Consider the following 472,469-nt stretch of genomic DNA (forward strand, 5'->3'; position numbering starts at 1 on the left):
GAGCCATACCAGGGCAAAGATATCTTCTTCTATTTGTCCCCGTGTCAGTTTCAGTTTATTGGTTAATTTCTCTAGTATTATTTTTTTTAAGATTTTCTTGTTTTACAGAAATATGTGTAATGTCTCTCGTATTTTTTCCATGTAACATTTTTACAAATCAGTTTCATTTGTTGAGACATTAGTGGGGGGGAGATGGGGGGGTGGGGTTGGGTGATGATGTTTCTATTTTGCTTAATGTATGTAGGGCTTGGTGTCAGTGTTGCTTGTGCAGGTTCTCTGCTGTTCATTTGTGTTTCTTTGGTGGCGAGAGAGGTTGGGGTTGACCTATGGTGTGGTTGTGTGCTTGTGATTGGCTGTGGTGATCTTTGTTTTTGTGTGTGAGTGGGGTGGGTGGGTGTTTTGGGTCAGGTTAGCCATATTGATTTGTATGCTGTTGGTGGATTCTTGTCATTGTCTTGTTGTGCTGTGTATGTGATAAAGGGGAGCCATACCGGGGTGAAGGCGTCTTCTTCTCTTTGTCCCTGTGTCAGGTTCAGTTTATTGGTTAATTTTTCTAGTAAGGCTGTTTTCCATACTATTTGGTACCATTGGTCCATGCTTAATCCTGACAGGTCTCTCCAGTGTCTGGCTATGGTGTTTCTGGCTGCTGAAAGTAGGTGGGTTATGAGTTATTTATGGTGTAAATGGGCATTGTTGTCTTGGAAGATGTTTAGGGCCAATTCTGGGGTGGTGGCTAATACTTGCTTAGTTATTTTACATATTTCTCGTATGGCTGTTGTCCTGAATAGTTGGATTTTGGGGCACTCCCGCCACATGTGGAGGTATGTGCCTGTGGAGGTGGCACCCTCTCCAGCATTTTGGTGAGGTTCCTGGGTGTATTAGCGCTAGTTTTCTTGGTGTTAGGTACCACTTGTAGGTGTTTCAGAGTGAGTTCTTTTCTTTTCGTTGATATGGATTTAAAGGGGGGTTTAGACCACATTCTGGTCCATTGAGTGGGGTTAATCTCATAGCCTATGTCATTCTCCCATTGTTTTTTGATTGCGTCTAAGGGGTTTGTGGGATTTTGGAGTAGTATTTTGTATATTGCAGATACCATCCCTTTACCGTTTCCCTTTGTTGTTAGGAGGAGGTTTTCGAAGATTGTCAGGGGCCTAGTTGCTGCTGATTTTACTGTTGGGTTGTTTAAGAGGACATGTAGTTGGTGTTGTGTTAACCAGGGCATTTGGGTGTCTTCTAGTTTGTCTTGTATTTCTTGTGTTGACAAAGGTTTGTTATTTTTATATAAGTCTATTAGGTGATATAAGCCTTTGGTTTGCCAGGTTTTTATCTGGAGGTTTTGTGCTGCATGGTGGAATAATGGGTGGTGCGCCAGGGGGATTAGTGGGGATGGGGTTGGGGATAGTTTGCCTATTTGTGTTTTCCATGCTTTGAGCATGGTCTGTGTGTATCTGTTAAGTGTTGTGGGAATTTTCTTTAGTTTGTTTGGGAGGAGTGGGTATGCTGTGGTGCAGGTATTTTTAATTGTTTCCCTCTCTAGGTGTACCCATTGTTTTGTCTCATCTTCGAGTATATATGGGATTATATGGCATATTTGGTTGTCAATGTAATATGCTTCTATGTTGGGGATTCCCCATCCTGAGGTGGGGAAGTGCAGGTATTTGGGGTTTATCCTTGGTTTTTTGTGTGAGAAGATAAAAGAGTGTAGTTTTCTCTGCCAACTGTGGAGTTGGGTTGGGGGGAATCCAGATTGGGAGGGTTTGGAATAGGTAGGTTAGTTTGGGGAGGGTGATCATTTTGATCATGGCTATTTTGTCTGAGAGAGTGAAATTCATGTTGTTCCATCTCTTTTTTTTTTTAAATAATATTTTATTGAGTTTTACAACAGAAACTTGAAACAACATTAAACAAACAACCTCAGAAAAACAACATAAAGAAAAAGAAAAGGAAAAAACAGAAAAGATAAGTATTACAACACACAAACACAAAACAGCAAAATACAACATAGAAAATAAAACATATTAAAAACAATTTTTGTCTCCTTGTATTCTTTACATTAACTTATTTCTCCGACTTCCCCAGGCCTTCCTTCTCTGTATTCCAAATCATATATTCTGTCTGCAAATTCTTGTCCTCTATCGTACTTTGATTTTCTAATACTCTTAAAGACTAATAGATAATTGCATTTCCTTAGTCTGACAAAATATTAAATCTTTCTCTGATCACTTTTTCCCAAATACCCATTCATCCTCAATCCGATGTCATCAAATGTTCGTTATCTTATAATGTTTCTGTAAATAATCCTTGAATTTCTTCCAATCTTCCTTCACCGTCTCTTCTCCCTGGTCTCTGATTCTGCCGGTCATTTCTGCCAATTCCATATAGTCAATAACTTTCATCTGCCATTCTTCCAGTGTGGGTAGCTGTTGAGTCTTCCAATACTGTGCGATGAGTATCCTTGCTGCTGCTGTAGCATACATGAAAAATGTCCTATCCTTCTTATGCACCTGTTGGCTAACCATACCCAGGAGAAAGGCCTCTGGTTTCTTCAAGAATGTGTATTTAAAAACTTTTTTCAACTCGTTATAAATCATCTCCCAGAATGCCTTTATCCTTGGGCATGTCCACCAAAGGTGAAAGAATGTACCTTCAACCTCTTGACATTTCCAACACTTATTGTCAGGTAAGTGGTAGATTTTTGCAAGCTTGACTGGTGTCATGTACCACCTGTATATCATTTTCATAATATTCTCTCTTAAGGCATTAGATGCTGTAAATTTCATACCAGTGGTCCATAACTTTTCCCAGTCAGCAAACATTATGTTATGACCCAAATCTTGGGCCCACTTAACCATCACTGATTTCACTTCCTCATCTTGTGTATTCCATTTCAACAGCAAGTTATACATTCTTGACAGAATCTTAGTTTTGGGTTCTAACAATTCTGTTTCCAATTTTGATTTTTCCACCTGGAAACCAATTTTTCTATCCATTTTGAAAGCCTCCATTATTTGGTGATAATGAAGCCAATCTCGAACTTTACTTTTTAATTTATCGTAACTCTGTAATTTCACTCGATCACCATCTTGCTCTAAAATCTCCCAATATTTTGGCCAATTGGCCTCCATATTGAGTTTTTTTAGTGCTTTTGCTTCCATTGGGGACAACCACCTTGGAGTCTTATTTTCAAGCAAGTCTTTATACCTCATCCAAACTTTAAACAATGCATTTCTGACAATGTGAATTTTAAACATTTTATGCACTTTAACCTTGTCATACCATAAGTATGCATGCCAACCAAAAGCATTATTAAATCCTTCTAAGTCCAACATGTCAGTGTTTTCAAGAAGTAGCCATTCTTTTAGCCAGCAAAAAGCTGCTGCTTCATAATAAAGTTTCAAATCTGGCAGGGCAAAGCCCCCTCTTTCCTTAACATCAGTTAATATTTTAAATTTTATCCTTGGCTTTTTGCCCTGCCAGACAAATCTAGATATATCCTTTTGCCACTTCCTGAAACAGTCAGTTTTGTCTATAATTTGCAACGTCTGGAATAGAAACAACATTCTTGGCAGTACATTCATCTTTATCGCGGCAATACGACCCATTAACGAGAGTTTCAAATTAGACCATATTTCTAGATCTTTCTTTATCTCCGACCAACATTTATCATAGTTATCTTTATATAAGTTCCCATTTTTAGCAGACATGATAATTCCCAAATATTTCACTTTTTTCACTACTGTCAATCCTGTCTCATTCTGAAACCTTTCTTTCTCAATTTCTGTTAAGTTCTTTGTCAAAACCTTGGTTTTAACTTTGTTTAATTTAAACCCTGCCAATCGACCAAACTCTTGAATCGATTCTAAGACTCTTTTTACACTGGATTCTGGCTCCTGCAGTGTCAAAACTAAATCGTCTGCAAATGCTCTTAATTTATATTGTTTAGATCCGACCTGTATCCCTCTGATCAGTTGGTCCTTTCTAATCATATTCAGCAGCACCTCCAGGACTGATATAAAAAGTAAAGGGGAAATTGGGCACCCTTGTCTTGTACCTTTCTCTATTCTGAACTCCTCAGTTATTACATTATTTACAATTAATTTAGCTTTTTGTTCAGAATAGATTGCACTTATACCATTCTCAAATTCTTGGCCTACTCCCATACCTTGGAGATTCTTCTTCAAAAAGCTCCAAGAAATATTGTCGAAGGCCTTCTCCGCATCCACAAATATCAAAACTGCTTTTGTATTTATTTTTTCCTCCAAAAATTCCAATATATCAATTATATTCCTCACATTGTCAGATAGATGTCTTCCTGGGAGAAAACCTGCTTGATCTTTATGAATCTCCTTTATTAATACTTTCTTAAATCTTCTAGCCAAAATGTCTGCAAAGATTTTGTAATCCACATTCAATAGCGATATTGGGCGGTAGTTTTTAAGTTGATGTTTTTCAGTCTCTATCTTCGGTATAAGCGTGACAAAAGCTTCCTTCCACGTTTCTGGTGCTTTTTTCCCCTGAAGTATTTCATTACAGACATCTTTCAACGGCTGAATTAACCAGTCCTTCAATACTTTGTAGTATTTAGCAGTCAGTCCGTCCGGTCCTGGGGACTTGCCTAGTTGCATATTCTGAATGGCACTCTGAATTTCTTGATCTGTTATCCTATCACTCAGATTCAATCTGCTTTCTTGAGATATTTTCGATAGCCCATTCTCTTTCAAAAATTCCTCTATATCTGCTTCATTCTGGGGTTGCTGAAAGTAAAGCTGTTTGAAGTATTTTTGAAAGGCAGTCCTTATTTCCACTGGGTTCTGTATATTTCTTCCTTCCACTTCCAAATTTGTTATCGTGTTCTGTTTTTGTCTCTTCTTTATTTGCCATGCCAATAACTTTCCACATTTGTTTGCTGACTCAAATGTCCGTTGTCTCATTTGCCTTATTTTCCATTCAATTTCTTGATTAATCATTTGCATATATTCAACTTGATATAACTTAATTTCTCTTAAAATTTCCTGTGATTTTGGTTTTACTCTTAGTCTCTTTTCTCCCTCATTGATTTTCTCAAGGATCTTTTCTCTTTTTTCCTTTTGTAGTCTCTTCTTGACCGTGTTCTGTTGAATCAGAAACCCCCTCATAACAGCTTTACTTGCGTCCCATACCGTTCTTTTCTCCACCGTAGTGTTTAAATTTATCTCAAAATAGTCCTTCAGGGTTTTCTGGGCCTTCTTAGTTATTTCCTCGTCTCTAAACAGAGCGTCATTCATCCTCCATCTAAAGGAACCAGTTGGTATTAAGTTCATTACCATCTTAACAGCATTATGGTCGGAACAAGTCTTTGGGCAGATTACCGCTTTTTTTGTCTTCGGTGCCAGTCCTCTCGTGATCCATATCTGGTCGATTCTTGTCCAGGTCATTTTGGCTTCAGAGAAGAAAGTACCCTCTTTTCCTAGAGGGTTTTTAGTTCTCCAAATGTCCACCAAATCCAGGTTATCAGTCAATTCAAAAAAGGTTTTTGGTAGTCTCCCATCTTTGGTGACTACCTGTCGTTGTGCCTTGTCCATATTTGTCGAAACTACTCCATTCATGTCACCCATCAACATCACATTGTATTCCAAATAATCCATCAATGTCTCATGCAACTTCTTGAAAAACTCGGATTTTCCATCATTAGGTGCGTACACACCTACTATCAGATATTTTTGTCCATGGTATTGGATTTCAATTGCCAAATATCTCCCTTGTTCATCTTTGAACATAAACTTTGGTGAGAGGCTCTCTTTAGCATATATTACAACCCCTCTTTTTTTTACTTTATCAGATGAGATAAATTCTTGGCCCAATCTTTTATTAATTAAAATTTTCCTATGGAGCCTTGTCACATGTGTTTCTTGTAAGCAAATTAAGTCCAATTGTTCCTTTTTTAAAATATGAAAGATCGATTTCCTCCGTCGAATCGAGTTAAGACCATTGCAGTTCCAACTTAAAATTTGCAGAGACATGGTGAATTTATTCTATTATGTTCCTCCAGTTGCTCCCAATGTCTTATCCTTATCTGTCGAATCCGGTGGTGTCTTTTTCTTCCGAGTCCTCTTTGGTTTTGCTCCTGTCACGCCTTCACTCCCTTCCTCTGATGATTCCGATGGGTCTGTTACTTTTAAAGTTCCCTTCTGTAGGTCCTCCTCGTAGGTTTCTAGGAATATATTCTTATCCTCCACTGATTTTATCTTTATCTTTCTTCCCTTGATACTGAAAGAAATTCCTTCCGGGAATTCCCACCTGAAGATGATGTTGTTTTTTCTTAGTTGGGTAACCAGATCCTTGTAGTTTGACCTCAGGTCCAAAAGAAATTTTGGAATATCTTTAAAGATCTCAGCTTTAGATTGATTAATTACCAAGGGTTTTTGAAAATGTAGTCCAAGAACCTTGTCTCTTTCTTCTTTGGTTCGAAACGTAATCAAACAGTCTCTAATTTTGATCCTTTTGCTTGTTCTTCCCAATCGAAAGGCACTCAAGATCTTGAATTCCTCTTTCTCGGATTCCAAGTTCCAAAATTTCTCAAATTCTTGTGTAAGAAGGTCCCGCAGGCTTCCTTCCTCAATTTCTGGTATATTTCTAATTCTCAAATTCGTTTGTCTCTCTTTCAGGTCCAGCATAGAAAATTTTGCTCTATATTCCTCTAGTTGTCTGTTCATCGGTGGTAATTTCTCCTCAGTGGCAACTGCAACTTCCTTTGCCTCCTCAGCAATTTTTCTTGTCTCGGCCGATACTTCCAGTAATTCCTTAATTGAAGCTGTATTTTGCTTTATATTTGCAGAATTTTGTTCTATTTTTTGGAAGGCCTCTGTTACTCCTTTATTTGTTTCAGTAACCTGGCTTTTTAATTCCGTAACTTGTCTTTTAGTGTCTGCCAGTTCTTCTGTCAGTTTGTCTAAGGATCCCTGTATCCTTGCAAATCCTGCCGTAATAAGGTCTTCTGCTCCCGACATTACTTTAACTTTAGGTGTAACAGAGGCACTTCCTGTAGGTTCTGGGAAGGATCCCCTCCTTCCCGTGTGAAAAGATTTGCCAGATCTTGTTGTTTTGTCTTGGAATTGCTGTACTTTCCCTCTTTCCTCTGCCATAAGCCGACTGTTTCAAGGTTATTCTGCAGCTGAAACTTGTTATCTACTCCAAAATAAACAGTGGAAGTTTTTCTCAGTTATTTTGTAGCTCTGTAACAATTCCAGTAACCACCAGGGGGACCTAGCAGATGTTGCAGCTGAAGGGATAATATGTCTCCCACTCTCCTTTCACAGCAAACTTGTATCAGTAATGTTCCCTCTCAATATCCACAACTCACAACTCCATATCCATTACTCCAGTCCTTATAAAAAGTCCTTTTGAGCACTTCCACAGTCCATATGGCTTAACTTTCAAATTTGACAGATCAGGACCAGGAGTCCAGGCAGTGAGCTTTATAGTAAACTTCTTTCAATGCAGGCAATGAAAAAAAAGTTTTTTAAACTCCCCCCCTCTTTCCCTGCTTCCCGAGGGGGGGGGATTTCTCTCCAAAGACTTCAGATTTCAACCCTTTCGAACTTTATTTTATAGGGTTTTTAGTCCTCACGTCTTTGCTTTCCAATGTTTACAGGCGGAAGGCTGGCTCCCTGTTTAAACCTTTCCGCTTCGGTGTCATATTACGTTGTTAATTTAAGTCCGATTTAAGTCCAATTACTTCTCAATTCTTGCTTAATTTCATCAGATCCTTTAAAGTATTTGTATTTTTCCTACTCACGGATCCTTCTTTTTAGTCCCGATTGCACAGGGAAAAGTTGAGCGCTGCTCCGATCACAGCTGCGCGACGTCACTCCGAAAAAGAAGCGATTGACTCTCAGCACCGCTTCAACCCCCGCCACGCTCCGGAGCTCTTACTGAGCCCCGGAGACGTTTTGGGAGAGCGCTGTTGGTGCCCGCCGAGTCCCACGGACGTAGACCTCCTCCGTCCACGTTTCCAAGGGTCCCCCGCGTCGCCGTAGCGGTAGAACCCTGTTTTTTTCGGAGCTTCCCCCTCCGGTGCTCAGCAGGGGGCCGCCATGATCGATGGCGCTCAACCAGGAAGTCCATGTTGTTCCATCTCTTTAGGTCTTTGTTAATTTGTCGCCACAGGGGCTTGTAGTTGTGGAGGTACAATTTATCGAGGTTTCTGGTTATTTGTACCCCTAGGTATCTGAACTTGGTGTGGCAAAGTTTTATTTTGGTGACCTTCGTGAGTTCTTTTTGGGTGTGAGGAGGGGTGTTGAAGCACATAGCTTCTGACTTTGTAAAATTTACCTGTAGACTCGAGACCATTGCAAATGTGTTGAGTTCTCTGATTAGGGAGGTTACTGTGCTTATGGGGTCTGGTGTTGTGACCATTAGGCCATCTGCAAAGAGCCCTAATTTATATGTTCTGCCTTCTATTTCCACTCCCTTGATGTCTGTGGCTGCTCGGATTCGGATTGCTAAGGGTTCCAGAGCCAGGATAAATAAGAAGGGAGACAGTGGGCATCCTTGTTTCGTGCCTCTTTGGATAGCTATAGTATTAGAATCCATATTGTTAGTTCTGCATTTTGCTGAGGCTTGGGAGTATATTTGTTTGAGGATTTGTAGGAAGTTGGTGTCAAATTTCATGTTAGTTAGTACTGCTAATATGTATTTCCACTCTAAGCAATCAAAGGCTTTGAGGATGTCTAGGGACATAATTGTCAATGGGAGTTTGGTTGCCTTGCTGTGTTCGATCAGGTTCAGTAGTTTCCTGATGGGGTCTGTTATATTGCGGCCAGGGACAAAGCCCGTCTGGTCTGGGGCTATTAACTTGTGTAGGAAGATTTTTAGGCGGTTGGCCAAGATTGATGTGAATATCTTGTAGTCTTGATTTATTAATGAGATTGGGTTGTATGATTCTACTTTGAGGTCTTTTAGTGGTTTTGGGATGGAGACTATTTTGGAGTGGGTCCAGGTTTTGGGGATGGGGCCCCCTTTTATGATGTCATTGAATAGGCGGGTCATGTAGGGCATCAGGGGTTCTTTGAATTTCCTATAGAATTCTGCTGTAAAACCATCTGGGCCTGGGGCTTTGTGTGGCTTCAGGTTTTTGAGAACCATATCTATTTCCTCTGGGGTGATAGGACTGTCCATGAATTCCTGTTCCTCATTGGTTAAGGTAGGCATGGTCAGTCCTGCTAGGAATTTTTTGATTTCCTCCTCAGGTGGGTTAGGAGAGGTGTATAGGTTGGAGTATAGGGACCGCTTACCAGCGGGAAGGTAAACGGCGTTCCGTGTGCTGCGCTGGCTCGCCAGATGAAAAATAAAAAATAAAATAAAATGGAGAGTAGAGAGTAAACAAAATAAGGAAATAAAAAGTGCGAAAAGCAGGAAGGCAGTGTGGCCCCTGCTGATTTGGGGCTCCTGCGTGCAGCTACTTTAATTTTTAAGTGAAGAATATTAATAAAATAAATAAATTAAATATGGAGGGGAAATGTGTTTTTAAGATACAGATAGATAGGTAGATAGATATATGGGAAGGGAATTAAGATTTAAAAAGTAAAAATATGAGTAAAAGATGGCTGTAGTGGCAGTGCCTTGCTTAAAAAAGAAAATATTTAAAAAATAAAAAATGGGGGGGGAGTGTTTTTCAGATTTTTTTAAGGGGGGGATTAAGATTTTAAAAGTAAAAATATGAGTAAAAGGTGGCTGTAGCGGCAGTGCCCCCCTTAAAAAAAGAAAATATTTTAAAAAGAAAAATGGGGGGGGAGGAAGAAATGTGTTTTGTTTTTGTTTTTTAAATTGGAAAAAATAAAAAATCTTGGGAATAAAAAATAAAAAGAGGGTTTTTTTGGATAGTATTAAAAAATATTTTCCCCAGCAAAGGGGGGGGGGCGCTGCTTTCTCTTCTCTTGCAGGGATTCCTCCGTCACGCTGCTTCCTTCTGCTCACGCAGGCTTCCGACCTGCTCTAGGCACGCTAGCCGCCAGGGAGGTGGGCTTGGGTCAGGCCTGGGCTTGGCCGCATGGTTCTCTGCGGCTTCCCTGGCCCTCCCGGTGCTCTCCTGCCTCTCTTCTCCTTTTGCAACGACGGTAAGCTGGGGAAGTCGGGGCTCCTTTTTCTTTCCTTTTTTTCTTTCTTCTTCATTTCCTGCTGGCTCCCCAGGACTCCAGGCCCCGGATCTCCGCAGGGCCATTGGCCGGGTGTTTTCGGCTCCGGCTCAGTGAGGATCGCTGGGGGGGGGGTTGGCGGCTCCCCTGGTTGACCCGCTGGGTGCCCCCAGTTTGACTCTGATAATGGCATTAGTGGCGGCAATCCTGGTGGCCCTGGAGCCTGCCAAGCAGTGCAGTTAAAGCTGGCTGCCTTCAGGAGCACTGCGGCGCCGTGGCGCGCGCCATATTGTCCCGCCGGAAGTCAAGATTTTCAGGAATGGAGCTGATTGTGACAAGCCCAGGATGGGAGCTGCTGCCTCCTTATGTCCTGAATGGTCCTGCTTGGCTTGAGAACCTCCAATGACATTGGGCAAGTTGCTGCGGGAAGCACAATGTCCAGCTAGAATGACCCTGTTCAAGGCAACTTTCATACCTTCGTGTTGTAGAAGGCCTTGGCAACTTGCTAACGTGAAGGAGTATTTGGGAGTTAACTGTGGAGGTGCAGATCAATGTGAAGAGCTTAGAAGAAGAGGTAGGCAGTAACCAATTTGGAAGAGGGCATTTCTACCCTAGTGGTGCAGCAATACAATGGCTAGCATATTTGCAAAGCCTAAGCAGGCTCTGGTATGGTTTCAAATGGGATGGATGACTGCGTGTTGAAATTCCTGCATTTCAAAAGGTTGGACTAGGTGGCCCTTGGGGTCCCTTCCAACTCTACAATTCCATGATTCTATGGTTCTATGCCTACTCATGCATGGACACCCTCCACTCCACCCATCTCATCTGCATCATTCTTCTGCTCCTGGGTCTCGACTGAGGTTTCCCTGGGTTTGTACCATCTGCTCCTACTTTGTTTCCAAACCTGAGCCAAGTTGGCACTAGCATCATCTGCTTTCTTGATATTTAAAAGAAAGCATTTCTCTTAACTCTGTTCTGCTGTGGTTGCATGTTCTGTATTAATGACCATAATCAAACAAAAGGCTGATGGCAGGGGGAGAAAAAGAATAAAGGAAAGGGACCATCTACATACAATCTATGGCAAGAAGCTGTGGGAAGAAATGATATATTTTCTGGAGAAGATTGATGAGATTCAGTCTGATATGTTGTAAAACGATTTCTTTTATAGATGAAGCCAACTATCAAGCCACTTGACACCTGACTGTCGTGGTTTGAACAGTCCACTCAGCAGGTAAGTGCCTGGAAGACAACATGCAGAAGGTTCACAGATCTGGTTTTCCCCTGAAGCAAAAGGCACAGCAGTAATGGACCGTGACCAAAGTGGATTAGCCTCAAGAGCAGACGGGGCATCATTGAGATGGGATCTGGGAATGAGGGGGCAAAACCTAGAGGTGGTAGATGGCCTCCAGCAACATGTGTGGAATCACATGTTTAAAAATGTTATCTTACATAATATAACAACTTTAAAAGGAGCTAGCTAAAACCATTCCTGTTCACCCAGACATTTGATGGCAGAAAGAAACTGTTTAAATTATTAGCTGTGAGGGTGTATGATTGTTTTCAAAATTGTTAAATGTTTGAATGCTTTTAATTTTTTAATGTTTTAATTTTTTTTTATTCTATTGTTTTACTGCTTGCTTGATTGGAGGAAGAGTAGAACTAAAGAAAAGGAAAAGATCAGAGATCCAAAGCAATTATTAACATTAAAAGTTTATTTAAAAATACCCCAAATGTACTGAAATATTCTCCAACTCTCTTTTTCCCCTCTGATACTTTCTTCTGGCATTTTTAGTAGGCCAACTGGATCCTGCAATTGATCCTACAGTTTGATCCTAATAAGATGGTCTTAATTTTGCAGATTTCATGATGGCAAAAGCCCTGAATACTATGAATCAAATACCCTCCATATCATTTTAAAGCAAAGACATCACTTTGTGCTTTTTTATGCTGTTAGGATACTTATGAGCATGGATTTAGTTGGTGTTAAAGAGTGACTTTTTAATTGGTGGTGTTAGCAACTTGGAACATTGTTTAAATTTAATTGCTTGCTCCACTACTCAGGGGTCGCTTAGTTCAGGCAGTTATGATGAAATGCAAGATAAGACAGTAATTTGATTTGGTCTCCTTTACATTGGACGTGGCACCACAAGTCTTGCCAGCTTTGATTAAGTTAGCACCAAAACCTAAACATTGAAACTGAAAACTAAAATTGCATATGTAAAGACTAAAGGGAACAGTGTGCTGCCTGTGTTTATGCATGCCAGTCCTAGTCTAAACCCATTTTCATCCAGGGTGCTCTGCTTATGAAGGCCATCGGGGGACTGGCTGGCTGGTAGTTTATTTTAGACTTTTACTCAGATTCCTTAAACAAGAATTGAGGAACTACTTTTCTCCCGAGGGCCAGATCTGAATATGGTCAACATTTGGGGGGCTCTATTCCAATGACCGGTAGAGCCAGAAGCAGAAATGGGAGGGGCAAATGGGGCCTGCATAAAATTGCTGTGCTATTATGGGTACAAAACAGCAGTGGCATGGGAATTAATAGTAATTCTCTCTCTCTCTCTCTCTCTCTCTCTCACACACACACACACACACACACACACATCCAAGCCACATTCCCCCCTTCACAGTGCAGGTTGTCTGATCCACAACCAGTCACACACTTGCACAGGGCCCTTTTCACACTGTGCAGCTGATCCTCAAAACAGTCACAGCCCACATCACCTCCATCCTGGACATGACTGAGTGGACATGCAAAGTCACAGCTTTGTTCTTGGATTCCAGAAGGAGCTGGGAGCATAGCTGAACTCCTGCTACTGCTTGTTTAAATTAATTAATTAATTAATTACATATCTACCACCTGCATCTCACAAGCATCCAGTTGGCCACCCTAAGAACAGGTTGCTAGACTAGATGAAGCATTGGCGTGATCCAGCCAGGCTGTGTGTGTGTGTGATCAAAGGAAATCTGTGACAGTGGGCATGCACATCATTTGTTTAAGATGTAGAAGTTAATGATTTGCCACTTTAAAATATTCATAATATCAATGTTAAAAACAATGCACAAGCAGCTCTTTTAATTTACAGGCCAAAAGGGAATCGAGCAGAAACAAAACACATACACAGAACCAGTGAGCAAGAACATAGGCATATTCTTCTAATATGCTCTAAGTTGCTAATGAGAGGAGCGGGGGAGTCACAAGCTTATTCTGAAAGCATAGATCATTTCTCACAAATCGCCCTTCGCCATCCAAGGGATCAGTCTTCATGCTTGAAGTCTAACAATCCCATCAGGCGTGTTTTCCTTGAAACACGCCGCTATCTTAGTAATCACGTCAGTAAGTAAATGTGTTCCAGCCTTCCCCTCTGATGATATTTTCCCCTGATCTCTAAGAATGCATATTTATTTGCAGCCAGCCTAGAGGGGCATGGCCCCCTTTCCTCAATCAGCCTCCATCATATGCAATGCTGAATTATTTGTTTGAAGGCTGCCCAAGTTTAATGGGCCAATTGAAAACTTATAAGAAGAGGCGCTAATTGGCTTAGCGGAAAGCAAAAACCCAGGCAGGGTTTTCGGTGCTGGGCCCCATCATTCTTATCAATTTGCTGGAGCTGACAGCAAAGGATGATTTGAGGCACGGATGGCTATTAATCATAGCGCTTGCTGAATTCACAAATGCCAGGAAGGGCCCATCAGAAGGATCTGCAGGAAAGCGAGAAACGTTATGACTTATTTCTCTGTCGGTGAAGGTGGCATCTATCCTCACCTGCGGAAGTGCAGGGAGGGGCCAGGGGCTGGAGTCCTTTTTTTCCTGGCACATGAATGTTCTCGGTTCATCTGCGGCTGATACTGCTCTGTTGACAGAAACATGGGAGAAAGGAGCAGGAGTCAAATAGGTCCTCCTAGGGAACGGACCATTTAGACATTCTCATCAGGGTGGGAATTTACAGCAGGAGTCCAGGGCTTCACGTAGCAGAATAAGCAGGTGTGGCCCCCAAGCATAGCAGGGCTAGCTTTAGTTGAATTTATGGGAGGGGACACATAGCTCAGTGGCAGAGCATCTCCTGGTAGGGCTGGGAGAGTCCCCCTGTCTAAAATCCTGGAGAACCACTGCCACTCAAGGTAGACAATGCTGAGCTAGATAGTGTCAAGGAGCTGTCAGGGAGCCAGGTCGGCTACAGAGCGGGCACACACACACAGAAGGCATGGGATGCAATTCACTCTTTATTAGGGGGGGGGGGACAACACAGTAAGTTACCCAGTGAGATTGCTGGCCAAGTGGGGACTTGAGCCCTGGTCTCTGATGTCCTAGTCCAACACTCTAACTACTACACCACACTGGTGAATGACTTACAAATTACTATCTAAAGTAAGTTACATCATATACATGACTTTACCATATATGGTGGGTGCCCATTAAGTCCAGAGTGGAATATTATCCAACCTGCACCACTGGGCATCCTTCACTAGAAATCAGGGCTGCATAGTATCCTTTTAGCTCACCTTCCTACAACAACACCCTAGTGGTCCCAGGCCCTAAGGAAGTTAGATTGGCTTCAACCAGAGCCAGGGCCTTTTCAACGCTGGCTCCGGCCTGGTGGAACGCTCTGCCTCATGAGACCAGGGCCCTGCAGGATCTGATTTCTTTCCGCAGGGCCTGTGTTAGGATAATTAGTGAGTCCGGTGCTGCCCATAAATCTTCCCAGACAGATTTATGGCCCCTCAGTCCGGCACGCTCCGCTGCATGAAACTCTGCGTCACTCCTACAGCAGTAAAACACCTTAGCAGAATAAGCGCAACTGCATGTGGAAAAAGCTTGATCAAACGAAGGCAGATTCTTTCCTTAAAGTCTTTTATTGTTCCGATAACATTGGCAAAAATCCATCAGAGCTCAACTGCATCTCTCCCAGCTCCTCTCACCGAGCTGGCTGCTTACACACTGACACTTTCGCTTTCACAGAACACAAAGAACATTCCAGTCTGCTCACGTCATTTCCTGGCTGACGTCCCAGGAAATCCCTCCCCTTTTGAGCCGAGGCACAGCAGTCTAACTCATTACTGCTCTCAACACCCCCTCTTGCCTCGGATCGGAGGGTAGAATCGACCCTTGGTCGTCCCAAACCTAAACCTACGCAAAACTCTCCATGTCTCTGGAAGGAGAGTGGCTTCGTCAAGCCATCAGCTAGGTTCTTTGCAGAGGGACAATACTTCAGTGCTACTAATCCCTCTTGAACGCTTTGACACACATTCCGAACTCTCAGTGCTTCACAAGCTACAAGCGTTCTCTGAGCCTCTGCTCTACACTGCGGTTGCCCAGTCTCTGTGGGTTTCAAAAGGTAAACCCACCTGCAACCTACTGCCTGTTTGCCTGGTGGCAATTCAGTGAGTGAAAACACACCTAGATCTTTCATGGACTTCATCTCTTTGTCCATTGCCTTGTGCCACTCAGCTGCTTCTTCCCCAGGTAAACTCTGAATATCCTCAAAGGACTCAGGTTCACATCTAGCTGAACCTACCCAGACACCTGAAGCTTCATACCGATCAGGAGGTCTCCTTGTCCTTGCTGATCTCCTCAGTGTGACCCTTGGTGACACTGCTTCTTCTTCCTCAACCTCAGCATCTTCCCCCTCTGACCTGCTGCGCCTCTTGGGCTTCACAGCTGGCTCAACGGGTGAAGAAGGCTCACTCTTTGGTTCAAGCTTGACACTTGTCTGAGGAGGTGTTCTAGGTTCCCCCCTCTGAGGGATCCTAAGCTGTCCCTGTCTTGGACTTTGTTGCTCTGGACCTTGGTCCCTTGCAACCACTTCATCATCCTCCTCTTCAGCGTCTGAGTCATAGGACTGTTGCATAACCACCTCTGGGTTTGCGTGCAGACGCTCCCAGCCTGCTTGCTCACAAAACTCTGCACTATTACTCACAACCAGTCTTGACTGATCACCACTGGGGTACGCAAACCTCCAGGCCTTTGAGCCAGGCTCATACCCTACAAAGATCATTTTCTTTGCCCTTGGCTCGCCTTTTCTGCGTAGAGCCTTTGGAATAAGCACCCAGGCTTCACAACCAAACACACGGAAGTAATTAACCTTGGGCTTTTTTCCATGCAGTAAGAAATACGGTGTATTTCCCACACTAGAGTTGTACACTCTGTTCTGTGTATGTACCACATACTTCCAAGCTTCAGACCAGAACTTTTGGGGTAGCCCTGCATCCCACAGGATTGCAGATACTGCCTCTTGCACTGTCCTGTTTTTCCTCTCTGCCACACCATTCTGTTGTGGAGAGTAAGGAGCAGTGAGTCTGTGGCTAATCCCCTTCTCCTTAAAAAAATCTTGCAAAGCGGATCCAGTGAATTCCGAACCTCGATCACTCTGAAAGGTCTTAACTTTGGCGGAATATGTCACTTCTACAGCTGTGATCCAATCCCTGATCACTTTAGCTGCCTCTGCTTTCGATTTCAAAGCAAATGTCCAGGCGGATCTCGAAAAATCATCAAGCAAAAGCAAAGAGAACCTTGACTTTCCCAAAGATTCCACTGCCATTGGACCACACAAATCTGCATGAATCAATTCAAAAGGTTGTGTGGTGCGTCTCTCTGATTTCGGATATGAGCAAGTTACAATCTTAGATTGCTTACGTGCATTGCAATCTAAAAACTTGTCACAACTCTTAAATTCACACCCTTCAGTTAAACTTGGGGCTTTTCTAAGAAAAGACCAACCCAAATGAGCAAAGCGACGATGCCAAACATGAGCACAACCATTGTGGGGCGCCACATTCACACATTGCCCCTTGGCGTCCTCTGCGTCTTCTTCTCCTGTGGACAAAGACAGGTTAACAGTAAACAAATTGTCTTTGGCATGCACTGTATAGACATGTTTGCCATCCTTGTAGAATTCGCACTTGTCACCTGCAAAAGAAATTTTAAAGCCCTCTGTAAGCAAATCATGTACACTTAACAGACAATTGGTCAAACCAGGCACTGCAAAAGCCTCAACTTCATGCTTAAGGACAGTAAAACAATCCTGTCTCAGTCAGTCGCTTTCTGCTTCCATCCGCAAAAGTCACATATTTTTCAGCTTCTACTCTTCTGCAATCTCTCAGCAGACAGCTAGATGTCACTAGCGAGTTTGAAGCTCCACTGTCAATCACAACAGTCAAAGAGTTGTGTTGTTGACATTCCTGGGTCGCCATAGCAACAACCCCCCTCTCACTGCCCCCTCGGCTGGGGCCTGTGTTGACTTTCTTCACTGTAGCCTTTGTTGCAACTCTCTCAGTTGCCATGGAGACTGGACTTCTCTCACGCAAGTCCACCGCTCTTATCTGTCCTTTGTTTTCACCACGACCGATGCCTTTGGAAGATTTCCCACGCCTCTGCTGCTGTGAAGCGGAGCTTATCTGCCCTCCTGGCAGCTGCTGCATTCCTTTCTCACGGGAAGATTTCTCAGCTCCTTCACGTAAACAGCCTTTGGAGAAAGAGGCTTCTCTGCGCTGTTGCTTTCCTCTGCCCCCCCACTCTCAGCACTCCTGGGGCTCCCAGGTCGATAACCTGCACCCCCTCTGGTGGGTCTGGGGTCCTCTCCTGGCCCCTCTCCAGGCTTCTCAGACAGACTCATCTCAGCATCCAAGCAGCTCTCTGCAGCAGCCACAGCAGCTCTACTGCCCCCCTCTCTTGGGAGCTTCTCCCAGCTTCTCTCAGCTGGACTCTCAGCGCCATCTTGGCTATTTGCCCCTTCTGGTGCCGCAGCAGCCACGTCTTGGCCCAGGCCTCCCACTCCAGCTTCACAAGCCTCTTGGAGTGCTCGCCACGCTGCGTCAGGCCTTCCAGCCTCCAGAACCAGGGGTAACAGGTGTACGTCCACGTTTTCTGCTAGAAACGCTAGCACACGCTGCTCTGCTTCTTTCTGCACCTCTGTGCTCTCTGCTGCCTTCAGGGGTGTCTGCACAGCACCCCACAAACCTGCCCCCACTAGGGAAAGCTCCACATGAAAGCTCCACGCCAGCCACGTGCTGGGGGTAAGCTTCTCACATGCTAAATGCTCACAGCTAAAACTGTGTTTCAGAGCCATCTTCCACCCTTCTCAGCCCCTTTCTACTCACTCATTCCCATTGAGTCTCTCAAAGGGGATATTAAAGTTTTCTGAAGCTCCCTGAGCCATGGCCCTTCCCTTCTGTCGGCTTATACTCACTCAGCCAAACCGGGAGTCTGTGGCTGTTGGCTCCTTGCGTCTGAGTCTCTCCGCTGTGCCTTTGAAGATCTGACACGCGATCTCAGCCCTCCGCAGCTTCAAAGCCTTTTTCCACACGTGCTGATGTTCATAACCTTTTTAGGATAATTAGTGAGTCCGGTGCTGCCCATAAATCTTCCAAGACAGATTTATGGCCCCTCAGTCCGGCACGCTCCGCTGCGTGAAACTCTGCGTCACTCCTACAGCAGTAAAACACCTTAGCAGAATAAGCGCAACTGCATGTGGAAAAAGCTTGATCAAACGAAGGCAGATTCTTTCCTTAAAGTCTTTTATTGTTCCGATAACATTGGCAAAAATCCATCAGAGCTCAACTGCATCTCTCCCAGCTCCTCTCACCGAGCTGGCTGCTTACACACTGACACTTTCGCTTTCACAGAACACAAAGAACATTCCAGTCTGCTCACGTCATTTCCTGGCTGACGTCCCAGGAAATCCCTCCCCTTTTGAGCCGAGGCACAGCAGTCTAACTCATTACTGCTCTCAACAGCCTGTAATACAGAGTTGTTCCGCCTGGCCGTTGGCTTGGAGCCAATTTGATTCCCTCCCTCCCTCTCTTTCTTTTTTCTTTTCCTTCTCCTCCTGTGATGAGGCTACATTTTAATATTTTAATCTTCCATTATTTTAATGTTGTATTTTACTTTTGTTTTTAAGTTGTAATCATTCATCTTGTTTTTATTATTGCTTGTAAGCCGCTCTGAGCCCGGCCTTGGCTGGGGAGGGCGGGGTATAAATAAATTATTATTATTATTATTATTATTATTCCTGGACTATTATTTTGGCTCAGATACAGTCCCTGTATCTCAGGCTCCCTTAACCCTCTTCTTACAATATCAAGAGCAACATGCATTCCATTGGTTGTTACATTAATACTTTGCCAGCTCACGTGAAGGCACATAGCATTTCTTTCCAGAGATGAATCAGGGTCAGCAAAAGAAAGGAAAACGTCAGAGAAGTTGTCAAGAGAGGCATAGAGGAACCTCAAACAGTTCTGAAATGGAAATGCTGTTCACGCTCCAGCGGGGGGGGGGGGGGAGGACACACAAGTGTGGAAATCGACACTTCCTGATCAAAAATCTAATTATCAGACATGACAGCTTAGCATTCTACCAGGCAAGGCACCAAATCAATTGTGGGAAGGGTTGTTTTGCTGTGGAGATCTTGCAACTGCAAGGGAGAGAAAAGCTGCTCCTAAAAGCTGCCTAAGATCTGCTTAGGCAAAGACCCAAGCCTAATCTGGAAGTATTTACTGCATGTGGGTGCAGGAATTTAGCAATGAGACACAGGTTCTTCTTGGGTTAAGTTAGGGTCAGAATTAAATTAACTATCAGGGACTCCTTATTCTAAATTGTTTAGGTATCTCCCTTCCCCAGTTTGGGGAGGTGTGATGATGGCTCAGAGCTTGGGCATAGGCAGCCCCCAAAGGGGAACCAGAAGCCAAGGGGTCAGAGCTCAGAGGTCAAGGAAGAAGTCAAAGCTGAAATGCCTTGGGTAGGTGAGCTGGGCAGGGCTAGGGGACTTCATCCTAGAGTAGAATTTCATGCTGAACTGTGGTGAATGTACCAGCAGCACAAGCATTGCTGCTTGCCAGACAAAGCAACCCCCCTGCGTGCTGTTCTGGGGGTGGTTGAAAGAACCGTCAGAACAAATTGGGGGGGGGGGCACAGACAGAGGAGAAGAAAGCCCTGTTGTCAGTGGCGTAGCATGGTTTGCAAGTACCTGGGCTATGCTGGGGTTGCCCTGTGCCCACCTGCTCTCTGTCTGGGAAGCATTGGCCGGGCAGCCATTCAGTGCGGGGACATGGCAGTCCAGGGCCCAGAGACCTGCAGCAGCAGACAGGGAAGGACAGGGAGCCAGGGTGGGGCCCGCCAGGACACGCCCGGACGGGACGGGGATCCACGTGGAAGCCAGCGCCTGTGGAGGGCACCTGGTTCACCTGGTGCCAGGGCCCCCTAGCACCCCCCATGCTATGCCCCTGCCTGTTGCAGAAGGCCACATATAGGGCTTGCCCTGGTGTTAGGTGAATCTTGCCCCCCATTCCCTCAAGGCAAATAAGTAGACCCTGAGACCCCATTCTTGGGAAGATCTCTTCCCCCTCGCCGTGGTGCTTTGGGGTGCTCACCAGTCTACCTTAATGGATCACAAGCTTTGTCCTAGAGAGAGGGCATTTCAAATGGGTTAACAGGGGGCTTGTGAAGAAGGCGCAGCAGAGACTGTATTTTTTGAGAATACTAAGGAAAAACCATCTTCCACAGAAACTGCTGCTTGCCTTCTATCACTGTGCCATTGAGAGCGTGCTTACTTATGGCTTATGCGTGTGGTACGGAAGCTGTACTACCCAGGACAGGTTGGGGTTGCACAGGGTTGTGAAGGCAGCAGAGAGCATTGTTGGCTGCCCACTCTCCACCTTAGAGCGGATTTACGCCACAAGGTGCCATAGGAAGGCACTGGACATAGTAAAAGATCCATCGCATCCTGGTCACTGTCTCTTCGAGCTCTTGCCGTCGGGACGGAGATACAGGACGATGAAGACAAGAACAAGCCGTCTTAAGAACAGCTTCTTCTCCAGAGCGATCTCGGCCCTGAATGGGAAGCCCGGACTTTGAAAGTCATCAAATCTCCTTTGCTGTATTTTACTATATCTTTTTAATTGGTGTTTTATGTATTTTACTATATTTTTTTAATTAGTGTTTTTATGGAGCAGCCAAGTAATTTCGTTGTCCCCGAAGGGGGCAATGACAATAAAGATATTATTATTATTATTATTATTAACAGGCAACCAAATCCAAAGCACAAAGCCCCTCCCCAAGAGTGCAATGCAGAGTGGGCATGAAAATGCTTGCTGTTACGCGGGGGGGGGGGGGGCTGGCTAATCTCACAGTGCAATAACTGGGGAGTGGGGGTGAGGGTTGCTAAGAGAGGTAGGTAAGTCTTCCAGCCTTCAATGCCCACCTTCCATTGACTGGCTGCATGACAACATGATGAAGTACCTCCTTGCTTTCTCATCTCTTTCAGCCCTAGCAGCCAAGCAGAATGAGCTGTCCCCATTATCCACCAGCTCAGGGAGGATAAATGAGCTCTCTGTGAGAAGGTCCTGCAATTCTCTTGCCTTACCCAGAGGAATCCAGCTCTGGAGGAGAAGCCATAGAGCAGTGGTAGGGCATCTGCAGAAGGTCCAAGTTTCAACCCCTAGAGTCTCTAGGAGAGGCTCCCTCTCTGAAATCCTTGACAGCTGCTGCCAGTCAGTGTAGACAAGGCTGAGCTAGATGGACAACATGGTCTGACTCAGTCTAAGGCCTGTGGTCGACTTCAGCTCTGAGAGGGAGATGTGGAGATCTTTGCAGTTACGAAGCAGCTGGAAGAGAAGGTTTGTGGATGTATGATGACCTGTGGCTGCTAAGCAACCACTGTGGACTCCTCTTTCTTCCAGGGCCAAAGACAATTTGCTGTCTGAGCTAAAGGTTAAGATGATTCAACAGTCGGTCTGTGAGCACTTAGAAAAGAATACTGTGATTACTAAGACCCAGCATGGGTTTCTCAAAAGTCATACCAGACCAATCTGATTTCTTTTTTTGATGGAATTACAAACTTGGTGGATCAGGGAAATGCTGTGCATATAGCGTATCTTGACTTCAATCAGGCTTTTGATAAATTCCCCCATTATATTCTTGTGAGGAAGCTGGTAAAATGTGGGTTGAACAAGGTAACTGTTAGGTGGATTTGTAGCTGCTTGCCTGACCAAACCCTAAGAGGACTCATGAATGGTTCTTTGTCATCCTAGAAAAAAGTGACAAGTGGGGTGCCACAGGGTTCTGTCCTGGGCCCGTTGTTGTTCATCTTTATAAGTGACTTGGGTGAAGTAATTGAGGGGATGCTCGTCAAATTTGCAGATGACACCAGGATCGGTGGCTAATGCTGCAGAAGACAGAATCAGAATTCAAAATGACCTAAACAGACTGGAGAACTGGGCACAAGCTAACAAAATGCATTTTAATAGGGACAAATGCAAGGTTCTGTACTTAGGCAAGAAGAACGAGATGCACAAAAATAAGATGGGGGACACCTGACTTGCTAGCAGTCCATGTGAAAAGGATCTAGGGGTCTTGGTGGACTACAAGCTTAACATGAGTCAACAGTTCGATGCAGCAGCAAAAAAAAAAAGCTAATGCTATTCTTGGCTGCATCAACAGAAGTCTAGTGTCCAGATCAAGGGAAGTCATAGTCCCACTCTCTTCTGCCATAGTCAGACCACACCTGGAATACTGTGTCCAATTCTGGGCACCACAATTTAAGATGGATGTTGACAAGCTGAAATGTGTGCAGAGGAGGGCAACCAAGATGATCAAGGGTCTGGAAACCAAGCCTTATGAGTAGCCCTTGAAGGAGTTGGATTTGTTTAGCCTGGAAAAGAAGGGACTGAGAGGAGATATCTTAAGAGCTGGGAGCATGCTTGTTTTCTCCTGCTCTGGAAGGTAGGACTCAAACCAATGGCTTCAAGTTGCAATAAAGGAGATTCCAACTAAATATTCGGAAAAACTTTCTGACAGTAAGAGCTGTTCAGCAGTGGAACAGACTCCCATGAGAGGTGGTGGACTCTCCTTCCTTGGAGGTTTTTAAACAGACTGAGGAGTGCAACTCTCATGAGGAATGGTGGGAGCCTACCCCTCCCCCTGCTCATGGCCAGGATCCTGAAACTCCACAGGAGCAGTGGAGTAGTGTTGATTTGGAACAATGGTTTGCTGAGGGTCACAGTTTGGAAGATAATAGTTGGGCAGAACTGGGAGGTGAACAGCAAGAAGAAGAAAGGGAAGAGAGTAAGCTGGCCAACTCTCTCTCACTGGAAGATGTGCAGCCTCTCAGTCCCAAGGCCAGTGGTGGAGAAACCCTCTCCGGCACCCGGGGCAGGACGCCAAGGGGTGGGGCAAACCGCCTGGTGGCGCATGCGCAACATCCTTACGGACTGTGCACGTAAAAGGCTCTGTGGTTGAGAGATCAGGTGGCTAGGAGACAAGAGGACAGAAGTGACTGGAGGGAAGCGGGAGAAACCTTAACTGGGAGCACCTGCACTCCAAGAATGCTCACTTGTTCTTTTGCTGCGTTCATTAAACATTTTTGTTACTGGTAAGAGACTGCTTTCTCTTTGTGCTCCTTATGGTGGGGGGGAAGAAGCCAAGCCCCCAAATCCTGACATCTGAAGCCCAAACGGTGTTTCTAAAGCTTTTATTTTGAAGAAAAAGCAGCTGTGGTGTCCAAACCACAGGAGGAGAGGGGGCTCTAGTGCTTGTGGATTTCCCACCGGTATCTGTCTGGCTGCTGAAAGAACAGGATGCTGGATTGGATGTGCCCCTGGTTTGATCCAGCAGGCTCCTCTTGTGTCCTGGGTTCAAATTCTAGACTAGCCTTGCCCAGGAGGATATGGGGTCTACACTAAGGTTACCAGACCTCCCCGTTTCCCAGGGACAGTCCCCTGATTTACAAATCAGTCCCCTGACAAAATCCATCTATTTAATAGGAAGTTGGAAAGTGTCCCCGGATTCATTGAAAAAAATCTGGTAACCTTAGTCTATACCTTGATCACGGCTAGAGCATATGCTTTGAATGCAGAAAGTTCCACAGCCTGCTGCACAGGCTCTCCAATTAAAAGGATTCCAGATTGCCGGACTGAAAAAGATTGTTTGCCTTAGACCCTGAAGAGCCATTGCCTGTCAGGATAAATAGTTCAGTGGTCTTGCACAGCATGAGGCAACTTTATATGCATGCAACAGGTACCACCTGATCTGTATATTCACAGCGCGAACATCTATCTCAACAAAGACAAATTGTCAAGTGTGTGGAAAACCTCTTGAATGCATCCTTTTCAAAGCTGCTGCCTGTTTATTGTCTCAAGACCCTGTGACTGGCGACCCCTTCCCCTTCCCTTGGCCCTGCATCTAAAGGAGTGACAGGAAAATGACTGATAGCTATGGAGAGAGACAGCCCCCCACCCCATGGCTGACACTGCTTTTCTCCATAATGGTTCCAGCTCTCCATTATATTCTAGGTTTCCCTCCTGGCTTTCAGACATCTCTCCAAAATTTAATCCAAATGCATTTTTAGGAGACATCATTATTTCATTACACACACACACCACCTTTCCTCCAAGCATCTCAAGACAGTGATCTATTTCTCCCTCCCCATCATTTCATCTCCACAACAACCTTGTTTGGACTGAGAAACAGTGACTGGACTCAAAGACACCCTCTGTTTATGGTGCCAATACGAAGGGTGCAGGGTGCTCACCAATTTTACTTTTTGAAATATGGCAACCTTATGCTGGTCCCACAATGGCAGTCTTGGTGGCACAAACTCTCTCATTGAGGAGCTGGGCTTTGCAGGTGCTGTGCAGCCCATATAGACCTCTCCTGCTCACTGATGAGGGTGGGCGGGAATGTCACCTCGATATTCTTCTGACACTTCCAAACTCAGACTTGATTCTCCTGACATTTAAAAGATGGAGCTCAGCATCAGTTCAGCAGTGCGGCTGTCACTGAGTCTGTCTCACGTGAGGCATGAACCACAGCCGTTTGGATTCTGCTGTCACCTACCTGCCACCTTTTCAAGCAGACATGGGAGATGATGATTCTCCTTCTTAGGCTGAGTCTGGAGAATTTAGAAAGCAACCTCCTCCGTGGAAGGGGGATGCTGAGCTCTCTTCCGAGCGTGGCTTCACATTCCAAGAGAAGGAAACTCCAGGCACCCACTCTGGCACATGCATTGGGTGAGGCCAGGGGAGAGGGGAGAGGGCTTCCAAATCCACCACCCACCCTGTAGTCCTCTTCTCATGGTCTCCCATCCTCTGATGGAGGAAAAATGCAGATTTACCTTAGTGAATTTCAAACTTGGTCTAATGCCAAGGACACCGCTGCTCTTCCCTTAGTCATAAGTTCACAAGAAGAGCTCTTCTGGATCAGGCCAAAGGCTCATCTAGTGAAGCCTCTTGTTCTCACAGTGGCCAACCAGGTGGTGGGAGGAAGCCCACAAGCAGGGCATCATCAGTGGTCACTCACTACAACAGCTAGGCTCTACCTCCACTGACAGAGGCCATGTGCTTTGGAATCAGGCGACAGGAAGAGCTCTTACACTCAGGTTCTGCTTGTGGGATTCCCATTGGCATCTGGCTGGCCACTGTAAGAGCTTACTGGCCGGGGCTAATGGAGGCTGGAGTCCAACAACATCTGGAAGGCACCAAGTAGGGGAAAGGCTGGTATAGGCACTTCTGAGCTTTAAAAGGCCCATGACCAGACTCGGCCTGTTATGTACTGATCTGAATACTAGAACAATGGGATCCAGAATGCAGGAGTCTGATTGGTCCGCAGGAGCCACCCAATCCAGCTCCAGGTGGAAGTGAATCAGCAACCTGATTGGCCTGCAACCGAAGCTGCCGAGAGGTCAGTGCAACAGGCACGGCCGAGCCTGCCATCCCAACCGAGGGTCCACCACAAAGATCTCACAGACAACTCAGAATCTGACAGGGAGGAGGTGCACCAAGTGCAGTGGCACACTCAAGCAGCACACACATCACATCTGCCTCGGCCAGAAGGAGGGAACTGTGCAAGCTGCGGGGAGAGCCACAAGAGGAGGACCTGCCGTTTCTGCAATGCAGAGTGCAGGCAGTGCAGAAAATCGGGACACATCGCCTGGGTGTGTCGGGCTCAGCCTGCCTTACGCCAGGCATCGATGACCGACCCAAGAGCCCCAAGAGCACAGACTACGGATGTACCATAAACAAGGCCCTCATGGCCCACGCATATGCAGTGCCAGTGGTCAGCCATGTCCTCACCACCCTGGCTGGGTCAATTCTTTTTGGCAAGCTGGACTTGGCCCAAGCCTATCAGCAGTTGCCGGTGGATAAGGCCACAGCAGACGCACAGACAATTGTGATGCACAATTGGGTAAAGCGGCTGCAATTCGGCGTCAGCGTAGCGCCAGGACTATTCCAGAATCTCTCTCCTTAAAGGGATTCCTGGCATCACTCCCTTCTTTGATGATGTGTTGATCGCCGGGCCCACGGCAGAGGAGTTCGTGGACTACTTCCTCACCATCCTGCACCGTTTCCAGATGGCGGGCCAAGTATATTTCACAGCCCAAAGTAGGTTCCTATCTCCATATGTCCCCAAGCCTCGGGGGGGGGGGAGGTTCTTGGAGGCATGCTTGTGCAAAACATGTGAGAAATGTGGCAGGGGGAGGAAACTTCAATGTCCTCTCTAGGTTGTTGTACCTTACAAAGCAAACATTGCCCCCCGAGAGTCATGTTTGAGGCCTGTTCCGGTGGGGTAGGGTGCGGTGGCCACAGATGCTGCTGAACCTGGTAGAAAAGGAAAAGATAAGTAGACTTCCTGTTTCCGGTGGTGGAAAATGGCTGATCCCACACAACCGTTCCAATAATTCAGGGCTGATATGGGGGTAATTAGCCCTGGCAGCCTCCCCAGGGCAGGGGAGGACTGTCTCAACGACCCGCGGTCTGTCCCAGATTGCCGATGAGGCAGACGGCAGGGGCACTGGGTCACGGAGCTAGGGACGGCTGACACTCCTGCGACGCCACCCCATAGCCAGACGCATCTGTTTGGGAAAATATAAAGATTTGGAAAACAAACAGACACACTCTGAATTGAAGAAGCTGGGAAAAACATGCAGTATGTACAGTCTCTGGTGCAAAAGATCGAACTTCAAAGAGATCCTCATCATGACATTTGGAATGTGGAGGGGCTTGGTATGTAAAAAACATTCCTTTATCCTTAACATCAACAATCCGTAATGCATGCCAAGCCTCATTAAGAACTTAAATTGCTCTTCAGAAAGTGAGTTCACATGGACTTTCATATATAATTGGGATCTACTCGCAGCCGCTTCTTTTCTAAGACCGGAAATGTCTGTTAAAGACGAAAACAAAGACAAAATGGCTTCTACCCACTACATCGTTATTGAATATCTGAAATACTTCCCTGATTAAGAGAAACAGGAGCTAACGGATGGTTGGTTATAAAGACTGGAAACAATATTACATTACATATTACATATACAACTGTTTGCAAAAAGATGTTTTTTTGATTACGAGCGAGAGAGACGGCTAAATGGATGTCTGCCAGCCCCCCTCTAGAGCCCGGAGTGGAGACTAGGAGGATTCCAAAGGCCAATTGCTAACTGTCTGATATATGGCTACATTGCAAACAGTCTGTTTAAGATAAATCAACAAGGAGGTTACAGAAGGAAATTTCTCTCTGTTTCTTTGATAACACCTGGACGGGAAAGATTAACGATCTGGGAGCTGCCAAAATAACAACTCTCAAAGAACTGGACAGAACTTTGAAATTGGATGCAATTAAATGAAGCGGTGCGATGAAAAAACAGCTGAAGGAGTACAATATACGGACAAATCTGCACTCCATAGGGGAAAAAAAGTATCTGTTTTCTGACATGAATGAGCATCGTAGAACCAGAGTCAAAATGTGGAGGGGGGAAATCGGACATGGAATTATGAATAACATTGAGGATGATCAGAGGCAGGACTATGATATTGAATGCGCTTCAAAATTCAGACTGTGGGAAGTCAAAACAAAATTATTACAATTTGGAAGACAATTGGACCTTTTTTTATTTTAGTTTTTTATTTTTATTGGATTTGATTTGATATGTTAATTGGATGTTTTTATTGGAAAATTAATAAACGCTTAAAAAAAAGAAAAGGAAAGGAAAAGATAAGTATATAAATAAAAGGATCTGCCTGCCCCTCCTGAGCATGAAAGACAATATGATCCCACGGACAAACCGTGCTGGCAGTCTGCCTCTTCCTGCTGCTGATGTGGCCTCTGCCATGATCAATGGAGCCACGCAGGTCCATGGAGACTGAGCAGCAGCATATTCAAGCCAGGCACAGCCAGGGATCCTTGGGAGGAGAGGAGAGAAGCTGGAGATGAGAAGGCGACCTTGAGTTGTGTCCCAGAGCCACAGTGGGCTCAGGGCCTAATCCATGGGTTACTGAGCAGAACATCCTGGGGTGTTTAACACTCTCCTCCTCCTCAGTACTCAAGGCATTACTTCATTCAGGCAAATTCTTCATTACCATACAGATCAGAGATTTCTGGCCCCACCTCCTGCGCCTGTTTACTCAGGAGGTACCACATCTCTCCGGGTAAATATGCTTAGGATTGCAGACTTAATTGTGGCTCTTCTCTCTCAGCCATTCCCCAACTGTGCATTGGGTGACAAGACTGCACCACCAGGGTGCTACTTGTGGGGTGCCACAAATACATTGATTAAATAATTAAAGGCTTCTGTGACATACCCTTCCAAGTGTCCCTATTTTCCAGGGACAGTCCCAGAATTACAGAAGCTGTCCTAGTTTCTGATTTGTTCCAGAATGTCCCAGTTTTGCTTTTCTCCCCATTTCACGTCTTGGAGAACAATTAAAAGTGCTATGCAAAACCAGAGTCCTCTTTATACTGAAAATGAAATTCCAGCACCAAATGAAGAAAATGGTGAGGCTGGCCTACAAAGCCCTTCCTAGAATTTAGAAGGTAAATGTCACCAATCCACTTTAAATCCTTTAATTGCAATGCTTCAGTAGCCAGCCAGCCATTTTTTAGGAAACGTGTGTAGTGTTTATCGTAAATGGTGCCTTACACTGCCCGCTGAGAAGTATGTCCCACTGTGCTCAATGGAGCTTAGTCCCAGGTAACTGGGTAAAGATTGGGCAGCCTTACACTGCATTTCTAAGCATTTTTACTCAGAAGTAAGTCCCACCGAGTTCAATAGGATTTTCTTCCTCGCATGTTCCTGATTATTCTTACAGTTTCTGTTACTGTTGTTCTTTGAGACCACCTTTTTCCTTCATGGGGACTCAAGGCAGCTGACAGCAAAATTTTATTTCATTCCATTTATCTATTGAAGGTGTTGTACATGATTCCTTCCCTCACACATTTTCCGTTACAACAACCCTGTGAGGTAGGCTCAGTGGAGAGGTTGCAATTAGGTTGCAATCTAAAAGCAGCTACTTTTAGAATATTGAAAAAGTAGGAAGGGCCCTCAGCTGGAGGCAGTCAGCCCACTTTGGCCCTGCACGAGGCATCCTCCTGAGCCTGCATCTTGGCTGGGAGAAAGGAAGCCACCTTATAGCGTGTCAGACCCATCAGACTCCATACTGTCTGCATGCAGTGGCAGCAGCTCTCTGGGGTTTCAGGCAGGGCTCTCACCAAATCCTCCCTGAGGACGGCAGGGGTTGAATCTGAGACCTTGTGCGTGAGAAGAAGATGCTCTGCCACCGAGCTCTGGCCTCCTTCCCCTCCTGGCTGGAAGGAGACCAGCCCAGAGCAAAGATGCAGCAGCAGCCAGCCTTTTGGGAGGATGGGGGGTTCTGCTGCTTTCTGGTTTTGCTGCTTTTTTGCTCTTCTGGGTCCCTTGCCTTCACTCCTGTCCAGTACCCTCCATGCTCCTCTGTTGAAATAGTGAAGACCACCACAACTCCCAGTTAGGAAGATTTACAAAGGCTGAGTTGGCGTGAGGAAAGCAGGGAAGTCGATACAAAATAATTAGCATCCAAGTTCATTACAGATGAGCCTGGTGCTCTGCAGTCCAGCTGGCTGATCTAGGCTCCATCCTTAATGAACCACACAGGGAGAAGCCAGCTTGGTAAATTAGACCTGGCTGATGATCCAATTATATCTGCACTTGCAGAGGCACTGGAACCCACCAATGGCATTGAGAACGGCAGCCTCCATGCTACAAAACCCCTCTTATAGATGGCAAGAGAACAAGACACTCTTTCACCTCCAGTTTCTGCTGAGGCTGTGTGTGCATGCAGTATGCACCTCCCAAAGGTAAAATGTGCTCCCATCCATCTTGTGAGATTTGCACTCTGCTTAAGACTGAGCACACTCCATACATTTAAAGAGCATTTCCTGTCCCCTGATAATCCTGGGAACTGAAGTTTGTTAAGAGGGCTGTGAACTGGAGCTCAGAGGCAGGGGGAATGGGCTTTAGCTATAGGATGTGTAGATTCCCACACATACACACTCCTCCACGATGAAACCAGAGTGGGGTGAATAGTGTCAATGGCATTTGTTCCTCAGAGACAAATCAGGAATAGGAAGCCTTGTTACCAGTTGCTGGAAACCACAGGACAGGCCAGGGCTCTTGTGCTCGAATCTGCTTGTGGAACAGGATGCTAGACTAAATGGGCTATTGGCCAGATCCAGCAGGCTCTTTTTATATTCTTATGTCTGTGGTTTGTCTAGAGCAAGACAAATTGCAAGCCCTGCTCTGGACGTGATGCTCAGCCAAATAATGGCTTAAGCCATCTTAGTCATCAGCATAAGGAGAAGTGCACAGGGGGTGACCTTTGCTCCAGGAACCCACATGCACTCTGAGCCGTGCTTTGGCTTAGATTTGTGTTGTGGTTGTTTTTTTGAAAAATCCTTTGCCGAGGTCCCAGGGCACAAGGGCCTTTGACCACCCTGCTTGCAAGTACAGAATTTTGGCTGAATGGAGCTCATGGAAGGTTGAATAGGCATCATGCATGCCTTTCGCTGATCTTCAAGGCAGCATGTCCCTGTTGCTACTCAGAGAAAGAAGTTTCATCCCAGAGCAAAGCAAACTCTTTTAATTGCCTGTCACAGCAGTTTGGCTGCAGTGTCACCTGCAGAAGGATCAGATACTTTGAAAGACTGTGAGAAAATATCTGCAGCAATAAGGCTATGATTTCAGATACACACACACTCCACCCTTCTCTTCCCTGTTTGAAATCTCCAAAAGCTCCCTGGAAACTTGGAGAAATGATGAGCAGGAAGGAGAGAGGGAGGGAGGGAGGGAGGGAGGGAGGGAGGGAGGGAGAGAGAGAGAGAGAGAGAGAGAGAGAGAGAGAGAGAGACATCCTGCGAGACATAGAAAACTGTTTGCATGGATGGCGTAGAGGTGACTTAGCCTGGTGTTTATACCCTCGGGAGTCCCATTTGCTTGCAATAGCAACACTCCACCTGCCGCGATGACTTAAGCCCTGAGCCCTCCCTGCTGTGTTTACTATGCAGGCTTCCCCCCCTGGTAGGAAGCAGCAGGGCTGAAAGAGACTTTCTTTTCATTATAAGTCTGCAATTACCTTCCCCAAACCACAGCATGACTGTGTTCCCTGCCTGTGCAAATCCAGCCCCCCTCTAGAAAACACAGCTTAGAGCCGAGGAGGCAAGCAGCGAGTGCCCACCTAATGAAGGAAGAGCCAAGGAGAGGGCGGGCCATTGCTGGGCGCTCACCCTCTCTGGCTGACCCATCTGTTCCCCTGCCTGAGGGGGCCAAGCCCTTCCCCACCCTGGCCCAAGGCAAGGTTTCATTCAAGAGCAGGCATGGCTAAGCTACACAACCACCCAGACATGCAGGAACAGCTCCCAGAATTTCACAGATGGGAAAAGGCGCACTTGACCTCTGTGGATGTTGTACCCTGAGCTTCACCCCCCCAGGATCGCTGCCAGCTCCACCACTACATATTGCCAGAGGTGCTTCACCAGCTGCTGTACAAAATTCACATAGGAATTTAGCATGTCCTGACTATCTTCTGAAGCTGGTGTGATGGGAAACTGGCTTTTCACACCCAGCCTGCTTGTTTACTTCTTTGCTGTTAGACTGAATAGCCCAGCTCTTTCGACCTCTTTAGCAGGAATGGGCAGCCCGGGGGCCACAGAGGGACCTCGGCATCACCTCCTATGGATGCAAGGAATCCATTCAGATGCGGGCAAGAGGAATCCAAGCCACACTGAGCAGCCTGCTGGGAGCAGAGGAAGAGGGAAGTAGAGGAGGAGGAAAGAAAGGGGTGCCAGAAAGGGACAGAGGGAGAAGGAGAACGGGGGGCTTTGGTCCTCCCCCCCCCCCCCGCCGCAGTGGCTTCTCCCCACCCACTGCCAGCAATGTCCCTGACAGATTATTCCAAAGAGAATTGAGCCCTCAGCTGAATCGTAATGGCTTGGGTCTCTCCCACACACGCGAGACGACTCCGGCAGTTAATTATTCCAGATTTCTTAGTCAAATCAAAAGGTCCCATTCGGAGCTCCGCTAATCTCCGTCTTCCTCAGAAAGCACAGTTGCCCCCTCTTCCCCCGACAGGGAAACCCCCACCTTCTCTCCCTTTCCTGTTTGCGCTTCTGGGGCACTCTCGTGAGTCTACGAGATTTTGGAGAGGGCGCTCCCTGCCCCCCTGTGCCTGTGTCCCTGTCTGAGCTGACAAGCTGCCCTCTCCATCTCCCTGCGTCCAGAGATCAAGTCCCGGCTGCTCCCTGCCGCTTCCCTCTGCATCCCACTCTTGCCTGTTCTCTCTCTCGGCCTGCCTTCTCATTCCCTGTCAGGGAAGGAACGGAGCTGACAAGAATTTACAAGTTATTTAATGATTATTTAGTTAAATTTGTTAAGTTAAATTAATTGGAAACAGCTTGCAGGTATTAGATTGGCTTAGAATTTTATATAAGTTAAGTGTTGAATTAATATGTTTAATTTCAAAATGAAAAGATATAAGGATGTTAAACGATTAAGTTAAGTTTATAAGAACTCTGATTTGGAAAACCTTTAAAAGGATATACATTGAAATTCAACCAAGGGGAAGCGAGGAAGTCACTTAACAATGTTAATAAATATGTTATTAAGGTTATGATTTTTGTTTGTTTGTTTGTTTGTTTGTTTATAATTTTGTGGAAATCAATAAAAACATTTGAAGGAAAAAAAGAATTTACAAGCTTAGAAACATTTTGTTTTTAAAAAAAAAATGTGGGAAGGCGTGAGGTGTTTTGGGCTTTTATCACAATGAAGTGGTATATAAATGTTGTGAAATAAAGAAATTAAAAATGAACCCTCTAGAATGCAAGCAGGACCTGTAGCAAGAGGTGGTTGTGTGGAATCCTCTTGTTTGGAGTCCTGGCCAGCCATGTCTCCTGCCAGGAGCCTCCGTCCTCTTTCTCCAGCATTCCGTTTCACAGGCATCATCCTCACGCATTGGGCTCTTTGGGGCTGTTTTCCTCCCCCAAGATATCCCCAGCCTGCTGATACCTGCCTTATGCATGCAGATGGTGGAGTTTTGAGCGCATAAGGTTCCACACTCAGAGAATGAGCTCTTTATCTCACAATTTGATCTCACAATGGATCTTTTGGTGGTTGTCATAGGAGGGTGCCTAGTACCATTGTTGAGATCCACCCTCAGGGCTGGCACTAGATCAAATGGCGCTCCAGGCAAAGAGAGTCTTGAGTAGCAGAAACCCCACCTACCAATCCCCTTCATTTATTCAACTTTTAAAAAATAATTTTATTTATGATTTTCATTTATATACATTTCAATTGTAGTTTAACAGTAAAGCAAACATTTCAAAACTTGGCTCTCTTCCTCCTTTTTCTGTGGTTCATTAATTTTTTTATCATCATTCCCTGCATATATTAAATTATATTAAATCATTCTTTTATCTATTTTCATATATCTATATTTTGAAAACTGCAGGTTATTACAATAGCCCTGCCAATGTTTTTATTCGTTTGCAATTTGTTTATAAATATTCAATATTCCATTTCTATTCCTTTATAAAAAGTTTGTTATCCTGAATTCTTATTCTTCCAGTAAGTTTCACCATTTCTGCATAGTCCATAAGTTTTTGTATCCATTCTTCTTTCATCAGGATTCCTTCAGCTTTCCAATTTGGGGCAAATAACATTCTCGCAACTGTGGTTGCACATAAATTCATTTATTCAATTTTTGAATCCTGTATTTTGATGTTAAGAAAGTCAGGTTACACATATCTGTTTCCTACCCACTGGCAGCTCTTTCCTCCTTGCTCTGCACTTCTTCAAAAAGAGAGGCGTTTTTACAAATGTGCTTGTTTCCTTTTCCTTTTATACCAGTCTAATAAATTCTGTTCTATACTCAGCCTCAGTTTTGATTGCTCCTGTCTCCGAATCTGAACTCAAAGGGGATTAATTGGATGTCATAAATCCCCTCCACTGGTGATGGCTCTGCTGACCGACAGTTAAAGAAATAATAACCCCTAAGTACATCTTAATGTTGTTCATTTAAGCTCCCAAGATGGCTCCATTAACTAACAACACATTTGGAGGGAGGTTACTGTGTGGTTGTGCTGACAGGGCCAGTGAGCTGAGAACAGTTTCCAAAGGTTTGCAAACGCCTGTGAATTGGGTTAAATGGCAGCATCACAACAGCTGCTGCAGTGCAAAGCAGAAAGAAGAGGAGCAAAAATAAACTCCCTCTGCCGCCGCCCCAACCCCAACCTCAGTAAACTGAAGAAAGGCTTTCATTTTGTGGGGCGGCTATTGAGCAGAAGTCTATGACAGCAGGAAAGAATGTTACGCCTCCGATGCAACCGTCCCCATCTCTGACAGGGAGGGGGGAGGATTCAATTCAAGGCACATGTAAAGGAAGCACAATGTGACGCACACCTTTCAAAAGAATACGGAGATCAAAAAGCAGCCAGCCTTCAGAATTCACACTTCTCTGAATTTTGCAATGCAGTTCTCCAGCCGAGTTATGTGTACAGACAATGCATATACTGGGCTAATGTAGGCATATAAATGAATATAATAGTGAAAATAGCATACCAAAATGTGCATGAGGTTAGGGGATGTTGCTTTGCAAAAAATGTATAGATTAGGAGCACTTCACAGCAAAATTTTCATCAGGAGTTTGTTTTTAATTGCAAACTGACATGGAAATGTGGAGAACTGAATTTAAGTGTGTCTTTCTGTCTCTCTCTGTGTGTGTGTGTGTGTGTGTGTGAGAGAGAGAGAGAGAGAGAGAGAGAGAGAGAGAGAGAGAAATGAACAGACTTGCTCATTCCTCCTCTCTAGTTCTGTTTTGCTTTAAAGTGTCAGGTAGCAGGATGATACCATGATTAATGGTATCAAAAGCCACTGAGTAGCAGAGTCTCATTCACCTTTAAATAAGGGGAGAACAAAGCTGATTCAGTTTAATAGGCAGGACTGAATCTGGACTGAAATGGGTCAAAATAATTGGTTCCATCCAAGAGTGCTTGCAACTGTCCCACCATGACCCTCTCAAGAACCTTCCGTTTGTGTAGTTGTCACAAACCGGTGGGTCCAGGGCGACCTTTGTCTGGAGTGGTCAAATCCCCACCTCTTTCAAGATGGCCAGAACCACTCCCTCCCTCAAGGATGCATTGACCACACCTTGGATTCACCTGGTCCTACCCACTCAGCATGCATTCATGAGCCAAGAGGGCCAGGGAGCTAGAGAACATGTGCTTCGGAGCAGGGCCTTTTTCCAGCCAGAAGTCAGTGGCACTCCGTTCCGGCCCCTCTCAGGTGGGTGGCATTACCCTATAAGAGAACAAGGGAGGCGTTCATGCTGAGTTCTGTCACCTCTTTTTCTAGAAGAATAGCATGGTTGGGAGCATCACTGAAAGCATATTGTCCACATCACCTTCTTGCATCAAGTGAAACTGACGTCACAGCGGACATTTCACTGGGCACTTCATTGGAAACTGCAGTAAATGCCCTGTCAAAATAGCGACATTCCCCTCACAGTGGGCTTCCAAAGGGTCCCAAACTCCACTCCCTGAAGTACAAAGACAGATAGTCTGACCTGGCAAAAGGCAGGATTCCAGGTGTCATTCAAAGAAGAAAATGTTCCCTTATCAGGGACCCAGATGGTATATATATTCGAGAGCCAGAATATTCTCATTCACAAATTATTCCCAGTTGCATCTACCCGTGTGAGTTCCAGCCCAGTCATGCAGACATTGTGGAATCTATCAAATTTCTATGACACAATGTGACATGATGATGTGGAGGAAGAAGAGACATCAGGATGCCATGTCCCATTGCAACTGATGGCCCCATAGACTTCACTCTTAGCTGCCTTTCCTTCAACTCCAAGCACTTGGATGAGACTGGAGACTAACATGAGAACAATATTCAGTAATATTTTTTTCCTCCAAGAATTAGAAACATAAGAAGAGCTCTGCTGGATCAGGACAATGGCCCTGCTCTCACAGTGGCCATCCAGATGTCTCTGGTGATCCTGCAAGGAGGACCTGAGAGCAACTGGGGATTCTCAGCAACTGGGATTCAGAGGAAGCCATCAGGGATCGTAGCCATTGCCAGAGGGAACAATGCTCCCTCTCCTCCCACTCCACAATGCTCTGGGGATTCTCTTGACCCGTTCCCAAAGCCAGTTTCAGAGGGTGTGTGGAGAAGAGATGAGGGAAGCCCCATTGTGCAGGACTGCTTAAGGGAATTGCATCCATAACTGATAAATTCTTGGCTCCACAGGATTAGGGATGGCTCGATGCATTCTGCAAAGGACAAGCTGGCATCTCCCTCATTCCTGGTACAGATTCTGGTTGAACTGGCTGCTGAGTCTCCTTTCCACTCCGGCAATGGAACAGCATCCTCTGCTGCTCTAGAGAGCAGACGACTAGCTTAGGGGGTACAGGAGGGGGTTGTGTGTGGCACACAGAGCTCTCTCCTCCACCACCTTGCTCCAATTCCCCTCCCAGCTGCATTTCCCACTTCAGATGGCCGCCCCACTTGATGTAATGATAGGGCCGGCCCAACACATGGTACGGAAAACAGTTCATCAGTGTGGAATTTCTATTAATTATGTCTAAGGTTTTTGCAGGCCAAGTTCATTTTTAAACAAAGGAGTCAGGTATGTCTGGGTTGGACAACCACCACCACCACTTTCGTGGGACCTAAAGTCAAGTGAGCAGAGGTTCTTATCTTGTGTGTGTGTTTGGTAGTGGGATTGCGCACAAAAAAATAAACTTTGTCATGCTTTTGCCTTTTGGAATGATTCTTCTAGTTCTGGGTTAGTCTTCATGGGTTGCAGAATCGCCCCTCAGTGTAATGAAGGTGTCAGGTGAGCCTCCCTGGGGAAAGCTTTTCACAAGCAGGGAGCCACTACAGAAAAGGCCTGTTCTCGTGTTGCCACCCTCTGGACATGGGAAGAAGGGCCTCAAGATCTTGACTTCAGGCTCTTTGATCTTAAAATAATCCTACATCACAGAAGGGCCTTTACAGCTCCTAGGCTTCAAACTCTTTTGTGGGACAATATAATAGCAGTACCTATGAGAAACGCATGTGTGCAGGTGGGCAGGGGTCCCCAGCTGATGTCTGTCAGCTTCAACTCTACTGCCCGCACTCCCCTATGAGAGCTCCAGAGAAGTATTTTTTCTGGTTTCTCCAGGATAAGAACCCAAGTCACCCTGTTGAGCAGATTGATATTAACAGTTGGGAAATAAGGCTATTACTGGTGATGGCTGCTAATTTTTATTGTAAAGAAAATTAGGGAGGCTTTATGCCGGGAAGGGGCATTTTAGGGTAAGGTGGGTTGCCAAAATTATTTTAATTGGTGTTTGTTTTATCAAATTCCTCGTTAGTTTCTCCTCGACTTGTGTAACATGTATATTCTTCTGTAGCCCAGATGGACTCATCTTCTAAGAAATAAATTGAAATGGAAAATTTAAATTTACTTTGGGGGCTCTCCTGTGCTCTGGGAATCAAAACAAAACCCACCAGTTCCAAGTTTCTGCAGCAACTTCTGTTTGGGGTAATGGAGAGTCACGCTCACTCTGATTAAAATTTGTACCCAGAACAAGCAGCAAAACAAAAACAAATTGGGGTTCCTTGCACAAGCCTGCCCACTCCTCCCTTTCCGGCATGCTGGATCGATATGACATCACTTCCTCTCAGCTGTTTTCTGGCCTTCTTCCCAGGGCCGCAGTCCAGCTTCGCTGAGCTGTGGACTCTGCAGTGCAGAGATCACAGAAAGCCCTTGAAAGTTGTTTGGTTGACAGCCACCATAACACTTTCTGACCACATCAGATCTGCAGCCTTCACTTCCCTGGAAAGATCATTTACAGAATTTCTTCTGGTTTTCATCCAAGCCCCCACCCCCCAAGGAACAGACTGTCACATCCAGAGAGATCAATCACTGGACTGTGGCTGGTCACAAGCCATTAGGAAAGAAAACTCTCAGTTGGTGAAGAGCAAGACCTTGGCTTGCACACATTTGTGAAAAGGTGGGCATACATCCCAGAAATGTGGACATCTGCATTAATTGAATGCCATCCAATATAACTATTGTTTAACATTAATTCCAGAGCTGCGGGTGGTGGTTCCAGAAATGTGTACGGTCGTGACTATGCCACGCAGCACAGGACACATCCAGAGCTCCACAGGGGCGCCAACTAGGGGCACCAACTCTATAGGACGAGGTGTCTTTGGGGCCCCCAATATCTGTTGGGGAAGGGGTGGAGGAGGCTGAGCATGAAGCAGAGCGTTGCTTCAATGGCTGGCTCCTCCTGAGTTTAAGAGAGGAGCCGCCGGCCACTGAAGTTGTGTTGCACCGGGCTCCACGATCTGCCTCCTCTCAACAAGTCTCCAATGAAGCACCAGAGCTATCTTTAAATTTGAGCTAATAAAGGGTGAACTGAGAAAGACACTCCATTTCACACACATACAACCCCCCCCCCAAAGAAGCAGCCCTGCACTGAGCTGGAAGGTGTCCAGCATCCATCCCTCGCCAGGGTCCTCAAACTTTTTCAGCAGGGGACCGGTCCACTGTTCCTCAGACCTTGGGGGGGCACGAAAGGGCTCCGGAGAGGGGCTGGCACCAACAAAGCCCAGCCCCCTTCTTCCTCTAGGCAGGGCGAGGAGAAGCCAGGAGGAGGGAGGAAGGAGGCACCACCGCTGTCGCCCTGTGAGGGAGAGGGAGGGAGAGGGAAAGAACATGCGTGTGCTGATCCACACGCTGGCAATCCACACGGCAATTCCCAAACCGTCCGCGGGGTGGATTTAGAAGGCAATTGGGCCTGATCCAGCCCACGGGCCTTAGTATTCCAACCCATGCCTCAGTGAGTTTCATAACAAAGATTATTGAAACCTCAAAGAAGCAAAAGCTGTTTCTCAAGAATGGATGTGACCGTACAAACAAAATAATTTTCTTTTCAGATGTATGAGGTTTTAAAGAGTATTGGGGTGGGGGAATGTCATATCCTTAGTGTTGCCAAGACAGACTGAATATCAATAGTCAAATGGTGTAGAATGAAATGAAGGATAACTACAGTAAAATTTAAATGAGGTAAATCAGGAAAGGAATTTTCAATATGCCACAGAATGCAGCCAAGATCTTGGATGCACCTAAAGTGGCTGTTTGGATCCTTCTTGTTGTGTTAGTCTAAAAACTTATTTTACATCTCATTATATAGGAAAGATCCTATAATAAGAAACTCAAGAACACCAGGCAGCATTTACTTTAGAGTTTTGAAGGTGATTTGCTTACATTACGTTGCCACTAAGGATGGGGAATAAATTCAATTCAGCTTGCATTTAAAGGTGAATCTATTAAATTCAAGTTTTCTGAATCAATATGCAAACTGAATCATTTGAATTTCGCACATCCAATTTGTGTGATGCAGTTCTCCAATGTTTACAAAAAGTGGGCATAAAAATGAAGATATATGATCCTAAGATGAAGGGCAGTATAGAAATTTAATAAATAATAATATAATGGTGAAAATAACTTACAAGAATGCATTGTATATTAGGAGAAATTGCTCACAAAATGTGCACATTAGTCAAAACTGCACATAAACATCTATTTATCAGGAGAAACTTACTAAAATGCTGGTACAGTGGTACCTTGGTTTAAGAACAGCCCTGTTTACAAACTATTTGGTTTACGAACTCCACAAAACCGGAAGTAGTGTCCTGGTTTGCAAACTTTACCTCGGACTAATCCGAGGTAAACAGAATCTGAACGGTGGAAGGGCACCGGCTGCAGGAGGCCTCATTAGGGAAAGCATGCCTTGGTTTAAGAATGGTTTCGGTTTAAGAACGGACTTCCAGAACAGCTTAAGTTCATAAACCGAGGTACCACTGTACATTTTCATGAACTTTTTAAAAAGTGAATTGCTGCAGAAATATGAACTGTATTTAAAACTGGCAAAAATGAGATACTGAGGGAACTGAAATTGACACAGCCGTCCATCCCCAGTTGTCAGAGCTCTCTGAGGTAGGCGAGCATTACTGTCTCTCTATTGCATATTTAAGAATGGGTTTTGTGGCTGAGAAATCATCCAGGAAGTTCATGGCAGAGATTTGAACCCAAGTGCCCTTCACGGGGAACAAATGGACTGTTTTCCTGAGAGCAGAAGGCCTGTGGCTGTGATAGCAACACACTGATGCCGTTCCTGCTGTACTTATGAGCCATGAATCCAGCACAAGGTGGCGGTGAGCCAGAAGGCAGTGAATCAAGCACAGCCTCCGTTATTCAAGTTCTAACTTTTACTTTATTTTCTGTTCTTCAGATTCTAGCTGGTTGTTGTGTTTTGCCTAAATACAGCTTTAAAAATGCAGATGACATTTCGCCTTTGGGTAAATGTTAACCTTTGGGGTTATGATTATCCTATTATGATTGATATCAATGCCTATGACCTAAAACAGACTAAAAGCCAGAATATAAAAAAATTAAAAAATTGTCCAGTAGCACCTTAGAGACCAACTAAGTTTGTTCTGGGTATAAGCTTTCGTGTGCATGCACACTTTTTCAGACACCAAAAGTCAGAAGTTACTGGGTTTTGTGGAACAGTTTTCAAGAAATTTGAAGTTTTTTTTCAAGAAAACAAGGTTCTAATATCTTGCCTAACCAAAAGTAACTTGAGATGGGGACACAATTTGCCAAAGGGAGCTTATCCCAGCTGCTCTTGAAAAAGCTACTGTTGTGAAAAAATCCAAAATGTTTCCTTGGGGTGGTGACTTCTGATACCTGGAGCACTTTTTTCTTTTATTAAAATTGTTTGGGGGGACATTCATTTCTTACACTCCCCAAAGGACTGCTCTTTTAGGCTGTGCCAACACTGATGGATGAGCTAGATTTGCCCAGAGCGACGGGGTCACCCCCACCCACCCCACCCCCACACTTTAACCACCTGGAAGCAGACCAGGTGGGGAACTTCCTTGGGGAACTGCTCGCCCTGCTGCTTTTCTCCACTTCAGGAGTCGCTGAGGTGATGGGCGCCCAATGCGGAGCCACAGCACAGTTGCCTTCTCCCAGCTAAGACACCAACTGGTAGGAATCTGAGCAGGAGCAGCCCATTACCTGGAGCCACAAATGGCTGCCTTCTCTGTGAGGGGAGACTTTGGGCTCACAGGAGACATGGATTATTTTAAAATGCACTAAAAGTCTGCTCGGGAGAAAAGCGTTTGGGAATTTCTGCCTTAGGCCAGCCACCAACCTATTTGCCACAAAACCGTGTGAAATCATATTGCTCTTCTAAAGCAGCTCTTTCCATTCTTTAAAGACTGTTTTCTGGGAGTTAGCTTGAGCAAGGAGAGTATTTTTCATTTGTGTTTAATTACTGTTCTCCCAGAAAGCTACTGTTCAATTTGTCTATCGTAGCCTAGCAGAAACACAGATTGTATATATAGCCTTTTAACGTATAACCTAAACATTGGCTTGTCTTTAAGTCTTTAAGAGTCTTTAAGAGTCTCTGCCTTCTCTCTCAGGCAGACTCCTTTAAAATTAAAGCTCACCATCTTAATCTTCCTCCCACTTGGAAGCCCTGCTGCTGAGCTTACCAACCTTGTCACCAGTAACTGCCCTCAAGAGGCATTGATAGCAGCAGGATGTGCTGATATTAGCAGGATGGCACATAGCTCATTTCCATGCTCTGAATAGCCTCACCTGTATATTTCTGCAGGTCAAGAGGTTGCTAGAGGCTTAAAAGCAGGCCAGTTTTCCCCCAATCAGTTGGCAACTCTACTTTGCATGTTGCACGCAGACAAGTGCAGGGGAAATCCGTGAAGGCTGTGAAGTCAAGCAGCCAGAAAACACTGGATTAGAAGAAACCAAGCAAACAATTGTAAAGACTGAGAGTGGTGCTTGCAACACAGTCACGTATCAGGGAACATACGAAGGAGCTGCCTTATTTCAGGTCAGACTATTTATCCATCTAGCACAGGTATTGGGAACCTGTGGCCCTCCAGATATGGCTGAACTCCAGCAAGGCCAATGGCCAGAGATGATGGGCTCTGTAGGTCCCCCACCCCTCCTCTAGGGACTAGATTCTGGCCCAGGTATGGGGAACCTTTGGCCCATCAGATGTTGTTGAATGACAATTCCCATCATCCCTGGTCATTGACCATGATGGCTGGACGGATGGGAGTTGTAGTTCAACAGTTCTCTACACCTGATCCAACCCACTTTCACATTATTTGCTCTTCGGTCCATAAAAAAATAAAAATTCAGAGGTATCACAGATAAAATCTGTGATGTATATGGAAAACATGTGTTCTGCTACCACCCCTTCTCCTTTGACCTAACACCTATCATTTACTGCTGTTACATCTCCCAGCCTAAATCTACATGAACTAAGAAAGCCCCAGTACTTTAGTATAACTAAAACGAAATCCAGAGTTCCAGGATGAATCTTACACTCAGAGTTTGCCATTTTCTCAAAGCACAGCCCTTTTATACATCATCATAAGGAAAATGAAAGCACAAATGATGTTTCACCTTAATCCTGTGGACAGAGGTCACAATCCTGTAAGAACTCCCAGGTGGTGGTTCTATATCTTCTAGCCTTTTTCAGTGTGGATTCGGAGAACCCTTTGGATCAGGGGTCCTCAAACTTTTTCAGCAGGGGGCTGGTCCACTGTCCCTCAGACCTTGTGGGGGGCCAGACTATATTGGGGGGGGGGTGAACGAGGGACGATGAGCAGCACACGAAAGGGCTCCGGAGAGGGGCTGCTTTAAATGGCCACTCGAGAGGGCGCTCAGTCAACCACCGCTCCTGTGTCTTGCAAGCGGCAGAGGCTGGCAGCAGCGGGATGAGCGGTGCGTGAAAGGGCTCCGGAAAGGGGCTGCTTTAGATGGTGGTTGCTCAAGAGGGGCGCTCAGCGAACTGCGGCTCCTCTGTCTTGCGAGCGGCAGGGGTTGCTGGAGGTGGCGGAGGGACGATGAGCGGCGTGTGAAAGGGCTCTAGAGAGGGGCTGGCACCAACAAAGCCCAGCCCCCTTCCTCCTCTAGGCAGGCGGGGAGAAGCCAGGAGGAGAGAGGAGGAGCCACCGCCACCGTGTGAGGGAGAGAGAGGGAGAAAGAACGCACACACGGGCAATCCGCAAGCTGGCGATCCATGCAGCGATTCCCGGACCGCCCGCAGGCCGGATTTAGAAGGCAATTGGGCCTGATCCGGCCCACGGGCCTTAGTATGCCGACCCATGCTTTGGATGGAAGTGACCCAGAAAATAGTTGTGCAGGAAACTGTACTATTCCCCTTGAGGCATCTGATCAAGGCCTGTATTTTAAAATGAGCTTAAAGATATATTTGCAAATGTTTGTATGTTTCATGCCAGGCAGAAACCAGCTGGCTAAGTACTTTGGCAGTTGTTTATCTTCCTGCTCTCCTGAACAAGGGCCCCCCTGATATATAGCAATAGCAGGAGACAAGTTTCTCAAAGTTGTAAAAGGGAATTACAGACTGGGAGCAAAGGTGATACTGACCCTACATATTACAGAATAAAATCAAGCTGCAAAAACACTAATTGGTAAATAGTAAGATTTATTGTTTAACAGAAAATAATACCATGTGCCTCCCATCAGACTCCAGCCATATTTTCCTAAGGTTTAAGGTATACTGAGCGAGTTAAAGGGCAATAAATTTTGGGAAGAGCTAATGGGAAAAGAAGCTGGCTGGGAAAGGGGGGTGTAAACTGAAGAGGCTTCTTTTGAAGCTGTTTTTACTGAGTTCCTTTTTTACTTTGCAAAGGCCTTTTCTTCTAAAAAGCTATCTATGTTATGTATGAGATTTATTGGCTTAATGTAATTATGCAAAGGATTTAGAAAGTAAGAAATGTTAGATTCTTATGTTAGATTCTTATTTCATTGATGGTGTGTGAGAATGAGAACCCAAGCTCTCTGTTTAGATAGAATTTAATACCATGAGCCATTTGTTTTAGCCATTTGTTTTGGAATGCAGGGGCAACAGGGGCAAAAGGTGATCTGGTAATTAAGCTGCCTTGTCAAGGCAAATGTAAGATATATGGCTACTTGTCTGCCATTTATGGATAGAAGGAAATATAGCTCTTTGTCTCCCATAAAAGGTAATAGGAAATGGGTGTTATCTTTTATGATTGGTTCTAGCAAACAGCCAATAGGAATTTCAAACAGGCTGATTGGACAGAGGCAGCCAAAGGAGGAGCAAGGGGGCTGGGCTGAGGAAATAGAAGTGCTGGCCATCAGGGCTGGAGGGGGCAGAGCTTAGGTAACCATATACCACTGTGCCTATCATTTATTTGTCTGACAAATAAATTATTATTTTAATTTCTCTATTGCTGCGTTGAATATTTCATTCCAGCTAAGCGTTAACCACAAGCAGGGTGCTACACCCTAATTGCAATTCTGCTTGAAACACAGAAATAATCCTGCCACTGGTCAAGGCCTCTTGACGGGTATTGGAAGACAGTGACTATAAAGAAATAGAGTATTCCTCTGCTGATTTCCAGATGACCTTCCTACAGTCTTGATGCAGGAACAGGAACTCCCCAACAATAAATTATGAACAGTTGCCAGAAAGCTGCCCAACAGCTCTTCTGACTTCGGAAGAGTCAGAAACATTATTGGACGAAACAGACAGCAAATGCTTTCATCCTGTCCTGCAGTTAAAATTAGGCCTAGTTCCCACTTTACAGGCAAGAGAAACTAGACACCTGCTGGAGGCAAAAGCATTGGGGGCCAAATGTTTTCACTCACAAGCCAGATATAAAATTTGCACAGAGCTCCCTAAAACACTCAGTTCCAAATTTTTACCTAGGCTCAAGCCGAATAGAGCAGGGATAAGCTCATTCACTGATGGCACCTTTTAAATTCTGAACATGTGTCAGAATTCTCATCTTTAGAAAGCTCTTCAATACTTAAAAGACAGAAGGGCCCAGAGAACAGTGAACAGAGTAGGATGCTTATTATTATTATTTTACATAGGACATAAGCTGATCTAGCCCCAATATTGTGTGCTCTGACTGCAGCAGTTTCCTATAAAGACTTCCATAGTATTTGGCCCTGCTAGATGATGCAAATCTGACTGAAGCTCAGCAAGTCTAGGCCTGTCTGCTGCCCAGATGAGACACTGCTAACATACCAGACCAGATCACAAGGAAAGCTAAGCCAAACCTCCTAGAGAGGTTGCCACTACTTTGATGCTCCTCCTTCTCCAGCTGTTCCATGCCAAGCAATGGTTGGGCTTAGCGTGCTGTACAAACCCAGGCTCATGGTTTCGCTTGCGAATTGCTACCACAATTTGTTGTATGGTTCACAGTTTGTGGCTTGTTTGGACACACTAAATTACAAGCCTGGGCTATGATGCCACACTAAGCCAAAACACAGCTTAACTCAGGGCAGGGCAGAAGCAAAAGCACCGGGAAGGAGCCGAGTTTACTCTAAGCCATTATTTGGTTTAGCAATGTGGACACTGCAGGCACTGTAGGCAATACTTTGGAGATGTTTTGTTCCTGTTTGAGAGACAATAGCGGCCATCTAGGATGCAAACCAGAGGGGATCTTCTACTACCCAGCCTACATGGAAATCAATGAGCTATGCAAAAATCACAGCTCTCCCTCTATTTCAGTGGGGATTGTGCTCCCTATTTGAGACTGAGAAAGGCTTAAACAGCTATCTTTGACTGAAGAAAGGTTAATCCTGATTAGTCAGCCCACAGGGTAGAATTAGTTGAAGACTGCACTGTGTTGCAGAAAGGAAGGTCATGCTCAAACTCTGCTTCAGGAGTTAGCCATTTGCCAATATTTAATCCTGGCCATTTTACCAACTTTTTATCAATGATGCTACCCACATTTCCCTTTCTCCTCCTTTCATCCTGGCTCATCATGGTCATTTGGGGTAAATTTGCTTCCACTCCTCTAATTTCACCTGCCTGTCACTCTGCAACTGGGAGATTTATACAGAAAAATAAAGAAATCAATGAGTTGCCATGGATACAAACTTCCATCCAATGCTCCAATATCCTCGTACCAAGAAATTTAGATGGTGAGGGAAATTGCGGTGGTGATATTGGGCAAGGTACATCTCCCCTTGTAAAAAACCTGTAAAAAACTCAGTGGGCCCTTTGGCAAGACACACATAGGCTCAGTTGCTCCTGTAAAACAAGAACAGCTACTCTCTATTTACTAGCAGGAAGCACCCGTTGTTCAGAAATTCTGAGAGATTTAAGATTTAAAAGGCGATTAAGGTCATTTGTTAGCTGTGCACATCAACCCCGCACATCAGGCCAACCCAAGGAACACCTGACCTGGATCTGGCCCCGAATCAATTGGGCTAGTTTTAAAATTTATAGTCTGGTGGGAGCAGGGAAAGGAGATGCTATCTCGTCCCCACCAACCACACTGCAGAGAGGAGTCTCCAACCATTCCCGAGAATGCCATAGGAAAGAGGTAAGTTTTCAGGAAGACTTGATTTAAGACCCCCCCAATGCAGGCAGCCAAGTGAATGCTAGGGATCATGCAATAATGATCTCACTGAGTGCCCATGGGGTGGAATGGTTTGGGCAACTTCCTCCCCACAACTTTCCCCAACCTGCTGCCCTCCAGATGCTGTTGACCTCTCATCAGCCCCAGCCAGAATGACCAATGGGAGGGAAGATGGGAGGTGAAAGCCCAAACTTCTGGAGGGCACCAGGATGGGGAAGGTTGCTACACAGCAAGCCCCTGCCTGGCAACTGGCCTGCATCTGGTCCACCAGATCCCCGCTGACACTCCCTTGCAAACATAAATTCCATTATAGCGCACGACTTCAGCCAACTGGCACAAGTGAGCAACTGAGTACGATTTCAGGAGACTTATTTCCATGAGTTTCAGTTCTGCAGAAGCTTCTTAAACTGAAGACAAGGGCCCGGTGAATGTTTCTATTTAATCCTATCATTGGATTACTGGTAAATACCAGGCTGCTTCAGAACCAGGGTTCACAGAAATCACAGTGCACACAAAAATTGTCTTTCTTCACTTGAATTGAAATAGAAAGGTGTACAACTTTAAAATGGTCAATTGCCCAAAATTCAATTTCTTCTTGTTGTTGTTTGGTTAACAGCCAGTGTCAAATCTTGGGTGCTGCTGACACTGGTGTAATGGGTCTATGTTAGGGCTGTACCCTGTTCCCCCAATCCAATTTGAGGCCTGATCCAGTGCTTCAGAGCAGCCCTGCTCCAACCCAGGCCCTGATCTGATCTGGAGGCCTTGCAATGTTTAATTACAGTTTTAAAATCAAATTAAACATGTGGCCCTGGGGGTGGGGGAAGATTACACAGGCTTGCTGCACATTTCCTGTCACCCTTTCAAGCCACCACACCACCCCTCCCCCTTTTGACAACCCCTGTTTGATCTGGGTGGCTCAACCATCCCCAGGTGACCCAGGGCTGCCTCAACCAAGAGACACACCCCAGGTCAACCCTAATCTAACCAGTTTGGTTTGGGACCCAGCCAGATCCAATGCACTGCTTGTGCTCTCTGTTTATAGCATCCCACTGCCTAAATTGTGTGGGTTTTTCTGTGGCATTGGGGGTAATATATTCTGTATGGAGCACATAACTGTCCTATTTGATTATTCCTAATTTATGCAAGATCAAAAAGACCAAGTTTTGTTTCAAAAATTGGCGCTCTCAGTTAAATGTACACCCAACCTCCAATATGGAACATTTAGAAGGTGTCAAAGCAAGATTAAAACTTAGATCCCAACTTGCCAAATTGGAATTGGTATGTATCTCTCTCACACACAAACCAAATTAGTCACGCAGCTGAAGGCAGGGCCTCCTGTTTAAAATGGACTTGGAGAAAAATCCCACTAAATATGAACAAGTCCAAGAGATTTTTGTTCTGTGAACCGCCCTGAGGCCTCCAGGGATAGGGCGGTATATAAATTCAAATAATGATAATAATAATAATAGTCCAAGGCATTTGGCCACCTCGGAAAACAGGAGCTTTCCCTTGCCACTCACCCGGTCTCCCGCTCAGCAGCCCTCTCCAGCTCTACCAACATGCAGCCTTGGGTGAACTGGCTCCTTGACACCTGGAACAAACACCTGATCTTTTCCACGGACTCTTCCAACTCAGAAAGGTTTTGTTCCAATAAACACTTCAAATCAGGTTTTTAGTGCAAGCCTGCCCATCCAGCGTGTGACCAAACCAAACACCACACAGCAGATACATGCAGTTGCCCACCAGCCTTCTCCACCCCCAGGTTGCTCAGCACTGCAAATCCAACATACACCATGCACACAAGATTGGCAAGTAATAAAGGAGTCGCCATGAATGACTAGGCAAACGGCATTTGGGATTGGTGGTTCACAAGCTGCAGGGGCCTGCACTAAAAACTTTATTTACCGGTATTTATAGCTGAAGAATTCCAGCTCATGATCAAACCTTGCAAGAGAAACAACAAAATGAGATACATACAAGGAGATGTCAAGAAAGAAAGGGACAAGGTAAAACCTATGATGTTTAACAGGTGAGGGGCTTTTTTTATTCTTCTTGCATAAGAGAACTCGAACACACTCTCTCTATACAGCTATATACACACACAAAGCTTGCTTGCATCAGACCCAAAGCGAGGAAATTGGTAGGAATCTTATTGATCTTAGTAAACAGAAAGCAACGTAGCATAACTGAAAGGGTGACTTTACAGTATTCTTAAACCACAAATGAATCATGACCTGCCTCTTTGAAAAAAAGGAAAAGGGGGGGGGGGAACCTGGAAGTCTATGTCTAATGGTCTTCCTTTGGGATGGCATTTCAACAGCAAGAACTGCACACAGGAATGGTTAACATACAATTAATTGTAATATCATTTTACACAGGTATAAATTTGGGGAGGGGGAAGAGCTGAATGGGAAGGGCATCAATGGCTAAAGTCTTTGCTTGTCCTTAAAAGGCATCTTCAAGTTTTAAGCCAGCATGACAGGTTCAAAGCTGGGCCTCCGGATCCAGAGCCCTGGGCATGCTCAGACACCCGCTCCGAATCCCCCCCCCCCCCAGCAGTTCTCTTCCATGCACTTCCATGAAGGGGGCAATGCCACCTGCACATCCCTTTGCACACATGGAAAATTCCCCCTCTATGGAAGTAAATGGAGAAGCCCGGTGGGCTCCATGCATGGATTATCATAGCTCAGTTAGGGCACTGTATATATTATTTGAATTCACAATTCAAAGGGAATCTGCCAGGCCATACTGCAGAATAATGGCTTTCATTACGGATCCAAGAGCAATTTAGCAATGATTGGTCAACTGGAAAACCCAGTGCCCTGAATTCCAAGCGAGAGAAGAGGATAGGGGTGGGGTGGGGGAGGAGGCATTACATTTTAACCTAAACAAGGGCAGACACTAGTGGAGTATATTTTCTTTCTATCTAAAACACCAAGAGCTAAGTTTTGCCACCATCAGTGGAGCCCTGTAATAAATAACTCTATTACAAGTTGGATGTGGAGAGAAAGCGTTGAAGGATGACCCTGCAGCACAGGCGCGTCTCCTGAACTGGAGAAATCGTCAATATCAGACTCAAGTGGCTGTGGGTTTATTTATTTATTTCCTTTAAAACATCCTCCTCACTGTGCCTATGAAAGATGCTGCTGTCTCTTAGTTTCAAATGCATTTTCTGCCTCGGCTAACCATGCATCTCTACAGGTGGGGAAAGACATTGCATTGAGGTGCCAAAGGAGGCACTGAGATATGAAAACAAGGGGTGTGTTTTTCCATATATAAAATAAAAAAAAAAATGAAAAGCTAGATATGGAGTTTGTTCGGGGATAGAGAGCGCACAGAGGGGTTGGAATAAAGGTTCTCTTGTTCCTTTTCCCCGCCACCCTTTCCTTTCCAAGTGTGTCGCGCCAAGGCACTTTCACTCTGTACGCAGGATGATATGGATCCCTGAATCTGTGAATACTGGTCCGCTCATCTCGCCAGGCCTCAGTGCAAACGAGGCATCTTCAAAGGGTTTCTGCATTTGACCTGTCAGATGGAAAAGAGATTTCAATTAAACACTGGAAGAGGACAAAAGGCATCAGATCAAGTGTTACCTTGAAACAAGACGCAAGAACACATATAAGGGATACCAAATTTTGTCATTGCTGGCTCCTCAAGAGACCAGAAGAAGGTAAGAAAATAAAGCAGACAAGCAATTACATGAGCTCAAGTATTTGGGTGGCCAGTGTGTGCCAGTGACCACAGGTCCCTAGTCTAGGATTTGGATGTGACCTTTGCTCTGATCTTATGAACGAGCCTGAAAGTTTGGGGACAATCTAAAAGATCTTCATCAGGGCTAATATAAAATAATTAATTCTTCATTATTGGATACATATGCATGTTCTCTCTCTTGGCAAGTCTCCAGCTTGCCATGTCTCTGATACTAGGCACACAAACATACACTCCACTCTGCAAAAACGGTCCAACGTTTGAGTTGTACCAAATTGACATGGTGGGTGATCCATAAATGCACACACACTGAACAGGCCAGCCTTAAATGAGCTCACCGGCAAAAGGGGGGGGGGGAGTATAGTGCTATGTGCATCCTCAGCCAAGACTCAAATATCTGAGAGATATGAGCAAACACCTTCTAAATCAAGCACTCCAAGTCATTTAAAACCAGTCCCGAGTTGCTCCTGTCCTCCTTTATTTGCACCTCCTTTGCTACCCAATCTCTCCTTGTTACTCACAGTCAGGACGGTCCACAAAGAGAGCTAATGAGTCAGGATGGAGTGCACCAAATGGGATGGCAGGTGAGCGATTCTATGTTTGAATGCTCTCTCTTCATAAAAACTTGCCAATGAACAAGGCTTCCTACAAGTAGAAAACTAGTACATCAGGTAAGACGCTTCTAATCTCATCTTCTTCCTGTTGTGCCAATTAGCTGCAGAGGTGTGTTTTTTTGTTTTTGTTTTAATAGGAGAGGATCTTAAAAATTGATTTACCCCCTCCCCTTCCACAGTTTATCCTACCACCTCATTCAGCAACTTTTATATATAAAAATCAACCATTTGATTTATTACCAGCCCTTCACCATAACGTCCCAGGAGGGTCGCAACCATATAAAACATTACTAACAGTTGGAAACAAACTGCAATCACAAGAACAGGGTGGGTCTCAAAAATACTTCTCTCAAGCATCGAAGGAAAGGGTAAAAAAAGAGTCGTCAACATATGACAAAACCTGGACAATTAAGGTGCCAGATGTACCTCTTGTAGGCCATGCCTCCCCCCCCCCCTCACACACCCCTGCGTTGTGCAACAAGCCCTCTAGACAAAGGACTCTTAACCCTGTACAGCTCCTTGCACAGGGTTGACTCAAACTGCTAGGTTGCAACAGCAGCCTGGAAGAGGGTGCCCCTCTGCTGTACAGATGGAGCATTTGAGTCAGAATGCTGCTCTGCTCAAGTGCCCTTGGAAACTGGATGCCCTGGACGTAGCCATGACAGCTGTTCAATGGATTCCAGGGAGAAATGATCTTACTTGAGATTCTTCTGCTTGCCCAGACCCCCATTGGTCCCCATTTGACAGCAGAAGAAAGGAAGGAGGGCCAAGACTGGTCCCAGGATAGTTGCAGGACTAACCATTCCCTCAAATGGATCTTGCTCTGTGCTTCCACCTTCCTTGACAACTGCTCCTCCCTGTCCAATTTCTTTTGTAGGCCTCTCTGTGAACAGCCCCAGATCAGGCACCAGGCCTGCTTTTTGGACCCAACTTCTGCAAATGCTGCCCTGTAACAACCCAGATGCCACGGGATTCATTTTACAGCAACAGCTCAGGAAATGCTTGGGTAAGAAAGCCAGCTCCCAAGCTGATGCAGCAGACCAGAAGAGCAAGCGTCTTCTGCATCCAATTTAAGGCGGTCCAGAAGTCTGCGGCTCCCAGCTCAAAACAATGAGGCTTTTAACTACAGAAAAGGGCACCGCTCACAGCAGACTTGCATGCCCAGAGTCAAGAAGAAGGAGAGGGCAGGGAGGAGGATGTTCTGTTGCCTGATCTCAGCACCAACAGCCTTCATGAACACTTGCTGTTTTGAGATGCCCATCGTGACAGGGATCAGGTCAGAAAAGGCCAAGTAAATCTCATGTAAGTTTATGACCCTTGTAAGTCCACTGCAGAAGGAATGAGATGGCCACAGAAAGCTTAATGACCATCCGACAGATGAATCTTTGAAGGGCTTTTTTCTTGTTTGTCCTTTTTTTTTTTTTTTTTGAGATGGAAGACATTTGGGTGATATACTAATGTCTTTGCAGGCTCTGCACAGGGCCATGCATTGTGGACGCATCACGCCTCTGAGGTGGCTGGGTGCAATTTATATATTTTACTTTAGGCTTTAAATCCACAGCCTTTTCTTCCAGCTGCAGCTCCGAACTTCCTCTTCCAGGATTAGTCATTACAACTTCGGCCCATTGTCTTCCACAAGTGTCATTCATGAGAGGGCTGGGGTGGTGTGGGGAGAGAGAGACAGCAATCTATGCAAGACTCTAAAAATCAGAGGTACATAGTTGCATGGGTATTTAAAAATGGGTACACAGGATGGGCCACCTCCAAAAAGGTGATCCCACCCCCGAAACAGTGGGATAGAGCAGGTGGGCAGAAGAAAGATAGGGATTATTTATTGCACTTTTCTTCCAAGGAACTCAAGGTTCATGGTTCTCCCCCTCCTCATTTAATACCCACAACAGCCCTGTGAGGTGGGTTAGGCTGAGAGCCAGTGACTGGCCCAAGGCTACCAGGTGAGCGGAGATTTGAACCCTGGTCTCCAAGATCACAGCCCAACACTGTAAGCAGTAACCACACCCAGGAAGCCCTCAACAACACAACAGAAAGAGGACCCACAGAGCTAAGATGAAATTTCACACAATAAAAATCCAACATTTGCAGGGGTGGGTTGGGGATAGATGGGGCCTAGGATATCACAAGAGTTGGGTTAATGCAGTTAGAAGATGTTTTACCAGCAAAAGGCTTATGGGAAAGCTATGGTGCCAGGCTGGGCTCTCAGACTGCTGGTGGCACCGAGAAATGAAGTAGCATAGCCAGAGGATGCAACAGAATTGTCAGGAAGAAGCGGTGCTCCTCTAACAGGTGGGGAGGGTGGAGCCCAAGTGCAAGACATGGGGGATCATGGTTGGCTGGCAAGGAGGTGATCCTTAGAATGCTTCCAGGGTGCTGCATACCCATGGACAAAGAAGTCTGGTGTGTGGGAGAGAGAGAGAGAGAGATTCCTTTTGCCTCTAAGAATGCACATTCCTCCATTCCAACCCTTCCCCAAGTTGATCTTTTTAAAAGCCAATTTCACTCTCAAGCCAAGAAATCTTCATTTCAGAATGAGGAAAAACAGGTTTAGCCTCCCAGCCTGGGCTTCAATAAAGCCAAAAGAGGAAACGTCAATTACCTGGAATATTTTTTGAAGAAGATAAATTGGAATGCTTGAGCCGTTCCATCTCTAAACGTAACCAGAATTCATAGCTCTCATAAATTATGGTTTGCAGCCCCCCAAAATGAATAAGGAGAAGGAGACTGGCAGTGTTGCCTGGGAAGAGCAGACCAGCTGCTTGTGCCATTAGTGCCACCCAGTGGCCAAAAGGGACTCCAGCAGCTTTGCTGCATATCTAAAAGCATCTCCCTCTGTAAGTCACCCAGGGTTATGCCTGAGCTGACAGTTCCTAAATGAGACCAAACAACCCGTCACCAGCAGCCCAAGATTAATGGCTGTTTCATTACTTCCCAATCCATAATGTGCCAATATTAGTAGCCATCCTTTTTTCTTTTTCTTTTTTAAAAAACAGGAAATATTTGACTGAGGAAGAAATTCTTGCCATTTGTCGTCAAAACAGCGCCCTGCATGGAAATGAAGATGAAGAGCACATAAAGCAGTGTCTCCATGCAAATCAAGACTTCGGATTCCTGACAATAAGTTTTGGCTAGATAAAGTTAGCAGTGCCTTGGCTAGCAGCTAAACAAACACAAGGCAAGGTCGAAAAGAAGTTGTTGAGCTTTTTAGACAAAAATCACAAAAAATGTTGTTTTTTAGCAATGTGGGCTGCCATACATCCAGATTTCCCAAGGCATTTTTCAACCCTATTAGGGATTATGGCATTGGGAGATGCCCACAAGAGCTTTGGATATATAAATGTATCCTGGGTGAAGCCAGGGGCTCCCCCCACCCCACCCCTATTCAAAGATGGACTCCTTTCCATGGCCACCAAAGTCTTGGAGCTGGGCATTTTTCTTTCAACTTTGTCAAAAGCCAGAGAACGCTTCCCCCACTTCATCAAAGTTACAGTTCCCAAAATGGGGCTGAGAGAGTCTGAAACAGCCTCTTGGCCTTGAAGTGCTTCCACAAATGACACTGGCAACACACAGGGCCAGAGGGACCTCATAACTTGCCACCCGCCTCCCATCAGGCTCCCGACAGAAACCCACCCTCCCGCTCTGAGGTCACTTGGTCACTTGCTGTGGAGACGCTTTTACACCCTGCTGTGCTCCTGAAAAGCTATCACTGGGAGAATGCCAAGGTCTACTGACTCACTGTTCTGAAATCAGTGGGGGTCCTGGACCCCTTGGAGAATCTGCTGAAATCTGGGGACTCACTCCCCAGAATAATGCACAGACACACAAAACAAATTTCATACAATTTATTTTATTGTGTTGGTGGTTCAGTTGCCCCTTGAGGACAACCCTGAGACTCTCAGAGCCTTATCTTTCAAGTTTAAAAAGTAGCAGGACAGTTTCAAGATACGAACTCAAAAGCACCATAGATAGATAGATGAGGTTCACTGTCTACATCACTTTCAATAGTCCCCGGTGTTGCTCTTTAATCCTAAATCCCTCTCACTTGTCCAGTGTAATCCAATGTCATTCCCCACCCAATATCCAGAAACTGTGCCAATGCAAGAACAGAAAATGGCACCAGTCACAACACCCATTCTTTAAAGCCAATTTCAGGCCTTTAAGCCTGCAAGCATGACTGCAGAAGCTCAGGCTGCAACAGAACTGGCAAACTGGAGGGCTCCGGCACTCAGGATTGGTCTCTCCTCTTCCCCATCAAGAGCAGAAGCAGAACGTACCATTTACAAGAAGCAAACGTCTATGCACCCGCTTCCCTTGCTCCTGGCGCATACATGAAGATGCAGGTGCTGAAGGGGCAACTCTTGGTCTACCTGGCCCTGTACGTCCCATTGCCTGCTCCCTGTGGTCCTTTCTCATGGAAGATGCTGCAGGTTGCGGGGGTGGGGGAGGGACGTCCCCAAAGAAACAACGTACCCTCTTCCTGAGCTACAGCCCCTTTTAGTGTGAAGCCTAAGGGGAGCTGCATTTGCGGACTGGAGGCACATTGATGGTTAAGAGACCTGTGGGGCTCTTTGGAGGGCTCCAGGGGGTGGGGGTGGGGTCAGGGGAATTAAAAAAACAGCCAGTCTTCCTGCTCCAGTGAATTAAAGTGCCTTTTGTCAGCACCACGGGATACAATCCATGGCATACTCAGGTCTGAAAATAAGTAATATTAAACGTGAAAGACAGGAGAGCTGTGCAAGGCATTGAAGATCTACCTCTGAGCAACAGAAGCTGCCCAGTCACCTCTGAGCACTACTTCGTTTCCCCCAAGCTTCTTTTGGCAAACTTGAAGAATTTGGGGAAGTAGCAGAAGCAGCCCACCGAGGATATCTCATTTCTTCAGTTTCAGGATGAAACCGCAGAAATGCAGGACCCAGCAGCCTTAGGCCACATGCCTAGGGGCAAAGTTAGATAGCCCATAGTATCCCTTCCAGCTCTATGATGCTGGGCCAAAGGCAGATGATCAATGAAATGTATAACACAGCAGGGGGGTGCGATACAGAGGAGGAACAACCTCCACGTGGCAAAATCGTTAAAGAGCAGGTATCCTTTAATACAAAACACACAGCGGAAGCCTGCTGAAGGAAAGAAGCCATGCCTCAGCTGGTGTGATGCTGTAGACAGAAAGCTTAATCATATGGAAGAAAGTAGAGAAAGGCCTTAAGTTGTAACAGATGGGAAAGACCAGTCAATTCCCTGTGATCCTTTGGGGAGCAAGAGGGCAGACGATGCAGTGCTCAGCCTACAATGCCCTGGAACACCACAATAATAGCAAAAGAACTTCTGTGAGCGGCTTGTTTGAGGCCAGAGACCCCAGTTCACTTAACCAAGATCCTTCTCTTCTGAAAGTGCTCCAAATTCCTTTCAAGAGCACAGCAACGCAGCATGACCACAACACAGTCCAGATAGGAGACTTGGAGCAGCATGCGCACACGGCACCACCGTGCCCTCTCTGCACATTTCTCTTTGTTATAGTCACAGCAAGGCAAGCACAGGCAAGAGGAGGATGTAAACAGCCTCACCGTGTCCAAGGTTGGCCTCCAGCAGGCAGGCAGAGCTAACTACTCTGAGGACACTCAAGCCAAAGAGAGTGGCAGCATTTCCCCCAAGGTAAGGGAGAACCCTTAGTAAGTCAGACTGGAGAGCCTAAGAAGGCAAGGCCAGCCATGGCGCAGGGCAACCACAGCAATGGAAAAACAGACAGGGAGTGGGAAGCTATGGGTCAAGGTGTGGCTTTTAAAATGTGCCCCCAGCATTACAACTTCAGAACAATTGGAAGGGGCAGTATATCATTGTCCCCCAGTAATTTTAAGAACAACTTGAGAGACTTCTGCCATGTGCTTTTGTGTGGGGGCAGCACACGAGGGTTGGAATTACTCTCACTTAGGAATTACTTTCGCTTGTATTCCATGGCAATGGATGTATTCGTCTGTTGTAGGAAAAATATAAAATCCCCCTGTATGCTTGTTTGAAAGTAGTCCCATCAAACCCAAGTAGGCCAGCATAGGATTGGGAATTCTAATCTAAGTTGACAGTTGAAAGAGGGCAATCTTTATTCCAGATGAGTTAATCCAGAACACTTTTGTCTCTGCTCATCATCAGCTCTGCACAACACCTGTATGCAGTCCCTGCCATGGGCATGTGGCCCTCAACAACAGCAGCCCTGAAGGATATAAAAGAGTTGCGGCTGGTGCTGAGGAAAGGCCCTCCCTGTCAGCGTGCCAGGACTCTCAGGACACCCAGGACTGAGGCTGCCTCCTCCACGGGGGCTGAGGACAAGAGAATGGAGAGGGGCCCTCACATTTCATACAGGGGGGGAAAGCAGGCCTTTCTCTCTACAGTGCTATTATCAAGGCCACATCAATTGTGCTGGGGAACCTGCTTCCTAATGCACCATCTGTCCAGCAAGGTCTGCACCGTTATTAGCCAAGGCGGCTGAGGCTCAGCACAGAGCTATTTTCAATCAGTGTGTGCCTCTTCAAACCGGAAAGCCAATAACCCAGTGCTTGCGTACAATATGAGCGATTTGAAGCACCATCACTGACTTCATGATTCACTGTATTCCAAGGCATCCGGCTCCATTTCTTGTAAGGTGTGTGCAGAAAGAAGCCTCTCATCAGAGAGGGGCAGGCTTGCAGTCCTCCTTTTAACACCTCCCTCTGCTTGGGGAGTGGTATTTATCATTTGTTGACTGATTAAGTTTTATAGTAGTATCTCAGGGCAGTTCACACAATGCACCATGTGAAACCCTTGCTCTACTCACCCCTTCCAAAAGCACCCAGGTCTCCTCCTGCCTTGGCGGAGCTGCAGTCACTGAATTGTGATGCTAAGGATTCAAAGTCTTCCCCAGATTTAATCTTCTGGATGTAGCCTGTGGACAAGAGAGCAATTTGAGACTAAGGCAAGGCAACAGAGAGTCATGAAAGCTCCCACCTGCTGTCCAAAAGGGGTAAAGCCCAGAGAAGTGGTTTACCATCTCAGTGTGTATTACAACAGTGTTAGTGTACAAGGTTCCTGTGTCCAGTTAATAACGGCACAATTTAACTATATCATCATCATCATTTAATGTATATCCAAAAGGACCCCAGGGCAGCAACTGATCAAGTTCTGCCAAAGTTGCTGAGTTCTGACAATTTGTTGTGTTTTTAAAGTTTGCACATAGTTTACACGTAAGCACAAATCGTCTTGTCCTGATGACATCCCTAGTTTGTGTTGATTTGCTTTTGTCTTTCCACCCAATGGTGTTCAACCTTTGTTAGCAGATATGACGAAGATACAAAAGCGAGACTGAAAGAGCTACTTCAGGCATGCCCAAAGGCTTCATTCCACCCTTGGAGATGCTCCCTCCTTTTGAACAGCAGAGACACATACCTGTTTCACTGCATGTTTCAGAAGCAATCCACTGTGCAAATGGCAAAACTTCTCAAGAAACTCTACTTTTCTTGGGAGCACAAAAGCAATGGTGCAGGGGGGTTTGAATACTGGCTTCTGCATTTTTCTAAGTATACCTTGATGATGATGATGATGATGATGATATTTATACCCCACCCATCTGGCTGGGCTTCCTCAGCCACTCTGGGCTGCTTACAGCACATAAAAAATTGTAAAACATTAGACCATAAATCAGTTTTTTTAACCACATTAAAATTACTACACTGTCACTGTGTTAGCTGTAGAAACCTGGTTCACATTTGTATCCTTCTGCTCCTTCAAGGAGCTCAGGACAGTGCACAAGGTTATTCTCACAGCAAGCCTGTGGAGTTGGATTATAGCCTGATAGAGGGTAACTGGCCAAAGAGTAGGGATTTGAAGGGCTTTTGTAGGGATTTTGAGGCAGACCCCAAAATGGTGCCAGGGAAGAAGGGATGAGGGAAGATCTACATCAGGAACCGGGGGGAAGGAAGAACAACATTCAGATCTGCTGCCCTGGTGGATCCTGCTGCCTGAGGCAGTAGCCTCACCTTGCCTCATGGGTGGCCCAGCCCTGGGGATTTGAACACAGATTTCCCAGGTTCAAGCCCAACACTCCAACCAGTGCACTACACTGCCTCTACATAGACTTAGGACCAGCCTTCTTCGACCTGGTTGGTGTTCTGGACTTCTGCTCCTAACTTCACCCACCAGAGCAGCTGTACTCCAACATCTGGAGGGCACCACACTGATTGGCAGTTGCTCTCCAAAGGTTGAATCTGGGACCTCTGCCATGCACAGGATGTGCTCTGCCACTGCACATCTATGCAATGTGTGGCTAAGAGGAGCCATGAGCAGAACACAGGAAACAGATTCCGCAGGGGCTCTGTGCCTGGATAGAACCACCCAGCTGCGGGACTGAGAGGAACAGATCCAAGCCACCTCCACATGAGGAGCTCCTGGGGTGAGGGTAGCGCTCACTGGGGCTGAAGAAACTTCTAGTGCAGGACACTCGGTTGGCAAAGTCTGCTATACAGTTAGCTGGCAGGAAGCCCCACTGAACTTAAGGGGACTGCCTTTCGTGTAGAGATGCCCAGGATTGTGCTGTAGAAGATTCCTTTCAGAAAAAGGGAAATCACTACAGCAAAACAGCTGTAGCCCTGCTCACTCTTGCCAGCCTTTTATAAATCACAGACAGGGCTAGCTACAAAAGTGGACAGAACTGTGTTTTAACATCTGCCCAACATTGTATGCAATCCTCAAAAGGGGAATCACAGCACAGGAGGATCAGAACACCACGGGGCCTCCAATTTCTCCTCCCGGGCCATCTAAAAATTTCACCCTGCTGCTTGCGACCGGCAAGGGAGTTGAGATGATGTTACTAGAGCATAAGCTGTAGAAGTGGAATAATATGCAGAAGACTGAAAATACAAAACATGCTACTGTCCCAAAAGATGAACGGAGGTTTCTGAGTTGGATTTTACAACCATCTATTCTAGAAGTGGAGTCTGGAATCACTCCCTGTTTGCTTTCCTAGAGTGAAAACTGTTTATGCAGATCAGCAGCACCTGCATAGAAGCCAAATGCCTCTGTGATATTTTGGGTTGACTAAAAACAGTTATTTTGAAGGCGGGAGAGGGGAGACACTTAGTAGCTATATGCCAATTCAGGCAGCTCACGTGAGCAAGGACTGAGGAGCCACCTGCTTCTTCACTGCAGCAAATTTGAATTACATGTTGGATAGATTTTTCACACAAGAGAAGCTTAAGAGAGAACCAGATTAACCCAGCCAGGGCAGAGCCAGGTCCCTGGGTTTGATTCCCGTTTGCACCAAGCTGCAGAGGGCCTGGGGCTGGCAGGCTACTCTGGTGCAGCCTGCCATGGGTTGCAGAAATTATGAGTGTTTCACCCAGAGCCATCCATGCCCCAAGCTCGCCTGAGATGACCTTCAGTTCTAACTTGTGACCTGTCCTCAGTACCTGCATTGAAGGGGGGTGGACTAGACGACTCTCGGGGTCCCATCTCTACTGTTCTACAATTCTAGGATTCTGGACATCCTCAGCTCCAGCGCTGGCCTTGCCCACAGCTGCCTTAAAGCAGAAGGCAGAATGGGAAGGGAAGGGCAGAAGAAGCAAGAGTCCCTGGGGAATGATCAGAGGTGTGTCTTCCTCCCTTGCCTCCCTGTTCTCCCATTAGCCTTTACCCAGCGTCAGCCCAAGACATTTGGACACCTGAGTTGAACCACCAAATGGCACCTTCTTCCTGCCAGGGAAAAAGGGGTGAATGAAGATCTTATCAGAAACAAGCAAGGAAGAAGATCTACATCGGAAATGGGGGAGCAGGGGTGTCAAATCAACATTACCCATTGGTCAACGTAGAAATCAAAGGCAGCCATGGGGAGAAAAGAGGCCCACTGAGAATCATGCCAGGCAACTGGAGCCCTGGAGACCTCCCAGGGCAGCCCTGGCCATTTCCTCCCTAGGGGTGGAAGGAGACCAGAGCCTCTTACTCAGTTAGACAGCTGTGGAGAAGACATTGCACAGCAGCCTCTGGGCAAATCGGACACACTGCTGGTCTCCACCCACCCCCAGGGCTGGGGGGGGGGGGGCTGCCAAGGAGGCAGCAGACCAAGCCTCCAAGGATGTGCCACAGCCATGGCTGCCACCTCAGAGACAGTAGCAGCAGTGGGCAGTGTATTCATTGGAGGCCGAATCTGCTGCCCCTGTGGATCCTGCCACCTGAGGCAGTTGCCTCACCCTGCCTCACCTAACCCTGCCTTGACCAAGATACTGGATGAATTCTCTTCCCCTGCTCCCTGTCCCATTCAGTAACGGGAAGTCAGAAGGCTCCTTTGCTCATGCTCCCTCTTGCCGGTTTTCACTTGTTCCATTATACAGTTCCAGCAGGGCCACCTCCCACCATGGTTTGGGGAAGGCCGGGCCCAGCACTAAGATGTCAGCTGCAACAACCTAGATGCCAAGCACTTTGCTTCACAGGCAATCTGCCCTGTTGCCTTCCAGCCCGGTGACTTCATGGGCCTGGACACAGGATGCTGATTTTATGTAGCACAGCAAATGAGGAACGCAGGGTTGCGGCCTCTCAGAAGCATCACCCCTCTATACTTGGGCAGGGAAGAAGGCAGAAGAGATAATGTTGAGTCCCTAGTTCACAGCTGAGCCATGTGGCTTGATTTGCCTTCCACTTAACATAGCAGGAGAGTCAGAGGAGAGGAGGAAACACTTGCAAGAGCAAGCAATGCAGCAAACTCAGGAAAAGGGCAGCTGTTACCGGGGCTAAAGACTTCTTGGTTTGTCTCGAGGCAGCCAAGCTGGTTGCCGTGCAGCCCCGTTCAGCAGGAACCACTCTAGAACCCTGCTGCCATCTGTCATCTTTGAGAAAGGAGTCGTGTTTGCCAACCCTGCTATCTAAGGAGGAGGAGTTCAACTCTCACCTGACTGCCTTCCTGTGGACAATTCTGGTTTTTCTGGCACACAGAATTCCCACCCAATGGGATGTTTGGGCCAAAGCAAACACTGCTAACAGTCCAAAATATCCCTTCTGAAACATGAGCAGAAGAGGAAGCTACTACCAAGCCAGGGTGTTTGTAGATCTAGCGCAGCTATCAGCAACTCTTCAATATCTCTGAGGCATTTTTTCTAATTGTGCATCCAATACTATGCATCCAATAGATGCTACATTATTTCAGTGTGTTATCTAGTATTCTCTCATTATTTGCTTAATTCTATATACTAAAACAAAACCAAACAAAACCACCCACAGAAGTCCTTCTATGAGATGCCGCCTATAAACAGAGGTGCTGAAGACCTCATTCTTCTGTTGAGGTCCAACTTCCCTCGGCATCAGTGGTTGAAGTCTGCATGCTGGTGGTGAGAAGGACCCAGGCTTTCTTCCCCATCGCTCTCTCCCTACCCCCTGCCCCAGCTGCTAAGGCAGAACAGGTCACTCTTGCTGGAGTTCTGAAGGAGTATGCAGGAAAGCAGTCAAATTTTTTCAACAGGACCCCCAGGGAACAACACATTAAGACTAATCTGCCCAGTGATACAGTTTTGGAAAGAAGTCCACCAAAGAAAAATCAGTAGCCCACAAACATTTTCTACACCAGCCTCCTGCTCACATATATGGGGGGTGGACACACCTGTGTGTGGTCACCTCCACCAGATTCTTACTCGCCGTAGGAGATCAGGTAAGAGACTATTTACAAGCCCAGATTTAAACACAACAAAAATCTAACACACACTCACAAGCCCTTTGACAACTCTCAACCTCCACAGTGTTTAAGAAAAACATGGCAATATCAGAGTTAAAATTCTCTAAACAATAACATCAAAGGCGACGATGATATGCCTGTCAAACTGATGCTTCCCAGGGGATCTATTTTAACAATTCTAGGCTATAATTATGTTCATCAGGTATGGTAAGCTTGTTCAGAGAAATTCAATGAGGCTCAGCTGTTTGATTGCGGCTAAGGTGGGCATTCATGCAATAAATTCTTTAGTGAGATATTTGTTGTTGTTCATAATTTCACCTGCTCATTTTTAGGAAGATAATAACAGACTGCTCTTGCCAAGTCAACAGTATCAATCTCCCTTTATACCGTTATCAAGCCAAAATGCACACCGCCATTTTTAAACAATTATATGCAAGCGCCTATGACCTTTACCACAAATGGTGTTTATCAAGGACAGATGCAGCTGTTGACAGAAAATAGATTCTCCCCATGCCCAGCTCTCCTCATCATGGCATTTCATATAAAAAAAGAAACAATGATAATAAAAGAGACAAATGAATGAATTCCTAATGGGTTTTATCAACCTCATAGCAGGAGAGCTAGATGAAATAAGTTTTAATCACGCCTTTCCCTCTGTCCTTAAGGTGACACAGAAGATTGCTCTAACACAAAAATTATCTGATAGCAAAAGGACTCCCGTCTCTGGGGCTATCAAACCGGTAGTTTAATACATTTTAAACATCACTTGAATATAAGAATTACATCAGAATCCCATACAAAACAAGATTAAAATGTCTCTCTCCATAATGTTATCAGATGATGGAAGCCTTCTGCTGCTGCACCCAGCAACAAATTTTCATTGGCTTAGCCTTCTATCCAAGAAAGATAACATGCACAGAAAAAGCTGGTTATCGGAACTTCTAATGAAAGATGTGGTTCTGGGACAGCGCTTGGCCGATAAGCCTCTCATGGTCTGCATCCAAACGGAACTTCTCAACAATCCCAAGATGCCACAGTTTGCTCAAGGTAAAGGAAACAATGGCAATGTGTTCCTCCTCTACAACAGCATACTATCTTGTATGCTCTAGGAGTTCAAGAAAAGCCAAGCTGAGTAGCAGCCCGACTAGAAGGAAGGTTGCCCCAGCTTTTGGGAGCTGTGGTGAATCTTCACACACACCGGGTTGCATTTCACACAATTGCTCTGCTTGCACAACAGGAGGGCTCTTGTGCTCCCTCTCCTTGCGCACACCCCAGGCTCCCCCACAAATCTGCTCCAGACTGTTGGAGAGGCGGGGAAAGTTGTGGGAAGTCCTTGCACCAACAGAACAACTTTGTTGGATACAATCTGTTGGGCATGGTTGCTTGGTGTAACTTTAAAAGTTCAGTTTCCTTTCCTTTGTTTAAGAGCGGATGGGGAGAGAATTACAACTCTCACTTGGAAAGCAAAACAGATTTCTGCCTTAACCATCCTGGTTACATCAAACAGCCAACTGCTAACACTTACCCTTAAGAACCATTTTAAGGGCTGTTTGGATCATCAGGATAGTGAATCATTAGCGTGGAAGAATTCATCCTAAAACTCGCTTTCCAAACAGGCTTTTCATGAGCTCTGCTTCTTGCAGTTAATATGACTTATAAGGCATTCTTTGGCCCCATGCCATAAAGGGTGGGTGGCAGTCTTTTTCTCAACCTACTGAGGTATGGAAGATTTTTTAAGTGAGAATAAGATTCCAGTTTTCCTGTTTCACATGCTTCTCTGATGGTGATGTTCATGGGGACAATGAAGACAGTCATCTCCTTGGACCCAAATTTGGAAATAAATCTGGTCTCTTCAGAAACACATAATGGAAGTATGGCTTGTATACAGGGCATAAAAAAAACATTGAGAAATAATTTCTTGGTTTTATTTTCTAATGAAATGGCCCAATTCCTATTAAATGTTGATTTTGCTCACATGCTATCAATTGGCAATATTTTGTTTCACAGAAGGCTAATGAGTTTCCTAGAAGCAATTAAGGTGAGTTATTATCACCTAGAACAGGGAGCAGAGGGAATGTTGCATATTAAAGCGATGGAGGGTTCTAGAATGGGAAATATTATTTACTTAAATAATTTTTAATTGTACCTGGGAAGGCATGTCTAGGGGCACAAGGACGTCTGGAATAGCTCAGTTGATAGAACATGAGACCCTTGATCTCAGGGTCATGGGTTACAGTCTCAAGTTGGGGGAAAGCACTGCAGGAGGTTGGCCTAGATGACCCTCAGGGTCTCTTCCAACTCTGCAATTCTAGTACTTCACCTAGAACCAACTTAACAGGCCAGCATTTACGTGACCAATGAGGAAGAGAAGGGAATAAGACAAACAATCTGAAATATTTTTCCCTGGAGGGGTGGGCGTAGAAAGAGGTATCAAACCAGAGCTCACCTTTGCCACCCATGCTGTGTGCTGAACACAAACCTTGAAGAGGGTTAAAAGCACCATCCCGGCTGCGGCACTGGCCCCAGCAATCAGATTAGTGTGCCATCAACCAACCATCCCAGCCCAGAAAGTCCTAACCCTGGGATCTGCTCACTTGTCAGAGAAAGCTCACCCGAGAAGACTTTGCCTGGCTAAGATCCAACTCCTTTTCCAGAACCTGATCCCTTGCCTCTGCCTCTCGGGTTCATAGAATCATAGATTCTTCAGACAGCTCTTAGAATAGAATCATAGAATCATAGAGTTGGAAGAGACCACAAGGGCCATCGAGTCCAACCCCCTGCCAAGCAGGAAACACCATCAGAGCACTCCTGACATATGGTTGTCAAGCCTCTGCTTAAAGACCTCCAAAGAAGGAGACTCCACCACACTCCTTGGCAGCAAATTCCACTGTCAAACAGCTCTTACTGTCAGGAAGTTCTTCCTAATGTTTAGATGGAATCTTCTTTCTTGTAGTTTGGATCCATTGCTCCGTATGCGCTTCTCTGGAGCAGCAGAAAACAACCTTTCTCCCTCCTCTATGTGACATCCTTTTATATATTTGAACATGGCTATCATATCCCCCCTTAACCTCCTCTTCTCCAGGCTAAACATGCCCAGCTCCCTTAGCCGTTCCTCATAAGGCATCGTTTCCAGGCCTTTGACCATTTTGGTTGCCCTCCTCTGGACACGTTCCAGTTTGTCAGTGTCCTCCTTGAACTGTGGTGCCCAGAACTGGACACAGTACTCCAGGTGAGGTCTGACTAGAGCAGAATACAATGGCACTATTACTTCCCTTGATCTAGATGCTATACTCCTATTGATGCAGCCCAGAATTGCATTGGCTTTTTTAGCTGCCGCGTCACACTGTTGGCTCATGTCAAGTTTGTGGCCAACCAAGACTCCTAGATCCTTTTCACATGTACTGCTCTCAAGCCAGGTGTCACCCATCTTGTATTTGTGCCTCTCATTTTTTTTGCCCAAGTGCAATACTTTACATTTCTCCCTGTTAAAATTCATCTTGTTTGTTTTGGCCCAGTTCTCTAATCTGTCAAGGTCGTTTTGAAGTGTGATCCTGTTCTCTGGGGTGTTAGCCACCCCTCCTAGTTTGGTGTCATCTGCAAATTTGATCAGGATGCCCTTGAGTCCATCATCCAAGTCGTTGATAAAGATGTTGAATAAGACCGGGCCGAAGACAGAACCCTGTTGCACCCCACTAGTCACTCTTCTCCAGGATGAAGAGGAACCATTGATGAGCACCCTTTGGGTCCGGTCAGTCAGCCAGTTACAAATCCACTGAGTGGTAGCATATGCTACCTACCTCTTGGCTTTTGCTGCTGCCTGTGGGACTGTCTTCATTGCCTGTCCTAGACTACATTAGTTGCCAGAAAATGCTCTGAACATTAGCTGCTGCTTCTGGAATTTAGACCCAAAGCTGTCCTCAACCACACTACGTTGGTAACTCGGGATAAGAACTTAATTCGTTCCGGAGGTCCGTTCTTAACCTGAAACTGTTCTTAACCTGAAGCAACACTCAAGCTAATTGGGCCTCCCACTGCCGCTGCACAATCTGTTCTCATCCTGAAGCATAGTTCTTAACCTGAGGTTCTATTTCTGGGTTTGCGGGGTCTGTAACCTGAAGCGTCTGTAACCTGAGGTACCACTGTATTTGCCTCCGATTCTCTTGGACTGAGAACTTGTAGATCCCAAAACCTGGGGGCCTGACTCCACTGCATGCTGTGAACCTTAAATAAAGAACAGTCCTGATTTTTGTACCCATGGAGGGTGTTATTTGAAGATAGAAGTGGGAATCTTAGAAGGATGTATCAGTGGGAGGTATTTTGTCGTATATTTACAAAACAATACCTTCACAATACCAATTTCTATCTACTCCATGTATGCTACTACAACAAATTTAGAAGGCCTAAGAATTACAAAGTTATCCAGGTGGGTTCAGTAGATGAACCTGGGATGGATGACATCTCATGGATTCTAACCCCCTCAAAGCCTGTAACATCTGATCTACAATGCTAACCTCAAAAGAAAATTTCCTCACCCCTATTTCTTCAGTGCTGCATTTTATAGGCAAATGGATTCAACTAGAGATGTACTTTTAATACATTTGCATTAAAATCAGATTTTAAGCACTTTATGATTAACATACATGCTCCCAGTTTTTTTTTAATATCTAGGTTCAATTTATTTATTTTTAAGCTATATTTTGTCATCAATTTTTCTACTCCCCTTATTAGCAGCTTTGCCACCTGACGGAACATGTCTTGTAAAATTTTGGTAACATCCTCAGTTAATTACAGGTATGATGTTCTCCCTTTTAACAATTGTAAGACTGCTCCAAATATGCAGCGAGGACACCAAGTCAAACTGCAGGAGGGGCAATTGCATGTAGAATGGCTGTCCCCAAACCACACACAGAAAGCACCGGGCAGGTGTCAAGTCTGCCTTTCTCCTTAACATGCAGACTTTTGACATGCAAGTATATCTAACCCACAGAGCACCATCCCACAAGATGAAGTGAAAAACTGCTCAGCTGAAACTGTGTCTGTGTGTCTGTGTCTGTGTGCAGTCAATGCCAAAAACAAAAAGCCATTTTTTTAGAAGTTAATTTCTTTTCCCACTCTCATAACTACACACTTGAAGGGTTTTCCCTTCCAATCTAAGAATAGCAATGCACAATGCATCCAGCTGAGGAGAGCCATGTTCTGCACTTATTAAAAGAGTGCAAATGGCTTTGACTAAATACAGGCTCACTGCAGTTTTTCAACCCATCTTATATTTCTGATTCAGTCCTAAGGATGGAAAGTCATACAGTCCAATAAATATTCCCTCCAATTATCTGGGCAATTCCAAACCAAGTGATTTATTTATTTGGTCACATAACAGCTGAAATAAGTCTAGTGCCTTTTCTACCACAGGCTCTACAAATACTGACTGGTATTGGAAGAACGGATAGGATCTCATTTTGGGCATCATGTTGGATTTCTGAAGTCCAGCACAGAATCAAGAACAAGATATGTTTGCTGGACAAAAATATATGGCTCCCTCCAGTGATCTGGCACATACATTTTGTGGACCCCTGGCTAGACATATGAATTCTTTTAAGTGGCAAGAAATATGCATCCTTCTTTTCTTTTCTTTTCTTTTCTTATTTTTATTTTAAGGTTATGTTTTCTAGGATGGGAAAGTGTTTAAAAAAAGATTTTACTCAGAACAAGAAGTGTATACAGTGCATTGCTTTAATCCCAGATTGAATGAATTCAAGGTCTCATAAGAGAACCTGTCCTTAAAAGCAAGGGAGGAGAGGAATAAAGGTACGATCTACCTGAAGTTTGTGTCTTGATTTCAATGGGGGAATTAAGCATCCATTTAAACTTTCCCCAACTGCGGTCAGATTTTCTTCTGCTGGGTTATGTCCAAATCCCACCTGACACTTGTGGGCTAGTGTGGGGAGGGCGACTCAACTGCTGTTAGCATAGAAACTACACCGGTTGTACCACCTATGTTGCTAATCCACAGTTCCAGCATCAAGTTCCTCTTGCGCTTCTCTAACAACCTGAAACCTGGAGGGAAATTCTGCTAGAAATACCAGAGGCCATGGCTGCCAATACTGCATAGCCTCATTCCTTGACTGAACCAGAAGCTACAATTCCAAAAAGAGAGAACTCCCCAAAGGCACTAAAAAAGATGAGATCCCTCTTCTAAACCCAGGCAGGCCAGTTCTCCTGCTGCACAATTTGGGTAGGAAAGCATGTGGAAGGGTTCATTTCCTAGCAACGTGCATGCAAACCACAGAATGGGTCTCCAGATCACAAATACAAAATGCTGCTGCACGAGGAGGCCATGCCTGGAAACAAATAACTCAAACCCTCGCAGAGAAAGGTTCTGTTGTTGTCACCCCTGCGGCTCAAAAAGAGAGGAGCCACGGAGCAATCGAAGGAACCCACTCTTCACGCTCTACTCATTGCTTACAATAGCAAACACTGAAGAATGTCTAAGTAGGAATCACTGTTCTGTGCCTGCCACAACAGATGGCTTCATGGATGCCAGAAACATGGAGCTCAGATGCCAAAGGATTCCTAGACCCTAACATTTTTCTTTCTAGTTACAGGTAGGTAGCCGTGTTGGTCTGCCGTAGTCGAAACAAAATAAAAAATTCCTCCCAGTAGCACCTTATAGACCAACAAAGTTTGTTATTTGTATGAGCTTTCATGTGCATGCACACTTCTTCAGATACCAATAACAAATTAGTTGGTCTCTAAGGAGCTACTGGAAGGATTTATTTTTTATTTTTTATTTCTACTTACCCATACTGGCACCTAAAGTTCTTCCCACCCTGCTAGGAGCTGAACTTTTATTACTGTCAAGGACAAAAAAAATCAGGAGTTCGGTGTTTCCAGAAGAACATGTTAGTATTTTTAAATTAGCTTAATCCAATTCAGCTGAAGCCAAGGGTGGCCAACAAACAAGCCCTGCACCAGATTTCATGTGGAAGATATGCAGGTGGTATCTTATTCTCCCACCCACAGTTATGTTGCCCTCTTGCCTCCCTCCCACCAGTGAAATAAACATTCAACATACATGAAAATGTGTTAAAGAACATTGGTTTTGGCTTAAAATACAAATTTTATTTTCAATATAAAAATACACATTTTTACAAAGAAAATACAAGCAAACCTCTCAGGTGGCTTTACAAAAGAAAGTGCTAAATGGGAAAATAGATAAGGAACAAGCTCAAAATTGTGGCAACTGGTATTTGAGGCACCAAATCATACAAGAGCGATTTTAGACCTTTCCCCCAAGTGTCTGTGCTACATGAGAAATGCATTTGAAACCCTCAGCTCCAAAATGATTCAAAATACTAGCAAGTCAGGGTTGCCCCGGTTCTGGTTTGATGAACTGAGCTAAAAAGAAGTCTGGCAACTTTGACAATGCTTGTCCTTTCCTGGAGCTCTACAGACTCTAGAACAAGGACAAACGATGCAAACTGGCAGACATTCTTCCTTCTCCTACCAAGAATCTTACCTTGTCCAGAGGTTTGCCAAAGTTTGATACAGCTCCACCTATTTTCTGCTCATTCCACCCACAATGCATTACTATGACCACAATCTGGCACTGTGTTCTCAGAACAGGGTGCGCTGGGCAGCACCTCCAACTCTATTTTGCCCTTTGGGGCATATATCGCACATACACCAGATGAGATGGTCACGGGTTTGTAGACAGTAGAATTTCAGACTGCAGACTGGGAAGGGGAATGTTGACAGGACTGAACACTCCTCCATATACCTTGTTGCACATTTTAAAAAGAGCTTGTCACCAAGGCTTTACACACATTTGTACATGCAAAGATTATATAGATATATATACACACACACACACACACTTGGTGAATCAGGGGAATGCTGTGGACATAGTGTATCTTGATTTCAGAAAGGCTTTTGATGAAGTCCTCCATGATACTCACGAGGAAACTGGTAAAATGTGGGCTGAACAAAGTAACTGCTAAGTGGATTTGCAGCTGGTTGACTGACCAAACCCAAATGGTTCCTTGTCATCCTGGGGAGAAATGACAAGTTGGGTGCCACAGGGTTCTGTCCTGGGCCCACTGTTGTTCAATGTCTTTATAAACGATTTGGATGAAGGAACTGAGGGGATGCAAATTTGCAGACGACACCAAACTGGGAGAGGTAGCTAATGTCACAGAAGACAGAAACAGAGTTTAAAATTACCATAACAGATTGGAGAACTGGACCTAAGCTAACAAAATGCATTTCAGTCGGGACAAATGTAAGGTTCTGAACTTAGGCAAAAAGATCCAGATGCACAAATATAGGATGGTGGACACCTGACTTGCTAGCAGTACATTTGAAAGGGATCTAGGGGACTTGGTGGACCACAAGCTTAGCATGAGTCAACAGTGTGAAGCAGAAGCAAAAAAAAGCCAATGAAGTTCTAGGCTGCATCAACAGACATCTAGTGTCCAGATCAAGGGAAGTCATAGTCCCACTCTCTTCTGCCATGGTCAGACCACACCTGGAATACTGTGTCCAATTCTGGGCACCACAATTTAAGAGGGATGTTGACAAGCTGGAAGGTGTGCAGAATAGGGTGACCAAGATGATCAAGAGTCTGGAAACTAAGCCTTATGAGGAGCGTTTGAAAGAGCTGGGTATGTTTAGCCTAGAAAAGAGGAGACAGAGGAGATATGATAGCCATCTTAAGGGCTGTCACATGATGGATGGAGCAAGCTTGTTTGCTCATTCTCTGCGGGGCGGGGGGGGGCATGTTACAAGAAAGGAGATTCCGATTAAACTTCATGAAGAACTTTCTGACAGTAGGGGCTGCTAGACAGTGGAAGGGACTCCCTTGGGAGGTGGTAGACTCTCCTTCCTTGGAAGTTTTTAAGCAGAAGTTGGATAGCCATCTGTCAGGGATGATTTAGCTAAGATTCCTGAATAGCAGGAGGTTGGACTAGATGACCCTTGGGGTCCCTTCGAATTCTAAGATTATATTGCAGCCCTGCAAAACTCTATTCCACATGCAGAAGAAAACAGGAGTGGCTGAGTCAAATTTGAGTCTTGGCAGTGATTTCAGCCCTGGCAAGTAGTAGATACATTTCATTAATAATGATAGAAGGTCCAACACTACAATTCTATGATTCTATATATTTTGACAGACATAGATATATATACTCACATATTACAGGACAGAATAAAACTATTATAAACTTCTCCATCGCAGGATGAAAGTCCAGGAGAAATTTTGTCACCTCATCAGCTGTTTGTATGAAATAGGTCCTAAGGCTCTAGATATAAAGCCCAACTGAACCCTCTTCTGATTATGCTGTTCATGCATCAGACAAAAAGCTATCTACACCGCATGCCACCAACCCCACCTTATGCAAATTAATTTTGCATTATCGCACTCCGTCCGCCTACTTTATACTGAACATGATAACTGAGGAATGTTTTGCAGCACTGGAAATTCTTGGCAAGGTGGGATGGATGAGGCAGCCAGCTTCTATGGACTAGGCTGCTACAGATGGCAATGAAGGAAGGACACTTAGCCATGCAGGGTTTGAAAAGGGCAGCCTTTCAGAGGCAGTTCCCACTTCCATATGTTTCTCCACAATCTTAAGAGCTGGAGACTTTATATGTGAACCATATGAACTGACCCAGACTATGCAATCATCATCTAAGGCTCTTCTTTGTGTGCCTCATTTGCACATGACAGAGGGCCTTTTTTGTGGCGGCCCTGCGCTTGTGCAATCTTCTCTCCAAGGAAGCTCACCTGGCACCTTCATTACATATCTTTAGGCGCCAGGTAAAAACTTTGCTCTTCTACCTAGACCTTTGGCTACTGAAGCAATCTCTGGCCTTTTAAACTGGGAGAGCGGGGAGTATTGTTTTTGTTTGTTACTATGTTACGTACTTTTGTGTTTTTATACTGTAAACTGCCCTGTGATACACAGATGAAGAGAGGCATATAAATTTAATTTATATGGTGCACAGACAATTTGTAGAAAAAATGGCCCTAACAGGCAACTGAAATGCCCCAATCAAGAGGAGTGAAATGAGTCAACAGGTTCCTTTTGTCCAGAGGCTGCTGGCTTCATCACAATTTTGAAAGGAAAGCACTGCATTGGGGGCTGGACTGTCTGGTGTGGAAAGCAGGGCTTCAGTACATTGAGCTCTCACTTTCCTTTGCTTTTACTTGCCATTAATTAGCTCCAGGGCCTCCTCCTTGCTCCGGGTGATCTTATCCTCCCTCCATGATGAAGGTCTCCTAGACTGGTTATGTTTCACCAAGAGATGTGAGCATCGCACTTTAGTCGGCTCTCCCTGTCCATTCTTGCTGTTTCCAGTGGGGCGTTCCCATTGGCTGGCATTTGTAATATGGTTGAAATAATACACACGCCCTGTGAGATAAAACAGGAGAAAAAGACTTTAGTTGTAGGGCACAACATATCAGCTTCTTTCTAAGAAGCATTCTCTTATGACCCATCCCACCCAATTATTTTACAGCCTACCTACCTGAAATTCAGCCCATTCCCTCTCACTTACCTCCTTCAAAATTACCAGTTTGTAGTGTTTCTGCTCAATCCCCAACTGCTGCAACCAAGCTAAGGGCAAGTACCTCCCAGGACTATGTGATACCAACTCAGGCAAAGCACTATTATAGCTCCTTTGTGATGTCAGTAACATGCACAAGATGAAAATGACTATGAAAGAACAATATAGATCTGATGGCAAACCTTCCGGTGTACATTTCACTGCAGGGTCGCAGCGACAGGAACTCCAAGCAAGAATCAGAAGAGCCCTGCCAAATTGATACCAGTTTCTCGGGGGAAAGCCCAACTGCATGGTCACTCTTTAGAAAGAGCCAAAACACACGTGATATGAAACACTACACGGGTAAAAAAGCTCAGAGTATTTTTTGGCTTTGGTAAGCTCAGCCATGATTATAAGCAATGCTAAATGTAATCTCTGGCAGCTTTAGAGTGACTGCCAGTAAATCAGGAAGATTCAGCCTCTGTCCCCCCCCCCACCACCTTAACACACTTAAAAATACACCCCAACAACAATATAAACCATCAGGGTGCATAAAAGTCCATTTTAAAAAAGATAATTGCTTTGATTTTCTCCCTTACCTTTGAATTACTATAATCAAATAGGCATTACACACAGAGACACAGACATTAAACCAACTTTTAATTTAACATGACTGTTTAAAAAAAGCCTGGTTTAAAAAGAAAATGTGAAACCTATTAAGCTTACATTTGCAATCTCCTAAAAGTAAGCTCATCTTTGTAAGGCACAGTTAAAAGCCTAATTTTCATATGCAAAAGAGCCACCAAAGGATAAAACTGATTGTGACGAAGCATAGATATAACCCAAATTGCAACTGCTAAGCATACTTTCCCAGGACTTAAGCCCAACTGAACTTCAAAGTAAACACATTTAGGACTGGGCAAGGGTTTTTATTTTCTGTTTCAAATGCAAATGTATCACCTGCTTTTCAATTGCTACAGCTCTTCAAGCATCAGGTAGCAACACAATTCATAAAAATACCAGTACATGGTGTCCAAGATGAGATCCTATCCATTCTCTGCAATTTGAACGTCCAGTACCAATCAGTCAACTTTGTAGAGGCTGTGGTGGGAAAGGCACTAAACTTATTTCAACTGTTGTCATGGCCAAATAAATAAATCACTTGATTTGAAATTTCTCAAATAATTGGTGTGGAAAACTGGTGTGGCGTGTGACCTTCCACTGCATCAGAAATATAAAAATACAGAAATTTTTAAATTCACCAGATAAAAACGGGGAGAGAGAACACAACACTAAAACAAGAAATCCAATTTTATTCTCTCAAAATACCTACAAGGAGATCTCATCACTAGTCCTCCATGTATGGAGGTATGTAAAGGAGAAAGTGTTCCCTCAAATTCCCTCAACACCTTGCATTTATCCTAGTAACCAACAAAGTTCTTGCAGTATTAGGTGATATGCTCTGCACAGCTAGCACTGCTGCCATATTCTGGAACGACTGATGTTTCGAAATTGTATTTAAAGCAACCCCACATGACAGTAATTTATCACTTTCTCTTAACTGCCCAAGCTGTGCAGCATGTTCCATTCTCAAATATTCAGGACTCTGCCAAGCTGCAAACGTATGTTTAATGGTTGCATCAGCTTATATTTCCTGCACAAAGATGCATACATGAGTCAAAGGGTGGCCACCAGGTTTGCACTCATCTCAGGAGGTATTTTGTCCCACTCCTCTTTGCAGATCCTCTCCAAGTCAGTAAGATTTCAAGGCTGATGTGTAGCTACTTGAACCTTTAGCTCCCTCCAGATTTTCGATGGGATTAAGATCTGGAGACTGGCTAGGCCACTCCAGGACCTTAATGTGCTTCTTTTTGAGCCATTCCTTTGTTGCCTTGGCCATGTGTTTTGGGTCACTGTCATGCTGGAATACCCATCCTCGACCCATTTTCAATGCCCTGGCTGAGGGAAAGAGGTGCTCACCCAAGATTTGACGATACATGGTCCCGTCCATCATCCCTTCGATGCAGTGAAGGTGTCCTGTCCCCTTAGCAGAAAAACACCCCCAAAGCATAATATGTCTCCCTCCATGTTTGATGGTGGGGATGGCGTTCTTGGGGTCGTAGGCAGCATTCCTCCTCCTCCAAACACGGCGAGTTGAGTTGATGCCAAAAAGCTTGATTTTGGTCTCATCTGACCACAACACTTTCACCCACTTCTCCTCTGGTCATTCAGATGTGCATTGGCAAACTGCAGACGGGCCTGTACATGTGCTGTCTTGAGCAGGGAGACCTTGCAGACTCTGCAAGATCTCAGTCCTTCACTGCGTAGTGTGTTCCCAACTATTTTCATGGTGACTATGGTCCCAGCTGCCCTGAGATCATTGACAAGTTCCCCTCATGTAGTTCTAGGCTGCTTCATCACAGTTCTCCTGATCACTGCAACGCCATGAGATGAGATCTTGCAATGGAGCCCCAGACTGAGGGAGGTTGAGAGTTATTTTGTGTTTCTTCCATTTGCAAATTACTGCACCAACTGTTGTCACCTTCTCACCAAGCTGCTTGGCAATAGTCTTGTAGCCCAGTCCAGCCTCGTGCAGGTCTACAATCTTGTCCCTGACATCCTTGGACAGCTCTTTGGTCTTGGTCATGGTGGCTACTTTGGAATCTGCTGGATTGATTGCTTCTGTCGACAGTGTCTTTTGTACAGGTACTGTAACGAGCTGGGATTACAGGCAAGACCTCTCTCTTACAGCAGGTGCTTCTAATCTCAGCTCATTACACACAGTGAAGATACCAGGTAGCCTTACATCTGGCTGATTGATAGGGGATCAAATACTTATTTCACTCATTATAATGCACATCAATCTCTGACTTTTGTCCTCTGGGTTTCTGGGGATTTTCCTGTTGTTATTCTGTCTCTCACAGCTACAATAAAACTACTATTAAAATTATGGACTGGTCATTTCTTCGTGAGAGGGCAAACGGGCAAATTTAGCAGGGGATCAAATACTTTTTTCCCTCACTGTACAAGAAAATACACATGTGTGTGTACTCAGGATACTTCACCCCTCTGCCCAGGCACAACTACTACTTGCTCCAAAACAAAGCCTAAAATCCACTAATTTAGCCCCAAGTACCAATTGCTGGTCAGCTGCTACAAAATTAACACACATATATCAGCTTCATGCAAAGCATGAGCTACTCAAACCTGGTTGTTAGAAGAAACCATAAAGTTGTCCTGTAGCAGGTATGCTGTACTTGAAGGTCCTAATGAATTATTAGAAGAGATGGCTGGAAAAAGCAGCCTTTAGCTCCACTTTAGCTTCTGAATTCAACAGCCCTGTCCCTACTCGACCAGCGAGAAAAAACAAGAGTGTGTGCATTTTTTCAGAAAAGACTGTTTTAGGCCTATACTGAAAATGATGCTGGGTCTTCTTGGCACAGAGCTGTGGGAGATTACATTTCCCTTTGCCCAAAGAAATCAGTCACAAAGAAATCCATATGAAGGGAGGATGGAAAGCCTGGATATTGCAGGGTCTGGTGCTGCTGTTTTAAATGCATTGCAGTCATCAGCAAATCTTAAAAGAAATAGACTGGGTTGCCTGATAGAAGCTAGGGAAGTCCTAAGTATCTGGCCCCATAGCCTTTAAAGCCCATTCGTGAGGAATTTGAAGTAATTTTCCACTAGTAGCAGAAGATTTCCTGCTGAAATCTGATTTAAGTGCATTATTAAAATCACACAGACACACAGTGCAGTCCCCCACTTGCACTCTCTTCTGTCTAAGCTTGTAAAGCTCCAAGATGGGTTCCTTCCCCTTATATTTACAGCTGCCCTCTGTCAACACCCCCAGTGAAAAGGCTGCTTAGTCACTTACACTTCATTCCTAGTCCAGAACCCACAGAACAACTTGCTTGCTCTGTACTTGCAATTGTTTACCAAGTCTGTAGCAGCCATCCTATAGTATCTCTTTCCTACAGCACTTCCTGTTCCTGAAGCAGGAGAAAAATGCTGTTTTGAACACTTTGCTGCCTCATAGAATCATAGAGTTGGAAGAGACCACAAGGGCCATCGAGTCAGAGCACTCCTGACATATGGTTGTCAAGCCTCTGCTTAAAGACCTCCAAAGAAGGTTCTTGCCTCAAGTGCAAGAACCCCACACACCTGCTTAGACTAAGCCGGACAGATATTAAACTGGGCTTGTAAAACAGTAACTTGCCTGGCTGCTTGTGACCTGTAGAAATTGTCCTCAGGCAAGGAAGGATTTGTAAACCGGAGTCTGAAGTGTTTGCTCGTTCATTTCCTTAATGGGATGTCAGTGTACAGTGGTGCCTCGAGTTAAGTACTTAATTCGTTCCAGAGGTCCATTCTTAACCTGAAACTGTTCATAACCTGAAGCACCACTTTAGCTAATGGGGCCTCCTGATGTTGCCGCACCACCAGAGCCCGATTTCTGTTCTCATCCTGAGGCAAAGTTATTAACCCGAGGTACTATTCCTGGGTTAGCGAAGTCTGTAACCTGAAGCGTATGTAACCCGAGGTACCACTGTACTATAAATGACTGTTTGGGGGCAGATGGCTATTAATAATTTGTGAGCGAGTAACTTTTGTGAAATTCATAGGGCTTTTGTTGGGGAAAAATAAGTTTCAACCGAATCAGAAGATCTCAAAATACTAGTTTCCTCTTAAATGCAAAGCTACTTCCTCTGGTAGGGTAGTCATGTAATCTGCAACTGACAACTGGAGAGAAGACCAACTACAGAATGGCAACCTGACACACTTTCTCTCCTCTCATTTAGGGATAGTCACCAGCGTTTGGAGCCCAGATACATAAACTAGTCACCAAATGGCACCTTAAACCTAGGTTGCAGTTGCCACAACAGAATGTCTAGGAGCCATTTTTTCCCCCGTTTTTGCAATGGAATTTGTTATTATTATTCATTTCATTTCATTTCAATACCACTTTAATTGGACCTGTGCCAGAGCATTTTGTGACTGGCACAGATCCAGTTACAACCCTGTGGAAATCTCTGGGCACCAGGTTGGTGACGGACATCTCCATCCGGGTGGTCTCTCCAGCTTTCTTAAGCAGGTCAGCAGAAGAGCTTACTTATTGCCTTTATCTCCCATCTTTTTCTCTAAGGAGTACATTATTCACCTCCCTCCCCTCAGTTAATCCCCACAACGACCCTGTGAGGTAGCTGAAGAGCCCGTGGCTGGCCCAAGGTCACCAGGTGAGCTTCATGGCGGAGTGGGGATTTGAACCCTGATCTCCCAGGCCCTAGTCCAATAATGTCACCACTATACCATCCTGGCTTCCTAGAGCACTTCTGTTATGGGGCAGCTCTATAAATTAAGTAGGGGGAAAATGGGGAAAGCCAAATGTTTTTCTTGAAGCTTGAATTTATTTGATGGTTGTAAACCAATTTGAGATTTTTTTTCTTTAAAATATAAAGTGCTATAGAAATGAAATGAAAAAAACAATAAAGCACATTTGGGGGGAAATGGCACCTAGCCATTCCACTGTGGCGACTGTAACCTAGGTTTAAGATGCTATTTGGCAATTAGCTTATATATCTGAGTTTCTAACACTGCTCAAGACTGTGACCTGACCATGCCTTCCCCAGCTGGAGCCTTTCAACCTTTTTAGTGATGCAGTGGCCATGAGCCACCTGAAGGAGAAAAGGTGCCAGAAGCCTGGAGTATCTGAACTAGGTTTGATTGCTAAGTAGAGTGGAAGTAAGGGACACGGGTGGCGCTGTGGGTTAAAGCCTCAGTGCCTAGGGCTTGCCGATCGAAAGGTCGGCGGTTCAAATCCCCGCGGCGGGGTGCGCTCCCGCTGTTCGGTCCCAGCGCCTGCCAACCTAGCAGTTCGAAAGCACCCCCGGGTGCAAGTAGATAAATAGGGACCGCTTACTAGCGGGAAGGTAAACGGCGTTTCCGTGTGCGGCTCTGGCTCGCCAGAGCAGCGATGTCACGCTGGCCACATGACCCGGAAGTGTCTTCGGACAGCACTGGCCCTTGGCCTCTTTGAGTGAGATGGGCGCACAACCCTAGAGTCTGTCAAGACTGGCCTGTACGGGCAGGGGTACCTTTACCTTTAGAGTGGAAGTGTCACAACCAGGTATCCACTGTTAACAATAACATGCAAGACCCACAGATCTTCCCAGTGACCTCTCTTGATGGCGTCACATTTCTCATCAACCAGACAGACACCTCTTTTTGCAGAAAGTAAAATTTGAGCATGGCAAGAAGAATAGGGGAGAATTATAGCGAAGGCCACACAATTCCTGCCTTCTCTAACATGGTGCCCTCCAGATGTTTTGCCCATAACGGCCACCACCCCGTGACCTTTGGCCAAGCTGGTGGGGGCTGATGGGAGCTTTAGCCCAACAACATCTGGAGTACATTTGGCTAGGGAAAGCTTATAAACCATGAGAACCACACTGTGACTTAATTGCATCCTGTAATGTTGGGATGAAATCAAAAGCCAGTCAGTCATACTGTGACACAGCCCGCAAACGTAAGGCAGAAAAGCATGTACTCTTTGCTTGATTTAATGATGGTATTATAATGACTTTTATTATCAGCCACTGTCTTATTCCACTTGCTAGGAAATGGAGACATAGCCTTTGTTTTCCTGTGTTTGAGTCCTGCAATACCAACCACTAACATTTAATTGCATGCTCCATTCATACCAAGAAGCAAATAAACAAGAAGCAAAAGACCACCCTGAATGTATGCAGTCCTCAAACAACCTACACACATGCAACAACTTCATAGGAAGTCACTTCAGAACTGCAGACAAAGCAAACTACTCTAGCTGCCACCTGCAGCAACTGGAAAAATGAATCCAAATGTTGAAGGCAGTTAATTCTATTTTAAAATTTTGAGTACAGGGTTCCTTGTGTTCACTGGGTCATTAGGTTACTTTCCACAAAGTCCCTCCACAAATGTAAAAGAGAAGATAAGGGGATAGGAAAAGTGGTGCTCAAACTGAAACACTTGCTATACGGAGTGTATAGACAACAGATCCATACTACCTCACCCATTCCTACACCAACGTATTTAAGATAACCACCACCCAAAAAACACACCAAACAAACAAACAGGAAAAGTTTATTTATTTAGGGAAGTCTGAGGACACCCAGCTCTGCAAGTGCAAAAAAGCTATCAAGAATAAGGTGAGAGTGAACAATGAAATAAAGGCCAAGAAAAGGCCTCACACCTGACCCACAAACCTCATAGCACAATACTTTGCTTATCCGCCTGCTCACAGAAGCTATGAGTGCATGCTCCATGCAGCAAGTTTGGGGCTCTTTATAAATCTATTCCCTTGAGGTAAAAGTGAAAGATCTGGAGAAGTTGTTAGGCACACAGGCAACAGCACCAACATTAAAAAATAGTTATGAGGTAGGTTGTTGTGTAGGAAGCTTAAGTCAAGCACTCTGAGGGGGCAATTTCAAAAATGATATTGTTTCACATAGAGCTAGCTAGGCAGGAAGGATTGCAGGGTCTCAATGTGTGGATGAGGTCCCCAGAATCACAGAGTGCGGAAATATCAGGTTCATGTTCCCTGTACTGTAACTGTCCACAACCCAAACTGATGAAACTCAAAGCTGGCAAAAACTCAGGAAGGCAGGCCAAATGAGAAAGTGCTGGGTGGCTTCAATTAACCTCCCATTATCTGGGCACATATACATTCAGATTACAGCAAAGAGATGATATTTCTAGCTATGTTAGGGGAACTGTGCCTTAGACCAGTAAAGGACACAATGGAAGCTGCTGACGTTTAACTCAGTTATTAGCTGCACTCCTAGAATCGCGGTTGCAGAATACAAAGGTTGCCACTATAAAATGCTCCATGTTGGTGTTTTCTGATCTGCTGGAATCCCCTTCTTGGGATCCCCGCAAGCATTACTCATTGGGGAGTGATGCGGGGAAGGGCCTTCCTGATCATGGCAGGTTGTTTGTGGAATTCCTTCTCCCCAGAAATGCAGTTGTTCCACCCCATCTACTGAGTTTTAAAGGCAAGGTTTGAAGAAACACCTGTTTTAATCAGGACCTTTGGATTAAACAAACTGTTTCTGTTTAACATAATTATGTTCTCAACTGTTGTCACTTGTGTTGTTGCATTTATCAATTTGGGGTTAATAATTTTAACTGTGAGCTTTGTGTTTAGTGAGTTTTCCTGCTGAAAACTCTGTCTCTCTCATTTTAATTATATATATGTAACTTGGTTGTCGAATGTGATCTGTTCTGGAAGAACGTTAGACTTCCTCAATGTTCAACAACCAAGGCACAAAGGGTAGATGGCAAAGTCAATGAAGAAAAAAGAAAAAAATGCAGCAGAAGCTGTGCCACTTCCAAGACGTGTTTCAAAACAGAAACAATTACTTCCGGGTTTTTGGCGTTCAGGTTCTGAAACATTCAGCTTCCAAGACGCTAGAAAACAGAGGTACCACTGTATTTGTTAACTGTCCTGGGCTCTCATGTGATGGCAGGACAGATAGATAGATAGATAGATAGATAGATAGATAGATAGATAGATAGAAGTTGCTCTGAAAATGCAACATGGTCACTTACTAAATACAGTATCAGATAAAATATACGCAGATTACGAAAGGGACAAACAAGTTCAAGAGGATGTCTGTGGTTGACAAGCAGTCGCAGAAGCAAATGCAAGGTTTCCTTTAAAAAGTGGAAGTCTAACCCGAATTAGGAGAACAAAAAGAAGCATAAACCCTAACAAAATAAATATGAACAGACAATAAGAAAAATGATGAAGAATTTAGAGCACAAGTCAGACCTGAAACAAAATGTTTATCTGTAAAACATAGCCAGCTCCTTGCAAACTCACCCAGTGCTCCTCCAGGACACTACTTTCCCAACTCACCCCAAAGTTTTCTGTTTATCTTTTCCAATTGACATTTTGAGCATGCCAAGTCTTCACGTGGCTTTTTCTCTGGGGTGCCACCTTTTAAATTTCTCTCTTAAGATATTGTGCAGCCTACAACCCCCTCACTTCATCCATGGTTTCCATTCATCATTCCCTCTCCACCATCTGGGTGGTGGGTTTTTTTTGGGGGGGGGGGTAGCTTTCTCCCTCCATCTTCCATCTCCTACCTTTTCCTTCCTCCTCTGCCATCAGCCAACACAATCAACGTCCCTGTACAGTTTGAATCCGGCTTGTAAGTGTGGCTTAGTAGTGTCACACTTCTGGACCCAAGCTCTGCTTTTTCTTCCCTCTCCTTTCCTCAATGTGACTACATGCATGCGCAGTCTTGTCTTTTTTTTCTTCTTCTTCTTTTTTTTTTTGCTTCAGGTTTTCTTTTGTATCATTTCCCGGAGGGTTTTTTCTTCTATTTCTGCAAACCTTGGGGATCTCTCAAACATACTAATACTTCCCTCTTCTTCTTGGCTGGTTCACTTTGACTAAAAAATCCATGGCATGCACCCTCAACTATGGAATGAAATTGGTAAAAATATAGTCAACAATGTTAGTAATACTCAACGCAGACCCACTGGGTGGAATTTACCCTTGCACAATGAAACATTCTTCCCTTACATGCCCCTAAATCTGCTCTGGGGGTCTCATAGGGCCATGCATAGGGCCAGAAGGGAGAAGTCCCGTTGCACAAGCAGAAAATATTCCACTTCCACAATAATACCATCCATTGAAATTAGCAAACATGACTAACTTAGGCATATTAATTTCAATGGACCTACTGTAAAAAGGTCCTGTAAATATAGTGCTGATGATGCCAAGGTTGCAGGTTCAATCCCCATATGGAACAGCTGCATATTCCTGCATTGCAGGGGGTTGGACTAGATTATGCTTAGGGGCCCTTCCAACTCTACAATTCTATTATTCTATGACCTATAACAATCCAATATCATTTATCAGAAGCAGAAAAGACAAGCTGCGAGATGGCTGAACAGCTAGACAACAGAAGAGTAAAAGGATTCCTAAAGGAGGAGGAGAGAAGCTGAATGTATTATTTGTATTCGTTCTCACTGTGGACCCTGCTGCAGATAACTGTGCCTTCACCACTTTTTCCCTGAGTAGGCACCCGAAGAACTAAGTCAAATAGAAGTGGCAGGAGATGATGTTCTAGATCTGACAAATTAAGATGTTACCTGGTCAGTTAACACACACTCACTAATAGGAAACTTGTCACAACCATCAGCACACCTTTCTGAGGTAGCCAATACAACATCCATTTTTAGGATCCACCCTATTCTTCTGGTGCAAATTGCTTAATTGCTTTTAATACCTGCCTGAGATCTTATGGTGAAGTTCATGTAAGAAAATAAATAAATAAAGGGAGAAAGGAGAAGCAGAGGGGAGTCCATAACTAACAACCCTATTGGCCTAGCTTCTGTCCTATATAAACTGGTAGAAAACACAATTCAAAGTACAATTTAACATAGAACAAGCATCACTAAGAAGAATCAGCATGGCTTCTGCAGTGCAGTCCTGCCTCAACAACCTTTTAGAATTCTCTGAGTGTTGGTAATCATGTGCAGCCAGGGATAATCATACCTAGAGTTCCAAAATGCTTTTCAAGAAGTCTCTTAACAAAAACACCAGTGAAGAAACCCTTAGTAGTCACTGAGTAAAAGGGTAAGTGCCCTTACAGAACAAAAACTGGTAAAACAATGGGAAACAGAGGACAGGAACACGCCAATATTCACTATGGAAGGAAATAAGCAGTGAGGATCTGTATTGGAACAGATGCTCCTTGGAGGTTCTGCATGACACACAAACAGAGGTGAGCAAACTTTGCCAAATTTGCAGACAGACTATTTAGGATGGCAAAGGCTTGAGCGAAATAGAGTGATCCTTTTGGAAGTCTTTACAAATGGGTGAATGGCAAGAAAACGGCAAATGAGGTTTAATGTCATTTTAAAATGAAACAAACTGGAGCAATAGTAACAACAAAGCTATTTTCATACATACAGCAATGTGACTATCTAGGAAAGATGTCGTTGCATCATGGTACATGGTTTAAAAAAGAATGAACTCTATGTGCAGCAGCAGTGGGAAAAGGGTGGCTTTCATGTTGGGATTAGGAAAGGAAGTGAACATAGAAAGCTGGCATCAAACCCTTAGAATTCATAGAAGGAATACTATCAGTGGCTACTATCCATGATAGCTATGTTTTACCTCCATTTTCAGAGGCAGTGTACCTCAGAATACCAGTTGTGGGAAATCACAAGTGAGGAGAGGGGCCACTGCCTTCAGGCTCTACTTGCAGGCTTCTCATATGCATCTAGTTGGCCACTGAACGAGTAAGATGTTGGACTAGGTGGGCCTTTGGACTTGTCTAACGGGGGCTCTTCTTATGTCCCTTCATATACCCCAATACTGAGGACATGTGCAATTTGGTATACCACATTTCCACAAACCTGGTGCCCTCCAAATACTTTGGACTTCAACTCAAATCAGCCCCAGCCAGCACATGTCCTCACTATTGGCTGAAGCTTATAAAATTCGTCGCTCAGCACATCTGTAGGGCATCAGATTGGGAGAATGCTGCTATATATTCACCTAATGAAGTTCTAATCCCCCACATCTCAAAAAATATATTGTAGAGTTGGAAAAGGTGTAGGAAAGACATTGAAGTGATTGGACTACTTTCTCTATATGTAAAGGCTACACCTGAGTGTTTAATTTTGTTTTTAATGTACTTTATTTATTTGGTGTTAGCCACCCTGAGCCCGGTCTCAGTTGGAGAGGGTGGGGTATAAATAAAAATTATTATTACAGTATTATTATTATTTTACTTTTAAAAACAAATTACTGGAGTCATAACAGGGCTAATATTAAGAAAACTGAAAAAGATGTTGTGTTTCTCATAAGAATAGAATGTACAGTGACCCAGTTATACTGACTAGCTGGAAATTCAAGACAACAGAAAGAAGTATTTTGCACAATGCTTCACTTATGGGATGTTGATGGTCCCTGACTCAGAATGGCTTTCCAAAGGCATTGGATAAACTCATGAAAGATAGCTGCTGATAAAACCAATGCTTAAATACAACCCAGATGCCCATACCCACGGGGGCGGGGGGGGGGGAGAGAGGTGATGGTTAGGCAGCATTCTTGGATGACATAATTATTCAGATCCATTCCAATCTGGGATCAGGCCTGGCCTGAGAACTGAGTCAGCCTTGGTCCCCCTGATAGTCACCTTTGCAGAGAGCGGTAGAGGGGGAGTGTGATCTTGCTCCTGATTCTTGATCTCTCACTGGCATTTGATACCATTGACCATGGTACTCTCCTGGACTGGCTCCAGGGAACAGGAACTGGGGGCACTGTATTACAGTCCTTGGCCTTCAGGGTATGGTTTTTTTGTGGGGTGGGGAAAGAGAAGAAAAATACTTGGGGAGGGGGATGTGGGAGTAGGGAGGAAGAAACCACCATACTTTTCCATGGGGCTGTGTTATTTATTATTATTATCAGAACAGTGTAAGTGGTCCTGAGCCCTCAGGACATTTTTTTGGTGGATGGAAATGGGGCAGGGGGAGAAATAAATGGGGGGAGGGAATAGCAGTAGGAAGGAAGAAGCCATGTTCCAATATCTGAAGGGCTGCCATGTGGAACATGGAGCAAGCTTGTTTTCTCTGGAGGGTAAGACTTGAAACCATGGCTTCAAGTTATAAGAAAGGAGATTCCAACAAAACATCAGAAAAAAGTTTCTGACGACAAGAGCTGTTTTACTTCAGGATGGAGGGTAGTGGACTCTCCTTCCTTGGAGGTTTTAAATCCGAGGTTGGCTGGCCATCTGTCATGGATGCTTCGGATGAGATTCCTGCATTGCGGGGGGGGGGGGCGGTGGACTAGATGATCGTGGGATCCTTTCCAACTCTACGATTCTATGAAAAGCAGTGAGAAACCACGATTGTTCTCTATGAGCCAGCTCAGTCAGCAGAGCACGAGACCTTTAATGCCGGGGTCATGGGTTCAAGCCCCACGTTGGGGAAGGTTCTTGCACTGCAGGGGGCTGGACTAGATGACCCTGGGGGTCACTTCCACCGCTATACTTCTATGGTTCTACGACTGCGTCGCTGTTGCTATTCTTATTCTTGTGTCCCACAAGCTCCCCCCCCCCGCAATCCCCAGCGGCCCCGTTATCCCCGCCACCGCCCCCTGAAAGAGACACCTCCCCGCAGCCCCTCTCCCGCCTCCCCTCCGGGGCGCGAAAGGGCCTCCGAGGCGACCGGCCCCGACCGCGAAGGGCGCCTCTCCGCCCTCCTTCTCCCCCGAGGCCCATCCACCCTCCTGCCGGGCCCTCGCCCTCCGCCCGCCCGCCGCCCCTTTCCCTCTTCCGCGGCGGTACCGGAGCTGCGGCTCATGCGCTTCTCCCAGCCCGCGGGGAGCTTCTCCTCCTCCGCCATCTTGCCTCGCCTCACAGAGTACAAGCGCAGAGCCGGCCACGCCCACCTTCGCCTAGCAACGGCGGCGGCGCACGCGCCGAACGCGCACGCGCGCTCGCCCTCTAGGCCACAGAGCTCCGCGCCCGCTATTGGTCGCAGTGAGTTGGGAGGGAGGAGAGAAAGCCCCGCCCACCAGAGAAAGGGGCGCCCAATCCGCCCGCGGCCAGTCGGAATGGTGGCCTAGAGGCTTGCTCAACCTCGGCCCGCCACATGGTTTAAGACTACAATTCCCAGCATCCCCGACCGCTGGGTCTGCTAGCTAGGGATCATGGGAGGTGTAGGCCAAAAGCATCTGGAGGGCTGAGGTTGAGGAGGTTGAGGCCTAGAGACATAGCTGTCAACTTTTACCTTTTCTTGCGAGGAATCCTATTCGGAATAAGGGAATTTCCCTTAAAAAAGGGGAAACGTTGGCAGCTATGCCTAGAGAATATTTGGTTCCTTTTGCAAGGCGCCCGCTGCCTGCACACCCATCTTCCACTATCCCGGGTTAATTTCTGAATAACTCATGAGAGTATGGATAGTCCAGACTCTTCAACTCAGGGTCGCAGGTTCGAACCCCACATTGGACAAAAAGATTCCTGCACTGCAGGGGTGGACTAGATGGCCCTATGGGACCCTTCCAACTCTCTCTCCACTCAGGCCTGCCCACCCATGTACGATGTATTATAGATATCGTTTTCACATATACGGCACTTAAGGTTTCTGTGTTTTAAAGATACACGACACACAGAGTCAGGTCACACATATTGGGTCACGTTTATTATAAAGAATTTTTAAAAACAAAAACAAGAAAAGACAGTCTGAATAGTCTGGTATTCATTCCTGGTATATTGTGCTCAGGGATAAAATACTCTTAACTAAACCTCATGCAGCCAAATAATCAAGAGTTTGTCAAATGAGAAACGAAGAATGAAAAAAAAACAGGCAATAGAAAAGGCAGCATCTGCCACAACGAAACTACTGATAATATAGTTCTAGGTTCATGCCATCGTGAATTTCATCTGGAAGTGAGGAGTTAAGGTAAAATTCCACTGAAAAATATTTCTGTATTTTTATAAATTGAGCTTGATGTATATGATGGGAAAAATCTACCACAATGCCAGAATAATGGTATTTTGAAATTTATCATAGGTGCTGAAATTCATACTTGATTTATGAATTATCCAAGCACATATACATCCCAACAGACTCACTCTAAATGCTGCCCAACTGCACAGAGTAGTCATATCATTTTAAAACTTATGGTACTGTTTTTAATTGTTTTATCGTTGTCTTTACTGTGAATTCACTTCAATATTTTATGGAAAGCGTTCTTAAGTAGAAACCAATCTACACATCTTTAAAAGTTTCTGTCTATGTGCATGATAGGAAAGTGATTATTTTTTTATAGATGTAAAGTAGTAGAGCAATAGTTTACATAAATTTATTTATGTAAATTATTTATTATTGTTATTATTTATACCCCACCCAACTGGAGTAAAAAAGAAATAAATTAACCATGATCGAAATCTGCTCAGTTCAAGCTGAAGAGTATTACCCCCTTCTTTCATTTCCCTTCCCCCACCCCCTCTGGACCCACCTGGCCAGCCTATTAATTTACCGCAAATCACCAAGATTTTTTAAGGATACAGTCTGCCAATGAAACATGGTCCTTGAAAATTGTATACCTAAAACATTAACAAGAAAGGCTGTTAGTCAACCGTAATTTGTTACACAGCTCAATTAAATACGACAACTAACATGATGGATACACACACACACACACACACACACACACACCAAACAACAGAGCCAATAGGCTTTTCTATGGAGCTGTCCTTAAAGTTGGCATAGAAACTTCAACTGGTACAGATATAGCTACCCATTTGCAACAAGAGTAAGATTCTGCAATCAGGTTATGCCCATTTTAAGAGATCTGTTTCTTACTGCAACTCAGATTGAAGGATTTGGCCTTGAAAGTCCTAAATGGAATGGGTCCTTAACAACAACAATTTTATTATGTATACCCTGCCCATTTGGCTAGGTTTCCCCAGCCTCTTTCTATATGAGGCACACCCACCCTAGACATTAAAAACTATCCATTAGGCCCACTCCACATTGCAACTATGGAGTTTAGCCTATCATCAATGAAGAGTAAGGCCTTTTCAGCGGCCTGCCCCTAAGCTATGAGATTCTCTTTTCCTCCGAGTATGGTTGGCACATTCTTTCTATTCCTCTCAGAGGGCAAGACTTATTTATTTTGTCATGGCTCTTCTGTTTGATTTTTACCTGGCAATTTTGGAACTTTGTGCCACTATCATATTTTCCTTGTTTTGGTATGGCTCATTATAGTTTAAAATTAATTGCTTTTAATTGATATTATCAATTGCTGTTTTTGATGATGATAATTGCTTTGAAGAACCACTATGGTTGAAAGGAACTATACAAATACTGTAAGTGGCTTACGAAGATCAATACTAAGCAGTACAACATGCACGCACGTCTGTAATCATGTGTGGAAACCTGGAGATCTGGGCTTCTTGTACTGAAAGCATGAACTGTGCTATTGCATTGTTAGTGCTAAGAACAAGCTGAGGGAACTGCCTGAGGGGCTCATACTTTGCTCATTTCTACTCACCATTTCTTCAACACAATCTTGTCCCACCGCGTGCCAGTCTGCGCAGCAATGAGCTTTTTCAAGTCCCTAATGGTGTCGTCAGAGCTGAGTGGTGGTACGAGTTAAGGAAAGGATGTCTTAAATCAAAAGCAGTAAGCAGACTATGTGTTCATTGTGCACCATCTACCAGTCCCAAGCAATTTAGTACCTGGATGCCCAACACAATTGGGGCTGTGCACACATGTATATCACACAGTGGCCTCGAGTTATGCTTGCCAATACATGGGAGAAGAAACATATTTGGATGTTACAAGCTCAGGGTGGATACCACTTAAACAAAGGGTGACTAACCTCTGACCCTTCAAATGTTTTTGGACTCCAGCTCCCATCAGCCCCAGGCAAAATTGCCAATACATAGAGAGGAGGAAGATTTCAGTCCAGCACCGCCTGGAGGGCCACAGCTTTCCCACTCTTGAGTTAGACATGTACGATCCAAAGATACGCATATGCACAATCCATACACTTATGATAGAACCCTTTCCTCATCTCCAACCATAAAATGTGTGTCACAATTTACGAAAAGGCATGATTGTGCTGCTTCAGTCACCCAAAGGTTTCCTGCACCCTTAAACGACCCATTCCCTTAGAACAGGCACCCCCAAACTTGGCCCTCGAGATGCGTTGGGACTACAACTTCCATCATCCTTAGCTTACAGGACCAGTGGTCAGGGATGATGGGAACTGTAGTCCCAAAACGTCTGGAGGGCCATGTTTGGAGATGCCTGCCTTAGACCTGAAATCTTCTTCCTAAACAGTGCCAGTTCTCCCTTTCTCTTTACTCCCCAGCTCTTCTGTGAGATCTTAAATACTCAATCCCAACTGAGCTGAAGCCTGAGTACTTATAGCTGCACTTTTTCACCTTCATTTTCACATACCCATTGCCTCTCCTGTTGGCTACCCTAACCTGGTTTCCCCAGCCAGTCTAAGCTGTTTCCTGGGTTGTGGCTGATTCCACCTGCTGACAGCTTCTAGGAGCCACAGGCGAGAGCTGAGTGCAGTGTGGGGACCAAAGGTGAATAAACTACCCCAGAAGGAGCACAACGTGTTCCCCAACCAAAGGTACTGCCCCTCCCTGCACTCACAGTAAGAGATATCTTATTATATCTTCTTGCTACCCACACAATTCTGCAGCCAAAGATGGAGAAGCTCTATACAGCCAGCAATAACAAGACCTGCAGCTGACTGTGACTATAGCAGGGGAGAGAAGGCAAGAAAAATGTGAGGGAGATAGTGAAAGATACAGGAAATTGAATGCAGATTTCCAAAAAATAGCAAGGAGAGACAAGAGGGCCTTCTTAAACGAGCAATGCAAAGAAATAGAGGAAAACAATAGAATGGGAAAAACCAGAGATCTGTTCAAGAATATTGGAGACATGAAAGGAACATTTCATGCAAAAATTACCATAATAAAGGATAAAAGTGGTAAGGACCTAACAGAAGCAGAAGACATCAAGAAGAGGTGACAAGAATACACAGAGGAATTATATCAGAAAGATATGGATGTCTCGTATACCCCAGGCAGTGTGGTTGCTGACCTTGAGCCTAAAACATCCTGGACAGTGAAGTCAAATGGGCCTTAGAAAGCACTGCTACTAACAAGGCCAGTGGAAGTGATGATATTTCAGCTGAACTATTTAAAATTTTAAATCACTGCTGATGGTGACAGCAGTCACAAATTAAAAGACTCCTGCTTCTTGGGAGAAAAGCAATGACAAGCCTAGATAGCATCTTAAAAAGCAGAGACATCACCTTGCCAACAAAGGTCTGTATAGTTAAAGCCATGGTTTTCCCAGTAGTGATGTATGGATGTGAGAGCTGGACCATAAAGAAGGCTGATTGCCGAAGAATTGATACTTTTGAATTATGGTGCTGGAGAAGACTCTTGAGAGTCCCATGGACTGCAAGAAGATCAAACCTATGCATTCTGAAGGAAATCAGCCCTGAATGCTCACTGGAAGGACTGATCCTGAAGCTGAGGCTCCAATACTTTGGCCACTTCATGAGAAGAGAAGACTCTCTGGAAAAGACCCTGATGTTGGGAAAGGAGAAGGGGACGACAGAGGACAAGATGGTTGGACAGTGCTCTCTAAGCTACCAGCATGAGTTTGACCAAACTGCAGGAGGCAGTGGAAGACAGGAGTGCCTGGCGTGCTCTGGTCCATGGGGTCACAAAGAGTCGGACATGACTAAACAACTAAACAACAGCTACACAATTAAAAAATGGAACCTCCATTCAAACCATGTTCACGTCCCAAGTGATCACTACCTTGCCTCCTCTTCATACACCAGAGCCTCAAATAAAACACAATTGCTGCATATAGGGCAGGAAGATGCCATTCGAGCCTCCTGCAGAAGCTACTGCTTTTGAGGTTTGGATACTTGCACTTCACTCTCACTTTCTTGCCCAGCCGATCGTTGCAAACCACTTCAATCATCCCGATCTGGTACCAGAACAACCCCAAGAAACTGCTGAGCAAGGAGACCTTTGGCCTCCTGCCTTCTGAGGCTCTGTTGGGAAGAAAAGACAGGATGATTCATTTGTTTAAAAGTGTATGTCTTATGCCACTTAGTCCTAAAACAGGTGGGGTATACAGTTTTTAAAAGCAGAATCGAAAGAAAATGGGGGGATGCTTTCTCAACTGACAGGGAATACTGATGATTAAAGAAAATTAAGATAGAGAAGTGTTACCAGTACAACTTCTCCCGCCAGAACATTAACATCATGGGAAATGTTGTCTTTATTCACAGCTCTCAAAGGCACATAACTAGGATAAAACACAGGAATCCACTTCTAGTTGTCCCCCAGTATTTTACAGTTACACAATAACCACTCTTTCAACAATCCAACTGCAAAGGGATGGATTCACATTCTGTACATTTATCCTCAGATGGATTCCAAACAATTATTATTATTACTATTATTTATTAAATTTGCATACCGCCCTTCATCTGAAGATCTCAGGGTGGTTCACAGCAAAAAAATGCAGAATAAAACCACAGAGAACATAATAAAAACAAGCACACTAACAGGGCCTGTAAGACAGAGTTGTTCCGCCTGGCCTTTGGCTTGGAGCCAATTTGATTCCCTCCCTCCCTCTCTTTTTTCTTTTCCTTCTCCTCCTGCGATGAGGCTACATTTTAATATTTTAATGTTCCATTATTTTAATGTTGTGTTTTATTTTTGGTTTTAAGTTGTAATCATTCATCTTGTTTTTATTATTGCTTGTAAGCCGCTCTGAGCCCGGCCTTGGCTGGGGAGGGCGGGGTATAAATAAATTATTATTATTATTATTAACGAAACGAACCAATAACCCCACCAGGCACGAGCACATTTAAAGCCACATAGCAAAGAGCTCGAAATGAACCGCACCGGAAGCATACAAAATAAAGGCTCGTTTTTCAGGACATTGGCATTTGCACGCATGTCCACCGGAGAAAGGAGGCCTCTGCCCCTCGACGCAGAGCAACTCAGCGCAGCGCCTGGGCGGCCCCAGCCAGCAGGGCCAGAGGCCTGGGGCGAGGGCGACGGGAGGCCCGCCCCGTCTCCGGCCTCGGAGGATCCCCGCTTGCCGCCCCGGACCTACCTGAATTCAGCGGACTCTTGACAGCTGGAGACCAGGCGGAAACGGAAGTGACGCCTCGGAAGAGGAATCACGAGAGCTACTTCCGGGGGAGACTCCCAGAGGAAGCGGAAGCGAGGCCGGAGCAGCCCGCGGAAGGAACCAACGGCGGCGGAATGGAGCGGTCAGGCCTCTGCGCCCTCCCGGACTCGCTCCTGCTCCGGATTCTGGAGTGCCTGCCGCCGCGCGACCGGCTGAGCGGGGCCCGGTGGGTGTTTCCTTCCCTTCTCCCGGCCTCATGGGTTCCTCCCCCCCCCCACTTCCACAGAGTGGTTCGGTCCATCCTGCGGCTGCCGCTCTCCCTCCCTCCTCTCGAGCCGCTTCCTGGCCAGGGCGGGGCTGCAATGCCCAGGCTCGCCTGCGGGGGCGTTGTGGTTGGAACGCTGGAACTAGGAAGGGGCGGGGCCGCGAGGGCCATCTAGTCCAACGCCCTGCAAGGCAGGAATCGAACCCACGACCCGCAGATTAAATCTCGTGCTCTGCCCAGTGAGCTGTTCACATTATGCCATCACTATCGAATGTGAAATTATCGGAGGCGGTTATTCATGTGTTTATCCCCCCCCCATTCCCATTTTACTTTAAAAGTTTATATACTTCATATTTTGCAAAAGAAACTCAAAATGGCTAACGGTTCCAACAAACACACAACGTTAAGATCAATCCCATTTCTAGCCCCAGCCATACCCAAAATATCAGTGCAAAAAATCTCTATAAACTAAATTACTCTATTAACTTCAGTTTAATACACACTTTTTACCTTCTGCCTGCTCAGCTCCAAGGCTCCTCAACCTGCTTCAGCCTTTCTCCCTTATCACACAGCTGTTCTCCTCTCAAGGCCACATCAGAGCAAAGAGGAGTCCAAGCAGCAGTCATCTGCTGTACAGATTCCAGGGAAGTTAATTCCAGGCAATGTACTGGTAATTATTCAAGCAGTATGGTTGCCCTCCTGCTTGGTTCTGTGCCGGTTGGCTAGGCTTGCCATATGTCCGGAATTTCCTGGATATAGCTGGCAATCAGAAACAGCTGGAAACAGCATCCAGGTGGAAATCGTTGAAACATCTGGGACAATGTGTGTGTATGGCAACCCATGTCAGCAGTGTTGTTTTTGATGATTTCCCTTAAAATTAGTTCAAAAACTTACAGTTTGTTCAATTGTTTGAGATTTGGGCAAAACCTAAAAAGCCCAACAACTTTTCTGTCCCAATTTTCACTTTTTGAAATATGGCAACCCTAGGTATGGCAGGATGCCAGCTGATCAAACTGGCTGTTTCATCTCAGGCCCATGACAATGACTCAGCTATTCTCGTCTTTCTGCAGAGTCTGCAGACGATGGCGTCGCTTGGTGCGGGACAAATTGCTGTGGAGATACTTGGACCTAACTCCTTACAAGGTAAAAATGCCTGCCCTCCGTCTTAAACTAGTTGCTGGGTAGTTGTGGCAACAGGCCTGGGTAGGTAGGCGCCTAGGGAGCTGCCCTACACCAAGTCAGAGAAGAGGCCCACCTAGCCAAGTACTATGTACAGTCATACCTCGTGTTATCTCCGCTTCATGTTATGTTCTTTCTGGATAAGTCCCACGGCGACCCAGAAGTACCGGAAAGGGTTACTTCCGGGTTTCACCACTCGCGCATGCACAGACGAGCAAAATGATGTCACGTGCATGCGCAGAAGCGGTGAATCTCAACCCACGCGGTTGCGTTCTTTTTTCATGTTGCAAACGGGCAGGTTGTGTTCTTTTCATGTTGCAAACGGGCGTCCAGAACGGATCCTGTTCGCAACCAGAGGTACCACTGTAGAATGATTGGCTGCAGCTTTCCAGGGTTTCCACCTGGAGATGCCAGGAATGGAAACTGGGACCTTCTGCAGGCAAAGCAAGTGTTCTGCCACTGACCTCTGGCCCTTCCCCCATGTGAGGAGCAGGCTATGCCAGATCAGAGTCAGTGCGAAAACGCTAGAGGATGACTTTAGCCAGATATCCAGTATCCTGGAGCAAAATGATCCAGCGGACAGCAGGCATGAGACTTTCTGGCAACCTGTATAAATTATGCAAATTAAAGTAATGTACTTAATGTACAAAATTCTGTAAATTTAATGCACTATTTTGTACAATTTATTTTAGGTTTATTAGTCAGGGGGAGGATGAGGGCAGGCTCTGTCCTTAGTCACTGGAATCTTAGGCTATAATCCTAAAATTTCTAAGAAGTCAGCCTCATTGAGCACAGTGAGATTTCCTTCTGAGGTCCCACCCCCTTCTCCCTGCATGCATCTAAATTAAAATGAAACATTTCCATCCCTTTCCTGAGTTCCGAAACAGCAAATGAAACAACATTTTGGAAACTTCAACATTTTGCCAGTACATTTGACATCCACACTATAAAGCAAATGGCTTCCTCCTAAAGAACCATGGAAACTGTAGTTTACCCTTCACAGAACCATAATTCCAAACACCGTTAACAAACTCTAGTATTTGGGATTTCGGAGGTAGGGGAAACTTTAAATATGCAGTGTGGATGTGACATTAGGAAATTGGCTGCAAACTGTGCATGTTCCGCCATCTGTTGCCCTTTATGTTCCCCCAAGGTGCAAGTCCCACAGAGTTGCATGGGCCTGTCTCCAGCCTTGCAGCCTTGCGTTAGTTGGTCTGGCAGTGATTTGGCAGTTGTAGTGCTCTCTTCCTCGTGTGCCCATGTGGCTTTTGATATGCATGCAAACTTCACTTCCCTGTACTTAGATGTCCTCCAAGGCCCTATGGCACTTGCTGCGGAACCATCTTCGAGGCAGCCTGCAGACGCTGAAGGCACGGGGATCCCTCCACTCCATTCGCAAGCAAGAAGCTTTTACCCCAGCACTAATGCAGGCCTTGGGCAGGCAATGCCCCAATCTCCACCGCCTGTGCCTGACAGAGACAGACCTTCGCTCACTCTCCTATGATTGCATCCCTTCCTCTGTCACGACCCTGGAACTGAGCTCCTGTGAGATCCCTTCTCTGTGGTTCAAAGTGTCTGAAGCCTCGAAGACCTGCCCTGCCTTTCCACAGATTCAGCACCTTGTAATCCAGAATGTCCCTGCCTTCTCCAGCCAGCACCTGCTGAACATCTCCATCCAGGGCAATCTCAAGACTCTGGTCCTGTCCGATGCATACCGGATAACTGTTGAAGGTTTCCAGGCAGCAGCACCACACCTGGGAGGCCTAGAGCACCTCACCCTGCGCCGCTGTAGCATTGGCAATTTACTCACACATGTCATTGCGTTCCACATGAGGCACCTGCAAAGTTTGGACCTCGGGGACAATCCTTCTCTGGAAAACAGAGCTCTTCCTTGTTTAAGCAGCTTGCTAGACTTGGAGGACCTCTGCCTGGAGTCCTGCTGCAAGCTTTCCTCAGAAGCCATTGTGGCCCTTTGCCAGAAATTGCCCCGGCTCAGACATCTTGATATAAGGGGGTTAGAGTTCCAAGACCAGGTCATCCACAAAATCCAGGCGGATTTGCCAGGCTGTGTTGTAACAAGTGCTGTCTCCCTTGGAGATTCCAGTGTGGTGTCTACACTGTGGTCTTGTGCACATTGTGGAGAAGCTCTGGGGAGCAAGAGGCAATGAAACCATCACATGCATAGTCTTGATCTTATTTAAGTTGATGGCAACCCAGAGAGAAATGGCAAGGAGCTGCACACACATTGACAACATGACTTTCAAAGTGTGGCTGCATGTGCTCTGGAACATCGTCACAGCACAAAAGCTGAGGGTTGTATCCAGTGCTAATTCTACTCAGAGTAGATCCAACTGGCAAGATGATTGCACCTCTGAAAGGAAACATGCCTAAACTTCAAGAGTGTTATCATATCAGTTTATTTACCTAAAAAATTAAACATCCGTTGCACAGCATACTGAACTGAAGTCCATTGGCTTTACAGTTGATCATCCTTTTCAATGTAAGTCCCACTCAGAGCAAAGCGTAGCAGACTTGAGTCCATTCATTGCAGTGGGCCTGCTTTTAGTAAAATGTAGTCTAACTTGCTATCTGCAAGTATAATTGCTATCTGCTATTATACATCAAGAAAGTTCACAAGAAAGATCTCATGTTGTTTTAAGGAAAAGCCAGTGGTAATCCACTCAGAAGATGTCCTCACTTCCTGGTTAGGCCAGGAATCTGATATTCATCAACTGGAAGGCATAATAGACATCATGATAAATGGTGGTTTGCCGTTATGGGAATAAGCCTCTCATGGATTCCTCTCCTATGGTGTGAATGAGGTGACTGAAAGCATTTGCTTCCATTTTTTATTAACTGCAGTTTAGGGTTACATCCGCACCTCTGGTTAATCTTAACTATGCTTTGTTGAAACAAGCCAGCTTCACAACACAACAAGCTGTGTTTTATGAAAGATGGTAACAGAAGCTTCTAAATGTCTGGATGGAATAGATAGAGGAAGCATTCAAGCCTGAAAGAGGTTCTTTAAAAAAGCACATTTTTATGCACAAGAAGAAAAATTAGGGAAATTAGCAGAGGAGCAAGGAAGTGCTGTATCCAAGCACCCCCCTATTAGCTCAACTTTGAATAATTCCTCCAGACTATGCTCTTGTGTAACATGCATTTTAACCTAAATTCCATGCCATAGGTAAGATTCTACACTTCTGAAAATCCTGTGTGCACACATACTGTATCATCCAGGAAACAGCTTCCTTAACTGTTCCCTGGGTTAGAAAGCAGCATAATATTGGCAAGTAGCCTAAACCAACAGTAGCTATTGATTTAGACTGCTGTTGCTGTCTGCTAACTGCTGGAATGCCAAAAGAGAGATTTAGGGTCCTCCTTATTACTCATGTACAAAATAAAGGAAATAAAGGCAAGAAAAGCATCTTCTCCCCCAAGCTATTGAACACCAACCTCAGTTTGTTGGGAGAGGTGCAGGTGGTTCCCCCACAAAGAGCCTCAAGCTGAGGGGGTGCAAAATAATAATAATAATACCTACTGAGAAGATCCATAAAAAATAAGAAATATTTAGGGGGTGCCAAATTTTGTCCTCAGGGTGCCACATTACGCAGTTTGTGTTTACTTTTGAGGCACAGTGGAGACTGTGTTGTACAGTGGTACCTCGGATTACAGATGCTTCAGGTTATAGACTCCGCTAACCCAGAAATAGTACCTCGGGTCAAGAACTTTGCTTCAGGATGAGAACAAAACTCGTGCTGCGGCGGGAGGCCCCATTAGCTAAAGTGGTACCTCAGGTTAAGAACAGTTTCAGGTTAAGAATGGACCTCCAGAACGAATTAAGTTCTTAACCAGAGGTACCACTGTATTTATGATATATGGTTTATTTACACATATATACAACCTGAGCCTATGCTGGAGGGGTTCACAGCACCCCAAAAGTGCCTTGCTTCCCCCACAGCCAAGGCTTAGATTCAGACAGAAATCACTCATTGCTTTCTGCATTGCTCTGATTCCAGCTCACTGCTTTGCTTCTAGGTCACATCACTGCTCCAAACTCTGACTTTATCTGTTGAGAGGGGGCCCCGCCCATTTGCTATCTTGCCCATTTGCCCCTGAATCCCCCTTAATGGCTCATCACCCAGGCTGTCAACTCCCCAGAAAACTAGCCTGGCTGTTCCAAGAATGGAAGCCTTGATTAAATTCTAGCACTTGCCAGATCCAGGGATTGGCATTCAGGTCTGGCATCCTCCTGAACACCCCAAAATCATTAGAGTATCTTTTCATGACTACGCCAGTTATAGTTTTATTCCCAGACACAGTTCAAAGTACTGCTTTTAACATTCAAGTCTTCACAGCTTGAGCCCAGGAAAATGATAGGATTGTGTTCTCCCATATCAACCCGTGCAGCTAGTAAAATCACCTTCAGACATGCGCCTTAGGGTGATCCCATTTCCCGAAATTACATAGCTGAAAACAGGGAACAATGACCCAGCTTCTGCTAATCTGGTACAATTGCAAAATTCTGCTACGGATTCATCAAAAGACGAGTTGCCCATGAACCTTGCTGGATTTGTGTGCAATGGGCATGCTTTCAAGCGGGAGGTATGTTCTGGAAAGAGGTAGTCTGAGGATAGGAGAACAGGGGCTTCTCCTAAATTAATCATTAACCATCGATGCAGAGCAACCCCAGTAAAATGACAAAAGTCCCTATTTTCAAAAGTGTTTCAAAACAACACCAAAGGCAAACAACACCTTTCCCTCACACAGCTTTTTGAGATGGATGAAGAAAAGTATGCAGATAATTTTCGAACTTCTAAAGGTAAAGATGATCTCCCTGTTCCCCTTGTTTGGCATTTGCCAAAGGTTTTGTAGCTTTTTCCTGAAGGATCGGCCAATCAGTGAGATCCATCAGCTCTTGGGAAGGATCCTCTCCAGGTGACTAAATCCGCTTGAAGTGCTGCAAGTCTAGGGATGGTGGTGGAGCCCACGATCTCTGGAACATTCTCCCAAGTTATGCTTGTTTGGAGCTTTGTTCAGCCCCAAGCAAAGATCTTTGAATTTAACCTGTTTTTAAAGTCACTTTTAACTTGGAATGCTGCTGAGTTTGCTGCTTTTTTCGGGTGCTTTTAATGTTTCTTGGATTTTGTATTTTGAACTGAATACTACTATATTGATTTGCTATTTCTTTTTTCATTTGAAGTGTGGGTGGCAGTCAGTTGCCTTAAAACACTTAAGTGGACCCTTGCAGTTAGGCTTGCTAATTATTCCTTGCCCTAAAGAATACATTCATTTTGGCAGCCCCAGTGAGTGAGTGTGAAAATCCTCACCCCAGCCTGAAGAGCCAAGGAGCAGACGCTGAAACCACATCTGGGTGAAGTGGTCGTCTTAGGCCCGCTGCTTTGGCAGGCAGCCTCAATGAGCACAAAAGAACTTCATTCCATCCCCACTCACTGAGCTGCGACTTCTGTGCCACACGCAGAACATATTTGCTTGCTACATTTTTTGCCCATCAAAATTAGTGACTAATCATTTGTGGTTAATGAAGCAAATCTTTTTGATGGCCTAAAAAGGTTGAATGCTACATTTCTAAATCATTAACCACAAATGGTTAGTCTCTATTTACCCTCTCAATAAAATAAATTAGAAGAGCCGACCTCGGTCCAAATGAGGCAGGGGGAGCATATCTCCAGATGCACAAAGCGAGGGGTGGATTAGTCTACTTCCAGGCTCTGTCAGTTCTGCATTCATAAGTCCCTTCTATCCAGCTTCCACTTTCATCTTTTTTTTTTAATCCATACAAAAAATTGGATGGGTGATAAACCTGCCTCGCAGGGTTGTGGCGATGGAATAAGGAGGAGGGGAACCATGTATGTCACCTTAAGCTGTTTGGAAGAAAAAGATGGGGTATAAATACAATGTGTGCATCAATCAAAGAAGAATTGTATTTAGATACTTACTTTATCACAGGATAGTATTTAAATACACATATCTCAATGTACACATTTCTAAACATATAAAGGTAAAGGGACCCCTGACCATTAGGTCCAGTCATGGCCGACTGGGGTTGTGGTGCTCATCTCGCTTTATTGGCCGAGGGAGCCGGTGTACAGCTTCCGGGTCATGTGGCCAGCATGACAAAGTCGCTTTGGGAAACCAGAGCAGCGCACGGAAACACCGTTTACCTTCCCGCCGGAGCGGTACCTATTTATATACTTGCACTTTGACGTGCTTTCGAACTGCTAGGTTGGCAGGAGCAGGGACAGAGCAACGGGAGCTCACCCCGTCGGGATTCGAACCGCCGACCTTCCAATCGGCAAGTCCTAGGCTCTGTGGTTTAACCCACGGCACCTCCCTTTTGCGCATATACTGTCAAGTACTGTTATCACAAAATTCAGTGTAGGGCAGAATTATGTTCTGATTAGGAATGGTGGAGAAATTATGTTCAGTTCACAAAAATTTTTGTGAGGACTTTTTAAAAAATTGCACGCTGATGCTGCAGTGTGAAATGTGGAAAATTGAATTTAAGAATGGAAAAATGAGAAACCAAGACATAGGTGCAGATTAGGTTGGTTAGCTTTAACATGCAGACCTAACAAAATTCTCCTCCATCTCTGTATGCATGCAAAAGTGATTAGAAGCTCCTATGAAGGGAAAATGCACCAGCCATAATCCTTTCTTGAAGGCCAATACTTTTTACCTTACTTTTTACCAAAGAGAAGTCTGCATAGGGTCAAATTCCCATCATCTCATTTTCCTCTTGTGAAGGGAGAAATCTTATTCAGAGGCCATTTTTCCTGATCTATGCACTGTTGGGTGTCTCCTACCTGCTGATTGTCATTGGCTTTGTGGTGGCCCTCTCCAAAGGTACGTTTTCTCCTTTACTGCCTACATCATGTCATCTGTAAATCAGAGAACTGTTTTGGGTGGAGTTTATGGGCTCAGGTAGCAGCAGAGCCTGTAGCAAACACTCTTGTCATGGACTGGTTGGACATAGGCCATGTGATCCAGAGGACAGGATCACACTTCAAAACGACCTTGACAGATTAGAGAACTGGGCCAAAACAAACAAGATGAATTTTAACAGGGAGAAATGTAAAGTATTGCACTTGGGCAAAAAAAAAGAGAGGCACAAATACAAGATGGGTGACACCTGGCTTGAGAGCAGTACATGTGAAAAGGATCTAGGAGTCTTGGTTGACCACAAACTTGACATGAGCCAACAGTGTAACGCGGCAGCTAAAAAAGCCAATGCAATTCTGGGCTGCATCAATAGGAGTATAGCATCTAGATCAAGGGAAGTTATAGTGCCACTGTATTCTGCTCTGGTCAGACCTCACCTGGAGTACTGTGTCCAGTTCTGGGCACCACAGTTCAAGAAGGACACTGACAAACTGGAACGTGTCCAGAGGAGGGCAACCAAAATGGTCAAAGGCCTGGAAACGATGCCTTATGAGGAACAGCTAAGGGAGCTTGGCATGTTTAGCCTGGAGAAGAGGAGGTTAAGGGGGGATATGATAGCCATGTTCAAATATATAAAAGGATGTCACATAGAGGAGGGAGAAAGGTTGTTTTCTGCTGCTCCAGAGAAGCGGACACGGAGCAATGGATCCAAACTACAAGAAAGAAGATTCCACCTAAACATTAGGAAGAACTTCCTGACAGTAAGAGCTGTTCGACAGTGGAATTTGCTGCCAAGGAGTGTGGTGGAGTCTCCTTCTTTGGAGGTCTTTAAGCAGAGGCTTGACAACCATATGTCAGGAGTGCTCTGATGGTGTTTCCTGCTTGGCAGGGGGTTGGACTCGATGGCCCTTGTGGTCTCTTCCAACTCCATGATTCTATGATTCTATAGAGGAACGGTGGGAAGAACCAGCTGGGAAGCCACCATAGAAAGAAGGCTCAGAGCCCAGGAAGTGGCAGTGGGACAATGTGTGGTTGCAGGGAGAAGATGGGGAAGACTGGGTAGAGGAGGTGTCAGGAACCGAAGGGGCTATAGGGCTTAGTGAACTGGAGAGCCTGTGGCAGAGAGAAGATCAGAAGCTGAAGCAGGTGAGTGAGAGGAGAGAAGTCAAAAGGTAGAGATAAGTCCAGCTGGGGAAGAGTCACAGGTATCTCCCCCTCCTGTTGTGACAAGCTCCCCTCCCTCCTGTCTCCCAGAAGCAAGAAACGCATGAAAAGGGCAGATGAGGGGTTGGCTGCATGTGGGTGCAGTCTCTGACTGCTTGGGAAAAGCCCTAGAGAGGAGGGAATTTTAGACGGCTGTGAGGGGGTAGGGTCTCAGCAACTGGTTTTCATGGAGTAAGACCACCAGGAATGAGCTCCTGTGCTCGTTGTTGTTGTTGTTGTTTAGTTGTGTCTGACTCTTTGTGACCCCATGGACCAGAGCACGCCAGGCCCTCCTGTCTTCCACTGCCTTCTGCAGTTTGGTCAAACTCATGCTGGTAGCTTCAAGAACAGTGTCCAACCATTTCGTCCTCTGTTGTTCCCTTCTCCCAACATCAGGGTCTTTTCCAGAGAGTCTGCTCTTCTCATGAGGTGGCCAAAGTATTGGAGCCTCAGCTTCAGGATCTGCCCTTCCAGTGAGCACTCAGGGCTGATTTCCTTCAGAATGGACAGGTTTGATCTTCTTGCAGTCCATGGGACTCTCCAGCACCATAATTCAAAAGCATCAATTATTCGGCGATCAGCCTTTTTTATGGTCCAGCTCTCAATTCCATACATCACTACTGGGAAAACCATGGCTTTAACTATACGGACCTTTGTTGGCAAGGTGATGTCTCTGCTTTTTAAGATGCTGTCTAGGTTTGTCATCGCTTTTCTCCCAACAAGCAGGAGTCTTTTAATTTGTGACTGCTGTCACCATCTGCAGTGATAATGGAGCCCAAGAAAATAAAATCTCTCACTGCCTCCATTTCTCCCCCTTCTAGTTGCCTGGAGGTGATGGGCCCAGTGGCCACGATCTTCGTTTTTTTGATGTTGAGCTTCAGACCATATTTTGCGCTCTCCTCTTTCACCCTCATTAAAAGGTTCTTTAATTCCTCCTCACTTTCTGCCATCAAGGTTGTGTCATCTGCATATCTGAGGCTGTTGATATTTCTTCCAGCAATCTTAATTCTGGCTTGGGATTCATCCAGCCCAGCCTTTCGCATGATAAATTCTGCATATAAGTTAAATAAGCAGGGAGACAATATACAGCCTTGTCGTACTCCTTTCCCAATTTTGAACCAATCAGTTGTTCCATATCCAGTTCTAACTGTAGCTTCTTGTCCGACATAGAGATTTCTCAGGGGACAGATGAGGTGATCAGGCACTCCCATTTCTTTAAGAACTTGCCATAGTTTGCTGTGGTCGACACAGTCAAAGGCTTTTGTGTAGTCAATGAAGGAGAAGTAGATGTTTTTCTGGAACTCTCTAGCTTTCTCCATAATCCAGCGCACGTTTGCAATTTGTTCTCTGGTTCCTCTGCCCCTTCGAAATCCAGCTTGTACTTCTGGGAGTTCTCAGTCCCCATACTGCTTAAGCCCGTCTTGTAGAATATTAAGCATAACCTTGCTAGTGTGTGAAATGAGTGCAATTGTGCAGTAGTTGGAGCATTCTTTAGCACTGCCCTTCTTTGGGATTGGGATGTACACTGATCTTCTCCAATCCTCTGGCCACTGCTGAGTTTTCCAAATTTGCTGGCATATTGAGCGTAGCACCTTAACAGCATCATCTTTTAAAATTTTAAATAGTTCAGCTGAAATATAATCACTTCCACTGGCCTTGTTAGTAGCAGTGCTATTAGCAGTGGTTTCTAAGGCCTATTTGACTTCACTCTCCAGGATGTTTGGCTCAAGGTCAGCAACCACACTGCCTGGGGTATATGAGACATCCATATCATTCTGGTATAATTCCTCTGTGTATTCTTGCCACCTCTTCTTGATGTCTTCTGCTTCTGTTAGGTCCTTACCACTTTTTTCCTTTATTTATTTTTTAAATAATATTTATTAGAAGTTTAAAAGTTACACAAAAACAAAAAACAAAGAGAAAAGAGAAGAGAAAAAAAGAATAAAAAGTTGCAAAGAAAAAAAGCAAAAAAAACCCAATACATCAAAACACAAGGGGAAAAAACAATACAGCAAAAAAACCACAATACATCAAAATCCTTATCTTTCATTAACTTATTTCCTCGACCTCCTCACACCTCCCATTTTTGTGTTCCAGTTGTTAATTATATCAGCAAATCCTTTCCGTCTTTCACTGCTTTCTATCTTTTAGCTGTCTTAATTTATTTTTACCTTATCTTATCATCAAAACCTTAAAAATTATTTATACTTACCTCCTTATAATATTTCTACTAAAGTCATGTAATTTCATTCCAACATTTCCTAACATTCATTAATTTTACAATATTTCTCTAAATAGATTTTTAATTTTTTTTCCAAACTTCTTCCACCGTCTCTTCTCCCTGGTCTCGGATTCTGTCAGTCCTTTCTATCAGTTCTACATAGCCCATCAGCCTGGTGATCTTCTATCCGAGGCTCTTAACTCTTCTCCATGTCCCATCTGCAGGTCTTCTTCAAATTTATGCTTACACTTTACTTCCATCTTGACAGTTCCTTTATTCCTTGTCGGCAAGTCAGCCCATACTCCATAGTCAAAACTAAAGTCCAAAAGATGTTTCAGGGCATGCTCCAAAGTCCCTTCGAGGCTAAAGGCCTCCACAACTCCAATCTCCCCCTGGCCCAGATCCGAATCACAAAGTCCAGAGCATCCCTTCATAAGGGAGTCTGTCCAACTTTCCTTCTCCGATCCAAGCAGGGCATCGTCTCTCCAGATCTGACTTTCAAAGTCAATCACACATGACATCAGTTTATATCCATCAAATTGTCTCTGTGAAGACGAGACCTCTTGTATTACTTGAGATTCAGAAGCAGTTTTTTCCATCGTCTTCTCCACAGCTTGCCATTTCGAAATGGGTTCCTGAGTCAATACCCGAATATTTTCTGTATAAATGTTCACTTTTTGTCCAAAATCAGTTGTTTTTTGTCCCAAATTGTCAATTTTATTAGCCGTCACATCAGTCTTCTCATAAAGTTGTTCCAGTAGGGCGCTTATCTTGCAAAATGCATTCACTAGGGCTTCTTGTTTTGACATTCTTGACCAAGGTCACTTTTATTTCTCACAGTCCTTGATTCTATGAAAAATTCCTTCACTCCTGCAACAGTTTCAAAGGCTCCCTCTAGAGGAAACAATTTCTATTTGTATCCTTTTAGACCCAAATCCAATAACAAAGTTAATTCTCAATTTTCAGTTACTTTTTTTCTCCTTTTTAAATGCAGAGGAAAGCAGTGGAAACAATGTATATCTCTTATTTAGCTATCTATCAGCATATGTTCTATTCGCAGTCAATGAGTTTTCCCAGACTTACTGACAGTTTTCCCTACCCTCCTTTGGCTGGCAGAGGCTGTGCTTTGGTTCTGAGGCAGGGAAGAGCTGTACAGAATCTGGGGCATAAAAGCTGACCCAGCCAAACTGCTACAGTGAGGATGCCTTGGGAAAGCTCTGCAGCTCAATGTCAGAGCATCTCCTTGGTGTCCAGAAAGTCCCAGGTTCAGTCCCCAGCACCTCCAGATATGGCTGAGAATGTCCGTGGTCAGAAACCTTGGAGAGCTGCTGCAAGCCAGTGCAGCCCACACTAAGCAAGATGGTCCATTATAAGGCAGATTCTTATGTTCCCAACCCTGAGAGTGCAGGAGAAGATGCAGCGATCAAGGAAACATACAGCACAGCCTTGCGTGTTGGTAAAAAAGGTAAAAAAGAGGTAGAGGTAAAAAAGATGGCACTTGAGTATGTGTGGGCTACAGGTTCAAACATACACACTCACTGAAAATGATACTGATGATTTTAACTTTTTAAATATATCAGTACATCCCCAAATTCTGACAGCCAGTCCAGCATTTTGGGTGGACTCCAATTGGTCCCCTTGCACTTCCCAAAGGCGCTTTTTTCCAGCACAGCCTTCATCAGCCTGGTGCCCTCCAGACAGCACTGGCCCACCCATGAGGCAGGGTGAAAGAGCCACCTCAGGCGGCAGAAGCCAAACAAGCAGCATCCCCATGGACACCTCAGCCTGCCATCTCAGCCAGCAGAGCAGTCTTGCAAGATCTCTCTGGCGCTTCTGCCGGTGCCTCTGCTCTGCTGGGGTGGGTGGGCAGCGCACCCGTGGGGAGACCACCTCTCTGGCTTCCCAGGTGAGGGTGGAGGAGTGGCACAGGGTGGGGTGGCAGGGATGTGCTGCCCCTGCCTGCAGGATTTCCTGTAGGGCACAACCAGCATGGTCGGAGATGGCAGGAGGTGACTTATCCATACCATAAATTTAAAGCACATTTCTTTCCCCCAAAGAATCCTGGGAACTGTTGTTTGTTAATGGTGCTGGGAATTGTAGCTCTGTGAGAGGTGAGCTGCAGTTTCCAGGATTCTCTGCAGGAAGCCGCATGATTTGATTTCACATTCTGTGGATGCCTCTCCACTCATGCCAGAAGAGGAGAAATGGTGTCCCTGGAGCCCCACTCTGCCCTACAATGCCTTCCTCGCAATGGGCTCCAGATTTGGGGCCCCTTTAGAATTAGGAGGCAGGTGTGTGATGGGTGAGGGGGAAAGTCCTCTTCCCTCCTCTTCGGCCACCAGAGGTGGACCCAAAGCCATTCTGTGAGCACAAGGTTGATTCTGCCCTTTGCCTGTTATACAAAAAAAGCTGCCAAAAGGTTCAAAGGTTAAAAAAAACACCCGTAACAAGGATGACCTTTTCATGGTGGCTTGGCATTCCTACTCTTATGTAATTGGAAATGGGTAGCAGGATGAAGGAAGATTCTGACATATATTTTTCTCCCCCTCTTTATCACGCCAGTTGCATTTGCATCCTCAGAAATCAGCAAGCTCCGCACAGCCCTTGCGAAGGATCCCTACGGACATGATTTTCACTGTAAGTTTCTGTTGCTACAAAGACCTCAGTCTCCAAGGGTTGAGAGACTTCAGGGGTGTCGGCGTTCACCTCAGGTTCAGTTTCCCTGAAATGAAGGTCACAGGAGAGACTGGTGTGTTTTTGATATAGGGTTCTATTTACACATATATACATCCCGAGCAGAAGAAGAAGAAGAGGAGGAGTTTGGATTTGATATCCCGCCTTTCACTCCCTAGTCTCAAAGCGGCTAACATTCTCCTTTCCCTTCCTCCCCCACAACAAACACTCTGTGAGGTGAGTGGGGCTGAGAGACTTCAGAGAAGTGTGACTGGCCCAAGGTCACCCAGCAGCTGCATGTGGAGGAGCGGAGACGCGAACCTGGTTCCCCAGATTACGAGACTACCACTCTTAACCACTACACCACACTGGAAAGACTCACAGCATTAACAGATTTGCTCCCCCATTAAGCTTCCAGACCTTCCCCCACCTCTGGGTCAAGGGAGCTGACCAAGAGAACAGCTCCATCACAGATCAGAGGACAACAGGGAAACGCCTGTCTCTCTATTAAAGCTCTTCCCTTCCTCTGAGGTGTGCCCAGTTGTCCACCACCAGGATCTAGGATCCAAATCCTCTTCTGGGATTTCCGGGGGAGATCTTGGTCAGGTGATTCCACCGCTCCTCCTCATCCAGCCAGTCCCTGACATCTCGCCACACACAAAGCAATAGCTTTGGTTCAGCACAGAGAGCAAGATGAGACCAGCCTCTGGCCAATTGTTCTCCTACCCCCTAGGGATGACGTGGCTCCAGCCGGGTAAGGGAGGAAGGCCTGTCTTTGGTTAGCTAGTGTTCTTGACCCTTAACAAGCTTGGCCATTAACAAAGAAAATGGTTCCTTCTGCTACAGAATCTCATCTTACAGATGGAAAACCACAGGCTTGGAGGGGACCCCAAAACACCATCCAAACCAACCCCAAGCTTATAACAGTATATTCCCCTTTGCAGGGAGGGTCTGCCTTCCCAGCCTCCACCCAAATTCTGCTCCAAGTCCTTTTAGGTGATCCCACAAGAAGCTCAAAGTAAGAGAGTTGTTTCTAAAAACTACCCGTTTCTGCTTTTTATAAATGAACTGATTTCAGCCTCTCCTGATCATAATCAGCAAGACATCCTGTAACTTATTTACTTAATGACTTAAAATTAAAAAGTTTTCTTTTTTGAGATTAGTGTTACGTGTCCGTACCTGGAGTCACATTAGTCATGTAAATACATTGCAGAATAAACTGTGCAAATTAAAATTTATGGATGGGAAGCCATGTGGAGAGGTGTCTGCAGTGTTGGACTTGAACCTGAGAAACCAGGCACAAAGCACTGAGCCCTGCAATGCCTCTCAGCCCAACCTACCTCACAGGACTGTTGTGAGGATAAAACAGGGGAGCGGGGAACCACCTATGCTACCTTGAGATCCTTGGAAGAAAGGTGGAATAAAAATGTAATAATAAATAAGTCAGTTTAAAAAGGATAAATGTATTTCATTTAGGCTGCCTATGCACCACCATCAATCTAGAGCACATTGAACACAGCACATTCAAAGTACATGGCTTGCCCCCTCCCCAAGAATTACGGTTACAGTTCAACACTACATCTGCAGCATTGAACACACAACGCTGGGTCACTAGAACAACCCAGCCGTTGTTCTCTGGTACTTTTTAGACCCTGCTAAATTGACAAGCTAGGCTAATGCCAAGTTCTCTCTCTCTCTCTCTCTCTCTCTCTCTCTCTCTCTCTCTCTCGTCTTTTTCCTTTGCTCAGTGTTTCCGTGTGGTGCCGACACCAGACAATGGGAATATTTCAGTGGGAAATGCTACTACTTCTCCCTGAAGGCCGTGTCCTGGCACATGGCCAAAGCGCAGTGTGAACAGCAGCACTCTCAGCTGGTCATCATTAACAATTTGGCCAAACAGGTAACAAGATGTGAAACATATTTTCCTTGATCACTCACTCCCTTGCCTAAGACAGGCAAAGTGCTCTTGCCCATTGACCAGCGAGCAACTCTTCTCTGCACAGTAGGCAGCCCAGAATCTTCATCTTCACAGAAGCAATGGTTGTAAGAGGAGAACTGGCCCCATCGACGCAGGCACTTCCGCCTACACAATGGAATTCCTGTCCCTGTGCCCCCCCCCCCCCCAAGTCTGCTCTGGACGTTGGAGAACCCCAGGGAAAAAATGGGAGGGAGGGTGAGGAAAAGGAGAGGAAGATGGAAGTCCTTGCACTAAAGGGATGCCTTTGTTTGACACAGCCCCATATTTCTGTATTTTGGATTTGCCTCTTGCAGAATTTCATACAGACACGGACCAGGAATGAGCGCTATTGGATTGGACTCCATGACCAACACACAGAGGGCGAGTGGAAATGGCTGGACGGCAGCAATTACAGAACAGGCTTCAAGTAAGCACTGGGCAACTCCTCTGGGGTCATTGTGGGACTAGGCCAAAGGCACTCCCCACTCCCGAGGCCACGGCCCCCTCACGGCTGTTTCTCAGTGACTGGAGGTCACAAGGGGTGACAGTGCCACTGCCAGTTTTTCGTATGGGAAGCAACTTGGTCACACCGGTCCTGTGTTTGGAAGGCTGCAACACTATGGAACAATAATATAATAACCCTATAATAATATTATTAAAAAATAATAATATATTATAGGCTGCAATCCTATGCCCACTTGACCTATGAATAAGCCGCAACAGACACAGTGTGAGTAGACGTGTACAGGGAATAAATATTTTTAGTTGTAAAAGTAAATAGGCTTTCAATTTTAATTTAGGGAGGAAAATATTAATCTGTTAGAGGTTTGGGAAACAGTGGCCTAGAATTCCTAGTGGGTGAACATAAATAGGTTTAGTGAATTTTTGGTGGTGATGATTATGCTGATGATGCTCAGAGAGAGACAGAGACATCTTGCTTCCATCACAGGAACTGGAAGCAAGGAGAACCCAACAGTTATCGAAACCAGGATGAGGACTGTGGCCAACTTTGGATCAACGGGGAATGGAATGACTACACCTGCAGTTCTGAATCCTTCTATGTCTGTGAGAAAGCCTTACCAGTGAAGCCGACATCTGCATCCAAGAGGACCTGAGCACCTGCCTTGATCTTCATGACTAATATGAGCCACTTCAAACCCTAACCTGGTGACAGCTCAAAAAAAAAGCAATGTCAGGAAAACATTATTATCATTATTATTTCTAAAATATCAAACAAACTTTCAAGATTTCATTTTAAAACCCAATTATTTGAGGAAAATGGCAGATTTACTGCTGACATAGAAATTCTTAAGCAATTGCAATTCTGTCCTTCCTTACAGGGTTCCTGAGATGGTGTAAGAAAAGCACTTTCAACGCTATAAAGTATTATATAAACGCAGCTGCTACATGTGTTGTTTTGTTATTTTAGTGACTGACCCTTTTGAAAACACCCACATGAAATTTCACATAAAAGATACCCCCCAATATTGATACGTATTTGCACAGCAGGTATGTGTTGTGAGCCTAGTGAAATCAGAGACACAGAGAGCTTCTTTCAGTTCTTTTATTTAACTCAACAGAAATACACAGAGAGGCCATGAATTATGCTCCCCCAATCTTGAGACTTTGCTCAGAATGCCTGCTCCACCCCCCTTGCGGTACTTCATAGCTTCCCAACCCCTCCTGCTGCCTACGGTGCCCAGCAAAGGAATCTCTCTTTGACTTTCCGCTCTAAGATACGCAGGGAGCGCCTGGTTCAAGGAGGAGGAGGAGGGTCTACCAGGCTTTCAAGTGACATTGTGTCCACTGCCTGCTGTGCTGTTTCTCCCACTTCGGACTCCTGTCTCTGTGTAGGACTGGAGCATCTGCTAGCTTGCTCCTGTCCCTCCATTATTTCCCAGCGTGCCACCACCACGCATCTGGGTCCATGCTAATTGCACCTGCCTCCTGCCCAGAAGCCTCCTGGGGTGGTGGTTGGTCTCCACCCCTCCTCCTCATCTGACCAGTCCCTGACCATATGGTACCAACCTTTAGGGTAGGATAGAAGTGTTGTCTTGATGCTTCTCCCTTAACCACTAGGATTTAGCTCAGCCTGTCTCTGGACTCTGGAACTTCATTAGATGCTGCCCATTAGTGCTTGGCCTTCTCACACCTAAGCCTTTAAAAAAAACACAACTAACAGTCTTGAACTCTGTATATGGCTTAGCCCTAGCCTTGAGCTCTAGGCCTGCTGTACCACCAGCTGGGCAACTGGTCTTCCATGTTCCTGACACTAAGCCTTGGGGTTAGTGGCCGGGAACCTGCAGAACCTGAGGCTGATGGTCAGGAGCTCTCTGAGCCTGAGGCAGGACTTTCAAAGGATGCCTGGCCCTTGAGCTGATAGGTAGGAATACATATCATCCAGGAAACTATGTCTCCCAACAGAGGAGACATATGCTCATAGGACACTGGTTGGAAGGGAGAAATGCCACTGCTCTGCTGGCATAAGGCCAGAGGTCAGCAGTGGGAAATCTGTGGCCCTGCAGATCTTCTGGACTCCAACTGCCCTCTGCCCCATCAGCATGAGCAGAGAATCAAGGGGTGCAAATGCTCTGGAAGGCCTGTGGATGCCATCTTGCTAGTCAAGTTAACTCGGGATGTGACGTCTGGTGCCTCGCGAAGCACCTGAAGTCACGTGGAGGTGCTGTCCAAGGCCTCACAGGGCCTTGGATGTGACTTCCAGGGTCCCCAGGCACTGCTGCGGCGCATGGTGTAACAATCTGGGGTCCAAGTTGGCGCCCCTGCCCGGGGCACATAGCTAGTTGGGAAAAGGGAGTCTTTTCACGCTGACTGCCTGTCAGATGCTTCCTTATCTGAGAGATGGATGAGAGTTGGGAAAGGGCCTCTAAGTTAGGGGTGAGTTAACTGGGCTGTGGACGCCAGTTTATGTCGCTTGCTTTGTGCATAAGTAATGTTTATCATATGAGCACCTAACAGACAAGTCATGACGACTGCTTGCTGCTTCGGCACCCGTTCCAAAACTATAGAGGCAGCAGGGCTATAGAGCAAGGCAGACCTGCTCACAACTCGTGTGCCTTGCAAGATCCCTGAGCATGAGTTGGGGAGGATGCAACTGTTCCCCCCAGTGGGAGTGCCATCGGGTGCTGGGTGACCAGGCTGTGCCCTCCCCTTCTGACTATCCCCATCCCCAAGGAGGAAAGAAGAGAGATGGGCATCCTGCTTCCCCAGCCTGGGGCATCCTGGGAAGGGAAAGTGCCATTGTTAAGTTGTGGGCGAACATATCAGACGACAGCGATTCTTCCAAAGCAGCTCTTTATTTGTAAGCTGGAGCAGAACTGGCTGAGGAGCTCAGTCAGCCTGCTTATATAGAGCTCCAGAACAATGTACCGGTAACTGTTGCCATTTTCTAAAACTATCCAATCACTGAACGTCACTTTCGATCCTTCATTTGCATACAAACTATCCAATCACTGAACGTCACTTTCGATCCTTCATTTGCATAACTATCTACAGTATCCCCCTGCTGGCCCAGGGTGAGAACTTCAGTACATAACAGCCTTCTCCTCCAGTCTCTGGTCTCCAGTCTCAGCCTCCCCCCACCCCCTTATGTCATCCAGCTGCCATGCCACTCCTGAGCTTGGTGATGCCTCAAGACTCATAACGTGGAGAGCACAAGAGTCAGAGGTGACTCATTTTGTCAAGTCACCAAAGAATAGAGCCAGGGCAAAAATAAGCCTGCAGAGCGTCCCCCTCCCTGCAATTGGGCCAGAGAGGCTTGCCCTGCTGGGTAGATCCCAGAAGGAGCCATTGGCCGTCATCTGTCCTCTCCCTCCTTGACTTCCACCTGCAACTGACTGCCTCACACACCGGTGCAGTCTGGGGGTGATCCTCCCCCGTCTCACTGGGCTTTTTCTGGCAATCCTTGTCACTCTGCTGCTGCGTATCCTGAGTTCCTCTGGCATACCAGGGCTTCGCAAGTATAGGATTGCACCTTTCATTTATTACGTGATTATGTTCAGGATTTATTACACCACCCCTTTCTACGAACTTTTCAGAGTGGACTTACTGACCCAAAAATGCAGTCAGTAGAAAGCTAAAGATCTCTCTCTCTCTCTCTCTCTCACACACACACACCCCTTGGCTTAAGAACAGTCCTGTTTAAGAACGATTTGGTTTATGAACTGCACAAAACCGGAAGTAGTGTCCTGGTTTTTGAACTTTACCTCGGTCTAAGAACGGAATCTGAACGGTGAAAGGGCACCAGCAGTGGGAGGCCTCATTAGGGAAACCGCGCCTCGGTTTAAAAAGTTTCAGTTTAGGAATGGACTTCCAGAAGGGATTAAGTTCATAAACTGAGGTACCTGTGTGCGTGCGTGTGTGTGTGTCTGTGTAACAGTGATCTGTTCTCTGATTAGAAAGTGTAATAATATTTACACTTATTGCAGCCTAAACTAACAAGGACTATTGATTTCAAGTGTGTTTGCCTCCTAACCTTGATTTCTGCCAATGGCCAGAAATCAGAGAGAGAGAGAGAGAGAGAGAGAGAGAGAGAGAGAGGAGCAGGAGAGGAGGACCAGTGTTGAAGCACCTACACTTTGGACATCCTGGCCTGTTGAGATCAGGTGCCTTCACTATACTATTTTCCTGTTTAGACAAGCCTAGCCAGATGCTTAGAAAGTTGATTAATCTATTTTAGTATTTAAACTTTCAAATGTTTCAAATTTGTGATTTCTTTTCTTTGTAAAGTGGTATATACATTTTATGAAATCAATCAATCAATCCAACCTGTAGAGAGCCACGGTTTCCTCCTCCAGTTTCCTTGTTTTTGCTCAGATATGGAGAACTTTTGTCCTTCTAGTTGCTGCTGAACTACAACTCCCATCACCCAGCAAACATTGGGGGGCCATCAGATTTCTAGCTCTGGTTTTTAACCCCTGGGCCCTGCCTCTTTACTCCCAGGCCCAACATGAGTCAACAGTGTGATGCAACAGCAAAAAACACTATTCTAGGCTGCATCAATGGATGTCGAGTGTCCAGGTCAAAGGAAGAAGTGGCGCCACACCCTTCTGCCTTGGTGAGACCTCACCTGGAATACTGTGTCCAGTTCTGGGCACCACAATTTAAGAAGGATACAGGCAGCAACCATTTTGCACAGGGGTTCTGTTCCTGACCCCTGCATGCATCAGCAGAGCATGATAAGACCACCCCGTCCCATTCCGCCCCCAGCTCCATTTGGGGGCCACTTCAGGGTCGCCAGAAGCAAGCATGTAAGCGAAGTGCATCAAGTGGACACGTGTAAAATGGTCGCTTCCTGCCTTGACCAGCTGAAAGGTGTGCAGAGGAGGGCGACCAAGATGATCAAGGATCTGGAAACCAGCCTTATGAGGAACAATTGAGGGAGTTGGGGATGTTTAGCCTGGAAAAGAGGAGACTGAGAGGACATATGAGAGCCATCTTCAAGTATCTCAAGGGCTGTGACATGGAAGATGGATCATACTGGTTTTCTCCTGCTCTGGAGGGTAGGACTCGAACCCATGGCTTCAAGTGACAAGAAAGGAGATTCCAACTAAACATCAGGAAGAACTTTCTGACAAAGCTGGAACAGTCCCCCACAGAGGGTGGTGGACTCTCCTTCCTTGGAGGTTTTTAATCAGAGCTTGGATGGCCATCTGCCATGGATGCTTGAGTTGAGTTTCCTGCATTGCAGGGGGTTGGACTAGATGACCCTTGGGATCCTTTCCAACTCTTTATTTATTTATTTATTTATTTATACATACTGTACATACATACATACATACATACATACACACACTGCCCATTTCGGATGAAGGCTGATACTTCATGGAAGGAGACTATAGCACTGATTTCCACGCACAAAGATTTTGAACAGGCACTAAATTCATTACCATGTTGTCTAAGAACTCTCTGGACCACAGTTCAATGAAGGATGTTTCAGCTGCCATTGCATTTTAAAAACTGGCAGGCAGGCTGAGGGCAGAGGGGCAGAGGTGTGGTCTCTGCCATCCCTGCAAGTTACAGATTAACTCTTCTTGTGGAATAGCCAAGGTAAACTGTAAAGTCCTCATTTTGGAAAGTCAAGATCTGGAGTGGGGAAAGGACCTCTGCAAGATGGAGGAAGAAAAAATGCAAGATGACTTCCGGACATATAAAGGTAAATATTTTCTCCTCCTCTTTCTCCTCCTCCTTGGCACTGTTAACAGCAGCGCAACCTTAATTCTGTCGCAGTTAAGAAAGTTGACTGTGGCAAGGACGTCTCTGGCTCAGATCTCTATTTGACACTATTGTGCCTTGTCCAATAGTTCATTTATGTGTTTGTTTGTTTGTTTGTTCTGTCTTGTGTGTCCCCCCCCCCCCCCCCCCGTTTTCTGTGCTGCAATATATGTGCTTGTCTAATGCCACAAGGCAGATTTATTTTTCAGCCAACAGGCTTTCAAAGATGCTTATTAAGTCTATGTTGAAAAGGGTGGGAGATGGGGTGTTAGACAAGATGGAGTTAATGGGCCAAGAAATAATTGCTTTCACTATTGTACTTTAGGGAGCTGAGCACTTCCTGGTTCCACATATATTACTGGAAATTGAGGTTTCCACAAATAATGTGAATTAAAGCACTCTAGTCAACTTACTGCAACAAATTCCCTTTTTTTAAAAAAAGCTTTTTTTACGGTTAGGATAGTGACAGGTGGAAATGCACTGAAAAATGTGCCGTGAGCAAATGGCTAATGGGAAGACCTGCAAGCAAATCCTTTGTCCCTCTTTTGTCACTGAACCTCCCTGCAAACAAAGGATGCCTGCTAAATAAAGACCTGTAAGCTTTGTAATAGCAAATCCGAATGAATGCTTAAGAAAAAGACCATCCAGAGGTTCTTTTAATGTTCAGGCCAGGTTGCCGGGCACAGAAGCAGCTAAGGAAATCAGAGGTGGAGGGGCGAAAGTGACTCCAGGGGCCCTTCCAAGACTGCTGCTTTATTGTGGGCATGTTTGTTTCTTAACCCCACGATAAAAGGTAAAGGTACCCCTGCCCGTACGGGCCAGTCTTGACAGACTCTAGGGTTGTGCGCCCATCTCACTCAAGAGGCCGGGGGCCAGCGCTGTCCGGAGACACTTCCGGGTCACGTGGCCAGCGTGACATCGCTGCTCTGGCGAGCCAGAGCCGCACAGGGAAACGCCGTTTACCTTCCCGCTAGTAAGCGGTCCCTATTTATCTACTTGCACCCGGGAGTGCTTTCGAACTGCTAGGTTGGCAGGCGCTGGGACCGAACAACGGGAGCGCACCCCGCCGCGGGGATTCGAACCGCCGACCTTTTGATCGGCAAGCCCTAGGCACTGAGGCTTTTACCCACAGCACCACCCGCGTCCCCACGATAGTGCAAGATTTATTCTGCTTTATTAGTTCATCATAATAACCCCTCCCCCCACAAAACAACACAAGGCTGCAGCTGCACAGCAAGCAGCACAGCTGATACTTCAAGAAAGTTCCAAGACATCATGCAAGCACAGTAAGATAGCAAGAAAGTCTGCACCAAGGCAAGTGTGATACCGTTGCACACCACCCCAGTCTCCAAGGGGTGCAAGATTCCAGGGATCCCAGGCACTTACCAGGGGCTTGTGTTTCCTTTTGGAAATGAGGCGCAGCGGAGACTCTGGTGTCTTTATGATATATGGTTTATTTACTCATATATACAACCTGAGCCTACATTGGAGGAGTTCACAGCAAGGGTCTTGTTTCTCCGGTAGCCACAACCTTGGATTCCAACAGAAATCAATCATACCTCTGTCTCTCTCGCTCCCCATTTGCTGTTTTGCTTCTAGCTCACATCAGAGCAACTCTCAACTCTCAGTTCGGGCTTTGTCCTTCCAACTATCTCTGAGCTGAGTGAGGGGCCCCACCCATTTGCCATCTAGCACAGATTAGATTTAACACTGGCACCATCCAGGGGGCCTGGCACACTCATCACAATGCGCTCGCAATGGGTGCATATCCTCAACTCAAAGCACTTGCTGGAAACTCTGTTGCAATAAAGGTTCTTGCATGATTCCAGCAGTCATGGAACAATGGCTATATCTTTTTCTTCTTTTTCTTTTCTTTATTTAAAGAAAGAAGTTACCTTAATTTCACCCGGAGACCGGTCTTCCACATCTGCATCCTGCTGATGGTCTCTATCCTGGGAGCTGCTGTTTTCTGCATCGTGGCTCTTTCCAAAGGTACTTTAACCATTTTCCTCTTTATCGTTCAAAACATTTCATCTATAAAGGACATTGTTTCTTGGCTTTGTCTCCATCAGAAACAAAGGGAGGTGTATGTGTTGGTTTATTATTCTTTAATAACTATGAATGAATTTATATATTTATTTTAAAGATTTCTATGCTGCCCCTCAATATAAATATTTCTAGCACAACTGGCACAACAATAATCAGCCCTGCTCATAATGGCATAGGGTGTGAATCAAGCTGACTTAACTAGATAGAAAAATAACTATCAATACCCGCCTAAACAAAAATGAGCAAAATCACTAAATGAAGTGAAGTGAAAGCTGATTTGTGTACAGTTGTAGTGCTGCCAACTTTTGGAAATCTGACCAAGAGTCCTTCCCTCAGGGTCTCCAGGGAAGGGTAAATGAAGTCTAAGGTAAAGGTTAGGTAAAGGTACCCCTTGCCCGTACGGGCCAGTCGTGTCCGCCTCTAGGGTTGTGTGCCCATCTCACTTAAGAGGCCGGGGGCCAGCGCTGTCCGGAGACACTTCCGGGTCACGTGGCCAGTGTGACGAAGCCGCTCTGGCAAGCCAGCACTAGTGCAGCACACAGAAACACCGTTTACCTTCCCGCTATAAAGCGGCACCTATTTATCTACTTGCACTTAAGGGTGCTTTCGAACTGCTAGGTGGGCAGGAGCTGGGACCGAAAGATGGGAGCTCACCCCGCCGCGGGGATTCGAACCACCGACCATGCGATCGGCAAGCCCTAGGCACTGAGGTTTTACCCACAGCGCCACCCGCGTCCCTGAAGTCTAGCAGGAGGCAAAAATCCACTGCCAACATTTACCACTCCATTCACAGGTGATGATTTGATGGGGTCCTGTTTTGGCAATTGGGGGATTTTTAAGGGTTCATGGAGACAGACTTGCCACTCGTGGGGGTGAGGAAGCAGCAGTCTGCCATCATCTGTCACTTTTCTCCCCAAAATGTCCCAGTACAACATCCTTATGAAGTGGGTAGCGTGTTGGCTGGTCCCCATCCACTAACTCAGGGTTCTTCAAACTATGGTCCCCATAAGTTTCTGGACTACATTTCCCATTACCCTAGTGGTGGTCTGAGGGCCTCTGGTTGAAGTTAGATTCTCCTGGTGAGAGAGCTGAATCCCACAGGCAGCTTCTTTCCTGCTTTCCCTGAGGGCTTTTACCACCTGATGTAAGAGAGGCAGAGGTAGGGATGGAAAGCCAGCGAAGTTGCCCAGACCGAAAAAGGGGGCATATTGCATGCAGATGGCACATTTTTGAAGTTCTCTTACCTCCTCACTTCCCAGGCCAGGAGGAGCAAGATGGGTTTTCGTGCATGTCTCCTGGTTAGACTGGTCAGTGAGGAAGGCCACACACTCTCTTCTCTGAAGCATCCACCCCATCTCACCAAGTTGCTAAGCAACGGCCTGGGAAAGTAACTGTCCATGTTCTGCTAGGCTGGAAAGGGATGGCGAGAACAAAGATGCTGTGGGGTGAACTTCTAGCTTGCGGTGCCAGAAATGGGGCAGAAGGGGAGAAATATCCGGGATCCTCAAGTGAAACTTTGTTGGATGACCAGGGACTGGATCCCTAAGGCCTGGCTGAAGCTGAGAGCAGTGTAAGAGGAACCCAGACAACTCTTGCGTGAGGGAACCTTGGCTGGAAGAGTGGAGAGGCCCCAAAGGACAGAGCTGGGAGAGTCCAGGACCCACAGAGCAGAAGCAGACATCTGGGAAGGAAAGGTGCCTCATCCCATGGTAGATCCTGGCGGTGAAGCGGCCGGAGCACAACCGGCAAGGGTTCTGGTCTGTGCAGAGGCCCATAAAAGGTCTAATATAATGTTCCCATTGTTACTCGTGTTACTGGTCTCCATCGCCCATCAACCCAAGCAAACATGGTCGATAGATCACTGCACATGCGCCACTCAACCACATTGATTGACAGAACTGGCCCTACAACAGGCGTCACATAATGCCCGTTCCACATTTATAAGAACTGGGTCTTCACCTCCACTTTGGAACTCCCTGCCTATTGAGGTCAAGCAGGGGCCTTCACTGGGCTCTTTTTGGCACCTGCTAAAAGATTCTTGTTTAGATAAGTCTACTCAATTATTTTAAACTAGGGTTGTGACTTTTTTCTTAATTTTATTGTTTTATCTTTTTGTAAAGCACTTTGAGGTTTACAATCAAGTGGTTTTATGAAATAAAATACCGTACTTTTCCGTGTATAAGACTAGGTTTTCCCCTGAAAATAATGTCCAAAATAGTGGAAATCTTATACATGGGGGCGTCTATAACAGGAGTTGCAGTCCACATCTGCAGGGCCACAGGTTTCCCACCCTTATATTGGGAGATAATTTGTTATACAATTAGCATAATGCCAACTTCAAACCACTTTGTGATGTTTGGAGGGGTGTGGGAAAGGGAGGCATTGTTTCAAAGTTAATTGATTAATTAGCACAACACTGACATTCAAAGTTATTACTAAGCATTTCATCGCTAAACCTCTCCTGATTTGCTGTCTCTCAAGAATAATAAACCATATCACACCTCCGTGCATCATAACGTCTGCCATTTAATATGTTTCATTTCAGCTCTAAATTCTTAACATTTCCCCCTTTTCTTCTTTTAAAATTTTAAGCAACAACACTTTCATCAGAACTGAGTGAATTGATTGATGAGAGTCCAAAGCCGCGAACGGGACATGATTATGAATGTAAGTCTTGTAACATATTGTTGCCTGCCGCTCCACTCCCTGCATGGTGTGAGATCCAAGGTCTTCCAGATTCTCACCCAGGGTTCATGTTTCCTTTGGGAATGAGGCTTAGCGGAGACTGTGGTGTCTCTATGATTTATTTAGAAATACATGTGCAACCCGATCCTACAATGGAGGGGATCACAGCATTAAAAACCCAAGAGGGTCTGGTTTCTCGCATATCCACAGCCTTGGATTCCAAACAGAAATAATCAAACAGTGTTCTCAATTGTTGCTCTGACTCTCTCTCCAGCTTGCTCCTTTTCCCTCTGGCTCACTCGCTGAACTCTCAGCTCTTGCCTTTGTCTTTTTCCTAAATACCCTCTCACAGATCCACTTCGTTTTCCTTAATGGCCCATCACCTGGACTATCACCTCAACACTGGAAACTAGCCGGACTTATATTTTAACACTTGCTGGATCCAGGGGTTAGAAAGGTCTCTGCTTACAGCCTACTTCCCCCACCCCAAACATATATTCTTCTCTAGGGTGATCAGTTATCCTGAATCTCAGACCCTAAACATCAGGGAGCAGAGCTTGAAAGCTAGGGAGTGGTGCCTCACATAGCAGTGGTGGCCCTCAGTGATTTTCTCTTATGAGCTTTCAATTGATCTCCTAATTGATCTCAAGTATAAAAGGAATATCAGAAGCACCTTGCTGAACCTGTCCAAAGACCCTTTGAGTCCAGAACAGCACTCTCCACTTGCAATTCATGTTATATTTGAGCTTTCACGTGATCTAAAAGCCACTTCCAGAGTTATAGTGGAATATGGTGCAAGTTTAGCATTTGTTTCCATATTTTTTGCAAACAGATTTTTTTCTGGAAGCAAATAAGACAGAAATGGGCAGTAAACTTGCACTATACTCCTCTACAGTTCCAGAAGTGGCTTTTGTGAAAGCTCACATATAATACAGAACTTTACAGTTAGGGAACAGCATAACCCTCAACCGTCCCAGGAAATGAGAAATCCTGTTTTTTCTCGTGAGCATGGCAAACATTTTGGGCACTGCAATATTGCTTGATTTCGCACTGCAATTTTCCCCTAAGAAAAGTTTTTATTTGGGGGGGAGGCAATCTCTTTGGGGCACTGTGCCCTAATAAAGTGTTTTTTCAGGACTGCAATCTTGCACAGGTCGTGTAACTTGTGCAGAAGTGCAGCCCTGGAAGATGGTGTCCCAGTTTTTTGTCATGACATGTTGGAGGGTATGGAACAGCTGTTAAAACGGAATTAACTGCCATGTGAAAGCAGGCTGACTGCCATCAGTCCCAGCCAGAATGTTCATTTTTGGAGGCAGCCAACTTCTGAACTTCCATTTTCTGGGAAATCACAAGAGCAGAGAGGACTGTTTGTGGGCTTCCCATCGGCATCTGCTGACCACTGTGAGTCCAGGATGCTGAACTAGTTGGGCCTTTGGCCTGATCCAACAGAGCTCTTCTTATGAACGTAGGAGCTGCATTCAAACATCACCTGGAGGGCACCACTTTGCCAGCTCCTCCTCCTTTAAATAGATGGACGACTGCATAGCTAGATACATGCCTACTGCACTTTCTGTGCTCTCAGACATCTCTAAGCTTTACTTTACTTTTCAAGCCATTGGCTAATGTTGTCTCTCTTTCCTTTGCTCAGTGTTCCCATGCAATCCTGACACTAGAGAGTGGGAATACCACAATGGAAAATGCTACTACTTCTCCCTGCAGAAAACTAACTGGATGCAGGCCAGGGATGATTGCGCTGTCAGAAATTCAAAGCTGGTTGTCATTGATAGTATGCCTGAACAGGTAAAAAGAAAGGAAACGGCCAGGGCTGGTGTGCTGGAGTTGGAGGAATCAGGGAAAGTTGGGGGAAACCATTGCACCCAGAGAGACTGGGGGGCTTAGTTGCCTCAGTCCAACTTACTTGGCATGCATCTCCCGATCACAGCCAGGCTACAGTTTCCAAACTGGGCTCCAGAGAACCTGGGGTTTTCCTGAATGCTTATCAGGGGTTCCTCAAAAAGAAAATTGTGGACAAACGTCTCTGAAAAGTCAGTTTGACCGCCACTACGGATGTTCCCCTGTATCAACATACTGTCCATGGTTGGCCCAGTGGATGTGTTTCTGTACACCTGTACCTGGCTCTGAATGCCTTCAAGATTTTCCAGTGAATTCAACTTGGGAGGATTTGCCTCTTCCTTGATAAACCCATCTAATGGCTACTCGTGCCCCATGCTGTACCGTGCTTTTCAACATAGAAACCTAGGAAGCAGCCTTAGATCACGTCAGACCAATAATCCATCTAGTTCAGGATTGTCTACATTGACTCTCAGCGGCTCTCCATGATTTCAGGCAGGAGTCTTTCTCCAGCTCGACCTGAAGCTGCCGGGTGATGGATCCCAGGACCTTCAGGAAGCAATGCAGATGCTCTGCCACTGAGCTGCAACTCTTCCCGCCAGGTTCTGTGCTGGAGTGGCCTTGAGCGGCCAGCCATGCTCACCACAAAATGTTGCCACATGGCGTGCTTTCAGAGGGCCAGCCAGCCAGGAAGCTGCACCCTCTGCCAGGAGCCTCCAGTCCAATACTCCCTGACACCCAGCTTTCGTTTCCTGCACACAAACAGCCAGGCAATGTTTCACTGAGCATTCTTAGATCTCATTGAGCTGTTTTGGTTTTCTCCCCCGCCCCCCGACAAAATGTACTTCTGCTAACCTTAGGGACCACCACCAGTCTGTTGATGCACATGGGTCATACTACTTTGGCTGCATAAAGCTCTACGCTGATGCAGCACCCGTGGCAGAACTGAACCCTGTGGAACCTAACACAGCAATGGCCGAGAAACTGATTCTGGATCCTCCTAAACGTCATCTTCCAGCAGAAAGTCCATGTACTCTCATGTACTCTCATTTATCTGATTTTTCTTTCTCATGCAGAATTTCCTTATGACCCGGACCAGGAATGACCGTTATTGGATGGGCCTCACGGACACAGATACTGAAGGACTGTGGAGATGGATTGATGGCAGCAGTTACTACTCGGGCTTCACGTAAGCACTGAGCAGTTGTCATCCCTTTTGTTATGCAGCTGGCATCAAGTGCGGTCAAAACAAATTTGGAAATGGCATTCTCTTCTCAAATTCTGCCAGCGGGAATTCTCACATGACTGATGTTCTTTCAAGCATAACCTCACCAAAAGCTTTCTTCTACAGTGACTGTTCCCAGCCTTGGGACCCCAAATGTTGGACTACTGTCCCCATCATCCCCAGCCAGCATAGACAATGGTCCAGGCTGATGGGATTTGTAGTCCAACAACATATAGAGACTCAAGGTTGGGAAATGCTTTTCTAAAGGGTCAAACTCTGCATCCCCTTAAGTATGTCCTTGGATCCTTTTTTTTTCATTTTTGAACTGAAATCCACCATAGACGCTCTGAAAAATAGTCCTCATGGACTGCCTGCAGCAGTGGAGATGGTTTCAGTGAGAAAATGGCATAAGGGGGAAGAGTGGAGCACTGCAATCCTGTTCAAACACAGGGGCACAATGCAAGAACACCACCACCCCAATATATTTGTGACTAATAGCCAGAGGACTTGGATCAGTTCTGTTGCATGATTAGACCTCTCAGGCACTATGACCCCAGTCCAAATCTCTCTTCCTGCACCCCACCCAAACTGCTTTTTGGCCATGAAAAAGACATCAAGAGGGAAGTCTATCAAATTCTGTATATCTTGGATTTTCGATATTTTTCAAAGTATTTAACATTCAATGCAGGTACTGGAAGCCAGGGGAACCGAATAACAGTGGGAACGAAGACTGTGCGCATCTCTGGGGTTCTGGGGAATGGAACGACGTCTACTGCAGCTACCTGTGCTACTACATCTGTGAGAAGCCTGTGCCGAGCGAGAAGCAGGGCAGGGGGACCTAAGCACTTTGGCGGAACCTCGCCCAGGCAGGCATCCGAGGCTCAATGGCCAGGCGCTGTGGGATTTCCCCACACAGAAATGTCACTTCCCTAACGTAATCAAAGAGGTGCTCTAAAGATAACTTGAGTTTAAAAACCATTTGACTACTTTTTGGTTAACTCCTGGCTGACGCTGAAGATCCCTGCTGACTACTGTATTCAAGATTTCTGCTCATTAATTATTTTGGCACCTCAGCAGCAGCTATGCCAAATGGATTTGATAGGCTTTCAGTCTGTATACCTTGAAGCTTGGCTTGACGCTGAAATAAAACCCCAAGTGGGTGATGCTTGGTGAGATACTTTCACACCACGGGATGTTGGTCCCTCACTCTGCCTGAGTTCTGGAACACTGAGGTCCACTGTGGGCATGTGGGAAGTTATTTGTTTAGCAGCCTTTAAATGTGTATGTTCACCAGTAGACCAGTCCAGTGGGTAAGAAACAACAGTAGCAGCCCAAAGCACCACCATGTGTGTCACACAGGGCCCTGTCAGCAGTGTGTGGTGACAGATGGCACCCAGCAAAACATCACTACACATCTTTTTTTCTTTTTCCTTTTTTAAAAAAGATCCACAGTTAACTAATATTTTATTTTATATGGGATTTTCTTACCCTACTGCATTATCCACTGATCAAAAACTTGAATTAAATATGGGAGGGGAGAATGCAGGCTGCCACTTGGATGAGTATAACATTGTGTGGGCAATGTGAAAAACAAGTATACCTGGAATATATCAGATCCACTTTAAACTGTCTGTGTACACAATCCTGGCAACACTGGATCCTTTGCTTGAGACTCTGCACAGATTTTCCTTTATGAGAAGACACTGAGAGGGCTGATTTAGATCAAGATCTCAGTGGGGGGAGGGAGAGGCTCCCTCTCACACAAACACCCCCATCCTGTCCTTCAGTGGTGTCTTTGGGAGGGTTTTAGGCAGGGGACATTCACCGCACTACCTGAAGATGCCGGGGATTGAACAGGTAATTTTCTGCATACAAAGCAAATCCCCTCTCACTGGACAACAGCCCATCATCCCATTAGAGCAGTTTTAAGAAGGACAATCCTGATTGCCCCACCACTTTCAAGAACAACAGGAGTTGAATCTCCTGTTCCTTCCCATTATGCCAAGGCAGTGTGTGATGAGAACAGGACTCCAGAGGAGTCCATTGTGTGTCCTGGAACTTGCTCTCTCTGTTCCAAAGCTCCACATGGTAACCCATGAAGGTGATGTCTCTTCCTCATTTCAAATGCCACAGACACAGTTTCTGGAGCCAAGCCATTCAAGTACCAAGGTACCACTGTTCTAGACTTAGAAAGTCATGATCAGTGCTTTTTTATTCTTTAAAAAAATGTTTAGGGGTACTCTCATTTTCCTACTCATATTGAAATACTGCCCCTCAATGAGGCCAAACTTAGATTCACAAAATGTTTAGGGGTATGCGTAACCTTGCATCCCCCCGGGGGGGAAAAACCACTGGTCATGACAATATTTTTGGTTGGCACGCATATTTATGGTATGAAAAGGTGAAAGTTCATAAAGGATTTACAAATCATATAATTAGGAAAAAATTCTATAGAGTATGGGATAAAAACAAGAATTTATTAGAGGTAAAAACACCACTTTGGCTGTCACCATTGGAAGCTATAGCAGTAAAGAAATAGAACATGATAGAAGGGTGGACAACTTATAGAAATTTATTAAAATGAGGGAGGAGAGTAGAAATTTAAATAATTTAAGGAATTATCAGGGAAATTAACAACATGGATACAATATCATTTGAATGAAGTATTTAAGAAAGATAGGATATGAGGACTTGGGGAATAAATATCACAACTGGAGAGAGACCTGTTGGAATGGAATGTAAAAGTGCTGTCTAAAAGGTATAACATATTATTGGAATGGGAGACAAAGGATGAGCAGGTAAAATCCTAATGATACATTGAGTGGTCTTTCTTTTAAAGCAGGATTTTTATCCAAAGATTCAAAGGTCCTGATCTGAGACTAGCTGACTGCCGTGAGATTTAACTTGCTACCCAGAGAATAAATCCCCAAACCTCAGTACTAGAGCCAATTCCTGAGCCCTAACAATCCTAAAGAGGCAACAGACATCTCTGCACATCCAGTCAGTGGCATTGCGTGGGTTGTCAGCACCCGGGGCAAGTAAAGTAATTTGCGCCCCCCGCTGCACTGTCCCTCCCCTCCCCCAGATAGTGGCTCGGATCGGATTTGCACAGCCAGCACTGCAGTGAGAGAGAGTGAGTGAGCCAGGTAGGGGCAGAGAGCTGCGAGTGCGAACGCGCCCCCCCCCCCGATGTTGCGCCCGGTGCGGCCGGGCCCCCCTGCACCCCCCACGCTACGCCACTGCATCCAGTGGGGGAATGAGGGTCATTTCACCCCCTGGCTCTGTGCCCACTTCATTCCACCTGAGTCACTGTGCTTTCTGAAAGAGCAATACACAAAATGGAGGCACCTCAAGTCATTCAAACTCCCATCATTAGCAGGCAGGCAATACAGTTCTTTGTGGGGTCAGGGATTTATAGTGGTTTCAATGTTCAGTTAATCAAAGCTTTGTAATTTTGATAAACTGGGGCAGGGCCTTAAAAGACAAAGAGAACAAGCCATTTTATAAGGAAAGGATGAGTAAGATGTTCTTGGGTGTTTGCACTTTTGGAGTCAGCACTTTCCAAATAAATTTTCATGCTGTAGTTATGGGGAAGTGAACATGTGATTCCAATGCAGGCATCGTAAGGGAAGAGTGGAGAAGATGCATAGTTGGGGGTACAGGTTGAAACTTTGGGGAGGGGGCTGCAGGGCTCAACACCCCCTCCCCTGCCCAAGCAGCAGCCATTGTTACAACAGCAGCTGTAGCACACAAGTGCCCCATCTCTTTGAGATACTCGCACGTGCAGGCACACACACATGTGTCTAAGTCACCATAGAAAACATTAACAAAGTGTGGGGCTTAAACAAATATTTTATTTATGGCTACAGCTCTTGGTGGGATGATGATGATGAGTGAGTGGTCAGAGGGAGAAGAGGGAGCAGACTGGGGGGAGGAGGGGTCAGAAACTGATGTTCCTTCTTAAGGAAATTTATTCCCTGAAACGAGGGGACTGCACGTGTCTGAATTTCCCCTGATCTTCCTAAGAAATAGGGGGAGGAGAGGGAAGGAAATAGATCTTTATATTTCCTGATAAAGTTCCTCAATTCGCCGCTCATATTATAACCCAGCAAGAGGAGAAATTTGAAAACAAGAGCAAGATGGTTCTACTTGGTGTTTATGAGCAAGAGGAAGATGGAGACCGTGTATACCTGGCAGAGACGGAAGAAGCCAAGGCACCCAGAACAGCAGGTAAATATTTGGGGTGTGCGCTGGCCTCAAGATTTAGATCCAGATTTGGCAATTCAGGAGCACTCTCTCTCATCTGGAAGCACTTTGTGGTAACAGAGTCCAGATCTGAATTCACTATTGGATCTAAGTGGTCCACTTGGCAGGGGGTTGGACTCGATGGCCCTTGTGGTCTCTTCCAACTCTATGATTCTATGATTCTGTGACTTGCTTTGGATAGAAGCTTACCAAACTGGCAGGCCTAGTCCCCCTGCTAAAGTACAGGCATATATATCCAGGGACTCAGAAATGTGCATAACTTAAATTTATGGGCAGAAGTTGATAAAATTTGCAGACATTGTCCTCCTTTCCAAGGGAGAGATGCCTGCCAAATAGCTGCAGTGGTTCTCCCGTAAGGGAAGACTGTATCATTATGGGGGGGGGTCACTTTATCCCATAGTGTTTTATGGGCAAATGGTTAGAAAATAAATGATATTACTGAGCAAATGGTTGGAAAATAGTAGATATCACAGAGGAATCAAAATTCCTCAGGGTGAAAAACCTGCCAAATTTCAGATAAATATGTCCATTGGCTTTTATGACGGGAGTCTACAGCTGATTTGGGAAAGGGGAAAAGTAAAGGGGTTTTCTTTCCTTCCAGTGGCTTTAGAGTGGGCACCACTTCAATAAGCAGCCACGGTGAAACTGCACACTGAGCAGCAAAGTGTTCACCTGGCTTCAGGTACCTGGTACAGCTAGTGCCAGGTAGAGGAGATGCTAGGGCAGGAGACTGGCAGTGGCAGGTATTTTAAGATACAGCTGGAAGGAAGATTTACATGCTCATGACTTTTGTCAAACTTTCTTTGACCAACCCGGTCTCTAACAGCAGTTTACTACTTTGCACTTCACTTGACCTGGAGATAGGAGGTCTAATTCATTTATATTCTCACTTTCCTGGGAGTAAGCTCTATTGAATGCAATGGGACTTAAACCAAGAAAACATACGGTGGATTGCACTGCTATGTTCTGGGACCTGTACCAGCAGACCCAGCTCCTGGGTCCCTGCTGCTCTGTTTAGTCAGGTTTAGTCACAGGTAGGGATGAGGAACTCAATTTTGTTCATGTTTAAAGGCAAATTTGCCTAATTCATTTCCACCTCATTCAGATTATCACATTTAAGTACTGCTTGAAAACTGTTTAAAATAACCAACTTGGATTTGTAGAATAGCCTCCAACTGACTTGGTCAGGAACCAAGGCGGCTAGAAAAGCCAGCTGGGACTGGAGACAACATATATGAGAATCAAAGCACAGCCATCCTACAAAATTTAAACATCCCTGAATTTTGTGGTGCAGTTCTCCAACCAGTATTTACAAAAATGCATCTATTTGAGGAGAGGGTGCATAAAAATGAACATATTAGTGAAAACAACATACAAGATGCATTATTGAGGGAAATTGTTGTAAAATACATACATTAGTGACAACTGCATTTAAAAATATATTTAATAGGATAAATTCACAATATTATGCTCATGGATCTTCATGAGGGGTTTTTACATATAAATGTGAAATGCTGCAGAAATGTGGAGGTGTGAGTTTAAGATTGGAACGAGAAAGTGGGAGACTGAAATTGAGCTGTTCTTCCATTGCTGGTAGGGATGTCAATGCACCCAAAGCAACACTGCTGCTTCCCAGGTGTCAAAGCTGTTGTTTCCACACTCTGTTTCATAATTTCCTTTAGAAATGTCTGATTCATTTACATTTTTTAAATGATAGCTAAGAGTCTGGGGCCCTTGCTGGCTGGGGGCCTGGAACACATGTACCTCCCTCCTGCCAACAGTTCTCAAACACATCAGTCCAGAACTGCTCTGCTTAATTCACCGTCCACCGTAAACTGGGGGGGGGGGGGGAGAACCAACCTTTAAAGCAACAAAAACCAACATCCCTTACATTTCTCGTAATTTTAGACACCCAGAGTGACCCCACTGGATGTTACTTGGTAGCCAACTTCATACAATTTTGCTTGAAATTTGTTGCTATCTTTCTTCTTGAAGACAGATTCTTCCTCCGGTGCAAATGGAGCTCCTCTTTCCTGGTTTATGGGCTCCTGGCGCTCGCTTACCTGCTGACCATCATCTTCCTGGGGCTTCTGCTCTCCAATGGTAATTGAGGGCTCCAAAGTCCGAAACGCTTCAGTAGCATTATGACAAAATGTGGGAGGGATCCCCCCCCCCAATTCAGACTCTCACATTTAAGCCCAGTTTGAAAACAGTTTAAAATAGCCAGATTGGCCTTGTAGCCACCGACTGACTACTGAGTCAGGGCCCAAGGCTGCCAGAACGGGCAGCTAGTCTGTGGACAACCTGTTCATTTCTCCCTTACCTTGATTCAGACTGTTGGGCCACCCGCCCAGCCCTGTTTCCTTCAGGGTCTCCCTTCTTGCTTTTGGCCTTCTTGGAGCGGTGCTGTGGGGAGGCCTGCTGGAGGGATGAGGACTTTATTGAGGCGGCAACGCCATAACTAGCCACAGATGTGGTTGAAGGCCCCTCTTGCTGCCTAGAAGCAATGCCTCTGATGGCAGACAAGGATGCAGAATTCAACTGAAGAAGAAACGTGCATCTGCAGATGCAGATGTGCTTTGTGAAGGGCAGCCTTTGAAGGGCCACACGTTCTGTATCCCTGATCAAGAATCTAAATAAGTACTGGAAATCCCACTGAGAATATTTTAAGTGCTGCATGATGTTCATGTCCTTATATATGGACAGTTCTGGGGACTAGCAGGAAGTCTCTTGGTGACATCATGGGCTGGGAAGCCTTTCAGTACGGCGTACAGCTGCAAAGTTGCAGAACTATATTTCACAGTATAGTCGGGCAAAGGAGAGTTAGGTTTTCACTTGATGAAGTGACTGCACTGTTATATCAGGCCCACCACTGTTTTTTTAAAAAGGTTTTGCTCAAAATGGCTCTTCTAGTTGATCATACATGATGACTCTCGTATTTTTCCTGATGACCTAGGAAAAGGAGGGAATGAAAGGTAAACTTGAAACATGGAAAGTGGCCACTGTGTCTAAGTCTAAGCATGTACAGAGTGTTTTCCCCTCAAATTACTTTGTCATTTGAGTTCCCAGTGGGATTCTCAGCAGGGTTTATGTTCTAACAAATGTGGCTTCCAGGCTGCCAGAGTCTGGCTTATTCTGGGTTAGTTCAAATGGAATGAGAGAAGAGGTCTCTCCACCATATCTCTTTTTGCCTCATATGGGTAACATTGTATGTGTTTGTATCTCTTCTTACAATTTCAGAATCAAAGTTTTCCTCAGAAGCGAAAAAGTTACATAAACAGCTTGAAATGAGCAAGGAGCGTAAGTGTCTTGCCAAAACCACCTGGGGCTTGCGGCTGCAATAGCCTGGGGGAGGGGGCTCTCGCCTGGCATTACGCCAGAGAGCCTGTTTCCACTGCAGGAGGGGCATAATTTATCACCCACAATCATTCCTCCAATGCCTGGCTTTAGAAGGCAGGTCTTCCCGATCAACATGGCATCTTCCAGGGAAGCCAGAGCACCTCATGGGCCAGGAACTCCGTGAGTCCCTTGAGCTGGAGGAGCTTAGAAACAGGTGTAACTCATGAGCTTGTGCCATTGATATGCTGCAAACCCTCACAACCCCAGCACCCCCAGGATTACAGGGATGAAATGGGCTTGGCTGCTGCTGCTGCTGCCTCGATGAGCATCGCTGCCCCCTAGAGGAGCAAATTCCACCTAAACTATCTACTCTGTGGAGAAGTATTTTCTTTTGTCTCTCCTGAATGTTCCAGCCTTCAGTTTCCCGGGATGCCCCCATCCAGTGCTATGCTGAGAGAGGGAGAAAAGGCTTTCTCTATCCCCTAAAAAGCCCCACATTGTAACTGTTCTTCACAATTTAGAAAGCATGCCTATATTAAAACAGAAAGATGGCACGTCTCTCCTCCTGGTGGGGAAGGATGGCCGGAGCGTGCCCGCTCCACCTGCAGTCCATTGGGTGAAGCCACGGTCAGGCTTTCATTCTGTGCCTTTTCTCTTTTGCCAGTGTTCCCATGTGGTTCCAGAAGCAGGGAATGGGAATACTTTGACGGTCGGTGTTATTACTTCTCTGTACAGAAATTTACTTGGCACACGGCTGAATCTCAATGTGCTCAACGTAATTCAAGTCTGGTGGTTATTCATGATGAGGCCAAGCAGGTAAAGGTGCTGGAATATTGGTCCTTGTATGTGTGTGGATATATTGCCTCTCAAATGAGTTCTTACTGACACCTCAAACTACATTTCCCAGAGTCATTTAATGTAGTAGAAATAAGACGCAAACGTGAAATTGAAACAAGGCCCCAACCGCTCTGAGATGACAATGGTGAGGGATGCTGGGAAGCCTCTTACAATGACTTCGGGGCTCAGCTTCCCTTGTGGGCAGCTAGCGATGGGCAAACATGTCCATTTTGGTTTCTCTCAGTTCTTCATTATTGCCAGTCTTAAGTTCACTTCTCCACATTTCCATATCAGGTTTTAGAGATTTTTTAAAAAGACGTTCTCTTCCAGTGCAAATTCCCCCTCACATGCACATCTTTGGACTGCAATCTCCTCTAACATAACACATCTTTTATGTTATCTTCACTAATATGCATTTATATGCAAAGTCACCCTAGTGACACACATTACTCGGCTGGAAGTCTGCATTGCAAAAGTCAGAGAAATTCAAATCTTGAAGGATGGGGTGGATATGCTATAAATAAGTCTGAGGATACAGAGTATAGCTGAGTATATTGTTTTGGAAGGTGCAAATTAGGTAAGATCACCTTTAAATGCAAGCTGAGCAGGCAAGGAGAAAAGCACAAAATACATCCTGCATGTGATGTTTCAGCTGCTGGTGATTGTCACAAATTTCAGTTTTACCCAGAGAGAAAGCCCAGTCAGACATTGAGGACATTACAAAAATGAAATGTAGCACCAAAAAAGAGATGGTGTAAAATTTGAATATGCTCATTTATGTGTGTGTGTGTGTAGACTTCAACAAGCCAGCTCTTAAAATAGAGAACTCTTTCAAACAGAGGACTGTTATCTGTAAAGTAGAAGATGTGGACACTGTGTAGATATTTAGTGGCAAGTGTGGCTCTGGAAATCCAGGTTTGCTGATCAAGATGCTTCCTGACTAGAGAAAGGCAAGACTTGGGGAGGGACTCATGCAGAGACACAGGGAACATCTTCCGCGCTGGCTTGCCCCATGACTGAGGGAGCCAGGGCTGCGCAATGTGCACACATCCCACAATGTGCTGACGTGTTGTGTCATTACGTGTTGCGAGGGACATGAGCATGTGAGTGAAATGAGCACATGGCGCAGTGTGCACACATAACAGCCACAGAATTTTGAGGGGACCTTCAGCCACCCACCCAACCCCTCAACCCTCCAGTCGCACCCCTGCAGGCAATGCTGCTTGGATAACGCCACTTCTATGAGTTGTGTGTGTTTGTATCCTTAAACAAAACGTCAGTGCCTGCCCTATCCTGTGGGGGGTTTCCTTGCAGAATTTCCTCGTCTCAAACCAGGAATGAACGCTATTGGATTGGACTCAATGACATCGATGAAGAAGGGGAATGGAGGTGGATTGATGGCACCAATTACTTAAGCAGCTACAAGTAAGACACAGGACTATGAATGCCGCAACCTCCCCCAGCAAGCCAAACTTGGCAAGGCTCCTGCTTTGGCCATCCTGGGAAGGCAACAGAGACGGAAGCTTTGCTGAGCCCTGGTCTACAATGTTTTCTTTATTCCAGGAGTAGCTGACCAGGTCTTGGCCTGGTGAGCCCCCTTGCCCCCTTCTTCTGCCCCACTGTCTCTCACATACCCCCTCAGATGCTGCTGCCCCCCAAAGGAAGTGCTTCTCCCAGTGATTTCAATAGAAACTGCTTTCTCTGCAGAGGCGGCAATGCCCCAAAGAGTGGAGCATTTCCCCCTTCAAAGGGGCTCCTTCTAACCAACCACCAGCTAATTTTTAGTTAAAGGGAGCCTCCCTGGCACAGGGAGTACATATTCACAGGAGGTTGCGCTACACCAACCTTCTGTGAACTTTGATGGGTGTCAATAACCTGCTACCATTTTGGCATAGGTCCCACCCACCTGTCAAAGTTGGCCTGCCGTGGACCAGTGAGAAAAAGATCTGGCCTACTGGGCTAAAATGTTCCCCAGCTTATGCTAACATGTGATATGAAGTCATACAGTGCAATTGGTTTGCTGAAAGTAAGCAGATCTAGGTCTTGTTACAGACCTTCCTTGGGTGGGATCTGCCTTGAGCTCCCTGGAAGAAAGCTGGGTAGACAGGCCTACCCAGATAGCTAAAATGTTGATGTGCATTTTAATCTGTTTTGACTTTATTGCTGCTTTTATTTCTTTTTTTGAATGTTGCAAAAAAGTTGTTTTTAACTATTTTCACCAATACCTTTATTGTTTTATTCTCTTAGTAATCTGTTTTGAGGTTATTTACAATCCAACAGTGTGTAAATTTTACAAAACAAATTAGCCAGTCACTGTGTCCCAGGGGTGCAGCTAGCCGCTCCAGCACCGGAGCAGTGGGGGCGGGCAATCCGCGCACAGGGGCGCAGCGTCACTCCCAGGAGAGGCAGGTGGCTTGGGCAGGCTGCAGGCCAGGCCAGGCCAGGTGGACCGCACCGCCTTCCTATGCCACCAAAGTGCAGAATGGAAAATCTAGAGAGAATGGCTTGGATATACTTGGATTTGGGGAGCGAGTCGAGGATGGTGTGGCTGGAGAAGAACCATTTCCGCATTTTTCAATGTATCTTAAATCCCTTCCTCATTCAGGAATTGGAGACAGGGTCAGCCCAGTGACTATCTGAACAAGGAAGACTGTGCAGAGATCCATTTTTCTGGGGAATGGAATGATGGGAGCTGTTCCACTGCAAACTTCTACATAAGTGAGAAACCTTTGCCTTCCTGAAGAACCATCATGAGAAAACACACCAAGTAGCAAGAACGGGATTGCAAAGGCCTCTTCTTTCTGCAGAGACTGCCTAATTCAAACCACTCGCTTTAGAGTGACAAGCACTGGCTCTACACTGACCAGTTTAATATTATTAGAACATTATTAGATATCTTGTTCTAAAACATCACAGGGCATACTTGCTAATTAAAGCATTTTTACCCTGGTCCCTCCCTCCTTCCCCTCCCCCCCCACGTGAAAACGCTGCCTTCCTGTTGCTGGTTGCTCTGCAGTGCCCTCTGGTGTCCCATTTTAATAACGCATTATGGAATTTAAAAGTAGGACGTCATGTGTCCAAATACGTTATCAAAACCCTTCTCTAACATTAAAAACCATGTGTGTAGATCTGCCTCGGGACTCTGCACAACGGGAATGAAGCTAAGTTTAATTTTTTTTAAAGGTTTGCAATCAAAATTGTAAGGCTGAAGTCAATGTAAATTCCTATTTTCAGGGTTTCTCTATATGTCACAGGACCTGTCTTTTGTAAAACTTCCCACCAGGGGAGGGAATGAAAGAAAAAGGAAGGAAAGAAAAATAAGGGGAGAGGAAGTTTACATGACCATACATTTAAAGTAAGCCCCCCCAAAAAAAACGTAATTCTGGGGGGTTGGTGTTTGTGTAGGGTGCTGGGAATTGCAGTTCCCATGATTTCTTTGGCAGGGGAGAACTTAGAATGTATAGTGAGTATGCAGCCTGCATATGACCAAGGTGGGAGGCTGGGGATGGGTGAGTGTGAAGGTGTGAAGTGTCGATTGGGGGCAGGGTATATGGACGTGTGTGAACAGGATGTCCATGGGGCATTGTTGTGTGCAGATGGGGTGTGAGGGTGTGGATGACATCTGACCCCCTGGAAGGGAGTGAGTTGGACAAGCAGTAGCTCGGTGCAATTTTTAATCTATTCCTATTCAATGATATTGAGTCTTGATTGGGGCAAAGAGAGATCTGAAATACTCTTGAGAATATTTCCGTGCCTGCCCAGATTTTCTGACTCACCATGAGTTGGTTCGGCTAAAAGCTTTCAGTGCAGTGTGAGTGACAGTCTAGACCAGTCTAGACCTTTTCAGCCGTGGGCCGGTCCATCGTCCCTCAGACCATGTGGTGGGCCGGACTATATTTTGGGGGGGAAATGAATGAATTCCTATGCCCCACAAATAATCCAGAGATGCATTTTAAATAAAAGGACACATTCTACTCATGTAAAAACACCAGGCAGGCCCCACAAATAACCCAGAGGTGCATTTTAAATAAAAGGACACATTCTACTCATGTCAAAACACGCTGATTCCCAGACCATCCGTGCGCTGGTTTGAGAAGGCGATTGGGCTGCATCCGGCCCCCGGGATTTAGGTTGCCTACCCCGGTCTAGACCCATAACCCTGCAGCAAAAAGATTAAGTCACTACATGCAAATCTCAGCTTCAAATCAGCCTCAAACCTTTAAAAGTGTTGTGCAAATTAGCACCAAACTAATTGCAGCTGGTTCACATGGCCATTGCAGATAGGGGTACAGCTGAAACAATTTGTGCGGAGAGCATTCTCAGGCAAATTCCTGCATATATACATAAACTGGAGTTGCAACCTGGATATGTGCTCTGCAATGGGCTACTCACATGCAGAATACACACAGTAATGCTAGAAGCCTCTGAGCCATTATGAGCAAGTCTGGGAGCCGGCAGCAGATTCAAGGTGGACCCTCTGGGTGATATGGAGCGATCAGGTTGAAACTGCACATAGTTGCAGATCCCTCCAGAACAGCACATACATGGTGGGGAGGAGAAATTGTTCCATCTGGTAAGCAGAAATTCTTCTGCTGATGGAAAGATCAACTTAGCAAAACATTGAATTCTACTCGCTTTCTTGAGACTCGCATTGGATGTAAACCCATGGTGTTACCATCAGCCAATTTTTTCTCTTGCATCCCCTTGCTTGGTTTACTAACTAGCTGGATGAAGAGTTCTGGAGAACTAAAGAAAACCATGTGCTGTTTTATACTGCTGAACTATAGTCTGAGTAGGTATACGAAGGGTGCAAGGAAGCAGCAATTTCTGTCCTATCCTGGGTTTGTGGCAATCATCACTGTTTCCATTCAGCTACAGTTTGGCTTCTACCAAAACCTATGCTATCCATCTTGCTATCTGCTATGGCTGAAACTTACATTGGTACATTATGTAATTTATTTCAGTGCAAGAGAATTGTCTAAAAGTTCTTTTTAAAAGGAATGTCACCTCTGAAGTCAGTGGTAGAAAAACGACTAGATTTCTCCTAGCTTTTCTAGAAAACAACCACAGCAAGAGACTAGAGATTTATTGCACATTTCATCTCCTGATAAAGTTTTCAATTTTCTGGGCATATTACAAGCCCATGCTATTTTCCCTAATATAATGTGTTTTTATATGCTTCTTTAAGTTCTTTTCATGAGTGTCTTCATTTTTATGCACACTTACACATTTGTAAACATAGTTTGGAGAACTGAATCACAAAATCCAGATAAATGCAAATTTTGAAAGATAGCAGTGTTTGGGTTCGCATATTACTTTGGAAAGTGTGGATTTGATAGATTTATCTTGAAATGCCTGCCAAGTCACATTTCTCCTCCATCTCCTCCACATGACACACCACTGTGGAGAGGGAACTCTGCATCTTTGGGTATGCCAATATTTCATGTATGTTACACAAAGAATGACTGTTGTTCCAATTTTAGTATATGTGCTGCCGAAGCGAGCACCAAAGAATGACTGTTGTTAGGCAGCTGCCAAATACAGTAAATAAATGAGTCCTGGAGGGTAATGGGCACTGCCAAGGCATGACTCCACTGAGCTTCATACAAACTTGCAACATGGACTCCTCTTTCCCTCTGTATTCTTCTCCTTTTCCTCTTTTGAAAGATAGATTCCATTGCCCCCAGTGGAAATGGAGATCTGCTTTCCTGGGTATTCATGCTCTGAATGATCATTTAAACACTTGAATGCAGGGAAGCTATCCATCCTCGACAGAACGTTTTGCTCCACTAGGGGACAGCAGAAGCACAGCCAATGGCCAGAGACTGGTTCTAACCGAACTAGCCTCACGAGACAATGAGGTGCATCAAACCCAGGAATGCACTTATAGGGCTGCCACATTTCAAAAAGTTTTAAGGGAAACCCGGAAGTTGTTGAGCCAAAAATGCCCCCCAAAATGTGATTTTTCAATTGACTTGCCTAAGATCCAGGACAAAGCGTGCCACCTTTCGGAAATTCCCCCCAGGACGTCAATTCCTCTGAAATCTCGTTAATGTGCGGGAAGATCTGGACGTACGGCAGCCCTAACTTCACATATCTGGTTTGGTTATCTGAATAGGTCTTTAAGCAGAGGCTTGACAACCATATGTCAGGAGTGCTCTGATGGTGTTTCCTGCTTGGCAGGGGGTTGGACTCGATGGCCCTTGTGGTCTCTTCCAACTCTATGATGCTATGGTTCTATGATTCTATGAATAGCAACTGCAGAGGGGGCTGCTTTGGATTGGGACCATGACACAGGGGGAGGGAGGTGAATCCTTTCCCTTTGTACCTTGGCTCTGACATAGATCACCCCACTGCAAAGGAGGGGGGCATTCTTGAACATCTCTGTGGCCCTCTTGTCCCTTCTGAACCAGCAACACTGCACATTTCTCCATTACCACATTGGTATTGAAAGAAGACTCACAACTGAGCAAGTTGCAAGATGAGCTACACCTCAGTTGCCTTCCTGCTGCCACCTTGGTGCAGTACTATGTTGAGGCCTGCAGGGGGCAGAGGAACTTCGAGGCAGCACCATAACTGGCAGCAGATGCCTCTCAAACAGCAATGCCTCTCAAACTGGACAAAGCAGACAGGAGATTGTCAGGCTTTATTCCCACAATAAGCCAGATTTAAAGAGGTGCAGGCGGTTTCCCTGCACAGAGTGTCGCATGGAGAAGATCCATAACTGAGAAGATCCACTTGGGGGGCACCAAATTTTGGGCTCACACAGGGCACCATATTACAAAAAATTACCAACGTCTACCCCTGATGAAAGGGACGTGGGTGGCGCTGTGGGTTAAACCACACAGCCTAGGACTTGCCGATCAGAAGGTCGGCGGTTCAAATCCCTGTGATGGGGTGAGCTCCCGTTGCTCGGTCCCTGCTCATGCCAACCTAGCAGTTCGAAAGCAAGTCAAAGTCCAAGTAGATAAATAGGTACCACTCCAGCGGGAAGGTAAACGGCGTTTCTGTGTGCTGCTCTGGTTCGCCAGAAGCGGCTTAGTCCTGCTGGCCACATGACCCGGAAGCTGTACGCCGGCTCCCTCGCCCAATAAAGCGAGATGAGCGCCACAACCCCATAGTCGGTCACGACTGGACCTAATGGTCAGGGGTCCCTTTACCTTTACCCCTGATGAGCCAGATCTATATTGGGTAAGAAATGTGCAAAACAAAAAGTAGACTCACTACTGGTGTTTAACCCAACAGAACCAGAGTAATCTATGAGAAGGTGAGCATGAAATAGTGGCATGATGCAAGCAAAAGCCCGTTGGCTGCAGATCAGAGTGGTGCTCTGTTCATTTAGATGAGGGACTGGGAATGTGTGGCTATCCAGTTGTTAGACTCCAACTCCCATCAGCCTGAGGAAGCAAAACCAACAGTCAAGGATGATGGGAGTTCAACAACATCTGGAGAGCCATAGGTCTTCATCCCTAATCAAAAATCTGAAAGGTAACTTAAAAAAAAAAGAACACCTTTATTTAAGTACTGCTTGAATGTACTCCAGACATTGGAGGGAGGTTTCTTGGTGCGAGGACTGAAAGTGTGCATAGAATTGTGCATTGCTGCCTAATTCTAAGATATAAGTTATAACCATCTTTTGTTGAGTAAAACTTCTGCATGCTAGGATTGTGCCCCAATAGGAAATGTGCCATTTTGCCACAAATTACCCTTTTAATATTAATTTTATAATAACACATAATACCAGGTGCTTGTTTATATCTCTTCTTACAATTTTAGGGTTGAAGCTTTCTTTGGAAGTGAGCAAGTTGCAGAAACAGCTTAAAATGAGCAAGGAAAGTAAATGTCTCTCCAAGATCCACTGGGAGCTTTTGGATCTAATTGTCTGGGGGACAGGAACAGAACTAAATTGGGGAGATCTCTTGAGTTTCCACTGCCAGAGGAGGGTGAGGAAAAGACTTAGCTCAGGGGCAGAATGCAGGCATACTTTTAAAAAAATATTTTTTATTACATCTCCAAAAATATTCCAAAACATTTATCATCATATACAAAAAAAAAAAAAATCCCCAACAAAAATTTCTTCCCACCCCTCCTTTCCTGATATTTGTTTTTTTAACTTCTTTTTATTAGCTGTTTTACAATATATATGATTTTATTATCTAAACTTCACTACCATTAAATCTTTCAATAATCCACTGCTTATATTTCAAAGTAGTTAGTGTACGCTTGTGGACCCAATGTCCGAAGAAGTATCTGGCACGTTTTAAAAATAATTACGTCGATACTTGAGAGAATGCCTTCTTTTGAAAGGCAAAAGCTCCTCAATGAGGAAATCAAGGTCAACCTTCCTGGTGATTCTGTCTTATCTGCCAATTCATAGTATTTGGGCTTGTGCTGCACAAATCAAATTCCTTTGAGAAGATTTCAGGGAGGATGTTTTTCTCTAAACAGATATTTGAATTTGCCTATGGAATGGTGAAAATCCAGAGGCTCTCCACCTCTGTGATTCCCAAACATCTTCCCCCACAGACCCCTTGAAAATTGCTGTGGGTCTTGGTGGATCACTTAAGGGGTTTTTTCTGCCTATCGTGGCAACTGTAAAGCACTCTGCTAGAAGCTATATGATTTTACTTGCATATTTATTGCTCCTTTAATTTCTTATACTGTACTTAATTGTTTTACAATTTGAATAGAATTTGGGTTGTGTTTTTTGCTGGCCTGCCATGGGTCATCTATATGAAGCTCAGACCAGCGTTCGGGAACCCCTGGAAGAGACGGCCAACGGCTCGCTGCTGATGCCAACAACATCCAGCTGTTTCACTTACATTCAGGGAGGTGGAGACTATTTCACAGTAGGCATGTGGTCCATGAGCAAATATTTTGCACAAAGATTGTGCCATATACAATCTCATTCCCCCCACCCTGCCCACTTTACAACATTTTCTTGATTAATTAACCAGCCGCTCACCCTGGTATCTTTTGTGTCTCAGGCAGAAGACTTAAAGGTAGCCATACATTACCTGCAGGTTTTGTCCACTAGTGCAAAAAGCACCTTTTGGGGGGAGCACCTATGGGAATGGCTTAAAGTTCCATCCCCAAGTGGTTTCCATCTGAATCAGCTCCCCCCTCACACACACACACCCAGGCAACTGAAAGAAACAGAGCCACAATCTTCTGTGCATTCAGAAGCCACTAGCAAGCTTGTGCAGGCAACATTTTAATTTGATCAATGGAGTGGCATTACCAATAGCGCAGGGCTGAAGATTTGTTATTGCTTTTTATCATTCTCCATAAACTGGGAAAAGAAATGGCAACAGAAAATTATCATAGGGGAGAGAAGATTTCAGTGAAATTTTCTAACGGTTGAGCACATGGTATTTGTTGCGTTTATCTTATTTATTTATAATATTTATATATTTGTTGTTTAGTCGTTTACTCGTGTCCGACTCTTCGTGACCCCATGGACCAGAGCACGCCAGGCCCACCTGTCTTCCACTGCCTCCCGCAGTTTGGTCAAACTCATGCTGGTAGCTTCGAGAACACTGTCCAACCATCCTCTGTCGTCCCCTTCTTCTTGTGCCCTCCATCTTTCCCAACATCAGGGTCTTTTCCAGGGAGTCTTCTCTTCTCATGAGGTGGCCAAAGTCTTGGAGCCTCAACTTCAGGATCCGTCCTTCCAGTGAGCACTCAGGGCTGATTTCCTTAAGAATGGAGAGGTTGGATCTTCTTGCAATCCATGGGACTCTCCAGCACCATAATTCAAAAGCATCAAATCTTTGGCGATCAATATATATATATATATACTGCTGTTCATTAAAAAAAACCAGAGTGGTTTTACAACTATTATACATAAAACCATATAAAAAGTTAAATTCAGAAATTAGCTACTTATGGAAAGAGGTATACCGGACTTGGTCTCCTAGGGTGTTGTTGTTTAGTTGTTTAGTCGTGTCCGACTCTTCGTGACCCCATGGACCAGAGCACGCCAGGCACTCCTGTCTTCCACTGCCACCCGCAGTTTGGTCAGGTTCATGTTTGTAGCTTCGAGAACACTGTCTAACCATCTGGTCCTCTGTCGTGTCTCCTAGGGTAAACTAGCACTAAACTTTGGCATCAGTTTATGTGATGGGGGATCCAGAATTCCAGAGACACACATGAAGGAAGCTGTCAACCCATTCCCCTCTCTTGCAAATCACCTCTAATGCCACTTTGCAGCTGTTCAGCCCAGAGGGAGGATCCAGGAGTCTGTGCATGCCACCCACCACTTGGGTCTGGCCTCTGCTACAAGAACATTCAATATATTTGATATGCATCTGTCATGGAAGCTTGCAGGGGGTTGGGCTAGTGGCCCTCAAGGTCCCTTCCAACGCTCCAGTTCGCTAGTTCTGTGAATAGATGGACACAGTCTTCTTCTGGTTTGGGAGCCAGCTTTGCCTCAGTCTTGTGAGAAGAGGCCACATCTGAATCTATAATCTCCTATTGCCCATTTTAGGCAGTTTCCTACACCTTTGTGCTTTGTGTAGCTGAAAACATACTACTTTAAACTTCATGAAATATTAGCACATATACATAGTACAGCAATAAAGCAGCAGCAGCAGCATGTTCTTTATAGGGTTGTAAAACTCCTCATTGTATGTTACTGGTATTTTCAGTAGCATAAAAAGTGGTTTTTTGACATTACAGATGGAAATGCAAACCTTTGCCTTGACCTTGCCTTGTTCAAGGCTGGGGCCTCTCTCCCTCTCTCACACATAACTGGTCTCAGGTGCCCTGAGTAGTGAAGCATTGTGATGTCACCCTGTTTGCTATGTGGTGACCCATTATCTGAGACCATCCATGTGTCATGCTTCACTCCTGGTCATGCTAGAGTGGCCCTGTGTGTCCCACTTCACAGAGGACAGCCCTCTACCTTGAAAGGCTGTCAGACAACTGTCGAAAAGAGCTGTCTGCTCAAAGTCAGCTGGAAGGGAAAATAATCCTAGGAAGGGAGAGCAAGAATTTGCCCACCAAAGTTAGCAGCAACTGGACTGTAGACGGAACAGACCCACTAATCACCGGGTGGTGAGATACTTTGTATTTATATTTAAACGACAGTATTTATTTTAAAAATTGCATTCCCTTTTACACCTGCTTACATTGAATGGCAGCTCTTTGAAATCCTGTTTTTGGTTTTCAACTACCTTGAACTACAGTGGTACCTCGGGTTAAGTACTTAATTCATTCCGGAGGTCCGTTCTTAACCTGAAACTGTTCTTAACCTGAAGCATCACTTTAGCTAATGGGGCCTCCCGCTGCCGCGATTTCTGTTCTCATCCTGAAGCAAAGATCTTAACCCGAGGTACTATTTCCGGGTTAGCGGAGTCTGTAACCTGAAGAAGTATGTAACCAGAGGTACCACTGTATTTGGGATCATCAGCAAACTTGGCTCCTTCATTGCTCACCCTTAACTCCAGGGGTTATGTCAGATCAATTGTGAGCTCGGGGGTATGCAAAGAGGCAGGCTGTGTGCACACTATACTTTTAAAGCACATTTGAAGCACATTCTTTTACTCATATGGGCACTCTTAGTTTACCCCTCACAGAGTTACAGTTCCCATCAAGGGTTAACAAACTACAGTTCCCAGAATTCTTTAAGGGAAAGAATGTGCTTCAAATGCGCTTTACAATTATGGTGTGAAACATGCTTAACCCAATGTCATGTAGGAATAAATGTTTGGGGTTTTTAAAGTCTTATTTATTATTTAAAAAACCAGTCTTCATCATAGCTATCTCCTTCTAGTCTAGAAAACTGCTGTTTTTCAGCTTGTGTTATTACTCCTGAATAAAATATTTTTCTCTGGTTATCTGCTGGCATCCTTTCAAGCAAGCACAGAGTTCCAGGTTCATTTCTCTCTTTTTCTCCACCAACGTTCTCTCAAAGTAGCCCTGCCATTCATTCTACCCCGTCAATCAAGCACACACGTCAAATGCAGCCCTTTACAAAGGGGCTAATTGAACAGCTTCTATGTTTTTAGTTTTGTATTATGCATGTAATTACTATATTGGTATCAGGCTGCCTGATAATGTTCTCTGAGTGAGACACAAACAGTAAATAGTAAAATTCAACTTCATAAAATAACTTTTAACCTAAACTTTTCCAGCAGAGAGAATAAAACCAGGTGACTTTTTAAAAGGACACAGCACATAAACAGGAAAACTATCATATCGGATTGTCTTACATTAATTGCATTATTTTACAAAAACACAAATACGGGTTTTATTATACAGACCCAGTATCTTAGCTCTTGTAGTTTCATATACAAGTTAGGCTTCAACCCTGGGCACACTTGCCGCAGAGGAAGCGCCAAAAAGCACCGTGGAGCTTGCTTCTCTTTGGGAGGCATATATAAGATTGCCACCCCCCCACCCCCCGCTTTCTAATGTACTCCCTTCTCTTAATGCCCTCCCAAAGTCAGTAATTACGTAGCTAATGATTTCTAAAAGCAGGGCTTTTTTTCAGCTGGAGCTCACCAGAGCTCAGCTCCGGCACCTCTCAGGTGGGGGCCATTGCCATTCTAACAGAACAAGGGAGAAGTTCGTGGTGAGCTCCAGTACTTCTTTTTCTAGAAAAATAGCACTGGTTACAAGTATAAGAGTCTCCCAAATACTACTTTATAGAGTCCTCAGTTTCATTCAAAACTGATGCAATGGACATGTCTATTTCTAAGCTAAAGACAAAAAATATGTATAATTTCTTTGTTTACACCTTCTGGATACCATGCAGAAAGGCCTAACGGCCTGCTAGGCTCATCTCCCGAGTAGCAATGGCCCACTCTCATTATTTAGCTTTTCTAATACGCAAATAGTAAAGTCACAACGTGTGCATGTCTGCTGAGATGTTAGTCCCACCGAGATTGGACTAAACTCCCAGACAAGCGTGTGCCAGATTGCAACTTCAGTACCTTGTGGTGGTATTCCTCCCCAAAACTGCTTTTCTGATGTCTGGAGCTCCTGTCCTTGTTTTTAAATCTTACTCTTATGTTCCCCATTATTGCTTCGAGAGGTCTCCTTATTTCCCCTACATAGCAGGGGTCACATGAAATAAACACCACATGCTGAGTGGCAGGTGGAAAATGCCAGGCAGTGGAGGCCTAGGCAGGTTCACGTAGAACTAAGCTCTTGTATACTAAATGGAGCTTACTCACTTGCAGAAGTGTTTCGGATTGCAGCCTCAATTTTTATCCTGTGCTGGCTACAAGATTAGTAAATATGTCGCTTTACAAGTTAATTGACAGTAGTACACACAATTCCAACATGAGAATTCGCCCTGGGGAGGAATTACTCCAGTCAATACTTCCACTTGCTTTTATTTTCTCTGAAAGAAGGAGCATAATGGCCTAATGCAAACCCTTCAGGTTCTGAGTTTTCTTTTCTTTTTTTAATTTTTAAATTAAATTTTATTTAACATAATTATTACAAAATACAAGCAAAATACATACAAATACATACATACACATTTTTTCAGATAAGCAGGTTTCTGATAGGCTGCCATGGATGTCTAATCAGAGGGCGAATGCTTACAAAATATGTCATTTTCACAGCACTGTTAACATTATCAAAAGGACAGCTATGTGTTGATCTCCTGAGAACTTTTTATCTGGTCTCTCAGTGCCAATAGATCCTTCTTCCTCTGATCGTCCTTTGCACGGCCCTCACTATAGTTCTTAGGTAGCCACTGAAAGTAAAGTTAACTTTGTCTCAGAATTAAAATCTGAGACGGTGGTACTATCACTATCCCACCCATGGGCTTAGCCAGGGGGCAGGGGGGCCGCTGCCCCCCGTCAATAAAAATCAATAAAATACATAGCAAACTGAGGTTCTTCCCCCGCTCCAACAGAAATCCTGGCTACACCCACGATCCCATCCTAATATGTATCAACTGCCCATATGGTGAATTGTCTATAATCTTATCAGTGGCTTTTCTTTAAGCAGATGTTGTAAATCTCTCGTCTGCACTTTCATGTATTATATTTAAACAAGTATTCCTGGGGATGAATGGGATGCGCAAGCACATAGGTAGACGTTTGAATAATTTTATAGCACTGCAGTTTGACTGATCAATCAGAAATCTTTTGAACAATTAGAAAGATGCCTCTAAACAGGCAGCAGCATTTTATGGTTATTTGTTTGTAAAGGAAGTACATAAAAAGAAGAGAATCTGAATGAACAACTTGGGGGGGGAGGACAGAACACTTTGCCATTTGATTCTAAGTTAAGACCTGAGAAAATGCTTTAAAAGTAGCACACCACTGGTATTATTTGCCCAGTCAGTTTAAACAAAAGTATTTATAATACTTCAATAATTTGTTGGTAGGAGTGTAATTTACCCGGGTCCATACTGCACATGTGGTGGCATGGCCCATATATTCTCTTTGGGGAATTTCCCCCCAAACTATCAAATCCTGATCCAAAATTGATCTCTTAGTTGTCTCCTGGGGGGGGTAGAGTAGAGTTAGTCAGGTGTGGAGGAAGGGTGCTTTGCAAAGGGGCTGGCAGGTAGGCAAAGCTGGTGAGCAGAGTGGACCAAAGCTGCAGCCCCTAGTATAAATAAATAAGTAATATTCCCAACTTTGACCTGGGGCAGCTTATAATATATTATACAGTCGTGAAAACCAAACAGTTGCAATTCCAAAAAGTGCAAAACCTTCCAACTGGAACAGAACAGAATTGATTCAGTAGAAAGGTGTCTTCCACAAAACAAACACCTTAACTGTCAAGGGTAAAGAGGTGCATCTTGAGCATATATGAAAAAAGATACAATAAATATGTTGGACGCCCCTCTAGGGGGAGGGAGTTCCTTCCTGCCACAGCCTAGAAGTTCCACAATTTTAAGCAGGAGGGAGAGCTATTGTGGTTGCTGTGCACATTGCAGGATAGTTGTGCATGCATGTGGCTTCTTTCCCTACACAGAGATTGTTTTAGGAGCAACACATTGTATCAGGAAGCATCGTCTGCCAAAGTAATGAGTATCTATCTATTTACTACATTCATGCGCCACCTTTCCTCCAAGGCACTCAGTGTACATGAATCTCTTCCTCCTCATTTTTATCCTCAGAACAACTTTGTGAGGTAGGTGAGGCTGAGAGGCAGCGACTAGTCCAAGGTCACCCAGCAAGTTCCATAGATGAACGCTGGCCTTCCAAGTGCTAGTCCAGTGTTTTCACCACTGCACCACGAAGGAAAGGAAATAACTCTGTGTGCGATCAGGAGGCACAGCTCCAGGTACCAGATTTTTCCACCGTATTGTTTTCCTCCTAGTCATAAAAACAATACCCCCATCTGTCAGAATATCAAAGCGAGAACAATGCTAAACTAATGGGCATGAGCCTTGTAGGGGGCAACCACCCCCACTCAGCCAGGGGGCTCCCAGAGTGACCTTGGGCCAGGCACTGCATCTCAGCCTAACCTACTTTGCAGGGTTGTTGTGGGGGTTAAAGGAGGAGGCAGAGAACCACGTGTGCCACCTGGAGCTCCTTGGAGAAAAGGCTGGGATACAAATGCAATTAATACAATAAAATAATAGAACAGTCTTTACTTGTTTGAAACGGTCCCCGCTGAGGAGGGTGGAAGTCCTGAAACTGTGCCTGCTGATTCCAAACACACCGGGCAGCCGTAAAGGGAATATTTATCCCTGCTCTCCAAGGGACTTACTCCTAAGTAAGCGTCCACCGCTCTTCAGCCTGAAGCAGCAAGGGGCGGCTTTGAAGGACTGCCCTCCCTTCCTGATTCCTAGGAATGACAAGTAGCGCGGGGGGGGGGGGCAGGTTCAAGTGGGTGGAGGTCGCCCGTACATCCCTCCTGGCGCGCCCCTGGATGTGTCTGGAGTATTCACTTTCATTTCCACCCCCCTTGCAAGCTTTAGACAATAGGGGGGACCCCCACCCCATCATCTTCCCCCTCCCCCTCCTCCCCCTCCTCCCTCTCCTCTTCTCCTTCGCAGCCGAAGGCAGAGCGGACGAGCAGAGAGGGAAACCAGCGCCGGAACCGGGTAGGTCGCGCGTTTGGCCGAGATCGAGGGCTTCGCGTCCGGGTGGGGGCTCCGAAATACGGAAAGCCGGGGGGGGGCAGAAAGAGAGAGGGTCTCCCGCGGTTTCGCCTCCAGGCTGTTCTTCGCTTCCCTCCCCCCCCCCCCCCCCCGCCACTGGAGCGGTTCCTTACGAGGGAGCCCTGGAAATCCCTCCCTAAAAGAACGGGGCGAGGGTTCGAGTCGCGTCGCCGGCCTGCTCATTTAGAAGAGCGGTGGGGGGGATTGCTCTGGCTTCCACCCCTAAACTAAGTCCTCACCCACCCCAGAGTGTGCACAGGCTCTGGGTCTCTCCCCGCCACCTCCCAGGGGGGGCCCCTTCAATGATCGACGGGAAGATTTCTTAAGGCTGGGCAGGGAGCCCTTTAGATTGCTCCTTTCGTTGAAAGGGGATCCCGCTGAACCGTGCGCGCCTCCTCTCCTAGCGCAGGATCTCGGGGTGATCCAAAGCGGCTGACTGGCAAGAGGCTCCAGGCAGAGGAGCGCGCGCCGGCAGAATTCGCTGTGGGACTCACCGCCACAGGGTCCGGGGACAGCCACGCACAAGCTCGGGTGGCTCTTAGAGGACTGATTCGTGGAGTATGAGGCGTCTCGTCGGCTGCTATTCAGCATGGCTTCTAGGCTGTCGCCAGGGTCAGAGGCCGCGCTCACTGAGTCGCAGGCGGGGCAGGGGGGGGCAGCAGCAGGAAGGGGCTTTTGCGCTGGGCTCTTGCCCGCGATGAGCTGCCCAGAGGCGCCTGGTTGGGCTCTGCGACGCTGCGCTAGACGGACCTTTGGGCCTCTTCTTCTGTGCGGCGGTTATGGAGTTTGGGGCGTCCTATTTGGCAGGGTGGGCGCGAGGAGGCAGGGGAGAGTTGCAGCACAACCCTAAGCACGCTTCCTCGGAAGGAAACCCTGCACTTTTCAGTGGGACTTTTTCTCGAGGAAGCGCGCCAAGGAACGCAGCCTTCCCGACCTGTCCATTTAGCGAATTAGGCTCGCTTAGGCTTGGTTGGGATTTCACATTAAGTTTGCCTTCCATCCACGTGAGCATCAACTTCCAAGCAAGGGGCACCATCTACCCCATAGCTTGACGCGTCCCAAGTCCCGTCGGTTTCAAGGGGTCGGGGAGGCGAGCGCTTCAGCCTCTCGTCTGGCAAAGCACGAGGACGTGGGAAATGGCTTCCGTTCGGGTGGATCGTGCCCCTGGTTTGGGACGGAAAGGGGTCGGCTGGAGTGGACTCAGCCTGCTGAGCGTCTGCTAAGCGTCGAGGGTGATTTGTGTGAGAAGCTGCGGGGAAGGAGGACTGAGTACCATCCGCATGAGGTCGAGACTACTTGGGGAATGAAATCGAGAGGGAGAGAGAGAGAGAGAAAGAAAGATGGGACTTGCTTTTCACTGCTTAAAGAGTCCTAGCGAAGGGCACTCCTCCTCCTCCTCCTCACTTCCCAGACGCTTCTTGCCAGAGCAAAAACCGCGCTGTCTTGGGGTGGGGGGTCTATATACATACGATATATCATATATGTGACAAAGATCGGTATGTGACCGTCAGAGGAGCAACTGTGCATTGGCAGAAGTCTCTTTCAGTGAGTTTCTGTTTGCAACCGGGACAAATATTATTCCAGGGGCACGAATCGCAGACTTATATTTATATCGCTGGATGCATTGATTTGTCCTAAGTCATTCTCGCAAATAACGCAAGCATTTCGATATATAGTATACCGTTTGTGTGTGTGTGTGTGTGTGTGTGTGTGTGTGTGTGTTGTTGCGTGACTTGCTTGCGTGTCGCTACTGTTCTGACGGACCGGCTACTAAGCTGCCCGTGTCTTTAGGTAAGGAAGGTGAGACTTGGCGCTCCGACCCTTCAGTCATCATCCAAAGAGTTCTGCTGGCGCAAGGGTGTGAGAGAGAAATCGGATATATTATAAACGATGAAAAATACCGTATAGCAGCGCGCGCGCACGTGTGTTTGCATACCTGTGCCCTATTTTCTATGGCAGGGCGCTTCTCCACGTTCCTTCGCTTCCTGGGTTGGTCGGTCCCTGGATGCGCATCGGGACAAACAGGGAAGTTGCAGCGCGCCAGGCTCCTTGTCGGACGGGCTCCTGCGATGTCGGTTATAGTTCTTTTAACTTAGATTTGAGGCGCATGTTGAGGACCAGTTGCGCATCCTCGTGTACTTAGTTCAGTTTATATCGCGCAGACAAACCCTGAACTCCTCGAGGTTGAGGACGCTGCGTGCGCTTCGACTTACGACTTCCTCGCTGCGTCGCCAAATAGGACCCTAGTAAAGTTATGTACCATGCAAAATACATACTGCTATGCCTTTATGACGCACCTTCTAGAGTGCTGGTAAAAACAAAATCAGGGCACGATCCAGCCAAATTTATGCCTGCTCCTAAGCATACTTGCCTCGGAGTAAGTCCCAGAGAACTCGGCGGTGCTTTTTTTCGGCTTATGCACAGCCAGCTGCACGACTCGGAGGCATTTTAAAAACCTAAAAAATCTCCTTGAAATAACTGAGAATGGCCTGGCTATTATGATTTCATATTTGAAGAAGCATAGGCGGGTTCACATATATCACCTATTGTTCACACAGCGTCCGCGTCAACGGGCTTTCATAGCGTCCCAACATGCAAAAAGAAGGGTTCTCCTGCAGCGAGAAGCCTACGCTCGGCACGCGTAAAAATTGGGTGGCTTCAATATGTGGATAAAAGTTTGCCACGATTTCCTAGTATTCTGTAGGGAATGTTATGTCTCAAGCCCCATCGATATTGTCTCTGGAAGATACAGTGATCGAAAAGGAATTTATTTTCAAGAGACATCTCAATTCTAAACACATTGTTTTACTTGTAAGTAAACTCTAGTCAAGTGTGATTTTTTTAAAAGCCACCCACTCTTTCCGGCCTCCACCCCTCCCTTGATAAACTTGTAGGCAGATTCCAGAACAATACATTGTGCGAGTCTGCTCTGGGGAGAACAATTCTGAAGACCTGCGCTGCGATCTGATACGTACTTACCTGCGAGTAAACCCCGAACCCAATGGGATTTACATCTGGTAAAACATTCAAATGCTTATCCTGTTAACCCTTTTGTTGTGTGATCTGAGTTCTGGAAGTCTTAAAGTCATCAGGCGGCTATTGAGATAAATGGAATTTACTTGCAACTAAATGTAAATGATCGGCTCGTTAGACTTATTAAAACTTAATAACCTCGGTGTTAGACGCAATTGAAATCCATCAGCCTTGTGCGAAATATATTTAGCATCCGGATGTGTAGCAGCTTAAAGCAGTGCCGCCATTGATGCACAGCTGTCAACTTTTCCCTTTTTTTAAAGGGAAATTCCCTTATTCCGAATAGGACTCCTCGCAAAAAGAAAGGGAAAAGTTGACAGCTATGCATTGATGCCTTTTGACTCCGCTGGGTTTAAAAATATGCAATGGTTTTAGAGTGCATTGGTCAATTAATTTTGGCAAGCCGCTAGGAAAGTCCACAGGTCAAGGTTTTGAATGTGATCTTTGAATGAAAAGCAGTATATAAATTTAATAAACTGTTATTATTGTTTTTCTTATTATTAATTTATTTGCTTGTTCTTGTATTTTGCATGAAGTTTTAATTTATTGTAATTATCTTTTGCTTGCTGTTGTGTTCTATATAAATGTTTGTAAAGTGAAATTTAGTTATTTGTATCTTACAAGAAACTCAAGGTTCTCCTCCTCCATTTTATCCTCACGCGATCACATCAATCCTGTGAGATAGTTTAGGCGGAGAGATTGAGACTGTCCCAAAGTCACCCGGTGAGCTCCATGGCCCAATGGAGATTTGAACCCAGATCACCCCCCCCCGCACCCGCTTCAATGCACCACGCTAACCACTGCACTAAGCTATTTTATTTTTGCTTCCTCCACCTCTAGAGCCTTTGCTGAAAGGCGATTTTATAAATGTGAAAAATATGTATATATACAAAGGGGGGGGGGATCAGTATTTTCCTTTAGGTTCATTGTGGGCACGGACAGTTTGAAAACAACAACGTGCTTTATGTAGCGTAGACAGACCCACAAATGTATTAGTCTTTTAAGGTGCCACTTTAAGCATTATATTTTTCACAGCATGTCTTAAGTTAAGGTTGTCGAATCCGAACTGTTACTTTAAAAAAATAAACGAGAACCGTCAGCCCTTTCGAGGAAATACATAAAAATGTTGAAATGCCGCATCTCAAAATAATAACCTACAAAGTGTAACCCGCGTCGAAGCACAGAAGTAACTTTTAAAACCCAAAACAAACATCGGATTCAAAAAGTTGCTGCTTAACACAGCGTATAAAGCGGGCTGGATAACTAATACAAAATGAAAAGGAACCTAGCGGCAATTTCCCCCTATTCATGACAGAAAATGCCCATCTAATTGAAATGTACGACGCAACCTGTCTAGTGTCAACGTCTACTCAGAAGTAAGACCCACTGAGTTCAGGAGAAGTTACTTTTAAAGTAAGCGTGTATATATATAAATATGACCTCAGCCTCAGAAAAACTGGAGAGGAGACGAGAGAGGAAACAGAGGAAAGCTTCTCGTTTTCCTAAAGACTCACAAACGCAACAATTAATGTTCAAGATCTCGCATCGCTTCCCTTTGGCCGAAGCGCCTGTTAGCGCAAAAGCCTTGGAACAGAATCCATTCTCTTCTCCAGCCGTCCTTTTGGGGGGCGAATAGAGCACGGAGTTGTTGGTTGGGTTTGCTGGGGAGGGTGGAATTTCCCAAGCCCCTTTCCAAATAATATACACTTTAAAAACAGACGAACCAAAGAGAGAGGGGGAGATTAAATTGCGCCCCAAAGTCGAGCATTGATGAGACCCGGGTAGCAGCGCCTCGGCCGCCGACAGTCTCGGAATTCGACTCCTCGCCGCCTCGGAGGAGAGACGCTCGTGGAAACGCGAGCGAGACATCTCTTCTGCTTGGTCCGGGCAGGCGCCGGGCCATCGCGGCGAGTCGGCGGAATGCAAGAGCCTTCCTTGGCCGTCCCACTCCTCCCCCCCCCCCCTTCTAGCTTCCTCCCTCTCGAAATGAAAAAAAGGAGTCAGGATCCGGACAGGTGGGCGGGGGCAGGCGGGGGTCCCACAGGTCGAAGCGGCAGGCGAGCGGCCCTAGATCACAGTTTCTTTCATCACGACCAAGGTCGGACACCCGCCCCCACCCGCGGGAAGTGATTTCTAGGGACTAGGCAGCGAGCAGGAATGCCAGTGGCAAAATCTGGAGCCCCCCACCCTGCCATGTTTCCCATGCCCTGCTCTTAGTCTTAGAGCAGGAATTTGCAGCCTGAGTGCTGGGATTAACTACTCCTGAGAGTAATGAGAATTAAGAACATCAGTGAGGAATAAGCTAATCAAATTAGGAGAAACTCCTGTAAGCAGCTCCACTCACAGAGAAGGCCGCCCCACGGTATCTCTGTGTGATTTGCTGTTCAGGCCAGTCTCCTTCCAGTTAGGTTCTGTGGTCCTTTCCCTGCATCAGGTGTCACACAGGAACTTCCAATCATTCCCAGCACAGAGACCCAGGGGGGGTGTCCCTCATTTCTCAGAAGCTAGAGAACCTGATCTAGGGAAAGGAACCCCCCCCCCCCCTTGGAAGGTTTGCCCTATGACCAGATCAGATGGCGGTGCTCTTATTTCCCCAGTCATCCATCCACATAGTCACAGCCTGGCACTCACAACATAGTGCATCTCCTGCTTCTAATGGAGACACCAGCAATCCTCACCTACAACTCCAGCCTGACTGGGCAACTTCTCCTATAGCCTGATGGCTCACCTTGGCTTACTTTCATTTGTCATAGACGGAAGCAGTTTTGTCTTAGAGGCTTTGGTGTGGCCATGGGTGTCCAGACCTTAACCCTTGGATAGAATCCACTTTGAATGCCTTAAAACACTGGGCATGTGCAGAGTGTCACCTTCCCCTTACTGCTGATGGCTGACTAAATTCAGCTCCTTCACACGTGGGGTTAGGGGACTGATTTTCAGGCAGGCTGAAATCCCAGCAGCATTCCACTTTTAGAATAGCTTCACATTGTTATGTGCCACCCCAATTAGCATTTATTAATTTCTAGGGTTTAGCACGCCCCCCCCCACACACACACCTATAACAATATTTTCATTTTGGCAGCCCTTATTCCTGTGCCATTCGCTGTGGCTGACATTTTGAAGAGGCTGTAATGTTAGGAAGGGAAGAACCAGAGCATGGATAAAGAAGATATTGTGTAACGCTAAATTCATTTGTTAGGTCTGTTTTACTTCCTTGGTTTTACCTCAGAAAGCCTGATTTATGCCCTTATCTCTTACCTACCAGATTGTCATTTGCTTTTGCATCCCACTCTCAGTAATTCCCAAGGCTGTAAAGTAGGCCATTATAATAATTAGGGTACCCAACTTTTCAACTAGCTCCTGTAGCTATGTTTTTAATAGCAGCTCAGTCTGTGGAAATGAGCAGGTAATATGTTTCTCTTTGCTCTGAAAATCATCTCCAGCTAGTTCCTACTGATCAAGCTGCTGTTGGCACACCTAAAAAGCAACCTGAAAAGTTGACAAATAATCTAATTATAACCTCATATTACCATTTATTGCACCACACACACACCTTAGGCTAGGAGAAAGTAGCTTGCTTGGTAAAGGTAAAGGTACTATTAGGTCCAGTCATGGCCAACTCTGGGGTTGCAGCGCTCATCTCGCTTTATTGGCCGAGGGAGCCGGCGTACAGCTTATGGATCATGTGGCCAGCATGACTCAGCCGCTTCTGGCGAACCAGAGCAGCACACGGAAATGCCGTTTACCTTCCTAACGGAGGGGTACCTATTTATCTACTTGCACTTTGACATGCTTTTGAACTGCTAGGTTGGCAGGAGCGCGGACTGAGCAATGGGAGCTCACCCCATCTCGGGGATTCGAACCGCCGACCTTCTGATCGGCAAGTCCTAGGCTCTGTGGTTTAACCCACAGCGCCACCCGTGTCCCTAGCTTGCTTAAGGCCATCTATTAAAGAAGGAAATGCCTCTGAGTTTGTGCAGAATGCCTTTCTCTCCCTAATGAAGAATCACAGTTAGCATTCACACATCTGGCATGAGCAGGAACCATTTCTAGGTATGAACCCACAACACGTATCTGTTTTAAGAAGCTAAAGACAGATCTCAGGTCCCAGAAGTCATGTAACTAGTCTTTCTGGCAAATGTTTGTGGAGATGCAGTGGGTAACTTCACGTGCTGAAGAACTAGAACAGCCTGGCAAGTGCATTGCTCAAATCTCCCCTTGGCCATAAACTCACAAACTTACATATTTATGTGCAAAGCTACTCAGAGGTAAGGCCCACTTTATTCTGTGGGACTTCCTCCCAAGTGGGTGGGTATACTCAATCTCCTTGAGTGGCCATTCACTATCTCTCAGCCACAATCAAAAATATGGGGGTAAGAATTCACAGGAAAGTTACAAGGACTATTGACGTATTTTTATTTGTTTGTATATTTCTGACCTTTCTATATTCCCCATCAACTAAGTCCTCTGGGTGGTTTACAAAATATTAAAAATAAGTTTTAAAAATACAGACTAAAAATAAAAAATAAACCAATATCTCTATATTGCCAGCATAAAACTAACACAAGCAGAATATTAACCAATACAGTGGTACCTCGGGTTACATACGCTTCAGGTTACAGACTCCACTAACCCAGAAATAGTACCTGAACTTTGCTTCAGGATGAGAACAGAAATCGTGCAGCAGCGGCAGCAGGAGGCCCCATTAGCTAAAGTGGTGCTTCAGGTTAAGAACAGTTTCAGTTTAGAACGGACCTCCAGAACGAATTAAGTTCTTAACCTGAGGTACCACTGTATAAAACTAGTCTAAAAACCAGCAAGGGAAAAATACTAACTGGCATATTAAAAGGCACGAGTGGGGGGCGGGGGAGGACCATAACGGAGGCACCAGGTGAGCCTTTCTGGGGAAGGCATTCTATAACTGGGGCACTGCTATGCAGTGGTACATCTGGAGCTGGACCTCTGGGCTGAAATCCAGAGCGCACAGTCCAGAGGGTGGCAAATGGCAGGGGGAGCGGCAGCAAACGGGCACGAAACCAGGATCCAAGCTGTCATGAGCATACCATGGCCCAGTGAGGCTGATTTTGGGGGCCATAGCTTCTTTTTTTTTCTTTTCTTTTTTGTAAGCCAGAGATTGGGGGGGGGGCTGGCCAGGTATGTACATGGTTACATATATTTTTTAGTTTCCCCCCATTAAGGATATCATTTTCTATAATAAAATGATGTATAAAGGTAAAGGTAAAGGTACCCCTGACCATTAGGTTCAGTTGCAGACGACTCTGGGGTTGCTGCGCTCATCTCGCTTTGCTGGCTGAGGGAGCCGACATACAGCTTCTGGGTCATGTGGCTAGCATGACTAAGCCGCTTCTGGCGAACCAGAGCAGCACACAGAAACGCCATTTACCTTCCCGCTGGAGCGGTACCTATTTATCTACTTGCACTTGACGTGCTTTGAAACTCCTAGGTGGGCAAGAGCTGGGACCAAACAACAGGAGCTCACCCAGTTGTGGGGATTTGAACCGCCGACCTTCTGATCAGCAAGCCCTAGGCTCTGTGGTTTAGACCACAGCGCCACCCGTGTCCCTAAAATGATGTATATTCCCAAGTAAATATGCACAACTCTAATTTATTCCTTTAGTCTAAAAGATGGTGCTGTTAAGTGAGTTTAAAATGGGAAACTGCATAAGCTCAGAGAGAATTCATTTTTCATCAGGGTTGGCAAACCATTGGGGGGGGGGTGTCTAATCATACCAGGAATATAGGAGCAGTTACAAAGCATGGGGTAACTGGGGTAAGGGAAAAAAATAAATGTTAATTATGTACTGAAATAATAGAAAGGAGGACCCCAGAAGTCCACCAAGCCTAGCATCTAAAACCATCAATTTGTGCATCAGTGCCACCACCCCAAAGGCCCTGTCCCCATGCCCACACACCACCAGGCAGGGGAACCTCAAGGAGGGCCTCTGGTGAAAGTCTTGAGTATGTATATGCAAGAGATAATCCTTCAGGTAACTTGCTTAGGGCTTTGTTTAAACATTGGAGGGCTCAGAAAAGAACTGGAAGACAATGTAGATGAAGAAGCCCGGGTGTGATCATATCTACCAACAGATGGAGTCAGGGGGGGCATAGCTGGTCTGCTCTTGTGCTTTTAAGGTGCAGAAGTCAGCAGGTGATGCTTTTCAGAGCACAGTGATTAATACTACCTACGGTTAATATTGATGGCTGATAGCACAGAAGCAGCAGCCGCTGAAACAGTTGGCAACCCTATAGTGAGATGGCATACATGGGGAGCTGTAAACACTCTTGTGTGCCATCAGAGGCACAGACGCCCCACTGCCAGAAAAAAATAAAAATAGCAGCCCCACTCCCAAAGCCAGAACAGTATCCAAGAAAATACACTGAGAGTACCTAGCCCTTTTGGAGTTACTTTGTTGGCAAGCACTTGAGAAGGCAGAAGTTGGATCTATGCAGAGCAAGAATTCCCAGTTCTCCTTCATCCTGCTTGAGTCCAGCTGCTGCCTGCCAGCCTCCCTTGCCCTTCTCTCTCTCTTTTTTTTATGACTAACTAAGTCTCTCCTCCTCCATGGCAGGTCCATCCTATGCTTGCCAGACCTGGAGGATGAAGACGGAAGAGGCTCCATCTTGTCTCCAGCAGGCCACGCCCGTCCTGGGCTATGGTGAGTTTCTGATCTAGGGAAGCGTGTGTGCAGCTGCACAGGTGGGGGGCAAATGCCCCACAATCCAGTGGTCTTGGCTGAATGTCTGCAGTGATACTCAGGCTCCAAATAAGTGCTAGACGGGCCCTAGTATAGCATCAGCTTCAGAAAATCTTTCTTGGTTCTCTAGACTCTGGTTAAGGGAACAACAACAACCCAGACTAGGATGCCCTTTGCTAATCTAGAAGCAAACCTGCTACTTAATGTGAATTAAAGCTCACTGATGCAAAATGCAGAAAGGTTATTTTGAAAAGCAACGTCAGGACAGTGAACTTGAGTATATGTAGCATTCTCCTTAGATGTACAGTATTATGCGGACTGTTTTTTGCAAAAAAAAACACACACACATTGTTTTATCGCACTTTTGAATTGTTTTCATGAAATTATTTTTCATTGCCTTGAGGAATATAGCACCTTATATATATAGAATCTTCTATTATAATTAATACTCAGCAAACACATGACCACAGTAGAAATACAATGCCTATAACAAATTCAAAAAAAGGAATGTCAAGAAATGAAATGTGTAACCTTAATGACGCTTTTAGACCCATAAGGACAATAAAATACCAGTGGTGAATGTAATTATGTTTATAATGGATAACAACACAGGCTGTTTATCACTGACATCCTGATATAACCTGCTCATTAATGTCTAAGTTTACATAAGCCAGGATTTTTTAAAGGCAATAGATGGGTTTTCTTATTTCAAATGGCGTAGTCCTACACAGTTTCCTAAGTTCCTGCTGGCACAACCAACACGTTTCAATGTTTTTCTCAATAATCATGATGGCTAAAAGTATTCTGAGGATGGGGAAACATCAGCATTCTGAAAACCATAGCTTGACTTTTGGAGCACTTCTAATTCCTTTCGAAAACAAAAGTGGTGCATTTACATTGATTTGTTGTTGTTTAGTTGTTTAGTCGTGTCCGACTCTTCGTGACCCCATGGACCAGAGCACGCCAGGCACTCCTGTCTTCCACTGCCTCCCGCAGTTTGGTCAAACTCATGCTGGTAGCTTTGAGAACACTGTCCAACCATCTCGTCCTCTGTCGTCCCCTTCTCCTTGTGCCCTCCATCTTTCCCAGCATCAGGGTCTTTTCCAGGGAGTCTTCTGTTCTCATGAGGTGGCCAAAGTATTGGAGCCTCAGCTTCAAGATCTGTCCTTCCAGTGAGCACTCAGGGCTGATTTCCTTCAGAATGGATACGTTTGATCTTCTTGCAGTCCATGGGACTCTCAAGAGTCTCTTCCAGCGCCAGAATTCAAAAGCATCAATTATTCGGCGATCAGCCTTCTTTATGGTCCAGCTCTCACTTCCATACATCACTAATGGGAAAACCATAGCTTTAACTATAACGACCTTTGTTGGCAAGGTGATGTCTCTGCTTTTTAAGATGCTGTCTAGGTTTGTCATTTCTTTTCTCCCAAGGAGCAGGCTATGGCCATCTGCAGTGATCATGGAACCCAAAAAAGTAAAATATCTCACTGCCTCCATTTCTTCCCCTTCTATTTGCCAGGAGGTGATGGGACCAGTGGCCATGATCTTAGTTTTTTTTTGTTGAGCTGCACAGCATATTTTGCGCTCTCCTCTTTCACCCTCATTAAGAGGTTCTTTCATTCCTCCTCATTTTCTGCCATCAAGGTTGTGTCATCTGCATATCTGAGGTTGTTGATATTTCTTCCGGCAATCTTAATGATGAATTCTGCATAAAAGTTGCCTAATAAGCAGGGAGACAATATACAGCCTTGTCGTACTGCTTCCCCAATTTACATTGATATCAATTTAGACTGGTATCTTGTGCTAAATAAGAAGGATCTCCTAGCACTTCTCCTGCCAGATACTGCTTCTGTTCTATATTGGATAACAAGGTCTTTTATAATGTTGAGGAGTTGTGGGGAAAATGCAATTCATGCATCCTTTATTATCCCCCATTCTTAACAGTACAGGAACGCTGACCTTTCTACTCTCATGTGCAAAATATACAGCAGAGGGCAACTATCCCCATGCAGCCTATGCATCTTTACTCTGAAGTGGGGCTTACTCCTGAGTAAGTGTGCACAGGACTCCAGCTCATATTGCAAGCTTGCCTTGCCTATGCAAGCACTGATGAAGTCTGGGGGAAAATATATCCCTCTCAGTAACTTTCATACAAACAAACTGAAGCAAATAATGCACGGAAGGGAGTACAGAGACCTTTGAAATGGCATCTCTGGGACAATTATGCTAGAGAGTTTCCACTAAAGCAGCAAACTTCGGCATTTTGCCGTTAAATAAACTGGAATAATGCTGCATAAGAGAGGGTTGTTTTCTTGAGCTCAAACCAGCTCCATTTCTTTATGACTTTTAATTTCAGTATGACTATAGGCATGTGCAGGCGGAAGATGTGGGTGTAAAGGCAATGAGAAGAATGAGAACAAAAGTCCTTGCTCCCAGATATTACATTGGCCCCCTACCTGCCCTGATTGCGTGTGTGTGTTCAGCATCCCAATCCAAGGAAGAGAGATCTGCTGCAAGTGCTGCCCAAGGGAGCCTGCAGGGAATTGTAAAGGCCCTTTTAGTATAACTGGTGGTGATACTTGGGTTGTGCTGGAATCCCAAGCTCTTGATTCACTGCAACTTGAATTGTTTTATGAAATTGATGTGTGTGGAGAAATCAGAAGTCTAGAAATGGAGACAGGGACTGATATAACGCAAAGGAAAACAGTGCCCCCCACACTTTTAAGAGTTGCATGGAAGAGGGAATTTTGAAAGGTCCTCCCACTCGCCGCAATAAGATTATCAAGAGACTGCAATCAAACCAGAAAAAAATTAAGCTGAACATTGCGATTCAGGACTTTGTCCTTTTGCTCCAAAAATTCATGGGATTATAACAGTCACCAATCTTTGGATAAATCTATCATGTTCAGAGCAACTTATTTGTCATATTTTATGTATTCTGGTGCTATGTTAACCCTTAAACATCTTTCAAAATTTCAGCAAATCACACTATGCTGAGTATGCCCTTCTTAGAAAACATGCATGTCTCAGTGTTTAAGCAGACCAAAACTGCAATCCTACAATCACTTACCTGAGAGTAAGCCCCATTCAGCTCAATGGAGCTAAAGTCTGAGTAGACATGTGTAGAATTACATTGTTAAGTTTGCTTTTCTAGATAAAATAACCATGAAGTTTTCATCTGAATTTGAAATCCCCTCTTTTTAACCTGGTAAGGGTTTTTTCAAGGCTTAATTTTTATTTTTTTAAAAAGATACATTTAAATTATAGCCTGGCAAAGAGGAGACTGAGAGTAGATGTGATAGCCATCTTCAAATATCTTAAGGGGTGTGACATGGGAGACAGAATATGCTTGTTTTCTCCTGCTCTGGAGGGTAGGACTTGAACTAATGGCTTCAAGCTACAAGAAAGGAGATTAAACATTTGGAAAAAACTCCTGGCAGAAGGAGCTGTTTGACCGAGGAATGGTCTCCCTTGGGAGGTTGTGGTCTCTCCTTCCTTGGAGGTTTTTAAGCACAGGTTGGATGGCTACCTGCCATGAATGCTTTGAGATTCCTGCATTGCAGGGGGTTGGACCAGATGACCCCCAGGGTCCCTTCCAACTCTGCAATTCTATGATTCTATGAAGGGAGGGAGCAGATCCTATGCTGTTGGTGTGTTCTGGTCCCTCCTCACTTCCTCCATAAACTACATCTTATCTCCACCCTAATAACCATCCAGCTAGATTATTGCAACCCTCGGTCCCTTGAAGACAGTCAGGATGCTGCAGCTAGTATCAAACGTGGCTCTGTGGGCCATGTGACACCAACCCTTAGGGAGTTGCCCTGGCTGCTATGGTTTTGATTTTGGTCTACAAAGCCTTATACAGCACAGGACCCAAACACTTGAAAGAGCATCTTTCCCAGTACATCCCGCCTTGGGCCTTGAAAATGAGCCGGGGAGGCTCTGCTAGTAGCGCGGGCAGCAGCATTGCCCAGCTGCTGATGACAAGGGACACAGACCTTCCCCACTGTGGTATCCAATTGTGGAACAAGAGACTAGGAATGTAAGGAGGCAGCCATTTCCATCCCGTCCTATGTTCACCACAATCAGCACTGCTTCTGTTCCACTGCAGTTCAGATTCCACTGAAATCTGTTATATGTCTTGCTATCCACTATGGCCAAAACTATCATAATTAATTACTCAATCAGTTTCAATACATTTCAGTGGAAAGGAAACATCAAAGACATCAACATCTTGGAGGCTGTTTTCCACTGTCAGTTTATTTTATTTTAATGTTATTTTTTTGTAACGCTTTAAAGGTTTTTTTGTAATTTTACTGTATCATTTTATATTATGTCATATACTGTGGTCTTCAGATGAACTGCAATTTAGAAGGGAATTAATGATAACAGGAACAACAGCAACTGCAGGTTAGGCAGAGTCTCTCTGGGGTTCCAGGCAGGCTTCTCTCCCAGCCCTCCTCCCAGCAGGTGCCACCTGTGTGCAAAGCCTTACTACAGAGCCATGGCTCCCCTCCAGCACCGAGATGGCAGCACACGGCATCAAACGAGTGCGAACACATGCACTCACACATACAAGCAGGGAAGCCCAAAAGGAAAGGAAGTGCGCCACCAAGACCCAGCAACCTCCGCACTGAAGATGATGACATGCACTTGGCAGCAGCTTAGACTCCCTCGCTGCCTCAGCCCCAAGCCACCTCCAACACGCTGGAGAGGGTGTTTATGACCCACCTGCACTTACTTCCTTATCTGTTGCAGTCCATGCTAGGAAGTCTTTGAACGGCTGCCGTAGACTGATGCACAGATAATCCTGATCAACTCAAGCAAGACATTTAAAAAGTTATCTCCTATTTGAAGTGAGGTATGTCCTGCTTAAGCCAAAGCATCCGGGGTGGTAGAGAGGGAAATTGACTGAATGGATGAAGCAGGGTCAAAGATGCGCAGTAGTGACTCTTACACAAGCAAGAGCATTGTAAAGAATGGAGTGTGGGGAATCTGCAAGGAAATTCTCTGAGCTTCAAGAAGCAGAAGGACATTTTTATTTATATTCTTGGGATTGGTTTTTAAAAAGGTTTTCTAAACTATGAAGGGATGTATGTTTTCAGGATAAGGGGAAACTTCTTAAAAATGATATTTGGGATTCAAAAAAAATAATCAGATTGATTACTAATATAAGTAAAATTTTATAAATAGTGGAATGAGCTATGAGGGCAATTGGTATTATACCCATTTTACAGAAAGAAGAACTGTAGATGAAAAACTTTCTTCATGTAGGACTATGGAATATTTCCCATTGTAGTGACAGCAGTATAAAACACATATTACACATAATATGTGTAATATGTGTAAAACACATAAACACATAAAATATTTTAAATGCTCTGTTACCTGTTGAGTGCTTTTGGGATGAGGCAGGTTAAAAAAATTAATCATTAACATTCAAATATTGTTTGTTTGCTAAATTTATATTCCTTGCTTCCTCCCAAAGGTGGCAAATATGTAAATAACAGAATACAGTACAATTAAAATGTCTAAAAACAGTTTTAAACAATATTCTAAAAACAGATTAAACCTTTTAAAACAACACTTAAAAACTAAACAAAAACTAGGGTTTTTTGTTTTTTAAAACCACCTACTCTCACAGCTAATAATTTAAGAGTTGCCAGGAACAGATCTTTCAGCCTCCAATTGCCTGGGTAAAAATTAATATTTCTAGATTTTTCCTACGTTAATGATGAGGGAGTTGGACCACTGTCCCTGTGAAGGTCACTCAACAGTTGGGTTACCACTATTGAGAAGTATTGAATGTTCGAAACAATGGAATGACTTCAAAGTCATGGAATCCAAGTATGAACCAAACTGCAACATATAAGCTCCAACTATAGTGGGCGGGGGGGGGGAGTACGATTATACAGGTTGCACCATTTGCATGCAGATTGTGGGTTCTTTTCAGCAATGAGTTCCTGGGACATGAACCACCCGAGTGTTCTGTTGCAAAAGCATCCCCAGGCAGGGTATCCCAGCAGGTCACGCCACAGACCCGCAACACACCAGGCCTCCCTGTTTCTTTGTAAACTGTTCTCATTGATGAGGAGGACCTTTGAGTTTTGCAATTCATTGTTGTTGTTGTTCCCTGCCATCAAGGCTCAGAGTCCAAAATGCGGGAGGTTTGTGCTGGCTGCAACACCCCGATCTCCGACCGCTTCCTCCTGAGGGTGAATGAGCGTTCGTGGCACGAAGGCTGCTTGAAGTGCGCCGCTTGCCTGCAGGCTCTCTCCGGCACTTGCTACTGTCGCAACCGGCAGCTGTATTGCAAGCATGACTATGAAAAGTAAGTGCCTGGCACCTTTTGATTTCTACCCCTGTGGCTTGGCAGAGCAGGCTGAGGTGGGGAATGGTCAAGGGAAAGATGGGCCCAAATAACTTTGTTACCTGGGCGGTCATTTCTGTAGTCACTAGTTAGTTAAATATCCACTGTCATAGTGGAACTGGGCAGGCATTGTCGTCCTATTGGCTGCCATGAACATTGCTGTGATGTCACAGAAGGTCAGAATAGCCCAGAGCTGGGCATCTAAGGGGGACGTGAAAGACCTCAGCGCTGGAATTCTAGAGCCAAGTAATATGTTTCATTGAATTGTTGGTGCAAATCAGTTTATTTATTGTGGAGAGCTTTTGTCAGCTATTTTATGGTGTGGTTAAAGTTTGTATCACATGTAGGCTCAGAGACGTAATCTTTTCTTATCCAGTGGCGTGATCTTATTGCCATGTGATACGTGAATTGACTGTGAACAGGTTGCTAAAATCCATTATGAGATCAGGATTAAAGAACAACTGTGTATTCAGCCGCAAAATAAATCTAAATTCTGCAAACAGAAAATAAGTCATGCATGTTGAATATAATTGCTTTTTAAAAAACCTTATTTTTGGATAATTTATTCTGCTGCCTTGAACATGGTTTTTAAGGAACAGTTTGGCACACTGGGGAATAATGTGCATGTGGATGGCAGGAGGGCAAGGAGACACCCCCAGGCTTCACTGCCTGCCCAGGAGAGCCAGAAACACCCCCTTTCATTAACAAAAATGAAAAGGATAAAGTAGCATGATTCCATGTCAGACACACAGAGTCTGTGTTTGCACAGCAAACACCTGGATTCATTAAATATATACAGGGTTGATTATAGCTAGCTAAGCGGTAGCACTGCATAGGTAGGGTGAATTATTATTGCCAGGACACAATGCTGGAACACGAGTCAGCACCAGAGTGATGCTGCTGCAACTCAGAGAAAGGCAGCAGCTGCGGTGCAACAGCTTAAGGTGCCCAGACTCCGGGTGGAGCAATCAGCAATATTCATAGCAGGAATCCTGGGGTTGTTTGTTTTTCCTTTATGGGAGGGAAGGAAGTCTATTATTATTATTATTATTATTATTATTATAAAAAGCTTTGTATATCGACTCTTCCCCTATATATATATATTTCTCTCTCTGTGTGTGTTTTCTTTTTGTAAATCTACCAAAGAATAAAATAAAATATAATCAGGATTAAGGGGTTGTCTCAGGACAGTGGAGGGTTATTGTATTTTTTATATTCTGTTGGGAGCCACCCAGAATGACTGGGGAAACCCAGCCAGATGGGTGGGGTATAAATAATAAATTATTATCATATGATGCTGCTGATGATGCTGTGTGTGCTGTGTGCTGCTGGTGCCGCGGTGGTGGCCCTTGCCCTTCTTCTGATAGGAAACGCTCTGCAGGAGAAGACCCAAAAAGGGTGGGTGGGTACAGAAGGGCCAGTTGGCGGGGAGTGAGCAATGCCCCTATTTTCATCCGAGGAATGTTGGAGGCTGTACACCTTGTACATTTGAAAAAGGGTGTGAATCTGAGAACAAGCAATACCTGTGCTTCCCTATACAGCCATACCTCAGGTTGAAGTTGCTTCAGGTTGAGCGCTTTCGGGTAGTGCTCCGTGGAACGTGTTACTTCTGGGTTTCGTCGCTCGCACATGCACAGACAGTCGAAAAGACATCACGCGCATGTGCAGAAGTGGCAAATTGCGACCCGCGCACGCGCAGACACGGGTTGCGTTCGCTTCAGGATGCGAATGGGGCTCCAGAACGGATCCCATTTGTATCCAGAGGTACCACTGTATGACATTTCCTCTCAAGAATTACCAGGCCCATAATTCCTTGTGCACAGGCAGCAGGGCAGGAGCAACAAAACACTGTAATAAACAGGACCATTGATCTCAGGTACAGAGGAAGCTAGTGCTACTGGGGGGATGTCCAGGCCCAACGTATATATGACTGAAACCCACCTCAAGGGGTCGTTGTGGGGACTGAATGAGGGAGGGGAGGACCCTTTGCCTTCCCTTCCTTTTTACATTGGCCTTCCCTTCTTCTCCCTTTTCTGGCCCCATTCTCACTATACATTTAACGCATATTCAATGCACATTTAAAGTACTTATTCCCCCCCCAAAAAAGCATTGTAGGAATTGTAGTCCCCCCCCCCAGGGCTATTGCACCCTTAACAAACTACAGTTCCCAGGACTCCTTGGGAGAAGCCGTGTAGTTTAAATATGCATTGAATGTATGGTGTGGACATGATCTCTTCTCCCACCCTGAGTTTAGATTGAGTGCTGTTTGGGGAAAGGACCTCTCGTTTTCTTCCCCCTTCACATTATCTGTAAAGTGCAATGAGCATTTACAATCATTAAAGATTATTGATATTTCTTTCCCCTATTCCCTGCAGGAAGACCTTTGCCAACCAGTTAATAAAAGCAACCCGTTTTGCAAACGGCCTTGCAAAAACTCTGTTTTTATGGATTCCTAATGGAGGACTTTTAGATAGCAACTTCAAAAACTAACAGGAAGCAGGGAGCTCCCCCGGCCCGTTGCTTTTCCTTCAACACTTTAGCAATAGCGATAAGCTGGGGGAAGCCTGTGCTGATTGCTCACGCTTAGCATGTTTTGGAATGATTAACCAGCCCTCCAGACCCATTACCTTCTGCTGCTGGGCCAAGTGTCAGGCCTGAGCATACAAGGCTGGAGGATTAGAGGGGGAGGATTAGATCTCCCAACAACACCGAGCTTTGATCGCAGCTGCAGAAATCAGAAAGCAACCAAACCAAACAAAGCCTCTTGGTCCACCGAGCTCCACACTCCTGTCCGTTACAGAGGAGTATCTCAGAGAGGGTACATACTTTGGGCTTTCTGCTTCAAGAGCTTCTCCAAAGCTTGCTCAGCAAGACCTGCCATGAACTCTCCCACCAAAACCAGAATTTTAGAACACAGGAGGTTGCCTTATACCGAGTCAGACCATCGTTCCATCTCCCTAGTTTACTGGTAACAAATCTCCAGCTCCAGCCGGAAATGTCTAGGGTTGAATCTGGGATGTTTTGTGCACAACCCCTGGTCTCTGCCAATGAGCTTAGGCCCTTCCCTTATTCAGTTACGTTGCTCTGCAGCTGCATCCATGAGAACTGAATGGAACAGGAAAGTAATATTAAGCGTCAGTGAGCTGAAATCACTTATAGACAGCTGCCCATCCAAGGATCCTAAACTCCCGTAGAAAATAAAGTTCCAACACTAAAGTGTTAAAAACAGACCAAATCAAGCAAATAGATACATAAAATCTAAATAAAATCAACAACAAACAATGATATTATCAGGGATGATAATAATAAATAAGGATACCACTAAGAGAAAGAATTCTCCAGACATCTTCTGCAGACTGTGGTGGGGGAAGAGAAAGCTGGACCTTAAGGCAGGAGTGGGGGATTGGATCTGGCCAGAGGGGCAGATTCAGAAGAAGGCAACTTTGGCAAGGGGGCAGAACATTCCACCTGACAGTCACATGACATCCTGCAATGTCAGGTGACTGAAATGTCAAAAGAAGAATTGGGAGTGCACTTAGCTCCTGAGTTGCCCCTTGCAGTCCTAGCTTGAATTGAAGCCAGGGCCACAAAGCAGCTAGTCAGGAAGAATTGCAAGATTGTCTTCCTGAGTCCTCCTTTTCAGTGTCTTTCACTGAGACACAGCTTTCAGAAGTGGTCCAGTGCACTTGGGAGAGGTGGGAGCTGCCGGGTGTGAGCAGCCGTTGCCAAAAGCAGCACAACAGCAAAAGGCACCAAATGAAAACACTGCTTCACTCCAGCCAAAGTGTCAGTGCCTGTCCGTCAATGGAATGAATAAATGGATTTTCCAATCATAGCCGTCGGAGCCGGATATGCTAGTTAGGTTTAGGGGTGCCAGACTCATATGGGTTGAAAGGAACATAGTAAATAAAAGCAATGCATCCCAATGGCCTTTCTCTGCCATTTATTTTAATACATCCCTGGGCTGGAGAACCAAACTCCTTACCCAGCCAATACTTGTTCCTTTCTTCTTCATAGTAAAAGGCCTCTCAGTTGACAGATCTCTCATGCCCGTCCCTGCCATACCCAACACATGATGGAGGGGGAGGGTGCACAGCCTGCGCACACAGCAACAGATCATTCCATCTTCAGCACAAACAAATCGCATGGAGAGTTTCTTGATTAACTGCACATTTACAGGCCATAGTGGGAGAGGAGGCTCATGCGGATAGAGATGCAAGCAGCCATTGGAGAGAGCTGACCTCTTTACCTCTCTATTAAGCACATTGGAAGAATGTTAAGTAGTAGCTTGCATCAAGTGTGACAGGGATGCCGTGAAATGCGCCGAGGACCCCTAGAAGGCCTGATAAACACTCACACATTGCTGTGCACCCCCTTTATGTTTGTTAGCTTTGTTTGAGGGTCTTTCCAGACTATTATTTTCATTATTTAACAGGAATATTTAACATTATTTAACAGGAAATTGGCAGCCCATCTTTGTCATTTCCCAGATGCAACCACGACCAGGGAGGGAGGGGGGAAACAATGGAGTATCATTGAAACAAATCTGGGAATCCAGTTCTGCCGGGGGTTGGCAGCCACAGCTTCTCCTGCTGATTTATGCCATCCACACTTCTGTCGACAGCTCCTTTGGCTGCTGTGAGAAGGATGACTTCAGGGAAGCCTCACAATCAGGAGGCAGGGGAGACAGACTAAAAGGAGATGGGGGCAAGACTAATCCAGAGAAGCTGTGGCAGTTTGGTTTCTCTCTTCAATCCACTGATTATGTACAAACTAAAGAGCAAATATTCGAGCTCCAGCAGGTCAACCCTCATGAATCCTCTGCTCAAGGCTGGATGCCTCCTAGGTCTCCTTCCCCTCTCTCTGCTATCATCCTATAAGGACTGGCTGGAGTATTCTGCAAACTACATGGTGTGGTTGGTATGTTGCTTATTGGGTCTGACAAGACCTCTTGAGCTGACAGGCAAAGTCTCTGGATTTCCATCTGGCAGCCCCAAACAGATAACTATCAGTCATAGAGAAAGGGCTACTCACCTGCTTCCGAGGAATGCCTCTTCCATCTTCTCCTGGTGTCCCAGGAACTCATCCAAAGCACAGCAAGTGTGGGAAATTCATCTCCTTTACAGCATAGAGCAGGGGTGAGGAACCTCTGGCCCGTAAGCCAATGGAAGGCAGTTTCTAAGCCTAGTCACCCTCTCGGGGGGATGTTTTGGAGGGGTGGGCAGTTGTAGAAGGTGCACACTCTAGCTGAGTGCTATATGCAGGCTACCCAGGCAGATTGCCACCAGTAGACCTGAGAATGTCTCTGACTCTTTCAGCCGTGTTATGATGATGTCAGCACCTGTCCCCATGCCTACTGGTGATGCCACAAATGCGGCGTGGCCACATGGGCCCACAATTCAAGTACAGTGGTACCTTGGGTTACATACGCTTCAGGTTACAGACTCCGCTAACCCAGAAATAGTGCTTCAGTTTAAGAACTTTGCTTCAGGAAGAGAACAGAAATCGTGCTCTGGCAGCGCAGCGGCAACAGGAGGCCCCATTAGCTAAAGTGGTGCTTCAGGTTAAGAACAGTTTCAGGTTAAGAACGGACCTCTGGAATGAATTAAGTACTTAACCCGAGGTACCACTGTATTTATTTAAGCCAGCCGTCCAACATTCCTTAGATGAAAATAGAGACATTTCTCCCCCCCCCCAACTGACCCTCCTTGACCTCCCATTTTTTGTCAGTCCCCACCCCCACCCGCAAGCATTTTCACCACCACTTCACCAACAGGACACAGGCGACCTAAAAACCTCTTAATCCCAATTTTATTGGGATTGGACTCCAGCGCTCACCTCCTCAGCCAGCCTGGCCAATGGTCAGGGATGTGGGAGTTGGAGTCCAACATGCCCATCCTGGGAAAAAGAGACGAGCGGGGTGCCACAGGGTTCTGTCCTGGGCCTGTTGTTGTTCAACATGTTTAAAAATGGCTTGGATGAAGGAATTGAGGGGGTCCTCATTGCATTTGCAGATGACACCAAACTGGGAGGGGTAGCTATTGATTGATTGATTGATTGATTGATTGATTGATTTAACGTGCCCTTCATCCAAGGATCATAGGGCAGTTTACAATATAAAAACACAAAAATACATAACATAGTTACAAAGAAAGACCCTCACTCCCCCGCCCCCAGTTTAAAAGGCCACGATTGTTTTATTAGCCAAAGGCCTGAGAGAAGAGGAACGTCTTTGCCTGGCATCTAAAGATGTGTAGCAAAGGAGCCATTCCACAAGTGGGGAGCCACAGCACTAAGACCTGCTCTCATCTTGCTGCCTTCTGGACCTCTCACGGAAGAGGCATACAAAGAACAGTCTCATATGGTCAGTTCATATGGGGAGATTCAGTCCTTGAGGTACTGTGGTCCTGACCTGTTTAAGGCTGAAGAAACCAGGGGGGTGTCCCCCTCCTGCTGTAACCAGCTCCCCCCCCCCAATCTCCCAGAACATGAAGAGGATGGAGCAAAGAGAGACAAGACAAAGGACCTGGGGGTGGGAGAGTTAGGGAACTGTGGGAAGGAGGAGACCTTCAGTCCTCACAATTGCATCATTGGGGCAAGACCTATTGTGGAGAGTTACTGGGCTCAATGGGCCTGAGCTGTTTTGTTTCTTTGAATAAGGAGTTAACTTCGCTGGCACCTTGTGAGTCATTACTTACCTGGCCCTGGCACCTGCCTCTGACAGAACCTCTCTATTCTGCCTTCGTCAGACCACACCTGGAATATTGAGAAGCTGGAATGTGTGCAGAGGATCGAGGTCTGGAAACCAAGCCTTACGAAGAATGGTTGAGGGCGCTGAGTATGTTTAGCCTGGATAAGAGGAGACAGAGAGGAGATATGAGAGCCATCTTCCAATATCTAAAGGGCTGTCATGTGGAAGATGGAGCAAGCTTGTTTTCTGTTGCTTCAGAGGGTATAACCCAACCCAATGGATTCAAGCTACAAGAAAGGAGATTCCAACTAAACATCAGGAATAATTTTCTGATCATAAGAGTGGTTCAACAGTGGAATGGATTCCCTTGGGATGTGGTGGACTCTCCTTCATTGGAGGTGTTTAAGCAGCAGTTGGATGGTCATCTGTCATGGATACTTTAGTTGAGGTTCCTGCATTGCAGGGGGTTAGACTAGATGACCCTTGGGGTACCTTCCAACTCCACAATATTATGAACTTCTGGAAGGCCACAGGCTCCCTACCCCCTGCTCCACAGCCTGTGTTTTGTGCAGTAATGACCTTGGAGTGCCATGAATGGCCGTGGTTTCACATATGAACACTCCATTGCAGGGAAGTTCCAACAAGACCACGGATTCAACCCATAGCATGTGCTCACTGAAGCTGAAAAGTGCAGAAGAGCCTTCTGAAGGGGGCAATAACAGTTGTTTTGAAAGGGGAAGAGCTGAGGTCCTCCTTTGGCAGCAGGCCCTGCTGGGAATGGAAATGTAGACATAGTACACACGAGACTTTGGGGAAGTTTTTGGGAAGACATCATGTAACATTATTCAGGAGAGCTTTCCAAGTCTTGGCAGTCTCCTTGAAAAGTTCCCCCTTAACGGTCCAAATCTTATCTCTTTCTTCTGAAGAGAGAGAAAGAGAGAACAACCTCCTCCCCAGCCCCTGACGCAAAGCTATGTCAGCAGAGCTGGACGGGAGTAATAAAAATACCAGCATTTGCCCATTTCCTAGTGATGCATTGCCAGAGGGGGAGAGAGAGAGAGAGAGAGAGAGAGAGAGAGAGAGAGAGAGACCTATAAGCAAGCAATGAACAGGGCTTGGGCTGCCTCCCTGTTTAAAGTAGCCTTTGCAGGAAAGGAGTTGGGAGTTGTAATGGGTCATAAATCGAACACAAGTCTGTGATGTTGATGAAAGAAAATGCAGGGGATGTTCTGGGGGTGTTTCATTCAAGCTCCAGACTGACTAGTGTCTTGGGCTGCACACTTTAAGAAAGATGTAGACAGATTGGGTGCGGAAGCAACAAAGGCGATAACAAGGTTTAGGCTGCTAAAGAGAGACTTTTGAAGGAACCTGGACCCGGATTTGCACATTAACTTTGTCTAGTATGGAATTGCCATTGCTGATCCCCCTAGGATTCATAGGTACCAGTAGTCTTTCCCAAGCTAATACGTGATTCTCTTGTCCGCTCCACTGATTCATACAACAACCTTAAAGAAATGTACTGCATTAAATTGAAGTTGGGTTTCTAGGAACGTTCAGATTATTGAACTGATATTTCTCGGTGGTACGGCAAGTGTCTGTAATGTGGCTCATTGCATTCTTAACAAAAATTGTTAGGGAAAATGTCCAGTGAGGACATGGTTAAGGAAGCAAAGGCAGTGCTGTTTTCTGGGGGGGACTCAAGGGTATGCTGTACCAGCACCTCCCCCCCCCAAAAAATATTACAAATGTGGCACTTACAGTAACAACTTCATGGTGAGTACTGGCACCTTTTTCCCCTCCAAGAAAAGCACTGGGCATAAGTTATGTTACCATATTCAACCAAGCAAATTTGATGTGCCAAAATCTACAGCAAAAGCCAATTTGCCTTGAGCCTCCTATGTTAGAAGGAGTTGTGTGAACTGGCCCTCAAACTGTGAGTTGTATCCTATACTTGTGCAACAGACTTCTGCTTGTGCAACAGAATTTTCCCTTCTTCTCCTCCACCTATGAATGCTGCTCTTTGTTCGTATTAAAGGTTGTGTTCTCTTTAGTGCATTTTGCTGTTAAAAGTAAAGGTAAAGGTACTCCTGACCGTTAGGTCCAGTCGCGAACGACTCTGGGGTTGCGGTGTTTATCTCACTTTACTGACTGAGGGAGCCAGTGTTTGTCCACAGAGAGTTTTTCCGGGTCATGTCGCCAGCATGACTAAGCCGCTTCTGGCGAACCAGAGCATTGCACAGAAATGCCGTTTACCTTCCCACAAGAATGGTTCCTATTTATTTATACTTGCACTTTGGTGTGCTTTCAAACTGCTAGGCTGGCAGTAATTTTGCTGTTAGGTCACCACATTTGGCTCACTTGTAGGTTTGGTTTTTGAAGACTTCCTCAGTTTCCCAGTGCAAATGTATTAGCGTGTGCCTGCAACAGTGTTTGGGGCAGTTTAAATGCTATAGCCCTTGCTCTTAAAGGTAGGTGGAGATATGGGATTGCAGCCTAAAGGTACAATTACTTGCATTGCAAACATTCTACAATAATAGCATTCATTCACAGAAAACAGAAAGTGCTGCTGGGGCTTCAAAGGATTCTGACCGTGGCTGGTGAAGAGGGTCTCTGCCACTCTCACTTTGAGGAAATTGTTGGAATGAAAATTATGAGTGGCTGCTGGGGATGGGGAAGAAATTATATTCAGATCATGTTTAAAGGTGAACCTCCCTAATTCACACTTTCTGAAACAAGACAAGAACCACAACGCACCAGTCCTTAGAAATTCTCACTTCTCTGAATATTGCAATGCAGTTCTCAAGCAAAGTAATGGGAACAAAAATCCATATGCTGAGGGAACGTGTGCATAGAAATGCAGAAATGCAATAATAATATGCAGAAAGGCATTATGGGGGGAATTGCTTTGCAAAAATGTGCATTTTAGACAAAATTGCATAAAATTTGTTTATGAGGAGAAAGTTTTACAACTAGCAAAAATAAGAGACCAAAATATGAAATGTTTGTGGAAAAGTGGGGACCTATTTCATAGCCAAATGAAATCGCTCCATGCTTCCCAGCCATCTGTGCTTTGCCTTGCCACTGCCACCTTTCTGGTGTTGCCTGGGGACCCTTCGGGCTGCAGGGAACTGGGTGCCACCTTCATCGTCCAAGTCTTGCGCAAGCAGATTCCTCTGGGGAGCCCACAACAGGACAGGAGGGCAACAGCCCTCTTTCCAGAGGGCTCCAATCCTGGCGGGTGTGTGGCGTATCAGCACCATGACTAATAGCCCTCTCTCCTCAGTGAATTTGTCAAATTACCTTTGACAGCATCTCTACCTAAACTGGTGGCTGTCACCCAGTAGCAGCCAGTGAGGAGGCACTGGTGTGGTTCTGTTGCTGTCCCAGCTTCCCAATTTACCAAGAGGGAGGTTGGAGGTGCTTAGTGTGGTGGCAGAGGCCCTCCAGCTACTACTGCTGTCATCATCACATCTTGAGGCAGTGCGTTCCATGGTTTAAATATGTCCCCTGTAAAGAAGTGTTTCCCTTTGTCTATCCTGGGTTTTCTGCCAACCAGCTGCATTGTATGGCTGGTGTTATGAGGGGGAAGAAGTTGCTGTCTGCTTTCCCTACGCCATGCATAATTGTGCAGACCTCCGTCACGTCCTCCCATGACTTGCCATTTTCCTCAACTTATCATGCTGATCATCTGCTTGGGGGGGAACAAGAGGGATTTGGTGCACCTGCTCCCTCCTTCTGCCCCTGGAAGAGATTCCTAGTGCTCATGCCAATGACCAGAGCTGAGTATGCTATGGGACAAGGCATGTGCAGGATCAGGTACTGGGGCTCCAGTGTCTGCTTCCAGGAGAAAGCTTTTGTGTGCTATGCACTGCTAGATATGTCTCTCATAAAAACTTATTCTAGATATCATACCAATTGGGTGACGCCTATAGATTATTGGGGGGGGTGGCCTTATGTTGCTTTTCTTGTGGATTGACTTGAATTTGGATACAAATTGTGAAGTGAAGAATATGTTGTGTGCGGTGCTGCTTTACTCCATGGGGGGAAACAATGATTCCATCATGTGGAAAACCCAGTCATTCTATAACTACTTTCTCCCTCTTGCTTGGTAAGTGGAATTGCAGAACTGTGTATGCTTGGATTTGCAAGCTGCTCTCTGGACTTTCAGGCCTAGAGATGTCTTTTTCCTCCATCTGCTCACTGGTCTTTCTAACTAGAGATATGCCTGGGCTCTTCTGCACTCAAAGCATGTGCTCTACCTCTGAGCTATTATAGTATCTCACAGCTCTTGGCTTGGATACCGTTTTTGGTGTGTGGGGGGGTGCGCGCACACACAAATATATTCATCCACAAGATGTTTCCCTGCGCTGCTCATGCGCTAGCCAGGATGAACCAGGTTCGAGCCAAGTTCACCCTGGATGAGCAAATCATCTCCACATGGGACAGGCGGGAAGGGAGGAGGCTCCTTGGCAGCAGAGGCCGCCATTCAGGTCCTTCCTGACAGCTCCTCAGCTTCCCCCGCCTCTGCCTGCCATGCCATGAAAACAGACTTCAAAGCCAGGCAAGGGCGTCCAGGATGGAGGAGCTGCAATCACTTTATCATGGGGCCAGGCAAGCACATTTCCTCCCCTTCTGAATCAGGATTTACGGGGCAGGTGCCCAGAGGCAGTGGCCAGGATTGTTGTGAGCAGAGCAGGGAGGCCGGGTGGACTTGAAGGCGGGGGGCAGGGCAGGGGGGGAGTCAGAGGCACCCAAAGCTTTGGAAGTGCAGGACCGGAGAACAACATCCATCTTCTTCCTTAACATTTCATCTCTGCAGCAACAGGCTTCTCCTTCCCCCGCAACCAGCTGCAGCTGTCAGCTTATCTCTCCCCCTAAAACATTTCCCTCGCCTTCCAAAGAAAGCCTTTTAAAAACAAATGGTTTGTGGAGCTGCACTCCTTTCATGAAGAGAGGCTGGTTAGGGAAGAGCTGTGGATCCATGACAGAGCACAGGCTTTTCACAGAGGAAGTCCCCAGTTCAGTCCCCAGGTAGGGGGGCAAAGACACCTCTCCAAAACCCTGGGGAGCTCTTCCCCACAGAGATCCAGCGCAAGGAACCTTTGGCCCTGCAGATGTTGCTGAACTACGGCTGCCGTCAGACCCAGCAAGCAGGCCAGTGGCCAGGGATGGTGAGATATGTGGTCCAGCAGCATCTGAGAGGCCCAAGGCTCCCCACACCTGATCTAAATGGTCTGACTCAGCACCAGGCAGCTTCCTGTGTCCTTAACCAGGATAATGATAGGCAGAGGAGGACGGGGCCCTTGTCTTGGTTTTCTCATATGGGTGGGAAATACATCAAATTCCGTTTTCAGAAACATTATTACTCTAGCACAATAAGCTACATTGCACACAACTTTCTACTACATCTGAAGAATATTGTGGCACCTTTAAGATTGGTGCATTTATTGTGGCAACTTTCTCCAGCAGTGAAAGGGAGACTCCAGAGTGAAACAGCTAAACAGATAACACAGTTTGATGATGTTAGTTTTGAGCTTGTATAGGGAGCATGGTCTAGATTCAGCTTTGTGGTTCTATTAGTGGAAGCCAGCACAAGGACTCCTGCAAAGGCAGTGGCTCTTCCTCCGCCCACCTCCTGGTGTGTGCTTGCCTACATTGGGAGAGATCTAGCACAAGAGACTTCAAATCTACCTAACCATGCCAAGTGAGGATAGGACCATCTCCCTAGGCTTTTGTTCTACCTGAAGAGCTGAAGATGCTTGTTTACTAAGCATTGACTCGCACCTGACATTGCTGGAGCCTCGGAACCCCATGGAAGGGGCCGCTGTCATGGCTGCAGGTGCAGGTGTGTGGGTCCACCTGAACAGGTATGTGCATTCCCAGCGGGGGGGGGGGGGGAGAGAGGCAGTTTGAATTCAACCAGAGAAAGAAAAGAATTCTGGATGTTTTGAGCTGCCTGCCAAGCAGCAGCCTTGGAGAGGTTGGGGAAACTGCTGCTGGAGAGGGCAAATCTGTCCACATTGGTTTCTCTCAGTGTCTTATTTTTTCCGGCCATCAGTTCATTTCTCTTCATTTACATATCAGTAATCAAATTTTCTTTTTTAAAAATTCCTTGTAAAAAATCATCAGTACTTTAGAGTAAATTTATCCTAAAGCACACATTTCTGTATGTAATTTTGCCTAATTTAGACATTTTTGCAATGCAATATTATGCATTTTTGTAAATTATTTTCACCAGTGTATGCATTCTTATGTATGCTTTACCCCAGTATATGCATTTTGTACACATGGCCCAGCTGGAAAACCACTGCAAAATTTAGAGAAGTGCAGATTTCCAAAGCCAGCTGTATTTCAGTTCACTTACTGCTTCAGAAATTGTGAATTAAGCAGGTTCACCTTTGGAGGTTAACTGAATTCTCCCCCATCCCTACCTGCTGCCACGTTTGGGGACTATTTGAAGACTGTTCCTCCCTCTCTGGAGGAGCTTCGCTGCCTGCTCAACCTGCAAATAGCGCGCCTGCTCAACTCCCCCCTCCCCTCGCCCTTCCTTCTTTCCTCAAAGGAAGGGAAGGCGCTACACGTTGTTCTCCTTCCTATTTCATCCTCACAACAATCCTGCGAGGTAGGTTAGGCTGCAATTCTGGCCCAAGATCACCCAGCAAGCTTCATGGCTGAGTGGGGATTTGAACCCTGGTCTCCCAAGTCCGAGTCCTACTCTCTCACCACTGCACCACACTGCCTCTCAGGCATTAGGAACCTTCCGTGACCACAATCCAATTCAGAAAGTTAAGCCCACTTAAGCCCACTGAACTATTGGCGTCAATTGCCCTTAACTGCGCTGCATTGGGACCATACAACTCCTGTACTCACAAAAAGCTGACCACAAAAAGCTGACCACAGATTTTCCTAATGCTTGGCGGGGAATGGAGAAGCATGAAGCGATACACTTTGTTAGCAAACACAAGGCACTGTTTGCCTCTTGGCTCAGTCAAAATGGGAGCAGAGGGGCATTTCGTGGCAACAGCATTCTTTTTAATTGTACTCTGGGCCCATCTGAATATTCTGTTTATTTTCTTTTATTTTTTGCCATGATTATGAAGTTTGTGTTTTAATGTTCTGGGCTGTGTCAGTTTGGGGAATGGTGTGAACAAAGAGAGGGATAAAGCTTGCCTAATTAACATCATTAATCATAAGCTGGGTGGAGGGGTGGGGGAGATGTATTTTCCCCCTCTTGTGTCAATGTGAAAGGAAGACAGTCTGAGACATGAGAAGATCTGGATTATTACTATCTGGTAAAGGGAGTTGGCAATAGGAGCAAATTCACTGGCTCAATGGGTCCCTTGTTAAAGTTAAAAGCAGCAGCAGCCACAACCAAGGAGTCCCCCACCCTGTGAAGCCACTGGTGCCTTGTTGTCAGAGCATCATAACACTTTCCCACTGCTGTCCAGAGCATAGCAAGTTAGTCCCGGCTCAAATCAGCTGTGCATGCATGAGTGGCCATAAGTTCCATGTTTCATGTCAGCTAATAATTGCACATTATAATGCAGCAAAGCAGCAAATGTCTCAAGTTCTCCGGAATCTGTATGGGGCTAAACAGAAGTCACTCAAAGCCTCAGAAGTCATCACCAAAAGGCAGCCCAGCCCAGCCTCTGTCCCCAAAGGTGCTAATTCCATGCATACAGCACTGCGCACATGCACTTGCACAAATCAAGATGTACAACTCGATCCCAGATCTGCACAGTGCAGCATGTCACAATGAGTGGCTCCACTGGTGCCATCATTTCACAGCTGACAATAGGGACACATTTATGTGCTGGTGTAGCACTGCATTTTGGTGAAAGGAGAGTCAGGGAGTTACTGAGAAACATATTGTTGTGTAGCAAATGTATTCATGGAAAGGCATTGGCCAAGAAGGGAGGAAAAAACCCCTTTGCTGAGGGGCTGGATTCAGAAGGCTTGGCACACCTTGCTTATGTGTAAAATCAATGCAGTAACATGTGTGCATCAGAGAAGGCAGAATCCTATTCAGGTATTTACAGAAAAACTGGTGGCTGTTTATTCATTACTGGGGCAGAAAATGTACACCTTTTAGGGGGTGGGCCAGGTTCAAATCCTTGCTCATCTGAAAAGTTAACAGGCTGGTCTTGGTTCATGTATTCTCTATTAGCCTAACCTACTATAGCACAAGGATGTTGTGAGGAAACAGGAGAAGACCGTATGTCCCACATTGAACTGTTGGGAGAAAGGGTGAGATTAAAAACACACACCATTGTTTTATTACAGTGGTACCTCGGGTTACATATGCTTCAGGTTACAGACTCCGCTAACCCAGAAATAGTACCTCGGGTTAAGAACTTTGCTTCAGGATGAGAACAGAAATCGTGTTCCGGCGGCGCGGCAGCAGCAGGGGGCCCCATTAGCTAAAGTGGTGCTTCAGGTTAAGAACAGCTTCAGTTAAGAACGGACCTCCGGAACGAATTAAGTACTTAACCCTAGGTACCACTGTAATTCACAACATTGCCTAGAGACAACCAGATCAGACCTGCTATGAAGCTGAGGTTCATTTTGCACATGCCCCATGGAGATTTAGAGAATTCAAATAATCTAGGAACTGTGAGACATTTGCAGATCAGACTTTGGGTGGATTGTCCCTACTTGTAGCCATGTCTGGAGCCCAGGAGGGCATCTGGGCCAAAACCTGGGTAGAGAAAACCTCTGGCTGTATCCCACAACTGAGGGCTCCTCCAGATGACTTGTTTATTGGGCATTCATCCTGCTTTGCTTTTACAAAGGTTTAATCATGTCCAGTCTTTATTGAATGTTTCTTCTGATTTGTTTGTGGGGCACTTGCACGACAATCCTGATCTGCTTGCAAGATGTTTACAAGTCTTCCAGGTGGCCTTTCCTTCATCCCACACTTTCCCAGGCATCGCCCATCACTTTCCAAACCATAAAAAGTCCAATTCTTTTTCAGAGCTGATTTGTTGCACTGGGGCAACAGAGCCCTATTCTTCTCCTTCTTCTTCTCCTTCTTCTTCTTCTTCTTCTTCTTCTTCTTACCTCACCCATCTGGCTGGGTTTCCCCAGCCACTCTGGGCGGCTCCCAACAGAATATTAAAAACACAATAAAACATCAAACATTAAAAGCTTCCCTAAACAGGGCTGCCTTCAGAGGTCTTCTAAACATCAGATACAGTATTTGCTTATTTCCTTGACATCTGATGGGAGGGCATTCCATAGGGTGGACGCCACTACCGAGAAGACCCTCTGCCTGGTTCCCTTTAAAATTTCACTTTAAAATACACAAACCTAATGTTCTGGTAAGTAGATGAATCCCTCCCACAAAATGATGGCAGTCTGGAGACGCCCTGAGACACTGAGAATGCAATCCTATATCCATCGACTCGTAATTCAGACTTGTTGAGTTCAGTGGGTCTTCCTTCCAGGTACTGATTTCAAGGCTGGGATATACAATCTCTTAACTTCCCAGGTTCAGAAATTCAACTCTGTATAGGATTGCACCTTAAAGTGAGAAGTCACCAGGCAACCCCGTAAATATAACCAGCACTGTTGAACCCAGTTTGCTCCCCAAACTGATGCTTGTCAAAGGTGGGACCCGGGTTGTGCTCAGACCCAAGGGTTTTCCATCAGATGCAAGGTTTCTTCTTCTCTCCTGTCTGCTGCAATGCTGATTGTACTGTTCTGCTTTGGGCAAGGTGGAAGGCACCCCCTATCCATCACTGCCTTGTTGAAGCTGCTCTTTATCTCATTTGTTTGTTTTGCTCTGTGCAGTCACCTTTCATCAGTGTTTTCCCTAGACTGGAGTGGAGGACTTCCAATCTGCAGATCAGGAACTAAAAACTTAACTTTTGCACAATAATGGTAATAATAATCAGGTATTAGGGTGTTAGGGAGGTGGAGTTTCAGACTGGATTTTTCATACTCTGTCCCTAAAATAAATCAAAAAGATATGCCAAGAGCATTTGCTTATGTATTTATTGTTTTAAAATATTCTACCCTATCTTTCTATTAAAATGCTCATGGCAGCTTACAAAACAAGTATGAAAATGCAAGGAGATAGAATCAGTAGCTGGACTTCCGGGTTGGCACTTCTGGATAATGGCGGATTTCCTCCGTCTTGGAGGAATCCGCTCTCTGGAAACAAGGGTCTGACCGCCACGGCGAGGCGGAGACCCGCAAAAAAACCACGGTCTGAGGAAGACCGTGGGCTTGGGATTTGGCACGTACCTTTTGCGCCTCCCCTACTCGCGGGGAGACCCGGTTTCGGGGCTCCAGAGCGACGTGGGGTGAGTGGCGCGGTACATCGAATCGACCGCTACTTTTAGGGAGTGAAGCTGCACAGCTGTTACCAGAAAGCGCCGACTTTTCCTGTGGACATTTGGACTTTAAAATTTCATAAGTAAACTGAATTGGATTACCAAATACTTGGATTTGGCACTTGAACGTGAAGGTTTAAACAGGAAGTCCACCTTCCGTTTTGTAAAAAGATCAAAGCAAAGCCGCTGTAAGCTGAAGCTTATGAAAAGTACTCTGTAAAGTACTAATTTTCACCATTTAAGATATTAAACACCGCCCTTGGAAGCAGGGGAAGAGGGGGGAATTCTTTTGTGGACAATTGAAACCTGCAGGACAGTAAAAAGAGGACCTAATTCACCACCGTCTCAAGCCTGGGATCGGGCTGTCAAAAGGCTTTATAACTTTAAAAATAACAATAACGGGGAATGGAGCACATCTTGATGGACGGTTGAACAGAGATACATACTTTCAGGTATTGATTTCGTGGTATTTGGAAGGAAGAGGAGCTGATTTGTAATCTTGTAACTGAACTCTGAACTGAAAATAACAAAACAAAAAAAGAAACAGTTGCTGATAGAGGGAGCTTCAGAAATTGCGACTGTTACATATTTGAGGTGGAAAATTCCATGGTGGGTGTGAAACAAGCGGCCTTGAAGAAGTGTAGATAACATTGGAAAAACAAGAAGCTCCTGGGAATATGGCTGATAGAATAACAGCTCTGTTGGAACAAGTCACAAAGACAGTGGGTACTCTTGAACAGGGTATCTCTGGTTTGAAACAAAATGTATCTGTTTTGGTACAGAAAGTGAGTAATTCAACAAGTGGTACAGAAAGTGAGTAATTCAACAAGTGCAGTTCGGGATGTGGAACCAACTTCGCAAGGGCAAGTATTGGAGAAGAGGATGGGACAATCAAAACCTGTTCTGTCTTTGCAAGACAAATTCCACGTGGAAAACTTAGCACCAGGGTTTCAAATTGATGAACATAAATTGAAATTTGAGGTTATGGGTGTTGAAGGACTGATCTGAAGAGGCAGTGCCCCACTTGGACTGAGTAAGGCAAGATGGATGGTTTATATGCTGGAGGGTGGCACTGCGGGAAAGTTTGGAAAAGTGGATTTCCGTAATCTCAAAGAGACTGTGGAGTATGTCTTGGAATATCTTTTGGACTATAAATTTAAACATGGAGCTTGGGCAAGCGTGCTGAAATGGAGCAAAGGAGCCGTTGAGAAAAAAGTCCTTTGGGACTTAATTTTAGGTTTGGAAAGAAACTTGCAGGCAGACCAGGGAGAAGAGCTAAGAGCCGTGGACATAAGAGCACCGGGTTGACGGAATTAATGGAACTGACAGAAAAGACTGATAAAATCAGCAGAAAAGACTGATAGAATCCGAAACCAGGGAGAAGAGATGGTGGGGAAAAATTCGGAATTTTCAAAAACAGCACTTATTGTATGACTAAGGATTGTTGGGAGATGGTGGAATAAATTTATTTGACTTTAGTGGAAATATGATAAGGATTTGAGATAGTAGGATTTAAGGGTATAAGATTTAAGGTTTTTCTCTTTTCTCTGTTTATTAGATTGGAGTTTGGAAAATTTTCTAGATCTTGATGGGAGAATAAGGCTTAAATGGATTAAGATAAATAAGTGAGTAAGAAGTGAAAGATGGAAAGAATTTGCTGACTTAATTAATAATTGGAATACAAAAAGGGAGGTGGGAGGAGGTCAAGGAAATAAGTTATTGAAAGATAGAACTCTGAAAACTGAAAGTGTTTTTCCTTTTTTAAAATGTTTTTGTTTTTTGTTTTCTTTTTTGTTGGTGGGGTGGAGGGGTGGTGTTTTTATGTACTTTAAAAAAATTATTTTTGTTTTTGTTTTTCTTACTCTACTTTATTTTGTCTTTTTCAACTTTTTTCTGTATTTGTGAAAACTGGAATAAATATCATTTTATAAAAAAGAGAGAGAGAGAGATAATCAGTAGCTGGTGAAATACTTTAACATGCCAGGGAGATCAGAAATATATGTTCCAATACTGTGCTCAGAATAAAGCCCAACCATAAAGACTGTACAGTGGAACCTCGGGTTAAGTACTTAATTCATTCCTCAGGTCCGTTCTTAACCTGAAACTGAAGACCACTTTAGCTAATGGGGCCTCCTGCTGCCACTGCGCCACCGCTGCACAATTTCTGTTCTCATCCTGAAGCAAAGATCTTAACCTGAGGTACTATTTCTGGGTTAGTGGAGTCTGTAACCTGAAGCGTATGTAACCCGAGGTACCACTGTATGTGTATATTATGTAGTTTATTTTTGCATGAAGTTGAATAACAGGCCTCTAATTAAGGACTTACATTCAAGGTCCCCATGGGCAGTAGATTCACATGGCTGAGGGCCCTGTTAACTGAGGGTTAAACTTTGTACGCTTAAGTTTGCAAATGGGGAGGGGGGAGTATGCAAAATCTGTGGCCCATGTATATCTCAGAAACAAACAAGTGTCTTGTGGCATTTTAAAGACTAACATGTTTATTTATTGTGGTCCTAAGCTTTCATGGAATCAAGCCCACTATGTCAATTGTATGAAAAGAAAACTTACCGGTAGTTTGCAGGCATCAAAAGGAGAAAGGTGTCAGGTGGGAGTTGAAAGGCAACAGAATGCAAAAATTACAGTCAACAATTGTAGAACTTAAATATGTGTTAAATAGGCACACCTTTTACAGTAGCAGATTGGTGATAATTTACTCAGCATTGCTGGGCTAATAGTATTAACACCTGTAGAGAACCATTAACAAGAAACAATTATGCATGGCATAGATATTTGGCATCAGAAATGGCAAAAGCCATAAAACATTGGGAGAACATTTCAGCCATTCGCAACACATTCCTATTCATTCAGGCATTTCACTCTTAATTGATGTTCATTTTTAAGTTGGGTGGGGCAGGATGCATCCTCCTTATGTTATAACAGCATGGGCACTTTTAGTTAAAAGGGTTTTTTATATATATAAAAAATCTGATGAGCTGTACTGTGGATGTCCTTAGACGCCTTGCCATGGTGACTCCAAGGCAAAGCTCTCCCTGCCCACTTGTGGGTCAGTAATAGTCTGCTTCAAGGAGCTTACATTCCCCAGATCCGCCCATTGCCCCACTCTAAGGGGATGCAATTCTGAAGGAGAAGACTTGAAACTGACCTTGGACCTTGAAGTCAGAATCTCATACTACTCATGTGAGGAATTTGAATCTGCTGCTCTGACATGTTGTTCACAACCCAAGGCTTCTTACTCCCACATCAGCTCCTGGGTGAGATGATATGCCAGAAGACTCCCTGGCAATGCCACCTTTCCATGGTGGGTGATGACTCAAGACTTCACAGGTCATCAGGGGAGAATCACTGCAAAAGACAGGGTTGGGTAACCTGTGACCTTCCAGTTGTTGCATCAGGCCAAGCCAACATGGCCTAAAGTTCAGAAAAGATGGGAGCTGGAGCCCAATAACTTCTGGGGGGCAACAGGTTCCCCAACTTTGTCTTAAGAGTCCAGTTGGGCTCTGATGATTGTTGAAACAATATCTACTTTCCCTGGGAGCCTGCCCCTGTCCTGCTATCTAGAACTCACTGCCACTCAAGCTCTGTTCCCTTCCAAGCCTTGTTGAGTACTATCTCATGTGTGCAGAGCTCCCTGCAAGGTACTTGGGATGAGGGCTCTGGTCTCCTCTTGACACCAAAGCAAGTCTAGCTTTGCTGCAGCTGAAATTTATGCATACAAATTTGTGCTGTACCAATGGCTGCACTCCTTTATCTCAGGTCAGGGACAGAGGGTGACGCTAAGGAAGGAGTTGTTGTTGCAGCACTCCTTGGTGTGTGGAGTTCTGCAGGGTGCAATCCTTTCCCCAATCCTTTTCAATCTCTTTATGTACCCCCTTGCCCAGATTGTCTGGAGTTTTGGGCTGGGTTGTCATCGATATGCTGATGACACCCAGCTTTTTCTGTTGATGGATGGTCATCCTGACTTGGCCCCGAACACACTGACCAGATGCTTGGAAGCTGTGACTGGATGGCTGTGTGGGAGCCGGTTGAAGTTAAATCATTCAAAGACAGAGGTCGTCTGGCTGGGTCAGGATGACATGGGATGGGGGGGCAACTCCCATCTCTTGCGGGGGTGTAATTAGTGCCAGCACCGTCCGTTAAGAGTTTGGGTGTAATCTTTGACATCTCCCTTTCCATGGAGGCGCAGGTTGCAGCCACAGCAAAGGTGGCATTTTTCAATCTCTGCTGTATTAAGCAGTTGGTCCCTTACCTTTCTCGCCCTGATCTGGCCACTGTGATCCATGCGAAGGTCACCTCCAGGCTTGATTATTGTAACTTGCTCTACGCGGGGCTGCCCTTGAAGCTGACCCAGAAACTCCAGTGGGTGCAAAATGCCATGGCAAGGCTCCTTACGAGGTCCTTGCTGCGGGATCACATTCATCCAGTGCTTTACCAGCTGCACTGGCTCCCAGTGGAGTACAGGGTCAGGTTTAAGGTGCTGGGTTTGACCTTTAAAGCCCTATGCGGCCTAGGACCCTCGTACCTACGGGACCGCCTCTCCTGGTATGCCCCACATAGGACCTTATGGTCCACAAATAACAACACTTTGGAGGTCCCAAGCCTCAAGGAGGTTAGATTGGTTTCAACTAGGGCCAGGGCCTTTTCAGCACTGGCCCCAACATGGTGGAACGCTCTGTCACAAGAGACCAGGGCCCTGCGGGAGTTGACATCTTTCCACAGGGCCTGCAAGATGGAGCTGTTCTGCCTTGCCTCTGGCTTAGACTCACTCTGACCCCTTATATGGGATTTGGCATATCAATTTTCCCTTGGCTTTTTTGCTGGTCCATGTAGGACCAGCATGGATAGCTGGCTCTGCTGAATATCTGATGTTTCCTCCCTTTATGGTCTTGATCTATGGGCTACTACTAAAATGAGGCTGCATTTTAAGCTGTATTTTAATGAATTGTTTGTTGTTGTTGATGTTGTTTTCTATTATGTTTTATTGTAATTCATATTTGGTGTTAGCCGCCCTGAGCCTGGCCCTGGCCGGGGAGGGCGGGATATAAATAATAAAAAATTTATTATGGCTGAATATGAATTTTAAGCCATCATTGTTTCTAGAGCATCATTATTATTTCTACTACTAAGTATGCAAATTTCTTTGGAGAGTTTGCTTGTTTGTTTGTATGCTTGCTTGCTTCTCTTGGTCCTCTAAAGATCAAGGGGGAACTGGAAGCTGAATTTGCCTTAGGCTACCATCAGCCCCATGAGAAATAAGGATTTGAACCCAGAACACCCAATTCCACATTCAACTTTGTATCCAAAGTGGTGACTCTCGGGGGGGGGGGGGGACTAGCAGTTTTTCATCATTCAGAAGTCTCTTGGGAAATTTAAGAGCATTGATCAGTTTTACTTAGTGCTTTTCCAGAAGTACAGACTATGGACACTTCCATGCGCCTTTCCCCAAAGTAGTATATCAAAACTTGTAAATGTTGGGTGATACTGAAAGAAGAGAAAAGGCAGATCCCAATAAGATGCACATGTGGTCTGTGCTCCCAGATGTTCCCCCACCAAATGAAGAAGTCAATGAGGTTAACCTCCAATTTCTGAGAGCTGTGTAAACAAGCACACAACTCCTGTAACATTTGAAATGTCAGGATTAACACACAGCCTGCCATAGATGCTCCTGTAAGGAAAATAAATATGAATGACCTGAGGAGCCATCAGAGATGTATGAATGGGCTATGCCTTTCCAGTCAAGAGAATCTAGCAGGAGTCATTTGCATTCTCTGGAGACCATGTAACTTGCAGAAATTTGTTAATGCCCCAAATACACACACACATATCATAACTTTGAACAAGTACACAAATGCAAATGCTAGCTCTCTTAACCCTTCAGATTTTCAACTCTTGGATTAAGGTTACCAAATATCCCTTATTCTTAGCGGGGAGATGCTCATCTTAAATCAGCCCCAGGCCCTCCCAGGACGTGGTGCAAACTAAGGATTGCCTGTGTCCGGCATTGTTCCAGGTGTATCCCTGCCCTCTTCATGAGAAGACATGCTCAGTGCGACTGCTGTGCAAAATATTGTTGTGGACAAACAATCCAGTAAATAGAAGAAAGGATTAAGAAAGGAATTATTGATAAGGCTACCACACTGCACCCCAGGAAGACTCATCCTCCCTCTTCTGCAGCCATGAGAGATAAGCTCTACAGCTTCTTCAGTTCCATTGCCCACCCTCCTCTTCTGCCTGCTGGGACAGCCCCCATTTGGTGATGGGCAGATAGAAGCCATGGCTGCACCCTTCTTTATTCTGACCCAGTTCATGTCACAACAAGCAGCAGCAGCCAGTGCCCATTGGGACTGGGAGGGTAGAAGGCAGGGAAGCCAGAACCAATGACAGCCTGAACAGACTAATTCTGGTTTTGCCCCCATCCTCCTTCCTGCTGAGTTTGACCAGAACAAAACTGAGATTGAGGAGGAGGGAGCTGGCAGCCAGGACCATCTTATGGGCTGGTTGTAAGGAAGGAGCCTGGGGAGCCGGTGGGTGCAGCTGTGCCCCATTTGCCCTGCATCCAGCTAGCCCAGCGATGGTATTCACTTCCCTGTTTGAAAGCAGGTGCCTCCCCACCTGCAGATGTTTTGGGGTTCCAGTTCCCATCATGGCTGGTCACTGGCCGTGCTGGCCAATGGGAGTTGGACTCCAGCCACATCTGGGGATCCACAGGTTTGCCACATCTCTAGTTTTAAAGGATTATATTTTATATTTGAAGATTTATAAACATTCTGTATTTGTAATTAATCTGAGATTGTTCTAGGGAATTCAAAGTATAATAATTCTAAAAGAAAAGCAAAAGCAAAATAGATAATTTGGTTAAAATAATAACAAAAATAAAAACCAAACAAAATACTGGAAGGCTAACAAAACAAAAAGAAAATTAACCAACAGGCTGCTGAAAAATAAAAGTTTGGCAGCCTTTTCTGAATCCTAACATAAACATAGGTTTTGCTTAAGAAGGAAGACCCAAGGTTTGGGGGATATTGCCAGAAAAGGCCTTGCTCTGCTCCTATACGACATGCAATTTTAAAGCATGCAATTCTATATTTATTAGAAATATAGAGAATTCCAGAAGTGCATCATGGAGAAAAAAAATGAGTACTGATTATTATACATGTATTTTTGGGATGTTGAAAACTAAGAACTTGGCAGAGGCACTCAGTGTCCTGGCAGTGCAATTCTGTACATGTCTATCAGAAGTGAGCCCTCTTGAGTCCAGTAGGACTTGCTGCTTGGTAAGAGGGTATAAGATTGCAGCCTAAGTTTCTTAAAAATTCTAGCCCTGCCCTGAGTCTGCCTTTGGGACCACCATTAATTATCTCCCCTTTGGGTGTTGTTGGACTGCAACTCCCATCGTTCCTGACCACAGCCATGCTATCTTGGGCTGATGGGAGCTGGAGTCCTGCAGGGCAGCATGTTCCCTGTGTGTAGAGACACTGCAAATGAGGCTTCCGTGCAGTGCGCGCTCCTCCAAAGCAAAGAGAAGCAAAGCGAGGACCTTTCCCATAGGAGCTCTGGGGCTCTGACGCTCCTTCTGCTTCCTTGTTTGCAGGCTGAACATCCCCGGTTCCCTCAGCCTTTCTGCCAGTCCAGATTCACCAGCAAAGGAGGACCTGCACAGGCTCCTTGGCAAGCTGTGCTCTCCCTAGTTACCTTCTGACACTTTTGCAGCATTTAAAAAAAAGGGGGGGGGTAACACTGTCAAAAAGAGAAGATGAAAAAGAGCATAGAGTTTAAATTAAACCCCTTTTCTCCCACTTGTTCTTTTCTCAATCAATATTGCTTTTTTTTTTTTTTGCATCATATCTAATCTCTCTCTATTTTCCCCCCTTCTTCTCCCCTTCCAAAGCAAAATTTAATTAAATAATTCTAATGAATGTTTAATGATGTTCTTTTGTCATTATTAAATCTGTAATATAAAAAAGGAGAAGAAGCCGGAGTCTTGCCACCCCTTTCTTTGTATAATCTCCCCCTCTCACGCTGTCCTCTCTCTGACAACGGCTGGCATTCAGGCCCGCAAACAGGAAATGAGAAAAAGAGAAACAGGATATTGAGTTTGAATACTATCTGGATCAGTAATATCACCCCTAGCTACTAGGGGGAAGGAGGCTTTTCCCCATGCCGAGAATATTAATATAGCCCACCGCGGCTTGGCACAAAGCAGCAGAGAAATCAATAGGAATTGATTAGCTGAAACAGAAATTCTCATACCTTGGAGGACAATCCTAGGCTGGCTCTGACGACCCCATAGCCAAGAACTGGCAATTCATACATTTGGGTTGGGGGTTGGGGAGAAAATCAGCCTTGGAGGTTTCACTCAGTGAGATCAATTCTTTTCCCTCCCCCCTGTTGACTGGAGAGGGAAGTCTGATGGACAGCATTGCCTGAGAAGGAACAGATCTTTAAAACCATCATGGTTTGCAAGGAAGGTTATTTGTTACACCCTCAGCGTGGGAGCCAGTATGCTGGAAATCACAAGTGAGGAGAGTGCCGTTGCCTCTTGCAGGCACCCCCCCCCCCCCGCCAGGTATCTGTTGGCGAGAATAGGATGCTGGACTAGATGGGCCCCCTTTGGCCTGACCCAGCTGCAGGGCTTTCCTTATGTCCTCATATTGCAAACTGGTTTCTCTTTCGATGCACAGCAAGGAAGGAAGGAAGTTGCTTTGTAGTTGGAAAATAATAGACATGTCTCCCTAAGCTCCAGGTACAATTATTATTATTAATTAGATCTCTAGTTTGGTCTAAGCTCCAGACAAGCGTGTTGATGTTCTTGACCTGGGTTCAAGACCTACCGCAAGGCCTGCTCACACATTATGCTTTTAGATGCACCTCTAACAACGTTGTAAAGAGTAAATGTGACACCAGCAAAACACGTTTGTAAATGCATGTGTCACAGAGGTGCACTGCTCAGCAGCCAGGATTGGCTGAGATGATGGCAGAACACCATGGACTGGCTTCTCTCTCTAATCCATGTCTGTAAAATGGGAACAGTAGCAATCTTCCTCACAAAGTGGGAGGGGGGCAAGAAGATGAAGGCAGCAGAGCACTTTGCAGCTTAATATTATGTTGAAAAATTCCCAGGCTCAACAGTGATGCTGCCCTTATCCAAGCATCTGACCCCAAAACACTTGCACACAAATACTCCCCCCCCCCCGCTTCTTCCAGACACCTTTTCCCTAGAGTCACTGCCATTTAACAAAACAACAACAGAATCAAGACCCCCCTGAATCCCCTGCAGAATATTCTGACAACCATTCTGAAATTTGCCTTCAAGGTTTACAGACCACACAAATAGTGGTTCTGCATTCTTCTAGCTGAACCATAGTTCAGCCTTTCCACACCACCTGCACTCTCCTACTTGGCACTAGGGCTCAAAAGGTCAGGCATGGGGGGTGATGCCAAGCCAAGTCCCAGACCAATGACCTCTAATCCATCCTCCCTGCTGCTCCCCCTTGACACTCAGGGGACCAGCAGGGAGGAAGAGTAGGAGCTCTTTCACTGGATTAGCGGGCAGCCTGCCTGGAGGAAGAGTTGCTTTCAAGCCAATGGCATCCTCTCCCAGAAAGTTCACTGGCCTCTGGGTGAGTGTGGTCTTTCTCTTACTGCTGAACAGTTAGGAAGGTTGGCGGCAATGCCAGTGTGTCTTGCTGTTAAAGTGAGGGGAACCACTGCTGTCTTGAATGCCCCCAACTGGAGCCCTCTCACCCTGTACATTCTCTCTTTTAATCATTTTGCACCAAACTGTTGACATTCTGAAGGTGCAAAGGGGACCTGAAACAAAATATTACAGCGGAGGTGCTCCTGTTCATAATTCCAGCTAACCAGCCATGTTTTTTCACAGGATGCCCCATTCCCCACCCTACCCCTCAACCTCCAAATGTTCTGCATTCTAAGGCTGATGCATATGCTCAGTCATCCTTGGGCTATTTGTAGGTGGGGGGTCTCTCTTAAATATTTTGCTTCTGCTTCTGCAAACCTTGGAGTCCCGTCCCCCGTCCCCCACATTCCCAGCCTGCTGATGCCACCCTCCTGCTTCTCCATAGTCCCATTGGGGCAGCTTAGCCATCATGACTTAGCACCTGAGTTCATTATTGTGATACAGGATTTTAACACTTTCCTGCTTACCACCTTTAATCACACAAAGACAGGGTGAGGGGTATGATATGTTAATTGCAAAGTTTAAAGGATGTAAATATTAAAAACATAATGTTAAAGAAGGGACGCGGGTGGCGCTGTGGGTAAAACCTCAGCGCCTAGGACTTGCTGATCGCATGGTCGGCGGTTCGAATCCCCGCGGCGGGGTGAGCCCCCGTTGTTCGGTCCCAGTGCCTGCCAACCTAGCAGTTTGAAAGCACCTCCGGGTGCAAGTAGATAAATAGGGACCGCTTACCAGCAGGAAGGTAAACGGTGTTCCGTGTCACGCTTGTCACGCTGGCCAGGTGACCCAGAAGTGTCTGCGGACAGCGCTGGCTCCTGGCCTATAGAGTGAGATGAGCGCACAACCCTAGAGTCTGGCAAGCCTGGCCCGTACGGGCAGGGGTACCTTTACCTTTTACCTTAATGTTAAAGAGGGAATTTCAGCATGTGCAGTCAGGCCCTGGGGTTGCACAGCACAACGAAAAAGCACCTGCTGAAACTCCCTCTTCTACACAATGGTTACAAAGTGGTGTGTGTGTTTTAATGGTTCCCCTGAACCCTTAATCCCAAGAGTTCTTCTGGATCAGACCAAAGACTCATCTAGTCCAAAACACCTGGCAAACAGCAGGGCCCTATCCAGACTGGTGGTTTTCCTCAGGTGTATTCTGCTTTCTTCTCTGTAGCCAAGTAAGATTGTCTTCCATGAAAACTGCCTTAACAGTGAGTCTGTAAGTGACTGTGGAGGCCAGTTCTGGATCCACATGTCCTTCCACAGTGGGGACATAGGTTTCTAGGTAGGAGTCAATCAAGGTGAGGGTTTGCCAAACGTGCTTTCCTTTTAGCTCATTTCTCCCTTTTGCCCTGAATTCATGCTTCTTCAAAGCCCATGAAGTAAAGGCTCACAGGCCAGCATTTCCCAGTTATCAGTGTTTATGTTACATTCTTTTAGATTTGCCTTGAGAGCATCTTTAAACCTCTTTTGTTGTCCACTGGTATTTTACTTTCCATTCTTGAGTTGGGAATAGAGTAGTTGCTTTGGAAGACGATAATGAGGCATCCAGACAACATGACCAGTTCAGCGAAATTGATGTTGAAGAATCATTGCTTTGAGACTGGTGATCTTTGCTTCTTCCAGTACACTGGCATTTGTTTGCCTGACTTCCCAAGTGATGTGTAACATTTTTCGGATACACCATTAAAGGAATCTTTTGAGGAGTTGGAGATGGCAATTATAAGTGGTCTATGTTTCACAAGAATACAGTAAAGTTGATAGTACAATAGCTTTGTAAACAAGCATTTTGGTTTCCCTGTGAATGTCCCAGTCCTCAAACACTCTGCACTTCAGTTGGGAGAAAGCTGCATTTGCAGAGCTCAGGCAGTGGTGGATTTTGGCAGCTATGTCAGCCCTTGTGGAAAGATAACTGCCCAGGTAGGGAAAGTGATTGACCCTTTACAACATTACACCATTAAGTTGGATTTGTGGTGCTGCAAAGGGGATGTTTTGTGATTGTTGGTGCAGCACCTTGGTTTTTTGGATGTTGAGCAAAGTTTTCCATAAGCTTCCGCAAAGATATTTAGGATGGTTTGGAAGTCATCCTCTGAGTGTGCACACACTACATTGTCATCAGCATACTGAAGCTCTATGAAGGAAGTTACAGTGACCTTACTCTTTGCTTTCAGCCTACTCAGATTAAAGGGCTTTCCGTCTGTTCAATAAATGATTTCTACCCCAGTTGGGAGTTTCCCTTCAATGATGTGTGGGATCATGGCAATGAAGATAATAAATAGAGTTGGGCGATAACACATCCCTGTTTAAAATGCCCAATTCTACTGTGAATGGTTCACTTTGAGAGCAATTGTTATCCGCGATTGTTGCCATAATGTTATCATGGAGGAGCCAAAGAATATTCACAAATATATCTGGGCAGCCGATTTTCAGAAGGACAGTCGACAGGGTATTACTATTTACAGTGTTGAAGGCCTTAGTCAGGTCAATAAATGCCATATACAGGGGGTGGTTTTGCTCTCAGCATTTTTCTGGAAGCTGTCAAGCAGTGAAAATCATATCCACTGTCTCCTAAAAGGTCAAATACTATTTTGGGATTTGGGAAGGGTATCCTCAGATATAGTTAGGAGACGGTTTGCTAAGATCCTTACAATAATTTTGCCGGCCGCAGCTAAAATTTCCCCCAGGTTTATTCTGCAACATGCCATTGAAGCAGTGCGTGGTGGATTTATACTGGACCATCCATGCATCGTTCCACTTCATCAGTTCTTCTGCAGTGCTTTCCCAGAGTTTCCCCATGGCTGATCTCTAGAGGGGCCCCTTGTCCTGCGACACAACAGAAGGAGGACAAAAAAAAAAACCACCCCAGAATATTTGTGGTGTAAAAAGGTTAGAGAATTTCAGCAGAAAGTTACAGAACATGCACAGATTAGAACTGCCCCCCTAAAAACATCATACATACATCACAGAAGGGGGGTGGTCTACAGCAGAAATACATCACAGGAGGCAGTCTACAGCAGAAATCAGATATCTGTTAATGGTCACTGATTGCTTTACCTGAGCAGCCTGACCATTCTTTTATGATGGTAAATACTTTAATTCCCAAATCCAGGTCACAGGCTCACCCTATTCATATACAAATGCACCCTTAAGACAGGTAAGCAAAAGACAATGGAGAGGCTTTCCCATTTCCTTCTTCCTTGCAGAGAAATATTTGAGGTCAATTTGGGAGAGTCAAAATGGCTTCAGGATTGCTCTCCTGTACTATTTCAGACACGTGGTTTATACACTTATGTATGTGTTTGCCTTGTACGTTTATGAACATTTATTTTATATTTGGGACCTTAGAATTCTTATAACACATAAATGATACTTTGCACTCATGGGGGTATCAGAGTTGTTGTTGTTTAGTCATTTAGTCGTGTCCGCCTCTTCGTGACCCCATGGACCAGAGCACGCCAGGCACTCCTGTCTTCCACTGCCTCCCGCAGTTTGGTCAAACTCATGCTGGTAGCTTTGAGAACACTGTCCAACCATCTTGTCCTCTGTCGTCCCCTTCTCCTTGTGCCCTCCATCTTTCCCCGCATCAGGGTCTTTTCCAGGGAGTCTTCTGTTCTCATGAGGTGGCCAAAGTATTGGAGCCTCAGCTTCAGGATCTGTCCTTCCAGTGAGCACTCAGGGCTGATTTCCTTCGGAATGGATAGGTTTGATCTTCTTGCAGTCCATGGGATTCTCAAGAGTCTCTTCCAGCGGCAGAATTCAAAAGCATCAATTATTCGGCAATCAGCCTTCTTTATGGTCCAGCTCTCACTTCCATACATCACTAATGGGAAAACCATAGCTTTAACCATAACGACCTTTGTCGACAAGGTGATGTTTCTGCTTTTTAAGATGCTGTCTAGGTTTGTCACCGCTTTTCTCCCAAGAAGCAGGCAGGTATCAGGGTAGTTAGACGCAATCTTGCTTCAGTGCTGTCTGCAGCTGCAGAGGTTCTGGGCCAGACATGCCACTTCATTTCCTGGCTATCTGTTGAACTCCAGTCATTTTTCCTACCATAAATGTACCAGAGGGCAGGGGATGTTTGTGCTGTCCTCTTTTTGTTATACCAAAGTACTCGAGTATCCCTCCCAACGTGTAGAAATATTTGGGAAGCCTTGCAGAACAACTAATAAAGTGGAATGATGTTTGGATGGCCCAGTATAAATCCACCACTAATGCAGTACTGTTGTGTCAGGATGCACCCGCCAAAAAAATCCCCAGCCTGTAGGAGTCCTTCCTAGGAAGCAACAGGGAGCAGATCTGTGGGCTGTGTCAACACTATGCCTTTAAAGCACATTCAAAGCACATTCTTCCCCTCAAAGAATTCTGGACACTGCCCTTTTGGACATGCACATAAGGTGTGAAAACATCCAACTCTAGCATAATTCTCCACAGTTTGTCACTAGTGGCATGTGGGCCAGAATATTCTGAGCAGCCATTTTTCAGAATGCAGAGCAGATGGGGATGGAGGAGAAAGTTCTTAAGAGGCTCATCAAAACTTCTGCTTGTCCTGCCACTTTCCCTGGGAAAGGCCACTCTTTGTTGCTGAACTGGAGCAAATGTCAATCAGATTTTCCATGGACTGACGTCTTCTCCAGTTCAGCTGTAAAGAGCGAGTTTTCCTGGGGAAAGCCATGGGGCAAACAGGCAACCACTCAGAGCTGTGTTCTCTGGGCCTGAGACAAGCAGATGTGTGGACAAGTCCTAGGTGTGTGACAATTGTGCCTACTCCTGAAATCCCCTCACAGCCGGAGCGGCCGCCTCGGGCTCCGTGCTCCTTCCTCCTCACGAAGCAGGAGCCGGACCCCTCTGGGCCGGGACAATGGCGGGACCCCTGCTTCCCCCCCCTCACCGGCAGCTCCGGCCGCCCCTCACGGTCGCGCCTTCCCCTCACGCGTCGGGGGCCACGGCGACGCCCCACTCCTCGCCACCGACCTCTCCGGCGACCCCCCTGGACTACAGCTCAAATTCCCAGGCCAAAAACATTCTAATCCAGCCCCTCTGCCTTCTTGCAGCCTGGGCAACCTTTCCTGACATGGATCACGTCTCTTGCAAGACCCAGAAAGAGAGGGAGGAAATGCACACCCACTTTCTCCCACCCCTGCTTTCTGTGTTTGATATGACAGGAACCCTATGCATTCTGGGAGATTTTAATAAAGAAGACAGGCCTGTGAAATTTAATAAAAGAGTTCATCAGATTATACTGCGATGGCTCCGTGCCACCGCACCGGCAATAATATCCACGCAGCAGGGGGGCTTTAACCCCTTGAGGGGCGGCATGGCGGCGCTGTATTAAATCTTTCGCCAGCGTTCAGCTCACGGTGCTTTAATATTTATGAATCTCATCAGCTTTGGGAACACAAGACCAGCAGTTTGTTTGTGTGCACGAGGGAAGGGTTCTTCTTGTTTTTCTTCTTCATCTTCTTCTTCCTCTTCACAAGTGTCAATTTTATCTCTGAGATGATGGGAAGACTCAGACCCCAGACACTCACTGGTGGTGTTTGCAAGAACTTGTCTCCTTTTTTGGCAGGGCTTCAGAAGTACTGTGTCTAAACTTTGCCTGAAGCAAGACATAGTCTTGGAGGCCTTGACCCTTTCCCCACCCTAAATCTCAGATCCCTGGTTCCCGTCTGTGGTGAGCCAAAGGCAGTTTGTTGACTCCTGGTCTTCCAGGTCCTAGTCAGCCGCCATAAAAACCACCACATCACCTTGGCTTCCAGTTCCAATCCTGGTTCTATAGCCTGAGATCAGGTAGACAGGGTGAACTGGGGACCCCCTATTTCATAGGCATGAACTGTCAAAAGTCATGAGGGTGGTTAGGTGACGTAAGCAAAACTACGAGTGGGACAATGTCCAGAAAGGGAGTGTAAGTCATTCACATCACTTAGGAATATCTTCATAAGGTTAGTACCTTTTTTTTTTTTTTTTTACAGTACTAACTCCAGCAAAGGATAACACAGAAGTCAACCACTGTTTGGGACAGGACAAGAGCTTTATGTGCAAATGCAGACTATGCAAGCTACTAGTAGTATTTCCTGGGAAAGTTTGGGTAAAAATTTTGTTGCTGCAAAAATCATACAACTGGCCAGTCAGAAATCATTACTCTAAATTTGCTTCCTCCTCTCTGCCTCTTGCCCTACACATCCAACCTCCTCAGGCTTCATCACACTCTTCCAGTATTGCCTCCTGCTGTATCCCTTGGTCTTAGTGCTATGGGGTAAGGCAAAGCTGACCAATGTGGTGCCCTCCCAGCACCCTCAGACATTGGCCATGCTGGCTGGGGCTGATGGGAGTTGTTGTTCAACAACCTCTGGAGGGCATCACCTTGGAAGCCATTGCAGATGGTCAGACATGTCACATGACCTGGTCTTTTGCTCTTTTCTCAGTTGTGTTGCAGGCTGGTTTTCTGCTGGACATCTCTGGGGTCTTAGGTCGATGACTTGCTCAGGCTTCCCCTCCTAACCATGCTGAAAGAGAGTTTCACCTTACCAAGACTGAGCACTCTTAGAAAGGAGAGGTCATTGTCCTACTCCATAGTTCAAATTTCACCCAATCATAACTGGGGGGAACTCCTGGTGTTGGACCACGTTAGGTGGTCTTGCAGCAAAAGCCTTTTTCAGCATTGGTGCATTGGATTTACTTCAGCTGGATGCTTTCATCTGAACTACAGAATTGGCCCCATGGTCCAGATCCAGAATGATGGGTGGGTTTTTCCCTTCAGCAAGGTCTGAGGGGGTTGGCTGCTCACTGCTAGAAGTGGAGTCTATTACAAAGTCCAGTTTGGAAATCAGGCAAATCTTGTGGATCACAGGGACAGTGGTTGAGGTGAAAGTCTGAAAAAGCCGTTTGCCAAGGGCCAGGGCATTACCTGGATGGGATGTTAACCCTATAAATGCTACTTAGAAGATCATTGGCAGAGCAGCAGGATAATAATAATAATTATTATGATGGTGATAATAGCAGCAGTAGTAAGACAAGGTCAAGGGGTGATCTGATGGAAACCCCTCTGAATTTCTGCCCAGGAAGAGCATGTGAAATGTGAGAACATGTAACTAAATCTAGAAATGGGAACTGGTTGCTCACACGTAACCCTCAACTGAATTGCCTCACCTACCTACAATTCCATTTTGTTTGCTCTTCCATAAACCTCTGATGGAATAAGGCAGAGTGGACAGTCTGAAGCCCCAACATTACAGGGCACAACTCCTTGAAATGTCACTTCGAAGTTGGAACTCAGTCCTTGGCAGCGGAGTTTGATGAAATTTTTCATAGGGGAACAGTTACGGCCAAAGGCGCCCGCTTACGAGGACAACGGGGGAACGGGGATGTTGTGCATGTGATGTTGCAACGTCCTGACGTCACATGTGTGAGCATTGTGCTTCCCTCCCTAAGCCAGGCAGAAGCTTCCCAGGCTTTGGGAAGGACGCACCAGGCTTTAATACTTGTAATACTCTCATTTACAGGGAACATTTAGGAGGCTAGCCTAATCCCCCTCGCCCACTGACCGCACGTCACTGGGTCTTTGGTTAGGCTGAGGGTTCATTCACACTTCCGATTGTCCAATGCCTAGAAAGCATGGGCCCAAGCGGTTTTCCACTTGACCCACACTTTCCAAATGGTTTTTGCCTTGTTCCACTCTTTTCCCAGGGAAAACCTGCTTTTTAGTGCTAAATCGGAGCAAACGTCAATCCAGAGAAACCCCAAATTGCTATTCCCTCCTGCTGAGTGCTCAATAGAGGTTTCCCCCCATGGGAAAGCAGTGGAACAAGAGGAAGTGTGGATGAGCCCTGAGGTGGGCTTTAGATGTCATTGTAACAACGCCTGCTCTCCTCAGGAGCTCTCCCAGGTCCTGTAGTTTCTGTTTTTTGTTTTTTTAAAAATAATATTTATTAAAAGTTTAAAGATTACAGAAAAAAATGAGGGGGGGAAATAAACAATACAAATCAATACATTATAATACATAAAAAACCAGACACAATACATCAAAACACAAACAAAAACAATTAAAAACACATCCAATATTTATCATTATCTTTCGTTAACTTGTTTCCTCAACCTCCTCCCACCTGCCTTTTTTGTATTCTAGTTATTAATTATTTCAGCAAATCCTTTGCATCTTTCACTGCTTTCTGTCATTTAATTATCTTAATTTATTTTAACCTTATCTTACCATCAAAACCCTAAAGCTTATTTATACTTAACTCCTTATAATGTTTCTATTAAAGCCATGTGGTTTCATTCCAACATTTTCCTAACATTCATTAATTTTACAATATTTCTCTAAATAAATTTTTTTAAAAAATTCCAATCTTCTTCCACCGTCTCTTCTCCCTGGTCTCGGATTCTGTCAGCCCTTTCTATCATTTCCATATAGTCCATCAACCTGGTGATCTTCTGTCCGAGGCTCTTAGCTCTTTTCCATGTCCCTTCTGCAGATCTTCTTCATATTTATGCATACACTTTACTTTATCTTCTGCTGGACTTGTTCTTAATTTCCTTCCTTTGGCACTGAGGAGTAGATCTTGGGGAAACTCCAACTTAACAATACCTTTATTCCTTCTCAACCGGTCAACCCATTCTCCATAGTCAAAACTAAAGTCCAAAAGATATTTCAGGGCATGTTTCTAAGTCCCTTCGAGGCTAAAGGCCTCCACAGCTCCAATCTCCCCCTGACCCAAATCCAAATCCCAAAGGCTAGAACATCCCTGCATCTATCCAACTTTCCTTCTCCATTCCAAGCGGGACTCCATCCCTCCAAATCTGACTTTCAAATTCAATCATAAAAGGCATCAGCTTATATTCATCAAATTGCCTCTGTGAAGACGAGGCTCTCTCCACTTGTATTACTTGAGGTTCAACAACAACTTTTTCCTTCGTCTTCTCCGCAACTTGCCATGTCAAAATGGATTCCTGAGTCAATGCCTGAATAGTTTCTGTATAAATATTCACTTTTTGTCCCAAATCAGTTGTTTTTTGTCCCAAATTATCAATTTTGGTAATCATCACATCCGTCTTCTCATGAAGCTGTTCCAATAAAGCACTTATCTTGCAAAATGCAATCACTAAGACTTCTTCTGTTGACATTCTTGTACAAGGTCAATCTCTACTTCTCACGGTCTTTAATCTCTACAGCTGGGAAATTCCCTAGCTCCACTCCTGCAACAGTTTCAAAAGCTCCCTCTAGAGGAAACAATTTCTATTTGTATCCGTCCTTTTAAACGCAGATCCAGCAACAAAGTTAATTTTCAATTTTCAGCTACTTTTGCTCCTTTTTAATTGCAGAGGAAAACAATGGAAACAATGTATTTCTCTTATTTAACTATCTGTCAACATACGTTTTATTCACAGTCAATGAACTTTCCCAAAACGTCAATCTTACTGGCAGCCCGGTCCCAGGTTCAAAACGGTGGTAGTTTATCTCTCTTCACTCTCTCTCCTGCAGGCTTAAATGATCCAAAATTTCCCCCCTCTTCTCCTGCTTCCAAGGGGGGTTTAGTATTTTTAAATGATGAAAATTTAATCCTTTACAAAAGGCTTTTCCCAGACTTTACTTTGCAGCGTCTTTGCTTTGATATATTTACAAAGAGGAAGGCGGACTTCCTGTTTAGAACCTTCCCGTGCCAAATTAAGATGTTTAAAGATCCAATTTTCCGTTCTACTCACGAGTAGTTGTTTAAAGTCCAATTGTCCACAGGAAAAAGTCAGCGCTCTCCGGCAACAGCAATGCAGCTTCACTCCGTGAAAGAAGCAGTCAATTCAAAGCACCGCGCCGCTCACCCCATGTCGCTCCGGATCCCGAAACCGGGTTTCCCCGCGAGTAGGGGAGGCGCAAAAGGTGCCGGCCGAATCCCACGTCCACAGGCTTCTCCCGCCTGTGGTTTTTAATGGGTCTTCGCCTTCGCCGTGGCAACCAGACTCTGATTTCCACGGAGCGGATTCCTCTAGATTAGAGGAAATCCGCCATTGCCGGAGGCGCTAACCCAGAAGTCCCCTAGTTTCTGAATGTAACCAGTTTTCTGTCACCATTTGAGACCAGCCCCTTGCTTCCCTAGCCTGATGGTTGATGAGGGTCAACTGGTGAAGGACTTCCTTGACTCCAGTGCTAATGGGTGACAGATTAAGCTCTACTGGGTGCCAGTACCTGACCTCCAAAAGGATCAATTTACAACAGTAAAAGACAAAAGGTAGAAAAGGCTCTACTAGTAGATTTCTGGAGGATTTCTGACTCCAATTGTTTAAACAATAGCAACTCCCCCCCCCCCCCCGGTTTGGCCTCTCCACTGTAACTGTGAACTCAAGTTCTGGTACTGAAAACAAATTGCTGGGCTGGAATGCTATTTTTCTTAATTCTGTATGCACTCCTCTTTCTAAAGTTGCTATTTTGCACTTAGCTCCCACTGAGGACAGGGCATCATAATAATATAGTATAATAACTTATCTATGAGATATGGCATCAAATATTTCTTTATTTCATTTTCTTTTACAGAAGTAGATATAACAATTAAAACTCCAAGAAGAAAAACAAATAAGAATAGCCAGGAACAATACAGTAAAAGAAAGAACACAGTAGTATAATTACTCAGTATTGTGTATATCTTTGTCCATGGAGTTTTCTTGGCAGGGATACTGGAGTGGCTTGCCGGTTCCTGCTCCAGGTGGATCACATTTAGTCAAAACTCTCCACTATGACCTGCCTGTCTTGGGTGGCCCTGCACGGCATAGCTCATAGCTTCTCTGAGTTATTAAAGCCCCTTCGCCATGACAAGGCAGTGATCCATGGACATCCCCAGATGGGCAGCATCGAAATCAGATTGATTATATTCTCTGCAGCCAAAGTTGGAGAAGATCTATAGAGTCAGCAAAAATAAGACCTGTAGCTGACTGTGGCTCAGATCATCAGCTTCTGAATACACTATGGAAGTGAGGAACAGATTTAAAGATTTAGATTTGGTGGACAGAGTGCCTGAAGAACTATGGATGGAGGCTCATAATACAGGAGGCAGCAACAAAAACCATCCCAATGAAAAGGAAATGCAAGAAAGCAAAGTAGCTGTCCGATGAGGCCTTACAAATAGTGGGGGAGAGAAGGCAAGCAAAATGCGAGGGAGACAGTGAAAGATACAGGAAATTGAATGCAGATTTCAAAAAAATAGCTAGGAGAGACAAGAGGGCCTTCTTAAACGAGCAATGCAAAGAAATAGAGAAAAACAACAGAATGGGAAAAATCAGAGATCTGTTCAAGAAAATTGGAGATATGAAAGGAACATTTCGTTCAAAGATTACCATAATGCAGACTGGAGGAGGGCAAATGTTGTCCCTATTTTCAGAAAGGGGAAAAGAGAGGACCCAAATAATTACCGCCCAGTCAGTCTGACATCAATACCAGGGAAGATTCTGGAGCAGATCATTAAGCGAACAGTCTGTGAGCACCTAGAAAGGAATGCTGTGATCACCAATAGTCAGCATGGATTTCTGAAAAATAAGTCATGTCAGACTAACCTAATCTCGTTTTTTGACAGAATTACAACCCTGGTAGATGAAGGGAACGCAGTGGATGTAGCCTACCTTGATTTCAGCAAGGCATTTGACAAGGTGCCCCATGATATTCTTGTAAAGAAGCTGGTAAAATGCGGTCTTGACTATGCTACCACTCAGTGGATTTGTAACTGGCTGACTGACCGGACCCAAAGGGTGCTCATCAATGGTTCCTCTTCATCCTGGAGAAGAGTGACTAGTGGGGTGCCACAGGGTCCTGTCTTGGGCCCGGTCTTATTCAACAGCTTTATCAACAACTTGGATGATGGACTCAAGGGCATCCTGATCAAATTTGCAGATGACACCAAACTGGGAGGGGTGGCTAACACCCCAGAGGACAGGATCACACTTCAAAACGACCTTGACAGATTAGAGAACTGGGCCAAAGCAAACAAGATGAATTTTAACAGGGAGAAATGTAAAGTATTGCACTTGGGCAAAAAAAATGAGAGGCACAAATACAAGATGGGTGACACCTGGCTTGAGAGCAGTACATGTGAAAAGGATCTAGGAGTCTTGGTTGACCACAAACTTGACATGAGCCAACAGTGTGACGCGGCAGCTAAAAAAGCCAATGCAATTCAGGGCTGCATCAATAGGAGTATAGCATCTAGATCAAGGGAAGTAATAGTGCCACTGTATTCTGCTCTGGTCAGACCTCACCTGGAGTACTGAGTCCAGTTCTGGGCACCACAGTTCAAGAAGGACACTGACAAACTGGAACGTGTCCAGAGGAGGGCAACCAAAATGGTCAAAGGCCTGGAAACGATGCCTTATGAGGAACGGCTAAGGGAGCTGGGCATGTTTAGCCTGGAGAAGAGGAGGTTAAGGGGGGATATGATAGCCATGTTCAAATATATAAAAGGATGTCACATAGAGGAGGGAGAAAGGTTGTTTTCTGCTGCTCCAGAGAAGCGGACACGGAACAATGGATCCAAACTACAAGAAAGAAGATTCCACCTAAACATTAGGAAGAACTTCCTGACAGTAAGAGCTGTTCGACAGTGGAATTTGCTTCCAAGGAGTGTGGTGGAGTCTCCTTCTTTGGAGGTCTTTAAGCAGAGGCTTGACAACCATATGTCAGGAGTGGTCTGATGGTGTTTCCTGCTTGGCAGGGGGTTGGACTCGATGGCCCTTGTGGTCTCTTCCAACTCTATGATTCTATGATTCTATAATAAAGGACAAAAGTGGTAAGGACCTAACAGAAGCAGAAGACATCAAGAAGAGGTGGCAAGAATACACAGAGGAATTATACCAGAAATATATGGATGTTTCGTATACCCCAGATTGTGTGGTTGCTGACCTTGAGCCAGACATCCTGAAGTCAAATAGGCCTTAGAAAGCACTGCTAATAACAAGGCCAGTGGAAGTGATGATATTCCAGCTGAACTATTAAAATTTTTAAAAGATGATGCTGTTAGGGTGCTACACTCAATATGCCAGCAAGTTTGGAAAACTGAGCAGTGCCTGGCATGCTCTGGTCCATGGGGTCACAAAGAGTCGGACACGACTAAACGACTAAACAACAGTTGTGTATGTATACATTATGTATCATGTACACTTGGCATCCTAGTGGTCATGGTCCCAAACAAAGGGCTCATCCGCACTTACCTTTTGCCTCGCACTTTCTAGGCATAGGTTCAAGCAGGTTTTGTTGGCCCACCACTTTCCCCAGCAGAATCTGAACAAAAGGCAGTTTAGGTTACCATGGATTGCCATTTGCTCCAATTCAGCAGTAAAGAATGAGTTTTTGCCGGGAAAATGCCAGGGCAAACAGAAACGTGTCAGAAGAAGAAGAAGAAGAAGAAGAAGAAGAAGAAGAAGAGGAGGAGGAGGAGGAGGAGGAGGAGGAGGAGGAGTTTGGATTTGATATCCTGCTTTATCACTACCCGAAGGAGTCTCAAAGTGGTTAACAATCTCCTTTCCCTTCCTCCCCCACAACAAACACTCTGTGAGGCGAGTGGGACTGAGAGACTGAGAAGTGTCACTAGCCCAAGGTCACCCAGCAGCTGCATGTGCAGGAGCGGGAAATCGAACCCGGTTCACCAGATTACGAGTCCACTGCTCTTAACCACTACACCACACTGGCTCCGGACATGGAACTTTAAAGCATAAATCTGTGCCTAGAAATGCAGCACAAAAGGAGGTCTAGATGATCTCTGAATGCCTCCAAGAGTTGATTTGTGAGACAAGAGGTCAACGTTTCTTGTCCATCCAACCAATACACACCAGATGAAGCCACCTGGTAACTTCCAATTGATTGATCAGTCAGCCTTCGTAAGACCCTTCCACCGGCAAAGTTGATGTGTTGGGCATCCCGTTCAGATGCCCATCTGTTCTGAGAGGCCCAAAGACACCTTGGAGCCCTGCCTTTCACCTCCTGCTGAATCAGACCTGGAGCCACGGACGATTCAGACACAGCTTTTTAATCTCTGCTTCTCTGTGGCATTAAGGAAACAAGGCCAAGTTGGAGGAGGGAGGAAAGGCAGAGAGAAGGAGAGATTTCCCTCTTCAAACTTTGCTCATCACACTGCCATTGTTAGTAGGACTCAAAACTCCTAGTAATGAAAGGGGAGCATTGTTGTATTTCCAGGGTTCCTTCATCCCTTGCTCCTGGCTCTGGCCTGGCAATCTGGAAAGCAGCTTTAAACCTTCCACTTCAATATTTCAGGCAGCTAAGGATGGATTTTGGAGCTCAGCGCTGAGTAAACAGACCCGCTCTTAAGCCAGGGACCGCTTCATTTTGACTAAACCCTAACTAAACACAGCGGCTTCATGAAGCAGGGGACCCAGTCGCCTTTGAGGTGGCCTCAAGGCCTGCTTCATTAACACCTTTTAATCCCACTGGTACAGTTTTATATTCTCCAAATTAGCCTTCCCAGGCTCAGGTCAGGGCTCTCCATGCTGTTACCACAGGACTTCACAAGGCCTCTCACAGGCACTTGAGGAGAGTTTTCTCGTTTAGGCTCCTTGGATCCAGTTTTGATTCAAAATGCAGGGAATGCGGCTCAGCTCTCCCGATTAGATCATATCTGGGTACAGGAACACCCAGAAGTTAGTGGATGGGGGGGGGGTGAGAGAATTCAATAGGAAAGGGAGGGTGTTGGTTGTCACTATGCATACATTTATTTTATTTTTTATTTATTACATTTGTATACTGCCCCTCACCCAAAGATCACAGGGTGGTTCACAACATACATGAAGGGGGTTCAGTAATTGGCCTGTGTGCCACAAACTCGTTTTCTGGCACAAAACATTGTATCATTAAAAAAAAATTAAAGGCAACCTTTTGCAAAATTAGTCTGGATCAAGTTTCATGTAGTGATTGACAGAGGCGGAGTCAGGGGGTGGGTGGGGAGGAATGAAGGCAACAAGCACCCGCATCTCAGAAAGGGGGCTGCCCCTCAACTCCCATATTTCTTGATCCTTGTGGTTTCTTAAAGGAAAGGCCCTTTTATACTGGGCATTAAAATACGGTGCAATGTTAAGGATGTTCACTTGAACATTATCAAAAAAAGGTTGTCCTTATTTCAGAGGAAGGGTTTTGAGAACAACAGTGTTAATGTGAAATGTACTGTTATTTCTCATTCAGAAATCTAACCTGTGGGAAAAAGCTCTTCTGTGTCCCCAAATGCAGACTGCCCCTTCTGTGCCTTTCCCCCACAGAATTCACCCCACCCAGAGCTCACGATGGACCACTGGCTTGCCTCTTTGCTTTCATTATCAAGGGAAATTGCATCATTGCACCCTTGGACTCTGGCCACCAACACAGCTGGGCTCATCAGCACGGGGCGCAAACGGTTCACAGAGCCTGTGCACAGTTCAGCCGTGGCCACCAGAGCCAAGCGGGGCTGCGTTGTGCCCCCGCCTGCCCATGCAGGGAGGAGCCTGGCCAGTAGAGCCAGTAGACACGGCCGTTGGCAGGTAACTCCACCCCCACCCAAACACTGGCCAGGCAGCCATTCAGTGAGGGGGCCAGGAATGCAGCAGCAAGGCCAGGCTCAGGGACCCAGAGACCCCTGGTAGCAGGCAGGGTGGGATCCCCTGTGTGGGAATGCCTTGCTTGTGCCCCCTAAAAATGGTGCACCCGGGGCTGCCACCCCTCTGCCCCCGCCACGCTATGCCCCTGCACCTTGCTGAGTTTTGCTTGCTAAGCAAAGCTAAAAAGTTGCTACTTCATGATCCCACCCAAGCTTCCCATTCATCAGCACGCCCTAAGTCTTTGATGGGAGCGGGCTTGGGTGTACTGGTGCACTGCAGCTGAGTGCTTAGAAGTGGAGCAAGCATTTGTTTCTTGCCCAGAGGAGTGAACAGACTAGCTATTGGCAGGGGCAAGACAGCAGAGTGAGGAAGGGCAGATCACAAGGGAAGAATAGTTGCAAATGCCTTTACTTTCACATAGGCCTAGTTTCTGTAGGGCTCAGGACAAAGGGGTTGAGGCATGAGGGTGGCTTGAGACCTTTTGCTGTCTGAAATGAAAGACAAGGTGCTCCTCTCCCCTCCCCATTCAATGCAGAAAAGCTCACTGAACCGGGAGTCAAATCTCTCTTGAAAAACACTGGGGTGTGGCAGCACCTCCCCCCCCCCAACTGAGGGCAGCTGGCTCCCTGAGAGGGTGGCAATCTAGTCTTTGGCCCTGTGGAATCTGCCTGTTGGAACACTGGCCTTTTTAAAATTCTGCTCTGGACTTACTGTCCTTTGCTCACTTCCTTCTTAGAGAGCGTTCCAATGACAATGGCATTAGCCCTTTCCATTTCAATGTTTTTGGTGGTGTGCCCTCCCTTTCTTTTCTGACGTGATTTGTTGCAGTATTTATTTATTTTTGTAATAGAACATAGTTGCAGCCTTTGAGGCACCTCATGGCTCTTGTGCCTTTAATTAGACATTTCCTGTTTGCAGGTTTGTTTCAGCCTGATGAGTGATGGAGTGTCCCTTGAAAAGTCCTTGTTTTGTTCCAGTATCAATTTCTGTTTCTATGGGGAAAGAAAAATACAATTGTTGTCTTTAATTACTTTCTTCTATCCTCCCCCCCCCCCACAATTTTATAGAGAAATAGCATTATTTCACTATTACAAATGGAAAGGAGAAAATGATCTGAAATCAGTAGTTAAATCCTCCCCCACCCCCTTGTGGGAACCAAAACCAATATTGGGGGTAATCAGAGTGGCTATTCAAAGGACAAATGATAGGCTATTTATATTTAATGCCCCCACCAATGCTCATCAAGAATCAAAAAAGCAAACTTGAACCCACAAGGAAGAAGCGTTTGAGTAACATTGCTGGAAACCTTTGCTGAGCAGGACTTACTTGTGAGTAAACATTATAAGACCGTGGGGAAGGGGGCTGCTGGATAATATGGCGCTCCATTAAGTGCTTGTGTGGAATCTCTGTTTTAATCCTGCTGCCAGCTAATTGCAGGGAAATAATATCTGAGCTGCGCTGAAGTGCCCCAGTGTGAAAGCAACCCCTTTGTGCTGCCCCAAATGGCAGCTGTCCCATCTTACAGGTATCGCACAGACTCCCCCAGTTACCGTGTCTGTCAATCCGGCACCAATAATAAACTAGTTTTCAATTCACCAGTGGCTAACAGAGCTGCCTTCTGTTCCCATGGCAACCTAAACAATATTACCCAGGCTTAAACGGATTCGGACGATATTAAAAAAGCAGCCTCTTTAGGAATTCCTAGTGCTGAGAATTTTAATTTTGCGTAATGCGAGCTGACACCGTGTTTATGAGGCCTCGCTGCCTGTTTTCTTCAATTAGTGCAGAGAGGCGTGGATTTGTTTTCGGGGCTTAAGGGGGAGGCATTATTGAGTTATGGAGTGAGGAGGGGAGCCGATGAAGGCAGGTCACCCTGGCGTAGCCATCAATCCCCTAAGATGTAAATTCAGGGGGGATTTCTGGTAAATGCTGTGATTTTTAGACCTTGGAAGATAACAGCCTCCTCCTAAGAAGTGAGGACTAGCAATAGGCTGGTCTGTGTCTGTGTGAGCTGCCACAGTGAGCTGAAGGAACGCTTCACAGCAGAGAAGGCAGCTCTGCACATGAGGAGAAGACACAGATTGGTGGCAAAACACAACTTGCTTCTCCTGTGTACCTCCCACCATGTCCTGGCCGCTTCTAGCCGTCCGTGAGACCCCTAGGCATTATAAAAATTAAAATGGCAACACCTGCAAAACAAACTACGGCACAAAAATTAGAATTTGAATATCCGTGTGCGTGTTTAACAAATGCTTTTCTAGATGAGAGAATGTGTAACTTTTGCTCCACTCTGCATAAAAACAAGTTGTGAAACTGATCAAATGCCAAAAACTAAACTAGTGTCTAAACTTGAGGCCCCCTTTAATCTTGAGTCCCTGGGCCAAATGGCGTTTCTGACACCACCACCACCCTGATCAGCCCAGCCTTCCACAGCCTCTCCCTTTGTACTTCCAGACTGTCCCTAGCAGGTGGTGGGTGGCGTATTCAGCCACATACTGGCAAATCCATGCTGTGTAATTAGAGTTGGCTGGGAGATGACTTCCACAACAAACCCACTTCCACTAAAGAGGAGACTTTTTGCATGAGCACCCCTGCGCCACTTTGTGAGGCTGCCCCTGATTTCAAGCAGGGGCAAGGGCTGGGCTGGTGCGACTGCAGCGGTGGCCTCCCTGCCTCTGGTAGAAAAGGGCCAGTGGCATCCCTGGCCTTGTGAAGTTTTCCTCCCAGCAGCTGGGCTTGGATACGGGAATCAAGCCCGGCTGGAGGAGAAAGCATCTGGGCAAAGAGGCTACAGGCAGAGGTGGACTTTCTTCTCTCAAATTTCAGTGGTGTCCTGTAGGATGCTAAAATTCAGTGCCCCCCCCCACCTCTCTTGCTCCGTTCTACGCCCATGTTGTGCTGCTCCCCTGTAGTGTGGCACTCAGTGTGGCCAAACCAGTTGCACCACCCTGACACCGCCTCTGCCACAGGAAGGTGAGCCTGGGAGGGGATTCTCACCTGAGCATCCAGTTTGCTCTTCATCTTAAACCCTCTGCTTTCTCTGTGACTATGGCACATCCATGTTTAAACATGCAGATATTGTCAAATTTTAGGCCTGAGATGGAAAAGTCATACTCTCCAAGTTCCCTAATTTTGCCAGGACAGTCGTGAAATTCCTGAAGCTGTCACGGCTTCTGACTTAATCATGGGACGTTCCAATTCCCCCATGGAAGCAGCTCCTGGGGTGGCAGCAGCAGCAGCAGCCTTGGAAAGGTGGCATGAGGGCTCCTTCGCAAAGCGCAGTTTGCCCTGTCAGAGCCCTCTCACCTCCTGCCCAAAGCTGTTATTCTTAGGGTGGCCATATTTCAAAAAGTAAAATTCCTGACACCTGCAAAGTTGTTGAGCTTTCCTCCCCATGTGTGTGTGTATCTTCTCTGGAGAGAAGAGGCAGAGTGGAAATGCTGGAACTCTTCACATGTTGGCTTGGTGTTTCTGGGTGGGGGACCCACATGGGCGGTGCACTCTGCTTAGGTGGAAGGAGCTTCTCTCTGTGTGTCTGGGGGGGGGGGGTGGCTGTGTGGCCAGCTGGGCATTGGGGTTGGCGACTCCTCTCCTTTGTTTAGATTAGCGGGTTGGTTTTGCGGCGCTTCTCTCCCACCCATCTGCTGTTGAGATGACCAAGTGCAGCAGCCAGTCTGGGGAAGAGGCAGCACCAGAAAGACGAGATGTGAGTGAAATTGTCAGCTCTCCCACCCACCCAGAGGAAAACCTCCCTCCTGTCTGGTCATGGTCGCACCAGGCTGCTGAGCCTCTCCTCTCAGGTTGGTGCCACACGAGGGAGGTCTGTTTGGGTGCCTGGGTAGAAAAGGTGGCATATAAATGATATGGTGTGGGGACATACGGACACAGGCATCATAATACATCTATTTACTTACCTCTGCGTACTGTTTTGTCACTTCAGCTTTTTTACATTTTGTTTTAATCTCTGTGCATTACACAAACACACCAGGTTTTGCCACACTGCTTGGTTTTTGTTTTTTAAATAATAATATTTCTTAATCAAGTTTCCAGTTTTAAATCACATGTACAACGACAACACAACACACCAACTGCCTACCCTCCAACATTCCTCGGATGCCAATGCCCCTATTTTCATCTGAGGAATTTTGGAGGGTGTGGAATGTGGTGGAGTGGACTGCACCACTGCAGGCTTTAGGGGTTGGAGGTCACTTTTAAATGCTTCTCCGTGTAAACAATTCCCTGCAATGGAAAAGAAGAACAGCAGGGGATGCAAGTTCCAATCCTGGTTCTTTGCTGTGCCAATACTTGCAGGGTGTTTCTGATGCACGGGAGCATCCCAAAATGTGATACACGCCCACCCTTCCATCTTCTCTGGAGAGAAGAGGCAGAGTGGAGATGCTGGAACTCTTCACATGTTGGCTTGGTGTTTCTGGGTGGGGGACCCACATGGGCGGTGCACTCTGCTTAGGTGGAAGGAGCTTCTCTCTGTGTGCTCTCTGCTCTGTCTGCAGTCTGAAGTGGCACAGTCCATTTCCCGACCTCCTTCTGCAAGAACCTGTCTATAGACCAGACCTTAGTTGGGCTCTGGAGTTGGTCCCTTTCTCCTTGCCTCATGGTAGGGCTGTCTTGACAGAAGCAGTATGCCACACATTCTTAACATCTGGGATTCCAGGCATGTCCTATGGCTGCCTGAGCTCCTGTGTGCCTCTGCTCACTTGCAAGCCATACTCTTCATATAATCTTCATAAAGACACTGCCACCCTCCATCCCTCACCCGCCAAAGGAAAAGCGCCACCGCAAAGCCTGCTCTGACCATTTCACTCAGGAAAGAGAACAAACACATCCAGGCTTACCTTTTCTAAGTTGTCCATGTATCAAGGATCATGTAATAAGTTAGAAGTTGTTGGAAGAATAGTTTTCATCTTGGAGTAATTGAACCTGGTAAATGCCAAGCCAGATGTTAGCTAGGTCAGAGGCTTATTAAGGGCAGCAGGCCTGGAAGAGCAGTTGTGCTTGCTACATAACAAAGCAAAGCACATTCAGGTACTGAATATTGCTGGAGAGAGAGATGGGACAATGGGAGGCAAGTGATTCTTGCCTGCAACTGCTGACGGAAAAGGAACAATGGGGAAGTGGGCATTGTACAAGGGCTTCTGCACTGACTCATCTCAGAGCAGCAGGAGCAGTCTCTCTGAAGAGTGGCAACTTGGGAATGCAGCAGCCACATTATTATTATTATTATTATTATTATTATTATTATTATTATTATTAATATCCCGGCCATCTGGCTGGGTTTCCCCAGCAATTCTGGGAGGCTTCCAACAAAAGATTAAAAATACATTAAAACATCAGTCATTAAAAACTTCAGATGTCCACAATGTACCTAATGACCCTGATTTGCCTTCCCCAACCCAGCACCTTCTGGAAGTCGTGAGACAGAAACTCCCAGCTGCCACAGCCAGTGATCAGAGATGCGGGCAGGAGGAGCCCAACAATGCCTGGAGGGCACCAGGCTGGAGACAGTGGCCCCTGGACTATTCCAATCCCTCTTCACTGTGGAATGTCCAAGTTTCATTCTTGTTTTATATGTGTAACTTCTTTACCTGTTCCAATATCCTCAGGGGAAGGGAGGTTTGTACCCAGTACCCAGGAGGACATGAGTGGACCTTGCCTTAGACATAGTAATGGACGACAGATTCTGATCCTGGAAGCTGACTCCAGCTTGGAGGAACTTTGCCTCGATTAAGGGCCAGGCAGGACAACATACTTTTGGACAAAATCCAAGTAGGTGCTGGAGGTTCAGTAGGGAGGGGGCCTCTCTGACCTGAGCTAGAGGGCCAAGCCCAAACATGGGGCCCTGCTGGAGATGAGCCATGCATCTGAGCCATGGGGGAGCACTAGCCATGAATCCCCCAAAGACCTCAGTGATCTGGCAGGGATATAAAGAGCCAAGTGGTCCCAGGTATCCTGTACCCCAGTTGTAAATCATGCAAGAAACTTGAGCCTGGCCTGGCAGCAGGTGGGCAGCCATTGCAGGCTGTTGAGCCCCAGAGCTATGAGCTGGTGATGGTCTGTCCCCATCAACAGTCCAGCCGCAGCCGTTTGCACCATCTGGAGCCTCTTGTCCAGGCCCAAGGGGAAACCCACACTGAGCACTTCGCAATAATCTACAACTATGTGTCTTTCAGAGTTTAAAGGAATGCCCTCTCAACATCCCAGGTCCCCTCAAAATGAGGGGCCGTAGTGATCCAAATATTCTGCAGCAGCCGTCCATATCTGACCGCAGCAGTCAACACTTGGCAGCACTTGCAATATTATTTGGTCAAACCTCATTTCACCCATCATCAAAACTGTACAATTCTGATGATACATTTTTAAAATTCTGAATGTTAGGTTTTGAGATCAGCTTTGAAATTCCACCGCAGGACTACCTGTCTTTTCCTCCCCGTATATGTCTTGCATCTATATCCTCCCCAGGAACTCACATGGTTCTCTCCCCCTCCCCTCCATTTTATTTGCACAACAACCCTGCCAAGTAGGTTAGGCCAACTGGCTCAAGGCCACCCAGCCTTCAGCTTCTGGCCTGATTGGGGATTTGAACCCAGGTCTCTTAGATTCCAGCCCAACACAATCTTCCCGCTACTCCAGGGGTCAGCAAACTTTTTCAGCAGGGGACTGGTCCACTGTCCCTCAGACCTTGTGAGGGACCGGATTATATTTAGTGGGGGGGGGAGTCAACAAATTCCTATCCCCACAAATACCCCAGAGATGCATTTTGAATAAAAAGACACATTCTACTCATGTAAAAAGACGCTGATTCCCGGACCGTCCGCGGGCCAGATTGAGAAGGCGACTGGGCTGGATCCGGCCCCCGGGCCTTAGCTTGCCTACCCATGCGCTGCTCCACCCACCCTGGCTTTCCAGACATCCTTGCCTGCGTTGTTTCTCTCTGGCGCTCAGGCTGTGCGTCTGTTTGTCTACATCTATATGCCTGCCTCGTTCTCAGCCCACAAGAAAGAAAAACGCGGGCAGGAATCCTGCCCAGCCTTGCCCTGCGATCAGAACAGCCCCAGCCTATTCAAGCAAAAGTGCAAATCCAGGCAGGGCGGCATTCGGAAGGGATGAGTGGCCCTCCCGGGTAAATCCTCTCCATCCCGCGCTCGGCAAGAGTTTGCTGGGAGGATTAACCCACGTCTTGTTCTCAATCCTGGTTTATGAGTTTCCCTGCTGGCTGGGAGGATCGTGTGTGTTTAAACAACAGCCTAATTAATCCTCATTTTATTACTTTCTCTTGTCAAGTGGCTAAAGAGAAGCTGTCAGCCCAGTGAGCCGCCCCACACACGTTTGCGTAGCTCCCAAATTACTTCATCAGAACCATCTGCTGCAAACGCCTTTGCTGGGCTTATTTATTCCTCCCTTCAAACGCCTCTCCTTCCAGGGGCAGAAGATGTTAAAGGAAGTCTGAGGGTCGTGAATCCGGGGGGGGGGGGCGGGGGGAATGAGTCTTCGGTGGAAGGAGTGGCTGTCAAATTGGCAGGTGATGCTACAGGTAGGGAAGAAAATGGGATCTGCAAAAAATTAGAAGAGACAGAGCTGGACAATTCAGGTAGATTTCACTTAAACTGAAGGATTCCTCTGACACAGCAAGGGGAAAATGCAGTGGGAGATTTACAGTTTATCTGTGTTGACATTTGGAAAAAGACCTTAGCCCCTACTTCATTTGCAGTATGTAATGCTTGCAAATCGTTGAAACTGTTTTTATTTTATAAATTTCTATTCCACTTTTCCCAAAGCTCACTCTTCCTTAAAGCTGCAACATTTATTCAATCTGTTAGAACAGGTGATTAGGGATCTAGAATTAAGGGTGATACTAAACGACTAACCAACAACAACAATAAATACATACAGTATGTGAGCCCCAATTGATCAGACGGAAGATTATTATAATTTACGAAGCTGCAGGGGTCTCTTTTCCTGTGTGCAAGAGGTAAAAAAAAATGCATCTTCTGAATGATGCTGGTGTGTGTCATTGCAGGCATTATCTCAAACCTAAGGAAGTATTCTTCTTTTTGTCTTTGAAAGTGTTTTTCTCGCATGCAGACTTGTGCAGATTTATTCCACCAGTTAACAGATCAAGTGACCAAAACTGACGGCTTTGGAGGAGTAAATAAACACTGGTTCAAGTTTTCTTGTAAGCCCTTGAGGGTGTTTTTTCTCTGCATTTCTTCTGCTTGCTGCTTGTGGCCCACTCTGATCAGGATAATATCGCTTGATAGATGGATGATCTTGCCTCATAGCAGAAGGCTGAACAGTGGGGCGGGGGGGGTGGAGGCCTTCCTGCCTCAGTCATTCTAAGCATAAGTCATGCCACTGCACTGGTGTTGGCTGTGGGGGGGCATTTCCCAGTCTCCATTAGCATCCCTTGAAAATCCTGCTGCACTGGAAGGTGAAATGCAAGATTGCATTGTTCACCAATCTTTCATTGAGAATGGCATCCTCTCTGTGGCATTCTTCCTGTGCCGAATCATTTCACTCACCCCTTGACAATATCATTTTGGCTGGTTTATTACATGAATCTCCTGCCATTCCTTCCTCCTGAGCTCAACACAGCATTCTTGGTTCTCCCCTGTCTTCTCACAGCAATCCTGTGAGGTAGGATAAGTTCACCCACTGATCTTCATGACTGAGTGAGGAATTGAACGTGGATTTCATCAGTTTGGAGTGCAGTTCTCTACCCACGACACCTTACTGGCTCTCTCGTGTGTTGTATGTGGTTCTCCAACTCCTGCTTCTTTCTGTTAGAGGCCAGGAGGTGGTCTGGCAGGGCAGAAACTTTCAGTATAGCATCATCACATTGCAGGGTACGTGAAACTCTGTCACAAATAATATGGCATGGGGGTGCGGTTTTCCATGGTAGCCTCTTGTTCTTCTACAATGTGTTGCTTCATGCTGATTCAACTGTAATAATAATTAGATGTCATTTATTTTAAATAATTTACACCCCACTTAAAAAAAACCTATTCCCCCCCCCAAGCAGCTTACAAGGGGGGGGGGACCCACAGACATAACAACAAAACACACATTAAAAATAAATTGGCATTTCAAACCGAGATGGGGAATCATAGAATCATAGTGTTGGAAGAGACCACAAGGGCCATTGAGTCCAACCCCCTGCCAAGCAGGAAACACCATCAGAGCACTCCTGACATATGGTTGTCAAGCCTCTGCTTAAAGACCTCCAAAGAAGGAGACTCCACCACACTCCTTGGCAGCAAATTCCACTGCCGAACAGCTATTACTGTCAGGAAGTTCTTCTGTTTAGGTGGAATCTTCTTTCTTGTAGTTTGGATCCATTGCTCCGTGTCCGCTTCTCTGGAGCAGCAGAAAACAACCTTTCTCCCTCCTCTATGTGAGATCCTTTTATATATTTGAACATGGCTATCATATCACCCCTTAACCTCCTCTTCTCCAGAGCTTGCCCCACCCCAGCCATTGCTGAACTATGACTCCCATCACCCTAATACTGATCATGCAGAAGGGGGCTGATGGGGGCTGCAGTTTAGCAACACTTGTAGGGCCACAGGCTCCCCATCCCTGACTGAAAAATAATTTGCACATTTAAAATGTTGCTTTCCACACTGTGAAAGTACAAAATACTCAAGGAGTTCCTCTCACTGTTTCAAAGTGAGATCTTAGTGAGATGTTGCACCTAGCTGGAAGGTTAGAAAAAGCCTTCTGACTCTTGGGAGGGGAAATCTGAGCTCTGGTACTTTTCCATTTCTAACCTGTTCCATCAGAATTGGTGTGCCAGCTAGAGAGATCCATTCCTTGCCTTTTGTCCTCCCCACCACGGCCTGATGATGCAAGTCATACCTAGGGTTGCCAGCTTTTTCTAAAGGCTCTGCTCCTGTGCCTGTAACAGCAGCCCAACCTCCAGAAATCCAAGAGGCCAACTGTTCCCATCCCTCTATTTGTTTCTCATCCCCTGCTGCTTGGGGTAATCTGCTGTGCTGCTCTGAGTTTGCTTAGAATTCCTCAACATTCCTCCTTCTCTGCCCAGGGCTTGCCCTCCTGTTGGTCAGGGTGAAATGCCATAATGCCACCATCATTTTACGGAGGGCATTACACTGGTCAACAACAAATTTGTTGTCTGTGGTTTTTTTCAGTTGATTTAGGACGCAGTGGCGTAGCGTGGGTTGTCAGCACCCGGGGCAAGGCAAGTAATTTGTGCCCCCTAACCAGGTAGGGGCAGAGAGCTGCGAGTGCGAGCGCCCCCCCCCCCGATGTTGCGCCCGGTGCGGCCGGGCCCCCCTGCACCCCCCACGCTACGCCACTGTTAGGACGACTCTGATGCACTGAATCTGATGCACTGAATGCACTGAATCCAAAAATCACATTGGTATTGCTCAATCAGGTCAAGTTTTTGAGCTATGGCCACATGTCGTGTTTTTGTTTTTTTTTTTTCATTTTTATTCACATGTACGCTTGTGTGGAGCATTTTAGAAGAAGTTGGTGGGGGTAAAATGCCATGTTGAATAATTGTTTTGGAAATGATTATTTTAATGACAAGAAGTATTCAGGTCCGATAGTTCTGGGTGATTATGTCAAAAAGGGATCAATTTGAAGTCATAAAACCTCGAAATCTTCCATAAATTGGTGCAGCTGGGATCAACAGAAAGAACCGGAGCAGCCTCAAGTATCCTGATCTTCAATCAGCACGTTGTCCTGTAGCTCATTGTGATGAAATTCCAGTGCCTATCTTCGGAGAACTTCCTGACATTAGTGACGAAGATGCCTCCAGTGTTGAAGGACATGAAGAAGAAGAAGTGGTTCTTGAAGATGATGCTCCACATCCAATTTCCCAAAAGGAGTTGAATGACCTAGTTCACAACCTCAGCTTGTCAAAGGATTCTGCCGAACTGTTGGCATCCAGATTGAAGGAAAAAACCTCCTCTCTGACAGTGCTCGCGTCAGCTTCTTCTCCAACAGGCATCAAGAGTACCTCCGTTTTTTCTCGGAAGAGAAGGACTTGGTGTACTGTGCAGATATTGCACAGCTTCTGCTCAAGCTTGGAGTGCCACAGTATGAACCCAAAGATTGGAGACTGTTCATTGACAGCAGCAAGCGATCACTGAAATGTGTTCTGCTACACAACGGCAACCAGTTTGCCTCTAAACCCCTGGCTCACTTGAGTACAATGAAGGAGAACTATGAAGCGGTAAAGTATGTGCTGGAGAAAATTGGTTATGATCAGCATAAGTGGTTATTTGTGTTGACCTGAAGATGGTGAACTTTTTGTTGGGACAACAGTCTGGCTTCACCAAGTACCCATGTTTTCTGTGCATGTGGGACCGTGCTCAGCATTACACGAAGAAGGACTGGCCTGTGCGGGAGGAATTGGTGCCTTGTAAAAAAAAGGAACGTCATCAACGACCCTCTGGTGGACAGAAACAGAATACTCTTCCCACCGCTGCACATCAAGCTCGGCTTAATCAAGCAGTTCACCAAGGCTCTGGACAAGGATGGTGACTGCTTCACTTACTTGTGCCAGGGTTTTCCAGGATTGACCATGGAGAAGTTGAAAGCTGGCATCTTTGACTGTCCTCAGATCTGTCAGCTCATCAGAGATCCAGAGTTCGGAAAGTCAATGAACGAAGTGGAACTGGAAGCATGGAAGGCATTTGTTCTGCTGGTGAAGAACTTTCTTGGCAACAATAAGGCCAGAAACTACGCAGAACTTGTCAACAACATGCTGACTGCTTTCAGAAACCTGGGCTGCAACATGAGCGTCAAGATGCACTACCTATTTTCACATATGGACCGGTTTCCTGAGAACCTGGGTTCAATGAGTGACGAGCAGGGGGAGAGATTCCATCAGGACATGAAAGAGATGGAGACCAGGTATCAGGGTCACTGGGATGCAGTCATGATGGCTGACTACTGTTGGATTCTGAAGAGAGACCTCCCTGCTGCTGAGCATTCCAGGAGTTCCAAGAAACGGAAGTTCAAGCCCCAACAACATTCAAAAAGTAAAAAATTGTTGCCCAGTGTTACACTTCCCTTAAATTGGAGGAGCTAAACCCTTGCAAGGAGTTCCAAGCAGAGAACTTGCCCCATCATTTCCCTCATCAATCAGGATTTGTTTTTGTTTATGTTTAGGAACCTCAGTAAGAAAATTATTATGTGTCCAGCAATCTGGATTTGACTAAATCAAAGCAAAAGCCAACAATAAACAGTTAACTATTTATTATTTCTAAAACATACAGATAAATCAAAGTAAAATAAAGGGAAAGCCATAGGCTTTGCCACCTTACAGTGAAGTAAAGAACAAGAAGTTGCCTTGGCTAATGTATTTTCAAACCTGTGTTTGCTGAGATAACAGATGTGAGTATGGATGAAGCATTTGCGCAAGAGAATCAGCTGGCAGGGAAGATGGTCAGCCCGTTGCTTTCTTGCCGATTCTCCCCTACAAACCCATGGAAGTGGTACGAAGAGCCCTACGGGGTCTAATCCAGCATCTTGTGGTCACAATGGATGAGAGACGCTCTGGGGGAAAATATATATAAGCAGCTCTGAGCTTCTTAGACGAAGAGCAGGGCAGGTAAATCCTAGCTTGGGATTCGGATTTCTTTTTCTTTTTGGCTGAGGGCTTGCATAGCCTTGTTGTCCACCTGGGAGAACAGACCTGGCACGTCTGAATGAACCATGAAAACAAAATGGTTGGTATGTTTGCAGGCTCTGGGGGCAAAGCCACCCCAGCAGAGAGTGGTGGTGAAGCAGGAACTAGCTTTGCCTCTTGCCTTCCTGGTAGCTGGCCAGGCTGAGTTGACATCTATCACCCGAGATCCTTCCTTAACAAATGGCCAAGTCTGTCCGTCTGGCCTGAGGTAAGTCAGACTCACTCATGGCTGATCAGATAGGAAAATCTTCATAAGTTGGAAAAGAGTTCCAGATTCCAGGCTGCTGATGTGCCACACCTTATTAACACACCCAGGAATGTATGTAGGTTCACCAAGCAAATATAGCTGCACACAGGTAGGTACACCAAGCCTAGCAAAAATGGACTAGTAACTTAGGTGGACTTCCTTGCAAGGGTGGTCTCTTTCCACCATATTTGCTTTGCCTCAATGTCTGGCTCCCCTTTTTTCTCAGGCTCTTCCAGACTAAATGCAGTGGTTGCCTCAAAGCAGTGGCTCCCTCAGAGTTCATCATGCGGGTGCTGGAAAACGTCTATCATGTCCACTGTTTCTCCTGCTGTGAGTGCGAGAGGCGGCTGCAGCGTGGCGATGAGTTTGTACTCAAAGAAGGGCAGCTGCTTTGCCGCAGTGACTATGAGAAGGAGAGAGACATGCTGAGCGCCATCAGCCCCGCTCCCACCGAGTCAGGTGAGAGGCAAGAGCAGTGAGACCTTCTTTGTAGGAATGGAGGCAAATGTCTCTGAGCATGGGCAGAGTCACCACTCCAGAGTCCTATCACCAGCACTTGGGCATCTGAGGCCACATAAGCACAGTCCTATGTAGGAAAACGGATACCATGCCCTCCCACTCTAGTTCCAAATTTGCCATCCACAAAGCCCCCACCTGCAATCCAAATCACACTTCTGTGGGGCGGGGCAGAGGAAACCCAACAAATTCAGGATGATTTACTTCTGAATAGCCATGCTTAAGAATGCAATGCACAAGTTCCTGTTTCAACCAGGAACAATAAGGCTTTGTGGCATCCTCATGTGAAGCCGCTGACCTTAGATAAGGGGCTAGAATGAACAGGTGCAACCTTAAAAGACAGAGGGTTGTACCCAAAGCTACTCCTACTTGGAGCAGACCCACTGAAATGAATGAACCTATGTTCTAACATGTTCCTATCCATGCAGCAGGAGCCTGAGGGGCACCCTCCTCCAATGTGTGCATGCCGTGTCTCCACTCGCACTCGGTCCAGGCCTCCTCCGCTGCGCCATCTCTGCACCCATCTCACTGCTTGCATGCAGCACTGGCTCACAGCAGAGGCAGGGGCCGTGGCATCCTCCCAGCGGAGGCAGTGCTCAGCTCCTCAGAATGGGGCAAGGGGGCTGTCGCAGCCGACCCTCCTATGAGCCAAGGTGAACCGACTGCCTCAGGCAGCAGAAGCCCACCAGGCAGTGTTCCCCCGGCACAAACACACCCGCCAGGGAAGCAGAACCAACAGTGGCAGCGGAGTTTGGTGAGATCTCACAAGAGTTCTCTAAAATCTCATGAGATCTTGTGCAGAGCATGGGATGTCGTGAGATTTTTGTGAGCTCTCACTAGAAGCAGGCACGGCTGTTTTGCAGTTGCTGCCACGCAACCCAGGCAAGGCAGGCTTCGGCGGGGGGGGGGCAGTTGCAGAGCTGCAGTGGGGCAGCATGTTCCCCTTTGGCCACAAGTAGCAAAATGCAACGTTGAGCCTCTGGTGGCAGCGGTTGGCTCAATGCCACCTCAGCCTGACATCTTCAGGAGAAGGCTCAGGAGTAAACCTGACACCAATCTGGAGTGGAGTCCCTTCCGGCAACTCCTGCCACCAAGCTGGTGCCAAATGTGTTGCTCTGCTTTCCTTTGGACCACCTCAGCAAGGCCAAGAGGGGGCCTTGTCATCTGGACAGTCCAAGACCTCCATCCACACTGCCCAGGCTTGTGCCCCAAAGAGGCCATGCTTGTTGGTTGCAGCAAAAACAACAAAAATCTTGCGGCCCCTTAAAGATGAATCAGTTTTTTAATGCCATAAGCTTTGGCAGCATCTGATGGAATAGACTCTGGTCCACAAAGGCTGGTGGCATTTAAGGTGCCGCCTCAATTCTCATTTGTAAGGCTTCTCATTAAGATGAAAGAAATAGGAGACCTAGCCAGTATATGTGCTAGCAATGCTAATTTACCGGTATATTTTCCCTGGGGGGCTTCCAGATGTTGTTGGACTCCAACTCCCTTCAGTCCCACCCAGCTTGGCCAACCGAAGGATAAGGTGAGACATGTTTTGGCAGCAACTGGGGAGCTGCAGGTTCCCCGTCCACAGCACAGATCCCTGAGGCAGGGGCTCCCATGAGAGAAGTGAGCATGAGGAGCGCCTGCGTTTCTTGAAGGGGGCAGGACAGAGAAGCTGTCTCCCACTGGGCACCCAATGTGGGGGGATCCTGAGTCCGGTGTTTTCCTCTTCCCTTCATAGTGAAGAGTGAGGATGAGGATGGGAGCCACCCGCAGGGCAAAGGCAGCGAGGAAGCCAAGGACCACAAGCGCTCCAAGCGGCCACGGACCATCCTCACCACACAGCAGCGCCGTGCCTTCAAGGCCTCCTTCGAAGTCTCCTCCAAGCCCTGCCGGAAGGTCCAGTATCACGGAAGATCCCTTTGCATGGGGGGGGGAATAAGAGAGTTTCTCCACCCTCTCCTCCTGTCCCCCCCTCCCCATTGGCTGTTGGGGGTGGGAGAACCCCCAGAACACCCGGGGGGTCAGGGGAGAAGATGGCAGATTGTTGCCTTAGGCAAGCAGTAATGTTTGCACTGACGGGAAAAGTGGCTTAGCAATATCCTGAATTCTTCCCATAGGATTGGGGAGAGATTAATTTTAGTTCACATTTTGATATCAACCTATCTTTTAATGCAAACCTCATTTTAATGCAAAATATTACATGAACTGAAATGCAGCTATTCATCAAAATTCATTCAGCTCTGATCCAGTTCTCCAACTAATGTGTCAGAAAATATATATATATATATATATATGCTTTCGTAGATTTTCACGGGTACAGGAATGCAGGTTTTGGTGTCCTCGGGTGTCTTCCCGTGTAAAAGTTGGGGTGTCTAGGCGACGTTTCGACGAGGTCTCACTCGTCATCTTCAGGCTGGTGCTTTCGGCTTCTTGTTACTGGAACAGAGCAGGATCTCAGTGTTTGAGTTCCTATAAATACTGTTGAGGAGGTGTGGTGTATAGCCTCCAATGTTCTGGGCAGAGAGGAGGTTCCCAGGCTAGTGTGCCTTTTCTTCTTTTGTTCCTTAATTACTTGAGGGATATCTTGAGTGATTTCTTGAGTGATTTCCTGAATCCCACTTAGGTGGGTCATTAGGTGTGGATTAGTTGCTAAAGCCTTCGTGTCTTGAACTCTTGAACTTTGTGAAGAGTTTTTCTGAGAAGATGGCTGTACTGCACTTGGTTGTGCTCTGGCTTGGCTTCGTGTATAGGGGCGAGCTGTGGTTTTGTGGCCTGTGCCAGCCAGATCTGTGTAGGGATTGCAGGGGGGTGCAGCATCCGGAGGTGCCACCCTGGTTTGGCTACTGGATGGTGTCTGTAATTTATCTGTGGAGAGGGTCTGGGTTTGGGTCTGGTGTGGTTGATTGGTGATGGCGTTCTGTGTGCCTCTGGATCTGGTGTCAGATTTTGTGGGGAGGGCTAATTTCCAGATGTCTGGCAAGCGGGATGTGTCGTCACGCTTGTTCATGTTGTGAGGGTGTTTCTCTATCTCGATGGCTTCCATGATTATTCTCTTGTGGTGATGTTCCATGTTAAAGAGCAATTTGGAATCTGCAAAATTAATTTCGTGTCCTGTTTCTTTCATGTGTTGGAAAAGAGAGGAAGTTTTTTCTTCTTTTTTGACGGCATTCTTGTGTTCTGCGATCCGTGCATTTATTCGTCTGTTTGTTTGTCCAATGTACGTGGCTGGGCAGACTTTGCAGGGTATTTCATAGACCCCTTGGTTTTCCAACTGAATTTTATACTTGGGGTTTCTGAGGATATTGGCTATTTTTTGGTTGGTGCAAAAGGCTGTTTTGATATTGTGTTTATGGAGGATTTTGCTAATTTTATCTGTAGTGCCCTTGATATAAGGAAGGAGGGCTATGCCATTGTTTTCTTCTGTGTCTTGGTTTTTGGGGGGTGTTTCTTTTTGGATTAGCTTCGTAACCCTGTTTTGCTGGTATCCATTGGCAATTAACACATTTGAGAGATTCTGTAACTCGGTTGTCAAGTGGTCTTCGTCAGCCAGGCGTTTGGTTCTGGAGATGAGAGTCTTGGCTACGGAGTTTATTTGTGCAGGGTGGTGGTGTGATTGTGCATGTAAGTAGCGGTTGGTGTGTGTTTTTTTCCGGTAGATAGTGTGTCCTAGGGAGCCATCAGGTTTTTTGTAGATTAGGACGTCAAGGAAGGGAAGTTGGTTGTTGGCTTCTATTTCCATAGTGAATTGTATTTTGGGGTGTAGGCTGTTGAGATGTGTGAGGAAGCTATCCAGTTTTTCCTTCCCGTGTGGCCAAATTACAAAGGTGTCGTCAACATATCTGAGCCAAAGTTTGGGTTTGTGTTCTGACTTGTCTAAAGCATTGGTTTCAAAGTGTTCCATGTACAGGTTAGCGATGACCGGTGAGAGGGGTGATCCCATAGGTGCTCCTTCTATCTGTTTGTATCTTTGTCCATTGTGGATGAAGTACGTGTTGGTTAGGCAGTGGTTGGTCAGGTCCAAGATGTATTCGGGGGGATTGTATTTGTTTTGAATGGCTGTCAAGGCTTCATTAATGGGCACTTGTGTGAAGAGAGATACAACATCGAAGCTCACAAGTAGGTCATTGGGTTGTAGGTTTTGCTTCTTTATTGTTTCTATGAACTGGAAGGAGTTTGGAACGTGTGAAGAGATGGATTCTGCATAGGGCTGAAGTTGCTTGGCGAGAAATTTAGCGAGATTTTGTAGAGGTGAGCCTATGGAGCTGACTATTGGTCTGAGTGGTGTTCCTTCTTTGTGTATCTTGGGGAGGCCGTAGAGTTTGGGGCATCTGGATGATTTTTCTCTGGGGATGATTCTTAGCTGGATTTCTTCACTGATAGGAGAGGCTTTTATTTTGGATTTGGTGGTTTTTTCCAGATAGGTGGTGGGATCTGTTTTTATAGGTTGGTAGGTAGGGTCTTGGAGTAGATTTGATAGTTTTGCTTGGTAGTCCGATGTGTTCATCACAACAGTGGCATTACCTTTGTCTGCTGGGAGAATGATTATGTTGTTGTCTTTCCTCAGGTTGGTGAGTGCTTTCTGTTCTTCTTTGTGTAAATTGCTTCTGGGTGGTTTGCTGGAGCAGAGGATGTTGGTGACTTCAAGTCTGATTTTATTGGCTTCATCTGGATTGATTTTGGTTAGGCTAGCTTCGACTCCACATATGATGTTTTCCGTGGGGATGCGTCTCGGGGCGACTGCAAAGTTGAAACCTTTGGAGAGTACTTTGGTTTCAGTTGAGGTGAGGATCCTGTCTGATATGTTATGTACTGTTTGTTTCATGGGTTGTTGTGGAGGGTGGCTGGGCTTCTGGCGTTTCTCTAGTTTGTGGAGTTTGTTGGTGTGTGTGTCTGTCTTGTGTGAGGTCTCCGTTTCAGCTCTCCAGACGGCTAGTTGTTTGCATTTGTCCCAGAGTGCAGGGTGGATTTTGTTACAGAGTTTGAGGTGAAGAGTGAGTAGATCTTTGTTGGTTTGGTTTAGTAGGTATCTTTTCTTGTGTAGTTCGTTTCTGATTAGAGATAGTTCAGTTCGTTTCAGGATCCTTTCGGTAGCTGGGGTTTTAGAGTGGAATTTAAGTTGGAAGCATGTGGGAATTAAGTTGTTGTCTCGGCAGTTGCGTAGGAACAAGAGATCACATAAGATGGTGGCTCTTCGGATTTCTAGTTTCTCGTAGGTTCTTGTCAGCTGGAAGGTTTCCTCCCCGTAGAGGTGAGATATTTGCTTTCGTAGATTTTCACGGGTACAGGAATGCAGGTTTTGGTGTCCTCGGGTGTCTTCCCGTGTAAAAGTTGGGGTGTCTAGGCGACGTTTCGACGAGGTCTCACTCGTCATCTTCAGGCTGGTGCTTTCGGCTTCTTGTTACTGGAACAGAGCAGGATCTCAGTGTTTGAGTTCCTATAAATACTGTTGAGGAGGTGTGGTGTATAGCCTCCAATGTTCTGGGCAGAGAGGAGGTTCCCAGGCTAGTGTGCCTTTTCTTCTTTTGTTCCTTAATTACTTGAGGGATATCTTGAGTGATTTCTTGAGTGATTTCCTGAATCCCACTTAGGTGGGTCATTAGGTGTGGATTAGTTGCTAAAGCCTTCGTGTCTTGAACTCTTGAACTTTGTGAAGAGTTTTTCTGAGAAGATGGCTGTACTGCACTTGGTTGTGCTCTGGCTTGGCTTCGTGTATAGGGGCGAGCTGTGGTTTTGTGGCCTGTGCCAGCCAGATCTGTGTAGGGATTGCAGGGGGGTGCAGCATCCGGAGGTGCCACCCTGGTTTGGCTACTGGATGGTGTCTGTAATTTATCTGTGGAGAGGGTCTGGGTTTGGGTCTGGTGTGGTTGATTGGTGATGGCGTTCTGTGTGCCTCTGGATCTGGTGTCAGATTTTGTGGGGAGGGCTAATTTCCAGATGTCTGGCAAGCGGGATGTGTCGTCACGCTTGTTCATGTTGTGAGGGTGTTTCTCTATCTCGATGGCTTCCATGATTATTCTCTTGTGGTGATGTTCCATGTTAAAGAGCAATTTGGAATCTGCAAAATTAATTTCGTGTCCTGTTTCTTTCATGTGTTGGAAAAGAGAGGAAGTTTTTTCTTCTTTTTTGACGGCATTCTTGTGTTCTGCGATCCGTGCATTTATTCGTCTGTTTGTTTGTCCAATGTACGTGGCTGGGCAGACTTTGCAGGGTATTTCATAGACCCCTTGGTTTTCCAACTGAATTTTATACTTGGGGTTTCTGAGGATATTGGCTATTTTTTGGTTGGTGCAAAAGGCTGTTTTGATATTGTGTTTATGGAGGATTTTGCTAATTTTATCTGTAGTGCCCTTGATATAAGGAAGGAGGGCTATGCCATTGTTTTCTTCTGTGTCTTGGTTTTTGGGGGGTGTTTCTTTTTGGATTAGCTTCGTAACCCTGTTTTGCTGGTATCCATTGGCAATTAACACATTTGAGAGATTCTGTAACTCGGTTGTCAAGTGGTCTTCGTCAGCCAGGCGTTTGGTTCTGGAGATGAGAGTCTTGGCTACGGAGTTTATTTGTGCAGGGTGGTGGTGTGATTGTGCATGTAAGTAGCGGTTGGTGTGTGTTTTTTTCCGGTAGATAGTGTGTCCTAGGGAGCCATCAGGTTTTTTGTAGATTAGGACGTCAAGGAAGGGAAGTTGGTTGTTGGCTTCTATTTCCATAGTGAATTGTATTTTGGGGTGTAGGCTGTTGAGATGTGTGAGGAAGCTATCCAGTTTTTCCTTCCCGTGTGGCCAAATTACAAAGGTGTCGTCAACATATCTGAGCCAAAGTTTGGGTTTGTGTTCTGACTTGTCTAAAGCATTGGTTTCAAAGTGTTCCATGTACAGGTTAGCGATGACCGGTGAGAGGGGTGATCCCATAGGTGCTCCTTCTATCTGTTTGTATCTTTGTCCATTGTGGATGAAGTACGTGTTGGTTAGGCAGTGGTTGGTCAGGTCCAAGATGTATTCGGGGGGATTGTATTTGTTTTGAATGGCTGTCAAGGCTTCATTAATGGGCACTTGTGTGAAGAGAGATACAACATCGAAGCTCACAAGTAGGTCATTGGGTTGTAGGTTTTGCTTCTTTATTGTTTCTATGAACTGGAAGGAGTTTGGAACGTGTGAAGAGATGGATTCTGCATAGGGCTGAAGTTGCTTGGCGAGAAATTTCATATATATATATAAAATTTATTTTATATATATATATGAAAAAAGTGTGCAATTATTAGTATTAGTATTGTATACCACCCATCTGGCTGGGTTTCCCCAGCCACTCTGTTTTATGTATGCTGTAAGCTGCCCAAAGTAAAACATCAAACATTAAAAATGCATTTGTTGTCATCAATTTATTAATTGCCTTCTAAACCTCCATTCAACGCAATAAGATAATTTTAAAAAGTTTTTTAAACAAAACACTTAAAGCAAGACGCAGGCCACAACAAGCCCACACTCAGTTCACAGAATCATAGAATCTGAGAGCGGGAGGGACCAGCCAGTGTCATGTCGTCCGACCCCCCCCCCCCCCAATGCAGGCATCTCAATATGCAACCCCCCCCATCCGATTTGAAACCAGACCAGACCCTGCTTAGCTTTGCAAATGTTAGGGGGGAATTGTTTATAAAAGTGTCTGTTAGGAGAAACGTCGCTAAGCTCTGACAAAATTTCATGGGAACTTTGTGCATTTTTAAACAAATCACAAGCTGGAAATGTGGAGAACTGAATTTAAGACTGGAAGATAAAAATAAAGGGTGAGAGACCAACATTAGTTTTGTCGATCCCTACCCACAGACAATGTTGTAGGCCATGGGTAGGCAAACTAAGGATCGGGGGCCTGATCCAGCCCAATCACCTTTTAAATCCAGCCTGTGGACGATCCGGGAATCAGCGTGTTTTTAGATGAGTAGAATGTGTGCTTTTACGTATTTAAAATGCATCTCTGGGTTATTTGTGGGGCATAGGAATTCATTCATTTTTCTTCTTCAAAATATAGTCCGGCCCCCCACAAGGTCTGAGGGACAGTGGACCAGCCCCTGCTGAAAAAGTTTGCTGACCCCTGTTGTAGGCTGAACAAGCCCCACTTTCAGCCCTGAGGAGTTGGAGGCGGGTAGATTGCTTTCTTTTAGCAATCAGGTGTGGGGAGAGGAGAACCTGCAAATCCTTTGGCAGCGCGTAGCATCTCTTAGCCCCAACCTGAGAGGGATGGAACTCTTTTTAACCAGACGCTTTTCCACTCTCCATGCTGGGCAGGTGAGGGAGACGTTGGCAGCTGAAACAGGCTTGACTGTTCGGGTGGTGCAAGTTTGGTTCCAGAATCAAAGGGCCAAGGTGAGTGACGGCCTCAGAGCTTTACATTTGAGTGGCAACCTATCTCTGACTAAACAGGAGGAAGGAGAAGGGGCACCTCGCTCTGCCAGAGTCGGGCAGGGGAAGGGGGTGCAGTGGCGACGGGCCGCCCCAGGTGTCACCACTGAAGGGGGTGACAAAATGTCGAGCGGCACTCACCCCGGGGCCTGCAGCACACCCAAGCCATGTGTCTCTCCGGGGAGTGACACAGTGGCTTGGGCGCCCGCAGGCTCCACGCTACCCCAAACGGTCTGACGGCGCCTCCCCCACAGCTGTAGGGCGGCCGAGTGGGAGGAGGCAGGCAGACCCCTTGGAGGCCCCACAGAGCATCCTGGCCCAGCTCGCCCTGCCCCCGTGGGCAGCTGGTCCCGCCGCTGGGCACAGGGCACGCACGCCTCCCAGGCGCCCGATCGGCTTGCTCCGCCGCTGGCCAAAGTTACCCAGGGCTGTGAGGCTGGAACTCTCAGGCTTCTGAGCAACACACAATCCCTGACCATTATTCATTTGGCTGTCAAATTCTGGCTCTTATCCCAAATAGGCCCCTAAACGTTTAGAAAGGTGGGCTATAAATGCTGAAACAAACCAAGAGCGCACACTTTTGGCAATTGCAGCTGTGCTCTCTCCATTCCTAGAGCACAACTGCCTATGATTTTGCCTTGGCAAGGGCTCCTGTGCCAGGCAGAAATTCACCAGGTCTTCCTCTCAGCATTCCTACTTATTCAAGCTGGGATTTCTGCACTTGTTGAATTTCTGCCTGTCATGAAGCTATTAAGGGCACAGGAACTGTACAAAAACCCAACAAAAAAGAAGTGGCAACCCTTGCTGAGTCTGGTGTTTTAGAGATGCTTTTAAATGTGGGTGCAATATGAATCATTGCCAATTTTATTCACTGGCCCAGCAGCAATGCCTTGAGCTGTGGTTTCTGGTCTGCAGGAAGTAGCCAGAGAACAATATTTATCTCCCTGTTGTGGAAAACCACATCTTTTGCTATTATCGAAGATAATTCATTACACTTCAGCCAAAGTTCTCTGAGCAACTTTACAGAGCAGCATCATGCCTGCTGACTTCCTTAGCTTAAACCACGGTTAAAACTTAAGGAGTAGTCTATCTTAAGGGGCCGTCTTTCTGCCTTCCTTCCTTCCTTCCTTCCTTTTCTTCTTGTCAGCTGGCAACCTTAGTTGGTGCAGCAGTGGCGGGAGGGGAGGAGAGCATCCGATGCAAGGCAGGGGCAGGTGTGTGGCACTGGCCTCGGAAGGGGACAGACCCCCTCGCCCCAATTTAGGAGGGGGATTCTGTCCTCCCTTCCCCCTTTTGTTGCACCCCTGCCCAGGAGCATCCGTCCTCCTCCTTGCAGATGAAGAAGATCGCCCGCAGGCAGCAGCAGCAGCAGCAGCAGGAGCAGGAGCAGCTGGGCAATCCACGCCTGGGCACCGGAAGAGGGACCGGAAGGAGCAGCAGGCAAAGCAATGAAGACAGCGAAGGTGAGAATCTCTGGCGGAAACTCGAGGGCACCTAAGTCCCTTGGTGTCAGGAGCTGGAGTCAGGCGGAGGTCAGCAACAAAACAATAAAGCACCGATGTCAGTGAAGTTAACTCAAAGAAACAAAACATCTCAGGGCTAGTGGTCACAGCAACGCTTCCCAGCAGGTCTTGCCCCAAAGAAGCCATTGCAAGGACTGAAGGTCCCTGCCTTGCCCAGCAGCCAAAGGCTCCGTTAGTAATTACTATAAACGAAAGAGAAATACAGTGCATCTCACCATGAGACCATGAACAGGTGAGTGCCTCTGTGTGCATCTGCTCAGTTAGAGAACAGTAACCTTTGTTGCACATTCAGCGGGAGAGCAAACATACCATTTTTGTAACTTGCAGTCTATATTTTGGCCCTGGTGTATGCCATCAAAATAGTGTATTGTAATTAAACAGCTCTGGGTCCCGTCCCGTCCCGTCCCGTCTGCCACCCCACCCCCACCCCAGGATTGGGTTACTGTAGAAGAATAGGAGTCTGTGCACAAAATAGAAATGGCTTTAAGTCACCAGTTTACATTTGGGATTGTGGGTGTGGCATTGTGAGGATACTGGCGCCTCCGGAGAATCTGTGGCCCTTCAGATGTTGGTGGACTGCATCCCTGACTGCATCCCATCATCTTTCTGCTGGCCCTGCTGGTGGCCGGTGCTGATGGACGTTAGAGTCCCACAGCACCAGAGGGTCAGTGGTTCCACCCACCCCAGTGTTAGAGAGAGCTACAGTCCCCAAGATTCCCTGGAGTGAAAGTAAAGTGTGGACAGGCACACAGAGCTCTGAAGTTCTATCAAAAGCTTCATTTGACTTCTGAGGAATCAGCAGTCTCCGCTCACACTCTGCAGCTGTGAGGGACAGAAACTTGCTTTAAAATAAATTAAAATGAAATACTGGTTATCAGGAGATGGCTATACATGGCCTTCCAAGTTGTCTATTCACAACAAAGATATGCCTGGAACAGCAATTATTGATCATAGCAGCAAACTTGCATTCCCCAATGTCTGTCTTTTCCCCAGGCTTGGCTGTTTTAAGTGCTGTTTCAGAGAGGATGTGAGAGCCAAGTATTTAAAAAATAAAACAGCTTTTGAGAGGACAGAGTAGTTTCAGTAACTTAGTTGTTACTTAAACACACACGGAGTGTTATTACTAAATCCAAAGTGTTCGCTGATAGGCTTCCCCCCTTCTTTGCTTCAACAGATGGTGCCAGTGTGCATGGAATCGAGGGTCTGATGGTGCCATACTCCAGGATTGCCCAACAGCAGCTGCTTCCCCTGGATCAGAACAGCTACAGCACAGACTTGTACCGGCAAGGACTCACCCCACCCCAGCTGCCAGGAGACCATCTCCACCCCTATGGTGAGCTTCTCCAGAGGAATCTGCTATGAGCATGTGCTGTGCACCAGACCCCTCTGTCACACTTTTCCTACAGAGACATAATGCTCTTGCACAGTTTTTTCTGCCAGTGGCTGCATAGCAGAAGTAAAAATCTCCCTCCGTGGATGTTGGTGGCAAGGAAAAGAATAGGCATAAAAGGAGAATTCCCTGGATGCCAAGATCCAAGTCTGGGGCAAGTACTCTTTGATGAGAGAACCTAGGCAGAAATTTAAAATCACAAAATATGCAGCAAAGCATGGGAATATAGACTGTTAGACCTTTAAAATAAGCCCTTAGAAGTTCCAAAGCTTCCTTCTTCCCCTAGCATAGATTAAAAACCACACATTTGGTAAGTGAAAAATGGTTTACTTACAAACTCTCCAAAGGTCATATTCATGTTCTTTTCCATACAGCATTCAAAAAAAGTTGCACAGGCAGTAAAACTTAGTTTAGTTACAGTGGTGAAAGTTCCTAAATTATTGGGTATAGGAACTCAAGAGAGGCTTGTAAGAGCCATGTGGTCTGAGCTGCAACAACCAGCTCAAACCTCCTCACACACTGAGCTTCTTAGGTAGATGGAAGGGAACAAAGGCTTGACACTTAGTTCCTCCTAAGGTGAGCTAAGCCTGTCAGGACAGCCTACTCTATAGTCCTAACCCTTTCATGAATTAAACATGTTGGTTATATGAGGCTGGTTATCCCACAGGATGTTCATGACACATGGTGTATGTGACCTGTGAAAGTTAAATAATTATTTTTACAGTGGCCCTCAAAATGAAAGACCGAAAACGGAAATGGCCCTGGCTGTGCCTGTTGCTGTTCCTCATCTTTCTTGCTTCCAAAGGCCACACCAGACATTTAAAACAGTATCATGCCACTTTAAACAGTCATGGCCTTCCCCAGAGAATTCTGGGAACTGTAGTTTGCCAAGAGTTGTTAGGAGACCCCTTTTCCCCTCACAGAGCTACAATTTCCAGAGTTCCCCTGGGAAGAGAGATTGATTTTTCAACCACTCTGAGAACTGTAGCTCTGTGAGGAGAAAAGGGGTCTCCTAACAACTCTTAGCAAACTCCAGTTCCCAGAATCCTTTGGGGAAGGCCATGTCTGTTTAAAGTGGCGTGATACTGCTTTAAAGGTATATTGCAGATGTGGCCTTTGGGGGAATCCATGACGGCTTAAAGTGGCATGGTGCCTCTTTAAAAGTGATGGGGCCAAAGTAAGATTCCCTGAGGGCCAAACTGAGTGTTGGCCTCTTGTTTCTACTTACCATTTTTGTGAGAATGTCGCCATTCACCGAATGATGTCCATGTGGCTTTCAAAACAACCAACACTCATTTTGTTTCAAGTTATATCCTGGTTCATTCCAGTGGTGGCGTTAAATGGGATCGATGGTGATGGTGTAAATGCCACTGTGCTTTGTTTGCCATTGGCGTTTGCCTGTGAAAGGGGAGCTGAGGAATAAATTAGCCAACAGGCAAAGCCATAATGGTTTAAGAGGAGCGAGAAGAGTGTACAGATAATCACAAGGCTTTTGACTGGACCTTTTGCTCATATTGCTTAGAAATGTTTTTAGATGTGCTTGGGTGTTTTGAAATGTTTTAGTTGGTCTTTAAAATATCTTTAAATATATATATTAAATTATATTGCTTTAACTTGCTGATGTTTGTCATCCTGGGCTCCTTTGGGAGGAAATGTGGGGTAGAAATTTAATCCTCCTCTCTCTGTGGACTCAGTTGGTACCAGCAGGAAGAGGTAGTAGCAGCCCCACGACCATGGCCACTGTCAAAGGGGAGGGGGTCTCCTTCCCCCTTCTTTGCCCATAGATGGCTGGTTCATTTACCATCTGACCCAGAGGCCCACTGGGGTGCAGGTCCCAAGGACACACCAAAATCCAGAATAGGTCCTGTTTTTGTGGCATCTTTTTTTTCCCCAAAGGGAGAGGATGCCGGCCTTCTGCCGCAAGCCCTCTCCCCACTTCCTTGTGAAATGCTCGTAAGCAACTTTCCTTCTCTTTCCGCACCCTAGATTCAGAAGGCGTCTTCCATGACATGGACAGTGACACCATTGGCCATTTGGGTGACTGCCTGCTGTCAGCGGCTGAAGCCAACCTCCTGCAGACCAGAGTGGGCAACCCCATTGACCGGCTCTACTCCATGCAAAGCTCCTATTTCACCTCCTGACCGTGGGGACGTTCCTGGCTCTTCCACCTGATCTATGCTACTCTGGGCTTAGAAGTGTGGAACGGCACGGAGGAGCAGTCCCGTTGCATTTGGAAGGACTCTTTGGACCCTGCAAAGTGAAGGAGGCATGCAAGGCTGCCGGGCATTTGAGGGCCAAGCCTTAGGTGCTGAAGTTGAGTCTCAGAGGACTTTGCTGCACTGCCTCTCCCCTTGCCCTTCACCCAGTGTCCTAGAGATGGACAATTTCACATTGTGTAGCTTGTATTTCTAGCAGTGTGTTTTTGTGCTTAAACTGTGTAGGGCATTAAGGCTAATTTGATGCTTCACCAGCAGGGACGGGAGACCTGGCTCATGCTGGGAACAAGGTTTCCAGGGCCACCGGGCTGCTTTTCATCCAGCTTGTTGTTCCTTGTTAATACTCTGCAACCTTGGCACAACTAAGAGCTTACTTTTCAGGAACATGAGGAGTCTGAGAGGTGCTTTAGAAACATTAGGTTAGTTTTATACTTTAACTATTATGCCACTCTAAAGAATTATGGGAAATGTAGTTTGCAGAAGGTCCTGAGAGTTCCCCACTAGAGCTACTTAAACCCCCCTCCAGAGAGGGGAAATGAATGTTAAACTAGATATGATTATAGTGAAAACATGCTCTTAGATTCAAAGTGTTCCAAACATCTCAAAGAGAGGGTCTAGAGCAGGGGTGGGGAATCTGTGGCCCTTCAGAGGCTGCCAGGCTGCAATTCTCATCAGCTCTTGCCAGCATGGCCCAATGATCAAGGATGATGGCAGCCAGAATCCAGCAATTGCCAGAGAGCCACTAGTTCCCCATCCTTGCTGCAGATGGAAGGCAGTTTTGCTCTCTGTTCATCCTTCGACTCCCTTGCTCTTGAACACCTCCATCTTCTCTTTAAGCTCTGCCCCAAATACTTTCCATTGGCCACTTGATGCTTGCTGGAGATTTCACACAATATATTCCCTGCAGGATGGTTTCATTAGCCAAGGCAGCACAGCAGACCTCAGAACAGTTCCTTCCATCATCATAGCAGCAAAAAAATCTGGATCCTCTTGTCCTGTTTAAAAACCTCCAAGGAAGAAAAGTCTACCACCTCCCAAGGGAGACTGTCCCACTGTTGAACAGTTCTGACTGTCAGAAAGTTCTTCTTGATGTTTAGTAGAAATCTCCTTTCTTGTACCTTGAATCCAGAGCAGGAGAAAACAAGATTGCTCTTCTTCCCTGTGGCAGTCCTTTAGATATTTGAAGATGCTCCATGTATCTCCTTTTTGATTCACGATGATCCATTGCAGGTTACAAAATCATTATATGGAGGGAAGCCCCTTTTGTTGCAGATGACCTGTGATATGCCTGGGCAAAGCAAATATCTGGAATGTGCCAGGAGGCAAATGATCTTGTATAGAAATGTCCAGTAGAAAACCAGGCCTCTCTTCTAGACTGGCCACCAACATCAATGCTGCTTTATAAACAGCTCTATATATATAGTTCATATTTATCTGCAGATCAGTGTTTCAACAACAACAACAAAGGTGAAAAGAGCATCATTAGACATGCAGAGGCCACTGAGATGATCTTCTGTCAAAGTCATCTGGTTGTTTTTTTAAGGCAGGTGCCCATTTAAATGCAAGTAATCAGCCCTGGTTTAAATACATTTTGACGAGGGGGGAGGGTTTTGGGAGAAGGAAGGTTCCCCAGTCTGAGTGACCTATGCGTGGGCATGTTGGAAGGGCTTCCCCCCCCCCGCCCACAACAGAAAGTGTGTGGTTGTTATGTGTGGGGTGGGAGGTAGGGGCACAACTTCACTCTCCCAGGCACCCCATGTCCTATCAGTGAGTGAATCCTGTGCAGGTGTACTCCAGTGTATTACCCATTGAGCTAAATGGGCTTTCCTTCAGGTGTGTCCAGGAGAAGCAGATCAATCCGTAATGGTTCACTGTAGCCAAGATGTAGGATTGTGCTCCCAATGGACAGTGGGAAAAGCAATTTGGTTGTTGTGAGCTCTGAATATATCTACTTGTTGAACCACCACTTGTCACACATTACTCTAAGTTGAGCTTGAGAGGGAGACTACAGAGAAAGAGGGCTCCTAGCCTGTCCCTGGGCTGCCTGGGGAGCCTGGCTTCGCCACCAAGATGTGCATTTTGGCTCATCAAATGCCAGCTCAGCTGCCTGTTTTGACCATCTCCCAACGCTTCCAGCAGTCTGACCACATTCTTGGTGTTTTGTTTTAATTACTGCATCATGTATTTACACCTTCCATCATCATCTTGTTTGAAAAGTTGCAAAATCTGTTGCAAAAACTGCAAGTGCAAGCGGGGTTGTGAGATCGCACAGCAAGCTTCTGCTGGAAACTTCCAGAACATTTACCCCCAAAGCCTAACTGCAGAAACAACCAGCACATTTAGCATGAATGTGGCGACAGCACTTCCAGATGGGCCCTACTGCGCTCTACATATTCTGTTTTGTCTTTGGGCAGAGAGACCTTGTTCTGACAGTGCTTGAGCAAGGGCCTTTTAATAACTGGAAGCCAGAGGTTTCTTGGAGTCCCCACCCCCTGCTCAGTTGAGTTCATGCGCTGCTTGATGTGCCCCCACCAACTGTGAGGCCCAGGACAATTAACCGCTCCAGAAAGGCTCTACCTGCAGCTGGGAGCCACAGGAGAGCTTCTCAGAACCTATTGCCTAACTGTGGTTCCAATCTGCAGCCCACAATCTAATTATTTCTGCTTGGACGTGTGCTAAAGTTGCAGTTTGCATCCTGTTACACACAGTGGTCTCCCTGTCTTCAATGGAAGTTGCAGGGTTGCAGCACACATGGTGTAACCAAAACAGAAAACTTTCTTTCATGGGTCAGGAAGCTGTGGACCTCCAGGTGGACTACAACTCCCATTATCCCTGTCACCAATGGCCATGCTGGCTGGAGCTGATGAAAGTTGAGAGTCCAGCAACATTTGCAGGGCCACAATCCAGTGGGGCAGGAGGAGAGCCTTGCAAACCCCACCAGAATGAATGGTTGAAGGTCAACACAGAACACCCTGCTGAGTGGCACCCTCTCTGTAGTGTTCCCCTCCAGCAGAGGCATTTGCTCTAGATTTTGGGTCCAGAATGAGCTTTTGAAAGAGTTTCTATCCATCCAAAGCACACATTGGCCAGTGTACTCCATATACAAGGCCTGGTTGGGGAGGGATAGGGGAGACCCTTACATTTTCATACCCGTTGTAATCTAGTGTTGTGTTGTGCTGTGCTGTGCGGATGTCTTTGCATGTGCATTTGGAAATTAAACAAGAACAAAAACTCAAAGCCAAGCTTGCCTACATAAACTGTCTGCACTTTCAGCTCTTTTGAGATTCAAGCCAATTGGTGAAATCCCAGGTGTGTGTGTGTGTGTGTGTGTGTGTGTGTGTGTAAAAGAACAAATAATTGTGCTCTTCAACGACAGTACTTGTTGCGCTATCTCACTGACATGGGCCAGCCTACTAAAACACAGAGATGATGCACCATCTAAGCTGGTGCTGGTTAGAAGAGAAACCCTCTTTCCCTCAGATCCGGCCTGCACAACCTGGGTCCCAGAAAGCCGACTGCAGCCCACCAGGCAACAATGGTTGCCCTCCAGGGACCTGCTTTTAAAAAGTGAGGCAGTACCACAGGGGAGTTGACAGGCCCCCAGCCAGCTGCATCATACAGCCGCACTTGCCTTGATGAGGCACAAGTTGTGCAGGATCCTCAGAGCGGATCATTGATTAGGCTAGGTAAGATTGTGAAGCAGCCCACAACCCCCCGATAAATTTCATCCTCGGGAAACATCTTGAACTCCTGGCTTTGATTCTTTGCTCTGTCCAGCTCCTCCGCTCTCCTCCGCTCACACCCAAGAGCCTTGTCTTGCTTTCGGCTGGACGTCAGCCAGTCAACACCATCGTGCATGGAATGCCGTTCCCCCAGCGCCCTGAGCCCGTCTCACAGAGAGGCATTCATCTCCCCCGAGGAGCCCGTCGACACCAAAGGCTGTGGTGCTGATTAATGGGCATGCTCAATAGCGAGGGAGAAGCGGGGTGTAAAATGAGGACATTTTTCTGGATGAGGAATTAAAGGCAGAGCTGGCCATGAACTTGCTCTGATCTGGGCTGCGTCCACATGCAAAGTTCCACTCGGGGAAGAGGTGACCAACTGTCAAAGCCGCTTGGTGCCATGTTCTCATCCAGTCTGACTCCACAACTTTGGGGCGGGATGGGAGGCTGAAACTTTGGGGCAGAAGGGAGTGGGATTGACATACATGACTGCATATGCGAGTGCAAGAATCACACAGAGTTCTGTTTTTTTAAAAAACTAATTACCTTTCATTTCACTGCTCTGGGGGGAAAAAACTATTATTTATGTCACACAAAGGAGAAAACAGAGGCAAAACAGCAACCCAAAGAGCTTTTGTAGCCCTTAGATCATTTCTGTATGGCTTCTTTCCAGAACTTTTGAACACTAAATGAAGCCAGCCCAGAGATGGTTTCTCGTGCCCCGTGGAAATCAACAGAACAGAACAAGCTAGTTATAAGTCAACATGAAGTTGCAATTTGTACAGCTAATTTCCTGTAGACTGAAGCAATTACCTCCAATGCAACCCAAGAGGAAATCATCTTAGATGAGGGTGCTTCAAAATGGAGGTTGGTATATTTTTAGCGTTCAACGTGCTGATGCCTGAAAGCTGCACAGGGACTCTGCTGATCTCAGTTCTTGATCATGGTAGGCTAGAAAGAATCAGGGTAAAAGCACAGTCCGATCAAGGAATTGTGGACCACTTCCACACTGGACAAATCTCACCTTTGATGCAAATTGCCCCAATTTAGCACTACAGCACTAAAGTAGTCAGCAGACTATGCTGGTAATTTAAACATGCCAGCTCCTATGTCTGTTGCCAGCTCTGGATTTTGGTCATCACATCCTCTTAAACAGAACTCGGAGTGGCCACCTGGAAGAAATGTTGCAAGCAAAATATGACTTAAGCACCTTGCACTATGCAACCACTTATGTGATCAGCAATATTATAGCCAGTCCCAGTTAGAAGTGGGGAAATAATTTGCTCAAAAGAAAATGGAAAAGTCAGCTTCCAGACCCTTAGCAAAGCAGTGTGGTCTTCCTAAAATGCTCAGAGAGAATATCCTCGAAGCCCCTGCTCCCAGCCCCCTTCCTAGTAGGGGGAGAAGACTTTGGACCCTTCTATTGTTATTCTAAGCTTAGACTCTGATCCATTCCTCTGAAAACAAGCACACTTTCCTTTTATCACTTCCTGCTGCCCTACCCACATTTTGCCAACAAACAAACTTGCAACAGCATCAAGCAATGGCAGCACCTGTCACACTCAAAATCTTTTAACCTACACCCTTTAACCATAACTTAGTTCATAGGGACACAGTCAACCTTTGTTTCAGCTGAACCACGTCAGAATCTAGGCAAGGAAGGGAATGATTTCCCCTGCCACACCAGATTGTTCTGGTCAGGAAGTGCTTTTGTTTGCAATCTCGATGGTACACCCCCAGCACAGGTTTAGTGCCTCCAGGAGAAGCAAGCCATGCAGGCCATGCAATGCGTTTGACTAAAGAGGGGATTGTTTTCCTCTTGTTCCAGCCTAATTATAGGTACAGTGGGGATGCTAATCCATCCAGAAGGTGGTAGTTATTTCACATGAACCAAGATGGTTCTCCTGCTGAGATAGTGCCCTCTACTGGCTCTGGGCAAACACAATGCAAACATCTCGCTCCTGTCCCCTGCTCAAGGAGAAATGACAATTTAGGCTGCATGGATTTTGCAGGGAAGATCCACAAGCAGAAAACCAGACTCCTTTCTGTTCCCATCCATGTATTTCCCTGCAAACTCCTGCTGATCACCTTGAAACTGGTTTAGGTTATGTGTAGGTAGACTTCATGCACCAGCTGCTAAACTGGACGATTAGACTGAAAGAACCACAAGAGACTGTTCTGGTCTTTGACTGCAGTTTATTGCACTGTGCCTGGATGAGCTCCAGGCTCAGGAAAACAAGAGGCAGGGCTGGCTTTGCAGATGGAGCTGAGACTACCATGGTCATGCCTATGAGGTTCCCATGGTTTATTGATCAGAAGCTGCACTTCAATGTGCCACACTGAGATGGCATTGGCAGGCATGGCTGCAGAAATGGGCTTCCAGGACCGGGAAGCAATTCTTGTGACCTAGTAGATCTTGAGGATGACGTTGTTGCCATTCCTGGAACCAGGAACCTTTAATCCAGTCGACACCCCAGAGTTAACACAGAGGAGATCACCTTTTTTGGTACTGAAGGAGAAGGAGAGAGGGACAAAGAACAAACACAGCACAAATGAAAGGCCTATCAAAACAGTACATCACAACAGGTGGAATTCAACGTAGTGCAAAATGGGGGATGTGCCCCTGGAAGGAGATCCATTTGCACAATGAGACTTTTCCTCCCTCTCCTCTCCACCACATGCCCCCTAAACCGTTCTGGAGATCCCTCCAACCCTCCAGAGCAGATTTAATGGGTGTGGAGGAGGCTAACAAATGCATTGTGGAAGTGGAGCAAATGTAAAAGTTAAAGGTAAAGGTACCCCTGCCTGTACGGGCCAGTCGTGTCCGACTCTAGGGTTGTGCGCCCATCTCACTTAAGAGGCCGGGGGCCAGCGCTGTCCGGAGACACTTCCGGGTCACGTGGCCAGCGTGACATCGCTTCTCTGGTGAGCCAGAGCCGCACACGGAAACACCGTTTACCTTCCTGCTAGTAAGCGGTCCCTATTGATCTACTTGCACCCGGGGGTGCTTTCGAACTGCTAGGTTGGCAGGCGCCGGGACCGAGCAACGGGAGCGCACCCCACCGCGGGGATTCGAACCGCCGACCTTTCGATCAGCAAGTCCTAGGCACTGAGGCTTTTACCCACAGCGCCACCCGCGTCCCGGAGCAAGTGTAGTCCATCAGAAAGTGGTTCATCTTTTACAGTGCCACAAGACTCCTTGGAAATAGAATGGCAGCAAACATCCTGGCTGCCTGTTTTCCAAATATGTGCCTAGAAGAGAAGATGGAGACAGCAGGGGAACAGGAGGCCTCAGGGGACTCTCTATTTTCAAGGCTGATGGAGGCTTGCACACTGTTACCAAGCCTAACTTAGGACAGGAGAGCTGTTTGGCAACCGAGAGGTGAGAAGAAGTCCCTGCCAGTGCAATTTTATCTGGTCCCTGGCAGGCCGACTAAGCAGTAATCGAGTGCTGCTTATAGGAGAGGAAGAACAAAGGCTCAAGTGAGAGATATATTTCCCCCTTTGGAATTGTTTGTAAAGAACAGCTATGTAAGTGTATTTTTGTAGTTCCAGGCTCGAGCATGCATGGCTTAAACAGAGAAGTGTTTACTCTAACAACGGCCACAACTGGATTAGTGGGTTAGCTTGTTTAGCAAAACACACTCCTGGATCACTGCTGGGGAAACAAGAGTGGCCTCCCAAGAATGACACATGCATGCACATGGAGAGCGGGGGGGGGGGGCTCTTACATATCAGTTTGGGGCACCAACCTTATGTGGCCAGTTTCACCTGGTCAGCACAGAGCAGGAATTTCTGGACATGTTCAGTGCAGTTGACTACAGACGCCTGGTTCAGTTTAAGACACTGTTCAAATGCAGCAAATGGTTCAGCGCAATCGTGGCGGATTTTCTGTACTATTGGGCTGCAATGAAAGCCACACAGGTGGTTGTGTAAAAGGTGAGAAATTGACAGATACTCTTGTTTGAATGGTCGGAGAAAGATCTCACTTTGGCCTGGCACATACATCGCAGTAAGTTCAGCTGTGGCTTACCATTCATGAGCAAGTGTGCTAAAATCATGCCTTCCCCTCCTTCCCAAAGCTGAGAGAAAGCAAAGCACAGAATTAGCATTAGCAATTAGCAAACAGCACTTGTGGCTTCTCCTCATGGTTTGTTCAGAGAGAAGCAAACCATGACCATTGGGTCACACTAAGCCAGTGCTTGAGTTTGTTCCCTTCCAGCTTTGCAAAGAGAGGGACAGGCAGGCACCACTGTAGCAGAATGCACCAGTATGCTTGTTCATTCATGGTGCACCTAGACTTAGTGTGTCACTCAAACTGCGTCTTTGAGTGCAAGTGCATTGTAGTTGCTAAGAGAGTGAGCCAAAACATCTTCAATTCTCACTTGGCCCTGAACTTACTTAGTAGCCTTTGGCAAACCACTTTATCTCAGTCTTTGTCCCCACACCTGCAAAATGGGGATAATATAAATTATTATACTTATGGATTACTGGGATAATGAACACTGAGCACTTTGGACATTGTCATGGACCCAGATCCCCTCCACAAATGCCTCCTATCCATTCTGCCACTAGACATGTCTTCAATAATTTCCCCCAACTCCCATTATGGTTTCCCCTGAACTCACAGAGCTCTCCCAAGTTTCCTACGAGCTCATTTCCACTCATCTTCTTTAGCCCTTTGCCAACACTTTGGCCCCATCTTGTAACTCAAAAGCACTCTGCCTGACCAGTACAAGTGCAGAAATAGCTCATCCATTCTTGCAAACAAAAGGTAGTCCTGAAATACATGCTCCCTCATGGGGAACCTTCCAGGGGCTGCATGCAAGTAGTGGGCAGGGCCAAAAGCAAAAGTGGGTGGAGCTTACCCTTTCAACAAAGCCATAGGCTACTACATCCTCTGCAATATCACAGTTAAGAACACATTACCGTATTTTTCGCTCTATAACACGCTCCCAAGCATAACACGCACATAGTTTTGAGAGGAGGAAAACAAGAAAAAAAAATTCTAAACTAAACAGTGGATGTATGATTTTTGTGGTTCATGCTGTGGCCACAGACATGTGATCTGACAGTGAATTTGGGGTAGTCCAATGTAAAAATCCTGAGGATCCATGTGGATTCGTGCTTTGTAACCATGTTTTTGCACCACTGCGGCCCCAGGCAACAGTGGGTACGTGATTTTTTTTGTGCAAGCTGTAGCCATGGACATGCTATGTGATCTGATGGTGAATTTGGGGTGACCCAGTGCAAAAATCCTGAGGATCCATGCTTTGTAACCACGTGAATGAAGGAACTGTCAGTAATGTATGGTATCTCCAATACAGCGATGAAGGAAGAGGGGGGGAGCTCACACTTGTCCTAGGCAAAGCAGCCAACTCCTATAGGCCTAGGTGCCTTCACCCCCCCCATTAAATATTTGAGGGAGTCATCCTCCCCCCATGCTGATGGGCATTGCCATTCATATAAGGTACCAGTGTGCATGCACTTTGTCTTGAGATCATTGCAGTCTGTGAGATGGGGCTTACCTGTACCTGCCCCCCCCCAATATTTTATTGAAGTTGGAAGAGGGAGGGAGGGGGGAAGAGAGATGGAGAGCTCACATTTGTCCTAAGCAAAGCAGCCAACTCCTGTGGGCCTAGGTGCCTTCACCCCCCCCATTAAATATTTGAGGGAGTCATCCCCCACCCCCCATTGTGGTATGTGAGTGGGGCTTACCTGGCTGTCCCCTCAATATTTTTTGAAGTTGGAAGAGGGAGGGAGGAAAGGAAGGAAGAGAGGGGGGAACTCACATTTGTGCAGCTGCCTTGCCTCGAACCGGAGCAAAAAGAGGAGGAGGAGACTCAGGGACACGAGCCTTGTAAGCCGCTTTGTTTGAATTTACCGGTGAGGTGCTGGGGGAGGGACGGAAGGGGATGCCCTCTTTGTCCCTCCTTCCGGCTCATTGTAAAGAAAGCAGAGTAAGAGCCGCTTACATTTGTGTAAGGGAGAGCCATAGAGCAGACAGACACTGAGAAAGAGGCTGTCTCCCTTTCCCCACCTTGGCTTTTACACGCTGCGCGCAGCTCTTGCCGGCTTCCGAGCTGCCTCCCTTCTCCCACCTCGCCAAAAAGCCATAGAGCAGGCAGACAGGAGGAAGAGAGGCTGTCTCCCGACACGCAGCTGTTGCTCAGCTGTTGCCGGCTTCTCAGCGAGCCAAGCGGAGGAAGAGAGGCTGCCGAACAGCCAGCAAGAGCGGCTCCTCCTGTCTGCATTCGCTCCATAACGTGCACACACATTTCCCTTTACCTTTTGGGGGGGGGGGCTGAGTGTTATGGTGTGAAAAGTACGGTAAATCGAGGCAAAAGCAAATATGACATAGACCAGGTCCAGTGGAGGGTGAGATCTGGAGGCCTGAGGTTCCCAGTCTCTACATTAGAACCACAGGAGGATTATAGGAGTAATTTAGACATCACTTCCTTTCTCTAGCTGGGGGTACAGGATAGACATTCCCCAAACACAGGCCTAATTTATGCAGACCACAGAGAAATCGTTACCCGTGTAGGCTTCCAACATGCACTGGCCCCCTCACACAGTGGCTTAGAAGCAGTGCTATTTTTCTAGCAAAAGAGGTGCCAGAACTCGCCTCGTTCTCTTACAAAGGCAATGGTGCCCCCCTGAGAGGAGCCAGAACTAGAAAAGGCCCTGCTTAGAAGGCTACTAGTCACATCAGTTTAATGTGTGATTTAAGCACGGCATTCAAAGTCAGGCTTTCCTGGTGTTATGCATCCTGTATAAATCCAGCCATTCAGTCATTGCTTTGAAAGTAGATCCCCAAGCGGGAGGGGGGAAAGCATGCACCAGAGGGTTGCCCCCCCCCCCCCAACAATGACGCATCAAAGTTTTAACGCACCAAGATGGGCTTGTGCTACGGAATGGTGCCCTGCTTGGAAACTTACTGGGAGGACGTGCACTTGGCCATTTCAAGCTTGAGCTGGTGACAGTCCTGCTGCCAGGAGGAAGGGTTGGCAGCCACACACTGGCCATACTGCTCTGCTTCTTTTCGGCAATGCCGGGCAGTCACCTCCAGGGCCGCCTGCCTGTCGGGATGGAGGCACAACAGTATTCATTAGAGTCATCTGATCCAACATGGATAGGATTCCAGTGCTGTACATGGAGAGCCCTGTAATTTACAGAGTCTCTGCCCCCTCCTCAAAGATTAGCCATGCTCCCTAATCCCTGACATTCGTGGTTATCACTGGAGGCCCTCTGTGCATTCTCCCATGCACAGACTTTGCCACTATTCCACATGCTCCTGGCAAAATCACACCCAACACGTAGGAAGAACTGCTTTGGAGTGCATTGCTAACATCAGGATGTAAATGTAAAATTTCTAGATTTTTTTTTTTTTAAATGGGGGAAATGCAATGCTCTTTTCTTTTTAAGTGCTCTTTACAAGTCATTTTGTAACATTAGAAGCATGAAGTGCATAACTTGGTTTACCACAGAATTATAAACAGCTCAGGACCGCAATACCTCAAGGACTGCCCCATATGAGCCTACCTAGACCCTGAGATCATCCTCTGACCTTCCTTCTTTGTGAGCCTCCTCTACGTGAGGCCTGGAGGGTGGCAGCAGGAGAACGGGGCCTTCTCTGCGCTGCCCCCCCCCCCTTTGCGAAATGCTCTCCCCAGGGAGACTTGCCTGGCACCTCCATTACACACCTTTAGGTGCCAGGCGAAAATACTCTTCTTCAACCAGACCTTGGGCTTGTTTAATGTCTTAATTGTGCCTCCCGCTCTTTGTCCGTAGTCTCGGGGCATAAAAATGTCACAGCATAAAGATGCAAGATGCCTTTCTGTTGGAGCCCTGGGGGTCTCCCAAGCCAAGCGCCCTAACCATTAGGCCGCGCTCTCCCTCCCTCCCTCCCCCCGCACTGGCCTTCCGCTCAGACGCCCCACTCACATGTCGCTCCGGCAGCGCCGAGGCCGGATCCCGTCCTCCGGCGCGCATGCTCCCTCCCGAGGGAGTGTCCCCATCTGCGCAAGCGTGCCAGGCTCTCTCGGGCAGCCATGACACTGGAGGCCAGGGCGGCGCCGGCGCGTAAGACGCGCTAAGGCCACGTTGTATCGCTGCCCCGCCACGGCCGCGGGAGGGGCTGCGCATGCGCGGGGGCTGCGCGCCTGCCGGGCTCGCGGCGGGGCCGGCTGCCCCGGAAGCGGAAGCGGCGCGCGCGGAGCTGGCCGGTGGCGGCGCGGGGTCCCGGGAGAAGGATGGCTGCGGCGGCGGGGGCCGGTCCGGGCCCCGGGGACGAGCTGGTGCAGGACGTGGTTCCGTACCGGCGCCGCTCTCGGCTGCTGTGGGGGACGGTGCTGCCCTTCTGCGTGCTCTACCCGCTCTGGCTGTGGTTCTGGGGGCGCAGCGCCCGCGACTGGGCCTGGGGCGCCGCCGCCGCCGAGGCGCCCGAAGCCGCGCTGCTCTACCTGGCCGCCATCGGCGCCGCCCACCTGCTCACCGCCCTGGCCGGCCTCTGGAGCGTCCACGTCCACTGCCTGCTCTACTGCTGCGCGGTGAGTCGGGCCTCCTGAGGGCCCGGGAAGCCCTTGCGGAGGGACTGAGGAGACCTCGAGGCGGGAATGAAGGGCTGGCTTCGGGGGGGGGGGCTGTTCATGTGACCAGTTGGAAGTCCTCTTCACGCACGTTTCGTTTTACCAGAACAGAATCTGTGTTTGGAGACTCTGCTGTAAATTTAAGCTAGGGCTGGCAGCTGTCTAATTTTAAAGTGGTTGGTTGGTCTAAAAACCTGCCCTTTGTTATACTGCCATACATGGTGGATTGTGCTTATTCCAGGTCATCGTAGGGGTGTCTTGAAAGTAACAATTTCCTACATGAGTATCCCTGTTGCACAGAAAATTTGTAATCGAACCTGTTTTGCAGGGAAAATATTTGTGCTTGCAAAATTGGCTGCATGACAAAATAGACCATTAATTTAATTGGTGTGTGATTATTTGGACAGTCAAGGCCACTTTCAGTTTTTCACCATGACAAAAACTTCATTCATGATGAAATACATGTAGCATGGTGATGTACATGTTACCAACATGCATCTACCCTGCATGAAGGTTGGATCCACATGTGTTACTGTCACAGTTGAGGTACTCAGACAGCTGGAGCACAGGATGTTGCCTTATTTCAAAACTTGCAGTTTGATATGCAGGCTTTGGAGTGGCATGTATTTCTCTGTTAATTGTTAAGTCTGGCTGATTTCAAAGGTGGGCAATAGCAAATAAGTAAATGGATAATGATCCACTCTGAATATCTTTGCTGCCCTGAAGTTTTTATGAAGTGGCCAGTGTGCAATGGCACACTGGTTTCTGGGCAGTGGTGACACTTCTAGGATTGTCCTGTGTCTGTCACCAGTAGGGCAAGCTACATCAGGATATTCTGTATCCACTTCGTCAAGAATCAATGTTGGTTGGGACTTGCTTGATTTGAGTACCACAGACTGAGACCAACAACAGCCTCTGTCAGCCATACCAGTATGTCTCAGTTAGGATGCTGATGACGTATAGGAAAATCAAAATACTTATCCTTTTTTATTTCATATTTTTAAGCTGGGAGACAAAGCTGTAAATAACTTTTTGCTGCTTGTGGTATTGTTGGGCACAGCGTCAAAACTTTGTTGGAAGGGTGGTAATCTGGTGAACTTTGCTCAGTTGCCTCTTTCCAAGGCCTTGAAAGTGGCAGGCCGTCTGGTTCTCACAGCTACATTTAACCCCTAAGTTTGCTTTCTTTAAACCACTGGGCTTCCTCATTTTTCTAAAATGCAAGAAAATGTTTTGGGGTTGGGGTTTTTTGTTGTTTTTTTATTATTATTTTTGTCTTTTTAGATTCCTAAACTTTAATTGCATAAGCTTCATTTCCTTTGCTCCCTTTCAAGCAAGTAATAAGCATAGTTCAGGGGGAGCACATGATCTGCATGCAGAAGGTCCCAGGTTCAACTCCCAGTTAAAGGATTGCAGGTAGCAGTGCTAAGTCAGAGCTCTTCCTGAAACTGTTGAGGGGTACTACTGCCAGTCAGAGTAGACAGTACTGTGGGCTAGATGGACCAGCGGTCTGACAGCAGTATAAGGAAGTTTCTTACATACAAAAATAATCTTCTCTTCCTGCTACACAAAAGGCAAGTGTATGTAAAATTTAGGGGCTGGACTATAAATCTAAGCTGCTGTCATAACTAAACTTACTGAAAAGTAAATCCCAATGTAGCTGGAGGATCGTTCTTACCTCTGAGCAAATATGGTTAGAACGTGGCAAGCAGTGCCTTGGATCCTAAGGTCAGGTGACTTAAGGAAGCTTGGGGGAAAAGAGTTTTCCATACCCTCTGCCCAGTTTTCGGTGATTTCATGCCCCATCCCTCCTGATTCTATGGAGAGACTCCCACAGAGAGAATCCAAGCCATTAGGTGTAGAATTCTTTATGACACTAAGCACAAGCCCCAATGTCAATATGGAAGACACTAGCTTGATTCGAAAGGAAAGGAAAGTCCAATGCTGTAAAGAAAAATATTGCATAGGAACCTGGAATGTAAGAACCATGAACCTGGGTAAGTTGGATGTGGTCAAAAATGAGATGGCAAGAATAAATATTGACATCCTGGGCATCAGTGAACTAAAATGGACGGGAATGGGCGAATTCAGTTCGGATGACCATCATATCTACTACTGTGGGCAAGAAACCCGCAAAAGAAATGGAGTGGCCCTCATAGTCAACAAAAGAGTGGCGAAAGCTCAAAAATGATAGAATGATCTCGATACGAATCCAAGGCAGACCTTTTAACATAACAGTAATCCAAGTTTATGCACCAACTACTGGTGCTGAAGAAACTGAAATTGACCAATTCTATGAAGACTTACAACACCTTATAGAAGTGACATCAAAGAAGGATGTTCTTCTCATTATAGGGCATTGGAATGCTAAAGTAGGGAATCAAGAGATAAAAGGAACAACTGGCAAATTTGGCCTTGGAATTCAAAACGAAGCAGGGCAAAGGCTAATAGAGTTCTGTCAAGAGAACAAGCTGGTCATCACAAACACTCTTTTCCAACAACACAAGAGACGACTCTACACATGGACATCACCAGATGGGCAGCATCGAAATCAGATTGATTATATTCTCTGCAGCCAAAGATGGAGAAGCTCTATACAGTCAGCAAAAACAAGACCTGGAGCTGACTGTGGCTCAGATCATCAGCTTCTTATAGCAAAATTCAAGCTTAAACTGAAGAAAGTAGGAAATACCACTGGGCCAGCAAGATACAATCTAAATCAAATCCCTTATGAATACACAGTGGAAGTGAGGAACAGGTTTAAGGATTTAGATTTGCTGGACAGAGTGCCTGAAGAACTATGGATGGAGGCTCGCAACATTATACAGGAGGCAGCAACGAAAACCATCCCAATGAAAAGGAAATGCAAGAAAGCAAAGTGGCTGTCCAACGAGGCCTTACAAATAGCGGGAGAGAGAAGGCAAGCAAAAATGCGAGGGAGATAGAGAAAGATACGGGAAATTGAATGCAGAATTCCAAAAAATAGCAAGGAGAGACAAGAAGGCCTTCTTAAACGAGCAATGCAAAGAAATAGAGGAAAACAACAGAATGGGAAGAACCAGAGATCTGTTCAAGAAAATTGGAGATATGAAAGGAACATTTCGTTCAAAGATTACCATAATAAAGGACAAAAGTGGTAAGGACCTAACAGAAGCAGAAGACATCAAGAAGAGGTGGCAAGAATACACAGAGGAATTATACCAGAAAGATATGGATGTCTCGTACACACCAGGTAGTGTGGTTGCTGACCTTGAGCCAGACATCCTGGAGAGTGAAGTCAAATGGGCCTTAGAAAGCATTGCAAATAACAAGGCCAGTGGAAGTCATGGTATTCCAGCTGAACTATTTAAAATTTTAAAAGATGATGCTGTTAAGGTGCTATACTCAATATGCCAGCAAGTTTGGAAAACTCAGCAGTGGCCAGAGGATTGGAGAAGGTCAGTCTACATCCCAATCCCAAAGAAGGGCAGTGCTAAAGAATGCTCCAACTACCGCACAATTGCACTCATTTCACACACTAGCAAGGTTATGCTTAAAATTCTACAAGGAAGGCTCAAGCAGTATGTGGAGCGAGAACTCCCAGAAGTGCAAGCTGGATTTAGAAGAGGCAGAGGAACCAGAGACCAAATTGCAAACATGCGCTGGATTATGGAAAAAGCTAGAGAGTTCCAGAAAGACATCTACTTCTGCTTCATTGACTATGCAAAAGCCTTTGACTGTGTCGAGCACAGCAAACTATGGCAAGTTCTTAAAGAAATGGGAGTGCCTGATCACCTCATCTGTCTCCTGAGAAATCTCTATGTGGGACAAGAAGCTACAGTTAGAACTGGATATGGAACAACTGATTGGTTCAAAATTGGGAAAGGAGTACGACAAGGCTGTATTTTGTCTCCCTGCTTATTTAACTTATATGCAGAATTCATCATGCGAAAGGCTGGGCTGGATGAATCCCTAGCCGGAATTAAGATTGCTGGAAGAAATATCAACAACCTCAGATATGCAGATGACACAACCTTGATGGCAGAAAGTGAGGAGGAATTAAAAAACCTTTTATTGAGGGTGAAAGAGGAGAGCGCAAAATATGGTCTGAAGCTCAACATCAAAAAAACGAAGATCATGGCCACTGGTCCCATCACCTCCTGGCAAATAGAAGGGGAGGAAATGGAGGCAGTGAGAGATTTTACTTTCTTGGGCTCCATGATTACTGCAGATGGTGACAGCAGCCATGAAATTAAGAGACGTCTGCTTCTTGGGAGGAAAGCAATGGCAAACCTAGACAGCATTTTAAAAAGTAGAGACATCACCTTGCCAACAAAGGTCCGTATAGTAAAAGCTATGGTTTTCCCAGTAGTGATGTATGGAAGTGAGAGCTGGACCATAAAGAAGGCTGATCCCCAAAGAATTGACGCTTTTGAATTATGGTGCTGGAGGAGACTCTTGAGAGTCCCATGGACTGCAAGAAGATCAAACACATCCGTTCTTAAGGAAGTCAGCCCTGAGTGCTCACTGGAAGGACAGATCCTGAAGCTGAGGCTCCAATACTTTGGCCACCTCATGAGAAGAGAAGACTCCCTGGAAAAGACCCTGATGCTGGGAAAGATGGAGGGCACAAGAAGAAGGGGAAGACAGAGGACGAGATGGTTAGACAGTGTTCTCGAAGCTACAAACATGAGTCTGACCAAACTGCGGGAGGCAGTGGAAGACAAGAGTGCCTGGCGTGCTCTCGTCCATGGGGTCACGAAGAGTCGGACACGACTGAACGACTAAACAACAACAACAAGCTTGATTCAAGCTTTCTACTTCTGTGTTTAATCATCGCATGACAGGGAAGGGGGAAGCAAAGGTGTGTATGTGTTTATCTTTGTTTTAGAGCAGCGGTACTCAACCTGTGGGTGGCGACCCCTTTGGGGGGTTGAACGACCCTTTCACAGGGGTCACCTAAGACCAGGGGTCAGCAAGCTTTTGGGGGGTGGGCTCCTCCGCTGATGATAGCCTCTGCCTCTCGCAAGGGCAGGCACAGGAGCCGCACGCTTAGCAGGGTGGCGGCGGCAGCACAAGCAGCGGCAGCAAACAGCTTGCTCAGATGAGGGACTGCTGGAAATGCACTCGGCCAGTTCAGCCCAGCCCCCTTCCTCCTCTCAGCCACGCGCAGCCGCCGCTCGCCCATTGGCCAGGGCCTCAAACCTTAGCTGGCGATTTGCTACACTGGGAGGAGGGGGAGGTTCCACCGCGGTGAGGGAGAGGGGGGGAATGTCAGCGGGGGAAAGCGTTATAAATTGTGTCAATTTTGTAAAGGTGAGCACTTTAAACAGTCGACTGTTTTCGCAACTGCAACGAGTTGGATGTGCTGAACAATGCTCTGCTATTTCACACTGAAGTGAGATGGTTGTCTAGAGGAAAAGTTTTAAAATGTGTTTTTGAGTTTCGTGATGAACTCAAAACCTTTTTTAATCAAAAAGCAAGACCGCAGTTTGAAGCACTTTTCAGCAATAAAAGTGAACTGCAGAAAATAGCTTACTTGGTTGCCATCTTTGCCATCTTGAATGGTTAAATTTATCACTGCAAGGGGACACGGGTGGCGCTGTGGGTAAAACCACAGTGTCTAGGACTTGCCGATCACATGGTCAGCGGTTCGAATCCCCACGGCGGGGTTAGCTCCCGTCTTTCGGTCCCAGCTCCTGCCAACCTAGCAGTTCGAAAGCACCCCGAAGTGCAAGTAGATAAATAGGTACCGCCTTATAGCGGGAAGGTAAACGGCGTTTCTGTGCGCTGCACTGGTGCTGGCTCGCCAGAGCAGCTTCGTCACGCTGGCCACGTGACCCGGAAGTGTCTCCGGACAGCACTGGCCCCCGGCCTCTTAAGTGAGATGGGCGCACAACCCTAGAGTCGGACATGACTGGCCCGTATGGGCAGGGGTAAAAAGTAAAGGTAAAGGTACCCCTGCCCGTTACGGGCCAGTCTTGCCAGACTCTAGGGTTGTGTGCCCATCTCACTCAAGAGGCCGGAAGTGTCTCCGGACAGCACTGGCCCCCGGCCTCTTAAGTGAGATGGGCGCACAACCCTAGAGTCGGACATGACTGGCCCGTATGGGCAGGGGTAAAAAGTAAAGGTAAAGGTACCCCTGCCCGTTACGGGCCAGTCTTGCCAGACTCTAGGGTTGTGTGCCCATCTCACTCAAGAGGCCGGGGGCCAGCGCTGTCCGGAGACACTTCCGGGTCACGTGGCCAGCGTGACATCACTGCTCTGGCGAGCCAGAGCCGCACACGGAACGCCGTTTACCTTCCCGCTAGTAAGCGGTCCCTATTTATCTACTTCCCCCCGAGGGTGCTTTCAAACTGCTAGGTTGGCAGGTGCTGGGACCAAGCAACGGGAGTGCACCCCACCGCGGGGATTCTAACCGCCGACCTTTCGATTGGCAAGCCCTAGGCGCTGAGGCTTTTACCCACAGCGCCACCCGCGTCCAACGGGCAGGGGTACCTTTACCTTTTATCACTGCAAGGACCAAATGCAACATGCCTCGATTTGTCTGAAAAGATTCGATCATTCCAAATGAAACTTCAGCTTTGGCAAAAAAAAATTGGATCAAAATACAGTGGTACCTCAGGTTAAGTACTTAATTTGTTCCGGAGGTCCGTACTTAACCTGAAACTGTTCTTAACCTGAAGCACCACTTTAGTTAATGGGGTGTACCGCTGCCACCTGAAGCACAATTTCTGGGTTAGCGAAGTCTGTAACCTGAAGCGTATGTAACTTGAAGCGTATGTAACCCGAGGTACCACTGTAAAATTTAGGTGTTGCCTACCTTATGTGCTTTCTTTGAGGAACATGACATTGAACCAGACAAAAGGATTGTGATTATAATTTCTGTGAAAGAACACTTGCACATGCTTGCAGACGAAATTTCATCATACTTTCCAAATCTACCTGACACTCCATTTGCACTTGCCAGAAGCCCATTCACAGTCAAAGTTGAAGATGTTCCTGAGACAGCACAAGAGGAGTTCATTGAATTTATTAACAGTGATGCAGCGATAACTGATTTCTCTACAAGGCCAGTTACAAAATTCTGGATCAAGTGTTTGCACTCATATCCTGTTCTGTCTGAGAATGTGTTGTGCCTTCTTCTTCCATTTCCAACAACATATCTTTGTGAAACAGAGTTTTCCAGCTTGTTGGTTATCAAGTCTACAGAAGTAGACTTGTTGTAGAAGATGATCTTCGTTGTGCTCTTGCAAAGTCTTCCCCAAGAATTTCTGATCTTGTGAGAAAGAAGCAATCTCAACCTTCACGCTGACTTTGGCTTTTTACGCATACTATCGCAAAATGGAGCAATGTAGTTTACTGTTGTTATATTAAGACTGTTACCCATGCTACACCATGCTTCATGACAAAATTTCATTTATTTGTAATTAGAAATAAATATTTCGCATTATATAATTACATATTGTTTTTGTGATTAATCACTATGCTTTAATTATGTTCAATTTGTAACAATGAAAATACATCCTGCCTATCAGATATTTACATTACGATTCATAACAGTAGCAAAATTACAGTTATGAAGTAGCAGCGAAAATAGTTTTATGGTTGGGGGTCACCACAACATGAGGAACTGTATTAAAGGGTTGCAGCATTAGGAAGGTTGAGAACCACTGTTTTAGAGAATACAGTGGAAGGGCACAGAAAATATTTATTTTAAAACTTACTTGTTAAAGCTCTTAATAGTGAATTAGTTTAAGTAACTGATAGTTATTTACCATCAGTTGTTAATGTTTTGCCACCTGTTAATCATACTCAAAATTCGCTGCTTGAGGCAGCCACTGTATTCTGTCTCATAGTAGGGTCAGTCCTGTGCAAAAGGTTCAAAGGAACAGAAGCTAGTTGTGTATCCATCTCAGATACTGACCTGGTTTGTACATAATGCTAAGCAGATGTGAATTTCCAGAGCAAAGATCACAACCACAAGCCTTGGTTTACTACTCTTGGTTGATTTAGGAAAGACAAACCAAAAGCTCAGATTCAGATGTAATGCTATGCCCGCTCTTTTGGTCCTAACTCTAAAGACTGTTTTCTTCCCTAATTGTTTGTCTTTCAGGTGCGCAGTCCAAGGAAAGCCACATTGGCAAAAGTTGTGCCAACCCCCAATAACGGTTCTGCAGAATTGGTGCCCATCCATCGAGACCAGGTAAGAAATTCATGGCTGTGGTTCAAAGAAGCTCCCCCATGTGGAACCTTCTTCTTCAGCAGATTTATTGCTTTATTGTTCGGCGCCCTGGGAGCTTCCCCTGGGAGCCTCTGTAGATCGTAAAGCAATTAGCAGAGTTACACAGCGGCGTGTGTCGAAAGAGCAGTAAATGAGTCCCAAACGTTTCTTCTGTCCTAAGACACAGCACAAAAGTAGTTTATTTACAAACTCCAACTTCCATCTGATTCAAGCTGCATCTTCTCCCTCTGCTTGAAGCGACGCAACAAACTGCTTTCGATTTCCACTCAGTACACAGCATTCCAAGCTGCTTTCGTCACATCCTGGCTTACTTCCCTTGTAAGCCCATCCCCTCAGTCTCAAGACACAGAAGGTTAACCCTTCACTACACCCAACACCCCCTCTTGTCTCGCGCCTGAGGGGAGAATCGACCCTTGGTCGTCCCAAACCCAGACCTTCGCAAAACTCTCCATGTCTTTGGAAGGAGAGTGGCTTCGGGAACCCATCAGCTAGGTTCTTGGCAGAGGGACAGTACTTCAGCGCAACTAATCCCTCCTGAACACTGGCACACATTCCGAAAGCGAATGTCTAGGTGTTTAGTTCTAGCCTTGAACTGACCTGACTCTGCCAAACGCAGGCATGGTTGATTGTCCTCGAAAACACGTATCGGTTGACAATCCACTTCGCAGAGTTCCTGTACTAAGCAAGCGTAGAACTCTACTTCTCTGCACACCTCTGAAAGAGCACTGAACTCAGCCTCAGTGGATGAGAGCGCTATAAGACTTTGCTTCTTGGACCTCCATCCAACTACTGAGTTCCCAAACTTCACCACTAGGCCAGACACAGACTTGCGATCCTCAAGATTAGCCCAATTTGAGTCCACAAAGCAAGTCAGTTTGACTTCTCCTTGTGCTGGCAACCTAAGACAAAAGTCCTTGGTTTCCTGCAAATACCTCAGAACTCTCTTGATGCCATTCCAGGCTTGCACACTAGGGTTTGAAGCTTCCCTGCTGAGCAGATTGACAGCAAACTCTATATCAGGTCTGCTCCACTGGGACAAGTACAACAAACTCCCTAGGGCTGACTGAAACACTAAAGTATTTTCGAACGCAGCACGTTCTACTTGCTGGCTGTCCTTCACAAACTAGTCTCCATAGGACTTCTCACTCCTGCACAATCACTCATCCTCATTTTCTGAAGCAATTGCTCAATTTTGCCTTTCTGGCTGAGCAAGAAGCTTCCATCCTGTGCACGCTCAACACTGACACCTAAATAGGTTTTGACAGCACCAAGCTGTTTGAGCTTGAACCGTTTACCTAGCTCTTTGGCAAACTTCTCTGCCTGTTCATCTGTCTCTGAGAAGTATAACAAATCATCAACCCAAATCTGCAAATACTCTTGTGTTGCACCTGATCCTCTCAAATAAAAGCAACTATCAGCAACACTTCTTCTGAAACTTAGCTCTTCTAAGGCTTCATTCAGGCGCATGTTCCAGTTTCTAGCAGATTGACGTAATCCATAGATGGATTGGTGCAATCTCCACACAACATCCTGCCTCAAGTTCTCAAACCCCGGAGGAGGAATCATGTATAGCTCCTCCTGGAGATCTGAGTTAAGGTAGGCAACATCCACATCAAAGTGGTTTACCTTCCAGCCTCTCTGTGCTGCACAAGCTAAAAGCGTTCTCAGAGTCCCTGCTCGTGATGTTGGCGAATACACCTCCGTGAAGTGTATTCCCTTTCTCTGGGTGAATCCTCCAGCAACTAATCTAGCTTTATACTGTGGCTTTCCAGTGTTAGTGGGTTTCAAGCGGTAAACCCACCTGCAACTCACAGCCTGCTTGCCTGGTGGCAACTCTGTGAGTGAGAACACACCTAGATCTTTCATGGACTTCATCTTTTTGTCCATTTCCCTGTGCCACTTACTTGCTTCTTCCTCAGGTAAACTCTGAATATCCTCAAAGGATTCAGGTTCACATCTTGCAGAACCTACCCAGACGCTTGAAGCATCGTACCAATCAGGAGGCCTCCTTGTCCTCGCTGATCTCCTCAGTGTAACTCCTGGTGACCCTGCTGCTTCACTGGGTCCAGCTAAATCATCCTCAATTTCAGTGTCTTCCCCCTCTGACCTGCTGCACCTCTTGGGCCTTACAGCTGGTCCAGCAGGTGAGGAAGGCTCGCTCTTTGGCTCAAACTTGAGACTTGCCTGAGGAGGTGTTCTAGGTTCCCCCCTCTGAGGGATCCTGAGCTGTCCCTGCCTTGGACACTGTCCCAGTGGTGGATCCTGTTGCTCTGGACTGTGGTCCCCAGCAACAAGTTCCTCTTCCTCCTCAACGTCTGAGTCATAGAACTGCTGTGGAATCACGTCTGGATTAGCGTGTAGATGTTTCCAACCGGCTTGTTCACAGAACTCAGCACTATTGCTGATAACCAACCTTGACTGGTTTCCACTTGGGTACGCAAACCGCCAGGCCTTTGAGCCAGGCTCATACCCTACAAAAATCATTCTTTTAGATCTTGGCTCACCTTTCTTGCGTAAAGCCTTTGGAATAAGCACCCAGGCCTCACAACCAAACACACGGAGGTAGTGTACCTTAGGCTTATTTCCATGCAGCAAGAAGTACGGTGTGTTTCCTACACTAGAGTTGTACACTCTTATTTTGCGTATGCACCACAAATCTCCAAGCCTCCGACCAATACTTTTGGGGTAGTCCTGCGTCCCACAGGATCGCAGACACAGCTTCCTGCACCATCCTGTTCCGTCTCTCTGCGACCCCATTCTGTTTCGGGGAGAGTAAGGAGCGGTCAATCTGTGGCTAATCCCCTTCTCCCTAAAGAAATCCTGTAAAGCAGAACCAGTGAATTCACAACCTGTCACTTTGAAAGCCACGAACTTTGGTGGAAAATGTTACCTCGACTGCGGTGATCCAATCCCTGATCATTTTAGCCACCTCCCCTTTCTTTCTCAGAGAGAAGGTCCAAGCAGACCTCGAAAAATCATCAACCAGAAGCAGAGAGTACTTTGATCCCCCCAGTGATTCAACTGACATGGGTCCACACAAATCTGCATGAATTAACTCAAAGGGTTGTGTGGTCTGTCTCTCTGACTTTGGATAGGAACATGTCACAATTTTCGCCTGTTTACATGCATTGCAATCTAAAAATTTGTCACAGATATTAAATTTGCACCCTTGTGTCAGCTCTGGTGCTTTCTGAAGATATCCCCAATTCAAATGGGCGAAGCGTTTGTGCCAAATATGCGAACAACCATGGTGGGTCACCATATTCACACATTGCCCCTTTGCATCTTCGGTGTCATCCTCTCCTGTAGAAAAAGGCACATTTACAGCAGACAAATTGTCTTTAGATTGCACTGTGTACACGTGTTTCCCATTCTTGGAAAATTCACATTTGGTACCTGCAAAAGACACATGATAACCATCAGCGAGTAAATCATGCACATTTAACAAACAGTTAAACCGGGTGCCGCAAAAGCTTTGACTTCATGCCTTCAAGTCTGTCTCAGTTAGTCTTTTTCTGCTTCCATCCGCAATCATCACAAATTTCTGAGTTTTTACTGTCCTGCAATTTCTTAAAAAACCAGAAGATGGCACCAGTGTATTTCTCACTCCAGAGTCGATTATAACAGTGAGAAAGTCTTGTCGACATTCCTGGGTCGCCATGGCAACAATTTCCTCACTACCCCCCTCCTTGGGGCTTCTGCAGATGTTCTCTCTGGTTGTCACAGCAACAGACTCCCCCTGGCAGGGAGACTTGCCCACGACCTTCACAGCTTCCGTAGATGCAACTCTCTCAGTTGCCTTGGAGACCGGACTTGTCTCAGCGTTCCCACACAACTCCTCCTGATAGCCGCCTGCTATCAGCAAAGTTCTCAGCTGCGCGACCTTGAAGCCTCTAGCTGAATTCAGCTTCGCACGGCTAGGCTTTCGCTCTTGCTGTAAACAACTCTTGGCAGCTTTTGGAGAAAGAGGAGTCTCTGAGCTTTCACTGCTCACTGCCCCCCCCCACTGCTCACAGGGCCCCCAGGACGTTTTCCTGCACCCCCTCTGGTGGGTAAAGTGCTCCCAACTCTCAGCCTCTCTCCTGACTCCTCACATAGACACGTTGCAGCATCCATACAGCCCCCAGGCTCAGCAAAAGCACCAGCAGCAGTGCCAACAATAGCAACAGTCCCTTCGCCCCCCCTTGGGGGCTCCCAGCTCCTCCCAGCTGTGTGTCGGCTCTCAAGAATGTGGCCGGCACCATCTTGCCTCTCCCTTTCGGATGCAGCCACGTCTCGGCCCTTGCTTCCCACCCCAGCTCCACAAGCCTCTTAGAGTGCTAGCCAAGCGGCCCCTGGCCTTTTTGCATCCAGGACAACAGGCACTAGATGAGCATCCACATTTTCATCCAAAAAAGCAAGCACACATTTATCCACTTCACTTTGCTCTGCAGCCTTTTCAGCCTCTGCTTTCCCTGCTGCATACTGTGGGGGCTGGACTACGTCCCAAAGCTGCTCTCCCACCAGCAAAAGTTCCACTGTAAAACTCCACTGTAGCCAATTTTGGCTGTTCAGTTTTTGACATGGCAGTTTAAGCTCAAAGCCATGTCCATGGGGCTGTGCCATTCTTTCCCTCTCCCTTCTGTGGCGTTCGCTGTACTCACTCATTTCTGCCAACTAGGTGTTCCAGAAAGACCTGGCATCGCAGCTCCCTTGCTCCATCAGCTTCCTCCGATCTGCCCTTTGAAGTCTTGGCAGTCGATCAAACTGACGTTCAGCAAATAAAGCTTCAAAGCCCTTTCTCACACGCTTCGCGTTGACCGTCCATAACCTCTTCGATAGATTTATTGCTTTATTGTTCGGCGCCCTGGGAGCTTCCCCTGGGAGCCTCTGTAGATCGTAAAGCAATTAGCAGAGTTACACAGCGGCGTGTGTCGAAAGAGCAGTAAATGAGTCCCAAATGTTTCTTCTGTCCTAATATCCCTTTATTGGCACAAAAGTAGTGTATTTACAAACTCCAACTTCCATCTGATTCAAGCTGCATCTTCTCCCTCTGCTTGCAGCGACGCAACAAACTGCTTTCGATTTCCACTCAGTACACAGCATTCCAAGCTGCTTTCGTCACATCCTGGCTTACTTCCCTTGTAAGCCCATCCCCTCAGTCTCGAGACACAGAAGGTTAACCCTTCACTACACCCAACACTTCTGTTACCCATTTCTGTTTGCCAGCTGGATACAGACTACGCTAGTCATGACTTGACTTGTTGCTTCAGTGGGACTTTGGACTAAGTCTGGATCTGGCCTATTGATTTGGCAGCTTGTAAAAAGCTACAGAAAAGCAGACTTGGCAGCCAAATAAAGGTAGGAAGCATGCAGGCAGCGCATGTTCGAGAGGGTGGGTTAAATTGATTTGTGTCTCTTGTCTACTTCAGACATTTTTTTGCATATAATGACTTTCAGCTTTGGAGGTGTCCTTTTATTGTGGTACTTTATTGATGCTTGGTTTTACTTTGCTCAGTTTGGAACACAGGAAACTGCCTTATTCTGAGTTGGGCTACTGGTTCATTTAGCTCAGTATTGTTGATACTGATTGGCAGCTGCTCTCCGGGGTATCAGACAGGATCCTGTCCCAGCCCTACCTGGAGATGTCAGGGATAGGATCTGGGACCTTCTGCATGCCAAGCAACCGCTTTGCCACTGAGCTTCGGCCCTTCCCTGTTGGGATTGCGCCTACCTTGCGGCAGGGTGTCCTTTTAAACATGACAGTGGAAGTGTCTAAAATCTTACTTGCTAAGCTGGCCTCTTGCATGTGGAAACCTGTTTGCTGTAGCTTTCTTTATTTCTTCTAGGGGGAGGATGGACAGGAGGTCCTTTCCTTCGAATTTCAGAAAATCAAATATTTCTACGAGCTAAATGAGAGGAAAAAATTCCTTCCTGTGCTATTCCCTGTGGAACATCCATTGCAATTTTATCAGAATGCACGTGGTTACCAGGAAGACAAGGAGATCAAAGCAGCAGAGAAGACCTATGGCACCAACAAGTAAGTGGGGCAAACTTGGATCCAGCTGCTTTGGGGTAACATTTATGGTGGGCATTTCCAGGAATTGGAGCACTCAGACATTTGCCCACAGGATGCCTGAATTAATGACTAATTAACTTACAACTATTAGTTGGCAGTACTTTGAATCCAGCATGTGGGTAACATAGTATGAGTTAAGGGTTCTCTGGGGGATACGCTAGCAAAAAATAACCGCTGACAAAACATAGTGCTTAGTGTGATACGCTGTGCTCAGTGTGGGTCAAGCCACCTGTGGGTAGGTAGGTGTTGTCCCTTGAGAGACAATGGAGTGTACATCTGGAGGTGAAGTCAAACTGCCACATTACCAGTGCCGAAGTGGTCTCCCAGGGTGCGAGCCTCAGCAGTGTGTATAGCAGTCCTGGACTGCCCAGACCACAAGACACACCTGCCTGCCTCCCTGATGTGGTCCAAAGGAAAGCAGAGCAATGGATGGGTAGTACTATCAGGTTAATGAGTAACTATAGGAAGAATTTTACAGAAATAGTTTTTCATTTCTGTGTAACTATTTTTTACAGTTTACTACCTGGTGATTCTGTCCTTCCACAGGCGAGCAATTTTATTCTGATTTGGCTCCTGAGTATGCAGTCGTATGCATCAATGGGGCTTACTTCTAAGTAGATATGGGTAGAGGAAAGCATAAATCTCCAGACCTTTTTGAATAAAAGTAAGGGTTCTTTGGTCATTGTTCTACAACTTTTGTGCCCGTGTTGCCTGCACATTGCTCATTAATGGAAGCTGAAAACTCATAGGGCACATCTAGAATATCCCCTACTAGATCTGTCCTGTGTCCTGGGCTGAGCACTGCAGTCTTTCCACATGCATTTAGGGGTAGGAATAGTAGAGCAAACAGCCCCTCCCTTTTTACCGTCATCACCTGAACTCAAGCCCTGGCCCTAATCTCTCTGGTACCTCTCTTAGCCCTTAACTGAAGGGCCTCCAGGATTGAGCCAGCAAGTGGAGGCAAGGAAGATTAACCTACTCAACACCTTCCTCTCTTCTTCACAGTTGAAATACAACTTCCTAGCTCTAATCCCTTGTTCTGGCTTCCATCCCAGAAGGATGCTGTCTGCAACAAGGAACACAATTAAGACTCAACACATGCATCAGATTGCACACATTTTTCGTGGACTCTCCTTTCACTCACATTCTAGCCATCACCTCCCCAGCTCCTATTTATTCTTGGGTAATTATGGTGGGGAGATAATTCTTTTCTTCTCCCATCGTCCACCCACCTAAGCTTCTCAGTCTTAAACTCTTAGTGTTTTGAGGCAAAGTTATGTAGTCTTCAAAGTGATAGATCAACCACGAAAGATGCAGGCATCTACTGCAATTGTGTCTGAAGGAACAGAATGTTGTTGTTTAGTCGTTCAGTCGTGTCCGACTCTTCGTGACACCATGGACCAGAGCACTCCAGGCACTCCTGTCTTCCACTGCCACCCGCAGTTTGGTCAGATTCATGTTTGTAGCTTCAAGAACACTGTCTAACCATCTCATCCTCTGTCGTCCCCTTCTCCTTGTGCCCTCCATCTTTCCCAACATCAGGGTCTTTTCCAGGGAGTCTTCTCTTCTCATGAGGTGGCCAAAGTATTGGAGCCTCAGCTTCAGGATCTGTCCTTCCAGTAAGCACTCAGGGCTGATTTCCTTAAGAATGGAGAGGTCGGATCTTCTTGCAGTCCATGGGACTCTCAAGAGTCTCCTCCAGCACCATAATTCAAAAGCGTCAATTCTTTGGGGATCAGCCTTCTTTATGGTCCAGCTCTCACTTCCATACATCACTACTGGGAAAACCATAGCTTTTACTATACGGACCTTTGTTGGCAAGGTGATGTCTCTACTTTTTAAAATGCTGTCTAGGTTTGCCATTGCTTTCCTCCCAAGAAGCAGACGTCTCTTAATTTCATGGCTGCTGTCACCATCTGCAGTAATCATGGAGCCCAAGAAAGTAAAATCTCTCACTGCCTCCATTTCCTCCCCTTCTATTTGCCAGGAGGTGATGGGACCAGTGGCCATGATCTTTGTTTTTTTGATGTTGAGCTTCAGACCATATTTTGCGCTCTCCTCTTTCACCCTCAATAAAAGGTTTTTTAATTCCTCCTCACTTTCTGCCATCAAGGTTGTGTCATCTGCATATCTGAGGTTGTTGATATTTCTTCCAGCAATCTTAATTCCGGCTAGGGATTCATCCAGCCCAGCCTTTCGCATGATGAATTCTGCATATAAGTTAAATAAGCAGGGAGACAAAATACAGCCTTGTCGTACTCCTTTCCCAATTTTAAACCAATCAGTTGTTCCATATCCAGTTCTAACTGTAGCTTCTTGTCCCACATAGAGATTTCTCAGGAGACAGATGAGGTGATCAGGCACTCCCATTTCTTTAAGAACTTGCCATAGTTTGCTGTGATCGACACAGTCAAAGGCTTTTGCATAGTCAGTGAAGCAGAAGTAGATGTCTTTCTGGAACTCTCTAGCTTTTTCCATAATCCAGCGCATGTTTGCAATTTGGTCTCTGGTTCCTCTGCCTCTTCTAAATCCAGCTTGCACTTCTGGGAGTTCTCGCTCCACATACTGCTTGAGCCTTCCTTGTAGAATTTTAAGAATAACCTTGCTAGCGTGTGAAATGAGTGCAATTGTGCGGTAGTTGGAGCATTCTTTAGCACTGCTCTTCTTTGGGATTGGGATGTAGACTGACCTTCTCCAATCCTCTGGCCACTGCTGAGTTTTCCAAACTTGCTGGTATATTGAGTGTAGCACCTTAACAGCATCATCTTTTAAAATTTTAAATAGTTCAGCTGGAATACCATGACTTCCACTGGCCTTGTTATTTGCAGTGCTTTCTAAGGCCCATTTGACTTCACTCTCCAGGATGTCTGGCTCAGGGTCAGCAACCACACTACCTGGGGTGTACGAGACATCCATATCTTTCTGGTATAATTCCTCTGTGTATTCTTGCCACCTCTTCTTGATGTCTTCTGCTTCTGTTAGGTCCTTACCACTTTTGTCCTTTATTATGGTAATCTTTGAACGAAACGTTCCTTTCATATCTCCAATTTTCTTGAACAGATCTCTGGTTCTTCCCATTCTGTTGTTTTCCTCTATTTATTTGCATTGCTCATTTAAGAAGGCCTTCTTGTCTCTCCTTGCTATTTTTTGGAATTCTGCATTCAATTTCCTGTATCTTTCTCTATCTCCCTCGCATTTTGCTTGCCTTCTCTCCCCCGCTATTTGTAAGGCCTCGTTGGACAGCCACTTTGCTTTCTTGCATTTCCTTTTCATTGGGATGGTTTTCGTTGCTGCCTCCTGTATAATGTTGCGAGCCTCCATCCATAGTTCCTCAGGCACTCTGTCTAGCAAATCTAAATCCTTAAACCTGTTCCTCACTTCCACTGTGTATTCATAAGGGATTTGGTTTAGATTGTATCTTACCGGCCCAGTGGTTTTTCCTACTTTCTTCAGTTTAAGCTTGAATTTTGCTATAAGAAGCTGATGATCTGAGCCACAGTCAGCTCCAGGTCTTGTTTTTGCTGACTGTATAGAGCTTCTCCATCTTTGGCTGCAGAGAATATAATCAATCTGATTTCGATGCTGCCCATCTGGTGATGTCCATGTGTAGAGTCGTCTCTTGTGTTGTTGGAAAAGCGTGTTTGTGATGACCAGCTTGTTCTCTTGACAGAACTCTATTAGCCTTTGCCCTGCTTCGTTTTGAATTCCAAGGCCAAATTTGCCAGTTGTTCCTTTTATCTCTTGATTCCCTACTTTAGCATTCCAATCCCCTATAATGAGAAGAACATCCTTCTTTGGTGTCACTTCTATAAGGTGTTGTAAGTCTTCATAGAATTGGTCAATTTCAGTTTCTTCAGCACCAGTAGTTGGTGCATAAACTTGGATTACTGTGATGTTAAAAGGTCTGCCTTGGATTCGTATTGAGGTCATTCTGTCATTTTTGAGATTGCATCCCAGTACAGCTTTCGCCACTCTTTTGTTGACTATGAGGGCCACTCCATTTCTTTTGCGGGTTTCTTGCCCACAGTAGTAGATATGATGGTCATCCGAACTGAATTCACCCATTCCCGTCCATTTTAGTTCGCTGATGCCCAGGATGTCAATATTTATTCTTGCCATCTCATTTTTGACCACATCCAACTTACCCAGGTTCATGGTTCTTACATTCCAGGTTCCTATGCAATATTTTTCTTTACAGCATTGGACTTTCCTTTCGCTTCCATGCATATCCGCAACTGAGCGTCCTTTCGGCTTTGGCCCAGCCGCTTCATCAGCTCTGGATCTACTTGTACTTGTCCTCCGCTCTTCCCCAGTAGCATGTTGGACACCTTCCGACCTGAGGGGCTCATCTTCCAGCGTCATAGCTTTTATATGCCTGTTGTCTTTGTCCATGGAGTTTTCTTGGCAGGGATACTGGAGTGGCTTGCCGGTTCCTGCTCCAGGTGGATCACGTTTGGTCAAAACTCTCCACTATGACCTGTTCATCTTGGGTGCCCTGCTCGGCATAGTTCATAGCTTCTCTGAGTTCTTCAAGCCCCTTCGCCACGGCAAGGCACTGATCCATGAAGGAACAGAATACCCCCTTGAATAATGCAACTTTGTCTTAAAGGCCTGATAAAATTTTAGGGCCTGTAAGATGACAGCAGAACTATCAGGAAAGGTGGGCAACACAATGAAAACTCAAGTCAGTAGCTGCAGCTTCTCTAACAGTATCTGGAAGAACAAGCAAATGATGTAATAATCATGTCAACCAGTAAGAGAGTTTTCACTCTCCAGTTTTCAGCCAAATGTTAGAGGTTCACTTTCATAAAAATGGCAATGGCTGCAATGGTAATTCTTGTTTCTCTAGTTATTAAATATACACAGTTGAAGTAACTCTAGGACAGACAATGGAATATAAGATTTTGAAACCTTCCTCATAAGCTCTGTTTTATGAAGAGCTTTGTCTGAGGGATTGCTACCCGTCAACTTCTCAGAACAAGCACTTTTGCAATGTCTTAGAGCATCCGGCTTTGTTTCCACTTGGAAACAGACCCGGATGCTCTAAGACGTTGCAGAAGTGCTTCCAAGTGGAAACAGAGCAAGCAGAAAGATGGTGAAGTGTCTCATGTGGGGTTGGGGTGTGTGTGTGTGTGTGTGTGTGTATTCAAACCTCCAGGGTTTTAGGGGTTGCAAGCAGGACAGAATGTCACAACACAATGCCAAAATAAATCAGGGTTCTGTTTTTCACACAGGGCAGAGATGGTTGTGCCAGAATTCCTTGAACTCTTCAAAGAAAGAGCCACTGCCCCTTTCTTCGTCTTTCAGGTAATCAAAAAGGATATGCAGCATCAGCCTCTTTTTGAGTTTCTGTTCCTTAAACCCAGAATTCCACAGACAAAATCTCTTACGTATATTTAAAAATTGACACCTTCTATTGTACAATGGTACCTCGGGTTAAGTACTTAATTCGTTCCAGAGGTCCGTTCTTAACCTGAAACTGTTCTTAACCTGAAGCACCACTTTAGCTAATGGGGCCTCCTGCTGCTGCCATGCCACCGCCGCATGATTTCTGTTCTCATCCTGAAGCAAAGTTCTTAACCTGAGGTACTATTTCTGGGTTAGCGGAGTCTGTAACCTGAAGCGTATGTAACGTGAAGCGTATGTAACCCGAGGTACCACTGTACTTTGAATCACACACTCCTGCCATACATATTTACCAGGCTGGTATGGACTTAGATGCTGCTCAGCCATTCTTGGCGCAGAAGCTAGGAAGAAAGGTTGCAGCGTTTGGGAATATTTTAGTTTACAGAAAAGGTGCTAAGAGTCGACATGATAAAAAGGTAAAGACGTTTTACAAAGACGTTTGTAAAATTATGACATGAAGAAAGAGAAAAAATTTCCTGCCCTCATAATGCTAGAACTCATGGACATCCAGTGAAACTGAATATTGGAAGATTCAAGACTTCTTCATGCTGCACATAGTTAAACTCTGGAACTTGCTCCCCTCAGAGGCAGTCACAGCCACCAGCTTAGCTGACTTTAGAAGCAGCTTAGACAAACCTCTTGTCCTCATCATGGAGGATAAGGATATCTGTGGCCGCCTGCTGTGGTTGCTATGCTCTGCCTCCACAACTGGAAGCAGTTCTCTTCAGATTACCAGCCGCTGAAACTGCAGCCAGCAAGAGGGCTTTCCCCCTACAGTCATCTGGCTGGCCACTATGAGAACAGGGCGCTGGACAAGATGGGGCATTGGCCTGATTCAGCTTACTGTTCTTAAGTTAAAATTAATGTTTTCTTAAAAGTTTTCAGTGTGTATAAAATATCATATGTTTATGCGAATAACAAAGTTTATACAGGCCCAGCCTCTACCCTCGTGTCCCACATGGACGTTCTTGGAGGGCCTGATGAGTCTAGTAACAAAAGGTTTGCGTTAGGCTGTTGCAGTTTTTGTCTTCTCTCTTTGGTCATTTAGCACACACCCGTTTCAAAATGCTTTCAAACCACACAATAATTTGTGGTTCAAGTCCACTTGGGTGCCCAGAATTGGTTTCCATGGTTCTTTGGAGCTTGGCCACTATTTCAGCAACCCTTGCAACAATCTTATAAGATGGTCCAGTATTATTTATCCCTCTGTTGCAGACCAAGCACCAAGGCTAGAAGCTTGTCCAAGGCAACCTCATGCATTTGATGCTGAGGTGAAACTTTTAAATGCTTTTAGCCACTGTGCTAACCAAGTCTTCGTTATAGGCCCAAATGGGATTGTTGCTCTGTACCAGTATTGGGAGTGCTGTGTGTCTGTTTCCTACATGTAGGTCTTCTGCGTGGGGCTGTGGTGCCTGGATGAATACTGGTATTACAGTGTCTTCACCCTTTCCATGCTGGTGGCTTTTGAAGCATCTCTCGTCCAGCAGCAAATGAGGAACATGTCAGAGATTCGAAAAATGGGCAACAAACCCTACATGATCCAGGTGAGCCAAGGCAGGAAGTGGTGAGCAAAGCTATGAGACACTGGTCCTTCCCACTTGGAGACAATCGGATGAGGCGCATGGATTCTGGAACGCTGAATCCCCATTGCTCAGGGTGACCCTGGAGGGCAGATCACTGTGTAGAATGCAGAAGGGAACAGTAATGGCAGTTGCTGGAAGGAGAGCAGTCAGGAGAATAAAGCCAAGGTTGTTGGGGTGAACTTGGAGGTGCCGCCAGAGCCGCAGGGATTGCACCAGCCCCAGATGGGAGTTAGGAGAATTATCTTGTCATTCAGCTGCTCCTCACCTGCCTAAAGGGTTTGTTATCAACAGTACTCCCAAACCCATGGCGATTCTTCTCTTGCACCAATCCCCATGGATTCCCCATCTCCCCTGTTCATGCAGGGGCATTGGGAAGACAGTTGTCTGTATCATTCTGTCAGGTGGTGCTGTAGTTGATCAAGGGAGTGCAGGAGGCTCTTGACCTGACCAGGCCTGAGTTTCCAAAGTATTAGAATGGGGTTGCTGTTTGATAGATTAACCTGTGATGGATAATTGGTCCAACAGTCTCCATTCAGGAGTCCTTGAGCCCAAGCTGATATGAATTGTAGGTATGACGAGGTGAATTTGGGGAAGTTGGTCTGTGGACAGCTCCTGCTCCTCTTCCTCTAGCATCCTAAATGCCACCCTTCTGTGAACCACCCTGAGATCTGTGGATGAAGATTAAATTAATAAAGAACAATAGTACTAATAATATCTCTTCCTCTTGCAGGTTTACAGAAACAGGAAGTGGCGTCCAATTTCCAGCGATGAGATAATTCCAGGGGACATTGTGTCCATTGGTAAGATCAGTGTTGCGCTGATAAGAGCCCTGCCACCCACAGTCTTAATTAGCTCAACTATCTGTATAAATTAGCATGTGCATATTTCATGCAACTTTGTGTCATGGACCTGAAGCCTGAGTCTTTTCAATAGCTGACACAGTCCCTCTCTCAAGAGTCCTGAGATCTTATGAGCAAAGGCCCCAGTCCTTCTGAGCATCCAACTCTCACTTCCAGGCCGCTCCCCCCATGAGAACCTTGTGCCGTGCGATGTGCTGCTGCTGCGGGGAAGGTGCATCGTAGATGAAGCCATGTTGACTGGAGAGTCAGTGCCTCAAATGAAGGTTTGCCTGATGATTTCTGCTAATTTAGTCACAATTTATTTAGTGTTAGCAGGATGCCTGGCAGTTATACAATCTGCAGAAGACAGTGCTGACCCAGGAAAACGGACACAGTGAATGTGAAATGGGGAAACGGGCCATATAGATGCTGCGGGGTGGGGCTGCATGAAAGTCGATGTAGTGGAAGGGATCAAAAGGGGACACCTGGGGAGCAAGGAGTGAAGGTGAAGGAGGGAGGAGGTGTAGCTTTGAATAGTAAGGAAGAGAAACATGAAGCTGACGGGGGAAATGGCAGGGATGTGTTCACTTATGCAGAGGGAGAGATTGCCATGGCAACAAGAGGCAAAGCCAAAATTTTGGAGGAGAGGTTTGGCAATTACTATGAGCGATATGGAACCTCCATGTTCAGAGGTGGCGTATTTTAGAGCCTCGGGTAGTGGGACCATCTCATTCTGCCTGCTTGTTGCCAGTGTCCTATGAGTGGCCGTTGCTGGACGCAGGAGGCTGGACTAGATCAATTTGGCCTGATCTGGCAAGGCAGCTTTTGTTTACTATACATCATCTGTGGGAAGTCATTGGCTTTAGGTAGCAGAGTGAACTCCAGCTGAGTTCAGGATTCACTGGTTTTGGTTGGTTAATGAATCTAAAAAAACAACAACCCCAAAACAAGGGCAGCTTGTGTGTATCCAGCACAGCTTGATGGATCCCTTGCCTTGGTAATGGGTGGTGCTCCCTCCCATGGTCCCCAGTGTGGAGTCCTCTGACTTACTGAACAAGAGAAGGAACGGGAAGTGGCTTGTTTTATGCCGATGGTGCTTTTGTAGTTCCAAATTCAAATTGAAAATAGCACAATGCTTATGTTTATTTAAAAACAAACAAACTGGCAAAGCAATCCAGTTATACAAAGCATCAAAGCACAACAACACTTAGTTTTGTTTGTTGAATTTATTAGATGCATTTTTCTAAAAGAAGACTCAAGTTGTCTTGGAGCAGTTAAAATATGCAAACGTTTATATAAAATGAAACAATAGAAACAGTCACCATAAAATAATAAAACTGCACTACCCCAACAGTATAATGAAACATCAGGGACCACCAGTTACCAAAGGCTGATATAAAACCTATCCCATCAAATATCTGGGAGTAGAGGAATGTCAACTTCACACCGAAAAATACGGTTTTTAGATGCTTTTTGTTTTATTTTAAATTATATTAAGAACATAAGAGCATCCGTCATTCTGTTCTCACAGTGGCCAATCAGATGCCCTTATGGGAAGCCCACAAGGGAAGCCCTCAGACAAAATATGGGAAGCAGTTCTGAATCACATACCTGATGTGCTGCCTCCAACTGTAGAAGCAGCTGCAGATTTCCAAAGTTGAGGATTGAGGGAGATTCTCAGTCCCTGGATTTTAGAGTCTTTTGTGTTAAAATATCACTACATATAGCTTGCTCCCTTGTGACCAAGAATGCAGGCAGGTGCAGAGCAGGTTGTTGATGTCTGTCTACATTTGTACCTGCCTAATGTAGGCAGAATAGTTGGGCCAGGCATTATTGGATATCTGTTATCAGTTCCCAAATGTGTTTTTTTCTTCTTTTATTGTAGGAGCCAATTGAAGAGTTAGACCCAGAATATGTCTTGGACATGAAGGCCGATTCCAGATTGCACATAATTTTTGGGGGAACGAAAGTTGTACAGCACATCCCACCGCAAAAAGCAAGCACAGGCCTGAAACGTATGTACATGCCTATCTAGCTTGAATCAATGGCAGGGAAGCTCTTAAAATGTCATTCCCTGAACAGTTTAGTTGCTGCTTGATTGCTGATATAATAAACCCGCTAACTTTAGCACTAAGGGTACCGTATATACTTGAGTATAAGCCGACCCAAATATAAGCCAAGGCCCTAATTTTAGCACAAAAAATGGGAAAACTTAATAATAATAACAACAACAACAACAACAACAATAATAATTTTTATTTATACCCGCTCTCCCCAGCCAAGGCCTGGCTCAGGGCGGCTTACAAGCAATAATAAAAACAAGTTGAATGATTACAACTTAAAAACAAAATTAAAATACATTAAAATATTGAAGCATTAAAATATTAAAATGTAGTCTCATCACATTATTGACTCGAGTATAAGCCGGTTCACCACACCACAAACCTGGTGGCGGCAGCAGCGGCGGAGGAAGAACAAGCAGCCCAAGAGGGCTGCTTTTGGGCTGCTCGTTCCTCCTCCGCCGACAGTGGCAAAGGCGGAGGAAGAGGAAGGGGCAGCCCAAAAGGGCTCCTTTCGGGCCGCTCATCCCTCCGCTGCTCGCAAGTGCAGGCATAGGAGCTGCGGTTGGGAGAGGCGCAGCGCAGGCTCCTGTGCCTGCCCTTGCAAGAGGCAGGCGGTGGCGGTGGAACCAGCAGCGAGAAAGGGCTCCTTTTGGATTGCTCGTCCCTCTGCCACGTTGCCCACCTCACTCAAGTATAAGCCGAAGGGGGCTTTTTCAGCGTAAAAAATGTGGTGAAAAAGTTGGCTTATACATGAAACATCAGGGACGGCCAGTTACCAAAGGCTGATATAAAACTCATCCCATCAAATATCTGGGAGTAGAGGAATGTCAACTTCACACCGAAAAATACGGTTTTTAGATGCTTTTTGTTTTATTTTAAATTATATTAAGAACATAAGAGCATCCGTCATTCTGTTCTCGCAGTGGCCAATCAGATGCCCTTATGGGAAGCCCACAAGGGAAGCCCTCAGACAAAATACGGTAATCTCTCAGTAGGAAAGACCCGTGGAAACGTGTGCTTTCCCCTTTCTTCTCTGGCAGAATTTCCCTGGTGCAGAATTTAAAGTCATCACTTTTAGCTGTGAGATGAGGATATATACCTGTTCAGAAACTGAAACTTTGAGATCAAGTAGACATGCAGACATTGGTAGTGAAGCAGCTAGTGCTAGAAAAAGCAAAAGGGTCCAGTTTCTCCAACAGAAGCTACCTGAGTGATTCACATGATAGAATTAAACTTGCATTATAAAAAAGCATACAGGCAAAAGAGCCAAGCTTGGATAAATTACACAATTAGGGGTAGCTCAAATACTCCTTAATTACAGAATTGTATATTATTTATTCATTTTGAATAATATGCATTTCTGACAATAATAGGATTTCATTATAGTATGATGCAGATTGGGAACGCATTTAAAAATATAGAATAAATAAAAAATTATTTTAAAAAACACAATTTCAAAGGGAGAGAGAGGGGAAACTTTTGCTGAAAATGCTATAAGTCAGGTAAAGGTAAAGGGACTCCTGACCATTCAGTCCAGTCGTGGCCAACTCTGGGGTTGCGGCGCTCATCTCGCTTTGTTGGCCGAGGGAGCCAGTGTACAGCTTCCGGGTCATGTGACCAGCATGACTAAGCCGCTTCTGGCGAATCAGAGCAGCGCACGGAAACACCGTTTACCTTCCCGCTGGAGCGGTACCTATTTATCTACTTGCACTTGACGTGCTTTCAAACTACTAGGTTGGCAGGAGCTAGGACCGAGCAACGGGAGCTCACCCCGTTGCGGGGATTCGTACCACCAACATTCGGATCGGCAAGTCCTAGGCCATGTGGTTTAACCCACAGCGCCACCTGCGTCCCTATAAGTCAGATACAACTCCTTCAAAACATGATCCAAGAGAAACTGCCTGAGCCTGGAAGAGAGGGAGAGGCACTATGATTCACCACAGATCTACCAACACCTTTGCGTCTTCTGTGCTGTGTAAGCTTAGACTGGTTTCTGCATGTTGCAGCTTCCTTCCTTCGCTTTAGCTCTTCTGCATTTCTTAATGGTCTGTCCTGGCGCCATGTAGCAGCTGAAGCCAAAGTGTTCATGTCCGAAGGACTTCTTTGGAAGAACTGCACAACTTGACCTATTCATCTGCTCATTTTTTCATACCAACATGTTGCGTAATCCTTTTCCTTTATACCTCTTCACAGCGGTTGATAACGGGTGTGTGGCCTATGTTCTAAGGACAGGCTTCAATACATCTCAGGTAAGAAACGAGAGCCACTGGGCTTCCGCTTGCACAACTGTCACCCAAAATTGGTTTGGGGTTTGTGTCAGGAGAACCCTCAGAACAGCACTTTGAGGGAGGAGGGGGCAGACCACTGTACTTAACATGAGATAGTAGAAACCTGTTTTCATGTTTATTTTACCCTTGGGAGTAATCCACCTGACTTGGCACATAAAGAGACAAAGACTTGTCTGGATATTTAGCTCCACCTTCAGGAGCCCTTGATTATCAAGGGACTTCTGTTTGCCTTCTTGAAGCTTCTGATAACCCTTGAAGCTCTCCTAAGTAAACTGGGGATTGTGTTGAGCTGAGGACTTAGGAGAGCTAATCTTGGAAGCAAGCCCTGGGGACCTTTTGCTACTGTCCTAAGAGCGGATGGCGCTTTCAGTCTTGCTACCACTGTTTTATATCAGTCTGATTTTTCAGGGAGTAAACTGTTTAGCCAGCAGGGTCCTTCTTACTGAACTGCAGTGGGCAGGTGAATCTCAATAAGAAGTTCTTAAAAGTCTTGTTTTATTGCTCTCTCGCTGCCCCTAGTCTCAGGTTAACTAAAAACTGCCACTTCTCCTGAGGGAGGTTATTGCTGCCTCCCCCTGACAACTCTTCCTCCCTCCCAGGGGAAGCTTCTGCGTACCATCCTGTTTGGTGTGAAGCGGGTGACAGCCAACAACTTGGAGACCTTCATCTTCATCCTCTTCCTGCTCGTCTTTGCCATTGCAGCGGCAGCGTATGTGTGGGTTGAAGGTGATTTTTTATTTCTGGAACCTAGGTTTCTTACAGATCAGAAAATAGTATCAGTGAGGGCACAGGTTGGGGTTCCCTAGAAGGAGCATACATTTGATATGGCTGCCTGAGTGTTGACAGGGATGCAGCCTCACCTAGATGGTTTTTTCCTTGATGATGGGCTGTCCTGCTATGTATCCATTGCTCCCTAGAACAGTAAATCCTGTACACATGATTTGGCAGCCTTTTCTGTGGGTGGAGATGCTGAGATCACAAGAAACTTAACTCTTTAAAAAAAAAAAAAGAAATCATTTCTCCTGGCACACTAGCAGTTCTCTTGTAGCTCATAGGCATTCCGCAGCATGTGGTTTGGGAAACATTGTTCTGATTGTATTGGTGGACTTTGCAGCACTAAAATGGCATAAATATGTGTCTGCTCCCCTTCCCAAGGCACCAAGGACCCCAGCAGGAACCGTTACAAGCTCTTTCTGGAATGCACTTTAATCCTCACCTCAGTTGTCCCACCTGAACTCCCCATCGAGCTCTCTCTGGCCGTCAACACCTCACTCATTGCTCTCGCCAAATTGTGTAAGTACCAAGCCTCACCAAGAAATGAAGCTGCAGGCTTTGAAATTGCAGGGGGTGAAACTGCTGACCTGATTGCATTTCTAGGAAGTGTCCCTGTTTTATTTATTTCACAGCTTGTTCTACCCTCAGGTTCTGAGCAGTTTGCTAACTTTATTTTTATTGCAGGATACTGTGTTCTACAATATTTGGCTATTATGGCCTTATAAACAAAGCGCAACATAAGAAGTTGCTTATATAATAGTTGGCTAGATGTAGGGGTCTTGTCCAGCACTTATCCCCTCTCAGATTCCCATAGACTTCAGGTCCCATGAACAAGGGGCTTAACCTTTCCCTTCTCTCCCCCCTCCCCACCATAAGGTTTCATCCCCACGTCTTGATTTAGAATGCCTACCATCCTACCATGAGTGGGGCCCAGTAGAAAAAAGGGGGGTAGTGATCGCTGACCTCTCCCTCTCTCTTTGTTTTCTTGAAGATGTTTACTGCACCGAGCCATTCCGCATCCCCTTTGCAGGGAAGGTCCAGATTTGCTGCTTTGATAAAACGGGCACCCTGACCAGTGACAGCCTAGTGGTGAGAGGTGTGGCTGGGCTCAGGTAGGTCCTTGGCGGGGTGAGCCAAAGGAGGCTGTTCAGCGCTATCATGGGCTCTCTTCACTTTTTAAATTATTACTATTATTTTATTTTATTTGTGAGTCACTTTATCTTGCCCAGGGCCACCCAAAGAGACTTACAAACAAACAAAAGCCTCACCTGTGTTCTCAGGCAATAATAGAGATATCCGGCCAGGATATCTACCTTCGGCTTCGCTTCCAAGCCCCCTGACCATCGGTCATTCGGGCTTGGGCTGATGGGAGGGCCACAGCTTCCCCATCCCTGGCAGAGAAGATTGAAATGTTTGCATGTAGCCGCTAGCAAATTCTCATTTCCACATTGGTTATTGGAACTGCTATATGTTCACTGTAATAATAATCTGCATCCTTCTCAAGTCCTCTGTCATACTAATGTCAGTAGTTGTCCTTCAGCTGGAGTAATTGATCTCTGTGTAATCTCCACTATTGCAGAGATGGGAAAGAGGTGACCCCTGTGTCTGACATTCCTATTGAAACACACCGAGTCATCGCCACATGCCACTCCCTTATGCAGCTGGATGATGGGACTCTGGTGGGTGACCCTCTGGAGAAAGCCATGCTAACGGCTGTGGAATGGACTCTGACCAAAGGTAGGCTTGCTTCATTTCTGAGCTGCATGCCTTTTTCCATAGCTCCCTTACCTTTCAATTCTGCTAGAGTGAGCGAAGCTTGCCTGCAACTTTCTTTCACAATATTTGGAACTAGGTGTGAATCAGCATCTGACTAGCCAGCCGGTCTGACTCTGAGGCTGCTTCAGTGTCTCCAGAAACCCCTTTTATGTTCCGTGACTGTGCGCTGGGGGAGCCAGGGCTTCCTTGTTCTGCTGAGGAATGCATCCTGTGGGCTCAGGGTCCCTTTGTCATTCCCAGGAGCCCAAGGGGAGGATTGCTGCTTGTGGTGCTGTTGAACCCTTTCAGGATTTCCCGATCTCTTTGTTTCCAGATGAGAAAGTTTTCTCCCGAAGTATTAAAACTCAGGGACTGAAAATTCACCAGCGCTTTCATTTTGCCAGTGCCCTGAAAAGAATGTCGGTCTTGGCTTCCTACGAGAAGGTTGGCTCCACTGATCTGTGTTACATTGCAACTGTGAAGGGGGCCCCGGAGACGCTGCACAAAATGGTGAGCAAAGGGAGATGGGTGTGACTTTATCTCTTGGTTTATTGTTATAGCCATGAAATGGGCTGGTGCCAAGGCAGGGAATGCTTAGGAACTGAGCAGGATTGGACACGGAGAAAAGCCTTGCGACTCACAGACTGGAAGACCTTCCCAAAAGAAGTACTTGAATCTTCCACGCATTGGCCTAGTGGCAGATGAGCATTTTATGCCCTGGACTGTGGGGAGGCCAGATAACATGCTGAAGATAGGAGGGCGTGCAGCAAGGCCCATGCAGCTAAGCGGGGTCAGGGGTGGGGAGCCAAATGGCCAGAGCTGAAACCGTGATACCCAGAGTGCCTTTGATTTCATGAAATGCTCTATTATCAAAACAATGTTTGGCAGCTTGACAATGCTGTTGTTAAACTTTAGTCGGCTTTTTTTTGCTAGAACATAAGAACTCTTCTGGATCAGACAAAAAGCCCATCTAGTCTAGCATTCTGTGTTCACCTTGGCAAACCAGATGCCTCTGGGAAGATGGCAAGCAGGGCAGGATGAGTGCAGCTGTGCTGTTCCCACTTAGGTTCCCAGCAACTGATACGCTGAGCCACCATAACTAGCAGCCTTACCTGCATGTAGCTAAGCCTCTGTTGAAGCCGTCTAAGTTGGCAGCCTCTACTACAGCTTGTGGGAATGAATGCAATGTACTTCCATTTGTCTCTCCTGGACCTGGTAACCTTCAGCTTCACCCTCCAAGGCTGCCAGAGCCTCTGCTGTTCTGGTGCTTTGTGGCTCACAAGGAGATGTGCTCAGGGCGGGGGGCTTCTTTCCCCTGCCTTCACATTCTTTTGTGACTGTCCCTCTTTGCCCCTCTCTTTTCTCGTGCAGTTCTCTCAGTGCCCCAGTAGTTACAACAGTATCCACACAGAGATCTCACGCGAGGGAGCCAGGGTCCTGGCACTCGGCTACAAGGAATTGGGACACCTCACGCATCAGCAGGTAGGCTTTGGCCTGCACAGGCGACACCTTCCACATGCTCTGTCGGGATCCTATTGCTGTGGGAGGTGCCACTGTATGTGCCAGATTGTGGCCTCTCTTATGGGTAAAGTTAGTTGTGCTAGAGATAAACCAGCCCACACTGGCCCCTTGCTCATGGTTGGCCTTGAACGCCTCTTCCTTCCTTTTGCGGGGTAGAGAGGAGCATTCAGAGTTCTGACAAAGCACAAGAGGGTTGCTTTTCACATGGCAAGGTCCATCTGTGCAGCCTGGCTAGAAGTCTGCTTCTGAAGTGTGGCAGCTGCCACACTGTGCTGAGTGCACAAGTGACCTGGCCAAAGGGTTTACAGTCCAAAATAAATGCACAAGGCAGCCTATAGGGAGAAGTTAGAAACTGACAGATGAGGATGAGTGGAAAGCAATGTCAATGTGGGTTTTTTAGCAAAGACACCCCCCCCCCCAGCCCAGTAACTGCAATGTGGAAGGGAAAAGCCTTTATGACTTTAGAGGAAGGGGCATAGCTGGCCACCAGGGCAGATGGGAGGGAACTCAGGGAGTTGGTGGACAATGAATGAGTTTCTGTGTGTGGTGGAGAGAGTTGATGTGAGAGAAGATGACAATTGGACTGGAGAGTTTGTGCTTATGCAGAGTGAGAAGGGGTGAGCAAAAAGATTTGGGCGAAGTAAACTGATCAAGCCCAATGGAAAAGGAAGTCTGCTGACTGGTTGGCAAGTTGGTTGGAATGGGCTGCCCAGGGCAGGGGGACTGTATTTTCCATGACACTCATCTGTGCCAGAGCAGGTGCTATTTAAGTGGGCGAGGATTTCTGACTTGGCACAAGCATGGGGGGAACTTAGTCAATGGTCTCCAGCACACCACCTTCGCAAAGCAGGATTCCAGGTGAGACCTGGATGCTCTTTGACATGTCGGATTGCCACGTGAGGTATGGACTAGGAAGTTTACCAAGCAATCCCAATGTTGTCCGCAGTCTGAGGGTTGCCCCTAGAATCAGGGTGTGAATTTCTATGGGAGATTCTTCATGTGGGGCATCTAAATATTCAGTTGGACAAAGCGCTGATCTTTGTTCTCCCTCTCATCTGAAGGCACGAGAGATGAAACGAGAGTTGCTTGAGTGTGACCTGCGATTCATGGGCTTCATCGTGGTCTCGTGCCCCCTTAAAGTGGACTCCAAGCCCGTCATCCGTGAAATCCTCAATGCCTCGCATCATGTGAGTGAAAAGCATGCCTGCTGGTTGAGATGTAGTGGAAGACGGAGACATGGGAGTCCTAGGCAAGCTGAGGAACTGGCCTGCACAGTCCCACCTGCTTTCCTATTTCTGTCCCTGCTCCTCCCCCTCCTCCTCCTCCTCCTCCTCCCCCCACTTCTCCAGAGTCTTTGTTTCCCATTTGCTGCCATTTTGAACAAAAGTCCTCTTGTCTCATTGTGATCAGCCCTTCCCCATGCACAGCAAATCCCAAGGCAAAGATTTGAGCATAATGCCAAGGTGTACAAGAATGGTGTTTCCCTCCTCCACACTCTTTAACAATCCTCTGCTTGGGAGATTGGAGATGTCCTATGCTTGCAGGAAAAAAAACTCTTCACACTCATGTTCACATAAGTTGATAAGCTAGGATGGTGCTCCAGAGAGGCACTGCTGCAGAAAAGATAAGAATCTGAAACATAATACGAGCCCGGGTGGGTTAGATCAAAAGCCTGACCAGCCCAGCATCCTGTTTCACCTGAGCCTCTTAGATGCCTCTGGCCCCCCTCTAGGCTGGCTGAGATGGCAGGAGACACCCCTGCCTGTTGCTCCCCAGCATCTAGTATTCCAAGACATCCTGGAAGGTTTCATTCAGTGCTTGTAGCTAAAGGACCATTCCAGGATGAGAGAGCTCCCCACTGTGTTTCGGGGGGGGGGGGGGGCTAGAGAGGAGAAGAAGCAGACTAAGTATTCCCCACCCCACCCCCATCAGGTGGGAAGGTATACTGCACTTCTGGGAATGGAATAGAGATGATTATTGGGGCTGTGGGGGACAGTGGAGAGGTTTGAAACATGGAGGGATGTGTCTAATGGCTCTTATTGTAACGGTTGTTGAGCTTGCGATATCGCTGGTGGTGGAAAGTTGGCCAAGACAAGGGAATGTGCTATGATCTTCCCTATTGTACAGAAAGAGGTTTCTTTCCTCCAGCAAAATATTTGTTTCCTCCATATTTTGCTGGAGGTTTGTTTCCTCCAGCAAAAGATGTTTCAGAAACCACACACGCACAGACATTTTAGAAGAGAACATGCTTTGAGGTACAATGTAACACTAATTTTGTGATATACAAAACAGTTTTTTAAAGCTTTTTCCAGCCCCTCTGATCCAGGTCTGTGTGGCACATGTGCATTGCATCTCCAGTCCCTGCTTAGGAAAATGTCCCTTGATGCTGCCATTTACTTCTTCTCAGGTAGTGATGATAACAGGCGACAACCCCTTGACTGCCTGCCACGTGGCCCAAGAGCTGCACTTCACCCAGAAGGAGCAGACGCTCATCCTGCAGCCGCCCTGTGACAAAGGTAGAGAGGCTGAGGGAGGCAGGTGGATGTGGTCAGGGTGGAGCAGATAATCATCCAGAGCCCCACAAGGCAGCAGCACATGGCTAGGATTCTGTGATGCTGCAAAAGCATAGGAATAGTACAGAACATGGTACACAGTGTATAATTCAGCTTTCTGAAGGTGCTGGTGAGCCTGGTTAGCACAGGGGGGTCAGTTTACTACTACGAGCTATGTATGGTGTAGAAATGCAGTGTGAGAAATGTGATGGGGAGACTGGAAGCAGCTGCAAATGGTTGATAGGTAGTGGAAGGGACGTGTGCGGGGGGGGGGGAGGCTTGTTGAGTGTACATGGAGGGGGGGAATTTGGGATGGTGGAGCCCAGGATAGCTCTCTTCCCTGGGCTGGTTCTGCAAAGCAGGCAGCCCCTCCTCATGCTCCCCCTTAATCAAACCCATGCTTGCCTCCCCCTTAATCAAACCCTCTATTCCAGATTGCAGCTGGCAGTGGCAGTCCATCAGCGGCACCGTCACTCTCCCCATCGTCCCAGATTCCCTACAGGAGCTGACCAGGGACCACAACCTGTGTGTCACAGGAGAGGGACTCTCTCAGCTGCAGGCCACAGATGCCCAGCTGCTGCTTCAGCTCATTCCACATGTGCAGGTCTTCGCGCGAGTTGCACCCAAGCAGAAGGTGAGAGGTGCTTCCTCACCGCAACGTTCTTCAGGCCCTTGTGGCCAGCGAGCCCAAGGATCGGGGGGGGGGGCATGTTTCTCTCATCCACTAGTAGTAAAAGAGCAGCAGGTGTTTGGATTGTCCCTGGCTCAGTGGAACAAATGGACAGCCTACAACCTGGCATATAGCACCATCTTTGAAGAGTTTGCATCCTGTATCTGCCATTGTGCTCTTGGAGTGGCCTGGAGCCCAGTCACTGCCTCTTAGTCAAATCTACCTCAGAGGTGGAATGTTGCAGGAGTAGCAAGTGCCTTGGAGTCAAAATCCGGGGCACAGCTGTACAAATAAAAAATTAAATGGAAATAATAATATCCTTTTATCAGAGCAACTTCTGCTAGTATAAGAACATGCAGACTTTCACTAGCCTCTTTGGTCTAACTAGAAGTGGGCTGCCTCTTTTACCACAAGCACCAGATGTTCCTGCACTTGTTTTTTATCACTTGACTCTTGCCATCAAATGCATAAGCTTAGTGGAGTCATGGAAAGGATTTTGTCTGCTGCCAAATGGGCTCCCTTACCTTCCCATTGAATGAGGATGCTGACATGTAGTCAACTCACAAGAGTCTACATGTTTGGGTGAAGAGAAGCAATCTCTTTGATGGCATGGATTTGAGCAGAGGGTGGCAGGCCCTCTTCCTCACTCTGCTTTCTCATTGCAGGAGTTTGTTATCACAACACTGAAGGGGCTTGGCTATGTGACGCTGATGTGTGGGGATGGGACCAATGATGTGGGAGCTCTGAAGCATGCTGATGTGGGTGAGTGTTTATTCTGTTCAAAAAGTGCCACTGATTAATTGAATTTCGGATTTTTAAGAATGAATATTTAATGGACAAGCTTACATAAGCCAGGCATGGATGGCAATCTTCAGTTTATGAGGCATTTCTCCCACCTCTTACAAAAGAAAATGCCTCTTTAACAAGTTTTTCTGTACTCTGGCTACCTCTTCATCTTACAGCTTCTGTGTGCTTTGAGCAACATATACTCAGCCTACTGATCAGTTTTGCAGGTGTCATAGTAAAACTTTTCTTGCTACCCTCTCCTCTAAAAAGCCTCCTTCCTATCCAGTTGGGATGCGGAACAAGGGAACTGCCTAAACTTTTCTGTTCTGAAAGCAGCTTGCCAGACACCTCCCAATATCTTCTGTGATCTGACTTGTTCTTGCAGGAGTGGCTCTACTGGCCAATGCACCTGAACGAATTCCTGAGCGCAGGAAGAGGCCGCCCCGCGATGGCCCTGCTGACGGGAGACCTGCTTTGCCCCCCTCCCTGGTTGGGAGCAACATGAGGCCCACCTCCCGGGCTGCCAAGCACAGGGTTATGTTGCACAGAGAAGAGCAGCTTGCCATGCAGCGGGTAAGTTGCTGGGTTCTCCTTCCTCCCCCCATATTGGACTCCCTTGTGCTTCAGGACTTTTTCCTTTGTGAAATTCCAAGAGGTTACAGGGAGAGACACACTTGGCTCTGCCCCTGCACCCATTGTATGCTGGAAGAAAAGTCACTAGGGTGAATGGAAGCTGGCCTTGTCCTTGGTCTGACCTAGATTTAAAAAATAATAAAATTCCAGTGACCATGAACCAAGCAACTCTGTCCTCTTCGTGTCCTCTTTCCTTTTCCTAGTGACTGGCTTTGTAAGGTTGGCATTTGGAATGTATCTCTGAGGATAGCTTTGCTGTGGGTGAAACCGCATGTCTTCTGTCCCCCCCCCCCCCCTCTTCCTAACAGGAGAGAATTAGCCAGGTGCTGAAGGATCTGGAGGAGGAGCAAGTCCCCATTGTGAAGTTGGGTGATGCCAGCATTGCGGCTCCTTTCACCTCCAAGCTGTCCTCAATTCAGTGCAGTAAGTAGGGAGGGGAGAGAACTTGTTTTGGGCAAGGCAGTACTTGGACCAACTCTGAAGGATGGGAACACCTCCAGGCATGTTTTGCATGTAAATGCAACCATTGAGCCTCTTTTTTTGCACTGTTTGTGTGCATGTGACTAACTTGGAATCTTTAAACTATGCACGTTTTATGTTTGCACTGTAAGAGGTGAAGTGCAATATTAGTCTGGCACTGTGTATGGGAAGGGGCTGGGAAAGCATGAAACAGCTCTTCTGAGTCCTGCCCCACCCAGTTTTTTAATTTGATTTCCAGTTTGTGGCCTCCAGAGCAACCCAAGCCAATCCACTAGAGGAGGTTTCATTGACTGAGTGCCCAGAGCAGGGCTGGAACTGGCCTTCTGCCAGCCTTCCTGGGCTTTTCCTTCACAGATACTCCAGCCGTGTAGATCTAAAGAGGGAAGGGCAACTAGTACATCTCATGCAAGCAAAGTGTTATTTCCTCCTCCAGTCTGCCATGTGATCAAGCAGGGCCGCTGCACTCTGGTCACCACGCTCCAGATGTTCAAGATCTTGGCTCTGAATGCACTAATCTTGGCCTACAGCCAGAGTGTCCTTTACTTGGAAGGGGTCAAGTTCAGTGATTTCCAGGCTACATTGCAGGGGCTGCTGCTGGCTGGCTGCTTCCTTTTCATCTCCCGGTCGAAGGTAAGAAAGGTGCTGAGAAGGGGGGCTTCCGGGGGTGGCGCGCCTGAGCAATGGCGGATTTCCTCCGTCTCGGAGGAGACTGCTCTCCGAAAAGAAGGGTCTGACCGCCACGGCGAGGCGGAGACCCGCAAAAAACCACGGTCGGAGGAAGACCGTGGGCTTGGGATTCGGCACGTGCCTTTAACGCCTCCCATACTCGCGGGGAAACCCGGTTCTGGGGCTCCGGAGTGACGTGGGGTGAGTGGCACGGCACATCGAATCAATCGCTGTCTTCGGGGAGTGAAGCCGCACAGCTGTTGCCAGGAAGCGCCAGCCTTTCCTGTGGACATTCGGATTTAAATTGACTTTGTAAGTAACGTAATTGGATTACAAATTTATTGGAATTCGGCATTTGAACGGAAGGTTTAAACAGGAAGCCCACCTTCCGCTTTGTAGAAAGACTAAAGCAAAATTGTTATAAGCTGGAGCCTTTGAAAAGCGCTTTGTAAAGCAAAGTAAAAGCCTTTGTCATTTAAGTACTTTGAACCCCCCCTCGGAAGCAGGGGAAGTGGGGGAGATTTCTTTGATGGATTTCAGACCTGCAGGACAGTAAAAATTGACTTAGTTTACTACTGTCTCGAGCCCGGGACCAGGCTGTCAAAAAGGAAAAAAGCTTTATAATTAGTAAAATAACAACAGCGGAGGAATTGGACTATATCTTTATGGAAGAAGGACTATAACTTTATTGAAGAAGGAACAGAGAATGGAACTGTAATTGTAACTGAAATTTGAATGGAAAGTAACAAAGGAGCAGTTACTTTCCAGGATAAGTCCCACGATTGGAATGTAAAAATGTAAAAATGGAGGGATACAATCTATTTCAGAGAAACAGACCAGACAAGAAAGGAGGAGGAGTGGCGTTATATGTCAGGGATGTGTATACCTGTGAAGAGATCCAAGATTTAGAACCTCAAAGCCAAAGTGAGAGCATTTGGGTCAAAATTAAGGGAGAGAAGAATAATAGTGACCTCATTGTGGGAGTTTACTACAGATCCCCAAGCCAAACGGAGGACATAGATGATGCCTTCCTGGAACAGATGGCCAAGCATGCAAAAGGAAGGGAGATAGTAGTAATGGGGGACTTCAATTACCCAGATATTTGTTGGATGTCAAACTCAGCCAAGAGCATAAGGTCAAACAGATTCCTCACTGGCCTTGCAGACAACTTCATTGTCCAGAAAGTGGGAGAAGCAACAAGAGGAACAGCCATTTTAGATCTGGTCCTAACCAATGCTGATGACCTGGTTAGTGGGGTAGAAGTGGAAGGATCATTAGGCGCAAGTGATCATGCTCTTCTGAAGTTTACTATACAGCGGAAAGGAGCAGCCAAGCATACTAGGACTCAATTTCTTGACTTTAAGAAAGCCGACTTCATAAAACTTAGGGAAGTGCTGGGTGAGATCCCATGGACAGTAATACTAAAAGGAAAGGGAGTTCATGATGGCTGGGAGTTTGTTAAGAGGGAGATAGTAAAAGCACAACTTCAGGCAATACCAATGAGACGGAAACATGGAAGGTGCCTAAAGAAGCCAGGGTGGCTATCTAAAGAACTTTTAACTGAGTTAAGATTAAAAAAGGATGTGTACAAAAAATGGAAAAGGGGGGAAACCACCAAAGAGGAATTCAAACAAATAGCCAGCACGTGTAGACACAAAGTCAGAAAAGCTAAAGCACAGAATGAACTCAGGCTTGCTAGAGAGGTTAAAAGCAACAAAAAAGGCTTCTATGGGTATGTTCGTAGCAAAAGGAAGAACAAAGAAACAGTGGGGTCACTCAGAGGAGAAGATGGTGAAATGCAAACAGGGGACACAGAAAGGGCTGAACTCCTCAATGCCTTCTTTGCCTCAGTCTTCTCCGATAAAGAAAACAATGCCCGACCTGAAGAATTTGGAGGAAATGATTCAGCAGAGGAAACACAGCCCAGAATAACTAAGGAGATAGTACAAGAATACTTGGCTAGTTTAGATGTATTCAAGTCTCCAGGGCCAGATGAACTGCATCCAAGAGTATTAAAAGAACTGGCAGATGTGATCTCAGAACCACTGGCAGTCATCTTTGAGAATTCCTGGAGAACAGGCAAAGTCCCGGCAGACTGGAGGAGGGCAAATGTTGTCCCTATTTTCAAAAAGGGGAAAAGAGAGGACCCAAATAATTACCGCCCAGTCAGTCTAACATCAATACCAGGGAAGATTCTGGAGCAGATCATTAAGCAAACAATCTGTGAGCACCTAGAAAGGAATGCTGTGATCACCAATAGTCAGCATGGATTTCTGAAAAATAAGTCATGTCAGACTAACCTGATCTCATTTTTTGACAGAATTACAAGCCTGGTAGATGAAGGGAACGCAGTGGATGTAGTCTACCTTGATTTCAGCAAGGCATTTGACAAGGTGCCCCATGATATTCTTGTAAAGAAGCTGGTAAAATGCGGTCTTGACTATGCTACCACTCAGTGGATTTGTAACTGGCTGACTGACCGGACCCAAAGGGTGCTCATCAATGGTTCCTCTTCATCCTGGAGAAGAGTGACTAGTGGGGTGCCACAGGGTTCTGTATTGGGCCCGGTCTTATTCAACATCTTTATCAACGACTTGGATGATGGACTCAAGGGCATCCTGATCAAATTTGCAGATGACACCAAACTGGGAGGGGTGGCTAACACCCCGGAAGACAGGATCACACTTCAAAACGACCTTGACAGATTAGAGAACTGGGCCAAAACAAACAAGATGAATTTTAACAGGGAGAAATGTAAAGTATTGCACTTGGGCAAAAAAAATGAGAGGCACAAATACAAGATGGGTGCCACCTGGCTTGAGAGCAGTACATGTGAAAAGGATCTAGGAGTCTTGGTTGACCACAAACTTAACATGAGCCAACAGTGCGACGCGGCAGCTAAAAAAGCCAATTCAATTCTGGGCTGCATCAATAGGAGTATAGCATCTAGATCAAGGGAAGTTATAGTGCCACTGTATTCTGCTCTGGTCAGACCTCACCTGGAGTACTGTGTCCAGTTCTGGGCACCACAGTTCAAGAAGGACACTGACAAACTAGAACGTGTCCAGAGGAGGGCAACCAAAATGGTCAAAGGCCTGGAAACAATGCCTTATGAGGATCGGCTAAGGGAGCTGGGCATGTTTAGCCTGGAGAAGAGGAGGTTAAGGGGTGATATGATAGCCATGTTCAAATATATAAAAGGATGTCACATAGAGGAGGGAGAAAGGTTGTTTTCTGCTGCTCCAGAGAAGCGGACACGGAGCAATGGATCCAAACTACAAGAAAGAAGATTCCACCTAAACATTAGGAAGAACTTCCTGACAGTAAGAGCTGTTCGACAGTGGAATTTGCTGCCAAGGAGTGTGGTGGAGTCTCCTTCTTTGGAGGTCTTTAAGCAGAGGCTTGACAACCATATGTCAGGAGTGCTCTGATGGTGTTTCCTGCTTGGCAGGGGGTTGGACTCGATGGCCCTTGTGGTCTCTTCCAACTCTATGATTCTATAATTCTATGATTCTATGATTCAGAGTGTTGCAAAAAGGTGTCTGTGACTGTTACATTCTGTGGATGGAAAATTCCATGCAGATGGTAGTTTTGCAGCCAGCAGACGAGAGGCTGAGACCTTGAAGACCAAGATAACATCGGGGAAAACAAATCTGGGAGCATGGCTGAGAAAATATTAGCTCTGCTGGAACAAGTTTTTAAAAAAGTGAGTATCCTAGAATTAGGTATTTCTGAACTGAAAAAAAATGCAAATATTTTGGCACAGAAAAGTAATTCAACAGATGTAGTCCGAGAAGTGGAATCAACCTGGCAAGGATGTGAAATGGAGAAGAAGATGGAACAAACGGAGTCGGTTTTGTCTCTGCAAGAGAAATCTTATGTGGAAGTTGCAGCAATATTGCCTCAAATTGATGGACACAAATTTAACTCTGAGATCATTAAGGTTGAAGGACAGAATTGGAGAGCCAGTGGCCCATGTGGACTGAGTGATGCAAAATTGATGAGCTATTTTCTGGAGAGTGGCTCTGATGGAAAGTTTGGAAAAATGAACTTCAGAAATTTTGAAGAGAGTGTGGAGTACGCTTTGGATTACTTTTTGGCCTATAAGTTGAAATACAGAGTTTGGGCAAGCGTGCTGAAGAGGAATAAAGGGGACGTTGGGGAAAAAGCTTTTTGGGGCTCAATTTCAGGCTGGAAAAAGAACTTGCAGACAGCCAAGGGAGATGATTTGAAAGCCTCGGATATTAGGGAACCGGGATGAGAGAACTATCTTGAAGATATGAAAGACTTTAGAATTTGTAAAAAGGATTGGCAGAACCCGGAACCGGGTGGAAGAGATGGTGGGATAAAATGGGAACTCTTTAAAGTAATATTTTACCTTTTTATTGTTTGATTAAGAATTGTTGGGAGATGATGAGGGGACTTTATTTGGTGCCAGTGAAATAAGATAAAGAATTAAGACACTAGGATATAAAGGTATATGATATTAGGAACTAAGAGGGTAAGAATTAAGGTTATATTTTTTCTTTTGTATCTTTTTTCTTTACTACTTAGTGAATTAGGGTCTATTTGGTGAGTTGATGAGGAAATAAGGTTTATAGGGACTAAGTTAAACAAATATAAGTAGTGAAATTTGGAAGGAATTTGCTGACTTGATTAATTACTGGAATACAAAGAGGGAGGGTGGGAGGAAGCCGAGAAAGTAAGTTATGAAGGATGGATTTGGAAAGGTGGAATTTTTTTTGTTTTGTTTTGAATGTTTTTGTCTTTTTTCTTTGTTTGATTTTTGTGTTGGTGGGGAGGGGAGGGGGGGTTTTTTATTATGTATTTTGGGGGGACTTGTTTCTCTTTTTCTTTCTTTTTTCTTTCTTTCTTTTCCCTTCCTTTTTCCTTATTTTCACTATTTTTATTGCTTGTTTTTGCAATTTGGTTTTTGTATTGGTGAAAAATCTAATAAATATTATTTTTTTTAAAAAAAAAAAGAAAGGTGATGAGAAGGGAGGCGACCATCACTTCCTCTGCCCAGAAAACGCCGTTCTACTCTGTTCATCATTTGCACTCTTTCCTTACAGCCCTTCCATGTTTTAAAGCAACTTTCAAAATTGGTCTGCCTTGCCACATTGACATACTTTTTTCTTTCTTTGAGACCACTTTCCAAAGCGGTTGGTGTGTGCAGGGTTCAACATGGGCTGCTTCCCAAATATTTGCAAGAGAATGCAGCTGGCTCACAAACCCAGGGCAGCTGCTGCTGCTAATAACATTTATTATTCGTACCCCACCCTTCTGATTGGGTTGCCCCAGCCGTTTGGGGCGGCTTGTGGCTGCCTGGTCCTGACCCCTTTTCTTCTTATTTCCAGCCTCTGAAGACCCTCTCCCGGGAGCGTCCACTCCCTAATATCTTCAACCTCTACACGGTTCTTACAGTGCTGCTGCAGTTCATGGTTCACTTTGTCAGCCTGGTTTATCTGTATCGAGGTGCACAGGCCCGCAGTGACCCCAAGTGAGTGCTGCTTGGATTTAAGCTTGGAACTATGAAAATGTGAAAGGATATTGCTCACAGTGGAATTGGTATCGACAGGCTGGAATATATGGGCCAGAAGGAAGGTTGTTCCCTTAACATGAACACACTTCCCAGGGCAGGTGTGAATGCAAGAGACATCCATGAAACTGTGGCTTAACACGATCACTGTCCTAGGACAGTCAGAGCTGTCCCCTTGCATCCATCCATGGTCCTTCCTCAGAGAAGCCCTGGAAAAGGGTCCTGTAAAGGAGGAGGAGAGATAGCCAAAGGGTTCCATCAGCCCCAGTCCTTCCACCTTGCACAACTGGCCCCTGGGAGAACACGAGGATTAGGGGAGTCCTCCATTAAGTCTCCTGAGGAGTGGCCAGATAGTTCTGGGACTTGTAGCATGCTTGTAGGTGTCTTACTACACAAAGCAGGTTTTTGTTTTCCTTGGGTTTTTTTAGAGTGGCAGGGGGTGGGGGGTGGGATGCCAACTCATGAGCTTGTTTACCCCTCTGGTCTGAGTGGACAGATGTAGGGCTGAAGTCAACCAAAACTCCTTGATGAAGATAAAACTGGCACCTATCTCTGTGCGCCAGTAAGGATGACTGCGTTGTTGGGTGAACAGCTGCCAGGCTTAGGAACAGCCTTCTAGGTCTGGGCCCAACTATTGCTCAACTCTTGAGCACTCTCAGAGGTGGGCCACAGCTGCACCCTCTGGCGGCAGTTCATCCACGATGGAGGCGTGTATTGTTGGCACACAGAAAATGGTTACAGAATAGCCACTCCCTCCCCAGACTTGCCACAAACCTTCTCTCTGTGTATCAAGTGGTGATCAGAGTGGCGCTGTATAGGGACGCTCCCCTTCCCCAAGAGAGTCAGTGCCATAGCCACTGTCAGACAGGACATGTTTTAAAAATGGGGATGTGCTGCATGCCCAGGCGCGCTTAGAGGGCAAAGGGAAAAGTCACCTGTTCTGCTGGGGAATTGGCGAAGGAGACTGCTGAGGAAGGCCTGGGAGCTGGTCTCTGTTTTATTTCTAACAATGTTGGTCTTCTCCTCCAACAAGTCTTTCCCATGAACAGCATCCAACACACCACAGGGAGAAAGGACAGAATAGTTCTGTTTGGAGACGAAAACGGAATAGCAAGAAACCCAAGAGCTGACAAAATAAGAATGAAAAGCCAAGGAAATGAGAAGCAAAAGTGTAGAAATACTGTGTCCCAAGTCAAGACAGGGAAGGAAATGGGAGGTGGAGGCTCAGTAGCCCGCTGGTGCTGCTATTTGGTTACCATGTGCCCCTACACTTTCTAGGGCAATAACTTGAATTTTAAGGAGTCAAATTGTCAAGAGCCTTTCTCTGTTTCTTTTAAGGAAAGATGATTTTGTAGATCTCTATAAAGAGTTTGAACCCAGTTTGGTGAACAGCACGGTTTACATCATGTCCATGGCCATGCAGATGGCAACATTTGCCATCAACTATAAGGTGAGGTGTGCTCAGTTTTTTTAGCTCTCTAGGGTGTGCTGTAATTTATTTCCCTGCTTCACTTAGTACCTGTCGTGCTGGAGCCTGATTCTCCATTTGAAGGCCATTCTGCAAGATGCTGGTGGCCAGGGATCTCAAAGGGAGTGTGAAGCCATGTGGAACAAGGAGTGCTAGAAAGTTTTGCCAGGCCAAGTACTGAAACTCTTTGTCTGTGTAGATTAGTTTGAATAGTCTGCATGTTGCAAAAGGATTAGATGATCTGATGCTCTACTTTGAGTTCTTCAGGGTGCCCTACTATGAGAAGTATTAAATACCGTATTTTTCGTTCTATAGGACGCACATTTTCCCCTCCCAAAATTAAGGGGAAATGTGTGTGCGTCCTATAGAGCGAATGCAGGCTGCGCCGCTAAGCACAAAGCCAGAACAGGAAGACGGAGCACTGTGGAGCGCTCCGTCTCGCTGCTCTAGCTTGGGGACGGCTGCGCGCAAAGCCTCTCCAGGGCAGCGGGGCGCTGCGCTCCAAAGGCTTCACAGATCTTTGAGGCTGGCGGTGGGGGAAAGCAGCGCTTCCCCCCACCGCCAGCCCCACAAGCTCTGGTGAATGTACCTTGAACGCACCTTGTTTTAGAGGGGGAGAACAAGAAAAAAAAAATTTTTTCCTGTTCTCCCCCTCCTATGGTCTGGTGCGTCCTATGATCCGGTGCGTCCAATGGTGCGGAAAATACGGTATTTTCATTTTATTGGTGGGGGCAGAAGAGAGGTTCAAAGAGAGCCAGACCTTTTTTGACAATTGCTCATATGGCTGGGATAAGCTTGAGTACAAAGGAAACAACTTAAGCCAAAAATTTGCATTTAAGTCTTGTGAAATCCATTACTTGAGATCGACTGTGTGTTCCAATAAATACCCGGACTGCTTTCTGACATACACATATTTCCTGCAACCCTCTTGTCCCTGGAAATAAAAGTGGATGTACCAGGGGGAGGCAATGAATCCAAAGGATCTATTGCCTTCCCAGTCTTCCAACATGCCCCTGGGCCAAGAAATAAACTCAGCCCAGGAGCTGGCATTATTACCATTCATTTTCCTCCCTGATGAGAGGGAAATAGTTGTGGTTGCTGTTTTTTTAAAAAAAAGAACAGGCGTGCAAGTGCTCTTCTACCCACCATCAGCAGGGCACTGGATTGAGCAGACCATGTCTTTGGTTCCAATCCCACCACCACCCAGCCTAGGAGAGATTAAAATCAACTTCAACCTCACAAAAATCTTGCTAATGAAATAAATGGCTAGCCAATAGACATTGCTATTTTGGCCTGCAACATGCAACCAGTCTCCAGATGCATGTATGTTGAAGACAAAAAACGACTATTTGGGGTGATAGTATTTGGGTTGGTGATACCTGCAATCTGGTTCTTGACTGCCCTTTCCATCCTTGTCTTCATTGCTCAAGGGCCATCCATTCATGGAAAGCCTGCGGGAAAACAAACCTCTGCTGTGGAGCATCATTCTCTCTGGGCTGGCCATTGTAGCCCTTTTGACAGGCTCCTCTCCCGAGTTCAATGAACAGTTTGGACTGGTAGACATCCCAACAGAGGTGAGTAGGCAGGATCCTTCCTAGGTCTTTACTTGGGGAATGTGTTTAGCGGGTTTTTTCTACTGGGGAGTTTCAGAAATGTGTGTTCAACTGGCAAGTAGCTAGCAGTGTGCATCTTAACCAGGGAGAGCCTAGATCATCCTTCTCTGACCTGGTGCCCTCCGGATGTTTTGGCTGCAACTCTCATCATCCCTGAGTGACTCAAGGAAATGCATATATCTTAAAATGTGATCCCTGATAACTGTACTCAAAAGGAATAACAACTAGGACTGAACATGTACCTTTTTTGTGCCGCCCCCCCCCCCCCCGCAAAATAGTGATGTTGGCAGTGTTGTAGTTCAGCTATTGTGAGCTATTAAGTGGCAAACATGTACTTTGTACTTGGTCTCAATGCAATATTTCCAACCAGTCATGAATATGTTCACAAATCCAGCTTAAGTTGCTTCCTTAGGTTACTGTGATAGTGGCACAATTTCAATTCAGCTCAAGATAATTATTTTTGGCGAGTCACCAAAAAGTGTAGTGGAATAAATGTTGCTATTGGGGAACATTCATGGTTTTTTATCCTTCTATTGCAGTTCAAGATGGTGATCACTCAAGTTCTTCTGGCAAACTTTGTCACTGCCCTACTTGTAGACAGAATCCTACAGTTTCTTCTTGGCAGCACAAAGCTCAGAGTGCCTTCTTGAGATGAACAGATCCCTGGCCAACAAAGGAACAGCCACTGTACAGTTTTGCAAGAAGAATATTTATTCTTTGGACAGCCCTCTCTTACTCCAGTTTGGTACTGGCAGGCGACTTCCCCATTGTGCTGTTTTGGAAACCACAACAAAGGTGATGCCCCGGGGGCTACACCAAGCTCCACCTGTTTCCCAGACATGACAGCACCTGCTGACTTTTATACTACCCCTACACTCCTCAAAAGGTGGTCATGGGATTTGGTAATTAAATGGCAATCAATGCATTTTGAAATATGGCTGGAGTTTTCTTTGTGGTAAAATCCTTTCCTATTGTGCCCAATTCAACATCCTGGGAGTTTGGGGCTGGAAGTCTTCTCATTTCACTTTCAGTTAAAATTAGTGTTGTATTTCTATGGAAGTCATACTTTCATTATATATACGAGGCAGCCTACTCAGAAAGGCCATTAATATTTTTAAAGGTAAAGCTAAAATCTGCTCATAAAAGTAGTGCTTTGCATAGAAAGTAAAACATATACACTGTACAGAAGTTTGATACTTATCAGCAAGAAATACAGTACAGGGGGTAGCATTAGCTGCCATCAGGCAAGATTATATTTACAAACTTGAGCTGCTAAAGTAATGTACCTGCTAGTTATTTCTTTTTAAAGAACACCTATGTGGTGAATGGGCTAGGAGTCCCGATAGCAAAAAGGCACACTGTCAAACAAATTACTGATGCTAGGAGATGCTGGGGGGGAGTCTAGCAGCAGCAGTTCTTTCGACGACAAAGCCATAGTTGTACTGAAAGCAAAACAAAACAGCCTTTATAAATCACATCACAACACAGGAATGATAGTCTCAAAATTTCTCTTAAGGACAGCTTAATAAGTACATTGAAAAGCCTCAACTGCTGCTTACCTCTTTCTCAATATCGGCAAGAGATTTGATATGCAAGCTTTTAAACAGAGAATAGGCCTAGAAAATAAAGAGCAAACAAAGCAATTATTTTTTGCCTCACCACATCTTAATTTCCCAAGACCTCACCTCAAAACCAATATTGGCACAACTAAAAACTCTTACCACCATTCCCTCTGGAAAACAAATTCTGATTGCCACCCCCATCTTCCCTTAAAGGCAGATCCTACAGTACTGACAACACACTTGGAATTGAGACTAATTCTTACATTTGTGCCCTTGGAGATGCTGCTCTCAAACTTGGGGTGCAGGGTGAAGGGCACTCCATCCATGGCTAAGAGGGAGAAAAAGAGTTAGGTTATTCATGTGACAGTGTAAAGGACAAGGAAACATTTGCCACCCCTCATCTACAGGGCAAAATGCTCCACTCAATCACAATGCTGTTTTGCCATTTTCCTATGAAAGCAAGAGCAGCCCAAGAGTCTGTGCAAGACAGGTTCTGAAAAAGTAGCAATCTCTGCTCCTAAGCAAAGTAGTGAGAGAGCTCTCAAGGAAAAAGCAACTCACACAAAGCAAACTAAGTTTTAGTGCCTCAGCCCATAGAATTCTGGATACCTACCTGAGATGCCATAGACGTTTGAAGTGTCATATATAGACTCATTCCGCTTCAGGGTAGGTTGCCTTTTGGGACCGGGTGGAACCACAGGCTTTTCTGATGGAAGGACTACACTGCAGGATTAGATTAGAAAGTTGTTCACAGCAATCTTATAAAGACTCCTGGTGAATTACAAGCCAGACTCAAGAGTGCCACACAATGGATTTCCCATCTTCTATGCTAGCTTTCTCTGTAGCATTTTTCTAATTTGTTTGGGGTTGCATGTTCTGAACAAATGCAGACAGCAAATTACCGTATTTTTCGCCCTATAGGACGCACTGTCCCATAAGGCGCACCTAGTTTTTTGGGGGGGAAATAAAGGGAAAAAATTATTTCCCCCCCCAGGCGCGGGGTTGGGGAAGCTCGAGCTTCCCCCGACCCCAGCCCCCAAACAGGCAGCTCTCTGCAAGCCGTGGGAGCCCAGTGCTGGCTCCCGCTGCTAGCGGAGAGGTCCGCGAAGCCTGGGCGCGCTGAGCTCAGCGCGCGCAGGCTTCAGCATGCAGGCACCTCTCCGCCAGCAGCGGGAGCGCTCCCGCTGCTAGCGGAGAGGTCCGCGAAGCCTGGGCGCGCTGAGCTCAGCGCGCGCAGGCTTCAGCATGCAGGCACCTCTCCGCCAGCAGCGGGAGCGCTCCCGCTGCTAGCGGAGAGGTCCGCGAAGCCTGGGCGCGCTGAGCTCAGCGCGCGCAGGCTTCAGCATGCAGGCACCTCTCCGCAAGCAGCGGGAGCGCTCCTGCTGTTTGCGGAGAGGTCCGCGAAGCCTGCATTCGCCCCATAGGACGCACCCAGATTTCCCCTTCATTTTTGGAGGGGAAAAAGTGCGTCCTATAGGGCGAAAAATACGGTACTTTCTTTTTATTCTGGCAAGATTCACTCACTGAGCCTTGCAGTGACTCAGTATGATAGGATGTGCCCCCATCCACAGCTAATGAGACCATGGGTTGGTTCTTTGTCTTGCTGAGCCTTGCAGATACCTGCAGCTTCTTCAAAGCACAGCATGTCATAATCAAGGCTGCTGCTCACCATCCGGAAACAGGGGGGGGGGGTCACCAGCTCTGACTGGCTAATACAACAAAAGGCTAAGGGTTGTAGCAAACTAACTTAAAAACTCAGCGTAAACCCAGTGAAATTAATGGACCTGATTTTTTGAGCTGAAGTAGCAATGGATACAACCATATACCTACAGAAGGCTCCAGGGAATGGGAAACAACTTCTTTGCCTTAACCTGTGGGTGCTGATGCAGTCAGCTTCCACCTAGTCATCTAAAATTTTCTGACTGGCATTACTATTTTTCCTTTATAAAAACCATCAATATTTTGAAATATTCAAATACAGTTAAAATGCAATATGGCAATCAGAGGAAATTGTTACACAGTGATAATGCAAACCTGCAAAAAATCAATTTGGAAATGAAACAGGGAATTGGTTCTTAGGCTGAGAGGTGTCCCAGAAGAAGGCAAACAGGATTTAAGAGAATATTTAACTGAGGTGTTAGCAAAATGGCTACAAATTGAACAAGAATTCTTGGATGGTTCAATTGACAGATGAATTCAAAATTTGCAGATTAAAAAATTGCCAGGAGATTGTCTGGTGGCCTTTAACTCAAAATCTATTAAGGATAGAATAATACAAACCAATTATATGAACAGATTGCAAATTGGAGGTAAAAATATTATCCTGAAGGAAATTCCTGCATGCCTTCTTAAAAAACACATTAATTATACATTTCTGACAGATGCCCTGAGAAACCACATAATACTGTATCAATGGAAATTTCCAGAAGGGATTTCCTTCACATACAAAAACAAGAAACGTAGATTCACTAACATAGAGGAGGCCCAGAAATTTTTGAGGACATAGCGAAAGGAGTTAGGAGAGACTAAACCGTTGACAGAACCAGAGAGAGTGGTAGGTGAGGAAGAAAAGCATAGTATAGATAAGCAAGAAGAAAGAAAAGAAAAAACAAGGCGTTAATAATTGACAATTAAAATGGCTGATAGGAAGATATTAAACTGGAATGTAAATGGATTAAATAGCAAAGTAAAAAGGAATAAAATGGAACACGTAATACTGAAACAAAATCTAGATATAGTTTGTTGACAAGAAACTCGTGTAGCCAAGAGACATAGAATAAATAAATATAAGAATTGGAATGGAATTTATAACTTCAGACAAAACTAAGAAGTGAGGAGTGGTTTTATATAGTGATGCCTCTGGTTACGAACTTAATTCGTTCTGGAGGTCCGTTCTTAACCTGAGGTACCACTTTAGCTAATGGGGCCTCCTGCTGCTGCCTCGCTGCCAGCACATGACTTCTGTTCTCATCCTGGGGCAAAGTTCTCAACCCGAGGTACTACTTCCAGGTTAGCGTAGTCTGTAACCTGAAGTGTTTGTAACCAGGGGTGTTTGTAACCCGAGGTACCACTGTATTAAACCAAAATTATATTAAATGCACTATTAAATATCTCTGAGGAAGCCGATGCAATCAAATAAGCAAAGATAGGGAAGTCACCAGGACAGAATGGATTAACATCAAAATATTATAAAAAATTACAGGATTGTTTATTGCAACCATTGCCAAATTTAATGAACAGAATTTTAAAAGTAGGAAAAGTATCAGAGACTTGGAAAGAGGCCTTTATTACATTAATTCTGAAGCAAGAGACTGATTTGTTATTAACTAAGAATTATAGGTCAATTCCCTTGTTAAATAACGATTATAAATTATTTGTAAAATATTATGGCCAATAGATTGGAAGGAATCTTGTTATATATGACCAGGCAGGATTTCTTCCAGGACATCAGATGAAGGATAATATAAGGAATATGATTGATGTCACAGAATACCTGGAAGTAAATGAAAAACAAGCAGCATTCATGTTTATTGATGCCGAAAAGGCATTTGATAATATTTCTTGGTCATTTATGCATAAGGTTTTAGAAAAGATGGAATTAGAAGAAAGGGTTAGAAGTGCAATTTACTGAGAGCAACAATCAAGATTAATTTTGAATAATGTTACTACTGAAAAAATGTAGTATGAAAGGGACAAAACAAGGATGCCCCTTGTCACCATTTTCGTTTATTTTAATATTAGAAGTCCTGGTGAGAAACATAAGAGCAGATGAAACCATAAGAGGAATAACAGTAGGAAATAAAGCATACAAGTTGAAAGCATTTGCAGATGACCTTGTAATAATGGTTATAAAGGTAAAGGTAAAGGTACCCCTGCCCGTACGGGCCAGTCTTGCCAGACTCTAGGGTTGTGCGCCCATCTCACTCAAGAGGCTGAGGGCCAGCGCTGTCCAGAGACACTTCCGGGTAACGTGGCCAGCGTGACAAAGCTGCATCTGGCGAGCCAGCGCAGCACACGGAAACGCCATTTACCTTCCCGCCAGTAAGCGGTCCCTATTTATCTACTTGCACCCGGGGGTGCTTTCGAACTGCTAGGTTGGCAGGCGCTGGGACCGAGCAACGGGAGCGCACCCCGCCGCGGGGATTCGAACCGCCGACCTTTCGATTGGCAAGCCCTAGGCACTGAGGCTTTTACCCACAGCGCCACCCGCGTCCCCTAATAATGGTTGAGGACCCCATAAATTCATTATTGAAAGTATTAGAAAAAATACAGGAATTTGTACAATTATCAGGTTTTAAACTGAGTAAGAATAAGACCAAACTCTTTGTGAAGAATGTTTCAGAGCAACATAAAAAGGAGATACAGCAGAAGACAGAGATAAATATATGTTAAAAAGTCAAATACCTGGGAATACAGTTGACAGCTAATAATATATTTAAAGATAATTATGAAAAATTATGGAAATAAAAAGGAAAATGGAAATCTGGGGAAAGATTAATTTGTCATTACTAGGCAGAATATCAATGATCAAGATGAATGTATTGCCAAAATTGCTGTTTTTATTTCATTTATTTATTTATAGTCCTGGTGATAAGCAATGTGAGCTGCTTCAAATAATGGCAAAGACATATTTCAAGATTCATCTGGAGAGGGAAGAAACCAAGAATAAAACATAAATTATTGATAGATGTTAAAGACAGAAGAGGCATCCTGCATTTCCTGGAGCGGGGATTGGATAATTTTTTAAAATAATGACCTGTTGGATCTGGAAGGTCATGTCAGGGAAGAGTTAGAGTTAGAAGTTTCCAGTTCCCCAGAGGGAGAATATTTTCCCCAAGGGGGGGAGGAGAGCAGTGAATCTAACAGAAGAGAGCAACAGGAACAGGGAGGGACCGGCTGTTCCCAGGAAAGGCAAGGGTTCAGTTCTAGCTCAGATTCGGAGGAGGGGAGATACAAGCCAGCTCTAGCCAGGAGGATAGGAAAAAGAGCGGGAAAGCGAAAGGAAGGGCACCTTCCCCATTTTGAGAGTGGCTGGTCACCAAGAAGCAGAGCTCAGAAGGTATCTGAAATAAGTGACTCTGAGGAATAATTTTTGTATTTTTGTTGTTAATAAAAGAAGCCATACATCCAGTTTTAGAAACATTAAGACAGTTGTTATGGTGCTGATAAAATTTCCATCTGCTGCCCACCCCATGCAAATAAAGGGGACAGAGGTAACAGGCTCTCTGCCACAGTTCATGCTTATCCTCACCAGCAATTTGCGTCCCACAGAAGCCTGGAAGCTGGAACGCATGTGCCGAAAGCTCAAACACCCTGAAGCAACAGGTGGCAATCTGGTCTGGCAACTTAGCTGATCTTTTTGTGAATGAACGTTAAAACTGAGAAAAGCAGGTGAGAACAATTGGCATTTGGATGGATCAAGAATCTGGCCTAGCGTTTTACTTTCTATAGGATAGAGCCTATCCCAGTGAAGATGGGAAATCATGGTGGCTCACATAACATCAAGAATGATGTGCTTGTGACAAAAGTTGGACATAATCTACAGCAAGTCCAAAACTTACCCATCTGGTTCTAATGAAAGGTGCTTCATTTCTAGGCTCACTTTCCGTGGCTTGGGAAGGGGCTTGGGCTTGAGAATGTGCTCCTTTTTACACCAAAGTGCAAATCCACTCATTTCCCTAGATGAGAAGAATATGGTTAGAACAAAAGCATGTCTCCCAGGAGCTACAACATGAGAACAATGACTATAGATTGAGTGCCTCACCCTATCCGCATATAATTTGGGATCACTTTATGTTTGCTACTCAGCAAGATGTCAAACACAGCTGTTTCAGCTGCAGTCAATGGAATCAGCTTGACGCACAGTCTCTTCTTCTTGGAGAGGGAGGTTTCTGCAGCAGGGAAGCAGGAAGAGGAGATTACACCCAAATCACATCAGAATAACACCAACACCTTGCCTTCCTTAGATGGGCTTATGCATCCAAAGGTGGAGGGGAAGGTAAAAGAATATGCAAATGGCATATAGAAGTCCTTCCCCACAGAGAGAGATTCAATTACGACTCGATTTTATTTGAACACTGTTCTTATGTGGAGCAGGTGTTTTTCCATATTTGTTCTCACAGTTAAGACAAGAGCCACAGATTCCAGGATCAGAAAAATCAGGCTCCGTTTGCTTTCTCGCAGAACAGTGCTTGGCTAGTTTTATGATGCCTGAAATACCTGCTCACGGGTAAACATGCTGTAGTAATTTAATCTGCTGGAAATCAGTTACTTTCAATAATTACAAAATAAACTTAGAACAGATTCAGTCCTCAGACCTAACTTTTGATATATCTCGATTATGAGATGAACATTCTTCCTCCCTTTTCCTGTGTGTCTTCTTTTAGATTATTTAAAATAAATAAATATGTTTTTATTAGGGTTTATAAAGAAATATACAAAGATTATGATCAAATATCGTTATAGCATCTTCTGACTCAACAGAAAGGTCAGCATCTTTAAGGGATACTTCAGGTATAGGAGCCACTTAGCCTAAGGAAACAGTATTCAAATATTGTTAAATAAATAATAGGTTCACAAATGCAGTAGTTTTGAGTTTGGGCAGCTATATATGAGTCAAAACTAAGCTGAACAAACTTGCACAGTTCTGCCTTGTCCCAGTCACAAGGCCATGTGGAACATGAGAAAATGATTTGGTTCCCATTTACATGTGTAAAGTTCATCTGTGCCCGAGGGCAAAAAAGAAAAATATCCTCAAGAAGTAGGTTAATTGTTCCATTATCCCTTATCATCATAACCAATTAAAAAATGAGAGGCAGTACAAAGTTCCCCCATGGAGGATCAAGAAAAGGACTAAATGACCAACCAAAGCTGTAACAGGAATGGACTTCCAAGGGATGAATCATGGTGGATTGAAAGTCTTTCACTGGCTCCTTACCTATGGAGGTAGGTATTGCACGCACATTTGGCTGGCAGCTTTCCCTCCGAAAAGTTGAAATAAAGGGATTACCCTCTTGCTTTGAAAAGTTTTTCCTCTCTGCCAGAGGGTTGTTTTCCTGCTCTGTGGGTCAAGTGACTGGAAGCAGAGGACCATCATCTTGCCCAAACCACACTACAAAGCCATACAAACGCCTCCCTTTCTTAATTTTCTTCAGAATGGGATAATTTACAACCTAAAAGAGTTTCTGTGTCTGTCAGTGAAAACTGACACCTGGTGAGTTAACTGCTTTTCATAATAAAGGAAAGAAAGCTACTGTTTAAGGTGTTGAGAAAAAGTGACAAAAAGCAGGATTTATGGTGTGAAATGAGAAAGTTTTAAACAGACACGGGGAACCTCTGTGAAGCTTTAAGTGGATTTTTCCCCCTTTGACAAAAATGTGTTTAAGAAATTAAAAGCTACTTTGCAGGCTGACACTGTATCCACAGGAATGGATTTTTGTTATCTCAAAGCTGTAAGCTGTGATACTGCTAAAGTGACGAAAGCTATTAAGAGACAGAAGTCTTAATAGCTTTAAAGAAAGATGTAGAAAAATAGCCTCAACAATCAGAAAGCCACTTAAACATTAAAAGCTTCCCTAAACAGGGCTGCTTTCTAAAAGTTTGGTAGTTGTTTTTCTCTTTGACATCTGGTGGGAGGGCATTCCACAAGGCAGGTGCCACTACCGAGAAGGCCCTCTGCCTGGTTCCCTGTAACCTGGCTTCTCGCTGCGAAGGAACCACCAGAAGGCCCTCGGAGCTGGACCTCAGTCTCCGGGCAGAATGATGGAGGTGGAGATGCTCCTTCAGGTATACTGGACCAAGGCCATTTAGGGCTTTAAAGGTCAGCACCAACACTTTGAAATGTGCTCAGAAACGTACTGGGAGCCAATGTAGGTCTTTCAAGACCGGTGTTATATGATCTCGGCAGCCACTCCCAGTCACCAGTCTAGCTGCCACATTCTGGATTAGTTGTAGTTTCTGGGTCACCTTCATAGGTAGCCCCACATAGAACGCATTGCAGTAGTCCAAGCGGGAGATAACTGGAGCATGCACCACTCTGGTGAGACAGTCCACGGGGCAGATAGGGTTTCAGCCTGCGTACCAGATGGAGCTGGAAGACAACTGCCCTGGACACAGAATTGACCTGCGCCTCCGTGGACAGCTGTGAGTCCAGAATGACTCCCAGGCTACGCACCTGGTCCTTCAGTTACCCCATTCAGGACCAGGGAGTCCCACACACCAGCCCGCCTCCTGTCCCCGCAAAACAGTACTTCTGTCTTGTCAGGATTTAACCTCAATCTGTTAGCCACCATCCATCCTCCAACCACCTCCAGACACTCACACAGGACCTTCACCGCCTTCACTGGTTCCAATTTAAAAGAAAGGTAGAGCTGGGTATCATCCGCATATTGATGAACACCCAGCCCAAACCCCCTGATAATCTCTCCCAGCGGCTGCATGTAGATGTTAAAAAGCATGGGGGAGAGGACGGAACCCTGAGGCACCCCACAAGTGAGAGCCCAGGGGTCTGAACACTCATCCCCCACCACCACTTTCTGAACACGGCCCAGGAGGAAGGAGCGGAATAACTGTATAACAGTGCCCCCAGCTCCTCTACATGGTCCAGAAGGATGTCATGGTCGATGGTATCAAAGGCCGCTCAGAAAACCAGAACAACTAGGAAATAGCTTTCACCTTTGTCCCTAGCCTGCCAGAGATCGTCGACCAAGGCGGTTTCAGTCCCATGATGAGACCTGAATCCGAACTGGAAGGGATCCAAATGGTCCACCATCCTGCAGGTGTGCCTGGAGTTGTTCAGCAACCACCTGCTCAATCACCTTGCCTAGAATGGAAGATTTGAGACTGGGCAATAGTTGGCCATATTGGCCAGGTCCAAATATGTTGTTTAAAGCAGTTTAAATAACTGCCTTTCAGCAGGTCTGGGAAGGCTCCTTCACAGAGGGAAGCAACAAAGGTTTTGTTCTACACTGTTATAACAGCAACTCACACTTATGTAATAAGTCATAGGCAGGCATAGGCAAACTCCAGCTCTCCAGATGTTTGGGACTACAATTCCCATCATCCCTAGCTAACAGGACCAGTGGTCGGGGATGATGGGAATTGTAATCCCAAACATCTGGAGGGACGGAGCTTCCCTATGCTGGGTCAAAGGGATACAAGCTAACCCTACAGGATAGCTGTTGTAGCCCAGGACCACAAAGTATCTTAGGTACATACATGGAAATGTAAGCTATTTTTGGTTAGTTTGTGCTGAAGACCTGTTGTTATAAACAGATTTATACCAAAACAGTATCAATGAATAGGCAGACTTACTGGGATCCAAAAATTCCTTAGCGTAAGTGTATCCATAAGGCAGTGGGGTTTTCTCACTCAGGATTATGACATCATAAAGTACATCACCTGTGGGGTTCTGAAAAGAAGCAGAATTCATAAAGTCCAGCAGCACTGAGTTACTTGTCAGGGAAGAGTTAGAAGTTTCCAGTTTCCCAGAGGGAGAAAGTTTTCCCCAAGGGGGGAAGGAGAGCAGTGAATCTAACAGAAGAGAGCAAGAGGAACAAAAGGGAGGGACTGGCTGTTCCCAGGAAAGGCAAGGGTTCAGTTCTAGCTCAGATTGGGAGGAGGGGAGATACAAGCCAGCTCTAGCCAGGAGGGTAGGAAAAAGAGCAGGAAAGTGAAAGGAAGGGTGCCTTCGCCATTTTGAGAGTGGCTGGTCACCGAGAAGCAGAGCTCAGAAGGTATCTGAAATAAGTGACTCTGAGGAACAGTAGTTAAAGATAAGAACCATTTATAAGTTTATTAATTCACAATAAAAAGTTATAAAAGAACAAGAAGCGTTTGTGTGGTGATCAGAAGAGGACAACGACCAGTCCTGACATTACTGGCACCAAGCTTCTCTCTGCAACCCTGGCATCCTCCTTACCTCACTGTTTATAGCTGATGTAGAGCATAGAAAGTAACCAGATTTCTGTGCAAATCCCTTTCCAAAGTTTGCAGGTGCTCCTTCTACAGTGGATGTGATCTAGAGACAGCAGGAGAGATCAAAACATCTATGAAGCGACAGGCAAAAGGACTGTCTTGATCTATTTGCTTGAGAAAGGGTCACAGGGAGAAAATAGATTTTGCAAGTTAATATCCACAGAGCCTTATAACAATAATAATAAATCCACAGAGCCTTAAAAAGCCATGTTTTAAAGAAATTGTGCCACAGGAACTCTCCTGCAGAACAGGTGCTGCTTATAAAATAGAACAATGACACAAGCAGGTGTGAAGGATGGACACAGTGGCGTGGGTGGGGCAGAAAGCAAACCAGTCCATGGTTTTGTAACCTTTGGACTACAGCTCAGAACACCAGGAAGCAAGAAGTTACTGAATGAACAAGCCAGGCCACACTGTAGCGAAACCAGTTTAATGTGCGTGGAGTGAAACGTCAACACTGCAACAATGCTGAAGGGCACATACATGTTGCTGACTAACTGAAACCAAGTCAAGAATCTGTTGCCAAACTGTCAGATGACCTTTAATTATCATCTGCTTAGCTTGGTTGACAGATGAGCAATGTTCACCTGGTCTTTGTATTCAGGGCTGCAAGATAGCCAGCAGAGATGCAGAAGAGAACTATACATATGCTAGAAAGAGGGGCTATAATGTCCGAAAGTGGAGCCTCAGGTTCTTATTCGGTCTAAAATACCAGAGGACCTAGCAATTCATTGGTATAAAATACTATAGCAGCACTGTCACGTCTAAGTACGGCCTCTAGCAGCTGCCCACTCCAAAGCTCCATTCAGCCCTGGGCTCAAGATACCCCCAGCAGAACAATAATATTTTGAATTCCTGTTCAAAAGCACTTCGTATAGAATTATATTATAAATGGTCCTCACAACAGCCCTGCAAAGCAAGCCACTATTATCTCTTCACTAAAGACGCAGAGCTTAATCTCTAAAACCAAGAGGGTGTGGGCTGTTCCCCGCCCCCATGCCTGGCTCCCTCGACGCCCAACAGACGGACGGCTCTCACTCTTCTGTAGCTCCTTCTGCATTTCCTCGGGGCGCTCTTCCTCGTCGCTCACCTGGTACTGAAAATTTGGGCGCGTCTCTAGCTAGAATTAACCAACCTCAAGATGGAGGTAAAAATAAAAGGCGCGTTAGGACGGTTTTCTCCCTCCTTTCAGGACGCGCCGGGAAGGCGAAGGGCGGCGAGCGCGGGGCCGGGCGGCCCCTCTGAGGCAGCGACGGAGACGAGCCCCGAGGAAGCGCAGAGGGGGACGGGGTCACCCGGGGCCGCCCTGGGGGGTCTCGTCCCTCACCGGAGTCCATCCCGCGGGGGCCGCGCCGGCGGCGGAGCTCCACCCCAGGCCGGTGAGCGGAGGGCTCATGGCGCCCGCGGCCTCGCTCTTCCGCGGCGACCTTCGGTAGAACAGAAGAGAGGCGCGCCAACTCCCGCGCGGGCGTCCGCCGGAGAGAGCGAGCGAGCGAGCGAGCGCAGGGGCGTCGGTCTGTCCGTCCGTCCCGGGAGGCGCCTCTCGCTCTGCCCCCCCCCCCCCCGATTCAAAAGAAAAAGCCGTTGGCTCGTCCGCCTGTTCGCTCACAGCGGGCCTCTTCCGATTGGACGCCTTGGCGCAGCCAATGGAAAGTTCGCTCTCCTCCGGACATTTCGGGAAAGGAGGAAGAAGCGCGCAGGCGCCCGGCCTCGTCGTCCTCCGTCCCGGGAGGAGGAGTCACGGCCAGCCAATGAGAGGCAGCTCCGCCCATCCCGGCGCGGAGAACTTTTTTGTCAGCCGCTTGGAAGTAAGTTAGTTTGTTACAATCAAGCGGCACCTAAGTTTTATGAAATAACTAAATGAGCAAACTCCCAGAGCCAGAGCTGGGCAGTGCCTTCACCGAGGAGCAGCTGTGGAGGTGGGGAATGTGAGGTTTTCACATGCACGTGACTCGCTTCCATTTTTCAAACTATTAATAGTCACCTCATAGAGTTGGTTACCTTTTTAAATAGCCGTTCTTTAAAATAGAATATTGTGGTTTTAATGTATTTTTACACAGATAAAGTTACGTCATTCAAACTGTTAAGAATTGTTTTGAAGAGTCCAGGGTACTCCGTTGCAGCCTTGCTCATATATATATATAGTTGTAGGGTGGCCACTTGCACATCAACAATAAAAAGAAAAAACTGCATATGCTAATTGATATGTATAGATGCATTTATAAATTATGGCTGTGTAGCAGGAAACCCCCCCCCCCATCATTCAGTTTGTAGACTTCACACACACTCACACTCACACACTACATATGCTACACTTCTGTTATAAATTCATAGAAAATCAACCATACATCAGATTTGCACTGTTCCACTTTTATTCTACTCCATATCTCAAGGACTAGCTAAGGGGGGTGACCTGGTGACGGTCAGCCATAATCCCCTGAGCGAGCAGTCACGTACCCGACTACTGCACCTGGAGGGGCATGACAAGCTAGATAAGCATCCTGATGGGCTCAGACTCACCACCATCATGAACACAATGGACTGCATATGGTTGTATATTCAGGGCAGACAGCAACAAAAGGACCATGGCCGGATTCCCCTCAGGGGGAAGGAAACTGCACCTTTTCTTTGTTATTCACAACTGGTTCATGGGAGGGGGAGAAAGGAGGAACCAGCCAGGTGACAGGACACTCAGGTTACCACCACAACTCCTCCCTCAACCCCTCCTTTCTGTAATGTATGCATGATGTTTCTGGGGGTGGGCTTGACCTAGAGGAGGGGAATTTCAAAAGTTTTTATAAGGTCTTGCACACCATTGTTCTGGGTCTTTTCCTCTCTCCTGCGAGTGAGGGGAACACCCTGCTGCAACAGTACAATAAAGGCCAAGCCTACAGGCTGCTGATTTGCTCCAATTTACTCTGGTTGGTGTCTACTTTTTGTCCAAGGGAGCCCTCGGATTTTTCCGGTAACAGCTGTAATCAGTGCTTTTTTTCAGGGGGTACTCAAAGCATGCAGCACCAGCATTCCACCCCCACCCCCAAGAAAAGCGCTGGTTAAAATGTGGCAACTTCCTGTTAACAACTTCAAACCTCTTTTTCTAGAAGAAAAGCACTGGCTGTAATGCGAACAAATAAATGCAGTGGTAGGGGGAAGTTTGACCCGTGTGCCTGCTCATTCTTCAAGTGCCAACTATGCACAAGCTAGCTCAGGGCCTCTTCTCCCAGTTCTAAATCTGTAAGGTTTATTACTTAGTGTATCTATATCCTCTCAAGCTGGGATTCAAGGCAGCCTACAACATTTTAAGAGCATCATTCTAAAATACAAAGCAATAAAAACAAACTAGTTAAGAACAACAGCTAAAACACATTTAGAACCAGCAGTAAAATACTGATTGCTCCACATTGTCTTCACAGTTTTCAAAGGCCTATCTGAATAGGAAGGTCTTAGTGGAAAGAGAAAAAGGAGGAAATTGCACAATATGGGAGCAGCCACCAAGAAAGCTCTCTCTTCTGTCACCACCAACCATGCCTCTGATGTTAAGACTAGGTCTGCGCAGCCCTTTAAACAGAGGATTGTCTTTTGTAAAGTAGGGCACATGGCCATCCTAGATCACTGGCGCATACCCAAGTCAGGCTGTGCGAGTCTATCAATTAAGCCATGGGTCAGTAAACTAAGGCCCGGGGGCTGGATCTGGCCCGCGGACAGTCCGGGAATCACCGTTTGGATCGCCAGTGCGCGTGTTCTTTCCCTCTCCCTCACACAGTGGCGGCAGCAGCGCCTCCTCCCTCCCTCCTGGCTTCTCCCTGCCCTGACTAGAGAAGGAAGGGGGCTGGGCTTTGTCAGTGCCAGCAGCAGCAGCAGCACTTGAGCGATCACCATTTGAAGCAGCCCCTCTCCGGAGCCCTGTTTTCCAATTAAGCAAACAAGGCTGTTTCTAGCACTTTAACAAAGGCCAGGATGCAACCCAGCTGAAAGCTTAACAACATCTGCAGAAAAAGAAAATTAAATCTTTTTTCTTCTTTGACGATCACTTGTAGCCAAGTAAGATTTGTTTCCATGAACGTGGTCTTAACAGTGAATCCATGAGTGACTGTGGAGGCTAATTCTGGATCCACACATCCTTCCAGTGGGGAAATAGGTTTCCAGGCGGAAGTTGATCCTGGTGAGTTTGCCAAGTGTACCTTCCTCTTAACACGTTTCTCTTTTTCGTCCTGTGTTTAAGCGTCTTCAGTGTCCATGACACCTTTGGTAAAGGCTATTCTCCAATTGGAGCCCAGTAACACGCCAAAAGCTGCCTCTCAAATGGAGAGTACTCTGTGTTAGGCAGACGCACTCTTTTCCCTGTAGGTCCCTTTTGCTGCAAACTCCAAACAGCCCCTTCCTCATTTGCAAACACTTGTAACTCAAAAGGCTGTTCTTTGATGTAAGGTCCAAAAGGCATAGGTGCAGCTACAATAGATTTAGCCTCAGATAACACTTTTGGTTGCTGCTCTCCCCACCCAAACTGTGTTTTGTTTCTGATAACCTGATAGATTGGTCTCAGGATCTGGGCTAGAATGGGTTATGTGCTGCTTCCAAAAGCCCACAGGCCCCACTAACTGCTGAGCCTCCTCCTTAGAGGTGGGGGCTTGCAGTGTCCCAATTACATTCAACACTCCATGACACTTCAGATTCATTATCTAGCAAATTCAAAACCCTCTGAACATTTCCATGCAAAATAGTCAGTGACAGACGTGGGGAATGGTCTACAGAGATAGACCACCTCTGGAGCTATGCCTCTCCCCCCCCCCCCCCAATCTGTTTGCTGGGGAATTTTCCAATCACTGCCCCAAAGTGTCGCAATGAGGGATAGTGTGATGTGATGGGAGTGCTGTGGGGGAAGCCCCCCTTCCTCTTCTTTGCTGTTAGCACACTCCTTTTTCCAAAGCTTAAGCACCTCTTCAGTGGAAATGCCTTCTGTCTCTGCTTTTGGCACCCCCACCCCTAGCAATTCATTCATCTGCCTCCTGTTCACCTTCTGCTCTAAATTCCAAGAGCTTGCTTGCTCTCTTTTCCCCCTCGCAGCACATGCTGGGGGTCTGGCAGCCCTATCTTCCTGCACATCACCTAGCTCCCTTTTTAAAACAACACTTTCCCCCAATAGATCTTCCCTGAACAGGCTCACTGGACTCTACTTCTGAGTTCCAGTGTCAGACCGTTTTTACAATGTAGAAAGAAAGAAAAAAGGAAAGAAGGAAAAAAAGAAAGAAAGAAAGAAAGAAAGAAAGAAAGAGAAAGAGAGAAAGAAATTGTCCAGTAGATGGTATGTTTGATGTTGTTGGGTCCAGTGATGGTGTTTTTACAATGGATAGAGAAAGTAATAAAACATAGATAAGCAGAGCCAGGAAGAGATAGACAGTGATCTGACATGATCAACTCCTCCTGTCTACTCAACATTGTTCTGGAATAATTATCCCATACAGGATCATAGGAACATGCAAGCCCACTCACCATGACAAGGTGATGATCCAGTGAGTGAGCATTTTTAAATAGCAGCTAGAACACCAAACAAAATGCTTGAGACCGGGGAGGGGGGGCCACTAGGGGGGCATTGGAAGGTGGCCGACAATACCATCTCTCCGGCTCACATGAGGTAATTAAGAGGCTGATATGGGAGTATGCAGCCTCCCTTGTTACCCCAAGGGAATGGGGAACACTGCCTCGCCTGCGGTTGCCAAAAATCACCCCCGAGTTCAAAAGAAGGGGGTGAGGGCACAAGGCACACAGCACTCGTGTGGGATGGCTCTCCCGGACGCTGTCTCTGATCGCGCAGCCTGGTTGCAGCAGCTCAAAATAAACAATTAGAGAGAAGCAAATGCACATATTTTGAGTGAAGAACTGGAGTTAAGACTGCTAATTGAAGTGACCTCTGTGAAGTGGAGCGACGGGTTGGATTCAACAGGAAAATAAAGCAAGAAGACGACACATCAAAGGGTTGGTATGCTGGAACGGGACGGAATGGGGGGAAACTTTTCTTTTTTTATCTTATGTGATTACCTAACAATCCCCCCTCAGGAAGAATCGTTGCAATTAATAATTATAAGCGGGAGGATTAAGAACTGTGTGGAAATGAATTACTAATCAAAGACTTGGCTTGTGGAATATTTGGAAAGGAATGAAAGGCCTTTGGAATGACGCAGTTACAAAAAGAGACTCGTTAGGAAGCAGGCCTGGTGGCAGGATTTACAATCGAGGGGGAGGAGACCATGGTTTTGTTATTATAGCGGACTGTGAGTTTGACCTGGCAGAACCCCCTAAGAAGATCGAGGAGAGAGTGACAGGCCTGCGAGGATTAATGGGCAGACTTTAAGAATGTTTTGTACGGAAGTGTTGAAATGGCGTCTGAATATGACTCTTGGAGGAATGGAAAATTCACACAGGATATAACGACGTTTGTTTTTAACCCGCTTGTGGAGACTATCAGAGGTCACAAAGAAAGGAATATATGATAACAACAAGATGATGAGGAAAATAATAAAGAGAAGATTGGACAGAACTATGAATACTATTTGGACAGAATTGTGAATATTAAAGCAGCAGCAAGAGAGATGTTTGGATCCCTTTCTGAGCTCGAAGTATGGGTACCCCCAACAATTTTTTTTTAAAAATGGCTTTGTAATTTGGAATTAATGTGATTTGATTGGTTTGTTAATAAAAATTATATTTAAAAAAATGCTTGAGACAAAAGAGCAACACTATAAAAGCATAGCTTCTAAAAGCTATGGATAGATCTGCAAAATATTTCATATTATCTTTGCACCAAAGGGTTTTGCTCCATTTTTAATTGTAATTGAGAAAACTGTTTATCAGTTTCATTCCTTTAAAAATAAACAAATAAAAGGAAATCATACTTTGCATGACAAGCCACTGACAATACTAGCAATTCAAGGATATACAGTCAGCCTGTTTACTTAAGTGCTAGAATAACTGGACAAGGCTGTAAAAGACCAGCTACCAGGCAACAGCAAATCAATACCTCAAGAGAGTGGAATTAGACAAAGGTGCAAAAATGTTTACAAAGCATGGGAGCCAACTTGAGCCCCAAATGCAGAGAAAAAGAAAGGTCCTATTGCCGCTGTGTGTTTGTTCTTCTCTTCTTTCTTATCACCAGTATACACAGGAGGAGAAATTTTCCTGCAGTCCTCAGCAACTTATGACCTAGGACAAATTTTTAAGTTGGCGCTGGTCATCAGGGCCGTCTTAAGCATAAAAGCCAGTACCATTTTACAGCTGCAGTTAGAATTGTGATTGGAAAATCCATTGTCATCTTCTTTTAAGTTTGTGGAACGATGAGTGTCCTGTGCTTCAATGCAATTGGGGGTGGGGAGCATTTTCTTATTTGGTTGGAAGAATGGAAGTATTACTGTCCAGCAAGGATCTGTCCAATAGGATAGAACATTATTTTCATCTGCCCCATCCTTTTGCGCTGCAGGGCAAGAATGCCACCGTCCCTGAAGTGCAGATCAAACCCAAAGCGGGCCATAGTGCTGAGAAGTGGGCAGCTGTGGAGTTGCATCCCAAGCTTGCAAATGGAAGAAGAATGCAGCTCTACCCCTCTGGAGGCTGGATCACAGATGGGGTTGTTGGGGGAAGTCTGAGCAGTTTCCGGGCTGGTGAATTTTCTAAGTTCTGGAAAGTCCCTGATGCTGAAATTGAAACAAGAATCCTTAGTTGCCTCCAGATGCTTCTCATGATTAGAATACAGCAAAAACAGAGACCATCAGATTGCACATTTATGGCAAATTATTTATTTGCAAGGCTTCATGTTTGTAAGAGGACTAGCTAGCTTTTTGACTAGCCTAAGTTGTGGGAACTGCCACATAGTCTCTGCGGATTAAGTCAAAATCCTCTCTCTCCTCAGCCCCAATTATCTGTTTCTGTAAATTGGACAAATAATGTATTCAGTCTCTCCCAAATATAATTTGCCTTCTAGACTTCTATGTATGAGTCTGTAAACCACCTAATCATAAAAACCGCTAAAGTCATAAATTAAAATCCAGCTTACCTAAAAATACAAAATAAAAATAGCAATTAAAATATACATTAAAAAATAATGGTCAAGGAGCATTACACCATTTCATGTGTAAGACAAATAGCTATCAGCTTTGAAAATTAGGGGATGTGTAAGCACATGGAAATTCGCAGTATAGGAAAGAACAGCCCAGGACTCTGCATTAGCACCTTAGGAAAATGAGAGACCTTTATTACATAGATCCAACAATCCTGGCAACTTCAAAAATATTAATTAGAGCAGACCTACAAGCCAGGGATATTTAAAGCCCCCCAGTAATAAACAACTACAGGTAGGGCTGAAAAGATCAAATCTGAACTGAATTTGTAAGATGTGAGAACAAATGATCACTTTCAGTTTTCTACTTATCCAGGAATTGAGACAAAGTTCACATAGGATATGCAGTGTCTTCCAAATGCTGCAGATGTAGCAAAATACACCCTTGCACTACTTTCTAATGGAAGGGGGGTGCACCCCCATGCATCAGAAAAATGTCGAGTGAACATGCTCTTAATGGGGAGAAGAGGGGGTTTTTAAGGCACTATTTTACATTTGCTGGTTAAGCAGCCATAATCAATGCATGGCTAAAAATAAATGCTTACCAAGTTGCACTGATAGCTTCTGAAGATACCGTGTAACGTCTTCTATATAACTTTGACAAACCTTCACCATCTGATGGACTTCATCTAGCTAAGGAAACAAACATTTTAAAGGTCAGAACCCAACAATGGGATCCCAAGAAAGGACAGGCTTCCCTTTCAGTTTCATCTGGATATTCCTAGGATTTGCTTTTCAGAAGAACATCCAGATCTATTAAGCAACAGAAATCAGAAGCCACCTTTCCATGGTGAGTGGACCCTGTCACCTTCTGCTCCATTTAAACCTGAATTCTATCTGACTATGTTTTTAGCAGTTTTTACCTTTAAGCTGCCTTGAGCCCCATCAGGAAAAAAGGCGGGGTATAAATAAATATATATAACAAATATATAACTGTAACAACACCACAGCGATTGTGGCTAGGAGCCACGGATAGCCTTATCCTCTGTGAATTCTGTTAATCCCCTTTGTGGCCATCACTACAGCTTGTGGTGACAATTTCCATGATTTAACTGTGAACAAGGTTTTCCTTTTGTTTGCCCTGGATCTTCAAACATGACTCACCACTAGCTCCATGTAGTCAAAGACCTCTCCTTGAGAATCCAGTATTTTCTGGTAGTCTGGCTTGGCTTGAAGTACATGGGCCTGGGATGCCCCAGTATAGCTATAAGGCTCCTCTGGCACTTGCTTCAACTTGTACTCCTGTAGCTGCCTAAAAGTCAAGTTTCAGTGCTTAATAGCTGATGCCATCCAGCATACTAACATCAGGAAGCAAGTTTATAGGCTCATATCTGGGGGCAAGGCAATACAGGCAAGGCAAGACAATACAGCCCAATAGACTGATCTAGCACCCACATTTGTATTAGCACAGTGAGCATGCCAAGAAGTTCACATATATAAGTGTGTAACTGCCTTCTGGCAAACTTGATGAGCCTGCTTTCATCATGGTAAGAATAGTCCATGCAATTGCATGATAATCCCTGCCCCTTCGCCGGCTTCACAGCTGAATTGCTTGGTCAGAGTGCTGCTGAGGCACTATAATTGTCCTGTACCTCCCCTGCCTCCCCACCACCTTTTTCCAGCTACAAACTTGGAACTAGGAAATGAAGCAAGGAGGCATAAGGTCAGGAACAACTAGAGAGTCAGGGCCCTGGCAACCACAAATTTTGACCTGGGTACCAAAGTCAGGCATATATTGTGGACCTCTGTCCTCTTTTTGCAGACACCCCCTTAAGCTTCTCAAGTTTCTTTTCACTGAGTTAATTTTACAGCCTCTGTGTTACTTGTGCTCTGCTCAAAGGTCAAAGTTCAATTTAGTGACCACCTCTAGTTGCCTTGTCAAAGGGAAGATGGTCGCTCTAACCTGGATATATCCTCTGCATTTTTCTGGTAAGACAGAAGCAGTTCCTCCCAGGCGTGATCCTCTGCAGAGAACCTGGAGAATGAAGAGAAAAGACAACAGACTGTTTCCTTTAATGCCAAGGCCTGAGCACAAGAGCCCTCCCCTCCCCTCCGGTGGTTTCCAGCAACTAATATTCAGAAGCACACTTCTTCCAACTGTGGAGGAAGAACATTGCCTCCAGTCCATGAAGGCAGAACACAACCTCTTTCATAGATCTAATCCTATTTCAAAGCCCTCTGAGTGAGTGGCCATCACTGCCTCCAGGGGAAGAGAGCTGCATATTTTAACTATGTGCCGTGTGAAGGACTTTCTTTTATTCAGCCTCTAGTACGCCCTACAAACAGGGCAGGACTGAGTAGCTTTGCTCTAGATCAAGGGAAGTAATAGTGCCACTGTATTCTTCTCTGGTCAGACCTCACCTGGAGTACTGTGTCCAGTTCTGGGCACCACAGTTCAAGAAGGACACTGACAAACTGGAACGTATCCAGAGGAGAGCAACCAAAATGGTCAAAGGCCTGGAAACGATGCCTTTTGAGGAACGGCTAAGGGAGCTGGGCATGTTTAGCCTGGAGAAGAGGAGGTTAAGGGGGGATATGATAGCCATGTTCAAATATATAAAAGGATGTCACATAGAGGAGGGAGAAAGGTTGTTTTCTGCTGCTCCAGAGATGCGGACACGGAGCAATGGATCCAAACTACAAGAAAGAAGATTCCACCTAAACATTAGGAAGAACTTCCTGACAGTAATAGCTGTTCGACAGTAGAATTTGCTGCCAAGGAGTGTGGTGGAGTCTCCTTCTTTGGAGATCTTTAAGCAGAGGCTTGACAACCATATGTCAGGAGTGCTCTGATGGTGTTTCCTGCTTGGCAGGGGGTTGGACTCGATGGCCCTTGTGGTCTCTTCCAACTCTATGATTCTATGGTTCTATGATGGGACAAGATTGCACATAAATTATACTCCTCCGCAAGTTATTGAGAAGTTCCAAGATATATGAATAAAATATTCAAAATAAAATCATAGACCCCAGCCTAGATAGGTCTTACCTGACTGTCGTCTCCTTTAAGGCAGCCACCATGGAATTCAGCACTGGATCTGCTAAGCCCCTAAAATAGAAAGACTTAAATGGTTATGAAGTATGGCAGAGGGACTCCTCGTAACTTCAGTGTGTTACTGCGGTGTTGTACTGTGGGCCCACAACTAACACGAGGGTTACGTTCCGGGGATCGCACCTGAAGTCAAAATCATGTTTAGTCAAAACCCATTGGGTTAAATGAAGGGTGGCATTGCCAAAGTCATTTTTCCTGGAAGCCTGCTCCCTTTCTATTTTTGTTGTTGTTTTTAATTACCATGTGCGTATTTTATTCACATGTTTTTATCTTATGCTAGTCTGCAACCTTCATAAGTTTGATGATTACCATGTGTGTAAAGCTGAATGCACACAAATTAAATGTGTGCAAATTGTGGGTTTACTGTATCTCGCTCTCCTGTTTAAAAAAGCAGTTTCTGGTGCTGCTCACAGGCCATTGCCTGAAGCTTAGCTAAGATTTTACTAGCCTGAGTGACAGCTTCATGTGATGAAGTGAAAACCAAGAAGGCAATCAACCCAGGATTGTGTTAAGTGCACGATTGGGACGAAGGGCAAGTAGCCATTACCCCTGGGAGTCCTCAAGGCATTTTTGCAGAGTTCCATCTAGTTTGAGTTTCTTTGTACAGTGGTTCAGATCTTCTGAAAGTAGGTTCACTGAAGGTAGAGATAAAGAGAAATCATAGTAAACAAAAATTCCATGTGAGGGGCCAACTTAATATGGGCTGAAACAGTTGTTTTTCATCTCTGTTCCAGGGAGCAAGTCAGCGTATTCTATGTTCTATGTTCACATAATGTGATAGCAGGGTCAATAGCTCAATTTGAACCTCTGGCTCTCTCTCCTTGCATGACTACAACTCCTATCAGCCTTATATGGCCCTACTGGCTGAGGCTGACAGGTGTTGTAGTTCAGCAACTTACAGAGTGCTGAAGGCTCCCCACCCCTGGAGTAAACAGTACCAGGCAAACGGAACCATGGTCACCTAGCTTAAGTTCATTTCATATTCCTAGCTAGAGCATTGCGTGAACCAGATATGCACCCCAGAATATACCTCAGAATTCCCTGCAATGAACAGAGGTTCCAAGGCACACAGGAATACAGAAAGTTTCTGACATCTTTCCCCGTTGGGGATTGAGACTTAGACCTTCTGCATGCCAAGCAGGGCCTCTCCCTCAGAGTCAGGGCCTTTCTCTTGAGGCTTTTCTCCACAGCCAAGTCAACATGGAAAAGTGTTCACTGAAGGTGAAGAGTAAGATAGCCAGTGCATTCTAAAGACTGACACGGGAGTACAGTAAGCCTGCAACAACAGGGGGGTTAGGTTCCAGGGATCACACCTAAAGCCAAAATCATGTATTGTCAAAACACAATGGGTTCAATGGCATGTGGGTTGCCAAAGTCATTCTTCCCAGAAGCCTGCCCCCTTTTTTTCTTTTTTTGCCACAGAACTAAAGCTGAATGCACGCAAGCTAAACGCACATAAGTTGTGGACTTACTGTATTGCACCTATGGTAGATCCTTAACAGATGGTCCTAGCTTTCTAAATTACTTCACCAGAATTGAAGCTCAACAATTTAAAGCAATGGGGTTATAGGGAAAGCAAAGGTGTATAACAGCAACAGTGTACTACTGGCCTGCGTCTTTTGCAAAGCTACTTCAGTTCCGAGGCAGTCATGAATAATTTTTAGGCCCTCAATAAAACTGACTTCCATGCATCCTTCAGCTATGCCACACTTCTTTGTTTAAGTCAACTGATGTTAAGACCCACCTTTCTGTTCAAAAGTTTCAGGATCAAAACCTTCAGTCTGCTTTAATGAGCACTCAAGTTTCCGGGCAGAGTACTAGGAGGGAGGGGAAAGAAAAATACTTGTAAGCGGGGGCATTTGCTTCCATAGTGTTCATAGCATTCAGACAGAGAACTACTAGAAGGGAACAAGGCAGATATCAAATAGCACAAGAAAAGAGGAGCAACAAACAAAAAAATCAATGCAGGCTTTTTCAGTATTGTGGCCAAGTCAGCGTCTTTACTCACAAATGCCCTTTTATTCTCTATACCAGGAATGAGCAACCTGTGATTCTCCAGATGGTGTTGCATGCTGATACTGTTGCAAACTGTGGTTTTTTGTTAAGATAAAACATCAGTTGGGCCATGAGGACCCACATAAAATTGGTTTGGAGGCCCTCAAGCAAGTTAGCCTTCTTAGTTAATGCTAGGTAACAGCTCCTGTGTCTGGCACATCTCTCTCTGGGGCTCTGGCCCTGCCTCTACCTGCTGCTGGATTTCCACCAAGCTTCAGATGAAGACTGCTGGCTGAGGCACCACACTCAGCACATTACTGGGCAATTTTTAAAAAATATGAGACAGCAGACAAAAAGCTTTCAGATGCAAGGAATGCCAAGCTCTAAAGAGTTCACAGTGCCCAAGTTTGGGTGTAGAAACTCAGAAATAGTCAAGTGAAGTTGGGGTCTGAGCCAGAGCTCCACAGGCATATGAAGTGACAGGTCAAATAACTTTAAGAGGGCAGGTGGAGCCTCTAACTGTGGAGACCGAGGTTCTAAAGCTAATTTTAATACATTGCACCTGCCAGTTGGAAGAGGAAATCCACTCCAATGATGAGGGGAAAACATGACAGAAATGGATAATTAGGACAACATCAGCAACATACATGGCATTTACAGCAGTGGCAAAAAAGACAGGCACAACACAACAGCTACGTTTGTGTCCCAGGAATCTTACAATCTAAAATTTGAGAGTGGAGACCACAAGGTAGACTGAAAGACATTGAAAGGGGGTGGGGGCAAGGAATGAATAAGACCAGTGATTTTTTAGTTTACTGCTTTTCTTAAGTCGTCCCACCAAAAATACAGAGCAGCTTACAACTGCAAACTTAAAATCCCTTATCTGGGAGAAAATCCACTAAATTAAATAGGACTCACTTCTGAGTAGATATGGTAAAAACGACACTGTAAAGCCACAATTAAAGCCTCATACACTAACATAAAAATGAATAAACAGTAATAAAGCCAATTTTATTCTATGCAATTTGGGTCACCTAATTTTTTCTGTGACAGACAGTAAAACAAGCAAATTTAAAATCACGACTCAGCAAAACTATAAATAACTAAAAGCCAGCAATAGATCAAATCCATCTGTAAAATAATAATAATAATTTAATAATAATTTATTATTTATACCCCGCCCTCTGGCTGGGTATAGACAGACAGATGGACACTAAAACCCAGGCATAAAAGCTGAAGAACTGCCAAACTACTCTTATTTTGCAGAGACAATAATAAAATAGTATCAGCAATGTTACGAGATCTTCACCTGGTGCCAAAAATACAGTAAAGTAGGTGTCAGGTTAGCCTCTCTAGGGAGAGCATTCCATGTAGTGTGTGTCGTAACAGTGCGTGTGACTGCGGAATGCAGTTTCACACACGTTAGCTTGGTTTTAAGATGGGGAAGCTACAGAAACACATTGCAGAATATAATAATGACATTTTTATTATTTGTACCCTGCCTATCTAACTATATGAAGCCGCAGGGAGAGCTCATCAGGGGGTTTGGGCTGGGTGTTCATCAATATGCAGATGATACCCAGCTCTACCTCTCTTTTAAATCAGAACCAGTGAAGGCGGTGAATGTCCTGTGTGAGTGCCTGGAGGTGGTTGGAGGATGGATGGCGGCTAACAGATTGAGGATGAATCCTGACAAGACAGAAGTACTGTTTTGCGGGGACAGGGGACAGGCAGGTGTGGAGGACTTCCTGGTTCTGAATGGAGTAACTGTGCCCCTGAAGGACCAGATACGCAGCCTAGGAGTCATTTTGGACGCAGTTATCCATGGAGGTGTGTGTTCAGGGCTGCTACTAGCTCCATCTGGTACACAGGCTGAGACCCTACCTCCCCGCAGACTGTCTTACCAGAGTGGAACATGCTCTGGTTATCTCCCGCTTGGACTACTGCAAGGCGCTCTACGTGGGGCTACCTCTGAAGGTGACCCAGAAACTACAACTATTCCAGAATGCGGCAGCTAGACGTGTGATTGTGAATGGCCGCCGAAGCCACATAACACCGGTCCTGAAAGACTTTCATTGGCTCATAGTACAGTGGTGCCTCGCAAGACGAAAAGAATCCGTTCCGTGAGTCTCTTCGTCTAGCGGTTTTTTCGTCTTGCGAAGCAAGCCCATTAGCGGATTAGGGCTATTAGCGGTTATTAAAGGCTTAAGGGATTAGCGGATTAGCTGCTAAAAGGCAATTAGCAGCTTAGTGCCTTAGAAAAAGGGGGTGAGGAGCGGAAAAAAAAAACCCCCAGGAATCGCAAGACATTTACGTCTTGCGAAGCAAGCCCATAGCAAATTCGTTTTGCGAAGCACCTCCAAAACGGAAAACCCTTTCGTCTAGCGGGTTTTCCGTCTTGCAAGGCATTCGTCTTGCGAGGCACCACTGTACGTTTCTGAGCACAATTCAAGTATTGGTACTGACCTTCAAAGCTCTAAATGGCTTTGGCCCAGTATACCTGAAGAAGCGTCTCCACTCCCATCGTTCAGCCCAGTACAGTGCGGAGGGCCTTCTGGCAGTTCCCTCACTACAAAATGTGAGGTTACAGGGAACCAGGCTGCACCCGCCCTGTGAGATGCCCTCCCATCAGATGTCAAAGAAATAAACAACTATCTGACTTTCAGAAGACATATGAAGGCAGCCCTGTTTAGGGAAGTTTTTAATGTCTGATGTTTGATCGCTTATTATTATTATTATTATCATCATCATCATCAATTCTGTTGGGCTGGAGAAACTCAGCCAGATGGACGGGGTTTAAATAATAAATTATTATTATTAATACTTCCAACAAATATAAAAGCATAATAAACATTACACATTAAAAGGCTTCCCCATACAGGGCTGCCTTCGGTGTGGGTGCCACTACCGAGGCGGCCCTGTGCCTGGTTCTCTGTAACTTCGCTTCTCGCAGTGAGGAAGGCCCTTGGGAGATGGACCCCGGTGTCCGGGGTGGAGACACTCCTTCAGGTACACAAGGCTGATGCTGTTTAGGGCTTTAAAGGTCAGCAGCAAGAACTAATGAAGAGTAGAAAGGAGAGCGTTTTTGTGAGACAGACAGCCTTACCCGGAAGCTGGAGTGGAGAAGTTCCACCATTCTGTCTGTCTCTGGCAAGTCCAGGCTGATTGCTTTACTCAGTTCTGAAAGTTAAGCACAATACCACTTAAATTCCAATAACACTAGCCAGATAATTCAATTGTGCATTTTTAACATCTTTTCAGTACTGTACAGTACATTAAACAGTTGCGTAATCAAAGCATACCTGATTGCTAAGCTGTAACCATTTGCCATCCACCACAATTTTATCAGACGTGGATACAGATTGTTTCTTCACATCAATAACACTACTACAGATATCTCATCTGGCTCCCCATTATGCCCAGCATTTGTGACTGACCTGGCCTACAATCCTACACACACTTGCCTAGGAGTAAGACCCACTAATCACAGGGATACTTACTTCCAGACACGTATAATAACATTGCACCATTAAGAGTAACACATATGGCTTTCCTTAATACAAATTAGAGAAATTGAATCATCTTCTGGACCCATGAGGAGGAGGCCTGAAAGAGATTTCCCACAATGGATTTCATCCTGCCATTAACACAAGTCTCTACTAGTCCATGCAGGAAGTGCACTTTTTGGACATCACAGTGCATCCATAACCACCACCTTATTGAGAAACAAGCCACTTCCAGCTACCATCCAGAACACACTACAAGTGATAACCGATTAATGCCTGTCCAAAAGACTCACAATCACGTGCAGCACTGAACCCGGAAGTGACCGTAAACATCACCAAAAATGTAATTAAAAGGGCGTAATGGGGCAGGATAAGATGTATGTGTGTTCCACCAACGTGTGAGGTGACAGGGAACAGAATCCTCACGCGAAATGGTCATCAACTGCACACAATCCACTATCTTCAGTCAAAACCTACAAAATATTATTTTTTCCTCCTGTTTTTCGGGGGGGGGGCACACCTCCACAATATCATGGATTTTTAAGGAAAAACTACAATACTCATCTAGGAAATAAATAAAGATCAACAATGGGAAGTGTGTCCCTATGACTCACCTACAGTAGAAGCCCAAGTGCACCACTGCAAGCCAGATTTTCCTGAGATCAAATGAAACCATGATTTGAAGTGGTTGTGCCTTCTGGGGACCTGGTTTGTTAGGTATTATTTGCAATAGCACACATGTAATATAAAACCATTATAACACCAGGGAGGAGGAAGGGAAATCATTCCACAGAGGTCCGTGCTTCTGAGGCTGATTTCCAAATTGAAAACCATGGTTTGCAGAGAACAAGTGTTACATCTGTACCAGACCTGTGAGAGGTCTATATGTAGCTGAGCACATTAATTTTATCCAGAGAACAGAAAGGCCCTTTTTAAGGAAGTACTGAGTCCAGTCAATGCAGGGTTGCATCTGTTCAGGGATAATACATTTAGCTGCTGCTGTAAGTAATGAATATTTCTTCTATAGTTCCATAGTGATCGCACTGGTTGATGATCTTCAGCGGGCTAGGAACAAAGGTGAAAGCTGTTTCCTAGTTCTGCTGGATCTCTCAGCGGCCGTTAACACCGTTGACCATGTGGCGCCCAACGTGGGGCCCGAACCCACGACCCTGAGATTAAGAGTCTCATGCTCTACCGACTGAGGTAGAGCATGAGACTCTTAGTCTCAGGGTCGTGGGTTCGGGCCCCACGTTGGGCGCCACATTCACACATGTGATCGTATAGTGGTTAGTACTCTGCGCTGTGTCCGCAGCAACCTCGGTTCGTATCCGAGTCACGGCACCAGCGTGTTTGTGGCACCAGAGTCGATTATTACAGTGAGAAAGTCTTGTTGTTGACATTCCTGGGTCTCCATGGCAACAGACCATAACATCCTTCTGGACCATCTAGAGGAGCTGGGGGCACTGTTATACAATGGTGTTATAGAATTATGAATGCGGCAGCTGGTGACTGGGAGCAGCAGCCGAGACCATATAACACCGGTCCTGAAAGACCTACATTGGCTCCCAGTACGTTTCCAAGCACAATTCAAAGCGTTGGTGCTGACCTTTGAAGCTCTAAACAGCCTTGGTCCAGTATACCTGAAGGAGCATCTCTGCCTCCATCATTCTGCCCGGATGCCAAGGTCCAGCTCCGAGGGCCTTCTAGCGGTTCCCTCACTGTGAGAAGCAAAGCTACAGGGAACCAGGCAGAGGGCATTCTCGGTAATGGTGCCCGCCCTGTGGAACGCCCTCCCATCAGATGTCAAAGAGATAAACAACTACCTGACATTCAGAAGACATCTGAAGGCAGCCCTGTTTATGAGTGACATTTTAATGTATTTTTAATCTTTGTTGGAAGCCGCCCAGAGTGACAGCCAGATGGGCAGGGTACAAATAATTTATTATTATTATTATTATTATTATTATTATTATTATTATTATTATTATTAACCTAGCCCCAGCTTAGTTGTGACATTATGCTGAAAACATACCAGAAACATCCATGTGAAGAGGAGGCAAAGACTTCCGGCGATTAGTGCCCAGCTTCAAACTGTAGCGATTCAAGGAATGACGCATGACTCGTGGGTTAGGGAGATGGCCAAAGGATTGGTTAAATGAAGTAGAAGCCTGTCCTGATCCAGGACCAAGATTCTGCAGAGGTCCTTTCTTAGGGCTGGGGCCGTGGGCATCCCCTTCGTTTGGACTGGGGCTTAGACTGCATTTTCTCTTGCCAATTTCTGCTAACACCTGAGTGTGACTGGCTCCTGGGTCACTCTGGATACCACAGCTGAATCTAATGTTATCTGGCTCAGAAGCACATCCTGCCTCCGTTTTCTCCTGACTGCACACATTTTCTAGAAAGAAGGGAAAAGAGGAAACACTAAGCAAAAAACTTGAAACACTATGAAGTGCACATCCAAGTATACACAATGGCAACAAAGTATACAACAATGGCAGTTGACATTTAAATTAATGCATGAATTTATTTTGCATTACAAAGGGCTTGAAGGTGTCATAGGAATACACTGTGGATCCACCAGTTTGAATGATCAAGAGGGTGAAGAGGAGAACTTTGGCTACCTGAGAACAGCTTCTAAGCCAATCAGTGCCAAAGTTCATGTTGTAGCACCATGGCATCTAATGTGTAGGCACACTAGTTCTAGTTCCTTCTTCCACAGGCACATCAAATTTATTACTGCAAATATAACATGCCTTTCAACCTACCAGGGGCAGTGAAGGCAGCTCACAAGATAATACAATGCAAAGGCAACCCAATCAAAACTATGTATCAGATTTAAAAAGCCAAAACAACTTTTTCTAAAAATAGAATTGCAGGATCATCAGCAGTAATGGCTATGTAAAATGAACCTACAGTTGTAAATGTCTGGGAGTACAAAAAAGGGTTTGCCAAAGGACTCTATGGAATGGCCAGGTGGGCCTCCCCAGGAAGATGGGAGGTTGGAAAATAAAAATCACTAAATGGTATCCCTGCTTGCTTAATAGTAACCTGTCAGATTACCACCCTGACAGCATTGTTGTCTGGTTTAGTGCTTTTAATCCCAAAGCATCCCAGTTGTGGGAAGAGCCTCAACTGGGAAAGCAATGCTTATGAGCTGAAGCTGTACAAGTTTAAGGCAAACAATTTCAATCATCAATTTATTTGTTTTTATTTACTGATCTCCCCATTACCATCAGTGGAGTTTATTCCTAGGTTGCAGAGGACTGCAACCTAAACTGCAATTCAAGGGCAGTGAGATTCTAAGAAGTCCTGTGGTGTATACAGAGGATACAGATGGGAAGTATGAATTCGCTGCATAGATCCCAGTTTCTTATCTATTAGCAGAGTTTAGTTGGCATACTTTTGAGCTATCAAAATATTACATTTCCCCCTTCAATCGCAATTTTATTTTTTTAATAACTGGAAATGAACTGTTCAGTTTCTCCTGCCTCGGCAACAGAGCACCCATGCATACAGTAAACATGTAAAACAATTCAAAAACTATCAATTCCTTTACCTAATGTTGCAACATTTTTTCTATCTTCAAAGCCAGGCTGATTTTCTTTAGAAGAGTTCTAAACAAAAAATGAATATTTCTCATTACACATTATCAGACATTTTTTTCCTCCTCACAGGATTCTACAGGTTTTGCAGTGATGTAATTTATTTATTTATTTTCTTCCTAAATTTCAGCCCAACCTTCAATGCTCAATGTAATAACTTGTTAAATCATTTAAAGCCTAATCCTGCACACATTTTACATGGAAGCAGTCCCATCAAATTCAGTGTGTTGTATCCGATGAAGTCCCATTAGTGCAAGGGCCTCCCTCCCTCTGAGCAACATGACTTCCTTTCCTTGCATGCCCACAGCTCCAAAATCTCCTCCAGGGCAGGGGCAAAACAGAATGGGAGGGTGGGGAGAGGAGAGAGAGGTAAGTCTCATTGTGTAAAATGAAGTTCTTATGGGACAAATTCACTGGATACAACCCAGTAAAAATTGCACAGGATTAAAGCCTCAGATTATGGTTTACAAATGTGAAGGCAAACCCAAAAGCAACAATGATCCATCCACTGAAAAAAGCAAAAACCTATAACACAAAGAGCAGCTAATAATCCATACCTATGGAAAAAATAACCAATGCCTGGAGATTTAGGCAGCCATTGTGACAAGAAACTAGAAAAGAAACACAGTGTTTCAAACTGTGTTTATATTCCAGTATGATTATAAATGCCACATTCCCATTAAACTACATTCCGTATGTGATCCACATCTGGAGCAAAAAGTGAGCATTTTAAAATTACCCCAAATAATAGGAAATACCCACTATAAGTTAAAAAAGAAAAGTAAGGCTACCCTTGAAGAAAAGATTAGAAATGCCTCCCTGCAACACTGTCCAAAATCAGTCGTGACCTCAAACATGATTAGTGCCCCAATTTCACATAATATACACATGTGCCCAATTGCTCTAGAAGGTATTAGGACATGCTTTTTTTCAAAAAAGGGAAATGCATAGCCAGACCTGTCACTTGTGTTACAGATATACTTCACACTAAACACCCCACTTTTATGCTACAAAGAAATGGGCACAGTATTGTCTTTTTGTCATGTACAAATACTTATTTTATTAACTGGCTCTCACACATTGTCCTATTATTATAGTAGAAATCGGACTGCCACCGTGTATGTTTTTAGCATAGCTTAATGTCTTTTAACAGCTGCAGCAACTGAACAGGTGCAGCATTCTCAAAAATACTGTGCCTGTTGGGTTTCCAAATTTCTTGCAACTATTTAAACGAAGAATTCATCAGGAAAGCAGGGTAGCAACCCTAAGTATGGATTGCTTGGAATTTGTTATTGCGGCATTAAGTTTCATGCACTTTATAGCTGGTAAAGAACACTTGTGTTACCTGTTGGGTGATGCCCTTTGGAAGACAGTCTTCTGTACTGAAAAGTTCAACAACAACAAAAATTAAGCCTTGGGCTTCTACCCCTTTGCTCCAATACCTCATGCACTGCACCTTGCATTTCTCCCACACCACATTCTGCTCCCACAACTAGGACCAATTCACCTTCCACTTAACTTTTGCAAAGCACCTACATGTTACACACCTGTGTTATCATTAGCATTTCCTGTAGTAAATTTTATTTATTTTTAATTATTCAACCCCATTCTTCCCCTCCAAAAGGATGGTCAACAGCTTATAAAGCCAAGGAAACAAAAAACAGCAGCAATGCAGCCCCTGAGGTTGGTTGGTCTCCAGGAGGGAGCGACCCTTTCCCGTGGCAAGCCCTGTCCTCTGCAATTCCTTACCAGTAGCAGTTCCGCAGGAATCACCCTTGAAAACTGTTTTTTGTTTAGACAGGTTTTTACAATATGGGTGGTTTTTGTTTTTCTTTAAAAAAAAAATCCAATCAGTATTTATTGATGCTTTTATTTTGCTTTTAAGGCTACTGCTGTTGTTTTTATTATTTGTGTTGTAGCCCATCTTGCTATACAATATATCTATAAAAGTGTAGGTTTTATCTACATTTGTAGATAAAATAACACAAACAGAATTAAAAACAGCATCCAGAAAAGCAAGAACACCAAGAGCAGCGCTCGCAATCGAGGCCCCAAGCAGCAACAGAAACAAACCCTTGCTTAAAATGGAACTTTTTCCAAATAAAGAGGGTCATAACCAGCTTCACTCAGAACAGCAGCGGCAAGTACAGAATGGCGCCCCGCCCGTTTCTCTGCTTTGCCCGCCTACTTGTGCGCCTCCCTCTGCATCGCTCGGGGTTGGGCTGGATGACCTTCTGGGACCCCCCCCCCCCGAAAGGCGCGGCGGGCTTTGCTCTGAGAGGCCACGGCCTTCGCCGCCCGGGGATTGACTCCGTCGAACAGCGCCCCGCCCCCGCCGCCCGAAAGGCCGAGGCGCGGAAGCTGCCCCCGGCCGGGCTCCCTCTCGCTGCCCTCCGTCACCTGCCGGGACGAGGCGCCGCCGCCGCCATTTCGACGTCGCCGCTGCCGCCAGAATCAAACTAGCCCGCCGCCCTGCATGCGCGCCGGCGCCCCAGCCGCCCTCGGCCCCAGAGCCTTCTGGGAAGGTGAGGTTGGCTTACCCCGACGCATGCGCGTCTTCCTCTTCCCCGCCCCCTCGGGCGCGGCTGGGAGCCGTAGAGCTAGAAAGGCGCGAGAAGCGGCGAGTCGAGAGGGAGGCGGGGGGCGGGGCCTGGGCTCCAGTGGACTCAGTCGCCGAGCCCGGGGCCATCTAGCCCCCCCCCCCGACTGAGCGGCAGAGGAGCCTCCGGGCTCCCAGATAGGCGCCCCACGGCCACCCGGAGGCCAGGGCTGTGCAGCCCACGAGGCGCAGGTTCGCACGCCGCCTCGGGAAGTGTAGCGAAACACCCAGACGCGCCCAGGGCAAAGGAACTTCCGGCGGCCGGGAGCCAGGTTTGCACCCGAAGTTTGACAGGTGGGCAAAGCAGCAGACCTGTCAATCAACTGACAGCAGGATGACTTTAGGTGACCTTTTTTCCCTTCTGCCAACAGAGTGTCTTGCAAAGTGCCCCACAAGTCAACACTTTGCCCAACAGAGGAAATAAAGAGCTCCCAACAGAAAATGAGAAATTGAGGGTCTCAGTGGAGTTGCCATGCACCTTGCCCTTCCTCCCCTGCCCCCATCCCCAGAAAGAAAGCATAGCAACAGACACAGAAGTGGCCAGAATTTAAGGGAAAGACAACAGCCTTGCAGTGCATTCCAATATGAACAGTACAGTGGAACCTCAGGTTACAAACACCTCAGGTTAGAGACTCCGCTAACCCGGAAGTAGTAGCTCGGGTTAAGAACTTTACCTCAGATGAGAACAGAAATCGTGCAGCGGTGGCGGCACAGTGGCAGCGGGAGCCCCATTAGCTAAAGTGGTGCCTCAAGTTAAGAACAGTTTCAGGTGAAGAACGGACCTCCAGAACAAATTAAGTTTGTAACCAGAGGTACCACTGTACAGGTTAGAGGGATGGTTGAGGCTCTCATATAAAACACACCTCAGGTTGATCTACTTACGCTTCCCTCAGCCTAAATCTGAACCATTCCAGTATTCTTTTATCAACTCCATCACACCCGAGCTCAACCAGAACAGAGCAGAAGGGCCTGGCCAGGGACAGGGTGTCCCATTTCGCCACCTGAGGTGAAAGGATACCACCCCCCTCACTTACCTGGGTTGTGCAGCTTCCACTGCATCTTCCAGGTTCAGAGGAGATTTTGAGAGAGCCCTGAGAAATCTCCCCAGAAATCTCTGTTCATCCATGGTAGCAGGACCCCCTTGGATTCCGCCACCTGAGGCAGCTGCCTCAGTTTGCCTCCTGGGTCCAGCCTGCCTATTTTGGTGCTATGCAAACCAGCCAAGTTCACCAGCCACACATCACTGGCCAGGACGGATGCAGTGAACCACAAAACTTCCACAAAAACCACATTCCAATACCTGTTCTGGGCATAAAGGTTTTTCCGGGGGGAAATGCCTGGAATGGCAACATCTAAGAAACCCAAACCAGGGTGCTATTCAACTAATGAATTATAACAGTGCAGCTTTCAGCTGCACAATGTAACTTCCCTGCCCTTTCCTCTCCCTGTGCGCCTGGAGGGGGATCCCCCCAACCCTCAGGGGGGATGCAGGGAGAGGGTGCGTAAATCACATTACGCAGGTAAAGGTCATTCAGTAGCATAACTTGTTAGCAGAATACCGCCAAAATTCAAGTCGCATTGTTGTTTTGGCCAATTTTTCTGGCTTCATCCTTTAACTACAATGGATAGCAAGCCTGGATTCTGTGAAAGTTTGGGATCTTACTGCACCAATCCCATCAGCTACAGTGGTACCTTGGTTCTCAGACTTAATCCGTTCCACAAGTCCGTTCCAAAACCAAGGCGTGCTTTCCCATAGAAAGTAATGCAAAATGGATTAACCAGTTCCAGACTTTTAAAAACAACTCCTAAAACAGCAATTTAACATGAATTTTACTATCTAATGAGACCACTGATCCATAAAATGAAAGCAATAATACATTGATTGATTGTGTAATACAGTCACACAATCAATCAATCAGTAGTTGAACTGGGCTCCACAGTGTCACAAAAACAAAGAGAGCCGCAGAAATAAAAATGCAAAATAAATAGCAAAGACAGACAGACCTCAGCGCAACACTCAAAATGGAAGCATGGCACTCAAATCAGAAGCGTAACACTCAAACCGGAAGTGTGGCACTCAAAACGGAGCATGTTTGGCTTCTGAAAAGAAGTTTGTAAACCAGAACACTTACAGTTTGCAGAGTTTGGGTTCCTCATTGTTTGAGTACCAAGGCGTTTGAGAACCAGGGGACCACTGTATTCTTGTCTGTCTTTGTATCCCACCTTTCCTGCAAGGAGCTCAAGATGGCTTAGAGTGTCCCCTCTCCATTTCATCCTTGCAACAACTCTGTGAGGTAGGCTAGGCTAAGAGTGAGTGACCAGCCCAAGGTCACCCAGGGAGCTTCACGGCTGTGATGTCTCAAATGGGTTGGCAGGGTTAGCTCAGAAGTTGGGGTTGCAGCCATAATCAAAAACTTTATTGCCTGGAATAGGTGCTTGAATGTGGATTCTGTTGAAGTTCTGCGGGATTTGCATCATTCCCATTTGCTCCAACATAAGAGTGATTTGAATGGCTTGTAAATTTGCATTCCAGGTCCCTTTCCTGAAATACACATTTTGCCTGGAAACAGAACATGGTTTCTGTAGATTTTGTGGCTTCCTACATCACTCCCATCTGGTACAATGTGATTTCAATTGGGTTCACTTTGATAGCTTTCTGGGCCAATTTTCTGTAAATAATATAAATTTCCTGGAACATGGTTTATGTGAGAGTTATATCATTTAGTGCTTCAATCCAATCTAGTTTTGCATGGCTTGTGAATTTGGATGGTACTCCAGGCCATTTTTCTGAAAGTGGTATCAGAACATAGACTCTGGACTTTCTACATAAATTTCATCTAGAAACATGTCACCAATATATTTTGTTGATTTGGATAGCTTTGAAGTTGTCCTGTTGTGTCGGGAGGTTTCTGGGTATAAAGGGGTTAATGCAATTATAATATTGGAATACTTTCAGTTCTAAAATATTGCTTGTCTGTCTCTATAAACAATGCCAAACACAGTGTTAAATAATACATCCTGGCTTTTACACAATTGAAAATCCACTTTCAGCTAGCTAAGAACCCCTCCTTGAAATTAAGGTGGCAGTTTCCAAGTATATCAGATCACACAGCTTACACTCATGCTTGATTTTAAAATAATTTCACAACTGCAATATGAGCTGTATTCACAGCTGTTCTTGGGCATCTTTTTAATCAATCATCAGTGCATTCTGTATTTTGAAGGATGTATTAAAAGAGCTCTTTATAATAAGAAACTAAATATGACTCAAAGAAAGAAACAGCTACCCTAAGAGTTTAAACTTATAGGACTCAGGGTCAGAAAACAATTAAGATTTCCTTCATCCAATTTTCATTTTTCTCATTAGCTTCTCATTAGAAGCTTATGCAGCAAAGAAACATTTTCATATCTCCATGTCCCAGTAGCTATAGATTGGCATCAGTGACTAGATGCATCTAGTCTATATATCTGGTCCATGGGGCCTGTTGGAGGCTGTGTAGTTGCAACACATTCTATGGATGAAGGAATCTCTGCTGGTCTTAGCCTTGAAAGATGTAAGTCCATGTAATCCTAAAATGTAACCATGACCTGTATGACAACTATCACATACAAAGAAGAAGAAGAAGAAGAAGAAAAAGGAGGAGGAGGAGGAGTTTGGATTTCCCGCTTTATCACTACCCGAAGGAGTCTCAAAGCGGCTAACATTCTCCTTTCCCTTCCTCCCCCACAACAAACACTCTGTGAGGTGAGTGGGGCTGAGAGACTTCAGAGAAGTGTGACTGGCCCAAGGTCACCCAGCAGCTGCATGTGGAGGAGCGGAGACGCGAACCCAGTTCACCAGATTAGGAGTCTACCGCTCTTAACCACTACACCACACTGGTTGTAGAGGAGATCAAGATGCACGACATCAGAGAGTCCTGTAGAACAAATATGTTTTAACAAGATGAAAAAACAGGCTTTCTGCCACACCCAGTTTTCAAGAAAAAATTAAGAGACCAAGATTCTAATTGAGCACGCAAACAAAAAGCCAATCCCTGAAAGAAAACATTTTGTTGCAATTGAAGTACAATCCCAATCAAACTTGTATCTTTTTTGTGCCCCTTAGAGGAAAGCTGAGATGACCCCTGGGTCCCTTGCAACTCTGCAATTCTATGATTCTGTGACCTGAATTCCATCTTGCCTCTGCTCCACCTTAAGCACCTCTGTGATTGACAACTGGTCCAGGTAGTTCAGCTTCTGAGGCTGAGGACTTTACATTTGCTGAGACTCAGCACCCTCCCATTTGCAGGGAGCTACTTCAGGGGTGGGGCAAGAGACATACTTTAATATCAGCCACTTCCTGATGGGGTTGCACTACCTTGAAAGAAAGATGTTCATGGCTTGGAAGTTCTCCTAAATCCAACGTTGTCAACGAAGATACAGGCAGCTTCACAATGTAGAATGCATCCCACACACTTCAGCTGGTGGTCCAGTTAGTCTCTTAAGGATAACTAGATTTCAATTATCACTCTCTAGTAACTTCTACAATGCACCATGTCTGGAGCTGCCTCAGAAGAGTTCAGAAACCACAGCTAGTGCAGAATGCAGGGGCCAAATAGTATGATCATGTTACCCTGGCTCTGGTCCAGCTGCACTAGCTCTGCACATGTTTCCAAGCCTAATTCAATGTGCTGATTTTAACTTGGGAGAAAAATGCATGGCTCAGGCCCTCCATGTTTGCTGGAGCACCTCTCCAGATATGATCCTACATGTAGCCTTGCAGTGGTCAGCCAAAAAAGAGCCTCTGAGTGTCCTAAGAGATGCTCACAGGGAGGTGACAAGGGAGAAGAGCTCTTTTGGTGGTGCACTCTATGGAACGCTTGCCATGTTGAGGCTGTCTGGCACCAGCGTTAACAACTTTTGGGTGCAGATACAAGACCTTTCTCTGGTCCCAGGCATTTGACAGAACATGACAGTATCTGTTTTGTCATCTCATCTGTCCTCCCAGTTGAACGACGTGGCCCAGGGAGAGAGGGAAAAATAGTGGAAGTGAACAGCTGGCTTCGCAAATGGTGTAAACAGGAACGGTTTGGATTCTTAGATCATGGACTACAGTTTCTTGAAGATGGACTTCTGGCAAGCGATGTGCTGCACCTCACAACGGTTGGGAGGAATGTTTTTGCCAAAAATATCAGAAACCTCATCAGGAGGGCTTTAAACTGACTAATGTGGGGGAGGGAGACAGTGCTCCTGAAGGTAGGAGTCTATCAATTGATGAAGATGATCATCCAAATGTCATAGACCAAATGGAGCAAACAGCACGCAGACCTAGTGGTGGGAGGAAAAATATCCTTAAATAAGAGACACGGGGGAATGATTAATGGACTTCAATGTCTGTACACTAATGCGCAAAGCATGGGAAATAAACAAGATGAGCTTGAGCTCTTGGTACAGCAAACTAAATATGACATAATAGGCATCACTGAAAGCTGGTGGGATAAGTCCCACGATTGGAAGATAATAATGGAGGGATACAATCTATTTCAGAGAAACAGACCAGACAAGAAAGGAGGAGGAGTGGCGTTATATGTCAGGGATGTGTATACCAGTGAAGAGATCCAAGATTTAGAACCTCAAAGCCAAAGTGAGAGCATTTGGGTCAAAATTAAGGGAGAGAAGAATAACAGTGACCTCATTGTGGGAGTTTACTATAGATCCCCAAGCCAAACAGAGGACATAGATGATGCCTTCCTGGAACACATGGCCAAGCATGCAAAAGGAAGGGAGATAGTAGTAATGGGGGACTTCAATTTCCCGGATATTTGTTGGATGTCAAACTCAGCCAAGGGCATAAGGTCAAACAGATTCCTCACTGGCCTTGCAGACAACTTCGTTGTCCAGAAAGTGGGAGAAACAACAAGAGGAGCAGCCATTTTATATCTGGTCCTAACCAATGTTGATGACCTGGTTAGTGGGGTAGAAGTGGAAGGATCATTAGGCGCGAGTGATCATGCTCTTCTGAAGTTTACTATACAGTGGAAAGGAGCAGCCAAGCATACTAGGACTCAATTTCTTGATTTTAAGAAAGCCGACTTCATAAAACTTAGGGAAGTGCTGGGTGAGATCCCATGGACAGTAATACTAAAAGGAAAGGGAGTTCATGATGGCTGGGAGTTTGTTAAGAGGGAGATAGTAAAAGCACAACTTCAGGCAATACCAAGGAGACGGAAACATGGAAGGTGCCTAAAGAAGCCAGGGTGGCTATCTAAAGAACTTTTAACTGAGTTAGGATTAAAAAAAGATGTGTACAAAAAATGGAAAAGGGGGGAAACCACCAAAGAGGAATTCAAACAAATAGCCAGCACGTGTAGAAACAAAGTCAGAAAAGCTAAAGCACAGAATGAACTCAGGCTTGCTAGAGAGGTTAAAAGCAACAAAAAAGGCTTTTATGGGTATGTTCGTAGCAAAAGGAAGAACAAAGAAAAGTGGGGTCAATCAGAGGAGAAGATGGTGAAATGCAAACAGGGGACACAGAAAGGGCTGAACTCCTCAATGCCTTCTTTGCCTCAGTCTTCTCTGATAAAGAAAACAATGCCCAACCTGAAGAATTTGGAGGAAATGATTCAGCAGAGGAAACACAGCCCAGAATAACTAAGGAGATAGTACAAGAATACTTGGCTAGTTTAGATGTATTCAAGTCTCCAGGGCCAGATGAACTGCATCCAAGAGTATTAAAAGAACTGGCAGATGTGATCTCAGAACCACTGGCAGTCATCTTTGAGAATTCCTGGAGAACAGGCGAAGTCTCGGCAGACTGGAGGAGGGCAAATGTTGTCCCTATTTTCAAAAAGGGGAAAAGAGAGGACCCAAATAATTACCGCCCAGTCAGTCTGACATCAATACCAGGGAAGATTCTGGAGCAGATCATTAAGCAAACAGTCTGTGAGCACCTAGAAAGGAATGCTGTGATCACCAATAGTCAGCATGGATTTCTGAAAAATAAGTCATGTCAGACTAACCTGAACCTGTTTTTTGACAGAATTACAAGCCTGGTAGATGAAGGGAACGCAGTGGATGTAGCCTACCTTGATCTCAGCAAGGCATTTGACAAGGTGCCCCTTGATATTCTTGTAAAGAAGCTGGTAAAATGCGGTCTTGACTATGCTACCACTCAGTGGATTTGTAACTGGCTGACTGACCGAACCCAAAGGGTGCTCATCAATGGTTCCTCTTCATCCTGGAGAAGAGTGACTAGTGGGGTGCCACAGGGTCCTGTCTTGGGCCCGGTCTTATTCAACATCTTTATCAACGACTTGGATGATGGACTCAAGGGCATCCTGATCAAATTTGCAGATGACACCAAACTGGGAGTGGTGGCTAACACCCCAGAGGACAGGATCACACTTCAAAACGACCTTGACAGATTAGAGAACTGGGCCAAAACAAACAAGATGAATTTTAACAGGGAGAAAAGTAAAGTATTGCACTTGGGCAAAAAAAATGAGAGGCACAAATACAAGATGGGTGACACCTGGCTTGAGAGCAGTACATGTGAAAAGGATCTAGGAGTCTTGGTTGACCACAAACTTGACATGAGCCAACAGTGTGACGCGGCAGCTAAAAAAGCCAATGCAATTCTGGGCTGCATCAATAGGAGTATAGCATCTAGATCAAGGGAAGTTATAGTGCCACTGTATTCTGCTCTGGTAAGACCTCACCTGGAGTACTGTGTCCAGTTCTGGGCACCACAGTTCAAGAAGGACATTGACAAACTGGAACGTGTCCAGAGGAGGGCAACCAAAATGGTCAAAGGCCTGGAAACGATGCCTTATGAGGAACAGCTAAGGGAGCTGGGCATGTTTAGCCTGGAGAAGAGGAGGTTAAGGGGTGATATGATAGCCATGTTCAAAGATATAAAAGGATGTCACATAGAGGAGGGAGAAAGGTTGTTTTCTGCTGCTCCAGAGATGCGGACACGGAGCAATGGATCCAAACTACAAGAAAGAAGATTCCACCTAAACATTAGGAAGAACTTCCTGACAGTAAGAGCTGTTGGACAGTGGAATTTGCTGCCAAGGAGTGTGGTGGAGTCTCCTTCTTTGGAGGTCTTTAAGCAGAGGCTTGACAACCATATGTCAGGAGTGCTCTGATGGTGTTTCCTGCTTGGCAGGGGGTTGGACTCGATGGCCCTTGTGGTCTCTTCCAACTCTATGATTCTATGATCTTTCTGTTTGGCACTGTTAGCTGGCTGCTGTGCCGAGATATAGGCATTTATGGGATGGATGCTTTTTTACTATTACGTTGTTCCTTGTTCTGCATTTTAAATTTTGCATTATTTTCTGCAAGCTACCTTAGCATAAGGTGTTTTAAGAAACACAATGAACAGTAACAATAAAACATGACATGAAGACATAACAATTTAGTCTCTCCCTGGTAGCATATGCTTCTTTTAAGACTGAATGGTCATAGGGTAAAAATGGGTGTCTGCAGTCTGGACAATCATATCTCAGCTTAGTAAGTAGAGATATGAACAAGCCTTTGGGGTTCGGCTCGTGCCTTGAGTGCCCCCCTACTCGCGGGGAGACCCCGGTTTCGGGGCTCCGGAGCGACGTGGGGTGAGCGGCACAGCACATCGAATCGATCGCTGTTTTCAGGGAGTGAAGCCGCACAGCTGTTTCCAGTAAGCGCCGACTTTTCCTGTGGACATTTGGACTTAAATAAACTTCGTAAGTAACAGAATTGGACTACAAATTACTTGAATTTGGCATTTGAACGTGAAGGTATAAACAGGAAGCCCACCTTCCGTTCTGTAGAAAGATTAAAGCAAAGCTGCTATAAAGCGGAGCTTTTGAAATGCGCTCTGCAAAGTGAATAATTTTACCATCTAATTTTCTTGGACCCCCCCTCGGAAGCAGGGGAAGAGGGGGAGATTCTTTTGATAGTTTTTCGAGCCCTGCAGGACAGTAAAAATTGACTTAATTTACTGCCGTCTCGGACCCTGGGACCGGGTTGTCAGTCTGTATAATTTAAAATAACAATAACGGAGGTATGGACTATATTTTAATGGAAAGAGGATCAGAGACATATATTTTTTGGCACTGACTTGTGGGTTTTGAAAGAAAAAAGGAGCGGAACGGCAAACTTTTGTAACGGAAGTGAATGGAAAATAACCAGAGTAAATTGTTGTTAAAAGTTTCTAAATGTTGCCTGCTTGGGTACTGGAACTGCTACATCGTTACAGTGGATGGAAAATTCCGACCAGATGGTAGACAAGAGGTTTTGAAGTGACCTTGAGGGGCAGCAGACAATACTGGGAAAATAAGCTTGAAGACATGGCTGAAAGAATAACAGTTCTACTGAATGACATTTTAAACAAACTGAGTATTTTTGAACAGAGTGTTTCTGATCTGAGGAAGAATGTATTGACTTTGGTACAGAATGGGAACAACCTAACAAGTGAGGCTCGAGAAAAGGAACCAAATTTACAAAGTCAAGCACTGGAGAAGAGGATGAAGCAATCAAAACCGGATCCGATTTTGCAAGAGGATTTTTATGTGGAAACCTCAGTAATAGAGCCTCAAATTGATGGAGACAAATTTGAGGCTGAGGATACTGAGGCTGAAAGGCAGAATTGGAAAGGCAGTAGCCCTTGTGGACTGAGTGATGCAAGATGGATGATTAATATGCTGGAGGGTGACACTGCGGGAAAGTTTGAAAGAATGGACAACTGTAATCCCAAAGAGACTGTGGAGTACGCTTTGGAATATTTCTTGGCTTATGAACTGAAATATGAAGTTTGGGTAAGCGTGCAGAAGAGAATTAAAGAAGACGTTGGGAAAGAAGCTCTTTGGGACTTAACTTTAGGCCGGAAAAGAAATTTGCAGGCAGTCCAGGGAGACGATTTGAGAGCCTCGGACATAAGGGAATCGGGTTAGGGAATAATTCTGACAGAAAAGACTGATAAAACTGGTAAAAAAGACTGGCAGCACCTGACACCAGGGGGATGAGATGGTGGGGAAAATTGGGAATTTTTAAAAATAGTATTTGTATAATATGGTATGATTAAGAATAATTGGGAGATGGTGGAATGACTATTTGGCTTTAGTGGAAACAACATAAAGATATAAGATATTAAGATATAAAGGTATATGATTTAAAAGTATAAGATTTAAGGTTTTTTTGGGGTTTTTTGTTTTTGTTTTGTTTTTAACTAGGGAATTGGAGTTTAGATAATTTCTTTTTAGATGCTTACTTAAATTGTGATGTTGATAAGAGAATAAGATATAAATGGATTAAGGTAAATAAGTGAGTAAGCAGTAAAAGACGGAAAGAATTTGCTGACCTGATTAATAATTGGAATACAGAAGGGGAGGTGGGAGGAGGCCGAGGAAATAAGTTATTTGAAAATAGATGTTGAAGGATGGAGATTTATTCTTTTCTTGAATGTTTTTGCTTTTTGCTTTTCTTTTCTTTTTGTGCTGATGGGAAGGGTGGAGGGAGGGTGTGGGATTTTTATTACTTTTGTTTGTGTATACTTTGGTTTTTGTCTCTTTCTTCTATTTTTTCCTCTTTTCTTTTATCTTATTGTATTTGAATTTTTTGTTTTTGTAACTTTGTGTTTTTTGGAAAATCAATAAATATTATTTTAAAAAAAGAGAGATATGAACAAGCCTTTTACTTGCAAACTGAGTGAGAGCCTTTATATGACTCATGATTAAACCAGGAAGTTACCTAATTAACCACGTTTTCCCATTTTGGCCTAACTAGAAAGCCATGATTACTAGTTTTAGGCTCTTAATTTTTTTAATCATCGCAGAGATGTTTATCTAGGCTTTCATCACATTCATAAAACATCTCTTTATAAAGTTACATGCAGGATTCTGCTACAGATATAGGAGAGGCTTCTGGGTGCCAGCTAAACAGCACCATCCAGTGAGCTTTTGCTACAAGCGTTCAGAATCATTTCCCCACAAGCATCCCGAGAGCTCAGTTTCCAAAAGAAAGAGAAGTTTGAAGCAAACGCTCTACTGCTCTACCAAATGTTGCTTCTGTCTTCGCCTATATGTCATAGCACAGGAACAACGGTACCTTCATCTGTCCAAGCACCTTCATAGGTAACTATATTTGTTTATAGGGCAAAAGATTTCCTTCTTTTCTTCATCCACCTGCCAGGAAGCTGTTAGCTGACAAACATGAAGGAAGGCTTCGAAAGAGGCAGAAAGGAAAAAAAGGACTTTGGAAGTTTATTCTTTGATAAAATTTCAACTGAAAGTGGTGGACTTTGCTATTAACATTTTTCTAAATGCACAAAAATCTATTCACAAGGAAGTCTGTGTTTACTCTAAGACATTAAATTAGAACTACATGAGAGTGACACAGAAGATGAAATTCCTATTCGAGAGCAAAGTCCAACAATCATTTTGGTAAAGCAATGGCCTGTTCTGGTTAATGAGTTCAAAGAAAAAGCCTTCCTATACAAAATTACAATACAGAGAACGCATACAATTACAATACAAGAGGGGCTATTTGTTAGTAACTAGCATCTAGAACAGAATTTTTATAATAAAAACACATAGAAATTAAAATCAGTTGCTATTTTTTTAAATTGGAAAAATGGAGACAAATTCCAAAGTTCATTGGAGAAACACTTTCAGACTTGTAAGCATAAAAGTGATATTTCTTTTTAAAAAAGGAATTTGGTTTGGTAAATGAAGCCAGTTCCTTTAAAATCCAAAGGGCAGAAGCCAGAAGACTCAAGCACATCATGCCGAGAGGTAGAGAGGTGTCCATATATAATCACAATCTTCTATTGGTTTTCTTTTTTCTTTTTCTTTTGTCTGAGGTAATTAGCTGTGTGTGTCAAGTTGTAGAATCAAAAGTATTGGCAAAAAAAGAGCAACATTGACAAGTTACACTAACGACCTCTTTCCTCTCCTCAACAGGTCCTAAAAAATTTAATTAGACGCATCTGAATTAATGCTTCCGGGATCTCCGGCAGGTGAAGTGATTGATGAAGGGGTAGTAGCATCCTGCCAGCTGCCATTAGCCTGAAGAGGGAATAAATGCATTTTGTTGTTAAGTCCACAAGGTGTTACTTGCATCCTAAACCATTCTGATTCTGATTTCCCACATCACAGTGGGAGATCACTGTGCCATGTACAAGACACATACTTTGTTCCATAAGACTTAACCTCAGAACAGAAGTCTTGACACTGCAGTTCACTTTCTGGAGCACAGAAGGCAAAGTACTGTGTGAATGCTGCTTCCGCTGCATTTGTTTCACGGCTTTTCCTGTTCCCCAAATGGGATTCCTTTGCTCTTGCTCAACTTCTCCAGCTAACTTACCTAAATGGATAAAATTTTACTGCTTATGACTGTATTATCAAACAGAATTCAGAGCAAAGGTTGGAACATTATGTGCAGTGACAGCCACTCCCACATTTCCGTTCCCACAAGCAGAAACAATCCATGGCCAAGGGTGGAGTTCACTGTCGCTTGCAGTCTCTTCCTCAAACTGACAGCTCTCTCTTCCTATGGGAGGGGACATGGGTCTTCTAATCCACTGGGCCAATCTAGCTTGGTAGGTAAGCCATCTTCTCTCTCTCACCATCCCCTAACCACTTGGGATCCTGGTCTTCACTGTACCATGAATGACACAGAAAAGGGATAAAATAAAAAAGGGGCAGGTCCCCCCCCCCCCCGATCCCCTGAATGACAAGGGCTGGACAAGGGCTGGAAGTAGGCTACCTGTTTCCCCTTCTCTTTGGAGCAGTGCTGCATTGTGGCAGGGTGTTAGCAACACCATGGCTAAGGTCTCAGCAAAGTACAGTATTATTTTAAATACACCTGCAGAGCTGGGCACATTACCCTTCGTTGCCCAGTCAGACTTCTGAAGCTTAAGATATTCACTTTCAAAATCAGAGGTTCCTTACATCAATACGCTGCGTTGAATATAGAGGGTTCCCCACAATGCTGTCATATCTTCCTGCCTGATGTATGACATGGTGTAAGGAATCCATCTGTAACAATACAACCAATTTGCCAAAAGAGATAAAATAGCTCAAACAGTTATGCAGATACTTCAGTCGCCACCTAAAGCACCACCATCCCAACGCCATTTATGTGGCCTCCAATGGAATGCTTGAAATGTTACCATATCCAGCTGGGGCAATGGCTGCAAGTTAAATCTCTGTTTCTAACTTTATTTGTGTCCACCTTCTGCAGCAGATGTCATCTCTCCAGCACTGTGACACAATTGTGTGCTATGCTCAGAGCACAGAGACTGTTTTCAGACTGGGCAGATAAAAAAAATGATGATGGATGAAACTCTGGGCCCGGGACTCAAGTCCTCCAGTGCCCCTGCTCTAGAAATGTATGACACAGCCTCACACTTGCATTACATGAGTGCTGCCTTTTAATCTCGAATCTAATTTATTAGGGGCTCTAAACCCAGGGTGTGTATAATTATAGTAATGAACTATCTGGAAGTACTGTTACTCTCCTGCCACACATGCTACCGGTGATGTTACAGAGTACCATCATTTCTTGGCAGCTGTTTGGCTTCACCTCTGTCAAATACAATAGTCCCAAAGCAGGAATATGCTATATTCAAGTATTTTTCAACTCTGCTGCACAAAAAAAGTTATGCTCAAGTCTTTCTAAGCCTTACATGCAAGTCCTCCTGTTCAAATGTGTGTGTGACTAGCCCTACCCTCTCATGCATGACATTCCTACATATACTATGGGCCAATCCCAACCCAACCCCTTCTGCCCCACTGTCGGAGCTCATGTTGCCAACTCCATCTTAGAACAGAACAAGCAAATCTTTCCTTGCCTTAGCAAAGACTGGAAAAAATAGACTTGGCCCAAGGAGCAAAAAAATTTTTTATGAAATCATCTTTCTCCTATTAAGTCACTTCTACAGGTGACCATCTTATTGCAAAATTCCCAGGAGATCATAAAATCCAGTAATTCATAAATGTGGTGCTTTGAGCACTTAGATGTAAGTGTCTGCCTGCTGAAGACCGCAGGGGATTTGTCACACAGTTTTCTCTGCACACCCACCTGTGACTGCACATTGGCTCCCACTGGCGAGTTCTGGTAGGAAGTGAGTGATTGCAGGTTTATAAAGGAATCTCCAGAATTTGTCATTTTAAATGACCCAGAGGAACCTGAAGAGGAAAAGAAGTTACCTAATGGTATGTCTGCACCTGCTCATTTTTGCGCAATTTTATCAAGACATTAGCACAAGGAGCTGCTGTGTTTTGCACCTGATCCCATGACTAACTTTCTGTAGTGCTCCACTTTGGGGGCTTGGTGAAAAGTTTCACAGTCCCATTTACTTGTCCCTCCCCATCCCCTTGTTAACTCTGAAGCAGTGGTTTCAAATGGTGTCCATTGGAATCCTGAGGTTCCTTGGAAGTTTTTCAGGGATTCGTGTGTGTTAAAAAAGATGCCTCCCCATAAGATCTCTCCTTCCAATGCACAGCTGCATGTGTGTGTTCTAGGATACAATCTCTTGTAGTGGTGAGGCCTGGCCACTACCTCCCATGAACCAAGCATACACCGTGGAATATGCCCCAGCTTATCTCCTTGGTAGCCACTGCTCAAAGCATCCTTCTGTACTCACAATCATAGTAGTTAAAGGTGAGATCCCCAGGGATAGAAAAGGGTGACTGCACACATACAGATGGAAACAGTCCACCAAACACACAAAACCCTGACTGGCAAAAACAAAGATCTCCCTACACAAACTGTGGTAGAGAACCCTCTCCCCATAAACTAACCTTGTTTGGACAAAGATATAGCAGGCAGCCCAAGCATCCTTTCCATTTCAGATTGGAACCACAGAATGAAGGGAGGGAGAGTTCCCCCCGCACTGTTCTCCTAACAAATACCACACACCCACAACATGATTCATATATATGCTTGTGCTACTAACAATTTATGAACTTTACTATTAGATAGAAAATGTGACACGGTCTTGGACTTGGTGAACTGACTTATATGTTTATGGTGGTTCTGAAGAAATAATTGCTTTCCCATTCATTTCTTTGAAGGACCACCTAGAAATGTGGCTGTCTCATCCAGCAAGGTAGACTGGCTACAATTCAGGGGCAGGCATGGGAAAGACATGAAAATTAGTACTGGGGTGATGAGGGACAAAACTGAAGTGAAATTAAATGTAATACAGAGCAATGTGCAGACAACAACTCAAACAACCCAGTGGGTGTACGAAGATTTCATGAAGCTATTCCAGTTTCCAAGATGCTTCAAACAAGTTGTTCTTCAGTGAGCAAAATTAACTCTAAAAATACATTGACTTGCCCTTTGACAAGCCTTATTGTGTCTAGATAGCAATCAAGCTTGTCAAAGAAGAAACAGAAATGCTTGTTAAGTATTTTCTCTAGCGCTTTCTATTTGTAATACAACCTGAAGAACAACTGGATCAAAACATATTGGGAACTGGAAATGCTCCAGTCCATCTTGGTTCACTCAGAAGTTTACTGTTATTCAAGAAGTTGCACTTATATATAGCAACCAGAATGGCTCTTGGAAGGCAGGAAAAGGCAAAACTTGTGGGGGGGAACAGAAGGATTTAGACATGCACTGCGGTTCTAAGCAACTTTCCAAACAAGGCCAATGAGGTCTATTCACGTTTCTGTAGCTTTTTTTACTTCAGAACAGCACAGAAGAGGCTCTTCCAACTGCACACATGTTTCCCCAGCAGGTGTCCAGGGAAATCCTGTTCTAGAGGCAGGCTTTCTGCACTTACCAGAATTTGGGGTGGGTGGAGAACTTGTCTGGTTGCCCTGGGCCACCACATTGGTTGCATCCACCGCTGTCTTGGCTGCATAAATGTTAGCCTCCTCCTGGAACTTCCCCATGTTTTTCTTGTACCGGATTCTCTTGTTACCAAACCAGTTTGAGACCTGCAACAATAACTAAGTTAATGTGTGAACAAATTAGTGTATAGGCAGCTATCAACAGAAGAGAGGAGACAAAGATTGTTCCCAGAGTGTGCAAAATAAAGCCATAATTCCAGTCTCTGGGTGCACACACCAGCTGCTGACACTGGTCCATCTGCAGAATTGCAAATACTTTGGGACCAGCACGAATAGTGCTTTATACCAGTGTTTCCCAGCCTTGGATCTACAGCTGTTTTTGGACTACAATTCCCATCATCCCTGAGCACTGGTCCTGCTAGCTAGGGATGATGGAAGTTGTAGTCCAAAAACAGCTGGAGACCCAAGGTAGAGAAACACTGTTTTATACAATTCCTTTGTGGAATCGGATGCTAAAAGCTGAGGCGGCCAACCTCTTTGGCAAGTTTACTTATTTTATTTGATACATTTATATTTGGCAGGGAAGGGAAGATCTCTCAGGGTGGGAGAAGAAAGGAAAGCTCCCAGGTGAGAGCTGGGAGGGCTCACCTTTCTCTGGGTAGAACAACCTAAGAAGGAAGACTTTATATTATTATTTTCCTCTCTTTCTCATTTGATTCTTTGTTTTTGTTTAGATTAGCTTGTTCTTTTATTGTAAAGTATTCTGAAAAGTCTTAATAAAATCTTTTAAGAAAAACTTTCCTACTAACCGAAATGACAAATGATTGGCATAGGTCACTCTGTAAGCCAACAGATTTTATTTCAATCTGTATAGGCTCCAAAAGTTGTTCTTAACCAAATACAGCTTAATTTTTGTGGCAGAAAATTTCGACCCTGAAACCTGATGGATGTCAAGCAGAGATTGACTCAGTCTGCATGCTGCTACCAAGCTTTGCAAAATGGTGAAACTACAGGATAGCCGGCCAGACCAGCAGAAAATTTCCAAAGGACAGAAGGTTGAGTGGCAAAGACTGACTCTATAAAAACATCCTGGTCAGGTTTGCTTTTTGATTAAAGTAAAAAAAGAAAACAGAAAAGGCTTGAAAGAACTGGATTTGGTAATACTGTAAGAACGACTGAGAGGGAATCCAAAGTTTTATTTTGCTCACTAAGAGATTTTAAGGATTTCTTCTGTCAACAGTGAATTGATTTAAATCAATATGATTTAATCAAGAATTAAAGCCTAACACCAAGAGAAAAGACTTACAAAATCAAGCTTCCGGTGTTTACATCAGATATTTATTTAAATGAAAACGAAAATCAAACTAATTACCTATATTAGGTAATTAAATATATTGATTTACAAATAGAATTTACACTTCATAGGTACATTCCATGTAGGGTGGAACTCAACATTGTGCCAGCATGACTGTTCCATCTGGCAAGCAGAAATGCTTGCCTGATGGAACAATCTCCCCTTTCCTCCCTGGCACCATGTTCAAGGTTCTCCCAACCCCACCCCCCACCCCTGAGTGGATTTAGGGGTGGGTGGCAAGAGGAAACGCTTGCATTGGCTTCTGGTAGTGCACTGGGCTACTTGAATCTAGACCATGGTTTCTTACAATTTTTAACTGTAGTTTTAGTCTTTTATACAATGATTAAACGTTTTCAAAAAGAAGAAAACTTCTGCGAAATTCTGCAAAATTTTGAAAACCTTTGTTTAAAGTCTACAGGATGCAACGGTCAGAAACAAGCATCTGCCTGCACAAATGTTTGAAAAACAGACAACCACATTCACTGGAGATGGACCACCCACCTGTGAGACTGTGATGCCTCCTTTCTTTGCTAGTTCTTCTTTGGCTTCTTCACTGGGGTAAGGGTTACTCAGGTGAGAATAAAAATACTCATTCAAGACTTCTGTTGCCTGCTTGCTGAAGTTCCGCCGCTTACGCCTGGGAACACATTGAAATTATTCATACAGTTGATGTCAGAGCACACTGTGTGCTGGCCCAAGGGCTTAAGGAAGAGCCAAGGAGGGCTGCAGGAAAGCACACAGTGGAAAGGTTTTATCCAAATGGGAAGAGTGAGCATGACATGAGGTGTGTGTGTATATATATCTATATCTGGACTGAAAGGGCAGCCAAGATTAAGTAGACTGCTCTAAATACAATTAAAAATACTTACAAAGTGATATGACAGATTAAATCCCTGATTACCCCCCAAATCTAAAGCACACTTTCCTGAAATTCAAGACAGAAAACTTTCAGATAACAGATAATACATTTCAGAGCAGGAATACACAAAGAACAAGGAACCATATCTCAGTGGCCGAACACATCCTTTACATACAGAAGTTCCTAGGCTCTGGCCCTTGCAATTCCAGTTTATTTATTTCGATTCTACCCTTGAATAAAACTCCCAGGGTGGCAGTGAAAACAATCAGTTAACTGGTGCTGAGAAATGGCCCCAACGAAGACCGTGGAAATCTGCTACTAAAATAGATAATACTGGGTTAGATGGGTCAGTCTGGAGAAAGAGGATGACTCTTCCTACTGCAGAAGCATCTGGCAAAAGGTGGCTCTCCATACAGGAGGCAGATCCCAGGAAATCATAAAACTGGGCCTAAACTTGATGTTTCCAATGCAAGGTATATAAATGCAACTTGCATAATTAAAAATAGCAAACACCACAGTTCATGGGTGAATTTGCTGGATTGCATCCCAAACAGGATATTGTTAAACCATAGATGTCCCAGCACCTGCCAACCAAGCAGTTCGAAAGCATGCCAATGCAAGTAGATAAATAGGTGGCAGGAAGGTAAGCAGTGTTTCCTTCCTTTTGTTTTGTTTTCTTTCTTCTATCTCCATTAAGCAGTCTGGGGTTGGGACAATTTTTTCTTTGTTCTTTTTTAGATGCTGATGGGAGAATAAAGTTTAAATGGATTAAGGCACATAAGTGAATAGTATTAAGTAGTAAGAAGTGAAAGATGGAAAGAATTTGCTGATTTGACTAATAACTGGAATACAAAGAGGGAGGTGGGAGGAGGCCGAGGAAACAAGCTTTGGAAAGATGGAATTTGAAGAATGGATTTTTTAAATTTTTGAATGTTTTTCTTTTTTTCTTCTTTTTTTTCTTTTCTATGTAGGTGGGGTAGAGGGAGGGTGTTTTTATGTACTTTTGGGGTTTTGCCTTTTTCTTTTTTTTTCTCTTCCTCTTTTCATTTTGTGATATTTTGTTGTTGTTTTTGGCTTTGTAATTCTGTTTTTGTACCTTTAATACAAATATCTTTAATAGTTTTTGTACCTTTGGAAAATCTAATAATTATTATTTAAAAAAAAAACTGTGTTTCCATGCACTCTGGTTTCTGTCACAGTGTCCCATTGTGCCAGAAGTGGTTTAGCGATGTTGACCACATGACCTGGAAAACTGTGGGTGGACAAACGCCAGCTCCCTTGGCCTGAAGCAAGATAGGCACCACAGCCCCATAGCCTTTGACTCTACCGTCCAGGAATCCTTTACCTTTTTACCTTTACCTAAACCATAGATGCTAATAGCTGCCAGTGTTTATTGTCTACGCATTGTATCAGCTTCAATATTGTCTTCTCCCATTGTGCCCAGTGTCACACTTTGTACAGCCTTCTATGCCACCAAGATCCTGGACACAAGAAGGGTCTCCCTTGAGGCTTGATCATGTATTACCTTGCATCCAGAAACCGTGAGCGCAGGATCATCACAGCCTCACAAGTGCTCTGCTTCAGCTGCATCTGAATGGTGCTGAACTTTCCATGAATTATATTCACCATGCGCTCAATTTCTTTGGGTGAAATTGGCCTCGTCCTGCTCTGTTCTCGGAGCAGGTTCATCACATGGGTGGTGAACTCACTGCAAGCCTGGAAATAAGAAGCAGAGAGGCATATTGTACTCAAGCAACGGTCACATTTAATTCAAAACTTATAAATAAATGGGAGTGATAATTACACAACAGACTAGACAAGGGGCAGATAACTTGGCATCACATGCAGTCCAAATATTAATACAAGATTATAATATTTAAAAATATACTTTAGGTGTCTTTGTGAGATTTAATATGTAGAAACAGCATATTCTGTAGTCTATGTTACACAGGTCTGATTTTTTAAAAAACTGCAGAGGGCCATTACATTTTATTATTAATAGGCAGGTATTCAAATACTTTTTTACACTAATATTGCTGCATACATTATGGCTTGACCCAATTTGTTTTGTAATTATTTTTATTTGCCCATATCTACACATAAAGGCCAATCAGCTGTACCAATCTCTGCAAAAAGCAGACTGTGCTCTGTTGAAAGTCAGTGAGAAACTGTGAGAAAAAGGAAGAATTTTGAAGACCTCTGTACAAAATTCCCCTATGAAACACATAAGCTGGTGTTGGCTTCTGGAGAAGAAAGGAAGTGATCTCTGCAAACCACTGGTCTGTGGCAAAGAGGAATGCCCACCCAACGCTATTGACTCAGCCACATTTAATGCAACCAAGAATTAGAAAAGGTCATAATCCTGAAGCTACATAAAAGCTCACAAAAGGACACAAGACTGCAGCCTAAATGAATTTATGCCCCCAAACACTTTTACTTCTTCTTCCCCCCCATCTAATATTTTTATTTGTTTTTACAAGTACAAATTTATAACAAAATTGTTTAAATAACCATACTCTGAGATTCTCTGAATCTCCAGACTTCCCTCCATCCCCTACATGGTTCCTTGTACCAATATTTACAACTACATATCAGTCTATTCTCCATAGTCTACTTTTACTTCAGCCCAGTCAAAAGTTGGGTGTATACTCCCTGCTCTGTGATTGCAAAGGAAAAACAATTGTTTTTAACTGAGAGGATAAAAACTCTTCCATGCAGAAAGATCACCTGTTCATATTTCTCTAGCTCAGAGTGGTATATCTGTCGGATCTGTGACAGCTTGGCCCTGTAGTCAGAGTGCTCAATGCTATTGTCATTTGGACAGCCACCTGAAGTTGCTGCTATGGCCGCAGGTCCTCCTCTTCCCCGCTTCTCCGGCCCGGAGACACCCTCTGCCAGCAACATGTTATCAAGTCTCATTAGCTGAGCATCAGGGGGATCTTCTTCCTGAATACCGCGTATACTTAACACTGGATAAATATAAATAGGGAGCAGAGGATTATTTCAGAAGCAGAGAAAACAAAGAAGGAGTTTATTTGCCCCATTATCTCTTTGCACATACAGTAACAACCATGACCTCAGAATGCATAGCACCCAAACAAAAGGCTAACAAAGACTGAATAATTTGTTTCTGCTTCATATGCAATTGCACTCAAAGGAGGGAGCTGAGGCTAGAGAAGAGATGGCACATCTCCAGAAAAACAACAAAAAAGCAGGAAGACACGTATGGTCAATAGCATCCCAAACTATTTGCATTTTCCATACAGAAGCACACATCAAACACATTCAAAGGCCAAGGGAGAGCATAGCCTAATGCAAACTTCAGCATTTGCAACAAATTCTTGACTATTTCATATTGTCATTTGGAACTCCTTCCTAAGCTTCCTTCTTGATCTCTGAAGTCCTCTCTAAAGCCAAGTGTCCCAGAGGTTCACTTTTTAAAATGGAAGTGGTGTAGAGCAGTTTTGTGCCATTTCCTCGGCCAGAAGAAACCTGTAGCAGCCGTTGACTGCTATGTAGTACAAACTGACAGCTTCTTCCATGGGTGGAAAAACCCATATGCCCAGTAGACACTGGAGCCTTTAAAAAAATGAGCCTGGAAAATACTGTATTTTTCAGTCTATAAGACACACTTTTTTCCTCCTAAAAAGGAAGGGGAAATGTGTGTGCATCTTATGGAGCGAATGCAGGCTGCGCAGCTATCGCAGAAGCCAGAACAGCAAGAGGGATCGCTGCACAGCTCTAGCTTCTAGCTTAGTCCCTTCCCCCACCTCCCGGAAAAGCCCCCAAGAACCACGCTCCCTTTAAAGAGCATGTGTGCAGCTCTTGGGGGCTTTTCCCCGAGGAGGGAGAAGGGCAACCGTCACTGACGGGCTGCCCTTCTCCCTCCTTGGGGAAAAGCCTGCAAGCGCTCTAAGCGTGCGCTCTAAGCACACGCTCTAAGCGGCTCGTGAAAGGGAGCGCTGAGCAGAGCCTGGGATGCTCTGCTAAGCACTCCCTTTAAAGAATATTTTTTTTCTTGCATTCCCCCTCTAAAAACTAGGTGTCATATGTGTCAGGGAAGAGTTAGAAGTTTTCAGTTTCTCAGAGGGAGAAAGCATTCCCCAAGGGGGGAGGGAGAACGGTGAATCTAATAGAAGGGAGCAAGAGGAACAACAGGGAGGGACTGGCTGTTCACAGGAAAGGCAAGGGTTAAGTTCTAGCTCAGATTCGGAGGAGAGGAGATACAGGCCAGCTCTAGCCAGGAGGTTAGAAAAAAGAGCGGGAAAACGAAGGGAGAGGCGCCTTCGCCATTTTGAGGGTGGCTGGTCATGGAGAAGCAGAGCTCAGAAGGTATCTGAAAGAAGTGACTCTGAGGAAGAATAGTTAAAGTTAAGAACCGTTTATAAGATTGTTTTGTTAATACACAATAAAAAGTTTTATAAAGAACAAGAAGCATTTGTGTGGTGATCTGAAGAGGACAACGACCAGTCCTGACAGAATACCTTCTGCTCTGCGCCTCTTCACTATACGTAAAGAAGGAGAAGCCAAAATGGAGGGAGCTGTGGCGCCAGTTGGGCAAGGAGAAACCCCAGCGCTCCAGCTAACATTACAGGACTTATGGCAACAGAACTTACAGTTGAAAAGTCAAGTCAACGTACTATCGGCAGCATTGGGAGAACATAGAACCATGCTGCAAGCGAAGTGTGGAGATAGAGTGAGTAAAACATTTACTGTACGTCCGCGTAGCTTCAAGGGAGAAAGCTCTGAATACATGGCTTTCAAGACAGAAATTTCTTACATAATTGAGATAAAGGATAAAGAATTTCAATCTGAGCAAGAGAAGGTTGCTTATGTGATTAATTTCTTGGAAGGGAGGGCTAAGGACTGTGTTATACCCCTAATATCTCGAAGGGATGCCGCCCTAGGAAATCTACAAATGTTTCTGCAGTATCTAGACACGATTTTCTTAGACCCTGCGCATGAAGTAACCACAGCTAGGCAGCTGTTGAGAATGAGACAAGGAAAAGACACTGTGGGAGTTTATTGGTCCAACTTTAGTTTGCTGGTGCAGAAATTAAAATGGGATCTGAATTCCCCAACAGTTGCAGCCCTTTTTAGGGAAGGACTGAATAATGAGATTTTAGACCAATTGGCCCAAATGCCAGAACCTAGTTCCTTGGATTCTCTGGTCCGAACGTGCCTGCAATTGAGCCTACGCATAGAACGGAGGGCTAGTGAAAAGAAGGAACAATGGAGACCACGGTGGCGGGAAAACAATATTATCGAAAGTACAGAGAGCAGAGCGGGCAACATATCAGGACGAGAGCGGCCAGAGCCCATGGAATTAGGAGCAGCCAGACCCCACCCAGTTACTACCTCTTCCATGATAAGAGGAAATGCAGGGAGAGGAAGAGACATGAGGCGCTGCTTCGTCTGTGGAAAACCAGGGCATCTAGCACGACAATGTCGCAATCGTAAAGGATGGGAGTCTCTATCTGGAGCAGACATGGGAGAAGACAATTGCCCAAAGGAACTGCATCAGGGAAACGAATGTCCCCGGCTGGAAATGGGAGCTTGCAGCCGGGTGGAGAAGCAATAGAAGGCTCTCACGCAGAACCACCTATCCCAGGACTAACGGTGAAGGTGCAACTACAACTACCCAATGGACACAGGGTCCAGGTAGAGGCGCTGTTAGACTCAGGAGCGTCAGCAGATTTCATAGACCAGAAATTGGTACAGGAACACAAAATCGCTTTGTTACCTTTGAATTTCCCACTGCGAGTGAAAACAATCGACGGCAGACCGCTACTGTCAGGAGAAGTGACTTATGAGACTCCACCAATGAGAATGGATATGGGTCATCACTCAGAGACCAGGGCATTTCAAGTGACCAAACTAGCTGGACACCCGATGGTGCTGGGCATGAGTTGGCTCAATCGTCACAATCCAGTGATTGCCTGGCATCAAAGGTCTTTGGTTTTTGGTTCGATCTATTGTATGAGACATTGTTTGGGGCAAAAGGGAAAAATCTCAGTGGAAGTAATGGGAACAGAGGTAGAAGGGAAGTTGATGGGGAATGAAAGTGAGATTCCGTCACAATATATTGCTTATCGGGATGTTTTTTGTGAAAAAGAAGCGGATAAACTTCCACCACATAGGCCCTATGATTGCAAGATAGATCTAGTCCCTGGGGCACAGTTGCCACCAAGCAAGATATATGCCATGTCGGAAGTAGAATCTGCAGCATTGAGGGAGTTCCTGCAAAAGAATTTGCAGAGAGGTTTTATTAGAGAGTCCACAGCCTCAGGGGGTGCTCCCGTCTTTTTTGTCAAAAAGAAAGGGGAGGAAGGGGCACCGAGATTAGTATGTGACTTCAGAATCCTTAACAGCCAAATGAAGCCTCGCGTGTGCCCACTGCCACGTATAGATGACCTCTTAGAGAGAGTAAGGTCAGCCAAAGTCTTTACCAAGCTTGATCTACGAGGAGCATATAATCTGATAAGGGTCAGAGAAGGGGATGAGTGGAAAACCAGTTTTTGTACTAAGTATGGTGCATTTGAATTCTTGGTAATGCCTTTTGGCTTGCAAAATGGCTCAGGGGTATTTCAAACCTTCATCAACCACGTCTTAGCAGGTATACTGGATCAGTTCTGTGTCTCTTATTTAGATGACCTCTTAATATATAGTGAAAGCATGGAGGAACACGTAAAACATGTCACGCAGGTGTTAGAGAGATTGAGGACCAACAGGTTATATGTGAAGTTAGAGAAGTGTAAGTTCCATACACAAAAGGTGGAGTTCCTGGGATATTGCATTTCCCACAAAGGGGTGCACATGGACCCCAGTAAAGTTCAGGCAGTGGTGGAATGGGAGGCACCTAAGACTAAGAAAGATCTACAGAGGTTTTTAGGATTTGCTAATTTCTATCGTAAATTCATAGGTAATTACTCCAAAATCACAACGCCACTGACTGATTGTCTAAGAGGCAAGGGGCCATTCAGATGGTCTGAGGAAGCACAGAAGGCCTTTGATAAACTAAAGGCGGTGTTTGCTTCAGAAAAATATCTTATGCACCTAGATCCAAGTAAACGTATGAAGGTAGAAACTGATGCCTCTGATAGGGCTATTGGGGCCATTCTGCTGCAACAGGACAAGGAAGGGGACTGGAGACCCTGTGCCTTCTACTCTAGAAAATTAAATCAATCAGAACAAAACTACACCATATTTGATAAGGAACTTTTAGCTGTGCATGCTGCCTTTAAAGTGTGGAGACATTTTTTGGAAGGGGCGTCACATCAGGTGGTGGTACAAACAGATCATAAGAATTTAGAGTATTGGAGAACTGCTAGACAGCTAAACCAAAGGCAAATTAGGTGGGCGGAGTTTTTTGCTGGGTTTAATTTTAGGATTGAGTATATACCTGGGCATCAAAACGTTCGTGCAGATGCGCTATCGCGCAAACCTGAGTATATGGAAGGGGAAGCACCTCCCAAGTTGCGAGAAATGCTGAGATCGGATCAGTGGGGGTGTGCAGCCGTAGTAGTGGACGGCAGGGAATTCCAGCGATTGACAGTAACAGATGAGTTTGCACAAAAGAAAATGGAGGAACTGAGAAAAGGTAGAGGGGAAGAGGAAGGTTTCAAAGAAAAAGATGGATTGTTGTACAGGAGAGGGGTGCTGTATGTACCTGCAGGTGAATTAAGAGGTAAAGTGTTGAGGCAACATCATGATAACCCGACTGCAGGACATTTTGGTAGAGAAAAGACCCTGTATCAGATCACACGACAGTTCTGGTGGCCAAAGTTAAGGGAGGAAGTAACACAATATGTAAGAGGTTGTGAAGTATGTCAACGAGCCAAGGCACCCAGAGCAGCTCCCGCAGGGTTGTTGCAACCTATGCCCACGCCGGGAAGGCCTTGGGATGTGGTGTCTATGGATTTTATAACGGATCTACCACCATCCCATAGGCAAACAGTGATCTTTGTGGTGGTTGACATGCTAACCAAGATGGCACATTTCATACCATGTACCAAAATTCCGACCGCACAGGAAACTGCAAAGATGTTTTTAGATAATATTTTTAGGTTGCATGGTTTGCCATCACAAATCATTTCAGATAGAGGGGCCCAATTTACACCACAATTTTGGAAGAGGTTAATGCAGTTACTAGATGTGGAGCTAAGCCTCACGTCGGCGAGACACCCGCAAACCAATGGGGAAGCTGAAAGAACGAATGCAACACTACAACAATATCTGAGGTGTTATGCTGGTTATCAGCAGAGCGGGTGGTTAGAGAAGTTGAGTCTAGCAGAGTTTGCGTATAATAATGCAATGCATGTGTCTACGGGCAGAGCCCCATTTGTGGCAAACTATGGCTTGCACCCAAGGGCATTCCCAGGTCAAGAGGAGCAGTTAGCAGTACCAGCAGCAGAACAAATGATAGAGGAGTTGAGGTGCATTCATGAGATATTGAAAGAGGATTTGGAAGAAGCTAAAGAGGCTTACAAGAGAGCTGCAGACAGGCACCGGCGGGTTGGGGAAGAAATCCAAGTAGGGAGCTGGGTATGGCTGTCTACCAAGGGACTACCAATACGAGGGAGGTGTAAAAAGCTAGAACCAAGGAGATTGGGACCTTTCCAAGTAAAGGCTCAAATTAACCCAGTCGCTTTCAAGCTTCATTTACCTGAAAATATGAGAATACACCCTGTATTTCATAGATCTTTATTGTCAGTGTTTGTACCAGCACATAAGTATCAAATTTCAAGGGAACCACCTCCTTTCCCCACCATGATGGGGGAAGAGGAGGCTGAAGTGGAAGAGATATTAGACTCGAGAATAAGTAGGAGGAAATTACAGTATTTGGTTGCATGGAAAGGGTTAGATGAGTCTGAGAACTCATGGGAACCATCAGAAAAAATTAACGTTCCAGAATTGCAGAGAGAATTTCATAGAAAATATCCCCACAAGCCAAAACCCCATAACTGGCATCTTCAAGAAATTTTTGAAAAGACAGATAGCGAGGAAGAAGAGTTCATAGGGTTCGGTCTTCCAGAAACAGAGGAGAGCGAGAAGGAGGAAGGGGGGCTTAGGGGAGGGGGTGATGTCAGGGAAGAGTTAGAAGTTTTCAGTTTCTCAGAGGGAGAAAGCATTCCCCAAGGGGGGAGGGAGAGCAGTGAATCTAATAGAAGGGAGCAAGAGGAACAACAGGGAGGGACTGGCTGTTCACAGGAAAGGCAAGGGTTCAGTTCTAGCTCAGATTCGGAGGAGGGGAGATACAGGCCAGCTCTAGCCAGGAGGGTAGGAAAAAGAGCGGGAAAGCGAAGGGAGAGGCGCCTTCGCCATTTTGAGGGTGGCTGGTCATGGAGAAGCAGAGCTCAGAAGGTATCTGAAAGAAGTGACTCTGAGGAATAATATTTAAGAACCGTTTATAAGATTGTTTTGTTAATACACAATAAAAAGTTTTATAAAGAACAAGAAGCATTTGTGTGGTGATCTGAAGAGGACAACGACCAGTCCTGACAATATGGCCAGGTGCGTCTCATGGAGCGAAAAATACGGTAGATGCTGAGGAGGGGGAAGGGGTTACATTTTCATTGCCCCTTTCCTCCAAGTAGTATACAAGAATCTCCCTCGTTCCAATTTATCTTCAGTAGTTTAAGGCAGGCATAGGCAAACTCAGCCCTCCAGATGTTTTGGGACTACAACTCCCATCATCCCTAGCTAACAGGACCAGTGGTCAGGGATGATGGGAATTATAGTCTCAAAACATCTGGAGGGCTGAGTTTGCCTATGCCTGGTCTAAGGTGACCCAACAGAGAGTTGTTAATGAAAACAGAGAACCAATTAAAATGGAAATACTTTAATGAAATCTGACAGAATGTAACAGATTGGTTGCAATATTTTCAGTTAAATGAAATGTTTAACAATGATAAAAAGATAGGATTTGCGTATGAAATCTCAACTTTTCAGAGAGAAATAATAGAAAATGAAATGGAATTAATTTCTAAAATGTGCAATCTGTTGTTGAAATGGGAAACGAAGGATGAAGAGGTTAAGTCAGTCATGATTAAATGGGCACAAGGTGTGGGACATAATATTCAGATGATGGAATGGGAAAAATTATGGAAGAATGATATAAAATTTACAGCATGTGTGGCGGTTAAAGAAAATTACATGAAAATGATGTATAGATGGTGTCTAACTCAAGTTAAATTAGCAAAAAACGTATAAAACTAAGGAAAGCAAGTGTTAGAAATGTAAAGTAGCAGAGGGGACATTTTTTAATTGCTATATTATAAAGAAATATTGGGAAATGATTTATAATGAAATGAAGAAAATGTTTAGGATAACCTTTATTTAAAAAGCCAGAAGCTTTTTTAATAGTTATAATAGGAGTGGATCTACCAAGAGCACAAAAGAATCTGTTTACATATGCAACAACGGCCACACAAATTTTACTAGCCCAACATTGGAAAGAAGATGGTGTCCCATCTAAAGAAGATTGGCATGTTAAACTAATGGAATATGCTGAAATGGCAAAAATGACGATGAAATTAAGAGGAAGAGACGATAATGAATTTAAGGAAAAATGGAAGATGTTTATTGCATATATACAGAAGCAACGTACACAGGTTAATGTTAGCAGGGTTTTAAGAATACTTGTAATATTATCATAAATGGATAATAGATGATTTAAATATGTTATAAACTTAATAATGGACATGCAGTATTTTGATAAATAATTGAACCAAGGAAGGGATTAGAGGGAAGTTAATTTGTTTTGTTTTTGTATTGTTACTGTTTTTTATGTTTGTTATTTTTGGAAAATTAATAAAATGTTACTAAAAAAAGAACAGAGGTTTGAAAAAGAGTCATCCCACATTGGTTGCTTTCTTTCATGTGTGTGCAGGCCAAGGTTGCTGCTTCATATTTCTCATTTAGTCCCTACGCCTCTCCTGCAGCCCCACACACTTCCCACCCTTACTCTCTAAGGTAGGTGGAATTGGGCTGCAAGAGAGGCAGGGCCTCAACACACTTTCCGCCTTTTCCACAATCCATCTTTCCTAGCCCAGGCAGAGCAGGCACAACGGATGAGCAATGACAGGATCTCAGATAATGCAGATCACCTGGGACTCAGGAATAGCTCTGCCCAGAACATCAACTGGCAGGTTGTAGGAGTCGAATGGCTGTGAGCATTTGCAACGCCACCTGTTGCAGCAAAGCACCCAGTGTGTACACACCTGCATCCTAAATGCTAAATTCATCTCACCAGACCTGAAAGAAGCTCTCACAAACTCTATTAGTCATAAATAATTTTTATTAAATCCAAAAGATTTAACAGGATTCAAAAATTAGTCACAGGTTATAGTGTGGGCTTTTAATTGCATGGTAACTTAAGTTCCCATGTAAAAGAGCTTCTCTTCATTCAGACAAAGCACTTCATTTTCCAAGGAAAGAATGGATTTGTCTCTGTTAATTAGCTGAGAGAACTGTTATCTTCATTAAATAGCCTCAAAAAATCACTTGAACCGAATTACTTTAATATTTATCAGTTAATTAATCCATTAAATGAGTAATAGTACAACAATAAATTGACTAAAAGAAACCTTTCCATTGGATGGCAGCCCTAATTTTTATGAATGCTTTTAATGGACAATTCTCAGCCCCATAAACCCCTGAGAACCTGGGCAGCCACATCCACTAACATGCCATGGTTTGTTCTGATAGCTAATCATAACACTCTCTACATATTCATCAAAATGGAAAATAATTAGACTGAGCCAAGTGAAATTCCCATCATTTCTAATTAGCCCTTAATTAAAACACATCACAACCTAAGGTACTGAGGCCTCACTCAATATGCAAATGCAATCATTGCAATATATTTACATATCATTAATTAACATGCTGCGGTGCTGTAATGAACTGTACGAGAGCACCGGTGCCAAAACAAGAATGATATGCCATTTGTTAGGCTTGTTTTCCAATCCAGATTTTTCTCTTCCATGTAGCAACAGAGCAGCAGGGCTCATAGTCCTCTCTTATGATGGAACATTTGTGCTACTAGAGAGGAAAAACATATCTATCGATTAACTGAAATATTCAAGATGCAGACACAGGATGATCAAGCTGATTCAGCCAACTGAAGTTAAGCCCCGGCTGAAATGTCCAGTTCTCTTCAGGGACCAAGGAAGATAAGGTTCAACTAGTGTTAGGGAAACGGCAACAAATGTCAACAAAAACAGCAGCACTGGCAAACAGTGGTTAAAGGTTTCACTCAAGAGAAACTGGAAGGAGAGAGGGAGCTCAGTGGTTGAGCTTAAGTGACAATGCTAATATTTAAGTCAGGCTTCCTCAACCTCGGCCCTCCAGATGTTTTTGGCCTACAACTCCCATGACCCCTAGCTAGCAGGACCAGTGGTCAGGGATGATGGGAATTGTAGTCTCAAAACATCTGGAGGGCCAAGGCTGAGGATGCCTGATCTAAGTATTTGAATGGCAATCCTTAATTTGCCCATGTGGAACAAGTCGAGGCCTCTGCAGGCCTGAGCGCCCAACCCCACTTACTTTGCACCTGGACCGCAACACACCCTCTGATCCCAAGGACCTTATAATCTACCCTCAGGTGCAAGATGAAATATTTTGGCCATGCAGCTCCATTAAAATCAAGGAGGATGAGAGACAGGGAAGCATCCCTTCTGATTCCTCATCCTTAGTGCTACTGAGCAGCAGCAGCAGGAGCTTTGGCAGAGTCTTCCCTTCCTTATAAACCTCAGCTGCTGCTATTAACACGGAGAAGAAGATAGTTTAATGAGCTAATTTCCATATATATCAGCAGCTCAAGTATTCTGGCTCCATCCAATGACTCAGTGTTATCCTGGCTCAGTTCAGAATATGACCACAGCTAAAGGAGCTGCCAACTAAGATTTTACTGGAATATATTCCTATGCCTACTTGCTTGGGAGTAAGAAAGCATAGGATCAGGCTGCACATGCAAAAGCAACTAGAAACACTAATATGTGCTGCTGCTCCTCAAAGTGCATGGGCATACGTTCAAATATACTTTCAGCGTTAAAAAAAGAAGAACAGAAAGATGCTCTCAGGTCAAATCTAGAATGCAAACACACAATGGTCTAAATGCAAACACAAATCTAGAATGCAAACACACAGTTAGAGCACGTGACTTCCCCCAAAGAACCCTGGGAATTGTAGGTAAAAGGTAAAGGTAAAGGACCCCTGGACGGTTAAGCCCAGTCAAAGGCAACTCTGGGGTTGCGGCGCTCATCTCCCTGTTTGTCCACAAAAATGTTGTTTACCTTCCTGCCGCAGTGGTACCAATTTATCTACTTGCACTGGTGTGCTTTCGAATGGCTAGATTGGAAGGAGCTGGGACAGAGAAACAGGAGTTCACCCCATCGTGGGGATTCAAACTGCTGACATTCTGATCAGCAAGCCCAAGAGGCTCAGAGGGTTAGACCACAACGCAACCAGTGTTGGGAATTGTAGCTGAAAAGTATGATGTTACAAAAGGAACAAGGCAGGGATGTCCCCTGTCACCATTATTGTTTATACTGGTTCCTTGAAGTTCTGGTGAACATTATAAGAGCAGAGGAAAGTATAAAAGTATAAAACCAAGTGGCTCATTTTAAACTCAATAAGGTAAAAACTAAAATGTCGGCGAAAAATATGAATGTACAATTAAAAGAAAAATTACAACAGATCACAGAAATACGTGTGGGGAAGAAAATTGAATATTTAGGGTATGGTTAACTGCCAAAAATATAAATGTATTCAAAGACTATTACATACCTACATGGAAAGAAATTAAGGATTTTGAAGTATGGGGAAGGATGAAATTATCATTTTGGGGTAAAATATCTGCTGCCGGTCTGGTCCTGACCGAATGGATACTAGAATCAGCAAGGGATACCCACATGACCTGAAGGTGCTGCTGTGCAATGCCAGGTCAATGATTCATAAGACCACTGCCATCCATGACTTGATCATGGATGGAGGACTTGACCCGGCATGTGTGACAGAGACTTGGTTGGATGAAGCAGATGGGCCTGTCCTTGCTGCTGCTTGTCCACCAGGTTTCTCTTACGCACAGCAACCCAGGACATGTGGGCGGGGAGGGGGGGGGTTGCAGTGATTTTTAGGAAGTCATTACTTTGCACCAGGCATCCTATTGGGAAGACCCAGTTTTCCGAGTGCATGTTCTGGAAGTTGGGCAATAGGGGCAGTACAGGATTCCTTTTGGTGTACCGACCTCCCCGCTGCACCAAGGATTCCCTGCCTGAGCTGCTTCAGGTTGTGGCGGATGTTCTCCTGGAGACACCTAGCTTGGTTGTCCTAGGGGATTTTAACATCCATGCCGACACGACCTTACAAGGGGCCGCTCGGGACTTCGTGGAAAGCATGGCCTCCATGGGGCTGTCCCTGAATAAGTCTGGCCCAACCCATAGCCGCGAACATGCCTTGGACCTGGTGTTTACCTCTATGGATGTTGGTGATCTGACACTAAGTAAAAGCGAAATGAAAGAAACGCCATGGTCAGATCACTTTCTGGTGCAACTGGACTTCTCTGCGACCCATCCCCTCTGCAGGGAGGTGGGACCGATTCGGATGGTCCGCCCCCGCCACTTAATGGATCCAAATGGTTTCCAGAGAGTGGTAGGGGATGCTTTATCCCATGTTGATGGCCTTTCAGCCGATTCCCTGGTGGCCTGCTGGAATGTGGAGTTAACCAGGGCTATTGACTGTTTGGCTCCGAAGCACCCTCTCCGATTGCATGGAGCCCGGACAGCCACGTGGGTTTCCACGGATCTGAGGGCAATGAAACAATCGTTGAGACAGCTAGAGCGCCGGTGGCGGATAACTCATTCCGAATCTGACCGGACACAGGTTAGAGCTCAACATCGAGCCTACCAAGTGGCGATAGCGACGGCGAAGAAGACCTTCTTCGCCGCCTCCATTGCATCTGCAGAAAACAGCAGCAGGAGACTCTTTCAGGTGGTTCGAAATCTATCGGAACCACCTTCATCACCGGGGCCTGGTAGGGACCCCAAGATCTCCTGCAATGCATTTGCAAAGTTTTTTGCAGATATCAAGTCGCTCGGATTCAGAAGGAGGTAGACTCCACCATGGGAGCAGGGCCGGGGCGGAAGAGTGCTAGAGTCCTGACTAGTCATGTTAAAGGTAAAGGGATCCCTGACCGTAAGGTCCAGTCGTGGCCGACTCTGGGGTTGCAGCGCTCATCTCGCTTTATTGGCTGAGGGAGCCGGCATACAGCTTCCAGGTCATGTGGTCAGCATGACTAAGCTGCTTCTGGCGAACCAGAGCAGCGCATGGAAACGCTGTTTACCTTCCCACCGAAGTGGTACCTATTTATCTACTTGTACTTTAACGTGCTTTCAAACTGCTAGGTTGGCAGGAGCAGGGACCGAGCAACAGGAGCTCACCCCGTTGCGGGGATTCGAACCGTCAACCTTCTGATCAGCAAGTCCTAGGCTCTGTGGTTTAACCCACAGCGCCACCCGTGTCCCTTCTAGTCATGTTACATGGGATCAATTCCAATCTGTCACCTCCGAGGATGTGGACAGGCTTGCTTGGACAAGTGAAACCAACCATCTGTCTCCTTGATCCTTGCCCATCCTGGGTAATAAAAGCAAGCTGGGGAGGGCTGGGCAATGGGCTCTGCGGGGTGGTGAATGCTTCCTTCTACCAGGGAGACTTCCCAGACCCGCTGAAAGAGGCGGTCATTAAACAGCTTCTTAAAAAACATATTTAGACCCGGCCAATATGGCCAACTATCATCCAGTCTCAAATCTACCATTCTTGGGCAAGGTGATCGAGCGGGTGGTTGCTGAACAACTCCAAGCACGCCTGGAGGATGCGGACCATTTGGATCCCTTCCAATCGGGATTCAGGCCTCACCATGGGACTGAAACTACCTTGGTTGCGCTGGTTGATGATCTCCGGTGGGCTAGAGACAAAGGTGAGAGCTGTTTCCTAGTTCTGCTGGATCTCTCAGCGGCCTTTGACACCATCAACCATAACATCCTTCTGGACTGTCTAGAGGGGCTGGAGGCACTGTTACACAGTGGTTCCGCTCCTTTCTCCTGGGCTGTGTCCAGAAAGTGGTGGTGGGGGATGAGTGTTCAGACCCCTGGGCTCTCAATTGTGGGGTGCCTCAGGGTTCTGTCCTCTCCCCCATGCTTTTTAATATCTATATGAAACCGCTGGGAGAGATCATCAGGGGGTTTGGGCTGGGTGTTCATCAGTATGCAGATGACACCCAGCTCTACCTCTCTTTTAAATCAGAACCAATGAAGGCGGTGACTGTCCTGTGTGAGTGCCTGGAGGCAGTTGGACGATGGATGGCGGCTAACAGACTGAGGATGAATCCTGACAAGACAGAAGTACTGTTTTGGGGGGACAGGGGGCGGGCAGCTAAAAGCATTGTTACACTGCTTTGACAAATTTTCTGCTAATGCACATTTTATGTCAAGGAAAAACATTACCTACACCACTGCAATTAAAAATGGAGCAGAATTTCAAAAGGGGCACACTATTGAACATAGCAATAATTACTGAAAATCCCTGACCCATCTCCGTACCATTAGTTGATTATTTATTGATTATTTATTTATTAACAGCATTATACGCCACCCTTAAGCCAAAAAGGCTCTCAGAGCTGCTAACAAAAATCAGTTCTAAGATGGTCCCTGCCTTCAGGTTCACAAACAAACAAACAAACAAACAAACAAATAACATATAAGTACAATGGTACCTCGGGTTACATACGCTTCAGGTTACAGACTCCGCTAACCCAGAAATAGTACCTCGGGTTAAGAACTTTGCTTTGGGATGAGAACAGAAATTGTGCTCTGGCGGTGCAGCGGCAGCAGGAGGACCCATTAGCTAAAGTGGTGCTTCAGGTTAAGAACAGTTTCAGGTTAAGAACGGACCTCTGGAACGAATTAAGCTCTTAACCAGAGGTACCACTGTAAAGAGGAATGTGTGGGAGGAGCAAAATGCAAGTTCAAGCACAAGTTCTTTAATTTATGGTCCATGGTAGTGGCTGTTTGTCTGTCTTGCCAAGGAGAAAGAGCCATCCCTCCTCAGCAGCAGACTCCCCCACCAAGCTCTGATCCAAGCCCTGGAGACAAAGAATCCTCACCGGAGGGGGCAGGATGGAGTTACCCTCCTTTCTGGGAATATGAGAGGCAGTTCTGGCTCTCTCATCCACTGGGATGTTTGAATTGCTCCTGCAAAATGTGAATTGCACAGGCAAAATGTGAGCATGTGGTAGAAGTATTTCTAGTGGTGATGAGTGACACAACACTAACTTCCCAGGTTCCCATTTTGAACCTCTTCTCCACTGCATATCCTCCACAGCATTAATAACAACATCTTCCATTATTCTTCCACTGTTGATGCTCTTTGCATATCTTTACAGCGGGGGGGGGGGGGGGGAGAGAGATCTGACCACCAGGATTATCCTGTTCTCCAGAGTATTTTGGGGGGCAGAATAATGTTTTGCTGAAACCCCCACAAGTGCCTTCTAGCACTAAGAGCTTCACAATTAGGAGTGACACATGCAGCCGTGTGTGTGTGTGTGTGTGTGTGTGTATATATATATATATATATATATATGGAGAAAGCTACAGAGTTCCAAAAAGACATCTACTTCTGCTTCATTGACTATGCAAAAGCCTTTGACTGTGTAAACCACAGCAAACTATGGCAAGTTCTTAAAGAAATGGGAGTGCCTGATCACCTCATCTGTCTCCTGAAAAATCTCTATGTGGGACAAGAAGCTACAGTTAGAACTGGATATGGAACAACTGATTGGTTCAAAATTGGGAAAGGAGTACGACAAGGCTGTATATTGTCTCCCTGCTTATTTAACTTATATGCAGAATTCATCATGCAAAAGGCTGGGCTGGATGAATCCCAAACCACAATTAAGATTGCCGGAAGAAATATCAACAACCTCAGATATGCAGATGACACAACCTTGATGGCAGAAAGTGAGGAGAAGTTAAAGAACCTTTTAATGAGGGTGAAAGAGGAGAGCGCAAAATATGGTTTGAAGCTCAACATCAAAAAAACGAAGATCATGGCCACTGGTCCCATCACCTCCTGGCAAATAGAAGAGGAAGAAATGGAGGCAGTGAGAGATTTTACCGTCTTGGGCTCCATGATCACTGCAGATGGTGATAGCCTGCTCCTTGGGAGAAAAGCAATGACAAACCTAGACAGCATCTTAAAAAGCAGAGACATCACCTTGCCAACAAAGGTCCGTATAGTTAAAGCTATGGTTTTCCCAGTAGTGATGTATGGAAGTGAGAGCTGGCCCATAAAGAAGGCTGATCGCCGAAGAATTGATGCTTTTGAATTATGGTGCTGGAGGAGACTCTTGAGAGTCCCATGGACTGCAAGAAGATCAAACCTCTCCATTCTGAAGGAAATTAGCCCTGAGTCCTCACTGGAAGGACAGATCCTGAAGCTGAGGCTCCAAAACTTTGGCCATCTCATGAGAAGAGAAGACTCCCTGGAAAAGACCCTGATGTTGGAGGGCAAAAGGAGAAGGGGACGACAGAAGACAAGATGGCTGGATAGTGTTCTCGAAGCTACCAGCATGAGATTGACCAAGTGGAGTGGGGTGCCTGGCATGCTCTGGTCCATGGGGTCACGAAGATTCGGACATGACTAAACGACTAAACAACAAATATATATATAAATATATATATTCTTATATATATAAATATATAAGAAAACAATGGCATAGCCCTCCTTCCTTATATCAAGGGCACTACAGATAAAATTAGCAAAATCCTCCATAAACACAATATCAAAACAGCCTTTTGCACCAACCAAAAAATAGCCAATATCCTCAGAAACCCCAAGGATAAAATTCAGTTGGAAAACCAAGGGGTCTATGAAATACCCTGCAAAGTCTGCCCAGCCACGTACATTGGACAAACAAACAGACGAATAAATGCACGGATCGCAGAACACAAGAATGCCGTCAAAAAAGAAGAAAAAACTTCCTCTCTTTTCCAACACATGAAAGAAACAGGACACGAAATTAATTTTGCAGATTCCAAATTGCTCTTTAACATGGAACATCACCACAAGAGAATAATCATGGAAGCCATCGAGATAGAGAAACACCCTCACAACATGAACAAGCGTGACGACACATCCCGCTTGCCAGACATCTGGAAATTAGCCCTCCCCACAAAATCTGACACCAGATCCAGAGGCACACAGAACGCCATCACCAATCAACCACACCAGACCCAAACCCAGACCCTCTCCACAGATAAATTACAGACACCATCCAGTAGCCAAACCAGGGTGGCACCTCCGGATGCTGCACCCCCCTGCAATCCCTACACAGATCTGGCTGGCACAGGCCACAAAACCACAGCTCGCCCCTATACACGAAGCCAAGCCAGAGCACAACCAAGTGCAGTACAGCCATCTTCTCAGAAAAACTCTTCACAAAGTTCAAGAGTTCAAGACACGAAGGCTTTAGCAACTAATCCACACCTAATGACCCACCTAAGTGGGATTCAGGAAATCACTCAAGAAATCACTCAAGATATCCCTCAAGTAATTAAGGAACAAAAGAAGAAAAGGCACACTAGCCTGGGAACCTCCTCTCTGCCCAGAACATTGGAGGCTATACACCACACCTCCTCAACAGTATTTATAGGAACTCAAACACTGAGATCCTGCTCTGTTCCAGTAACAAGAAGCCGAAAGCACCAACCTGAAGATGACGAGTGAGACCTCGTCGAAACGTCGCCTAGACACCCCAACTTTTACACGGGAAGACACCCGAGGACACCAAAACCTGCATAAACAGGGTTACGAAGCTAATCCAAAAAGAAACACCCCCCAAAAACCAAGACACAGAAGAAAACAATGGCATAGCCCTCCTTCCTTATATCAAGGGCACTACAGATAAAATTAGCAAAATCCTCCATAAACACAATATCAAAACAGCCTTTTGCACCAACCAAAAAATAGCCAATATCCTCAGAAACCCCAAGGATAAAATTCAGTTGGAAAACCAAGGGGTCTATGAAATACCCTGCAAAGTCTGCCCAGCCACGTACATTGGACAAACAAACAGACGAATAAATGCACGGATCGCAGAACACAAGAATGCCGTCAAAAAAGAAGAAAAAACTTCCTCTCTTTTCCAACACATGAAAGAAACAGGACACGAAATTAATTTTGCAGATTCCAAATTGCTCTTTAACATGGAACATCACCACAAGAGAATAATCATGGAAGCCATCGAGATAGAGAAACACCCTCACAACATGAACAAGCGTGACGACACATCCCGCTTGCCAGACATCTGGAAATTAGCCCTCCCCACAAAATCTGACACCAGATCCAGAGGCACACAGAACGCCATCACCAATCAACCACACCAGACCCAAACCCAGACCCTCTCCACAGATAAATTACAGACACCATCCAGTAGCCAAACCAGGGTGGCACCTCCGGATGCTGCACCCCCCTGCAATCCCTACACAGATCTGGCTGGCACAGGCCACAAAACCACAGCTCGCCCCTATACACGAAGCCAAGCCAGAGCACAACCAAGTGCAGTACAGCCATCTTCTCAGAAAAACTCTTCACAAAGTTCAAGAGTTCAAGACACGAAAGCTTTAGCAACTAATCCACACCTAATGACCCACCTAAGTGGGATTCAGGAAATCACTCAAGAAATCACTCAAGATATCCCTCAAGTAATTAAGGAACAAAAGAAGAAAAGGCACACTAGCCTGGGAACCTCCTCTCTGCCCAGAACATTGGAGGCTATACACCACACCTCCTCAACAGTATTTATAGGAACTCAAACACTGAGATCCTGCTCTGTTCCAGTAACAAGAAGCCGAAAGCACCAGCCTGAAGATGACGAGTGAGACCTCGTCGAAACGTCGCCTAGACACCCCAACTTTTACACGGGAAGACACCCGAGGACACCAAAACCTGCATTCCTGTACCCGTGAAAATCTACGAAAGCAAATATATATATATATATATATCTCAGGGGGTAGAATATCTTGGTTTCTTACAGCTTGAAAACATGTTTCTTTTTTTCTTATGAATCAAACCAATGACAAACATTACCATACAGTACTTGGTTTAAAACCCAGTAGTTCTGGTAAGGTTCATGTTGCCATTTCTGCCTTAGCACCAACTTCTGCAATTATTCCAGAACTCTTCCTCTTCAATAAAGGCAGTGGTCTGAGGGCAATGGGGGATGCCAAGAACCTTTATATTCAAGGATCAGGGCACTCTTAGGACCCCTCCAACAAACGTGAATAATGTCACGTGCCCTTGTTGATGATGATGATGATAATAATAATAATAATAATAATTTATTTATACCCCGCCCTCCCCAGCCAAGGCCAGGCTCAGAGCGGCTTACAAGCAATAATAAAAACAAGATGAATGATTACAACTTAAAAACAAAAATAAAATACAACATTAAAATAATGGAACATTAAAATATTAAAATGTAGCCTCATCGCAGGAGGAGAAGGAAAAGAAAAAAGAAAGGGAGGGAGGGAGGGAGGGAATCAAATTGATCAGCAGTCTGTCTTAAAATTAGAAAAAGTCAAAACACAAGAGGTGGCCTAGAATATATACTTGACCAAATGCACATAGTGGCAGAGAATCACCACATTTAGTGAGAGAAACACCAATTTTTCTCATAGTTTACCATTGGTTCTTGCAAGCATGCGGGCACTTGACTGAAGAGAAAAGGGAAGAGGAGAGCACAAACAGAAGGCCCAATATTTGAAAGTGATTCAGAACTGAGAACAAGCTCGTGACCCTTTATCGTTAAAACAGAGCCTCAACCCTGATGCTACACTATGACCAGGTCTTTGTTTGCTTGAAGCAGTAACATCTGCTCCCCATAATTTAAATAAGGAACAGACAGGCCATCAGACATTCAAAAACCTATGAGACCTAAACAAATCCGACGTAACTATGGGGCTGCAATCCCTTGGTACAAATATGTTCAACTTGAAATGAATTTCAACTTGCACATTTTAAAAGATGCAAACTGCACACCCAGAAAGGCAAATCCCACCAGGAAACACATTTCATTAAGCAGAGTTTGCGAATCCATGCTCTTTCAGCTGCAGAAAGGGAGAGAACAAACCCAATAAAAGATAAAACAGGCAGCATTCTCCTAGTTCTGTAAAGTTATGTTACAATAAAGGCCAATTGCTGTTAAAAGAAAACAGAATATGCTACCCATAGAGCAAGCATGCCCAGGTTGCTCTTTGCAATGTTTCCTAAGCCTTTTCTAGCCCAGGAAATATCACTGTAACCAATAACATATATCTGTAGTTACTAGAGTAAAACCCACGAAGAGCAGCCTCTTCTCTTAGTCTTTCCATTACTTTGAACATGTATAGTTACAGGCCTGGGTTATGCGACATAAAAATAATAATAAAATTCTCAAGTTACTGAAAATCTAGTCATTAAAACCTTGAATGAACAATTGATTTCTGAGCATCAGGGATGTGTTTCTAATTCCTATCATATACAGAAAGCAAATGTAACCACGGATAGAGACAGACACTAGCTTTCAAAAGGGCTGAAGGAGATACAATTCTTCATTTTCCATTACACTGTTTTCTTTTATCCCCTTGCTGTCTATGGTCAAACAGGCTTTGAAGAACTTAAACAACCTGCAAAACCTGTCAACTGAGAGGACAGAAGGATGAGTGTTCTAACAGAGGGAATAATACAACTAGCATATACACTCCAGCCTAAAAGAATAAACTGTCAGCTGAGAAGCTGCTGTGTCCCATCTCACCCCGGCCGGAGTCAACAGGCAAGTTACTCTCTCTCACAGCCTCTGTCATACAGGGATAATAATGCTGGCTTACTTTACGTAGCTCGTGTAAGGATTAATGAATTACCGTGTAATGTAGAATGAACACAGTGCTATTATTAATTATTGTTAGGGAAAGACCTCTTTAAATATTATGTCTTTATTATTGTTTTCTCCACTATTATCATGTAAATAGGTGTGGCTTCATCGAACTTTAAGCTGCACTGAAGAAAGGAAAAGCTTCCCCACTTCAACTAAAAAAAGGTGTGTGGACAAAGAAATGGTTAAACTGGGCAGTAAAACTGTCACCATTGAGTGGAGATTACCACAGACTTCTGCCTTCCCACAGAACTTTCCACCTAATCCTCTCCTTTGGTTTGATTGTAAAAAAAATCTCAAAACACAACCAGACAGCACAACCCCATCATGACCACAAGACAATCGCCTGAGACAACCCATTTGGGGATTCACTGAGTGTGACAGAGTGCGAGACAGAGAGAGCTGACCCACAAGGCACCATCAGTTTGCACCCATGCAAATTACACTGAAATGAACAGTGCCTGGGCAAGAAGAGCTCAGCCATACCCTTTCACCACTCCCCACAAATAAAGGCAGTTGAGTTTCCCGCATTTGGGGAAATCGCAGGGGTCAGCACACCCACAGTGCAGTGGAGGAGCCTCACCCTGGGAAAACCTCCTTCATGATCAAGGAATCTCCCCTGCCAGGTAAGGATACCTCTCCTGTTCATCTGAGGGAGGCTTGTGCAGCACTGAAACACAAGGATGTCGTGTCTGTGGGTCCAAGAGACTAAAGAGTCAAAATCAGAAACTATATCCATTATTGGGTGAGCAGGTGCAAAGAAGGACAAAGGCCCTGTACCTCTGGCCGTTGTGCAAAAGTGAGTGTTTCAGAAGGTACAGCTTCTCTCTCTCCTGCATTACTAAACGCTCCTGCTAACATCCCCTCTTCTACACAATTATTTGAAGTAAAGAAGCCCTGGCTACTTTTGCATTTGGTCCATATACCAAGATCACTTGCATGTTAATCCTGTACAGATGGGAGACGATCCCAACCACAGTCCTAACCCTGCAGGTAGCCACTTGCTTGGGGGCAAACAAAAATTTCTTCTAGGTGAAGAGTTTGCCAGATCTACTGCTCATGCCTCGCTCTGGCATACAGGAATATGGAGACAGGCTGGAAAATATGTTGTACGCATCTGCAAGCATGCATGAATTATTTACTGAAAAGGCAAAGAACAGTGTAAGAAATGTAAGGTTCACATGAATTTTAGAAGACTGCCCACCAGTCCAGGTTGACAGTCAACATTATCTGTCATTCACAGATCTTTGTGTCATGACATCTACGATTGCTGTAATGGTTGCATGCCAGACCCAGCATAAAAAGCATCACCTGCCATTACCAAGCTGATTATGTTATTCTGAATATTATGCAAATTACATTCATTATGCAGAAATTAAATTATACAAATTAGCCACAGCTCTCTAGAGCAAGACATTTCCACTGTGGTCTTCCGTGCTCAACAAGTTGCCTATCCCATAAAAGAGGTTTGTCTACAATCCAAATACAATCAACTCGGAAGAATAAATACAATACGGAGGTCATCAAAGTAGAAAGAAATATTGAGAAATGAATGGTGTTTGTCACCAAATAGCTGATAACACTGGGCGGCTTCAAGCAAAAGCCATTCACTTCTAGAAAGTTAGCATGAAGGGAGGATGATGTTAGCCCTTGATATCTTGGCTAATGAGAAATGTAGCATGGGGGCTGTATGTGTCTAGATAGTCAAACAGCCATCCTTCACCTTTTTTTAGTACATACACTAGTTCAAACAACATACAAGTATTTTACAAGAATGCCTGGATATTTTCAATTTACTAATTTAGGTCACAAGCCTACACAGAAAGTTTGGCTGCTAAAATCCTAATGAAGTCAATGGGTTTAAACAGCGACTCTCTGAAGAAATGTACCCCAAAGCCTGTTCTGTTTTGTTTTCTAAATTGGTCCTATTTCTTTTCTCCTTTCTTCTTATTTGTGTGTCATCTTAACTCTGTGCACTTGTAATTATATATTTTTTATCTTTCCATAAAGAAAGGACATGTACCCCAAAGTCTCACTGATATCAGCTTGTGGCTGGAAGGCTACAGTGCATTAATGGTAAAATTAGCACTTAAAGACAGTTGCAGCAGCCCATGTGCCAGAAAGATTAGTTTTCAGAAATGAATTTTGCATAAAAATACCAACACACCTGTTTTTTCTTTAATATCGCATAGCACGCTGAAGAGAGCAGGTTTCATTCGGTGGCAATTCAAGGCATGTTTCCTGAAAAGGAGGAGGGGGAAACAGGATGAATGGCAAAGGAATATAACAGATAAGAAAAAGAAAAAGGTATAACAAAGAAACAGGCAAAACATTCCATTGAAAAGCCACAGTCCACATTGCACCAGAAAATTGCTCTGCAAGGTTCATTTACAGTCTGAAATGCCCTATTGCCTATACTAGCTAAGCACCAGGAAAGTTAAACTTGCATAATTATACAGATGCTTGTGTATTTTAAGAGCATATGGGAAGCCTCAAGGCTGTATTCCACATTAGCATTCTTGCACTTCCTTTAACAAGGCAGCCTGCTTCAAAATGAGGAACGCTATGTAAAACCACAAAAGGAATATTTAAGCATCCTGCTGCTTAACTCTGCACCAGCAAAGCCACAGAACTGTCAGAATCCCAATCTATTATTCACTCACAAAACACAAGTGAAAGATCGCTCTACCAGTCTTAAAAACAAACACTACAATTGATATACAGCGGCTAAAGTCTTCACAGACCCTCTAACTCAAGGGTGTCAAATTCAATGGACAGGGGGAACAAATTCCACGTTCAGGGGATGCCCAGGAGGCCTGCTATTAGTTCTTCATTAATAAATGTCACTTCCACCCGAGTCCCCAATTTCACCGATGTTCTTCACCAAAATCAGTAAAATCAGAAGTTGTGTCAGCAGTTCTGGCAACTTACACAGCATTTATAGCCTGAATATGAGAGCACAATGGTGTTCTATTTTGCCATGCTGTGTCCTGGAGACCCCAGGAGCAAATGAATATATGAAACTGTCTTACATGGAGTCAGACCATTGGGCTATGAACAGCCTTCTTACCTGCAAAGTGTTTTCTATTAAACAAGGATGTAAGCACCTATCACCTAGACCAGGGCCCTGCAGGATCTGATTTCTTTCCGCAGGGCCTGTAAGACAGAGTTGTTCCGCCTGGCCTTTGGCTTGGAGCCAATTTGATTCCCTCCCTCCCTCTCTTTTTTCTTTTCCTTCTCCTCCTGCGATGAGGCTACATTTTAATATTTTAATGTTCCATTATTTTAATGTTGTATTTTATTTTTGTTTTTAAGTTGTAATCATTCATCTTGTTTTTATTATTACTTGTAAGCCGCTCTGAGCCCGGCCTTGGCTGGGGAGGGCGGGGTATAAATAAAAAATTATTATTATTATTATTATTATTATTATTATTATTATTATTATTATCACCAGGCACAGGCTCGTATGGAGTGGTGGCCTCCTGCACTGTTAGTCTCTGAAGGGCCTGACGATGTCTCTGAGCTGACGCTCATACACAAACTACAAAATAACTCACTCAACCACCACACTAATCAAAAAACAAAGGTCTTGTAGCCCAATGTCCTGCAATGCAGGAATCATCCACGACAGATGACTATCCAACCTCTGCTATAAACCCCCAAGAAAGGAGGGTTCACTACCTCTTGTGGTAGTCTGTTCCACTGTCAAATAGCTCTTACTGTCAGAAAGTTATTCCTGGTGTTTAGTCGGAATCTCCTTCCTTGCAACTTGACTCCATTGGTTTGGGTCCTCCTATCCAGAGCTGAAGAAAACAAGCATTTTCCCGCCTCCATGTGAACAGCCCTTCAGATATTGAAAAATGGCTCTCATATCTCCTCTCAGACTCCTCTTAGCCAGGTTAAACATATCCAGCTCCCTCGACTGCTCCTCATAAGTCATAATCATTTTGTTTGCTCTCCTCTGCACACCTTCCAGCATGTCAACATCCCTCTTAAATTGTGGTGCCCAGAATTGGACACAGTATTCCAAGTGTGGTCTGACCATGGCAGAAGAGAGTGGGACTATGACTTCCCTTGATCTGGACACTAGACTTCTGTTGATGCAGCCTAGAATAGTGTTTGCTTTCTTTTTGCTGCTGCATCACACAGCTGACTCATGTTAAGCTTGTGGTCCACCAAGACCCCTAGATCCTTTTCACATGTACTGCTAGTAAGCCAGGTGTCCCCCATCCTATATTTGTGCATCTGCTTCTTTCTGCCTAAGCGCAGAACCGTACATTTGTCCCTACTGAAATTCATTTTGTTAGCCTGAGCCCAGTTCTCCAGTCTGTTTAGGTCATTTTGAATTCTGATTCTGTCTTCTGCAGCATTAGCCACCCCTCCCAGATTGGTGTCATCTGCAAAGTTGATTAGCATCCCCTCAATTCCTTCATCCAAGTCATTTATAAAGATGTTAAACAACAACAGGCCCAGGACAGAACCCTGTGGCACCCCACTTGTCACTTTTTTCCAGGATGACAAGGAACCATTAATGAGTCCTCTTTGGGTTGGGTCAGCTACAAATTCACCTAACCGTTACCTCTTTCAACCCACATTTTACCAGCATCCTCACAAGAATATCATGGCGGACTTTGTCAAAATCGTTACTGAAATCAAGGTACACTATGTCCACAGCATTCCCCTGATCCACCCAGCTGGTAACACTATTTAAAAAAAGAAAGAAAGAAGAAAGAAGAATAAAGATTTTTTTATTAACAAATTTTAAAAATCTGTTATGCAAAGTAGTGTGCTAGGTAAGAACTTACATGTTTGGGGTGGGAAGGGGAGGCAAAGCAGCCCGTGGAAGGAAGCAGCCAGCAAACAGCTTCTGTACATATGAGCGTCTTCTGCTGCTGCATGACTCAGCTGATTCGTGGGGCAGAGCAGCAGCAAAAGAGGCATGTCTTCGGCATCACAGCAGTGCCAGCCTGCCAGATGGAGAGGTTAGGTGCTACCAGACAACTCCACTTGCTCACAAAAGGCCGATTGCTGGTCATGAAATGTGACTGGCGCCTGGTTGGTTTTGAACACTGCCTCCACCCTTATCTGCCCAACAGAAACGAGGAACCTGTAGCCGTTTAAAGGTTGTTGTACTGCAGCTACCACCAGTCCCGGGCAGCATGGTCAATGCTTAGGGATTATGGGAGTTGTGGTCCAGCAGCATGTGGCAACCAGTTTCCCATCACTGTCTTAAGCTACACCCAAATGCAAGTTTTCTTCTGAAGCAAGCATTAATATTTGCTTTCCGCTTCCCTGGACAAAGAATTCAGAAACCAAAACGCACTGTTCTGATGATATCTACCATCACTACAGCTGAGCTCCTGGCTGCGTGAACATGTCTCTCGAGAGCAGGAACTTCTGCATTCATATCAATATACAACATCCTAAGATATAAATGGAGGCTTTTTATATATTAGTCATGGCATATACAGGTACCTCTATTTATATCCATAGGCAAGATGAGAAGACATGGATTCTAATGAAACAACCACCTGTCTAAGCACAAGCTATGAAAAATTTCTTCAAATACAAAATTAAACTGTACATGGATGATGTTCCTTCAAAACAGAGTATCCAAGAGTTACAAATAGACATGTGAAGACCTAGGGGGGAGGGGGAAATCTAGAAAAAATGGAGGGGGGTCCTGTTTTTCCCAGGCCTTCACATCTCTAGATCCAAGTTAGCATTGTAATGTTTTCTCCAAAGATTCATTCCCCATGCAAAAGCCACGCAAGCACAAAAGCAGCCAAGAGAACAGACAAGCAATTGATTGGTCTCTGGTGGTTACAAAAGCGCTTCCCCCATATTAAAATGCCCTTTCTCATACCCTGTATGTGCCATTTTTTGACAAATGCTTCACAAAGCACCTCGCTCCACCTGGTACCTGGCAACTTCAGCATCAGCTCAAAGCAGATCTCTTTTGAGGTCAACTCCACAGACCAGCAAGCAGGAGTTTCATTTCCTTGGAACACTAGAGTCCCCAGAGAAACTGCAGGTGCTCCATTTGCATGGGTGATAAATACAACTTCCTGCCCTGGTCAATGGCCAGGCCTCACAGGCTCCTGGAATCTTGTTATCTATTGGCATGTGGGAAACAGGCAATAGATTACTGCAGTGTTTTCAAACTTTCAAGAAACAGACTTTTTGTGAAGGACAGGTAGCAAATATTATCTATGATAATTAAATTGCCTAACCTAATTGATGGACATGGGGAGTGGCTGGGGAAACCCAGCCAGATGGGCATAGGAAAATATTATTATTATTATTATTATTATTATTATTACTACTACTACTACTACTACTACATTAAAACATTGGGCTTCATCGTATTCCATGAATATAATAATGCAACAAACGGCAAATTACCACCTTGTTTTTATATTCCTTTTCTATTAAGGCCAAAAATACATATCCTGTGCAAATACAATCAGCTGTAGTCTGCTGCCTGGCAGCCCTTTTGTTTTAAGCACCACTTCAGGTGGGCTCCCCCTTCATGGATCAGTGCCTTGCCGTGGCGAAGGGGCTTGAAGAACTCAGAGAAGCTATGAACTATGCCGAGCAGGGCACCCAAGATGAACAGGTCATAGTGGAGAGTTTTGACCAAACGTGATCCACCTGGAGCAGGAACCGGCAAGCCACTCCAGTATCCCTGCCAAGAAAACTCCATGGACAAAGACAACAGGCATATAAAAGCTATGACGCTGGAAGATGAGCCCCTCAGGTCGGAAGGCGTCCAACATGCTACTGGGGAAGAGCGGAGGACAAGTACAAGTAGATCCAGAGCTGATGAAGCGGCTGGGCCAAAGCCAAAAGGACGCTCAGTTGCGGATATGCATGGAAGCGAAAGGAAAGTCCAATGCTGTAAAGAAAAATATTGCATAGGAACCTGGAATGTAAGAACCATGAACCTGGGTAAGTTGGATGTGGTCAAAAATGAGATGGCAAGAATAAATATTGACTCCCTGGGCATCAGTGAACTAAAATGGACGGGAATGGGCGAATTCAGTTCGGATGACCATCATATCTACTACTGTGGGCAAGAAACCCGCAAAAGAAATGGAGTGGCCCTCATAATCAACAAAAGAGTGGCGAAAGCTGTACTGGGATGCAATCTCAAAAATGATAGAATGATCTCGATACGAATCCAAGGCAGACCTTTTAACATAACAATAATCCAAGTTTATGCACCAACTACTGGTGCTGAAGAAACTGAAATTGACCAATTCTATGAGGACTTACAACACCTTATAGAAGTGACACCAAAGAAGGATGTTCTTCTCATTATAGGGGATTGGAATGCTAAAGTAGGGAATCAAGAGATAAAAGGAACAACTGGCAAATTTGGTCTTGGAATTCAAAACGAAGCAGGGCAAAGGCTAATAGAGTTCTGCCAAGAGAACAAGCTGGTCATCACAAACACTCTTTTCCAACAACACAAGAGACAACTCTACACATGGACATCACCAGATGGGCAGCATCGAAATCAGATTGATTATATTCTCTGCAGCCAAAGATGGAGAAGCTCTATACAGTCAGCAAAAACAAGACCTGGAGCTGACTGTGGCTCAGATCATCAGCTTCTTATAGCAAAATTCAAGCTTAAACTGAAGAAAGTAGGAAAAACCACTACGCCGGTAAGATACAATCTAAACCAAATCCCTTATGAATACACAGTGGAAGTGAGGAACAGGTTTAAGGATTTAGATTTGGTGGACAGAGTGCCTGAAGAACTATGGATGGAGGCTCGAAACATTATACAGGAGGCAGCAACAAAAACCATCCCAATGAAAAGGAAATGCAAGAAAGCAAAGTGGCTGTCCAATGAGGCCTTACAAATAGCGGGGGAGAGAAGGCAAGCAAAATGCGAGGGAGATAGAGAAAGATACAAGAAACTGAATGCAGAATTCCAAAAAATAGCAAGGAGAGACAAGAAGGCCTTCTTAAATGAGCAATGCAAAGAAATAGAGGAAAACAACAGAATGGGAAGAACCAGAGATCTGTTCAAGAAAATTGGAGATATGAAAGGAACATTTCGTTCAAAGATTACCATAATAAAGGACAAAAGTGGTAAGGACCTAACAGAAGCAGAAGACATCAAGAAGAGGTGGCAAGAATACACAGAGGAATTATACCAGAAAGATATGGATGTCTCGCACACCCCAGGTAGTGTGGTTGATGACCTTGAGCCAGACATCCTGGAGAGTGAAGTCAAATGGGCCTTAGAAAGCATTGCAAATAACAAGGCCAGTGGAAGTGATGGTATTCCAGCTGAACTATTTAAAATTTTAAAAGATAATGCTGTTAAGGTGCTACACTCAATATGCCAGCAAATTTGGAAAACTCAGCAGTGGCCAGAGGATTGGAGAAGGTCAGTCTACATCCCAATCCCAAAGAAGGGCAGTGCTAAAGAATGCTCCAACTACCGCACAATTGCACTCATTTCACACGCTAGCAAGGTTATGCTTAAAATTATTCAAGGAAGGCTCAAGCAGTATGTGGACCGAGAACTCCCAGAAGTGCAAGCTGGATTTAGAAGAGGCAGAGGAACCAAAGACCAAATTGCAAACATGCGCTGGATTATGGAGAAAGCTAGAGAGTTCCAGAAAGACATCTACTTCTGCTTCATTGACTATGCAAAAGCCTTTGACTGTGTCGACCACAGCAAACTATGGCAAGTTCTTAAAGAAATGGGAGTGCCTGATCACCTCATCTGTCTCCTGAGAAATCTCTATGTGGGACAAGAAGCTACAGTTAGAACTGGATATGGAACAACTGATTGGTTCAAAATTGGAAAAGGAGTACGACAAGGCTGTATATTGTCTCCCTGCGTATTTAACTTATATGCAGAATTCATCATGCGAAAGGCTGGGCTGGATGAATCTGAAGCCGGAATTAAGATTGCCGGAAGAAATATCAACAACCTCAGATATGCAGATGACACAACCTTGATGGCAGAAAGTGAGGAGGAATTAAAAAACCTTTTATTGAGGGTGAAAGAGGAGAGCGCAAAATATGGTCTGAAGCTCAACATCAAAAAAACGAAGATCATGGCTACTGGTCCCATCACCTCCTGGCAAATAGAAGGGGAGGAAATGGAGGCAGTGAGAGATTTTACTTTCTTGGGCTTCATGATCACTGCAGATGGTGACAGCAGCCACGAAATTAAGAGACGCCTGCTTCTTGGGAGGAAAGCAATGACAAACCTAGACAGCATTTTAAAAAGTAGAGACATCACCTTGCCAACAAAGGTCCGTATAGTTAAAGCTATGGTTTTCCCAGTAGTGATGTATGGAAGTGAGAGCTGGACCATAAAGAAGACTGATCGCCGAAGAATTGACGCTTTTGAATTATGGTGCTGGAGGAGACTCTTGAGAGTCCCATGGACTGCAAGAAGATCAAACGCATCCATTCTTAAGGAAATCAGCCCCGAGTGCTCACTGGAAGGACAGATCGTGAAGCTGAGGCTCCAATACTTTGGCCACCTCATGAGAAGAGAAGACTCCCTGGAAAAGACCCTGATGTTGGGAAAGATGGAGGGCACAAGGAGAAGGGGACGACAGAGGATGAGATGGTTAGACAGTGTTCTCGAAGCTACAAACATGAACCTGACCAAACTGCGGGAGGCAGTGGAAGACAGGAGTGCCTGGCGTGCTCTGGTCCATGGGGTCACGAAGAGTCGGACACGACTGAACGACTAAACAACAACAACAACAATCAGGTGGGCTCCATTCATACTGAATAATTAATTACCATGTCCCAGTCTAGCTGTTCTGCTCCAAATCTCCTTGCACATAGAATACATCATACATTTTCAAACCAGGAAGCGGGTCGTCATGGGGTGGAGTGGGAGGATTAATATTTAACTGGCACCACAACCTTCAGGATATGTCAGGTTGTAGCTCTAAGTGCAGCCTTGCGCATCTCATTAAAAAAAATTCCCAAGTTGGAGCAGTCACAGCAGATTAGTGACAATGCACCAAAATCAATGCAATTGAAAGCCAGCCTCTCTTTTATGCAGGGTAAGAATTTCAGACTGCACCACATGAGACTGCAGAAGAGCAAGGGAGTGATATTTCTGAAGGTTCTCATGTAGAGTATGTTCTCTGTATGGGAAACTAGCACAGCAGTGAGAATGTTTTAGCGTAGAATTCCTCCCTTGCAGGGAGCTTCTTACATAGAAAGTTTGAAGTGGTGGAGTCCAGTTGTACCACCAGTGTTGATATATTTAACAGAATCATATGCTGATACTTTTCATGGGCAGCACTACTTCAGGCTCAAATTTGTGTTTTTCATGTCCCCCTCCCAAGAGCTTCCTATACAAACAAATCTAGCATGCCAGGAGGATGGATTCAGCAAAGCTTTCTCTAGGATTTATTTCAATATGTACAGAAGATGGGGAAAGTGGGGGCATTTAAGCAGGCACCCCTCCACCAACACTCTGAATATATAAATTGGCCCCAAGACTCTTGGAAGAAGAGACACAACAGTTAGAGCAACTGAGGCTGCAATCTTATACACACTTATCTGGAAGCAAGTCCCATTGAACTGAACTCAATGGGGGCTACTTCTGAGCAGAGATGTATAGAATTTCACTTTGAAAATACAAAGGAGAAACAGTGGGCCTTCATGCTACATGGTCCATCCCCAAAATCATTTGGCTAAATAAAATTATTACATTAAATGTCGCCTTAGTAAGCAATGACAAATACAAATAAACCATCGCTATCAGGTTTCATAAAGTTCAAACTCAGTATAGAGATCCGTCAATGAATAATATTGAGCTCATAAATTAAACTCTCCAGAACTTGCTTAAATACTCAATGGTAGCCAAAGTTCATTACTCATTCTTGGGACAATAATCTTCCAGGACTTCTGCATTGATCCCATAGTTCTACAATCTCCATAGCTGAAAGACTATACAGGAAGCCAGCCCACTTGCAAAATTTCTAAATGCACTGCATGCAGGGCTGCTTTCGAAGACCGTCTGCAAACTACAGTTAATTCAAAACACAGCTGCAAGACTGTCAACTGGAATTAGGTGGCAGAACATCTCTCATTAGTGATTAAACAGCTGCATTGGCTTCCAACTCAGTTCTAGGCACAATCCATGGTGCCAGTTCTTAGCTTTTAAGGCCTTCATGGGTTCGGACTACAGAAGAATCATCTACAGTGGTACCTCAGGTTAAGAACTTAATTCGTTCTGGAGGTCTGTTCTGAACCTGTTCTTAACCTGAGGTACCACTTTAGCTAATGGGGCCTCCCGCTGCCACTGCGCCGCCGCCACACGATTTCTGTTCTCATCCTGAAGCAAAGTTCTTATTTCTGGGTTAGCGGAGTCTGTAACCTGAAGTGTCTGTAACCCGAGGTACCACTGTATCTCCAGCCAAGTCTGCTGATACAGTACAATGACTGATATTTTGGGACCCTTCTGCAGCACTTGCAAGCAGGGACCACCTCACCCAGGGAGGTTTGACTGACACCTACCTTGATATAATTTCTGCACTGAATATCTTTTTATTTTCACAGGTCTTTCAAATGTGAAACTGTACCCCTGATTATTGATTTTATGCTGGTCTTTTTATCTACTGCTTTTAGAGTTTATTGCTTTATTTTTATTGTGGTTTTATCTGCCCTTCTTCTGAAACCTGTCCTACTTTTTTCTTTAAACAGTTGAGTAAGTTAGGCTTCTTAATCAACAGATTTTAAACATTTTAAACAAATGCACGTTACAACCGGGGGGGGGGGTTTCAAACAGCCACCTCAGCTTTAGTTCAATGTCAAATCCATACTTGATTTTTGTGTATAGGGACTTTTGCAATTTAATGATGTTTTAAAAATATTATACACCAGAATACTTAGGTATCTGCCACCCTGGAAGGCAGACTCTTTAAACAAGAAAAAGAAAGAATCTTACATTAGAGTAAATTCATTCAACATTCCACAGCTCACAGCAGTCATCCAGCCCAGTCTAACCTAACAGACTTAACAAAACATGGCACAAATTGCCTGCTTCTATTGACATTCTGTTCCTCGAAGAGGTGGCACCCTGCTGAACACGAAAGGTAGTAGTTTGTGATTGCACAAAAAGTCAAATGCAAAGATCCAAGTACACAACATAACTTTACTTCCTCTGGCAGAGTGCAGGTCTCCAAGGGCAACACAAGCAGTAACATTCTGAATACAAGCAGAGGGTTCAGACGGCTACCAAGCAAGGTTCGCTCCAAGACTCAGATTAATAAGACTGGCCTTGACTGCTGTCAAAGAGGCAATAAGACTGCCAAGTGGAACATAAAGATGCCCCCCCCACACCAGTAGGAGAGTTCCTACTGGCCAGGAAGTGCAAGAACCAATAACAGTAGATTTCTGGCTTTGTTTTAAGTGCTGAATTTCTTATTGCTAATACAGTGGCACCTCGGGTTACATATGCTTCAGGTTACAGACTCTGCTAACCCAGAAATAGTGCTTCAGGTTAAGAACTTTGCTTTAGGATAAGAACAGAAATCGTGTTCCGGCGGCGTGGCAGCAGCAGGAGGCCCCATTAGCTAAAGCGGTGTTTCAGGTTAAGAACAGTTTCAGGTAAAGAACAGACCTCAGGAATGAATTATGTACTTAACCCGAGATACCACTGTACTCACAATACTTCATAGGGAACAGTAGCAAACTGTTATGAGATGTAGCAGCACTGGAGCGTTCTAGTAACACTGAGACTTGTACTAGTGTAGTCAGCCCACATTACATGGAGTGCTTGGATTTTGTTCCATAGGTACCTTTACGCCCAGCATTGCAAACTTCAGGCCAGTACATGGCTCTCCTTTGACCAGCCAGGCTGAAGTTTTCCTTGCACAACTAAGAATAAATGTCAGTATATGCCTGTCTTTAAAAGCAATCCTTGAGGACAGGTACCTGTCCACATGACCTGCTCATGTAGCTTTTCAAGTTACTGCACTAGTTGAGCATCCTGGTGTATTGCTGCGCAAGTGTACACTATGACTCATGGTGCTGCACCTTGCAGTTAATCCTTTCTGCATTTCGCCATGCACAGTAAATCAAAGGAATGTGGAAACTGGCACATGAATGAAATGAGGAGAAAAAGAAGGAACACACCACTGCACGAAGGAGGAGAGAACATCTAAATATGTATCCACGGATAATTTAGAATGTAAACTGGGAAATCGTTTTAGAGAGCAAATATACAGAGTGCTACTTTGTTTTACGGTGCCACAGATGAAGATTCTAAGCTGTGAAGATGAATAAATTAAAATTTAGTGTACCTTAGAGGTTCTCTTTTCATGTTTCTACATGAACGGAAATATTAACATAACCCAATACTTATACCTCAAATGTATCTGCTGTACACTGGCATTACCCCAGAGCTACTGCTGCAAATGCATAAAGGCTTCAGTCCTAAGGCCACTTATTAGGCCATAAGGCATACTAAGTTCAATAGCTTACTTCTGAGTAAGCATGGCAGAGGGTTACACCAAAAGAACAAATTACACACAGAGATGTACACACATATATACACCTAGACATCCTAACCCAGCCTGGGTCCACAGTTGAATGTATGTGTTTTTGTTTATGGGTCCTCCTATCATTGGATGTTTCCACCACATTAACAGGATGGGAATTTATTCTTGGGTTCAAGCAACACACTTCCACAGAATTCAATTCATGGTGGAGCTGCACACTGCACAGAGCAAATATTTTGCTTCATATGCACTGATGTTTCTTGCAGCAAACTCTCAAATTGGAATTTTGGCACCTGTGCTTAAATAATCAATGTGTTCTATTTTATTATCAATGCAGAAGAATTACTACCAAATCACATGCAGCATCAGGGCAAAGTGAGTAAGTGGAATGATGCTAATTCCTTTTGCTGTGCTCTTCCTATATCAAGCTTGTTACCTCCCATAATTAATTTTAGTCCCATGAGAAAAACACAAGAGAGGCCACTGCGCTCCTAAAAAGGATGCATTTCTCAAGCCAGCATCTCATTAAACAGAATCACCTTGGTTTTCTTGTGTTCATAACAATGGCATGAGTAAAGACAATAGGTTCTAAGATACTTTTTCACACAGAATTCTGCCATAAACGCACCCTCTTATTCAGGTCAAGATGTTTTTGTTTTCTACATCTGCACCTATCAAAGTGGTGGAGGCACAGAATATTGCCTCTGAAAAGCTGTGTTACAGATTGCTATGACTAGTTCATAACCTTACTTTTTAGACTGTTTACAAAATAAATGCTCAAAAATTCAGCATAGACAGTTAGCACCTTTTGTCTCCCAGCAGTAATGCAGTAATCCAGCCCTATATTACTATTTAGAGCAGGGGTCAGCAACCTTTTTCAGCCGTGGGCCGGTCCACCGTCCCTCAGACCATGTGGTGGGCCAGACTATATTTTTTTAGGAGGGAATGAACGAATTCCTATGCCCCACAAATAACCCAGAGATGCATTTTAAATAAAAGCACACATTCTACTCATGTAAAAACACCAGGCAGACCCCACAAATAATCCAGAGAGGCATTTAAAATAAAAGGACACATTCTACTCATGTAAAAACACACTGATTCCTGGACCGTCCGCGGGCCGGGTTGAAAAGGCGATTGGGCCGCATCCGGCCCACGGGCCTTAGGTTGCCTCCACTGACTTAGAGGGATAACAATACTAGACCATTATTGCAGAACATGGCATTCTGTTGAAAATTCAGTGGCATAAATGCTTAGAACCATAGAACTGGAAGGGATCCCTAAGGGCCATCTAGTCCACAATGCAAGAATCTCAACTAAAGCATCCCTGACAGATGGCCATCCAACCTCTGCTTAAAAACTTCCAAGGAAGGAGTATCCATCACCTCCCGAGGGAGTCCCTTCCACTGTCCAGCAGCTCTTACTGTCAGAAAGTTCTTCCTAAAGTTTAGTTGGAATCACCTTTCTTGTAACTCGAAGCCATTGGTTCAGGTCCTACCCTCCAGAGCAGGAGAAAACAAGCTGGCTCCCTCTTCTATGGGGCAGCCGTTGAGATTTTTATATGTACCTCATATCTCTGCTAGCCATTAATGCCTCAATTCAACACAGAATTAGACACACTTACAGCTCCTGCCAACCTAGCAGTTCGAAAGCACATCAAAGTGCAAGTAGATAAATAGGTACCGCTCCGCCGGGAAGGTAAACGGCGTTTCCTTGCGCTGCTCTGGTTCGCCAGAAGCGGCTTAGTCATGCTGGCCACATGACCCAGAAGCTGTACGCTGACTCCCTTGGCCAGTAAAGCAAGATGAGCGCCACAACCCCAGAGTCAGCCACGACTGGACCTAATGGTCAGGGGTCCCTTTACCTTTAAGTTCAGTCCTGTGTGTGTTTATTCCAAAGTGTGTTGCCCTCTTCCATTGCGCTCACATCCTAGTAAGTGTTCTTAGGGATTCAGCCTTAAGCCCATCAATCTCAGATAGCTTAAGGGCAACTAATTCTGTGCTGGCTTGTAGCCAGTGACTTTAAGGGTGATGTTCCCATGAGCAGATAGGTTTAGGTAGTTCTCTAGGAATAACTAAGGAACAAGTGCCTTACTTCTGTATTGTTTATATGATCTTCATATACAGAAGTACACCCTCCACTTTCCCCCCCGCAAGGGAGATGTTCAGTTTAGTCTTGTTAGAAGATTAATCTGACTCACCAAAGGCTACCAAGGAAGTAGCTACAGCACTTACAAACCAACTCTTGGGTAAAGAGTTTCATCCTGGAACAGCCAGGAGTGGAGGGCAGATGCACACCTATATAGATAGGAGCTTGCAGTCCTGCTCCCTGATTTCTTTTTATTTCTCTGTCAACAAAACTAATGCAAGATAAAACTATATTATGAGTTTGTCCTATTCAATGTATATTGCTAAAACTGTCCAACAAATATGGGCCACCTGAAGGAATTGTGAATTGCTGTTTCAAAGTAAAAAAGTTATGTATAACTTAGCAATATGCTTATTTTAGCCCCCAATGTACAGTATGAAGGAGCACAGCATTTTCTGTGGTGAGTAAACAGGAATTTGGCATTTGTATCAAATTGCAAGGAAACACATGATGGGGCAAAAATGTTCTTTTGAAGCTGCGGGACAATTTATATGAATTGCCACCACAGAGAAGACCAATTCTGACAGACAAAAGTGGATTGCTGACTTTTATATGCACTGAATGTATTGTACATGGTTGCTTCAGCTTACCATTCAACCCACATTTACAATGCCACAACTCAATCCAGGATGGACAAATAGTTGATAGTCAGCAGATGCCACTTTACAGCACTTGTAAGTAGCCACTTGCCCAGTCACCTACAGCAAGTTAAGAATCAACTCCAGGCTACCAGGATGAAAAGTTGTTTCTTGTTGCCATTTGGCCACAAATGACTCACATAGGCAAGTGCAGACAAGGAAGTTAGTAAACATGTTTTGAGCCTAGTAACTTTGTAAACTTATTTGCAAGGCAGCTGTATAGTTCTACCCAATTCACATTCTCAATGCACCAAGTTGGCTACATGAAGAGGGGCTTAGCAGAGTGGAGCAATGTTTGTGTTTATGGGCCACAATTTTGCTTGGGGTTACAGATCAAACACTGCACAGAGGAACTAAGCAGGAGTCCAAGAAGATGCAAGGGTTCCTCCCTCTCCTCTTTCAGACCAGTCTATTTGGGTGTCTTTACTAAGCAGAAAAATTATAATTTATGTTTTTAAACTCATTATTACACAGAAATTTCACTTAAATCAATGGAACTGCAAAATAATTTTCTGCAAACTCTTAAGGCAAAGACCATGCAACTTCATGGTCCTGTGCAGCACCCCAGCACCTGACCTACATGACCAATGCAGAAATCAAAGTAACGTATTGAAATAAACATAGGTATAAAAAGAAGTCAGTCACTATTCTCCCTACCTTATACTGCCAGCCATTTGCAAAAAAATGCAGGTAATCTGTAAAATGGATGCAAATACAGTATGTTCCTCAATGTCAATGCACCACAGGCATTAACTAAGTAAAAACCATTCTCCTGGGATGACTCTTCAACAGGTTGCCAATTAATAGCTGTCTGGCCACAAATTCTTCACAAATGTGGGGCCACAGATAATCCACCATCTTATTTTGGTTCCTCACTCAACAAAGGCAAAAAGAACAACAAAATAAATGCAACCAGTAGGCTGCATCAAATCCCTGACCAGATTTTTCATTAGCGGATATCTCAAGTAAGAAGCACAATATAAGGATCTGATCCAAAGATACCAAAGCTATCCATCTTTTCCTTCTTGAACATACCATAGGCTTGTTTGCACTTACACAGAGTCCCTGTTCCTTGCAGACCTGCCCAGACTTGCTGCAAGTTCACTATTAGCCTTTGCTGTGATGCCTCATGGCCTGCCCACTGCAGGTACTGACCATGGTACCGTTTAAATAGCAAAACTATCTTCCCCCACCGCAATATATTATGCTAGAATCGCTTCTGCCTTAGTGAGCAATGGAGAAATAGCACCAATCCTCTGTAACTTGGGGTCTGACTCCTCCCTAACTAGGCTACACTCTTCCCCGACAAAGAATTATTCTCTCTTTCTTATACCATTTTACCAAGTCCCATTTAGTTCCCATCTTGCCTGCGAAACTAATTTACACATTGTTCGGGGCACTGGGGCTCTTAGGTCACCTGGTGATCAACCTACCATGGGAGACCATTACAGATTATGGGATCCTTGACCAGATCCCAAGGGAAAGGCCATCTGTCACCAGACCAGGCTAGTCAGCAGCCCAAGACTCTACAGAGATCACTGCATCAAGCTTCACACCTGACATTTTCAGGTGTGCACCTACAGATGCAGAGCGTGAACGGAACAGGCTCGCGGTTCAGGACGTACCGAAGCGGAGACACAAACTGCCCGAGGAGTTTGGGGGCTTCGGGGCCGCGGTGCCTCTCCTGCTGTCCTCGGAGCTCAGGTGCTCCTGCCATAGCCTCCCCCCCGGGAGGGGGGGCTTCCCAGCCCTTTTGTCTATGGATTCCCCGCTGGATCTCGGGGGGGACCCTCGCGCAAAGGCAAAGTTTCCGTCTCGATCCCCCCGCCCGGCCTGGGCCCGCCCCATCTCCCCCCCCCCCCCGGCGCCCGTCCCAAGCCCGGCAGCCCTTCCCTCAGGCCAAGGCGGCGGCGCCCCCCCCCTCACCTGGCCTGCGCTTCGTCCAGGCTCTGGTCGGTGATGGCCATGATCTGCTGCAAAATGTCCCCCGTGTCCTGGAGCCCCGGGGGCGCCTGGGGCGGGGGCGGGCCCGGCGGGGCGGGCAGCCGGTGCGGAGGGGGCTCTCCGGCGCCTCCCGGAGGGGGCTGCAGACCCGCCAGGAGCCGCGACGCCTCCTCCATGGCCGGCGGGCGGCGAGCGGAGGCGCCTCAGGCCGGCGGTTGTGCGGCCCGATCCCCCTCCCCGGTGGCGGCGGCGGCGCTGGCTCTGGCGGACGCGCGACTGGCGGCGAGCAGGCCCCGCGACCCTGGCTCCTGGCGCGCGCCCCGCCCCGCCGCCGCGCACGGGCTCCGCCTCCTCCTCGCCCGTCGCCCCGCCAAGCGGCAGCCCCAGCAGCAGCGGCAGCAGCGGCGGCGGCGGCGGCGCGTCTCCTCCAGCTCCCCCTCCCCTCGCGCGCCCGCCCTCCCAGCGTCCCGCCCCCTTCGGGGACAAAGCCAGTCTCTCGGCGGCCGCAGCGCCATCGCCGCCTCCCAGGGAGAAGGGGCGGGGCCGCGCCCAAGACGCCGCCGCTGACTGGCTGCCCGCCCCGCCCGCCCCCGCGGCCCCGCCCCCCGCCCCATCTTGGCCCTCCGGCGCCGCGGCGGGATCCGTTGGGCGCTTCTCCGCCCGCCCCGCTCGGCCCGCCTTCCTGGGTCTCCCGCGGCCCCGCCGGCGGCGTCCTCCGGGCTTCGTGGAGGCGGCGGGCGGGCGAGCGAGGAGGGGAAGCAGCGGCCGCGAGGTCCCGGGGGGGCCCAAGAGAAGCGCCTGGCGGCGGGAGGCCGAGCCAGCCCTCGCTCCGCCCGGACCGAAGACGCCGATCCAGGCAGGACGCTGCTTTCCTGTCCTCCTCAAGGCCCCGCAGGCCAGCCATGCAGGGCAGAATCGGGGCCCGGGTCCATCCCTCATGACGAGCCCTGCAAAATACGCTCAGAGCTCTGCATAAATGAGAGAACTTTCCGTGCCCAGTGAGGGAAGGCAGGATAACTTTTTGAAAATGAAAACAAATGGGAAATGCTCCTCATAATGGAAGATGTTTGATAGGTATGTGCCACATTCTGGGTGATTTGATACTCCCTCTCTATTTGTTATTACTCTGCCTTCCTCACCCTGTGACAGATGGCTCCACAGAAGAAAGCCATCGTGGCCCGTCTTAGCATCTCTTGCAAAATCACAGAGATTCATGCAACCACTTCTGCAACCAGGTTGTGACCATCACAATGGAAGTTGTGCTCCCTAAAATAAATAAAGTCATCATTTGTGTGCATGCATATATATTCTGGGAATCCATGCTTTGACCCATGCACCACATTTTTCTCTCTGCCTTTATTCACAAAACACATACAGAGTTTCCATCATTCTAAGCTTCAGTTACACTCTTCTCTGCACATGGTATTTTACCTCCCATGCTGGTCACAGAAACATTGAATCTTCGAGTTGGAAGGGACCCCAAGGGTCATCTAGTCCAACCCTCTGCAATGCAGGAATCTGAGCTAAAGTGACCATCCAACCTCTGCTTAAAAACCTCCAAGGAAGGAGAGTCCACCCCCTCTCATGGGAATCTGTTCCACTGCTGAATAACTCAGAGTCAGAAAGTTTTTTCCAAGCGTTTAGTCAGAATCTCTTTGCAACTTGAAGCCATTGGTTCGAATCCTACCTTCCAGAGCAGGAGAAAACAAGCATGCTCCTTCCCCCATGTGAGAGCCCTTAAGATACCTGAAGATGACCATCATATCTCCTCCCAGTCTCCTCTTTTCTGAGCTAAACATACCCAGCTCCTTCAAGGGCTCCTCATAAGACTTAGTTTCCAGACCTTTGATCATCTTGGTTGCCCTATTTACACTTTCCAACCTGTCAACATCCCTCTTAAATTGTGGTGCCCAGATTTGGACACAGTGTTCCAAGTGTGGTCTGACCCAGGCAGAAGAGAGCAGTTCTATGACTTCCCTTGATCTGGACACTAGACTTCTGTTGATGCAGCCTACAACAGCATTGGCTTTTTTTCCTGCTGCATCACACTGTTGACCAGAGGTTGGCAAGGTTTACCTCGCCTGGGCCAATTCACTTCAGCGGAGATCCCTCCGTGGGCCGGATCATGTGCGTGCATGCCCCCGATTTCCGGCAACTGCGTCTGCGCAGACACAATTTCCGGCACTGCGGAAGCAAGTCCCTGTGCCGTGCTGCGCCGGTTTAGCATACCATGTGGGACCTCGCCAAGAGGGAGGTTTGGGGGTGGCTTGTGGGCCAGTTAAATGACCCCCGTGGGCCGCTTGTGGCCCATGGGCCTTAGGTTGCCTACCCCTGCTGTTGACTCATGTTAAGCTTGTAGTCCACCAAGACCCCTAGATCCTTTTCACATGTACTGCTAGTGTCCCCCAGGTGTCCCCCATTTTACATTCATGCAGAACCTGACATTTGTCCCTTCAGAAATGCATTTTGTTAGCCTGAGCCCAGTTCTCCAATCTGTTAAGGTCATTTTGAATTCTGATTCTGTCTTCTGCAGCATTAGCCACCCCAATGGCTCAGGGAGAGGACAGAACCCTGAGGCACCCCACAAGTGAGAGCCCAGGAGTCTGAACACTCATCCCCCAATACCACTTTCTGAACACGGACCAGGAGAAAGGAGCAGAACCACTATATAACAGTGTCCTCAGCCCCTCTAGACAGTCCAGAAGGATGTCATGGTCGATGGTATCAAAAGCTGCTGAGAGATCCAGCAGAACTAGGAAACAGCTTTCATCTTTGCCCCTAGCCCACCGAAGATCATCGACCAGCGCGACCAATGCAGTTTCAGTCCCATGGTGAGGCCTGAATCCTGATTAGAAGGGATCCAAATGGTCCGCATCCTCCAGGTATGAGCAACCACCCACCGGTTCAGCAACCACCCGTTCAATCACCTTGCCCAAGAATGGAAGATTTGAGCCGTTAGTTCATTTTGTTCAATTATTTTAGCATATTGTTATGGTTGAAATAAAAATAAAATAATAATAATAAATTGTCCAGTTAGTAGCTCCTTATAGACCAACTAATTTTGTTCTGGAATAAGCTTTTGTGTACATACACACTTCTTCAGATACCTGTTGTAAGTCATTTGAGTGTCATATTTGGGCAGCAGAGGTGGGATAATTTTTTTTCATAAAGAAACAAAATTATACAAATATAGAATTGTAAAGATTTTCTAGTACCATTATTTGTTAATGTGCTGCTCTTTGTAGTTCCAATGAAGGCTTGCTTGTTTTCATTGACTCTCAACTTCTGTCTTCTTGTTTCCTCTCTTTCCTCCCTTCCTCCATTTTGCCTAGATAGTGCAAATTTGAACCATGTTTTACAGCTCTCACGATTTTCAACCTATTAATTCTGTGCTGGATTAAATTTTGTACATTTTGCTGTTCAGTGTGGTTCAGTAACATTTGAATTCAGTCCCCCAACCCCATTTATAAATACACAGAAGCTCGCTCGTTTTCCTATCCATTCATACCAACTCAGACCCAGTTATTATAGTAGAAATGGAAAAAGCTAACTACTACATACATGAAGGTTTGATTGATTGAGAACATTACTTGTGGTTATTGTTTTCCCTGTAGATTTGAAGCTTGAGTCAGTTCAATCAATAAATGCACCAATATTAATAGGAAGGCACAGCGCTCTGCCTGGAAACCAAACATTATCCTCTGCAAGGAAGCCTGGGGAGTGCTGGGAACTCGCTCAACAACTGCATCTGCTGATTCCTTGAAATTTCCACAGATGAATATTCACAGATTTTTAGCTCAAAAAGGCCACAGCGGCAGTCCTGCACATAGGCTGCTGACATCCCACTGAAAATGGAAGTTAAGCAAGCTGTGTTCATATTTAGACAATGAATGTTACAGTGATTCAGCAAAAGTACTCCATATATAAGATTTATGAGTATCACAAAGAGGAAACATTCTGAGTTAAATTGCTTTTTACATGGGAGTAGGAGAGAGAGCAATAGCCATAATTTCAAACTAAATGTATATATTCAATTGTTCTCACTGGATATAAGCAGAGAACCTGACACTCCTCTGTGCATTACAGCACCTGATATTAAGACAATATGAAGTAGCAGCTGCAACACTGCCAAGAGCTACAGGAATCATGAACTAGGCAGGGTGTTTAGCTGTCTGATAGGGGTAATCAGATGGGTTCTGTCACAGAACAACTCTTAAAAGTATATTCTTCAAAGATGTTTCGTAAGCTTGATGACAGGCTGGACAGTCGATGTTAAAAATACCAAAAGGTTCATTTATATAATACCTATGCTGAAACCAATTCTAGATCAGAAGCTGCTTGCCTGTTGTTTGGGAGAATAATATTCTGCAAGTGAAAAAAGGACCTGCTCTCTATATTTTGGATAGCTGAGGATACATAATGCTCACTGGTGATCAGTTCATACCCTGCCTTTCCCAACCTGGTGCCTTCCAGATATTGTTGGACTACAACTCTCATCTGTCTCAGCCAGCGTGGCCAATGCTGTGTGTGTGTGTGTGTGTGTGTGAGAGAGAGAGAGAGAGAGAGAGGTCACCAGGCTGGAGAAGGCTGTGCTAGACCCATGAAGACACCTGCCTGCCTGCAGTACCAGATTTACGGATAAGCTAAACAAGCTATAGCTTAGGGCCCCACTCACTTGGGGGCCCCCCAAAAACTCATAAAACAAAACAAAACTGGATGTACATTTCCAAAATATAAGATAAAAATAAAATAAAATAAAACCTACATACAGCAACAGTGTTTTGTGTTGTGTAGGCTCATGTGATGTAAGTAATGGGCCCAGCCTGCGAGCCTGCTAGCCTGCTCCCTAAAATACTGCTGGTTTGTTGTTGATAAAGGACAGCTGGACATATAAAGGGCCCCATTACCCTCAGTAGCTGAAGCAGGCTTCCTCAACCTCGGCCCTCCAGATGTTTTTGGCCTACAGCTCCCATGATCCCTAGCTAGCAGGACCAGTGGTCAGGGATGATGGGAATTGTAGTCTCAAAACATCTGGAGGGCTGAGGTTGAGGAAGCCTGGCTTAGGGCCTCATCAAACCTAAATCTGGCACTGTCTGCCTGGATGTGTGCATGGAAGAAGAATCTGGCCAGGGAGAGTGAGAGAAAGAACCAGGAGGTTTTGGAGCTAGCTGGCAAGAAGAAGGCTGCTCTACCCTGCCTCTTCTTAACACTTGGGGGAAGTCGCTGGGGCCGGGGGGGGGGGGTGGAGCATGAAGCAATACATTTTAGGTTTCAGCTAGATTGCTGTGGTTGGGGGAGGTTGCTGACACATTGCCTGAGCACCCGCTGCTGTGCCAGCACAGACATCTGATCCTATGAACTCTGTGTTGATATTTCAGAAACCCATGCAGGCTGTGAGCCCATTCCTACCCTTGGGCTAGGGAGGGAGGGGAAGAAAAAATCCAGGAAGAAACCTAGCTGTTTTCACATCTAACAGAGCAGCACACTGTTAAGCGGAAGATCAAAACTTGATTGCAGCAATGACTTGCTCTATTAAAATGTATCATAACTTCCTCTAAGGTAAGAAGGTTCAGAGCCCAGGGAGTGATGGTGGGACAATAATGAGTGGCCAGAGGGAAAAGAGGGAGAAGACTGGGAAGACTTTTTCGCTTGGAAAAAGCTCTGGAGAGGAGGAGACTTAGGCAGCTGTGCGGAGGCAGGGATTTTTAGTCTCAGCAACTGATGCATGGAGTAAGACCTACCAGGGATGAGCTGCTATGCTCATTAGGCCTGTCACTCTGCAAAATCTGTGAAGATCCTGGTTCTGCTAATAAAGAGTTGAGTCCAACTTTGAGTGGTGTGATTTACTGCTGGCTCTGCTGGCTCTGTGACAGTAGGGGTTCCTGTGAGCAGGCTGCATGGACCCCAGAGGATCGGGGGGGGGGGTGCAGACTCAGAAAAGAGGGAGATACAGACACACTCCCCAAGATGGCCAAGTACTTAGTTGCTTTCCTGGCCCAGTAACATTTTGTCTACACTCATATAACATTTCCTTTTAAATAAGTACAGCAGTTTTTTCATATATATTTTTAATGCTATACCCTTTTCACATAGTGGAGTGGGGATGATATACATAAACCACCTTTTCCCTGCTCACAGATAATCATGTCTCTACTGGATAATGAAATGAAAAGGAATTAAATTGTAGGGCAATAGTTCACATGGATACTGCTGAGGGAGCAGGGAGACCTATCTTCTAGTCCTGTGATGAATCACCTGCGCTTATACAAAATGGACAGGGGTATAATTAACAAGTGAATTCTTGCATGTCAGCACAACAGAAGAAAGTTCATTCTCAAGCTGAAGCCGGAAGCAGGCAACTGACCGAAGTACACAAACCAGTACATCTTGAATGCAGATCCACCCTCTTTCCTTGTGAACCACACCTTTCCTCCAAAAACCTCTATAAATTGAATTAATATTTAAGCCATAGGGAGATTTTTGATGCAGAAAATGAGTGTACTTGGATTATTCCAGTAGTCCATGGCTTTGTGCTGGGCCATGGGACTCATTCTTATTTTTTAAAAATAAATAAATACTACCTGCTGCTTAATTGTTAATTAATTTATTTATTTTTAAAAAATAAATAAATACTACCTGCTGCTTAGTTCCTTTTGTATGCTCCTGTTCCACGCAGGCAGTGTTAGTGTCACTATTGAATAGGGGCTTAGCATCATCAGAGATGACGGAATGCAGGAGCTCCCTGTGCAGTTTGGGAATGTCTTCTGAAAATGTCTCTCCCCCGTCTGGCAAAGGAAGATACCAGACACATCTGATCAGATGCAGCTGCATAAGTTAATGCTCATCTAATCCCACTGGACGTAATGAGCACATTGGATGCAGATGGGCTTGTCATTTCCCATTCAAGGCCACTAGGTGCCTGCAACAACTTGCAACTAGAGGTGGATCAAAGCACAGAGAGAGTGAAATTCAGCAAAGCAGGAATACCTGTGCTTTTGAGAATGTTCATGAAACTAAAAAATAAAATAAGATCCAGAACTTTAAAGCCGACATATTCCCACAATGACAATGCTTAACTATTCAAATAAACTTTTCTTACATTACAAAGTGTACACGGCATACGTTTAAAGCAAATTATTTCCTCCAAGAATCCTGGTAACTCTACTTTTCCCCTCACAGAGCTACAATTTCCAGCACCCTTAACCTCTGTCAGGATTATTTGGAGAAATTCATGGGGGGAGGTCAATGTAGCACTCAGCAGATGGCCCCATCAGCGCAATCATTTCTGCTCGCCTGACAAAAAAAATCTGCCTTCTCCTCCCTTGTTCTGTTGACCCCTTCCAGAGCCAATTTGGGAGGTGTGCAGGGGGAAATGGGGAAAGGCGCTGTGCACTAGCAGAAGTCCTTGCATGGGCTTCTGTTGGCAGGACTAAGTAGTTGACCCCATCCCCATGTACTTTAAATGTGCGTTGTGTGTTCAGACTTTCTTGGGGGGACTTCTTCTCTCTGCCTTTAGGACTGAACCTATCTGAAGCTGCCTTATACCAAGTCAGCCTATAGTTCTTCATCTCGTCCAATATTGTCTGCTCTGTCTTGGCAGCGACTCTCAAAGGTTTCTGCGAGAGGTCTTTCATACCACCTTAGGACTACCTGATCCTTTTAACTGAAAATGTCAGGAACTGAGCTTGGGACTTTCTGTATACAGATAGTTCCTAAAGGGCCAAGATGCCATCCCCACTGTGACCATGTTTGCAGGGTTTTTAAACTAATGTTGCAGAATCAGGGGTAGCACTATCGCAGCATAACAGGGACAAAGGTTAGAAAGCAATCCTCTGGGAAGGCTCTATGGATCCTTAGCTTTGGTGCCCAGAACTGATAAAAGAATGACCACATCTTTCCCATGTACTCATCCTCAAAAATGTGATGAAGGGTTCAGCTAAAGCATCCACAAACTCTCTTTAATTACTGGATGAGTGTCTGGCTTTAGAAGCAGAGAAATCTAGTTCTGTGTGCCCTTCCCAGATTATGTAAGACAAAAGCGTCATTTATTGAAAGAAAAATCAAGTAAGGTCAAAGGATTTTTATTTTATTTTAAGTAATGCACGACAGCTCTTAGCTTCAACCTCTCTGTTTCTTAACAGGGGATGGATTAGGGACAATCATTGGCAAGACAGCAAAAGAAGAAACACACATTCACCAGAAAATCCCATGATCTAAAGCCATCATACCCTGAACTGGTCCAGTCATAGCTGCCCAGAGTAGAACTGCCGACATTTGATGCGAAAAGCACTGTCCCTTAGGCAGGAACTGGAGGCAGAGAAAGGACAGGAAGAAGTATAACTGAGAGCCTCCAGATGACCTGTTTACTGAGCCTTCACATTTAATTATTTGCACAATGTTTGCAGGGAGGTTGACGATGCAGCCTGATTACTGATTTGTTTGAGGAGAGCCATTACGATGCTGTGTCACCCAGTTGTTATCCTGTACCTTTCAGTGCTTTGGCCCCTTACTTTCTCATTGGAAAAAGTTGTGTTTGCTTGTTGTGCCCAGACTACTTTCAACTGTGCAACCTGAATGTACCAGTACAGTATGTGATTGAATCCCACCCGAAATACCAACAGTCCTGGAAGTGCCCAGAACCTGTCAAGTCAGGTGAAGCCAATATGGAATCTGGTGGGTTGAGGGCAGAAATGGGGGGTGGAGCCCAGCACAACCTGGGAAGTCAGGGTGGAGCTTCCTGGCTTTTCAGATCCCAGCACTGGCTAGCAAATAGAACTGATTGCACAGAAAAAATACTGCCTGGTTTGCAGCTTTGAAGTCAGAGGTTTCCAGATGCATGCGCGAAACAAGCTGGAGACTTTGAGCTCAGAATAAAAGAATATACTTAATGATCCCTTCCAAGCCATTTACATGAGGAGACTGAAGCACAGAGATGGCTCCAGGAGGCAGAGAGGAGGAGTGTCCCCACAGGAGACCCACCACACAATTTGCCACCCTAGCTTTCAGTCAAGTAATATTGAATGTTGATGTTGGTATCTGTCTGTCTCGACAAACAGTGGAGTGAGCCTCTGTGTGCTGGTCCCAGGGGCTAACCGAGAGGCGAGGTCCGAGTCCAATCCGAGGTCGATGGTGCAATATGAAGGCAGTCTGTAGAAGTTGAAGCTAGGTGCAGGGCAGGGCGTCGGGTGAGGCCAGGAGCTCCGACAGGGAAGCAGGTCAGGGATCTGTTGCCCACAACTTGGGACTGGGGCTGGGTGGCTTTTATCTCCCCCGAGGCATAGGGTGGACCCGATCATCAGGTGACTCGCCTCCCCTGGCCTGGAGGCGAGCACTCCTCCTGCGGGAACTTAGTTCCCTCCGCCTCTCTGCCCTGAGCCTCTGCAGCTCAGGAGAGGCTGGAGGGTTACTAGACCCAGAGGCAACCTCAACTTCCTCTGACATGGCTGAGGGTGGAGCACCTGCAGCCAGGTGCTCCCCTCAGGAGCCAGAGCAGACTCAGCTGGTGCCTTCACCTGAGGATCCAGCACAGGTGAGGACCCTTCAGGCTCATGCCCCAGCCCCGGCTCAGCTGGTTCTGGAGGCGGGGAATCCTGTGCAGGCTGGGATTCCTCAGGTTCAGCCTCCGAATCTGATTCCCAGGCCATCACACTCTGGGGGTGAAGTTGAACTGCTATGTTAGCAGCACCAAAGTGACTTCCCTGGGGCACAAACCTGGGCAGTGTGTATGGAGCTTGTGGGCTGCCTAAACGACAAGGCTCTCCTCTTGGCCTCCTAAGTGTGGTCCAGAGGAAAGCAAAGCAAGATGTTGGGCACCAGCTTGGCTGCAGGAGTTGCCAGAAGGAGGCACACAAGGTGTCACCCAACCGCCTTAGGGACTCCACCCTGGATTTGTGTAGGTTAGCCTTTTCTTCTCCTGAAGATGTCCCACAAGGCAGCAGAGGTTTAGTTTTCCTTCTCCTAGACGGGCTGCCTTCCCAGCTTGATGAACCCCATGTGCCCCTCACTTCCCTCTACAGTAAGTGCAGAAACCGCCTTCTTGACCCTTGGACCCACTCTTGGTCTCATCTGCTCGGACCGCCAGAGCTTGTCTTTGCACACAGGAAAAGTCCCTAACTCACTGAGGGTTTCAGACCCATTGGCTACCCTAACCTGGTTTAGCCAGCCAGTCAAAGCCATTTCCCGGAATTGTGGCTGCTATCTCATGCTGACAGCTTCTCATGGTGACAGGTGAGAGCTGAGTGCAGGGCGGGGAGTACCAAAGTCAGACAAACTGCCCCAGAAGGAGCACAATGTGCCCCCCCCCGCCAAAGGTACTGCCTGTCCCCTCTGCTAACATTCCATGCACCCCTGAATGAATTTACTGTCCTAATAATAGTCTTTACCCTCTGCTTCACTCCCACAAACTAGTCCCCAGGTTGTCCCTAAAAATATGACAGACACCCCTGCATTGGTAGTTACTGTAAGATGAGAAAAATTAAGTGAAGTATTTACACTTTTTCAGAGTCACAACTAGTGGTCCAGCAACATCTGGTGGTTCCCCACCCCTAGACTAGCAACACTGCAATTACCTGGGGCCACACACAACTGGGAAACATTTCCAAGTGCAATGGATCTTCCTCTTCACTTCCTCATGAATTCCTCCTCTGTGCCCCCAAAATCTGATCTGGAAGGTTGGAGGACCAAATTTGTGCATGCACGGGGCGGGGGCAAGAAGGGATAGTTGTGTCACACAAAGAAGGGAACATTGCATTTGCACATGGGCAGTGCTGGATTCAACCCCAAGTCTTAATCTGGAATCAATATGTAAAGTAGAACTGAAACTGAATTTGGAGAAACAATGAATTGAATTTTCATCCTGCAAGTCAAACAATGCATAAAAGCAAGCTTTAATATCATCCATCCAAAATGTAGTTATGTAATCCTTCCCAATGAAATGCAGATTTTGCAATGGGGGGAACTGAAGCCACCTGAAGAGAAATCTGAATTTAAGGTTTACATTTTCAATTTTGGAAAAAACTGAGAGACTTGTATTGTGTGACTCTTCCATTTGGCACTATGGTTATCCACCTGCTACTGGAGCAAGAATGGATTATTATGACCAAAAGTCATGGAGAGCAAATCCTAAACATTGTTTCTAATCTATCCTATCCACCCTGAGAGAATAAAGGCAGCTGCCTCTGGTTTATAGTTCAACAGTACTTGACTACCTTATCTACCAACAGGGTATCATTATGTTCCCCATAAAGTATGGAAAGATAACAGCTGCCAAAAGTAATTGTTCCCCCAACTGGTATTATAGTTCTTGTTTACTACTATGCATGCTTAGATGCTAGCACAGGGAAGGCCAGCAGGGTGAATGCAGGCTGGATCCAGCCCATGAAGCAAATTTGCCCAGCCTCTGACAATCCTTCCAAATTGTAATCAACATAAACATTTGCCTACAGCTTTGTTTTGTTTAAATAAAAATGTCTGTTTCAGCTTTACTTCAAATAAAAAAACCATTTTGCAAAAGTTGATAGCTGAAGATATTCCAAATTAGTGGTGCGTCTCTCTTTGTGGCCAAATTCATATGCTTACTGAACTGTAATACTCTTCCAGCTAAGCAACACCGACTATATTGTAGAATTTGAGACAGTTTCATATCAAACAAACCATGAACTGGAGCCAAGGTTTGGGAGAAACAAATCAGGAGCTTGGATGTGACACCAAGCTAGACACTTTGCGAATTGTCCTGCTGGAGGAAGGAGCAAAGTGGGAGTGTTTAAGCTTAGGGCACAGACTGACTGGAGCGGACACCTTACGGTGTGTGAGCATGGTCATTATCTCCCTATTCCTTACAGCAGCAATGCAAAGTAGGTTGGTCTTATGATTGCCATTATTGCAGGTGGAAGTGATAGGATACTGGCTTGCCTAAGGCGACTTATTTCATTCATGACAGAGGTGATATTTGAGGACTTCCTCGTCCATGGCACACACTCCTAGGGGCTAACAAAATGTTATGGGGACAGACATGGCTGACAAGGAGCAGCGACTCCTCAGTAAGTCTAGCAACAAAAATGCATGCTGTGATGTCATTGTGTTTTGCATTTCTTGACTCCAGTTCATGGCTTCCCACTTGCACAGGGCAAGGGAAATACAAGATGCCTTGCTGTGTCATATAGCACATGATTATTTCACTAGACATTGCCAAGGGAGCATGCAGAAGACATGCAGGGCAGCAGAAGCCACGCATTTCCCCGTAATGGCTAGTTAGGCCTACGCTGTACTAATTTTGGCCATCCTTGCTCTCATAAATGGAGGTTAAGTTATATATATATAGTTCTGAACGGAGCTACTCCTCTTTTATACCAACACCACTGGATATTGGATTGTTTCCAGGCTCAATTCAAAATGCTGTTTAGGAACAGGATTGTTAAAGAATCGTCTCCTCCCTTAGGATTCTGCCCATCCAGTGTGGCTGCGTACAGAGTAGTACCACTTTGGAAGCTGCAGCTAAACTGAGATGCATCCATTTCAGGGCAGCTGTTGTGAAGCTGTTGACAGCATCAGTGAATTGCAGTTTGGTGCTGGAAAACTAGCCAGGTACTGGGCATAGGGTGGAGACCTCCCCACCCCTTCTGTGGGGTGAACAGAGCGGCTGAGGTGTGCATAGCCTTAGATCAGTTGGAGAGTCATTTTTGCGAAGCCTCCCTCCATCTGAGATGTGGATGGAAGGAATGCACAGAAACACATTCTTCAGACAGGCTTAGACTGCTCCATTGGGCCGCCCTTTCTATCCAACACCAAATGAGATAAAATTGTTCCATTACATCTCTGGCGTGTGTAGTTCTTGAATATTGTTATTCATCTGGCCACATCTGCATGTGACATTTAAAGCACTATTATCCCATTTTAACACCCATGTAGTTTGTGAAAGTGTTGCTGAGAATTGTTATGAGATGCTTATTCTCCTCATACAGCTTTATCTCTCAGAGTTCGCTGGGGACAGATGGTTAAACCACTCTGGAAATGTGAGGGGAATGGCAAGGGGTCCTCCTAGCGACTCTCAGCAACATGTATGGCTCTGGTGCTAAAATGTGTGGGTGCCCAGCCCCTTCGTGGGGAATTTTGTGGGTGCTTGGACACCCAAGGTCCCAGGGAGCTGGCACCTATGGCTGTGCTGGTCCACTGCAGAGCAGGAAGATAGGAGGGAGATGCAGCAAAATGAAGCTCCATGACTCGCCACAGGAGGCAGCTTCGCACAGATCCAAAAGTTCCCTGGTCCAGCTCGGCAAGGAGACCATTTGCATTCTGCAAAAATGTCAAGCGAGAAGGAGATCGGAGGGTGGACCTCCAACGTTGCATCTCTTCTGGAGCAGCTCAATCAGGCTGTTTATAACAAAACCCTCAACAGTTCACTTTGCACTTCTTCTTTTTAAGCAAAAAATAGCCCAGAGAAAAGTCAAAATGGTTCCTCGCCCAAGTAGCATATGTAATTTTGTTTTTAATTGTTTGCAAGATCGAACATTGGTGGATCGGGGACATTTCAAAGGCCAATTGCAAGTGTAGAGATGAATATAGCCAGGGCTTTAGGGGGCAATGCTACACAAAATGGCAGGAAACTACCGTATATAGGGTAATCAGAAAAGACAGATTTGGATCTGCCTTGGAAAGGCCTTTCTGGCCATCAGAAGCAGCTGCCGGCTCTTGAGCTCCTGGGCTCCTGTTGCTCTGCGATTAGGACTGGCCGCCTGCACCCTGGCTGGCTGGCTGGCTTCCTCACCTGTACATTTTTAAAAAACAGTTTATTACAATTCTCACCAGGACTGTAAAGCTGCTGTTGGAACTGAGGGAAGCGGAGAGTGTGAAACAATAATTCAATACTCGCTCTTACTCAGTGGAAATTTCCCCTAATATATAACCCAAATCATCCTTTCTGCAACTTCAACCTTCGTACTCTTGTTCCACACTCATTGACAAGTGGGAACAATTCTTGTCGCTTTGCTTTATGGCAGCCTTGGCTAGCCATCGTGGGCCTCTTAATCTTCTTTACCCTATGCTAAAATGTATGGTTCTCTTGGCATTTCCTTATATGCAAGGCTCTGTGCATTCGCACTGTGAAAAGATTTAACTTCTGTGTCCAGGGAATGAAGTAAATTGAAATAAATGAGACTTAGTTCTGAATAAACCTGGTTAGAATCAGGCTTCAGGTACCGTAATTTTCATCATATATATATATATATATGTATATCTGACTTGCATTCTAAAACCAGCCTCAATCATCTTTGTTTCTCTCCCCAGAATCTCTAATTTCCTTTTGCTACTTTTGTGAATTCAGACAGATTACCATTTTCATCATCTGCAGAATTTTAATATGACCAATATTAATCTTCCTATATGATGACAATGTGGTTTTATTGTCACAAACTCCCTCCGGGTTCAGTGACTTGCTAAAACAGATTTTGAGTAGGCAGTGCAAGAGATTAAATGAATCCCCTTCCCCAGCAGCGCTGATTCCCAAACGACATCCCCATGGGGTCTCGGCAATAGGCAGGTCCTCCTTGCACATTCCACAGGCGTGAGGTCAGACATTCTTCTAGTAAGTCATGCTGGCACTGCACAGAACTCCTGACCTGCAGAGACATACCATGCATGTGAGATCTGGGGATCCCCGGGGGGCCATCAGAAAAGAGCAGGGGGCGAGGCCCCAAACGCAGCAGGGATGGCTTGCAGCATTGTGGAGAGAGCGAAGCAACAACACATCCCAAAATAGTGCTGAGGCCCATTCTAAAGTGTTGTTGGAAGGGATGGGTGGATCCTAAAGAGGTGGGAGACAAGATCGGGGAGCTGGAGAAAGGCAACCAGAGCAGAGCCAGGGAGGTGAAATTGGGGCCCCAGGGAATGTGAGAGACGGCGGAAGGAGACCGTGATCTAGAGAGTCAGGGGCTGAATACTGGAAGAGGTTGTCGGAGAGGAGTCCCAAGCCCAAGGGCCACTGCCAGCCCCTCCTGTCAGAGTCAGTCAGATTGCCAAGGACATGGAGATGCTGGCACCAACCCAAACAAACCTCACGGGCCCAACCCACTTGCAAAAGGGCCACTTTGCTTGCACAGAGCAGAAACGCTGGCCATTTGCCACACCAAGACTTATGCCCACTCTGCTCTTCAAAAGGAAGGGTGGGGCGCCTTTAACCCTGGTCCTGCCTGTCTACTGCTCAGATTTATGCCAGAAAGAATGTGACAGGAACCCAAATCCCAGTTCTTCAACTGGCAGCGAGGGCCAGGACACAAAGTCTAGAGAAGAGAGGGGCTCCCATAAGACCATTTAGCCCAGAGTCTAAAATTGCCAAACTGCACCACTAGGCTGCACTAGTACCATTGGTGCGTAAATTTCCATGTTTGTGTAAGCAGATGAGCAAAAGCACAACCATGCCCCATCTCTTTGGCTATAATTACACAGCCTGTAAATCAGGGCTGGCTAGCCTGAAATTCAGGTGTCATAAATATCACAGGCGAAGAGTTTGTGGCAAGCCCAGGCAGCAACAGGAAGACCTGCTGAGAGCATCACTTTAGACCTACTGCCACACCTGCTTCTCCTTTTCAGAATAAAAAGCAGCCTCTTGGGGCAAAGGGGGGCTATAGTGTTGTCCTTTGGACTAAACTGATCTCTATTCTATGGGATTCTTAGGTCCCACCCGCACCATAGAGCACATGGCTCCCCCCAACCCCAAATCCAGGAACCGGTAGTTTGCTATAGATGCTGGACATTGTAACTCTGTGAGGGGTAAACTACAGTTCCCAGGATTCTTTGGAGAAACCCAGGTGCTTTAAACATTTGGCGCAGCTGTGACCTATGGGGCTCAGAACTCAGGTGTACTGAATTATTCATGTCAGAAAGGAATTTCTCCCCAGACCTGACATATGCCATTGGGTTTTCCTACCTGCCACACCCATTTCTTCGGAGACATCAATAACTGTTTGCAGCATTGTGCTAGGAGTATGACTCAGGGTTCAAGTTCTGCCCCCATTATAAATTAGCTGCAACCTCAAGCTGGTGGGGAGGGATTGTGTTTGGAGGTTGAACTAGATGACCCTCAGGATCCCTTCCAACTGTACAATCCTTTGATCCTATAAGCCCAGTTCCACCAGCGTCCATGAGTCCTGCTTTACAGAGAAGATTCCTCTGTTTCAGGGTAGAAGATGTATTTTGAACAACCAGTGGATCTGGGTGATTTGCAGTCGACTGCCAAGAGGTTCTGACTCCCAATTGCTTAACAATGGCAGCAACACTAAACCCCACCTAAATTAGGTTGTTAAAACAGGAACAGGTAGCTAGTTGGGAGTAAGCTGAAATTCATTTCAATTCTGGCAATGGAAACACATTTCTAGACCTCGAATGTGCTCAATGATCCTTTCTTTTGCACCGGGTTCTTGCTGGTAGCGCTTCATACAGCATCCACCCCCCTCTGTGCATTTGGATGTGCATCTGATTTACTTGGGCCCGTGGCAGCACTTGATCTAGCAGGCCTTGGATGCAGGCAAGGGATCGTGTGCAAGGGGAGATCCAGGGATCGTCTCCCTTCTCTTCTTTTTTCTTGTTTAATAAAAGCAAATGAAGGTAAGAGCCAAATACTGCATATAAAATTGGGAAAAGGTTCTTATAGCAACAACATCAACTGTTCAAGGACAAAACCCCTTAACCTTTAGCTTCCCTTTCCTTTGTATCACGATTTGTATATTCCATACAGGAAGAGAATCTTATTAAAGATTCAACCACTCCATAAAGCTCCCCCCACCCCCATTACAGTGAGTGTCAGCTGTCAGTCTGTGTCTTCCCTCTGCAGATTGTTTTATCTGTGTCTGTTTTTCTTAATTCCCTGTTTGTGTCAATGGAGACACTCCCTTTGGTTCCAGTAAAAACAAATCACAGACTGAGGGTTTTTAAAAAATAAAAAGGCTTTGTGTATTGGGACAAACCTTTAAAATGCTATCATGACAGTGTAAGTTTTAAAATCTTAGTGGGAGAGGCACGTAACCGTCATTGGGCAAAGCTTAAACAAACAGGGCATGCTTCATTGCTAATATTTATTACAGGGTTGTCACTTGATGATTGCTATAAATAAATGTGTTGTAAAATACAGAAGAGTGCACAGAGCTGTAGCAAGTTGTTAAATAAACACAGAAACTGCCATTTTTATTTCTTCAAATGCTGCTCTAGCATCACTCAGCAGCTTGAGCTCACAGATCTGCACATGATCCACACCTCTGTGGATTCCCAGGCCTTCCTCTCCCCTTTGGGCGATTCTGCACCATTTACAAAGTTTCAGACATGCACAGGATTGTGCCACAAAGCAGCTTTGCTAGGTACTTTTGAATGACATGGATGCTTTTTGATGGAAGGTTTTTTTGAAGAGGTTTGCCTGCTTTCTTCATGGCCTGCTCCTGAGACTTTAACAGCAGCCTTGCTGACAGAAATCAAGCAACAATCCTTGTCTTCCCACAAGGAACAAATGTGAGGAGTTGGCTGCCTTTGTGTGTGAGCCAGAGTGCTGTTAAACACCCGGGAATAGTAGAAATAAAAGATAGCAGGCCTTGTTCAAAACAACTGCCTTAGAATGGGCACACTGTTTACAGAAATTAGAGAGTGACAGGGAGTCTACTTCAGACTTACTCACTTTTATTTTAAAAGGGTATCTGGAATTGACAGGGGATATTACTGGGTCTGGAGGTAAGCCATCGATTTATGAATTACTTGAACAAAGAAGGGGAGGCAAAAGGGGGTGAAATTGCAGCCAGTTTAGTTAGAGCAAGGGTTCCTAAAGGGCAGTGCCTGGACCATCCAGGGCCCATGAGCTTCGTTCACGTGATCCATGGCATCTCTGTGGATTTGTGGTTGAAGCTGGAAGCTGGCACATCAATTGCATTATACTCATATTGCTTTTTATTATATTTTTATTTTATTACTTATATTGTGTTACAATTTAAATTCTATAGAATTCAAATTGTAATACAGTAACATACAATATTTAAGAAATAAAAGAAGCAAAAAAATAAGTTAGAAATTATGCAGCACCTAGCACCGTGCACTGCAATTGCTATAATGGGGGCAGAGAGGATTATGTGGTCTGCCAAGAAACCTTAGCAATTTTCAAGTGGTCTGGGGGAGGGAAGCGTGGGGACCACTGGTTTAGAGGATAGTTTGAATGTTCAAAATAGTTTTCCATTTGAGAGGTGGACTGATAGCAACCAAATGAAATTCAATGAGGACTAACCTTAAATGTTTACACACAGGAAAAGAGAGCCAAGAAGAGAAGTATAAGATGCATCATTTGTTTTAATAGTACCTTAGAGCATATGCCTTTTCTGCTCAGAGCACTGGCCAGCAACCAGCAGGGTTGGATTTGTGCCAAGCAGCTATTTTCAGTGCCACTGCTGACCCGTGGGACATAAAAAGCAAGAAGACCTAACTCTACCCACAAGCAAATGCAGAGTGCATCCCCCCCCCCCGAAAAACTACAATGAAGTTCCCATACAGCAGGGTGGGTGGGCTTGGGGAAAAGTCGTGGGAGATCTTCCTGATCAGAGGATGGTGTTTCTCAATGGACCGGAGCCACAACGTGTGTTTTTTCCTGGCAGTTAACCACAAGCATCCAGAGCACTTTTCAATAAATGTTTTACAATGGCAGCGCTGTGCTGATCCTTCTAGTTTATCTGGGTTATCAGCAAGCAGTGTAGGGGGAAGTAAGGTCTCTCTCTGGTGCCCCTGTTTTGAGAGTCAATGACCCACAAAATATGACACGTAGGAAAGCAGAAAGCAGCTTTCTAGCAAGTCAGCCCTTGGTCCATCTAGCTCTATATTGTCCCTAGTGGCTCCCTAGTTTCAAGCAGACCTTCCTGGAGAAGCCAGGGATTGAATCTGGGACCTTCTGCATACAAAGCAGATGTTCTGCCCCTGCCCTACAGCTCACCTGGAAGCATCATTTGGATCTGAGAAATGCTGACTGATGAGCTGATGTGATCAAGAAGCAAAGAAGGAGGAAACAGGTAAGGGAATTCTACAGACAAGGTGGTGGGTGAAAGTCCCTCACGTCTCCCATGTATTTCCGTAAATCAACATCTGGCATCATCTGCTCGTCTTGCTTGATATACAAGGTACCCTGACACCTATATCAGCTCTCTGTTTTCAGAGCTGGAACTGCATTTGGATATATTATTTATGCCACTTCTTTTGGTCATAGAGCTTTGGGGTATGCAGATCAGCCAGGATGAAGGAGGGGACAACAGTTGCAGCCCTTTTACTCCCAAACCCAGTCTTCTTTATGAAATACAGTGGTACCTTGGGTTAAGAACATAATTCATTTTGGAGGTCTGTTCTTAACCCGAAACCGTTCTTAACCTGAAGCACCACTTTAGCTAATGGGGCCTCCTGCTGCCGCCATGCCACCGGAGCACGATTTCTGTTCTCATCCTGAAGCAAAGTTCTTAACCCGAGGTAATATTTATGGGTTAGCGGAGTCTGTAACCTGAAGCGTATGTAACCCAAGGTACCACTGTAAAGAGAAGATGAGCTAAACGGAGGCTGTAGCTTTTGAAACCCCTGATTTATGTTCCAACAGCTCAAATGTTTCAAAAATTAGCATCCTGTAATGCCTAGGAAGAGGTGGGGCTGTGCGCAATTTGAGGGAAGGGTTGCCACAGAGAAGGTGTGCTGGTCAGTGTGGTGGGGAGCCTGTGCCTGCCAGATATTGTTGAACTCCAGCTTCCATCTGCTGTGGCCAGCATGGCTGTTGGTGGGGGATGATGGGAGTTGTGGTTCTGCAACATCTGGAGGGCCAGAGATTCCCCACCTCTGGTTCCACATCTGCAGCCCAACAGAGCACGGGTGAGGTCAGAAGGCTCTTGGAGAGCTCTCCTTCTCCAGTCCCAGAAGCAATACAAACTGCTCATTGGACCCACCTGAAAGCCAAGTGAGGTATTTGGGAAGAGAACAACGTAGCTCATCTCCCACTACAAGGATCTATTCACAAACAGTGGAGAGCCGTGGTTTAGGCAGCTGGTCATTTGGCTCTCCCACAAACAGCACACCCTTTAAAAGTGTCCACATGTCCTGTTAATAAATGAGGTAATCTGGAAAAGAAACACAAGAGACTTTCTAAAATCAGTTTGGCATAATCAGCTTAATTTTTCCAAGGGTCATTTCTGGAAGCACCAAGCAACCTGTGCAGATTTGTCCCTGTGCACAACTGTCAAGCATCCATGACAGACTCTTGAGACTGAAGAAAACGCAGCCAGTTTCTTGTAAGCAGCTGTCCAGTTACCTTTATCCACATCCAGCTCTTACTTCCGTGCCAGAAAGCAAACTGGACTCCATTTTAAACATCAAGCTGCACTAGTCCCCCAGCCAGAGTTTCTGATAGCTCCAGCCCTGCTTAAAGCAGCCATTAAAAGGAGCCCCAAACATTTGAGGGATTGAGGACTGGAAGCTGACTGGAGAGGCCACTTCACAATCAACTGGGAAGTTGTGCTGCACAAGTCTAAACAGAAATGGAAGTGAACTGAACAAGACCGGCGATCCCATCCATCTCAGTGGGGTTTGCCCTGGGAGGAAATGCCAGTGGGTCATTTGCCCACGGGGCTGATCTGCCTGCTCTTAATGGTACTCCAGCTCAGTATTGGATTATCATTATTATATTATTATATATATTATATATATATCATTATATTATATTTATTTAGTTATAGCCCACCTTTTCATCGGACAGGGGCTCAAGACAGCTTACTAATACTTACCACAATACTTACCAAGGTCTATTAGTGTTTAATTGCTTTTTAATTACTTACCCCCCCCCCTTATGTTTTAGAGAACTGGGCAAAAACAAACAAGATGAATTTTAACAGGGAGAAATGTAAAGTACTGCACTTTGGCAAAAAAAATGAGAGGCACAAATACAAGATGGGTGACACCTGGCTTGAGAGCAGTACATGTGAAAAGGATCTAGGAGTCTTGGTTGACCACAAACTTGACATGAGCCAACAGTGTGACGCGGCAGCTAAAAAAGCCAATGCAATTCTGGGCTGCATCAATAGGAGTATAGCATCTAGATCAAGGGAAGTAATAGTGCCACTGTATTCTGCTCTGGTCAGACCTCACCTGGAGTACTGTGTCCAGTTCTGGGCACCACAGTTCAAGAAGGACACTGACAAACTGGAACGTGTCCAGAGGAGGGCAACCAAAATGGTCAAAGGCCTGGAAACGATGCCTTATGAGGAACGGCTAAGGGAGCTGGGCATGTTTAGCCTGGAGGAGGTTAAGGGGGGATATGATAGCCATGTTCAAATATATAAAAGGATGTCACATAGAGGAGGGAGAAAGGTTGTTTTCTGCTGCTCCAGAGAAGCGGACATGGAGCAATGGATCCAAACTACAAGAAAGAAGATTCCACCTAAACATTAGGAAGAACTTCCTGACAGTAAGAGCTGTTTGACAGTGGAATTTGCTGCCAAGGAGTGTGGTGGAGTTTCCTTCTTTGGAGGTCTTTAAGCAGAGGCTTGACAACCATGTCAGGAGTGGTCTGATGGTGTTTCCTGCTTGGCAGGGGGTTGGACTCGATGGCCCTTGTGGTCTCTTCCAACTCTATGATTCTATGATTCTATGAGAATCAAACCACCATAGCCTGGTAGCAGTATTGCACAGCTCCTGTTCATTCCAGTGGGGCTTGTCTAGGAAAGCCTCCTGCTCTGTTGCACCCAGTGTATGAATGATGGGACCTAAAATCTGGGGAGGGGCTGCAGCTCAGTGGTAAAACCTCTGCTTTGCAGGTGGTCAGTCCCACGTCCCATCCCTGCCACCTCCAGTTAAAAGGCTAAAGCAGCAGATGAGGTACCCCTCATCTCTCATGCCTGAAACACAGACAAGCAGCCGCCAGTCAGCATAGTTGAGCTTAGATGGAGAGTCTGAGCAGGACAAAGGCAGTTCCCTCTGTTTGTGCTTTAAGTGAAATGGGGGCAATAGCTTTGGGAACTGGTAGGAACCAACCGTCTCCGAAGGAGTATTCGCAAGCAGAAGACACAGAGACTGAGAGGGACAGAGCTTGACTAAGCTAGGACAGTGTCAGGTGGTGGAACATTAATGTGCAAGGCAGCAGAGTGCTGTGCTGTCATGCACCTCCTTTGCCCTGTGCCATGTTGGATGTTGAGGAGCCCCTAGTGTTCTGCAGGCTCTCAGTGCAGTTCACCCATGTCATCTGCTGCCATAAGGCTGCCCTTCCTTCAGCGGCATCTTCTCCCCTCTGGCAAGTGCTGCTTCTTTCCCCATCCCTTTGCTAGCAATGCCTACCAGGGATGAGGGAAGCTCATGTGGTGTCGGACGGCAGCTGCCATCACCCCTGACCAAGCTGGCTGGGGAAGGAGGGCCACAGGCTCCCTATCCTTACAGGTGCAAGTGGTGGGCACAGAATCAGCTGCATTCCACCTGCACTACTTTTCTGTCAAAGTGGGCCCTCCCTTTGTCTTGCCACTGCAGCCCAGCTCTCCCCACCCCACCCCCGGCATTTGCCCTTTGTACTGGGTTTCAGTTCCACTGCTCCTTCGCCATGCTGGTGCCCTCCAGATGCTGTTGGGACTACGAGGCACACCTGGAGAGTACCAGGTTGAAAGGCTGCAGTCTGTCCTTGTCTCCTGATGGAGAATTGTCAGCCCTCCCTTTCCCCTTTAATCATTTTGCCTCATTCACAAAAATATTTTCGGCAGGCTCTCTCACCAGTAGCCTATGACAGAGCCAAGTGCTCAACCTACTTCCAGGGCCAACTGAAATGTAGTTTGTCATACAATTTGCCTTGGAGTAACTGATTTCTCTTTAACAAATAGCCAGCACTGTTTGTTTGTGTGTGTGTGTGCGCGCGTGCGTGCGTGTGTGCTCCCAAGCTAAACCTTAGTGAGGGGGAACGGGGTATTTACAGAGGCTCACCCACCCAGCCCAGTTTGCAGCATGCTCTCCCCAAGGAAGCTCACCTGGCATTACTTAACTAACGGTACTCCAGTACCAGGCAAAGACTTTCCACTTCTCCCACACCTTCTGAATAAGCCTTTCAAAATAATAATAGTAATAATAATAATAATAATAATACTTGTATTTAGTGTCTTTTATTATCATGCTTCCTGTAAACTGATGTTTGGCTCATGTGTTCATTTTCTGAGTTGCGTCGTTATATTGGATTGTTTTAAGATTGCATTGTACATCACCTAGAGGCTGCAGCAGCATTGGCAACCAACGTACGCAATAAAACACAGCTTTTATCAATCCCTTCCTGCTGCAGCTTTGGTAAGAATCACCGCCTCCTTCCACGGTGAAAAGTGGTGAGAATGAATGGTGGAGCCCATGACATTCTCTGCCCACCCTGAACAGCTTCTTCCAGTCACAACCACAGCAGGGACAAAACTCCCAGAGTGCACCTGTGCAGGCACAACATAAGACACTTGCTGACTTACACAATGGTCTAGGCTCACCATCCCTTTGGAGTGAGGCCTGATCCTGTGCCTTTAACAGCAGCTTCTTCTGCAGACATTGACAGGGAACAGTCTTACCTCTATGCCATGAAAAGTGCCACCAGCTGATAGGTGCAGGTCAGGTGGCTACCAAAGGCAGGAGGAGAGGCCAGTTTCCCCCCTTCCCCTGCTTAGGAGGCAACATGAGCAGAAGGGAGAAGGACACCTTCGCATCAGTCCAGGCTAACCATATTATTCCAATCACTTTTGTCAGTCTACCAACACATTATTTTATTCTTGGCATATATGATATATTAAAAAACCCTTCACAGTTTTCCAGAGAAGGTGTTTGCGGGGGTGTGCATTGCAAATTGTGAAATTTACACAGTGGAAAAGAAGCATGGGTTCTTCCAACTCATATTTTTGCATGTTGATGGGCCAACTCAGAAGAGTGAATGCTTATAGGGCTGCTGGCTTTGGGACACCTGGGTTCAACTGTGCACATCTGGAAGAAAAGCTGAAGTTAGCATTGTAATCTCCCTGAGGGGGTGGGCTGAGTTCAGCCACCAAACTTCTGCCTGCTATGCAATTATTCAAGGCACAGGAGCAAACCTGCTGACTGACTCTTCACCCAGTGACTCTAAAGCAACTCCAAGCCAAGCCTGTGGGGGGAAACAATGGCATTTTACAGACAAGACCTCATGATGGAACCAGCCCTCTAACTGGGCATCATGCCTCTGTTTCAACAATGCAGGGGGTCCATTTCCTACAGCAAATGAGTTGTGGGAGCAAACAAAGCCTGGGCAGAAGAATATGATACTTAGCAAGCTAAACTATTCAGTCATCAGCTGGTGGGTGGCCAACACAGGACCTTCCAGTTGTGAGAATACAAATCCCATCATCCCCAGTTAGCATGGGCAATGGGCAGGGATGATGGGAGCTGTAGTCCCACAACACCTGGAGGGCACCACACTATCGGAGCATCAGCTAAGCTGCCAAACTCCACCTCTAAGCATCAACCTTCAAAAAAAGAGAAAAGAATAATTGCTCTTGGCATGCTTAATTCTTGCCTATTGCTGCTGCAGTGTCTGTTCCTAGATAGAATGGGACCATTAATTCAACCTAATTGTTACTGTGGATGTTGCCAGAAGGACAGCTGGCAACTGGGCCATCTTGACCTGGAATCTCCAAGAGCATAAAACACAGAGGGGGGTAGAGGTTGTAACAGATTATTAGGGAGTTTATGCAGTAGCAGAAGGCATGTGGGCTTTTGGGTCTCAGCCCTAGAATGGCTGTGCCAAGAAGGCAGTAACACTGAACAGGCTGGGGACAGAAAGTTCTTCACCCTACACAGAAACATTCTAGACGAGCACCTTGACATAGCAGGCGATGGCACCCCTCAGGACAGCTTGCTTAAAACAGCACTGTGCAAGAACAGAAAGGCAGGTATCCCGGTGGTTTCATTCCACCATTTTTCAAAGACTGTCCAAACATTTGTGTGCTTAAAAGAACTAGAAAAACAAGAGTCTGTCTTAAGAGCCCGCCCCCCGCCCACCCCGGTGTTAACAGACAGAGGGAGACTGCTTGTTAGCTTGGGAAAGAAGCAGCTGTGGTGCAAACCAGTTTTGAACAGGTTCTTAACACAACAGCATTTTTAAGGTGCCTTTCAAGGTGTCATGCAAAGCAAGTGTGCTGATTCATTCCTTGGCTTTGTGAACAGTCGCTGCATCCCAGATATGTGGTTTCTACAGTTACAATACAGCACCATCTGTCGGGGGTGGGGCGCACATCGTCACAGTTGGGTGCTACAAACCAAGATGGCTGTCCTCATCCACACATACAACAATGTCTCCTACAGACCCTGGCTGATAACCTTGGTCACAGCGCTTTCCCAGTCGCACCGCAGCCATGGTCTCTAGCCTCAAGACAGGCTGGTCTCCCATTGATTACCAAAAAGTTGGCTTCAGACAACCAGCATGAAGGAGCCTGAAAATGGCAGATTAGAGTGTGGAGTCCATCACTGGATGTCCATTCTGAGGCAATATCCTGTGCTCTGTGGTGCTGGACTTGACCGACGCAGGCGAGTACTTTGGCATCCTGTGACAGGCAAAGCAGAGAATCTTCCGGAAAGTGCTGCGCATCTCATTGTCCCGGTAGGAGTAGATGACGGCATTAATGAGTGAATTTATTTCAGCCAGAAGCAGGACATATTTCTCCACCGATAACACGTCACAGCTTTCACAGCCGAGGCCGTCCAACAGGAGCACCACCTGTCCAGGGGTCCAGCAGATAACAAAGGCACCTAAGAACAGGAGAGAGGAATCTCTTTAGAATTTGGAAGAGATCAGAGGCCTCCTGGTTCCAAGGGGCGGGACACTTCTTTGATATGCTCAGCACTTTTTAAAAAAATGTGGAAAATGCTTGCGTGGTGGATGAGCACACACTTCTGCTCCCACACTGCTCTGAAAGCAGCAGGAGGAGCCGCCCTCATGGTATTCCCCGGTTAAGAACAAGATTCTTGCATCAGTCATTCCATCAGAGTTCAGCACAGAGAAAGGGCACAGGACAACCCCATCAGCTCTGCTGCCAGGACCTCTGGCCATTCCTCTCTCAACTGATGCCTAGCCATTGCTGTTTAATAATAATAATAATAATAATAATAATAATAATAATAATAATACCTGCCCTTCACCAGCAGGTCCCAGGGCAGGTTACAATTTAAAATTCAGAATTAAAAAGATCTAGAGCATACTAGGCTACATGAACAATTTTCATCCCAGCTGGTTCTAATAAGAACTGTAACTTTTAAAAGAACTGCTACTTTAACTTGCATTTCTGCTTCTCTCCCCATCCCTTTTTCCTTATGTGTCATGACTTTTGAGGGGGCTGCCTGACTACTGATCTTTGTGAGTTGTTCTGGGAGCCTTTTCAGCTGACGAGTGGAGTAAATATGCTTCAAAATGACAAAACCTGCAGAAATTCCCTCATCTACATCATTATGAAAAGCTGCAGGAGCCTTGTCTTCTTCTCATAACCTGGTGATCCTAGACAGCTGCTGGGTAAACTTTAAGAGGGAAAGACTAGAATTCTCCATCTCTTCTCATGGCTACCAGACTTTCATGGTCTTTATCAAGAGATGCTTTTGCACTACTTTTTTATACAGTATATATATTTAGTGTTGAATCTATCTCAAAAATAGGGTCTGCAAAATTGCACCCCTTATCCTCAGGTTGCCAACTGACCAGGGGAAAACATGTTCAAACCTGGATCTTGTGCCTCCACAAAAGTAGCCAGGAAACTTTTTGACCACATGAAAATAAGCATCACTATCCCTCAAAACCACAAACAATCTGCCCTGCTCCTCTAAACACAAATAAGTGTGCATGAAAAATATCCATGCAAGCCTCCCTGGTGATTCTTTTTCTACTCAAATCAAGGTTTATTACAGGACCCCACCCTGTTCTCAGCTGGAGCTCATTACAGCTGGAGCTCCCCTCTTGCTTCAGCCCACCCCCACCCCGACCACTCAGCTTCCCCAGCAGAACTCATCCAAGGGTCCTTCATTTCCAAAGCCACTGCTGTACAGCTAGAGAGTAGCCTCTGGCCGACTGTTTAGGATAGCACAGCACACAGGAGCCTAAGAGCTTAGCAAAATCCAACCTTGGGCTTTTCTGAAATTCTGGTCATGCCAGAGGCAGGCGGATACATCTGTTGCAGAAAGCAGGTAGCCAGCCGCATGCCAAAGTCAAGGGCGTGAGAGCCCCATCCATCAACACCTGCATATCAGATTAAGTCAAGCTGTCCTACAGCTTGGGTACCAAACTGATTCTCCTTTGGAAGAAAGGAGGGAGGGAGGGAGGGAGGAAGGGAGCCCAAAAAGGGTCAGCCCACACACCCCAAGGAGCATACGGAGTGCACCATAACAAGCACATTCCTGCTCAAGAACATGTTATCTGCACTGAACCTCTCTCACACAAATGCTTCCTCAGGACCCTTGGGATCTAAACCACTAATTTTCTAGGCACCAAGTACATAACTGTGCTGTCAACTGCCTAAAGGACTCTTAAGACAATTTCTCAGATGAGTTTCAACTGGTGACAGCCTCAAGCCATAAACATGGGAAGTATCTACAAATTGGGGGAAGCCGCCAGGTTTCCAGAAGTACCAATACCAAACAAAAATTAAGGGGAGAAACTACCCCATGAGGACTGAGCATGGGTTTACAGCAGAGCTCAGCGAGGGCCAGCGCATGCCCAGACCGATGGCTGGAGGAAAGAAGCAACCAGGGGGAAAGGGCAAAGGGGGCTTCAGGATGGAATGGCGTACGTATCCTGACAAGGATGTGGCTAGCTGGAACCCTAAGGGCAGCACTCTGCACTGAAACATACTCTTGCAGGATCTACTTGTGCTGGAAGGCAAACAGCAAGGGAGGCCTGTGACCCTCATGTCATCCTTGTGGTCTGTTCAGGGAGCTCAGGATCAGGTTCGCCAGCTGAATCTGATTTCTCCAGCCCCATTTCACCTTTTGGAAAATGCTAATTTCAACAAGTCACCCACACCAAGTAATGCTTCCAAAACAAATAAAAACACACAATTTTTGTAACTGTATGGGAACTGTAAAACTATAGTGATCAGAATACTGACCCCTTTAATATTTTTAACTGATTATGAGGTGTATTTAACTGGAAGTCTGCTTAAAGCAGTGCACAAACTACTGTCACCCAGCAAAAGGTTTTATCTGAAAACTTTCCACCCGTCCTCTCCAGAAGAAAGGTCAAGATCATTCTTCCTTTGTGAAGTTTCTAGCTGCATGGAGTGTCTTAAAAGCTCATACAAACCCAGGCAGATAGGATTACACCATACATAACACCCCTCCCCCCCAAAAAAAAACCTCTAGAGAAGGGATTATTGTCACTGGTAGTACATCACAGAGAGTTTTATTGGTTTGAGAGAATGAATAAAGAATGAATAAAGAATGAATAAAGGTGCCTTTATTCATGCACCTTTAACAGCACCTACATGTGACCCAGTAAGCAGGTACCATGACTATTTCTATACAGTAGAAAGTGCAACTTGCCAGTTACTATCCATCAAGAGGTTAATCTTCAAAATGGTTTACTGAAGCAAGACAATGAAGCAGCTGGCTTTAAAAAACCATAGATAAAATTAACAACAGTTGACGGTTTGGACATAATGGAACTGAAAATGGAAGCGGAGACTTCTGGCCTCTTCTTTGCAGCCTCTACTGCAGAAAGGATGTGTGTAGAGCAGCCATTCCCAACCCAGTGTGCCAGACGCTTTGCGCTACAACTCCCATCAGCAGGACACTGGGCTGGGAGAGACTGGTGTAGAGTCTCATCTATCTCAAAGACAGAAAACAGCTATTTCATGACCATATCATGGAGCCAAACTGAATTTCTCCATCCATCCATCCATGAAGCTAGGCAAGCAGATTGCCCCCCACTTAAAGGGCTTAGGATCCAGGATCCAAGGCAAGGGAAGAATCAACAGCACTAAAATAGTGACGATGAGGCAGGAGTACTTTCATGCTTTCTATCTTCTAGGAACACTTTCCCTGCTGGATATGCCATGGAATGCCTCCTCCTCCATTGCTATGGGGGGCATGTTCTAAAGGGCAGTTTTCCCGTAGAGCAGGCTTCCTCAAACTGGGCCCTCCAGATGTTTTGAGACTACAATTCCCACCATCCCTGACCACTGGTCCTGCTAGCTAGGGATCATGGGAGTTGTAGGCCAAAACATCTGGAGGGCTGAGTTTGAGGAAGCCTGCTGTAGGGTAACGGCCAGGCCTGAACTCCACCCACCAGTCAAAATGTGTCGTCACCCCCACCGGATGTGGAATCCCTGGATTCAGCCCCCACATGCCCTACATGAATTCACAGCACTCATTGAGACACACCTCAGTTTACTTCCCCTTCTACTGTTCTTGGGAGGAGAAACATCCATCACAAGTACCAATTTGACAGGAACAAGTGAAAATGTGTCACCATGGCGGCAGCAGTGGCCCTCTGGCTCAGAGCAGAGCTTGTCCGTCTCCATTTGCTGTCTTCCTGAGGACCCTGCAGAGCCTCTCTAGGAAGATTGCTATTCCCTGGCGAAAGGGTCCAGAAAGCACGGCTGGGGGTGGTTCAGTGTGTGAAACCCAAACATCAAAATCCAGGGGTGTGTATTTATTTTAAAAATGAACTGAAAAATGAAAAGAGCCCTGCTTTGTTTTGAATAAAAACAAATAAAATCCCATCCACCCAACCCCCCCAAAATCATTTTCCATTTACTTTTATTTGCAGCAATGTTTTGTTCTGGAAAGAGTCTGGCCCACTGTGTACAGTTCACAAAGAGGGCACAGAGGAAGAAAAGTAAAAATGATAGATTGGAAACCCTATACAGTTTAGATAGCAGTTGGACTGTGTTTGTACACCTTTTTAAACCGCCTATAAAACTGGGATTCTTTGCACCTGCAATTTGGCAGGTATTGTGGCTTGTAGCAAGTAGTCCAAGTTTGCAATGTTCCTGCCATATGGATGGCAAACACCAAAATCAGGGCATCAGAAGCCTGTTAGGATTGCCCACTGAAATAAACAGGGGAAACCCTAAAACAAATATACTGAAAAAGAACAGAGAAACAGCCTCCCCTGCCGTTCCTTTGCACAGCCCTTTTCAAAATCCACTTGGCTATGAACTTTGCCTGGTGGCCCATCCCGTCGCTCAGCCTAACCATATTACACACAGGGCCTCTGCTCTTGGAAAGGGAGAATGGTAAGAAGTAACAAAGCAAGCTGCGCAAAGTGAGCCTCTGGTGGTCCAGAGAAAATGATGCAGACAAGGGGAGTTTGGAGACAGCTTGAAGAACCAGGAGCAGGTGCTGTCACTGCAGCAGCAGCAGCAGAGGACCCAGGCGGAAGGAGGAGAATGGCAAAAAGTGCAGAGGGCGTGAGAAGGGGAGCGGAAGCAAATACAAATACAAATACAGCAGGAAGTACGGATTGCACCTGCTGGTCCCTTGCCCAGCTTCCACGTTTGAGGTGGTGTCTGCACAGGATCTAAACATGCGCGCTCCAAGGTGCTCAGGGTCTGATCACATTATGTTTTTTTTAAATTAATATTTATTGAACTTTTAAGAAATACATAGAAAAGAGAAAAAAGAGAAAAAGAGAGAAGAGAAAGGGGGTAGGAAAAAAGATAGAAAGATAGAAAGATGCAAAATTGCATAATAAAGAGCAAAAACAAAATCACAATACATCAAATACATCAAAGCACAAAAAACACCAACACAATTAAAAAAAAAAAGGAAAGCTCCTCCGATCTTTAACCTTATCTTTCATTGACTTATTTCCTCAACCTCCTCCCACCTCCCATTTTTGTATTCCAGTTAATAATTACATTATGTACCCTGAAAAATGGAGGACACAAGTGGCACATGCTGAGCCCACTTGCATGAGTCCCCCCAGAAAAAAATCTATGTTAGCCTCTCTGTTCATTTGAATTTGTTTCACTTCTGTCCACTCAGCTGTCCACTCAGCTGGTCATAAGTCGAAATAAACACCACAGCAGGCAAAGCCCAGCACCCACACGAGGATTTGGAGGTTGTCAAAGCAACTACCTCTTCTGTCCTTGCCTGCAAATACTTAGACTTACACCATCATGTACAATGGTACATATAACTTCAGGTTACAGATGCTTCAGGTTACAGACGCCGCTAACCCAGAAACAGTACCTCGGGTTAAGAACTTTGCTTCAGGATGAGAACAGAAACTGCATAGTGGTGGCGCGGCATCAGCGGGAGGCCCCATTAGCTAAAGTGGTACCTCAGGTTAAGAACAGTTTCAGGTTAAGAATGGACCTCCAGAACGAATTAAGTTCTTAACCAGAGGTACCACTGTACTTGTGATATGAACTGGGAAATGAGGAAACAAACCCAAAGGATGCTACAAAAAGCATATCTGTGCCCACCTATTTTTTAATTTTACTTTTTGCTCAGCGGCTCACCTACGAGGCAGTACCACACCATCACATTCAGTTCATCAGTTCCAGCCGCCTCCACATTTGCCCTGGAAGCAAGTCCTCTCTGCAAGTGGCTTGTGGGATGAGGGAGGGATGGAGGGGCACAAACCCACTGGTTTCTTATGCCTGAGCACCATCACGCCAGGACTGTCTTCCTTCGAAACCTCCTCACTGTTCCCGATAAGTACTAGGTTTTCACCTACCATAGGTGAAAATGAAGCTCCAGTATATATAACAGCACTTGTTTCATCCCCAGACAAAATGTGCATTATAAATTCCTGGGGAATCTTCTGCTTTTGCTGGTGGTGCAATGCAAAGCAAACAGCTGGCAGGCCACAGGCATGATACACAGTACAGTAAACCTAGGGAGGCAGGTGGTGCTGTGGTTTGTACCTTCTGATCGGAAGGTTGGTGTTTCAAATGCACATGACAGGGTGAGCTCCCATTGCTCCATCCCAGCTTCTGCCAACCTAACAGTTCGAAAGCACACTAGTGCAAGTAGATAAATAGGTACCACTGCAGTGGGAAGGTAAACAGCATTTCTGTGCACTCTGGTTTCCATCACGGTGTTCTGTTGCACAAGAAGCAGTTTAGTCCTGCTGGCCACATGACCTGGAAAGATGTCTGTGGACAAACGCCGGCTTCCTCAGCCTGAAAGTGAGATGAGTGCCACACCTCATAGCCACCTTTGACTGGAATTAACCATCCAGGGGTCCTTTAGCTTTTTACTTTACAATAAGGCTGCAAATTACACATTTAACTTGTACACATTCAGCTTTATGTGTGTGGCAAAAAAACCAAACCAAACAAAACCCTAAGGGCAGAGCTTTGAGAAAAATGACTTTGGCAATCCCACCTGCCCTTGACCCAGTGGGTTTTGATTTTGGCTTTGGTTGTGATCCCCAGAAAGTAACCCTTGTGTAAGTTGTGGGCTTCCTATAGACTGATGGCACTAAATCCGACGACTATCCCCAGTTCCAGGGGCCTGGACATCATGTAACTAACATACCGGTAATACAACTTTTGCATCACTTGAATATTTGAACTTCGCATTTCTCCTCCTGGTTAACTGCTCATTTTGGCTCTGGCTGCCTAGTTTTAAAAGTCCTGATCCCCCCCCCCCCCACCGCCGCCGCCCCTTGGCCACCCTCACTCTAAAGCAGCAATAGGAGCAAAGAACTGAATGAAGATATGGGACCACCACTCCGTCTGGCAGCACAAAAACCAGCAGGGCATGCTGCTGCTCCTGCTGCTGTCGTCAATGAGGCTCATTTGGCGAGGAGTAGGGGTGGAGCCCTCTGGACTGGCTGGCACCACCAGGAGCAAGGCTGGCTCTGCTCCCAGTGTACAGCCAGACACAGCACCACAGCTTGGCTCATCCCAAACCTGGAGCCGGGCCTGTGGACATCCTTAACTATTCAAAGGGGAAAGCTGTTAAAGCCAATATTCTCAAAGAATCAGTGTGGTTACAGAGTTTGGCTATCCGCTTCCTAAAGCTTTATCCTCTGAGTAAAAGCTATTCTGTGTGAAGAATGAAATTCATTTCCCCTCTGGTGCTGCCATACATTCCTCAGATCATCATCATCTGGCCATTCCAAGTCCTCAGGGAGATCCTGTCACACATCCACATGCGCCAACACACAGCCAAGATGCTGCATCCACACAGCAGGGGACCTGACAGCGTTCTCCTGACTCCCTCCAAGCCCTTGGGGAGCCAAACTTTGGCAGACTTCTCTGGTACAACCCTGTCAAGGCCTGGCTCAATTCCAGCCCTGCTTCCTTTGGGCAAAGTCAAATATCGTGTGCACCACCCCACCAGAAAAAAGAAGAAGAAAAAGCTTAGCCACTTCTGGGGTGAATCATAGTAGCTGGCTCTTTCAATTCATGCTAACTTGGCTTTATGTCTTGAAAGTCACTAATTCAAAAGCCCACATCACCACAGATGCTTCCTGCTAGCTAGGGATAATGAGAGTTGTAGTCCAACAACAGCTGGGGACCCAACTCTGATGCAACATGGCCCCTGCACACTTAATCAATGGATGGCATGGATCCCACTTTACTTCTTAGCCCAGGCATTGCAAAGCCAGCCACTGCACACTTCAGTAGCCCTGTGAACGGGTCATCTTGGAGAATCATTTGGAGAAACACAAGTCAGCAGCTGATCACTACAAGGATAAACATGGAAAGAGGAGAGCACAAACTCAACCAAAGTCCAGTGGGGGACTTCATGCACACTTTGTGGAGGGCCATCAATACTCTTCTGAAGACGAAAAGGTTAAACAGAGATGAAAATAAGTAAGACCTTGATCATCCCAAGAGTATGCATGCAGACACATGGGAAGACCTAGGGTGGCATAATGTACACCTTCTGGAAGTCAGTCTTGAAATTATCAAACCAGTTAGTTGCCTGTGGAGAGTAAGAATTACCTCCTGGCAGGTAAGAGTTACAGAAGCAAGTTCTTCCACCACCATTTAAGCCCACAGAAAACTAAAGTAAGGGTGTAGTAGACTCAACTAAAATAAGGCTGGGTAGAGGAAGAAAAAGAACAGTGTGGACTAGTACAATTTGTAGTGCAAATCCCCCAGTAACCACCGTTATAAACTATCAAGGGTTAAACTATAGATTTCAAAGGGAGACTGCAAAGAGACAAAAAGATGGATAAGGACAGATAAGAAAATAATGTTTATATTCTCAGGATTGCTGTACATTCCAAGACAGTGGTCTGGGGGACAGAAGTGTATTTTGCCAGACAAAATGTCTGTTGCCTTGCAAAATAAACCCCTGGGTGTGTACGAGCCAGAGGTTCACTGCGGCTTGTTTCAGATAATCTAGGTGACAATTTGGCATGAGTGACTATCTTGACATAATCTGCTAAAGGCATAAAACCTTGCCTTGGTTTGGAGATGAGTGGGTTCAAAGGGTGGCTTCCCTGAAGGCAGCCCTGTTTAGCGAAGCTTTTAACATGTGACATTTTAATGTATTTTTAAATCTTTGTTGGAAGTCACCCAGAGTGGCTGGGGAGACCCAGCCAGATGGGCGGTGTACAAATAATATATTATTATTATTATTATTATTATTATTATTATTATTATTATTAAAGCCAGATTCGAACGGGGATCATCTCTCATTTCTAGTTTATGGGCCACCAGAAGGCAATCCTTGGGATAGACCCACCGAAGGATCAACCTGGTGCATTATATGTTGAGATTGTGACCAACAGACCAAGCTAATCTCTGTCTAGAACAGAGATATCCTCCATTCATTTTCATTCCTTGAAGCTGGCATTTCAAACAGCCAACAACAAGGGACACCTACCAATCCATAGCCAAGGAAGGTGTCAGCAGAAGCAAGTAGTCTGCATCTGCATCTTTCCCAGAAAGAAATTCTTGACTGCAAAGAAACTGGAGGTCTGATGAGACATTTACTTACTGAGGATAATGATAACTGTCTTGATGAGATTGATCATGGTCTCCCTGTAACGCGGATGGAAGCTGGTGTGCCTGGACATGCGAGCCATCTTCCTCTTGACGTAGATGAAAATGTGAGTGTAGACGACCACCATGATGAGGAAGATGAAGAGGTTGGAGATGGCCCAAAAGGTCAAGTACCTTCGGCTGTAGAGCGGAGCCATCCTTGAGCAGTCCTTCAGGCTACACAGACAGTGCCAGCCGTACGAGGGGATGAGGCCAAGCAGCAGAGCTGTTAGCCAGATGCAGACAATGAGGATTATGACTCGCTGGTTGGACATCTTGCTATGGAGCTGCATGGTGAACACTGTCTGGTGTCGCTCCACCGCAATGGCCAGGAGGTTGACCACAGATGCTGTCAGGCTGGTATCCAGGAGGCTCTGCCTGACAAACCAAGTCTTGAGAGAAAGCTGGGCTGTGTTGGGTCCCGTGTGGAACATCAGGAACAAATAAGCAATGCCGGCAAAGAGGTCGGCAGCAGCCAGATTCCCCAGCAGGTAATAGATCGGATAGTGGAAGCGCTTGTTGATCGCAATGGCTGTAATGACCAGCAAGTTGGTGAGAAGCACAATGATGCTGACCGTCAGGCCCAGAACAACCACCAGAACATCCTTGTTCCTCCAAACTCGGGATAGCTCCTTGCCACTGTTGTTGTAGAAGAACTCAATGGTCTCGTTGTAGTAGCACCTGGTCATCTTTTCAAATCGTCAGTCCCTGTAGAGAGTAGAGAGAGAAACAAAAAGAAAACAAGTCTTCTGTTCAGCTTGCCTTTAACCTTGGAGAGAGGGCAGGGAGGCAGGGCCAGCTGGCATAACATTTCCTGCTCATCTGAGGCACAAATTGCCCTCCAGTTTCTCATCACCAAGATAGGCACAAACTGAGTTCCCCCAATCTGGCTGTCACCACAGGGCCTGGCTCATTTAAGATAAACTTGTGTATTGTATGGCTGCCAGCAGCGTTGGCCCAAGACATTTTGCCACTTGAGGCAAAACAGAAAATGGTGCCCCCTGCCTCCTCCTCCTGAGGCAACTGGAAGCGGCCTGGGGAAGCCCTGGGGTACTGGAAGGAGGCAGAGGAGAAAAACGACCAGAGAGGCCAGGTGGCAGCGCCATCAAAGGTACTGGTGGGCACCCAGCCCCAACCTCCCCCCCCCCGGGTGACATGTTGGCAACCCCTGCAGTTGCTTCATTCATTGTTTACTGCATACTTTCATCTTTGTCCAATTCCCCTTCTCACATGCTTGATTTTTTTTTAAGAAGAGAAAAAGAAAAGTACAGGCAACGACCACTTTGTGTGCATTCAAAGCACGTGTGATCATGCATGACTGCATTGCTGTGACCTCAAAGTGGCTGGAAAAGGGGGAAGAAGCAGAACAGGAGGGGGACGGGGCAGAGTGGGCAGAGTGGACTCATGTAAGCTCCACCCACGTGCACAATGAACCACAACACAACCCCCACGCAAATCAACCAACTGAAAGGCAAATAGTTTATTGCCCCCCCCAAAAAAAACCTGGAGCCCACCAGATGTTTTGTGCTACAATTCTGATCAGACCCAGCATAGTGCTGGCTGAGCCTGATGGAAGTTGCCGTCCAAAACATCCAGAGGGCCCCCAATTGGGGAGGGAAGGCTGAGTTTCCCCAGAACTCTTCTATCTGGTGTCCAGGACATGTGCCACAGCCACTGAAGCCGTCAACACACAGGACAGGATGCAGTTGTCACAGATTGTCGCCGCCAATTCTGTTTCAAACACAAAAACCAGGATTAAACGCCAGCTAGTGAATGAGAGGTAAGTTTGGGAATCAAGCCTACATGCTCAGCCCCTCTTCTGTTTCCAAAAGATACCCTTCTAAAACCAAACCTATTTTTAAAAAATACAAATTCAAACCTTTATCTCAGCAAGTTCACAATTCAAGCTTTGACATTTACCATTGCATACAAACAAAAAATGAACAATCCCATGTATAAGCGAAATTATACAACTCCCTGGTATTCCATCATCCCTTTTGAATCTGTTCCACATAGATATGTGAGGAGAGGTTAGCTAGTAATCTTACAACTGCCCCCAACTATTTATTTATTTTTCAAAAAATGCTGACAAAAGAAGCAAAAAGAATTCTCTTTGGAATAGCCAATGGAGTAAATTACCGTAGGTGCCTGTTTCATTAAAAAATGGGCAGAGGTTTTAAATAATACACCTCACTGGAAGTAACCTTATTATGGAAGGAATTTAGGACATTGTAAAAGAGTTGGCGTCTAGTTATATTAAGGCTGCCATCCACAGCATGGATTGGGCAAAGTTCCAACTGAATTTAGATGTCAGCATGCAACAGATCAAGTGCTTTGCATGTAATGTGTTTAACATCAGGTTCTGTCCCTGTACTCTTAGCAATGCATGAAGGAGGCTATTACATGAGATATTTAATAATGGAAATTAATCTCTTGTATTAATAGGATGAATTAGCTGTTTATGGACAAACTCCTCGTGGAACATTTGATCCCTAGGGCAGGCATGTGCATGTCTATTACATTCCATTTAGTATTAGCTGAAGCAGTTACACAAAGGAATGCTATTTGGGGGGCTACATGGACTACTAAGTGTGCCGGTGGGGGGGGGACATAATAACTGTGTTTAGAATAAGCTGCACAACATTTGCATAACTGAAGTGTAGAAGCTGGGTGTTTGGAAGAATTGCAGATCTTTTGGCACCAGGGCTGTTGTAAGGCTGCCCTTTAACAGGCTTACCCCAAAGAATCCTGGGAATAGGGATGGATTATGAAAACCATTCTGGGGTTGCTGTTCTGTGCAGAGAATAGGGCTCTCCTAAGAATGAACTGCACTTTCCAGGAGTGTGACGGAAGCCACTATGTGGTATAAAAACACTTTCGGTGTCTGGTGCAGGTGTGGTTAAGACTGCTCTCCCCACTTTGAGAGGTTCTGCTCAAGTAGCAGATGTAAAGCAGGAGAAGATTCAACTGGTCACTGAAAGTGCTATTTGCTCCAATCCCTGACGGACATCTAGCTGCTAAAGGCCCATCCACTCTTTGAGAGAGGCAAACAAAAGGAGCCTCCTATGCCAGGAGCCCAACTCCAATTTGTACTTAAACATCTAATCTGTGTTAAGGGGAATAAACGGGATAACAGTTTTCCACTTTGGGCCCAAATCCTTTCTAATCTTTTGCTAGAAGCCACCCAGAGTGGCTGGGGAAACCCAGCCAGATGGGCAGGGTAGAAATAATAAATTATTATAATATTATTATTATCCTTGAACTTGGGGGCGGGGGGGGGGGGAGAGAACAGTCCCACCCACCGAATGTGGCCTGCAGAAAATGAGAAGCCTGCGGAGGATGAGGAACGCCAGAGAGTCAGGCTTCAACCTTTGCTTCACCCACAGTTTTGCTGAAGAGGCAAAACTCTTGGGACAAGATAGAGGCCAAGCCTGGAAAATTTGCCCAGATCTGATAAGAAGAAAGCCTTCCTCAGGAATATTTCCTCCCCAAGTTGTGGGTGTGGGAGATGCTGCCGCCAACATTTTCTGTTGCCACAGCTGTTCTGCCTCAAAAATTATCAAGCTGTAATGATCTGGGTTTGTTTATCTCTCCAGGGCCAAGCAGCAATCCAAGGGCACTTTGCTGCCTAGGGGGCTTCAGCTGCAGGATTTTCTCTGGTGTTCATGGCAAGCGGCTGATTCCAGGACAGGCGGCTGCTAAAGAGCCCCCGGGAGACAGAGAAGGCAGAAGAGAGAATGGGTGTTTCAGGGACAAGATACTGGGTGCTGGTCAGGGTTTCACCTACATCATCCCTACACAGATGCAGGAAAGCTATTATGAAATCTATTCTGTATTTTTCATTCTCTTCTTTAATTTTAAAAGAAGAAGCAGCTAATAAAACAAATGGATAAGTTCCTCTATTTGAAAAGTGTGCTTGTTTTAATTCTATTTTTGCAGAATTTTAATGCTCTAACTGTATTTTATTGAAATTCCTAATTACATAAAAAGTTATATTACATAGGAAATTGGGATAAAGTTGTATGACGGGTCATATGCAAATATCTTCACACACCCACACACCCTTTATCAACTGTTAAAAAAGAACCCAGCACAGGTAATTTGCAAGGAGGACCGTAGCTAGGTAGCAGAGCACATGTGGTGTGTGCAAAAGGTCCCAGAGGGAGAAGAGTAGGGATGTACAGTCATCCTGCAACCTGCACACATTTAATTTGTGCACATTTAGCTTTACACGCTTGGCAAAACTTTAACAAAAACCTCGAGTTACAGATGCTTCAGGTTACAGACGCTTCAGGTTACAGACTCCACTGACCCAGAAATAGTACCTCGGGTTAAGAACTTTGCTTCAGGATGAGAACACAAACTGTGCTCCGGCGGTGCAGCAGCAGCAGCAGGAGGGCCCATTAGCTAAAGTGGTACCTCAGGTTAAGAACAGTTTCAGGTTAAGAACGGACCTCCAGAACAACTTAAGTACTTAACCCGAGGTACCACTGCAGATAAAAAGGGGGCAGAAAAGAGGGAAAAGCTTTGGCAATCCCACCCACCATTGAAGCCAATGAGTTTTGGCTATACATGATTTTGGCTTCAGGCGCAATGTTCAGCACACAACCCCTGCAAAGGTTGAGGGCTTCCTGTATGTTACTCATTATCAATTGCACCACAGACATTATGCAAGAAGTGTCTCGACCGGAGTACTGCAGTAAGTAACCTTGATCTTAAAGGTAAAGGGACCCCTGACCATTAGGTCCAGTCGTGGACAACTCTGGGGTTGCAGCGCTCATCTCGCTTTATTGGCCAAGGGAGCCGGCGTACAGCTTCCGGGTCATGTGGCCAGCATGACTAAGCCGCTTCTGGCGAACCAGAGTAGTGCAAGGAAACGCCGTTTACCTTCCCAGCGGAGCGGTACCTATTTATCTACTTGCACTTTGACGTGCTTTCAAACTGCTAGGTGGGCAGGAGCTGGGACCGAGCAACGGGAGCTCACCCCATCGTGGGGATTCGAACCGCTGACCTGATCAACAAGTCCTAGGCCCTGTGGTTTAACCCACCTGCGCCACCTGCGTCTTAAGTCTCAGGAAATAGTGTAAAAAGGAGACTTTTGAATGCTGCTTGAGCACAAAACCATTTCTCTGATCCTGTACATTGATTCCAAACCGTGCTGAACAGTTGATTCCTTTTATCAGAAATACCACATATCATTCAGACTGATCAAGAAAGCAGAAACATGAAAATGTGGGTGCAAGGCCTGCCCCCCCCCACTTGTAAATCAGTTTGGACCCAACTGGCTCAAAGCCAAGGATGCTGACTAAACCTATTTATGGATTGCTGTGATTCACCCCAAGTGTTTTGAGTTCCAGCATAGTGAGTCGTAACTCAGCTAAGCAGCCCTAACTATAAACACCCCCAAAAAAGAAAGGAAAGGAAAAAAGATCATTTTGTGTTATGAGCATTTTATCTGGGCTTGACCATTCACAGATTGGCCATGGGCATTTACATTAAAAAGAGACAAGAGAGAGGGGCCTCTAATTCTTGGGCTTTTAAGAAATCTATTCAATGTGATTTAAAAAACAACAACAATTAAGCACATCACAAGCCTTTAACAGCTAGCAATACAAAACTCCTCATTCCAGTCTGTTAGAGTCAGTACTAATTTGTGGCATTTTAAATGCATCTGCAACTGCCCTAACTGGCAAGGCAACGTCCATCATTCCGTCCAGGGTTAGCAGAATCGGAGAGAGCAAGCAAGGCCGCTGCTGGGGGTGAAGAATTCCAGCTGTCTTAGACCCACATTTTAGTCTCTAGCTAGGCTTATGGGTGAACTGGAGATTCTGTATACAGAGTGTAGCAGTTAGGTCCAGATTAACTAATGTGGAGCAGAACTGGAATCCCAGTGAACTTTTTATAGTCTAACCTGCTATTATTTTGCTGCTGAGCATTCCATAATAATCCGGGAAGGGAGCCCAGTTCCAGTTTGCCTGGTCCCAATCCATGGCCTTGTCACAGAGAAGCCTTGGCCCTCAACCGCTGCGGCTTCCAAGGTCAGGGAATCAAATCCAGAACAGTCATCTGAGGGCACCCCTTTCTTTTTTTCTGATGCCACATGTGAAGGGGACATCCTTGGTGACACCCTTGGGTGGAGGCACACACTCCCACATGCCAATTGCCCACAGACACACACTTCAGCTCCCCCCCCCCCCGCACTGCACACCTGTGACAAGATGAGGGCCATGCTAATAATCTTCAACCACTTTTATCAAATGTACTGTAAGTGTTGGAAGAACTTCTCTCCCCCCCCCCCACACGCACAGCTACCTTCACAGCAACCCTGTAAAATAGGTCAGTATCTCATCCTTACTTTTACTGTAAGATGCAGAAAGGCACCCACAAGATAAGGCTTTAATTTAAAAAAAAAAACAACAGCTACTCTGAAGTAGCCTGCAGTTAATTCCTGAGGGCTGGTCTGTGTATGAACTACAAATTCTGGCAGACTGTGTATGAACTACAAATTCAGTGATAACTAAATGCCTTCTGCGCATGCGTAGAAGCATAAAGTTAAAGGTAAAGGACCCCTGACAGTTAAGTTCAGTCACAGATGACTCTGGGGTTGCGGTGCTCATCTCGTTTTACAGGCCAAGGGAGCCAGTGTTTGTCCGCTCCACAGACAGTTTTTCTGGGTTTTGTGGCCAGCATGACTAAGCCGCTTCTGGCGTAATGGAACATCGAAATCAGAGCAGCGCTCGGAAATGCCATTTACCTTCCTGCTGGAGCAGTACCTATTTATCTACTTGTACTTTTTGGGGGGGTGCTTTCAAACTGCTAGGTTGGCAGGAGCTGGGACTGAGCAACGGGAGCTCACGCCATTGCAAGGATTTGAACCGCTGACCTTCTGATCGGCAAGCCCTAGGCTCAGTGGTTTAGACCACAACACCACCCACGTCCCTTAATGCCTAGAAGTATACTTACCATATTCTAGGGCTGACATCTAGCAAGATCCTCAGAGGGACATATAACAATGATATGAGGCTGACATCACAAGAATGCCAGTTCCACCAATAACAAAGTTGGTAAATAAATCCCAAAGCTATTCTGAGAAAAGCACTGAGAAAGGATCAGCCCAGAATATGAGGGCTATCCCTGGGAACAGTTTAAACTCACACCAGGTCTGAGAACCCTTAAAATGAGTTTTGCAGCTCTTGTTGGCTAGGCAGATAACATCCTTGCAGCAAACAGCATCTGGGGCCAAATGGGATGAATAACTGAGTCTTTGTCCCTGGAGGATCAGTTAATCCCCTACCAGATAGAAATGACCTCTCCTCCAAATATCCCCAATGCAACAAGGGCAAGAAAGAGGCTTTTCTTATGGACAGTTGTGTCTACAGGCCGCCTGCCCCCTCTGGCCCTAGGACGGAGAGCAGGAGCATGGAAGCCTCCATCCGACAAGAGAACAGCCAAATAAAAACCTTCACTCTTGGGCCCCATCTGTACTAAACCTTTAAAGCAGCATCATACCACTTTAAACAGCCATGGCTTCTCCCCAAGATTGCTGACAACTCTCAGCAGCCTTAACCAACGACAGTCCCTGGAAAAGCTAGGACTCTTTTAAAGTGGCATGAAAATGCTTCAAAGGGATAGGGAAGACGGGGCCTTGTACAGTTAACTGTACTGAATGGGAGCGTAATGGCACAGCACTGCAGAACATGAGGAGCATCACCTGCTGAAACCCTCTCCAAGATGCGGGACTCTGTTCTTCTTCCAGTCACCATGCCAACTACTCCAACAGCCACTCCCAAGGCACAGGGTGCCGACCTTAGCACACAGAGAGGGAACCTGCGGCCACCAGACACGATCAGACTCTGCTCCCATGAGCCTTGCCAGCCGTCTCAGTGGTAAGGGATGGAGCAGCTGAAATCGGGCAACACCCGGCCTGCCACAAGGGTTAATTCTAGAGTTTAGAGCGGAGATTGCCCCTGCCCTCAAGCTCACAATAGAAGAAGACATGGCATCCGGGGGAAAGGAGCAGGAGGGATGCTCACCTCCAAAATGTGAAAAGCTTCCTCTACTGTTTTCCCTGCCAGGATCAGGAGCCTCTTCCAACCAGATCAGGAACTAATTGAACCAGGAGCACAGTTGGGGCTGCCTAGTGGGTCAAGGTTTTGGGCAGGATTGGCTCCACATACTGAACAGGCAAAGGGCTCTTTAACTCCTTCCCTCCCATGGGAACAGCAGCAAGGAGCCGGGTGGTGCTATGTTGATAGAAACTCTTCTGCATGTGAGGGAAAGAGAAGGAGTTAAAGCGCCCTTTCTGACAGAGTGAGGGTCCCAGTAAAGGGAGGCTTCTTCTAAAGGACTTTGTTTCTTTAATTGTGTTATTAAATTACTACCCCACCTTTTCTCCAAAAGGAGCCCAGGTCTGCGAACACCAACAGAAAGCAACAATATAATTAAAACGAAGAATAAAAAAATACATTTAAGACATTTAAAAACAATTAAAGATAATTAAAAACAACTAAAAACATGTAAAATGTCCACATACACTTACAGCTCATAATTTCAAGATTGTCAGGAACAGAATCTGTTGTTTCAAGTGCCTCATGAAAGCGAATGATAGGGACAGATGCATTGCACCGGGGAGGACATTTTGCCAATGAGGAAATGCTACCTGGAGGGCCCTGTCATGAATCCACACCAACTGGGCAGCACTCAGAGGTTTTCTGATGCTTATTGGGGACACTGGGGCATGCACTCTTTTAGGTACTTGGTCCCAAGCAATTTAGGTCCTTGTATGCCAATATGAGCCCCTTGAATTGGGCCTGGTAGCTCACTGGCAGCCAGCGCTGAACATTTGGGACTGGTGACACATGGTCCCATCAAGCTGCCCCATTTACCAACCTAGCAGCCATTTCTGCAGTAGCTGCAGCCTCTGAGGCATCTTCAAGGGCAGTCCCAAGTGGAGCACATGGCAGGAGTCTAGGAAGGAGGTCACCAGAGCAAGGAGAGCTGAGGCCAAGGTGTCTGAATTCAGAACTGTCTGCAGCTCTTTCGAGACAGTGGCCATAACTCCCTCCTGTCGTGAGGCATGAACAGCTCCCTGGCCCAGTCCTTAACCCACTTGTTGCTGTAGAAGACTGCTTGTGTGGAAGAAGGCAACCAACGGAGAAAGTCCTTGGGATCAAAGGCTGTGGTTGGGGCTAAAATGAGCCCTTGGGTTGCCAATTGCTTACCCATTGCAGACAATTAAGTCCTAGAATGGTATCACTGCAGTCTACTATCTCAGCTGCTGAAACACTTGCAAAAGTGTATTCGCATTTACTGCAGTGGAAACTTACTTGTGAGAAAACAGGCTACCAATTTCTGTTTTCTTCTTGCTTGGTCTGAACAGAAACCTGAGCAGGACTGAGAAACCCATGAACACCCACAGTTTAGCTATGCGCTGCCTGAAATCCCCTCTCTACATGACGATGGCAGCATATGTACAGTACCATACCTTCAAAATGCATTTACAAATGCAGCTTGTTAAGGGTGCTGGGATGTGTACCTCTGTGGGGGTACTCTGGTTCCCAGAATTCTCTGGTGGAGTCATGTGCTTTAAATGTAGGATGTCTTAAGTAAAGGGACCCCTGACCATTAGGTCCAGTTGTGACCGACTCTGGGGTTACACTGCTCATCTCGCTTTATTGGCCGAGGGAGCCGGCGTACAGCTTCTGGGTCATGTGGCCAGCATGACTAGGATGTCTTAGCAGCCTATTAAAGATCCAGGAGCCTTGTATTTGGTACCCTAGCAAAGTCCCTTGGAGCAGCCTTTCTCAACCTGTGGGTCCCCAGATGTTGTTGAACTACAACTCCCATCACCCCTAGCTAGCAAGGCCAGAGGTCAGGGATGATGGGAGTTGTAGTCCAACAACATCTGGGGACCCACAGGTTGAGAACCACTGTGGCTTGGAGTAAGGACAAGCTGTTGTAATCTTCTCTCTCAGCCCTGGTGTGGTGCATTTGCTTCTTCCCTTTCTCTCCTCTGCCAGGGAGACAACGCATTCATGCTGAGTAACAGGAAACCCCTGAGAGGGCTTTGCCATCCCAAAGCCAGTGTTTGTTTGGTTGCAGATTATTTCCCTTGACACCTGGCTTTCTCAGCCAAGTTGCTTGATGAGCTAATTAGGTAGGCAAAGTACATTCTGTAACTGGGAAATAACACAACACAGCAAACAAATGAGAGGAAGATCAAAAACAATGTGCCAAACCCAGCAGCTCCCTTCTTTCCATCTCCTAGTGAGATGTCCCATGTGCAAATTCAGTTCAGATATTTGTTTGTTTTCAACTGGTGTCTGGATACCAGTGTTTAGTGGTTTGGTTTCTAAATGATTTTTGAGACCTGCCCAGAAGCGCACCGACTGGGAAGAGCTGGCTTAAGAACACAAGAAGAGCCAACTGGATCAGGCCAGAGACCTAACTAGTCCAGCATCCTGTTCTCAGAGTTGCCAACCAGCCGCCCAAGGGAAGCCTGAAAGCAGAATCTGACCACAGCAGCAGCAACTCTGCCCACTTGAGATTCCCAGCCACTGGCCTCCTTGAGGGGAGGCAGAACGTAGCTGCCATTGAGAGGCTTCTCCTCCATGCATGCGTCTTGCAAAGCCATCCAGCCTTGATTTCAGCCATGGCTTTGTGGACTGCTCTTGAGCAAGTTCCTTTCCCTAACCAGAGAACCTAAACGGCATAATGAAAAGGATTTCCCGAGTCGCAGGGTTCATTTGAAGATGAATTTACCTGAGATGTATACATGAAAATTGCTATCAAGTGTCTGATGACAATGAGAATCAGCCTTAGCTTCTCCAGGCTTTTCCACATCCATGAACAGATTTGCATAGCTACCTGTCTTGCCTGACAGAGAGTTCTGTAGAAGAGGACTGCTCCTCGCTTATTTTGTGACATTTGCCTGGTCCTAATAAAGGTACTGCCCAACTGTGGAATTTGGAGACCTTCATTTTTGTTTGCCTTCAATTTATTAGGATAGGACTATTTGGTTGACTGAAGGAGAACAGCAAATGACCCCCTCCCCCCATGCCAAGCTGCTGCATTCCAAGTGCTTGTTTTGACCTATAAGTCCTTAGGGACATTAGGAAGTGCCTCTCCTCACAGGAACCTGCCCTAATGCTGCAATTATCCTTGGAGGCCCTTCTTTGTGTGCACCTCCAAAAGGGGTGCTGAGAGAGGCAACACAAGACCAGGCCTGCTCAGCGGTGGCTCCTCAGCTGTGGAATGCTCTCCCTAAAGCAGCCTTGCCCAGCCTTGGGTCCCAAGATGCTGCTGGACTGCAATCCCTGGCCACTAGGCCATGCTGGCTGGGCTGATGGAAGTTGCAGTCCAACAGTGCCTGAGGATCCAAGGCTGGGGAAAGCTGCCCTACAGAGATGTGCCTCGTGCCGTCATGATCAACTTTTGGGCGCCAGGGAAAGACGGGCCTGTTGACCCAGACAGTTGGCTCTTAACTGGAGTCGTACCGTGTGTGGTTTGTAGCTTCCATGTTACTACAGGATGAGTATTTTTAGTCAATAATCTTCTTTTACTGATGTACAAGCGACGGTTAACTTACACAGGGGTCACATTCTGGGGGTAACTCATAACGTCAGCATGGTGTAGAGTCCAAGCACATTGGGTTCAGAGGCGAGGGGGGGTTTTGCCAAAGTCCTTTTCCATGGACACCCCCCTTCCCACCACCTTTTTAATTTTTTAAATTTTTTGCCCAATGTGAAAAGCTGAATGTGACAAGTTAAATGCACGCTACTAGTTTATATTATGTATCCTTTATCACTGTAAGTCACATAGAAGCGAATGAATGCAAATAAATAAGAATTAGATTATACCATCCAAGGCTGGTCAAGTTATTTGGGGCCCTGAGGCAGCGAATCCCATAACAGTTTTTCCCTGCTGGTCCTCCGGATAACATTGGACTGCAGCTGGTAGAGGCTGCTCCATCAGGGCACTGAGGGCACTGCTCCACCCCCCACAACCTGCCCTTAGCCAGCCCCTTCCTGGCTGCCCCAGGTTCAGGGGGCAGCACTGCCCACCAGCTCCTTCCTCCTTCATTTCCATATTGCCCTGCAGAACTCAGGATGGGTGGGGGCAAAACTCAAATGAGTGGCTGTGCCTGTTGTTGGTTCTGGTTCTCCCTCGGTCTGGAAGCCAAGCCTTCTGAAGAACGATGCAGGGAGCTGGGTAGGTTTAGCCTGGAAGAGGGGAGTCTGAGAGAAGAGAGGAGAGCCATCTTCAAATATCTCAAGGGCTATCACGTGGAAGAGGGAATAAGCTTGTTTTCTGCTGTTCCAGGGGGCATGACCCAAAGCAATGGCTTCTTGGCTTTACAAGAAAGGAAATTCCAACTCAACATCAGGAAGAACTTTGTGATGATAAGAGCTGTTCGACAGTGAAACAGGCAGCAGCAGAGCAAGCCAATTGGGCGCCTGGGGCGGCATGCGTGCCCTGCGCCAAGGGGCAGGTCCAGGTGGGGCAGGATGCTCCACGGGGCCACTGAGGAGTCTCCCTGCCTCCACCCACTCAGCCACCCTACAGGAGTGGGTGGGCTGTCTGGGCAGTGCAGAGCCTGCGGGCACTCAAGCCACCACATCTCTCCCAGGATAGATGTGTGGTTCAGGTGTGCTGCAGGCCCCATTGTGTGTGCCGCTTGGCATTTTGTCACCCTTGAGTGGTGACACCCAGGGCATCCCGCCCCCACCACACACCCCTTCCTCCGCCCCTGGGAACAGGTTCCCTTGAAAGGTGGGAGATTCTCCTTCATTGGAGGTTTTTAAGGAGAAGTTGGATGGCCACGTGTCATGAATGCTTTGAGATTCCTGCACTGCAGAAGGTTGGCCTAGATGATCCCCAGGGTCCCTTCCAGCTCTACAATTCTGTGATTCTCTGTTGGTCTCCCTGCCTTTCACTCTTCCACTTCTAAAGGGCACCAGCCACCACTACGACAACTCACATTCTGGCTGTAGCTGATGGGAACTAGAGTCTGACAACCGTGGGGGCCACAGATTCCCCATCTTTGTTCCATAACATGAACAAGGCCACCTAAGGGCACAGGAGAAAGAAAGCAGAAGCTGCCTCCATCACCTGGGCCCAGAGAAGGGAGGCTCTGGCAAGTGCCACTGTTCTTCCTTGAAAGAAGAACACAGCTAGGCCTCTTCATCCCTGGCACCACTGAAGCATGGAGAAAGCCCACCAAACCTCGCCTTTCGGGTCACCACTCAAATCCTTCACACCTTACACCAAACTACCGCTTGATGCACTCAGCTCACACCACCCACTTAAAGCACATTGCTTTCCGCTGCCACCCAGGAATCCTGGGAAGTGTAGTTTATGGAAGGTGTTGGCGATTGCAGCCCTGCGAGAGGTAAACTGCTGCTCCCAGCCAGGGTTCTTTGGGGGAAGCCATGCGCTTGAGTTGTGTGGTGCAGACAACCTTGGAGTGCCAGGAAAGTAAAAAATAAGTAGAAAGGGCTGGATTCAACCATGAAACCCTCCCTTGCATGGGGCTGTGCTGGGAGCCCACAGGGTAGGGTGCAGGGCCCTGAGCCAACAGCTCCTTCCCTTAGCAACAGAGAAAAGAGGCTGCCATTGGTTCACTTCCCCGTGACATCCTAACAATGGCAGCAGCAACAGCCAGCACAGCAGGGTCTGCGCTGGAATGTGGAAAGAGCAGTTGGATGGGTGAGGTGGCAGCGTTTGGTTTTAACTCAAACTTTGCACTCTGTTCTGGCCATCCAAGAACCGGGGATTGGTTTCCATAAACCACGCACCATCTGGCCTTCTTCTTAATCCCAATTATGCTTATTGGAGAGCTACTGTATGTTACAAACTGAATGGAAGGAAGGACAGCTGGGTGAGTCCCTAGTGTATTTCCATCTGAAGAGGGATGGAGAAATAGCAGACCTTCAAGGCAAGAATAAGATCCCTTTTCTGACTATGTCCTGTTTCATGGCCATGACTGATTTGACCCAACTGTACTTTTCCTGTTCCAGCTGTGCAAGCTACAACCAGGTTTGCATGCAAGACTGAGCCAATCCATGGCCAAATGTGAATGTGCAAGTGTGAGGGTGTGCACAATAAAAATCATGTCTGCTCCATTCCTCCCCTTGTCCTGCTGCCACACTATCTAGAATTAGCCATGGCTTGGCTTCGGTTTGTCTCACTCTATACAAGCCACAAGCTGCAGCCAAGGTTTGCTGTTGGCTTGCTACTTATGGTTTGTCTGGGGGAGACAAACTATGAGCTTGGGCTTGGAAGTAGCACTGAGCCAAACCATGGCTTAGCTTGGGGGGACCACAGCAGCAGCAGGGCGACTGGGGGAGGAGGGAAGCTGAAGGACTTCCACTAGCAAAAAGGGGCTTCCTCCCCCATCCTCCAAATGAGCTCAGGGGAGGAGTTCAGGAGAACCTGCACATGGCAGGGGGAGAGGAGTAATCATTCTTGCACTGATGGAACAATTGCCATAGAACCATGCTGAATTTCTGCCTTTGTGTGAGAGAGAATGTGGGCAGATCTACAGTTTGAACAACAAATGTATTTGCTGAGTGTTTGCTGACCCCACAGCAAACGTTCATGTGTGTAGATGGACCTTCAAAAGCCCAAGTCTGTGGACCCTGGCCCAGCCATTGCTATAAACATATGCAGCTATGTAGGTCAGCCCCACTTTCCAGATGCTGGTGCAGAAGGGGGGGACCTCAGGCCTGGGGCCCCTTCAACTGTGGCCCTTCCCTATCTGGTCCTCTGAACTCCCTCTCAGGCCCACCCTCTCTCCCCAGGCCATGCCTCTCCCTGGCTTGACCCTCAAATTGCATGGTTTTGCCTGGCGGAAACACATCCATGAACTCTGACAGGGCCTCTTTGCTTTTCTGGGTGGAAGATAGTGAGATGCTTGTGTTTGTGCAGAAATTGTTCCACCCACTACTGACATGTGGCCCCCCAAAAGGTCTCTCTGAAGGGAATGTGGCCCTTGGACTGATAAAGTTTCCCCACCTCTCTGCTAGTAGAAATTCGTCAGGCAAGTCTGCTACTTAAGGCTTTGGCTTGGGGTATGTAGCCCACAGCCGATCGGCATCGGATCCCATGTGCAAAAGAGGCTTCCTTGGCTGTCATGTGGCCAGGCTGGGCCAGGGACTCCTGAAGGCACATCCACACATTGCAGTTCCTTGTGTTGCCTTCAGATCCTGACATTACAACGGCAGAGTCCCTGAGCAGGTCTGGGTGTTTTACTTGACAGTCTCACCCAGGAAAGATGATGAAACATTCCAGATGCCAACTAACGCCATGGGATGGATGGAGTTCATTTTAATCGTTTCAGGGAAATAATAGTTCCATTGAACTCTAGGACCTACCCGTCACTAAGCACTGGGGAGTGAACGCAGCAGTCCTATAATCTCACTCCTTATAATCAGTACCACAAACTGTCATAGGGAGATATGAGGTGTGTGTTTTAAATAGCAAGGTGGAAACCTAGTCATGGTATATTTGCCAAAGGTGATGACAATAGGTATTAGTAATTCAAAGTTGCCACTCAAGTTTAAAAAGAGGAAGTGTTTGAGCTGATTTTTAAAGCATGTTTCTGTTGCTACCTGCTGATCCCCCACCCCCAGAGTATACCCGAGAACAGCAGTTATGGCACAGATGCCTTTGTGAGTTCCATAACCCCACCTCCCACCCCCGAGAGCATCAGCATCTACTCTGGCGTGACACCCTGAGTAAGCACCCATTTTTCTACAGAGCCTTCCTTGGTTCTCTCTGGGGACAGACTAGAGAGGGAAGGCTACATCACCAGAGAAAGTCCCACGGCCGCTGCTTCTTACATTTCTCCCCCTCCTTTGCTTAGGAGCCAGAAATTCAGGTGGTGACCCCCCACCAGGCTGCATTTGGTCCACAGGCCATTGGTTACTGATCACGGCTCTATGTTTTCTTTCTCTGCTGCTTGTTATCAGCTTATCCTCTCAGCTTCTCCTATGTCAAGGTCTCACCCTTAGGATTCTTCCTCCTCATTTCTGTGTATCAAGGAGAAAACCAAACTAGGGTTTTAATAAGGGTCTCACATTGCTCTGGGCTTAGTGATGTCTAAGAGGCTCATTGAAGGTCTGCCTGAGGAATGCTTGGGCAATGTTCGGTGCAGACACATAGGACCGTATCCAGTGTTGGTCTTACTTAGAGTAGACACACTGAAATTAATGAACTTAACGTAGCCAGGTCCATTAGCTTTAATTGGTCTACTCTGAGCATTGATACAACTCATAGTCAGAATCTTCATCTGCTTCGTCAAAAGTGTAACAATTGACTATGCAATCAAGTCATAACAGCCAAAATTCAATGTAGTGCTGAGTGGGGTATGTGCATGGAAAGTGAGTTTCACTCACACAGTGAGTTTCCTACTCTCTCCCTCATGCCTCCTGAGTGCCCCCCTTAAACTCTCCTGGGGATCCCCCTCTAGAGTAGATCTGGGGAGTGCAGGGGCTGTACCGAAGTGGGGAGTCTCATTACATGATTGGCCCTTGTTCTACACACCCAAGAACTTTCTTGAATCATGCCCAGGGCTTTTTTCAGCCAGAACTCGCAGGAACTCAGTTCTAGCACCTCTCAGGTGGGTGCCCTTGCCATTCAAAGAGAACAAGGGAGGCATTCTGGAAAAATAGCACACCCTACATTTGTATTCATGCAGCACTTTGTTTGAGGGCAGAGAGTGATGCTCAAGTGCCCCTGATTCCCCGAGACCCAACATAAAGGATGCTTTCGTTTTGACCATGGTAGTCCCTGTGGCTGAGAAGCACCAGCATTGTGTGTGCAATTGGAAGAAATGAAGCAGTCATCATCTTCTCTCCCAGAGCCCACACATTTGTGCTAAGCCAACAGCACATGCAACATGTGCAAGGGGCAGTCCCTGAGCTTTTACAGAATGAAGCCGCCTTTTTCTTCGTCTTCTGAACATGGCTGGCAACTCCTGTCCTCCCTGTGATGCCTGCATATCTGCAGCCAAGATGCCTTGTATTTCCAAGAATAATGCAAACACGGCAGTTTGGCATAGATGATAAAAATGAAAAGGCGGGGGAAGAGCAAGATTCAGGTTGGCTTCTCACCAGCTATGCTTTAGATTAAAAAACATCTCTGCAATGTCAGCTTTTAAAAATCGCTTGCATGATGCCTCCTGTTCCTAGGGAAGCCCAAAGGAGGACAGGGGCTCCTGCACCTTTAGCACTTAAGGGCACTCCTGCCGGGTCAGACCAAAGGCCTCCTCGTCCCAGCATCGTGTTCTCACAATGGCCATCCAGGTGCCCATGGAATCCCCAGTAGTAGGACCTGAGCACCACAGCAGTTCCCCACTTGGGCTTCAACAAGCTTCCCCTGCTGAAATCTCCTCTGCTACACAACTGGGGAAGGGACAGGGCTGGTCCCTTTTGCACTTGGCCACCAGACCTGTTCCCCACACAGCGCTGAGAACACCAGCAGCAATGTGATAAGGAACTCTGCTAGCTGTTTCCTGCACTCTGCAAACCAGTCCACGCGCTTGAAAAATACAATGCAGAAAAACAGTCCTCCTTAAAAGGAGCACAGCTCTATAAGTTCTTCCTGCTTCTCTTCAAACTACATTGGTACCCTGTTTACAAACTTAATCCGTTCCAGAAGTCCGTTCTTAAACCAAAACCGTTCTTAAACCGAGGCACGCTTTCCCTCATGAGGCCTCCCACCACCGGTGCCCTTCCACCATTCAGATTCCGTTCTTAGCCCGAAGTAAAGTTCACAAACCAAGACACTATTTCCAGTTTTGCAAGAGTTTGTAAACCAAATTGTTCTTAAACCGGACTGTTCTTAAACTGAGATACCACTGTAGCTGCAAAAGAAAGGAGGGAGGATTTATTTGGGGGTGGGGGAGGTGAAACGTGGAGTCAGGTGGAATGTGGAGTTATTTGGCTTGGAGTAGACACAGATCAGGGTTGCCATTGTTTCAACCAATCCCCTTTGCATATCTGCTTGATCTCTCAGCATCATCTTAAGCCTTGAAAAGCTTCATTTGCAACTCGTACTGTTGTTTAGGGCAGTGTTTCCTAATTACCTAATTACAAAGGACCCCTATTTTTCAAGTGCCAAGTCACAGACCCCCCACTTTTGAAATTTTTTGTTAACTCTATGGTAGTTACCTGTGCAAAGCAATTTTCTGAAGAAAATGTGGGGTAGCCCCTAATAAGCAAAGGACTTTAGGTATACTGAAAGTGTTCTATATGCAGAAGTCTTTTTATATGGGGAAGTATTCAAACATGCTATTCCTTACTTGTAATCTGAGATGCAAAACTTTGCAGCATATGCTTCTGCTAACTGAGGGGTCTTGCACCTTCAAGACATAGGTGAAGGCTTGGTCAGGGCTTGATAAAGTATTGGTGAAGACTGAGTAGAAAACAGCTGGAATGTTGTAATGTTGGTAATAGTAGTAGTAGTAGTAGTAGTAGTACTTTTTACCTAGTAGTAGTAGTAGTAGCAGCAGCAGCAGTAATAATAATAATAATAATAATAATAATAATAATAATAATAATATGCCCCTTTCATCCCTGGCTTAAAGAGATTAATTTTCTAGCCCATTGGCAATTCTTCACAACACCTCAAAATATTTGTTTGTTACAATTTTTGCAAGTGTAAGACAATGTTCTGAAATGTGGGCAATCATTTTATGCAATGCTTTAGGAAAAACAACAATTTCCAATACAAAATGTGGAAGATGGCTCAGAATGTAAGCTTGAAGTTCCTAGTTCAAATGTCACTTCAGCCATGAACTCATTAGACAGCCTACAGCAAGTCCTGCTGCCCTTTGTGAGGCTATTGTTTACAGAGGCAGCATATGTGACTCTGACTCTTTGAAATGCAATATGTAAATACTAAGTATCGCTATTATTTGCATATGCAGACAGGTGTAGGAGGTGTAGGAGTGGCTATTGATGCTGAACACAGTGATGTGATTTCGGCATTGCGCTTCGTGGGCTTACAGTCCTCTCCCTTGAGATCTGTCTTGCTTCACTTATTTCAAAGTGTGGTTCGTCTGATCCCTTCTGCTCAGCTGGTGAAGGGATTCCTGGCCTTCTGCCCCCATAATCCTACCCTGCCCTACCACTGACTGAGCACAGGAAGCAAAGCTCACCTATACTGCAGAGAATGGATTGCACCCTTCTCTCTGGACACAAGAACAGAAAATACTTATTACGCGTCACTTGCCAGAAAAAAGTGTTCAGCAGACGCCTTGAACATCTAGCGTACGATGCCATCAAAAGGGATTCCGTCAAGGAGAGATTCAGAATTTGTAGAGGCCTCGGACCTCCTAGAACAGTCCTTCCTCCAGGTGGAGAGCTCTTGTTCTGACTCACAGATGCTCCAAAAGAAAGGCACCCATGACGGTCCTGCAGCCACTGCTCATGCAACACTCAGACTGGCAACGGAAAATGTCAGCTGCAAGTGAAGTTGCTGTTTCCTAGTGTGGTGACATATGAGATGATGAGGAGATTTCCCACAAAACAAAAATTGGTACCAGCAGAAATGCTGCCTGAATCCCCCACAGCTGCCAAGTAAAAACAGCACTAAAAAGATGCTTGAGTCCCCCGCAATGACTATGGATTGGATGTACACCACAAAAAAACAAATACCCACCTCCCAGTTTTTCTCAGAAGTCCCCGTTTCCTCTTCTGCCCCCCCCCCCCCCACGGTAGCTCTGCTCACATTCTCAAAGCATGTTTTAAGTACTGTTATATCACTGTTAACGTTCATGGAGAATCCTGGGAACTGTACCTTCTAAAGGGTGCTGGCCTCATAGAGCTGCAATTCCCAGCACCCTTAACAAACTACAGCTCCCAGGATTCTCAAGTGGCATAAGAGTGCTTTAAATGTGTGATGTGGCTGAGACCTCTGTGCTTAAGGAAAATCATTGCAACTAGATTAGCTGATATCCACAGTCATTCAAGCACAACAAAGCTCAGAATGAGATCAGGCTTGCAAAAGAGGCTAACAACAACAACAACAACAACAACGGTTTCTTTAGCTAAGAGGAAGAACAAGAAAGTGGTAGGTCCTCTGCTTGGAGAAAATGGAGAAATGTTTTTGGGTGACAGAGAGAAGGTGGAACTACTCAACACCTACTTTGCTTCTGTCTTCACCCAAAAGGAAAGCAATGCCTAACCGGGTGATAACAGAATAAATGATGGAAAGAGGGAGCTGCAGACCAAAATAGGAAAAGAGGTAGAAAGGGAGCACCTAGCTACTTTAAATGAATTAAAATCTCCAGGACCTGATGAACTGTATCCAAGGGTTTTAAAGGAGTTTGCAGATGTAATTTCAGAGCCTTTGTCTATGATCTTTGAAAATTCTTTGAGAACAGGTGAGGTCCCTGCTGACTGGAGGTGGGCAAATGTTGTCCCCATCTTCAAAAAGGGGGAAAGGGAAGACCCAAGTAACTACTGACCAGTGAGCTTGACATTGATACCAGGAAAGGTCCTAGAACAGATGATTCAATATTACTAAGACCAGCATGGGTTTCCAAAAAGCAAGTCATGTCAAACAAATCTCATTTCTTTTTTTGATGGAGTTACCAGCTGGGTGGATCAGGGGAATGCTGTGGACATAGTGTACCTTGATTTCAGTAAGGCTTTTGACGAACTCTGCCATGATATTCTTGTGAGGAAGCTGGTAAAATGTGGGTTGAAAGAGGTAACGGTTAGGTGAATTTGTAGCTGACCAAACCCAAAGAGTACTCATTAATGGTTCCTTGTCATCCTGGAAAAAAATGACAAGTGGGGTGCCATAGGGTTCTGTTCTGGGCCTGTTGTTCTTCAACATCTTTATAAATGACTTGGATGAAGGAATTGATCAACTCTACAGATGACACCAATCTGGGAGGGGTGGCTAATGCTGCAGAAGACAGAATCAGAATTCAAAATGACCTAAACAGACTGGAGAACTGGGCTCAGGCTAACAAAATGAATTTCAGTAGGGGCAAATGTACGGTTCTGCGCTTAGGCAGGAAGAACCAGATGCATAAATACAGTGGTACCTCGAGTTAAAAACTTAATTCATTCTGGAGGTCCGTTCTTAACCTGAAACTGTTCTTAACCTGAGGTACCATTTTAGCTAATGGGGCCTCCCACTGCTGCCACTGCGCAATTTCTGTACTCATCCTGAAGCAAGGTTCTTAACCCGAGGTACTATTTCTGGGTTAGCAGAGTCTGTAACCTGAAGCGTCTGTAACCTGAAGCTTCTGTAACCCAAGATACCACTATATAAGATGAGGAACACCTGGCTTACTAGCAGTATATGTGAAAGAGATCTAGGGGTCTTGGTGGACCACAAAGATTAACCTGAGTGAACAGTGTTATGCAGCAGCAAAAAACAGCTAATGCTATTCTAGGCTGCATCAACAGAAGTCTAGTATTAAGATCCCACTCTTCTGCCTTGGTCAGACCACACCTGGAATACTGTGTACTATTCTGGGCACCACAATATAAGGATATTGACAGAGGGCAACCAAGATGATCATTGGTCTAGAAACCAAGCCTTTTGAGGAACGATAGAAGGAGCTGGGCATGTTTAGCCTGGAAAAGAGGAGACTGGGAGGAGATATGACAGCCATCTTCAAATACCTCAAGGGCTATCACATGGAAGATGGAGCAAATTTGTTTTCTCCTGCTCTGGCAGGCAGGACTCGAACCAATAGCTTCAAGTTACCGGAAAAACGATTCTGACTAAACATCAGGAAAAACCTTCTGACAGTAGGAGCTGTTCAACAGTGCAATGGTCTCCCATGGAAGGTTGTGAACTCTCTTTCCTTGGAGGTTTTTAAGCAGAGGTTGGAGGGCCATCTGTCATGGATGCTTTAGCAGAGATTCTTGCATTGCAGGGGGGTGGACTAAATGACTCTTGGGGTCCCTTCCAACTCTGTAATCCTATGATTCTATTTTATATTTTAAGGTGTTGAAAGGACAGAGGCAGGTCCATTTCCTCTCTTTTGTCCATTTTAATACCACCTGACATTGTGCAAAGTTTACTTTGTTCGTTAGGACCTGAGATCTTGCAAAGCTTATCTTTTGGGTTTTACAGTGCCATCCTTCACAGAAGGAAGAAATCCACCTGGATCCTTCCCAGGTGAAGTTGTATGGGACTGCAGCCTTAATCACCAGTGCCTTATAATGCAATCCTAACCATGGTTACTCAGAAGAAAGAACAGGGAACCAACCCTTTCTCAAACCACTTTCAACTTTCTTTCAATAACAAACTATGGTCTATCTTCATCCACAGATAAAAACATCTATGGTCTCACTTTATCCATCGATGGCAAGACAGACTTCACTTCCAGATACTTTGGCTGCTCATATGGGCCCTGGTTCCCTCTGTATGAAAGCATGCATCCTATGTGGTGTCTTTGTTTTGTGCCCAGAGGATTGAAAAGGATCCCAGGGGCTGCATAAGCCAGCAGCTCAGCTGAGGAGAGGAACAATTGCAGGAGGGATAGTTACCACATCCCTTTGAAATGCAGGGAAGTGAAAGAGTGGGGTGGGGGTGGGGCAGCCTCAGTGCTGACAGGTAAATAATGCTTCCCTGGCTTTTGTCTGGCCTTGCTTTCAGTTGGGCAACATCTGACCTTGCAGCTTAGCCTCAAGGGTGGAGGTGCTCACAAACAAGACTAGGAGACTCAACAATAAGGCTGCACAGCTGCTCCCTGGCTCTCAGGATAAGCCTCCTGTTCAGGGTGGTGAAATCTGGGGCCAAAGTAAAGTGTGCCAACAACATCACCTCTATCAGTGCATCAAATCTGAGGCAGCTCAAGATATTCTGGTCCCTGAGTTGTAAGATCCAAAAGGTCACTCCACCATCCCAAATTAGGATGGGACAGTCCACTTGGAATATCTCTCTCACAAAGCCTTGCTGAAATACATGAGACCAGCAATGACCTATCCCCTCCAACAGCATATGAATCCATATGGCTAATGTGACCCCACAACCCAGCCGGCCTCCCTCACACAAATGAGCTACTCCACAATCTACTAAACATGACTAACCAAGCTCAGAAACCCCTAACCTCTTGCAATATCAATAAAGAAAAAATAAAAACACAAAGGACCTACCCATGTGATGCTGACACAACACACTAAGAATAGGCAATAGAAGGAAAAAACAATCTCTCTCTCCACCTCTCCTTTCCCTCAACTGCAAGATGGCTATGACAAAAATGTCTCTCACCAAATGTAAATGAACTGTGAAAAATTATGAATTGAAAGTGGAGACATTCCATGTTTATCTGTTTGCTTTGTAACACAAAACCCCACAATAAAAACTAGTTTAGAAAAAAATATCCATGAGACCAGGACTACTGAGCTTTTGCAGGGCTCACACTCACATTGCCAGGGTTTGTTCAGGAAAAGTTGCTGGCTGGCTGCACCCCCATAGTGTCAGCTCTGTCTGTCACTCACCCTGCCACACTGAATGGAGAGAAAAAACAGACACCCCCCATTGCTCTTGGAAACACCCCTAGGAGCCAGCATGGCCAGCCGTGGCCCATCCCATTGGAGTATGCAGGCAGCTTTCCCACAGAAACTTGGAATTGTTTGCTGCTGCTGCTGCTGACCTGGAGGCATTGGTTGCTCAAGTACCCCACGCTATTAACCAAACCAAGCACTTCCCCATAGTGGGCCAAACAGCTGTGCTAAAGTGCACTTGTGGGGTTTGTGCTCAGATATGGCAATAGGAGAAAGAGGCACACGCTCTTCCAAGAATGCTGAGGTTACACCCCAACTCCATTTTACACTTACTATATAAAGACAATCATGTACCCCACAATTTCTCTCTGGTATTGAAGCACAACTTTTTAAAACAATACACAGCAGACACCTATCAGTCCAGTCGCAAGTTCCATCAAGATCCTTCAGCCCTCCCCATTCCTCCTCATGATTCACAAGAAATAAATTGTTCCTTGTTCCCCTGAGAAGACCATTGAGAAGTTGAGAAACAGGATTTCTGGGATCCATCTCCAGGGCCTCATGACTGGAAGAGTTAGGAGCACAGGTAGGAACCCAGGACTCCTAGCCAAGAAGCAGTTTGATTCAAACGCTGCCTCCCGATCCGGAAGGCTAGAAACCTTCTCCTTGCCCCAAAGAAATCCTGAAATTGTTAGAATTCCAGCCAACTGGGAAGAAGCCAGCTCTGGTTATGTGTGATCACAATGCCTCCCTCCTTTATGGGCTGGACAAACCCAGCCCATTCTTTAAACACTGCCTCCTGCTCTTAAACAAGTTCAGACTCCTTCTCCAAATGCAGCATTTTCCAAATACAGTAATCTCAAATTTCCATGCCCTTCCTGCAACTCCCTGCCCCCCATTAGAAAGATGCAACTCCAAGTAAAGAGAAAATGCTGCACATGGACACACTGACAACCACCGCCCCTCCTCAAACGGAGTCATTTGGAGTAATTCAGGAGCACCTTTCCACCAAGTCAGGCAGGAGAAGCCCACCCATGAGGCAAGGTGAGGCGACTGCCTCAGGCGAGAGGATTCACAGGGGCAGTAGATCCCAATGTAAATCTTTACCCCCTCCCTGTCCCTTTGTTCCTGGTGTACAGTGGGGGGGGGAGTATTTGATCCCCTGCTAAATTTTAATGGTAGGTTTATTGTAGCTGTGAGAGACAGAATAACAACAGGAAAACCCCCAGAAACCCAGAAGACAAAAGTCAGAGATTGATGTGCATTATAATGAGTGAAATAAGTATTTGATCCCTTTGCAAAAGATGACTTAGTACATGGTGGCAAAACCCTTGTTGGCAATTACAGAGGTCGACTGTTCCTTGTAGGTGGCCACCAGGTTTGCACACATCTCAGGAGGTATTTTGTTTCACACACTGAGATGTGTGAAGTTGTTAAACTGCCACAAGGGCCAGATTAAACCGACCAGTGGGCCGGATTAGGTCCCCAAAATGGACTTTGGACATGCCTGCTCTAGGCTTTCTAGAACACTTGCAAACCACTCTCTGGCTGCAGAATTGGTGAGGGTTCACCACAAGGTGTAACTCCTATATGGAGCTGTTTTAAGCAGCTTGCACATCAGAGGCAAATGTTAATAGTCAAGGAAAACAATTCCCTGGACTTTTGCCAGACCTGTCACTGTGGTTAATTAGTAGCGGTTAATTAATAGTTAAGTCAAGGGTGATTTGAAGTTTGCTTCGCCCAAATTTGTCAATTACTTTTCTGCTGGAGAAACAGAGAAGTTTGAGCGATGTCACTCTAAGCTGTTTTTGTTTGTGCAAAAAGAACAACAGTTCTTTGAACTGTTGTGTGAAAGGAAGGTGAAAGACCATTTGTTGGAAAGGCGGATTTCTGAATTTTTGCTTCATGTTATCAAGATTACTCAGTTACCACTGAATATGCTGATCCTGATCTGTGCCGCTGCCATTTGGTAGCACATTATTTTTGCAAGACTGCTCTGAAGACAAAATACAACCATATGAGGCGACTTATTGGCAAAATGCAAACTCTGGCACCCCACTGACACTTTCCCAAATGGATATTATTGTGAACAAAACTATGGCAAATACTCATACTTAGTTCTATCTAACACAGCTTTAGCTCGTGAAGCGATAATAGGGTTGTTCTTAGATTCTCATGGAAGAAACAACCCGTGAATAACTTCTGTTGCCTTTCTATTCCCGCCTTCCCTGCAAAGAGCTCAAGGTGGGGCGCGGAAGCCGCTCTTCCCACCAACTCCACGTTAATAAGACTGAGGAGAGAAGGTTTGCTTGGATGCCTCCAGGGATGGCGACCGCGCAGGCAGACCTGCAGCGAACCGGGGGCGGCCCAAGTCCGAAGGTCCAAACTCCGCGTCCCAGTGGGTCCCCTCCCCAGAAGGGGCTCGCCTGGCCGCGGCTCCCGGGAGACGCCCGCCTTTGTTGCTTCCGCAACTCCTTCTCCCCGACCGAGGGCAAGAGCCGGTCCGCCCAGGCTCCGCTCCGCAGCCCCCGCAGCCCTTCCCCGCCGCCGCCTTGCCTCCCGCTTCCCGCGCGGCCCCGAAGCCGAAAGGCAGCGCTTACCTGCGCGCCCCGAGCCGCCGCCCTCCGCCGCCGCCGCCGCGCTCTAGTGGTGGGCGCCGCGCTCCCGCCGCGGCTGCTTCCTGGAGCGGCGCCCGGGAGGCATCGCGGAGCAGCGCCGGCCTGGCCGCTCTCGCGCGCGGAACAAAGCCGGAGCAAGAGGGAAGCGCCGCCTCGGCCCGCCAAGCGCCGACTGCGCCGCGGCCGGCGGGCGCGCCTCTCTCCGCCTCGGGCGGCCTCCTTGGGCCCGCCTTCCTCGCCTCGCCCGAGGCCCTCGGAGCCACCCCGCCCGGCAAGCGGGCGCCTCAGAGAGGATTGCAGGGGGCGGCATCTCTGTGGCCCCCAGGAGGAAGGCGCCACTCGGGCCACGGCAGGTTTCGGCATCCCGGGGGGGAGGTCGTGGGATAAGGGGAGAGGGCAGGGGGCAGAAGAGTGACCCAGAGATTTTTCCCCTGCCCCAGTCTAGAGGGGCACAGGTTCCCAAGGGCGCACCTGAATGTGATACTCCAATAGCACCCCCGCTTAGGCGGGGCTGAGCTGCATCCCTCGCTATCAGGCCAGTTGCAGTGAGGGCACAGGGTCCTGCAGCCGGACAGGGGTCCACAGCCACCGCCTCAGGCAGCAGATGTTGGGCACAACTGAAGACCATGCATTTAAAGCACATGGCTTCGCCCCCAAATCCTAGGAGATCTCATTTGCTCCTCATGGAGCTACAAGTCCCAACACATTTCACAAACTGTCATGCCCAGGATTTGGGGAGAAGTCATATGATTTAATTCATGGTATATACATAGCAGGATGTGTGGGGTGTACCTCTGGTGGGGGACGCGTCATGTTCCTTCCGGGTTGTTTGTCCACCTTTGGTCCCCACCCTGCACTCCGCTCTCACCTGTGGCTCCTCTCACCTGTTGGCTGTTGTGAACAGAGTGCAAAGCTTAAGAGACAAGTTGGGGTTACTCTTAGGAGGGTCAATCAGTCATGTTGGGATATAGAGTCATAGAATCATAGAGTTGGAAGAGACCACAAGGGCCATCGAGTCCAACCCCCTGCCAAGCAGGAAACACCATCAGAGCACTCCTGACATATGGTTGTCAAGCCTCTGCTTAAAGACCTCCAAAGAAGGAGACTCCACCACACTCCTTGGCAGCAAATTCCACTGTCAAACTGCTCTTACTGTCAGGAAGTTCCTCCTAATGTTTAGGTGGAATCTTCTTTCTTGTAGTTTGGATCCATTGCTCCGTGTCCGCTTCTCTGGAGCAGCAGAAAACAACCTTTCTCCCTCCTCTATGTGACATCCTTTTATATATTTGAACATGGCTATCATATCACCCCTTAGCCTCCTCTTCTCCAGGCTAAACATGCCCAGCTCCCTTAGCCGTTCCTCATAAGGCATCGTTTCCAGGCCTTTGACCATTTTGGTTGCCCTCCTCTGGACACGTTCCAGTTTGTCAGTGTCCTCCTTGAACTGTGGTGCCCAGAACTGGACACAGTACTCCAGGTGAGGTCTGACCAGAGCAGAATACAGTGGCACTATTACTTCCCTTGATCTAGATGCTATACTCCTATTGATGCAGCCCAGAATTGCATTGGCTTTTTTAGCTGCCGCGTCACACTGTTGGCTCATGTCAAGTTTGTGGTCAACCAAGACTCCTAGATCCTTTTCACATGTACTGCTCTCAAGCCAGGTGTCACCCATCTTGTATTTGTGCCTCTCAATTTTTTTTTTGTCCAAGTGCAATACTTTACATTTCTCCCTGTTAATATTCATCTTGTTTGTTTTGGCCCAGTTCTCTAATCTGTCAAGGTCATATTGTGGTTCTTGCCTGGCCTGATGAAGCTATTGGTTATGCAGGAGTATGGTTGCAGCCCTATGGCGGAAGCCCCACTGAACGCCATGAAAGGCCATAAGGCAGAATAGAGGAGCCTGTAGCCCTCCAGCTGTCGAAGGACTCCATCCCACCAGTCCACCCCGCCAGCCCTAGCCCAGTGGTCTGGGATGCTGGAAGGGCAGCAACAACATCTGGAGGGTGTCAGGTTCCCCATCCCTGCCCTAAGGCCTGCAGCTCATGTTTACTCCCAGTTGGTTTTAAAAGAACGTGCAACCCAGTCCTGAGTCTGTTTACCTAGAAGGACGTCCCACTGTGCTCAATGGAGCTCACATCCCAGTTTGTGTGCATAAGCAAATTGACTTGAAAGTCAGTGAAACCCCAGAAGTCAGTGGGCAGCCTTAGGATCTTTGACCTACCTCCGGATTAGAGGGGATTTAGAGCAGTGGGTGTCTTGCCAACCAGGACAATCCAGTCCAGGGGTCAGCAAGGTTTACCTCGCCTGGGCCGGTTCACTCCAGCAGAGATCCCTCCATGGGCTGGATCATGCATGGGCGCATGCACCTGCCATTTCCAGCATCTGCGTCTGTGCAGATGTGATTTCTGGTGACGCGGAAGCAAGTCCCCACACCACGCCATGCCAATTTAGCGCAGCGCGTGGGGACTCGCCGAGCACGTGGCTCGGTTTGGGGGCAGCGCGTGGGGTGGTTAAACCCCGTGGCCCATGGGCCTTGGGTTGCCGACCCCTGATCCAGTCTATCTGGGCGGTCACACACACAAACATGCTATTAAAAAAAACACCACAGTCCATGCATCCTCTGATTCTACAGTTTAGCATTGATTGTTTTGGCCTGAGCAGAGTAGTTAGGGGGTGCGAGGAGGAAATGTTAATGTGTTTGGATGTGTACACATGTTAGATCTCACTCTGATTGTAGGTTGGTTTTGGGGGGAATAGGGGTGATAGATTCACTGCAAAGACACACCTGTACTTGTGTATAAAATGTTTGCAGATATGTGTATTACAGTCATGGCAGCTAGAAAAGTTAGGAGGTAACAAAACAAAGCTGACATTCCCTCCATTGCATAAAACGTTTGCCCCAAGGATGAATGCTTACGAGAGAGATCATAATAGAGGGGCAACATTCTGGAAACTTTGAGGGTGGTTGTAATCACTTCTGTCTATATCTGTAGGAAAGGCTTTAGTTTGGGGGCAAAACAGGGCCAGCAGAATGAGGCATCTGCATCAGGCAGTGGCAGCCTCTGGCTATTCCTCCGGAGTCCTTCCCGCCCATTCCCAATGTTGGGGGGCAGAGCTGTGTGTGCCATATGGCTGGCCCTGCATCCCTTAAGCCAGACTCATGCCCTCAGGTGCAGGACAGGGCACGAGCCCAGTGCCAGGGTTGAAGTAAGACTGGGCTGCCATTCCCATCCACTTCTGTGCCTGGAAATGAGCCATCTTGTCATTCCTCACAGGCAGCATGATATTTTGGCCCAGGCCTGAGGACAGTTTAAAGGATAATTGTGAAGTGAAACCAGGCCTTCCCTTACACCCTCTGGGTGGTGCTTGTTACCTACACCCACTTCCAGATAGTGGTTCTCAGGCACAGAGACAATGGCACAAAACCATAACTCAGCACTTCTTTTGCTCACTGGTTCCTTGTTGGTTCAATGCACACTTACACTGAGGCAAGTGCAGCTGGCATCTCCCTCCACTTCTTACCCTAGAGACACAGGATGGGTAAATGGGAACTGCCCTTCCCATCATGCCTGCAGTTTAACCTTTGCAATGATTGAGAATGTTGCTCCCTCAGCCTCTCTCTTGCCTCCTTAGTTGGTCATCACTTAGCATGGGTTTGATAGGGTTGCCTCCTTACTGTTGTCTTTACTTGAAGGTGACTGATTTTTGCATCCAGAGAGAGCCTGCTGCAGCTCTGCTCATGTCCCCCACTACCACCTTTCTTCTTCTTTACTATCACATTTCTTTGTTGCTATTCAGCTCCTGGTAGAAACCTCAGCAGGAGTTTTTATTCTCCAGCTTACAAGTTTTCCGCTGCTGTCCCATCCCCCACCCTTTAACGAGCCAGTGAATTATGGCCCTCCTCCTGGCCAAAAATCTCTCCAGGGCAGGCAGGAAGTGGAATGGGGCTTTTCCATGAGGCCTTGAAGATGCTGGGGCTCCCCTCTCCGCTTCCCCACCTCCTCCCCATTTTAGCCAGCTGTAGCAGAGAGAGTAATTTAAAACCAGCTTTCTTTAATCACTGCCACATGTGTGAGGCTGCGCCATTCATCTTGCCTTTGCAGGGTGTGAGTCACTCAGCTCCAGTGGGGGCTGACATGAAGAAGAGCTTCCTGAAAACAATAGCAATAACCAGAAGAGTGGCAGGTTTGCTGGCAGACTAGGGTAGGCTCCCAGATGGAAGGAGGGCCAGGGAGAAGATGTTCTGGCTTCCTAAGCACCAGCAAAACAATTATGTTTAGCCTCTTTATGCTCTACCTTTCTTCTGCCTTCTCAAGGCAGTTCATGTGGTCTCTCATCCAGACGCTGCCCAGACCTAGACCCACTTGGTTGTAGCAAGATGGTTGCTTCAGGTGCCTTCAGACCATCCCTGAGAAAGAATGAGATACAGATGCTTAGCAACTTACGAAGCACCCAATCCCTAGATGTCCAGGTTCTGATGTGGGATTCCTCAGCCCTCTGTTGCCTCATAGGGAATATGCCACAGAACAAATAGTGACCTGTCCATGTTTACATGAAAAGGACAAGGATAACAAGACATTCTGATGCCTGAGATGGAAAATCCTAACTGATCTTGCCTGCACTCACAGGGCCTGGAAAAGTTCTTCCAGGCAAGTCCTGTTGAAACCAGTGCAAGCTGCGCAAGAGCATAGTGGCTTATTTCAGTGAAGCTTGTGCAGGAGAACTTCTCCATGGAATATATCGCACAGTTGGGTCACCTCAGTCTGGTACTCTTCTGGGCCTTCAAAATCTGCAGCCTGAGTTGGCCAACTCCCCTTGCCCAGCAGAAGGTCTGAGTGGGACAGTTGTGATTAACTGACAGATCACTCAGTGTTTAATTTATGACCCCCCTTCCCACCGTATGGTGCCCAATGTGGCTTACAACCAGCATCAGCCCCATCACAAAAGTAGACTAAACCCATTTTGTTAGTGAGGTGAGCATTCCTAGAATCATAGAATCATAGAGTTGGAAGAGACCACAAGGGCCATCGAGTCCAACCCCCTGCCAAGCAGGAAACACCATCAGAGCACTCCTGACATATGGTTGTCAAGCCTCTGCTTAAAGACCTCCTAAGTTATGGCTGCTCAGTGCCCATCACAAGGAGGTGGAGGATGCATTGTTGGCAGAGATGCTGAACCTCAGACAAAGGGGGTTGGAGATCCTTAGCCTTTCACCAGACTAATCCCCTCTCCAGCCCTGTCTTGCCCCCTCCTTGATTGCTAAGCTTTAGCTGGGTGGAATGTGTCCTTAGACGCCAACAATGCTACTTGTTCACCTGGAGGAGGAGACAGAGAAGGGTAGGGCTGTGTGCAGAAAATAACCTGCTGGACAAAGGTAAAATCTGCAGCCATTGCTCTGCCCACTTTTGCCTCTGACCCTGCCCACCCCTGGCATGTGCCCCTCCTTCAAAAAAAGTTGGCCTACAGGAGAATGTGGCCCTTGGGCCGAAAAGCATTGCCCACCCACCCATGCCATGGATCACTTGATTGCGTGAGCCTGATGCCCCGAAAAGCATTGCCCACCCACCCATGCCATGGATCACTTGATTGCGTGAGCCTGATGCCCCTGCTGGCCTTGCACTTGCTGCAAGCCAAGACCCTCTTGGTCAGGACACACAGCACTGCAAGGGGCTCCGTCTTCTCCCCTGCGGCAATGAGGCACATCCACCCTGATCAGCACAGAGTTCTTCCACACCAACATCCACATGGCTCCCTCTGCTTAGTTCACAGCCGTAACTGGAGGGCACTGCAGATTGTCTCAGGACAGTGACAACCATGTGCTGAAAGGCCCTGAACTCGGGGGGCGGGGGGCGGGCAGGGGGGATGCTAGAGTGGCATGAATGAGCATGGGAAGGGGAGCAGAGTCTATCAAGGATTAAGGCTGCAATCCTATCCAGGGTTTCTTAGGAATAAGCTCACTTGGACTCAGTGACACTTAGCATCAGACGACTGTACACACCCATAGGATTGGGTTGCACACACAGTGGTACCTAGGGTTAAGAATTTAATTCATTCCAGAGGTCCGTTCTTAACCTGAAACTGTTCTTAACCTGAGACACCACTTTAGCTAATGGGTCCTGCCGCTGCGCGATTTCTGTTCTCATCCTGAAGCAAAGTTCTTAACCCGAGGTACTATTTCTGGGTTAGTGGAGTCTGTAAGCTGAAGCGTCTGTAACCTTCCTGCCCGCAGACTGTCTTGCCAGAGTGGTGCATGCTCTGGTTATCTCCCGCTTGGACTACTGCAACGCGCTCTACGTGGGGCTACCTTTGAAGGTGACCCGGAAACTGCAATTAATCCAGAATGCAGCAGCTAGACTGGTGACTGGGAGTGACCGCCGCGACCACATAACATCGGTTCTGAGAGATCTGCATTGGCTCCCAGTACATTTCCGAGCACAATTCAAGCTGTTGGTGCTGACCTTTAAAGCCCTAAACGGCCTTGGTCCTGTATACATGAAGGAGCGTCTCCATCCCCATCGTTCAGCCCGGACACTGAGATCCAGCGCCGAGGGCCTTCTGGCGGTTCCCTCATTGCGAGAAGTAAGGTTACAGGGAACCAGGCAGAGGGCCTTCTCAGTAGTGGCGCCTGCCCTGTGGAACGCCCTCCCAGCAGATGTCAAAGCAATAAACAACTATTTTACTTTTAAAAGACAACTGAAGGCAGCCCTCTTTAGGGAAGTTTTTAATGTCTGATGCTGTACAGTTTTTAATATTTAGTTGGAAGCCGCCCAGAGTGGCTGGGGAAACCCAGCCAGATGGGCGGGGTATAAATAATAAATTATTATTATTATTATTATTATTGTTGTTGCTGTTGTTGTTGTTGTTGTTGTTGTAACCTGAAGCATCTGTAACTCAAGGTACCACTGTATTGTACTGCCAAATGAGGCATCTCTCTGTGCACTAGATGTCGTTTGGGCTTCAGTTTGATCCATGCTCAATGTTCTCTGTGGCTACTGCCTGCTTGAGTTCAGTCTGATCACCTCTGCTTGGCTTTGTTGACTATCTGAATTCACCCATGCCGAGGGCTGGAATTTCAGGGGGCGTGCTCAGAAGACAGTCCCTCCCAGGTCCGGCTTCTAGAAGACTGCAAAGGAAACATGACTTGACTAAACCTGGGAGGAGTCAGAAATGGGGCTCCTGGGTTTTCTAAAGGACTCGCTATCTTTCTCCCCATAATTAAAGCACTGCCCAGCTGCCAAGAGCACTTGGGGATGGGAGGCCTTCCTGGTTGCAACTGTGGATAAGAGGCTTTTGAGAAGTTCTGGGGGTGTTTGACTGTAGAAAATACCTCCATCCCAGACTAGAAAATTCCAGCTATACCTGATCACTTGCATTGCACTGGCATGCATCTCTGTTAAAAAGGCATCTCTGTTTTGATCTCAACACACACACACACACACACACACACACACACACACACACACCCTAGACTGCAGCCATTGAAAAAGGACAGTTCCTCATTTTTAAAGACAACTTGTTTGATTAGATCCTGGTTCTGCCTCCCACATAGGCAAGCTGACTGTAAACACATTTCCTTTGCAGTAAGTGCTGTCTGTTTCCCTGGACCTTGGATTGCATCCCTAAGGAGCTTTCCCTAGAGAGCCCAGTTTACTTCCTTCTCTGGAGCTCATCCAATTTCACTCTGCACAGTTTGCATTCTTGCGCTTGAATCCTTCCCGTAGCTCTCCTCTGCACAACAGGCTTTGAAGATCTTGCAACAACATATGAAAAACTGCCCTGTGGGACCAAGTCAAGGTCCATCTTGCCCAGCATGATGTATCTGACAACAGGCAGCCCCTGCCTGATTCCTCCCCCACTGTGTGAAAGCCAGTGTCTGGTGTTCTAAGCTAAACTGTTCCTATACAGGGAGGTTCCATTGAGGCTAAGAGTAGACCTAACGTCCTTTAAAAGCTGCAGTGAGAGTAGAGAGAACTGCAATGTACACTAGACCATGTTGTGTTGTGGGGTCTACATTGTGAGATTATGGCATGGAGGGTATTTGCAGTTTGCTGGCTCCTCCAAGTGTGAGATTTCATTTGCTCTGGTGGCTATTATACTTTTCTTCCATTTACACCCCAACTTTCCTTCACTGTGGAACCCAAGGTAATGCGAATTGGGCTTCCAAGGTGGTCTTCCTTCCAGGCACTAACCAGACTCAGACCTTGCATGTCTAAGAGCATGTTGAGCATCCTTGCAGGCTGAAGGTGGGCGATATCTTTGCAATCAGCTGCTGAAGGAAGCTGGCAGTTCTTTCTCACTTGTCACTTCAAAGGCAGGCCTAGCATCTTGACTTCATGACATGCAAATTGCTAGGAGGGTGGGATCAGAGATCATTCACATCCCCTTCCCCAGGGAACTCACTTTGATTCCAACTCCTCTGTTTATGAGGTTGCTTCTTTTTTGCCCATTTTCTGCAAATACTTCTGAGTTAACTACAGCCAGCTTGCCTTGTGACCTTTTTCTGTCTTTCAATAGCACTGTGCTGGGAATGACTGCAGTACTGCTTGCAGTTTGGGGATATTCTAAAAGAAAGAAAAGAAAACACAAACAAATACTCCAGCTCAGAGGTTTTGAGATTTCCCACCTGGATTGGGCTCTTCTCCATATGGATTTCTTTCTAAAGCCAGTTCCTATCTGCAGGGCAGCCCAGGTATGTTAGAGTATGGCCACAGAGTATGGACCAAGAACAGGGCCGGATTGAGGTTTGATGAGGCCCTCAGCTCCTTAAGGTAATGGGGCCCTTTATATGTCCAGCTGTCCTTTGTCAACAACAAATTGTCGCTGTTTTTTTGTGTTGAATATATGCTATATGGTAATTTATGGACCTAATACAGTGGTACCTCAGGTTAAGAACTGTTCTTAACCTGAAACTGTTCTTAACCTGAGGTACCACTTTAGCTAATGGGGTCTTCCGCTGCGGCTGCCGCCATGCACGATTTCTGTTCTTATCCTGAAGCAAAGTTCTTAGCCCATGGTACTATTTCTGGGTTAGTGGAGTCTGTAACCTGAAGCATCTGTAACCTGAAGCATATGTAACCTGAGGTACCACTGCAGGTATCTAAAGCCACTTGCACATAACAAAATATGTATTTTATCAAAGTAATTGTTGAACTGAAACCAGTGATATTTTAGGGAGCAGGTGAGCAGGCGTGGCCCATTACTTACATCATAGGAGCCTACATGTACATCCAGTTTTTACCCCTTTAAATTTTTGGGGGGCCCTTGGCACTAAACTACAGCTTATGGCACTGACCAAGAGGCATTACATGTAATGGAGTATAATGAATCTCTGACTGTGACAAATGAAAAGCAGCCATAGGAGGCTATAATTTTTGGTGGGGTAGTTGTGGGGCGGATACGGCTATTTGTCCCTTTCCCTGCCAGTTATATCTTCATTCAGAACTGTCCCCCAGCTGCTTTTCTTCCATGGGGTTCCCAATGCTGGTATGCATCTGTAGCCATGTGAGAGGAAGAGCAGGTAGGGAGGCGGCCTTAACTGGGACAACATGGCTGCCTGGGAAAGGACTAATTATTCAGGGTGGTGCCCTGTAGACTTGAGGACTACACTTCCCATCACCAGCCCTAACCAGCATGGCCAGTGCTCAGGGATGATGGGGACCACATTGGCTACCCCTGGATTAAGCAGCCCCTGTTCTCTCACTGCTCCCTCCTGCCACTGTGTGCAAAAACCACATACTTCTTTTTTCAAAAACCCCCACAAACATCAGATGACACACATCAGGACATCTAGCAGGGCTTGGACAGGAGACTTTCCTAGTGGATGATGGGGATCAAGCCTCTTGTTAATCGGTGTGTGTGCAGGTGCCATTTATCGCTTCTGCCCCAGGCACCAAAATAGGCCCGGTGATCCCATTGGACTGTCTTCCATGTTTTGCGCCTCAAGCATGGATTGGCAATAAAACCCAACTCACTTGCTTCTTGGGCTTTGCAGTTCTCCCTTGTTGGCACATAAAGGCGATGCATAGCGTTGGTGCCTCCCCTGTTTAGAACAAGAAGTCTGCTGCTTTTGCACACAGGAGAGTAGATAAACACAGCATCTTGCATGGGTCAATATTGGTTCCTGGCACAAAACAAGCCCCTATTGCAGCCCTAATAAAGGTGCCTGTGTGCCTGAGGAAGGATCAATAACTTGCCTTATCACCAAGTCAACAAGGGGCCTTCAGACTTCACAGCTGATTGAAACTCTGATTGGGTGAAACATGCTGACCTCTGGTGGAATTAGAACTTGGTTCAATCGCACTCCTTGCAGCAGGGCTGGCACGACCAGCTGAACTGCCCTGGCACTGTCAATGTGTGACAGAAGGGCAGGAGCCTCCAGTCTGCGAAGACCAGGAAATGAGACCTACCAAAATGGGGTCAGGACCCATGGCTGTGTCTGTATGCACTTTGCCCTGCTGCTGCAACCTGCTTTTGATCCAGTGGCAGCTGATGGCTGAGGCTCCTTTCTCACAAACAGCAGATAAGAGGGCAGACCTCTTTTCTGGAGTGAGCCACTTCAGGGCCAAAGGGCACCTGGGAGGTTAAAGGCATTTTGGCATCTAACCTGCAGGCTTAAAACAAAATGAAAAAAGCATCAGCTGTGGGGTAGGTGATAATTAATGGGATCAAAGTAGGTGTGGAGAAGGATTTAAGCTATTGTCGCCTCCTGAGGGCGGATCCCTAATCTGAAGCCTGGGATTTGCTTTGGCTTCAGGGAGGCATTTTCCCCACATCCCCAAAGTAAGTACAGTGCTACCTCTGGTTACGAACTTAATTCATTCCAGAGGTCTGTTCTTAACCTGAACTGTTGTTAAACTGAGGTACCACTTTAGTTAAGAGGGCCTCCCGCTGCCACCGCACGATTTCTGTTCTCATCCTGAGGTAAAGTTCTCATCTTGAGGTAAAGTTCTCAACCCGAGGTACTACTTCTGGGTTAGCGGAGTTTGTAACCTGAAGTGTTTGTAATCCGAGGTGCTGGTAACCCGAGGTACCACTGTAGTGGCTTCAAAAGACGGATTTTGCTCAGGAGGTCAGCTGGTGAGGGTTAAATACCCCCCATTCCATGCTCTTTTTCTCATTAATTATTAGACTCCTCCCTGGTATGATTAAATGCTTTCTTTATATAAAAAAAATAAAGCAGGTCAGATGCAAAGAGGCATTTTATGTCGAGGGTCCTTTGGCCATCAGAGTGCAGAAGAGGGTAGATCCCAGCTGACAAGGACATTCCATGTTGAGGGAAATGAATTTAGCCCAGCCATGATAGGGATGCTGATTGACTACTGAAGAGAAGAATATTAATGTTAGAAAGAATAAGACGTAACTACAATTCATTCATCCTAGGGACGCGGGTGGTGCTGTGGGTTAAACCACAGAGCCTAGGGCTTGCCGATCAGAAGGTCGGCGGTTCTAATCCCTGCGACGGGGTGAGCTCCCGTTGCTCGGTCCTGCCTCCTGCCAATCTAGAAGTTCGAAAGCACGTCAAAGTGCAAGTAGATAAATAGGTACCGCTCCAGCGGGAAGGTAAACGGTGTTTCGTCCGCTGCTCTGGTTCTCCAGAAGCGGCTTAGTCATGCTGGCCACATGACCCAGAAGCTGTACGCCGGCTCCCTTGGCCAATAAAGCAAAATAAGCGCCGCAACCCCAGAGTCAGTCACGACTGGACCTAATGGTCAGGGGTCCCTTTACCTTTACCTTTACAATTCATTCTTATATGCTGTCTTCCTATGCTGAATTGATTAATCAGTTGGAGACACTGATTTTTTTAAAAAAATTGCTTGATAAAAAAGTGCTCTCAAGTCTTTGACTTTCCCTTTCCCCTTTCTCAGATGTAAGGGGATTCTTCTCCTGGAGCCCTTGGATTGTACGCTCCCAACTCTTTCCTCTGAAGTTGGATCACCTGACGTCATGGTGATGCCAGGTGTCTGTCAAAATGGTCCACAGGGAGGGAGGTGGCGCAAGATCTGGCCCCTCAGCCAGATCCTTTTCCAAACCCCTTCTATCCACCCCTCCTTGACAGAAAGCCCCATTGAGCACAGAGGGAATTTGTTCCGAGTAAACATGCTTTGGCTTGGACTCTATAAATCATAGGATTAATGCCAGCTGATGCATTGTGAATTGGGTCGGAATGGGTCACAACAGCAAGAGGAGAGGCTTCCCCAGGTACCACTCCCCCCCCCTTGCCCACCGCAGGGGTTGTGAACTTGGCTGGGTGCAGATGCGGACAGGATTCTTCCAGCATCCTTCACAGCTACGTAGGAGGCAGTTCAGCAAGGGAAACCAGCAGGACAAGCTGAAGCTGCTGAAATTCCCTTTTTGCCTGGCTATTAAAGGTCTTTTATTGCACCTGGTCTTACTACAGGGCAACTTGGTTACAGTGAAGTTTTTTTGTTTGTTTTTTAAGGGGGACAGCTTTACACGAACCCTCCGGGACAGACTCTTTGTCTCTCTAACCCAGCTATGTCTGTTTGGACTGGCAGAGGCTTTTGCTATCAGCTGTCACTTGATCCTTTTTAAATAGAGTTGCCAGGAATTGAACCAGGGATTTTTTGAATGCAAAACATCTTGCTCTACTGTTGACCTAAGTTACTCCCCAGATGAGGCCTCCTTTCTCAGAGATACCACTGGGTTCATAATATGTGGTAGCATCATAACCCCGTTGCAGGTTATTCTGTCCTACTGATGCTGAATAACCCCTAGTTCTCCTTCCGTGGGTTTTACCCCCATTTTATCCCTAAAACAGTCTGGTGAGGTAGGTAAGGCGGAGAGAGTATGACTGACCCAAGGTCACCCAAATGCGCTCTAGAGCTAAATGAGGATTTGAACCTAAGTCCTTGTCGGGCACACTGACCTTATCCGATGATTCAAGCAGTCATGTTCTGAGTCTTGTGGCTCCTTTAGGGCAAGGGACAGAAACTTTTCCTGGATTTGTTTGGTTATGCTATGACAAATAAATGCCTTTATTTATATAAAAAAATACTTGTACATCACAATGTCATTTAAAAATCATTTTATAACAGTAAAAATACACACCCTACATTTTAAAATTACAGAGCAGCAGCTAATAACTATTGAAAATGTTTTTCTTAATTGTCTGCAAGTGTCTGACGATAGAAAGGTTTTATGGCAAACATGTAAAGGTTAATGTACAAGGCACCTGCCAAATCTCTCTGGGAAGAGGATTTCACAGGACTGGGCTGATGATTGAAGGTTTCAGTTTGTCAATTGAGTCTCAACAACCACTGAGGCTCCTAGAGATGATCTCAGTGGTCAAGCTGGGATAGAAGAGATCTAGTAGTCCCTAAGATATCCTAGAACTCAGGGCTTTGTAGATGTATTAATCTACTATTACTACTACTAATACTACTATTAATCTATTAATTAATTAAGTACTGTAAGTCTTGTGATGGTTTCTTTTTTCTTTCTGTTTTGCTGCAGAATGTCTAATGGAATTAGTTAGTTATTAAAAAGTTAGTTATTAAATTGACTGCTTGTCCACACTTTTGTGGAAATCAAAAGCAGGGTGGAGGCAGGGTGGGGGGTGGAGAGGAGGAGAGGCCCAGCCCAAGAGAGCAATGCTGCTGAAACAGCCAAGGTTCAGCTGAAAACATAATGTATGAACCCCAGGACAGGACCCAGGAGAAGCTGCCAGCCGTTCCCTGCAAGGAATGTGGGCAGGTACTACCCTGTTCTGCAGTGTGCAAAAGGTGGCCCACACACCGGCCACTGCAGAGCACAGTCCTCTCCTTGAAGGGTTGCTGGGTCCAAGTCTGCTTTAAAAATAAAAGATAAGAAGGGAGAGCCTTGAAGCTGCCCATAAAGAGAACCCGGATGTCAGATTGAGCAGGTCACCTGGAACACAGTCTTCCCCAGCGTGATGCAATGTATGCTATTTCTGTTTAGATGATACACATTCTTTCAAAGTGTGCATTAAGCCATATAAATTAGCAGATGCAAATTTGATGTAAAATGCTTTAGAGTCAGGCCTTCGTTTCCCTTTCAGACTTAGCTGCAGGACTGACAGTCTAGTGTTCTCTTACACACACACACGCACACACACACACACACACACACACACACAGTGTGTGTACACCCCACCTACCTCGGGATCTCCTCTGGCTGTGCATGATTTCCAGCTGTTTGGTTTCTGGGGCAAGATGTTGCCCTGGCTTCCATTACAAAAGGGGATAGTACTTCACAGGCCTTGCAGAACTATTCACTTAACAAAAGGAAGGGTTTGATCATTTTAGTTGTCCTTTTCTGCAGGTCCCAATCTGGAGGCAGGGAGGACCCTGAGGACATTCAGCCACAAGGCAGTCCTGTTGGATGGCATCAACAAACAGAAGAAGAAATACTTCGTCAGAAAAGAGGTCACAGATTTGTCTGAAATGCGTATATGCTAACTGCAAATTGGGAAATAATTAACAGGTAAAAAATTTCACCCATATGTGCCTGATCCAGGTGCTGTCTTCTTGTGTTGTGCTGTCCAGGTGTTGGCTTCTTTATCTTTAATGTGGAGCACATAGCCTTTCAAACAGAGGTTATTTCCAAAGAGAGAGCTGTCCTCTGAAACCCCTTCCGATAGAGGACTGTGAGGAGGACACAGGGCCTCCCCAAACACCAACCAAGGCTTGGTTGGTTGGTTGGTTGGTTGGTTGCTGTGTGTGTGTGTGTGTGTGTGTATCGCCCTTCATCTGTAGATCTCAGGGCGGCTCAGCACATAAAATTAAAATATAAAAACACAAAATGCATAAAACAAGAACAAAAAAACTGTACAAACCAATATCCCCCCCCCCACAACCACATCTAAAAGTCTTTTAAGATGTTAATCAGCCCAAGACCTGATGGAAAGGGAATGTTTTCGCCTGATACCTAAAGGTGTACAATGAAGGCTCCAGGCAAACCTCCCTGGGGAGAGCATTCCTCCAATGGGAGGCACACAAAGAAGGGCCTCAGAAGATGATCTTGGGGTTCGGGTAGGCTTGGCAATGAGATAGGCTTTTCCTCTGGGATCTTGGGCAGACAGGTACCATGTGAGGCATTCCTTCAGATACTGGGACACCTGGAGTCTGCATTCAGAGGCAGCAGCTGCATCTGACCTAAAAGACTGAGGATGGTGCAAAAGTTGTTGTTGTTAGCAGCAGCTATATTTTTGCAGATGTTTACTGAGAAGGTCCATAAAAAGCAACTGCCCCAAAAAGGAATGATTGTGAAAATAATAAATAGTTTGGGGGGCAAAATTTTTGCCTTACTCAGGGCACCATATTACCAAAGTCCACCTCTTACTGGAGCCCTTTTGGGGTGATGGCAGCAGAGAGACGGGCAATACTACTTATGGGAAACACTGTTTAGCAAGATGAGCACCACACCCCATAGTGGCCTTTGACTGGACTTAAGCGTCCAGGGATCATTTACCTTTTTTGAAAACTACTTATGGAATGCTCTGCTAGGAAAGCTGCTGCATGCAGGTGGGGGTTCCAAAATCCCACAGTCATTTCCACAGATTTGGCAACAGCTCCGCTTACAAATCTGGCACCTTTCCTTCCAGGCGAATGAGCCTGGCAAACTCTAATATGGAGCCAGAGCTGACAATAAGGCCTGGCACTCCCAGGAACAGGATTGTCAGATCCCGTGGGTTGATGGGTTTCTGCAGAAGCCATCGCCTGTCATTTCTGCCACAGATTTAGAAAACGCCCTTGGCTGTTGTTTGCTTCAGCGAAAACAAGTTGAGAGCAGATTTGGAGCAGATCAAGTTAGACCTCCTTTTCAACCAGCTGTTTGTGGTCGCTCCTTGCTCTATCATTTATTTTAAAAAAAGAACTTGCAAAGCTGCAATTCTGGCTTTGCTTAGGCAGCAGGTTTCAGATCGTTAGCAACAAGGGCCCTGGAGATGCACTGGCTTCACAGACAACACTTTCAGAACAAATTTACCTTTCTCCGTACATGTCAGATTAATGAATGCCGTTGACTTGTTTCTTGCTGCCGAGCAAAGGAGAGTGGCTGTTTGTCACGGGGAGACGCAGGGCTGCTGGAAGGCAAAAATCCATTTCAGAAATAAAAATGCAAAAGACGATTTGAAAGCAGAATGAAATCCTTCTCGCAAGAGCTGAATGATCTTGTGTGTGTGTTTAGATTGGCTTCTATTGGGCAGAGAAAAGAAAGTCTTTTAATCAAGGATACTTACAAGGATACTACAAAATAAAATGAATAATTATGAATGGCATCATCCAGATGTATGAGAGACCAGCAAGCATTCAGTGTGTTTCTGTGGCACAAGGGTCAGATGAACCGCACATTAAGAGTTTCAGTGCTGAGTTCCTACCTGTAGGTGAAAACCCAAAGAGATAAAGTTTGAGTTGCAGCAAGACTGATGGGACCAGAATTGAAGTGAAGCCCTTGAGCACAGTCAGAGTGGTTCTCCTGGGGCAGAGTCAAGTCAGCTGAGGAGTCCTCCAAAGGAAGGCTGGAACAAGGATGGAGGCAGGCAGATGAGGGAGATGGCAAACAACTACAGAGCATGTGAGAAGGGAGAAAGAGGAGGAACCAAAACAAGCCAACCCAGAGTCTGGCTGTGGCTGAAGCAAAGGGAAAACTTGACTTGAACCCTTTATAACCAAGCCAAGTTGTGAGGGATCAGTGGAGTTGCCTGGGGCAAGGGGGCCACTCCAGGAGCTGGGAGGATAATACCCATCCTTTACTCTGCAGCCTTGAGTAGGTCATCAGAAGATGCATCAGTTCATAGACCAGGGGGGCTCAAAGATCACGTTCCAGCTGAGTAGATTTTATCCCTGGAGAAAAGTCCCACCTGGATATGTCTAGAAGCAGCCACTTTTCTTCTTGTGGCCTCCCCACCCATCCCAGGACAAGACTGGTGCCAGGGCTAAGGAACAAAGTGCCCTACACTGGAAGAACCTCCTGGGGGCTGTTGGTGGTGGGATCTGCAGCAGCATCCTATTTGGCTGGGGGGCTTTAAGCTGCCTGCCAGTTTCATGGCTCCCAATCCACATTGCTTCAAGGTGGTTTCTTTTAATGATGGTGGCTATTCTTTTAATGTTCCACAATGCTCTGGAGCGATTCTACATCAAGGGCGTTGTAGGGAATTAAAATGGCAGGTGGCTTATAGACCCAGCCTCCCGGTGCCAGCTGCGGATGCAGCCATGGCTTGGAAGCCCCGGCAGCTGCCCAAAGGGTGCTGACTCTGCTCCTTTTGCTGCCTGTTCTCTCCACAGCTAACCTCAAAGCACATCTAAAGCACATCTTGAGGAGCTTAGCAGAACTAGCAGGGCAGCGGCTGAAGAAGGAGCCAAAAGGGTTTTCTTGTGTGTGTGATTCTTTGTGGCTGATTAGCTGCTCTCCCTGTGCAAAGGTCAGAGGGGGCAGGGTTTTTGTTGAGGCAGGTGATTAGCTGTGGGAGGAGCTTATCAGAACTAGCAGGGCAGCGGCGCACGCAGTTCAATCCATCTTTCAGATTTAGGGGAGCTAGTTTCAAACGTTTGTTGGGGGAGACCTAGGTTTTTTTTGGGGGGGGGTATTTGTCCTGTCTTCACACTTATTAAGATGGAGGACCACTGTAGCCACCCCCAACGACACGTTCTCAAGATGGAGGGTGAGGGAACAGCAGCAGTCGCCTGCGGTTCCTGCGCAATGTTTGCCATCTTGCCAAAGGTTGCAGGCAGCTTTACCTGCAGCAATTGTATGTTGATTGCCCTCTTAAAAGACAAAGTCCAGCAACTGGAAGAACGTGTAGCTACGCTCCAAAGAATTAGAGAACTGGAGCTCTTCTTGGAAGCAACAGAGAACACCGTCTCCACCAAGGAGGAGACAGGGGACACCCGTGAGAAGGAGGCTAGTTCACAAACACAGGTGCCAGATACATGGAGAAACGTGACTCAAAGAAGTAGGAGGCCCAGGGTTCACTCTGATTGTTTAGAAATACAGAATCGCTTTGAAGTCCTCTCCCCTAACATGGAAGACGAAGAACAGACTCCATTTGAGGATCTCTCCCTTATTACAGTCGATCAGGTATATGAAGACAAGCAGCAAAGTCAGTCCTCAGGGAATGTGCAGGCGACCTTGGAACGGACAGCTCATGGAAGAACCCCGACCAAACCTAAGAGGAGGCGTGTAGTAGTGATAGGGGATTCCCTACTGAGGGGAACAGAAGCAGTGATCTGTGGGCCTGACAAGATGTCTCGAGAAGTGTGCTGTCTCCCCGGGGCTAAGATCCAAGATGTAACTGAAAGACTGCAAGGAATCATAAAACCCACTGACAAATACCCCTTCCTCTTGGTTCATGTGGGAACCAATGACACTGCAAGCAATAGCCTCCAGAAGATCAAAAGAGACTACGAGGCTCTGGGCAGGAAATTGAAGCAATTAAATGCACAAATTGTTATCTCATCTGTCCTCCCAGCTGAACGACGTGGCCCAGGGAGAGAGGGGAAAATAGTGGAAGTGAACAGCTGGCTTCGCAAATGGTGTAAACAGGAACGGTTTGGATTCTTAGATCACAGACTGCAGTTTCTTGAAGATGGACTTCAGGTAAGCGATGGGCTGCACCTCACAACGGTGGGGAGGAATGTTTTTGCCAAAAATCTCAGAAACCTCATCAGGAGGGCTTTAACCTGACTAATGTGGGGGAGGGAGACAGTGCTCCTGATGGTAGGTGTCTATCAACTGATGAAGATGATCATCCAAATGTCATAGACCAAATGGAGCAAACAGCACACAGACCTAGTGGTGGGAGGAAAAAATCCTTAAATAAGAGACACGGGGGAATGATGAATGGACTTCAATGTCTGTACACTAATGCGCAAAGCATGGGAAATAAACAAGATGAGCTTGAGCTCTTGGTACAGCAAACTAAATATGACATAATAGGCATCACTGAAACCTGGTGGGATAAGTCCCACGATTGGAATGTAATAATAGAGGGATACAATCTATTTCAGAGAAACAGACCAGACAAGAAAGGAGGAGGAGTGGCGTTATATGTCAGGGATGTGTATACCTGTGAAGAGATCAAAGATTTAGAACCTCAAAGCCAGAGTGAGAGCATTTGGGTCAAAATTAAGGGAGAGAAGAATAACAGAGACCTCATTGTGGGAGTTTACTATAGATCCCCAAGCCAAACAGAGGACATAGATGATGCCTTCCTGGAACAGATGGCCAAGCATGCAAAAGGAAGGGAGATAGTAGTAATGGGGGACTTCAATTACCCGGATATTTGTTGGATGTCAAACTCAGCCAAGAGCATAAGGTCAAACAGATTCCTCACTGGCCTTGCAGACAACTTCATTGTCCAGAAAGTGGGAGAAGCAACAAGAGGAACAGCCATTTTAGATCTGGTCCTAACCAATGTTGATGACCTGGTTAGTGGGGTAGAAGTGGAAGGATCATTAGGCGTGAGTGATCATGCTCTTCTGAAGTTTACTATACAGCGGAAAGGAGCAGCCAAGCATACTAGGACTCAATTTCTTTACTTTAAGAAAGCCGACTTCATAAAACTTAGAGAAGTGCTGGGTGAGATCCCATGGACAGTAATACTAAAAGGAAAGGGAGTTCATGATGGCTGGGAGTTTGTTAAGAGGGAGATATTAAAAGCACAACTTCAGGCAATAACAATGAGACGGAAACATGGAAGGTGCCTAAAGAAGCCAGGGTGGCTATCTAAAGAACTTTTAACTGAGTTAAGATTAAAAAAGGATGTGTACAAAAAATGGAAAAGGGGGGAAACCACCAAAGAGGAATTCAAACAAATAGCCAGCATGTGTAGACACAAAGTCAGAAAAACTAAAGCACAGAATGAACTTAAAAGCAACAAAAAAGGCTTTTATGGGTTAAAAGCAACAAAAAAAGGCTTTTATGGGTTAAAAGCAACAAAAAAGGCTTTTATGGGTATGTTCGTAGCAAAAGGAAGAACAAAGAAACAGTGGGGTCACTCAGAGGAGAAGATGGTGAAATGCAAACAGGGGACACAGAAAGGGCTGAACTCCTCAATGCCTTCTTTGCCTCAGTCTTCTCCGATAAAGAAAACAATGCCCAACCTGAAGAATTTGGAGCAAAAGATTCAGCAGAGGAAACACAGCCCAGAATAACTAAGGAGATAGTACAAGAATACTTGGCTAGTTTAGATGTATTCAAGTCTCCAGGGCCAGATGAACTGCATCCAAGAGTATTAAAAGAACTGGCAGATGTGATCTCAGAACCACTGGCAGTCATCTTTGAGAATTCCTGGAGAACAGGCAAAGTCCCGGCAGACTGGAGGAGGGCAAATGTTGTCCCTATTTTCAAAAAGGGGAAAAGAGAGGACCCAAATAATTACCGCCCTGTCAGTCTGACATCAATACCAGGGAAGATTCTGGAGCAGATCATTAAGCGAACAGTCTGTGAGCACCTAGAAAGGAATGCTGTGATCACCAATAGTCAGCATGGATTTCTGAAAAATAAGTCATGTCAGACTAACCTGATCTCGTTTTTTGACAGAATTACAAGCCTGGTAGATGAAGGGAACGCAGTGGATGTAGCCTACCTTGATTTCAGCAAGGCATTTGACAAGGTGCCCCATGATATTCTTGTAAAGAAGCTGGTAAAATGCGGTCTTGACTATGCTACCACTCAGTGGATTTGTAACTGGCTGACTGACCAAACCCAAAGGGTGCTCATCAATGGTTCCTCTTCATCCTGGAGAAGAGTGACTAGTGGGGTGCCACAGGGTTCTGTCTTGGGCCTGGTCTTATTCAACATCTTTATCAACGACTTGGATGATGGACTCAAGGGCATCCTGATCAAATTTGCAGATGACACCCCAGAGGACAGGATCACACTTCAAAATGACCTTGACAGATTAGAGAACTGGGACAAAACAAACAAGATGAATATTAACAGGGAGAAATGTAAAGTATTGCACTTGGGCAAAAAAAATGAGAGGCACAAATACAAGATGGGTGACACCTGGCTTGAGAGCAGTACATGTGAAAAGGATCTAGGAGTCTTGGTTGACCACAAACTTGACATGAGCCAACAGCTAAAAAAGCCAATGCAATTCTGGGCTGCATCAATAGGAGTATAGCATCTAGATCAAGGGAAGTAATAGTGCCACTGTATTCTGCTCTGGTCAGACCTCACCTGGAGTACTGTGTCCAGTTCTGGGCACCACAGTTCAAGGAGGACACTGACAAACTGGAACGTGTCCAGAGGAGGGCAACCCAAATGGTCAAAGGCCTGGAAACGATGCCTTATGAGGAACGGCTAAGGGAGCTGGGCATGTTTAGCCTGGAGAAGAGGAGGTTAAGGGGTGATATGATAGCCATGTTCAAAGATATAAAAGGATGTCACATAGAGGAGGGAGAAAGGTTGTTTTCTGCTGCTCCAGAGAAGCGGACACGGAACAATGGATCCAAACTACAAGAAAGAAGATTCCACCTAAACATTAGGAAGAACTTCCTGACAGTAAGAGCTGTTTGACAGTGGAATTTGCTGCCAAGGAGTGTGGTGGAGTCTCCTTCTTTGGAGGTCTTTAAGCAGAGGCTTGACAACCATATGTCAGGATTGGTCTGATGGTGGTTCCTGCTTGGCAGGGGGTTGGACTCGATGGCCCTTGTGGTCTCTTCCAACTCTATGATTCTATGATTCTATGATTCCGGGTTGGCGCTTCTGGTTAATGGCGGATTTCCTCCGTCTCGGAGGAATCCGCTCCCTGGAAACAAGGGTCTGACCGTCACGGCGAGGCGGAGACCCGCGAAAAACCACGGTCGGAAGAAGACCGTGGGCTTGGGATTCAGCACATACCTTTTGCGCCTCCCCTACTCGTGGGGAGACCTGGTTTCGGGGCTCCGGAGCGACGTGGGGTGAGTGGCGCGGTACATCGAATCGACCGCTACTTTCAGGGAGTGAAGCCGCACAGCTGTTGCCAGAAAGCGCCGACTTTTCCTGTGGACATTTGGACTTTAAGTAAATTTTCGTAAGTAAACTAAATATTTGGATTTGGCACTTGAACGTGAAGGTCTAAACAGGAAGTCCACCTTCTGTTTTGTAAAAAGATTAAAGCAAAGCCGCTGTAAGCTGAAGCCTATGAAAAGTATTCTGTAAAGTATTAATTTTCACCATTTAAGGCATTGAACACCCTCTCGGAAGCAGGGGAAGAGGGGGGAATTCTTTTGTGGACGATTTAAACCTGCAGGACAGCAAAGAAGATGACTTAATTTACCAATGTCTCGAGCCTGGGATCGGGCTGTCAAAAGGCTTTATGATTTTTTTAAAAAACAATAACGGGGAATGGAACACATCTTGATGGACGGTTGAATAGAGATATATATCTTTTTGTATTGATTTCGTGGTATTTAAAAAGAAAAAGAGCTGATTTGTAATCTTGTAACTGAATTCTGAACTGAAAATAACAAAAATAGAAAGTGTTGCCGATAGAGGGAGCTTCAGAAACTGTTGCGACTGTTACACTTCTGAGGCGGAAAATTCCATTACAGAATGGAGGCTGTGAAATAAGTGGCCTTGAAGAACTTTAAGATAATACTGGAAAAACAAGAAGCTCCTGGGAACATGGCTGATAAAATAACTGCTCTGTTGGAACAAGTGATAAAGACAGTGGGCACTCTTGAACAAAGTGTCTCTGGCTTGGAACAAAATGTATCTGTTTTGGAACAGAAAGTGAGTAATCCAACAGGTGCTGTTCGGGATGTGGAACCAACTTTGAAAGGGCAAGTATTGGAGAAGAGGATGGGACAACCAAAAGAACCTGTTTTGTCTTTGCAAGATGAAATTCAAGTGGAAGCTTTGGCCTCAGTGTTTCAAATTGATGGACATAAATTGAAGTTCGAGGTTATGGACATTGAAAGTCAGATCTGGAGAGGCAGTGCCCCACTTGGACTGAGTAAGGCAAGATGGATGGACTTTTTGTTGGAGGGTGGCACTGCGGGAAAGCCTGGAAAAATGGATTTCCGTAACCTCAAAGAGACTGTGGAGTATTCTTTGGAATACCTTTTGGATTATAATTTTGAACATGGAGTTTGGGCAAGCATGTTGAAATTGAATAAAGGAGCTGCTGAGAAAAAAGCCCTTTGGGATTTAATTTCAGGTTTTGAAAGAAACCTGCAGACAGACCAGGGAGAAGACTTAAGAGCCTCGGATATAAGAGCACCGGGTTGATGGAATTAATTGAACTGACAGAAAAGGCTGATAATTAGCAGAAAAGACTGATAAAATCTGAAACCAGGGGGAAGAGATGGTGGGGAATTTTCTAAAATAGCATTTAGTATAATATTGCATAATTAAGGAATGTTGGGAGATGGTGGAATAAATTTATTGGACTTTAGTGGAAATATGATAAGGATTTGAGACATTAGGATTTAAGGGTATAAGACTTAAGGGTTTTTTCTTTTCTCTCTTTATTAGATTGGAGTATAGATAATTTTCTAGATGGTTGACGGGAGGATAAGGTTTAAATGGATTAAGATAAATAAGTGAGTAAACAGTGAAAGATGGAAAGAATTTGCTGATTTAATTAATAATTGGAATACAAAAAGGGAGGTGGGAGGAGGTCGAGGAAATAAGTTACAGAAGGATGGAATTTTGAAAAATGAAAGTGTTCTCTTTTTTAAATGTCTTTGTTTTTTGCTTTTTTCCTGTTGGTGGGGTGGGGGGGAGGTTTTCTATGTAGTCTTTTTAATTTTTAATTTTGTTTTTTTGTTTTTTTCTCTTATTCCATTGTACTTTGTCTTTTTTAATTTTTTTGTATTTGTGAAAAATGGAATAAATATTATTTTTTAAAAAATAAATAAGATGCTCGTTAATAGGACAGCTTGTGGCTGGAATATGATTTATTCATAGGCCTCAGTAGATACGAAAGTCGCTTACGCTTCTAACACCCCCTTTGCTCTTTTACATGGATTTGCAGGGACTTCTTTGCCTTGCGTTACCCGCAGACATGCTTTGGGCCTAAGCAAAGGAGGGGTCTGGCTCTTTCCACCATGGGGGCCAGCGCTGCAGATTTGCCTGGAGGACTGTTCTGCAGGAGACAACTTTGAAGGCTGTGAGTGGCGTCCGCAGCTGAGCCGAGCCAAGCGAGCATCTCAGTGTCCCATCATGCATTTTGGGAGGGAGGGAGACGTATTTATGCTTTAGCCCTCTGGCCATCGGATGCCACACACGGCCTGTTGTTTTTCTTTTACAGACATTAAGCAGAAAGGCGCGCTAAATGACTTTTTAGGGCTCTGCAGGCGTCCGACACTAAAGCTGATAGAGAGGGGGAGGGAAAGGCGGCTTTTGCAGACATAATTCTTGCAAAAGCGAAAAGGCATGTGGAGTCTGGTGCCTCATATTGTTTCTTTTCTCCCTCCCAACAAAATGGGAAGCCTCCACCCCACTGGATCTCAGCCATGGCCTGAGTGGTTTGACGCTATGTGGGTCGAAGGGAGCCTGTTTGGGGAGGGCCGTATCCACCTAATTTTTGTTTTCATTGACAATAGCAAATGGAGCCAGAGAAAATGAACTCTCAATTGAAAAGAACTGGTCCGCATGTGACGATTTCACAAACACCACACTTCACCTCAAGGTGACTGCTGACTCTCCACACAAAGCCATGGATCCTGGGCTCCCTCATTTGAGCTGTCCAACATGGGCTTAATGGATGCTGTTACATCCACACCATCCATCCAAGAATGCTGGGAAGCAAAGTTTGTTAGGAATGCCAGGAACTGTAGTTCTGTGAGGAGTAAATTGCATTTCCCAGTCTCCAGTCTCCAAGGAAGGCGGCAGGAGCAGGAGCAAGCGCTGCATTCCTTGGAGGCTGGATCTGCTGCCCCTGCGGATCCTGCTGCCTGAGGCAGCCGCCTCACTTTGCTTCCTGGGTGGCTTTGCCCCTCGATTCTCCTGACTGCACCAAATGGCTCTGAATTCCTTGCCGCACAAGCCAGCTACAAAGGAAACAAACAAACTGAAGGCTGCTTGCAGTGAGCTGTTTAGCCCTGAACCTTGAACAATGGCAAAGGGCTTGTTGCCAGAAGCATTTGTTTGGATATAGTCATAAAAGGACTGAGGATTATCTTGCCCAAGGCTGATATATCAAAGGTGGAGAGGAGGAGGAAGAATCTGTGTGCAAACTGCAGTATTCCCCTCCCCTGGTCTTGGAAATGCCCAATTTGTTGTACGTGGCGCGTAATCCAGATGGACTTTGGGTGCTTCCATTCCATCATAATGCTCCTGATACATTATTTTCTGTTGTGTTGCCATTGATTTTGTTCCACTTCACCCCACACTTCCTGATTCAGTGCTGTTCCCTTTGCCCTCTCACAAACTCTGTCTCCACAGTCATTCTTGAAAAGGCTAGAGCTGAGTGATGCAGGATTGGTATGTGGTCTCTGACCAAGTTCTTCTTTTTAATCTGTCTTTCAAGTTTTGTGGACATCCATATTGTGATGATTCATGCAGCATTGATCCTGGATCTTCTGTTCCGCCGCAAATGTCAAGAAGTACCAAAACCTCCCGGTTGCTCCAAATAACCCAGCTGCAGCAGCTACTACTGCCAGCTAGAACCATTCTTTGCACAAAACCAAGAACTTGCTAACTTGCCTGCCCCCCCCCCCAAGCCACAGACCCAGAGCATGATGTTTGCTCAGAGGAGTTTGAGATGCTGCTTTCCCCACCAAAGTGTAAATAAATGCTCCCTTCGTATGCACCATTATTAAAGGTACAGGAGCCCTCTTCAATAATAATAATAATAATAATAATAATAATAATAATAATAATAATAATAATAATAATAATTTTTATTTATAATTGTATTTTATTTATACTGCTTATGGCTCCTGTATTGCAGGAATGGGGAAATCTGTGGTCCTCCATCTCTTGCCTGACCTTTGCCTCTGGGGCTAGAGCTTCTTTCTTTGGGAAGCGAACCCCATCTGATACTTTAAAGAGGGACCTGAGGATGCTGTGCCTCTAAGCAAGTGAAGAGTACCCAAATATCGGGGGTCGGGGGTCGGCTGTGGCCGCATTGTCCCTGGCTTCTGTATCTTTTGTGCAGTGACTGCAGTTGTGCAGTGACTGCAGTCTTTTAAAAATACAGTTAAAATTGGCATTTCCCACACTGCTACAGCAGGGGAAGAAACCAGATGACATTTTTTTCCTCGCAGCCAAGTTTGATTCAGGAAAAACCCAGAATGGATATTTATTTGACCTGGCTCCCTAGAAACACACAGCAAGGTTGGGAGGAGGCAGACTGCCCCAAACACGAATCCAAATATTAAAAGGCGCCTACTTCCACATGTGCGCACTGTGCCCAAAAACTTAACACCTCCATCACCCAAGCAGAGAGATGGGGGAATGACCAGTGCAAAATGAGAACATTTCCCTCTGAAAGGAAGGGGTGGGCACATTGAACAACTAGAAGTTAGTTATAAAATCCAGCAAAGTTATGTTACGGCTCTTGCAAAGCAATAATTCATTTAAGTGCTTATCCAACACTTCCTCTCCCCCCCCCCCACTTTCCCTCAGGGAAAACTGCTCTTTAACAGTTAGAGAAAACACCCTGGATTGCCACATGTTCCCAGAGGAGCCCTCAGTTAAGCTGCTGTAGGACTACTTCCCGAGAGGCCTAACTCCTCATCCAGCAGCTTTAATTTGCCCAAAAGTTGTGAGGGTAACTTCACCATGCCTCTCCTCTAAGGTAGGCCATAGTTTTACTTTCAGGAGTGTCAGGTGAGTGGGGGAAGAATGCTTCACAAGTATGTGTGCCCCAGTATGGAAGAGTTTATAGCCTTGAAATAACTGGGTTAAAATGAAAAAGCAAACCCTGTACATTAATCTAACTTTCTTAATCAGGGAGTGAGGGCACATAAGCCCAAACAAAGCATGATGTGTGAGATGAACATGTTTTTCTTGTACAAAAAACAGCCCAGTTTGGATTTAGGACCCACCCTGGTGCGAAGCAGGATTTAGCCCTCCCTCCGGTGGTAAATCTGTGGTGGTCAACATAACAAAGTTTGTTCAAAGTTGAAGGAAATCCATGCTATCTTGGCCAAGACATTGAGGGGAGCAACCAATGCCCCAATATTTACTACTTGCTGATTTACATTTCTAGCCTGCTATATCCTTCAGGAAATGTGAGATAATAAGACCATTTGTTTCAGCACATTCA

At 45.7% G+C, this 472,469-nt stretch overlaps 12 protein-coding genes and 5 long non-coding RNA genes across 31 annotated transcripts; 9 read left to right on the forward strand and 8 right to left on the reverse strand.

Annotated features, from left to right (window-relative positions):
- Nucleotides 1-48,877: 48,877 nt before the first annotated feature.
- PIN1 (peptidylprolyl cis/trans isomerase, NIMA-interacting 1) lies at nucleotides 48,878-86,902 on the reverse strand. 2 transcript variants are annotated; one of them, XM_083428365.1, is made up of 4 exons: nucleotides 86,758-86,902; nucleotides 73,081-73,281; nucleotides 57,998-58,105; nucleotides 48,878-50,386 (listed from the first exon to the last, which is right to left on the reverse strand). In XM_083428365.1, exons 1-4 carry the CDS (start codon nucleotides 86,813-86,815, stop codon nucleotides 50,277-50,279), a joined length of 477 nt encoding a protein of 158 aa, XP_083284491.1. In that variant the 5' UTR covers nucleotides 86,816-86,902; the 3' UTR covers nucleotides 48,878-50,276. The 2 variants fall into 2 exon arrangements, with proteins under 2 accessions (XP_083284491.1, XP_083284492.1); XM_083428366.1 differs by lacking the exon at nucleotides 86,758-86,902 and adding an exon at nucleotides 82,538-82,574.
- Nucleotides 86,903-87,586: 684 nt separating this feature from the next.
- UBL5 (ubiquitin like 5) lies at nucleotides 87,587-93,210 on the reverse strand. Its single transcript, XM_083428380.1, has 5 exons — nucleotides 93,095-93,210; nucleotides 91,890-92,018; nucleotides 89,472-89,555; nucleotides 88,484-88,521; nucleotides 87,587-87,855 (listed from the first exon to the last, which is right to left on the reverse strand). The coding sequence occupies exons 2-5, from the start codon at nucleotides 91,943-91,945 to the stop codon at nucleotides 87,812-87,814; spliced, it is 222 nt and encodes a 73-aa protein (XP_083284506.1). The 5' UTR covers nucleotides 91,946-92,018; nucleotides 93,095-93,210; the 3' UTR covers nucleotides 87,587-87,811.
- A 1-nt stretch (nucleotide 93,211) lies between these two features.
- FBXL12 (F-box and leucine rich repeat protein 12) lies at nucleotides 93,212-97,009 on the forward strand. The gene is made up of 3 exons (XM_083428321.1): nucleotides 93,212-93,338; nucleotides 94,448-94,520; nucleotides 95,861-97,009. Exons 1-3 carry the CDS (start codon nucleotides 93,247-93,249, stop codon nucleotides 96,722-96,724), a joined length of 1,029 nt encoding a protein of 342 aa, XP_083284447.1. The 5' UTR covers nucleotides 93,212-93,246; the 3' UTR covers nucleotides 96,725-97,009.
- A 2,212-nt stretch (nucleotides 97,010-99,221) lies between these two features.
- LOC310672874 (uncharacterized protein) lies at nucleotides 99,222-124,724 on the forward strand. Its single transcript, XM_083430526.1, has 13 exons — nucleotides 99,222-99,378; nucleotides 101,325-101,423; nucleotides 107,446-107,520; nucleotides 109,305-109,456; nucleotides 109,828-109,940; nucleotides 110,463-110,626; nucleotides 114,740-114,844; nucleotides 115,497-115,685; nucleotides 117,629-117,736; nucleotides 120,386-120,460; nucleotides 122,127-122,278; nucleotides 123,406-123,518; nucleotides 124,243-124,724. Exons 1-13 carry the CDS (start codon nucleotides 99,336-99,338, stop codon nucleotides 124,394-124,396), a joined length of 1,542 nt encoding a protein of 513 aa, XP_083286652.1. The 5' UTR covers nucleotides 99,222-99,335; the 3' UTR covers nucleotides 124,397-124,724.
- On the forward strand, nucleotides 118,540-120,304 carry LOC310671939. The gene is made up of 2 exons (XR_014508296.1): nucleotides 118,540-118,586; nucleotides 119,325-120,304. It is a non-coding gene; the product is annotated as an uncharacterized lncRNA (long non-coding RNA).
- A 2,844-nt stretch (nucleotides 124,725-127,568) lies between the features above and the next one.
- Nucleotides 127,569-134,944, forward strand: LOC310671903 (hepatic lectin-like). Its single transcript, XM_083428343.1, is given in 7 exon segments — nucleotides 127,569-127,784; nucleotides 129,816-129,923; nucleotides 131,061-131,120; nucleotides 131,824-131,975; nucleotides 133,311-133,318; nucleotides 133,320-133,421; nucleotides 134,602-134,944. Coding segments are annotated over 7 exon segments (657 nt in total). The 5' UTR covers nucleotides 127,569-127,693; the 3' UTR covers nucleotides 134,738-134,944.
- A 12,979-nt stretch (nucleotides 134,945-147,923) lies between these two features.
- On the forward strand, nucleotides 147,924-236,756 carry LOC310671887 (LIM homeobox transcription factor 1-alpha-like). 2 transcript variants are annotated; one of them, XM_083428306.1, is made up of 9 exons: nucleotides 147,924-148,020; nucleotides 157,698-157,784; nucleotides 163,968-164,154; nucleotides 219,629-219,861; nucleotides 221,648-221,805; nucleotides 228,183-228,260; nucleotides 229,609-229,759; nucleotides 230,994-231,152; nucleotides 233,196-236,756. In XM_083428306.1, exons 2-9 carry the CDS (start codon nucleotides 157,727-157,729, stop codon nucleotides 233,348-233,350), a joined length of 1,179 nt encoding a protein of 392 aa, XP_083284432.1. In that variant the 5' UTR covers nucleotides 147,924-148,020; nucleotides 157,698-157,726; the 3' UTR covers nucleotides 233,351-236,756. The 2 variants fall into 2 exon arrangements, with proteins under 2 accessions (XP_083284432.1, XP_083284433.1); XM_083428307.1 differs by lacking the exons at nucleotides 147,924-148,020; nucleotides 157,698-157,784; nucleotides 163,968-164,154 and adding an exon at nucleotides 175,247-175,495.
- Nucleotides 236,757-239,323: 2,567 nt separating this feature from the next.
- On the reverse strand, nucleotides 239,324-245,635 carry CHCHD5 (coiled-coil-helix-coiled-coil-helix domain containing 5). Of its 6 annotated transcripts, none has more exons than XM_083428357.1 (4): nucleotides 245,610-245,635; nucleotides 244,086-244,226; nucleotides 240,900-241,051; nucleotides 239,324-239,656 (listed from the first exon to the last, which is right to left on the reverse strand). In XM_083428357.1, the coding sequence occupies exons 1-3, from the start codon at nucleotides 245,618-245,620 to the stop codon at nucleotides 240,901-240,903; spliced, it is 303 nt and encodes a 100-aa protein (XP_083284483.1). In that variant the 5' UTR covers nucleotides 245,621-245,635; the 3' UTR covers nucleotides 239,324-239,656; nucleotide 240,900. The 6 variants fall into 6 exon arrangements, with proteins under 6 accessions (XP_083284483.1, XP_083284478.1, XP_083284480.1 ...); XM_083428352.1 differs by lacking the exon at nucleotides 245,610-245,635 and adding an exon at nucleotides 245,092-245,307 and having other exon boundaries at nucleotides 244,086-244,222; XM_083428354.1 differs by lacking the exon at nucleotides 245,610-245,635 and adding an exon at nucleotides 245,092-245,205.
- On the forward strand, nucleotides 245,382-291,583 carry ATP13A1 (ATPase 13A1). Of its 2 annotated transcripts, none has more exons than XR_014508262.1 (26): nucleotides 245,382-245,696; nucleotides 253,828-253,917; nucleotides 259,785-259,975; nucleotides 265,249-265,321; nucleotides 266,809-266,964; nucleotides 267,734-267,803; nucleotides 268,020-268,126; nucleotides 269,728-269,857; nucleotides 272,099-272,154; nucleotides 272,793-272,919; nucleotides 273,349-273,486; nucleotides 273,959-274,079; nucleotides 274,547-274,704; nucleotides 275,057-275,232; nucleotides 276,094-276,204; nucleotides 277,305-277,430; nucleotides 278,651-278,759; nucleotides 279,230-279,429; nucleotides 280,131-280,227; nucleotides 280,637-280,824; nucleotides 281,193-281,307; nucleotides 281,798-282,003; nucleotides 287,018-287,530; nucleotides 288,908-289,019; nucleotides 290,468-290,611; nucleotides 291,190-291,583. XR_014508262.1 is itself a non-coding variant. In XM_083428190.1 (26 exons), exons 1-26 carry the CDS (start codon nucleotides 245,400-245,402, stop codon nucleotides 291,298-291,300), a joined length of 3,543 nt encoding a protein of 1,180 aa, XP_083284316.1. In that variant the 5' UTR covers nucleotides 245,385-245,399; the 3' UTR covers nucleotides 291,301-291,583. The 2 variants fall into 2 exon arrangements, 1 of the variants encoding a protein (XP_083284316.1); XM_083428190.1 differs by having other exon boundaries at nucleotides 245,385-245,696; nucleotides 281,798-281,994; nucleotides 287,388-287,530.
- MVB12A (multivesicular body subunit 12A) lies at nucleotides 291,344-303,866 on the reverse strand. The gene is made up of 9 exons (XM_083428329.1): nucleotides 303,515-303,866; nucleotides 302,132-302,230; nucleotides 301,525-301,621; nucleotides 297,977-298,103; nucleotides 297,774-297,890; nucleotides 292,826-292,935; nucleotides 292,476-292,540; nucleotides 292,210-292,266; nucleotides 291,344-292,092 (listed from the first exon to the last, which is right to left on the reverse strand). Exons 1-9 carry the CDS (start codon nucleotides 303,581-303,583, stop codon nucleotides 292,030-292,032), a joined length of 804 nt encoding a protein of 267 aa, XP_083284455.1. The 5' UTR covers nucleotides 303,584-303,866; the 3' UTR covers nucleotides 291,344-292,029.
- A 5,577-nt stretch (nucleotides 303,867-309,443) lies between these two features.
- On the reverse strand, nucleotides 309,444-325,260 carry DSN1 (DSN1 component of MIS12 kinetochore complex). Of its 2 annotated transcripts, none has more exons than XM_083428297.1 (12): nucleotides 324,987-325,260; nucleotides 323,792-323,828; nucleotides 322,401-322,458; nucleotides 320,877-321,239; nucleotides 318,445-318,518; nucleotides 315,088-315,160; nucleotides 313,891-313,978; nucleotides 313,281-313,340; nucleotides 312,198-312,269; nucleotides 311,399-311,546; nucleotides 310,840-310,927; nucleotides 309,444-309,872 (listed from the first exon to the last, which is right to left on the reverse strand). In XM_083428297.1, exons 1-12 carry the CDS (start codon nucleotides 325,133-325,135, stop codon nucleotides 309,775-309,777), a joined length of 1,308 nt encoding a protein of 435 aa, XP_083284423.1. In that variant the 5' UTR covers nucleotides 325,136-325,260; the 3' UTR covers nucleotides 309,444-309,774. The 2 variants fall into 2 exon arrangements, with proteins under 2 accessions (XP_083284423.1, XP_083284424.1); XM_083428298.1 differs by lacking the exon at nucleotides 324,987-325,260 and adding an exon at nucleotides 324,847-324,950.
- LOC310671938 lies at nucleotides 325,209-337,111 on the forward strand. The gene is made up of 3 exons (XR_014508295.1): nucleotides 325,209-325,339; nucleotides 329,151-329,269; nucleotides 335,901-337,111. It is a non-coding gene; the product is annotated as an uncharacterized lncRNA (long non-coding RNA).
- Nucleotides 336,246-384,420, reverse strand: PBX4 (PBX homeobox 4). Of its 4 annotated transcripts, XR_014508270.1 has the most exons (10): nucleotides 384,212-384,420; nucleotides 368,159-368,232; nucleotides 345,750-345,991; nucleotides 344,548-344,738; nucleotides 342,665-342,800; nucleotides 340,800-340,956; nucleotides 339,089-339,195; nucleotides 337,957-338,043; nucleotides 337,196-337,369; nucleotides 336,246-337,071 (listed from the first exon to the last, which is right to left on the reverse strand). XR_014508270.1 is itself a non-coding variant. In XM_083428299.1 (9 exons), the coding sequence occupies exons 1-9, from the start codon at nucleotides 384,403-384,405 to the stop codon at nucleotides 336,979-336,981; spliced, it is 1,281 nt and encodes a 426-aa protein (XP_083284425.1). In that variant the 5' UTR covers nucleotides 384,406-384,420; the 3' UTR covers nucleotides 336,246-336,978. The 4 variants fall into 4 exon arrangements, 2 of the variants coding, with proteins under 2 accessions (XP_083284425.1, XP_083284426.1); XR_014508269.1 differs by lacking the exon at nucleotides 339,089-339,195; XM_083428299.1 differs by lacking the exon at nucleotides 337,196-337,369.
- LOC310671946 lies at nucleotides 347,003-356,113 on the reverse strand. The gene is made up of 3 exons (XR_014508304.1): nucleotides 354,056-356,113; nucleotides 352,515-353,991; nucleotides 347,003-347,060 (listed from the first exon to the last, which is right to left on the reverse strand). It is a non-coding gene; the product is annotated as an uncharacterized lncRNA (long non-coding RNA).
- A 443-nt stretch (nucleotides 384,421-384,863) lies between the features above and the next one.
- LOC310671928 lies at nucleotides 384,864-387,431 on the forward strand. The gene is made up of 2 exons (XR_014508280.1): nucleotides 384,864-385,303; nucleotides 386,763-387,431. It is a non-coding gene; the product is annotated as an uncharacterized lncRNA (long non-coding RNA).
- Nucleotides 387,432-407,318: 19,887 nt separating this feature from the next.
- Nucleotides 407,319-460,674, reverse strand: LPAR2 (lysophosphatidic acid receptor 2). 3 transcript variants are annotated; one of them, XM_083428317.1, is made up of 5 exons: nucleotides 459,423-460,674; nucleotides 458,172-458,261; nucleotides 449,582-449,693; nucleotides 419,141-419,892; nucleotides 407,319-409,993 (listed from the first exon to the last, which is right to left on the reverse strand). In XM_083428317.1, the coding sequence occupies exons 4-5, from the start codon at nucleotides 419,871-419,873 to the stop codon at nucleotides 409,692-409,694; spliced, it is 1,035 nt and encodes a 344-aa protein (XP_083284443.1). In that variant the 5' UTR covers nucleotides 419,874-419,892; nucleotides 449,582-449,693; nucleotides 458,172-458,261; nucleotides 459,423-460,674; the 3' UTR covers nucleotides 407,319-409,691. The 3 variants fall into 3 exon arrangements, with proteins under 3 accessions (XP_083284443.1, XP_083284445.1, XP_083284444.1); XM_083428319.1 differs by lacking the exons at nucleotides 458,172-458,261; nucleotides 459,423-460,674 and having other exon boundaries at nucleotides 449,582-450,232; XM_083428318.1 differs by lacking the exons at nucleotides 449,582-449,693; nucleotides 458,172-458,261; nucleotides 459,423-460,674 and adding an exon at nucleotides 445,265-445,447.
- LOC310671936 lies at nucleotides 419,538-423,086 on the forward strand. The gene is made up of 2 exons (XR_014508293.1): nucleotides 419,538-419,675; nucleotides 422,781-423,086. It is a non-coding gene; the product is annotated as an uncharacterized lncRNA (long non-coding RNA).
- Nucleotides 460,675-472,469: the final 11,795 nt, after the last annotated feature.

Source organism: Podarcis tiliguerta (assembly GCF_965153285.1).
Source record: "Podarcis tiliguerta genome assembly, chromosome: 2".
Lineage (NCBI taxonomy): Eukaryota > Metazoa > Chordata > Lepidosauria > Squamata > Lacertidae > Podarcis > Podarcis tiliguerta.

Bases quoted from the DNA above. Each gene is read 5' to 3' on its own strand.
- LOC310672874 (XM_083430526.1), top strand. From the start codon at position 99,336: ATGGATGAAGAAAAGTATGCAGATAATTTTCGAACTTCTAAAG. The intron at 107,521-109,304 runs GTAAGTTTCTGT...TCCTTTGCTCAG, and splicing joins CTACGGACATGATTTTCACT to TGTTTCCGTGTGGTGCCGAC. The intron at 123,519-124,242 runs GTAAGCACTGAG...CATTCAATGCAG, and splicing joins AGTTACTACTCGGGCTTCAC to GTACTGGAAGCCAGGGGAAC.
- PIN1 (XM_083428365.1), bottom strand. From the start codon at position 86,815: ATGGCGGAGGAGGAGAAGCTCCCCGCGGGCTGGGAGAAGCGCATGAGC. The intron at 73,282-86,757 runs GTACCGCCGCGG...TTTATCTCACAG, and splicing joins GCGCATGAGCCGCAGCTCCG to GGCGTGTGTATTATTTCAAC. The intron at 50,387-57,997 runs GTGAGTAGAGCA...TCCATCTGACAG, and splicing joins CCTGGGTGCTTTTGGAAGGG to GTCAAATGCAGAAACCCTTT.
- FBXL12 (XM_083428321.1), top strand. From the start codon at position 93,247: ATGGAGCGGTCAGGCCTCTGCGCCCTCCCGGACTCGCTCCTGCTCCGG. The intron at 93,339-94,447 runs GTGGGTGTTTCC...GTCTTTCTGCAG, and splicing joins GACCGGCTGAGCGGGGCCCG to AGTCTGCAGACGATGGCGTC. The intron at 94,521-95,860 runs GTAAAAATGCCT...CCCTGTACTTAG, and splicing joins TGGACCTAACTCCTTACAAG to ATGTCCTCCAAGGCCCTATG.
- LPAR2 (XM_083428317.1), bottom strand. From the start codon at position 419,873: ATGACCAGGTGCTACTACAACGAGACCATTGAGTTCTTCTACAACAAC. The intron at 409,994-419,140 runs GTAAGTAAATGT...TCCTGTTCTTAG, and splicing joins GACAGTTATCATTATCCTCA to GTGCCTTTGTTATCTGCTGG.
- UBL5 (XM_083428380.1), bottom strand. From the start codon at position 91,945: ATGATTGAAGTGGTTTGCAACGATCGGCTGGGCAAGAAAGTGAGAGTG. The intron at 89,556-91,889 runs GTATCCAAACCT...ACCACCACTCAG, and splicing joins AAAGTGAGAGTGAAGTGCAA to CTCTGACGACACCATTAGGG. The intron at 87,856-88,483 runs GTATCCTTAAAA...CCTCACTTCCAG, and splicing joins CCATGTTTCATTGGCAGACT to ATGAAATTCACGATGGCATG.
- DSN1 (XM_083428297.1), bottom strand. From the start codon at position 325,135: ATGGCCCCGGGCTCGGCGACTGAGTCCACTGGAGCCCAGGCCCCGCCC. The intron at 322,459-323,791 runs GTAACACAAGTG...TTTTTTGTTTAG, and splicing joins CAAAGGGCATCACCCAACAG to AACTCTTCTAAAGAAAATCA. The intron at 310,928-311,398 runs GTGAGTCATGTT...TTGTTTCCTTAG, and splicing joins TTGACTACATGGAGCTAGTG to CTAGATGAAGTCCATCAGAT.
- CHCHD5 (XM_083428352.1), bottom strand. From the start codon at position 245,292: ATGCGCAGCCCCTCCCGCGGCCGTGGCGGGGCAGCGATACAACGTGGC. The intron at 244,223-245,091 runs GTGAGTGGGGCG...CCCGACAGGCAG, and splicing joins CGGCGCTGCCGGAGCGACAT to GCGGCCCTGGAGGTGACTGC. The intron at 241,052-244,085 runs GTAAGTTTCCAA...CTTTCATTGCAG, and splicing joins GCCAAGTGCACGTCCTCCCA to CCCAATAGTACAGAAAATCC.
- ATP13A1 (XM_083428190.1), top strand. From the start codon at position 245,400: ATGGCTGCGGCGGCGGGGGCCGGTCCGGGCCCCGGGGACGAGCTGGTG. The intron at 245,697-253,827 runs GTGAGTCGGGCC...TTTGTCTTTCAG, and splicing joins GCCTGCTCTACTGCTGCGCG to GTGCGCAGTCCAAGGAAAGC. The intron at 280,228-280,636 runs GTGAGTGTTTAT...TTGTTCTTGCAG, and splicing joins TCTGAAGCATGCTGATGTGG to GAGTGGCTCTACTGGCCAAT.
- MVB12A (XM_083428329.1), bottom strand. From the start codon at position 303,583: ATGAGCCCTCCGCTCACCGGCCTGGGGTGGAGCTCCGCCGCCGGCGCG. The intron at 297,891-297,976 runs GTGAGGCACTCA...CTTCTCATCTAG, and splicing joins CCAAATTATATGCGGATAGG to GGAAATGAGTGGATTTGCAC. The intron at 292,541-292,825 runs GTAGGTATCCAG...TCTCCCTCTTAG, and splicing joins AAACGTCTATGGCATCTCAG to CCATGGATGGAGTGCCCTTC.
- LOC310671887 (XM_083428306.1), top strand. From the start codon at position 157,727: ATGAAGACGGAAGAGGCTCCATCTTGTCTCCAGCAGGCCACGCCCGTC. The intron at 164,155-219,628 runs GTAAGTGCCTGG...CTTTTTTCTCAG, and splicing joins TGCAAGCATGACTATGAAAA to GCTCTTCCAGACTAAATGCA. The intron at 219,862-221,647 runs GTGAGAGGCAAG...TTCCCTTCATAG, and splicing joins CCCCGCTCCCACCGAGTCAG to TGAAGAGTGAGGATGAGGAT.
- PBX4 (XM_083428299.1), bottom strand. From the start codon at position 384,405: ATGGAGGAGGCGTCGCGGCTCCTGGCGGGTCTGCAGCCCCCTCCGGGA. The intron at 342,801-344,547 runs GTAATACATGAT...ATGTGTTCCCAG, and splicing joins TCACGGTTTCTGGATGCAAG to GCGTAAGCGGCGGAACTTCA. The intron at 339,196-340,799 runs GTAAGTGCAGAA...TTTCCTCTTCAG, and splicing joins TCCACCCACCCCAAATTCTG to GTTCCTCTGGGTCATTTAAA.